At 46.2% G+C, this 531,042-nt stretch overlaps 1 protein-coding gene across 6 annotated transcripts; it reads left to right on the top strand.

The window, feature by feature from the left end:
* Positions 1-284,967: 284,967 nt before the first annotated feature.
* Positions 284,968-530,816, top strand: sha (shavenoid). Of its 6 annotated transcripts, none has more exons than XM_070520797.1 (8): positions 284,969-285,280; positions 351,400-351,443; positions 378,344-378,431; positions 516,667-517,115; positions 519,960-520,292; positions 523,852-524,093; positions 528,219-528,362; positions 529,735-530,816. In XM_070520797.1, the coding sequence occupies exons 4-8, from the start codon at positions 516,669-516,671 to the stop codon at positions 530,645-530,647; spliced, it is 2,079 nt and encodes a 692-aa protein (XP_070376898.1). In that variant the 5' UTR covers positions 284,969-285,280; positions 351,400-351,443; positions 378,344-378,431; positions 516,667-516,668; the 3' UTR covers positions 530,648-530,816. The 6 variants fall into 6 exon arrangements, with proteins under 6 accessions (XP_070376897.1, XP_065299689.1, XP_070376898.1 ...); XM_065443618.2 differs by lacking the exon at positions 351,400-351,443 and adding an exon at positions 334,866-334,992 and having other exon boundaries at positions 285,269-285,280; XM_070520796.1 differs by lacking the exons at positions 351,400-351,443; positions 378,344-378,431 and adding an exon at positions 334,866-334,992 and having other exon boundaries at positions 284,968-285,280.
* The last annotated feature ends 226 nt before the right edge of the window (positions 530,817-531,042 follow it).

Genomic DNA, 531,042 nt, shown 5'->3' with positions numbered 1-531,042 from the left:
CACGTATGCTACAAAAGAAAGAAAAGTAAGATAAGCCTTGCTTTTCTTTATACCCTAAGACTCGGGTGCATTAGGCTAGCGCATAACTGAAAATAAAGTAAAAGAGAGACAGAAGCGAGCGGTAAGCTTGCACTAATCATTCAGCTAATGGGCTCCGGTGCTTTTACGCTCGTTACGGCCATTTTCAGTTTCTTTTTCCTGCCGCCGCTCTTTAAGCAAACTGTACTTCGGCGAATGTCTGTGAGCGCTTTTGTTTATTGCTTACGAAGGTGCTTGTCCCCGCGACGAGAGGGTAATAAAGGTCTTAGCACCGAGGTCGTAATCGAACACGGTAATGGAAATGCCCGGTGAAATGTACCACCTCAGCGCGCGCGGTTTTTATTCGTGCTTTCCATTCCTCAAACAGAATTTCATTCATTTGCAATGCGTAGATTACTGGAACTAAAGAACTTGCGCTCGTTTCCCTTTAGCCCGAATTCTCATCACAGGCCCGTAATTGCGCGCATGTTCTTTACCCGGGCACATGAAATTGAAAGCATTATAGATCGAAGAGACTGAAAGAGATAGAGACTTTAGTATGTTATATCGGCGCTCCTTCTTTACCTCAGGGAGACTTTCATTGGGTAAACAAAAAAAGGGGGGGGGGGGTATGGCTATTAAAATTTAATTTTTTGCTCTTCCTTAAACTATCAGGTTTCGTCGGATGAGAGGTCGTTCATTCGGCCCTATATGAGCGAGTCCTTTGTGTTGTGGGAATGACACAGCACTGGGGTCAATACCGGCACTTGCTGTAAACTCCATTGCCGTGTACCAGGACATGACTGTTATCACGCGAGTGCCGCGTTGGAAACGTAATGACATGGATGACTGTACTACTGAGCTTTAATTGTTCACCGTGGAATAAGTAGCTTAAAATTCATTTATGTATCTCTCTATCTACTATTATAATTATTGTTATTATTTATTTTTGTCAAGTGAACTCTCGTAGCCTGAGAAGCGCTGATAACTACAGTTTCTGTCTCCCAATTGCTCGGATACCCAAAGCTCGCCACTCACGCAGAAATTCGCTCGCGAGGCCACCTAGGAAGGCAACTGTCGAAGCACCGAAAACATTGAAAGAGCGACAGCCCTGGCGCGTCTCGCCACGCCCCATTGAAAAAAATAAGATTTGCAATGCTAATCGGATGTCCTAGGCATTCGAGCTTCGGGGCATAACTCTACGGCTTTGGTTTGTCGTTTACGCAATACGAAATTTCGCTCTCTCTGCCACCGATTCTGCCAGTCCCTTTTGCAAGAAGGACGCGGCGGGATTGCGTAGGCTCAGCGTGGCACAGGGTCTGAACGACGCGTAACGTATAGAGTTGCACGGATGGAGTGGCGCGCTTGGAAAGGCAGAATACGGGAGACAGACAGGCAGAAAGAGGTCGACAAGAGAAAAATATATATGTATGTATATATTTGACTGTTGACGAGAAGCTGACGTAATTTCAGCATACACGTTCGCGCTGCGTTCTTCGCTTTCGTTGACGTCACCTTGTCGCGCAAAAGGAACGAAACAGAACTGCATGCGAAGCGCCCCAAGTTTTCTGAAAAATGCGCACTAGTGCTTTGAATGCAGGTGCACGCAAACACTTTTGGCACAACCGACGAGTGAATAGCCGAAGTGAATATTAAACGGATAGCACACGTCCATACAAGACTGTACAGTTTTGCGAAACACCTCCGTTTTATTTATAAATGGCTGGCGATTGCTGAATAGTGTTCGCAATAATAACTGAATAACATAATAATAAATGAAATGGTTGGTAATAATTGAGTAAGTTCGGGAAACCGAACGCGAGAGCGTTAGTGTTTTCCCATAGGTGTGCGCTAACGTGATCCCTACTTCCACTGAACATGAACTTGGTGTCGAACACAGTTCTATATCGGGAGTGGAAAACATCGTTTAACGGCCCTTAACTTTTTCGAGCACTTGCTTAAGAATCTTTTTTCAAAACCCGAAATCAACTTATGCTCTCGAAACTTTGCCGACACATCATCCAATAAATATCCCTTATTCACTTGGAATGGTACTTTTGTAAAACCCCGACATACTTCGGGACATGAAGCAAACTCCCTACGTTGTTCATAAAACTCGCTTGTAAAACTCTGGCCTCACTTCAATAAGTAATTTACTGCAAGAACCGTAAATACCCTAGGCAGTTCAATCTTTCCGTAATGGTCATGCATACCATGGCTCTCATTTTCTCTGAATATGATATTCACAACTCCAACTAAATACTCGCCTTTCTAGCGGCTGCGCCGAGAACCAGCCGAATAATCTGAGTTCAGCCGCAAGTTCTCGCATTACGGCGTGCACCGCAGCGTTTCTTCGTAGTTCTCGAGTCATCGTGATGCTGCCATGCACAAGCCCGAAAAAAAAAAAAAAAAGAGGTAGGGATAGCTTAGTTGTGTACCATTATTCGGACGTCATCGCGGTGGAAAGAGAGCAATTCCTCATTTCCCGATTTCCCGAAAGTTAGCAGACTGAGTAGTCAGCACCGGTGTCCAATAATGCACTAACGTGGTGACCACCGAGCACAACAGGTATCGACCATGGCGCGCTTGGAATATACCGTATTCGTACCGATGGGAGGTCTTCGCAAGGGCAATCTTCAGCGGCCTCACCCTCAAAGGCGGTTGTTAGTTTGCCCGGTGAGGGCTTGGCGACCATCCCAACGCTGCTACTCGAGGCCTTGGAGGAGCTCGGGAGATTACCTGGGAGACGGTCAGCCCTACACCCACACTGGAGACAGTGACATGCTCTGCTGGTTCAAGTATTCCTCAATCTCCCAAGGCCTTAAGCCATATCTGGGAGTTGGTGAGTCTGCGGCAAGAGCTTCCAGTCTGAGGTAGTGTGATGGATACTCGCGGTATATATACAATACCGGCTTCGCCACAATCATAGCAGGAGGACCGCCTGTACGGGGTAAGCCAGACGTCAGGTGTCCTCTGGAAGTGGGCGCCCATCCTCCATATGCTCCACATGATCGGTTGCACTGACAGGAGGGGCACGTGTGACGTGGCGTGAGACGTGGGAGAAAGGAGGGGGACGCAATGCGTCGTAGCGGACACACAGGCTCGCCCCAAAACTTCCGCATACTATGCCCGCTGCAGCTGCGTTGATACAGTCGGCGTGTTGCTGCTTGGAGGGATCACTTGCTGCAATGAGAGCAGAAATGGAACCCAGTTTGGACTGATGCAGGCAGCAAAGCCGTTGTAGCTCATCAAGCCCCACACGGCAAGATATAGTGCCGAAGAAGTACAATGCATCCAATGAAAATCGGGTCCGTCGGTGCAACAACGTTTCGCTTGCCTGCCTGTCATGCAGAGCTGAGCGTTGGTCCGCTGCTGAAATACAGCGTTCACTTGCCAATTACCTTGAATACATTACAGTGTTACGCATATGGACGAAATGGCCAAATCGGGGAGTTTCAGCAGGGAATTCTCTGATGCGAGTTCTGTTAAGGCCAAGTCGTGTCGGTCACTGTGAAGGCGAGATCCGCTGAGCAGGGGACGCGGGATATGTTTACACGTCCGCGGTCCAAGTCAGCAGCGGCTATAGTACACATCTTGGTAACAGTTTAAGTGCGCATACTAACACGCGCTCTCAGGTACATCTCTCCCCCTCCCCCGAACACGCACGCACACACACTCACACACACAATACGCAAAAAAGAACCTTACTTTTCCGGCAAGTGCTCTTTCCTTGGTGCGTTCGCGTATGAGTGCACTTTTTTTCTTGCGCTCGTTAAGCTCTTACCGATATTTGATTACCAATTACCGCATCTACAAGTTAGTCTGGTACACATCCACGTGTTCTCTCTGTCCTATGCACTAAAATTCAGCAATGGGGTCGACGGTGTGCCTTGCTACTGAGAAACAGCGCGATTGCCCGAAATGTTAGAAATATAAACATACTACGCTGTTCCTAGAAACGCTTTGTATTCCTAATTAGAAGCGAAAAAAGAACTTAGGAAAATCACTGTTAAATTAAAGCGCTTTATTAGTGCACCTTTACTACAGGCGACTTTAGTAATGGTTTACATATATCTTCTGATTTATAGGTGTAGAAAAATGGGAAAATGTCCCGTTTAATAAAGATTGCCCGGTTGACTGAAGCTACCATCTCGGAAAGGCATTGTTCCTGGATTCAATCACCTGAGCAGATGATTTTTTTTTTCATTGCGAAGGCTTTATTTTCGGAGAAACCCGTATTGGTTCCCTTTGTAGCTTCGGCTATTGTAACGTCGATGAAAAATTTTCCCATTCGTCAGATAGAGAAAGAGAAAAAAAAAACACCGCGAGGTTAACCAGATGCAAATTTCCAATTTCTTACCCTGCACAGTGAATGGAGCGTCAATACAGGCACTGTAATATGAACAAGATTATTTATTCAGCGAGGCACGTAATTTCTATCTCGACAACTGAGGGTATCTGGCTGAATCGTAGCGAATACGTTTGCTGCCTTTTTTCTGTGTATTGCACATGCGGAATCCCAAGCACACATCTGATCGCACAACTCTCTTTCGGTACAATACGTGCTCTCGTGGACAAAGTGCCAAGGACGCTCGACCGTCGCTGCGTCATCGGCGGGCATCAGGCGCCTTGTCAACTCCGCTCGAGATTGCCGGAGAGCATGGGCTGTGGGTTGGGGGGGGGGAGGACGGGGGGAGGGGGAGGAGGTAGGGAAGAGGGGGGAGGAGGTAGGGGGAGGTAATACTTCGTTGAGGTGATAGCCGCATGTTGACGACTATAATTTCCGAACTCTGGCGCATGCACATAAGGGGGGACTGGCCACATTTGAAATAAATCAGAAGTAATTGATGCCGAGATACAAGCTAATATAAGATTTGTCGCATTAACCAGCAACACGGGTTTGCGCGCTTGCACACGTGCGTGTCAGTTTATTTTTACGGCAAAGACGTATGAGCACAAGGGACAAATTTATTGATTTTCATTAACCGCTTTCCGAAAGCTTCGCTTCACGGGGATGTCCAACATGTGCAATCTATCCTCACAAGTTTTTTTTCTTTTTTTTCTGCGGTCTCGTCTCGTGAAACGTCGAGGTGTGACGTTTGCGACGGAGCCGCAGAATCTCACGACCACGCCAGCTCAATCCCTGCGCCTTGGGATTCCTTCAGCTCAACGCCAAACAATGCTGTCGCTTTCAGTGCCTCGTGCCCGGCTGAAATTGCCGATTTTTTTCTATGTGTTTCAAATGTTCGTGCTTTATGAAAATAAATTTGTAAAAAAACTTCCGTGCAACCGTACGAAGAAATTCGTGAGTCGCGCTGCCACACCAAAAACTAAAACAAGGTGAATCATCTCGATTATAAATGACACGGCAGCCTTTCTTTAGGCCTTTAGTTGGGTAATCTTCCGAGACAGAAAAGTGTTCCTATTTCCGTATAAAGCAGAAAAATAAATTTGGAATGCGAAATTCCTTGCGAGGGTGGACGTTCCGACACGTGGCGTTTTTGCCGGGAATGCTTCTCAGTTCAGAGCGAGCAGCTTTTCCGTAAGCATACACGGGCGTTTCACAACATGTTTACGAAATCAGTGCGTCGGAGAAAAAGGCATAAACTTTTTATAGCAAGCACTGACTCTGTTTTCACCGCAGCACTTCCGAGAGAGCAGGAGGAACAGTCGTACACCGTTCGGCGGTGGCAAGGTTCGAGGGGGCAAAATATATCAAGGAGCGCCGAAAAATATCGTGCACCCTATTTACCCAGTCATTCCACTCCGCCAGGCTACAAGAACTCCGCCAGGCTACAAGAAGCATTACGCAGCACAGACCTGGCGGAGCAGGTATGGGCCGTCCAGCGAGCCCACGATGCGGCCAGGGAGTTACAACTCCCGGTCCCAACGTGGGAGTAGCCCGCTCTATGGGACCTTGCGTCCCGTAGCTCGCAGGACCTCTCATTAAAGTTATTCAATCCAATCCACTCCAGTAACGAGCGAAGAGTTAGAGTACACCTGTTTGTTTTTGAGAAAGGTACACCAACGTGTAAGCTGGGTAAATTGAAACATCAACAAGGGGTCTCACTACTATATATAGGGTGCCTATATATAATGGCGCCGCCGTTTCGAAAGAAATTGCTTCGGTGTTTACGTGGGAGTTTCTCCGGGGGCTCGTTTACATTGCGGCTACTTCCGTTTGCGTGTGTTTGTGTTTGTGCCGGTGGCGCTCGCGGTGTATTTCGAACGACATCATGTGTACTGGTCGAGGAAGGATCAGTGTGTAGACACTCACGTACTGTTTGCCGAAAGAAACTCTCCGATGCTGAACAAATATTTTTCGCGCCCCAACGAGTGTCAACGCGAATTTCGCAGCGCCACCATCGTTTGATCCATCGAGCAAAGCTTATGCGCTCACAGTTATGGTCTAACAACAACTATATCGGCGGAAGAAGTTGCAAAATATCTCAAACTCTAATTACGAAAAAATCAATTTCGCACGTTAAACAGTTTTTTTGTTGTTGTTTCCATAGCATCGAATCGCGTTTATGTCCATAAGGACTTCTGTAAGGGAGTGTTGCCTAAAGAGTGGATCACAAGATATTAAAATGATATTGGTCAGTCAAAAAGGTAGTTACTAATTAAAAATTTACGAGACAATGTACATGTTTCATGTATTCTTCTAGCATTGTCATATAAGGTAATTTATACGTAAGCCAAATACAACGTGGTAACATATTGCTGGCCTAAATGCAGGTAAACCTCAATACAACGAAGTCTGTAAAATCGGCACTTCACTTCGTTATAATATAAATATTGATATATTAACATTCGACAAAGAATTTCCTTGCGTGAGAAGGGCCGTGATATTTTTCGAATGATTGGGCGATAGAAGAAAGACGAATTTCAGTAAGAGATAGAGAGAGAGTGAACTTTAATGAGCACCAGCAGTTCAGTCGGCTGGGCCTAGGCCTCCCACGATGGGACGTCGAGGTCTTGCCTCTTCGCCGCATCGTAGGCCTGCTGGGTCGCCCAGAGTTGGTCGTCGAGGTGGGAGCTGCGCATGGTGCCGTGCCATCTCGACGAGAGGGTCACAGGATTAAGGTCTTGGGATTGATGTTTGCACTCCCATAGCATGTGGGAGAGTGCTGCCGATTCAGTTTCACAGACCTTCCACGTCTGGCTCGGGTAGATGTCGGGGTATATAGTGTGATAGCGTGTGAGGGAGGGGTATGTATTCTTCAGTAACAGTTGAAGGGTGGTTGCCTATGCCCTGTTTAACTTGCGGTGAGGGGTCGGGAAGGTTCTTCTTGCGAGGTAAAATGACTTTGCAAGGTCGTTGTATCTTGTAAGGCGGTCGCGTTCTGCGGGTGCACCTGCACCGTCTCCGGCGTAATTTCAGTAAGAAATAATTTCTTTTTTCATTTGAGTCAGCAACCATAAATACGGTCTCTTGTCGTGTTGACGACATCTGCGAGAAATAGTGTCACCCATAGTGAGACGTCGCTATCATGAAGTGCCAGCACCGGCCGAGGGGAGCGAACGACTCATCCTTCGCTCACTTCAACGCGCCCCCAAAATTTAGCATTACACGACGTCCAGCGCTAAACGTGCGGGAAGACAGCGCGCCTGATGCCACAGCCATCTCGACTCGCCCATCTTTGCACCCACTGCTGATTAACCTTAAAATGGGGCGCGCACGCGCAAGAGTGCGCTGACAGGGCAATGCGGCTGGACTAGAACTGACACGCCATTCACCTACCTCCCTCTTCCCCATGCACTCAGAGGGGAACACGGTGTATCAAGCCAGCATCCTTTTCGGCTCACAATCGCACGCTTTTCCCTCGTACCCACGGCGCCAAAAACCAACACAGAGCACGTGGGATCTCACCTCGTGGCGAGAGGAAGCTGCGGTTCGGCTTCGGCCGCCGGTCCCAGTCGAGCGGTGCGTGATTTGAGAGGTGCGTTCGTGAGCAGTTGCATGCAATTCAACTAAATCACCTACGGCGTCCACGGCAGTTTTCTCTTATTGCCTCGGTATACCTTAGCGCCGGTAATGTCGTTACATTCAAAGTGTAGAACGACATTTCGTTATACTGAATTATACTTCGTTATACTGCTTTTTCTCTACTTACAGGACCGCGGACGGCCCAGTGGAATCATTTCTAAGGAAGAAGTGCTTAGACATTAGCTTTGTGCGACGTCCTTAATTTTCTTAGAATACCCGCAGGCGTAACGTAGTTTCAGCAGCTAATCAGACCTTTGGTTTCACGAAACTGCACCTTCGTCGGGCTCCACAACACGTTATGCCTACAAATAGTCTGTTACAACTGAACGCGAACGCGCCGTTGCTACCTGGAACCATCACCAAACATTCATCGTCAGTACACTCGGATCGGTAAACGATCCTGGGATTAGATTCGTCCACTCTTCGTATTAGTATGAATTCAGCATTTTGTAGATTAAAGGAGAGTCCGGCTTGACACATCTCGCCTTTCTTCGTCGCCGCATTGCCATGCTCTCGCCATTAAGACAAATTATTTTACAGCTCGCTGGATCCCCCGCTCTACATCATGCAATCATCGCGGATATTCCCAGAGCACCGACCATAAACTACATGTTGCACGTAACGTAGTAGCCGAACCATTATGTTTTAAGCTCCATTTTTTTTCCTCGGGCAGTTAGACTACAACGGCATCATCCTGCAATGTTACCGCCATGATGTGTCAATCCAAATTTTCGGAGACTGATCCCAGTTGCACGTATCCTTGATCTCCTGTCTTTTACCTACTTTCATGCCAACCACTGCTTGAGTATTGCTCCGAAAGGGGTCTGTAATGTAAAAACGTGAAGGCAAGCGCCATGGCAAAAAAAAAAAACTCTTCTTGTGCTTACCACTATGTGCCGGGTGCAAAACAAAAAAGAAATCGCCGCTTTCGTTTTCAAGGATAGAGAGCTCCCCAAACTGTTCAAAATAAAAAAGAAAAGCACATGAATCTTTTTGTGCATTGGAAGAGTTGGTGTCTGAAGAAAAAAGAAAGACACTACACTGTAGGGCGTTTCTGGTTTAACGAATAATAAAATGCCAATTCCCAAGATCCGCACTATGGGAACAGCTATCTCGCGTGCGAAGTCATTACATATAGCTGCGTAAAAGCCCCGGGAAAAACAATGTCGCAAGGGTGCAGTTGAGTTCGAGTCAATGTATGACAAATATTTTTTTCTTTTATAATACGCAAAACCACGTTTACCGCAATACAATCAAAAACGTCTCGCTCACTTCTTCAACAATACTCACCAGTACTGTACTTTGAAATGGCACTGCTTCTTTTTGCACAATCAGCTACCTTTAGACGTTTCCTATCGCCTCGAATTTTTCTGCGGGCGCCGCTTTTCGATTGTCCCATAGCGACACGAAGTTTTACACGAGCTTCACCGCCACGAAAACTGCCGAGAAAAATTGTCGACGCAGCCGCTAGGCACGGGTTACACAGAGTCACAAAAAAATTTGAAACGTTTTTAACGGCGCTTATATTTCTCTGTCCTCAGGCTTCGTATATAACGCGATAAGGCTAACGAGTTGGGCAAATAACGTGCAAACTTGATCTGGTTGGTACGTGACTGACGAAAAGGATTAACAGCGCTGAACAACGGGACGTGAACGCTTCTTTTGTCTCAGTAACGTCCCTTTGTTCAGCGCTTTTACACGTGTCATTCGGCAAATAAATATGATACGTTAACAAATCAACGAGAATAACAAATGAGAGATTATTAAAGAGAGTCGGCACGACAACCGTAACCGAAATCTATACTATGGAACAGCTTTCCGCATCTCGGTTTTGTTTCTGTTTTTGTTTCTTATTTAACGTAATCGCTTACAGCAAAATACAATTACGTATGAAATGCAATGTGGACTTCTGTGGTTCGACAACAAATGTTCATCGGGCTTTCCATCGACGTACGTATATGAGTTTCAGGAATAGCTGTTATTGGCTCGATCCCCGCCAGTCTTTTCTGATGTCCGCCGGTGTTTGTCACAGGGATGCCAAAGTTGTTTTCAAAACGTTTATATGGAAACACAGCCACAAGCAAGGTATACGTAAACTTGCAGCGAAGCTTCCATAGAAGCCCACATGTCAACAAAATGGCGGCTTGTTGCAACCACCGCCATGTACGTATCGGGGAGGGAGGGGGGACAACTAACAGCAAACAAAAGATCAAGTGACATCGCAACCGGAAATAGCAATGACGTCAAGATCTTATGCTGCTTGGCGCGAAGGTTTGAATTTCTTTAGCGTTTGGCATTTCGACCGCTACGCCAGCAATTATGTGTCTTTTGAGGCTGAGGCGAGCTTGCAACTCGCCTCAGCTGAAGCGTCAGCGTGTCATTAAAAAGTAAGAGTGGCGTATGTCTGAATGGGAATATAATTAGGCTGTTATTGATGGCAATTGCTCCAATAGGTTTCTTAGGAAGGTGAGCGAATAGGATAGGAATAAGTGACAGTGCCACAGAGGTTTCAAAAGCAACTTCGCTTTTATCCATCTGGAAAAAGCAACCAATATATATGACCAAACAAAAGACGTTTCACTGGAGTGCTATGGCCAGCACATAGTTGTTACGTGTAGTAACGTATGCAGTACCTTCTCACAGAATTACTCGCTATTCCGTGCAACACCAAGTATTCATATCCGACAGTTATCAGACAACACAACATAATCCCACACTATCATTTAAACAACATTCGACTTACTAATTTTGCTGTCCGGCAGGCACTCAGGGCCTGGGTTGCGGTGAGTGAACGAACATAGCGCGACGTTTCTTCGCGGAGCGTTATGCAGTTATCGTCTCGACCAGACGCAGCACATCGGATTCCGCAGCGCGAACATGCACGATAACAAAAAACCTGCACTTACACCTTTCGCCAATGAACGCCGTGCGCTAGGTCAGGCAAAACTTGAAGTGTAGTGATCCACACTTTGAACAAACACGCAAGTAAATAAAAAATATTAATAAAACCACAGTGTTCAAGAGAGCAACGCCCTTCCGCACGACATAATAGCTGGTTTGCATAGTCTTGCCGACTCTTCCGCCAGAATCAGTGATTGGTAGAGGTCACCAAGAACGAACTCATAAATTTCGAAATAGAAAAAAATCAACACTTGTTCATTTACTACACAAAAATATTTGAAACTGCATGTTTACTCGTACGGTACATTCTGATTTAAAGATGGCAATTTTTTTTTTTTTGCATAGGTTTTCTAGTTTCAGTGTCGCGGTTCAATCGTGCACAACTGACTGATATCTCTGGCGATAGGTTTTGGCGCACTTTTCGGTCAAAGCTTTCTGACCTATTTAGATGGACCTTGGACGTGGTTTTCCTCAAGACAAACTCTGGAAGAAGCTTTCACCACTCCGCCATATCACCGCTGCAACAGCAGGCAAAGATAGGAAAGGTGCACTGACGTCATCGATGCAGCCATATTGTAACACAGTGAGCCCGGCGAAAAGTCGCGTGTTATCTAGACCCCGTATCTCCGCCAGCAAAGCGCAAGCTGTGAGTGGTACTAAGAAGTGGTGTACGGGACGTCATGTACGTAAATACTCCCTATATGGAGCCAATTGATATATGATGCCCATTATGCCAATTTATGCCAGCATAGTCTCTCTTTATCTCGAATGGATGACAGTGGCGTGAATCAGCGTTTTCTTCATCGTGTAGCGTGACGTTACTCCTCGTAAAACTATTCTAACATATTTTTATTGCCGTTCCGCCATTATCCCTCCGCAATAGGTCAGAATGGCTCGGGTCCAGCGTACATGGGCAAGTTCCGAGCCATTTTGACCTGTCACGACGGGCTAATGGCGGACTTGCAATCATATCAGAATGGAATAGTTTTGCGTTCTTCCGGCACCGATGCGGACGCCCTTCGTCCGAGTTTTAATTTGCAGCTCGAAGGGGAGGGAGAGTGCTCGCGCACATCGGCGAATGTCTACTTAGCAGTGTCTTGCCCTACCCAGTACAATACTGTGGGCAATAATGTGAAAGATTTCTCGCCAGTGCTTTGCATTGTGACAGAAAGTACTGATGCTTTTCCTTTTTTTCGCTTGCTCCAACAAACTTAGGTCACGGGTCACATGCGGAATCCAGCGAAGAAAACATCGACCACCCGCTGTGCCACTGTCCAAGATATGCCCCAGAGAGACAAGAACTTGCCAAAGCTTTCCAAAAACTGGACAATCGGCCGCTTTCTGCGCAGGTGCTGCTGGAACACCGCCCCCATCGCCCGTCGGCCCATAAAGCGGTGAAGGCGCTTTTGTGTTTCTTAAGGACGACGGGTTTGTGCGGTCACCTGTGACTATTAATGCACTTTCTGTAAAACCACACGCGTCAGCGAACTTGCCGCAATTTCCTTCTTTCCTTCCCTCCTCTCTCTCCCTGTGATCTTTGCTTTCCCCTTTCCCATTCCCCCTGTGTAGGGTAGCCAACCGGACACTATTCTGGTTAACCTCCCTCCCTTCTTCTTTTCTCTTTCCTCCTCCTCCTCAGCTCTTTGGCGTGAGTATGCTTATGCGGTGAACTAATTGGAAGGAGTGCACTAACTGGCACTGTATCCACAGAAAAAACGCTCGAACCTAAGCAAAACTGATGAGCGACGTGTCACATGTGCCACGCGCTTCCCTCGCACAATGGCCACCCTGTTCCTTTGTCGGTTGGTGCATTGGGGAAAGATACTGCGAATCCCGGCTGACAAAGCCTGAGGGACGAACTAGGCTAAAGAACGAAGGAAGAAAAGAACGGAAACCCGTCAGAATGACGGACGTGCCTTGAGGCCAATGAGTAAAGGCTGCTTCCACCCGGGGGAAAAAAATGTTCAGCGCGTGGCAGGATCTAGCAGCCTTCAGAGCTATTTTCGGCCCGCTCCGGCAACAGTGCCAGCCTTGTACAGCGTGGATTATGGTTCTGCGAGCTGCTTTCAGGAAGCCCTACTTAAGTTGCACTCTTTACGAGGACACGCGCGTTTCTTCTCTACCTCTACCGGAGCACCCGGAGTAGTAAAAAGTCAGCGAGCAAGTGCCGTCAAGCACTCACGATGACAGAATGTCTTGACGCTCTCTCTTCTCCCACTTACCGTTCCGAACCGTTCCATTAACGTTACCGTTCCATTTGACCGTATCCACCAAGATACATCTCTCCAAGGTTCTAATTATACTTCACTATAGGCTATTCGTGATGGCGGACGCATTGTCTACCTGCCGTTTGGTTCGGTTGGCGGCTACGGCTTACTGCCGTCTGCACGAAAGAAACAGGTGTGGATATGGGATCAGGTGGGCAGGTTTGAAAGCATTTTGCTTCCTTGTCTCACGCTTTGCTTCTGTGTGGCTAGAGTGCTGTGGGCGATGATAATCATTTATTGTACATAAATCAACTTCGAAAAAAATGAAATCAAAAGAAACAAATACTAATGACTTAACGTCGTGTGTGACGTGAGACTGGAATGAACGAAGCGCAGGCTTTGTTGTGCCATCGCAACCGGGCGTGGTAACAGTATACAAAGAAAGCTGCTCAAAACACAGAGCACGTGTCTTGAAGACGGAATGGCGTTAAAACCAGGGACAATGCGCAGAACTGGTGTATTCAACGCTAGTCATGGTTCCCGGCGCACGAGATATATGAATGCAGTATAGACAAAGAAGACGCACGACACACATTTATAACATCAACTCACAATACACAAGTTCACATCAAATACACATAAACCCGGATGAGGACCTAGTTACATTGAATTGCTGCGAGTTTGGGCTCTACACTTTCCCGCGATTATCTTTCACGAGTCCCTAAGCAGTCAAGTTGCAACTTTCCCGCTAAAGGTCCTAATACATCAAGTGCCATGGGACGCCTACGTGTCCGCTTCGGCGTTGTTCTATGTGGGCCGGTGTACCGCTCTAATTTCGGCTGAAGGGTTGTCTGCGTACAGCGTAGAACGGGTGACCGTTGTCATCGACCGACTTGAACGATGATCACGGTGCGTAGCTGCAGTATACGTCGGAAAGCAGCTCAAGCTGGTGCGACACCGCTGTTGTCACCTTTCGGCTCAAGTCTTCCATCTCGACACGCCCTGCTCCACTCTTCCAGCGGTGTTGTGCCACGCCACTTCTGGCTTTTCCCAGGCCACGTCAGCCTTCTGTCCTTGTTCTTGTTCTCGTCAGTTCCTCAGTGAAATGAAGTTTTTGTACGAAAACAACTTTAGGCCAACGTGTGTGATACCCCTGATGTTTAACAAATGAGGCCGATTCAATAGAGAAGAGATATTGCGACTGCTGAGATGCATATATGCATCTCCACTGCCTCTTCATCTCCAGAATTCCAGAGATGCATCTGCATCTACAGATGGAGACTCCACTGTCGAGATGCATAATTGTTTGATGGATATTCGTTTGTATGCAATATATTTCACCTCTGCTTGGACCGAAAGGTCTGCAGTATGTACTAAATAAATAAATATATCTTTAGGAAAGCTTCTCCTGTAAGAACATGAAATCGCATGAGAAGAGAAGGCAGGCGTGCTTCTTGATATATCATTAGCGACAAATTTAGGAAGCCGAAGAGAAACATAATGCCTCTCGTTCTAATAGAACCAGAGGCCAAATTTTGCATGCAAGTCAGCCAGAAGGCAAAGCGCAGCCGAGCTCTATTATCGGGTGAACATGCATGCAATGGATCGTAATGAGGGCACGCCCACGAAACCCGGATCGATAGCTGCTAAGTCTACGCAGCACTCCTACTACACGCGCTCCCTTTGAGGTAATCCGCTCTATATGCGGGCTCCAATTAAGCTTTTTGGTTTGCCTTGTCCGTCCGACCAGACCATCCGTCCATTCCGTTACACTGAAGACAACCGCGCTATCATCATCGGTGACACGTAAGCCCTCGCTTTTGTTGTCGTCATCAGGCCATGATGCACTCTGGCCTTGAGGCAGGATATTTATTTAACAACTTGGACATGAAGCATTCTTAACAATGTCACGTCGTGGTAGCGGTTAGGAACCAGGCAACAAATTGCTTCTTAATCCGATAGCATTAAGGGTCCCGTGTCACGCAAAATCCTATGTCGGCGTCTGGTGACGGCGTCCCCGTGAGCCAAAATTTCTCTACGTAATTAGATGTATGTTTATGCCACGGCTTGTTACATGACGTGAGGTATATGAGACTTATACTGACACACAATTCTATCACTGAAGTTGCTAATACCTTGCCTTGCATTCCTGACACTGTTAGTCCGGAATTTTGAGAATGACAGCCAACAAACAACTGTCGTGAAACAAATACTTACAGCGCGTGCTTTTTTATGTTAAATATTCTCAGACTTAAACATGAAAAGTGCCAAACACCAAAGGAAACCTGAAAGTGCTTTCTTTTCTTGTTGGGGAAAGAGGAGGCGGCTTTGCAGCACCTCCGGGTTCGGCCCTCGCAACGGGCCGCGTTTCTACCTCAAAGTTCGCCTTAGTTTAAGTAAGCTATCGTTTAAGCACCCTCCAATTTTTCGTTGTACCTTCATGATTGCCCTCCACTGCGTCCCGCCACTTCATTCCTTGTTCAAAGTTGTTAATCAAACATTGCAAACGGGTGACCTGCAGTGTTTCAGCCGTTTTCTTCTTCATCTCCCCCGCATCTCAAGATCCCCGGCTATTAGGCTCCCAGAAAAAAAGTCGTAGCTATTACTTAGTTGTCACATTATTCCTTGCCTTGGCGTACATGCAGTTGTTAGCGGTAGAGTTATTAACATTACTGACTTGTCCAGGCAGTCACTGTTACTAATGGGCCTGAGCTACCAATTCCAAATGCAGTTAGCGCCACCGGATACAATGTTTCTAGCCCACAACGAATATATCGGACCAGCCTAGCAAATACCCGAATGGGTCTGATATATGCGTTGCTCACTAGAAACATTGTATCTGGTGGTGCTGTATTTCGGATCGGTAGCTGAGACCTATCCCATTCCCATGTGTAGGGTAGCAAACCGGTTGAGATAAACTGGTTAGCCTCCCTGTCTTTCCTTCCCCACTTTTTACTTCCTTCCTTGCTTGATTACTCAGTAATGTTCTTAACACTACCGTTAATAACTGCAGCTACACCAAGAACGACAACTAAGGAGAACATTATATATATATATATACATATATATATATATATATATATATATATATATATATATATATATATATATATATATATAATTATTTTGTGGGTGTGGGCTTTCGTTTCCGTCTTGCAAATGAAATGCCACAAATAGCACAATGCAGGGGGTGGGGGAGGGGACAGGGTCGGCTAAGGGAAGCTGTCATTGCATTTTCAGGATGTAAGAGCTGCATGCTCGGTGCTGCATGTGCGGGAGCTTTGCAATTTCCCGGTCATTCGCCCATGTTGCCCAAATTATGGCGTTTACTTCGAACAGCGTCGCGAAAGTCGTTTGGACACTTCAACGCAAAGTACTGGCCAGCTGGTAAAACCTCGCAGTGCAAGATTAAAACGAATCAGCACTTGTATATCAAAAATATTTCCGAGGGAACAAAACTTGGTCAACACGCATTATATTTTGACGTTCTGCATCGCAAAAGAAGCACGGATGGTGACGGAGGCTCAAAATAAAACGTGGCAGTGAGTTGACAAATCTTCACGCAAGGACGCTACTTGGTAAATGGACGGTCACGCGGTACACGCGCCTTGCCGGATGCGTCGCTATTAACTACCCTTTAGCATCAGTAACAAAAATATTGTTGCTTTTTTAGTTCCATCCGCGTATACGTTGATAACGGATATGATAAATTGTTTATTCGAAGTAGCGCTTGGGTGTTCTATTCTCGCAGTCCCCGTTTCATTGTCTGTTCAATTTTTTTTCCTTAATATTAAAAACAACCAATCAAGTGAACCAGTGACGTAGACAAAAAAAAATATTCACAGGAGGAGCGGAGACTGCCACATCTGATTACTGCCCGAGTTATCACACACGCGAGAAATACGCATTGTAATTTGTAATGCAATGAACTTCCCCACACGGAAGGAAAGTGAGAACGTGTATTCGCAAATATGAAGGTCTTGTCTATCAATAAATATTGTAGTTTAATATTCTCCCAGAATTGTTTCCTTTTTCTTTCTGTAAAGCGAACGTATCACCGTAGCAGTAATGTTCAACCACCCACCCATCTATAGAATGTAATGTTAGCCTGCAGCTTTGGAGCAGCTTTCTTGGAGAGGTACTCCGCAGTCATTGACAAAGGGGAGGGGGAGGGTGGGTGGATAAAAGACGCCGATGCCATATTTTTCCGAAGTTAATGAATGGCTAACGAGTATTATTCCCGAGCGGACAATTTATATTTTTCTTTTGAAACTACCTCCGCTCCTTATGGTTCAGGAAGGTTTACTTCAAAGCAAGTCTTAAGATTGTGTTTTTTTTTCAACGTCAGTGTCTAATAACTGCTTGTCAGGGCCAGAACACCGTCCCGTAACGTTCTTATTCAGTCTGCGAGACGCCTACTGATAGCCGGGCTCCTAAGAGCAGGAATAATTATCCGCGCGTTCTTGAAAACGACTGTCGGTGCTTCTTTACTTTCTGTCCTAACTTCGAGAAGTGCGTTTGGGCGGTGCTTTGTTTATTCTTTTGCGTGGCCATAATTTGCAAGTGAGATACCTTCTACTATAAAACAATTAGGGGAATGTTTTGTAATCAGTGTTATGCCAATATTGTTGCCGCAATTAAGTTCCCCGTCAGTCAGTCGTTCTACCAACACAATAACCCGAGTGCGGAGCAATGGGAGAGTCGGCTTACCAGCTGCGAGCTCATGGCCCAAAGGGCCTTAGTGCAGCACGCAAGTGAGATAGCTAGGCTCAGTGGAGCCCTGGAAATGGGGGCCCACCCTTGCCGGAACAGGCTCCAAGTCGCTGGCGCCCAAGAAGACGACGAAGACCTCGAGACACTAAATCCTTGAAAGAACCAAATAAAGTTTCTCTCTCTCTCTCTCCCCATCAGTGGGAAAGCGTGGACATGCACTAATCACGTATTTTTTTCCGACATTTGCCTTCTCGTTCCTCGTCTTCTGCGTTCCTGTCCTCCACTTGCCTTGCCTCTGACGCTTCCTCCTACTTGACCAATAGAGCTATTGGTTCGTTGCAGCGCTCACAAAAGTGAGGAAAAAGAGAGCGCATGTCATGTGTACGTCTTCTCTTTGCACTCGTTTCTTGTGAACCACGAAGGAACCGCAAGGCCAATAGGCTTCCTTGGAGTCAAGCCCCGTTGCTGGAGTGGCTTACCTGTTCCTCTTGTGCGCGTGATGCCGCATAAAAATATTTTCTGGTGGGCTTCATAGCCAACCGAAAAAAAAACACGGGCGTAAACGGACTCACTTATACAAAAGGAAGAGAGAGAAGGCACGCTTCTGTACTTGGCCATGATGAACAGTTTGTCGAAGAACACATGCCTCTGGAGTCAATGTTTGGATTTTGAGGTCTTCTTAGGCCGTCTGTGACACTTAATTGCCTGGCTGGATACCCATTACATTCTATGGCAGTTGGGCCAGTAACATGACGTCATGCATGGGGATGAAGAGGCCTTGTGTTATCTAGGTGGCGTTGGTAAGCCATGGTGATTTTGACGCCACCGCTTTCGTCGTGCCAGCCTTGGCAACGGGTTTTAGGGCCAGGTAGCATGAAGTCATGGATGGGAGTGAATAGGCCTTATGCTATCTAGGTGGTGTTTGGTAAGGACAACCCCTCCTCGTCCATCGCCACCCTCAGCCTCATGCGGCACCTGCAGCAAAGGGTTCCGGCGAGAGAGGAAGATGGCAGTCGCGTTCCACGCCGGCGCCTCGCACTGCTTGTCGACAACTCCCACTTGCTTGATTGTTTGTATCCTCCTTGATGCGGAAATGAGTTTAGTCTTTTTGTTATGGTTAAGCCTGCAGTGCGAGTTTGTTCCAATTTCAAGCAGTTCTCACGAACGGGCTCTGTTCGCTGCCACGATGACTGCCCTCACTTGTTTCAACAGCAGCTTGTCTGCCAAAAGAACGCATCCACCACTTATACTTATACTTGTACTTATACTTTTAGGAGGTCAAGCACCGCGAGTCCGCAGAGTGCGTCAGCCACGTTCGTGCTCTTGGAGGTGGCCGCTCAATTTCCCAGGGTGGTAGGTCGTTAGCCGGACTTCGCCGGGGAAACGTGACTGCACAGCCTCAAACTGCTAGCGCGCTTGGAATAAAGTAAAGCAACGCTTCGGTGTAGGGATAGAGAACAGGGAAACGCTCTAACTTCAGTGCTGAAGTCGGATGAAACATTTGGCGAAGAAGCCCGCAACAATTGAGCTCGAATTCTCACGAGATTTAATTACGGATCCCACTATAAGTTGTATACTGTGGCGTTTTGACAAGAAATATATTCCTGCAGCTCTTTCAAAAGTTCTGAGTAAGAAGGATTTTGAAGGTGAAGGCTCCCAGATTGCTTATAGGCAAATATACCAGGTGTTTCAGTGAGCACTTTTCTTCTTTTATTAAAAAGATTGCCTGCGGCAGACTGTACAATTCTAGTTCATGGGCTTGTCTACTCGAAAAGGTGGATATTACTTCCACAAGAAATTTAAATTCATAATCAAATAATCAGCAAGAAAATCACTAATTAAATTTTGAACGAATTAACTTGTCACATATATTGCAATTCACAAATTCTAGCCGGGGAATTTGCAAAGAGGATCGAGTTGGAAGAAATTCTCACGATGAAACCAGTTTCGAGTTATTAATTTCCGAACTTTGTGGAGAAATGCATTGGCGTTCCAGCGATGCAGTGGCGTTCCATGCGTAAAACGACGTTTTGTTTTAAGCAAGTAAGCGTAATGACAGTGCCTTTCTACCGCAAGTTTGACGGCGCATATCTCGTGATTGGTGTCATCCGCACAATTCTATTCAAGTGGATATGCCTTCTAGAAGTCTCATCCAATAGAACTTGTAAATTGCAATATGTGTCATCGGTAATCAGTTTAAAATTTATTTGTCGATTTTTGTTCAGTAGTCGATTATGACTTTCCATTTCTGAGCAAGGTATGTTCACCTCTCTGAATAGACCACCTCATGGACTACACGCAATCTTTAAAAAATGGGTTTTTGAAAGTGTTCGCTGAAACACCCTGTATTAGCGGCGTGGTGAAGTTACGCAAATATGCTGGAAATACTTTATCATTGTACGAATCACTATTCGGCCTAATGTATGCTAGACTTGAGACGCTGCAATCGTCAGTGATGTACAACTTCCCGTAGTTGGCTTCCTGGCGTAAGATATGTGTTGCCCGTTCGGAAAAGTTATAACATCGACAATCGGCTCATAGGAGTCAGCTTCGAGTTTCTGGAACGACAGCAGTTATACTCATATTTGTGTCATTTCAACACGAAATAATTTTATGCCAGGCTGCAACGGAAATCTGTCCCATGTACGTACGGTCCGCAATCAGTCTGACGAGATGATTCGCGAGATGGTGCTGCTTTGCCATTTTGCGCCTTTCTAATGGTTAGGAAAGTAGCCATATAAACGCTACGATGCTTCCCTTTATAAAAGGACGTCTGCTACTGACGAAGTACATTTGTTGCAATGAAGACATTTATGTGCTGTTTGATCTCTGAGTACTTTAGTAGACAGTACGACCGGCAGCGCGGACACCTATAAGGTCAGTAAAGATGTTAGCGCCGGGAAGTGCCTTGCAGTATAACTACAGAGAAAATGGGTAACCACGTTGTCAAATTCAGTTGAAGAAATAGTCGATACACTCACGCCAGGTCTCCCCGCACATTGCCAAAGGTACGATGTGTCCTTCCACGGGCCAAGCTTGAAGCTCAAAACGGCCACTTTCCTCGACGCCAGGCGGGCTACGTTCATATACTTCCTGGCGAGAGGGTGCCTGCCGGTGAGCTACAGGCCCTTCACAACCATCCCGGCTCGGGGTGCATGTCCTTATTGTGGCGGTCGTGAGGATTCGGTTCATATCTTCACGCAGTGTTTGTTTCCGCAACTCTTCTCCATCGGATTGCTAGTCAGTTTGATCTCCCAGGTGTTCCATATCAGACCATTCAAATTTCGCAACCTTTGCCTAAGCAGGAGATCAACCACTTGGTGCTTCTTCTTGTCGTGTGCTCATACCAAGTTTGGTTGGCGCTCTGTGAGGCGGTTTTCAAGGGGCGGGCGCCGGGCCTTCACGAGGCACTTGCGAAAGCACGGAAGGAGATTTGGGTCCATCTCACCTGGGAGCGGCATCACTTGGGCGACAAGAAGTTTCACGAAGTGTGGGCTCGTGCTTCCGTGATTTTTGATGAGTCAGGTGGAAAGTTCTACATTATGCTATGATGCGTGCTCCCAAGGTCGCTCGACTTGGCCGTGTGTGCCAGTCGATCCACGGGATTTTGTTTGGCTCAGTGGAACCCAAAGCCGGAACTGGTCGTGGCGCACCCTCGTGCACTCGCGCTGTTCCGCGGATGGCTGTGGTGGTGCCCATGGTTCTATACCTTGACCTCTTTTGTGTTAAGACAATCCATGGGTCTGTCAGGCTCGTGTCCTGTAAGACCGACATGGCTGTTTGTGTGTTGCTCAGTTATGCAGCACCACAGCAGCCCCTTTGTTCGGGAAGGACTGTTGGCACGAACCTTTGTTCGGGAAGGACTGTTGGCGCGAACCAAAGCCCCCCGCCCAGTCAACCCGGGCAGAGGGGGAGCGCCGGGTTCAATCTACCGAGTGATGTTGGGTTGATGAGTACATGTAAGGTCTTGGACACGGCACCTTCGGGTGCAAAGTCCTCTTCGCATCTGACAATGACGACATTCCTCGCCAAGCTGATCCCCGAAAACCGCGATCGCTTAGTGGCATTGCGGTGGATCACTCCGTTTTCGCGTGTTTGCTCACATTTGCACATGTGTAACGATGGAGTTTCAACACACATCCACTGCGAGAAATCCCGCCGATCTTCTATTCCTGTTCGTCCGGGTAGGCATTATTTCAAGCTTAGTGGCCCAGTTGTCTTTCAGGTGACGGGTATTGTAGAGCTGTTTGAGAATGATCAGACTAGCTTTGCGCACATACGCATAAAAAAACGAGTTCTTCTCTTATATAATACGCCATACAGCCTCGCCTTTATTTTCTGCTCACAGAACCACAGTTTTTAGGCACGTTTTATCATAACGAAAAAGTAAATGGTATTGATCAACCAGCACTTTACTTCGCGTGCCGGATCTTCTTACTATAATGAAAATGCAAAAGAAGACCGATGCGAGTATAGAAAGTAAATGTGATTCTTTTTTATGTAGCTGCCCATTGCAGCTTATGTGGCTGCCGTACTGACACGTTTCACGTACTACATTACATCTGCGGGCCCTGGGGAACCTTGAAAACTCCACGAAGACCAATTATTGTATTCAGCCATTCATTCTGTAATGTGTGCGCACTAATAGCAACCAGCTGCGTGGCATTGATTTGAGGGACATCCACTTTGCAGATGAAAAAACGACACAGAAGTTTTGTACTTCTTCATTTCTTGCGGATAAATATATCAACGGCGGCTAATTATAGCACCGAAGCTGTCTTGTGGACTTAGTGGCTACGTGTCATGAAATATTGAGCAGCCATTTTCCCTCAATCCTCTTCTCACAAGCCATTTAAATAAACGAGCGGAGGTGTTTTACGACAGTATTCTCGTGTAACTGAATATCTTGGCGTCCGGCCGCAAGGTGGACACAAATTTTGGAAACGCCCAACACTTTCCTCCGCGTCTTGATAGTCGGTGAATTAGGGCACTTAGTACTGATTTCTCCAGACGCGTTCTCACTCTGCCTTAAGGATGCTCTGGCTGTGGCACTTTCTAAATTTTTGTGAAACGAAACACCAAGCTTAAAAATTGCGCCTTCATTAGAATCACTGCTTTGATAAAAGGGAAGTTTTTCTCTAAAGCTTATTTGCATAAGTGTAACTTTGGGCAGATATGTATATTATTGGACTAAAACAAGACTACGCATGCACCGTTGATGGTGCCTTGCTGAAGGCCAACTCTGCTGCTTTGAAGATAGTGCACCGAAAACTTCTCGGATTAATGTTTTTTTGAAATTATGCACTCCTGACTCTCCTAATATACCTTAATGAACAAGAAGAGACCAACGAAAACTTGAAGCTTGGGGCCATTTTCACTACGACTGAAGTTTATTTTTCTGCTTGAAGATAACAAGCTGTCAATAAGTCCCGAACCATGTGTAACGCCCTAGGTAACGCGACTCACTACGCAACGCCATGGCATTATTCAAATATATTTCTTTACCCGAAACAGCAGCTGACTGCAACCATCCGCCAAAAAGTTTTCTAAACAGCACTGAAGTCATCGATGTTACCTCGTCATGATTTGCTTGTCGTGCAAGTATACTGCTATTCCAAGACATTGTGTCAAATGTGCTCCTTAAATTATGGATGCACTGCCAATTTTACGACGAAAATCTTTTAAAAATTATTTCATAATTATTTGCCCTTGTCTCGGCTAGTCAAAGGCTGGAAGGATTGTATCAATGAGAGTATATCTATATTTTATTGACTACAACGACCACATTTTTTAGCGAATCAAAGAAATCATGGATTTCTTTAAATAAACTGAGATGGCAATAATATGTGTACCTAACCCTGCACAAAATAAAACTCTAACTGTAGCGAAACTAAAATTGGCAGATACCACTTTGAGATGAAAGTGAGATGCGACACGCAATTCTTGGTTGATAGGCTTTATGAACACTGCAACAGTACTACTTACAGTACGAACGTTACATAACCTTGCTTAACTTACCTACATAACCAGGCAGTTTTATTGAAGCACAAATGTGTAAAGCTAATTTTCCTGCGCTGCACACCCCGATATATGCCTCTTAGAAAAGTCTGATGTCTTATTTTTCACTGCGCCGTTATACCACCATTTTATGGTTGATATTTCGTTGTTCTTATTTGAGCGACCTTGGCCATATTCCGCAAAATATTGATGGCATAAATAAACAATGAAATTTCTAACATTGTACACTAACCTTTTGAATAAATGTAAAATTCGCCTGAATTTGTTCAATTTGGTGCCGTATAAAAAGAATTGTTTTTTTTTCTGTCCTGCCTTTATTAACTCTAGAATAGATGAATTCTTCGTTGTCATGCATTTAAATAGGTGCTGCCAAAGTAAAATATTTTGTTCATCAGCTGCCGTGCCAATAACGACGTGTAAGGACAAACGCGAGATATGAGGAGTTTCTTGATAGTGATCAACTAAAGGCCCATCTTGTGCTGGTATCTGCATCTGGGGGCAGGAGCAACACGAGCTTCTCTGGCCCTATTGTGTATGAAAAATTGCGTTGAGGTATTCAGCCATAGAATGTAAACATGAGACATCCCTTTTGTGGGATAGCCATGGTATGAACTTAATGTATGAAGGAAAGGATGCGCAACTGCTTTCGCCAGAAATGAAAGCATTCTGAGTCATCCACATTCTTAATTTTTTTTTAGACAAGTGAGAAAATTAGTTGCTTTTACATACGCTCGAACATTTTCATTAGCTTGTTTTGTTGTTTTTTCTCGCGGGAGCTTTTTGTTCGTGAGCGAACTTATCTTTCATTGCTTCAAACACACAGTCGGTAAGCTTCCGAGGATTAGTTTCGTCCTTAATGAAAAATCAAGAATTGACACCACCGTGAAGCTGTTACACATAGTTTCAAGTCACGTTTTCTTTCTCTACAGTTTATCAGACGCCGATATCTTTTTTTTTACGTCAAGCTTTCTTATTTTATATGCAATGATCTACCCCTCAGAGTCACTGCCACAAATTTTCAGAAATTTCACAGGATGTTTCGGACGTTATTTTCCTGGTGTAGCTCCATCTCAAAACCGAAGCGGAAACAGACTACTTCAATGAGACTGATCGGGCACCAACATCATATGAGGCTTCTTTAGGCAATATAAAGGTTTCACGCAAAAAGCGTTCCTCTCAAGAGGTAAAGCAGAAAGATTGAGCCGCATATTCACTAAGCGGGCCATGTACGTATGCTGCAAACTTTTGTTCGCTGAAGGGTTTGGTTGGGACAAATCAGGCTCCTTCGAAGGGAAATATTTTCATATACCCGAGAGTATTGCAAGAAGTTAGAAGAATCCTCATCTGCAACGCTAGCTTATTAGCTATACAAGGTAAACTCGTACGAGTTTCTTTTGCTGCGGTTTGTAGATTACAAGTTAAAACACTTTAGGTTACAGGGTAACACAGGTTTGTGTTATGCCCAATCTATATTCTACAAAAGAAACTCATTCATTTGAAGATATTACAATGGGGAACACAAGCTTCATAGCGAGAACCTATACGTTTTTACAAGAATCCGCATTTATTCGCCCTTATTTCATACACTAATCACCTTCAATGTACAGTCTTAAACATGCAATGGACTTCCTCGAAATATTCAAAGCTCTTTCCTTGAAGCCTTCGTTTCACTTTCGGGTTTGAGTTGCAAGAGGCAAGACACAGGCAGTTCAGACAGGGTACAGATAAATTGGCGTTATCATTCCAGCTTTCTTTTTCAACAAGGGCTGCATGCTCTGTGCGACGTGGGCGGCAGTGCTGTCGCAGTGCACGCGGTAGTTGCCTAAGCATCACATATCGTGCTGTCTCTCTGCGAACTGGGGAGAAACCCCACTGGGCCCTTCAACATTAAAAAATGCTGGTTGTCTATCTGACCTTCTGGTACGCAAGGTTAAAATACGCAAGGTCTCCGTCATGAAACGAAATTCCTAATAGAGCGCATACCTTCATGCGTACAATACAGACGCATAACAGTGACCGGGCTCCAGTAGAAAGCTAGAAAGCTAGGCAGTGAACAGACGAAATTTCACACAAGGACGGCATTTAGTCAAGTGACAGGGATGATAGTGCAGTACACGCGATTAGCCGAATGTGTCAGTATAAACTACTTTCCCGCCTCAATAAAAATAATTATCACTGCTTTTGGGTGCCCCCTTGTTGACTACGGTCAGTAGGGCTTGTCAAATTTCGTATAGGTTCTATTAGTACATTTCATTCTACTCTCGGATGAATGGGAATATTTCATAAATCTCTCGCCACATTGCACGCTTCTGGACAAGTGGTATGCCAAATTAAGGAACTTTCTCCAAGGTCACAAGTCACAAGGCCTCCTTGTGCCGTGCCTGGGTCATCGACGCCTAGAAAAGCGGCAAAGAAGCTTTTCTGTGGTACAGTACTGCTGACCACTGGGCTGGCCAGCAATGTCTGACGCGTTGAATGGAGAACAGCGAGCTCAACTGAGACGCATCGAAGGTACGCAACCACATACTATGCAGAAATGAATGTCTCGATAGACAGCGCTGGGTTTTGCGATGTTCCTTTCTGTTGAAGTCTTGGGAAAGTGGAGGGGCATTTGTTAATCGCTTTTACTTATACATGGATGGAAGTGCTGTGCCAGCTGCGTCATCTTGCGCCAAACCAATGAGCTGCGCAAACCTGCTCTAGAGCGCTAATTTCGAATGAAGTTGCTAAATTTATCAAGATGGGCGTGTTCAGTGGCAACCACACAGCATAGATGCGCCTTGGCTAGCGCTTAGCCCTGCAATCTAAGTCTAATCTATCCGTTTCGGCGTCAGCGTCTTTGGAGTGTCGGTGTGTTTGGTCGTTAGGCCAAACAAAAAAAACGAAAGCCGTTTTCCACGACACAGTGCATAACGAATGCTTTGTAACTTTGTTACACGTCTTCGTATATGCGGACCAACTAATGATGATTTGACCTGGCGCTCATTTCATGGAAGTCCGGAAGGAAAGCCGTACTGAATGAATAAGGTCGTACAGTCTGCTCAGCGAGTAGCTCGTCAGTTTCGTTATATATCTTAGGATTCGATTTTGTGCCCCAGTTGTACATCTGCACCGATTAATGGGTGGACGCCGGGTGCGTGGCGCCGTAAATCTATTTCGCACGGGCACCACGTCCTGTTACCGGGACGATAGTGCGGCACGGCGACAAACGACCCGCTGGCTTTGTCGAACTTCTCGGTCAAAACACCCGATGGCAACCGCAATCGTAACTCAACTCTGCACAGAGGCTACACTATTTCCTGCCTGGCCACACCACAGAAAATTAGGCCCTTGCCGCCGCAGAACGCAAGCAAAGGATGTAAGGTTGCATGTGTAGTCAACCTTAGCGGCCAAATAGGGATCGTAATTAAACGTTTGGCGAAACCGCCAACCTCCGAAATTGCGTTTGCGACAACGGTTTCAACGACGCTACTTGCACAGATCGAGTCGGAAAATAATAATGAACCATCGCTCAGTGCACGAAGTACCGGTTGCCGTTTTACATTAGCTTGATGGTGCCTGCGGCAGAACCGCGAATAAGCCCGAGTAATCGAGCTTATTCGAAATATTGCTCGACAACGCACGCCGGGAAGCCAGGGAACATTTTTATCCCTTTACTGTTTTCAAAAATATCTTTGGGCGCTTTCTCGATACACAATGTGAAATGTTGCTAAACGTGCATTTACCAGCACGTCACTTCGCATTTACTCTGCAGTAGTCTGCTATCATCACCGAAGGACGCCAAGAGTTAAGAATTACCTGTGAGCAATACACGAACAGCATTCACGGCACCTCGACAGTTGTTGTTCATGCTGGCTGCGTATTGTAAATATTTCTCGTTCATGGCGCACGAATACGCTTGATTAGCTAAATTTATATATTTGACAAATAGATTAGGTGTCAACAAAACCTTTCTGGATGACGTTGACAAATGACCTATAACAGCATTTATTACACAAACTAAGGACTCGTGAAGACCTTTTGGCTTGAAAGAACACTCCTGAAATAAATAAATTAATTTAGAAAAAAACACTGGGAGCGTACCGTGCTTCTGCACGCCAAAGATTGCATCAATCCTTACGGAAACCTCGTCGAATAGAATCACTGGGAACGAGTGGCCTTGTGTTTTTGTCGCCGCACCATTAGCTCTCCTCGCGTATGTTACTTCGGTCCCTATTTAAGTGAGCTGCCGAGATCTGGTGACGGTTCGGAAAGTGAGCAATTGCAAGATCCTACCTAGCCCAGGTTTTTAACGTTCTTAATATAAACAATGCACTGAGGACGACCTTTGCATATGAGATGACCTTATTACTGGTGCGGGACACGTTGTCACGTGGACATAAGAAAATTCGCAGGCTTTCTTGTTCCTTTATTTCGTCAGAAAAGAGGACAACGCAAGACCTAGGTTGCTATATACACTGTTACCGGTCATTTCTCGGCGTATTCCACAACCTTTGCAATGACACCTTACTGAATAAGTGCGGTAATAAATGTTAGTTCAATAAGATTAAATATTATTTGCTTGTTAACAATGAAAAAGAAAACTCGACTAGCGTTAAAACAAGTCTGTCAGCATAGAGTGGGCACTGTTCACGAAAAGCCCTAGGTTGCCTTCTATTGGCCACATTTCGTTGGCATATATGGTATGTAACTTAATATAGGTTTCTGAGAAGCCTGTACGGGCTTCCTTTGTATAGCTTATGCTATAGGGAGCCGGGTAGATGACAATCTTTCCCTGTCATAAGTTTTGCTCGCCTCGCGGGATTCCGCAGAACTGATCAGCCGTAACCTGATTGTGTTCTGCAAAGTCAAATAAGGAACACGTTTTCTTCACGTGCTGGTATTACTATCCCATTGACGATCACCAAGCTGCTCCAAAACGGTTATTTATTACTGCAAAACGTAATATTCATGCGTCAAGCCTGCTCCAAAGTGCCAAAGTTACTGCTGCCGGAGCTGCTCCGAAACTTCCTTGACCGCTTCCATACCTGCAAGTTATACTAGTGGATTGCCAATGTATTAAACGCAACGTTGTTATAAGCTCGATGGAGGTGACTGCATTTTATCTAGGCAGGTTACTTGTTCTGATGACAACATAATGATAAACTCTAACCTCCTAAATGTTTTTAGTGGTGCGTTTGAAGGAGAAGGAGAAATCCAGGTAGGCTACCCGGATGCAGACGCAGAAAGGCCAGCGCACGTAACTGTATGGTGGCCACTCAGAAATTGCTTAAAGGAGGCTAGTTTACACTTGTGATTCAAGGCTATGTACGATTGTGGTTCTTGGGACATCAACAGTATATATAATATATCCTATAGCCCAATAAATCATTGGCGCAAAGGATTTTGCCACTTCAGTAGTCAATCGTAGTGATAAAAACATTTTTTAACGGTCTCTTTATCTTTTTAAATATGTCCTTAGAGCAACTGCGTCCCTTTCTTGGCCTTTGAAACGTAGTGCAAGGATGGTACAGCATACTTCTCGTATATACATACTTCCTTAAAGAGATAGCGACTATAATATGCTGTTCACGAAAGGTCAATCTGCACGCATACATGGACGCATTACATATAAAGGCTCCGGGGAAACCATTGTGCAAGCGCGATGACCCGAGGTCACTGCAACCGGGAACTGCCACAGCCAGCGAAGGACCGCACTCCACCAGCACTACACACTAACCATAAAATACTGCTGCCTTTCGAGAGGAACGGTGGCGTCAAACATCCATGCCCCACAACAGAGTTGAATGCACGGCCTCGAGGCAACTCCAGACTAACAGTTATGCTGACTTCATGCTTCGCAAGGCTATGTGCAACATTCTCTAAGAAACACTTTGTGCTTTCTGTACAGAGCGAGATACATTGTACCACAGCACATGTACCTTCCAAACAGTTCCTAACAGCGCCCCTCCACCTCTTAAACGCCATGCACGAACAGTGGGAGACTGTGCAACCCAGGCCGGCATTGGACAATCAGCAAAAGCTTATCCCAAGAGGCGAAAGTGCTGCAACGACTGCTGGGGCCCTGGACGGAGGGCTCCACCTAACGCGGGGATCCTACCCCTCGCTGTTCCCCATCAAATTGAAGTTTTTTTACAGCGAAGCGGTTTGTGGCTAGGGTTCAATTAATTTTCGTGTTTGTGCGTCAACAATAAAAGTGTGAGTGTGGCCCGATCCCGGAGATGCTCCAATACCGGGTCGATCCGCGGCGGATGTGAAGCAGGCGTCAAGACCTACGTTACTACTACTACTACTACTACTACTACTACTACTACTACTACTACTACTACTACTACTAATAATAATAATAATAATAATAAAAATAATAATAATAATAATAATAATAATAATAATAATAATAATAAAATAATAATAGGACAAATATCGAGATGCATTCTTTCAAGTTGATGGGTGCCCTGTAATTATGTGTGAACGGCACATGGATTCACGAGCAGGAGGCGCTCCCACATACGCAAAAGACCTGAAGAAGCCCGCAAACACATGCAAAATTGCCACGTGACTTGCCGCTCGAAGCACTTCGACTGCATTCGCGGGCTAATTTCATGCTTGAATAAACACTGTTATGTACCACGTATTGAGCAACAGAAAGCTGTACCGGGAGTTTCTAATGTTGCTCTACAATTTCTTCATTTACTCTTTTCATCTAATTATGATATTTAGAAGTTCATCAACTGTTTAGAAATAATAATGCAATTATAGGCGAAATGCATAAAAAAATTCGACTATCTATAAGCCACAGTAAACAACGATACCTTGGTTCAGCCCAACTACGTTGCATTTGCATATTTTTAAATCTTGTCGTATGTTAGTTGGTACACCCTGTATAACCCCCTGGGACCGCTCGTATACCTATGGAGTACATCGTGTCACGCGTTACAAACGCACGGATGGACAGATTTCCGGTGGAAGTATAGCCCTACAATGCTTACGCAGTAAAGTCTTTTATAGCTTGTTTTAGTGGTTTCGTTTACAAATAGTTGGTAAAACTTTGATTCTGATTTACTAAAGTTCTTTTCCGTTGCCCACATCGAAAACGAGACAATTTAGTTGCTGGTGTTCCGTCTAGCCGGCTATTGCGTTTTAGCCACGTTTCTTTGTCGAGAGTCTGCTGTAACTTTTTTTACTGGTTACGTTACGGCACATATTGCAATTTTCCACTTGTAGTAGGCAAGTTTGAAAAACGTACCCAGTTGAAGTGATTTCTAAGGATGCAACCTGTTTTGAGGGATTCAAGTGTACGATGAAATACACTGGCGTTACACTTGTTCTTGTACTTTAATGTACACAACGGCGTTTTCTTACAAAAGAAGTGCGGCAGCAGCGCATTTTTACTGCAAGTTTGACGGCACGTATGTATAAACTGGCGCCTTCCTTAGAATTCATTTCAAGTCGATATGCCTTGCAAGCCCACCGGCTAGAGTTAATAAATTGCGCAATATGTGCCGGAAATCAATAATTAAAAGCTTAATTAGCAGGATTTTGTTAGGCAGTCGAATAGGCATTTTCATTTGTCGTGGAAGTAATGTCGGCCTCTTCTAGAAATATGGTTCACGGATTATCACTTCACGATTGTGCTATCGCCCATAGGCAGCTTTTGGACACTTTTGTATTGTCCAAGAAAACATTCTATATGCAAGTTAGTATCGTTCATGTCACCGCGAAACCGGGTACTTTCAATAACGCAATCTTATGTTGTTGCTAAACGCGAAGGTGATTTTTTGCTCTAAAATTTGAAACCTCGCGAGCTTCTTCTTTGCAGAAAAGAACGCGCTTTTCGGCGGACTACTTTATGATCGTCAGCGAAGTGTAAAATTTGGTACTTAACATTCAGTTGCTAACCTGCAAATGCGTCTGTACCGAGAAGCGACGTCCTCTATTTCATACTGTAATCGTGCCACACTGGCTGCATATATCTGCTTCGACTGATTGCGCTTACAGGCAATGCCATCCACACGTGGAATTCGAGAAAGCCTTGGCAGCAAAGGCCACCGGTGGAGTAACGTGCACATCGCCTCCTAAATTTTGACGGCCACGATTCGGCAGGAATCACGGAAGCGTAACTCGATTTCAGAAGATCGGATTACATATTCAAACCACGAGTTGTGAACGTCACGCCGGAGAAAGGGTAAGCTCTGTTTGGCTGAAGCTAAGAATGCGGCTTCGCTTGAGAAATATTAATTCTTAAATGCTACAACAGAGAAAAAAAAAATCACCCTACGAGTGTGTGAAGCAATGTAGTCAACACTTTCTTTTAACGCTTGTTTTCATCACTGGAGAGCCAAATGCGCTAAAGGGTGATTTTTAAATCGCAGAGATAATAATTTCTTTTAAACAACTTCGGTTCTTACGCATGTCTCATGGTTACTTCCCAGTCTAGACTTGCGTTAATCCTACTCTGTCTACTGAACCATGACGCACATTACTAATCTTTCCGTCCTAATAAAAAGAACGTACGACGATAAAACTAGTGACATTTCCTATGTGAGACAGACAACTCGCTGACGACACAACTTGATCAATTCGCCGTATCCGAGGTGCTCAGCTTTCGGATAATACTTCAATGCCCGGTTTATCCTTACAGCTCGTTTCACATTAGGCGAGGGGAAACCTTTTGATTATCATAATTTTCTAATTTATATTTCTTTCTCGTTCAGCGTTTCTTTTTCTTGTTTTTTTTAAATCTAATATTTCGATATATACTGCTTTTTCAGTGGTAAACTTCCCGTGCTGTCTCCGCTGATTAACTGTAACATCCTCATACTGCAGTACAGGTGGTGAAGAGCAGAACAGGTTCGCAGGCAACAACGCTAAAAGATGGCGTGTGTTGCGCTTGCAGCTCCCTTATGTCCTTTATCCTTCATTTCATGCCACTTAAAACGCGGTAAATACCCTTTACTTAATAGGCACATTTCTCGACCAATAACACGCCCGGGGCTATCGCGAAAACAGTAACACCACAGAGCGTCACTGCGTGTAATTGCGCACCTACGAATCCGCAGCTTCCGAAGCCACACCAAAGCCAAACAGCTTGCTTTTGCTCTATCTTCACTTCCTTTTGGTTGTCGGGGTGTCTGGCGTGCGCATCGTACCAGCCCGGCGCATGTGCCCGTCCTTGACTCGTTCTACAAAGCGGGCATGCGTCACTCGGACATCGGGCGTATAACATCCCCAGAACGTGAAGGTCTTCGTTTAGTTTAGGCCACGTCAGCTCGCCGCACATTATTATGGGCACGAGCATCATACCTCGGAAACATTGTCAGCCTCCATTTGCGTTCAGCAGTCCGCAAACATTATTACTTCATTTAGGGACAACCCAAAGGATGTTCGCTTATTTTAAGAATTAACTTCGATGGTTATCGCACAACTTTTACCCACGCTTTTTTTTCTAGCTTTTTGATTCCCACGAATAAAGGAAATTGTAAGTTCCTTGGTTCATTACATATGCACTAAGGAACGTTACAACGTTCTTTAGGTACACAGACGTTGCGTACACTTCCAGCCCTGCTAGTGTCCGAATTCGCCGTGCTAAGATGAGACAGAAAAAAGTGAATAATGAATAGGGCAGAAACACTATTAGGATAAATATTTAGTGAAGCCGTCATCAAGCATCGTTATCGACTTGAACAGCGCATTTCATAAATCTTGTTACTGCATGCATTGGCTCTTTGCAGTCCACAGACATTCATAGTTAATCCAAAGTAACCACGAAAGCTATTCACTTACTTGATGATCACCCTCGATGATTCCTGCACGTTTCCTTTTTCTTCCACCATAGCGACAGCCGGTCCGAGCGTTCCTTAGTTCTTTTTGTACCATAAGAGACGTCGCAGCTTGCTTTGGGTAAATCCATACTGCGCATAATTGATGCGTAAAGTTAACTCACGCAGAAAAGCCTTCCATTCACATTTGTTCTAATAACCTGCTCAGTTACGTCGCGGAAGTAAGCCAAGTGCCTGTGGGTGTAAACATGCGGTTTAGCATAAACGCAAAGCCACACAAGTTCCCCTCTCCCAAGGGAAACATGCATATATATATATATATATATATATATATATATATATATATATATATATATATATATATATATATAAAGAAACCAAACGCATTTTGGCTGGTGAGCCATGCTCATTGGATCGGTGTCTGCCCTGCATAATAACATGCCCCCCTCAGAGCCTATGAAGTAACAACAGTCCCATCGGAAACTTGATTATACCCTCCTTATTCCCGCAAAGAGCAGCTCGCTTACTTATTTGGTTAGTGGTTCAATGCACCCATAGCGTAATTAGGTGCGTAGAAATATGCGCCCGACTTTACGGGTGACAGCGTCCTCTCTGGGTCCGGTGAACACGATACAATGACCGTCCATACCCATGAGCGAAATCTGCGAAGGTCACCTGCCAGCTACACACACCATCTTGTGTGCTTTGCAAAAAAATTATAGTAAAAACTGCAGCCACTTGAATGCACAGCTTCAGTGAAGCGCTTGACAAACAACGCTCTGGTTATTTGTCCCGAGGTTGTTACTCACAATCGACATTATTCTCGATCGACTTTCCCGGATGCATTCGATTAAGCAAATGTTGTTTCTAGCATTCACTATTGATTATGCTGAACAAAGATGCATTGCAACACTGATAATGGCAAGAAGGGGCATCGACTGGGGCAAACATTCGACTCTAAATTTCTGTCAAATACCATCAACAGAAGCATGCACAGTAAGGCGGGAAGCAAGCATTGCGGCTAGAAACAAGAAAAAAAAGAAGTTCTGGTTCAACCCTTCTCAGCACAATTTTCGACGTTAATTGCGATTAGCATTCAATCATCGTAGCTGCTCATCGTAGTAACACCACCGAAACGCGTCACGTATGGAGCGTTTACAGGAGCCGCGCTATTCTTTTGCGCTTCCCTCTGGACACGCTGCGCCATCTACCGACGCCGTCATGAACTGCGCGCGTGCCATGCGCCTGAACATGTATTAACACAATATTGTCTGAATATATATATGCGGTGCTGATTCAATTTCGCCCTGCGCCGGGTAAATTTATTTGACATATTTTTTGTCGTTGAAGAGCAGCCGCAATGGCACATACACAACGCCCCAAATTGGCGTCAGATAGGTTAATTGAAGAGCTGTGCATATCAAGTGGCACATAACGAGGAACCCAAGTTGGTCCGACGATTTGTTGCGAACCCCGTTTCCTCAGCACAGCAGAATTATGCTCCATTCATTAGACCATAGATTACCCACTGACCCAAATTATCGGGTAAGAGATTAAAGCGGAAGACAAACGACAGACATATCGCAAATCGGGCGAAAATTCCAAAGAATCGTAATTGCAAATAAATGCACAAAAAATAAGAAATTTAAAGCAACCACTACGTGTTTGTTTGTACATCTCTTTATCTATCCATGTTTGAGCCCATCTCTCTCCATTCACATGCATGTAAAATTTTCGCGGTATCTTTCCTTCGGCGTATTTTCTTTTTCGGTGACGTAGTTTTCTGTGTGAGTTCTTTGAAGTGACGTACATAGTTTCGCTGCACTAGAGAAGTTGTAGCAGCAAGTAGAAATCAGCCCTGATGCAACATGTTTCGTTTTATTTGGGCTTCAATCACAGTGGTTCAATCAATGAGGCCACAATGAAAAATGTTTCTTCGATACTGATCTCTCAGGATAAGACACATGGTCGTTCAGCAAAAGCTCTTGTTTCCTATTGCAATGTTTTAGGGGTGTGGTTATAGGTATTCCGTTTACCCTAATGTAAGTTTTCCGTACATATGTGCCTACGCCAAGCAGCGCTGGAGACAGTGCTTGGCTTTTGAGGAAAGTAGAACAGGAAGCCGGGGGCGAGGCCCTTCTAGCGGTGGCCTGATATAGTATTTTTTACGCTGTTCTCTGAATTGTACAGAAAAACTGAAACAAAGCGTTGATTGATTGATAAGGCGCCTAACTGAAAATAACCCGTGGTTATCTAGTGCTGTCTTTAGTGTCAGCGAACGTGTGGTCAAATAGGAAAATTACTGCACAGGTGTCAGCAGAGTCTGCAGTAGACACCGGCCTATAACAAACATACCAAGATAACTTCTTCTTGGGCAAGTTGGTGTTTAGGCTTGCTGTACATTCCTGTTCAGGCGCGTGGTTTAGAACATAAAAAACGGACAGAGCAGAGACAGTCAAGCGCCAACTACCAGTAGTACCAGTACTCCAGGGCAATATTTTCCCTGGAGTCCAGGGAAAGTCCAGGGTAAAACTGAGCTCCAGGGCAATCTTTTGAAGCTATTCATCCCGAATCGGTTGTGAAGCTATGATCCAGTAGCTCTAGCTGGCCGGCATACGAATGAAGATAACTGCACAAATAAGAGAATAGGTTTGAGCCTAATATGTCATTCATCGTTATACAGAATACATAGCGCAGAAAGAACAAAGTAATTTCGACTAAGGGCTTCATTGCGGATCCTGAGCGCGCGCGCGCACAAACACACACACACGCACGCACACACACACACACACGCACACACACGCACGCACACACACGCACACGCAGACACACACACGCAGACACACACACATACACATCTGAATCTGCAAGTGGAAGGAGCCGACAGAGGGGAAGAAGGTAAACTGCCTTGTGTGCAGTCTGTGGCTTTATCAAAGAAAGACCTTGACTTCATGGCGTAGACGGCTGCTGAGGTATTAACCACCGTCAATCCGCTTCCAGGGGGAACACATCTACTAAGATGAGCCTTCTTACATACTGTCTCCAGAAATTGAACCAGGGTGCTCGTGCTCAGTCATAGCAAGCTGATGCCATAGCCACACCGAAGCGCAATGTCAGACGATACCACACGGTTCTCTGAAAGATCTTCCGACTGCTTTTCTAGAAGTTAAGTGGCGCTTTCGACATATAATCGTACCCCGGGAAGAAGGTCTCTGTGGATAACAAGTAGTAACAAAGGCAAGATTTCTCGATAAATAAAAAGTTTGCAGTGGCAGAGCTTTGAAGGCAGGCTGTGCGCACTAACGGCAAAATTGTTTGAAGAAAAAAGAATTCTTAAAGATTTGACCTGTAACGTTAAGACATGTCTTCTAGCATCGCATAGTGAAGTCCCAAAAGAAAGTAACTTCAAACAGGCGCCACTAAAGAGAAAGCATAGCGACGAGGGAATTAAAAACCTGAGTACGTACTGCTGAAAAAAGTAATTAAACGAATTTGTTTTTTCGGATCTGCAAACAGACATAGAAAACAAGCGAATGTTGTTTTACCCTTAGGCAAATTTCAAGCCTTTATGCTTAACCAAGTAGGGTTTTGTTTACTTTACCATCAACGTAACTTGAATGAGCTATCATGTCTTCGCGTCCCATCTGAATACAGAATTACCAATTAGTCGTGGCGACGTGGTCTTTAAGACGGCACAAAAGTTAAACATGACCCGTGGTTGAAATTTCTTATTTACCTCCCTTTGCGCTGCAGACAAAGTCGCATTTTTTATGGTTTAAGAGAGTCATAATAATGCCGAGGATAGATGACATCACCTGTTCTTTGCTATCCTTTTAAAAATTAAATTATGGGAGTTCACGTACCAAAACCGGGATCAGATTATCAGGCACGCCGCAGTGGAAGACTGTGGGGATGATTTGGACCACCTGGTGTTCTTTAAGGCGCACCTACATTTATACACGGATGTTTTCGCATTTAACCCCCATTGAAATGCGGCCACCGGGAATGGGATTCGATCCCGTGTGCTCGTGCTTAGCAGCCCAACTTTATAGCTACTAAGCAACCGCGGTGGGTTCTTATTCTTACCCACATCCCTCTCAAAAAAACAGTTTGCCAAACAAAAAGGCTTGTGAGTTTCTGTTCATGTTGCTATGGCGCAAACACACACACGCACACGCACACACACACAAACGCTATATCTCGTTTTCTGTCCACAACAACACGGACTAGGTAAAGAAAATTTCCCTGTAACTCAGGAAACTACAAAACTACATTTCTGACAATAAGTCATCATCACAGAGCCGAGCCAAAAGGCAACAGTAGGTCATTTGACTTGGCCCTTATCACTATATTACATGAGCTACACGGATCCTGTAATTGTTGAGCAGCACTTGCAAACTCTCAACTCCGTGTGGATCACCCCTCCCACCCAGTCCTTAAGAAGGATACGTGTGGTCTCTGCACTGACGCCTTCTGCAACCTGCCTATGGGCTCCGGAGAGTGGGGCCTGTCAAAACTGAAGCTACACCCAAGCCACCCACCTGACTACTACGTACGGATCTATGGTCCGCACCAAAGATCCGTGTTAGATTTCATCGGACTCAAACACCTATACATGAATATATAAATTGCACGCACCAAACGCTTCATTTCGTAGGGCAACCTACTGAATAACAAAATATTAGTAGGAGGGAGTGCACTCATGAGTTAGTGTGCCGATATGCAAATGACATGTTCACTTTGTCATTTCCTGTTTTGTGTGCGGTAACGAAATTTCACAAGCTATAAACCCCTCATAAATGCTTGGAAGCTCCTTAGTACCGTAAATAACTCAATATACTATTTCTCCTGCAAACCAGTTTCGGTGTTGATATTTCCAACACATACGCGTAAAGACGTCACGATACACTTGACTCCGTTGCTCCAATTGGTGATACCAACATGCATGCGCAGCCAGAAAAAACACGCGCCGAGCTTTTGTTTGTTTTAATATGTAACACTGTCATACCTAGCCTTATCGCTACACGATAACTCTAAATTTCGCTCGTTGTTATGACGTCCAGACAGTACTGTTGAAACCAGGGGCAGCATTTCAGGACAACCTTCGTGTCCAATTAACGTTTCTCCCATTTTCCAACCTTCCTAGTTGTTAAGCGTGGCTCCCGTTAAGTGTGACGAGCGTGTGGTAGAGTTTCGGCTGCTAAAATATGCATGATTACTTGTCAAACAAGCCCGCAAGCGCATGACGTTTTCCATAAGGTTTCGTTGATTCGCTTCGTAACCATGATGTCAAAATGGAAATTTTGACATCATGACATCCCGAAAGCGCCATCTGATTATTCGGCCCGGCTATGTAGTGAGGGACTCCGGTATAATTTTAACCACCTGGTGTTCTTTTATGCCTAGATTAATGGAAGTAAACTTGCGTTTTTTTGCATTTAGCCCCCGTCAAGATGCGGCCACCGTGGCCTGGATAGAACACCCGAACTAGAACTTGGGAGCACAATGCCGTAGCCCCTAAGCTACAACAGTGGGTTCAACCATGATGTGTCACAGTATCATGGTAGCATCTATCTATCTATCTATCTATCTATCTATCTATCTATCTATCTATCTATCTATCTGTCTATCTGTCTATCTGTCTATCTGTCTATCTGTCTATCTATCTATCTATCTATCTATCTGTCTGTCTGTCTGTCTGTCTGTCTGTCTGTCTGTCTGTCTGTCTGTCTGTCTGTCTGTCTGTCTGTCTGTCTGTCTGTCTGTCTGTCTGTCTGTCTGTCTGTCTGTCTGTCTGTCTGTCTGTCTGTCTGTCTGTCTGTCTGTCTGTCTGTCTGTCTGTCTGTCTGTCTGTCTGTCTGTCTGTCTGTCTGTCTGTCTGTCTGTCTGTCTGTCTGTCTGTCTGTCTGTCTGTCTGTCTGTCTGTCTGTCTGTCTGTCTGTCTGTCTGTCTGTCTGTCTGTCTGTCTGTCTGTCTGTCTGTCTGTCTGTCTGTCTGTCTGTCTGTCTGTCTGTCTGTCTGTCTGTCTGTCTGTCTGTCTGTCTGTCTGTCTGTCTGTCTGTCTGTCTGTCTGTCTGTCTGTCTGTCTGTCTGTCTGTCTGTCTGTCTGTCTGTCTGTCTGTCTGTCTGTCTGTCTGTCTGTCTGTCTGTCTGTCTGTCTGTCTGTCTGTCTGTCTGTCTGTCTGTCTGTCTGTCTGTCTGTCTGTCTGTCTGTCTGTCTGTCTGTCTGTCTGTCTGTCTGTCTGTCTGTCTGTCTGTCTGTCTTTCTTTCTTTCTTTCTTTCTTTCTTTCTTTCTTTCTTTTTCTTTCTTTCTTTCTTTCTTTTTCTTTCTTTCTTTCTATGCTCACTAATAACTCAACGACAATGGGAGCAGGGTCTTAGTCATGCCTGTAGCACTGTTTTTCTCATGCTCTCATTTCTATAGCTGGGGGAAATAAACAAACATACCTTCCGACACTTGTGCCATGCACGGCATAGAATGGCCCGTACACCTCGAAAAAGATTACCTCATCTCTTCTCTTGATACTGGTGGTCCTTGAGAAATAAGACAAGAGAACAAAAAAAAAGAGCGCCTGCGGCAGGCATACCTGGCAGCTTGGGGCATAAACAAAATGAGAAAATAAAAGCTCAACGACAATGGGAGCAGGATCTTAGTCATGCCTGTAGCACTCTTTTTCTCATGCTCTCGTTTCTATAGCTGGGAGAAAAAAACTTCTAACTTCAGACACTTGCGCCATGCACGGCATAGAATCGCCCGTACACCTAGAAAAAGTTATCCCGTCTCTTCTCTTTGATACTGATGGTCCTCGAGAAATAAAACAACAAACAAAAAAGAAGCGCTCACTGCTGGCATACCTGTCAGCTTACACGCCTGCAGCCTAAACAAAATAAGAAAATGAAAGCCAGCTGTCACACAGGGCTTTCCAAAGTGACTATGCCGAAGTGGCCGCAAGTCAATGTCCCCAAAAGCAGCCACTTTGCCTGTCTTCGGCCTCCCGACTTCTCTTGGGGCCACGGGCCTTCAGCCGTTTCATTCCGCTTGGCGGTCCGCGTCCACGAAGCTGTTAGCGAGATCCACCGAGAAGCTGTTCTGAGCTTGTTCTTTTTTTCGCGACTCTCGAGTTGCCCAACCCTCGATATCTGTTAGGTCCTCTTCTTTGAGATCACCGCATTCAGTTCCTTATGCTACGCCTTGGCATCAAGCTAGAATGGCAGAGGGCTGCTGCGTTTAATATTGTGGGCGAAGACATAAAGGAACATCATTGTGTGCTTTCCTATACACTTTATCGACAGAAAACTTTGCGCCTTGTCGACCTGAAGCGTAGACAGCGAGGCGGGCAGTAGTTTTGTTGGCACCTTTAGACTATTGTACATCTGTTTTGTTTCGTGATAATTCCTTTCCCAAATTTATTCTAGCGATAATGCCCCATTGAACCTTAAATCTACAGGTGCCATTTCTGAAGCAATAAGTTTATCATACCTTCATACCTTCATAAGCACAATTTTCTAGTATTGTCTAGACTAAATACATGATGATGCAGGCACCCGCTGGAGCATTGGTTAGGAAAAATTACGCAAGGCAATTACATATATTCGGGTTCGTCCAGCCTTCGCTGTCGCCAGAGTTGTCGGTGTGTATTAAAACCAGTCCTTGCCTACCAAACATAAACCACAGGTTGAAGAATTCGATTATTAAAGTATAAACCACAATTCTTTTTTGCCTAATTTGGTATTGGGAAGCACTGGCGTTATGAATTATTGACGATGGTGCTCTTCAATATATTCAAGTGATTCTCGGTGGGGTCTGCCAGGTATCATGATTATTTTTCATATACTCCTTTTATACACACTCTTTTTGATATACTTCAATAGATTCTTGATATCTGCAATAAGTTCACATACAGGGTACCTGACTATGCTAATGGCAATCAGGGTAACTTAACCTGGGAAAGTGGGGTCCCACAGATGCGAGGAAGCTCAACTACCTAAAGCATTTTAAATATTGGACACGGCTGCGTATAAGTGAACAAACCCTTGGCGAGAAAGTGGCACGCCGTCTCTCTTCATTCTATGCAATTTATTGCTCAATGAATCGGAAATAGGCTATAACCTTGAGGAATGCTTGGTGTCTCTACGAATGGTGGACTTTGTTTACTACCAAAGTCAGCCAGTGAGAAGTTCACCAGACGCCTCTGAATGCAGCCACCAACGGTGTCAAGAGTTTGGGCATCTGAGCCCCGAAAATAAAGGGTGCAATAGAGAACCTCAAGGAAAACTATCTACCGCAACGTAATGGAAATAATTTGCCATATTCCAAAGAACTTTCATAAGGACAATGCAAAACCACATCGGCTTAAGGAAGACTTCGTTCCCTTTCTCATTATCTCCGCTCTTGTGATCCCAGTCGTTCCCCTTATTCTGGATTTCTCAATACTATTCAAATGAGGTCAAGGAATGTTACGCAAAGCTATTTCTTTTCGGTAATTCTGTCTTCAGCAAAGACAGCAGAAAAAATTCCGCATAGCCTTCAGGCCGCGTTTTCAGTAACCAATATCAGTGGCCGCATTGCAATGCAAATTCATTGTAAAAACGGAACAAGTAATATAGCAAGTGCTCATGCTTGGTATAGTTTCAGTGCTCCTAGTTGTATTATTCACTGCATAATTATCATCGTTGTCATTATCATCGTGTTCTATGTCAACTGCTAGACGAAGGTCCACTCCCAGTGATTTCTCATTACCTCTGCTTTGCACCAGCTGCGTTGATTCTACACCTATAAATTTCATCACATCACCTAGTTCTGCAGTTTGCTTTTCTACGTTTCCTTTCAGTTGGTAGCCGTCGTGTAAGTATAACAGATCAACATTTATCTGGCCCCCTCATTACATGGCCTGGCCAACTCGATCTCTCCTTCTTGATCTATACTGGAATATCGGCTACCCCGTTCTCTCTTCTAAGCAGCATTACTCGCGTCTATACCTCTCGTCATTTTTCGTTCCATCATTCATTGCGCCGTCCTTAGCTTCAAGATTTTTTTGTTAAACTGAAACTTTGTGCCCCGTATGGTAGTACCAGTACAATACAATGATCGTGCAATTTGCATTTAAACCATAGCAGCAAGTTGCCAGTTATGACTAGGTAATGCCGGTCATAACGGCTACAAACCATGTTTGTTTTCTCAGTACATTAGAATGTAATTTCGTGCAGATTCTAGGCTGCTTGCCAATTGATGCTTATCCCAATGACCCTTTCTCTGGTTAAATTACGAGCACCTCTCGGGACCTCTCATCCCGTCATGTCTTCACGTGCGGGCTTACGACTTAATTTCGCCATTGCAAGCTTGTTAGCTACTCGGGAATCAGGGCAGTTGTAGACACCCTACGTTTAGAGTCTTTGCCTTTATCTCTACCTACTTCTGACGCCGAACGCAGTAGCCCACGTGCAAACGTTACGACATATATTTCGCTGAGTTTTTCTATACCGTCAGGCAGCAGCACTCCTGCAACGCCAAGAGCTCTTCTTCAAGCTTTGTGACGCTGGCTGAAGCCGGCCTATCTGTAGCGCTTTCGTTATCTACAGCACCGCGTCACAAGAAAGGAAAGCCATGCTGAATTCAGAATTGATATTCTTAACAGCCACGTGACGCACACCACCGTAAGCACGCTATCTTTTCAGCTGTTCAGTGTGACCCACATTGTCCTTGAATGGGGCGACGCGGTCACTGCATACCAGCATTCGTCGTTTTCAATGCCTCCTTTGGTAGCCGGATGTTACGCATTAGAGGCCACTCTTTTCCTTAGTTTCCTGCTCGCTCGGCCTACAGGCTGGCTCAGCCACATGTAACGCCCCTTTCAAACAATTTCTTCCTCCCTCACTGTTTTCCATGACACCTTACCACGACAAGTATTCTCCGTGTTGCGTAACGCAAGTAAATTTTTTGGAGGCACGTATAGCCACCAATAAAGGTAACTGGCTACACGACACGTCAGAGAACCCACCATGGTGTTGCTACACTACAGTGTGCAAGTTACCAGATTGCCAGCCACTTGCTGTCACTGGTGCAAAAATGAGCGAAGCATATAAGTCAAGTGCTGTCATAGTGTATGCATGGACCGCAGGTCTTTAATGCCTCAGCATGTAAGTGTATAACTCAAGCCCTCACATATCTGCCAACACACAGTTGTAATCGAAGTTGCAACGGCTCTCGAGAAGATTACCACATCTTTCACCGAAAATTTAGAATGTACATGTTGCAACATTGGCACTCTGTCTCCTATAATCACCCGTACTATTGTTGTTTTAGAGAAGAAGTCAACATAGATGGTGTGTGACGAGAATCACGCCGACTCTGCAATTGACTCGTTCGCATTACAAAACCAAAGGATTTGCCAATGCCAGGCGCATAGAAAAGAAAAGCGAACCTTCAACTATGCGAACGCGCCCGAAATGCATCACAAACGCTCTTTGTAGACGTTAGGATACCATATAAAGCATTACGATGGGTTATGTACAAGAGAAACTCCAAAACGCGCGTTAGATCTGCCCAATATTGCACTTTATCGCTGAAGCGGCCAGTTCTAGTTTGGCGTCGTCGCACTGTATATATAAGAAGGCGTTATAGGCTTTTGTGCCGCGATCTGCTTTCCAGTGTGTGTATACACAGGACGTTGCAGAGGCGGCGAAAGAGAACAAAAGTTGGGGCGCGAACAAAATGGGTCGTGTCGTGTCATCGTTTCCATGGTAGTGACAGTAGGTCGTTGTATATATCGTATTTTAATGGCGGCGTTGTATTTAGTCGCGTACACTTTTACACGTTCCGATAGCCGCCATTGACTGCATCAGTACTAGTCGTCTGGGAGCGCGTGAAGGCAGGCGTAGTTCTGAGAAATGACCGACTCTTCCGTAAATTTAAGCAGCATTTAGTCTGGTTTTTCTGCAAGCTTTATTCCAACGGTATGTAAGGCCTTCCATATAGCATCTACGTCTTTCAGACATGAACCAGGTCTTTTTCTCACTTCCTTGTCTCTCACAGACCAACTTCTCGCTAAAATATATAATGAAACAATTGCTCAGAACGGTGGCTTCCCCCTCTCTCTCTCTCTTTCTCTCTCTCTCTCTCTTTCTCTAAGACATTTGAGACCTCTCCATATTATGGTGCTCGATCTCTAAAGTTGAATAGGACTTGACTCGGTTAGGTAAATTGCCTTAATTTTAGTCTGGACGGCGTATTGTGAAAGGCCAGGTAACCTTCACGGAAGCATACTAAGTGACGCCAGCTGGAACCTCTTCTTTCCTCAACTGCGCGCTTTCAAGCGGAACCTTCACAAACCAAAAAAAAAAAAAGTGAATGTATCCCGCAGGATAGCTTTTAAGATTCTAAAGCATCGATCCATTTATCGGGTCTCTCGCGAACGAAAGCTTTTAGAAAACTTGAAGCGAAAGACTCACACCTTTAATGTTCATGACTGAAAAAAAAAAGCGGGGGAAAGAAAAATGCAGGTTAAAAAAAGAAACGGCTAGTGGAGGGTTTTTATGCTCGCATCGGAATCGAGAGCGATGTTTGTTTTCTTGTTTTTCTTGTCGCTTTTCTTTTTCTGTGTGTGTGTGGGGGGGGGGGGGGTGTCTGGAACTCAACAGCGCCGGAGGGTTTCATTTACTTAACTAGATTTAACTCGGTTCCCGGCAGGATACAGCGGTAAGGTTAACCAAACGTTATAACGCCACCGCTTCGTTAGCCTCTTCACAGTCACTCTAAAGAGAGGGACGACACTTTCTTACTTGGAGAGATCACTTCCGTCTTTTAACAGCCCGTCAAAAAAGAAGCAAATTTGCTTTTTGATAGTGCCTTTGTCTCGCTAAATCAGAACCCTCCCCCCGCACCTGCCCACCCCCTCCCTTTCCTAGTATCGAGCGCGCTGTTTTATTCTGTCGAGGGACTTCCGGAGCCTCTAGTAAGATTTGTCTCAGGGCTCGGTTTCTTCAGGCGTTGCTCCGTTGTCAGACATAAAGAATAGCTTGGACAAAAGTATGACGGGTGGTGGAGAGCTTCTTGACCGCAAAAAAAAAGTTCCATTCTGCGGCGTCCCCAGAGAAAACTAATTTGAATGGCGTTCGTGATCGAAGAAGTGGTGGTGAGACGAAAGTCGGCTTTTAAGGACGGCATAAAAAACGCCAGGCGAAAATTTTCTCGACAATCTGTTGTTGGTCACAATGAAAGAAAAGCGCGTTGCGCTCTTTTGAGAATACTGTATGGGCGGACGGCATTGTAGGGTTTCATTAAGTCGAGAAATCGGGCGTGAGAGATTTCATACAATGCTCGCATCTGTGGCAGCGTTTGGTCGAAAGATGGCAAGGCTGCGTGTGTATGCGTGTGTGCGCCTGTGTTAGGGGTCTTTCGTGGCACACCGGCTGCTCGTATGTTGTACTGAATTTATCAAAAGTTATTTCGTTTTCTTTTTAGAACTTTCCTGTTAAGACTTGGCTGAAATATGCACATTCGTTAGCGATGAATGCTCTATTTCTCACCTCCGCCCGGGGACACGTGCACTAATTTCTGCGTGCTCTTTGGTGATCCGTTGTGGCGTGGCCAAAAGCGATGAGGTGATGCTATGGAGGCTTCAACAGGGTGCAGACCTACCGCCACGTTAAAAGGGGAAAAAATCGAAGCGGCAGGCTTTGCCTAAGTCGTATTCACTCAGGGAAAACCTGCCGCTTCGATTTTTTTCATCTTCGATTTCAACTGTATTTCGATCAAATCTATAAAGTCGTAGTCACTCTATAGATTTCATTAGACGTTCAAAATGTCAACACGCTGCTGATGATTATCCAGTTGCCGAGATCGCGAAACGTTATCTACCGATATATTTTTCATCTCGGGCCTGAGTGAATCCCGCAAACAAAAGGGGAATGCATTAAAAAAAATCCCGGGAAAGGGTATGCATCTTTCGGGTGAATGTTCAAGTGTGACGCAAATCCATGCAGGGCAGGTTTGCCGTCTTATAATTACCTTTAAAAAGTATGGAATAAAGAAACAGCGATCAACTACATACACCGTACACGCATTTTCGCTAACGGTGAATAACGTCTAGCTTCGTGACGCTTCATAATAATTTATAACGCATACCAGGACTGCGCAGCGGCTATTATGTTGCGTTGCCGAACGCGAGGCCCGGGCTCGAATTCGCGTGTAAAATTATTTTGCTGTAATGGCTGTGCATAACCTTCGGCGTTAAAGCTTTCTGTAAAGGTCACCCATAACATGGTTCTATTTTGTGTGAAAATGGAATCGCTGCCATTCTTGGTTCTCCCAATGCAGCGGGGAACCTTTGTAAGCGTTCCGGTTGAACCATCTAAACAGGTTGAAAGCGAGGATGTCAATTTTTATACAGCCTTAACGCCACGCACCCTCCCCCCCCCCCCCCACCGCACTCTCCTTATTTCCTCAATATATAAACTTGGTGAATGACGTAGTTATTTCGGTACATTGCGAAAACAAGCATATCACGTTTCCGAGTGCGGCTATACCCTCACTGACAGCTCCGCGGTATGAAAAGGGCATAACTATGCAGTGGCGAAGGCGAGCAGACTCGGTAAACATCACGTGACATTTCTTGGTTAAACGAGCTGCAGGGGTGTTTGATACATGTTCACAGCTAAAAACCGAGCCCCTGACAGGGCACGAAAACAGCACGAGAGGGATGACTGAACAGCTGCCTATAAGGTGTTGAGCACTTCTGCAGATGTCTCTCTTGTCCCGCCTTGTTTACGTGCTAGGTATTCAGCTATCACGTTTTTAGTGGCACGAGTGGATATCTCGGACGAATATAACTTTTCCTTGCATGCCATTACGATACATGTTCCCTCCTGACTTTCCGTCGAACCACTCGCACAAGCTGTTTCACAAGCAAAATGTAAAGGCCATATCAACGCTACAGAGTTAGCCGGCAACTACATAAGTTCGCGGATAATAAGTTCATAAGAACATAAGTTCGCCGTCCACGCTTTGACGTAGAAAATTTAAACGAGGCCACAAGCTTGCTGCTGACGTAGCAGCAGTCACTGAAGGTGCAGTACGAAGTGCAACACGCGCATCAGACCGCGTAAGCAGTTCGCTAGTGTTGTTCCTGAACACACCAGGGGAGGAATTCTGTAAGAGTCCACCTAGTTGGCATGTCCATTTCGTTTGCTGTTGAAGCTCTGATGGGCTAGGCTGGTCTGCGCGTCCACAGCAGTGAGGTGCCACAGCCAATCAGCACTTAAGCATCAGACGAAATGGACATGTCCGCTAGGTGGGCTCTTACAGAATACGTCTCCAGGTGCCAGGAGCGCGAGCGCCACGACAGTGCCGCGTCAGCGATGGTCTGCCTAGACAGTGCGAGCCAACTGTGGGCGCAGTGTATACTGTGGAGCCAACCGTGCGCACAGTTCAGTGAGCCAGTGAGATCACTGAGGCTAAGCCACGTGACTATTCCCGAGGCGCTCTGCACCGAAATGATGCAAGAGCCGTCGTCTGCTTTCGCAGAATTTCAGCAATAACGACTCGGAGCCGAACGTGTGGTCGAACCGCTTCGGAACAGTTCCTGAGAAAAAGTTCCGCTTTCGCTGCAGGGGAAAAAATACTGATTTTGTGATGTTCCGTTTCAGCCGAAAATAGCGCTTCAGCTCCGGTTGTCAGTTCAGTTCCGGTTTGGTTTAACACCATTGTGGATATAGCCTCCAATGTACAATGTGCCTTAAAATTAGGGCAGGGGTAATTGGAGATCGCAGGCAGAAGCCTTAATTCGTCCTGCAGTAGACATAAAATAGGCTGATTATAATTATGATAATTAAATCACGGTTTTGGCACGTAAGATTTCAGAATTTTCATTCAGTTCGTTTCTTCAACTTAGAGTCAATGTTTCTAGCTCGTGTTCTAAAGCTGAGTGTGTGGTATACGCCGAATAGTTGCAGCCATGCGTTCTAGCCCATTCTAGCCCTCCGAAATCTGGTTAGGGGGAAGATTGTCGCTCTAATAATGAAGCGAGACTTACTGAATATATCTCAGTAAATGCATACTTCGTGACGAGGGCAAATGGCAAAGCGCCTCACGCGGCCCAACTCACAGCAAAAAAAAGAAAAAGAAAACTGTTGTAGCATTTGACAGTCAGCCGCAATGCCATATCGCATCGGTGTGAACATTGTCACCACGCTCCATATGAAAACACCTCGTAACGACCCCGATTCAATATCATCATCCTGCGCTACGTACACTCTATGCCACTTACTATTTCCCATTGAGCTGCAGCCACTCTGCAACAATGTTGTGCTTTTTTAAAAGGTATATACACCCATAAATAGGGCTGTGAGTGATTTCGCTACTTTAGGAAAATGCAATCACTGGAATTCACTGGAACTGCTATCAGAACATTCGACCAGCCGAAGGACTAAAACACCCACCACGGGTTCCACATGGCTAAGACGTTTCGCCGCTGCATACGAGGTCAAGGGTCTAGTTCCTGACGAAAGCAGCCTCATCTCTATCCGGGTGAACTGCAAAAAATGAAAAAAGAAAGAAACTCTCGTGTGCACGTTAAAGAGCTCCAGGTGGTCAAAATATATCCGCAGTCCTATGCTGCGGCGCCGCTCGTACTTCAAGTGTTGCTTAGCCGCGTTTAATCCCCATGAATTAATCAAAGATAAAATACCGGGCACGTGACCATGAACATCTGTTACGGCGCGTTCCCGCTGCTACGAAGTTGGTCCGGCTCGATCAATCGCGCCATCGATTACCTCGTGCTCGCTGCTGCACCTCGCGTATCGTCGGAGGCCGCGGCCTGAGCTCTTAACGCGTTTCGAAGCGTTGGTGTGTGTGTGGGGGGGGGGGAGGGGGGCAATCGATTATCGACCACATTTTCATACTTTCCGGTCTACGAGGCATAAGTCATTGGCACGGTTCGTTTCACATGGGGAAAGTTTGCGGCTCCGCTTTGCGCGATAGCAACGACAGTCTAATTGCCTCGCCCGGGGACATATCTTCACTTTGCACTCTGAGAAGAGCGTTTGGGGGGGGGGGGGGGGGGGCAAAAAGCGCTATTAGTATCGACGAATACTTGACAATCATACTCGTGTGACGAGCGTCGCCCTTCCTCCATTCCGTTCGTAATGCCGACCGTAAATGCGACTTCCACATGCACAGTCGCCCGTAGAAGACGTAAGCACAGGTCGACGCACCGCGTTCAGGTAAACGTCCCCTAATTGCACAAAAGTACACTTTTTTTCTACAAACTGGCAGTGGACGCATTCTCCGCAGTGGTATGGGTACGATGTGTGCGCCATCCTAATTCACTGTTTTATGCGCTCGCATGTGCCACCTGGCCTCAAAGGCTACGAAAACGTCGGCCTTTCATTTATATGACCGCTGTTTAGAGTGACGTCATGCATGCGTGAACTATAGAGATTCAATGGTGCTTTGCGCACAGCGGAAGCGCTCTTACCTTTTCAGAGGGACTGTGTCGATGACCGGACACTTTAGGTAATTGTTATAGTGTACGCTTGCGCCCGTTCTGTGCGTGCGAATACAGCTATAAGTGCGTAGTTCAATGCATAACCCATGTCATCTGAAGTATAGCATGCTAGGCGTATGGCCAGGCAAACATCTCCAGCTTGACTTGTAATTCTGTAATATTATCCAGCACTAAGGAAAATTGAAATAACTTGTTAGCCTGTACTTCTAGTTATAAAGGGTAGACATTCGTAAATAATATATATTAAAATGTTATTTCAGTTTAAGCTAATTATTATAATAAGGAAGTAGTTATTATTTGTTTTTCCAACAGTGCACAGCTTTAAGCACTACAGCGTATCGAAAACACCAGTGTATTGGCTTTGCTATAAGCTCTCAGAGCCTGCATCTCACCATCTTGAGGCATGAAACTCCGCATAGCATTTATCACGGAGGAAGGAAACTAAGGAGAGGCCCTGACGTCACTCTTTGTGAAGCAAAAGTGAAGCCGGAAGTTGGCGTTGCTCATGGCGACGCTCCGCCTTTTGTGCCAGCCTCCTCTCTTGTTTACATCTTTCGCGAAACCACGCCGCGCTGCGCGTGGTTTCGCGCGCGGAGCGCGCGCGCTCGCGCAACATCCGGCAGAGCACGGTGCAGGTAACACAGCGCAACAAGACACGATGACTAACGCAAACCCGCCCAAACAGCGCCTTTGCCACGGCACGAAACAAACCAGCAGAGCAACACGTGTGAGCGCTCAAAATCAGAACAACGCCGCCATTGTGGCCCAAAAGGCGTGGCCATACAGCAAAAAAATAAAAAAGCAGCAAAAAAAATGAGACCCTACTACATCATTTCCGCCACACTTTTCTCCTAGCGCGCGGAGGGGGTAGGGCCTCTCCTTAGTTTCCTTCCTCCGTGGCATTTATGATAGGTTCGGCGTTACAAGGTTCAAGAATGGTACTCTCTCTCTCTCTCTTGCTATCGCGCGTTCTTTAGAGCAAGCATTGGTACGGCTAATGAAATCAGCTAGGAAGTTTATTTGCAGTGGCAGGCAATATTTGCAATATTAATTTTATTTTCAGTAGTCGCATGGTCTTCCTGCTGGCAAGTATTTTCTATAGTTATCAGTCTCACCTTTCAAAAAATTATTCACAATACATCTAAGGCAGGCTCGAAATCACACAGAAAAGACGAGAACCAAAGGCGTACACTGAGCAGTGTGTTTCCCGCTTGTGCCGTGTAGATCGGCGCTGAACACGTGCCATATGCGATTAAAATTAGAATTTAAAAAATTGTGGCGTTTCTCGTGCCCAAAACCAACTCCAGCGCGTCCTAATCAACAAATTGTTAGCATGCTGTCGTAATCCTACAGTTTGAATTACTGCAGGTTGGAAACAACACTGTTTAGCAAAGCCATTGAATCTCAGTCTGGATTTTTTAAATACTATATGCAACAGAAAGAATTCAAATGCCATGCGCTGAGATGTCGACCTGAATTTGACTCCACTGGGCCACGTAGCACCTTGCCATGCAGCGCAGGAAAAACGACAAATAAAGAGGTCTCCGTAATAGTAGGACAGTAAAAAAATATGAACTTGCGTCGACTTAAGGATTCTGTGTTGGGGACCCGCGAAGGGACAAAATACGACGTAAGAACTCAGTACGGGCGGTTTCACTGTCCATTCATAACGCTTAATTAGAAGACAACGAACTCACGCCAGTGTTTTAATGCGTGTGGACACGTGTGCTACAATAAACGCCTGCGTTAGAGGAGACAGAGTCAATCTTCCTCAACTAATCTGTTTTTTTTTGCCTTCCGACACATGCTGATCGTAATAACATGTGTAAGCCAAGCTTCTGTGATCATGCACCACAGCGAGATAGACTTGCTGAGGCCTGTTTTGACCTACTGCAGGTAAATCTGTAATATAAGTTCAACTTAATTCGCACCGCAGACAAGCTATTCTTAAGTCTTGATCCCTCCTGGTGTGTTCTTCTTAATAAAGCCTGTTCATTGGATAGTAAGCGCTCCTCGTGTGTTAGTTTGGCGTCTCTTGACGCATTCTACTGGGCGAACAGGAGCACTGAAAATTGTCCCTAAACTGCTCTCTCAAGAGTAGCTTCATTCGAATTGGCGATGAGGAGCAATTTGGCGATGCCGAGAGCAGTCGGGAACAGCTTGAGCTGTACCATCGTGAAAAGCTGAGCGCGAAGCAAGTCACGCGATGCAAAGGCGCCCTATCTTTTTGGTTCTGGTTGTGTTTCCGTCGTTTTGGTTCAGCGAGCGGCAGAAATGGTGGTGAGAAGTGATGTTCGGGTGGTAATCACCGCGAATTTTGTGTCACGAGATACACGTTCACCATCAAACCTGGTATGAAGCGTACGGAACGTTTCAATGGGGAGCAAAGTAGCCCTATGAGTCGCTGCGCTACTGCACTGCTCATCTGTGCTCTTTGCCTCCGCGCTTGTTCTGCGAATCTAATGCACCATTTGTTTTTCCCACTTTCCTAACAATCAATCCACACTGGCTCAACCCCGCCCACCATTTTGTTGATATTGCAAGCAATGAAGGCCTGGTTGCCCCTACAGCCTGGACGCCGAATGCAGGTACGTAGATTAAGTAGCTTCACTTCAGAAATGCTGTGCGCGTCTTCGTTCCAAAACGACTCGTAAGAATTCTAATCCGTAGTTACATAACTTTACGTTGCAAAAATGTCGTTCTTCGATGGGGAGAACAGTTCCGTGGGTGATTGCGAAAACGAGGGTGAAGAACGACGGAGAGACGCTGCATTTAACAGTTCGGTAAAAGTGCCAAGGCGCTTTGATGAGGGCACTTCCTGTACTCGGCTAATTGAAGATGCGCTGGAATATACGATATACATGTCGTTCGCCCAGCATCTCCACTCACTCTAAGCCTTTGCACCCATCGAAACTACGGAATACCTCCAACGTACGGGACGTCCCAACTATCATGCACCAGGATTTCAAAATATGCAAATGCCATGTAGCAGGACTGAACCAAGGTAACGTTACTAGCCGTCCTTACGAGATCATCAATTACTTTTTGCATTCGGTGTAAATACATAGTTAGCCTAATTAATTAATCAACTTCTCAAATATAATATTTAGGGAAAAGTGACAATGAGAAAATTCTAGAGTTACACGAAAAATTCCCGATACAGCTTTGTGTTGCTCAATACGTGCTATGTAAAAGTACTTTCCGAGTGTGACAGGCCGCAAATACGCGCAAAGTGGTTCGAGCGGCCAGTCGGACGGCAATTTTGCGTGTGCTCGAGGGCTCCTTTCAGGCTCGGAAAAACACTTATATGTAGCACGTTTTTTGCAGCAGTTTTTCGTGTGACAAACTTCTCGTTAGGTAGGCATACAAATGTTGCGCATCTAACATGAACCCGTTTGAATTACCTTTTACAGAACTAAAGATCAGAATCGAATTGGAATTACATTGCATTTGCTCGTAGTCTTGGTCGTTGAACGATTATTGTTGCCCCATAACAAGCCGCCTTAGCTGCATCCCGTCAAGCGTTATTGGATGAGTAACATAGACTTTGTTTTTCTTCAGCAGCGTGGAATACCTCTGCTTGCTACTCGGCCCGGAAGCGTACGAGATAAGGCCCATTGTAGCCCCGGCAAAGTGCACTGACTGTGCAGGCTTCACGATATGTCTAATGTTCGCGAGGCAGCCGGATACGCAGGCCGTAAGAAAGCGGGTTCAGCATCACTTCTTTGTTGCCTTCCGTATTTCTAATAAGCGCGTCTAGTGTTCACAGAGCGCCTAATGCTAGCAGAGTTGAGCTTTCAGCTCCGAACACTCTCTTCCTATTTCTGTCATCCTTTCCTCTCTTCCCCTCTTCCTTCCCCACACTGCTGACCAATGCTGAGATGTCAGCCGTGCGCTGGACAGTTATGGTGCGGCCAGCAGTCCTTCCTTTTCTCTCTCTCTCTTTATCTATCGAGCTCTTCAATTACTTATCTTGCCACTTTATCAGGACATAAGCAGCAATTTCCCGAAACTGTCTTCCTGTCCAGGCTAAGCTTGCTATTCTTTGTCAGCTAACCATTACTGCCTTCTGCTGTCAAAAGTGGGCGCTTACACTGCGAGGTTAAAACGTACGCCAGACAAGAGTATTGGGAGTAATGCTCCTCTAGTCCATACAAGTGTGGTCTTCTCTCAGGAAGCGTAGGTTTCCGTATAGGCTTTGTCTTAGGATGGAAACCGAAAAAACGAAATTCCCCGCGCTATTTTGGCGAGAAATACGGCTGTTTTGATCAATCAGGGATCAAGTACAGATAGCCCATCACGTCTAACAATGTTTATGTTTTCATGTCTCTTGGGCTCTAAAGGTCTGTAATTTTCCATCATAGCGATCTTCTCTAAAGTCGCTTAGGATGGCTCTTGACGCTTACAGCCGCAGCCTGCCCAAACGCATTAAGCTGTCCACGAATGCTGACACCGACGTGTCTTTTACCGTGATTGTGTGTGTTCAGTTTTTGTTTGAGAACGTAATATAGAAAGGAATGAGCAAAAAGGAGAAGGGGATTCGAGAGTCTTCATTTCTTGCTCGTTCAAATCACGTCAGAAAGATTGAACAAAAAAAAAATAGAAAGGGAAGCCAGGGAAGATGTACAGAGGGAAAGTCGTTAGATTTAAACGCACAGATATTAAGAGACAAGGGATTTTGCCTCTCTGATTGCCAGAGACTACGACTGGCACTCCCAAGGCTAACCTTGTACGCACACTAAATACTCAACAAAGTGGACGGACGGCGTGGTAGCTAAGTTCTTAAAGCATCACACGACGTGTAATGTGAAAGATGTGGGTTTGACTTCCACCTTCGAGAAGCTGTCTTTTCGTTGACTTTGATTTTGCCTTTCCTTATTTATTATTGCGGCAGCAATTATATGGACTCTCCAGGTGCATTTCTGCCGTTGCAGTTGGCGTCGCCGTGAGGACCCGTGTAAACTCCAAGGACGACAAAATCGTCGCCGCGCACTGTATGCTGTATGCGCGAGCGAAAGCTTGAGAGAGTGAGCTGGCGATTGCGGCTCAATCTAGCGCACGCAAGGGAGGAAAGCGAGGAGGAAGCGCGCCCTCTTCCGTAGCACGCAAGGCTCGGGGGGAGGATAGGGAGAGGGGGCGGCCGCTTGCCCGCCCGGGCCAGTGTAATTTGAAGGCCGTTGGCGACGGGGACAGAGTGCGTCGCGCGCTGTGTTTTCGCGGCTTAGTTCGTGTTGATGCGAGACACAGCACAAAGTCAATTCGCTGGCTGTTGCTGCCACGCTTGCTCACTCCAGCTTTCTGACAGCGAGTTTCCCCGGCCATCGAGTGAGATGTCCTCTTTGTAATGAATACGCCTCCCTATATCACACCACATGGGCGTGCCCCAACGTGAAGGCGGCCCCGCAAATACCCAACCCCACACCTGAGCAGTGGGAGGCCGTGCTGACTAGTTCGGACCCTCGTAACCAGCAGCAACTGGTGCGGCGGGCCCGGGAGACAGCAAGAGCCGCAGGAGCCCTGGACTAAGGGCGCCTCCCGCACAAGCAGAAAGACACCTGCTTGTCCTTTCTTTTTAATAAATGTTGCTCCTCCTCCTCCTCCTCTTCGTGTTTGCTTGTGAGCTCAACACCATGCTTGTTAATTTAGTTAGTACGCCTATGCTTACAAGCTTTTACGGCTCAGGTGCTCGGAAGACGATGAAGTGCCTCTTTGATAGAACGCTTCTGTCTGTGTCCCTTGCATATATGTCAAATTTCCACATTTTTCGGGAATGCCACTCCCTGTCTCGTGACGACGAACGCGGAGCCTTTCACAGGCCTGTCTTACCTGAGGTCGGCTTTCGCAAGCTTCCCGGGGAATCGACGCACCTGGTCCAGCACCATCAAGGTCATCAGCGAGGCTAAATGCCTTGTGGGTATCGACGCGGAATGAACTCCGGTGACGCCCGGCCAGAGGTCAACTATGGTGAGCTCGCCAAAGAAACTAGGTACCTGGTCCAGCACCAGCGAGGACACCGAACTGTACTTGGTCACAGGCGATGGCTCGTCAGATGACAGCTTTGAGTCTGTGATGCGCAGGCAGGCCAAAACAGGGATCCATAAGGTATCTCCAACGAGGACATTAACTATGAAAACAAACAGTGAACGATGGCTGTACTCCGTCCTCTTCGTGCCCAAGGACTACTCCGTCAGCCTCCGAGCACTTAACAAGCAAGTTCTCTCCGTGTTCCTCAAGGGGATTGCGCAGAAGGAAATAAGGGAAGTCAGATGAAACACGCGAAAGAATATCCTCACTGTGGACTCGATAAATGGTAGGGCATTGGACAAGATTCGGAAAATAACAGATTTGGGCGGCATCAAAGTCCGAGCGATTGTATCATTGGAAGGAGCCGGCTTGGCCGGCGTAATTTACGAAATTGATTTGGCCATTACAAACTCGGACCTGCCAGTTCCCACCAAATCAACGAAGGAGTTATTATCACGCATGTGCTTCGCCTTGGTAACACCCGACGCGTAAAGTTGTTATTCAAAGCCGATTTCATTCCTTCGCATGTCAAGGTTGGCCACATCCGACAAGCTCTTTGGTCATTCGTGCCCAAGCCACTTCAGTGCCATTACTGCATGAGGATTGGCCGTGTCAAGGATGTCTGTAGAAAGAGTACGGTTTGTCCTCGCATCGCTGAGTCCTACACTGTGGACGCTTGCCATGCAACAAATTTGAACTGCGGTAACTGTGACGCTTCTCATTATGCTTCATCCAAGAACTGGCCGCAAAATGGTTTGAGAGAGCTCATCCCACAAAGAAGCTGCTAAGACATTACAACGCTGGCGTAATCGTCGACGCAAGCATACAAGACGGGGTGCTGTTTATACGCAAAATGTACCCAACTCATGACCTTTGAACGCAACTAAACATGTAAACACGAAGAGTATTGAGGCGGAGAAGTCTAACGCTGCGGGTGACTGGCCTGCGCTTCCACGCACACAGCCTGCCAAGGAACCTTCCCGAGTGGTGTCTACTTCTATGCGTACCAAGGGTTGACCGACAGATCATACTGATGCTGCGGTTCTTAATGAATGTCATAAAAGCGCTACTGACAAGCATCGCACCTCCAACCGCTCGAAGTAGCCTGCAAGGGCTGTACCTGCTGAGCCCAGTTCTAGCGGCCCTCGAATAGAACCATGGCTGACAATCACCAATCTTTCAGCAAAGAGGTCAGAGAAGCATCGATTATCCAGTGCAATGCCAGATGACTTAGATATAGGATCTCTGATTTCCGTCGATATGCAAACTCTAACCGCTTCTCAGTCATATCGTAATCTGTGAACCAAAATTATCAAACCCAATCCGGCTAACCGTTTACGAGTCAATCATGTCTTCAGTCTACAGCGAAAGCAGCAAAGTCATGTTTATTCGTCGGGAACTTACCTACATCGTTCAGCATGTGCCACGTCATGATGAGAACGAGTACGTTTGCCTGACTGTTCAGAAGAAAATGCTAGCATTTACACTGGTGAGCACCTGTGCTTATGCCTGTCAAGCCGGTTTCACAGCAACAAGACCAGAAGACATCTTTACAGAAATCCCTGGTCCATGGATTATCACAGCAGACTTTAACGTCCAGCACCCTATCTGGGGAAGCTCCAGAATTAACGCAACGGGCCGGCGACTGGCTTCATTTCCGTCTGATCATGGACTGCCCCTGCTTAATGATGCGAGCCCTACCTCTCAACGAGGCACATCGTACAGCAGTTGCTTAGACTTGGTGTTCATATCAAGTCGCTTCGCTACTCATGTGAAGTGGTGTTTAGACATTCAGACACATGGGAGTGATCATGTATCCAGTTACCTTAAGTTCAAAGGTTTGAGCAGCTGTCATTAGCCGAACACGATCCGGCGAATTGACTGGTCAACATTCCAAACCAGTATAGAAGAAGTTTGTCGCAAAGGTCTCCCTTCTGGCCTTCAGTAAGCAATCAAGGAAGCAGCGCAGAGTGCGATTTGCACGCTGCCATGCACTGCAACGTTTTCAAAATCCGACGTGGAGTTGCAGCAACTCCAGAGGATTCGGTGGCGTGCGGAGCGAAGGTAGTGACCAAGCATAATCCAAGCATAACGATCCAAGATCCATGATCCATGATCCAAGATCCAAGATCCATGATCCAAGCATAACGAGACGGACGCAGAAGAAGATCCAGCGCCGAATGTACAAACTGGAGTGTCAACGGTGGGCAAAATTTAGCGACTTTCTAGACCCCCGATAACCTCTTTCTCACATATGGAGAATTGACTCCATATATGGAGTCAACACGTACGAGGCGTAACGTGTTTTTCTAGAACAACGCGTGTCATTCGAAGCCCTGGCACTTTTCCAACATAGGACATCGAGGTAGCGGAAGGTTTCTTCAGGAAGATTTGAGGTCAGTCAACGTACACAGGCTTCCATGGTACGAGTAGCATCAGGCGGCATTCACGGGATTCACGCATGGACCTGCGTTTCAGCACGGCCAGCTCGATGCAGCTCTTGCTTTGTGTAATCCGCCGTCATGGCCTGGGCCATTGGCATATCCTACGGCATCTTGTGCAACCTGGGTGAGCGAGCACGAAATGTGTTGCTGTATATATTCAATGCATTCTGGCGAGATGGAAATGTTCCTCAAGAGTGAAAGACAAGCCGTCTGATACCACTCCTTGAACCTGGCAAGTCACCACTACACCTCACGCTATATCGCCCAATCGCGCTGGCTAGTTGAGTAGGGAGGGTGATGGAGCGCATGATCCTTGCCAGGTTGGAGTGTTACCTGCAACGTCAAAAAGCTTATCCAAACGCTATGGCCGGTTTTCGACGTCTCCACTGCTTAATTGATAGTGTCATCGATCGGGTCAATACGTTCAACATAAAAAATATGTAAACGGTTGCCGGTAGCTATGTTTCTGGACCATAAAAGGAGCTTATAATATTTGTTGCTCATGACGCCATACTTCACGCTCTTGAATCGCTTGGCCTTGATGGCCGAGTGTATCGGTGAACCGGCAACTACTTACATATGAGGCCTTCTTTTTGAGCAGAACGATGAGGGTCCGACATCTCAACACTGCGCACACCGTGCCAGGTGCCGTCTTGAGGCACGAACTATAGTCAACCCTGTTCTTGTCGGTCTCGTGGAAAGCATATCGAATGCTCTCCAATTATCAATGTACGCTGACGATATATGCACGTGAACTTAAGGTGCAACACGTTCTCAGGTGCGCGCGAGGCTTCAAAATCCGCGACTTCACGATCGGCGTATCTTAGCGGACAAGGCCTCTAGATTTCACTTGAGAAATGCGCCCTGATGGCGTTTACGCGAAAGCTAATGATGTCCTACGCCATATTGATCAATGGACAAAACCTCTGTTACACCGGGACGCACAGATTCTTAGGGGTGATCATTGAGACCTCAGCTGGAGTCGCCGTGTGGCCTACCTGAAGAAACGTCAGACGGACGTTTCAAAGGTTTTCAAATTTCTTGGGGCGAAAACTTGGGATACACCAGTGCACGCAATGTCACAACTCTACAGGGCGTTCTGTCTTGGGTATCTGACGTACAGCTTACCTGTACTGAGCAATGCCTGAAGAAGTAACTGCCCAGTCGAGAATACTCAGGCGCAGACATTCAGGGTTTGTCTTGTATGCCGCGCTGCACATTGACACCAGAAACAACTGCAATAGCTAAGATTACCCGGTTCCAACTCATATCACATTGGAATTGCTTAGCGCACACATCACACACATTTCGCGCGCCCCTTTCCACCACCTCACCGCACTGCCCAAAGACCGGCCAAGTGCCTCCTTTTGCCAGGAGATATCAGCCTACTGGGACTGCCTCCCTCGAGATTATACGCCTGCCTAGAGGCTGCTATCACATCCTTGGTGTTTGCCTCACCCATAAGTGAGACTCTCGGTACCGGGAATTCGAACGAAAGCAGGACTGTTGTCGCCAGCTCCCAAGCAGCTCTCTCTACTCATGCTGCACGAGACATAAAAGGATCATCTTCACATTTACACTGATGGCTTGGCAACTGTTGACGGGTCTACATGAGTTGTGATCTTCCCCAAAAACCCCATGACTGTTCAGTTTAAAACTTCTCACCGTCAACGTTGACTGGTGCGGAGCTTCTTGCACTTCGCAGCGCCATTCACACGATTCATAAATATCTACCATGAAAATGGAGCATATTCACCGATTCGCAGGCAGCCCTGGATTGTTTGCTATTCTCTCTACGTCGGGGTACACAACACAAACTTGTATGGGAAATAAGGCAGCTATATCACCAGCTAACAGAGAAAGGACATGACATAACTTTTCAGTGGCTTCCAGGCCACTGTGGCATTACGGACAACGAAAACTCTGGTAAAACTGTTAGGAGGGCTCACGAAGATGCTGTGAAGGAACCAATGCCCCTATCAAGAACTGACGCAGGAACAAAGATTCGCATACTAGCACGTGATGTCACACGATACATGTGGAACACGCCAGGTTTCCAGTATACTGGACTGCACAGCCTGGTCCCATCCCTCCGACCACGAATTCTATGTGGACTATCCCGAATCTACGCAACTGTTCTCTTCGGACCGTGGCTTGGAGTGTCTTTCACAAATCGATTTGCTTGCCGCATCGGAATGGGTTACAGTGTTGGCTGTGATAGTTGCAGCAGCGAGCTAAAAGTCGAAGCTATCTTCTTTCATTGTTTCCGGCACACCTCCCAAAGAGAGTCTCGTTCGCGACGGAGTTGGCACACCTCGAAAGCGGACGCTTTTTGGGCGGACGAACTTAGAGTGCCGGCTGATGTGATCTTCACACTAAAAGGCGATGAAGGCACTACTGAAGTTCGTCCAATCAAGCGACCTGTTTGAACGACTGCGATACTCCTGAGTACCTTCGTGTGTGCCTGTTTTTCTTTGTTTGTTTTCTTTAGTTTTCTCTCTGTATTCTCCCTCTCTTTCTATGTGGGTGCATTTTTCTTTGTCCTTCTCTCTTCCCTTACCCCTTCACAGGTGCAGGTCTGCAAATTGAATATGTATCTTCCGTTAGCCCTCCCTGCCTTTCGTATTTAATTTAGATCTCTCTCTCTCCCCCCCCTCTCTTCTGCGGCAAATAAAACTTGTATCATTACTTCGTATAGCTGTCTGCTAATTTAGTATCGCAATCGATGCTTCGTCTTTCGGGCCAAGCTGCGGCTTTTTATTATCTATATAATTCAATTAGACCACACAAATGATTTGCCTATGTACTCTGCGGTGTTATGGTCTGGTTTTTTTGTGTAAATGAAAAGGCAGTACTAAAGGCGGCTTAGCAAAGTAAACTGTTGCGTGATTGGTTTCCTTAAGCATGAACTGCTAGAGGACCTGAAAGTTTTTTTTGTTTTGAAATTGCAATAAAGTACAATTCTTATAATACATAAGCCTTATAAGTGAACACGAGGAGTGACTCGTCTTTTAAGACAAGGCAGGTAGCATAGTGTCACGTACTCAGTACAGGTACCCCTTGAGTCCCCAGAAGTGAGCAATGAACAATGCGGATACATTGTGGTTACCGTTCTTCGTATGATTACAAATACATTTTTTCGGTATTCTTGGTTGCCCGGCAGCCAGTTTATGCCCACTCTATCTAGATGTTGCCAACGGAAGCAAACAACTATACATCGCGTCATACCTTAATTTGTACTCTGTGTGTAAGTACCCCGTAAATTTTATGTGCCTTTTGTTCGTCGCTGAAATGTAGAGCAATGAGTAAGCAAGCAGGAAATTAACGATTTATGTAAAAACAAAATCACACCAGGCTACTCTCTAGCCTGGTCTTCTTCAGCACCAAAGTCGTGCTTCCTTTCCTCAACGTTCTGAACAAGACAGAAAAAAAGACATAAAAGCGAACGACATCTCCACAGGAAGTCTGATACTTTCGGAAAATTATAAACTATCGTCTTTTATTACACTCGGCCTTCAGAATATACCGTTGTGGAAAAGCCAGGATGTTAGTCTCAATAGAATTGGGAAGCCTTGTAGCGAAATTGTCTACGACAAAAGGAGAGAGCACTAGGGCATTAAAGTGGTATTGCCGTTCTATGTTCAAAAATATTACTTTGTACGGTGAAGACCAAGTGAACACAGATAAAAAACAAGCTTTACTGCAAACTACAACATCAGATCCACAAATTCATTGCCCAGTTAGCTCTATAAGCAGCTGAATTTTGTACAACGGCCAGGGGCCATTGGCGAGGCTTGTTGCGATCCCAGATGACGAGGCTTCCCTATCGATGCGCCTTGATTGAATTCGGCTCTGGAATAAGTTCACCCTGCGGTAGCCCCCCCCCCCCCCCCCCCGGGCACAGATGTGCGCCAGACAGTCAGGTGGCTCGCGGCGTGCTAGAGAAAGCAGCGAGAATGCAAAAAAACGCTTCTAACGTAAATTCCATTAAACTTCCCCACCGCTCCTGCCGCAACCACTCCCTCACACAAACGGACAGAATAACTCCGCCTCAATTTCACCCTGCGAAGGTGTATGTAAGGCGAAGCTGCGGCCAACGTTAGACAATCACAACCGACGTTAGACAAGCATCACCACAACAGCTGACGTTAGACGACGTTACACGAGCACCAAGACTACAACCTATAGGTTGTTGTGTTGGTTAGGTCGCCCGCGCAAGCACCTAGGCGGAAGTGCAACATGCAGCCTTCATTTTTCTAGGCTATCAGCCAAATGCAAGTGTTTATTGAACAAAATGAATGCGAAAAAGTAAATTCCGTCAGAAAGAGATACGTGTAAAGTACGACTTAAGTACAAGCTGCAGACATTATAGCTTCGAATTGTAATACGAGTACACAAGAAAACATAATTCTGCTACGCGGAAAATGAAATACTGGTCCCTTTTCCAGCTGCCGTTTGAGGTTTGTCTAAGTTGGCACGACCACTAGGTGGCGGTACTGTTTTTGGACAGTGTTTTCCATAATGTAGGTCACGGTTGCAGTCACATGCCATGCGACAGATGCAACGGGCAGAGCTCCCACGCATCATGAAAAGATACATTGTTAGCCTCTAACGAGGTGTTAGCCACTATATTAAAGTTAGTCAGAATATTTCCTGGGATGCTCACACAAAAAGCAGCACCCCCACCTAGTGGCCGCGGTCACTCAGACACACTTCACATGGCAGCTGGAAAAAGGGCGTTGTGCTTCAGTTTCCGCGCAAAAGAAATATGTTTTCTGGTACATTCGAATCGCAGTCCAAACCTATATTGTCTGCAGCACGTGAGCAATGCCTACTTTGCAATAACTATTTTACAAATGAACTGTGCGTCCGCTTTCAGAGAGTGAAATGATGGCAGATATTTTTTTTTATGCAATAACAGCCTCTTCTAGGATTCATAACTACATCTCAAGAAGGTTTTGGAACCATGCTAAGATGAAAGCTTTGCCTCGAGAAACCAACCACTGTCTATAAGGCTGAGACTTCCTCAGTAGAAATAGACGGACTCCTAAGCATACACGACACTCCGGTGCCTCTGAACAACATGGACATCAACCTACATCGATGCTCCAACGAATGCGAGGGCAAGCAAACAGACTGCGAGAAAGGACGCAAGCAGCAATAAATAAGTAAGCAGGGACATAGAGCCGAAGCATCGCTTAGTGTGGCACCAATGCGCTAGCAAACACGACACGCAGAGACGCGAGGTTCGCACCCACTAACTTCGACAAGCGTGCAAAGAGAGCGAATCTAGCGCAGATGCTCACTTTCTCAAAGTAAGTGCATAGTAGTGAGTGCATGCCGGTAAAGTACACACACGCACAGGCAAAGTGCCGCACGAGCAAGCATGCGAAATCTGCTAGGGGACAACCGAACCGACCACACACATACATACGCCACTCAAGTGGCAGCGGACGCTCACTCGTGTCACCGGCGGATGCCGGTTGCCGGCTAAGTCCCACATACCCTCGCACCACCTCCATTAGCGAAGCTTCAATCCGGATGGTCCAGAGAGAGAGCGCATCCGTGTAGCCTCAGACAGAAGAAAAAAAAACACAGTATAGATGGTAGGAGCAACTGACGTCAAGAAAGGACAGTGCGACGGCTTTGCAGAAGCATGCATACGTGAGAAAAAAAAATCGAGAAATTGTGTTCCACCCGGTGAACAAAGAAGACGTCGACTCGTGGACAGTGCTGTCCCTATAATGCGCGGCATCCTGGCCACGCGCTAGTCTTGGGCATATCACTCCTCGGGAAGCGTTTCGTTGAGTCCCTGCTTCTCATGTCACCCCTCGAAGCTGCCTTCCCGACGGTACACCCTATTTTGCTCTCGACGTGTAAGCCAAACAACCACGTAGCGCGCTATAATTATGCGGACCGTATTACTTACCGAGACAGAACAGACACGGAAGTTATTTAACGACTACTGAATGCCGACTTAGCGTTCGTGTGTGTCGTTCGTCGACTGTTAAGAATGAACTTGCGGTATTCCACTGAAACTTGTAGTTCTTAGCAAAGGTAACAACGAGCAGCTTTGAAACGGCGTCACGGAACTGGTATTTACCTCGTCGAACTTTTTTCTTCGCGCCGAAAAAGCTCCATCGCTTTTTGATAAGTAGTTAAAGCAGCGCCAAGCGCGTCACTTCGAAGCAGTGATTACGGAGAAGCCGCCTTCACTCAAGTCATTGCTTTGTAATCAATTCTTCGGCAAGTTTTATACGTGGCTGATTCGGAAAACGGCAGTGTTTTCGCCTTTCCCGCTCGCGTACGACGAACGCTTTCCGAGTGACCTTATCTGAATTCTCTGACAAATAATTTGCTAACTTTGGGGAACAATTACTCCCTTTCGCGGTTAATGTTCTATACAGTTCCACGCAAATGGGTTTACTTCGTCGAGTACAGCGTCACCACAAAACTGGACCGAGACGGTTCTCTGGTAGGTTATGGCACTGCGCTGTTAAGCATGAGGTCACGGGATCAAATCCCGGCTGCGGCGGTCCGCATTTCGACGGGGGCGAAATTCAGAAAAAGCCGCGCATTCGGTGCACGTTAAAGAACCCCAGGTTGTCAAAATTAATCTGGTGCCCACTACGGCATGCCTTATAATAAACTCGGGGTCTTGTCATGTAAAACCTATAATTCATTTTTTCCACAAGACAGGAGTAAAAAAAAACAAGAGGGGCATATATTTTACCAAGTGACACATTGTTTTGGGAGGCCACGGGAACGGGTCTTGCCGGAAGCAAAATTGGTACTGCCCGGTCAGCGAGAAAAATAACAAACGGTGTTGATTTATTGTTTGTTACATTCACGGGAAGACAATGAAGCTGAAGAGAAAGCACAGAGGAAATAACTGCCGCTTCTAAACTGCAACGTAGAAGAAAACATTAAAGAAAAGTGAAACGAGAGTGGACGAGAAGACAACTTGCCGTAGACGGGTGTCGAACTCGCATTTTCTTCATCAAGCGAGCCGAGCGTTACCAGCAAGCCCGGCAAACGTGTTGCTGGTCTAGTTGACTTATGATTGAAAATTAACAAAACAGCTAAACAACGCATGGACGAGGAGGCAAAGACAGACGCCAACCAAAACTGCGTTGTCTGTGCTGCCATCTGACGAAAAAAAAATCTTGCCATTTTTGTTCGCCTGCACAGTACCAGGAGAAACGTGTACGTGAAAAAAGAACAGGATGAGCAGGGACTTGAAGCTGAAATTTATTACGTGCAAAAGTGAAAAAGTAAAACAAGAAACCAACAAACCGCTTGCGCGGATAAAGCCTTGGAAAGGGTAACCCAGAGTTATTTAGTGCGTAAGCAGTTTTGGCGTGTACCCCCCAAAAATATGTCCGTCCCATGACGCCTTATGTCTGCAAAATAAATGCATAATTAATGAAGTTAACATATGCAATCTATATAATATGGAATGGTAGATGATTGGTAGTGTTAGCATAAGCTTGCTAACTAACTAAGCGAAAGCTAAGTAGCAACACAACCAAAGAACGCTTACGCATTAGTAGTAAACAAATCTCAGAATATCTGTAGAGTTTTTTTTTCCCGGCGGGTTCGCTTCACTCTACAACAGAGCCACGGATGGTTGGCTAACGCACGCGTCATCATTTCTATGGAATCTGCCGCAAAAATCCCGGCTGTTTGCCAGAGAGCTCAAACCAAGAGTTTATATGTCCCGTCTCGTATTTCGCCACGACCGCGAAGCTTCTCGTTGTTTTGCTAAGTATACAACAACACCAACAAGAAGAGGCTCGAAAGCACGCGAAGCACGAGTTTGGTTGGCACGCCACCTCCATTGATGATATGTGGTGTTTAATGGCGCAAGGGCCAGGTTTGGCCAAAGAGCGCCATGACAAGTGGTGATGTTGACGATGTATTATGGAGATGTGACTTGGCTGTAAAGTGGCCTAAAAATTGTCGCTGTAAAGTGCGTAAAATCTACGTGCTATAAAATTATGGCGATGACTAATGACGAATACTATGAACACTAGAATGTATTGGGAAAAATGATGCAATGTACAAAATATGTGAGATGCTAAAATTTTCTAAGGGCACCAGTGCCTCGTCAAAACCCTTGAACCCAAGGGAAGAGAGGCATGTGCTATTCGAAACAACTATCACAGCGCTATCCTCTATAGAGAGGAGGCGCTACGAACGTATGGGCTAGTTACATGTAATACAACATCTTTCAGAAAACCTAGGACAGTGCTGGTGTCAAAGAGCGGTTCTGCACCGAGTAACATAACAGGATGAAGGGGGATGTGCTGCCGGTATGCTAGGGGAAAATGCTTCTTTCTTTCATATTCGGCTTCCCGACACTCCAGCAGGACGTGGAGGACGGTCAGCCTCTCCCCGCATCTACCACAGGTTGGAGGCTCGTTTCCAGTGAGTAAAAAGTTGTGCGTGCCAAATGTGTGTCCTATTCTTAGGCGACAGAATAGGACATCTGTCCGGCGTGACTTTGTTACAGGAGGCCAGAAACCTAATTTTGGCTTTATTACATGCAACTTATTATTTGTTTCCAGGTCCCACAATCGTTGCCAGTAGTTTCGCAGTTTCCTTCTTAAGAAGGGTTTCAGGTCTGTGACAGGGACCGCAGCGGTAGAATTAACAGTGTGTGATGCAATTGATGTGGCCATCTGGTCCGCTAGAACATTACCCTGGATGCCCCTATGGCCAGGCACCCAGCATATAATCACATGCTGGTTTGATACATATGCTTTACATAAGACGGAATAGAGTTCAATTATTATAGGATTTTTGTGCTTACAGAACGACATCAAAGACTTCACAACACTAAGGGAGTCCGTATATATAACTGATTTTTCGAGTTTTGATTTCCTTATATGCTTCACGGTCGACAATATTGCGTAGGCCTCAGCCGTGAAGATACTAGTTTCCGGATGCAGTAAATCGGATTCCGAGAAGGATGGACCGACGGCTGCATATGACACCCCCTCCCGTGACTTCGATGCGTCTGTGTAGAACTCAGTGCAGGAGTATTTGTACTGGAGTTCGCGGAAATGCATTTGGATTTCAATCTCTGGGGCATGCTTGGTGACTTCCACGAAAGATATATCACATTGTATGAGCTGCCACTCCCAAGGAGGTAGCAGCTTGGTTGGATGCATTAGGGGAAGCTCGAGGAGTGGAACGTGCATTTCTTCACTAAGCTCCCTCACACGCAGCGAGAAAGGCTGTCTTACGGAGGGACGATTGCGAAAGAGTGTAGCATATGTCACGTCATTAACGGTATTAAAACAGGGATGTTCAGGATTTGAGTGTACTTTCAGTAAATATGTTTGGCTGATGTACGTTCTCTGGATATGAAGCGACCACTCATTCGATTCTGCATATAAACTTTGTACGGGACTCGTTCTGAAAGCTCCTGTGGCTAAACGGATACCTAGATGGTGGACCGGATCTAGCATCTTTAGCGCGCTCGGGGCTGCAGAATGGTAGATCACGGCACCATAATCTAATCGTGAACGGATCAGGCTCTTATAGAGATTAATTAAGCACTTCCTGTCACTTCCCCACGATGTATGGGATAGAAGTTTCATTAGGTTCATTGTTTTCAGACATTTTTCTTTAATATGTTTAATGTGGGGGACGAAAGTGAGTCTGTAGTCTAGTATAACACCTAGAAACTTGTGCTCTTTGTTTACGGGTATTTGTTGTCCACAAAGTTCTAAGCAAGGATCTGGGATCATTCCTCTCTTTCTTGTAAAAAGAACGCAAGAGCTTTTGTTAGGATTGATCTTAAATCCATTATTGTCTGCCCACATTGAGACTTTGTTCAGGCCATGCTGTACCTGCCTCTCGCAGACTGCGAGGTTACAAGATTTGAAAGCTACTTGTATATAGTCCACGTAGACAGAATAAAAGATTGCCGGTGGTAATGAAGCGCGAAGCGTGTTCATCTTCACGATAAAAAGTGTGCAGCTGAGCACGCCTCCTTGGGGTACACCCGTTTCTTGTATAAAAGGTCGTGATAGTACATTGCCGACTTTTACCCGGAAGGTACGACTGGACAGATAGCTTTCTATTAGGTTAAGCATATTTCCATGGATACCCATTTCTAACAAGTCTCTTAGGATTCCGTAACGCCACGTCGTATCGTACGCCTTCTCCATATCGAGGAATATGGATAAGAAGAATTGTTTGTGTACAAATGCGTCCCGGATATTTGCTTCTACACGTATAAGATGGTCAGTTGTGGAGCGTCCTTCTCGGAAGCCGCACTGATAAGGATCACGAATTTTGCTCTGTTCAAGGAAAAAGATGAGTCGCCGATTTATCATTTTTTCGAACACCTTACAAATGCAACTTGTGAGGGCTATCGGGCGGTAACTTGCCACTGAGGAAGGGTCCTTGCCTTGTTTCAAAACAGGGATCACAATGGCTTTCTTCCATGCAGCTGGAAGGTACCCTGCATCCCAAATGGTGTCGAAAAGTGTGAGTAGTGTAACCTGCGTGTCATTGTGTAAGTGTTTGAGCATTTCATACATGATTCTATCAGATCCTGGTGCGGAGCTGTTGCATGCGCTCAAGGCAGCTCTCAATTCGGCAATACAAAAAGGACGGTTGTAAGGCTCATTTTCTCGACCTTTTCTTGTTAATGGCTTACGTTCTTCTGTTAGTTTGTATTTGAGGAAGGATTGTGTATAATTTGTTTGACTTGAAACGCTCTCAAAATATTCCCCAAGTGAGTCTGCCTGGTCTTGCAGTGTATCGCCCTGTGTGTTTACCAGGGGGAGTGAATGTGTTTCCCGCCCTCTAATCCTACTAACTCTGTTCCAGGCTTTGGCCTCATCCCTAAACGAGTTGATACTCGATAAGAACTTGTGCCAGCTTTCTCTTCTGGCCTGTCGGCGGGTTCGCCTGCCTTGGGATTTAGTTTTCTTAAAGTTAATAAGATTCTCTGCAGTGGGAGAAGCGCGTAGCAACCCCCACGCCTTGTTCTGATTCTTACGGGCGATCCTACATTCGCTGTTCCACCACGGTACACGTCGTTTGCATGCCAGACCACTCGCTTCGGATATGCATTTTGATGCGGCATCTATTATGAAGGCTGTAAAGAACTCGACTGCAGCATCAATTCCTAACGAAGACAGCTCAGCCCATGATATACTAGTAAGAGATTGAAATTTCTCCCAATCAGCTGTCTCAATCTTCCTCCTAGGAGCGTGCGGTGGATATTCATTTTCTTTTGGAGATCTTAGCAGTATAGGGAAGTGGTCGCTTCCGTAAGGGTTGTCGTTAACTTCCCATTCGAACTCAGGCAGTAGAGACGGCGAGACTATGCTAAGATCTATGGAAGAATAGGTTCTGTTTGTAAGAGAGTAATATGTGTGTTCTTTTTTATTCAACAGACAAGCACCAGAAGAAAAAAGGAACTGTTCGACAAGACGTCCTCGTGCATCTATACGAGAGTCGCCCCACAGGTAGTTATGTGCATTGAAATCGCCAAGAACAGCATAGGGTTCTGGCAATTCATCAATAAGGGACTGAAATTCATGTTTGCTTAGTTTATAATGTGGGGGTATATAAAGTGAGCAAATAGTGATAAGCTTGTTTAGCAGAATAACTCGAACCGCCACTGCCTCAAGGGCCGTTCGTAGCTGCAAACGTTGACAGGCTATGCTTTTTTGAATTACAATGGCGACACCGCCCGATGATGCGATAGCATCATCGCGATCTTTGCGATAAGTGACGTGCTGTCGAAGAAAATTTGTGTGTTTTGGTTTTAAGTGTGTTTCCTGTAAACACAGCACTTTTGGATTGTGTTTGTGGATGAGTTCTTGTACATCGTCAAGGTTTCTAAGGATACCTCTGACGTTCCATTGTATGATTTGCGTATCCATATTTAGTGTAAATTAGTGCTGTGTGTACGGAAACGGAAGTGATGCATTAGATTACAGAGCTCTTTCGAGGCCCTGTAACCGGGGTTTTGCCTTTTTTGAAGCGTTCGAGGGAACCTCGCCGCGCTTTAGGCGCTTGGCGCGCCGTGGGGGTAGGTGTTGTGTCCATTGCCTCTTGTGAGGCGCCGGACACGCGCTCTTGCGAGCGAGAAGTTTTTCGGGAGAGTCTCACCTCGGAAGGCAAAACCCCTGCGCCCACCTGCCCGGAGGTCGATGGGGCTCCCTGTGGAATTTGGCTGCGCCGGCTGTTGCCAGCGCTGGGAGGAGCCGGGGAGGTCGAGGCAGCCTCGGCTGCGCCTACCTTCGGGGCCACTATCGGTACTGCGGCATCGCTGCGTGTAGCGCAGGTTGCCGCCGATAACTCTTGTGGGGCCGGCAACCCAAGGGTAGCCTGGCCGGTTTGCTGGTTGGATGGAGTAGGCTTACCTACTTCCACCCTAGGGGCAGAAGCCAAAGGTGCCTGCTCGCTGCACGCGGGCATGGCACTTGGCATTGGCCGCTGCGACGCCGCCCCCCGACGCGCCGCATCAGCATAAGGTGTGTTGTGGAAAGGAGAGCACCTTTTACGGGCTTCCTTAAACGAAATATTTTCCTTGACTTTAAGGGTGATTATATCTTTTTCTTTCTTCCAGTTTGGACAGGAGCGTGAGTAAGCGGGATGGTCACCACTGCAGTTCACACAGTGAGGTGTGCCACTGCAGTTGTCGGAGGGGTGGCCCTGCACTCCACATTTTGCACAAGTTATTTGACCACGGCAGCTCTGCGAGCCATGGCCGAACCTCTGACATTTGAAACACCTTCTAGGGTTGGGGATATATGGTCGAACATTTAATCTGATGTATCCTGTTTCGATAGTTTCTGGCAGTGTGCTGGATGCAAATGTTAGGATAAGATGCTTTGTGGGGATTTCCTTGTTGTCTCGTCTAATTATAATACGTTTTACTTCAGTGACATTTTGTTCTTTCCATCCTTCCAAGAGTTCAGCTTCTGTCAAGTCTAGGAGGTCTGCCTCTGACACGACTCCCCGTGAGCTGTTCATTGTTCGGTGTTGTGTAATAGATATTGGTATGTTACCAAATGTCACAAGACTGCCAAGCTTTTCGTACTGTTGTTTCTGAGGGATCTCAAGGAGAAGGTCCCCGCTAGCCATTTTCGTTACCTTATAACCTGCCCCTAAGGCTTCGGTCAAAGATTTTGCTACTGTGAATGGAGAAATAAATCTAGCTTGTTTTTCAGGGCTCTCACTGTGTACTACGTGGTATTTTGGATAGGTCTCTTTCGTGCGGTTGAAACAAATGCTTAAGTCTTCGGTGCGTCCCCTCTTCTGAGGGTGACGATCAAGTAGGCAGGGAAATGCGGGTGTTCCCATAGTAATTTGAAATGTTTTCAGCAGCAATGGCGGCCACCCACCATGGAGCCCAACTTGGGGACGCTGCAGGACTTAACGGGTAAGGCTACAGGCGCCAGCCGTACACTGCCACTATAACCTAATATATTATACCCAAGGGAGGGCACATACACAAGGTTAACCCTTGCCGCCGTGGAGACAGGAAGTAAATGGAAGAGAGAAGAAGACAGGAAAGATGAAAAAGGCGAGAGAGAAAGACGAAGATTGGAGAGGAGGACAGGACAAGGCGACTGCCGATTTCCCCCGGGTGGGTCAGTCCGGGGGTGCCGTCTACGTGAAGCCGAGGCCAAAGGGGTGTGTTGCCGCCGCCGAGGGGCCGTTAAGGTCCAAACACCCGGCATTGGCTCAACCCCCAGGATCCCCTTTTCCCCGGACACGGCTAAGCCGCGCACGGCTACACGCGGGAGGGTCCAACCCTCGTGTGCTCGGGTACGTGGTGTCGCAACACACCAAACGCCTGCTTACGCAGACGCCCCTGCGGGGGCCACCTCCATTCATTAGCCGACACCCGTGCAACCACGCGAACTTGTGCTACTGTTGAAGTCGCCCCGGCAGCTACGAACACTCATATTCCTGAAGATGCGTAATGTGAATAAGCTTTCCTGTGGAGCAGTCACTGTGAAGCACGCATCGCGTAAAGCAAGCATCAGACACCTGTCTTTGCCTAATGGCACGTATAAGACACGTTTAAAAATGTTAATGCACATTTGTGTCTGGTAATAGGGACGGCGCACCAGCATTGAAACATTTCCCTCATCGCGTTACGTATGCATCATCGCTTTACATTTGCATAAACTATGAATTTGAGTAACTTGACTCACATTTTGCGTAAAGTTTGCGCAAACATTGAAGAAGGCTTCGCTACACATCGATTCCCACACGTGAATGGGGATTCGGCAAGGGTTTAATATTGTTACGGTTAACGTTAAACCGGCTTTATTTAAGGGACAAGATTGATGGTGAAGTAAAGATGGCGTCCCGAGGCTGCACCAGCTAACTTCTTCTTCCTCTGCTCCTCGCCCGGCTCATGCCGTAGCAATCCCCGGTTGCCAGACGAAGCCCACTGGGCAAGTCCGAATTACTCGGAAAGCGTGGGCTGAAACCGCTTAAGACGGGCAACATGTACTAACTGGCTTCGGCTAGACCGACGACCAGCGGACGTCAAGTGTGCCACGTACGTCAAATCACACAAGCGATCTACAATGACGAATGGGCCCGTGTACTGCGGTAAAAACTTTTCACATAAGCCACGTCCACGTTCCGGAGTCCACAACCACACAAAGTCTCCTTTAGCGTACGAGACGGACTGGTGTCGGCTGTCATAGCGCTCTTTCGATCGGTGTTGCGATGCCACAGTACGAAGACGAGCGATACGCCGGGCTTCTTCGGCAAGACAAAGCGTCTTGGCAACAGAGTAGTCGCTGTGAAAGTCAAACGGTAGTATAGTGTCAATGCAGTTTAGCGGTAAACGTGCGTAAAGGAGATAGAAAGGACTGTAATCGGTCATCTCATGTTTGTAGTATTATAAGGATAGCTGACGAAGGGGAGTACGTCATCCCAGTTCTTGTGATCAGAAGATACGTACATGGCCAGCATGTTCGTTAGAGTTCTGTTAGCACGTTCTACAAGCCCATTTGTCTGAGGGCGATAAGGCTTTGAATGACGGAACTGCGAACTGCAGAGACGAAGCAGTTCTTCGACGGCGTTCGCAACGAACTGACGACCGCGATCGCTAATGATGACATGGTGGGGACCGTGTCGAAGAATAATGAATCGAAGCAAAAACGTTGCAACGGACGCAGCTGTTGAAGATGGTACGGCCGCCGATTCCGCGTAACGGGTCAGATGGTTGACACATACGATCACCAATTGGTTTTCGTTAGATGATCGGGGAAATGGGCCCAGAAGATCAATACCCACTTGTTCAAATGGCAGGCGAGGCGGCGGCAGAGGTTGGAAAAGACCTGGCGGAGCGGTCGTAGGGCGCTTGTAGCGTTGACATTGTTCGCAACTGGCGACGTAGTGCTTGACTGTGTCCCGCATTCTGGGCCAGTAAAAACGCTCCTGTGTCCGGTTCAAAGTTCTGATGAATCCTAGATGGCCAGAGGTCACATCGTCGTGCATGGCTCTCAGTATGTCCGTTCGCAGACTCTGCCGCACCACCAGAAGGAAGCGTGCGCCTTTAGCCGAATAATTGGTCTTGTGAAGCAAGCCGTCATGGATACAAAATCGACCAGTGGCTCCAGGACGCGATGCGGCTACAAATAGAGGTTCCAAACTAATATCATTTTCCTGTTCTGCTTTAAGAGTCATCGAGTCTGGGAATGTAGAAGAAATGGGAGCAAAACAGTCATTAAAATTGTCTTCGTCACATTCTTTCGTCGTCGAGAGGTACGGTGATCGATACCCCGCACCTCCACCACAAAACTGTTACGTTTAACGTTAAACCGGCTTTATTTAAGGGACGAGATTGATGGTGATGTCAAGATGGCGTCCCGAGGCTGCACCAGCCAACTTCTTCTTCCTCTTCTCCTCGCCCGGCTCATGCCGTAGCAATAATGCATCGAGATAGTTCCTCTCCGTGCAAGGACCACACAAACGCGACCGGCTTCCTCAAAACTGGCGCACACATTGCAAATTTCACCGTTAGAGCCGCTGTAGGATAATCTTTTCTCCGCAGACGAGCACGAGATACTGTGGAAGGTACTTCAGCCACAACCCTGCAAAACCCAGGCAGCTTCCTAGTGGCGGAGGGAGACACATGTAAAAAAAAACGTCAGTGTTTTACAGGTGCGTCAGCAAAAGTCAGTACAGCGTAAACGTGAAGTCGATATTCTCTTTCTGCGTGGTATCATTTATTTATTTATTGATTGATTGATTGATTGATTGATTGATTGATTGATTGATTGATTGATTGATTGATTGATTGATTGATTGATTGATTGATTGATTGATTGATTGATTGATTGATTGATTGATTGATTGATTGATTGATTGATTGATTGATTGATTGATTGATTGATTGATTGATTCTTTACAGGTTTATACATATGCGTGGGACTTATTTACTCTAACGATAGTATTGTGTACGCAATTACTTGTATTACTGTGGATATAAAGTCCATAAAGAAACCTGGAGGAGCGAAAGTCAATGAGCATTGCTGAAAGATTTCCTGGGAACAGTTTTTTTCTAACATATTTTACCCGATATATCTTTATCACGAGAGACGGCATGCGGGCATCAGAATACACGCGAACCACGACATCCGGACGCACGAAATAGTGTGTTGCATTCAGTACATGCCTCCTCATCAATCAGCTGGAGGGTTCATTCCATATGCACTAGTTCGTCAATAAATCAACGTACAATACATGAACTCACGCTTCGGTGGAGATTGCCAGCCGTGGGAGAGAGAAACTTAGGCTTCTCTAGATGACCCAGCAATTTGTTTAGAGCACGAGACATTAATTCATTCTGTGATTGCCTCGTTGCCAGATCTACTTCGGCCGTACTTGATACTGACCGAAGTACGTACAATGTAAGCCGGTACATTCCTCCTCGAAAGTTGGCTTTTACTATATATGTGGTTTTTCGAAGTCGCTACTTTTGCACTTGACGCATACTGCCACGATCATGTTGGTTTAAAAACGTTACTGTACAAATAGCCGCCTCAATCTCTACTTTATTTGTAGGAGTCTGTGTGTGATTTAATAGAACGGTATGGCTTTGAAGAAAGCGATAGGCGCTCACTCCTGGATTTTAGTAGAAGATAATGTTCAGAGCGCAGCCGTACATTGGGCATCATTGCAAAGGGAAGGTTAAGAATTTTGCAAAAATTTTGGTAGCCCCGACACTAGTTGAGCGCGATGTAAGGCGAAACATTGTTGTCTGGTAGTAGAAGGACTGCCATGAGCTAAAGTAACTTTCTGAAGGGAGACGTACACCGCAAGTTGTGAAGATGAAACTTTTATATGACATTGCATTGTTAGAAATGATGAATATGTACAAATATGAAGTTTTACCTTGATAGCGTATGCACAATTATACGTTAGTGTATCACGTGACATAATTATTGTCCATCGGTTCACTGCTTGTGGTTTTGAACATGTCTTGACCGGTGACGTCACCAGTCGTTTCACTCGTGGATTCACCGGTTAGGGCGGAGTAAGTCTCATGTGCGTTACTACTGGCGACCATGCACACTCCTGGAAGAACCCAAGTGCGCTATGCCTACAGTCCTAGAGTGGGTGTGTCAAGCGATAATTTATTGTACATTTTTCAGGTGAAAGCCTTAAGTGGCTCGTTGCAATGGGTCATACCAAAAAAGCGCGGTATCTAGTCGAGTGGTAAAAAGAATATCACCATCAGCGACTAATACCCCCGTAAGTGGCGATCTACCGGGTCTGAAGATAACATAGAGCACTGCACAGGGGCGTTTGACGCTGGACTGCGTTTGGAGCACATAGACCTTATCACTGTTTGAGACACTGCGCTTGACTGCACTGCTTTTGGGATCGGCCCACGAAAGCGGTCAATTCCTGCAGGAAGAACCGGTTTACATTTGACAAAAGTGCTTCCTGCGAAGGAAGCAATGGGAATCCGCCACATTTCGTCGATAGCTCCGGCTCCAAAATAAACCCGAAGGTAAGAAGCTCTGACAGCGAACACCGCAACCTTTCCCAGAACATCGATCTTCGTTAACTTCGTTACATTATTGCTTGCTGTGACCTGGGAATTAGACACACTGGCACCATCAGTCTCAGATATAAATAGAGCACGTAGTAAACAATGCACTAGTTTCCAGGCGCGAATGTTGCGCCATATAGCACAGTGTCCACAGCATGTCTGGTTGCCAACTGAATATTGCCCCGCAGAAGTGAGTTGTATCTCCAGCAGTAGTAGAAGAGTAAGTTTTTCTTGAAAGCGAAGTTTTGCTTCTTCTTTGTTTTTTTATTGAGCGGAAACAGCGGAACACAACAGGACGTTAGAAAAGGGCAGAAACAGGCCCTTCCTCATGCCATGTTACTTTGCGTTGTTGCCGCTCAAGTGATCAACCAACCAGACCAAATGCGCGCGCTCATAGAGCTATCCATGCATGTTCCTGATACCTTTTTCATCATTCATCATTAGTACAGAAGGAGGTCCCGGAGCAAGTCTCATGTCTCAACAAACAGATAGTCTCAACAACACAGACAGACAGTCTCAACAAACAGATAGTACCTTGCAGGTACAAAGCAGCTTGGGCAGCTGGGTATGTGGCACTGCGTAGATATAGACTAACTTGTGTCACTGAGTGCACCACACTGGACATGCGCCACTTTGTTTGTTAACGTCCCTGGCCGACATTTCAGAACGAATATGTGCCACAGGATAGGTGCCTTAGAGACAACCAGAACAACAGACAAGAAAAAAAGAAGCCGGCAGCAGAAACAGCCCAGTGTGAGGAAGAGGTGAAGGGAACAAAATGGCACCAGGGCACGCATCGAGCGAGGTCCGTTGAGCCACAGAGAAGTGAAAACGGAGAAGTGAGGAGGTAGAGAGGACCAACAAACAAACAAGCAAGCAAGCAAGCAAACAAACAAACAAACAAACAAACAAACAAACAAACAAACAAACAAACGTTCAGGTGAACTTCAAAGAAAGCGTCGTTTATTACGAATTCACAATATAACTGGAAACCGCGGAATTTTATTCTTCGCCTAATGACTTCGGTAAAGGAGACGATGGGGATTAGGAATGCAAGGACGACAACCGGTTTAATGTGTCGTGTCCGTGATTCTCCAACGGAAACGATAGACGGACGCGGAAAGCCTAGTTTGGACCTTTTTCAACTGTTGTTGTAGTTAACTATAGGGATAATGGTGTGTATAGAAATGTGGCAGTGCGAAAGATAGCAATGCAGACTGTAAATACACTGAGCTTTACTGCACCCTCGACGTATACTCGACAGTCTCCCGAAAGTCTGCATTGTCTGGGGTTGATCGTCTTTATGTCTATCCTGTGTTTTTTTTTCATTTTACAGGACTGTTGTGCAAACAACGAACCGAATGTCTTCCAAATTTCAATCATCTTTGTATAATGAGCAAAAATGTCTTTCTTTAGAGCTCTCACATCGAATGTTCTTCGAATCGGTCTCGATTTGCCTAATATTGGGAATGCTGAAAAACGTATTGAGCTCCGCTGATCAGATTGAAAAGGAGATTTGTCCTGGCAATGGCGAGATTATGGGCGCTGCTCCTAAAACATCAATTAAAGTTATGCAGCTGTGTTTGCTATATTCACTCACCCAGTGCACAGAATTTTCTTTTTAAAAAGGAGTGCTAGTATGAACGACGGACGCCTTGAACTCAATCATTGTTTCAGAGGCAGCGTGTGCATGCGTACGTAGGGCAAAGTGTTAAGCTCCGAAGATCAGATTGAAAAAAATATTTCCCCTGGCACTCGGGAGATTATGGGCGCTGCTCGTGAAAAATTAATTAAAGTTGTGCGGTTGCATTTGTTCTATTAACTCACGAGGTACCCAGAATATTACTGAGGAAAAGAAGACGGAATACTGAACAGCTGTTTAACTCGAGCCAAATCTCTGCAGTATGACATTAGCACACTTCATCTCGCAAACCGGCGGTGCTACTGACGTTTTAATTCTACAGAACCACGTGAGTTTCTGCGCTACGCATAGAAGTGCCGTCGAAAAAAAAATGAATATTCTTTTTTTTTGCTAGTTTTATGGAACTTGGTATGTGGTCATGCAAGCGCTCTGCGTTAAGGCCACAATCTCGAACACACATAGTGCAAGATTAATGCACCTCTCCTTTTTTTAATCGTATAGGAGAATGAATCCACCACCCAGCTACAGCAAGAGAGAGGAATTTACTCAGTGACTGTGGATGGAGGGCACGCAATACCAAGGAATGTGCCTGCAGGCAAACCATTACCCCGGGTCTTTCGTCACTATCTCTCGCCCAGCACTTTTTTTTTTCATCGTGCGAAAGGCCCAGCACAGCGGACAGAATAGTTTATTAGTCTTTCACGACTTAGCGGCAAATGTATAATCGCCTTAAATTTTGGTCGTAGAAAACCACAGCTATCTGCGGAAAGACTCGTGCAGAAGCCCTAAAACGCTACAAAGAGGGAGCTGTGAATCTGTTCGACGTTCATGGTATGTTCAGAATACGAGCCATATTCGTTTTGAAAAAGCTTCAATTTTTTTTTCTAATCGAAGCCTCTTAAGTACTCTCTCTGCGGCCTTCATTTTCCATTGGAAAAGTTGCTCTGTACGAGCTACGGTTATGGCTTTTCATATCATTGCATTGGTAGACCTTGTTAACTACAGTTGAACAACTGCAGCAGAAGACAGACCATTTCGCTTCGCCTGACAAAGAAGTTAGCATGACGCGCACTGAAGTACGCTCGGTCGGAATAGTTCCCCAGAAATGACCTTTGCAAAAGAAAAAAACTTCATTCATTAATTACCGGGATGCCTGGTCGTACAGCATCGTTTTTAAAACACACGATCTTAATATACGTCGTTAAACAACACACTAAGTGTGCCCAAAGACAGGCACTTTCACTGAATATATCAATTGTTGAGAACATGGTTGAGAATAATTCATCAGTAGGGGAAAAATAGCATTGCTGCAGATCCAACGAGTTGGAATCTGTATACAACGAAGCTTTGTGCGAGTGCATAATCAGTCGAAATACGAGTACGTGTACGCACACACAAACACACAGCCAAACGCACGCTCAAATTATACGGACCCTTCTATTCAGCGCAGTTGCTGACTGCAAGCGAGTACGACGGACGCCTTGAAGGCATCACAGTTTCGGAGGCAGCATGCGCATGCGTACGTAGTGCAATTCGAATTCATTCGGTCCGCGAGGAGCGTTCAGGCCCTCATTACCATCCAGCCGCTGATGCGCGAAGGCGAGCTTCCTGGTGGTTTTAATTCGAAAGAATTACACGCCCTATTACGTGAAAATCCGTCAGCGTAGTCGGCGTGATCGAAAGATAGTACCAAAAATGGCCGATGGTGCAAAGAGTACAAACACTTCACAAAATGCTCAGTTTGACGGGAAATTTATCGCGGAGGTTCCTGTAAACAAAGTAAATTGATAAGTGTGAAAATAAAATTTGGTCCATTAAGGTCTGCGTGGGAATCAAACCCGGGCCTCCGGACCGCGGGATGAGCCCATTTCTCCGACGCCAAGGCGGCTCCACAGTTCTGGCTGAATGAAGGTGTGGCCTAGTGAGTGCGTCATCGCAAACGTAACGGCACATCCAATGGGGAGGAGGTGGCGCCACGTCATGAGTGTAGAACGTTTGGAAAAAAATGATGTACAATTAAACAGCGCCGAGTTGTCATTCGAGTTATAAGCTCATCGCGGGCAAGCGAGCGCGTTGAGAAGCTTGGCGCAACTTCATTTGACCTTACCGAGGCGCAGTTAAAACGCGGTCGAGCGCTTGCGCGGACAAGGAACGCGCGAAAAAAGAACAGCATATTTCATGAAAGGGACAATAATCATTTCGCATTCCCACAGGTAACCTGTCTTAAGTGTATCTGCCGAATGATGATTTAGTGGCATCCTCTTTGAAACGGGGTGGCGAAATATAGTCACCTATATACCTTGCTTGAGTTACTCAGTTTGAAAGTGGTGACTCCTGTGGGTGCGAGGAAACCATCGAGCACCTATTGTGTACCTGCCCTCGCTACGATGTCCAACGGCTCTCTCTGCGGGCAACTTTACGCAGACTGGACTCGAGACCGTTCACCGACTCAAACATACTCGGACCGAGGCCACACCCGTCGCTGGCTCGAAAAGCGATTCGCGCACTAGTGCAGTACTTGAATTGCACCGGCTTAAGAGAAGGTTTATAGTGTACCTGTGTATAGTGTCCCTCCCACACGCACTCAGTGCTTACTCTCTCCCTTTTTCCTCTTTCTATTCTCCTTTCCCACACCCCCAATGTAGGGTAGCAAACCGGATGTTCTTCTAGTTGACCTCCCTGCCTTTCTTATCCTTGTTTTCTCTCTCTCTCTCTCTCTCTCTCTCTCTCTCTCAGGTATGCTGTACATGTTTTTCATTCTAGCATTTTGGTATACGTCTCCTTAATATTTTTTTTTTACTCTCCCTCGAAACTTCTCTATCTACCTTGTATACCTGTAACCTGTGCCTTCTCCATCTACCTGTGCCTGAAGACGCCGAGGCTGCCTCCAATCTGTGCGGAGCGACGGGTGAGGAGGACATCGAGATACCGCAGCAGATGCCCGACAAGAACTTTCTCGCCTCAACCCCCTGCCTCCAGCGCCACAGTAGAGGGCACGCACACGGCCCGCGTTCCTCGCTCGCGCACACGAGATTGAACCGCGGTCGCTGGCTCACCGCCACACGCTTTCACTCATACGGAACCTCACGGTGACGGCAGAAATGCGCCTGGAGCGCCCATGTGATTGCTATCGCAGTAATAAATAAATGTAAACATCATGAAAATTCTCCTATGGCAAGATTCGAACAAAGGACCTCTAAGCACAGAAGGCCGAGGTTGAAACCGTCACCCCACGGACGCGTGTGTCGACAAGTGGAACCACTACAATTACCAGCGACTACGGACGCTTGCAGAGTCTCATTATCTTCTGCATTATAATGTATAAAGCGCTTTAAAATTTAGGCCAACTGAGGCTCAGATAAAGCGTAATAAACGAAGCCGAAAGAACGTCTGGATCCGCAAGCACGAAGACCAGATGAATCCATGTACTACCCATCATTCCCATGGTGGCGGAATGACCACAGCCCCAGAGTTCTCCCTAGTACGGTATTGTAGGAAACTTTGTGGCGCTATACGCGGTAGCCAGCAACACGTAATCTAGGTTTTCGATCGTAGGCCACTCGGCATGATCATGACGCGGAGCTTGCCGATACATTTCAAAGAAAGTAATGGGCGTTATACTTATTATTTAACATTGATGAGTATCTCGTTTTCTTGTGTTTTGTGTACACTAAAGGTCTAATAATTTTCTGCATCAAATTATAAAGATACATACGTTCTTTTCTTTGGAAAGGGGGGGGGGGCCGCAGCGCACAAATAGTTAATTCGATTATAAGTGTGCTTTATGTCACAGAACGTACATCGGATATTAAAGAAAATAAATGGAATTCTGGGGTAACACGTGCCAAAACCACGACCTGATTACGATGCACCCCGCAGTGGGAAAACATAGTCGGCTTCAACCATGTACGAATCTTCCTTATAATGGTGTATCAAATTATGAAAAGCTGAAAAAAAAACGCCGTTTTAGGGCATCGAGATCACAATGTTTTCTGTCTAATTTAGAATAACTGCCCGACGTCGCCTTCCAGTTACCTTACGGTGCATCGACATACTGTAACAAGTAGCTACGACGCAGTGCGGCTTATAAGCACAAGCTTCCCTAACAACAAGCTTGGCTCGACTTATTTATCGTCAGCTTTCTCGTCAGTAACATTGATATTACCTAACTATAGACAACTAAAGTACAAGTTTTCTCAATGAAACCATTCGCGGCTATATAGAGAGCATTACCTTCCATATGAACCAGAGCACAAGCTTTAGCGCTATCGCAGAAAAAAAAATGTTGAGTAACGTAACATCATGCACGACGTACAAGACCGAATGTTCAAAGCACCGATTTGCCGGTATAGTAAAGTTTGTTTCTTGACTGCTCTTGGTTTAAACACCCGTTTCTTAAGCGTGACGTGGAAGGACGCCAGCTGTTGGCGGTGTTTCGTAGACTTGTGGTAAAACTAAACCCCAGTTGCCATCTTCACATGCATTAGCAATTGCGTGCCGCTACAGAAAGAAAAAAGAGGCCCTGTTCTCTTCATCGTTGAGCTTCCCAATATTAAACAAAAATGGGGCGCAGTGGAACCCGCTCCCTACGTCTCTTACGGCCGCTCAAAAATTCTACATCACATGTGGAGATACAACAGACATTAAAAAAAAAAAAGAAGCGGCGGCGGTGCGTATAACAGCTGCCAGAGCGATATTAAAGTTGAGCTAACCAGAAGTGGGTGGAAACAGTCACAAAAGAGAGAAAGAGGCGTAATTGCGACAACTTCAAGCGGGCGGGGGCGAGGCGTTGTATAGGAGACATAATTTGACGCAATACGAGAACGACGCGTCACGGCGTGTAACGTTCCAAGCGGGCGATTGCGAAAGATAAAATTACGTCCACTCCGCCGGGAGGCGTTCGTCTCGCTTGTAGCTGGAGAATTTACGCACCACTCACCGCGTAACGACTCGGCGAGTGCGCTGTTTTCTTAGCGCTGTCGCGTAATCTCGTCCCGTTGTCTCGCACGGGACACATTACAGTCAAGGCGTCGGCTGACGCCAGCAGGCCTTCGGGCCAACAGTGCGAACAGCTTCCAATTGTGGTGGCCCTGTTCTTACGCAAACAGCGTAGAAGTCACGCAGCCAGCTGCTGCGCCTCTCAGAAGCCACACTGTGACATAATTGTAGTTCTTGGTGCTGTATTTTGTCCTCACGGATGTACGCGGTGAGACTGCGATAATTTTCTCGTTTCTTCGACGTCGCTTCAATGTATGTTTTAGACTGCGCTCAGTGAATATTCCTGTCGACATTTTTTTTTGCTTTCTTGGCTACTCACTCCTCAGGAGACCAATATAGCACGTAGACCTAAAAGCTCTATAAAAAAATGGATCTGTACACTAGAGCGTCCGAAGATATGGCAAGAAATTAGTGAGGTTAGGAGGTCTCAACACTTTCTTGATATATATTTAGAAAGAAAAAGCGATACACGTTTGTTTCTGGCCTCTTTGACGTGTAGCGGCCTGAATACAAAACGCCAGCGACTCGGACGTTGCTCTTGGCAATTGATAAGCAGCGTATGACATCGAGATATCTCAACATAACTGCTTACCTCCCGATCCCGTCTTCCGCTGGGCCGTAGTATCGTGGCATCGTCCTGCCAGCCAAAATTTATAAGCATTTCTACGCGCAAGTACATCAACGTACCCTGCTTATGCAGCGAGGAAGACGAAGCTAGAGTGTGTATTTCAGCTGATGTGCGCCGATACGTTGTCCTTCGCCAGCATTGGCAATCTTTGTGGCGATTTTGACATTCTTCGAAAGGCCAAGAACAGAAGTTAGACCACAGGAGAGCTTTTTTTTCCTGTCTTGTATCGCGTTTGTGCGTGCAATCCAGGGCATCTCGGTTAGACAGAATGAGGGAAGAAATAATATCGAGGTTTCCTGTTGCCGTACAGAAATTGGCACGTTATTTGGTTTAGCCGACGACGCCCGTGATTATTTCCCCTGGGACAAGAGGGCACCTGACGAGCATGCTCGTCACCGCGATCGCGTTTCTTACCCTACGTCCACTCAGAAGCGGAACCTGAAACCTCAGCGTCTGGCAACGCTAATCGCGTACGACAGGGCCATCCGTAAGGCACGTGACGTCACGTGCCTTACGGATGGCCAATTCTGCCCTGCTGGCGTATCCGGTTTCGTCTTGTTTGTTGACGCATAGGGCCACCAAAGAAAATCTACCAAGGTAGTGCAAGATCAAAACCAAAAATTTTGATACTTGTTAGAGTAACTTGCACCCTCTTTTTTCTGCACAGCTTTCGTTCATGATGGCAGAAAAAAAGCACGTTCCCCTGTGTGCCAATCAGGGACGCAATAGCTGGTGCTATACGGAGCGATCATTTTTAAGTTTTAGAGAAGGTTTTTAAAAATACTTCGCCTGGAGACAGTGGTCCCGCCTTTACATAGTTTCTATGAATGGGTGATTTCGTGGTTCTAGAGCTTACTTTTAAAGCAGCATTGAAGGCGCTGGCAGCTAAGTGAAGCCAGGTATAAACCGGGAAACGCATATTACGAAAGAGAAGGCAAAAAAACATCTTGTCTCGCCTCTTGATCTCAGGAAAGTTACATCCCCGCATTGAAAGAAGCCTCTATTTTTCCTCTTCGTAGTAGCTTGGTCCACGGGCATCTGGTAATGTATCATCCAATCGATACCATACGAAACCATAGCGTATGTGCTGCGCATACTGTTCTTGCGCTGCAGTGGATGCTAAAACATAAAATAATAGTGCTCTTGGATAACTATGATTGGCTGACACACATGCGCATAATCTGACCTATGAACCAGCATCGAGACTAAAAGAATTTCCGCAAAGGTAGCCGCAAGAAGTGACAGATGGGATAGCAACAAGACGGACAAAGCCCGGTGTCCCCGTCTGTCCACTATACGAAAGAGCGCCAGTTCCAAAAAAACGATAAACACATAGACTAGAATCAAGATTGCAGAAAATTTTCTTATCGAAATAAGTTTGCTCTGTCATATCTGCCGATCGCTTATCTACCACTCGAAATGATGCCAGACAAAACAGCCCTATACTTCATTATATAGCGCTTAGTGTTACACTGACGAACATACGGGACAAGATGTCCACCAAATGGACATCCACAAACCAGTACAGTTCATTGCTTTACTAAATAAGCACTATACTCACTGCACATATTAATGCACCTGGTATCGGGCCATTACTTCCCATTACGGGCGAACCTCGGAATGTCGTTTTGTCTGCTCACTTATCCTGACATTCATTTACCGCTGGCTTCACTTATTTCTTTCACCTCCTTGCATGTTTTCTTTTTCTGTAATGAGTGGACGTCACAGCGCAATTAGGTTTTGAAATTCCTCATATCATTGAAACGCTCGAAGAAAGAAGATTGACCCCTTGTTCAATCAAGAGCCACTCTATCACTCCACTCAACGCTACAACTCGACTAAAGAAAGTGATTGACAGCGCCACGCTTCGACAGATACGTTCACTGCACTTTTTATGTGACACTCCAGGGCAATTCTTAAGAATCACAGCGTCTTCTTTAGTCGGGTGGCGGCCCTGTACTCACCTCGGAGACAGGGATCCTTCGTGAGCACGTCGACGCTTAAGCGTGTGTGTTCATGAAGGCCGCCTGCTCGATGGCCGGAGAAAAAATCTTCGAGTCGAGAATGTTTAGGAATGCGGAGGAGAGATGTGGCAGGCGCCGATAAGTGTGCACGAGGCGATCGCCGAGCTGACGGTGCTACAGGAATAGGCGACGACTGCTGCTCGGGACGGTGAGTAGCAGGTCTCACGGCTGCTGCGATTGCCCCGTGGGAGAAGTGCATTCGCCTCGCTGGCCTGTGAGGTCCTGAGCTTTAGGCGGGTCACGGGGCATTCGATCACATGCGCCTGTTCGTAACCTAGCTGCTGTAGCGCTAGTGAAGCGCTCGGGCAGCTGACGTTCCTGGACCACGGAGGGGTTCGAGGCGGCCTGTCCTGCTGCCTAAAGGAGTTGGGCTATGCTGACGAACCTGCGCTGATAACCCTGCGAAGCTGCATGGACGACAGCGTGGACTCACTGTCGAGGTCCCATGACCGGGAGGAAGTCTCTCAGTGGGCGTGCTTATATAGCAAAACAGCTAAGATTAGATTGCCATAACTATAAAAAGTTTATTTAATTGTATCACGTTCATGGTGTTACCTCACGTCAGCGTAGCAACGGAGATGTCACCAATAGCGACTCTCGAGGTCGGCAATCAGAGCTTTCGAGAGCGGCGTCGTCTCCGAGCTAGCCCTGCGCGTCCTCCGGCGTGGTGGCGGTGACGGTATTAAGCACCACGCACTAATCTGGTTTCCCGCGCACGCTGGACAGGTCTAGCGCGCTCCCTCCAACCTCAACTAGTCTGCCCACGAGGCCGCGTGCGCGCTAGCCGACCGCGCCGGTTGCAGGCAACGGCTCGGCGACAAAGAGGTTGTAGAGAACAGGGACACGCCCACTGCGTACAGTGAAGTTACTGAGCATTTTTACCTCGAGCGAAGAGTGTATCCACACCCTCACCACAAACTTAATAGTGCTCAGGCTCTTACGCTCAGACTTTTGCAAACAGTGACGTACCCTAATCTCAGCATCCTGCACGCAATTTATCCCGAGGTGTTCCCAAACGACGCTTGCCCCGCACCCGGGGACGCTAGCGCACCTGCTCTGGGAGTGCAAGGCAACAAACACTAGCCCTAATGCTGCCTCAGTCAGGTGGGAGGTGACCCTCCACGGCCCTCCGCTGAGGGGATGCTCATAACATCCATTCATCCATCCCGCTCCTGGCCGACCGTCTCTTGGCCGTCCAGCAGGCCCGCGGAGCGGCGGACAGGCTTGACCTGAGAGTCCCGACGTGGGAGTCGGCCGCTGCGCTAAATAAAGTTTTCTAACCGAGCGACCGACCGACCGACCGACCTAGGGCAACTGCAATAACAGTGCATTTGGCGAGGGCCCCTTCGACAAAGACTGTCCGATAAGGCGTCCTCATTGTCAAGCTCGTTGAATAAACATATCAATTTCGACTAAGCGCTTGGTCCGTTTCTCTGTCTTTCGTTTTGTTTTCATTGCGCTTCTAAACGCTCCCAGGCGAATGTCAGCCAACTACCACGTTTGTGCATCCTGCTGCACTTGCACAGAGGCACGTCGAAGAAGCTGAAACTTTCAAGTCGTTGCATCACAATGCTATCCAAGGCAGAGAGATGCTTTTCTTTTTATGGTTAGTTTTTCGGCGAAAGAAAATACAAATTTGCCACCAGTGATAAACGCCAATAACGGTACCCAAAAGAACTTCAGCAAGTAAGTGGCGAAGAATATAGACACGGACTGAGGACATATCCGACAAGGGGTGCGCCAACTTCCAGCTGAGTTAATTCGGAACAAGAATTCCTTTTTTTTTACGCAAAGGCATGCCATGTGATTATTGGGAACCTGCTACAATAACAAAAACAAAGCGCGAATGGTAGCCGATCAACTACCCGTGCTAATCAAAAGGACACGTGCAGAGAGAGTGGCCACGAATAAGCAGTTCCTTATCGAGAAGGGATAATGACGGCATGCTGGCATGCGCGTCACCCCTTCGGTTAGTGCAGTTGGCCTCTATTATGTTCCTCTCATTGTTATCTTTAGCCTTGCCGAAAACCTTGGCTTGAGGATTACACATGGGATAATAGTCGCATTGTTAGCGATATGCTGCCATTAAGCTGCCAAAACCATCCTTGACATTAAGCCTGTGCTATCGCGCCCGGTTATTAAAAGTAGTGATGGGTCTGCCCGATGTACTCTTTCTGTCAACAAAGTGGGATGGGATACACTGCCCCGGACACATGTTACGTAAAGCTGGTTGCATGTTTCGTATCGAATGCCCTCTTTTTCTTGTGACTCATCAAGACACAAATGTTTCACCATTTACAAGGCAGAGACATGACAACGCTCACGTCAGTTCGAGGGGCTATCTTCTTCAGCATTGAGTCGTTTATTTCCCGAAGTATGAAACAACAACTAGCCTGACCACACTTCTGCTTTTCCAAACACCTGTTCCTATAAGCGTACACAACGGGCCTTCTCTGTAATACGTGCGGTGCCAATAAAGACCCGAACTCAAGTCTACAGGTTTCGTGGACAGTTCATGGGCACGAGGAGCTAAAGCAATTGCTGACGTTGAAGAGCCAACAAGCATAAGCAAAAAAACTGCCGAAGGTTTGCACAAGTGCTTTAACAATGACTAAATGTCTCCATACTTCGCACCCCCCCACCTCCACTTTTGACGTGAACGTTTGCGTCAGCGACCAAAAAAGTCGCTGCTTGTACTTGAGAAACTTATCCAAGTGTTTCACTACGCCTTGAACAAGAATTGACATTAACTGTTCTAAAGTTATGCCTTTATTATGCGCACTAATGCAGGTATAGTTTTTACAGCCCGGTGAGCGCCCGATGAAGCAATATCTGAATCAACTGTCTTCCCAGTTTCTCGCACCTCACGTGATCGTTAAGTTTACTTGCCGTTATTGTGCACTGTGAATGGCTTGAACAGTTCAGCACGTTCGAGAAAGTAAGCTGTGTACAACGACAAGATCAGAGAGCGTGTCGGCCGGAAGTCACGATGCAAAGTTGGGCCGTGTACGTGCCGAATTTGACTTTGCGACAAAAGCCTCAGCGGTGGTTGGACAGTAGAATGCACTAATGCTGCGGGATGCCATTATGCGAAGTGCCCCGTTAGCGTTTTCTCTGATTTGCATGGACCGCAGATTAAACCCGGCAATGCCATGCGTCGCCTGTATTCGCGCGCACGCCCTTTGCGCTTTCCGTTGAAGTCGTTGTAGGCAGTTACGTCTGATTGGGACGGACCGACTCATCTCGTCTACGGCTTAGCTCTATACTGCGGCTCTTGCGTACGGCGTTTTTTTTCTTTTGCATAATGAGGAAGCTCAGCAAAGTTTTGTGTGCGGGAAGATGCAAATTAGCCTCTACCCCCAAGGCTTGACGGAAGCCCCCGCCTTGTAGGGTTGAAGCATGTCGGAAGATAAAAGAAAAGTAGCTGTGATACGTTTATGGTGTCGGCTTCCTTTACGGGTAGATAACCTACCATACAGAAATAGTACTTATTTATTGTTATATGGCTATGTCTGTGTAACAGAAATGTACACCATGTAGGATGGACACGCTGTGACATCGAAATGAAGCGTTTCGTTCGGTGCGGTAAGCTAGTTGCACAAAGTGGCGCTTCAGATGGAAAAGCAATTCTGCACACGAACCCCATACATGCAAAACAGGTTGAGCGTATATCTTAAAGGCTTTCGTGTGGCGAAGGCCGACGTACGACGTGGCGGTCGATATCAAATGTAAGTGCAATTAAATTCCTGTAGGAGTCTCGGTTTTGTTTGAAAGCAATTGTCAGTGCTGTAAAATAAAAGCTACCTTGCGTGTGTCTCATTCCAACCACTTTGTGTTCGCGGTATTTGTAACCAGTAATCCATAGATTCTTTTTATAGTCACGTCTCTGTAAGCCGGTTCGCGTTGGACGTCAGCAGAACTTATACGACTGTGACGGTGAAATCTGATGCCGCTATGCTGAAAGAAAGCCTGCGTGGAGACCGTCACTAAGAATTCTTTAACATAATTATGAGGAATTAAAAAATAGAAGTTGCCTTGCCTATACTGTGTCGACTTTGGGGGCCAGCTAGGAGTTAGTAAGGCTGCAGCGGTGAATGTGGCTACAGGCGGCCCGCAGCGCCACTTGTGTGGCAACCACATAGAGAAGCGGTCGTATGGCCAGGGTGTGTACTTGAGGACTCGTAGGCGGCGTCCGGTCATGGCTCATCATAACAACCGGCAACAAACAGGCGCTTAGCACTTCCGAAAAAGTGTGAGAAGTCACTTCTACAGCTTTTCTGTCTTTTGCGCATCAGTTGCACAAGTTGACATGCATCTGCGAGAAATGTTTGAAGTGTATTCATGATTAAGTTGCCCGTTGAGTTTACTTCAATCTCAAACTGTTACAGCGAAACAAGAAAAAGAAGAAACAGCCGAGCCGTCCAAAAGAAGGACCACATCGCTTCCTTTCCTTGTTTCGCTTACAGAATTGATAAACCATGCCAAATCAATTTGTTCCTAGTTTGGCCATATCGCAATTGACATCATTCTGTAACTTCATGTACAATCATCGTGACAAAATAATGAAATTTCATACATGCCATTTGTCGTGCTCCGGGTATACCTACTGCTGCACCTTCTCTGTTATTATTTGCAAGTGTACGCCTGCATGTACTGCTGAATATGCCCACGTGCGCATGCCCATAAAAGCGGGTGCACACTTGTCTCTGTGTTCATTCTGACGAAGGCCGTGCCGCGGCCGAAATGTTAAAAACATGAAAAGATACGAATTTCGTAAGTCTGCTCCTTAGTTTCTTCAATTACGTATGCACTGGACCTCCAGAACTTTTCCTTGAATTATCTGTATGTATATATGTATATACACATACAGACATATACACACAAACACACACATATATATATATATATATATATATATATATATATATATATATATATATATATATATATATATATATAATCAATTTACGCGCTTACTAATAAAGAAGTGCTTCTGTGACCTTTGCTTCACTATAACTTGTCTATAAAAATAAATATAGAAGCGTACCAGTACTTCATGCATGTGCATCGTCTAATATATACATATACATATATATATATATATATATATATATATATATATATATATATATATAGACAAACTTTTGTGCAACAAAGGCTAATAAACGATAAAGCTGAGTTCATCTATTCAGTCTTCTTTTGAAAGCAAAATTGGGATTCAATTATAAAGCAGATTTATGTGCTCATCTGCCATTGCACTGAGGCTTTAGATTAGAGATGATCCTGAAAACAGAGTGGAGGTTCCTCTTTCTTGCTTTTTTGCTTTAAAGAAATCGAATATAAACACGATTGGGAAACAAACACGCCTGAGGGAACTTGAGCTTATATTCTTTGATCTCAAGGAAGAGAGATTTCTCGGCGCTGCTAAGAGATGGAATAAAACTGCAATGGAGAATGAATGCACGGAAAGCTATCAGAATTGTATTCATGTGGTCATAGGCCTGAGATACTGAGATAGTTGCAAAATTTATCTTTTTTCTGTGATTTTTTTCTTTCGAGCGTGCCAGAGCGGCATGCTCCTGTAGGCGACATTGTTTATTTATTCATGCTTGAGCAGCAGGCGTACTGTCTATTTTATTCTGATCTTAGTTCTATTGAAACGCGAACTCAAACAACTTTGGTAGCAGCGGAAGTGTGGCATGGAGAGAATATGCATTACAATGCTGCTGCTCCCATGACACGTCGGTGGGCTTTAAAAGAACCCCCATAAAATTTTGCACTTTATCGAGCTGGAACTGCACAACAGCCTATGAGGGGCGCCGTAGCAAACGTTCCTAATTTATATCCACCACTTTTAATGTAAGGTTGTCTAACATGCACAAATAAATACTAGAACGCTTTTCGCATTCAGCCTATGGTCTTGGCCTGCTAAGCACGAGGTCGCGGTATCGAACCCAGGCCACGGCAGCCTCATTTCGATAGGGGCCAAATGCGAAAACACCTGTGTAATTAGATTCAGGGGCAAGTTAAAGAACCTCAGGTGGCCCAACTTTCCGGAGTCCCCTACTACGGCATGCCTCATAATCAGATCATTGTTTTATCATGTAAAACCCCACAATTCAATTTTTTTCGTTCAGTCCGCAGCCGCGTGTGGCCCCCTACGGCCGGGATTCGAGCCCGCGACCTCCAGTGCAGCAGCGCGGCGGCATAGTCAACGGGCAGCCGTGGTGTTTGATCGGCAAAATGCTTGTTTTTCTCGCTGTGTATGACGAGGTTGAAGCTGTGCTTGAGGGACTGACTTGACGAGTGTGACGACGACCACGACTCGTCTACAGTGACGACAGTCGTCATCGCTATCACCTATTATTTTATTTTCACAGTGCTACGCACAACGTACACACAAAAGAGGGCTACAACAGGAGCACACCTGAACAAAAATAAAATCGACCATGTATAAAAGAATGCAAAGCTGGTGCAAGAAAACAATAAATTGACAAATCTGTGCGCTCGCCAATGGCGCGTTCATCTCTGTCAGGGAAACTGAATTTAAAAAAAACCACATTGATCAAGCAAAGTGAGACCAATTTTCAGCTTTTGGTAACAAACCAGGGTCACCTGCGTGAGGGAGGGCTTTTCTGCGGTAGACAGATATTCTTTTTTCTCCCTTTGTGTGGCAGCTTCTAAAGCTCGGCGTATATCTGTCTCACAGCATTACCTCTGAAGCTGCTGGGCGTCGGGTTGTTCCTGACCAGAGGTCTCGAAGGCGAGTACCTAACATATTTGACAGAAGGCCCAAGAGAAGGGTGTCTAAGCATTTCGTCAGCTCCGCGAGGAGTTTAGTAACCGCTGTTATAGCTTACGCGATCAGGAAATTGGAAGGACACGGAACAATAAACACAATATGTGCCCGATTTTTTATTTAGAATGCCCAATTCACCACTAATGTGGCCAGGCTTCTTGGGAAGATTTTCTAACGCACTCTAAGGAAAATGGAGTTGCTATTGTGGGTAAATTTTACTCGTCTAATGATAAGAGAGAGAGAGAGAGAGAGAAGGGGAGACGGAAAGGCAGGGAGCTTAACCAGACTGAGTCCAGTTTGCTACCCTATACGTGGGGAGGGGAATGGGGAGTGAAAGAGGAAGAGAGAGAACTTAAGTGTAGGATGTCTATAGTCGGGCACTCAAGTCTGTTGCCCTCAGGTAGCGAAAAAGTGCTCGAATGGCTTTCTGGGCCAATGAACTGTGAGGCCAGGCTCCCAAGATCTTCGCTTCCGTAAATGGCCTGTCATCCAGTCTATTTAAGGCACACTGGAGAGTCTTACGTTGATTATCGAAGCGAGAACAGTGGCACAGAAGGTGACTGATGGTCTCTTCACACTGGCACTTAGCGCACATTGGTGAATCCGCCATTCCAATACGGTAGCTGTAGGAGTTGGTGAATGCTACTCCTACCCACAGCCGACACAGCAGTGTTGCGTCACGTCGTGGAAGGTTCGCTGGTAATGTAAGTTTCAGTAATGGGTCGAGGCTGTGTAAACGACACGTAGAGTTCTGTGGTGTATGCCAGCGACCTAACGTGATTGCACGAGCGAGACTGCGAAGCTCTCTTGCAGCGTCGACTCTGGACAAAGGTATAAGGAGTGTCGGTGAGCCAGCCTGGGCACGTCGGGCAGCGTCATCGGCGAGGTGATTACCAACGATGCCACAGTGTCCCGGCAGCCACTGAAATATGATGTCATGTCCTCTTTCAGATGCGCAATGGCAGGTTTCGTTGATTTGTGACACCAGCTGTTCATAATTGCCACGTCGTAAACTTCGCAAGCTCTGGAGGGCTGCTTTCGAGTCACAAAATATTGCCCATTTGTTGGGCGGTTCTTTTTCAATATATTCGACAGCAGCGCGAAGAGCGGCCAGTTCAGAACCTGTAGATGTCGTTACGTGTGAAGTCTTGAACTTGATGACGACCGATTGAGATGGTAGAACAACGGCGCCCGTAGAATTTTCCGAGACGGAACCATCCGTGTAAACATGAATTCGGTTAGCGTATAAACAATGAAGAAGTTCCAATGTGATCTGCTTGAGAGCCGCGGTGGTCAGGCTAGCTTTCTTCACTATTCCTGGAACAGCAAGGTACACAGGAGGCTTCTTCAAGCACCACATAGGGGATGGCGTTCTTGTTGCGGGTGAGTGCCTCAAAGACAAAGAGTGCCGGTTAGCCGCAATTGATATGGAGAACGCTGCCTTGGGTCTTTTCTCAGGCAAGTGAGCGAGATGGTGGTCAGGGACTCTGGATATATGGCGAACATGCTCCCGGAGTGCGTCGATATCTATATAGGTCCTTATTGGGTTGTCTCTCGCGGTGGCAATTGTTGCCATGGTTGAAGCATTGCGAGGTAGCCCCAGACATGTTCGAAGGGCTTGGCCTTGAATGCTCTGTAGGACATGGATGTTAGTTTTGTTAGCATTGGACAGCACCGGTGTGCTGTATCGCAAGTATCCTAGGAAGAGCGTCCTGTATAGTTGAAGCATAGATGCCACGGATGTGCCCCATGTTTTTCCGGCAAGAAACCTTAGTATATGGGAGATAGAAGTAAGCCTCTTCTTCAAGTATGAGATGTGGGGGCTCCATGAAAGGTCTCTGTCTATAATAACGCCTAGGAATCGGTGAGTTTTTGCGTAGGAAATTGGTTGGTGGTCAATAGAAATGGGGTACCAGGTCATGGGCTTGTGGGTAAAGGCGACTAAGGCGCACTTCTCGGTCGAAATGCTGAGGCCTTGCGCACTCAGGTACGATGATGTTAGGGTCACTGCTTTTTGGAGCCGTGCACGCACCTGGAGACGTGTAACTGCCGAGGCCCATATGCATATGTCGTCAGCATATATTGAAAGGTTTACTGTATGTGGTAGAACGTCGGCAAGGCCAAGGATTGCAAGGTTGAACAAAGTGGGGCTAAGAACCCCACCCCGAGGGACGCCACGGTGAGTGTAATGTTCAGTAGTTCGGCCATCTGCACTGTGCACAAAGAAGGATCTTTTGAATAGATAGCTCCGAATCCACCGAAACATGCGTCCACCAATTCCGTTATTTTCCAGGGCATCAAGGATGGCTTCATGCGTTACATTATCATAGGCGCTTTTCACGTCGAGGAATAGTGCAACCGATATGCGCTTGTGGTGTTTTTCTTGTTGTACAGACGTGACTAGGTCGATGACGTTGTCAATAGAGGAACGGCCTCTTCTAAAACCAGCCATGGCATCGGGGTATACGTTGTGGCGCTCAAGATACCATTCTAGGCGGGTGAGAATCATTCTCTCCATGACCTTCCCAACACAGCTGGACAGCGCAATGGGTCGGTAGGACGCTAGGTCAAGTGGCGACTTTCCAGGCTTCAGGAGTGGTATCAAGCGGCTGGACTTCCACCGCTCAGGAACGACGCCATCATTCCATGACTGGTTATAACATTCCAGGAGTCTGCTTCGGCCATCTTCACCTAGGTGGCATAAAGCAGCGTAGGTGATGCCGTCTGGTCCTGGCGACGATGAGCGCCTGCAGGAGGCCAGAGCAGCGTCCAATTCCTCAAGTGAGAAGGACACATTCAATTCTGGGAAGCGTGTCGCAGGAACCTCACCCAGAATTTCGCTACTGATGGTGACCACACTGCCCGCAATCTTCACACAGAAGTCTTCGGCTATATCGACCTGTGAGCGGCCTTGATAGAGGGCTAGGGCTGAGAATGGGTGTCGTTGCTGTGGAGACGAGCCAAGGCCGCGCACCGTCCTCCATATGATAGACAGTGGCTTGCGGGGGTCAAGTGATTCGCAGAACGTCTTCCACCGTTGCTCCTCCAGCCTGTCCATACGACGTTGGATTTTCTTCTGTATACGTCGAGCGACTCTAAGGTCATGAATTGACTTCGTGCGCCTGTATCGCCTCTCGGCTCTTCTGCGAATCGTTCGAAGTCGCTCAAGTTCCATGTCAAAATCCGTACGTTTTTTAGCGGATGTAAATGTGTACTTAGACGATTCCAGTACACTTGTAATAAGGTTCTCAATGGTGCCGGTAAATCCTCCTTTGCATGCCTCTTCCACCTTTGTCTTATACGTTGACCACCTTATACATGCTTGTCGGGAAGTACAGGAGGCGAAGTTTCCAAATCCAGTGATACTTAAGTAGGTGGGAAGATGGTCACTACCATGAGTCTCGATGTCAGAGAACCATCGAACATTTTGACCAAGTTGCCGAGACACCAAGGTCAAGTCTAAGCAACTGCTGTAGTTCGAACCACGCAAGTAAGTCGGACTGCCATCGTTCATAATGCTAAGTTCATGGTTGGAAGCAAATTCCAGAAGTTTCCGGCCCCTGGAATCTATTCTGGAGCTTCCCCAAGCCAAATGATGAGCATTAAAGTCTCCCGTGATAATCCAGGGTCCAGTAGTCGCCGTCAGGATGTCTCGCAATCGGTCGCCGTCGAACCGACTATATGGGGATATGTAGGCGCCGATAAGGGTGAAGGCCACTTTATTCTTCGTAATGCGGAGACACACATATTGGTTTCCCTCATGAGGCTGCACCAAGTGGGGAATGTAAGTCAGTTCTGTACGGATGTAAACAATTACTTTGCTGGATTGCCCGCACGTCGACGCCATAAAGGCTTCGTATCCAGAGAGTCTTAGCGCTTTGGACACGTTCGGTTCACATATTACCACTACAGGAAATCGGTGCGTGAAAACGTATTGGCGGAAACATGAAATCCGTGATTTAAGTCCTCTGGCATTCCACTGGAAAATCGTCGCGCTACGCACTTCATCACGGAATGAAGGCAGTGGAAGAGCCATTGTGCTTATGCAAGATTTGCAAGCACTGGGCTCAGGGCATCCAACACTTGCACTGCGCTTCGAGCTGTTGGCGTATTCGAGTTGCCCACAAGCGTGCGAATCGCATTTATCAAAGACTTGAGCATGGTTACAATCCGGCGGTCATGCTCTGTCAGCTCATCTGGGTTAGGGGTGGAGAATTGTGGTGCCTTTCCTTGTTGGGGTTTTTCCACAGGGCTTATCCTTGGCAGTGGTGGCCATTCCTCATCCACGGCATTCTTTTGAGATGCTCCGTTATCCATACACGGTTTGAAAACGTTCTGCACTGAGGTTGGAGCAGATTCAACAGCAAGAGGCTGTGCGGCACGCGTATTCTTTGTGCGGAGAGCAGAATTCCTTGATGAGCGTCTGCGACGAGAACGACGTCGCCTGACGTCAGCAGCTGCTTCACGATGAGTCGACCGGTCCCTCACCATTTTCTTCAAGATGGAGAGTTCTCGCTTAACTCTAGGACAGTCCTTTGATGAGGCATCGTGGGGCCCTTGACAGTTCGGACACTTATAAGTTTTTGCCTGACAGTTGCCTGCAGAGTGTTGCGCTGCACAGCGGGAACATATAGCAGACTTTCCACAGACGGCGCTCACGTGGCCGAATTTCTGACAATTTCTACACTGAAGCGGCTTGGGAACAAAGGGCCGGACAGCATGTCGAAAATGACCTACCTTCACATGCGATGGAAGGCAGTCACCTTTAAAGACAATTTTCACGCATCTGGAAGTTCCGAGACGGGCCACCTGTATTATCTGGGTCCCATGATTGGCAGGCTTTATCAAAAGTGGTAAATCCTCGCCTGAGATGGCCGCATCAATGTCATATATGACGCCTGTAGTAGTCTCTTTTCCCATCGGGATGATGGTGCGGACGTTCATGCCACCGAGAACAGTGACGGCGCGCAGAGAATCTAACGCCGACGCGTGGGCGACGTCTACCGCGACAATATTCTTCCGAGGGTTGACTCGTACGTCCTCAATGCCATTTGGCAACAGTCTCTCGAGTTCAACCGATGCAACTTGCCTGTTGAGGAACCTCATGTTGTCGGAGGGTAGCACAGGTAAGAAAAGGATGGTGTACTTCGGCGAACTCTGCGGAGTCCTCATAGTAGATGTGTCCACAGAGGCCCTAAGCATCCGCCGCTTTGCTTTCTGACTCAGGACAGTCACGTAGTCGTCGTCGGAGCTGTCGTCGCTCTCGGTTGAGTCTATCAGGGTAGCCTCGCTGTCGCTCGAGAGGCTGTTCCGCTTCCTTGAGGCTGCCGGCGCGGGCGCCGCTACATCAGGTGGGGTTGCGGGTGGCTCCACTTCCATTCCCGTCGGGCAGGGAACAGTGTTCCCCGGAGGAAAGCGAGAATTACCACAAAATACTGGTGACGGAGAACAAACACTCAGCAATAGAATCACTTCTTCGTCTTCGTCTTCCCGTCTAATGATAAGAAATCAGGAACAGTTATAATGTAACCAGTTCATGCTGCAGCGAGCATTAACCTCGAAACTGTCGGGTTTCTTTAAGGGTCATTTAAAACGGATACGATGAACTACCACCCCAATGCCTGTTCTCACCCCGCAAATTCTTTCAAAGGACAACGCTAGTTATTACGTCCTGATATATAAAGCGAAGAACAAATATACCACTCCCCTTGGCCGGCCGAGCTATCTTTCTGTTCCCTTATGTTCCCACACGTGCGCTATGTCCTCAAATGATAGGTCGAACCGAGTATTTTCTTCCAAATTGGTTCTGTTCCTGCGCATATGCCTGGCACTTCTAAAACATTTTAAAAGCTTCTCGTCCGCACGCAACACTGAACACCGGACAAATCGAAAGTTATCGCCGCGACCCCCCAACTGTGCTTAAGGCGGTCGCGTGAATTCAATTACGTGGACCGCATCGGTGCCGGTGCACCCCCCCCCCTCCCCTAGTAATCGCATTTGTGGATAGTTTCCTGTACACGTCTTCAATGTGGATCTACAAGAAGGCGTAGCTCGTCTTGCGAATTATTGGGCCAGACAGCTGTCTTCATCGCATAATTGAATTGTCGCCCCACAAATCATCAAAAAGGCGCCGTCGGGAGTGCCCGCAGCTTACATATATTTTAATGGTGCTTATTTATACATTTGCAGGCAGTATACGTTTTCTTTCTTACTTGTTTCAAAGAATAAGCGTGACTCTTGGCAGCTTCAGTGAAGAAATAAAGTAAGTATGACCATTCACGGGGCGAGAGAAATTGCGATAATATTGGTAAATTGTGTTAACTATTCTGCGTGCTAACGCATTTATGTAGAAACGTTCACATCGCGAAGGGCCTGCCATATGTATTCACGCTGCGACGCTCTGCGTCAGTTATGGCCCCGTGTAAGTTGCCCAATTCCAACCCACGTTGGGTCCAAGCCAGCCGTTCTAACGAGCTTCGAAACAAGTTTTGTGCAATTCATACGTGCGCTTATGTCCAGCCTTGCGCCATCAATGCCAAGTAACCTGTACACTGTTGAGTCACACAGGGCGGGAACCTATATATACATGATTACCATGTGTCTCTACGAAGACTTCGTTCATCTGGCTGACCTTCCTACATTTCCTTCGTTCTGCTAGGGAATTTTAGATTTTAGGTATCTTTTGAGAACACGTGTGGCTCATAGCGCAGTTATAATCCCTGCGCTTGGTTGCCCTAGCAATCGGATACTATTTACATAAGATATCGATATGCAGAGATTCTCGTTAACAAATATTGACAAATTAGGTGTTTAACTAGTTCATTCACGACACATATTGTCATTTGCAAACTATAGACGAGGAGTTCGTAAGGTAAGTCTAATCAGAACCAATTCTTAGGGTGACGTCAGTTTAAGGATAATAATTCCCGAACTTTGAGAAGAAACACAGGATCGCTTGAGTTACTTTTGTGCGTTGGTACTTAAAATTACGTTTCTTCAAAAGAAAAAAGAGGAAGAAGAAAAAGCTAAGCGGAACGACAGTGCATTTTTACCGTAAGTTTGGCGACACATATCTGGAAACCGATGCCATCAATACAAGGTTTTTTTTTTTTTTTCAAGTGCATATGTCTTGTAGTCTCATCGGCTACAATTGGTAAATTGGAATATGTGCAGTAAGCGAGTTAACTAAAACATAATTAGCGGATGTTTTTTTTAATTTCTCGACTATGCAATTCGATTTCTCGTGCAAGGATTGTCCGCCGAGTAGACCAGCCCAAGGAGTATAACTGGGCCATTCGCCAAAGGCGAATTTAAAAATTGCTTAATGTCTTCGCAGAAACACCTGGTATAGCACTCGTTATTTCCCCTCTTGGTTTGATACGAGCCTTCTGATTTCTAGTTTCTATTATGTTTCCGTAGTATGGCGCACTGACGCGACGACATTACGATCGGAGCCTTCACAAACATGCCTTAGCATTAACTTATGATCGCGAGAAGGGCACTGCAAAATACATTTCTCACATTGAGAGCTGAATACATTCCGAGGGAACATGCTACCACAGCGAAAAGTTAGTTTCATTCCATCCGAAAGCGTTTATTGAAAGACCATTGGAATTCGAGTGAGTGTGATTTAATGTAGAGCGAAGGCTTTGTAAGCTCGGCGAACGAGAAACTTAAGCGTCTATAAAACTTCAGAGAAAAGGGAAAAGCGGTGGCCTATTCACAAAGGGCCAAACGATTCTTTGTTTTCGCCAAGAACAAAGTTTGTGTACACAACTTGGTTGCCACTTACTGATTGCCAGATGCGCTGGCTGCCAATACAAATGCATATAATATACTTTCAGAAACATGCAAAAAGCCATGACAAGCTTCCATTTTCCTCAGGAGCGTCACCACGTTGCGGCATAGCAAGATTCGCGATCCGTCTTATTACAGACTGCACTGAGGACTGTGCACAATAAAGGGCATTGAACTGCAACGTAAGCGGGTTTAGTGCGGTGGTCGGCAATATGCGGAAATATCTGCGCTTTTGTCAAAGACATATGCATCGTTATCCATGACGGTAACAAGACATGCATGCTTCCTTAGAAGTTAGGTAGCACGTCGGCTATCTTTCCCAGGTAACCGGGAAAACAAGTTAGCCTGAACACAAATCTCATATATATCCTGCTCAAAAGAAGTTCCTTAAATTTCGTTTCCAGAGCGAATCCTCGGGTATTTTCCTCCAAACAGTTTGCCCTTGGCATTCCAACAAATCCTAAGCATAACAAGATTGTTCGCGAATTGACTCTAGTTTCGATGGCATCTACAAGAGCAGCAAGATAGGGAAGATTATGGGAAGACATCGCGATGTAAGCAATGAGCAGAGCTAGCATCCATACTGTACAGCGTTTTCTGGGTGCAGGAAGTCAAATCCATGCTATTTGCTGTTATCACTAGCTGTAGCAGCCGCAACAGGACCTGTGCTATGGCACGAGGTAGTTAACATCCACCGAGAATCCCTAACGCAGCAATTCACCTATATGCCTCATTCATGAGGCGTGCATTGACCGTAGACAATGTGGCTGAGCAATATCCTTTAAAGGTCTGCGCCTACGCTGTAGAATCATGTATTCGATATGTGCAGAAGATACGAGGTGTGGTTTTCTGACTGTTTTTGCCATAATGTCGATTACGGTCGCAGAACACGCTGTGCGAGAGATGCAACGTGCAGATTAAATGAATTAAATTAAAGAGCTTTAAGTGCCAAAAGCACTTTCTGACTATGAGCAACTCCGTAGTGGAGGACTACGGAAATTTCGACCGCCTGGGGTTCACTAACGTGCACCTAGATCTAAGTACACGGGTGTTTTCGTATTTCGCCCCCATCGAAATGTGGTCACCGTGGCCGGGATATCATCACGCGGTGTCGTGCTCAGCAGCCCAACACCTTAGCCACTGAGCAACCACGCGGGTAACGGGCAGATGGCACCCACCCGTCAAGGACCGATGCAAATTTTTTGCACACGTACGTCACGTGCGTCCACACGTGTGCGTAAGTGCAGCATAAACACTCCCATTCTGCTATGCCCCCGCCAACCGGAGGTGAGGTATTGAACAAAGACGTGAGGTGCGCAGACAGGCCACAAGAGTAGAGAAGTGGACAACACGAACGCCGCTCCACTATATTCTTGTGTACTGTCTGCACGCCTCACCTCTTTGTTGCATAATGAATCCTTATGTGATATGTGTGGTGCGTGACATGGTGCAGTGGTCGGGAGGGACCGAAGCAGACGACAAGGAGTGCGCGCGCCGGGGCGAATTCCCTGCTGGAGGAAAACGACGACGCCGAAGAACGTCCGGCACGTGAACGCGCGACACAAGAAAAGAAAACAAGAGCAAAATGCCGACCAATTAGGAAAGACCATGGGGCGTCAGGCAGCCAATCTGAAAATGACTAATCAGCCAGAGCGGAAGAAAACGCGAGGCGCATTGGCAGAAGGGGGAGACGCCGGCAGAGTTAGCGACGCCAGGAGAAGGTCGGCCACCGGACCGGGAGTTGAAGACGGGCCGTCGGGTTCCGGACATGAGTGACCAGGACTTCACCAGACCGGGGCCTCCTGCCAACCCGTTCCTGTGCGTCGCCAGCCTACCCGAGCGTGCCGCCAGCTGCGCCCGTGGGCAGGACGAGAGCAGTTGCGCTACGGGCCCGAGTTCTACGCCCAGCTGCCCGGCCAGAATGCCACCCCCGTCTATCGTGCCGCCTGCTGCCCGAGGCCGGCGTTCGAGCTTCTGTGCCCGTGGGCAGGACGAGAGCAGTCCGGCTACGGGCCCGAGTTCTACGCCCAGCTGCCGGGCCAGAACGACGCCATGTGCTCCTGCCGCCAAGCCGCCTGCCTTACCTCTCCAAGTCAGAGCTGGCGCGCTCCGGTCGCCCGATCAACCATCCTATAGCCCGGCTTATGAGACCGGCGCAACTCCTTTTATCAACTTGTCGCCGCGTGCCAGTGTCGAGACTGTTATGCGTCCCTGCCGTCGTGGCAACTAGCCCGGACACGCGCACTAGTTAACGTCATACGAGCCCCAAGTGTGTTTCTTACTGCCGTGATGTCTGTCTGAGTGTTTATTTTATGCTTTCTATTTCCTTCTATTTATTTTAAGCCTCTTTCTAGTTTCATTAGAAGTTTGTGTGTCTTCTCGAAACCAACGGCTTTGTCCTCAATTGGGTTCTCGGAGGCTCCGCCTAAAAGAACCGTCAGAACCTTTGAGCACAAGAACCTTGCATCGCACCTTATCAACTAGCTCAGCTTTCTGTCATTCTAAGTCAGTCATTGAACTAATTGAATTTCTCAAAGTAAATGGCGTCAGGAAATTGGTGAAGAACGAGTTACATACAAGCAGCCGTGAGGATAGCTGCAGATGACAATTAGAATATGTGAGAATGACGGCATCGTCACTTGACGTCTCGGTCTGACGTCTTCGCCAAGTCATGATGTCGCCTGATGACGTCGTAAGAAGAACTTGGAGACGTAGCCCACCGTGCGCTTCCCACTTTTTTGCATTGTCGCCGGGATCGCCCCACAATTTTGTGACAGCACCGCGCACGCGGATACACACACAAAACAAAAAATAAAATCTCCCGACCAACTGCAGGCAGGTAGCTTCGCTGTAAAACATCCGTTGTACTTAGAGCTAAGTGGCTTTGAAAAAATAAACTAGTCAGAATTATTGTGGCTTCTCCCACTATGGCGTGCCTCATAATAAAATCATGATTGTGACATACTAATTAAAAATATATTTTAATGCAGATATTACAAGCAAATATCAAAAATACATGGTTACGCACCGTACTCATGTTACGGTTATAAAAAGTAAGAAGCCAATCATCTCCTCGGCTTCGCAAAGGCAGACTTCCTGTTCGTCCGGTCAAATGTAACCGCAGTTCTGCATCCGAGTGCCTCGTAATAATAACTTGGAAACTTTGTTGCGAGAACCAGTCACATGCACTTTTATCCTCAGATTTCGGTTACTCGCTTCGTCGATTTGCGCAACTTTCTTTTTTTGCAATTGAGATCCTAGCAATTTGATCGGTAGCAAATTCTCACCCGTAAGTGAGGGAACGACATAAAGATGAGTATATTAGAGATCCTGATGTATTGAAGTAAAATTGCAATATATGGCTTGAGAAGACGCGCTCAATAAGGTATGAAATTTCGACATCGGCGCCACCACGATGGCAAGCTTTCGTATCTTGAGGCAATGGAAGGTGATGCCATGTTCGCGATCACATCTTTTAGTTTTGAAATTGTGTTTATCGCTCGCTTAGCTGTATCTTATTCATAAGAAAACCATAATAAAACATAGCAAGCCATTCGCATTAGAAAAGCTCACTGCTGTAAAATGCTATACAAAGAAAACTACGCCAGAACTAATCTCACGATCACTTTCGACGGTAAACAGCTTAGAACTTAATCAATTTAGCGACGCAACGTCTTTCCACAATCTGAACGAGTTATGCACTAGCCGTGTGCGACAGCGACATTCCCCTATAGCGCTTTCCTAACACTCGACGCCGTTGTAGAACCCCCCCCCCCCCCGAGACACCTGCGCGTGGCTTCCGAGATGAACGGCGCACACGAACGCCGAGAGACACGTCATGCGGTAAGCGGATTTCTTTCTCGCACTTCTTACTGGACTTGCAACGCCATCTAGTGGCATTGCCTAGACGTCCGCACGTAACCTCCGAGAAAATAAACGTTGCGGGCCAGCGACCACGAATGCTATAATTGTTCGCTCGCTTGCAACATAAGTGGCACATACTCAGAGACCCGAGTTGGCGAGAAGTTCATGGAAGAACTGCACATGCCCAGTGCATTCATGGCGCACCTCACTGAAGCGTTTCCGTAAAAGGCGTTTATTGAAAAGCGCGATATATTCAGTGCATTTCTGGCGCAGCCTGCTAAAGCCTCGGGTTGCTGTTTTTGAGGAACACTTGTGAGTTGGGTTCGATTCAGCTCAGCATCGAAGAAATTTAAGGGACCTTTTTATGCACTAGCAGTCCTAAGGTAGTTCACGCACTTTTCTGGGGCTACCTATCAACCCATGTATGTATATAAGTTATCTATGTTTGTACGCAACCGTCTTTCCTCGCCCACCCGGGTCACAGGATAGTAGTCCGTGGTCAAATTGTTAGCCCATCGGACTGAGGTAACATGATTCGAAAGCGACGATCACACCTACTTGGGCACATATGTACCTCTAATCAAGGAAGCTCTTTCACGACGACATATCTCACCTCGGATGCGGCACTAGGTGAGCACCTAAGTTCAAAGAATCTCTCTGACACCGACCTGAAGCACTGGGTAGGTGCTGATCTTCAATGAACATCATTGATGCCCACTTGCGTTACTAGATAGGTGTCAGTAGGTGCGTTCTTCAGTGAACGTCTTTGACCATAGGGTCTGCACCTATGACTAGGCTAACTAGATATGTGCCACTGGGAATGTGCCAGGTGCTGATCAACGCCCACACTTTCCCGTCAGCCACAGCTCTTGCACCATAGAAGTGCGACGCATGCAACATCGCTGGGGACGCTCCTCAACACGGCAGCGTTGCGAGACGCCTGGTACAGCTGACGGGGCGCTGTTCCCGCTACACACAGCAGGACTTGGCTTGCGCGCAGCCTCGCCTCGACATGTCGCATCCGTGAAAGTGTGAACAGGGTCCGAAGAGTTCATGCGCAAAGCTTAAGCATTTTATCGCTGTCCATCCTTTGCCTTTATTCGGGCGAAACCGGCAGCTTTCTTCTTTTAAAACCTTTCTACTTCCTTGCTCCACATCTAGAGCAGGCAACCGGACAGTTTCTCTCGTGCAGATTTCTCCATTTCCCCTCCTATTTTCTCTCTGTCTACCTTCGCGTGTAATAACTCCCGACGGTCCATTCCTCAGCAGTCCGCGGGTAAAGTACAGGGCCTGTGGAGGAAACGCTTTTTGACTGCGATTCAACTGTTTCCGTGATGATCCATATAAAAAAATAAAATAATTGAAAATCAACCAATTAAGCTGTTGAACAAGGAGCAATTCTCCATATATAGAGCAACTTGTAGGTGTCGTCGAACCCTAGGTAACTAGTTTCTGTTTTTATTCGACACTGGTAGGCATTTTCGCAGTCTTACAGCAATGTTCCTATTATTACCGGAAGCGCACGTGTTGGAGCGAAATCTCTATTGCAACTAGATACACAACGCATGACCGTAAACGGGAGAATGGTGTAACATTAATAGCTAAGCTCTCCATGTTGTAGGGGTTGGGGGACGGACTCCGGGATGAAAAACACAACTGGGGAGGATTTATTCTACATTTTATACAGAGAGGTGAGCGTCAATTAGTAACATTCGTACAGTCATTACGGGCCGGCAGCAACTCGGACGCTGCGGCCCGCGGCAAGAAGTTCGAGAGACGCGAATCAGGGAATCAGGGCATGTCCCAGAATGCTCAGGTCTCTCTGGAAGGCTTCTTATAAACCCTTCGAGCACTGTAAGTCACGTCATGTTTGACCAATGGGAGAGTCCGCTCCGATGACGCCACTTTCAGCCAATGGTAGGCGCCCGTGTCGCGGTGTCACACCTGGCGGCTCTCTGTGGTCTTGCCTCGCAGACTGGCAATGCACTTCTAACGAGGAGAAGGGGAGGGCTGCTCATGCTCCATTGTCGGATGCCCACCTGCTAATCCCGGCGGCGCACGAACTTGTTGGCACGTGAACTTGTTGCCTTAAACTTGTTTGCTCGGCCGCTCCTCTGGAATGCGCTTTCCTGCTTCTGCATTCCTCAATTAGCTGTGCTGCAATCCGATGTGGTCTGGGGAACTCGAAGTAAACGCAGGAAACAGCTCCATATCTAACAGCTCGTCCTCGCCCCGGTAGTTCTGAATGGCCGGTGAACTCAATTCGCTGGCCATGAGGAACGCTGAAAGAAGCTGCAGGGTACTGGGGTCGAGCCTCGTTTGACAACCCTCGGGATCCTGGGCCCTGTAGAACATACGTCAAACAAACCAAACAACACAGCGCTGCACCACGCGTAAGCGCAGGCTCTTCACCCCTGACTCGCCAGGCTATTACTGAGTCAAAATCAACCCTGATCTTTTATTTCCCCAATTTTGACAAAACAGTTCCAACCACCCTTCCAAACAGCTATCCATTTCTCCTCGATTGCCGACAAGACCAGAGTACTATTGTTGTTGCAAAACAAAAGGGTCGTTGACGATGCAAACAACAAATGAAAACAGCCGAACATAACTTAAGTGGCCTAACTACACGAACAGCATGTTTCCAATCTATCCCAGTGGCGTACTTATCGCACGTATTGGTGCCACTGAACAATCTGGTCAACCTCACAAGTACGTAATCACAAGCGCACTAGCCTTGTGGCCACTAAACAAAACGCGTACTTGCGTTGTAGGCAAACTTTTCATTACGCTTACACACGTTTCTTTCCTGAAAGTCCTACAGGACACGTGACATAAACGAACAATTAAACTCGCGGGTCTTACACACTCCGCAGAACCCTTAAAATGATGCGTCTTCTACTAACTCTCTCCACGCATACTTATCAGAGAAGTCAGAATACGGCTGCCCTCAACACAAACGAGCAACCCCGTCATAAATCTGCTTCCTTCCGTCCACACAGGACATGCGCTAATGGAGCTAAAAACGCCTCTCAGTGCAACTCATGCACTCACTGAAAATCTACGCGCTTAACCTTAGAAAATTCAAAACTTAAAAAGAAAGAAGGTTAAGTAAAACACACGCGCGTTACGATAGGCCTCTCAACAATAACCTTGACCCTCAGGTTACTCACACACACACACATACACAAAAAAAAGCCTATCTACTTATTAATGAGCATCTCGCGAGACTACATGTTTACTTAAAACACATCTTTCAAATCTCGGAGCTTTCTCAAACCAAAACATAAACAAAGCTCAAACCTTACACATTGAAAGAAACTCTAGTCTCAAATCGCGAAATTTTCCGATGCTCAAAAATAAAAAACAAACACTTCATTTCTACGGAAGCGCTCTTGGCCTCCCGTTCCCGATTGCTTACGACTGACTCATACTTTCAGCCTGACCCGCGGTGGGCGAAGTTTCAAAGCTACTCTGGCTGCCGAGAGACAACAAAAGGGCTGATTCACTATCAGCTCCCCCAAGACGTTACGGTCTCCTGCCAATTTGCGTCCCGGCGCCCCGCTTTCAACACGAACTCGACTGAGCGCGTCGCCACTCCCCACCTGGCCTCGTCCTGCCACCTTGCGTTTCTTCGAACTGCACGCTGAGCTGTGAAAAGAACTACGGAACGACGAGGAGCTTAACTGCCTCGTGCCCTTTGTCCGCGTCCGTGCAGAACATTCTTCGCGGTCCCCCTTTGACCTGTGGCTCGAACGTTTAGGATGCGTCAACATCGTCAGTGACGACCGCACCTTTCTTCTCCGCCCTGCCCATTTGGGTTTCTCGCCATCTTTGGCGGCGCCTCATTAGTTACCGACTTTCGGTTTTTACTGCGCTTTTTTTTCGGCGCTTTCTCTTTGCACTCGTTTTCCTGTCGCCTTCTCGTACCTCGTGCTGGCCGGTACACATTTCGTCGGCCCGGATCGGTCTCTTACCCGCACAGTCTGAGTGATTCTCACTTAAATCAACACTCTCTCTGCCTCGACTGGCGGACAGCTCAACCGACTCTGGAACAATGCAGCAGGCTTTACTCGAGTTAGACAACTCGCACTCTTGCGAACTGCCCTCTACTACATTGTCCAGCTCACGCTGTGCATCGGCACACAGCCCGTCGGTATCGATCGCTGTCTCACGCGCACAGTCCGAATGATTAACAACTGAATCATCCCTATCCAGGCCATCTAGACTGGCGGAGAGCCGCACCGATCCCTGAACAATGCAGTTGTATTCTCTTGAGCTACGCAGCTCGCAATCCTGAGAATTACCCTCAACTGCACCGCTCAGCTCGCACTTCACTTCTGCACGAACATCTGGCTCTACATGGGTGCCCGTGTCTGTCGCGTCAACAGTACCCTTTTCCTCGCTAGCAACCTCGCTAACCTTACCAGCGACGCACACACGCGGTAACTGTGCCAATTTGTTCGCAGCTGGCCTAGCTGTCTCCACAGTCATCTGTTGGCACAGCACCTCGTCGCTCTCACTCTGGCCTTTAACGGCCTCTATTGCCACTAAGGCATCGTTAGCAGCTAGCCTTTTCCTTTTACTTATGAATCTGCAGCTAATCTCACAGGCACTACTCTTCTCGTCGGCTTCTGGCGAAAATCCGCTCGATGCTGCCTCATTCTTTCGCTCTGTACTACGTACAGAATTCTCAGACAGCCGTTGTCTCTGTGCCAATAACTGATCACAATACTGTATCTCTTTGATCAGTGCTGCCTTCTCTCTCTCATACTTTTGCTCACGCTCAAGCTTACGTTGATTCTCACGATCGTGAAGCTCACACCTAAGAGTAAGTTCTTGAAGCTCATGCTTCCGTTCATTCTCGCGTTCTTCACGCTGACGCTCACTCCTAAGTTCACGACGCTCTCGCAAACGTACACGACGCACACGCTCCCGTGGCTCCTGTATCACCTCCCAAGCAAGCTCAATGCTTCTGTCATCATTGCCACTATCATTAATCGCCTTTATGATAGCTAGCGTTTTCATCCGTTCGTCCGCCTCAACTCCCAAATCGTCGCACACCAACAACAAGTCTAACCTCGTCAACTTTCTAAGATCCATGGCAGCTGCCCCGACAGGTGGTTAGAACTGTTTTCCTTAATTAATTTGTGCAAACACACAATGCAACAAACTCCCGATTCCCAGAACTATCAAAATTGAACACACAACCTTTGAGTCTGGCGAATCATAAGGAAAAAAACCACGCGCTCACTTACGGTTGCAGCACCCTGCCATCCGGTTCATTTGTCCGCTGTTCCCGGTTCCTTCCGGACTTCCTGGGTCGAAGGCTCGCTCCTTCTTCGATACTCCCAGTCTCTTCGGACCTCTTTCGACGAAGGCTCTCTCTTCTTCGCTCTTCCCGGTTCCTTAGGATCTCTCTCGACGAAGGTTTATCCGTAGCGCTGCCACCAGCTGATGCATTCGGAGGCGATCCTACCGCTGCCAACCAGATGTAGGGGTTGGGGGACGGACTCCGGGATGAAAAACACAACTTGGGAGGATTTATTCTACATTTTATACAGAGAGGTGAGCGTCAATTAGTAACATTCGTACAGTCATTACGGGCCGGCAGCAACTCGGACGCTGCGGCCCGCGGCAAGAAGTTCGAGAGACGCGAATCAGGGAATCAGGGCATGTCCCAGAATGCTCAGGTCTCTCTGGAAGGCTTCTTATAAACCCTTCGAGCACTGTAAGTCACGTCATGTTTGACCAATGGGAGAGTCCGCTCCGATGACGCCACTTTCAGCCAATGGTAGGCGCCCGTGTCGCGGTGTCACACCTGGCGGCTCTCTGTGGTCTTGCCTCGCAGACTGGCAATGCACTTCTAACGAGGAGAAGGGGAGGGCTGCTCATGCTCCATTGTCGGATGCCCAGCTGCTAATCCCGGCGGCGCACGAACTTGTTGGCACGTGAACTTGTTGCCTTAAACTTGTTTGCTCGGCCGCTCCTCTGGAATGCGCTTTCCTGCTTCTGCATTCCTCAATTAGCTGTGCTGCAATCCGATGTGGTCTGGGGAACTCGAAGTAAACGCAGGAAACAGCTCCATATCTAACAATGTCTACCTCGCCGACGCATGGCGTGGATCGCCGGATTCTCGCTCGCACGCCCGCCAGCCATGCTAATGTATATGGGTTTGTATGCGAGCAACAGGCATCACTAACGCTTACACACATTTTAATGAAATACCGCATGTTATTGAAGCCTTCCGCAATTCGTTTAAATTCGTACATTTGAGCTACCTGATTCTTGCCAAGGTACACAAACCTGCAGAGTGTAAGCCATCTCGCAGAAGAAGCCGTGCGAGGCTACCCACCTATCGACATGAAGCCCGTAAACGAGTCTCTCAATCGCTACCGAACGCAGCCCAAGTCCACATCACTGAAAATCTGAAACCAGCCCCGCAGCGCTAATCAATGGTAATAAATTTTATTTTCTGGCGGAGCATTTGCCGGCCTATTCTTTCTTTAATGCTTCGCGAAACTTTCGAGGAAATCTTGTGTCCAGAAGAAAGAGTACTGAAAGAGCCTGATCACATTACTCAATAATCCCACTACCGCGACACCATTTCGCTGGGAGCGGAAAGCAAAAATCGCGCGTGTACGTTGCATTTGTGTGCATGGTAATAATCCCCAATTTCTCAAAATTGACCCGGTGCCCCCTACAACACGGCATTCTCATAATCATATCGTGATTGCGGTACAGAAAATTCCCTAGTTCAACTCATTTTATTCTTTAAGGGCGGGTGGCGGGGGAGGGGCTGGTGGGAGAGGGGGAACAGGGGCACTTTTTTGTCCTATGAGCCTGTTTTCTTCTATTATAAAACAAAGAAAATTATAAAGGCATTTAGGTTGTAAGGCGCCAGCGACGTGCATGCGAATAGCACCGCGAACGGCAGAAGTCACAGCACCGGAATGTGAAGCAGACGACGGGAGAAAGGGGCTGGCAGTGCTTCCAGTGATATCGCACTGCGGATTTTAAGGCCCGACGTACCAGAAAACGCAGTTTCACGCGTCTGCTTTTCAGAAAGGTAGCCTCGTGTAGAGGCAGGCCACATTTATGGCACCAGGTAATGAAGTCGAAAGTTCGTGCAAATTGCGGTGCAAATGCACCCCGCCAACGGAGCTCACCGCGGAAAGCGAACACGTGGAGCAACATCCTTTATAAGCCACATGTTACTTTGCAGTGCATGGTAACACTGTCACGTATATATTAATGTAAATAGGCGAACAAAAAAAAATATTTCACCGACGATATACGAAAAATGTATAATCTGCATACTACTGCGTATGTATTCATGGGGCCCGTAGGTGTGTGCTCTAGGGGCCAGCGGGCATCTGCCACTCTTACATAAACCTTTCTTTGACGTCAGCTTTCGTGACTGCAAGTACAACATCACACCTACAAGGTGACATTCACGCAATACAATTTTCTGTATTTATTTATTTTATTTTATTTTGTATTTTGTGCATATGCGCGTTGGCGTCGACGTTGCCTTCTTTTCGGCTCTCAAAAGGCTCGTTCTTGCTAAACATGGCGTTCAACATCGCGTAATGTCCTCTTTCGGGGGTTTGAATAGGCGATTTTGAGTTAAGAGTTTTTTTCTGCTAACGACGAGCTTCGAGAAGAGTGCAAAGAATTTTCTGGTTGCTCAAGCACTGATCAATTATTCACTAGAAAACACTAAGGCTTCCAGGGTGACTACAGCGGTTATTCGCGATAACACCTACGCTTCTGCGTCTAACCATCGGCTCCAATGGCAATAAGGACTCTCCCAGTGTTCTGGGCATAGGTAGTTAGAACAAATTCCTGTTTCCGCAGGCATAGCAAGTTCAGCATTTCTACAACGTACACCTTTAGAACTTCATGATCTGTGCAGCGAAAGAATAACTGAGACTCTGTTCTTGCGCGAGCTGTGCCTGTGCAACCGTGACCTGTATAACGAAGCATTCCGCAAGTGCCAAGCAGTCCGTTTAAAGGCGTTCAGCTGCGTTATACTTCTTTGGCATACCTGGCACGATGCGTCACATCCCGCGTATGTCACGAACTAGAGCGCTTGTGTGCGGTGTAGCTTGCATTCGGCAACTGCAATGAATGACTTTCTCTCTCGCATCATGAGCGAGAGCGTGTGAGTTTGTCCCATTCTCGCCTAGTGCTAGCTCACGCTTTGGGACGCTGTGTTAAACTGCACCTTCAAGGCCGGCTCGCATTCCGCAGTTATTCGATGCTAGGAAAACGCAACGAACCCGCTGCGAGACCGTGCATCACTATCGTGTTCGGCTCAGGTTGTACCCTTTCTTTCTGGAGTAAATAATTCACCGACGATTACGATGCTCCTTAATGCGAAATCTATGCGTGGTTTCATGTCGTGATATATTACAGAGTAGAGAAACAAATTATGAAATAAGCAAAATATAACCAAGAAACTGAGTTACGACACACATAAAGGAGAGAAGGAACAGCAAGGATGCACAATCAATATTAAATACAGAGCTTCTAAATTGCAAAATAACAAAGGTTGTACTGTTGCTTTCTGGAGTAAATAACTCACCGACGATTATTATACTTCTTAATGTGAAATCTGCACGGGATGTCATTTCGTGATATATTGGCTGGCGCGGACAAGCTGCCTGGTGCAGAACATTGCAAATGGAGGGAATTGTCGCACGACTACCTCGCTCATCCGGAGATGGCGAGAGGCTGCGCGTGGGTGACGCGTGCGCGCGATTCACGACATCCGCCGCAGACAGACCTCCGCTCATGCAGCGCTTTGTTTCCATATATCGTATCGGTTGACATGCTCCCCGCATGCCATCGCTAACGCCACCCTACTCTGACAACATCTCGTAGCGGTTGTCGTCGCATAGCCCATCTTGCGCGGCACTGCGCTTTTCTCCTCACGCTCTATTCGGTATCCCCGTCTTTTATGCACCGCTCGACTTTGCATTCGCTCTTTCATCATTCACTGTGCTCGTTCACTCGGTTATGACGACTCTGGTTAACCCTAGTTGAATTGCGGAAGCAAGAGCTGCATGCCTACGCTTGTGGTGTTAGCTTGTGGTTCAGCGTTTGGTTTAGCTCTATTGTATAGACGCCACAAGAGACACTGTTCAGGTAACGACTAGGCTAGGCAACGACTAGGTGACATCTACGCAGCGTCTCATTCCGACGCTCTCGAGAACTGAAAACGGTCTCTTCCACACTTGAAGGGTCACTCCGGGATGCGGCGCGACTGCTTCGAGTCGCATATTCGTTACGACGCTTCTCGAGTCGTCCGGCCCGTTCTTCTGGCGTCTCTTGAGCGCGTTGTCTCTTCCTCCCTTCGCTCTGTAGTTGTTGCGCCTATTTCGTGCTCTCCATAATGACTAAATACACTGAGACGAAACGCATACATACATATACCCCACGAGGAGACAACTTCTCTCCCTCGACCCAGCGGGTCATATCTGGTGGAGGATATCTGTGGAGCATATCTGGTGGAGCATATCTGTTGGAGCGTGGCTGCGGCGTTGGTAGGCAACGGTGGCTCAAGGTGGTTCGTCGGCCACGGCATATGGCATACGCCGCAACGAGCCGATATGGATCGCTGGCTGGCGTAGAAAAGCTTTCGCTTTAAAACATTCCACCGATGATGTATGAAACATGTATGAACTAGATACTACTGGGTATGTACTCATGGGCCCCTGGGTATGTGCTCCAGTGGCCTATGGGCATCTGCCCCTCTTATATAAACCTTTTTTTGTGACGTCAACTTACGTCACTGTAAGTATAACATAACACCTACACGGTCACATTCATGCTATGCAATATTTTACTTCTTTTATTTTATTTTGATTTTCTGGAATGACGCTGCCGTCGACGTTGCCTCTCTTTCGGTTCTCAAAAGGCTCGTTCTTGCTGAAAATGACGTTCGCTTGCCATCTCTCTTCTAAGGCCATTGATTACAATTTTACTTCAACATACCAAGCTCTCTTAATGTGCTCTTTAAGGGCGTTGAGGAGGCGATATTGAGTTAAGAGGTTTTTGCCTCGACCGACAGTGTTCAAGAGATGTGATTCTAATTATCTGGTTTCATACAATGACGAAGCATTCACTAGAAGGCTACAAAGTCTCCCAGAGTGCCTACGGTGGTTATGAGCGATAACACCTAGGTTTATGCGTCAATCATTTGGCTCCAATAGCAGTCCGCGCACAACGTGTTGGCTGGACATACGTCATTCGATGAAATTCCTGATACCGCAGGCATTGCAACACGATGTTGAAACCATGCGCATGTTTCTCACACGCCGACGCCAAGAGCAGTTGAGCACTACTACAACAAACGTCTCTAGAACGGTATGACCTATATAACGAAGGAATAACTTGGGACCCTGTTCTTGCGCGAGTTGTGTGCTTCGCGGTCGTGACCTGTATAACGAAAGATTCCGAAGGTTCCAAGCGTTCCACTATGGCGTGGAACTCTTGGGACCTTGGGACCTTCCTATGGCGTGGAAGGTCCCACTTCCACTATGGCGTGCCTCAATCTTTTAATGGTTTTAGCACGTAGAGACTGATACTTCTGCCAACACGTCTGGCGCGAAGCGATGTGCCATGTGAAGTAATGACAATGCCCAACCCTCTCATAATTTATAAACAATCGCGCACCACAACGCCTCAACCAAACACGTCTTGCTGTGTGTTGTGTACTGCACAGAAAACAACAAACAGTGGTGCACGCAAGGCAACATTTGCCATCAACTCGCTACTCTCGTATTGCACTAAACGCTGAAGAAATTATACATTCGCAGTGAGCATTACCACTAATTGTCGTCAATAAAAGCAAACAACACGAAACCTTCGCTTACATCGATTCCCACAGTGTGCGGGATCCCCATAATTTTTTATGCTGTGAATTTAAATGCTTAAGTTTGGCGCTCATTAATACAATGTTTTCATTCGCAGTGAGGAAAGGCGGCTGTAGTGTCCACGGTAGAACGAATTCAATCCAATGACTATTACATCATTGCCAACTTCCGTGGGATCGTAGTCGTCAAAATGGGATATGAGTGACAGGGAAACAAGGGTGTTGATGAATGGCAAGACGACAGAAACTTGCCCAAGACCTTAGGAATATAATATGACTTTTTGAGCAGAATGGTCAGGGGGCCGTGCTATGGTTTCAACGTCTATTAAAGATCTCCCAAAATATGAACAGAGGCCGACAAAACTGCAGACATTTCGGGAAAGGTGAACCGACTCGAAATCACAAGACAGTTGCTAGCTTAAGATTAAAAAAAATCATAATATTCGTAGGTGAAATTGCGGACAAATAAATTGGCTGTTGAAGACTTTCAGCCGAAACCCGCTTGAGCAAAATAAGGCTACAGCGTCGGCAAGTGTTCTGAAGTAGGTCCTTTGGCCGATGCTAGCACCCGGCAACTTCCAGGCGACGGCACATATAAGCGGGATACCTGGTCGTCAGTCGTTACAGGGTGATTGAGCTATAAAATTTCGGGTGCGGACTAGATGACATTAAATACAATGTACTCTACGGTCATTCTCCGACGGCTCGTACCGATTATCGCGCCATGACTGTGCAAACTAATTGTCTCACCTTGCGACTGTCACCTTCCTCGAAGAGCCAACATTCCTTACTTGCCAACTTGCCTAGTGCATGTAGTGTTGTGCTGCTAAGCACGAGGCCGCGAAATCCTATCGTATAGCCACGGCAGCCGTATTTTGATGGAAGTGAAATGCGAAAACACCCGTGTACTTAGATTCAGGTTAAAGAACCCCAGCATGTCCAAAATATAAGCGAATCCCACACTACCGCGTGCCTCATAATCAGGTCATCGTTCTCTGCCCGTAAAACCCCATAATTTATTATTTACCATTCTTTAAGGATGTCCTTTAGAGTCGCACAACTCTTGAATACAAGTAAGTGTCAGGAGTTGTGCGCGAGGTCTTTGAGTATGTGGGTAGCCACTTTGGCGTTCGATATCTGCTAGTCTAGATTGCGGCTATATTATATAGAACAGACAAATCCCTCGTATGTTACTGCACAATAACCTTAAATAATGGCCGGCCTTCTTTCACGCACGTGGATAACCGTAACAGGACAGTACTTTCACAACTCACCGGAAGTAATGTATATGTAATGCCCAGATGTGCACCTGGCCCGGTGGCCAGTAAATGGGGCCTAATATTAGGAGAAGCTTCGGCCATAGCATGCTAACAAACGACCACAAAGAGACAGTTTATACAATTCTTGTATCGTGCCTTTTGCCTCAAGGTGCACAACCAACTTATCCATGTATCCATCCAAATGGATATGCACATCTCGATTTGCAGCTGCTGCGTTTAGCCCATGACTGCGGATAACAATGTCGCTAGGGAAATAATTGGGGTCACCTTAACGAAATCGATGAGTCAAAATCAAGAGCCGTCCATGATGGCGTCTCTCGTAGACGTTGTGAGTTGTTCCGAGGTTAAGAATGTGTGCCGACTGAAGAGTCGCTGCTGCGGGGTGCTTCCGACGATTACCCTAGCTTGTTTACTCCTTAGTATAAAAAAAGGAAAAAGAAAAGCAAGCCGGAAAAGAAAGAGAAAAGAAAGAAGCCGTTATCAGTGTAAAAAGCCCCGAATCAATCGTCGCTCATCGCGACTAAGCGCTCGTAGGATGATAAGTCATTTCCCGGCGATGAGCAGCTACGCTTTATCAAGAACACTGATACCGCTGGCGGGACAAATATTGAGGCGAAGTTCAATGCACAGGAAGTACTTCTAATTATTTTATTTCGGTTTAATTGGCGTCATCACGCAACACCCCGGGAAGTTTGAAAAGTTTAAGGTCAGTGCACCACGTCGTGGCACTCACAGGAACTTAACGCTCGAGCCCAGAGAAGCTGAATACGCGTTCTTGCCAAACATGATGTTCAACAAGGCGTAATGCGCTCTTTAATGACTTTTAGTAGGAGACATTGAGTTAAGAGATTTTTGCTGCTGCTGAAAGGTCTTCAGATGAGCTTTCTAAATTTCCGTTCAATTCAATAACGACGAAATGCTGACCAGAAGACAACTAGGATACCCAGAGTAACTGCAGCGGTTATGAGCGGTAGCACGTAGACTGGCGCGCCATTCATTGGGTTCCTATCGCAGTACTTGATCACCAAACGTTGCCATACGTACTTTGTTCGAATTCCCGGCATCTAGGCGTAGCAACACGATGTTCAAACCATGCGCAAATGTCTGACACGCCGCCTGGAGTTGAGCACTTCTACAAAGAATGTCTCTTTAATGGGATGACCTGTATAGCGAAGGAATAACTCAGTCCCTGTTCTTGTGTGAGCTGTGTGAAGCGCGACCTTTACAATGCAGTGACCTGTATAACGGATGATTCCGGAGGTCCCAAGCGCTCCGTTTTAAAGGCGTTCGGCCGCATTATACTTGTTTGAAATAACTGGCACGTATGCGTCACGTCCTACATATATCACGAAGTAAAACATTTGTGTGCGCTGTAGCTTGCATTCGGCCACTACAATAAATGACTTTCTTTCTTGTTTTACGAATGAGAGCGTATCAGTTTACCCCATTATCCCTTCGTGGTAACTAACGCTTTGTTAAACTGCATCTTCAAGGTCGGATCTTATTCCACAATCATTCGCTCCTATCGAAACACTACCAAACCGCTGCGAGACATTGCACACCCTTCAGGTTCTGCTCAGGTTGTGCCGTTGCTTTCCGGCGTAAATTATTCACCGACGATTATGATAATTCTTAATGTGAAATCAGTACCTGATTTCATTTCGTGATATATTGGTTGGCGCGGAGCAGAATAATTGCCTGTGGTTTAGCTCTGCTTAACCGTCGTTAAATTGCGGAAGCAAGAGCAGCATGGCTACGTTTGAGGTGTTAGCTGGTGGTTGAGCGTTTGGTTTACCTCTATTGTATATAAACCAGAAGACGCACTGTTCAGGTAACGACTAGGTAACGTCTACGCAGCGTCTCATTCTGACGCCCTCGAGAACTCAAAACGGTCTCTTCCACATTTGAAGGGTCCTCCGCGACGCGGCACGATTGCTTCAAGTCGCATATTCGTTACGACGCTTCTCGAGTCGTGCGGCGCGTTCTTCTGGCGTCTCTTGAGTGCGTTGCCTCTTCCTGCCTTTGTTCTGTCGTTGTTGCGTCTCTTTCTCGCTCCCCATAACGACTAAATACACTGAGGCGAAGCGCTTATATATATACGACCCACGAGGAGGCACCTCCTCTCCCTCTACCATAGAGTTTCTCACTATAACACCTAGAGGGTAATCTGGCGCCACCGTCTATGGCAGTTTCTTAAGGGGGCACCGTGCCGTCATGGGAATGACGGTATATGTGTCTGCGAGGCTCGTGTTGGCTGGTGTTGTAAGAGGCTTCGTCTAAAACGTGGATATGGCTACGCAAATAACGCGTTCTCAAAGTAAAATCTTCATAAAATGTTTCCATTCACGCATATTACACCTTTACTCACCCACGATGCATGACCAAGCGAAGAAAAGCAAGAACAGACGACCAACTGTTTCAAAGCGAGCGCGAACCTTGTCGTCTGTCCTCAAACTTTAGCGGCCCGCTGATACTTTTTACGTAACATGTAGTCGTACACACAATAACAAGTTCTCATAGTTAAACAAAACATGTTTTCGCGTAATAATAAAGCTAAAACAGCTTTTCACGTGCTGTTCTAGTAGAAAATGAATCATTGTGACAGACGGAACGGTACTTGCCAAGTGCGTCTTCAAGGTGTCCTGTCTCTACGAGAAGGATGCCAATCCGAAGTCACAATATACCGGCATTCCCATGCATACCACAGCGCAGCAGCGCCAGATTTCCCTCTAGGTAATGTAGTGAGAAACTCTATGCCCTCTACCCCAGCGGCCACGGCAGCGGCGTCGACGGCGGCGCCATCTGTTGTAGCGCGGTTGCGGCGTTGCTAAGCAACGGCGGCTCAAGGTCATTCGTCGGCCATGGCATACGGCATACGGCGCGCCGAGCCCAAATGGCTCGCTGGCTGGCGTAGTAAAGCATTCGCTTTAAAACATTTCACCAAAGATGTGTGAAAAATGTGTCAACCACATACTGCTGCGTATGTATTCATAGGGCCCGTGGGAATGTGCTACTGGGTGTGTGCTCCAGGGGACTGCGGGCATCTGCCGCTCTTATATAAAGCTTTTTTTGACGTCAACTTACGTTACTGCAAGCATAACATCACACCTACACGGTGACATTCACGCAATGGAATATTTTAGTTCTCTTTTATTTTAGTCTGTATGCTTTGCAATGACCGTTGCCGTCGAGTTTGCCTTCTTTCGGCTCTAAAAAGGATCGTTCTTGCGAACTCGACGTTCAACATTGCGTGATGTGTTCCCTGGGGTTTTGAGTAGGCGGTATTGAGTTAAGAGGTATTTACTCTTAGCGACAGTGTCCAAAAGAGTGTTGAAATTTCCCGGTTCTTCAAACAGCGACGAAGCAATCATAAGAAGACTACTAAGACTCCCAGAGTATATATGGTGGTCATGAGCGGTAACAACTCGGCTTGGGCGCCTACAATACGGCTCCAAGAGCAGTGTGACGGTGACGTTCATTTGAACATAGGTGGTTCGATGAAATTCCTGATTCCGCAGGCATAGCAAGAAACCATGCGCATGTTTCTCATATTATGACGGCAAGTTTAGTTGAACACTTCTATTGCGCACGTCTTGGGAACGGGATGACTTGTATCGCGAAGGAATAACTGAGGCCCTGTTCTTGCGTGAGCTGTGTGCTACGCGACCGTGACCTGTATAACGAAGGATAACGGAGGTCAAAAGCACTTCGTTTAAAGGCGTTAAGCTGCATTATACTTCTTTGGCGTACTGGCACGATGCGTCACGTCCCACGTATATCACGAACTAGAGCACTTGCCTGCGCTGGAGCTTGCATTCGGCCACTACAACTAATTACTTTCTCTTTCGTGTCAAGAGCGAGAGCGTGTCAGTTTCTCCCATTCTCGCCTCGTGGCAGCTAACGCTTTGGGACGCTGCGTTAAACTGCACCTTCAAGGTCTGCTCGCATTCCACCGTCATTAGCTCCTAGCAAAACGCCACGAATCCGCTGCGAGACATTGCACCGCCTTCGGGTTCGGCTCAGGTTTTACCGTTTCTTTCTAGAGTAAATAATTCACCGACGCATATGATACTCCTATTGCGAAATCTATGCGTGGTTTCATGTCGTGATATATTGGCTGGCGCGGAGAATCTGTCTCGTACGGAATATTGCAAACGGGGGGAAGTGTTCCGTGACTACCTCGCTCATTTGACTACCTCGGTCAGTTAAAGGTACGTTTATTTGTATTACAATGGCGCGCTGTAAGGAAAGCATTAGAGGGTGCCTGAGTACTCTGTGTAGATCACGTGCGCCAATGATAGCAAGAATACAACATTATAAAAGAATATAATACGAAAACAAGTTGACTTACTATTACAGTGGAGTAATAAGAAAATTCCTTCACAGTGTACTTGTGGATGGATGGAGAAAATGATGTACATATTGAAAAAGTTCTTGTTTCACGAATGAAAGCGTATCAGTTTGTCGCATTCTCCCCTCGTGGTAGCTAACGCTTTGGGACACTGTGTTAAACTACATGTTCAAGGTCGGATCTCATTCCAGAGTCATTCGCTCCTAGCAAAACGCTATCAAACCGCTGCGAGACATTGCACACCCTTCAGGCTCTGCTAAGGTTTCAGTTTCAGTTTATTATTCGCTCATAACAATTTGTTACAAAAAATGGCATACAGACAAGCGTCCTAAAGTCAGAGAATGCACCGGGACCCTTGGAATAGAAGTTATATATAAAAAAAATAAAGCGGAATACAGAGTAGAGAAACAAACTATGAAATAAGCAAAATACAACAGAGAGACCGAGTGACGACACACATAAAAGACAAAACGAACGCCAAGGATGCACAATCAATGGTAAATACACAGCTTCTAAATAGCAAAATAACAAAGGTTGTACCGTTGCTTTCTGGAGGAAATAATTCACCAACGATTATGATACTTTTAAATGCGAAATCTGTACCTGGTTTCCTTTCGTGATATATCGGCTGGCGCAGACAATCTGTCTGGTGCATAACATATTGCAAATGGAGGGAAGTGTAGCGCGACTACCTCGCTCATCAGGAGATCGCGAGAGGCTGCGCGTGGGTGACGCGTGCGAGAGATTCACAACAGCCGCCGCAGACAGACCTCCGCTCATGCAGCGCTTTGTTTCGATATATATCTTATCGGTCGACATGCTCCCCGCATGCCATCGCTAACGGCGCCTTACTCTGACAACATCTCGCAGCGGTTGTCGTCGCATAGCCCATCTTGCGTGGCACTGCGCTTTTCTCCTCACGCTTTCGCCACAACCTCCCCCTCCGTTTATGCTCCTTTCGCTCTATTGGCTATCGCCCTCTTTCATGCACTGCTGGACTTTTCGTTCGCTCTTTCATCGTTCACGGTGCTCCTTCACTCAGTTACGATGCCGCTCAACGCAGGAACTGGCGCCAAGAGCTGCGCTCTAAAGTTATGGACAAAAGAAAGGTCTCCCTCTTTTGCTTTTTGAGCTGCTTCGCCAATCAAACAAGTTCCCGTTCTCTTTTTATGGTAATTGTTTTTGTCTTCACAATGCTTCGTCATTCGTAATATCTTAGAAAACTAGTCAAATCTTAAGTCATGGTTCATTTCACACAGCTTAGCGTGACGAGAGTCCCCGGTGGCGGCAAGTGTGAACATGCCGGTGCGTTTGCATTCGCCGTCGATGCACAGCAAGCGGCCGTGTGCCGGAAGCAACTACAACGGAAAATTGTGAGGAAGGAAAATATGCCCTGAAAGGAAGACTGATGCACTGAGCAGAATGTAAAATGGCGAGTACAAATCTGAGTGCTCGCTTTTGTAGCCCAAGCTTCGGAGCTGTTACAGCTGCGGAAGCCAAGACAGGCATTTCCCATGGGACACGAAGATCTTCCGTATGAACGGCTCCTTTCTTAATGTGAGAACTGGTTGACTATACTAAAGCAGCGTCGAACATATACAGTGCTCCGCCATTGAAATACAATACGTGGAGCGCACGGCTGCCAGCGTCGTTTTTTTTTTCGCACCACAGGTGAGCACCAGCTGATGTAGCACTAGCCAAATGTAGTCACAATGCGTCCCAAACAGTCTCGCTTTAACTGCGTTCCACGATGCCTCAGCTCGGGGTGCCCACCACTTACAGTCGGCGCAAAAAGCGCCGGCGACCAAGCGCTTCGAGTACAACGCATGGATTGCTGACTACTGTACGTACGGTGGCCTACAGACCGCGCGTATGCAGTTTTCCTGCAGTTCCATCTGGTGAGGCCGACACTAACAAAACGATTGAAGTGAATGGCCTACGCAGCTACAGTCTTGTTTGAGTAAATGTTCGTGCACCGAAAATCGCAACAGGCTTGGTCAGATTAGGTTCCACTTGATATTTCATTTCTGGAACGCAAAGCATAAAGATCGACTGAACGTCTGAAAATCAACGTAGCTGGTCGCATCACCTGCCGAGCTTGGCCCGGCCATCAGATTTCACAATTTCACAATTTATTTATTTATTAGTAAACATACAGATAATTTCATGTGCGTAGTATACATAAGGAGGTCCCAAAGTCAAGATACCGTAACATTGGGGGTGCCACCGCATGAAGGCGCCACCGGTCAAAACTCATCCAAAGCCCGGTGCTCATTAGGAGTTCTTATTCGTTATGACTAAAAACGCATCAGTAAGATTATCTGGCATCGTTGTTGATTACCTTGATAAATTTCTGAATCACTCGACAAGTCAAGTGCGGCCTATAGCCTTTGTTATTAAAAAGCAACCGTGTTGGATTTGTTAAAAGTGGAAAATTAAATAATTTAGAAACATCGAAAATAATATAAAATAATGAAGAGTTAATTGGTTAACAGTGGTGACACATTAGGCTCTTTCAGTCTCCCTGTTTAGTTCCTCTATATTGACTGACGTCTGCTGGCGCTGGTATTATGGGTTGCCAAGAAAGGGATGCCGACTCCGGCGTCCTACGTTCAATAATTGGTTCTTTACCACTTAAAGATTATCGTAGCTTCGCATGGTGCCATCCTTACTGAATGCATTATAGAGAGTTTCTCTGAAAATCTCTTATACGTCGCCTTTTTTTTTAACGCAGGGGAAGGTAAAATCTACCGTTCACGTCTCACGTAACTAAAGACAATTTAAAGGAAAATATAACGTCTTAGCACGTCATGATTCTTGGATGCTTATTTTCCCGCTTATCAAGCTATATATTATCGATGAACTACAGGCGCAAGCATATTCAGGCATAAGTACTAAAGGTCAATCGTTGCGAAAACCACGCCGCTCTCGTTAACATATATTCTCACAAGTTTCCTTCCCAATACCTTCGGCCTAACCCTCCATGGTAACTCCACTTGGCTCATCAGCTAAGGATGTTGAGTGCTGAAGAAAGAAGGTGGGCATGATGAAGATGCTGTTCACTGCATTCGGAACCAGCTTTGACGGACTTGCCATACGTAGTTCCGCCCCAGCCCCTCCTTTCATAACTCTTACCGAAACAGAAAACATAAACAGTGGGTCATAGATTTATTTTACCTACTATAGTGAGAAAAGTTCCTTATAACGCCCGTGCATTGAACTCGGTAACCGCAAGAGCGCCGCCATGTTGCTACTCTCTGTGGTGTCGCGCAGACGCAGACGAAGAGATGCGATTTAGACGAAAGCGCAATCAGCGCGATCCTGAGCCTCCACCAGTATCGTGGCGCCACCTATTTCAGGTACCTTCAAACGAATTTTTTACCTCACGGTCATCATGATTATCATCATCATCAGCCTATATTATGTCTATTGCAGGACGAAGGCATCTCCCTACAATCTCCAATTAGCCCTCTTCTGCGCCAACCTATTTCAACTAACACCCTCAAATTGCGCAATTTTGTCGCACCTACTACTATTCTGTCGTCCTCTACTGCGATCCCGCTTCTCTTGGTACCAATTCCGTCCCGCTACAGGTCCAACGGTTATCTAATCTGCGCATTACATACCAGCCCAGCCCCATTTTTATCTTTTAATGTCTAATAAAATATCATCTATATCAATTTGCTCTCTGATTCAAACCGCTCTCTTTCTGTCTCCAAAAATTATGCTTAACATTCTTTGTCCCGTCGCTCTTTGAGTGGTCCATAACTTGTTCTCAAGCTTCTTTGTCACTTTTGAAGTCTCTGCCCCATATGTCAGCACCGGCAAAACGCACTGCTTGTATACTTTCCTTTTCAACGATAATGGAAAGATCCCAGTCAGGTGCTGACGACGTTTGCCGTATGCGATCCAATCCATTTTTATTCTGTGAATTTCCTTCTCATGGTCAGGGTTTCCTGTGATTATTGGTTTATATAAAAATACTTCTTCACGGAATCTAGAGGCTCACTTGCGATCTTGAACACTTCTCCCATGCCCGGTTATTTATCATTATCTTTGTCTTCTGAATATCAATCTTCAACCCCCCTCTTACATTTGCCCTGTTAAGGTCCTCAACCATTTGTTGTAACTCGTCCGCAGTGTTGTTGAACAGAACAATGCCATGTGCAAACTGAAGGTTTCTGAGGTATTCACCGTCGACCGTTACTCCTAAACTTTCCAAGTTTAATAGCTTAAACACTCCTTCCAAGCACGCAGCGAATAGCATTGGAGAGATTGTGTCTCCTAGTATGACCCATTTCTTTATATGTATCTTCCTACTTTGCTTGTGTAGAATTAAGGTGGCTGTGGAATCTCTGTTGATACTTTACAGGGTATTTACGTGTGCGGTCTGTACTCCTTGATTACGCAATGCCTCTGTTAGTGTTGTATATGGTTCTGAATGCTAGCAACAAACAGCGCGAGTAAGCGCACGTCTGTCCTGCGTAATCAAACATAAAACGATATATAACATGCATGTAATGTCGCCTGACAGACATCAATAACGCTAACGTACCTTTTAATGAAATACCGCATGTTAGTGCAGGCTTCCGAGATTCTCATCATTTGAGCTACCTGATTCCTAAAAGGGACACAAGCCTGCAGACTGTCGGCCATCTCGCTCAGGAAGCCGACCGAGGCCTCCAACCTATCGACATAAAGCCCATCAACGAGTCTCTCAAACGTTACCGAACACAGTCCAAGTCCACATCACTAAAAAGCTGAAACCGGTCGCGCGCAGCACTTCTGCATGGTAACGAATTTTATTTTCCGGTGGAGCATTTGCTGGCCTGTTCTTTTTTTAAAGCTTCGCGAAACTTTCGAGGGAATTTTGTGTACAGAAGAAAGAGTACTGAAAGAGCCTGATTACATTACTCAGCAAACTCAGCTACCGCGACATCATTTCGAGTTGCGCGGTTAGCAAAAATCGCAAGTGTACCACGCATTTGTGTGCACGTTAATAATCCCGAATTTGTCGAAATGGACCCTGAGCCCCCCACAACACGGCATTCGTCATAACCATGTCCTGGTTGCGGTACACAAAATTCCCTAGTTCAACTTATTTTATTTATTTAGGGCGGCAGGTGGGGGAGGTGTGGGTGAGAGAGGGGAGATGGTGCTGTTTTGTTTAATGAGCATGTTTTTTTCTATAATAAAAGAAAGAAAATTCTAAACGCATTTAGATGGGCAACTTTCAAATAACAGGCACCGGGCGGCTGCCGTCAGGCGCCAGCGACGTGCATGCGAACAGCGCTGCAAACGGCAGAAGTCAGAGCACCGGAATGTGAAGCAGACGACGGGACGAAGGGGCTCGCAGGGCTTCCAGTGATTTCGCACTGTGCGTTTTAAGGCTCGATCTACGGGAAAACGCATTTTCGCGCTTCTACTTTTGAGAACGGTAGCTACTTGTAGGAACGAGGCAGGCCACATTCATGGCACCAGGTAATAAAGCAGAAAGGTAATGCAAATTATATGCAAATGCGCCCCGCCATCAGAGCTCACCAAGGTTACGAACACGTGGAGCAACAGCATTTATATGCTACATGTTACTTTGCTGTGCATGGTAACAGTGTTGTGTATTTATTCATGTAAAAAAGGGAACTGAAAAATGCTGTGGTTTAGCTCTGGTTAACCGTAGTTAAATTGCGGAAGCAATATGCTCCATGGCTACGCTTGTGGTGTTAGCTTATGGTTGAGCGTTTGGTTTAGCCCTATTGTATATACACCACAAGACGCACTGTTCAGCTAACGACTAAGCTAGGTAACGACTAGGTAACGTCTACGCAGCGTCTCATTCTGACGCTATCGAGAACTCAAAAATTGGAGGACGCTTAAGCTTCGCCTTCAAGAGTGGAACGCGACAGCGTTCCCGTCGACCCGCCAAGGGGTGTAAGACAATGGGTCACAGGGCAGCCATCACAGGACAATGGGTCACAGGCGCCCTGCATCGGACGCGGTGAGCGTCGAGCCATATGGTCGAGCAACGCGCCGTTCGGCGCAGCAACGAAACGTGCGCCTGAGCAAGCGGAACGAACCAAATAACTCGGTATCTCGGAGGGGGAAATGATGCACGCCAGCCAAACATCGTGATCGGCACGGGCAGAGAGATAGACAGATAGTGATCTAAAGAAAGGAAGGACGCTTGATTCTGCAGAGGGAGCAAGGCGAAGCGTTGTCAGGGGAGAGAGAGTCCGGGAGCGACCCGCCTCGCACAGCTCCAATGCGCGCGTGGCGCGCCATCTGTCGGGGCAGCGCCGTACATGGAGAGTAGAGGGTCTTCTGTGTTTGCCGCAAGATGGCTCTGCGTGTGCGCAAAGCGCAGAAGAAATTCAGCGGAAACGCACTTTGCTACTCGTGTAATTGCGACTTCTGTAAGTTACATGTTCATAATTACCGATATACACCGCAGTATAACTTTCCACGGCTCGTTTCGAAGGCAACACCGCATTCACTAGAGGCGCGTTTGTACCGCTTGGAAGCATCAAACTCGTGGCTGAGTGGTAGCGTCTCCATCTCACACTCCGGAGACCGTGGTTGGATTGCCAGCCAGCCCATCTTGGAAGTTGCTTTTTATTTATGAAATGCCTGCCGTGATTTATCGCTCACGGCCAACGCCGCGGACGCCGCCGCCGACGACACCGGCTTTTCTGCGACGCGAGCTCCTTAACGCTGTCGCGTTAAAATGGTCTCTTCCAGAGTTGAAGGGTTCTCCGGAACGCGGCACGACTGCTACAAGTCGCATATACGTTACGACGCTTCTCGAGTCGTGCGACGCGTTCTTCTGGCGTCTCTTGAGCGCGTTGTCTCTTGCCCCCTTCGTTCTGTCGCTGTTGCGTCTCTTTCGCGCTCTCCATAACGACTAATTCACCGAGTTGAAGCGCTTAGATATATACCCGCAGCGAGCCGGCACCTCCTCTCTCTTTACCCCAGTGGCGCACATCTGGCGGAGCGAGCGGCGTCGACGGAGGCGCCCTCTGTTGGAGCGCGGCTGCGGCGTTGCTAAGCAACGGCGACTCAAGGTCGTTCGTCGGCCATGGCATATGGCACGCGGCGCGATGAGCCGAAATGGCTCGCAGGCAGGCGTAGTAAACCTTTCGCTTTATAACATTTCACCAACGATGTATGAAAAATGTATAAACTACATACAAATGGGTATGTATGCATGGGTTCCGTGGTTATGTGCTACTGGGTGTGTGCTCCTGAGGACATCGGCATCTGCCACTCTTATATAAAGCTTTTTTTGACGTCAACTTACGTCACTGCAAGTGTAACATCACGGTGACATTCACGCAATGCAATATTTTATTTCTCTTTCTCTATTATCTTATGTTGTATGTTTTGCAATGACCGTTGGCGTCGACATTGCCTTTTCTCGGCTTGGGAAGAACGTGCTTGGGAAAATGACCTTCAACATCACGTATTGTGCTCTTTAGGGTTTTGAGTACGCGATATTGAATTAAGAGGTATTTGCGCCCAGCGACAGTGTTCAGAAGGAGTGTTCTAGTTTTCCGGTTCTTCAAACAGCGACGAAGTATTCATGAGAAGAGTACTAAGACTGCCAGAATAACTGCGGTGGTTATGAGCGATAACACCTTGGCTTATGCATACACCATACGCCTTCGACAGCAGTCAGAGTAAGGTATGTTGTTACATAGGTGGTTCGATGAAATCTCTGATGCCGTAGGCATAGCAAGAAACCATGCACATGTTTCTCATACGTTGACTGCAACTTCAGTTGAGCACTTCTATAGACCTCAGACTCAGCCCAGGCGGCGCTGCGGACAAACCCGTCACCAGCGTCCCCACCGCAGCCTTGGCGCGAACTTAGTGCAAGCGAAGGTGCATAGGCCACAATGGAGCCTCCTCTTTCGGTAGAGCGCAGGTCTTGGGAACGGGATGACTTGGATAGAGGAGGAATAACTGAGGCCCCGTTCTTGCGTGAGCTGTGCGCTGCGCGACCGCGACCTGTATGACGAAGGATTCAGGAGGGCAAATGCACTTCGTTGAAAGGCGTTCAGCTGCTTATACTTCTTCTGCATAACTGGCACGACGCGTCACGTCCCACGTATATCACGAACTAGAGCACTTGTCGTCGCTCTAGCTTGCACAAACCCACAACAATTAATTACATACTTTCTTGTTTAACGAGCCAGAGCGTGTTAGTTTGTGCCATTCTCGCCTCGTGGTAGCCAACGCTTTGGGATGCTGTATTAAAGTGCATCGCCACCTTCAAGTTCGGCTCTCATTCTACCGTCATTCGCTTCTAGGAAAACGCCACGAAGCCGCTGCGAGACATTGCACCGCCTTCGGTTTCGGCTCAGGTTTTACCGATTCTTTCTAGAGTAAATAATTCACCGACGTATGATACTCCTAATGCGAAATCTATGGGTGGTTTCATGTCGTGATATATTGGTTGACGGGGACAATCTCTCTCGTACGGAATATTGCAAACGGAAGGAAGTGTCGCGCGACTACCTCGCTCATCGGGAGATCGCGAGAGGCTGCGCGTGGGTGAGGCGTACGCGCGATTCACAACAGCCGCCGCAGACAGACCTCCGCTCATGCAGTACTTTGTTTCCATATATCGTATCGGTGGACATACTCTCCGCATGCCATCGTTGATGGCGCCCTACTCTGACAACATCTCGTAGCGGTTGCCGTCGCATAGCCCGTCTTGCGCGCCACTACGCCGGGGAGGAGGCGGCACACCCGCCTCCTCCGCTTTGATCCTGGCGCTCTATTCGCTATCGCCGTCTTTCATGCACCGCCGAACATCGCGTTCGCTCTTTCACCATTCGCTGTGTTCGTTCCCACGGTTATGCTGACGCTCAACGCAGGAACGGGCGCCTAAGGCCTGCAGTGTTATGGACAAAAGAAAGGAGACCTACGTCTCGCTCGTTTTGCTTCTTGATCTGCTTCGCCAATCACAGAAGCTCCCGTTCTCTTTTTATTGTAATGGTTTCGGTCATTGCAATGCTTCGTCATTCGTAATGTCTTAGAAACTAGCCAAACATTCAGTCATGGTTCTTTTCACACAGCTGAGTGCGACGAGAGTCGTCGATGGCGGCCAGTGTCAACATGCCGGTGCGTTTGCGGTTTCACCTTCAAACGCATTTCTAACCTCGCTGTCAAGTCCACATAAAAAGTTTTGTAAATAGCCGTCGGATCGTTTCGAAAAATGTACCGAACGAATTTTACCTTTTGTCCATACGCACGTGCCACGTCTAAATGGCTGTTCTTGCATCATATTTGGAACACAATTTAGCGTTACACACGCAAAAAAAAAGACGTGCCACGCGGCGGCGCTTTCGCGGTTGCCACTTTTCTACGGCCAGCTTTTCCTGTATATTAACTCCATGCGGTGGGTCGTCATTCACACGAGAACGCGGCACGGAAACGCGGCACCCTTTCTTTCCGCATGTGTTAGAAAATTTAATCTGCACTGCAGCAGCTAAGAAAAAAAAAAACATATCCCACTGCAAGCTTCTACAGCTTGTCTTTTTCAAACAACATGAATGCTGAATTTTAAAAGTTTATCTTTCTCAACAATGACATTGTTACGTGCCATTACGTCCCTTTGACATTCCCGTCACAGTGTTGTACTTTCGCTCTGGAAATCACGGTCGTTCTACTGAAGCGTTTCGCGGGACAAATGTTTTGTGGAGCGAAAACCCTCGTATGCGTGTACTTAGGCGCGTATTGCGGTAATTAGTTATTGAGGCGAAAGCATGCAATTGACAGTTGTGCGAAAAAGCCGGCTGCCCGCGTCTGTAAGCTGCGAGACGGCAGCTAAGTTCCATTGAGTGCCACGCCACGTCACAGGCCCGCTTCGATGAAGCACCGCGGGCGAAAGGGAACGCCTGCTGCCGAAGTAGCGCGCCAGGTGTTGCCTATTGGGAGAGGGTGTCGCCGCGATGCCAAACAACGCCTCCTATAGATAGCAGAGGGCCTGCGCACTTAGTTCCATGACATCATGCTACCTTCCCGACTGCCGTAGACTGCAGTGGGGGTGGTGCAGAGCGAGTCGCGGTGATTTTTGACGTCGCCGCTTTTTCTCCCGCCGCGCTCGACAGCAGAAATTTCCGTCCAAGTAGCGTGACGTCATAAAGCAGAGGGCACAGGCCTGCTATACAGTAGTTGTTTCGCCAAATCACCCTCGCTATCGCTCTCAGAAGTATCTTATCCGCGCGTTTCTTGCCCAAGCAAGCTCTCACCTGCGTTCCATCTGTAGCTCTGTAAGGACTAATCGAAACGCGCCAAGCGTCGTAACCATCGACTCTAGGTGGTGGTGTCTCAATGCGCTCGTTCGCCTCTGTGGAGTTCATAACTCGAAGGAGCGCTCAGTGACGTTCAATTGGACATTAATGCTTGCGCATTCGCAACCCGTAAGAAGTGCTTAGGTGCCCTCGGATATTTTTCACCCTGATACTGGCACCTTCTTGATACTCAAGCTTCGACTTGTGCAGGCCCATGAACCCGCCAAATAAATTATATGTGGGAATATTGCCAATACTCTGTAGAAGACAAAATTGGTGCGCTATTTCAGTTTTCCCGGCAGCACATTTCAAACGGGTGTTATTTAGCAGTTGTCCCTGGTATTTTCACTTTAATAGAAAGCACTAGTTCCTTTTCCACCCTGCTTTATTTTCGAGTTTACCGCTCCCGTTTTTTTTTCTCGCCCAGCCACTACGAAGACAGGAAGACGAGCAGCTAATGTTGCCGTGATTTCATTTGCTCTGAGGCCTTGAAAGCCAGTGGCTAACGTATTTGACAGGAGGCCCAAGAGAAGGGTGCTTAAGCATTTCGTTGTCTTCGCGATGAGTTCAGTAACCGCTGCTAGAGTTTACGCGACCGCCAAATTGGAACGACGCGGAATAATAAATGCAGCATGTGCCCAATTTTTCCTTTTAAAATATCCAATTCACCACTAATGTGCACAGGTTTCCGGGAAGTTTCTTAACGCACTGTAAGGAAAACGCTCTTAGTATGGGTAGTTTTTATTCGGTTAACGGTCAGAAATCAGGAACAGTTATAACGTAACCACTTGATGCTGCAGTGATCATTAACTTCGAAACTCTCGCTTCTTCCTTTAAGGGTAATTCAAAACGGATATGATGAACGACCACCCCGATACCTTTTCTCACCCTGCAAATAAATCCAAAGGACGACGCTAGTTATTAAGTCCTGTTATATAAATCGAAGTACAAATATACTATTCCCCCTTGGCCTGCCGAGCTATCTTGCTGTTACCTTATGGTCCCACACATGCGCAATGTTCTCAAATAATAGGTCGAATCACGTATTTTCTTCAAAATTGGATCTGTTCCTATGCGTGTTCGGCACTTTTGAAACATTTTAAAAGCTCCTCTTCCGCATGCAACACTGAACGCCGGACAAATGGAAAGTTATCGCTGCGACCACCCCAACTGTGCTTAAGGCGGACGCGTGAATTAAATTACGTGGATCGCATCGGCACCGGTGCAGCCCCCCCCCACCTCCCTTCCCTTGTAATCGCATTTGTTGATAGTTTCCTGTACACGTTTTCAATGTGGATCTACAATAAGGCGTAGCTGGTCTTGCGAATTATGGGGGCAGACAGCTGTCTTCATCGCATAATTAAATTGTCGCCCCACAAATCGTCAAAAAGACGCCGTCGGGAGCGCATGCAGCTCACGTATAATTTCATGGTGCTTGCTGATACATTTGCAAGCAGTATCCGTTTTCTCTCTTACTTGTTTCCCAAGAATAAGTGGGTTGCCCTAGCATCTTCAACGAACAAAAAAAATTAATGACTATTCACGGAGTGAGAAAAATTGTCATAATAATGATAAATTGTGTTAACTATTCAGCATGCTGACGTATTTATGTAAAAATGTTCACATCGCGAAGGGGCAGCAATATGTATTCAAGCTGCAGCGCACTGCACCAGTTATGGCCACGTGTGTGTTGCCCCCATCCCAACTCACGTTGGGTCCAAGCCAGCCCTTGTAACGAGCATCGAAAACAAGTTTTGTCGAATTCATACTTGCGCTTATGTGCAGCCATGCCATGCTCTCAGAAACACGCAACAAGCCATAATAAGCTTCCATTTTCCTCAGGAGTGTCACGACGTTGCGGCATAGTAAGATTCGCGATGCGTCTCTATAAAAGACTGCACTGAGGACTGTGCACAATAACGGGCGTTGAATATCAAGGTAAGCGGATTTAGTGCGGTGGTCAGCAATATGCTGTAATATTAGCGCTGCTGTCTCAGGCAAATGTATCTTTATTCATGACGATACCAAGACGTGCACGCTTCCTTAGAAGTTAGTCAGCTCGTGGGCTATCTTTCTCAAGTAAACGGGAAAACAAGTTAGCCTGAACGCACATCTCATATATGTGCTGCTCCAATTGAGTTCCTGACATTTCACTTTGGGAGCCAACCCTCTGGTATTTTCCTTGAAACGTATTACCGTTGGCATTCCAAGAAATCCAAAGAATGACAAATTTGTTCGCAGATTGACTCCTCCTTTGATGACATCTGCAAGAGCAGCTAGATCAGGAAGATAATTGGAAGACAACGCATCGCAAGCAATGGGCAGAGCTAGCATCCATACTAAACAGCATTTTCTGCTAGTAGGAAGTGAAACGCATGCTATTTGCTGTTATCACTAACTGTAGCAGCCGGAACACGATCCGTGTCACGGTATGAGGTACCTAACATCACCCGAGAATCCCTGACGCAGCAATTTACCCGTGTGCCTCCTTCATGCGGCGTGCATCGGTCGTAGACTATTTTGCTGAGCAATAGGCTTTCAAGGTCAGCGCCTACGCTGTAGGAGCGTGTATTCGATGTGTGCAGAAGATACGAGGTGCGGTTCTTGGACAGCGTTTGCCATAATGTCGATTACGGTCGCAGAACACGCAGTGCGACAGATGCAATGGGCAGATGGCGGCCACGCGTCAAGGACGGATGCAAATTTTGTGCACCCGTACGTTACGCGCGACCACACGTGCGCGTAACTGCAGCATAAGCATCCCCATTCTGCTAGGCCACCCGTCAAGCGGACGTGTGATAATGAACTAATTGCATTTCTCAACGTAAATTGCGTCAGGAAATTCGTCAAGTGCGACTTACATGCTGCAGATAGGATGGCTTCGGATGGAAATTCGAATATGCGAGAATAACGGCGTCATCAGTTGACGTCTCGCGATGACGTCTTCGCCAAGTCATGATGTCGCCTGATGACGTCGTGCGATGCCCTTGGAGACGTAGCGCACCATGGTCTTCCCACTTCTTTACGTTGTCATCGGTATCGGCCCACAATGTCCAGCCCACCTCGCGCACGCGGACACAAAAACAACGCCACCAACTCCAGGCAAATAGCTTAGCTTTAAACCACTCGTGTACTTAGAGCTAAGTACACGCAAAACATTAAAAAACCGGATTGTCAAAATTATTGCGGCTTCCCCCTCTATGATGTGGCTCAGAAAAAATAATAGTGGATCTAGCATACTCAATATATATATATATATATATATATATATATATATATATATATATATGAAAAGAAAACGCACGGTTATGCACTGTGCTCTTGCTACCATTGAAAAAAGTGCGACGGCATCCACAGGCTCTGCTTCGCAAAGGCACACTTCAGATTCGACCGCTGAAATGTAGCCGCAGTTCTAATCCGAGTGCCTCGTAATTACAAGTGAAATTTTGCTGCAAAATTCAGTCACGTGCACTTCTATCTTCCAATTTCGCTTACTCCCTTCGTCGATTTGGGGAACTTTCTCTATTGCAATTGAGAGCCTAGCAGTTTGATCGCTAGCAAATTCTCACGCGTAAGTGTGGGAACGATATAAACTTCAGTCTATTAGAGAGCTTGGCATAATGAAGAAAAACTGCAATATATGGCTTGAGAAGACACGCTCAATAAATTTTGAAACTTCGTCAGCGGCGCCACCAGAATGGCAAGCTTTTGTGTGTTGAGGCAATGGAAAGCAATGCGAAGTTCGCGATCACATCGTTTAGTTCTGAAATTGTGTTTATCGTTCGTTTTGCTGTGCCTCATTCTTAACAAAAGCGTTTACTCTTTACCTCTTTACCTTACTCTTTACCTTAACAAAAGCTCTTTACCTATGTATGTATCTAAGTAAACCATATTTGTACATAACCGTCTTCCCCGGCCTACCCGGGTCACAGGACTGTAGTAGTCCGTGGTCGAATTGTCAGCCCATCAGACTGTAGAGCTGAGGTAACAGGATTCGAAATCAACCATCGGACCTAATTGGGCTACTGAGTATGTGGCAATGTGTGCATATGTACTTCTCATCAACGAGGCTCTTTGGCGGCGAGATGTCTCACCTGACATGCGGCACTAGGTGGGCACCACACTTCAAGGAAACTCTTTGACGCCGACCTGAAGAACTGGGTATATCATCATCAGCCTGATTGCGCCTACTGCAGGGCAAAGGCCTCTCCCATACTTCTCCAACTATCCCGGTCACGTACTAATTGTGGCCATGTCGTCCCTGCAAGCTTCTTAATCTCATCTGCCCACCTAACCTTCTGCCGCCCCCTGCTACGCCTCCCTTCCCTTGGAATCCAGTCCGTAACCCTTAATGACCATCGGTTATCTTCCGTCCTCATTACATGTCCTGCCCATGCCTATTTCTTTTTCTTGATTTCAACTAAGATGTCATTAACTCGAGTTTGTTCCATCACCTTACCTGATCTTTTCTTATCCCTTAACGTTACACCTGTCATTCTTCTTACATTAGTTCGTTGCGTCGTCCTCAACTTAAGTAGAACCCTTTTCGTAAGCCCCCAAGTTTCTGCCCCGTAAGTGAGTACCGGTAAGACACAGCTGTTATACACCTTTCTCTTGAGGGATAATAGGAACCTGCAGTTCATGGTCTGAGAATGCCTGCCAAACGCACCCCAGCCCATTCTTATTCTTCTGATTATGTCAGCCTCATGATCCGGATCCGCGGTCACTACGCGCCCTAATTAGATTTATTCCCCTACCACTTCCAGTGCCTCGCTACCTATCATAAACTGTTGTTCTCTTCCGAGACTGTTAAACATTACTGTAGTTTTCTGCAGATTAATTTTTAGTCCCACTCTTCTGCTTTGCCTCTCCAAGTCAATGAGAATATATTGCAATTGGTCCCTTGAGTTACTATGCAAGGCAATATCATCAGCGAATCGCAAGTTACAAAGGTATTCTCCATGAACTCTTATTACCCAATTCTTGCCAATCCAGGTCTCTGAATACCTCTTGTAAACACGCTGTGAATAGCATTGGAGATATCGTATCTCCAATGCACAGTGCTCTCTGGAGCTCCGTGGGCGTCGTTACTCTAGCCTTTGTACAGCTGTAATTATATGTGACCCCCCTGCAAAAGCATTGCAGAAACTGCAGCGGCTACCGCTCTACTGACGTGCAAGTCCTGAGGAGAAGTAGATATAATGGAAGAGAGGGAGCAAGGAGATGAGGCGGAGAATGGAAAAAACCGGCGCAATCGCTAAAGGAATGAATAGAAGCCTTGCCACTCTTCGCTCGCAGTTCCCATACTGGGGGGAAGGTCGTTACAGGGAAAAGGTTACGTTAAGGAAACGAAGGTAAGGAAACGCTACTACTATAGGCAGGACAACAGTTGCGGGCCAAATGGAAGGTATGGGGCTGTAGGTTTCTGCTATTTCTCGAAAACAAACACCATTCAAATTATTCAAGCGGACTATTGAAGCATGGAGTGCAGATGCAAAGCCACATTAAATCACCGTAGGGAGTATGCCACACTGACGAAGCGGTCGTACGTCAAATCAACGTTTCTCTGGCCGCCGCGGCAGCTGTGCGGCTATGGCATCGCTGGACGTCGTGGTTTGAATCCCTGCCGCGAGAGCTGGATTTCGACGGGAGCGAAATACAAAAACCGTGGTGCACTTAGATTTAGGTGCACGTTAAAGAACACCATGGTGTGGTAATTTGTCGGGAGTCTGCCACTATGGCGTGCCTCAATCTTTTCATGGTTTTAGCCCGTAGAGATGGATAGTTCTGCCAACACGTCTGCCGCGATGCGATGTGCCATATGAAGTAATGACAATGCGCAACCCACTCATAATTTATAAACAATGGCGCACCACAACGCATCAACCAAACACGTCTCGCTCTGTGTTGTGTACTACGCAGAAAATAAAAAACAGTGGTGAGCACAAGGTAACATTTGCCATCAACTCGCTACTCTCGTATTGCACTAAACGAGGAAGAAATTTTACATTCGCAGTCAACATTACCACTTATTGTCGCCAATAAAAGCAAACAACACGAAACCTTCGCTTACATAGATTCCCAGAGAGCTTGGGATCCCCATAATTTTTTATGCTGTGAATTTAAAACTTAAGATTGGCGCTCATTATACAATGTTTTCATTCGCAGTGAGAAAAAGCGGCTGTAGTGTCCACGGTAGAACGACTTCAATCCCATGACTATTACATCATTGCCAACTTCCGTGGGATCGTGGTCGTCAAAATGGGATATGAGTGACAGGGAAATCGGGAAGTTGATGCATGGCAAGAATACAGAAACTTGCACAAGACCTAAGGAATGTAAAATGACTTTTTGAGCAGCATGGTCAGGGGGCCGTGCTACACTTTCAACGTCTACTAAAGATCTCTCAAAATATGAACAGAGGCGGACAAAACGGCAGAAATGTTGGGAAAGGTGAACCAACTGGAAATCTCAAGACGGTAGCTAGCATAAATATAACAGGTGACTTAAAGATAAAAAACCATAAGGTTCGTAGCCTAAATTCCGGACAAGTAAATTGGCTGTTGAAGGCGTTCTGCCGAAACCCGATGGTGCGAAATAAGGCTACCACGTCGGCAAGTGTTGTAAAGAGGTCAAGTAGGTCCTTTGCCCGACGCCAGCGCCCGGCAACTGTCAAGCGAAGGCACATGTAGGCGAGATGCCTGGTCGTCAGTCATTACGGGTTGATTCAGGTATTATATTTTGGACGTGGACTAGATCACATGAAATACAATGTACTCTATGGTGATTCTCCGACGGCTCGTACCGATTCTCGCGCCTTGACCATGCAAACAAATTGTCTCACGTGGCGACTGTCACCTTCCTCGAACAGCCAACATTCCTTGCCCGCCGTAGTTGCCTAGTGCATGTAGTGTTGGGCTGCTAAGCACGAGGCCACGAAATCCAATCCTAGCCACGGCGGCCGTATTTTGATGGGGGTGAAATGCGAAAAAACCCGTGCATTTAGATTCAGGTTAAAAAAAACCCAGCATGTCTAAATTATAAGCGAATCCCGCACTACCACGTGCATCATAATCAGGTCGTGGTGCTTGGCACGTAAAACCCCATAATTTATTATTTACCATTCCTTAAGGATGTCCTTGAGAGTCGCACAACTCTTGAATACAAGTAAGTGTCAGGAGTTGTTCGCGAGATCTTTGAGTATGTGGGTAGCCATTTGGGCGTTCGATATCTGCTAATATAGATTGCGGCTATATTATGTAGAACAGACACATCCCTCGTATATTACTGCACAATAATCTTAAATAATGGCCTGCCTTCTTTCGCGCACGTGGATAACGGTGACAGGACAGTACTTTCACAAATCACCGGAAATAATGCATATGTAATGTCTAAAGGTGTACGTACCTGGCCCGGCGGCCAGTAAATGGGAGGTAATATTGTGAGAAGTTTCGGCCATAGCATGTTAACAAACGACCACACAAAGACAGTTTGCACAATTCTTGTATCGTGCTTTTTGCCTCAAGTTGCAAAACCAACTTACCCATGTATCCACCTAAATAGATATGCGCATCTCGATTTACAGCTGGTGCGGTGGCCCATGACTGCGAATAACAAAGTCGCTGGGGAAATAATTGGGGTCAACTTAGCCGTCCACGACGGCGTCTCTCGTAGACGTTGTGCGATGTTCCGACGTTAAGAATGAGTGCCGACTGAAGAATCGCTGCTGCGGGGTGCTTCCGACGGTTACCCTAGCTTGTTTACTCCTTAGTATCAAGAAACAAAAGATAAAGAAAAGCAAACCGGTAAAGAAAGAGAAAAGAGAGAAGCCGTTATCAGTGTAAGAAGCCCCGAATCAATCGTCGCTCATCGCGACTAAGCGCACTTAGGATGATAAGTCATTTCCCGGCGATGAGCGCTACGCTTTATCAAGAACACTGATAACGCCGGCGGGACAAATATTCAGGCGAAGTTCAATGCGCAGGGAGTGCCTATAATTATTTTATTTTGGTTTTGTTGACGTCATCGCGCAACACCCCGGGAAGTTTGATATGTTGAAAGTCAGTGCGCAGCGTGGTGGCACTCACAGGAATTTAACGCTCGTGCCTAGAGAAGCTGAATACGCGTTCTTGCCAAACATGATGTTCAACGTGGCGTAGTGCGCTCATTTCATTAGGCAACATTTAGTTAAGAAATTTTTGGTGCTGCTGAAAGAACATGTGATGCGTTTTCTAAGTTTCAGTTCAATTCAATAACTACGAGATACTTACCAGAAGACAGTTAGGGTACCCAGAGTAACTGCGGCGGTTATGTGCGATAACACGTAGGCTGGCGCAACATTCTTTCGGCTCCAATCGCAGCACCACAGGGCAGCACGTTGCCATACGTGCTTTGTTCGAATTCCCCGCCCCCCTGGTGTAGCAAAACGATGTTCAAACCATGTGCAAATTTCTCACACGCCAACGCCGCCTGGAGTTGAGCACTTCTACAAAGAACGTCTCTTTAATGGGATGACCTGTATAGCGAAGGAATAACTCAGTCCCTGTTCTTGTGTGAGCTGTGTGAAGCGCGACCTTTCCAATGCAGTGACCTGTATAACGAATGATTCCGGAGGTCCCAAGCACTCCGTAATAAAGGCGTTCGGCCGCATTATGCTTGTTTGAAATAACTGGCACGCATGCGGCACGTCCTACATACATCACGAACCAAAGCATTTGTGTGCGCTGTAGCTTGCATTCGGCCACTGCAATTAATTACTTTCTTTCTTGTTTCTCAAATGAGAGCGTATCAGTTTGTCCCATTCTCCCCTCGTGGTAGCTAACGCTTTGGGACACTGTGTTAAACTGCATCTTCAAGGTCGGATCTCATTCCATAGTACATTCGCTCCTAGCAAAACGCTACCAAACCGCTGCGAGACATTGCACACCCTTCAGGTTCTCCTCAGGTTGTACCGTTGCTTTCCGGCGTAAATAATTCACCGACGATTATGATACTTCCTAATGTGAAATCTGTACCTGATTTCATTTTGCGATATATTGGCTGGCGCGGACAATCTCTCTGGTGCAGAATATTGCAAACGGAGGGAAGTGTCGCGCGACTACCTCGCTCATCGGGAAATCGCGAGAGGCTGCGCGTGGGTGACGCGTGCGCGCGATTCACAACAGCCGCCGCAGACAGACCGCCGCTCATGCAGAACTTTGTTTCCATTAATCATATTGGTGGACATGCTTCCCGCATACCATCGGGGATGCCGCCCTACTCTGAAGAGATCTCGTAGCGGTTGTCGCTGCATAGCGCATCTTCCGCGGCACTACGCTTTTCTCCTCACGCTTTCGCCACAACCTCCCCCTCCGCTTATGCTCCTTTCGCTCTATTGGCTATCGCCCTCTTTCATGCACTGCTGGACTTTTCGTTCGCTCTTTCATCATTCACGGTGCTCGTTCACTCAGTTACGATGCCGCTCAACGCAGGTACTGGCGCCAAGAGCGGCGCTCTAAAGTTATTGACAAAAGAAACGTCTCCCTCTTTTTGCTTGTTGAGCTGCTTGACCAATCACACAAGTTGCTGTTCTCTTTTTTCGTAATTGTTTTTGTATTTGCAATGCTTCGTCATTCGTAATATCTTAGAACCTAACGAAATCTACACCCACGGTTCATTCCACACAGCTTAGCGTGACGAGAGTCCTCGGTGGTGGCAAGTTTGAACATTCCGGTGCGTTTGCGGTCGCCGTCGATGCGCAGCAAACAGTCGTGTGTCGGAAGCAAGTACGACTGGAGACTACTGATATGACCTGAAAGGAAGACTGATGCAGTGATAAGAATGCAAACTCCTGAGTACAAATCTCAGTGCTCGCCTTCGTAGCCCAAGCTTCGGGGCCGTTACAGCTGCAGCGGCGAAGACAGGCAATTGACATGGAACTCGAAGGTCTTCCGTGTGAACGGCTCCTTTGTTAATGCGAGAACTGCTTGGCTATACCAAAACTGCGTCGAAAATATATTGCTCTGCCATTGAAACGCAATACGTTTAGCGCACGGCTGCCAGCGTCTGTTTCTTTGTTTGCGCCACAGATGAGCACTAGAAGATCACCGTGCGACCAAATGTGGTCACAATGTGTCACAGAGGATCTCGCGTTCACTCTGTTCCGCGATGCTTTAGCTCCTTGCCCCCAGCACTTACAGTCGGTGCAAATAGCGACGGTAACCAAGCGCTTCGAGTACAACAAGTCAATTGCTTAAAACTGTACGTACGGTGGCCTACAGACCGCGTGAGTGCAGTTTTCCCGCCTTTCCATCTGGTGAGGCTGAGACTGAAAAACGATTGAAGTGAATGGCCTAAGCAGCTACAGTCATGTTTGAGTAACTGTACCTGCACCCAAATGCGAAACAGGCTTGGTCAGATTTGGTTCCACTTGATATTTTATTTCGGGAACGCAAAGCATAAAGATCGACCGAACATATGAAATTCACGTAGCTGTTGGCATCGCCTGCCGAGCTTGGCCCAGCCGTCAGATGCCGTTACATTCGTTCTGCCACCGCATGAAGGCGCCACCGGTCCAAACTCTCCATACCCCGGTGCCTATTAGGATTTCTTATTTGTTACGGCTAAAAACGCATCAATAACTTTATCTGGCATCGCTGTTGTTTACCTCGATCAATTTCTGAATCCCTCGACAAGGAAAGTGCGATCTATAGCCTCTATTATTAAAAAGCAACAGTGTTGCATTCGTTAAAAGTGAAAAATCAAGTAATTTAGAATGATCGAAAATAATATAAGATAATGAAGAGGTAATGAGTCAACATTAGTGACATATTAGGCTTCTTCGGTCTCTCTTTATTGTTCCTGTATATTCAGACAAGTCAGCTGACGCTAGTATTATGCGTTGCCAAGAAAGGGATGCCGTCTCCTGCATGCTACGATCAATTATTGGGCCTTTACCACTTGAAGATTATCGTATCTACGCAGGTTGTCAGTCTTACCGAACCTCACATATTATACAGACTTTCTCTGAAAATCTCTTATACGTCGCATTGCGGCCGCATTTGGATGGAGGCGAAATGCGAAAACACCCGTGTACTTAGATTTAGGTGCACGTTAAACTTCCCCGGGTGGTCGAAATTTCCGGAGTCCTGCACTACGGCGTGCCTCATAATCAGAAAGTGGTTTTGGCACGTAAAACCCCATAATTATTTTTTATACGTCGCCTTTATTTATAACACAGGTGAAGTAAAATCTGCTGATCACGTCTCACATCACTAGAAAATGTTATAAGGAAAATATAACATCTTAGCACGTCATGATTCTTGGATGAATATGTTCCCGCTTACCAAGCTATATATCATCGATGGACTACAGGCACCAGTATATCCAGGCAGGAGTACTAAAGGTTAATCATTGCGATAACCAGGCTGCTCTCGTTAACATATACTCTCTCGCGTTTTCTTTCTAATACCTTCGCCCTAAGTCTCCATGGTAACTCCACCTTGCTCATCAGCTAAGGATGTTGAGTGCTGAAGAAAGGAGGTGGGCATCATGAAGATGCTGTTCACTGCATGCGGAACCAGCTTTCATGGACTTGCCATACGTAGTTCCACCCCAGCGCCTCCCTTCAAAACAACTTCGGAAACATAAAACATAAACAGTGGGTCATAGATTTAATTTAACCAAGTATACACCAGAACACCGTGAATTCAAAGGGCGCCGCCATATTGATGAGCGCCGGTCGCGCCATCTATCCCAAGCGCCGCGAAGTAGCAGGCCTGGGCTGCCACGCCGGGAGATGCGACCCAGCGCGAAAGCGAAACTTGGGCTTTTTAGCTGGGCGGAAGGCGTGTTTCACGTTTTTTCTAACCTGTCATTTTCGCTGTCTGGATTCAATCAAACTTCAAGACCTCGTGCAAGTCCACAATGGACACACTGAGTGCTGTGCAGACTGCAGAAGCGAATACATCGGGTAGGTACGCCATTACGTTTGTACAAACCACGCGCTATATGCTAGAACACCTGTGAGCTTTTTGGCACGTAACCTGTGAAGGAATTTACAGCACTGTGTTGGTGCCATATATTATTAAAGCACGCAGAACACTGTCATCTGCACTTTCAGTTTGGTCTTGTTTGTAATGGTCTCTACTGGGTTGGCCGCGCTTGGCAACCAACTGGCGAGGTCGTTTGACTACCTGGTTAGCAGACGCCTGCCCTTCACCACCTGCACACTGAAAACAAAATAGATGTTATAGTAAGAACGGCTGTAGTTCTTTCCCATGCCATCACTTTTGCGAAGATATAAAGTCCTCTCAAAATGAAATAGAAAATACACCAGGCCAATTGTATCGTGCAACCACTTAAGAGTACAACATTCAGAACAAAAGCCTACAGCACTCGAACAAGTAGCATATGATGCTAAACCTGCACTCATTGGAAAATGAGGTACTACAGTAGTTATAATGTTCAACTACATGTGCAGTCAAAGCCCGTATAACAGGGCGAGCATGACAGATGCAGGTGTTGTACAGTTGCACAAACCATGACAGGGCACGTAAAATTACCATCCCTACTTAAAGCTGCATCATCAGGACCCCTTTGGTACAAGACAACAACCGCACCTGCATTCCAAGAAATTAGCCCCACCAACTGCAGCTACCTGGTACCAGACCTGTTTCGCTTGTGCGAGGCCATCGGATTGTTGGCGCTCCCTTAGAAAAGAAAACAGTAAAAAAACTAGTGAGAACGATCAAAATTTTGTTACAAAATACAAGAATAATTAAGCACCTTATTTTCCTCGCCATATGAACGGAAATATTTTGCGCTTTGCCCCGCATAACAGCCCGCACGCAGTTTAGAGCTCAGGAGGCTCAAATGAATTCGTTACGAATGACACCTGCAACACCAGCTCGTAAAGGTAGGTGCGCTGCAAGAACACCTTCGGCGACGAGTAGTCGTCGTTTACGTTTTTGTGGACGCATGCTACGTGACGAGCAGACTTCGGTTTACTTTCATTAGCAATAACGCTCACCAGCAAGGCCTACAACTTGTCGTTCACGCTTAATGGTTATTCCGTGCACCAGCTGCAAGTATCGCTAACCGCAAACTCAACTGTTCCGCTTAACCGTCGGGAGCTCTGCCTGAATGAAAACACGAAAAGGCTTGCCTTTTTGTTATAGCCAAGGCGAAGCACCGGCGCGGGATTCTGCTCTGTAGGCTTGTTGCCCAGAAAGTGCTCGGAGCAAACCTGCGTATTACGTTTGTAGGGCGCAAAGTTGAACGTGGCACCAAAATATACACAGATCGAATATCACTCGTGCATTTTCACTGGGTTGGTAGTTCTTCCTATTCACTGCAGCTATCCACCGGTGGCGCAGCTTGGCATTCTTCGTTGCGGATGGAAATCGGCGCAGGCTTAAAACACCGCACCGGCGCGATTCCCTATACGTGTGTTGTGCTCTTCGCAAACAGCGCTAAGCAACCTGCTCCTTTTCCGCTGGTTGTTTTGGCATCCAAACACGACGCAATGATGCCCAGATGACTTCTTCTACTTTGGATCCGTGTGAACGGGCACATTTCCGCACTTTGGAGTCCTAGAGCTGGTGCTTGCCATGTCTACTGGTGCCCGGCGAACACACTTTGGCAGCCCAGTACAAAATAGCGCCGGTCGACCGGGCAACCCGGGTGCGAGAGTATGCGTTCGGTTAGTCTGGGTGCGAGACTAGGGTGTTCTGGTCTATAGAGAGAAAAGTTCCTTGCAGCGCCCGTGCATAGAATCGGTAACCGCAAGAGCGCCGCCATGTTGCTACTCTCTGTGGAGGCGCGCGGACACGGACGAGGAGATGCGATTTAGTCGAAAGCGCAGTCAGCGCGATCCTGAGCCTCCACCAGTATGGTGGCGCCACCTAGTTCAGGTGGCTTCAAACGCACTTTTTACCTCACCGTCACCATGATCATCATCATCAGCTTATATAATGATCAGACTAAGACATCTCCCTACCAATCTTCATCTAGCCCGCTCCTGCGCCAACCAATTCCAACTAACACCGACAAATTTCCCAATTTCGTCGCACCATCTACTCTTCTGTCGTCCTCTAATGCGCTTGCCCTTTCTCTTGGTACTGATTCTGTCCCTCTAGTGGTCCAACGGTTATCTAATCTGCGAAATACATACCAGCCCAGCGCCATTTTTTTTCTTTTACTGTTTATTAAAGTATCATCTTTATCGATTTGCTCTCTGATTCAAACCACTCTCTTTCTGTCTACAAAAGTTATGACTAGCATTCTTCGTTCCTTCGTTCTCTGAGCGGTCAACAACTTGTTCTCAAGCTTCTTTGTCAGTCTCTAAGTCTCTGACACATATGTCTGCACCGGCAAAATGCACTGCTTGTATACTTTCCTTTCCAATAAAAACGCAAAGCTCCCAGTCAGGAGCTCACGATGTCTGTCGTATGCAATGCAATCCATTCTTATTCTTTTGTGAATTTCCTGCTCATGGTCAGGGTTTGCTGTAATTACTGACCTATGTAAAAGTACTTCTTCACGGACTCTAGAGGCTGACTTGGCATCTTGAACACTTGTTACCTTGCCCGGTTATTTCACATTATCTTTGTCTCCTGCGTAATAATCTTCAACCCCACTCTTGCATTTACGCTGTTAAGGTCCTCAATCATTTGCTCTAACTCGTTCGCAGTGTTGTTGAATAGAACATTTGTTTCGCCGTGGAATCTTACTCCTAAACCTTCCATATTTATTAGCTCGAATACTTCTTCCCTGCACGCAGTGAATAGCATTGGAGAGATTCTGTCTCCTTGTATGACAACTTTCTTTATAGGTTTCTTCCTGCTTTGCTCGTGTAGAATTAAGGTGGCTGTGGAATCTCTCTAGATACTTCCCAGGGTATTTACGTAAGCGGTCAGTACTCCTTGATTGCGCAATTCCTCTATGAGTGCTGTATATGGTTCTGAATGCTAGCAACAAATAGCGCGAGTACGCGCACGTCTGTCCTGCGTACTCCAACATAAAACGGCATATAACATCCATGTATTGTCAGCTGACAGACATCAATAACGATAACATACATTTTAATGAAATACGGGATGTTAGTGCAGACTTCCGCGATTCTGTGACATTCATACATTTGAGCTACCTGATTCTTGACAAGGGACACAAGCCTGCAGACTGTCGGCCATCTCGCTCAGGAAGCCGTGCGAGGCCACCTACCTATCGACATAAAGGCCATAAACGAGTCTCTCAAACGCTACCGAACACAGCCCAAGTCCACATCACTAAAAAGCTGAAACCAGTCCCATGGACGCAGCGCTTCTGAATGGTAACGAACTTTATTTTCAGGTGGAGCATTTGCTGGCTTGTTCCTTTTTTAAGGCTTCGCGAACCTTTCGAGGAAATTTTGTGTCCAGAAGGAAGAATACTGAAAGAGCGTGATTACATTACTCAGAGATCCCGGCTACCGCGACATCATTTCGATGGGCGCGGATGGCAAAAATCGCACGTGTACCATGCATTTGCGTGCGCGTTAATAATCCCCAATTTGTCGAAATTGACCCAGAACCCCCCACAACACGGCATTCGTCATAACCATATCCTGGTTGCGCTACACAAATTTCCCTAGTTCAACTTATTTTATTTATTTAGGGCGGGAGGTGGGAGAGGGGGGATGGTGCTGTTTTGTTTAATGAGCATGTTTTCTTCTATAATAAAAGGAAGAAAATTTTAAAGGCAATGAGATGCGCAACATTCATATAACAGGCACCGGGAGGCCGTCGTAAGGCGCCAGCGACGTGCATGCGAACAGCGCCGCGAACCCAGTGAATTCGCACTGCGCGTTTTAAGGCTCGACTTACGGGAAAACGCATTTTCGCGTTTCTACTCTTGAGAAAGGTAGCCACTTGTACGAACGAGGCAGGCCGCATTCATGGCACCACGTAATAAAGCAGAAAGTTAGTGCAAATTGCGATGCAAATGCACCCCGTCAACAGAGCTCACCGAGGTTAGGGAACATGTGGAGGAACAGCATGTATATGCTACATGTTACTTTGTGGTGCATGGTAACAATGTTGCGTAATTTCTCATGTAAACAGGGGAACAGAATAATTGCCTGTGGTTTAGCTCTGGTTAACCGTAGTTAAATTGCGGAAGCAAGAGCTGCATGGCTACGCTTGTGGTTAAGCGTTTTGTTTAGCTCTATTGTATATACACCACATGAGGCACTGTTCAGGTAACTACTAGATACGTCTACGCAGCGTCTCATTCCGACGCTCTCGAGAACTCAAAACGGTCTCTTCCACGTTTGAAGGGTCCTCCGGGAGGCGGCACGACTGCTTCAAGTCGCATATTCGTTACGACGCTTCCCGAGTCCTGCGGCGCGTTCTTCTGGCGTCTCTTGAGCGCGTTGTCTCTTCCTCCCTTCGTTCTGTCGTTGCTGCGTCTCTTTCAGGCTCTCCACAACGACTAAATACACTGAGGCGAAGTGCTTATACATATACCCCCCGCGAGGCGGCACCTCCTCTCCCTCTATCCCTGGGTGACGGCAGCAACGTCGACGGCGGCGCCATCTGTTGGAGCGCGGCTACGGCGTTGCTAAGCAACGGCGGCTCGAGGTCGTTCGTCGGCCACGGCATACGGCATACGGCGTGACGAGCCGAAATGGCTCGCTGGCTGGCGTAGTAAAGCTTTCGTTTTGAAAACATTTCACCAACGATGTATGAAAAATGTATAATCTACATACTACTGGGTATGTATTCATGGGGCCCATGGTTATGTGCTGCAGGGTGTGTGCTCCAGGTCCAGGGGACAGCGGGCATTTGCCACTCTTATATCAAGCTTTTTTTTTATGTCAACTTACGTCACTGCAAGTCTCACATGACAGCTACACGTTGCCATTCACGCAATGCAATATTTTATTTCTCTTTCTCTATTATTTTTTTCTGTATTTTTTGCAATGAGCGTTGGCGTCGAGGTTGCCTTGTTTCGGCTCTCAAAAGGATTGTTCGTGCGAAAATGACGTTCACTATCGCGTAATGTGCTCTTTAGGGTGTTGAGTAGGCCATATTGACTTAAGAGCTATTTGCTCATAGCGACAGTGTTTAAAAATGAGTGTGCCAGTTTTTTGGTTCTTCAAACACCGATGAAGTATTCATAAGAAGACTACTAAGCCTCCCAGAGTAACTACGGCGGTTATGACCGGTAACAACTCAGCTTATGCGTCTACCATATGGCTCCGAAAGCTGTTGCAATGCGGACGAGTGTAGCATGAAATTCATCATTGCGCAGACATAGCAAGAAACCATGAGCATGGTTCTCATATTATGGCGGCAACTTCAGTTGAGCGCTTCTATAGCGCACGTCTTGGGAACGGGATGACGTATGTAGCCAAGGAGTAACTGAGGCCCTATTCTTGCGTGAGCTGCGTGCTGCGCGACCGTGACCTGTACAACGAAGGATTCCGGAGGTCAAAAGCACTTCGTTTAAAGGCGTTCAGCTGCATTATACATCTTTGGCATAACAGGCACGATGCGTCACGTCCCACGTATATCACGAACTAGAGCACTTGTGTGCGCTGTAGCTTGCATTCGGCGACTACAATGAATGACTTTCTCTCTCGTGTCACGAGCAAGAGCGTGTCAGTTTGCGCCATTCTCGCCTCGTGGTAGCTAACGCTTTGGGACGCTGCGTTAAACTGCAACTTCAAGGTCTTCTCGCATTCCACCGTCATTCGCTCCTAACAGAATCCTGCGAAGCCACTGCGAGAAATTGCACCGCATTCGGGTTCGGCTCAGGTTTTACCGTTTCTTTCTAGAGTAAATAATTCACCGACGTATATGATACTCCTAATGCGGAATCTATGCGTGGTTTCATGTCGTGATATATTGGCTGGCGCGGACAGTCTGTCTCGTGCGGAATATTGCAAACGGAGGGAAGTGTCGCGCGACTACCTCGCTCTTCGGGAGATCGCGAGACGCTGCGCATGGGTGAGGCGTGCGCACGATTCACAACAGCTGCCGCAGACAGACCTCCGCTCATGCAGTGCTTTCTTTCCATATATCGTATCGGTGGACATGCTCTCCGCATGCCATCGGTGAATGCCATCGGCGCCCTACTCTGACATCTCGTAGCGGTTGTCATCGCATAGCCCGTCCCTCGTGGATCAAAGCGGAGGCGGCGCACCCTCATCCTGCGCTTTGATCCTCTCACTCTATTCGCTATCACAGTGTTTGCTGCACCACTAGACTTTGCATTCGCTCTTTCATCATTCGCTGTGTTCGTTCCCTCGGTTATGCTGGCGCTCAACGCAGGAACGGGCGCCGAAGACCTGCAGTGTTCTGGAGAAAAGAAAGGAGACGTACGTCTCCCTCTTTTTGCTTCTTGAGCTGCTTCGCCAATCACACAAGTTCCCGCTCTCTTTTTATTGTAATTGTTTTCCTCTTTGCAATGCTTCGCCATTCCTAATGTTTTAGAAACTCGCCACATCTTCAGTCACGGTTCATTTCACACAGCTTACCGCGACGAGATTCGTCGGTGGCGGCAAGTGTGAACATGCCGGTGCATTTGCATTCGCCGTCGATACACATCAAACAGTCGTGTGCCGGAAGCAAGTAGAGCTGGAAAGCGCGAGGAAGGAAAATATGCCCTGAAATAAAGACTGATACACTGATAAGAATGCAAAATGGCGAGTACAAATCTGAGTGCTCGCCTTTGTATCCGAAGCTTCGGAGCCGTTACAGCTGCGGAGGCTGAGACAGGCAATTCCTATGGGACACGTAGCTCTTCTGTATGAACGGGTCCTTTCGTAATATTAGATCTGCTTCACTATACCAAAGCAGCGTCGGAAATATACAGTGCTTTTTTTATTTTTTTTCGCCACAGTTGAGCACTATTTGATCGCTGTGGGACTAAATTTAGTCACAATGAGTCACAAGGGTTCTCGCTTTCACTGCGTTCCACGATGCATCAGCTCGCTATCTCCAGCGCTTAGAGTCGGCACAAAAACCGCTGCCACCATGTGCTTTTAGCACGGCGCTTCAATTGCTGAACACTGTATGTACGGTTGCCTACAGACCGCGCGTATGCAGTTTTTCCGCCGTTCCCTCTGTTGAGGCCGCGACGCAAGAGCGATTGAAGTGAATGGCCTAAGCAGCTACAGTTACGTTTCGGTAACTGTTCGTCCACCCAAAAGCCCAACATGTTTGGTGAGATTTGGTTTCACCTGATATTTTATTTCGCCAATGCCAAGAAGAAAAAATTACCCAACATATCAAATCAACGCAGCTGGCGAAAGCGCATGGTGAGCTTGGCCCGGCCGTCAGATACCATTACTTATGTGCTGCCGCCGCATGAAGACGCCATCGGTCCAAACTCATCCAAAGCCAGGAGGCTATTAGGGCTTCTTTTTCGCTGTGGCTAAAAACGTTTCAATAATGTTATCTGGTATCGTTCTTGTCTACTTTGATAAATTTCTGAATCATTCGATAAGTCATGTGTGGCCTATAGCCTTTGTAATAAAAGAAAACTGTGTGTCATTCGTTAAATGTTAAAAATAAATTCGAAACATCATAACATGAACATAAAATACTCTAGAGTTCATTAGTCAAGATTAATGACACATTAGGCTTTTTTTTTTGTTGCTATATATTGAATGACGTCCGCTGACGCTAGCATTATGCGTTGCCAAGAAAGGAATGCCGTCTTCCGCGTGCTACGTATAATTTTTCGGCCTTGACCGCTTCAAGATTATCTTATCTTCGTATGTAGTAAGCCTTACTGAACCCATTATACAGAGTTACTCTGAATATCTTTTATACGGCGGCTTTCTTTTTAACAGGGGGAAGGTAAAATCTGCCGCTGGCGTCTCATATAAGTAAACACAATTAAAAGGAAAATATACCATCTTAGCATGTCATAATTCTTGGGCGAACATGTTCCCGCTTACCACGCTATATCATCGATGGCCTATAGGCACCAGTATATCCAGGCACAAGTTCTAAAGAATCATCATTGTGATAACCATGCCGCTCTCATTAACACTTACTCTCACGAGTTCCTACCTACTGCCTTCGCCCTAACCCTCCATGGTAACTCCACCTTGCTCATCAGCTAAGGATGCAGGGTGTTGAAGAAAGGAGGGGGGCATCATGAAGATGTAGTTCACTGCAGGCGAAACAAGCTTTACAGGGGCCCTATAACGTAAAACTATTCCAATGTGGTTCTATTCCAATTTCCTGACGTCAAATTTGCGTAACCAACAACGCAAGCACCGGGCGGTCACCCGGAGGGTTGTCTGAACAGACCAACCAAACGCTCTCCTCGTTCATAGGAGGTCACTTTTGTTTGCTTGAAAAACGAATAACGTTGCCTACACTGAGCGGCTTGTCATATCTAATTGGCTGACTAGAGGCGAGGAGAACGCTCAAGTGGAGAGAGATTCGATGGGGCCGAGCCACTGCACTGAAAGTCGATAACCGGATGAAGAGGGTGGTGCCGGCGTCTACAATTGGTCGGCTTTCCCTTACTTAGCTTGCGGTGGCTGGTTGAAAATTGTGGCGGCATGCAACGGAAGTTCAAGAATGACGCTTAAACGGACCCTTAGCAAAGAAGAGTTGGAAGAATGAGGGGGTAAACGGGCCCAAAGTGCTCGAAAACGTTACACGGCCACGCAAGAAGTTTTATGATACGCAAATATACTCATGCTCTCCGGCAGGTGCGAGTAGCCAGCGTCTGAGCGATCGGCGGCAGCCATCTTTTATTCCTTTCGGAACGGGGCAGCCAGCGGTTATTCCGAAGAAAATTCAGTTTTGTTCGGCATATTAATGCATCTTTATCGCGTACACGTCATTTTCACGCGGTGAGTTCCTGCGGTTTTGTGACGTCGCGTGACAGGCAGGTCAAGTGGGTGCAGCCCGAAAACTTTTTACCAATAGCCGAGGGTTAATGGCGAAAAGGGGGCGAATCAGAAATAATTGTTTTTATTCTTTCTCTCAAATCATGCATAATCAGTGTGTACACATTATATCAGCTGGGGACGTATCGCGGTTTTCGTGACGTCGCGTGACAGACAGGTGAAGTGGGCGTGGTTGAAAAAAGTTTTTGACCAATCGTGGAGGGCTGATAGCAGAATTGGAATAGAAAAGTTTGGAATAGTTTTACGTTATAGCGCCCCTGGACTAGCAAAACGCAGTTCCACCCAAGCGCCTCCTTTCAACACGTTCTGGGAACCTAAAACATGAACAGTGGGTCACAGACATAATTTAACCAACTATAGACGAAACGTTCCTTATAGCGCCCGTACATTCTACTCTGCAACCGCAAGAGCGCCGCCATGTTGCTACTCTCTGTGGAGGCGCGCGGACACGGACGAGGAGATGCGATTCAGATGAAAGCGCAATCAGTGCAATCCTGATCTCCCCTCAGTATGGTGGCGCCCCCTAGTTCTGGCACCTTCAAACGACTTTTTAACCTCACGGTCAAGTCCACATCATAAGCTTTGTAAATACCCGTCGGATCGTTTCGAAAAGTGTACGGAACGAATTTTACCTTTTGTCCATACGCACGTCCCACGTCCATACGGTTGTTCTTGCATCGTATTTTGAATACATTTTAGCGTTACACACGCCAAATAAAAAGAAGTCTCAACGCGGCGGCGCTTTTGCGGTTGCCAATTTTCAACGGCCAGCTTTTCCTCTAGAGTTGGTAGGATAACTCCACGCGGTGCGTCGTCATTCATACCAGAACGCGGCACGGGAACGCGGCACAATTTCTTTCCCGCATGTATTAGAACATTTAATTTGCAATGCAGCAGCTGAAAAAAAGGAACCGTATCCCACAGCAAGCTTCTACAGCTTCGTCTTTGTCAAACAACATGAATACTGACTTTTAAAAGTTTATTTTTCTCAACAATAAAAGTGTTACGTGTCATTACGTCTCTTTGACATTTCTGTCACAATGTTGTACTTTCGCTCTGGAAATCGCTGTCGTTATACTGAAGTGTTTCGCGGGACAAATGTTTTGTCGAGCAAAAACCCTCATATGCGCGTACTTAGGCACGTATTGCGGTAATTAGCTATTGAGGCGAAAGCATCAAATGGCTAATTGAGCGAAAAGGACGACGTCCGCGTCTGTAAGCAGCGAGACGGCAGCTGAATTCCCATTGAGTGCAACGCCACGTCACCGACGCGGTTCGATGGAGCAGGCGAGCGAAAGGGGATGCCTGCTGCCGAAGTTGCGCGCCTGGTGTTGCGTGAGGAGATAGGGCGTCGCCGCGATGCCAAACAACGCCTCCTATAGATAGCAGAGGGCCTGCGCACTAGATTTCATGACTTCATGCTAGCTTGCCCGGCTGCCGTAGACTATAGCCGGGGTGCTCCCGGTTGAGCCGCGGTGATTTTTGGCGTTGCCGCTTTTTGCCACGCCGGGCTCGACAGTAGAAATTTCAGTCCAAGTAGCATGACGTCATAAAGCAGAGTGCATTGGCCTGCTATGTAGCAGTTGCGCCAAATCCCCCTCTCTCTCGATCTGAGAAGTATATGGTATGGGCGCGTTCCTTGCCCAAGCAAGCTCTCGCCTACGTTTCAAGTATGGCTCTGTAAGGGCAAATCAGACCGCGCCAAGCGTCTTAACCATCAACTCTAGGTGGTATTGTCTAAATGCGCTCGTTTGCCTGTGAGGAGTTCATAACTAGAACAACCGCTCAGGGACGTTCAATAGGACGTTAATGCTTTCCTATTCACAACTCATAAGATGTCCTTAGGTGTCCTCTACTTTTTCTCACTCTGATCGTGGCATCTTCAGATACTGCAACCACGACTTCTGCAGGCCCATAAGCCCGCCAAATAAATTATACGCGGGAATAGTACCAATATTTTGGGGCAGTCAAATTTGGTTCGCTGTTTCCATTTAGGCGGCGGCACATTTCAAACAAGTTTTATTTAGTAGTATTCCCCAATGTTTTCAATTTATTAAAACCACTGGCTCTTTTTTCCACCTTGCTTCTTCATTGAGTTCACCGCTCGCGTTTCATTTCTTGTTTTTTGCAAGTTCAATGAAGAAAGAAACTTCAACTCTACGTTGGGTCCAAGCCAGCCCATAAAACGAGCTTCGAAAACAAGTATTGTCAAATTCACACTGGCGTCTATGTCCAGCCTTGCAGCATCATTTCCAAGCAGGGTGTACCCTCTAGGGTCACACAGTGTGGGAACCTATATATACACGTATACCGGGTGTTTCTGCGAAGGCTTCGTTCATCTGGCTGACCTTCCTACATTCCCTTAGTTCTGCTAAGGAATTTTACAATTTAGGTGTATTTTAGGAACACCTGTGGCGCACAGCATAGTTATAATCACTGTGCCGGATTGACCAAGAAGTCGGACACTATTTGCATCAGACGTCGACATGCGTAGCTTCCTAATTAAATAAAAATTCACAAATTAGATGTTTAGCAAGTTGCTTCACGACACGTATTGCCATTTTCAAACTATAATCTGGGAGTTCATAAGGGGAATTCAAGTAGTACGAATTCTCAGGGTGACGCCAGTTTCCGTATAATAGTTCCCGAGCATTGAGAAGATACACAGGGGCGCTTGAGTTACTTTTGTGCGTCGGTGCTTAAAACTACGTTTTCTCAAAAAAAAGAAAGATAGTGGAAAGAAAAAAAACTAAGCCGAACGACAGTGCATTTTGAGCGTAAGCTTGGCGGTGCATATCTTAAAAAGGATGTCATCCAGAGAATGTTTTTTTTTTTTCAAATGGCTATGTCAAGTCTCATCTGCTACAATTAGTAAATTGGAATACTTCCCGTAACCGAGTTAGCTAAAACATAACTAGCGGATGTTCTGTAGTTATACGAATATGCATTTCGATCTGTCGTGCTAGAATTGTCCGCCAAGTAGACCTACTCAAAGAGTATATCTGGCCTATCCGCCAAAGGCGAATTTTAGAATTGCATAATGTCTTTGCAGAAACACCTTTTTCCCCCTCTTGGTTTCATGCACGCCTTTAGGTTGTTTAGTTTCCATTATATTGCCATCGTAAGGCGGATCGACGTGACGACATTACGATCGGAGCCTTCACCAACCCGCTTTAGCATTAACTTAAGCTTGCGAGAAGGGCGGCGAAATACATTTCTTACACTGAGAGCTCAATACATTCCGAGGGAACGTACTATCAGAGCTGAAAGTTAGTTTCATTCCATCCGAAAGCGTGTAATGAAAGACCGTTAAAAATTGAGTGAGTGTCATTTAATGTCGAGCGAAGCTGGTAAGCTCAGTGCACGAGAAACATAACCGTCTATAGAACTTCAGAGAAAAGGAAAAAGCGGTGGTTTATTCACAAAGTGCCAAATGGTTCTTCGTTTTCGTCAAGAACAAAGTTTGTGCATACAACGTGGTTGCCACTTCCTGATTGCCAGATGGGCTTTCTGCAAATGCAAATGCATAAAGCATGCTCTCAGAAACATGCAAAAAGCCATGATAAGCTTCCTCAAGAGCGTCACGAGGTCACGACTGCACTGAGGACTGTGTAAAATAACGGGCATTCACTTTCAGGGTAAGCGGATTTAGTGCGGTGGTCGACAATATGCTGAAATATTCGCGCTGCTATAAAAGACATATGTATCTTCATTCACGACGATACAAAGACATGCGCGCTTCTTTGGAAGTTAGGTGGCTAGTATCGGGAAAACTAGTTAGCCTGAACACACATCCCATGCATATGCTGGTCAAAAGGAGTTCTTGACATTTCTTTCCCGGAGTGAATCCTCGGGTATTTTCCTTCGAACGGCTTGCCCTTGGCATTCCAACAAATGCTAAGCATGACAAGGTTGTTCGCAGATTAACTCCCGTTTAGATGACATCTACAAGAGCAGGTAGATCAGGAAGATTATTGGAAGACATCGCGACGTAAGGAATGAGCAGACCTAGAATCCACACTGAATAGCATTTTCTGCTTGCAGGAAGTCGAACGCGTGCTATTTGCTGTTAACATTAACTGTAGTCGCCGCAACAGGATCATAGCACGGCATGAGGTATCTCACAGCGTCCTAAAATCCCTGACGCAGCAATTTACCTATGTGCCTGATGCATGGGTCGTGCATCGGCCGTAGACTACTTTGCTGAACAATATCTTTTCAAAGTCTGCGCCTACGCTGTAGAAGCAACGTATTCGATATGTGCAGAAGATACGAGGTGCGGTTTTTGGACATTGTTTGCCAAAACGTAGAGTACGGTCGCAGAAGACGCTGTGCGACATATGAAACGGGCAGATGGCGCCCACGCGTCAACGACAGATGCATTGTGTGCACACGTCACTCGCACCCACACGTGTGCGTAAGTGCAGCATAAACATCCCCCCTCACCTAGGCTCCCCGCCAAGTGGAAGTGAGTTGAACTAATTAAAATTCTCAATGCGAATTGCGCCAGGAAAATCGTGAAGTACGACTTACATGCAAGCTGCAGATAGGATAGCTTCGGATGGCTATTCTAATATGCGAGAATAACGGCATCGTCACTTGGCGTCTCGAGAGGACGTCGTATGATGCGCTTGAAGACGCAGCACGCCATGCGCTTCCCGATTCTTTGCGCCGTCACCAGGATTGGCCCACAATTTTGTGAGAGCACCGTGCACACGGACACACACAAAACTAAATCCCGACCAAGTGCAGGCAAGCAGCGTCGCTGCAAAACGCTCGTGTACTTAGAGCTAAGGGCACGTGAAAGAAAACCTGGTTGTCAAAATAATTGTGGCTTCCCCAACCATGGCGTGCCTCATAATGAAATCATGGTTGGGGCATGCTAAATAAAATATATGTATTTTAAATGCAAATGTTTCAATCAAATATGAAAAAATACATGGCTACGCACTGTGCTTATGCTACCATTAAAAATAGCAAGAATGCATCCATCTCCTGGGCTCCGCAAAGGCACATTTCATGTTCAACCGCTCAAATGTACTCGCAGGTCTACATCGGAGTGCCTCCTAATTACAATTTTGATAATTTTCCCCCAAATTCAGTCACGTGCGCTTCTACCCTCCGAATTCAATTACTAAATTCGTCAATTTGCGCAACTTTCTTTATTGTAATTGACAGCCTAAGAATTTGATTCATAGCAAATTCTCATGCGTAAGTGTAGCAACGACATAAACATGAGTCAATTAGAGATCTTGGTATGTTGAAGTAAAATTGCAATAAATGGCCTTAAAAGAGAGGCTCAATGAGGCACGAAACTTTGTCAGCGGCACCACCAGGATGGCAAGCTTTTTCATGTTGTGGCAACGGAAGGAGGAGGAGGAGGATGGAACTTTATTACTACAGAAATCGTTGCGCGGTTTATTCCTGGGTGGTTCCCTCTGACAGGTCTCGACTCGCGATCGCGGCTCGCCGAGCCTGGTCGAGGGTCGCCAGTTGGCTTCCCAGGACCAGTTCGGAGAGTCTCGCCTCCCAACACCGCGTCGTGAGTGTGTGTGTTGTGACTCGTGGCAAAATGGCGTCGCCCGGACAGTAGGTGCATTCGTGTATTATGTGCACGACTGTCGCTGCGTGGTTGCTACACCAGGGACATGTCCTGGAAGTATATCTGTCTGAGGGGATTGCGTATAGAGGAGGCAAGTGTGGGTATGTGTTCGTTTGCAGGCGGCGCCAGTTCCTTGCCTAGAGTTTGAGAGCTTCGTGTGGGGGAGCGTATTGTCTTCTTTAGAGACGTTGGTCCTGCACTATTTCTTTACTTGTGGTTAATAACTCGCGGGCCGCACGTTGGTCTTTCTGGGGCTGAAGAACGGTATGGTCCGCTAGTGAGACCTCGAGCTGCGCAGTGAGGCAATGGAAAACAATGCCAATATCGCTATCACATATTTTAATATTGAATTTGTGTTTACCGCTCGCTTTACGATATCAACTTCCCAAGTAATGTATAATACAACATAGCATGCCATTCGCGTGACAAAATCTCACTCCTGTAAAATGTTATAGAAAGAATATTATGGCAGAACTCATCTTACGATCACATTCGACGGCAAAGAGTTTAGAACTGAATCAATTTAGCGACACAACGTATTTCCTCAATCGAAAGGAGTTATGCATGAGGCCTGTGCGACGGCGACATTCCCCTTTCGCGCACTCGACGCCAACCCTCGACGCCATTCTAGCACCCCCACCGAGAAGCCTGTGCCTGGCCTCCCTAATGCACGGCGCGCCGACGAACACGAACGCCGAGAGAAGCGTCACGTGGTAAGAGGACTCCTGTCTCGCCCTTCTTACTTAGTGTTCCTGTATATGCTCCTGCAGGGAGCAGAGTTGCGCATACCTTTTCCGGCGCCGCTCGCACCGCTATTGGCCGAGCGCAAAAAATGACGTCAAATGATCCGCGTCGCCGCGAAGCCAACTTTACGGGCGCATCGCCGACTCATGCGAACTCGTCGTTTCCGTCAGTGCCATCGCCATTGCAATCAGCGGACCGTCGATCGTGCGTTGAGAGGAGCAGCTGCGGGTTTCAGGTACGGTATTTAACGATGTTAAGTCAAGGACCTTGGTGAAGTGATACGAAACACATCGCACTGGCACTTGTATTCCAGTATGACGGGGTGCAGCGCACCACACTGCACAAACCGCACAGAAGTCAGCCATATGAGTAAATGCTTCAGCCAAACAAACTAGCTGGAGACACACTGATACTATAGTGAGTGTTGTTGCTAACAAGTCTGGGCTTCTTCACTTTGAATGCACCCTTCAGAGTTTAAAATTGAAATGAATAATATGTACCTCTCTCGTCAACCGCAATTTCTGAAGAGCTAGGACATCTTTGCAGAAAGCACACAAGGGAACAAGGATAAAACGGGTGCTAAGTTGGCATATGCATATTTAGCTCTCGAGCTGTGATAATTGTAATATATTCCTTCTCCGTGTGAAGTTTTGAGAACAGTAAAATTGATTCTAGTCAATTTATTGTCTTGAAGTGCACATGCTTATTTATATTGGTAACTAATTGCTTCCATAGAAGCTAAGCCGCAATTGTATGTTTGCTAGCTTGTGAGCATCATGTATCAGCCAGTGGAATAAAAACTTGTCGTTCATTTAAACACGCTAAAAATCTACGTTGTGCTTTGGTGAATGTTGTTTCCTGTGGGCGGGAGTGGAGTGAATGCACTGTTCAATGACGTAAAATTTCCTTGCCTCTGATGCGATAGGTGACAAAGCTTTGTAACCTGGCTTTTTGGCCAAAACCTGCTTCAGTGATTTCATTGATTTGATACAGTGTCTTCAACTACTGGCTTTTCTCCGAGTGGTAAGAGATCAAGAAAAATGTGTTGCGAGATTACAGTCTGCACTGTGTGAATAATTACTCTGCAAGTTTGCCATCTTGATGTGATTAGTGCAATAAAAATAACCTGTTGTTACTCTTAATAGCTTGTCGCCTTTCCAGTTTCTTTGAATTCTGCCCCCAAGGTTCCAAGAACCAGCACACTTGGCCTGCTGCCAGCAGCCGTTCATGCATTCCCTTGTATGAGAAAAATTTGATCTAGAAGCTCTTGCATCTTGATTCTTTTTCTACTTGCAGATTTGCTGCTACTATGTAGCTGATTAGTCTGCGGTATGAATTAATCGCAAAAGTAAGCTTTGCTTAAAATGTGCGCATGTGAACATTTGAAATGCGCTTAAATCTGTGTCTGCACCGCATGTATCGAAAACGTGCAGCTGTTGTGAACGATGGTTAGTGATAAATGACGCTCTGTTAACGGTCACTGACATAACTGCAGGCACGATAGCTCTCTTGGCGACGGTCATTAATCGGCTGGTTTCGGCAGCCAAGATGCGCTAAGTGTCCACCTTACGTGTGTGAAGTTTTAAACACTCTTTAAAACATTTCTTGCTTTCTGACAGTGATAAGACAACTTCATGTGCATGCTGAAAATCATTGCACCGCCTTTTGTGGCAACGTACTGCGCGTTTGCGAGCGAACTTTGGAGCTGTTCGAGCCACGGGAGTATATTATTTTGGGGAATCAAAGGCGGTCCTACCCCCTCTTTGTACGTTCATGTGTGTGTTTGTATACGCGTGTTTACATAGGTACATACAAAGTTTCGGTTGGTTGAAAGCCCACCCCCTCCGACTGCACGAATGACTCGTTCGAGCATAGCCTGTATTAAGAAGTGCCCTTTGCTAAGCGCCTGCGAACAATTGGCGCTTGTAGCTCGCGACCACTAGAGAAAAAGGCGGAACACCGCGAGGCATTTGGCTCCTGCGCGCACGAGGAGTGGCTTCGCTGCAGAGCTGGATCACGACGGCGGACCTATGCGCAACTCTGCTCCCTGCGGGAGCATATACAGGAACACTATTCTTACTGGACATGCAGCGCCATCTAGTGACACTACCGAGAAGTCCAAACATGGCCTCCGAGACAAAAAACGTGGTGCGCTGGTGGCCACGAGGGCTACAATTGTTCCCTCGCTTGGAGCCCACTCAATGGCATATACTCAGGGACCCAAGATGGCGAGAGGTTCATGGAAGAGCTGCACAAACCCAGGGCACTAATGCGCTACTCGGTGATGCGTTGGCGTCAGACGAGCTGAGGTAACAGCATTCGAAAGCAACCATCCGACCTACTGGGGTTACTGAGTATGTGGCGATGTGTAATTATGTACCTGTTATCAACGAAGCTTTTTAGCGGCGACATGTCTCACCTCAGATGCTGCACTTGTTGGGCATCACATTTCAAAGAAAGCATTTAACGCCGACCTGAAGCACTGGGTATGTGCTGGTCTTCAACAAACCTCCTTCATACCAACTTGCGTTACTAGATAGGTGCCATTAGGTGCGTGCCGCTCTTCAGTGAACGCGTGAGACCATAGGGTATGCTCCTATGACATATGCTAACTAGGTATGTGCCACTGGGAATGTGCCAGGTGCTGATCAACGCCCACACTTTCCCGTCAGCCACCTCTCCTGCACCATAGAAGTGCGACGCATGCAAGGTCGCTGGCGACTCTCGTCACCACGGCAGCTTTGTGAGACGCCTGGTACAGCTGACGGGGCGCTGTTCCCGCTACACACAGCAGGACTTGCCTTGCGCGCAGCCTCGCCTCGACAAGTCATATCCGTGAAAGTATGAACAGGGTCCGAAGAGTTCAAGCGCAAAGCTTAGGCATTTGTCACGAGTAGGTTAACGCCTTGTACGCTTGCTTGAGCGAGCGGAAGGAACACAGGAACGCAAGGTGCAGCACACACAACATTCATTCAAAATGGACTCTTAAGAACAGGAAAACACGGTAACATTCGACTTATCGCTCACGGCATGCGTCCTCCCTTAGTAAGCTTACCGCGCACACTACCGCGTTTACAAACGTCTGTGCGGCGATTGTCTATTCACTGTAGTAGGAGCGCTTACAGTACCGGTACTGTTCGACGCGAGTATCGGCGTCCCCCGGTCTGTGGTCTGTCGATGCGATCTGGTCGTCGTCCGTCGTTGTCACTGTCCGGCGTCACCGATGCCCCAGCCGACGTGACGACGGCACGGTCCCTGAGGCGCTGTCGCGCTCCGGCAGAGCGGGGCTCGTGCCGGCTGGCGCTCCCGGTGCGCGCCGGCCCAGCTTGGTTCTCCGGACGGGATGGTGACTGGCTGTAGCCAGCCTCCGCGCGTCTACGTTCAGCGGCAGCAACGCTGACGTGTCCTAGCAGGTAGGTCCGGGCCAGCGGTGGTTCCAGGGACGTCGGACATCTGCTCGCCGAGGCTGGTACTCAGGCGGGACGTCGATGTGTCGCCTAAGATCTGGGGCAGGACCCAGACAGGCGATCTCCGGCCGTCTTCTCTTGGAATGCTGCGCCCGGTCACCCCGTCCTTCTCTGCGCGCGCCCCTTCTCCAAGATGGCGGCTCCACGCGCTCGCTCCACTTCTTCTTCTTCGTCCTTTTTCTTCGTTTCCGCTTGTCACTCCTGACAGCATTGTATCGCTGTCCATCCTTCGCCTTTAATCGGGCGAAACCGGCAGCTTTATTCTTTTAAACCCTTTCTACTTCATTCCTCCACGTGTAGAGCAGGCAACCGGACAGTTTCCCTCGTGCAGATTTCTCCATTTCATCTCCAATTTTCTCTCTGTCTACCTTCGCGTGTGATAACTCCCGACTGTCCATCCCTCAGCAGTCCGCGGGTAAAGGACAGGGCCTGTGGAGGAAACGCCTTTTGACTGCGATTGAACTTTTTCCGTGATGCTCCATATAACAAGATATAATTGAAAATCATCAAATTAAGCTGTTGAACAAGGAGGAATTCTCCATATATATAGCAACTTGTAGGTGTCGACGAACCCTAGGTAACTAGTTTCTGTTCTTATTCGACACTCGTATGCATTTTCGCAGTCTTACAGCAATGTTACAATTATTACCCGAAGCGCACGTGTTGCAGCGAAATCTCGATTGCAACTAGATACACCGTAAACGGGAGAATGGTGTAATATTTATAGCTAAGCTCTCCATGTCTACCTCGCCGACTCTTGGCGTACGTCGGCAGCTTCTCGCTCACAAGCCCGTGTGCCAGGCTAGGTATATGGGTCTGTATGCGAGCAACAGGCATCAGTAACGCTGACACACATTTTAATGAAATACCGCATGTTATTGAAGCCTTCCTCAATTCGTTTAAATTTGTACATTTGAGCTACCTGATTCTTGCCAAGGGACAAAAACCTGCAGACTGTGGGCCATCTCGCTCAGGAAGCCGTGCGACGCCACCTACCTATCGACATAAAGCCCGCAAACGAGCCTCTCAAACGATACCGAACGCGGCCCAAGTCCACATCACTGAAAAGCTGAAACCGGCCCCGCATGCGCTTATCAATGGTAAGAAATTTTATTTTCCGGCGGAGCATTTGCCGGCCTGTTCTTTCTTTAAGGCTTCGCGAAACTTTCGAGGAAATCTTGTGTCCAGAAGAAAGAGTGCTGAAAGAGCCTGATCACATTCCTCAGTAATCCCACTACCGCGACACCATTTCGCTGGGCGCGGAAGGCAAAAATCGCGCGTGTACTTTGCATTTGCGTGCATGTTAATATTCCCCAATTTGTCGAAATTGACCCGGAGCCTCCTACAACACGGCGTTCTCATAATCATATCGTGATTGCGGTACACAAGATTCCCTAGTTCAACTCATTTTATTCTTTAAGGGGGGGAGGCGGGGGAGGGGTTGGTGGGAGAGGTGGAACAGGGGCACTTTTTTGTCCTATGAGCCTGTTTTCTTCTATTATAAAACAAAGAAAATTATAAAGGCATTTAGGTGCGCAACCTTCAAATAACAGGCACCGGGCGACCGTCGTAAAGCACCAGCGACGTGCATGCGAATAGCACCGCGAACGGCAGAAGTCACAGCACCGGAATGTGAAGCAGACGACGGGGACGAAGGGGCTCGCAGTGCTTCCAGTGATATCGCACTGCGGGTTTTAAGGCCCGACGTACCGGAAAACGCAGTTTCACGCGTCTGCTCTTCAGAAAGGTAGCCTCGTGTAGAGGCAGGCCACATTTATGGCACCAGGTAATGAAGTCGAAAGTTCGTGCAAATTGCGGTGCAAATGCACCCCGCCAACAGAGCTCACCGCGGGAAGCGAACACGTGGAGCAACATCCTTTATAAGCCACATGTTACTTTGCAGTGCATGGTAACACTGTCGCGTATATATTCATGTAAATAGGCGAACAAAAAAATATTTCACCAACGATATACGAAAAATGTATAATCTGCATACTACTGCGTATGTATTCATGGGGCCCGTAGGTGTGTGCTCTAGGGGCCAGCGGGCATCTGCCACTCTTACATAAACCTTTCTTTGACGACAACTTACGTGACTGCAACTATAACATCACACCTACAAGGTGACATTCACGCAATACAATTTCCTGTTTTTATTTATTTTATTTTATTTTTTATTTTGTGCAAATGCGCGTTGGCGTCGACGTTGCCTTCTTTTCGGCCCTCAAAAGGCTCGTTCTTGCTAAATATGACGTTCAACATCGCGTAATCTCCTCTTTCGGGGGTTTGAATAGGGGATTTTGAGTTAAGAGTTTTTTTCTGCTAACGACGGGGTTCGAGAAGAGTGCAAAGAATTTTCTGGTTGCTCAAGCATTGATGAATTATTCACTAGAAAACACTGAGGCTCCCAGGGTGACTACAGCGGTTATTCGCGATAACACCTACGCTTCTGCGTGTAGCGGTCGGCTCCAATGGCGGAAGTGCGGCGCACAATTTCGTGGACATAGGTGGTTAGATCAAATTCCTGTTTCCGCAGGCATAGCAAGTTCTGCATTACGCCTTTTGAACTTCATGATCTGTGCAGCGAAATAACTGAGACTCTGTTCTTGCGCGAGCTGTGCCTGCGCGACCGCGACCTGTATAACGAAGGATTCCGCAAGTGCCAAGGAGTCCGTTTAAAGGCGTTCAGCTGCATTATACTTCTTTGGCAGACCTGGCACGATGCGTCACATCCCGCGTATGTCACGAACTAGAGCACTTGTGTGCGGTGTAGCTTGCATTCGGCAACTGCAATTAATGACTTTCTCTCTCCAATCATGAGCGAGAGCGTCTGAGTTTGTCCCATTCTCGCCTAGTGCTAGCTCACGCTTTGGGACGCTGTGTTAAACTGCACCTTCAAGGCCGGCTCGCATTCCACAGACATTCGCTGCTAGGAAAACGCTACGAACCCGCTGCGAGACGCTGCATCACATTCGTCTTCGGCTCAGGTTGTACTCTTTCTTTCTGGAGTAAATAATTCACTGACGATTATGATGCTCCTTAATGCGAAATCTATGCGTGGTTTCACGTCGTGATATATTGGCTGGCGCGGACAATCTGTCTCGTGCAGAACAATGCAAATGATGGGAAGTGTCGCGCGAGGACCTCGCTCATCGGCAGATCGCGAGAGGCGGCGCGTGGGTGAAGCGTGCGCGCGTTTCACAACAGCCGCCGCAGACAGACCTCCGCTCATGCAGTGCTTTGTTTACGTATATCGTGTCGGTGGACATCCTTCCCGCATGCCATCGGGGAAGGCGCCCTACTCTGACAACATCTCGTAGCGGTTGTCGTCGCATAGCTCGTCTTGCGCGGCACTACGTTTTCCTTCTCACTCTTTCCGCACGCCCGCCTCCTCCGCTTCGATCCTCGCGCTCTATTCGCTATCGCCTTCTTCCATGCACCACTGGACTTTGCGCTTGCTCTTTCATCGTTCACTGTGCTCGTTCGCTCGGCTGTGATGACCCCCAACGCAGGAACGGGCGCCTAAGAGCTGAGCACCGAAGTTATGGACAAAAGAAAGGAGACGTGCGTCTCCCTCTTTTTGCTTCTTGAGCTGCTTCGCAACTCACACAAGTTCCCGTTCTCTTCTTATTGTAATTGTTCGTGTCTTTGCAATGCTTCGTCATTCGTAATGTCATAGAAACTAGCCACATCTTCAGTCATGGTTCATTTCACACAGCTTAGCGCGAGGAGAGTCGTCGGTGGAGGCAAGTGTGAACATGCCGGTGCGTTTGCGGTCGGCACCGATGCACAGCAAACTGTTATTTTCAGGAAGCAAGTACAGCTGGAAAGTGCGAGGAAGGAAAATATGCCCTGAAAGGGAGACTGATGCAGTAATAGGAATTAAAAATGGCGACTGCAAACTGAGTGCTCGCTTTCGTATCCCTAGCTTCGGAGCACTTACAGCTGCGGAGGCGAAGACACGCAGTTCCCAAGGGACAGGATGGCCTTCTGTGTCAAAGGATCCTTTGTTAATGTTAGAACTTCTTGACTACAGCAAAGCAGCGTCGGAAATATACAGTGCTCTCCCATTGAAACGCAATACGTGGAGCGCACGGCTGCCACCGTCTATTTTGTTGTTTTTTTGCGTCACACGTGAGCACTAGCTGATCGCCGTGGGACCAAATGTAGTCACAATGCGTCATAACGGACCTCGCTTTCACTGCGTTCCAGGATGCACCAGCTCGATGTCCCCAGCGCTTACAGTCGACGCAAAAAGCGCCCGTGACCATGCGTTTCGAGTACGGCGCTTCAATAGTTGAACACTGTACAGTATGTACAGCACGTAAGGTTGCTTACAGTCTGCGCGTATCCAGTTTTTCCGCCGTTCCATCTGGTAAGGCCGCGACGAAAGAAACGATTGCAATGAATGTCCAAGCAGCTACAGTCTTGAGTCAGTAACTGTTCGTGCAACCAAAAGCGCAACATGTGTGGTCTGATTTGGTTTCAATTGATATTTTATTTCGGCAACGCAAAGCATAAAGATCGACTGAACATCTATCATCAACGTAGCTGTGGCTAATCCTGCTGAGCTTGGCCCAGCCGTCAGATGCCGTTACTTTGGTGGTGCCACCACATGAAGGCGCTATCGGTCCAAACACATCCAAAGTCCCGTGCCTATTATCAGTTCTTATTCGTTATGGCTAAAAACGAATTAATCGCGTTATGTGGCTTCTTTTTGCTTACCTTGACAAATTTCTAAATCACTCGATAAGTTAAGTGCGGCCCATGGCCTTTCTAATGAAAGAAAGCAACTGCGTGGCATTAATTAATTAATTATGGGGTTTTACGTGCCAAAACCACTTTCTGATGGGGTCTGATGTTTTGGCTGGTACGTTCGAGATGAAGAAGCCTGGTCACAGTGGCTGTACCCTCAGGATCATCCAGGAATTCGTACAGTGACCGCCAGAGCTCGTTGGCGATCGCAGCACTGCAGTGTCTCGGTAGCGCGCAGGTCTGTAAGGAGGTTGGTCGCCATTCCAATGGGAGCGAAGCAAGGGCCTTCTGTATCAGAAGCAAGACTTCTAATATATCAGTTTTAGAAGAATGGAAGGAAGGAAGGAGAGAAATAGAGAAGCAGAAGGCATGGAGGTTAACCAGAATAATGTCCGTTTGGCTACCCTACACCGGGGGAACCGGAAAGGGGAAAACAAGGATGCCAAGCAGCGAGAGGTGGGAAGGAAAGACGGAAATTAGCGGTGAGTTCGCTGATGCGTGTGGGCTAACAGAAATTGCACTAATAGTCACAGACCTTCACACAAGCCCGTCGTCCTGAAGAAGCGCAAAAGCGCCTTCACCGCTTTATGGGCCGATGAGCAATGAGGGCGGTGTTCCAGCAGCACCAGCACCGACAGCGGCCTATTATCGAGTTTCTGGAGAGTGTTAGCAAGTCCTTGTCTCTCTGGGGCATATCGTGGAGAGTAGCACAGCAGATGGTCGATATTTTCTTCGGTGCAGCAGACCTCGCGTGCTGCACTGTCGGTCACTCCAATTATTGTAGAGTATGCCTTTGTGAAGGCAACTCCTAACCAAAGGCGACAGAGAAGCCCAGCTTCATGTCGATGAAGTCCGAATGGAGGTCAGAGTTGCAGTGAGGGGTTGAATCGATTCAGTCGGGTAAGTCTTAAGTTTGGCGAGTTCCACTCGGTCAGTGAGAGTCTGCGTGCCAGGTGCCGAAGCTGCCTTGCGGCGTCTGTCCTCGAAAGCGGAATTGGAACGTTGTGCTCTTCTTGAAGTGATATGCGAGTAGCGTTATCTGCAGAATCATTGCCACTGATTCCACAATGGGCCAGGTACCCATTGAAAGACAACCTCGTGATCTTTTTGTTGGACGCGATGGTGAAGTTTCACGGTTTCGTACGTCAACTCTTCATCACAACCGCGTCGAAGAACTGACTACGTGCACCGTACGTCGGTTTTGAGTCAGGGAACACAGCCCGTTTTCTCAGTTTTAGAATATTTGACATAAAAGGTATGCGCGGTCGATCTAGCAAGGTATGGCATATGCATATGCCAAAATACGTACGAAAATGTTTCTCACAGACAACGCCACCGACGCCAACACGACATTTTCTGAGACAAGGGGCCGTTAGCGCGCGTTAGAACAGCTGCCTGGGGGGAAGCATCTTGTATATTCTTCAGTACTTTGCAACAGATGGAGCAGCGCGGATATGTACGTTAGAATGAAGAATACTAATGTATTAGGATTAGTGCTTGCGGCATATGTTTTGGCTGTCTGATGTTAAGACCACAAAAAGTAAATACCGTGATTTTGTCACAGTTATTGCTGACATATGTAAAATAACGTGAAATATGAGCTCCGACACAGTGACCGTGATGGAACTGGCCCCTGTACTACAGGAATTCATTGACACGCGAAATACTGGTTTAATAACTACCAGTCATCTGAAAGTGTTTAGCTCTGGTATTTTTGGTACGTCTGCGCCGCTGTGCAGTCTTGGGGCCCCTTTTACCACGCGGATTATATTTAAGCTAATATTTGAAGCAACAGCAGATCATTATTTTTTTACGGGTGAGCTTCCTTTAGCGTCTCACCACCATTCCGAAGTTATCGCTTAGCTCAACACGCGCCTGCATGTAATTCAAGTATCCAGAATGTCGTCACGGGTTCAATAGTGAGAAAGAGTTATCTAATCAGACATTCCAGCGCCCGAGATTGCGATGTGATGTACGACCATTCCAATCTAATGAACCCATCCCTTAACTGGTAGATCAGGTTCAGAAGAAGCACTATTTTGCCCGCCACCGTTGTGCTATGATTGTTATTTTCTTTTCCAGCGCAATCTTGCCTTCTAATGAGTTATACTCATGACTCACTTTTTTGGAGAAGCCTTCTTCACATCACTACAAATTGACAGTGTAGACGTACTACATCTTTACTGAATGAATACTGAGAAAGGGACTAGGATTCTTGTTGCGTGTGCGTTTGCTCATTGATACATATAACTAATTATTCACAACTGACATTTAATCTAAGATGTAAATGAGAGCAACCAGGAGACTCACAGGAGGTCTCAAGAATAAAGAAATTTGAAATGCTTATTAGCCTGCTTTCGCCTGATGGCAAGGAAGCAAATTTCAATAAAGATAACCTTAGGAGAATTAAAAGCCTATCCACTTGAAAACGTTTCATCTGAGTTCCCCCTTTGTAAGCTGATACCCACTTGAAAGTGTTTGGTATTGTGGGTCCGTGACGTATGTCCAACCTTCGAACAAATGGTCACACCGAATTTTTCATTTCGGGAAGGCGTGTTACCTCCCTGCATTTCCCTCCGCTTCACAACCATGCAAAAGATAAAGGTTCTGCGTGAGTAGCGTCCTTAGTCGAAACAGACGAGCTACCGTAACTCACTTTCCCTGTATTGCTGTCATTTAGGCTTGGATAGGAAATGTATCTTTAAATCGACGCATCAGGAATCCGAAAAAAGCTGCCCTCGACCAGCGCAGCTAGGTTTCTTTCATATTGTACTTCGTCCTGTACGAGATGAGGCAGGCCACTGACAAAAAGAAATTTCAACACATGCTATATAAAAGGACAAGTAATGAGAGTGCCAAAAGCAAGGAGTTTAACCATGGACATGGCCGATTGGCTACCGTACATATGGAGAGGAAAAAAACTAACGGTGATTTAGCGGTAAATGCGAGAGAAATGAGATAAGCATTACGACGCACCTCTGCGCGGTCCTGGATCCATGATTTATGCCAAGAATTGCAGTGTTGTTCAGTACCTCACTCGTCACACGTTTTGTTTCTTCTAGGAGCGAAGTGTAACCGATGGTGGGGTCCGGAGCATACCACCACACACATATATATATATATATATATATATATATATATATATATATATATATATATATATATATATATATATATATATATATATATATATATATATATATATATATATATATATATATATATATATATATATATATATATATATATATATATAAACTGTTCTAAGCGGTCCCATTTCCCCTCTACCTCTCCCACGTGACCAGCTTGGCAAACTTCACAGGCTTACACTTTTTTCCACAGCTGTAACAATCCTTATGTGCTACGTATTTAAATATAAACTGCGACATAAGGCGAAAGAATGAAGCGGTAGCGAGAGTGAACCCTACAGCAAACACAGTGCAGGCACTTCCAAGAAACACAGTTGGCCTTTTGTGGCATTGCGAATCGAATAATGCTTCTACCAAGTTCGTAGGATATTTTTCTCCAATTGTTGTCCGCCTTCGAACCGGGTAATACTTGCTCACGGAGCAGAGCGCAGATTGTGGAAGTGGCAGAGAAGGTGCACTATGCTGTCTCGTCACCCACCGAAACTTGCATACGCGCTGCTGGACATTCCTAGAAAACTGTATAAGCGACACCCAGCCATATGCAACGCAGCAGCACTGTTTTGCGATGAAAGATTCCAGGTGAGAGAGAGGATGATTATGGAAATGAAGAGACGCTATTTCTGCGGCAATTTAGGATTAAATAAATGAGTGAATGAATTCATTAAAAAAACGAGAACCGAACGTCGGTGGAAGCACGTCTCCGTACATTGGGAAAGGAACCAGGTGGCAGTTAAGGGTCGAGAAAATATAAGCGGCAATTTCCGAAACCACTTTAATTTCAGTGTACATGTGCGATGTACCGAGGAAATGATTGGAGTCAACGCCCAGCATGCGTCCTTTGCGGTAGTGTAAGCACTCGCCGTTCTTGGTAATTAACATCTGCCAAATACAAATCTTGGCAATTACTTGTTCATCGGGCATACCTCGCCGCGTATCCCTTGGCGACAGGCTGTCTGAACTACAGCAGCGCTGTCGCGACAACTTACGACCATACGGTGATTTTGCGGTTACGGTCGCCATACTCGTGACCCTTGCATTTGCGGGAATACTTTATCGCTGTAGTGCACAGGTTAGAGAACAGACAGTTTATAACAGCGTTTCTCTCCTTACATCCGCTCAACGCAAGCGCCTTTGCAGTATGTTCGGTGCGCGTCCCTTCAAGACAAAAGAGAGTTATAGCTCAGCGAGTCAGCGGACCAGCGTGCCCAGTGGTCTAGCGTAGGCGCGAGTGCGCATGCGTGGTACAACATACGCAGTGGCGTCTACGCTGGCCCGCTGTGCCCGGTGGCTCAAAGATGCAAACGCCAACAAGAGCGCGTTAGAAGACAGGGTGCCGTCTGGTCCCTCATACCAAACATATCCAAGCCAACATTCTATTAATGACCATGCTGGCGTTTCTGTGCAAGGAGGTTATATACTTAAACTTCTTGAGTGCCAGTACCAGCCGCCGCCTATGGGAGTTTTAGAAGAAAAAGAGCACGGCTTCAGCGTATATGTGGCCGCGGTGTACGTGTGGCGCTCCCTGCACTTGCGGTTCTGCAATGAAAACTAAAATGAAACCCCTTTAAGAAGTATTTAAGAAGTAGTCAAGAATTATATGATCAATAAATATCAGCCCGCCGTTATGCGTCCCAGTTGTAGAAAAAAAAATCGTCATGGTGGCGGGTGCATTAGGTTTATTAATTTGCGAAAACTGAAAAACAGTCATATTTTCTGTTTTAATTATTCAGTAAGCTGCTGCGTGCATCGGCAGTGTGATGCCCCTTCGTCGATACATGGTGCCGGCCCGTATTGGCAGCGACACGACCTCGAGATATAGTATCCTTATGCTATTTCTTAAAAATCGCTTTTTGTTTAAATGAGTGTTCAAGTCGCTGATAATGAAGCTGTTGCTGCTGCAAAGTTTGGAATGAGCATTTCTGGTTTAAACGTAGAAAATAAGCAAGAAAATATATGGGCACTTTGCTGAATTAAACTGCGACAGCCGAAAGCCTGTCTATGACTGCCTCTGTTGCTGCTGTCTGAAAAGTTCTGCGAACGGACGCTGCCGTGGCCGCGAGCATGGCATGCAGTCACAGCCACACGGCTGGGAGGTTTGCCGCCGACGTGCGCGCCCCCCCCACACGCATGTCCGCGCTCTCCCACGCACCCACTCGCACAGCGCTTCTGGCATGGCGCCTCCTCTCCTTAATGCCTTCGCCGGTGACCACCGCTTTCCTGCGTCCACCAGGGACTGCGCCTGCACACTCATGAGCCACTAGAGCCTTACGCTTTAATACAACGGTAGGTCTCATATTTACAAGCATTTAAGTTTTAGCCAGAAAGACTCCATGAAAGGAAGAGAGAGCGAGAAAAAGCAACGACAGGAATGGCAGGGAGGTCAGCCAGAAGAGCATCCAGTTTGCTACCCTACACTGGGGGGGAGGGGAATAGAACGAGGAAAAAGGGAGAGAGTAAGCACTGAATTTCAATGACAACTAAACAATTATTCAACATTGAAACACCCAATGGTGTTCCGATTAAATTTCAGTGGCCAATATTCAAGGCCACTAAACAATCAGCCCAACAATTCTCCAACAAAGTTTGCACAACTTTAACCAATAATAATTCAATGCCTTCTCAATATTTCTTTTGTGCAGGAAGTCGCATCTAAAACCGAAAATATGTTCAGAGGAAATACAGTGATGAATAAAGTGATTAATAACGAGCGCTGTTGTTGAGCGAGGTCGCAGACCTATAATGTTACCAAAGACAGGGTAGCGCTGCTATCCCATTAATTGGAGGTAAATAGAGGGAATGCACATCAACACCATGTCATCTAGCGTGTAAGTGATACTTCAATTTGGGCGTTGCGTGTTTGTGTTGCGTGTAGCACGATCGAATAGTGTAAGAGATGACACTGAAGCGAAAGTGGCGAGCGGAGACCGCAAAAATAGTTGAGAATAGCCATATGGAACGTCAGCGCCGTGTAGAAGGAAGCCTGCAACTTCAGGGGCTCAGGTCGCCAGAAAGGCTTGAGTGGTAGCGTACGATTGGCCGTATTTGGTAACCACAGCGATAGATACAATCTTTGCGAAAACAAAAAGAGAAATAGGGCCAAGTGAGTTGAACATTAGAATAATGAGAGAACGCGTGTGATGTATACACCACACGCGTTGAAGAAGACAGTGAAGTTAGATGGACGGTCTTTTCAAGCTAAATAATATAGGGTGACCCAAACGAATCAGCGTGGTCATACTTGCGCGACGCGCCATGGTTGCCTGCCACCAGGACATCATGCAGTTACGGCGATCACAGTTTGCACTGGGTGCTCGACAACAAGAACGAGAACATCAGAGACGTCTAAAGGACGTTTCTACGGTACAAGATCACATCATGAAAAAAAACAGCTTGCGAGCCGGGACATCAGAAAATCGAGTACTACGACCCTTGTTGACTTTGTTCAACATGAGGTCAACGTTTTATTCAGCGTTTATCTTTGAAGAAATGAGTTCAAGGTACGTTTATTTGCATTACAATGGCGGGCGTAAAGAAAGCATTATAGGGTGCTTGAGTACTCTGTGTAGATTACATGCGACAATGATAGCAAGAATACAACATTATAAGAGAATATATTTCGAGAACAAGTTGACTTACCATTACAGTGCAGTAGTAAGCAAGTGCCTCCACAGTGTACATGTGAATGGATGAAGAAAATAGTGTACATACTGAAAAAAAAAGTCTCTTAGGTCTGTAGTAAAATGGATAGACCCTTCTCGTCTTGGCAACGGGGTAGAAGTTACTCCTGAAGGCGGACGGTTTGGTTGGCAAATCAGACAGTTGGCTCTCGCAGTGATGAATCGCCGCACAGGACGCGATAACGCCACGATGACAGGCGACATTACGCCAACAAACAAAGCCATTTTTAAAGGAAAGCTTTATTTGCCTCTTTCGACTTTTCCAGTGCTACTGCTGCTGCCCAGCACGCCATGTTGGGGGCCGGGGGGTGCATATACATTGAAGGAACGGAGCAGAGAGGAATCGTGACGCGAGAAACTCGTTTGGAGCTTTTCATCGCCTCACACGTGCACAGTGCTCTCTGGAGCTGCCTGGGTGTCGTTACACTAGCCTCTTTAGAGCTGTAATTATCTATGACCCCCCCGCAAAAGCATTGAAGAAACAGCAGCGCTTACCGGTCTACTAACGTGCTAGTCCTGAGGAGAGGTAAATAAAATGGTAGAGAGGGAACAAGGAGATGAGGCAAAGAATGGATAAAACCGGCGCAACAATCGCGAAAGGAATGAATAACAGCCTCGCCCCTCTTCGCTCGCAGTTCCCATACCGGGGGGAAGGTCGTTACAGGGAAAAGGTTACGTCAAGGAAACGAAGGTAAGGAAACGCTACTACTATAGGCGGGACAACAGTTGCAGGCCAAATGGAAGGTATGGTACTGTACGTTTCTGCTATTTCTCAAAAACAAACACCATTCAAATTCGTCAAGCGGACCATTGACGTTGGGCGTGCAGATGCAAAGACACATTAAATCACCGTAGGGTCTATGCAACACTGATGAAGCGGCCGCACGTGAAATCAATGTTTCTGCGCCCGCCGCGGTAGCTGTGCGGTTTTGGCATTGCTCGACGTCGTGGTTTCAATCCCTACTGCGATAGCTGGATTTCGACAGTAGCGAAATAAAAGAACCGTGGCGCACTTAGATTTAGGTGCACGTTAAAGAACACCAGGGTATGGGAATAATCGGGAGTCTGTCACTATGGCGCGTCTCATAATCTTATTATGGTTTTAGAACGTAGAGCCTGATACTTCTGCCAACACATCTGGCGCGACGTGATGTGCCATGTGAAGTAATGACAATGCCCAACCCTCTAATAATTTATAAAGAATGGCGCACAACAACGCCTCAACAAAACACGTCTCTCTGTGTGTTGTGTACTGCACAGAAAACAAGAAACAGTGGTGCACGCAAGCTAACATTCGCCATCAACTCGCTACTCTCGTATTGCACTAAACGCTGAAGAAATTACACATTCGCAGCCAGCATTACCACTAATTGTCGCCAATAAAAGCAAACAACACGAAACCTTCGCTTACATCGATTCCTACAGTGCGTGGGATCCCCATAATTCTTTATGCTATCAATTTAAATGCTTAAGATTGGCGCTCATTAATACAATGCTTGCATTCGCAGTAAGGAAAAACTGCTGTAGTGTCCACGGTAGAACGACTTCAATCCCATGACTATTACATCATTGCCAACTTCCGTGGGATTGTAGTCACCAAAAGGGGATGTAAGTGACAGGGAAATCAGGAAGTTGATGAATGGCAAGAAGACAGAAACTCGCACAAGACCTGAGGAAAATAAAATGACTTTTTGAGCAGCATGGTCAGGGGGCCGTGCTATGGTTTCAACGTCTATTTAATGATCCCCCAAAATATGAACAGAGGCCGACAGAACTGCAGGCATTTTCGGAAAGGTGAACCCACTGGAAATCTCAAGACAGTAGCTAGCTTAAATATAAAAGATCACTTAAAGATATTAAAAAAAACATAAGGTTCGTATCCAAAATTACGGACAAATAAATTGGCTGTTGAAGACGTTCAGCCGAAAACCGATGGTGCGAAATAAGGCTACAACGGCGGCAAGTGTTGTAACGAGGTCAAGAAGGTCCTTTGGCCGACGCCAGCGCCCGGCAACTGCCAGGCGACGGCACATGTAGGCGAGATGCCTGGTCGCCAGTCGTTACAGGTTGATTCAGGTATAAAATTTTGGACGCGGACTAGATCTCATGAAATACAATGTACTCTACGGTCATTCTCCGACGGCTGGTACCTATTCTCGCGCCATCACCATGCAAACAAATTGTCTCTCGTGGCGACTGTCCCGTTCCTCGAACAGCCAACATTCCTTACCCGCCGTTGTTGCCTAGTGCATGTATTGTTGGGCTGGTAAGCACGAGGCCGCGAAATCCAATCCTAGCCATGGCGGCTGTATTTTGATGGGGGTGAAATGCGAATACACCCATGTACTTAGGTTCAGGTTAAAGAACCCCAGCATGTCCAAATTATAAGCGAAACCCGCACTACCGCGTGCATCATAATGAGGTCGTGGTTGTTGGCACGTAAAACACCATAATTTATTATTTACCATTCCTTAAGGATGTCCTTGAGAGTCGCACAACTCTTGAATACAAGTAAGTCCCAGGAGTTTTGCGCGAGGTCCTTGAGTATGTGGGTCGTCATTTTGGCGTTCGATATCTGCTAGTCTAGATTGCGGCTATATCATATAGAACAGAGAAATCCCAATGTATTACTGCACAATAATCCTAAATAATGGCCGGCATTTTTTCACGCACGTGGATAAACGTAGACAGTACTTTCACAACTCACCTGAAGTAATATATATGTAATGCCCAAAGGTGCACCTGGCCCGGTGGGCAGTAAATGGGGCCTCATATTGTGAGAAGCTTCGACCATAGCATGTTAACAAACGACCACAAAGAGACAGTTTATACAATTCTTGTATCGTGCCTTTTGCCTCAAGGTGCAAAACCAACTTATCCATGTATCTATCCAAATGAATATGCACATCTCGATTTTCAGCTGCTGCGTTTAGCCCATGACTGCGGATAACAATGTCGCTAGCGAAATAATTGGGGTCACCTTAACGAAATCGATGAGTCAAAATGAAGAGCCGTCCATGCTGGCGTCTCTCGTAGACGTTGTGCGTTGTTCCGAGGTTAAGAATGTGTGCCGACTGAAGAGTCGCTGCTGCGTGGTGCTTCCGACGATTACCCTAGCTTGTTTACTCCTTAGTATAAAAAAGAAAGAAAAAGAAAAGCAAGTCAGAAAAAAAAGAGAAAAGAAAGAAGCCGTTATCAGTGTCAAAAACCCCGAATCAATCGTCGCTCCTCGCGACTAAGCGCTTTTCGGATGAGAAGTCATTTCCCAGCGATGAGCGGCTACGCTTTATCAAGAAAACTGATAACGCCGGCGTTACAAATATTGAGGCGAAGTTCAATGCGCAGGGAGTGCTTCTAATTATTTTATATTTGTTTTGTTGACGTCATCACGCAACACCCCGGGAAGTTTGATATGTTTAAGGTCAGTGCACCACGTGGTGGAACTCACAGGAACCTAACGCTCGTGCCCAGAGAAGCTCAATACGCGTTCTTGCCAAACGTAATGTTCAACATGGCGTAGTGTGCTCCTTTCAGTAGGCAACATTGAGTTAAGAGATCTTTGCTGCTGCTGAAAGAATTGAAGAAAGGTTTTTTTAAATTTCCGTTCGTTTCAATACCGACGAAATACTCATCAGAAGACAACTAGGTTACTCAGAATAATTGAGGTGGTTATGCGCGATAACACGTAGGCTGGCGCGCCATCCATTCGGCTCCAATTGCAGCAACACCTGTGGATACGTTCCTGTACGTGCTTTGTTCGAATTCCCGGCGCCCCAGGCGTAGCAACACGATGGCAAACCATGCGCAAATTTCTCACACGCCGACGGCGCCTGGAGTTGAGCGCTTCTACAAAGAACGTCACTATAGCGCGACCTTTACCATGCAGTGACCTGTATAACGGATGATTCCGGAGGTCCCAAGCACTCCGTTATAAAGGCGTTCGGCCGCATTATACTTGTTTGAAATAACTGGCACGTATGCGTCACGCCCTACATATATCACGAAGTAAAGCATTTCTGTGCGCTGTAGCTTGCATTCTGCCACTACAATGAATGACTTTCTTGTTTTACGAATGAGAGCGTATCAGTTTACCCCATTCTCCCCTCGTGGTAACTAACGCTTTGTTAAACTGCATCTTCAAGGTCGGATCTCATTCCACAGTCATTTGCTCCTAGCGAAACGCTACCAAACCGCTGCGAGACATTGCACACCCTTCAGGTTCTGCTCAGGTTGTACCGTTGCTTTCCGGCGTAAATAATTCACGGACGATTATGATAATTCTTAATGTGAAATCAGTACCTGATTTCATTTCGTGATATATTGGTTGGCGCGGAACAGAATAATTGCCTGTGGTTTAGCTCTGGTTAACCATCGTTAAATTGCGGAAGCAAGAGCTGCATGGCTACGTTTGTGGTGTTAGCTTGTGGTTGAGCGTTTGGTTTACCTCTATTGTATATACACCAGAAGACGCACTGTTCAGGTAACGACTAGGTAACGTCTACGCAGCGTCTCATTCTGACGCTCTCGAGAACTCAAAACGGTCTCTTCCACATTTGAAGGGTCCTCCGGGACGCGGCACGACTGCTTCAAGTCGCATATTCGTTACGACGCTTCTCAAGTTGTGCGGCGCGTTCTTCTGGCGTCTCTTGAGTGCGTTGCCTCTTCCTGCCTTTCTTCTGTCGTTGTTGCGTCTCTTTCTCGCTCTCCATAACGACTAAATACACTGAGGCGAATCGCTTATATATATACCCCCCGCGAGGAGGCACCTCCTCTCCGTCTACCCCAGCGGCCACGGCAGCGGCGTCGACGGCGGCGCCATCTGTTGGAGCGCGGTTGCGGCGTTGCTAAGCAACGGCGGCTCAAGGTCATTCGTCGGCCATGGCATACGGCATACGGCGCGCCGAGCCCAAATGGCTCGCTGGCTGGCGTAGTGAAGCATTCGCTTTAAAACATTTCACCAAAGATGTATGAAAAATGTGTAAACCACATACTGCTGCGTATGTATTCATGGGGCTCGTGGGAATGTGCTGCTGGGTGTGTGCTCCAGGGGACTGCGGGCATCTGCCGCTCTTATATAAAGCTTTTTTTGACGTCAACTTTCGTCACTGCGAGCATAACATCACACCTACACGGTGACATTCACGCAATGCAATATTTTAGTTCTCTTTATTATTTTAGTCTGTATGCTTTGCAATGACCGTTGGCGTTGAGGTTGCCTTCTTTCGGCTCTAAAAAGGATCGTTCTTGCGAAATCGACGTTCAACATTGCGTGATGTGTTCCCTGGGGTTTTGAGTAGGCGGTATAGAGTTAAGAGGTATTTACTCTTAGCGACAGTGTCCAAAAGAGTGTTGAAATTTCCCGGTTCTTCAAACAGCGACGAAGCAATCATAAGAAGACTACTAAGACTCCCAGAGTATATATGGTGGTCATGAGCGGTAACAACTCGGCTTGTGCGCCTACCATACGGCTCCAAGAGCAGTGTGACAGTGACGTTATTATGAACATAGGTGGTTCGATGAAATTCCTGATTCCGCAGGCATAGCAAGAAACCATGCGCATGTTTCTCATATTATGACGGCAAGTTTAGTTGAACACTTCTATTGCGCACGTCTTGGGAACGGGATGACTTGTATCGCGAAGGAATAACTGAGGCCCTGTTCTTGCGTGAGCTGTGTGCTACGCGACCGTGACCTGTATAACGAAGGATAACGGAGGTCAAAAGCACTTCGTTTAAAGGCGTTAAGCTGCATTATACTTCTTGGGCGTACTGGCACGATGCGTCACGTCCCACGTATATCACGAACTAGAGCACTTGCCTGCGCTGGAGCTTGCATTCGGCCACTACAACTAATGACTTTCTCTTTCGTGTCAAGAGCGAGAGCGTGTCAGTTTCTCCCATTCTCGCCTCGTGGTAGCTAACGCTTTGGGACGCTGCGTTAAACTGCACCTTCAAGGTCTGCTCGCATTCCACCGTCATTCGCTCCTAGCAAAACGCCACGAAGCCGCTGCGAGACATTGCACCGCCTTCGGGTTCGGCTCAGGTTTTACCGTTTCTTTCTAGAGTAAATAATTCACCGACGTATATGATACTCCTATTGCGAAATCTATGCGTGGTTTCATGTCGTGATATATTGGCTGGCGCGGAGAATCTGTCTCGTACGGAATATTGCAAACGGAGGCAAGTGTTCCGTGACTACCTCGTTCATTTGACTACCTCGGTCAGTTAAAGGTACGTTTATTTGTATTACAATGGCGCGCTGTAAGGAAAGCATTAGAGGGTGCCTGAGTACTCTGTGTAGATCACGTGCGCCAATGATAGCAAGAATACAACGTTATAAAAGAATATAATACGAAAACAAGTTGACTTACTATTACAGTGGAGTAATAAGAAAATGCCTTCACAGTGTACTTGTGGATGGATGAAGAAAATAATGTACATATTGAAAAAGTTCTTGTTTCACGAATGAAAGCGTATCAGTTTGTCGCCTTCTCCCCTCGTGGTAGCTAACGCTTTGGGACACTGTGTTAAACTGCATGTTCAAGGTCGGATCTCATTCCAGAGTCATTCGCTCCTAGCAAAACGCAATCAAACCACTGCGAGACATTGCACACCCTTCAGGTTCTGCTAAGGTTTCAGTTTCAGTTTATTATTCACTCATAACAATTTGTTACAAAAAATGGTATACAGACAAGGGTCCTAAAGTCAGAGAATGCACCGGGACCCTTGGAGTAGAAGTTATATATAAAAATATAAAGCGGAATACAGAGTAGAGAAACAAACTATGAAATAAGCAAAATATATTAGAGAAACCGAGTGACGACAGAGATAAAAGACAAAAGGAACACCAAGAATGCACAATCGATGGTAAATACACAGCTTCTAAATAGCAAAATAACAAAGGTTGTACCGTTGCTTTCTGGAGTAAATAATTCACCGACGATTATGATACTTTTTAATGAGAAATCTGTACCTGGTTTCCTTTCGTGATATATCGGCTGGCGCAGACAATCTGTCTGGTGCATAACATTGCAAATGGAGGGAAGTGTCGCGCGACTACCTCGCTCATCAGGAGATCGCGAGAGGCCGCGCGTGGGTGACGCGTGCGAGAGATTCACAACAGCCGCCGCAGACAGACCTCCGCTCATGCAGCGCTTTGTTTCGGTATATCTTATCGGTCGACATGCTCCCAGCATGCCATCGCTAACGGCGCCCTACTCTGACAACATCTCGCAGCGGTTGTCGTCGCATAGCCCATCTTGCGCGGCACTGCGCTTTTCTCCTCACGCTTTCGCCACAACCACCCCCTCCGCTTATGCTCCTTTCGCTCTATTGGCTATCGCCCTCTTTCATGCACTGCTGGACTTTTCGTTCGCTCTTTCATCATTCACGGTGCTCGTTCACTCAGTTACGATGCCGCTCAACGCAGGAACTGGCGCCAAGAGCTGCGCTCTAAAGTTATGGACAAAAGAAAGGTCTCCCTCTTTTTGCTTTCTGAGCTGCTTCGCCAATCACACAAGTTCCCGTTCTCTTTTTATGGTAATTGTTTTTGTCCTCACAATGCTTCGTCATTCGTAAAATCTTAGAAACTAGTCAAATCGTGGGTCACGGTTCATTTCACACAGCTTAGCGCGACGAGAGTCCTCAGTGGCGGCAAGTGGGAACATGCAGGTGCGTTTGCATTCGCCGTCGATGCACAGCAAGCAGTCGTGTGCCGGAAGCAACTACAACTGGAAAGTGTGGGGAAGGAAAATATGCCCTGAAAGGAAGACTGATACACTGAAGAGAATGCAAAATGGCGAGTACAAATCTGAGTGCTCGCCTTTGTAGCCCAAGCTTCGGAGCCGTTACAGCTTCGGAGGCCAAGACAGGCATTTCCCATGGGACACAAAGATCTTCCGTACGAACGGCTCCTTTCTTAATGTGAGAAGTGGTTGACAATACCAAAGCAGCGTCGAAAATATACAGTGCTCCGCCATTGAAACGCAATACGTGGAGCGCACGGCTGCCAGCGTCTTTCTTTTTTTTTTTCGCACTACAGGTGAGCACCAGCTGATGTAGCACTAGCCAAATTTAGTCAGAATGCGTCACAAACGGTCTCGCTTTAACTGCGTTCCACGATGCCTCATCTCGGGTTGCTCAGCACTTACAATCGGCGCAAAAAGCGCCGGCGACCAAGCGCTTCGAGTACAAGGCATGAATTGCTGACTACTGTACGTACGGTGGCCTACAGACCGCGCGTACGCAGTTTTCCTGCAGTTCCATCTGGTGAGGCCGAGACTAAAAAACGATTGAAGTGAATGGCCTACGCAGCTAGTCTTGTTTGAGTAAATGTTCGTACACCCAAAAGCGCAACAGGCTTGGTCAGATTTGGTTCCACTTGATATTTTATTTCTGGCACGCAAAGCACAAAGATCGACTGAACGTCTCAAATCAACGTAGCTGGTCGCATCGCCTGCCGAGCTTGGCCCGGCCATCACATACCGTAACATTCGTGGTGCCAGCGCATGAAGGCGCCACCTGTCCAAACTCATCCAAAGCCCGGTGCTTATTAGGAGTTCTTATTCGTTACGCAAAAAACGCATCAGTAAGATTATCTGGCATCGTTGTTCATTACCTTGATAAATTTCTGAATCACTCGACAAGTCAAGTGCGGCCTATAGCCTTTGTTATTAAAAAGCAACCGTGTTGGATTTGTTAAAAGTGGAAAATTAAATAATTTAGAAACATCGAAAATAATATAAAATAATGAAGAGTTAATTGGTTAACAGTGGTGACATATTAGGCTCTTTCAGTCTCCCTGTTTAGTTCCTCTATATTGACTGACGTCCGCTGGCGCTGGTATTATGGGTTGCCAAGAAAGGGATGCCGACTCCGGCGTCCTACGTTCAATAATTGGTCCTTTACCGCTTAAAGATTATCGTAGCTTCGCATGGTGTCATCCTTACAGAATGCATTATAGAGAGTTTCTCTGAAAATCTCTTATACGTCGCCTTTGTTTTTAACGCAGGGGAAGGTAAAATCTACCGTTCACGTCTCACATAACTGAAGAGAATTTAAAGGAAAATATAACGTCTTAGCATGTCATGATTCTTGGATGATTATTTTCCCTCTTATCAAGCTATATATTATCGATGGACTACAGGCACCAGTATATTCAGGCATAAGTACTAAAGGTCAATCGTTGCGAAAACCACGCCGCTCCCGTTAACATATATTCTCACAAGTTTCCTTCCCAATACCTTCGGCCTAACCCTCCATGGTAACTCCACTTGGCTCATCAGCTAAGGATGTTGAGTGCTGAAGAAAGAAGGTGGGCATGATGAAGATGCTGTTCACTGCATGCGGAACCAGCTTTGCTGGACTTGCCATACGTAGTTCCACCCCACCGCCTCCTTTCAAAACTGTTTCGGAAAGAGAAAACATAAACAGTTGGTCATAGATTTATTTTACCTACTATAGTGAGAAATGTTCCTTATAACGCCCGTGCATTGAACTCGGTAACAGCAAGAGCGCCGCCATGTTGCTATTCTCTGTGGTGTCGCGCAGACGCAGACGAAGAGATGCGATTTAGACGAAAGCGCAATCAGCGCGATCCTGAGTTTCCACCAGTATGGTGGCGCCACTTATTTCAGGTACCTTTAAACGAATTTTTTTCTTCACGGTCATCATGATCATCATCATCATCAGCCTATATTATGTCTATGGCAGGACGAAGGCATCTTCCTACAATCTCCAATTAGCCCTCTTCTGCACCAACCTATTCCAACTAACACCCTCAAATTTCCTAATTTTGTCGCACCATCTACTCTTCTGTCGTCCTCTTCTGCGATCCCCCCTTCTCTTGGTACCGATTCCGTCCCCCTACAGGTCCAACGGTTATCTAATCTGCGCATTTGACACCTTACACCTGACAGACACCCAGCCCCATTTTTATCTTTTATTGTCTAATAAAATATCATCTATATCCATTTGCTCTCTGATTCAAACCGCTCTTTCTGTCTCCAAAAATTATGCTTACCATTCTTTGTCCCGTCGCTCTTTGAGTGGTCCATAACTTGTTCTCAAGCTTCTTTGTCAGTTTTGAAGTCTCTGCCCCATATGTCAGCACCGGCAAAACGCACTGCTTGTACACTTTCTTTTTCAACGATAATGGAAAGATCCCAGTCAGGAGCTCACGATGTTTGCCGTATGCGATCCAATCCCTTTTTATTCTGTGAATTTCCTTCTCATGGTCAGGGTTTCGTGTGATTATTGATTTATGTAAAATACTTCTTCACGGTATCTAGAGGCTCACTTGCGATCTTGAACACTTGTTCCCATGCCCGGTTATTTATCATTATCTTTGTCTTCTGAATATCAATCTTCAACCCCCCTCTTACATTTGCGCTGTTAAGGTCCTGAACCATTTGTTGTAGCTCGTCCGCGGTGTTGTTGAACAGAACAATGTCATGTGCAAACTGAAGGTTTCTGAGGTATTCGCCGTCGACCCTTACTCCTAAACCTTCGAAGTTTAATAGCTAGAATACTTCTTCCAAGCACGCAGCGAATAGCATTGGAGAGATTGTGTCTCCTTGTATGACCCCTTTTTTATAGGTATCTTCCTGCTTTGCTTGTGTAGAATTAAGGTGGCTGTGGAATCTCTGTTGATACTTTACAGGGTATTTACGTATGCGGTCTGTACTCCTTGATTACGCAATGCCTCTGTTAGTGTTGTATATGGTTCTGAATACTAGCAACAAATAGCGCGCGTAAGCGCACGTCTGTCCTGCGTAATCAAACATAAAACGGCATATAGCATGCATGTATTGTTACCTGACAGACATCAATAACGCTAACATACATTTTAATGAAATACCGCATGTTAGTGCAGGCTTCCGCGATTCTCATTATTTGAGCTGCCTGATTCTTAAAAGGGACACAAGCCTGCAGACTGTCGGCCATCTCGCTCAGGAAGCCGTCCGAGGCCACCAACCTATCGACATAAAGCCCATCAACTAGTCTCTCAAACGCTACCGAACACAGCCCAAGTCCCCATCACTAAAAAGCTGAAACTAGTGCCGCGCAGTGCTTCTGAATGGTAACGAACTTTATTTTCCGGCGGAACATTTGCAGGCCGGTTCTTTTTTTAAGGCTTCGCGAAACTTTCGAGGAAATTTTGTGTCCAGATGAAAGTACTTAAAGAGCCTGATTACATTACTCAGCAATCCCGGCTACCGCGACGTCATTTCGAGGGGCGCGGATGGCAAAAATCGCACGTGTACCACGCATTTGTATGCACGTTAATCCCCAATTTGTTGAAATTCACCCTGAACCCCTCACAACATGGCATTCGTCATAGCCATGTCCTGGTTGCGGTAAACAACATTCCCTAGTTCAACTAATTTTGTTCTTTTAGGGCAGAGGTGGGGGAGGTGTGGGTGAGAGAGGGGAGATGGTGCTGTTTTGTTTAATGAGCATGTTTTCTTCTATAATAAAAGGAAGAAAATTCTAAAGGCAATTAGATCGGCAACTTTCAAATACCAGACACCGGGGGATCGTCGTAAGGCGCCAGCGACGTGCATGCGAACAGCGCCGCGAACGGCAGAAGTCAGAGCACCGGAATGTGAAGCAGACGACGGGACGAAGGGGTTCGCAGGGCATCCAGTGATTTCGCACTGCGCGTTTTAAGGCTCGATCTACGGGAAAACGCATTCTCGCGTTTCAACTTTTGAGAAAGGTAGCCATTTGTAGGAACGAGGCAGGCCACATTCATGGCACCAGGTAATAAAGCAAAAAGTTAATGCAAATTGCGATGCAAATGCACCCCGTAAACAGAGCTCAACGACGTTAACGAACACGTGGAGCAACAGCATTTATATGCTACATGTTACTTTGCTCTCCATGGTAACATTGTTGCGTATTTATTCATTTAAATAGGGGAACAAGAAAGATTGCCTGTGGTATAACTCTGGTTAACCCTAGTTGAATTGCGGGAGCAAGAGCTGCATGCCTACGCTTGTGGTGTTAGCTTGTGGTTAAGCGTTTGGTTTAGCTCTGCTGTATATACACCACAAGACACACTGTTCAGGTAACGGCTAGGTAACGACTAGGTAACATCTGCGCACCGTCTCAATCTGACGCTCTCGAGAACTGAAAACGGTCTCTTCCGCAGTTGCAGGGTCACTCCGGGACGCGGCACGACTGCTTCAAGTCGCATATTCGTTACAACGCTTCTCGAGTCGTGCGGCGGGTTCTTCTGGCGTCTCTTGAGCGCGTTGTCTCTTCCTACCTTCGTTCTCTCGTTGTTGCGCCTATTTCGAGCTCTCCATAAAAACGAAATACACTGAGACGAAACGCATATATATATATATATATATATATATATATATATATATATATATATATATATATATATATATATATATATATATATATATATATATATATACCCCCTTGAGGCGACAACATCTCCCCCTCGACCCAGCGGAGCGTATCTGCAGGAGCAAGCGGCGACGGTAGCGGGCGTCGACGGCGGCGCCATCTATTGGAGCGTGGCTGCGGCGTTGCTAGGCAACGGTGGCTCAAGGTGGTTCGTCGGCCACGGCATATGGCATACGGCATACGGCGCGACGAGCCGCAATGGATCGCTGGCTGGCGTAGTAAACATTTTGCTTTAAAACACTTCACCGACGATATTGAAAAATGTATGAACTACATACTACTGGGTATGTATTCATGGGCCCCTGGGTGTGTGCTCCAGTGGCCAATGGGCATCTTCCCCTTTTATATAAACCTTCTTTTTTTGACGTCAACTTACGTCACTGCAAGTATAACATCACACCTACACGGTGACATTCACGCTACACAATATTTTACTTCTTTTATTTTATTTTTATTTTCTGCAATGACGTTGGTGTCGACGTTGCCTCTCCTCCGGCTCTTTAAAGGTTCGTTCTTGCTAAAAATGACGTTCAACACCGCGTAATGGGTTCTTTAAGGGCGTTTAGTAGGCGATATTGAGTTAAGAGGTTTTTGCCTCTACCGACAGGGTTCAACAGATGTGATTCTAATTATCTGGTTTCAAACAATCACGAAGCATTCAATAGAAGGCTACAAAGACTCCCAGAGTGCCTGCGGTGGTTATGAGTGACAACACCTAGGTTTATGCGTCTATCATATGGCTCCAATGGCAATTTGCGGGGCACATGTCGGCTGGACATAGGTTGTTCGATGAAATTCCTGATACCGCAGGCATAGAAACACGATGTTGAAACCATGCGCATGTTTCTCACATGCCGACGCCAAGAGCAGTTGATCACTACTACAACAAACGTCTCTATAGCGGTATGACCTGTATAGCGAAGGAATAACTTGGGACCCTGTTCTTGCGCGAGTTGTGTGCTTCGCGGCCATGACCTGTATAACGAAAGATTCCGGAGGTCCCAAGCGCTCCTTTTAAATGCGTTCAGCTGCATTACGCTTATTTGGTACAACTGGCACGGTGCGTCACGTCCCACGTATATCACGAACTAGAGCACTTGCCTGCGCGGTAGCTTGCATTCAGCCTATAGAATTAATGACTTTCTTTCTTGTGTCACAAGCGAGAGTGTGTCAGTTTGTCCCATTCTCGCCTCGTGGTTGCTAACGCTTTGGGTCGCTGTGTTAAACTGCACATGCAACGTCTGCTCGCATTCCACCGTCATTCACTCCCAGAAAAACGCAACGAAGCCGCTGCGAGAAATTGCACGGCCTTCGGGTTCGGCTCAGGTTGTACCGTTTCTTTCTAGAGTGAATAACTCACCGACGTATATGATACTCCTTAAGGCAAAATCTATGCGTGGTTTCATGGCGTGATATATTGGCTGGCGCTGACAATCTGTCTTGTTCGGAACATTGCAAACGGAGCCAAGTCTCGCGCGACTACCTCGCCCATCGGGAGACCGCGAGAGGCTACGCGTGAGTGACGCGCGCGCGCGATTCACAACAGCCGCCGCAGAGGGGCCTCCGCTCATACAGTGCTTTGTTTCCACATATTGTATCGGTGGTCGAGCTCCCCGCATACCATCGGTGATGGCGCCGTACTCTGACAACATCTTGTAGCGGTTGTCGTCGCATAGCGCGTCTTGCGCTGCACTACGCTTTTCTTCTCATGCTTCCGCCACACCCTCCTCCTCCGCTTTCCTCCTCGCACTCGATTCGCTATCGCCCTCTTTCATGCACCGCTGGACTTTGCGTTCGATCTTTCATCATACACTGCGCTCGTACGCTCGGTTTTGCTGACGCTCAACGCATTAACGCGCGCCTAAATATTGCGCATCGATTTTATGAACAAAAGAAAGGAGGCATACGTCTCCCTCTTTTTTGCTTCTTGAGCTGCTTCGCCAATCGCACAAGTTCCCGTTCTCTTTCTATTGTAGTTGTTTTTGTCTTTTCAATGCTTAGTCATTCTTCATATCTTAGACACTACTCAAATCTTCAGTCGTGGTTCATTTCACACAGCTTAGCGCGACTAGAGTCGTCAGTGGCGGCAAGTGTGAACATGCCGGTGCCTTTGCATTCGCCGTCGATGCACAGCAAACAGTTGCGTGCAGGAAGCAAGCACAGCTGGAAAGCACGAGGAAGAAAAATATGCCCTGAAAGGAAGACTGATGCACTGATAAGAATGCAAAATTTGGAGTGCAAATCTGAGTGCTCACCCTCATAGCTGAAGCTTCGGAGCATTACAGTTGCGGAGGCGAAGACAGGCAATTCCCATGGCACACGAAGCTCTTCCGTATGAACGGATCCTTTCCTATTTGTTAGAAACGCTATACCATAGCCAAGCAGCGTCGGAAATATACAATTCTCTGAGATCGTAACGCGCGATACATGTAGCGCACTGCTGCCGCCGTCTTTTTCTTTTTCTTGCGCCATGGGTAAGCACTAGCTGATCGCCGTGGGACCAAATGCAGTCACAATGCGTCGCAAAGATTGTCGCTTTCGCTGCGTTTCACGATGCGTCAGCTCGGGTTCCACAGCCCTTACAGTCGGCGCAAAAAGTGCCGGCCACCATGCGCTTCGAGTACGGTGCTTGAATTGGTGAACACTGTACGTACGGTTGCCTACAGACGGTGCGTATCCAGTTTTTCCGCCGTTCCATCTGGTGAGGCCACGACGCAAAACGATTGAGATGAATGGCCTAAGCAGCTACAGTGTTGTTTCAGTAACTGTTTGCCCACCCAAAAGCGCAACAGGTTTGGTCAGATTTAGTTTCACTTGATATTTTAATTTGGCATCGCAGAGAAGAAAGAATTACGTAACATATCAATTTCATGCAAGAGATGCGAGACCAACACCAAAAGTGGCGACTGTCACGAGAACACGAGCAAAGGAATAACAGTAAGGTACGCCATGTAATGACCATCCAGAATGAGTGCTTTTGAAACCAGTAGATTAGCTATTTTTTTATGTAAGATATCGCAGGTGCAGCAAAGAACGCCACGCGATCCTTCAATGGCGGGCCAGATTACATATTAACCAACCACAGATAAAGAGCACATCAAACAAAGTGTGTTTGTGATGGTATTGCAGTGAGGGTTTCGCTGACACGTCTAATTTGGTAAAAATACGTGTCTTTTCAATCCCTAAATCTTTTTTTTTAGTCCCTGTGGAGTGCCTCGTCAAAACCGATGAACGTAAAATCAATAATGTGCCAATTGTCACACAGTTGCAAAAGAATACCGCAATGCTGCGCTGAAATGAGATGACATGGTTTGGATATGTCTAGAAAATAAATATTGAATTCCAGGGTTTTACGTGGCAAAATTGCGATCTGATCTTAAGGCACGCTGCAGTGGGGGGCCTCGGATAAATTTCAGTCACGTGCGGTTCATTAACATGGACTCATTGCAGGGTACACGGGCTTTCCTCGCCTTCTTGATTACTCGCCTGATCGGCTCAAATGCACGTAATGCAGAAACAACCACAAATAAGAAAGCAAGCAAGCATAAGAGTGGCTTCATGGCTAAAGGGAACTGAGCTGTCAGACAACGTGACAACTCAGCTTGGCTCAGCTCTGCTAGACGCCTCGTGTTTGCTGAGCGAATGTCTTGATATTTAACTCCATCGGCTTGCACAAAGCCTGCATGTGGCAACCGCTGTTGGGAGGTGGGACCTTTTTCTGTACGAAAACGAAGAGCTATCAAGTTTTCAATTGGGCGTGCCGCCGGTGCAACATGGACACAAAAAGCGATTCTAAGCGGCTTATCTTCGGTGCAGTATAAGAGAAGAGAAAGAAAGGCCGTAGCAAGAGAGAAAGCGTCGAAGGCAGTGCGCATTTTGTGTAAAGAAGTACACAGGTAACATTTGCGACTGGATTTGCTTCCTTCCTACCGAACGTCCAGACACATTGTCACTTGTGACAGGTTCACGAAGGTGCGTGACCAGTCTTCTAAAGGTTCGTATGTGAAAATTCTACGAAGGGTAAAGTAAAACAAAATATAAAATGAGCCACCTTGTCGCCTCACGACAGTTCCATCCACGTTCGATATATGTATGCTGCATCCCACGCACCTAGTTTGACGTAATTATGATGGCGGACCTCTAGGTAGTTTCGTTATTGAGGTGTCGACATGCAGGCTGGTGACATCCTTGCCTTCCCTCCTTCGCACCATCCAAGCATTGAAAACGGTTTACCAGAGCTACTAGCTGGATATCCGTGAGCTTGGTTAGGGCGAGTAAGCTATGTGGTAAGGCCTGATTAGGGAATTTCGGATATCTCAGATGGGGAAGCTTCTAGAAACCTACCAATGGGAAAGGTTAGAGTATAATTTTTTGGGCTACCAGAAACTTGAATGCATAGAAAGATTACCGCAGTACTCTTCTCAGGATGACTGTCGATACCTGCCGTGGTTGCTCGGTGGCTATGGCGTTGGGCTGCTGAGCACGAGGTCACGGGATCAAATCCCGGCCACGGCGGCCGCATTTCGATGGGGGTGAAATGGGAAAACACCGGTGTACTTAGATTTAGGTGTACGTTAAACAACCCCAGGTGGCCAAAATTTCTGGAGTCCTCACTACGGCATGCCTCATAATCAGAAAGTGGTTTTGGCACGTAAAACCCCATAATTTAATTTTAATGACTGCCGGTGGTAATGCGAATAGCAATTCAGCAATTTAGCGACAGACTAGATTCCTAAGTCAGGTTTATTAAAGGCGTCTAGTGGTAAATCTGAGACTCACATTCACTCGGCTATATGCCACACACTGCGATATTTTCGCAAAGCGACCCATTTTCCTACGGTCGCTCATGAGCAAGGAGACATGTTGACGGCTGTATGATGCGGACTCGGTGGTGATGGAATGACGGAAAAGGAATAATGTCGATAGAATGACAAAGGCGTATGACGACGACTGCATGACGTGAATGAGATGTCGGTTCTTTAATAATGACGGCAACGTGACGGCGTGGAGGACGACATAAAATGAGAGGACGGCAACTGTATAATGACGATGGCGTGGCGAGGACAGTACGATGACAACCTGAAAAAGAAGCGGGAATAGCCGCGATGGCATAAACAAGGTGGCATGACGACGAGGGTAAAACAACAGTTGAATGATAGCGTCTGTGTGACGATGACGTAACTGCAACGATGGCATGACGACGACCACCTAATCACGATTGAGTGACGACAGCATGATTACAGTAAAATGCGATAAAAACAATGACGTCGGTGGATCAATGAAGGTGGTATGACGACGACAGGATGATGACAATGATATGGCGAAGCTAATGTGATGATGATGGCTTGACAACGATATGACGATAACGGCATGACGAAAGTCGTATGTTGAAGTTACACTGATGACGATGAAACGACCGCGACGTTATCCGGATAACTCTATGACGACGAATGCGAGACCGCGACTATATCAGGACGAATGCAAGACCGCGACTATATGACGACGATACAGAGACCACGATGGCTTGAAAGCGACATAAGAGCAATGGGATGACCACTAGTGTATGATGACAATGGCTTGGCGTTGAATGACGGACGGACGGATGGAGGGAGCAAATATTGCTATTCACATTAAAGAAAATGAGGCAGGACGGATGGACGGACAGAGTGGGCAAATATTGCTATTCACATTAAAGAAAATGAGGCAGTGGTGGGGTGATGCATTCAACTCTGCAGAATTTCCCTCTATGTTCGACTTCATGGCAGTACATTACAGGCTACCCTAAAGCTACGCTGCGCTTGACCATGGCATCAACGAAAAAGTACATTTGAGACCAGTCGCTAAGAAACTTTGAAAAGAATTTGATAAACATGATGTACCTTTCGTTTTCCCTGGCTAGCGCGTTTATTTTTTGAGAACGCCAGGTTGTTTCTGCAACGTTTGGCATCAGCTGCGTAACTGATTGGTCTAGTCGGTGCCGCATAATTTTATTTTTGTGAAACACGAATGTTTGACAAAAGCACAGACACTAAAAGACAGAAAGACGAGCGCAATCCTGGCGTCTCCTAGACTCTGTCATTTGCTTAATTCCCCCCCCCCCGAAAAATCATATTCCTTTCCAGCAATGTTAAAGCTTGCGTGATCGCTGAAAGAAGGCTCATTTAGCACAGCTTTCGCTTTTTGTTTATTCAATTCTGCAAATCACATTCGAAGTTATATTACGTATTTCAAAAGTTCAAGTTCCTTCAGGAGGATCTCATCGTATCTTACACCTCGTAGTGACTGCACGGAGAGCGAACGCGAAAATATGGACAATATATTGTTGTTATGAGTAAAGATTAAAATGCTGCGCTATTCTATGCAGTTTCAACAGTTTTTATTCAATGCATGTATTCTTCAGAATACCGAGATGCCACGTCAGAATACCTGAATGCATTTTCGGAATAAATGCGAAACGGAAAAGCGCCGCACTTCTGGTGTTTCTCTAACAGCTGTCGTATTACTAATGAAAATCTTTGTGATGCAGCAAGGACTCATCATTCTAGATAGGAACAAAATATTTGTGTGTTATCTTGATTCCACTATAACACTAAAACATGACTGTAAATACAATTTCCTTGCGATGGTCACCTTATAGGACGTAGTACATGTCAGCAAATGAATTCTTCACAAGGAATTATTTATTAGTAAACGAGTTTATTTCGCTATACATATGTAACGCTTCTTTTAACTTTAAAAGACGCTCCTCGCGTAAGAAAATTTCCCTAAGGATGTAAGACTGTCACACATTTACTCCCGGTCTCACACTGCATTTTTAACAAGGTAGGAACTGCACAACGCACGTCAAAGTGATTGTTCAGCATGCCAGATAAAACGTAAGCACCAAAATTAAAGGTGGACTTCGCAATATTACCGTTCCTTTGTTTTCCAGAAACGAAGAGCCCTTTAAATAAATTGTCGGAGGTCACTACTCTCCGTAGTGTGACTGGCGGCCCCATACCTGTCCCTCGAGTACTTATATTTTGCACATTTACGCATACTTCTCTCATTACCCGAAACGTAATCGTCAATCATTTTTAATGTTCTCTAGTTCGCAACATACCAAACAACCTGCTATTCTAATAACGCCCAAGTGACTGTGAGGTTTAAAGGGCTGTTCAACCTACAATTTCAAAACATGGAAGAAAAAATGAGTCCCAAGTTTTATAATAAAGCACCTAGTTTAAGGCTTTCGAGGACGAATGCTCGCCGTATAGCTACGCCACAACCACTACGCCAAACCTTAACAATGGCCGTCATGCGCTAGAGAGATACGGCAATAAATATTATTGTGGAGAGACAGCCTCACTGCAATCGAAATTTGTCTTTCTGGAATGGCTCTCTGCGCATCCCTTGAAAGACCTCGTAGGTCTCCTGCGCAAGCTGGAAACGGCAGAGTCACCTTCACTGAAAGGTTGCGCCACCATGCCAACGACCTCTGTGTCCCTCTTACAGGCAGCCCAAAAAGAATGGCGCGCACCCGCCTCTAAACGATGTGCGGTACTTTGAAGCGGACGTTTCTGCAAATGGTAACGCAGCAAAATTCATGAAAGATAGGTTGCTTAAGCTTGAATGCTTCCAGACGTGGCCTTTTCGAGTGCTTCCAATGGGCTAAACCGCCCACTCGAGTCTTTGGAGCTTCCCTGGAGTTAGTCAAGGGTAAATGTTTTCTTGCCCTTGTAGAAACGTTGCCCACTGGTTCCAAGCCAGACAACATTCGTTGCCCCGTCACAGATGTTTTCAATAGGAGCGGCGTGCGCGACTACGTGGTGAATGGGACGATATTGAATTTCCAACGCTTTCTTCGATGTGCAGCGCATCTGTGGAAACACTACACACACTGCAATGCGTACCGAGTCATCGAAAACCATTTCATCTTATAAGGGGGGCGTAGGCCAATCTTTTTGGTACAGAAACAGAAGTTCCCTCATCAAACGAGAGTATACACCGAGAGCGAGCGAAAAATAAGACGCTGCACTGACGCGAAGTGAGGTGTGTCTGGAATAAGCTACATCCCTTGGCCAGACTTCAAAAAACATCTCCGCAGAAATTGGAGCATCGAGGATGATTATCAATCCAAGCGAATGGTCGAACGATTCTATAGAGAGCTGTTTGGTTTAAAAAAACATTGCTCATGAAGGCACGTATATTTGTTGCAGTGAACATATTTTATGTATTAAGTTTTGCTGTCCTATTGGACGTAATTCCAGCAGAGAACTGAGCCCCTACGTTTGCAGCCGTAGTACAGACGGCTATAAGTGTCGGCTACCCGCCGAGGTCGCTCAGTGGCCATGGTGTTGGGCTGCCACTGAGAAAGAGATCGCGGGATCGAATCCCGGCCGCGGCGGCAGCATTTTGATGGGGGCGAAATGCGAAAACACCCGTGCACTTAGGTTTAGGTGCGCGTTAAAGAATCCCAGGTGGTCAATATTTTCAGGGTCCTTCCCTACGGCGTGCCTCATAATCAGAAGGTTGTTTTGGCGCGCTAAACCCCATAATTTAATTGTTTTACATGTAGTTCGATTCGTCATATGTGCGTTGCCTCCATCGGTGCGAGTGCCGGTGTTTGGTCAATACGCACTTACCTTATTTACTTGAACCCTTGGCAGTGTCTCATTCTTCAGCATCACGACAACTTAATAGTATTTTCTACTAATGTACTATGCATGGTTTGAAATAATTGTGATAAAGTGGTTCTCATTTTTCTTGATCTGGATTTGTGCTTGAGCTGTCTCGGTTTGAACGGGCCGGAGTCCGTAAGAAGAAGGTTTACCGCGGATGTGTGTGTATTAAGAGGGGGGCGGGGGGGTAGTGGTAGGAGCTAAAAAAAAGCCATTAGCTATGCTAGTGCTTTGGTGTTTTCCTTTGTTTGCCCAGTGTAAATCAATTCAAGTCTTCGTTTTGCTCTGTCATCTCTGTCTAATTTATGTGCCGGCATGTGAACATTTAATTGCCTTCTACCGCAGACAACACGTTGCTTCTCGCACGCGATCCGACAAGCTGGGCGAATAACATGCCATCAGACTCCTTCTTTTAGTGAACGAAAAGAAAGAACTGTTCTATGAAATAAAAGAAATATCGTAAAAGTAAGGCTTGTAGGATACGGTGAAGCACTCACTCTACAACAGTTGAGAGTAATCATTCGCTATTAGACAACTATATAGTAGTAATAAAGGAGGTCGTCCACTTTACCAACGTGAACTCACTACAGCTCAACAGCAGCAGAATGCCCCGAAATTGAATATGCACAGCAAGTCTTGCACATTTAACAGTGCTCGAGTTACCTCATTATTCTTATTTTCAGCCCACACGCACTTCTCCGAAAAAAGTAAAGAAAGGAAAGCCAGACGTAACAGCTCTAGGAGCTCTGCAGCCATCGAAGAGCCCACGAAACATTTTAGACACCGACAGACGGCGGCAGCTTGTTACTTCACCGAGTCTGAAGTGAACCGTGCTTCCGATCAGCAAGGTGGTGGCGAAAAACATCAAGAAGGCGCTCAGAAGACGGTTTTATCTGCTTGAGAAGCAACGAGCAAATGTAATTAGTTTTGGCGTTTTACCTGGCTCAGCGACGAAACTGCGAAGTTCGCCCTCTAAGTAGCATTCTGCTTTCCTTTTTTCCTCCGACCGAAAGCAACAACTCTGAGCGATGAAAGACTTTGCATGTTTACGGATGCTCCAGCTTCGTTTATGAAGGGTTTGAAGAAGACACTAAAAGATAAATGAAAAAAAAGAAGCATACCCAGGGTATATATGTCCGCTTGACTACGCTCTACTGGAGAACGAGAAAAAGGAAAAAAAAACATAGAGGGAAATGAAACCCAGAGTTCAACAGAAACCCGCCTGGTCGGGAACATTCATTGCGGGAAATACGGAAGAAAGCAGAAGGCGTTTCGGCCCTTCTACGCGGGCCTCGCCGGTATTTCTCGCCATAAGAACGAAGAAAGAAGGAACTGAATTATCAGACGCCATCTGCGCCATCGTTGTGACACGTAATCAGTCGGAATCAAAATAAGTCATAGGTTCGCAAAGAGATGGACGTTTGATGATAAACAGTATTTGAACAAAAGAATTCGCCGACCATTACGAAACCCCCGTAATGTGATATTTCAGCGCAGCTCTACCCGTGAAAGCAGTGTGCATTTCAATATTTTGTATTATAATTATAGAGGTACACGAGAGAACGCTGCGAGTAGCGTTGCTGGCTCCGACAATTTGTCTCGTGCGGCACATTGCATATGGAGCGAAATGTGACGCGACTGCCTCGCTAATCGGGAGATCGCGAGTGGCAGCGCCTGGGTGACGTGAGGGAGCAATTCATAGCAGCCGCAGCAGAAAGAGTTCCGCTCACGCAGCGCTTTGCTTCCCCGCATATTAGAGACTTGTAGCTCAGCGGGTTTACGTTTGGCTCCGCTCGCGCTCTCCACCGCTGTGCCAGCGGAGCGGCTCGCGAAAAAAGAATTTTAGCCCGGCGTATCACTCACCCGCTCGAGCGGGGTAAAGAGCGGGGCGCTCTGCTGCCCCACCTAGTGGTCCGAATAGGAGTTACTGAGAAATGAATTTGAATTACGCTTGCTTTTATAATGCAATAAATGTTGAATAAAGATATATTACATGTTCTCAGTACATTATTTGTTAATAATGTACTGAGTACTAATGTACAGGTCAGCGCCGCAGTCGCCGTCGTCGATATAGAACTGCCGGCGTTCATGTTCGCGGCTGCCATCTTGCATTTCCCATACACGCCTGCGCGCGCTTGCGCGCGCTTGCGCACGCTCGCGCGCTGCGTATACCCTCCGCTGGGGAGTGCTTTCCAGCGGGCGTAAACGCTGCTCCGTAAAACCGCTGGCCGCCTCAGCGTTGTGCGCATGCGCAGTCGCGTCTCCGCTCGCCCGCTCCGCTGGCCGTAAACCCGCTGGGCTAAAGCTCTCTATTGGTGGAAGCGCTCGCCGCATGCGTTTCCAATGACGTCATCGGTGAACAGACGACGGCGCGCTACTCTGGCGCCATCTCGTAGTGATTGCCGCCGCAGAGCCCGTCTTGTGCGGCACTACGCTTTTCTTCTCACGCTCTCGCCATACCTAGCTTCCCTGCTTTTCACCGCATGGTACCGTTGCACCCGCCTCCTCCACTTTCCTCCTCGCCCTCTCTTCGCTATCGGTGCGCTCCGTGTTCGCTCTTTCATCCTTCGCTGTGCTCGTTTGCTCGGTTACACCAAGGACGCCGAAGGACGCCGATGGTCCACGCAGGTACGGGCGCCTAAGAGCTGCATTCTAGATATGTCTTGTGGCAAATCCACGGTCACAAAGTCCTCGCTATAAAACCCAGCTGCGACGAAGTTGGCGCACGCCCAAATTTACCTTGGCCCACCCTCATATTTCAAGTTTGCCTACTCCCAAATTTCATTCGGCCCAACCCAACTTCAGGTTGGCCTGCCCTAAAATTTTAATTTGGTAATGCCCAAATTTCAGGGGGCCACCCTTGTATTCATTAAGGCCCGACCGCCCAAATTTCAAGTTGCCCACCTCCAAATGTCAAGCTGACCCATCCCCGAATTTCAATTTGGCCATCTGCCTAATTTTCGTTATATCACTGCTAATATAAGCTTAATTCCCCACGCAGTTCTTATGGAGCACTAGATATCTCTATGGGTATTCTTTTGGAGTGGTACCTGGAATGCTACAAAGTTCCCCCAGACGCTGTGACCGGTTTTCGGTGTCTCTGCTTCTCCACTGATAACGCCATCGCTCTGTCACTTAAGTCCAACATCAAAAGATATGTATGCGATAATCAGTCGCTATGCTACTGAACGGAACAGGGGCCTATGACAATGTTGCTCATGACGCCATGCTTGACGGTCTCGAATCGGTTGGCCTTGGTGGCCGAGTGTACCGGTTGACCAGCAACTACTTACACATGAGGTCTTTTTTGTGTGTGCAGACCGATGACGGTCTGACCTCTCAACACTACACACACCGTGGTGTTCTCCAAGATGGCGTTTTGAGTCCCACACTATTAAATAGTGTTCTCATTGACCTCGTGGAACGCATACCAAGTGCCCATGACATCTGCGTGCGGGCAGCAGGTGTAACACGTCTTCGTGTACGTACGAGGCATCAAAAAACCGGCACTTCAACATCGGTGTATCTTGGCGAAGGAGTTCTCTGGATTTCAAATCAGGAATGTGCGCTGGTCGCGTTCACGCGGAAGCCGACGACGTCCTACGCCATATTTACCAATCCGCGAAAACTCCGTTATGCCAGGACGTACAAATTCTTTAGGGTGATTATTGATCGAGACCTCAGCTGGAGTCCCCATGTGGCCTACCCAAAGAAACGTCTAACAGCTATTTCATAGCTTTTCAAATTACTTGGAGGAAAACTGTGGGGCACGCAAGTACAAGCGATAATACAACCCTACAGGCCGCGGTTTCGCGGGTATCTGAGGTAGAGGTTACGTGTAACGAGCATTGCCAGCAGAAGTAACATGCGCGCAGTCGACAGTGCTCAGGCGAAGGCACTCAGGGTTTTTCTTTAATTGCCGCGCTACACGTCAATAGCGGAGACAATTGCGATAGCTCAGTATTAACCAGTTACAAAACTCCTCAGTAGCTTAGAAGAACTTCTTGTTGGAGGAGTTGGTGCATATAAGCAAAACCTTTTATAACTGCAGAAACAAAGGACCGCAGATAGAGAGGACACAAGGACAGGCGCAGACTTGCAACTAATACCTATTCCATAAAGACCACATATAAGTACATCTCAAAAATACACCACTGCGCGTGCGTGGAGACGCGATAATCACCCCAAAACTTTGCATTGTATTGCATTGGTTGCTATTTGCTCTACGTCGTGGACCACAAGGCCAACTTGTGGTGGCAGTAAGGCAGCTATATTACTAGCTAGCAGAGAAAGGACATGACATCACTTTTCAGTGGCTCCCAGGTCACTGCGGCATCAAGGCCAACGACAACGCCAATGTAGCTGCTAGGAAGGCTCACGAAGATGCTATGAAGGAACTAATGCCGCTATCAAGCAGCATTGGCGCAGCAACAAAGATTCGCAGACTAGCGCGCGATGTCACACGATCCATGTGGAACAAGCCAGGTTTCCGACGTACTCGACTGCACCGCGTGGACCCAACCCTCCGACTAGGCATTCCATCTGGACTACCTTGAATCGACACAACTGTTCTCGGCCGACTGTGCCTTGGAGTGTCTTTCACAAATCCATTTGCTTTCCACGTTGGAAAGGTTGACAACGCTGCCTGTGATTGTTGCGACAGCGAGGAAACCATCGAACATATCCTTTGTGATTGTCCTCGCTACAACTCCCAGAGACGGTCGCTCAAGATGGCGTTACCACGCCTCGATGACTGGCCGCTTTCTGAGCAGACAATTTTGGAGTGCCGGCTGTTGCGATCTTGACACCAAAAGGTGAAAAAGGCGCTACTGAGGCTCCTGAGTTCAAGCGACCTGCTTGAACGGCTCTGACATTCCTGCGTTCCTTTGTGTGTGGGTTTTCGTTTTATCCTCTGTCCCATTCTTTCTATGTTTGCGTACTTCTTTTTCTTTGTTTTCCTAGTTTGTTAATCCTTCTGTCTCGCATTACCCTTCCCATTGCAGGGTAGCAACCTGTATATATACTGTCCGGTTAAGCTCCCTGACTTTCATCTATTTGATCTCTCTTTTTCTCTATAGGTATCATTTCTGATGAATTTTTTTTGTTTCAGTTGTTCTTAATCGCTCGGAAATGCTCCCAGTCATCCATATTTACACATTTATAATGATTGAATGTCTTCGCAAATTACGCATTTTTGTGCAGATACAAGGCATTACCGCTTTCGCGTGATGGACAGGTTTTCCTGGGGTACTCACCAAGGAATGCTTATACGCATTAACGCGCAAGGAATGTGATACCCCATTTCTATCCAAACGACATGAACATCACTTGCACACATTTCTGAGAGACGAATGGAGATGTTGAAGTCACGTGTGTTTAGCTTAACCTGCCCGCGCGTGGACGTGGCTCAGTGCCATGTGCATTTCCTGCCAGCGCTTAATTGAATATACTCTGTATATCCCAGGGATTTCACCGATTATTTGAAGAAAGCAATTAGAGAGCATCGCTGTATTCATGGCCGCAGCCATGAAATGTGTAATTTAATATGACTAATATCTGCAAAACTATTTTTTCATTAACATCTTGATAGAACGTGTTATTTCAATATTGAAGCCAGGTGATATGGGAAGTTTAACCAACTGGCAGAAAGGCTGCCAGCCTCACAAATTATACACCTGATTTCTGTGGCATAATCCTCTGATGTTACAGAAATACGCACCTGAAAGGTTTTCTTGGAAAACAGGAAATACTACGTCGTGAAATGTAACGTGCTCGATGTTTTAGAAGAAGAAATTTAAAGGACGCTTAAAAGCTTAACCTTCAAGAGCGGAATGCGATAGCTTTCAAAATTCCTGACTGCTTCTCATGCTTACCGCCAACTGCAGCGTATGTAGCCGTAAAATTTACCTGGAAACGCTTGCCGCGAACGCTATGCACGAAGGCGAGCTTTGTGTTGGAACCACGGCCTCTTGCGTGGGCCGCGATGTGGTCGGGTGCCTCGATGTCCTCCTCCCCCGCCGTTCGCCCGCCTCCTCGCCCGAGGGGCGGGCGAGGAGGACATCGAGGCACTCTACGATGTGGCGGAGCCGAGCGCCAGCTGTAGTTAATGCAAGCCATAGAGTTTCCTACAAAATTACCAGAGGGAACTGTGGCGCTAGTGTCTACGTGAGCTACAATGGGAGCGGTTGTCCCAGCATGGAAATTATGGGAAGTACATGGATTTGCCTAAACTTCGTCCTTTTGGCTTCAAACAGCTTTGTGACTTTGTAAACTCGTCATTTTCAACAGTTTATTGCGTAATAAATAATTAAATAAACGTCGTTAAAATTGTCCGACGGCAGGATTCGAACACAGGGACTCTAGTACAAAAGCCTGATATTGAAACCATTAAGCCACGGATGCATGTATCGACAAGCGAATGAAACGCACTTATGAACTTATCGCGGGCATGCCAGTGCCTTGAGACGCTAGAGACGCTTGGCGCGTTTCGATTTGGGCACATAGACAAGCTCAATCGTTGCAATTAATAGCAATTGTACGCGTTCCCGGCATCTTCTGCACTTCGAAGAATATAGATTGCGCTGAAATATACGACAATGATATTTATATAGCGTAATATACAAAGCCACAAGAACTTTTGAATCCATAAGCACGAAGATCAGACAAATCCATGTACTTCCCATCGTTCCCATGGTAGGACAACGACTGCAGCGCCAGAGTTCCCTCTAGTAATTTTGTAGGAAACTCTACGATGCAAGCAACCGGGCGCACCACTCTATGGCCCCCAAGACATCCATCACGCCGGCGCGCGCAATATGCCGGATGCTGCGGCTGGTCTGTGGGTGCCGCTGCCGGTTTGTGTGTGTAATAGCGTTCATTTAGCTTCTCACGTAACAGAATGACGTTTTACCGTTTATTCAAATTACAGTCTTAGAGCTATCATGTCTGCACGTTGTGCTCTAGTCGTAGTTTATGAATACTCTACGCATTTTACCTTCATAAATTAAATTATCTCGGTCAGTTCCTTGCATCATATGGAAGGCCTGGGTATATGTGGTTCGAATCTCTTCTATTGAGGGACGGTCAAGAATAAATAAACATATTTAATGGGTGAAATTCAACATGTAGGCCTCGGCCGCTATAGTTTTGACGCGGGCTCCACGGGCAACACTTCAGTCATTGACCGAATTAGTGCCGATTGGGTACATTGCGAGTACAGGCTGTCTTTAACGTAGTTACTTCAGCCTGTTGTTTATATTGAATATGAAAGGTAGATGATTGTATGAACTACAGCCATGTAGTTTAATGCTGGGACGTAGTCCTGACGTCAAATGCCTGGAGTACTGATGTGCCTAATAAAGTGCTTTTATTGTTACCAACACGCTAGGAACTATGAAGGGAATCGCTGGAGTGAAGCGGCGGATTTACTCTTCAGAGCACTGTTTTACTCCCGATAAATGTGGAGTGGAATGCATTGTTCACTCCGTCACCAAGAGAGAGAGTGAAATGTGCTTTTCACTCTGCCCTTCTGAGAGAGATTAGAGCGACCGTTCTACTCTTTCGGCAATAGAGAACAAAACCTAGCGTAATATTCTGCTTCAACCGTAGGAAGCTGGCCCCGAACATGGCAATGTATCACTCACGCACACTGAACAAATAGCACACCGTCCTGCTTCTAAGACAACAGGCAGCCACAGTTCAAAGAAACGCGGAGCGAGCGCTCTGCTTTTTCACTCGGAGTAGCTCCACCGCGCACGCGCTGAACATTGCGGAACAGCATAGCACCAGAGAAAGTTGATCCGTCCAACGAGCAGCAACGGAGGCCATCCAAGGAAGATCGTGGGTCAGCCATCCCGCGTCGCCGCGAAAACACGACTGTCGTTCGTCATTCCTTGGATAAAAAAAGAAAACCTCCACGATAAGTGAATTCCGACTTAGGTCCACATCCTGCCTATATGAAATGCTATCGCCAGGAAGTCGTCGCGGCGCTTAGCCGACTCGATTGACAACGGACTAGGCAAACGCGCCGTGTCTCGATATCAATCGAAAAAGTCAATCGGTGCGATAAATGCATGTGATTTTATCACTTGCCACTATCCGTAAGAGCTTGGAAAATTGCAAACGCTGCTAAATCCACGGTACGTTCCATAAGACGTGAGGCGAGAGAACGCCTAAAGTGGTTTGTTCACCAGCCCATGATTCCGAACCTATGCGGAGCGTGCTTAGCGTACTTTTTGTGCGTTTGAATTTATTTAGTTTGGCAGCCTACTGTATACGGAAAACTGTTGAAGGAGTCATATGAGAGCAGGCGTCATTTTGCTGGTGGCATGCTTCCGTTACAGGCAGGCCGCGCGCTTGACGGTGTCTCACCCATGGGTAATATGCGACCACTGAAATTACGTGCAGCACCAGTGCTAGTTAGAAACATTGGCGCATGCATTCAGCTGCATGCTGCAAGCGGTTAATTGGGTGCGCAGTCTTGAGCTGACACTAAGAATGACCGCTTTCTGCGAAAAACACAACATTATTACTGACTGTCAGTTTGGTTTCCGGAAGGGTCGCTCGACAGAGCTAGCTCTACTAACACAAAAGGAACTAATACTACAAGCATTTGAGCACAATTTAGTGACACTAGGCGTTTTCATCGATTTTTCAAAGGCCTTTGACACAATTAACCATACCACTCTGCTAACAAAACTTGAAATTTACGGTTTCAGGGGCCCCTTCCTTGGCTTAATCAAAAGCTATCTGCAGTTCAGGTGCCAAAGGATTTCAATAAACAACTGTATTTCCGATAACTTACCCATTCATTCTGGTGTACCTCAAGGAAGCATTCTTGGACCTTTGTTATTTAACATTTACATAAACGACATAATTAATATTGACACCACTGCCCAATTCATCATATACGCTGATGACACTAGTCTGTTTTTTACATCTGGTTGTGCAAGGGACCTTTAGGCTCTTGCGAACGCTGCTTTAAGTAAACTTAATCGATGGAGTTCATTGAATTCACTGTCTATAAATAAAAACAAGACAAAGGCTGTACTTTTTCAACCTAAAAACAAAAATGTCCACATTGACGGCCATTTGCTAATGGGTTCCTCGACTATCAACATTGTGCCATCTATTAAATGCCTCGGGGTCGTATTTCAAGAAAACTTACTTTGGAATCTTTATACAGACTCAGTTGCTAACAAAATCGCTCGTGTTGTGGGAATACTAACGAAACTTCGATTTTTTCTTCCCTTGAGAGTCAAAAAATTGCTTTATAACTCTCTCTTCCTGTCCCATCTGAATTACTGTCACTTAGTCTGGGGAAACACCATGATGTCCAACATGACCAAACTTATTCTATTGCAGAAGAAAGCCGTGCGCGCTATCGCCAATTCTTCATATGACGCTCATACGCAGCCCCTTTTTGGCGCCCTTAATTTACAACCGGTCACCTCCATATATTGTAGTATTTTCCGCAAGCGTTTCACTACTGCGAAAAAACAGAACACGAAATTTTTCGAGCATTTATCTCTATTGACAATGAATTCTAACATTTACAGCACACGTCACAGAGAAACATGGTACGTTCCTAAAGCGCGCACTAACTACGGTCAACAAATGTTACGCCACACACTGCCATCTTTGTTAAACTCATTGGAAACTCAATAGACACCCATCTCTCCTTTTAATAGGCTCATTGTGTATTCCTTTCTTTTTAAGTTTTTTGCTCTCGTATACACTGACGCCATGAACGCTTAACCAATTTTCTCTGCTTGTCAATAACTTATTATGTATAGATGTGAATTTCAAGACTGTATAATTTGTGTCATTTCATACTATTCGCTTCCTGTAATACAATTTCTTGCAGTATTCTATTGTTGATTTTTTACCCGTATGAATTTCTGTTACACAATGTTCACTAATGTTCACTCTTTTTTTTCTCGTTTATATATTACTGTATGTTTGTGTTCTCTTTATTGTGCACAGTGCCCTTTTTGTAGGGGGTACAGACCCCGTCAAGCCGAATTCATTTGGCTTTTTGTCTGCACTCCTGACATCTGTACATGTATGGATGCAAATAAACTTGAATTGAAATTTTAAAAAAATTGAGCTTACTGAATACGCATGAGGAATCCATGTTTTATGCTGAATAAAGCATAAAGCCCATATAAGTGATCTTGCGTGCGACAGCTACAAGCGATGCGATGGAGCTGGCTGTCGTGTTCGCTCGTCGCCTACAAGTCGTACTCCGTGCGAGCGACGATATTGAGTGACGCCTCCCTTATGTTGCCAGTGCGAGTGCTGCAAATACGCATCGAAACTAACATGACGCATGCTTTAGTAATTTATGTTGATGTATATTACAGTAAAAAGTAGCATAAAATATTTCCGAAGGTCTGGCAGTACGTTCGTATCCTTGCACGTATAAAAATTCAATCGTTTGCTCGTTCCGCGCGACAATCGCTAGTATTTGAGCGATGTACATTCAGTTCCCGCTTCCCGCTATTGGCTAGTCGCTCATAGCACTTCCAGGAGACGAGCGACAATTTATTATTTCCAGAACCGAGCGATCCATTCAAGCGACGGCCCGCTTTGTCGCTCGAAGCCGTCGCTCGTCACCGTCACGCACTAAATCGCTGTTATGGTGCTTAATTATTTTTGAGCGTGTATTGAAATGGTCTGATTAAATGTCAGATTTTATGTCTCCTGTTGTGGTTTTCGAGCCCGGTGCGAATCTGAAAGGGTGCTTATGTCTAGGAACTCGGTGAATTGTCAAGCAGCGAGTTATGCATCGGCATTGAATGTAACGGCTGCTGTGTGGAATTAGAATTTTAGGGGCGCTTTGCATACGCTTATTGCTTTGGACATGCCTGTGCATTTGCCAATATGAGTTGGCGTGTCAGAGTTATGTCATATGAACCGCTAAGCACCCTTCCTCTTGGGGTTACAAGCGTTATGTGCGCATCTTGCTACTGCATGGCAGATCCAACTGTGTTTATCGCTTTAATATTTTTAGTAGAGAAATAAAACAAAAATGAAACGTATCTTTAATTCCGTGTTACCAGTCATCTGTCGTACACAAAACACAAAGTTGGTCTAATAAGCTAGTAACTGCGATCTAACTGCAATTTTTACGTGCCATCAAGAGTGTAAAACGCTAAATTTCAAACTGAAGCTGTAGTCGAGTCTGTCAAAAATGAACTCCAGGGCGCACCTCATAAATGAAAATAAGTTCATGCCTTTTAGTAAGCTTAGATTCAGGCCGCACTGAAGGTTCTTGTTATTACTGAAATGTAGGTAAGCTTGCCATAACAAGCCTTGTTGCCCTCCCTTTCTATAGGCACATCCAGTCATATTCATTGAACTGGAGGACCATATTTGCATCCCTACTGAGCATCATGTTTGCAGAAATGATCCTCAAATTATGGCTTGAGCAATGGCACAACCATAGATGGTGCGCGGAGCTCACTGGGGACGTGCTTAGGATGTGTAACAAGTGGTGTTTGCTACACACCAGACTAATGGCGGCCTTATGACATCTGACAATGACCAATATTCTATTTATTAGAAGGAGTATATTAACATGAGAGCCGAACGAGGACGAAATGTCGGTTATTTCTTTTTTGTTTAAATCTAAAAATGGATGTTAGTTTAGTAGTTGACTGTTGCAGTCATTTAGATGTTTCGCATGCATTTCAGTAGGAAGGCTAAGAGCTAAGACTTTCTTTTAATGCCATCACCTTGAGTGTCTTATGTTGATTTACACCATGAGCTCGTGTTGACTTTTGCACACGATCTTTTTCAGGCACCCGCTTTATATAACGCAAGAAGGCAGCTGTACGGACACAAGGATGTCAAAGAGCCAGCCCAGTGCGACTTCACGTAGTGCAGAGGAGCGCACCCCAAAGAATCAAAATACATTGCCATGTTCTTTGGACAAGAAAACTAGAATGTGGTAAATTGGGTAAGCCATTTGACTAAATCTCAACAAATTCAATATACAGTATGTCAAACCACCTCGACTCAAGAAATTCCATGACAGCATCACTTCTCCTCAGAAGTAGTCCACGCGCTTCCATGACACGCAACGCGATTTATTCAGAAGCGTAGCACCTTTTTCCGCCAAGGAGCGATGCTTTGTACAGCTCGGTGGAGCAAAGGAACAGCTTCGTGTCGAGGAGCATTTGCGGATACCGTGTTAACTTCGCGAAACCGAGCTTCACACGTGCAAGCCATGCAATGCGCAGGCCGACGTCTGTCGCCTTTATGCCTAATTGAAAGTTCGTGCTCGAGAGCGCAGGTTTTAACGCTCAGTTGTTAACTATAAATCAGAATGTGAGTCCAGTGCTCGTGGTGTCCGGTCTTCTGTTCCTTTTTGCCGCGTCTCATTTGTGCTACAATGGCATCTGCGAGTGTAAACTAGTTAGCCAAAGAACATGTTATCTCATGTTCCGGTTCGAGGTGGAACCTACAGATATATGTGGTCGAGGGTCCGCTCTTCCTTCAGTCGAGCCTCTCGCTACTCACACTGTGTGTCACCCTCAATACCGTTCTGAATACGTTTTGCTGTACGTAGACAATAATGTCACTGCCACATAACTTCTCAGAACTAAATGGAACATAGTTGCAGATATGTCCCACTTAGTGAAACTTATGTGGATCAAGTTTAAGAGTGCTCGCACGAAAAGAATAATACAGGCGTGCCAGCGCACAAAAGTGCTGGAGGAGCGAAATGATGCAGACAGTTCGCTGGAAAGTTCTTAGTCCAATACATCTATCCTTGCTCCGGTGATCATTTTGTAAGTTGGACATCCCTTGCCGCACTCTCTGTCGTCAGTTGTTTTTCTTTTTGGTCTCTTCTTTCTCAAGAGCCATACTTCTTAGCCGCGGTGACGACGAAGTTCTCAGGACCGTTTGCTCAGTCCTCTTGCCGTTGGCGCAGACCATCTGCTGACAGGCAACTCGTGTACTTTCGCTCGGAAAACGTATTGTCCGACTCGGGGTCGACATCGTATATCTCACCCTTCCCGGCCCTTCGCGGAAGCTGCTCGAGTGGGGAGGGGGGGTGTAAAAAACGGCAAGGTGATCATCGAAGGCCCTCTTCAGGCGCAAGGATTCGGGAACCCCGCACAGAATGACCGGGAGGAATGAGGTGCTCGAATAAACAGGCGCAAAACGATGAAGACGGTTCCGCGCTGCCTTCACACAAAGAGAATTTACGGCGCACGCTTTCTCAATAAGAAAGAGAAAGTAGAAAACAAACATCAGGAAGGCAGCCAAGGATGAACAGAACGTCGTATCTGCGTCGTCAGAGACTGGTGCGTTCAAGAAAAATGAGTTGGAAAACTTCTGCGAAAACCGTGGCTTGTAATAGCTCGGCGGCATTTCGTGCAGTTTCCATCTACGAACAAATAACTCCGACGGTACGGTCGCGTTCCTACTTCGCTTTCCTGAAGCACTGAGTAGTCACCCACTTGACGAGCCTTGAACAGGTTGCGTGGGCGAGCGACCAGGGGCTTTTCTCCCCGTTAAAAACTCCTTTTCGTTTTTCACCTTATTATAGTTGGGAACTGCATTAAGAAGGCTTCCGCCTCCTTGACCTTTATCATACGCTTCTTGGTCGACTGCCGCGGAGGCGTAGTGCGTGAAGCTCTCATTGAACGTTGACATTTTTCTGTGTATGTACAACTGTGAACTGCGAATTTGCCTTTTCCTTCATTTTTGTATAGCTGTTTGAGTGGAACAGAGTTGTAATTACTGTTCTGAGAAAAACGTTATCTGAACTGTATGTGGGAGCGCGGACCTTTTGTCCGGCATGGACGTCATTAGTTCTCGGCTGGTTTCTGCGTTTTCTAAGAGAATAAAATTTTAGAGCAATCAAAAGAAAAAAATAAAGCTAGAGAACATCACGACATGGTTTGTGAGATGGGAAGTTTTTGTGCGTATTACTTTTGGAAACAGCTGTCATACACTGCACCTAACTGGCCTAGACGTGCGAGCTCGTGAATGGACGAGCCTAATTTCACTCGAGCAAATGAGCTCTTCTCATAGTTACCTAGGAGAAAGAATAATGGCCTATAAAATAATACTTGAATCCTTCAATTTTCACTGCTGTTTTACGGTCTTACTATATGCAGTCTAATTCTTTCGTCAGCACAGCAGGCATCCGGTCAAGTGGTTTTGGTCCGTCGACATCACTGGTCTGCCAAAATAAGATTTTAGAGGTTCTAAAGAGTTATTTTGTATCCGCGTAAAATACAAACATTAATAGTTACAAAATGATGAAATTTCTATTTACCGAACCCATACAACCTGATAATTGGAATACTGGCGCCACTACAGTAACACAAATTACCTTAAATACAACTGCATGACAATGTAAGTATAAAAAGATTGCGGGTAAAGACGAGCAACAAGACAAAACAGATGGATAAATACAAGAAATAAAAAGTAACGCAATAAACATGCAAGCACCATTCGGAAGAATAACAGCTTACACTAAACAAAACAGCAAGTAGGTTTACGAGAAAACTAAGTGGGAAAAGGCGTCATCAATGTGGCAACGTTACTCAGATTCAGCAGTACGAAGTGGGGAAGAAAATAATGGTAGCAACTTTTGATAAATATCAGTGTAATTGAAATGTGTCATGAAAACGTTATACAGTGGTGCTATAATTATGCCAGGAGGGAACGTGGAAAGAGATATGCTCTCTGGTGATCTCTCTGGGTATTCGAAGCATGATACAACTGAGCTGCTCAGGCAGCCGAACAGCGGCGCTATAACATAAAGTTATTCCAAACTTTTCCATTTCAGTTGTGCAATCAGCCCTTCACGATTCGTAAAAAAAATTTCGGGCCACCCCCACTACACCTGTATGTCACGCGACGTTACGAAAATCGCGTTTGTTCCCCCTCTTTTAGGATGTGCACACACTGATCTTGCATGATAAGTCCGAACAAAAGTAATACTATATCTCATTCGACGCATTTTTTCAATTAGCCCTCTGTTATTCGTCATACATTTTCGGGTAGCACCCATTTCGCCTGTCTGTCACGCGACGTCACAAAAGCGCGTCAAAGTAACGTGTACTCGTTAAACACGCATTAATACACCAAACAAAGTAGATTTTTTTTTCTCAATAGCTGGAGACTGCTCGTTCTGAAAGGAATAGGAGAAGACTGCCGGCTGATCGCTCAGGCACTCGCTACTCACACCTACCAGAGAGCATAGATTTATTTGCGTATAATAAACTTTTTTACATAGCGATATAACGCTATCCAACGCTTTCGGCACGTACACGGCATCGCTATGCGAACTCTGCTGAGGATCCGTTTTAGCGGCTTCTTAACCTTCCGTTGAACGGCGTCGCAATTTTCGACCAGCCAATGCAAGCTGTGTAAGCGGTATCTGAGTAATTGCAGATGCCGGTACAAGCCTTCTCATCGAGTTATCTATATTCACTGCGTTGGCTCAGCCCCATCAAAACCCTCTGCACTTGAACGTGCACCTCGCCTCTTGTCAGCAAATAAGATAAAAACAGCTCAATGTAGGCGATGTTAGCCATTCTTGAAGCAAAAGTGACCTCCTATAAACCAGGACAGCGTTTGATTCAAGTGTTGAGACAACGCTGCAGGTCACTTCATGGCACTTGCGTCAGCAGTTACGTTAACTTAAAGTTAGGAGACTTGAATAAAAACAGAATAAAAATAGGGTCCTATAACGTAAAACTATTTTAGATTCAAGTTATATGGCCCCAGCCATAAACTTCTTCATTCAATGAAGTTTGCACAGGAACAGTCGTCAGCGTGATTACGTTGACTACAGTGATGGTAGTGACGATGATATATCCTTACCACCTAACAGTAACAACATTAGGCACAGGTGTTAGTGAAGCGATGATGATATATGCTTAGAAACTTTTCTTTGCCCGTTATGTGATGTCGCTGTTAAAATCGGAGGTTCCATTCTATACCTTCAACACGTATTCAAATTGAGCAAGATAGATTTTAGTAAATAACTTTAGGAAAGGAGTTGGAGAATTGATGTCGCTTAGTCTGCAAGCAGAAGCGAGATAGTGAAGACCCCGCATTGAAACGTGCTTATATTGGGCAGAAAAGTGTGAGAATGAATCAAAGAGTACAATGGAATCATTGATCAAGACACAACGTAACAGTATATACTGAATTTAATTAATTAATTATGGGGTTTTACGTGCCAAAACCACTTTCTGATTATGAGGCACGCCGTAGTGGAGGACTCCGGCAATTTCGACCACCTGGGGTTCTTTAACGTGCGCCTAAATCGAAGTACACGGGTGTTTTCGCATTTCGACCCCATCGAAACGCGGCCGCCGTGGCCGGGATTCGATCCCGCGCCCTCGTGCTCAGCAGCCTAACACCATAGCCACTGAGAAACCACGGCGGGTGAGTATATACTGAATTATGAAGCTGTTTTGCATGTGCAAGTCATAACATTGGTCTGAGCAGCATATAATATCAGGTCCTTCTATGTATAACAATCCGACAAAAAATAAAAAAAAACAAATCGCACTGCCCAATAGGACATTTACCAGCAGTGTAAATTTTCTTAACCATATCGAAGTCATCGCCATGTAAAAGGCCAGAAAAAGTTCGAATAGCGGGAGAAACATAAGAACAAAATAGAGAACTGGAGCGGTCTCATCCCAATTAGGAGCTTTGAGCTAAAGTGCTACTCTCAGCCATGCTGAGCCATGCTGAATTGGAATCAGAGCTTTTCTCATTAAAAGATAGTATATTGTGAAGAACAACCTAAGGATTCTTACATATGGTGCAAAGATGCGAAATCGGGCGATGATTTTAAACACCAGCCTTACACCCAAACTTCAACACAGAAGTAATACCGGCAGTTTTCTATATGTTAGACATGACGTAGGTATTCAAACGACTTTTAAAAATGATATGTTAATACGTTTGTCAAATTCTCGAGCTTTTAAAATGGCTGAAGCATGCCGTCTGGGCCGAAGGATAGAACGTTTGCACAGGCCTAACGCTCTGACTGACGAGCTTTTCATTTAATAACACGTCACTAGATCTAGGAACGGACGTGCGCTGCTAAGATATAACGGCGTTGAAGGCTGAATCTTTATATAAGTTTGGGAAATAGGCAGCAGAACCATAAACAGCAACGGAAGGGGTACTATCCGCCGTGACTCAGAGGGCCTGCGAACACATTTCCGAAATTCCTCCGGTTGTACAGAGACACTGTTCGCCAGCGATGCAATATGTGAGTCATGAATTCACTTATAGGGACGCTTGCAGAGAACACAAGAAACGCGAAATTTTGCGTCCTGTTATTAGGTGCAGGAATTATAGATTTTAGGTACGCGCGGTTTTTATACGTTCAAGCAGTTAAAGGGGTCCGATGAGAATAAACTGGGATATGTCGAGTACGTAGGTATGTACTGGGGAATGTATTTCAGCATATTGGTCCGAACGAGCTCCGCCAACTGATATACTTGGCCATGTACAGCAGCTTTATCGGTAACCACTGAACATACGATGGTGGACAGGAAATCGTATATAGACCAACTTAGTCACCAGGTTGGGATGCAAAACGAGGAGATTCGTGGAGTCCTTGATGGAGCTCAGGGTTATCTTTAGTAATAATAATAACCATTTTGATTATACGAATAATGATGATGAGCACTATGACACTGGTGGTGGTGGTGGAGATTGTTTATTTACACAGGGAAGACTGCACACTTGTCGGGAAAGGAGGGACTTATGTTACGAGCGTAGTTATAGAAACTATACAACACCAGCAAGCAAAAAGCAGAAGCTGCGCACAGTATGTTCGAGGCTAAACAATACAAGAGCTGAGCACAAGAACAAAATCACAGTTTCGCCCGGAAAGCGAGGCATTGTTAGCGACAGCAAAGTGTTGAAAAACTACACGAAATAAGGTTCGTAGTAATAAGGATCGGCCGTATAAATTGCAATAAAAATTCGCTAGTTGATTTAATTACCAAGCCTGGTATCACGCGCACACCTGAAATACTTGAATAGATCTCACTCGACGACCATGACGACAGTACTTGAACCGTCACAACGCTGGCGTAAACAAGAGCGCCGCGTTCGGGGAGCAAACGCTTCGGGCTACCTCTCATGTCAACGCATGTCCCGCACTGGAGATTACGCAATCTCCAACACATAGGTGCGTGAAAAGACACCTGAAGCGACCAGCTATCTCGGCTGGCCAACATTTGCACATTCGGCAGATTGTGCCCAAGATACGGCGCAGAGAAGGAGAGGTGCGTACACCTGTCACTGCCCCCCTCCCTCCCCTTACCCCCCCCCCCTCCCGGCCCTAGCACACGTTTGATGGAGTGGCCCCCAACACTCGGCACGTGGAAGGATGGTGCGCATCGAGCCGCCGTTCTTCTCTGCTCACCCTCCCGCGCTTGCTTTCGCAACCAGCAGCAGAAGGCTCGCGTGGCGCGAACTTCTCGCACTTGGACTTTTTAGTGAACCTGAAGGCGACGCCGACTCTCACGGCGACGGTGAACATTTTCCTGCAGTGTCCATCTATTTGCCACCGCAATCACGTGTTTGATTTTCACCTATAACGCGAGCGCTGACGCTGTAGCGGACGAAATATGCGGAGTAAGCCTTACACTGTTTTATTTGGTAATTGTTGGAGAGAACGTTCGCTGGTGGGAGAGAGCAATCTCCTTTGGCGGAGGCAAAGTAAGCGTTTGTTGCATTTTCTTTCTTTTTGTGGAATATTCGCCACCTTCTAAAAAGGTTCGGCTTTTGTTCCTCGTCTTACATATCCTGATTTAGCCTCTGGTCTCTACTGAAGCTACCCTTGAGCTTCTTACTCCTATATTCCTTCGGCTTTTCTCATATCTATATTTGAGCTGCCCCAATTAATAGGCCTCTCACCATTCTTGAAGAAGAGACGACGCAAGCACCATCCATTGCCAAGAAGCCGAGCGATATAAGACGACTCATAAGGTCGAATCACACGCGCTCAATGATTGTTACTTCATGTAAAACAAGACAGCATAATTTATGACCACATCGGCAACTGGAAAGGCGACAATACTTGAACCCGAAGAAGGTATGGACGCCACCCAGCACACAGCTGTTGAGCGGACGTTAGCCAATTATGACGGCTGCTAGCGTGATCCTCGTGTGAATGATCAATATTCTCCACTGCTATGATTGGATTTTGCGATTGAGTAATTTCCGGCAAGCACTCCTTACAGGTGGCCCAAGGCATGTGCACAGTGTCTGGCCCCATAAGGCCTACATCCAACGAGTGTACAGTAGACTTGTACACATGGGGGAGCACTTTCCGGCTGGCTGTACCGTTATAATCCTAGAAACAAAGCTATGCATAACTATAGCATGGAGCGTACAGCCTTCCCCATGGTTTTCCCACGCAAGAATTTCAGGACATTCCCCAATGTACCACACCCTCTTCGTCAGATATGAGCAGTGGAGCTCCACTAAAGGCCTCCTACCGAGTACATGCATTAAAAATCGATGAGCCTTTTTTGTAATTGACAGTCTGTCCATTAATGCCGACTGGGCGCAACGTCATCGTTTTGCGCGCGAATGCAACCCACGAGCACTTCTCGTTGGCCATCAACAGATTTTGCGCTTGAAGGTAGGCTGACGACACAGTTGCTGCGCGCTGCAGTGGCACACGCATCTGAAGGTAAGTAACTGCTGCAGTCCAAAGGGCAAATGCTATCTGCGTATATTGATAGGCAGAGCGACTTCGGTAAAGCTAGAGCAAAGTGAGTGAGAGTTACATTGAATAAAACGGTGCCTAATGCTACTTCTACAAATAACTACTAATAGCAACATTGCGCTTGATTTCTGTGTACGCCAGCACTCCGGACTCAGAGTTTTATACGGGACAATTTGTTTTTCCGATAGCAAAGAGAGCTCACTTCATAAATGGGTGCCGAGCAATGGTTAAGCGAGGCATCGCTAGTAAGGCTTCTCAGCTCACAAAACAGACGAGCGGAATGAAAGTGAGCGTTACTGCATGCACACACACACACACACACACACACACACACACACACACACACACACACACACACACACACATATATATATATATATATATATATATATATATATATATATATATATATATATATATATATATATATATATATATATATATGTATATGTCTGCAAGAAGAACAATTCGTTCGGAAGTCCTAGCCCATACAAAACAACATTACTTTATACGACTGGGAATGATAGATATTGATTACTAGAAATTGCCCTTGTCGAGCAAATTAATAACAGGAAACACTACGCCTCATCACTGGCCAAAGTTTTCAGATAAGAAAACCGATACGACTGTTCTAAGTGACAACATTATCAAAGAGCATGCTTAGGGGCATTTGAATGGCCGAACAAATTCAATTTTCGTAGGATTCAATAAGTTACCTTCTTGAAAATGAAGCTTCATGTTTTTGGTGTGAGATGAATTGGCCTTGTTGTTTTGATAGTTCACCACCATAGCCCATTCTCATTTAATAATCCGCGTAACTTTGCCAGTGCAGAACGCGCATTTGAAACTGCACTCCTAACCCCGTTCAATATATGTTTTTCTATGTAGGCGGCATGCATTTGAAAACATATTCCGGTTTCTGAGTGAAACCTATGTCGAAAAAATGTCTTTGAGCATTGGCTCTTCCTTCGATAAAGATCATTCCCAATATCAGTGTATTAATATCGTTTCGCATAATTTTGACTTAGTGTAACATTTTTATCTCGTAGCATATAAGTGCTACGAACTTTGCTTAAATTTTGTTTAAATGCTCCGTTTACTTAGCTGAACGTAATTGGAACGATATGGAGAGAGTAGATATTTCTTGTTTTGTTTTCTTTTTTTTACTTGAGCTGTCACCCCGCAGAACCGTTGAATGGAATTAAATGTAAGCATGAAGGCCCCGTTTATAAAGATGCAAGTGATGAGTTTTAACGCCTCCGGAAGAAAATATTAACGTGCAGTCCTCAGCGTTCATAATGCACTTGGAAGCCTGGGGTGCTATGCAGGATGCCCCGAGTTTCTCGTTCACCCGAGTTTTGCCCGAGTTTGCTCGACGGCAGTCAGTGAACGGAGATAGCGCGCAACGGGCCGAAGGTGCAGGCAAAAAATATGTAGACAGAAAGTCGCGTATGACAACATGAGCGCACCCTGCGCGGCACGCTGCTTCCACGTTTCAAGCGCAGAAGGCTGCACAACGAAACGCGCCAGCGCCGCGTATTGTTATCAACGGATTATCGCAACTTAGCGATACCGTGACTGCCCCGCTGTCTGTCAGCGCACTTGCCGTGAGCCGTTTGCCACGCCTTTCCCGGGCGCGTCAAGGGCGTGCCTCATCTTTCGGGCGCTATCTATCTATCCTCCATCGAATGCGAACGGGGTACATGCGGCGCATTCTTGCACCTACACTTTCACTCAAACGAATACGTTAAAATGCGACAAATAAAATAAAGCACATTTTTATTTCTTTAGGTATCTGTTTTTCGTTTTCAATGCTAGAAATTTGTGATGATAAACGGAGATCGAGCAAATTATTAAATTTTGCACATCTTGCCGTGAGTGGCGACAGGGAGGTGAAAGCTTAGAAGCGGTACATTGAAACGGGTCGCACGCACGAGGGCGTTCATACGGTGATAAGTCGCCTAGGGGCGCTGCAGTGCTATTCTCAATAAAGTCGGTCATGATCCATGGAGGGTCATGGCCACTCTTTCTCTATTAGGGGAATAGAAACGCAGCGCCGCGGTACGGCTGTTCATCGCAGGCGCTTCACTAGGCTATTAAGGCCCCCGCTTTACCAACTAAAAGCGACACAACAGCTGTCGCTGTAAAATGGCGGTATGTTATTTTAGAGTGCGTAGTGTCGCAGTTCAGTGAAAATGTACCAGTTTATCTTTGTGCGCGAAGCCTTTGCGATACATTGCGAAACGTGCGTGCTTCCCCAGCGACAGAATTCATCGCTTGTCATCGCTTGCCCAGTGAAGGCGCCTCTGAGCGCACGTACGCAGTATATGAGTGTGTTGTGCAGTCGAAGGTGCTTGCGGATTACCTCTGCTGGAGCCAGCAGCGATCGCAGATGGATATCGTAACGACACCGCAGCACTCGCATTTTGGCAGGTGAGGACTCTTGTGTGCAGTTATGAAATCAGATTTCGAACGGAGAGATGTGTTGGAACTGTTGAGTGCGCAGTGCTTGTGATGAAGAAATGTCATTGCACTGGGCCTAGAAGAGCGAGCGATTCTCGGACGCTGATCGTGTTTACGACGTTGTGGCTCCGTTTCATCACCGATGACAGAGCAGCTATCTGAAACGACTGCTGCAATAAGCCCTCCTCAGCATCGTCGTCCCCCTCGACGCCTTGCAAGCACCTACAGTGACGTGCCGATAATTATTTACTGTGCGCTACGCGCCGCAATGCAGGCAATGAAACCGTGTTGTGCGGCCATCTCAGCCCGAGAAGATGTGTGCCAGCGACAGTCAACGCTTTGTTTTCGATAGTGGTGCTCAGTACATCACCGATGACAGTGCGTTGTGCGTGGTTTATGTCGGCGGTCAAGATTGTTGATGCCTCTCAGCTCGACACCGCGTCGCTGTTGCCGGCAGATAAGTTGGGCGTGGCCCAACTGTAGTGGGTGCGCGCGCAATAGTTACATGCCTCGCGCGGGGCGTGACCTCTGGTTTTGATTGACAGGCGAACTCGTGCTAAACTCGTACATCGCGAAACCCCCTCCGAGTTCAACTCGGGAACATGGCGGCGGCAGCAGCAGCGGCAGCGGCATTGCATCCAGCGGCAGCAAGCGTCAGTATGACCGTCCGGACCCGTTCACCTGCATGACCGGCGGGGAGTTTCAGCGTCATTTTCGCCTGTCGAAGACATCAGTGTGCTGGCTGTGTGACGAGCGAGGCGAAGACTCTCGTCTGCGGTGACAGCGTGGCGGGCTTCATTCGCTCACCGTCTTAGAGCAAGTCATCTGTGCCCTCCGTTTCTACGGGACTGGGAGTTTTCAGGGAAGCGTCGGCGCCGAGCGTTACATCGGACGCCATCAAACTACTGTTAGCCACTGTGTCAGAGATGTGTCTGACGCGCTTATCGATGCGGCAGTGCGTAAGCGGTGGCTAGCTTTCCAGAATACTGCGGCGGAGCGGGCATATATAAAAGAATGCTTCCCACTTCGTGGGAACATTACGAACGTAGTCGGGTGTGTCGAAGGAACGTACGTAGGAATTAAGGCGCCTACTGTGATTAACAGACTTTTTCGCTGGTTGATCACTTTTTGTCGATTGTTCTATTTATCTGTCAGGGTGCCTTCCAAATGGCTCACTTTCTTGGGAAAGGGGTTAAGTATAAATAGATAAATGGATATCACTAATTGTGTGAAGTAACCTATGAATCCTAATCTCATAAAGAACTTGGGGTTCTTCATTGGTGAAGTTACTAAGTATGCACAATGCTGAATTTTGGTCATGCGTAATCTATCGGCCGCACTATGAAACAGCGAGGCATTGCACAATTTGTTGCAGCGCGAGATGTGGATGTTGCGCCAAGCCGGTTGTGCCTATGCATTTGTGGCGAAATGAAAATGCATTGAGAATCTTAGTGTGTTGGCTTGCATGAAGAAAATACTTCAGATTGTTTGCTCTGTTCACTGTCGATGCATGTGCCAGAGGTTCAGTGCATCTTCTTTTTTTTTTGGGGGGGGGGGGGCGGCGTTATTTTGGATGGATATAAATTGTATATTTTCGTCTCATAATGGGGCTCTAATTCTTAAGCATTAGAACAATGCACATCCGATACTCTGCAGAACTCTCTGTACGTGAAGATGTCATGAACCACCAAGGCATTATTACATATCGGGAGAAATGTGGTGCAGATGCCAATGAAAAGTGGGTCTTTAACCTACCATGATAAAAATAAAACTTGCAGAGCAAATAGACCATTTGTACAGCTTTAGAGCAATAACTACACAAAACGTGATATGCCCAAACGAGTAAACACTTGCCGCATTGTCAAAGTAGGCTGAGCGACATGCAGCATATGTTGGCATTGAACATGTCTCGTAACTGTTATTTTTATTGTAAGCCCTCGCTGTCACACCTTTCCCTCCAGCACTCCCTTTACTGAAACGTGGCACTGTCTTTCCATTGGTGTCATGATGATAATGGTAACGGCGGCAGCAAGGCTCGTTAATGCTTGCCTCTTTGATTCCTGTGAGTTTAGTGGTAAAGAATATGGCACGTTCATACATACAGCTGTGCTGCAAAATTTAACATTTGTGATTTTTTGGAGAACTAATTTGTGTTGGGAAATTTCAAAGATGTGCACCATTGTGGCCTAATAACTAGAGCATTGGTGAGGTTGAAGACGGTGTATTGGTATAGAAGCTTGAAGTTTAATTGCACAACAATTCGACGGGGCACAAAGAGAAATACACACAGCAGAATGCTTTGCTGTGTGTGTTACACTCCTTTGTGTGCCGTTGAATTGTTGTGCGATCCAACTTAAAATAGAGCATTGGGCTTCTTTGGTGCAGGACCGAGGAAGTGTGAGCTATTCGACAACATGCCAGTGCCTTGCCACACACTTATGGAAGTCGGAAGGTTTGCAAACAAAGCTTTGCTTTCAAATCCACCTGCTCATGTAATACAAGCGCTGATTGAAAGAACCATCACACAAAAATAATGGTGAAATCAATGGCCTGTGAAAAGTGTAATTTGTATATAGATACTGTTGACATAATAGGTGCCATACCGGTGCCATAATAGGTGCCATACCGGCCTCAAAATTGTACTGGACAGAGCAGTTTGTTTCCTATGTGAAGCTCGACCTCCCATTACATGCTGTGCAAATAACCAAGCTCAGTTTGTTTTGACGTGCTACACAACATTCAGTGTAATCTGTTTTTGATTCTAAAGAAGTGCCAAACACCACCTCTTTTTCAAGGACGTCATGGGAATATTTGGCGAGACCTTTTTCAGCCCCTCATAATGGAAGTGTGGCCAGCCAGCTTTGCTTGGATGCCTTTATAGATTTCTGCTCCTGATCATTGTGTGCTATCAAATTGCAGAAGCCTATGCAACTGGTGCAAGGCATTACGTGTTTCTATAGTCGGATACAACTTTAGGAGGCTGCGGAATCTGCACTTTAAGGCAGGTGAACACAAGCCTGCACCAATGGGCACGCACTCGAGACTGATATCGTGCCGCCAGACAGACTAATATTGCTCGTTGGAGAGGGACTATTTCTTTAGACGTGTAGGCAATCGGCTGCTGCGCTTTGGTCATCTGGGTGGGGCCTCTCCTGTCTTCTGAAGTTTTATCCGACTGTAAAGGATGCTGCTTTTCATACAACACAAAAGGACAAAGTGTACAATTATTTGGCCTATGAAATGGATACATCAGAAGTGTGCTATGCAAGGGCTTAAGATGTGTGAAATATGGTACATGCAATTATAAGACAATGTTAAAGAATATGTAGTATCGAACATGCATGTAATTTGTAAATGCATGGCACATTTGAATTGGGGAGTGTTGCAGTCATATGCACAGTCTATAGGTGATAGCATTATTAAGCTCCTGCTGTTTCCTTTCTTCATTGTGAATTACACACACCGTTCATCTTGTGGCTAATGAACACGCACTGTATTCTTGCACATAGAAAGAACAAACAGCATGATGACGTGTATGCTGCATTAGTGTATTTTTTATTTACATGGTCCAAGAGTGGCACAGGTTGTCTTACGTTTTTGCCTATTTTGAAGGGACACAAAGTGCATGTTATAAGTCTCCTAATATGCACAGCACAATGTTTACTGCAATAATTTTATTCATGTTCCTGAATAAATAAACAAAATATTAAACTGAAAGCTCCTTTATAAGGTGCCTTCTGTGGGCTCGACAGGAGAGCAGTGAGAGCACCGATACTACTGTTGCGGAGCAGCCCTCTGGACCTTTGCCACACTCTCAAGAGCACGTGCCTGGCGCTCGCCTACTGCCACCAGGCGGTTGAGTGGCTCCAGCAGCAGAATGTTTTGCTGCAAAAAAGTGTATTGGAATGAATCAGCCACGTACAAACCATTATTTACAAAGAAAAATGCTCGTTGCACTATTAGTACCAAGTGCCCTTAAATGTGGAAGCCTCTAGTGTAGTATGCATAGTAAAACAATGCGTTGGGACAACATTGCTTTATTTTTCAAAACTGGGGTTTTCTTTTTCAGAGCCAATTGTCATGTTGATTAGTGTGCCAGCAGCTGAGGTGGCCCTGCACCTTCACGAGTCTCTACTGTCAGCACCACAAACCTATTTTTGTTCGCTGCAAAACAAATGCCTCACCCTACAATCCCGTCTTATACGAGCTGATTGCATCCTATGCCTACAAACATCATATTCTTGTCCCATTACGCAATTTTCTACCATCCTTGGCTGTAGTTCTCTATCCTTGACATTCATTCTGTAATGCTTATGTAATCACCTGATATGAATTGGCAACAAGTGATCGAATACGTGCATGGCCTGCCTGCCGATTCCTTTCTTTTTTAATCTCAACTAGCATATCAGTTGCCACGGTTTACTACGCCACTGTCTTCCTGCCTTAATGCTATCCGCAACAATTTTTGTTACTTCGCTTTCTACACAGTCCTTGACATCTCAAGTTTCTTTGTTAACCTCCAGGTTTATGTCCCATATTGCATAACCGGTGGAATGCAATGATTCTAGACTTTTTTCAAGGATATCGGTAACGTGGCGATCACGATTCGGTAATGCCTTCCATGTGCTGTTCAACCCATGAAATTTTTGTATAAGTTTCCTGCTTTATATCAGTACTTGCTATTGATATTTCACTTGGATAAAGATACTCTTCCATAAATTTTCTAGCTTAATGTCACTCATGAATTTCTGTTGCCTTACCAAGTTAGTGGAGGTTACCTTCATCTATTCCATATTTTCGCGGGCCCACTTGCACGTAAAAGCACGAACACTCATTGGTTCTCACTGCCTTCTTTAAACTGCTGGACATTCAGTTCGTTACTACGAAAGTGACTTAATCCGTGCACTCTTATTATGCTAAATATGAAACAGTAGAAATATACTTATCTGCAGTTTGTCGAAGTCTCCTTCACTGTGTTGGTAGCGAGATCCATCGTCGGTACCACCTCGTCGCTTCGTAGCTATATAGGATGTCTACCTTTTGCCCACACTATGTAATGTTCGTGACGCTCGCAGTCACGCAGAGTGGAGGAACTCGGCGCACTCGCAGAAGCAGCACCGGACAAGTTGTTTCTTCAGCACTTCGCCGTGAACAGTAGGTGCGCGTTGCGATCTGTAAAATCGCCGAAGCTATTGGCAGTCTTACCGGGTGCACGGGAAGATTGCCCACGGAGGAACAGAACTATCCAAGAAATAGTGGCCTTCGTCGAGCCTGATCACTACGTCGCGCACTGCAAGCTCGTTGTACGGGTTTGTTTACACTGGGCCTCCCTGATGCTTAGCCGCCATGCTTGCCCGGTGAATGGATGTGATGACGCCACTACAGCGCTCCCTCGTGGTATAATGCGAAGCGTACTAAATTACAAATTAGTCTAAGACGCATTCAGTGCACATCTCGTAAGCTTCAAAATGCTTCTAAACCACGTTAAAGTAACTAATAATATTGTACTAAATGCATTTGTTTTACAACTTGCTTCTGCATGTAATGCACTCGGTGGAACGACAAACAAGTGAAAGAAGGCACGACCATGCACCGACGGTATGATCACGTGAGCCCCAGTTTGTCGACCGCCCAGAAGGCAACGCCCAAGAAATGATAGCCAGCCAGAGTGAATCTAGATAAACCAATGAAACTGGAGGCTTGTCGAAAGATAAACTGTGTCTCGGTACCATTCGTGCTTTCATTTTGGGGTGTCGCCAGAGCTCGTGAAGATCCCGAGTTTCGCCAAACTCGGCGCATCCTGCATAGCGCCCCTGGTCGGCGTTTACATAAACATTCACGAAATTGCCCTGCAATACTGAAACACGTATATAAAATGGAAGGACTTAAACTGAAATTTCATTTGCTGCGCAAACTGCTTTCTAGTGGCCACATACGATCTGATAATGTCAAGCGGGGACACCGGGAATGTCGCAACAAGCCATTTAATGAAGTTGGAGTTTGTGGTTTACGGAGAGAAAGGCCTTATAGAAATCGTCAGAAATATTGAGTCATGAAACCATTTGAAGTTATGTATTTCTTATTAAGTTGTTTTTGTTTCAGAAAAATAAGCTGTGTGGATATGTTCTGGCTAAACGCGTACTGTTTCGTGTTTATAATACTACCTTTATAACAAAAAGGGGAATGTCTACAAAAGACTATATTAACGACATAGCCATGAGGGCCCAATGTCGCAGAATATCCGGTGTCAATGTCGGTGGCGTTGTCCGTGAGCGAAAAATGCCGCATATATTTAGGTATGTGTATTTGCCGTGCCATGTTGTATAACATGAGGTACATGCAGGCTATATTGCCGCAGCGTTTTTGCCACGCGACACTTGCCTTCCATTCTTCGCAAAGTTATGCCTAGGGCATATTGAGAATGACAGTCCAGGAACAAATGCCGTGAAACAAAACACCGATATCGCATGTCTTTCATGATAAATCTTCTGGGACTTAAATATTAAAAGTGCAAAGCAATAGTACAAACTTCAAAATGCTGTTTTTTTTTTTTTGCGAGGCTGTGCACCAACTCTGGGATCGGCCCACGCAAGAGGCCGCGTTTCTACTAGAAAGCTCGCCATCGTTTATAACGTTCGCCGCGAGCGTTGCCTGGTAAACGTTACGGTGACATGAGCTGCAATTGCCGGGAAGCCTACGAAGCAGTAAGATACCTTTGAAATGCTAACGCCATCCGCTGTTGAAGGCAAAGCTTAAGCGTTCTTTTAGTTCCTTACAGGCTTTTCGAGCAGGCGGAAAATATAAGTTGGTCTCCACTTTGACAATACTTTTTGTGGTCCTTCCTGAACGAGGACGCAATTATTTTGTATTATGATGAATCATTATGAACGCACCATTTAAACAACGGATTAATATTGATGCGCAGCTGAGATCACATCTCAAAATAGTCGTAGCTGCTCCATCTTAATCAGGCATCTCGTACGTCAAAAAAAGTTACTTCAAGGAATTTACGCGCCAAAATCACAATATGATCTGGAGACACCTAACAGTGAGCCGACTCCGGATTGATTTTGACCATGTGGTGTTCTTTAGCGGGTACCGAAAACTAAGTACACGAGCGTCTCATCCAAATCAATATGCGACTGGCATGGCCGGGATTGGAGCCTCTACCTCGAGCTGCGCAGCTACCGCGAGGAAAGCCGGGGGGGGGGGGAGGGGGAGGGGTAATCCTCAAATGGACCTATGGGCAACGCGCTCCTTTCAGCTGTTGTTGACTGCGAAAGTCGAAGTGGCACCTGATAAGAAAAAGCAAGTGCGTTCTTAGCGGTTCCTCCGCACCGCAACACGCGCACAAACACAATTCGTGTAGCGCTATTGTGCTGACTGTTCTTTGTTTCAGGCGAGTGATGACTTTCAAAACAATTCCTTGCATTCACGTTGCCTATAATGCAGTCCGCAGGATGCCCGAGAATCTAACGCTTGCAAACGTGCACCTAATCAGTACGCGAACTAAGGGACGCTGTGTTGTAAACCTCGACTATGAGAATTCATCCTTCCGCACTCTGAGAGGAACGGTGCTTATTGATCAAATTGTAATTCTTTCGAATCGGCTTCGTCCAGTTTCCATCGGGCTGAAATCGCTAAAACTTCGGGCAAGACGCAGATGCGCCGGACGAGTTCAAACCTGGCTACGCCGCCCATACAAAACCGTTCTCTCTAAAATATAACACCAAGTATCAGATCTGCTAAGTACTTTTACTGGCCTTTTTGTATCCGGCTGTGTTAGCGTGTGTCGATCTGCCAACTTTAGAGCTCGAAAGTTCCTCACGCAGACAGGAAACAAAGTAGTATGCGAGCGACATCGACGCCGTGAAGCATAGCTACAAAATTTTAAATGCGATTGAGCACAAGATTCAGCGAGTGCTGCGAACCGGGAAAACCATCGCGGAGCCAAATACAAGCACAGCGCATGCTTGAAGCGGCTACACTTCCGCAACAGAGCTTTCGTATAACAATTCCATTCTCGTAGTATCGGCAGTGTATCTATAGCTTCATCGTTTACCTTAGACCAACCCTTTTTAAGAGCACTATTACAGTTGTCGTTTGCCGTTGTGTGAACTACTTGTTCTTAGTATTATCGCGACATACCTCTCACAACGGATATCTATTGCAAGTTTCTACAATAGCGTACATATAAGTCACCATACCTTTCTTTATACGAAGCTTGGTAGCTCCAGCCCAGGATTTTGTTGCATCAGTCGGCAGACTAGACGGAGCGATACGCTCGTTCGAAGGCAAATGCTTCAGAGGCGCGTGGAATCGCTGAACGCATCGAACGATTCTAAGCGGTAGCTGTGCATTGCATCCGTTCTTTCGGAGAACAGCCACGTGTGAAGCGCGCGCGACGGTGCCAATGTCTGCAACTGGCTCTGCCCGTCATTCGACCACACGACATACAAGGTCAATCCCAATAGGGCGCGAAGCTTCGGGCGAAAAGCGCATCTGAACAAATTGCCACCGATATCAGCAAAGGTGGTTATGGGAGCAGCGATGGAAGCGCGACTATGTTTGGAGGGAACAAACATTGCGAAAGAAATAAGCGCTTTTTAATTAAAGTGAGACATAGTTAGATTCAATAAACGAGAACAAAATTTATGTATTCTATATATGCATGACGAGTAAAGAAACGACAACTCTATTTCATTTTATCATTATCAATAAATTCTTTTTACAGCGCCCATCCTAAGAGGGGGCGTTGAGGCCGCTATCGCTTGCAAAGCAATACAGCTCTTGAAGTATGCAGGAAGGCGCATTCGTAAAGTTCACCTCTTAGAATACGCCCCCCTCACACGCTTTGCTGTTTTGGTTGTCGACGTTTGTCTGAATTTGGCGACGCGGGTAGCTTCATTGTTTCTTAACCTGTGCAGTCAAAAGTAGTGAGTTACGACCACCAGATAATTGCTTACTTCAGTTGTCCTCGTGCGACTGCGCAGGCCAACGGGCTTGGTGTCCGACGATAGAACTAGCACTCTTCACCTAGAGCTTTCGTCGGCCTCCTAAGAAAGTATGTTCTATTCGGGGGTACGTTTTCGACACCCGTACGGCTGACCTTTTCCTGCATCGGTTTCCGCGCTGAACGCTCGAACGCCCATCAAGTCGGATGGCGGGGTATTTGAATACACAGCTCTAATGGCAGGTCACGGAAACAAATTTCCCACCTTTGAGAATAAATTAGCGTCAGATTGTTCTTTTCTTCCACCGGCAGTGTTGCCTCCACACACAGATGGCGGTAAGCCCCGTGAACCGCCAAAAACCGCCATGTTCTGAACGGAAGGTGCCCGGACGGGCCGCCGACTATTGCCACTATCGCCCCTACTAATAGCAGAGCCTATTGCCCCCTACGAAGCTGGCGGCAATAGCGCTGGGTAACGCGGCGAAACGCTCAGCCAGCACGATTAAGATATGCTTCCATGTGTTCCCTTGGAGTGGGGGGGGGGGGGGGGCAAGCAGCGTGATGTCGTAATAAAATTAAATCTAACCATCAAAGCTGGTTTCGTACAGATACAGCAAAAGTGACGTATGCAACGTACTGTCCATGAGCCATCGTTCATTGTCTCCAGGTTGTTCCTTTGCCTATAATTCAGCCCGCAGGAGGCCCGAGGAGCTAACGCTTGCAAACGTGCATTTCGCAACTTCACACCTCTTTTTTCACCTTCGATGACTGCTTTTGTCGCAGGGCAAGCCCAAAGTATATGGCTGGCATCCGCTGCCGACGCGGGCGTAGAGCACATTGGACAATGGAAATTGTCTTCACATACAAATGATTATCTTATGTACAAATGATGGCTGGTGTAAGGGCAGCCCCAGCACCCAGTTTGCGGAGAGAGGCTTCTTCATTCCCAAAATATTTTAATAAATATAGCAGAAACGCGGGGGATGGGGCCCCGCGTGTCCCGCCAGAGGATACATCTTCAGGCAACGAGAACAGAGCACGGTCCGAGGGAACGGAAAGGAGTCGCAGCGGGCTTGAAAGACTCACTCGTGTTCTTGTGAAGTCCTGAGAAAAACTGATTAGTGCTTGAGATCACGTTGCGCGTTAGTGCTTGCATTTCCTCATAAACGATATGTCGTCTCCAGTCAGTCAGACTGCGTTGAGCAGATCACGTCACCATCATTATCAACCTCCCCTCCATTATCGACCTCCCGTTCCTTTTCGCGCGCCACCGGCAAAGATGCTGACTCACTGTGAAGCCGATGCCTAGGGCCGCGGCCGATCACTTCGCCATAATCTATGCGCACGATTGTTTCGCACGAAGCGCGGTTGAGAGCGCTGCAATGCGATAGCACGTTAGCGCAGTCACGGGGCTCCGTTTATTTCGCCGGCTTTCCTTAAAAGGCGAAAAATGCCGCCATGCATCACGTACGTTGCCACAAAAAATTGGATCGGGCACTTCTTAATTCCGCCTACGACATAACGAAACGTACTGCATAGTCCTAAACAGAATATAAGATCATTTGCGTAATTTATCTCAGTGTGTTAACTAATTAGGCGGCATATAAAAAAAATACTCTAAGGAGCGGCACATGACGGCAAACCAGAGATCATTTGTTTCATTCAGTTGCGGCTAACCCCCCTCCCCCTTTTTTTTTAAATCCTTTGTTCAAGTTACCTGAAATACGCTGCATAGTTTCTTCATATTGCGGTAAATTCCTTGTAAAGGAACCTAATGGGTTTCTTTATGTGTGAACAAGATAAGAAATTATTTTATTAGGCTGTGTTTTTGAAGAAAGAGCAGGAGTTTGAAAAGGCGCTTAGCGAAAGCTATAAAATTAAGGGCCATACATGAAAAGTCATACGTGAAACGAGAAACCGGTGTTTATTCCGTATTATGTGGAAACATTGCAACAATAAAAGATGTAAGTAAATTATGCGGTAAATTAAAAGTCTTAAAAACCTAATTCAATAACATGGCTTGCGCGATACGGTACTCAAGCTCTTCTGGCTTACAAAAACTAAACGTGGCCATCACAAAGCGATGGCAGTGAATAAATTTAGTCTCACTCGTGAGAACACCTGCAAATTACAATATTCCTATGGTGCCGCCTGCACGTCGACGCATGGCGCACTGAGGCTATTTTCATAGCGTCGTGAACATGCAGTACCAGTTGCGATGACTGCCCTTGTTCCCAGCAACAATTAACGATAAAACCGATGAAGGCATTGCACACTTTTAAACGTTGTACGGCTTCTCCATTCTGACGCTTTGATTACAGCACCATGTTCAACACGTGCCGTAGGAGTGGATTGTCGACGAGATTCGCATGCTGCTGAGTTTTCTCGCTCGGCCTCTGCATAAAAGAACGTGCATGATTAAGCGCGCATTTAGACTTTCCTGCACTATTCGCTCGCCCGCAAAATGAGTTCTCTTAAAGTTCAGGCACTCCTTATCAAGGCTGCCCGCAGGTATGCGATACTCGTACCAGGAAATTGTTTTAAGGTTACCCGTCATGGAGCTTTCATGACAACCGCTTTTGAAACACGGATGCTTCTCTGTCTCGTCCACGTACCAAAATCGCCTCACAAGCTTGATTCCGTCCCACATAAGTTCTCCGAAATTAATGCAGCCTATCTGCACAGAAATAGAAAAGTTCCACTGAGTGGTTGGATCCTATGTGGAGTGAAATTAGGGTGTTCAATTTACTTTGTTAAACTTATGTGGAACGAGATGAAAGGGTGTACATTTAAACTCTCAAACCAGACACTAAAGCCACCGCATCTTGTTTTCAGAAGACGGGTCAACGCATGTGCACCTACAGGAGCTCGTTGTGTGTGTTCTGTGGCATAGTTTTCTCATTTATTACGTCGCGATGATTTACCCTATCTTTGCTTTTCCGTTGTTCACCTGCCATCTACGGCGAAGGTCTCGAAAACTCATCGTTGAAAATTGAGCACTCTTCCCAGTGTAACTTTTGCGGAAAGCGGTATTGTGGTTTTGTAGTCGAGGAAAAAACTAATGCGTCCTTCCCCATTGGTGCTACAAGATATTTTTAAACGCCCTCTAGGATCTTTTATCTCATTCAGAGAGTTGGCGTTTTGCTTCACTTTAAAAATTGAAAAGTTCGGTAGGCGTAGTTTACAGTGAGCAAAACGAAATAAACCAAAAGTAAAGGGAAGCAACGAAAAACAGGCACCGCTCACGCACGAGGCAAGCCGGAGCTTCAAAAGACAGATCCTTTGGCGCTGTTCTCGAAGCTTGGCTATCTCACTTACACAGCAGGCACCGATAATTCAACGCGTGTGCTCATCGGTTTGCGTGCAGGTGTTAATAGGAATCTTGAAAGCACATTGCGTGCACTGACACCTGAATCCGCAACCATAAATCGGAAGGTTCAGGTGTGAGTACGGGCTCACACGTGAACAGCACACATGTAATACACATATACGCATCAAGAATTATGCCTTAAGGGAAAGTCTTTATCGCAATAAAAAAAAAAGAGTACGGGCTCATCCAGAAATTTTCCTTTTATACACGTCTTGCACGAAAGCTTCCTTCCCGCTTTCCTCCCTTGCATGCCCGAGAATGAGCCGCAATCATCGATTCACCCAATGATCGCGGCTCAGAAACAAACAAACAAACAAACAAACAAACAAACAAACAAACAAACAAACAAACAAACAAACAAACTAACACTAACTAACTAACTAACTAACTAACTAACTAACTAACTAACTAACTAACTAACTAACTAACTAACTAACTAACTAACTAACTAACTAACTAACTAACTAACTAACTAACTAACTCTATCAATGCCGGCTGCACGTATACGCAAACCTGCTTATACGATCGCTTCGAAGCTGCCATGCCAGCTGCATTGCTAACTATATTCTTAGTGCCGACTATTCTCCGAAGCCACAGTCTGGCTACGCATGCTTATCGAGGCCATTGTCATGCACGGCCGCTTCGGGACTTCTACGGAAATTGCCTTTCTGGCTGGCATTCGATACTGGCCACCCTGCCATAAAACCATCGGCCTTCTCATACCACAGCCGCACTGTCGGATTCCCGTTAACAGCTTCCCTTGTAAAACATGCAGAAAAGGAAGGGTAGTGGACGAGCCCGTACTCACAAGTGCCTTGTTTCTTACGAACAAGACAGAAGTTTGAACGAAGAGCGGAACCTGTAATGATGAGTAGTAGTCGAACAAGGAACGTTGATTCAAGCCAACGGTTCCACAAGGGGACTGATCTTCGTCAGAACGGCGATTGAACGGCCAGTGATATGCCATTTAAACACGTTACATGTGCCTCTCGTATTAACCAACTGTGTAGGCAAATATGTCGAATACGATTAGAATATTACAAATTACTATTCGCATTCGAAAAAGAAGCCACGCAGTATTTTCGAATATTCGAAACTAGCCAAATATCGCGCGACGAGCGGCTACTCTCCATTTACTAAACGAAGCATCGCAAATTATGAGAAGTGAAACGACTAAAATTTTCGAATTAACGCAGACACAAAATAGGCAACGCAAGCTTTGTTCTCGGATTCGCGGCGGGAGCCTACAAGACAACCTATAATTTTTGCCAGTAGCCTGTCATCTCGTATGTTTCGCAGTCTAGTGATGCAGCAACGTTATTTTTGACGCTACAACCAGTGATGTTTTCCTGACAGCGAGTCCTTTTTACGTGCGTATACGGCACGCAAGGCCTTCAGCAGTTTCCTTTTGCGCAACTTGGGATCTCTTTTCGGCAGCCACACATTTAACGTTTTATTGCAATACCATTTACATGGACACTCTTGGCGCATTTTTTTCCGTCGGCATCGCCGTGCGGTTCCGTATAAAGTCGAAGGGCAGTAAAGCCGTCGCCGCGCGCCTTACGATGTTTGTGCGAGTAAATCGTGCAAGTGGAGCCGACGATCGATGCTCAATCTCGCGCGCGCTAGGGAGGAAAGCGGGGAGGAAGCGCGCGGTCTTCCGTCGCACGCGAGGCACAACTGTCAGCATAGGAAGACCCGCCGTGGTTGCTCAGTGACTATGGTGTTGGGCTGCTGAGCACAAGGTCGCGGGATCGAATCCCGGCCACGGCGGCCGCATTTCGATGGGGGCGAAATGCGAAAACACCCGTGTACTTAGATTTAGGTGCACGTTAAAGAACCCCAGGTGGTCGAAATTTCCGGAGTCCCTCACTACGGCGTGCCTCATAATCAGAAAGTGGTTTTGGCACGTAGAACCCCATAAATAATTAATTAATTAAGCATAGGAAGAGCGTGGTGGGGGTGGCGGCATTGTACTCTCGCAGCGACGGCGTGTGCGCGGCCGCGCGTTGTCGCGCGGGGCGTATCTTGAAAGCGATCTGCGTCGGGGCAGAGGCTAGGTGCGCCGGAGGCTTATACCTTCGTGCGTGTTGCGTTCTCGCCGCTCAGCTTGCGTTGAAGCGATAGGCAACACGAAGGATGCTTCGCTCGCTGCTGCTGCCGTGCTTCCTCTCACCAGCGTTTTGCCGAGGATAGCCGAGGCTATATATAGCCTCGGTATATATACCGCTCTACCAACAAGCCCCTATAGGGGCTTGTTGGTACGGCGTATCTTGTTTTGTTGTAGCGCAAGCTGAAGAAGGACAACGGAAAGGCACATCCGACACACGTAGCGCTGTGTGTGTCAGATGTGCCTTTCTTTTCTCCTTCTTCAGCTTGCGCTACAACAAAATAAGCGTTTTGAAAGCGAGTGTCCGTGGCCGTCGAGTGTGATGTGTTCATGCTTCCGGTGCGCGATGACGCCACGCTTGTTAATATAGTTAACATGTGAATGTTTTCAACTTTTTACTGACGATGAAACTATCCTTGCTTTGTATTTCCTATCGCAATCGGTCTTCACTTTTCAGGCAAAACTGCGACTTTTTGGGAAAGCTAGACATAGAGGAGCCACTCATTCTTGGCAGGCTTGTTTGCGACCAGGCTGTGAAACGCTGGAGAGGCTATTTGTGCCTTTTTAGTGACATACAGTGATCTTCTATTTAAAGCTGATTCTTGTCCCTTATAATTAAGAATCTCAATTTTTGCAGTTGTAATATAGGCGTGGTGCCTAATTATACTGAAATAAACATTTCTGCTGTAAATCATTTTGGATGCTCTTGACAATGTGATATTCGATTCGACATTCGTTGCTTAATATTCGTATTCATTTCGTATTTTAGAAAGTTCGTATTCAGTCACCTGTAATGTGAGTTATGAGTACACACTCGCCCTCGTACTTTTCATGTTCCGGCCCTTTTTCGCCCTCTTTGTATAAAAGATATACAACGTTAAAAAAAAACCAACCTGTCGCATTAACGTGAAGTATTCTAGACTCATACTCGTAACGCATTAACGGCTCTTGTAAAAACCGCTTTGTTCGTGATAGTGTTCGTTGTTGATGGTGTTTCCTTGTATGCTGGTCCCCTGATATTTTCTTTATGGTGTCTTTGTACAGGCATTAACTATGACGATCTCTTTATTCTACGCAAAAAATGCGCCTAAACTTGATAATCTATTTGTGTATCCGTGCGTAACGCATGCGGTGGCGTGCACCGTACTACCGCGTCATCTGCTTCTTCATCATGTGGATAAGAAATTAAAACAAATGAAAAAATTAGGTTAATATGAGTAAATTAAGTCTGTAAATGGAGGGGGATGGAATAGAAGTAGTGTGTAGCTGTTTGAAAAGAGACAAAAAAAAAACAAGCAAGGTTAATCACAACGAAAAATCCAATTTGCGGCCCTACATTGTGGTCTCGAGAATATCCTACAGTATTTGTCTTCAAGGAAGCTCATCAAAAGTGCGAAGTATAAAAAGGAAACACTTGGAAACGGCAGCTGTTCAAAGTAGAAGACAACAATAAAGAATGTTATCGTAAAGCCCCACAGCCATAAGGAAGCGATCGATCAGACCTATTTTTCTTTATTTATATATGGGTTTGCGTTTTTTCATACATCGCGTCTGTTCGTGTTCGTGCTTTCAACTCTTTAAGCAAATAGCCGTTAGGGGTAATTACATCGTATTAGGGCTCTCCGCGTTTCCGTAGCCGATAACAAGCATTCTGGATTGGCCCAGGCGCATTGCCTGAAGGCGCACACAACACTGGAAAATATTGAATTACAGGCGCCCGCTCTGAGTGAGACTACTTTGCCAGCCTGTACTTTTGTATCTTAAGCTGCTTATAAGCAACGAGAAGAAAAGTATGTTTTCAGAAAGGCATGCCGGAAGGCAAAGCGGTAATGGAAGTCTTAAGTTATAACATAATAGAGCCTCGCTGAAATGATTTCATAGACAAAAGAAAAAAAAACTGAGTCGTACAGAGTTAGAAAATCGGGCACGCTGGAGTGACAGCACCTGCCTATACGCATAAGTCTTTCTATTTCCGGTTCTTATCTCCACTTCTCCACAATATAAATAAATAACTAAATGCAACACCAGCGCTCTAACCTGTACCCTTTTTTATGACAACACCAGACAACCGTTTCCCCTCCACCTTTCTTTTTCTGTCCTTTCTTTTTTTTTAGCACATTGACTTCGGTTACTTATACACTTAACCTACCGGCTTATTCTCCTCCTTCTGTTTCTTCTTTTGAGGGAGAGAAAGAGTGAGCCACGTGTACACAAAAGACGGTGCTTAAGAACCCAGTTTCTGCACTGAGAAAAAAGGAGTCCCCCAATCGTAACGTTGGCTCCCCAGCTACACTCCTTGTTCCACCACTGTTCACCATCCCATAAGAAGTGGTATGCGGTGCACAAGTCAATACACACTGAATGAAATGTAGAAACCGTGTTGTCTGTCTCTTCTCTTTTTCTAGATTTCGCCCTCTTTCGTCAGGTTGATCCTATTGTAAAAATGCGCGCGATGACATGTTATTATATAACGGAGCAACGTCTCAAACCAATTTTCATAGAGCGACAGCTTGAAATACTTCTTTAATGTTTGCTCCATTTGCACGTACATGCACATGGGACAGAGGGCAAATACATACATATATATATATATATATATATATATATATATATATATATATATATATATAAGATATCGTTTCGTGTGTGCTGTGGTGCCCGACAATGTGCATCATTCTCTTTTGCATGAACTCATATATGCAATGTTGACCTCTCGACGAACGGATTTTACAAGCTTTATTGCATTACAGCTTCATTTGAACTTTCAATACATTTTACTTAAGTCTCTGCACATCAAGCCAAAGAATCCCCTCACTTGCTCGAAATATAAAATTGTGAGTGATCTATCTTTTCTTTTCTCCTCCAGGAAATGGTGAAACGAGGCATGCAACGTTTCTGGGCGCTTTAGTCGTATTATCAGCTTCGCTGCAATTCACCTTGTCAAGTGGATTGTTTCTTTAATAAAAGGAATTCGTTTACTTGGCCCTTTCTCATGTTTCAAAGCGAATTGACGTCTTCGGTCTGCTCTCTTGTTCTCGTACTCAAACTGTCAAGTTGGAGTGCAAAATCGATTCATTGAAATGCCGAGCATGAACTACTTCGTTGTGACGAACGCGTGATCGCGCGAGAAGTCTGTGACGTCTGTGGTCGATGGATTCGTTGAGTCTTGTCGTGTTTCTCCGCCACCAAATATTTTTGTCCGTGCTTTCGAAAAACAGCCTTCTTTCGCGGGTAATAAACATTTCAATGCCATCGACTTGCATACGCGTTGGTGACTACTATCACCTTTTCTATGGCACTCAGTGGCCTCAGCGTCTACAGTTACCTGACTTGTGTTAGGAATCAAATTGCCCTGCTTTTTTTCGCAGGCTTTTGGAACGGCCTTATCAGGAGGGGACCTACGCCGCCGCATCCAGTTTTGTTGTGAGACCTTATTTAACTTATTAGTGAGGCTTAATGTCCTAAATGAGGAAGGACTGTCACACACGGCGTCGTGGAAAGCTCGGGCTTAGTTTTGACCACCGGATATTGACATAATCTGTAAAGTGTCATCCGACATTCGGTACACCAGGGTTCGATCATGCATTCCAACCCGGCATCGAAATGCCGTTCTATCACTGCCATCGATGGAGCCTGCGACTTCGTGCACCGCGGCATAACGCCATAGCCACCTAGTTAGCACAGCATTGTAGGTGCTTTGTAATGTACTGTAGTTCAGCTTTTTAAAGAAAAATGTATGACGGTGGTCAAAGCACACAACTTCCGGACACTACATCCACGTTATAGGCCCCTCGCTTTTTTTTTCTATTGTGATGAATGAGCAGAAGCGGAACATTATTGCATTTTCAGAAACATTGGCATGTCTTCATCGACTGTACATCTCGATGTTTCTTTTCTTCTTCTTTTTGTTTTCTAAACACCACACGTGAAGCCTTCGAAACGGAATGGGAAGAATACAGTTGTACTATAGAAGAGATTGCCTCGTACGTAGAAATTGTCAGACGGTGTAGCGGTGGCATTTTTGAGCCAGTCAGAAACCCTCCGTATCAGCTCTGTGGGCGAATCAGAGCTGACCAGATGGCCAGCTCGATAATATGGCGAAATTCTACGGTGTCCAAGAAAGCATCCAACGTTAACGAAAGTGCCGATGGCACTTGCATATTGCACAGCCACAAAGCGTGCGGGAGCTATAGTTTCCACACTCACTGAAGCGAGAAGGCCAGCTCAGAAAGGGCACGTTTTGTTTTTTGTTTTATTCTCCCGCGGGCGTATGCGTCCGCATCATGTATTCGCGATTTTCCCCAAAGCACGGACAGCGCATCGGCTCGAGAACGTTCTATGCATGGCGTGACTGGAATGGAAACGACCGAGAACTGCATAATCATCGATCGGGGATTTACGACGTCGCACTTGTATAGTGCCGACTCGAGGGCGATAGGGCTACGTGAAAAAGTCTTTCTTGTAGGTTTCTCAGTGCATTCGAAATGTCCCATGTGAAGGGCATTGCTGCGCAGTGCTACGTGACTAGTTTACTTGCAACACTGTTAACCCAGATTTAGGGGCTGCTGACTGTGGTAAGATCAAGATCAAGATCTGTGCTCGCGAAAAAAAAGAAGAAGCTGTTACGCCAGAATTGTTGGTAAGGTAAAGACTCTGTCAATCCTGATGCTGGAAATTTTGTTATCCAAGGTGTGGCCAATCTCGAAGCATACTTACGACAGAAAAATAATGAAGTACTGGGGTTTTACGTGCCCAGGATGACGAGGTGATGATGAGGCACGTCGCACTGACATACTCTGCGCTAACTTTCACCACCTGTGGTTCTGGACCTCAATCTAATTACACGAGAGAATTGCACTTCGACCCCAGGGGAAAGTATTGTGAATTGAGCACCATATTTCCTGGAGTGAATGAAGAAAAAAAAACGTTCCGCAGCATGAGACAATAAACATATTCAGTATACGTAAATTTCTTAGAACGTTCATATAGAGACGCCAATATGCCTCATAATTATCATATCCAGTAATACCATATAAAGTATGGGAACATACAGATTCGGATATGAGGTTCATTATTTTCATATAAAATTGTTTGACACGAACGCCACGGTGCGCTTGGCTTTCTTTCTTTTTTTTTTCCTCGGAGCAGTACCACAAAATAAAAACAAAAAATCATGGTTTGCAGATTTTTATGAGACGCCAAAATCGATCCTAGTGTTCGTTTTTGTCAACCGCAACGTCATCCGATTCTTCAATTTCATTAGAGGACACGAAAGGAAATTCCACAATTGGGAATTGAAAAACACGAAAGCGTTTGTTGACATCAGTTCTGTTTCGAGAGTCGCATGAGAATTGAGCAGCCCTCTCAATTTTCCGAGTGTGTCCAAAAATCGGGAGCTTTAGCAACGCAACGTGAGCGGCTACTGTCAGAGTGAGCCTGCAGATATTGGTTATTCATTAGATTTCTTTTCAATGCCCGTCAAGCGACTGTAGACAAACAGCGGCGTCACAGGAAATCCTACTGTTCGCTCCTATGATTCGTTTCTTCGAGAAACGCAATATCGGCTCCATGAAAGTAAACAAATGCATCGCAGGTGAGAAGTTTGACATCATCTACAGCGAGAGAGAGAGAGAGAGACTAACTTAAGGACCAAAGGTAGAGAAGCCAACCGGACATGATTCCGAATCATCAACCTTGAAGTGGGGCTAGAATATTTATTATTGCGACTCGGGACGAGTTTGCAGCGTCGCCGTTGGCGCTGGTGCGGATTGGCGTTGCCTTGCGTTCTCGCTATAGACAGCGCATGCGCCGTAGGCGCGCGGAGGGTTAGTGCGTTTCCAGAGACGAGGACTGCGTTTGGCGGCAAAAACGATGCAGCGAAGTGGACGCGCACGTCAACGCTACCCACGTTACCATAGTCAGGCAGGGCAAAATTTTGCTTTGCCCAAGGGCGTGGAATCAAATGCAACGGCTACCGCATTTTAACGTGACAGCGTTAAGGAGCTCGTGTCGCAGAAAAGCGGGTGTCGATGGCGTTGGCCGTGAGCGAAAAATCCCGGAAGACAATTTATAAATAAATACAACTTGCAAATGGGCTGCGTGGGAATCGAACCAGGGTCTCCGGAGTGTGCTTTTGTTTTTGGCAACGCCCGTGTACCACGCATTGGGTGCAAGACAAAGAAGCCCAGGTGGTCAAAATGAGGCCCTAGTCTCCCACCACGGCGTGTTTCATATTCGTGTCGGAGTTTTGGCACGTAACGCCACAGAACTAAATTTTAACGTTTGGACTTCCGCCGCTGGCTTGACCGTTGCGCCCGCGCCTAATACAAGCGCACTATAGCGTTTCTGTTGAGATGTAGTGTCTATTGAGCTGGTCTAAGTATAACGGGCAGTAAACGTCAAGTTCACGTCACGTGATATTTCACTGGGCGTAGACTAACGCCGACGGTTTCCCGCCGGTTTCATCTTGTACGCCATTGAGGGAACGTGTCTGCAGCGCCACTGGCGGCAAACAAGGAAATTAACAGCCAAGTTAACATTCGCTGTACAGCTAAATTGGACCAATATTGGAATACGGGCCCATTATATGGCACCCCATCATGAAAATACAGCAAGACTCTGCTAATCAGGTACTCGTATTCCTTCCCCAAAACCATAGCCTTTGCACCCTCGTCAATTCAACTCGATGTTTATAAAGCTTTCGTACTGCCAAAAGTAGAATCTGCCAGCACCGCATTTGACCGCTGCGAATTTATTCTAAATCCTAGCCACGGCGACCGCATTTCGATGGGGGCGAAAAGCAATGGAATCAGCACGAAACCACGCAACTAGATTCCTTCTCAACAATTACTGCTATACCGGGAACATCTAGGCTGCAAAAACAAAGCTTCCACTTCCTTCAGACGCATCTCACCGCGATATCGCACGACTACGAATTTAGCACAAACGTATTTATGCCTCCGCAGCTATCAGCAATCCACTCGATCCAGAGAACCGTGCTTCCCGCTATTAAACACCCCAGCGCTGTTCACCCACCAAGACCTCGTACAACCACATTTCAGCAGTCGTTCTTTCTATGCCCAGCCAAAGACGGGAGCAATCCCCTAGCCCACATTGCCTTGACGATTCACCAGCTCCATGGAAGCCTCCATCACTTTTTCACCTTATTTGATGCATACATAGGGCTTTCTTACGGCTCTCAAGCCGTAAGAAAGAGCCGGCTTCAGAGTCGGCTTACCTTTTCACTAAATTGAAGAAAACTCGAGTATCGAATTTCCGAATGCGAAAGTCAGCAATTGAAAATGATAACGTAATCATGTAACCTGCACGAACTATTCAGACACCTAATGCATTATGACAAAGTATGATATATCACAGACTTGTGAGTCTTTTGCAACGCCTCCGTAATCATTGAACAATTTAATTTATTCTGTAAGCACACCGTATACGTCAACTCTCCACCCCCCTCCACATGTAGTGCACCAAGGGCCTATGAGCTATATTAAATAAGTAAATAAAAGCCATACGAGTCTGCTGGAATCGGTAGAAAATGAGACAATACCGTTTATCTCCTTCTCCTACCCACGTTACCATAGTGTGTCTACATTGAAAAAGAAGTTTAAGCGGACCTTCTGACATCGCTTTGCGAACGAAGAAAATTTACCCGTCTATGTAACCCGAATTATACGCCCACAGAAATTTGGCTCGGCGGTGTGGCGTAGTCCATGCGACACGAAAAGAAGTATAGCTTAAATATACTCGTTACAGTGCTTGTTTCCTTGCGGTCCTTGCTTTTCTTCTTGTCGTTGTAATGAAACAGAAATAAAAAGCATTTGACTGTGGGAGCTGAAGCCTTGTGGCCCGAGCGAAGTTTTCGTGCTGCTGACTGCCGAAATGACATACTTAAGTCATCGTGGGGAACAAACGTTTCAAATATTTTCAGGCTGACAGGAGTCTCTTGACACACAGATTGTAGGGAAAGTCATTTCCAATCGAACATGTCTCGGCTTTGCCGCCCTACTTGATGAGGGCCATGGTAGTGCTTGGAAAAAGAGAAATGACTGAACGCTATAGCTTTGAGCGAATCTCCTATAAGCTTCGTAAGCGTTGCCACGAGGTCTCGGGAGAATTCCACCAGTGGAAGAGGCCTCCTGTGATCAGACGGCTAACAATAGTAGGAATGCTAAAACACAATACAGTCCCATACATCTTGCCAACCACAGAAATCTGCCACTTGATTAACGCTGGACGCCGTAAATACCCCCAGGAAATCACTCCTTCAAAGCCACCACGAGATGTGGGACGCGCCGATCACACTCTCTCGGCGAGCGCGCGCTAACTCGGACAAATCCGAACGACAGGAACAGTTGAGTTTACGTGGGCACTCTTTTTTTCTATTTCGGAACCGCTTGCGGCAAGTCAAGGCAAGCTATTGGCAGCTGCTAGCCCACACGAGTGCAGTCGTGCCTTTAGTGCAGCCGCTGGCAGCCATTGTGCGATCAGGGATTCGTCGCTACACCAGCATTCGTTTGCCCATCTCTGTGTTCGCTTTGTAGTTTCGTCTTTTGCGTATTTATCCTTTTGGGGCATCGTCGCCAGTATTCCTGAGAACTACTGGGCATGCAGGCTCGAAGTATGCGGTACCTGTACTACTGTTTGTATAGGTGTTGCTTGTTCCTTGCGTGCACTTCAGATGTATGAAACGACTGCCGCCTTAGCGTCTTTATTTATGTTGTTTGTATTGGGTATTTGTTCGGGAGCTTAGGATACCTAGAGAACAAACTTAGCCAGGTAGGAAGAACGCGAAAAGCGATTAAAAACCGTGTAGTCGAATATCGACGAAGTACAGCCGGCCGCTAATGTAGCAGCAGCAGGGAAAAAAAAGATTATACGCCTCCATTCCACTGCGCAAAAGCGCATGTACAGCTTATCTGTAGGCGGCATTACACAATTATTAGCACTTCAACGTACGTCCAACGACCTTACACAGACAGCGCGACCACACGTGCGATGGTCCAGCAAACGTCCTCATTCTTCTAGACCCTCCGCTAAGCGCTAGTACCTTATAGAACTAAGCGAATATTTGCAGATAAATTGCATCAGAAAATGAGTAAAGCACGACTCGCACACTAGCTGCAGACATGACAGCTTATACTTTTAATAGAAAAATACGCTAAAACATAATTCTGTTACGCGGAAACTGAAAAACAAAGCCCTTTTTCCAGATGGCCGTTTGAGGCACGACCTACTGTATAGACCGGTTCATCAGGCGAGGAGGATAGGGCGCGCGGAGAGTCTTTCCTCTTCTCTGGCTTGGGCGATCCGGTGCGGCGCTGCTTGAAAGTATTGCTGTCACGTGCAGCGGAACGATTTCGAGATGTTTTAGGTCTTACTTTGTGAAATTTACGCCATGTTCGTTGATATAAGGTCGTCAGGGAAGCCTTTAGGAGGAAAGAGAAAAGAAGAAGGCAGGGAGGTTAACCAGAATAACGTCCGGTTGGCTACCCTACACCGGGGGAATGGGAAAGGGGAAAGCAAAGATCACAGGGAGAGAGAGGAGGGAAGGAAAGAAGGAAATTGCGGCAAGTTCGCTGACGCGTGTGGTTTTACAGAAATTGCCTTAATAGTCACAGGTGGTCGCACAAACCCATCGTCCTAAAGAAACACAAAAGTGCCTTCACCGCTTTATGGGCCGACGGGCGATGGGGGCGGTGTTCCAGCAGCACCTGCACAGAAAGCGGCCGATTGTCCAGTTTTTGGAAAGCTTTGGCAAGTTCTTGTCTCTCTAGGGCATATCTTGGACAGTGGCACAGCAGGTGGTAGATGTTTTCTTCGGTGCCACAGACCTCGCATGCTGAACTGTCAGTCACTCCAATTAATGTAGAGTATGCCTTTGTGAAGGCCACGCCTAACCAAAGGCGACAGAGAAGCGTAGCTTCACGTCGAGGAAGTCCGGGTGGAGGTCGGAGCTGCAGGGAGGGGTTTAGTCGATGTAGTCGTGTCAGTCGTAAGTTATACGAGTTCCACTCGGTCACTGTGAGGCTACGTGCCAGGTGTCGAAGCTGCCTTGCAGCGTCAGTCCTCGAAAGCGGAATCGGAACGCTGTGCTCTTCTTGATGAGCTGTGCGAGCAGCGTTATCGGCGGAATCATTGCCACTGATTCCACAGTGGCCAGGTACCCACTGAAAAACGACTTCGTGGCCTTTTTGTTGGACGTCATGGTGAAGTTTCACGACTTCGTATGTCAATTGGTCAGGACATCCGTGTCGGAGAACTGACTGCGTGCACTGTAAAGCCGGTTTTGAATCACAGAACAGAGCCCATTTTCTGGGTCTTTCCGAATCAATGAATTCCAGTGCTCGACGCAGGGCCGTTAGTTCTGCCGCCGTTGAGATCGTGACATGCGATGTCTTGAACCGCAGTGTCATTCCTCGCGTTGGTATAACCACGGCACCACCAGAACTGCCCGACGTAGTCGATCCGTCGGTATAGATGTGCACGTGGTTGCTGTACCTTTCATGCAGAAGAAGTAAGCTCAGCTGTTTTAGAGCAGGGGCCGGTAGATCTGTCTTCTTCTGTAGTCCAGGAATCATTATCTCAACTTGTGGACGGGTCAAACACCACGGAGGAAACGCTGGCTTGGCCGCAGGTGCGTACCCTGAGGTAAACGACGCACGATGTGTACTGACAATACCGCTAAATGTCGAACAGGGCCTTGCAGCAGTGAGGCTCGCCAAGTGGTGGGAAGGGGTCCTAGCATAATGCCTGAGATGCATACGCATTGTCTCAACGGCAATGTGCGTCGTGATCGGGTAATCCTGCGCTAGGGCAATGGTTTCAGCCGTTGATGCACTGCGTGGTAAGCCAAGACATATCTTAAGGGCTTGGGCTTGAATACTCTGAATCGTACGCAGGTTAGTCTTGCAGGTGTTGGATATTGCAGGCAGGCTGTATCGCAGGAATCCAACGAACAACGCCATGTACAACTGTAACATAGCATGTATAGATGCTCCCCAACTTTTTCCTGCAAGGAACCTGAACAGGTGACAGATAGCAGTCAGCCGCTTTTTCACGTAATTGACGTGCGGAGTCCAAGACAGGTCTCTGTCAATTACGACTCCCAAGAACCTGTGACTTCTGCTGTATGGTATAAGTTGTCCGCCAATAGATACGCCGTAACCAGACATTGGCTTCCTCGTGAATGCCACCATTGCGCACTTTCCGCATGAAAGTTCAAGTCCTTGTTGACGAAAGTAGCAAGATGCCTTTGTGGCTGCCTTCTGAAGCCGATCACGAAGCTGAAGTCGTGTCACACCTGATGCCCAAATGCAGATGTCGTCCGCATAGATGGAAAGTCGTACGGTGCTTGGCAGGTTGTAAACTAATCCACTGAGGGTGAGATTGAAAAGAGTCGGGCTAAGCACTCCTCCTTGAGGGACTCCTCGGCTACCGTAATGCTCGGACGTCGGGCCATTTTCTGTGTGCATGTAGAATGATCTCCTCTGTAAGTAGTTGCACACTCACATATACATCTTACCACCAAGTCCGACGGCTTCTAACGTGCTAAGGATGGCGTCATGGGTGACATTATCATATGCTCCTTTAACGTCTAGAAACAGAGCAGCAGATAGACGCTTACAGGCCTTTTGGTGTTGCACAAAGGTTATCAAGTCAACAACGCTGTCTGTTGACGAACGGTCCCGTCTGAATCCGGCCTTAGCTTGTGGATAGGTTTCATAGTACTCTAAGTACCATTCCAGACGTGTTAAAACCATTCGTTCCATTGTTTTTCCGACACAGCTGGCAAGTGCGATCGGACGGTATGAGGAAATGTCCAAAGGTGACTTGCCAGCTTTGAGAAGTGGAATGAGGCGAGTTGACTTCCACTCTTGCGGAACCGTACCCGTCTGCCAGAAGTCGTTGTACAGCAGCAAGAGTGCCTTCCGAGCTTGGTCTCCTAGGTTACACAGGGCACGGTATGTAATGCGGTCAGGTCCTGGCGCTGAAGAACGCCTGCACAAAGCCAGCGCAGCTTCTAGTTCTTCCATAGAAAAAGGGCATTCCATGCGGGGATCGCGTGAGAACGGTGGGTGGTCGAGGGTTCCCGTACCCGTTCCATCGGAATTTGCCTCGCCAGCAATCTTTCTGCAGAAAGATTCAGCGACGTCAATTTCTCTACATTGTAGATAAAGTGCCAATGATTTAAACGGGTGGCGCTGACTAGAGGTTGTGCGAAGGCCACGAACAGTTCTCCATATAAGCGACAAAGGTTTTCGCGGATCCAGGGACTCGCAAAAGGATGCCCATTGTCGCGAAGCCAGCTTGTTCATGTGAAGCCTTTAGGTGCATCGGTAACCACTGTAGGCAGAAATATGTCTTAGGGACACAAAAATGTGACGCGCAACATCAGCCGCGGTGTACGCGCATTATCAGTCACGGTGCGTGTATGTGTTGTTTACTATTTCGCTTATATCAATGTTAATTCAACAAAGAAAACCGGCGTCTCTGCATTACCAGCATTAAATGGTAAATCAGATCACTGTCTGATCGAATGGCGTAGGGAGTTAAACATAAAACATAAGAGCGCATGCTCGTGCACGGCCAACCTAAGGCAACCACGAAACATCTGAGCAGCAGGCGCTATGAAATATTTGTGATACACTGACATCGTTCTCACGCATTTCAAGTCTAGTATGCTTGAAATTAACATATGTCTACGCCAGCCTTGCTGCATGAGGCCCATGGCGATCACTGCGGTTGGTGAGCCAGCGCGATACACATATAAGCTGTTTGCTTCGCCATTGCCTTTTTGGCCTGTATACAGCCATAATATCTGAGAGGGTTCGCATAAAAAGAATGCGATGGCTATTTTTGAGCACAAAATTTCCAAAATACGTGTGAGTGCGTCGTAGAGAACTGAACGAACACAACCGAAAAAAAAATTCGGTTATCATCCTCTTTCTCTAAAAATCAAGAGAAAATGAGCTAACGCCGCACAACGTTTATAAATACATAACCGCTGATGTCGTATGCTTGGACCATGCGCTATATAGAACAAAATAATCTGTAATCCAGCACCTACTACTGCTTAGGACGCTCGCGCAGTTTGTAAACGGTCGCTTTGCTGGACAAGCTTAATTCAGGCTGTAAGGTATGCTGCTATTACTAGCCGAAACTATTTTATTCATAGGTGGAAACCTCATCCACCCAACCATGTAGTCACGCAATGCAACCTGCAGCGAACAGTTTCAACGCTTGTGAAAGTATAACAGCACAGCTCCTATCGTAGCAGAACGGTACCCACGCTGTTACGATCGCCGCGTATGTTTCATGGCTCCTAAACTGCAGCTTAGAAATAGAGGATAATACTGCAATAAGGTCACATTAGTGATTGGAACATTCGGAAATACACAACTGATCTCCGAGGCCCATTGTAGGCTCAAATATGCGCGCACACATCGCGCTGCGTGTTCCGTCCACCTCAATGCTCAGCAGAAATTCCGGCCATGAGGCCTTAAACCACTTCAGCACGTCTCACAGAACCGTTTACCACGTAGAAGACGCACGTCACACTAAACAGACCACACGACCACGAAAACAAACGCTAGAACCTACCGCCGAGCGTATACCTGCCATGGAAAAGACCGCTTTCACCCAAGCCAGTATGGCGCTGCTCATAGGCGGCGCCTCTGCGTTAACAATATGACGGTGCCTACGAAAAAACGGTCTATAAAGGGCGACCTGCGAATCCCGTGGTCGCCTAGGGCAGCGCGGCCAAAGAAATACCACGTGATCATTGAGTAGAGACCAAGCGTGCCGGTAGAGGCCGCCAGTGCTCACCCTCACAGCAACGCCCGAAATGCTCCGGCCCTGCCTTCAGAGTACGGCGATGACGGTAAAAATTCGCATAGGAGCAGCAGTAAACTCGGCATTTCACATTATTGACAAGGTGCGGCTAGAAAAATGCGCGCCGATACATGCGATACATGCCCCATTTATTTGGTATCTTCGCTGTGCAGTGCAATAATATGAAATGTTAAACTACTTTGAAGGCGCGGCCGCGCGGCCGACGCCTTCGCAGAGGAGCTGCAGTAAACTCGGCATTTCACATTATTGACAGGGTGCGGCTAGAAAAATGCGCGCCGATACATGCGATACATGCCCCAGATATTTGGTATCTTCGCTGTGCAGTGCAATGAAATTTTAAACTACTTTGAAGGCGTGGCCGCGCGGCTGCTAGGATTGAGATAGTGTAATCCCTTCTATTCTTTCCCCCTCATTGTCTGCTTAAATGTTGGTTAGTGCTGCGGTGCCAATATGGTCTGGTGCGCATTTTCCGGGCTAGCCGAGGCCCGAGCGCACCTGCACTTTATTCTCCCGTAGGGTTTCGCTAGTCGCGAGCCGGATGCAATGAACGCACTACGTACCGCTTTGCAGGGCCCACGCGTTCCTTTGCTGCATTCGGCACGTTCACTGAAGTGACGTGCCGTTGAGAGCGCGGCAGAACGTGAATAGCTTTCATTTCAGTGCATGCCACAATCGTAAAAATGTGCTCTGTTATTGTCGTATTTATTTACGCCGCTTTACCAAATGATAACGAAAGTCTAGCTTGAAAAATTCTAAGGGCACTTTATTGTGCCATCACACAGATAGTCACTACACTTTAAGCACTTTCCTGGAGTTGGGCTTTTGAAACGAAAAGCTTCACTACGTTATAGGTCAACAGTGCGCTTCGCGCGAGCCGGCGTATGTCGGAATTGGCTCCGTAAGCGTGTTCGGAGTCGGCGCAGTGGCCACTGCCGCGCGCTATGCGTCGTCGTTTGACGTTCGCCGCAAGCGCGTGTTTATCGCGGAGGCCGACTATATAACCGCTTGCCAGAGAACAGGCGTGCGCATTCAACATGGAAGGAGAAGAGAGTGATACCACCGATACAGAGATCTGTGTCTATGGCTGTACAGAAATCGCAAGACAATGTGCCCAACAACGATGAATAAAGAAGATTGATAATCCTGCATAACTTATGGTATATATCATTCATAAACAATTTGCATCACTACACAAGGCACATGTATAGTATAACCATAAGCTTACCAAAGCATATTCATAAGTGAAACCGTAAGCATATAACCATAAGCTAAACTGTAAGCATATCCATACCTTAAACCATAAGCATACCATACGTTAAACCGTAAGCATATCCATAGGCTAAATCATAAAGCGTAACCATAAGCTAAACCGTAAGAATAATCATAGGCTAAATCATAAAGCATAACTATAAGCTAAACATAAGCATCACCCAACCTTTTCGCTTCCAGGCTTAACCTTAGCTAAGCCCCAGCCACTTTTTTTTTGTTCAGGTTTCAACTATTCGTTTCTAATATTGGTCACGGGGAACTCATGAAATGAAATTCCTCTTGATGCTCGGCCGCTTGACCTTCACAACGGTATGCGGAAGAAAACCATCGTGCATGAAGAAGCCGCAAACGCGAAAGCCGGCGCCCACGGGGCTGAGAATCACAGTGTCACTGAAATAGAATCGGGTAATCAAAATCTAGCGACACCAACAGATCACCAAGCACTCAGCTAATCGATTGTTTCGCGTGCGTGCGTTTGCGTCCTTCCATGCTCTCGCTGAAAATGCTTGCTGCCCTTGCGTGCGGCCGGCCACGGGGTTGGGGTAGGTGGGGGTAAGGTCCCTCTAAGGGACTTTAGGTGGGAGTGAGCACTAGCGCCACGGTTCGCGGCGGCGGTTTGGAAATATAAAAAAAGCCACACACTCAAAAGCAAATCAGCGGCGCTGGCGCAGCGCCGCACGCGCAGGTCGCCCTTATACAGTAGGGGCGCTATTCTGGACACGCATGGCGGCTGCACAGCCGCCATTATCCGCCATGTTTACTCTCTTATTGGCTGTGGCGAGCTCACGTGCCTTGAAATTTTTGCCGGGAAACGGAAGTTTTGCGAAATGTCATTTTGCGTTTTCATCAAGATGACGAAACGTGACGTGGAGCTGCAAATTTTATGGACTAATACATTTTTTTGGTCCTTCGCAGATATATTGTGATGTTAGTGCTTCAAAAAGAATGTGAGCGGTAGCGTGCAGAAGCCAGTGCAATGCATCTGCAATTGCGCGAATATGTGGTGGCGATTCAAGATATGCGCCATGCCAGCTTGCTGATTGGCTGAAGGAATATCTCGTGAGGAGCGTCACAGGAAGGGCTGTTTCGTAATCGCCATTTTGACGATGCGTGACGTTGCACTGGGCCGCCATTGCTGAGATTTTCCGCCATAATTTTTGCTGCGACGAGCCGCGCGAATTATGCTAATGGGCAGCCATATGCAATGGCAGCCGAGAGGAATGCGTATCGCCACATTTTCCCCGTCGTTTGGCGCCACGAAAATCTTTTGTTCATAACGCGTGCTCATAGTATCTGCATCGCTCTCGGGTGGTGTTGGCATTTGTGTTTAGGGCCATCGTTTTTTAAAAGAACGCGTTTATACGAAATAATATTGGTTGAATATAGCAAACTTTCAGCAATGTTGTCCACTTTTCACTGCTGCATCTGTATTGTAATCGAGATTAATGCCTTTTCGCACAATCAGACGTTATGACAACGGCCTCTTTCTAATTTAAAAAAAAAATGTACGCAAGGCGGCGCCTTGAAGTTTCCTCCCGCGGTGCGAGAAACCAGGGAAATGAACAAGAGATGGCAGCGCCGGCGCTTGCGTCGCTCTAGTGGATATCTCTGGCGCGCGCAACGCTATCGGTGATATTCGGCCATTTCTCAGCCAGCTGAGTCGGGCTGAGTCACTTGCGTTTCACGAAATAGCGATAACGTGGCCTAGAACGTGCGCGCGTCACCACTGGTAGGTCGCGTATGTTGTCTCAAGAAAGAAAACAAGCGCGTTGGCGCCAACATGCGATGACCCATTCCATTTTCCAGGGACACGCATCCTGGCTATTGAAGCAGACGACGGCTTGTACACAGCAGACGACGGAAGCGAGAAGCGTTTTCGACGGAATAATCATACGCTTTGAGATAGCTGCTTTATTTTTACTGCGGAGGAAAACTGTTCTACTTTACCGATAACGCTACATTCAGTACCTTCATTTCAGTTTCTTAGGCAAAACGTCAAGTTGGCGTCACGTTACGTAAGCAAAACCGGGCCACCAGCGCCATTTTGTTTGCGTCGCGCGTACGTCACGCATCGAAGAAAATGGCGGAATGTCCAGAATAGCGCCCTAGGTCGTGGTTTGAGGTGTGGCTGAGTGGCCGCTGCGGCTAGGTGGGGGTACTATATTTTGGACAGTGTTTGCCGAAATGTTGATTACGGTCACATCATATGCTGTGCGACAGATGCAAGGGGCAGAACGCCCACACATTACGCACAGACACATCAGGCGCACACGTTCGACACGCGTGCACACACCAAGGTAAATATACCTGGTAGCGAAGCTTCCATAGGAGCCCATACGTTCAAAACATGGTGGTCCATCGTCGGTTCATGGGGCTTAGCGCCATCTGTATGTGGTGGGAACACTTCCGGTGGAAGAAAAAATAACGTGACGCCATGTCCGTTAAAAGCAGAAGTGACGTCATTTTGTTTTCGAAGGCGCGAAATTTGTTTTGTTGTTCTTCCTTTGGAGCTATATATTCATATGCCCCGCCATTCGACTTGATGGGCGTTTCTAGCTTTCAGCGCGGAAAGCGATGCAGGAAAAGGCCAGCCGTACGGTTGTCGAAATCGCATCCCTGCACAGAACATACTTTCTTTGGAAGCCGACGAAAGCTTTAGGTTGGAGTGCTGATCCTATTGTCGGATGCCAAGCCCGTCGGCCAGCGCAGTCGTACAAAAACAACGACACAATTATCTGGTGGTCGTAACTCATTACCTTTGACTGAACAGATTAAGAAGCAATGAAGCTACCCGCGTCACCAAATTCAGACAAACTTCGACAAGCAAGAAAGCACAAATTGTGAGGGGGGCGTATATCAACAGGTGATACGAGTGCGCCTTTCTGCCCATTTCAAGACGTGCATTGCATTGCGAGTGATAGTGGCATCAACGCCCCCTGTAGCGATGAGCGCTGAAAAGAAATGCATTTATTAATACTAATAATATTAAACGTATTTTCTTAACTCATCACGAATATATAAAATTGACTAGGAATTTTATTTTCATTGAATGAATCTAACTGTGTCTCGTTTGAATTAAAAAACGCGTTTTTCTTTCCCAATGTTTGTCCCCTCCAAACATAGTCGCGCTTCAGTCGCTGCTCCCATAACCCCCCGTGCTGATGTAGGTGACAATCTGTACTGAACCGCTTTTCGCCCGAAGCTTCGCGACCTATTTGAATCGACCTTGCACACTCTTGCGGAAGGGCAGCATGTATCATCATGCGTGTAGGCCCTCCGCCTAGCGCAACCACTTTATTGAACTAATTGCGTTTCTCGAAGTAAAATGCCTCAGAAATTCGTAAAGAAAGAGTCAGACACAACCTGCACACGTGATGGTACCAAATTTTAATTCAAGTATAGGAGAAAACATAATTCTGTTACGGGGAAACTTGACCACAAAGCCCTCTTGTAGCGGCCGTTTGAGATCTTAGTGGCCATGGCTGCAAGCTGGTGGTACTCTTTTTAGGTGAGCACCCCACATACAATCTCGACCGACTAGATGCTAACAGCGTCGCTGTAGAAAGATGAATTCATAGTGCGGGTTGGTAAATAATTCATGAGTGCGTGTTGGTAATGGATGTGGTCAAAGTGGTTTGGAATTGGCGAGGATGTGCTGCTTGTTTCTGTGAAATTTCTTGTTCAGCAGGCTTTCTCAGTGCCATGAATGGTGACCCGGACGTACGTTCCATTTTTTACACGGACCACATCCGCAAATATTACTTGAACTGTTTGCCACAAAAAATAAATAATTAAACACCAGCGGTGACTTGTCTATTCATTTTTTCGCAGACACACCGTTTATTCTCCAATTACTTGAAACATAAATGAATGCTTGCGATAATAAAAGCAAGGGGGCCGATTCACGAAGTTTTTCTTTCGTGAATATTATTTGTCACTGGCCAGCTAGTCTCCTTCACTAATTGCGTGTCCAGCGTCAGGACTTCCAGGAATTTTTTCTTGTGAAAAATTATAATTCCGGAGCTCGCGCCCATACGCGACGCTTTATTCTTCTAATATGAGCTCTGCCTAGACCAAACCTAATCCTTGTCTTTCACTTATTCAAATTTGGAGCTCGAGATTTTTTCCTGCGACGTTGACTGAAAATCATGGTGAGAACTAAGAAAGCTTTTCGGTCGTAAGCGTTCTTTGCCATAGACTGACCACCTTGGATAATGTGGGCAGCATCAGGATTTTCTAGAACTTCCTCTCACGAACAAGCTAAACGTAATTGCTTTTTTGTTAACACGGACTCAAATTTCTGTTTGCTCGACCTGCTAATTCTTCCGCTGTGAGAAAAAAGGGATGCTGAATGCACTCTGTTACATTTCTGTGACATTTGCATCGCATGTCAAACCGTGCATCGCATAAGGGACAGATAGGAACGTCACGAGAAGCTCTCGTCGCAGGCGGTGCAGCGGGAGCCTTCTATCGTCTTGTTCCCCAAATAAAAGTATTGAAATTACCCCATTAGCTAAGCGTACCCATGTTCTTTACTGACGTAAGTACATTTTGCCATCTTTCGACGGGCCGCACCTAAGGGCAGGAATTTTGGACATTGCCCTCTTCGGCATCCTGAGGAACTTCAAGGCAATGCACCCGCGGGACTTAGTTGGCACAATTTTCGGGAAACTATATTTCTAAATGACGGCCAAGTAACTGAAAGTCACAACCAACAGCGCCGAGGAGGTACTCCCTTGTAACAACATATGTATTCACGGCATTTATTCGCGACATACTGAGGCGTTAAAGCAGTGTTTTGGTCAAGGAGGAGCAATGAAGCTACATGAAAGGAGTAAACCGTTTTGCAACCTCCAGGCAGAAGGGGCATTGACTTGAAGAAGAGGCGCCAAGTTTAAACCGTAAAGCGATTTATTACAGCTGGCGTTGGAACGGTAATGATATGAGCGAATGTCATTCAGCCTTCTTGCAGGCGCAGGTCTTTTAGAAGCAGCAGGGAGAGAGAGAGAGAGAGAGAGAGAGAGAGAGAGAGAGATTATGCGTGTGCACGTCTTGATAGTGCGTGGGCATGCATGTGCCTCTGTTGTTGCATTTTTGTGCTGGCGGCTGTGTGTTTGCGAGCAGGTGTTTGTGTTAGCGTCTGCGCCATCTCTGTGCGCATCTGTGTGTCTGTGTGTATTTTAAGAATTGCGAGCGCTGTCATACATGAAAGAGCCTCGAGAGAAATTGGTGCATGTTTGTCTGGCCTGCGATACTGGCACTCGATTGGCGAGCATGAAGAAATTCTATTTGGCTTCCGTGAGCGTCGGCAGGGTGGTGACATCCGAGCGTAAGGTAAAGGTAATTTCGTGTCCCCGAAAGCATTTAAAAGGGCTCCAGGATAAATGATGACGTTACCACTCACGTGTAGCTCCCTTTACTGTCACTGAAATACTCAGTTACTTGTCTGCGAGCGCACGCGAAGTGTGTGTGCGTGCGTACGTGTGTTCACCACGAATTCTGAAAAATTGAAATTAGATAATGAGGTTTTACGTGCCTAAACCACTTTCTCATTATGAGGCACGCCGCAGTGGAGGACTCCAGAAATTTCGACCACCTGGGGTTCTTTAACGTGCACCTAAATCTAAGTGCACCGGTGTTTTCGCATTTCGCCCCCCATCGAAATGCGGCCACCGTTGCCGGGATTCGATCCGGTGACCTCGTGCTCAGCAGCCCAACACCATAGCCACTGAGCAATAACGGCGGGTTATAAATTCTGAACTGATCGCTTAAATCGAACATTCCAGTGGCAGTTAATGCACGCTTTGAACTTCCAGGTAAACTCAAATGGTAGCCGGTATGAAAATGTCTGTTATGACCATTATTCGGTTGCTAATTGCACAATTGCTCCCACGCATATTTTGACGCTTCTGGATACTTGGCCTACTAATATATTCAGGCAGCCGAGTTGTATGTCTGAAAAGAACAAAAAATACAGTTTTGACGCTCGGGAACTTTTGTGAATTCAGCGCAGAAAAGGGTCTTTGAGCCGCCGAATAAATTTCAGTGTGCGCGAGCGCAGAGGGAAAGTACTCCTCGTACTTGCACGTTATGACATTCTCCTCGCGCTCTTAAATATCGAGGCTCTATCTAACAAGAATGAAGAACAAGAAAGAAAGAAGAAAAATAAGACAGAAAGTGTACTGACGGGGAATGTTTTACATTCATGAAATTTTTCTTCATGGTGCGCAAGACCAAGTGCCTTTTGAGAGATTTTAAACAGATTTGTGTTACTGTTTTCACTCACACAGGTTTATTTTGGATGAGTGACCAAAAAAAGGTTGCGGACAGGATGGCTGATTTTAGCTGAAATGTAACATACAGAGAAAGACCAACGGAAATAAATAATGCAAGAAAATAAACTTTATCTCATGTTTAAAAAAAAGGAAACCCTGGTCCGGCTTCATCCCTTGTTCTCGTTTTCATGTGCCAAGCCTCGTCCACAGTCGTAGGGAGACGTTCTCCAGCCACTCGTCAAGAGGGTCGCAAACCTGTGGGTTAGGACCGGCTCACTGAATAGCAGTACGGCTCCCCGGTTCATCCGAAAGAATCTTAGAGAGAGAGAGAGAGACTGAGAGAGAACTAGAAGACAGGAAAGGCTGGGAGGTTAACCAGATGTACGTCTAGTTTGCTACCCTCCACTGTGGGAAGGGGATATGAGGATAAAGAAAGAGAAAGAATCTGGGCATTGTCAGAAAAGTCGCGACATGCCATAGAGGCACAGGTTTGCCAGGCGAATTCTGTATTTTGTGTTTGAAGTGTCAGCGCAGGAGAGAGTGTGTGAGCGCAGGCATCTATAATCTCTGGGCGTTTCAAGTGCCTATCTGCATGGTTGGAGTTACTTGATGATGTTAGTGTGTAATTTATCTAGTTGTTTTTTTCATGGTCTGCAGTGCAGATTTGTTATCGCTGAGAAGTCTGCTTCACCAGCATCGCATAAGCTGAAACGTTCAAGTGCGAAAGTGGTACTTCTTTTGGCGAACTGCGGCAAAGCAAGCAGCAGACAGCAAGTCTTCTGTCACCAGGGCTCAAGCTCATGTAAGATCAATGTGTTGAAAACAAGGTGCATCGAAAGCTACGAAGGAATGAAATTTAGTCCGGCCTTTTTCTTTGACACTCGTCTATGACATGTCACCATATCTGTCGCACGAGCTTTTGTTTCCGTTGAAGTAGTTTACTGTTGTACAAATGGCTCAGGAATGTACCTGTGCTGTGCACTTTCTCGACAAAATCCAAGATGTGCATTGTTTTGGCTGGGATAAAAACTTGCTCATGTCTTCTTCGCCGACTACACTAATTCTTGGAATTGAGAGAAATATAAAACATTAAAGAAGTCGAGTCGCACGAGATTCATTTTTTTAGTGTGAGTTAGCAGAAAGCAGTTCAACGTCTTGTTTTGCTGTTCAGGCTGCACAGCATCAAATGTTAAAATGCATGTCTATACCTAAGCAGTGAACGAGTCTACAAGGCGAAAATGTATCAGCTTAAAACGTACCACAGGTCTTTAACCTTTAACAAAAAATATCGCCTCAATGCCTTCGATTCTCATAGGAGGTGGTAACTAAGTTTGTTTTAGCGCAGAATCAGGGTGGAGAACAAAGGCGCCACGATCTCTGCTCACTAAAAAAAGAAAATGAATCTACAAAAGGAACAGCTGGTAGAAATAAACATGTACTCTGCAAAATTCACTTCGCTCGTGCCCAAATAAAACGCGAACGCAGCTGCTTCAATGTTCTCAATACGATACGCCATGATACCTCAGCGACAATGGTGTTACGCTGCCGAGCGGTTCCATTCGCCGTCTCACTCTAGACAATGGATAGCTTTCTCTGTCTCTTTGGCCTGATTTCGCGGTGGGTGGTCGGTGTGTGGCTGAACATTTTATCGCCACTACAAATGCGCCGGAGCATGCGTTCGTCACTGAACATCAATTATTTCATATCTTAGAGACGCACTTGCTGTTGCCCTGTCCTCTCGAAGCGTCTGAAAATGCGTTGGAGAGGTCGAGAAGGACAGCTCCCCCTCTTCTCCTACCCCCACTGTCTCTCTGCCTGTGGTTGGCAGTGGGAGAGGAGGGTGGCGCCGGCCTACATACACGCCGGCGTTCGCGCCGCTGGAGACGAGGATTCACGAGGAAGGAGCGGATTACACTGTAATAGAATGGACAACTGGGCTAGCTGGTTTACTGGCATCTTGAAACTGTAAAATCGCCACCCCTCTGTATCGTGCAGCCATCCCTCGGTCTTGCTGCATGATAGGAAGGGAACTAAAGTTTCTTGATAGTTAGAATCTTTCTTTTACTTTTTTTGCTTTCAGCGTTGCCTTTCAAATGATCTAACCCGAGAGCCTTGAAACGCATGCTCAGACGTCCTACTGCATTTTTGTGCGCATATATTCGTTTCCCTTCAATAAAATTTTTCGGTTTTGAGTAAGCGTTTCGTCCTGTCCACTCTCTTCGTTTCTTGTCTTTGCGCGCTTTTACAATTTCAAGGGCGGATTACGCCTGCTGTGACTGCGAGTCGGCTGCTGCTAACACCGCTGCCCGAAAGCGACGACTGGGAAGCATCTCCTCCCCTGCCTGCACAAATTGCGCGGCAATCCAAACGCTGGAGCACATCCTGTGTCAGTTCCCGCCGCCCGCCATGCAACGGTTATTGAGTTATTACGCCTTTATTTTTGAAGTGCCCATGAACAGCTTGGTAAAAGTGCACTTGCGAATTTCTTTGCTCAAATCTCGCAAAGACAGAGAGAAGCAAAAGTCGCGGAGATGCGTTGAGGCAAGAACATCATCACAGGAAACAACAAAGCGAACAGAGACAACACAACAACAAGCTCAGTTCCAGATGCGAAGGCCGCTTGTCTTTTTCTAAATCGTACATCTGCACTACGCAGAGCGTCAAGCTGTTTTGCATAGAACTGCTTCGCGCAGCGTCACTGCTTGAGTTCGAACATACGCGGACACACAGACACACACGAAGAAAAAGGTATATATATATATATATATATATATATATATATATATATATATATATATATATATATATATATATATATATATATATATATATATATATATATATATATATATATATATATATATATATATATATATATATATATATACAGTGAAGTAGACGCGCGTATGAAGCGGTTTATTGACGTTTCGGCCGGGGTCCGGCCTTCATCAGATCACCTTCTGATGAAGGCCGGACCCCGGCCGAAACGTCAATAAACCGCTTCATACGCGCGTCTACTTCGCTGTGAATATTTACCCGGACCCAAAACTGCTTTTTTTCTGGTATATATATATATATATATACATATATATATATATATATATATATATATATATATATATATATATATATATATATATATATATATATATATATCAGTCACATAGCTGTGGATGCGTGTTTAGGGTGATCGCAACGCTTCGTCGCATATTTTTTTCTCCACTCGGTGATCTGGCTTCTTTGCCTTTCTTTGCAGTTATTTATTGCTATTATGACTTTTGTCCTCTAAATCGGTGCTTACTGGTCATGGCAGGGAAAGCTGAAAACCGCAACTGTCTCCGTAAAAAAAAGTTTTAAAGGGCCACTAAAGGAAAGCACTAAACCGATTTCGACTGATACAATATTTTTTCAATCATTATCAGCAAGAATTTGCGATGATATGTTATCTACTAGAAAAAGAAGTAAAGGTCAAATTTCCATCTGACTCATTTCTGCCCGAAACAATAGCGCTTGTACTTCCGTGTGACGTCACAAATTTTTAAGTGCTTGTTTTTTTTGCATTTGGGCCTTTGTGACTAAGCAAAATTTCTCGAAACTTGGTAGTTTGACGCTATGGGACTTTTTGGCCACATAATATGTCGTAATTATTGAAATTATACGTGGAGCCTTTTATTTCGAATGTCTTACACAGAACGAGCTATTGACATATATTCGTGAACAAAGCTAACAAAAATACCGAGCTAAGGGAGTTCATATGTCGTGTCCACTGTTGTGCTAGTATGGAGATTATACAGACTGGCTATGAAGGAGAATGTTGCACATAGACAGCACTGAACACGACGTCCTTTGGGTTGCCGAGAACGCCAGTGCAGCATCCGACAAGGGTGATTTCTCTGGAATTTCTGACAAGGATCCAGTTTTTGGCAACCAGTGGCGGGATTTAGTAGCCGACCTCACGGTATATAAACGTGTGTCACGTCCAAAGAATTTCCGTCTACAAAATTATGCCGGTCGACCTGTACACCAATTAAAATTTTGTATTACTTTAGCGAAGTCATTGTATAGGTGTCGACTTAAGTTCGTGTTCTGCCTACTTTTGATTAAGTAGGGTGGTCAATCGTTATTAATAAAAAGTTAACTGCGGCCAATCCAAACCTGTTAAAAATCCATGACCGCATGGTGACCTCGTGCTGGAACCTCAAAACGACGTCGACAAGTCTTTTGCTTTTAGGTTATTTTCTTTCTGGCTTACAAAGCCATTTCTCACGTTAAGAAAGGCTTTTCCTCTGGTATTGTAGAATTATGATCTACTAAAGGATCTCCCGTCATTTTTCTTTACAGTGTCCCTCTAGCTGACGAAAATCTGAACAATAAATTTCCATAGAGTAAGCTTAATGGAGCTAAGATCAATTTGAGACCTCACGTCGGCTAGAAGTTTCCGTGCAAGTTTCTGCGGCGTCATTAATTTTTGATATCTTCTCTTTAGAGCGACCTTACAGTTTGTCGATAATAATAAGTACGTTCCTCTAGAAAAAAAAAAGCCCTCTTCCGCATTCTCGAGCGTGCTTTTCTGCATTGCATGAGTCTCCAACTAACCTCAAGAAAAACTCGCGGTTCAAATTAATGCTATGTGCTATCTGCACGTACTAGGGTTCGTCTCTTGCGTATGGTTTCAGCGCAAGCGACCACGTGTACATTTTTTTATTTACCAAGACTAGTAAACTGCGCCAGCACGGGCTGTTTTCCGCCATCACCCTTGCGGGTAAAGCTTGCTTTACAATTACACAAAAGAACATAAACTTATTGCGCTAATTCCTAAAATTCTGGCTGCAAAAGACACCCAAAGATGAAAGAAAGGTACAGTGAAATCAGTAACAAACAGGAACGTCCTTTGTTACAAAACAATATCTTGTCTTCTTGGCATACGCTAACTTTAATGTGCGAAGAGGCCGGTATTGGGTGTACCGCTCCAGAGCTGGAACACAGCCGTCTCGGTGGCGGGTCGAAACATATTAGGACAGCGTTGACCACGGACGTATGACGGGCACAAATTGAATCGCCAAGAAGAAATGATTGACCTGACGACCTCTCAAGCGTACTTGCGCTGATCTCTACTAGGAGATGCCGAATTTGCTTTTAAGGAAATACGCGGAATGGGCGGCTGAATACTTTCTTTCTATTTTCACAAGGTCACTCAGCTGAGCTAAACTCCCCGAAGACTGGAAGATCAGTAAAGTCGTATTGGCATTTAAAGACGGAGGCATAATAACATCGGTTACAAATTTTCGGCTTATTGCGCTCATATTATCTTACTGTAAGTTGGTGGAGCATATGGTTTCTAAATACATTCAACAGTACCTATCCTGGACCGGCATTCTCAGCGGCTATCAACATGGTTCTTCGCAGGGCTTATCAACAGCAACACAATAACTAGAAAGTGTGCATTAGTTTTCAAAAATGCTTGACGGTAAGGGACCAAAAGACATTACATACTTCGACTTTAAGAAAGACGTTTAGTAGGGTTAATCAAAGATAGGTTTTAATGGAACTAAATGTGAATTTAGGTGCCATTAGTGCAGTTTGGTGGATTGAAGACTTTGGTACTGATCTCTTGCAATTTGTTAGTACTGATGAGAAACAGTCAGAAATTTGTGATGTCAAGTCGGGCGTTCCCCAGGTATCACTCCTTAGGCCTGTCCTGCTTTTGATATTCATCGACTTCATCAAAGGGTCACCTGTTAGGGAAAGGTTATTCGCCGATGACTACGTGATTTCTACGAAACTTTCTAGTCCGTCCGTCCGTCCGTCCCTCTGTCTGTCTGTCTGTCTGTCTGTCTGTCTGTCTGTCTGTCTGTCTGTCTGTCTGTCTGTCTGTCTGTCTGTCTGTCTGTCTGTCTGTCTGTCTGTCTGTCTGTCTGTCTGTCTGTCTGTCTGTCTGTCTGTCCGTCTGTCTGTCTGTCTGTCTGTCTGTCTGTCTGTCTGTCTGTCTGTCTGTCTGTCTGTCTGTCTGTCTGTCTGTCTGTCTGTCTGTCTGTCTGTCTGTCTGTCTGTCTGTCTGTCTGTCTGTCTGTCTGTCTGTCTGTCTGTCTGTCTGTCTGTCTGTCCGTCCGTCCGTCCGTCCGTCCGTCCGTCCGTCCGTCCGTCCGTCTGTCTGTCTGTCTGTCTGTCTGTCTGTCTGTCTGTCTGTCCGTCCGTCCGTCCGTCCGTCCGTCCGTCTGTCTGTCTGTCTGTCTGTCTGTCTGTCTGTCTGTCTGTCTGTCTGTCTGTCTGTCTGTCTGTCTGTCTGTCTGTCTGTCTGTCTGTCTGTGCATACTCACGCTCGTGCGTAAAATATAATATTGCTACGTCTTCATTAGCAGCTGGAGCTGTAAAAAACTAAATAGAAAAGCAAAACATAAATACGAGCCTCCTTTATTCTTGCCCCCTGTGTAATAGTATTAAACAGAAAAAATCATGAGCCATTCCACTCTGTGAAGGTGGTTGACCAGCGAAGCTGTTTAGCACGTGACACGAAGGTTACACATAATTTTGGACAAACTTACGAACTCAGTTATTGTCTTGGCGGGTGGTCATCGTGAGGAAAGGTACCCACACTCATTCATTGTCTTCTTCGCTGGTCACTATTTCACTCGCAACTGCAATCGTATTCCTTGATAATGTCAAATCGAATCGATGCACGTATACGCCGCTGCGTGGTCGGTTGAGCCGGATCGGTCTGGCATCGCAAAGGATATGTTTGCAACACAGAACGTGAAAACCACTCCCTTTTCACCACCGACACAGCCACATTGAAATCACCGACAACGACAATAGAGGTAGTGTCATGACAGCTAATTCATGCAGAGTAGCCATGAACCTTACGGGACTATGAATCATTGCATTCTTTGTTTTTGTGACGAAAGCTTACGGGGGTATGAGCCTTTGATGATGATAGCTTTTGTTCACGGAGAACAAAAATGCATGGAACCCTAGCCATATACAACTCAGCTGTAAAAAAAAAAAAGGTTTGACCTTAATCAACCGACCGCACTCACTCCTAATTAGCTCTTGGTGTTCTAATACAGCTTTGCTCGTCCTCTCGGTAATTACGACGCATGACTAGAGCTCTTGTTCTTCGTTACCAGACCGACATAGGGGGCCCAGTGGCATGCAGCTATTTACTGCTTTGGTGCTGACGGGCGGTAGGCTGTATTACGCGGCTTCTATAGAAACACATTAACAGTCGCTACGCATGGCGTGATATCAGTACTGAACCTTGCTTTTTGTACTTACCCGAGGTGGGCCACAAGGCCAATGAAAAAGCACGTGGATCAATACCGCGCTCTGGTAGCATTACTGACGTAGTTGGGCTTTCAGGGAAAACATGGACGCTAACAGCAATGAAAACGGAAATCCGCTATGGTAATATGAAAGCATGCTCTTGTGCTCGAGAACTAATGAGGGACGTACGACACACATAGAAATGCAGGCGCATAGTGTTATTAGGTGCGGTCTGAATCAGTGCCATCTCGATTCTCGCGATGTTGTTACCTGCTTTAGCGAAGTCTACGTTTGCCTAATCTGCCTGCATTAGGCAAGTGTGGACTTTCAGTACATTCATTTTAATGCGATTATTAATGTGATTACCATATTAGGGAGGGCAAAACGATCAGAGACATCGCCGGACAGAAGCGCTTTGCGGGTGTGGTCTCTACGGCCACGTCTCTAACGTTTTCCCGCCAAGGTGGGGAAATGGGTAGTGCATGGTATAGTGGTTAAAGCATCGGTTAGAGCATATTGATGATGATAGCTTTTGTTCACGGAGAACAAAAATGCATGGAACCCTAGCCATATACAACTTGGCTGAAAAAAAAAAAATGATTTGATCTTAATCAACCAACCGCACACTCACTCCTAATTAGCTCTTGATGTTCTTACACAGCCGTGCTCGTCCTCTCGGTAATTACGACACATGACGAGAGCTCTTGTTCTTCGTCACCAGACAAACATAGGGGGCCCAGTGGCATGCAGCTAATTACTGCTTTGGTGCTGACGGGCGGTATATATATATATATATATATATATATATATATATATATATATATATATATATATATATATATATATATATATATATATATATATGTATTGTATTGTAAAATAGGGAGCAGTGGGGCTGTGGCTAGGAGAGAGACAACGACGACGAGAAAGAACAACCTGTTCTGTGAACTGTTGGACAGTTGAAAGTGCTGCAGTGGAACTGTCGTTCTATATTTTCAGCTTCAACAGATTTATCTTGCCTATCTATTCAATTCAATCCAGATATCTTACTTCTTCAAGAAACGTGGCTTTCACCAGAGAAAAATTTTCATTTAAAAGGTTTTCGGTCCTTCCGATTAGATAGAGACTCGCGAGGTGGAGGATTAATGATACTTGTTTCCAGTAAAATTTGTCACAAGGCAAAAATTTCTTTTCAGATCATGGACTGCGACTGTGAAATTTTGGCCATAGATTTATGTCTCCAAGGATACCATCCATTTTCAATTATAAATGCTTATTTCCCCAGCGGTGTGCAAAGTACGCGTCAACTTGATAGGGCTGTGGCTGCATGTAGAAAATAAATTTTGTTTGTAGGGGATTTTAATTCAAATCACGTGTCGTGGGGACAAAAAACAGATTTGTGTGGTAAGCGACTTTGGGAGTGGACTATTGATAGTCACCTTTCATGTCAGAACACAGGACAAGTAACGTTTGTTCAGTGTTAGATTTGACATTTTGTAGCGCTGGCATCAAGGTTTTGTCGTGGGTAGCGGTTGAATCAGCAACCAACAGCGATCATCTTCCTGTGTCATTTGAAATCAATTGTCAAATAACATCTTTAGATTACCAGGCATGCACATTTATGGACCATACGAAATTTAAGACTTTCTTGCGTTCTGCCGTTTCGAAACTTGCCAATGCCAATGATAAGGAAATCGCTTCAACCATTTGCTGAATTCTAGAGGATTCCCGGAAGCAAGCTGAATTTGTCATCCCTTCGGCTAAAGGCACCGCTTGTCGTTGGTGGAATAATGAGTGTACGCGGGACTATAGAAAAAGAAAGGCCGCTTGGAAAACGCTTCTGCATAATCAGTGCCCGACCAATTGGAAAAATTATCAGTTTTATGCTGGTGTATTTAAGCGTACTGTTAATCGAGCCAAAGAGGAATACGATATTAGACATTACGATTATCTATCTAATTCAAAAAATAAGCGTGCTTTATTTTCCTACCTTCGTGCTAGAAAGGTGCTACCAACACCCTTAACATTAGATTCAATTGTTTTGACCCCGCAGGAACAGAGCGCCTCCCTAGAAGGGATTGCCGAAGGCTTAGAAAATCGATTTACGGCCAGGCTTCCGGCTATTCATTCTACATTAGGTCCTTGGGATGACTTTACTCCAATTTCCTTAGCTGAACTTAATGACACTTCACTATGTTTACCGAATTCAGCCCCTGGCCCTGATGGCGTCACAAATGCAATGTTAAAAATATTGTTACAGGAATCGCCTAGCGTTCTTTTAGACTTGGTGAATTATTCAATTAAACATGCATGGATTCCGGTGCACTGGAAGCTTGCCAAGGTAATATTGATGCTTAAGAAACAAGAAGGAAGGTATGTATTAGAGAACATTAGGCCCATTGCGCTTACATCAAACGTAGTAAAATTCATTGAGAGGCTTCTTCACCGTCGCATCATGAAATTTGTTAATGATAATTCCCTTCTTACTCCCTGTCAGATTGGTTTCAGGGCCGGCTGCTCCATCTGGCATGCCCACGTCGACTTAGAAAGCCGAATACAACTCGCTCGACGTCATAAGCAATACGCTGCCTTAGTGACGCTCGATATCGCTAAAGCATACGACACTGTGGAGCACACAATATTGATCAATCGGTTATCGGTTAACTTCCTCCGGTGTTCCTGGGTATATAGTAGCGTGGATTCGGTCATTCTTAGGCGAAAGATAATTCTATTGCTACGAAAGCGGCGTTTCTTCTTCTAGACACAAACAAACGAGAGGCGTACCGCAAGGCTCAGTTCTTTCCCCGGTACTTTTTAATATTCTCATGAGCACATTACCTTGTCATCAAGAAATAACTACTTATGTTTATGCAGACGATATTGCGTTTTTTGCATCTGCAAACGACATCCACACGCTATACCAACGACTGCAAACTTACCTTTATGATCTGGAGAGGTGGTTAGATGCTAGTCAGTTCACCCTCAATGCCAGCAAATGTGCTGTTCTCGTATTTCCGATACGTGACATAGTGCACATTTCGTTGTCTTACCACCTTCAAGACATACCACAGGTTGAATCTGTTAAATACCTCGGAATTATTTATAATGCCTCTCTCAACTGGCGCTCACACATAGATCATTTGACTGGGAAAGGTACCCGTGCAATTGGCATATTGCGTAGGCTGAGCAGTCGTCGAATAGGATTGAGAAGAGATACACTCCTAATGATATATCGTATGTACGTTCGCCCTGTACTAGAATTTGGTTGCGTGCTCTTCTCTGGAGCTCCAGCCTACATGTCCCGTCCTCTAATCCTCTTAGAAAGAGAAGCATTACGTCTGTGTTTAGGTCTTCCTAAATTTGTTGCAAATTCTATTCTTTATCTAGAATCCCGTGTTCCGCCGCTTTCGTGCAGGTTCCGGCTTTTGACGGTGCAGACGTTCTTAAGGATTTACGAATCACCACTGCGTCATCCACAAATAATCTTTATTTCACAACCTGCGTTGTTTTTCGGTGTCATCTGGCCGCGACTACATAATCCGCAAGTTATATTTGTGCAAAAATTACTTGACTCTTTGGGCGTGCGCATATGCGATGTTCTTCCTATTACCGACAGAGCTGTTGCCACGGATATTCAATTTGATGACATCTTTCCAAATAATGCAAAATTACTTCCACACCGTATTCTAGACGGTATATTACAAGATCACCTGAAAAACCTTCAAACAAACGTTGTAATTGCTACAGATGCTTCACAATGTGAAGAAAAGTCAGGTGTAGGAATTTTTTCCCCGATTCTCGATTGGACATTTTCTCTTCGGCTGCCAGATTTCATACCGATTTTTTTAGCCGAATTCATGGCCGTGGTGCTGGCATTACGCAAATTAGGACCATCAATTACGTCAGCCGTGATAGTCACTGATTCTTTATCATTGTGCTCATCCCTTACTGCTTCTAGTGATTCTCGCGTGATGAGGACATTTAAATCATTGGTACCTGATTACTTGAGAAGCGTGCGTTTGATTTGGGTGCCTGGCCATAAAGGAATAATCATTAATGAAATTGCAGACTCTCTAGCCAAGGCATCGATAAGCGGCCCGATTCTTCCTTGCTGCCTTTTAACTGCTTATGTTACTGCAGCTAGATTTCGCAGGAGTATCATTATACAGTCAGTATCAGGCTCCGCAATTACTAACTCTGCGGATTACGGACACCTCCTGCACCCTTGGAACAGAGATTTTTGCCGAACACGGAAAATTGAAGTGTCCATCACGAAGCTGCGCTGCCGTATACCTGCATTGAACTTCTACCTCCACAGGTCTGGTCTGGTCCCCTCACCATTATGCTCATTCTGTGGCGAAGCGGAGACAATCAACCATTTCTTGTTGTCTTGCAGACAACACGTTTGCAGACAGACGTTTTTCTATTATAAGAAAACGACTACTCGAAATCCCGCTTCGCTCTATTGGTCTAACTTTATCAGTGCCTGTGATCCTGTCTTTTGGAGCCTCCATTGTTGGGTTCAGCAACAGAAATGTTTGCTTGGCGATCCAAAATTACCTCATTGAAACCAATTGATTTCCATGTTAGATTGATCGTTCTCCCTCTCAACCATAGCTTCTTTTTTATTTCTTATCTTTTATTGATTATTATTGTTATTATTATTATTATCTTATACCTGGTTTTCATCTGATTATTTCCGTTTTTCTCCAAACACAAAACGTTTACTTTTAAACTCACACGCCCAAATTGTTAACTCCCTCGTTATCATTATTATTTTTAGGCACCTAATTAAACCGCCCGATTCTTGGCCAATCCCCCACTGTGGGTATGTGCCACGGCCACTAAGGACAACAACAACAACAACAACAACAACAACCTTGTTTCGGTGCTCGGTCGGCTACACTGCATCTTGCTGCTCCAACGTTCTGGTCGCGATCGCTTACTGCTGAAAGTGCTTCGCGACAACATATATATATATATATATATATATATATATATATATACACACATACACTCCAGGTCCTGGTGCGAAGATCAAGCACTTGTTAAAGATTGCCTGTGGCATTAGCACATTTCCATTCCTTGAGCTGGTCTACTCAAAGAGGGGGGCAACAGGGGGGCAACAGGGGGGCAACAAAGAGTTCGACGGCAACTTAATGTGCATTACCAAACAATAAAAAAATCAGCAACACAGCAACAGGTTTCTAACTAGCTGCCTTATGGAACGTATTGCAACTTACGAATTGAAGTCGTGGACTTCGCAATGCAGATTCACTTGGAACAAATTCTCAGGATAACGCCAGTTTCGACATATTAATTCCCGTGCAATGTGTAGAAATGCACAGGCTTTTCAGTTGCTTTAGCGATTCAATGAATAAAATGGCGTTTCATTTAAAAAGAATAAGTGGAATGGCAGTGAATTTTTACCGCAAGTTTGATCGTGTTTATGTTCTTTTTTTACTGCTGGCTTAATACAGAGCTTAGAGGGGCAGAGGCTAAAGGCTTCAAATGCCTGAAAAATGCCTCCTAGCCGTTAAAATTTGGCGAGCGGCATAAGCAATTAAAAAGATATGACAGCCATGCTTTCCTCACAAGAAAAATAAACAGAAGCAGAGAATATAGTCATTTTGCGCATATGCAGATACAAAAACTTTGTCATTGTCTACATGTATTTAAGGGATTAACATGCTCCACAGAATACATATACACATATAAGAATATATTAGACGTCCGTGTATTCCGCTATACAGACATTCGTGTCACACACGCAGGTATTCGTATACATACACATATTATAGGCATTCGCATATGTTTATTTAGTTGATCAAAAGTAAGGGGAGGCACCCATGCGAGAGGTTATTGATTAGCGTATTGTAATTCAGAAGTTACTATAGAATTTTAATATTATTTCTGAATGTAGTTATAGTGGTACTGAAGTTTACTTTTCCTTCGAGCTTGTTTAGTACACAAGGTATCAGATCTGCTGTTTTCTGTTTTCTGTATGCAGTTCGTATTGTCCTTATTCAGTCCGTATCCATTCCATATTTCGAAAATGGACTTGAAAAATCAGCAATATCATTTCCTAGCGTATATGCCTTGAAGTATTACCGGCTGCAATTTGTAAATTAGTGTCTGCGTCAGTTAATTAGGTTAAACGTATTAGCTAATTTTTTTCATTATTCAATTGTGCATTCCAATTTCACGTGCAAATTATGTCCACCTCTTTGACTAGACCAGCTCAAGGACTAAAATTGTGTCATTTGCCACAGGCAATTCTTTAAAGATAGCCAAAGTCTTGAAATGAAGATCTGGTATATTAGAATCCATATCTGAATTAAAAAGTACATGACGGCGGTTTCTAACCCAGATGCAACACACATGAAGACTGATGCTCTAACCATCAGACCACAGAGAGAAATTTGCTGCGCTTCTCTCATCCCACTGTGGTGCTGTGCCGCATTTCTACACAGTCAAGTACGCCGTATTTTGTGAGTCAACATGTTATAATGCTGAGTAATTTACCGCTGTTTCTTGCAAAGATATCAACTAAAGGATGGTTCTCTCAGGGGTATATTTTCATCTAGTCTTAGCACTTTCCTCACTGTGGCATCCGTTTCATTGTTTTTTTTAGCTACGTTTTCTTACATTTCCGCATTTTATTTCTAAACTTGCTCAATATGAGAGGCCGAGTTGCAGTAACTCTGCTTTGGGACCTCTTCCTGTACATAGTTTGCAACCTGTAGTGTTCATGGTGATTACTGTTCTTATCTTCAATTTCTGTGTTTCTGTCTCCTCCTTTCTGAAGAGTAAGCAGGTGTTGTGCCCCTTCCAGTGTCAGTTGCCAGCCTTCTCCTCGCGTTCCCTATCCTGTCAAGCCTATATATGTTTTCAAATCAAGTAATAATAAAAATAATAATTCACTAGGACACATCAGACCCAACGTAGCCTACACGAGCTGTTTCGAGTGCGAAATTGAACGGACAGACTCGGCAATCCGCTCTGTGTGTAACACTTCTTAAGGACTTGCGACGTGTGCTATGTCGCTGATACTCAGAGCGACAATGTTTAGACGATACCCTACACTTGCAGGGCAACGGAGAGTTTGGAGCTGTAGCACATTCTGTGTCAGTGGAAGAGCACCACGTTCGCGTTGCACGCCATGATGTTGCTTCTGGTGCTTCTCAGGTCCACAAGCTTTAACGAAACTTTATGAATATCTTTACTATGCACATTTGGCAGCGCATGTGTTGTTTGCGTGTTCATGTGGTCAATTCCAATACTCTAATCATAACCCAGCAACAGCATTAGCGTGCCTGGCGGTGAGCCAGGCTAGCATCCCCACCTCACTCAAATTTGTAGGTCTGCCTCATATTCGAAATTTTTCATATTCGCGCGCTGCCAATATCAGTGCCAAGTTCTCTTCCTCAGGGGCAATAGAGAAAACAAAGCAATGAAAGAAAGAAAGAATGGGAGAAAGAAAGAAAGAAAGAAAGAAAGAAAGAAAGAAAGAATGAAAGAAAGAAAGAAAGAAAGAAAGAAAGAAAGAAAGAAAGAAAGAAAGAAAGAAAGAAAGAAAGAAAGAAAGAAAGAAAGAAAGAAAGAAAGAAAGAAAGCCAAGTTTCATTACTTTTTACCGACATTCTCGATGTGAATGTTGAGCGCCTGCACTCGTAAATTGAAATCGCACTGTTTATCGAAACAAAAAGACGCCATAGCAGCAGCAACCTATTAAAGCAGACTAAAGCTCAATTGAATCACGAGACATCCGATACTTCTCTAGTTTTGCCAAAAGTTGTCACAAACAAGGATGCTTCTTTGCATGCCAGCATTCTCATACCGAGGAAAATTCGATGGGCCTAGTCCCGTGAATTCTCGAAATTTGCGAGCCGAGCGCAAACTCCGCTAGAGGGGGGGGGGGGGGGGCAACACAGAAGAGAACCCACGAGTTCGGCGCACAGGATCGCCTCTTCGACGCCGCCATTGAAGTTATTTGCTCGGCGTCAGTTACAGCTGTTGTCTACGCTGTCTGAAATCGCTTCACTCCGCAGACGCGCATTGTTACCTTGAACAGTATTCGGGCGTCTTGCGTTCATGCTCTCTTATTTACGGAGTTCCTGAGCGATTCCTGCATTGTCCACAATACTTAAGAGAATGCGAACCTGAGGCGTTGCAACGGTAGTGCTTTTCTCTTAAAAATCCTAAATGTACACTAAAGACAAGAAAAAATATATTGGCTCCGGTGTAAGTAGTTTCCTACCATACCGACACAAGCTACCCTTGTCGCGAGAAGACACTTGGCAAACCAGAAACCACGCAGAACCAAAACACGGGTGGCGACGCCACCTTTGAAATTTCCGCACAAGCTGGACGTGACGTCACGGATGTCGATGACGTCTGCTTTATGCTTACCGTTGCATGGTGCTCTAAAGGAGCGAGAAACTGAACTTGAGGAGTTTCGAGGAATTTTCAGTGCGGCCACAACGGCCCACATTCGTCAAATTACTGTGCGCAGATGCACAACATTCGCAGTTCTACACCCGCGAATATCACTGTCCACTGGGTGAAGGCACTTGGCCATGACCACAGCAATGACCTTGTTGACCGCATTGCTCGGTATTTGTCCGCACTCGTAAGTCCTCTTCTTTCCATTCCCTCCGACGCCCGCTCTGCTTTCGTTGCCCAAAAATCAATCCTCCTGCAGGAGACGCGGGAAGCATGCTACATAGTTGAAATGCTACTCGCATTGTTGTCGACAGTTATAGTGAGATGATATCTGCCAGATTTTTTTTTTACTTCTGCGAGCGCTCTGTAGTCTAGTTGGCTACCACAATTTATCACTCTTGCTCTTTATGCACGCTTGTTTTTGTACACCTGCTATTGGCAGCGCTCCCAGTTTATGCTGTCTCTGGAATTCACACAGCGAGCAAGTCTTAAAGTGCGCCGTAGATTCATTTCAGTTGATTCATGCGGAACAGTGGATGACCTCCGTCCAATACAGTAGTAGATAATAACTGCTCTAGAGTACATTTGCCGTTCATAATCGCTGCGTACAAAGTCGAAAACTGCTGCAAATACAGCGAAGTTATCATTGCTTGTTACCCTCACTTTGCAGTTATTGGTTGCCGGATACTGCTGCCTTGCCAGGGCTACAACTTGGGCCACTGTGCGTTTGCCCGAATAGACGACTTCGGTTTGAGAGTACGCGAAACTGGGCATGCCTAACTAACATTTCCCTTACCGACTCTCCGGTACACGTGCGCTAATTGCGAAATGAAGCCAATGAATAGTGAAATCATGCCTGCTTGGGAGAAATCCAAGCATAGCACCACTTTCGAGATATGCGACCTTAAAACTTGGCTACGAAGTACATTGGCGTTCCAGTTGTCAGCTTCCCGATTCGCTAAATATCTATGCTCTATCTCAGTAGTTCCCTGCAACAGTGTGGAAGACACAGGATATTTTCGCCAATAGCAAGGCCGAATGCCCCTCAAAACGTGTTCATCCGCGCCGCGTCGTCTGCTCAGCGTCTGCTTTGCCATCCTCTATTGTCGGTGGATTCACGCAGCAAATGTCTTCGCCTTGCAACCACAAGCTGTATTTACATGAATGCGACAGTGGGGCTCCACGTCATCTGAACGCTCTCCCAGGAGTTCCTTGCAGCCTTCATACCGAGTGGTGATGACGAACGCCCGTACATATGTTCACCCGCGCTACGTGGTATACTCGGCGTCTATTTGGCGTTTGTTCGCCACCGCCATCACGTACAATAAAAGAGCGCAGTAGTAAGTTGATGACGCCATGAACAATTAGGCCTTTATAGTGTTCCGCAACGTCAACGCATCACAGTGCCAATGTTATCGTTCCATCTGCTAATTGGAAATGAAGCCACTTTTAAGGCTCTCAACCACCTCTGTAGTCCTAGCAGTACCAAACCGAACAGCTTATCGCAATAATACCGACAAAACATACCTGGTTATTTGCCCTCAGCATTCGATTACACTAAGCAATGACTGCTTTTACTATTTATTTCTAGCTGCCAGGGCAGAGAGGACATAACATGCGTGAAATCAGATTGAAGCATGCTAGGTGGTTTGAGCAGCATGGACGTTGCGATCTTGCTACATAATCGCGGTTAGGATGGCTATTACGGTTACCAGCGGAAAATACCACAGCTAATTCACCGTATACGACGTGCATGCGCAAAGGACGGAACATGTTAGGTATCACTAAATTGTGTCATGTTCCAAGCATAAATGCACCTTTCTGGTCTTGCCAGTAATCACAACAACACCCGGAACTATATTACGCTGCGCACTGATATCGCCTGCGTACACCCCGTAACATCGGCAGTGCTGCAAGTTACTTGTGAGACAGACTATGGGGATGATCTTAATTGGAACGTCGGGGCATTCCTATCGCAGATCTTGTGGACGAATATCTTGACAGTAGCGCTAGTCCTTGAATTCCTGCTTAGCAGACGTAACTTCGCTACTCCTCGGCTTCGATTTCGCGATGACAGCGTGAGCCATGCAATCATGAAGTTATTAAAATGTTAATTTCCATATTTCAAGTGATTAGTGAAATTATTCATAACATTTTTTACTTGTAATATACGGCTAACCACGCAGCCAATCTGTGAGAAAGGCAGAAGCCTACATGACATATTAGAAAGAAATATTGTTCCGCATCAAAAGAAACACCTAGTGCCAATATGCATGCAGGTAAGCATAGTAACAAAACGGCAATAAAGGCTTCTATTCTTATATTACACAACGTGATTACGCGGTAAGCAAGTACAATACCATTTTCATTTTCATTTTATTTTATTTGTGCCCATTTACAAGCAAATGGAGGGGGCCAAGGTAAAAAGCTGCTTATTGGCAGCTTGAGTGGTCCCTGGCCCTGAGTAGGGAGTAGGGAGATCGCATTTAAATTTCTTGTAAGGGCGAAAGGGTCTAAATCGATGATAATTTAATGCCCCCGAATCATCCAATTAATATTGCTAAAGCATCTTTCCTTTCTCTGTTTAGAGTGGTCGTAGAAAAAGCTTACAATGTTCTCCCGTTGCGCTAGATTAACGAAAGATGGTAGCAATATACTTGCAGAGTATGCGGGAGATGTTATAGCTGCAGAGGAACGAAAGTTTGAAGACTATAAGGCAATTACAGCCATTATACAATATTACTTACAGCAGCGTTGTGGAGATATACACGTGCATTTTATGAACTTCGCGAGTAGTTTGCCCATGGTCCTGAATGAGTTATACGTTATACGAGAAATAAATTTTGAGCACCTGAGGGAAATCTTATGCGAAACGCGCGGGCAAAGTTTCCAAAGCGTCAGTTAATTATATCTTTCGAAAAAATGATTTTACGCAAGCGCTGGAAAGCATCGTACGGCCATTATCAGCGATGTGTTTCAGTTTCCCGAGGAAACAATTCGGCACATCAAGAGCACACGATGCATATGATAAATATGGGGTGCATATTAAGTTCAAAGCGTAGCAAAACGTTAACGCATCTGCCGTAAATGTGAGCTTTGTAAATAATTTTTAACCAGCCTTTACAATACATTTTCAAGTATTATATTAGGTTCTCAGTAGGTGGTCCGAAGGGAGGGCCTCGATGAAATAAAAAGGCACTGTTTGCATTTTGTGTAAATAAGTGATGATAATGCGTAGATGAAGTGTAAAGTGTGTTGATTGATTACAATCTTTGCAGTAGGTTATGTATTCAAGCTTTGCAAAGCATTATGGATGTGCTTTACCAATGTCGAACAATTTAGCGCAATTCTCTGGAATAACTGTAATTGCTGACAAAAACAAATTTTCTGAAAATGGGTAGATGGGGAGAAGAGTACAGCCAAAGCGCGTGGGGAGTTTAATGTCTGTGCAGCGATTACAGCGTCCGTAAATGACGCCTTCATCACATGCTAGTGAGCGTTACGCGGCAGCTATCAGCTGTTATCAATCTTCACCATGGTGTAACAATATTATGAGATAATATTCTTGCATCACGATCTTCACCTAATGTACATGCGCGAAAATTAGGTGAATGTTAGGTATAAAGCCCGGCAAAACTTAATTGTTTCGGCCTTGACTGCGGGTTTCGCAATAAATTACTAAATCCTCACTTTCTTCCTACATTTTCATGGATTATAAAAAGGTTAATCACAGCAGCTTTACACGACATTATGGCGAAATGAATGAGGCAGGTTTGATTTTTGTATATTTGGTTCAAAGGATGGGCAGGCTATGCATAACGTAAACGCGCAGTTAATATTATAGGTGTTCATTACTGAATTTGCAGTACATTGCGTATTAAAGCGCTCTGGAGCATTACGAGTGTGGCTTGAGAAACCCGTAGAATTTAGGTCCACTACCCTGTGAAAAGTGTAAGGGCCACTGAGATTACAGTTACTAAACTTGCGGGGAACACCATAGACAATGCTTAAGCGAAGTTAAGTGCTTGTGGGGCATTTAAACATCTTGAAAAAATAACGTTTAGCAAGTGCTTGAAAGCGTTATACAGCTGGCAAACGCTATGTTTCCCAGCCTCTCGAGGGAAATGTATGCAAATGCAAAGTTGCCGTGCATTATTCCAACAAGTGACACAACATTAAAACGCAATCACACACACACAAGATGGTGCTCAACTATATGTGACGCCGTGCTCACATTCAGTGGAACTTTTCGAGTTCTGAGGTGTAATGGGCGGGCTAAGTTTAACGTTTATTGCCTAGTTGTGAGTCTTGTAAATAATTACTGAACCCTCGTTTTATCCCTATATTTATGTGTTTACACTAGGGGCCTGCGGGTGCGTTGCGTGAACGAAAGAAACAGCCTTGTTTACATTTCGTGCGCTTAGTAAAGCGATAAATTCAACGAACACCTTGGCCTGAATATTTCAGTAGTCTCCCTCTTTGGCTGCCTCGGCTAAGAAGCTACGCCCGGCCATAGCACCAAGAACATTTAATTTCCTTTCTGCTCACAAATTACCAACGTAATCTCCATACTTATTTTACCTCATGGTCCCTTCCATTCGACTGACAAAGGCATTCATTCTCTTAGTCTATTATCTTTGAAGGTGCGTGCGGCAAAAGTTTCTTTTAGCGTGCTTGAAAAAAAAAGATCGAGTGGTGAATGCGGTACACAGATACGCACACGCACAAAAAGAACGCCGGGACAAAAATGAAACTCGTAAGGTCAAATTTATTATGGAAAAAGTGCACCTTTATACTGTTTGGCTAAGCTCCGAGCACACCGTCGAAAAATGCGCAGTTGAAAACAAAGCAGCGAACCAAAACGCGGCACTTGATATAGCCAGTACCTGACACAAAATACGTAACATCACTGAGAACTGTAAACTCCTTATCAGTGAGGCTCGCGGATGTGGCACTGGCGCACTTGTCGCCCCAATTATTCAAATGAAAGTCCTATAGAAAATATGCAGAAAAAGTCTCTAGGAAATACTCTATCGGCTTTTCTTAATAGAGGTTCTGCAGAGGGCTTTTTCAAGCGACTACAAGGGGCCTTCGTAAAAGCTTTCCACGTTTCTGATCTGCAGTTGCCTGCTATCTTAGAAAGGCCTCTATAGAGCTTTTTCTAGAGGCTTTTTGCGTCATTCGAAAACTGTTGTCCTGCTATCACATCATTAAGCACTGGTTTTCCTTACCTGCCGACTCACGTGTTTCCGTGCTTAACAATGTGAAACATCCTCCTTTACAGGCTCTCCGCATTATTAAGTGGTGCAACACGTGTGCAAACGCTACGCCCCCGAGCCTCAGTTCAAAAATATCTTATATCAATTCGAGGTCGGCGTCGCGTCGCAATTATAATGAGATTAACTCTCGTTACTTGCTCTTTTGCCTTCGTTTTTGTGGCGCATTTCTTGTGCATGTGACAAGGAAGATGCATTGCTGGACGGTATATACGTCCCTTTTTATACCGAAAAATTACAATTGAGACTTTCAGATTGCTTCCGTCGCCTTTCTTTCAATGCGTTTGAAAGTTAGGCTCTTTCGTTAGGCTCTTTCGTGGAAACAGGCAATCTCGGACGGTGGCCACCTATGGCCTCCTCCTGCGATGCGAGACGGCCACGCATTCCAAGCTCCCGCTGAAAACTGGTTGAACGTGAGTGCTACGTACGGTGACTTCTGTCTGTCTCATACCCCTGACACACGGGCACTTTAAAGTCCTTTAGGTAAGGGGACATCTACCGGAAAGGCGTTCAAGTGCAGTGACACACGACAAAGGAGTATCTCCTTTACGGCAAAGTTCCTTTTCGGGAAAGGAGATCGCGCAACTACTTTTCGAGCAGAAAAGGAGTTACTCTCGCACACAGCGTGCACAACTGGTCAATAGAAGGAAACCTGCCACACAACTACGGTGCCCATAGGTATTTTTTTTACTTTGCGAAAATGTTTTAATTGTTAGCGGTAATACAATTTGTCGAATAGTGAATATTTCCTGTAGCTATACTCTCAAACGCTCGCATAACGTCGCTAGTGCCACCATGTTGAATTCCGGCAGTGTCGTCGTTGTTTGCTGCGCGCATGTGGTGTGTTCACGTCGCGAGATGGAGACTGCACAATCAGCCCCCCTAGGAAATACCCAGAAGAAACCACAGTTGTTGGAATAACATATTGAATAAAACGCGTTACGCCTGCGCGCACAAAGGAAGGGACGACAAAGACGTGAAAACGGACGACAGAAACGGGGGCATCACCAGAATAAACAGCACGCACAGCAAAACACCGGCTGCACTTAGTTGCTGGACCAAGTTAAATGGCTGCTAACAACGCAAAAATGGAATAAAATAAACGACTATAAGCATTATTGGCCATCAACAATGAAAAAAATATATTTTTAGGTTCTACAGTAGCTAAGTGTAATTAAATACGCAGCTTTTTAAGAATGTTTTCTCTGTTGTGGCTTTAACAGCCAGCGCTATTTTTCTTGCGGCGTTCATCTGAGGAACTACCTAAAGAAGTTCAGTGTGGTGCCGTGTGTCATCGGCGCAACTCCTTTCTGCAAAGGGTCCTTCAGAGTAGCAAAAGGGGTTTACTGGAAAGGACTTTACTGTTGCCCGTGTGTCAGGGGTATCACATGTCTTTCTTGCGCTGTACTTGTAGCGCTCTTTTCCTTTGTGTGTTTTTTATAGTATTCTTTACCTGTTCAGCGCTGTTTGTGTGTTTTTCTTTTGTATACACATACCACCAGGCTCAACCTTCTACGTTGGTACTTCTGTGAAAAGAAATAATTAAACTCTGCAGCTTGACGTGCGAGAACCACGACCTGATTATGATGCACACCGGAGATGGGGGACTCCGGGTTAATTTTAGCCTCCTGGGTTTCGTTTGCGCGCCCATAAATCTTAGCACACGAGGGCTTTTGTGGATAAGCGGCATATACGCGGAACATACGCGCCCGCAAGCACCGCACACGTTATGCGAAGGTTATGAGTTTGGTCCTCTCCTGCAGCAAGGTATTATTTTCTTTTCGTCCACTTATGTTTCCCACTCCCTTATCATTTGTACATATGAATGAAGTATAGCAGTTACCTACCCCTATGATTTACCTTGCTTTATTGTCTGTTACTTTGGTATTCTTGCATATATTTCTTTAGCCTGTAGTACTTCATCTGCGTTATGTATGCATCGGCTGCAAAACTCGTGACTCTTAGGCAGTGCAACGAGAACTGCGAATCTCTCGCAGGTCAATGTCTCGCCAATCTTTCACTCCTACATATTAGAACTTGTACTTCAGATTTGTTTAAGTATTGCTGAACTCCATGCTGTCGTATACCATACTGCGAAATGGTCGATAGGATTCAAATTGAAATTCCCTTTGGCATATTCCATTTGGTGTCCAGCAAATATAACTTTCTTTCCTGAGCTTTCGCGTCTACAAACGGCCATTTGCATAGAGGTTTGTTGCGAAATGTGGCACCTTTATTCATAGTCTATATACGACGGACGCTTACGAAACACTGAAAATTGCTCTGTGAAGATGTTAGAGGACTTCGCAACTAATATAACGTTTCCATGTAGTGGAGAAAAAATAATAGTTTTCCTCAGTGTTACGACAGAGTTCTTTTCCCTGACGAATTTTCGATTTCATGCGGTGCCTCTTGCGCAAAAGTGAGCTTTCGCGATACTTTTTCATCGGGGTATATATCCCTGCAATGGCCCATGCGACACATTCAAGGCTGGTTTGACCTGAGGAGAACAGAAATACATTTCATTGCCTGAAAGTCACATTAGCAAAAAAATGTTGCTATTCCATTATCGTAAACATTTTTTCGAAAAAACAGAAAGTTAAAGTAATTTGTCCAATGCAATCAAAGAAACCAAAGAAGTAACAAAAATTGAGATCCATTCTCCTAGTTAGCAAAAGTGAATTAACCATCGATAAAGAAAACAAGTCTCAGTATTTTACATAAGCCTCGTTCTCTCTCGGTGTAATCACTACATATGAAACACGAAAGGTCAGAAACCAACTGACTAAAAAAAATCTCTCTCTCTCTCTCTCTCTCTCTCTCTATATATATATATATATATATATATATATATATATATATATATATATATATATATATATATATATATATATATATGTACATATCAACAGAGTTTTAAAACTTTGCAGCACTGCAACCCATATTCTTGATAAGCTGTTTCATTCGTGCAGGTGCCTGAAAATTTTTAATTGCCCGTGATTTAACCTCGTTTTAATGCCTTTCACGCATATTATGACTTATGAAGTGCACCTCATATTACACAAATTAGAACTTGGTATCACATTTTATTTTTCTCGTGACAACGAAGAAAAAAAACCTGTCACTGACCTTTGTACAACCCCGTAAATCATTTGCGCTACAAATAAAACTTTGCAGCTACAATCGTACATAACGTGCTTCCCAGTTTTAACGTATATGATGTTCGTGCCAGTCTGAGTCCTCTGATGAGAGTGGGCAAACTTTCTACGCGCTCTGTATAACGCCTCAAAATATATAACTATTCAGTTATTATCTGGAAGGCCTTTAATTTAGCAAAAAATGTTAAACTTCCCCCGGGCATTACCCGTAAAACGGCCCCGATTTCCTGAAATGGCGAACTTGGTGGCCCTACTTTTTTGGGGACGGTGGAAAACGTCGTGGTTTACAGCCGCGTAGCATTCGTGAGCACTCGCCTAAAAAAAATGTTTTGCTAAGGCCGTCATCGAGGGGGGGAGGGTGAGGGGGGCTACGCATATTTAACTTCTCAGACATCAGCCACAACGATTTAACCTTTTACACAAAGTTTGGACTCGCTGGTGGTTATTGTTCTCCGAGGAGAGCGCAGTTAATCCCACGTGGCTGTTAAAGCACACCTACGACGGTCTGGAACACTTGCATGAGTATGTTATTAAAACGACCATAATTTTTTAACAAGCTACTGCAACTCTACGTTAGAACACTGGACCCACCCAGATCGACGACACAAGCGATTGCACAAATTGGACCAAGAAATGAAATTCCGTATGCCTCACAAGCTCAAAAGAAGCCACACGAGCATGGTGCACCGGATTCGCCTTGGTGTCGCATTCAACAACCGTTATAGACATATGATAGGTTCCAGTTATACTAGCCCAAACTGTGAATGCTGTGAGGTGCCAGAAACACTTGAACATATATTTTGTGTGTGTCCCACCTACGCGCGAGAACGACAGCAACTTCTCTCTGCCATTGCAAAGATCCATGAGAAACCGCTATCGGACGAGTTTCTTTTAGGTCTTTGGCCTGATACAAACAGCGCAGCCCTAGTAACAAGAGCCGCTATAGCTTTTCTCCAAGCCACTGGGCTGGACGCACGGCTTTAGAGAGGCCACAACTCTGGGAATTTTTATATACGCATCTCTTCTTTATAGCATCATCATTCATCAGCCCTTTCCCTCCCTGTCCCTCTCCCCCAGGGTAGAGTAGCAGGCCAGAGCAAGTTATAGCTCAGGCTGACCTTTCTGCCTTTCTGTAAATAAATTTCTCTGTATACAAACTTTGCTTACATAACTCCCATTACATACCCGATAACTAAACACAATAACGATAAGGCGCCTCTTTTAGTTCACTGGCGGCCCTAGAAAAATTTCCTACGCACAGGCAAGGTCAAAATTGTATGAGTTGGCCAATTGCGCGAAATTTTCGACTACTAGCCAAGTTATAGCATGTAGCTCTCAAAATAGTACAGTACCGCGTCCGTCCCGTACACCACAGTAGACGTCGCGCATATGAAATTGAGGCCGTGAGCGCAAGCTGAGGGAATATTCTGATCTTGCAAGGGTCTTGCACTTAGTAAAAGCTCGACCCTCCCAGTACCTCTTAGAACTCGTGAAAATCACCGGCCATAAATGTCCCACTTTCGGAACACACTAACCTCGACATTTCCCCCGTTCTCGCCGAATGTGGCTTGGTGTCGCATACAGTTCAACCATAATACTGCAAAATAATGCGTATAATAACGACCGCACAACGGTTTCCATCATTTGGCAAGTATTTTTTTTTACAAAGCCTGCAATCACATCACGCTTGCCCGCGCATCAGTCATGAGGTCCCAACTAGTGTACTCGAAATATGAATCATGCCCACTGCCCTCAAAGAACTGAACGTGTCAGCAACTTCGTGCGTGGTTCAAAAAAATATGCTTCTAATGCTCTGGAACATTTTTATAAGTTTTCTACAAAAGTACAAAAAACCTGCACAGTACAAACATTGACCATATACCACTACACGGCATGCTTGGCATTGTCATGCAAATTGAGTCGCACTTTCGCGTTTAGGTGTCCTAGTAAACCGGACAAACAAAGTACTGGAGTGTAACACTGTACGAGGTGTTTGATCTTCATATGTGGAGCAGTGCAAGAATAACGGCTACCCATGACAGAGAAGTGCATAGGATTACGCAGGACAGAGAAGTATACAAGACAGGCACGTCCTGTGTGCTTGTCTGGCTTCTGTTGCCGTTATATTTGCTCTGCTGTGCTATGCAAAACGAAGTATGCATTTTTACAACACTTCTAAAGAGCCAAGAAAAACAATCATTTAGTGCCTATTTTCAGCGCGCCTCGTGCACCTGCACAGTTCAAAATTTTGTTGGACATGCGCCAGAATAAATAAATAAATAAATAAATATTGCTTTCGAGAACTCCAATAGAATTACACCAACAGCTTTCCTGTAAAATGCCACCAGTTCCTGACGCGGATGTTGCAGCTCCCAAATATGTGTGATTACGAAACTTGAACGAACTTTTCGAAAGTCCTTTCCAAGAGACCTAAGCGTCGAAACCATGCATAGAGCCACTCTAGCGTAACCAACATTTGCAGCGAGTGTTTCGCACGTCGCAGCATTTTGAACATTGCAGCTACCGGTCCATTCATTACGAGGTAGATGCACGTACGCGAAGAGCATCTGTGTCTGCAAACAGTGCATCGCGCTTCAAATAAATGAGGCAACCGCACAATGTCGAGGCGTCGGCGCTGTCGTGCAGACGGAGTCCGACACGTGACAGCCGCATTCCCGTGCCACGACCGCAAAGGTAATTTGTGTTTTGCGTGGATCTGATTACACGTTCAAACTGCCCGCGGAAGAGAGAGATAAAGCTTTATTGTGTCCTTGATGGGGTTAAGGGGTGGCGGGGGTCGGGAGACTAACCCCCAATCCCCCCCTTCCTCAGACGGCGGCCAGTCCTTGCTTTCTGGCGGCGTCTTCGGCCATCCGGACGGCCCAGAGCTGCTACTGGTAGCAACTGGTAGTGAGAAGGCGTGCGTAAGCAAAACCAAAAAGAAAAAAAAAAACAATGTTGCTCGGTATAGCAGGAAAGGTTACTTTGACATTTGATTTGTAGAAAAGCCTGTTTAGCTACATCCAAGACACACGAATCATTATTTATGAAGGCGAAAGCCTTAAGGGGCTTGTTGCAATGGCTCATACCCGAAAAAAAGTCCCGTCTAGTCCAGTGAGGTAAAAAATGTTATCATCAGGAATGGTTCATACCCTCTAAGCAAGCAAAGAAGCAATGACTGAATATGAATAAAGAAAACGAAAGAAAGAACGAGGGAAACAAAGAATGAAGAAAAGAAAGAAATAAGGAATGAAAAAAAGAACGAAGGAAAGAATGAACGAGCGAAAGAAAGAATGGAAGACGGAACGAAAGAAGGAACAGAAGAGCAAAGAAAGAAAGAAAGAAAGAACAAGTAATGAAAGAAAGAGATAGCGAAAAAAATGAAAGAACCTGTAGGTAGTGCATTGGGCACTCGCATGTGCAGTTGAGGAGGTCGACCTAAAGCGCCATGCGTCTACTTTACACTGAGGCTCGTTATGGCTTGCAGGGAGTCTAGCCCCTCCGACAGTGCAACTTAATGCATTAGCCCGTGTGCAGCAGGCTTCCGCTTTCAGGTGTTACGGGAATGCAACATGCTGCCGAGCTTCTTCTTTGATTTGCACTCGTAAAAACAATCAACAAGAAGGGGAAGAAAGCTAGCTGGAAACTGCCACCAGGAGGGGCACTACGCCTGCCAGTTCTACAAGAGGATAGGCACACCGAGAAAGACTAGCGAATGAGGAACCTGACAGATATTAGGAACGACAGAAAATTTTCAAGAATTGGGGTAGAGAAGAGTGACGAACAGCACAAGTATAACACATGACGGTACGTCCCACACTCATCGAGTGGCACCTTACATTGAGAAAATGGTTCGCAAATTAACAAAAACATAAATAAAGCATAACTTAATGTTAATTATTATTAATTAAAGAAACTGTAGGACATTCTAACTAACTGGCTAACTTAAGTAAGGTCAATGTTTCGAATTTAAAACTGAAGCATTTCTCTCTTTAGAAACTCTTCCGTCGCGGATATGTCCGGCAGCAATTACCACATGACGCTTACTTATGTTCATAAGCATTAAAGCGTCTTCAAAAGCACATGATAACTCTAACATACTAGCGTCTTTAGTGTCTCGGCCTCACTGTGTTCTTTGTTCGCGCTTCAATACTGTGAACATACACAAACTTGCCCAGATATCTACCGTTCTACTGTAACCGCATTATATTTTTCTAGAATTTTGGCTAGGTGTGGCCCTCACACAAATCAGGCCGATGACGTCTCGCTGAAGCTTCGTACTGTTCGCTCCACTGTGGCAGATGGTAAGAGAGGCAAAGATTACATGTTATAAACGTTTTCATTATTTTATTTGACTGGCGCAAACAGGGTTCCCATCTCTAGAGGCGAAATGCGACCAATCTGAATGAAAACCCTGCCAACACAGCCGAGAAGACGCGTGACACAGAGAAATAGTGGCGCGGTGGCACCTACATGAGCGACGACGACGGAAAAGCAGTTAGCGTCACCTTGTGGCAACGGAACTAATTTCACTTTCCGGTGGGACGCTCTAAATTTTTTTTTCCAAAAATTTTGCCTTTTATAGTGGGAGTGCGGCCCTTACAAGAGGATGGCCCTTATTCGAGTATATACAGTATTCGTGTTATTCGGTGCGGGGGCTACTGGGTCTGCAGTGCTTCACTTTAGTTTGAATCATTGGTTTGCTCAATTGAAATATTATTATTAATATTATAATTTCGTTTCAAGACGAAGATATATAATCATCATCATCAGTCTGTTCTGTATCCTCTGCAGGACGAAGGCCTCTACAAGCGTTCTCCAATTACCCCTGTCTTGCGCTAGCTGGTTCCAACTTGCGCTTGCGAATTTCCTAACTTCATCATCCCACCTAATTTTCTTAAGCCCTCGTCTCAAGTCCGTCCAGCTTCGTCGGCGAGCTGCGGCTTGTGCTGCAGCTTGTCCTGCTCTCTTCACAACAGTCTGCTGAGTTCAATGTCGATTGGTTGCGTGACGCGAATAGGTTTGTGCATTCTGGAACGTACCGTTACGCTGGAATACATAACGAGTCACATTGAATAGCCGACACACCCGAGCCGTAGTACCAATTTCGACGTGCGACAGTCATTTTGCTTCGAGTGTCACTCGTTTTTCTGGGCACATGTTTGACAAGAAAGACAGCTTATCTTGTGTTTTGAAAACACATACTACAGCGGGTGACAGAAAGAGGTGGTCGTTGACAAGATCGTCCAATACTCAGATTCGTGAGCCACAGGTTTGGCTATGCCTTCTTCTTCACTTTCACTAGTAAAACTAGCGCCGTAATTATACAAAACACGCAATTACGAACTTCGGCTGATTCAAGCTTGGTTACTATAGAAGGAATGTTTTCTCTCCAAGGAGTGCATTCAGCAGCCCGACATTTACCCATTGTCCCATGCGATACAATACCCGCAGTGGCGTTTTATAAGTGAATATATGAGCCAACAAGCCAGAGGCCGCAATCAGAAATAGAATGTAGGACGAATAGAATAGACTAAGAAGCACCGTATAGTAATATTGATGCTGCGATGTAGGGCAACACAAAGTGCGTCCGTCCAAACAGCACTAAACAACATATGCCAACACAGGCGTGGGAGATGGTGCAGTTGCCGCGAAGGTGGTGGCGCGCCGGGCGGCAGTAGTGGCGCAGTCGTGAAGTTGGCTTTATCTTAAAACGATGCTTTTTTGAGCATGTGACCGATTTGTCGAATAGGGGACGCGAGCGGCACGTTGACTCAGATGCGGAACTTTGCTCCCCAATGGGAGTATATACAGTAATTTTAGGCGCACTCGGCCTGCATTTTACATCGCAAGACAAGTCGCACGATGCGATGCTGATGACAACGATTTCTTGGCATCCCCTTTGAAACGCGAAGGTGACATAGTCACCTAACCATCTTGCTTTGACAAGGGGCACAGTACGATGCTAATGATGGTGATGATGATGATTTATTGACATCCCCTTTGTCGCAAAGCAAGCTTTATTTAATCAAGTGCACAATATATGCTGCACAGCAAAAGCTGTATACTACGCCACGTCTCTCAAGGTCGTTCATTGCGTCGCAATGACCTTGAGCCACCGGAGCGAACGTATAGAAAGTGTGACGTCATGCCACGTGTAGCGCTGTAAAAGAGGTGTCGCAGCTGCGCTCGTTCTGACTCTCTCCGCAGCCGTACCGCGTGACTAGGCGAGGGTTAAAGGTCTAAATATACTCCGGCGTACCACGAGCGAGCGCGCATGTTGCGTCACGTTGGCGAGAACAACAGCGTCTATAGTTCGACCGATGGTTCCACGCACTGGCGCAGCCAACGTAACCTGACGCGGCCAACGCACGCGAATGCGACAGGCTGAATTCAGTCATCCAGTAAGCTGCAGGTAGATAGCAGGCTGCGAAATCTCAAACAAATGCAAAGTTGCCTACTGAAACACCGGAGCAGAGGGAGGCCAGATTAGCACGTTATAGAGAAGCTTACCAAGCGCGGAAGCGTGCCCAGATCGAAGCTACTGCAATCACCGGCGTCCTTCAGCAGCATGAACATCAACGAGGAGGCGAAGCCGTGGATACAAGCAACGGCACCCACAACGAACGTTTGACGAACCTCACCCTTCGGCTGGCGGGAAGCTCGGCTGCGACGGCCAGGTTTCACCGTGACTTCACGGACAACCCATTCGGCAGCGTGTGCAACGTGTGTAAAAGGCTGTGGCCTAACCCTAATGAAACACTGGGCGCATAGGGACACATCTTCTTGTAGAGTACAAGAAATGAAATGCTCGAACTGCGATGGACTCCACTAGGCCGTTTCCAAGGATTGTCCTAAACAGAGAAATGGGATCAAAATACCGAAGCAGATGAGGAAGACAAGTACGTCTAACAAAGCGGCGGCAGCGTAAGCGCAACACCGGAGGAGATGATCCCGTTGTCGACGTGGGAACGCTCTAGGTGTAGACGAGAGCGCCCTGACTCCATTTCCGCACGTCCAGCAGAAGGAAGATTAGCCGGCTTGTATAGGTCTCTCCGAACCTTTGCTTCAAGCGAGCAGCGAAAGCCCGGAATCTATTGTATGGTCGCACTTGCTGCCGCACACAAAGGCCTTAGACTGCGATGGCAACCAAGGACAGTGCGCAGAAAAATCACCATCGGACTGTCATAGAAGCCATGGTGTGAGAAAAGTTGACGCCCTGCAGCTGCTACTGTCTGGTTTAAGTACGCTAGTTGCGATAACGGCGGCAAAAAATATGAGAGCTATAGGCAGTCTCCTAGCTACGCTGTAGAAACTTGTACCTCTGCCCGCGAAGATGACTGCGGTGTGATGCGATGTGTGCACGTACGTGTTGCACAGAAACAGTATGCTCTGGAGACCTAATAATCATCATATTCAGCACGCCACCACTCTCCTTCCTCTTCCCATTCTGTCTTTATTGTTCTCCCGAACCACTTCCCCAACGTGGAGTAGCAGGCTAGAGGCACTTCACTCAGGCTGATCTCTCCACCTTTCTGCCGTTCAAATTATCTCCTTTTCTCTGCATAGTCATTGCAAAACCAAGGCAACGAGACCTTTCGCTCGTGATGACTGGGTTTACAAGAGTTAAAGCTGAGCCAATATTTTTCTAGCATTCTTGTATACACCTCCTTAAACTTCTTCTTCATACGGTGCCGGTGAAGCAGCGCAGTATGATGATGGGCGCCAACTCGCCCAACTTTCCACGTTACTGAACTTCTTTTTCCTCCCCAAACCATCTGTAACTGCCTCGTACTGCTACCTGTGCATCTTCTGCATGGCGTTCTACCTGGTGTGATAATACGCAACTGCAATGCAAGATGTGCCCGTATCGACGCTACCCGGCACGCATGTCACGTCGCGTGTCTCCTCTTGCGCTAGGATGCCTTTATTGGGCATTTTTCAGCTGCAAGCTAGTAAGCGCCGACATGGCGCAGTTGTAGAGTAGCTCCGGTGTAGAGTAGCTCCGGTAAACCCGGGCCCACTGCGACTCCGGTGCAGCGGGCCCGGGTTTGATCTTGGCGGGAACTCAGTATTTCTTATTTCCGGCGATAGCTGCTACGGACACCGGCGGCGGCCGTGGACACCATTGCCAACTGAAACGGCTGTTGGAATGAGCTCATAAGAGCATGCGCTGTGAAATTCTGTTAACGTTAAAACTTCTATACACAATAGTGGCCGCGAACGCCACGGGACTGTCGACAAAGCCTTATTCTGCTGCCTCGCAGATAACGCTTCCTGCTTCCCGCGTTTCAAGGTGTGTTCCACGCTGGGACGATAGCACAAGCCGCGTGATCGCGTTCAGACAACATCGCTTCGCCGGTTCCCTTCTAGGCGCGTCGACAGACGTGGGTAGTGCCGAGAAAAAGACTTTCTGCTAGACTGAAGCGGCATTTCTACAAAACAGTGGCGGTGAAGGCCACGGATGTGCTTGACGGAGCCTACTTTTGCTGCCTTGCAAGGTTAGTTTGTTTCCCTCCTACTTACCTCGAGGTCAACTAGTGCGCCCATTGCAGTTGCTGTACTGTGCCCTTTGATCATGGCGACTGCGTCGAAAAATTAGCGTCTTTCACGGCAGGAGCCATTGGCTGAAGATACGGCGTTTTTAACATATATTGCTTGTAGATATCCCTATCATATTGGTCATTGTGGGCATGGTGGTGTTTCAAAGGGCGAGTTTATAATGGCCATATGGAACCGTGCCACGTGTGACTCTGCAAAAAAGAGGGGGTGGGCGGGGGGGAGGCGGGGCTCTTCTACCGTTCCTGAAGGATAAATATTGGTCGCAGGTTGACTGAGTTCAGTAAAGAAGTCGCAGCGCTCCTTCCTTTCGTTGCGGAGGTTGGTGCCATCATGAGCGTCCCGAAAACCATGGCAATAATTGAAAAATGAATCCAGTATGTCTCGGACCAATTCAACAAAGAAAGTGCAAGTTAGGCTGGACAGGCAGGATAATGATCTCACAGCCTTGAAGGCTCGGGCTGAGCGCATAGTCAGGCGCACCAGTTAGCGGAAGAGAAAGCAATTGAAACTCCAGCCTAATAAAATGGAGCAATATAACCGTCGGATGAACATCGAGGTGCATGGTCTGGCCCGAGAAACAAACGAACACTTGCCCGTAAAGATGAACAGAATAGAGGTCAAACTCGGACTTCCTGTAATTTCCGGATCTGATCTTGGCGCACTTCACAACATTTCCACAAGTGCTAGGAAAGAAGCAGCACATATTTTGTGATTTGTGTCGATTGCAGTGAGAGAAAATTAGGTGCTGAGCCGTTTTCGCCTAAAGACCAACATGTGAATTTTTGTTTCGAAAGCCCGACTGCATTGAACAAGTTTGCTCCGATTTCGAAAATTTCGATTTCGATTTCGATTTCCCTCCGAAAATCATGCACACACATGACGAGTGACAGTTCTAAACAGCGGTCGAAGAGGCTGACTAATGCTGGTTACCCCACGCATGTTCATGTCTCTGTTGCCTAAGAGCTTCTCACGAACCTACAATAAAAAAAAATACAATGTCATCTGAATACGATGCTTGGTGAACGGAAGCACTTTGTTGTATTGCCTTACATGCATAAGATTTCCCCACAATCTGAAAATAATTGGACAACGGGTGAATGCAACCGTCGTGTTCTCGACCCCGAGGAAACTTGCCACTTTGTGCAAGATAGGAAAGCTGACAACAACAAAGTGCGAGGATATATGGTCAGGCATCAGAAACCTTACGTTACTTGTGATGAAAGTGTCTTGTACCGAATTCCCTTGTCTAGTGGGAGCCACTATATCGAACAAACCGGCAGGTGCTTGAACGAGCACCGTATTGAACCTGCTCGCAATATCAGGTATGGGCGAGGGGGAACCCTTGCTGAGGTGGGCGATAGAAGGGCTCAAATCACAACACCAACGTCAGAAAGGGCTCTGAATATCTGCCAGTACAATTACTTGCCGTTTCCACGATCGTACTGGGACGGAAATGGCACGTGCGCTCGTGTTCAATTAAGAAAAACGTACTATGTCTCGTTACAGAGGCCCCTTTACGCTCTAAGCTTTGCTGCATAACACAAATGTACTATAGCGAAGCTGACTTAGGACAACCGGCCATTAGGAAGCGCTTATTAGACATTGGCCACACGCGAACTCCATAATGCGTGTCTCGATCTGAAGTCAACGGATTTAGGCCTACGCGGCCTGCACAAAATTGATACCTCACTTCTTTGAGCTACCTAGCGCATAATAGCAGTTGCGGTGCTGCTGTGCTGGATGAGGCGTTTTCTTACAATGAAGCTGTATATGGCTAGTCGATTCGTCCATCCGTCCATCCGCCCGTCGGTCTGTCGCCTGTACGCCGAAAACTCTTTCGGCGCAACGCCATGCACATGGGAGAAAAACAAAAAGGTCGCGATCGTCGCTGTGAGTGTTATCATCTTCCGTCTATGTATAAAGTGAATTACCGTTTCCGCTTGATGTTATCAGTCGTGGCGGTCGCTATGAATGTTATCATCTTATCGACGACGATGTTATGACGCATGACTTTCACTGCTATATAGAAAACGTGGGATGGCGGAGTTCCTTCCCTCCCTTTGGAGGGTCGAAAAGCATAATGAAACGCAGTAGCGTACCCACTAATCGCGGACTTTAACATCGACCCAGTGCGCCCCGACGGCAAGTGGATTGTATCCTTCCTGATGGAACGGCCTGGAACTGAGTGCTACACGGACGTCGATGTCTCTTCCACGCATCACCGGTCGTGTATAGATTTAACCTTCGGCCAAAACGTTTCTAGGATAGCAGTACAATCGATCACGGTGTGCTACAGCGACCACAAAGCTAAGGTCACGGTGGTAACGAAAGAGACAAAATAAGGACGATAAAAACCACGTAGTTACGTGTACGTGTCCTTGTTCAAGCAATATAGCAATAGCCATATAAATCACTATAGTTGTCAACATCGTCACCCCACTACAGCTTCGCTGGTCATCCTTCTTCACAGAGTGGAAGGGAACTATTTTTTTTTCTCTTGGACGGGTACGGGCACTATTTCGTGAGAATCGTGGCCGCATCATTACAATCCAGCGAATTCTTCGGAATTTGGGAGTCGCTCGAAGGAATCGGTAGCGTTCGTAGGTATGCATGTGTATGGGCTCAGGCGGGTGCGATGGCGCCGTTGCGCTCACGACCCAGTTACACCAAATACGCCCTCACCGTCGCATCGGATATACTTGTAACACCTGGTAACACCCGGGATGCTGTTTACGCTGCACAGCAGTGCAGGCTTCGCTAGCTTCTTATCACTTTCATTGCTTCCCCCTCGGAGCGAAGCTGCAATGAATAACTGTGCACACTTCTGGACTCGTATTTGTGAATGTGCAAATGAAGCTACCACTGCTTCTTAGAATATCAGTTTAACTTACGTGTTTTGACCGATTCGTCTGAAAGAAGTATCGTTCATTTAGTTTTCGTGGACAGAATTTTGCACGACATTCTCGACTGTGCAGACGCGCAGTGTCTGCACAATCTTTCGCAGTAGTGGCAGAACGTCGTATATTTGCTGCCCGCTTTTTATTTTTGGAAAAGTCGTTACCTGGTCGCCAAACGCGCGAAGGACCGCCAATGAAATGCTTACGAAAGCAGTTAATTAAATCTGCCCGACTTCTACGTCTTCATGAATAATTCAGCATATCGGCAACTGCTCATGCAGGATGGGTATAAAAAGTATAACAATAAAAAAAAACTCGTCCCCGTGTTGGTTTTGCGCAAAACAGTCTTACCAAATGAAGTCGACAGAAGCGTTTTGCTGAATAAATCATATTTCTGCCACACTAATGACGTTCAGACAGGTGCGATCATCTTTGCTAGCAGAGATTGAAAACGATGACGCACAAGGATGGCAAAAGAAAAACGAATGCGATAATCTGCCACGTAGTGTAAACCACGTGTATCTTGACATTCATAAATTCGAGCATGCGCGCAGCTGTTTGCCGGATTCATCCTTCAGGGGACGTCAGCACGTGTCTGACCCAATTCGCTTCTGTGAAATACGCACTGCACAACCAAAAACCAGAAACATACGCATGGAAATACCGCCCACGCTTCAATGTTAGCCATGAAAAAACCCCGGCATATATAGCCCAGAATTCGACCCATAGAGTAGTGCTAGTGAACGCACGTCTGTTCTTCACCAAATAGTATATCCCACAGCTGTCTTTTAGCCATCTCTAAACCAGACAGACCTGTTAGCGCAAGACCGCGTGGTTTCCAACCGTTTAATTATGAAACTCTAACACTTCAGGGACAGAATAGGTGCTGAGTGAGCACTTGCACAAGTCGTGGAAGGTATCTCAATAAGCACTTAAATGCATAAAAGGAGTTCTCGAGTAAGCCCGTGGTAGCAGTGTGAGTGAGGGACAAAACTTACAGGGAGCATGTGATAAGACGGTGGTGCCGCCGCGCGAGGCTCAAAGAAAGCATTTGTCATGAACGTTGGGTTGTCGATTGCTCGGACCACAGTTACATACAACTACCAAAGAGAACTGCGGCGCTAGCGCTTACGGGAGCTGCCGTGGAGTTTCCTACACTTACTACATGAAGAACTGTGGCGCTGCAATTGTTCAGCCACATCGGGAATGACGGGTATTACATGGACTTGTCTGATCTTCGAGCTTGGTTGTTCAGACGATCTTGTGGATTCGTTTATTACGGTTTATTTGGGCCTAAGGTGAACCAAATTTCGAGGCAATTGATACGTTTCCTAATGCGGAAGGTAATAAGACGCTGAAAGCACGCATCATCGCTGCTTACTGCAGCGGTTCCGCTTGTTCATGGGCTTGTGGCGTATTGATTTCGATATCGGGCCTCAGTGCTAGAGGTCCTGTGTTTGAATACTGCCCTCCGATAATGTTAATGTTGTTGATTTTAATATTTATAGCACTCTATGCTCTAAAACATTATCGCACACCCGCCGTGGTTGCTCAGTGGCTATGGTGTTCGGCTGCTGAGCACGAGGTCGCGGGATCGAATCCCGGCCAGGGCGGCCGCATTTCGATGGGTGCGAAATGCGAAAACACCAGTGTACTTAGATTTAAGTGCACGTTAAAGAACCCCAGGTGGTCAAAATTTCCGGAGTCCCCCACTACGGCGTGCCTCATAATCAGAAAGTGGTTTTGGCACGTAAAACCTCATATATTAAAACATTATCACGTTGCAATGTTACGAAGCCATTTAAAGGCAGAAGGACGAAGTTTGGAGAAATCCGTGTACTGCCCATCATTCCCATGCCGGCTGAACTATACCCTGCCTACAGCTCGTGTAGATGCTAACGCCTCAGTATTCTTTAGTTATTGTATGAAAGTATATGCGAGCTGCAAGCAGGGCAGTTCGGCGAGAACGGGAATCGTGGGTAGTACACGGCTTTGCCTAAACTTCGTCCTCCTTGCTTTAATTGGCTTCGTGACTTTGCAGAGCGATCATTCTTTAAAGAACGTACTGCACTATAAATAATTCAACATCATTATAATCGTCCGATGGCATGATTGAAACACAGGGCCCATATCACGGAAGCGTTATATTGAAACCATTACGCGAATGGCGCATAGACAAGGGGAAGCACACCCGCCGTGGTTGCTCAGTGGCTATGGTGTTGGGCTGCTGAGCACGAAATCGCGGGATCGAATCCCGGCCGCAGCGGCCGCATTTCGATAGGGGAAGGAAGGAAGGAAAAAGTGGAGAAGGAAAGGTAGGGAGGTTAACCAGTTTAGCTTAACCGGTTTGCTACCCTACGAGGGGCGAAATGCGAAAACACCCGTGTGCTTAGATTTACGTGCACGTTAAAGAACCCCAGAAGGTCGAAATTTCCGGAGTCCTCCACTACGGCGTGCCTCATATTGAGAAAGTGGTTTTGGCACTCAAAAATCCCATAATTTAATTTTTTTTAAGGGGAAGCGGCAAATCAGCAGCCAATAAGCGTGCTTGCAGTCTTCCCTTCTGCGTCCAAAAAGAGCAAAAATTGCTTTCAAATTGAGTCCTATTTAGGCCCAGATAATGCATAATTAACGAAGCCACAAAAAGGTCTAAAGTTCCAAGCACGAAGATCAGAACAATCCATGTACCGATGGTGAATGAACGATCGCAGGGCCAGATTTCCATCCGCTAATTGTAGATATCTCTATGGCTAGGACAACTTGTTTAACCACTTACATTGAATATTTTTTTGTTTTTTTAATGTTGCCATGCCTCCGCAATGGGCTGTGTGCTCCACAGAGAGCTAATGCTTTTTTGACTTCGCACATCTCTAATGAGATTGGATTGCCAACACTGCTCGCGCACGGAAGCCATATATTGATTTCACAAGTCTTTTTTCACCGCATTGGATTTACCTACCGTTCGTTCATTTTTTACTGTTCAACTGTGCTTCCGCTTACTCATTCGACATAACCGATTTTTCGCTTGACGTTCGTTTTGTTTACGTCTGCGCGTGTCGTTAACGTTTATGGTTTAAGAAGGATGGGTGGCACAAGGTTAAAATCAACGTACGAAATAAGGAGACAGAAAGGGTCCTTTTTTCCTATCTCCTCCTATTTCTTTCGTTGATTTTAACCATACGAAACACATCTCTTTTCAGCTATGCACCAACTAGCGCAACGTAGTACGCTGATATATCTATGGCAGTCGCTACTTCTATCTCGTTTCTAACAGCCCATAGTATGGCTCCAAGGTGCGCATGCCGACTAAATCTGAGAAAACAGAAGAAAGAAAAAAACGACTCTAAAATTTAGACAGGGGCAATGTAATGTGGGATCGTCGAGCAACTGCCAAATTGCATTCTTGAGTCGTTTAACGAAACAATCCTCTCCTGTAGAGACATCGCATTGCGCATTCGCGTCCATTCACGTTCATATGCTTTCCCATAAGCCCGCTTTTTTCTAGCCTACTGTCGGAATGGCGATGACTGCACAAGATTACACTGTTCCGGCCGTTTTGACTTCCAGCAATGAACTGCACTATGGTGTTGTGCTGCTGAGCACGAGGTCGCGGGATCGAATCCCGGCCACGGCGGCCGCATTTCGATAGGGGCGAAATGCGAAAACACCCGTGTACTTAGATTTAGGTGCACGTTAAAGATCCCCAGGTGGTCGAAATTTGCGGAGTCCTCCACTACGGCATGCCTCATAATCAGAAAGTGGTGTTGGCACGTTAAGCCCCATAATTCAATTTTTTTTAACGAACTGCACACTCAGCCAGCCAAAAGGCCAGCGCTCCTTACGTGATCTGCAATCATTGCGATTCCGACGGCAGGCTGACAAAATAGTGGGTGTATGGGCATGAACGCAAGCATGAAAGGATGTGCGTGCACAATGCCATGTACCGACAGGAGCGCTTGTTTCGTTAAAGGGCTCAAGAGTTCAGCTGTGCACGTGCTCGTCGATCCTGCATTTTGTGCCCGCCTGCACGTGGAACAGAACAGCAGGCATGCAAGCACGGACACAAGTGGAACGTGAAGGACAAGACGAATGCCGGGGCGGTTCTTCTCGTTCTGCTTACGTCCGTGTTGTCGCAGCTGCCTTTTGCGTACCACGAATTTCTGTCGAATGGCACAAGTATCAGCTGTTGTAACAATAAATTACCCTGAAATGACTATGGATGGGGCCTACTGCAACGCAAGTAATTCCGCACATATATGCACATACTTCACATTTTTATGTGTTTTCTAGAGGATATTTTTTTTGAAGATTGGCACTTGCGATGAACGCTCAAAAGTTGAGGCGCGTAGCGTAAACATTCACAGGAGCGGCAGAACAATGCGCCAGACGAAAAGCTATGTACTAATTTGTTTACGCATTTGCGCATCAAAAATATGATCAGTTGAGGCGGTCATAGATTAAAACAATGCCAAGAAACAAGCACATTTCTCCTTTCATCTTTGAGTATAGGCAAAAAAAAATGTCTCTGATAGACCCCCTATCATGAAAGCGCATTCTTCAATCCTTACATTCGCATGTGGAATGCCTCTTCCCTTCAACGCTGCGTTTCTGGCTCTCGAATCCCTCTTGCATATCTAAAACAGGATCATTTCGCCGTAGATTTAAGCATTCCTCGACATTTCAACCCCTGAGAAACGTTTCGCTGCAGACAAAGCCAAATCGGGCTTTTCTTTGCCGACTGTTGACATTTAACGTTAGCTAACGAGGGCGAACTCGCTGAGTTGTAAGCAGTGCGGTGGGGAAGGCTGGACTACTGTTGGCACCGTTACATGCGTTAGTAGCGCTGCCGCCCCGTCACATCGCGCCCACTTTGGGTGTCTTACGGTCCCCGTAGCTTGGAGCACTTAAAGGTTAGGTTAGGTTAGGTTAGGTTAGGTTAGGTTAGCAGAGCAAGTTTCTTTTCTTTGTTTTTGAGGTGAAAGCCTTCTGTAGGGATGAAACTGACTGTATGGTGTTAGCAGAGTCTTGTAGGAGGCTCCAGCATTTCTATTTGTAATGATTGAGAAATTGCGAAACTATTTACAAGGTTATATTTTATATATTGCTTTTCTTTGCTCACTATGCATGATAATGTCTTGTAGGGCACATCAAAGACACAACTCTGGATTGTTTTCGACACACTATAACTTTTACGAAGCCCTTTGTTGTTCATTCTACATAAGCAATAAAGATAAATATATTCTTTTGGCTGCCTTAGGAAATCGCCATTTTTTTTTTTACTGAGGAAGCTAACTTTTACCGTGACAGGATGTTCAATAAGGCAGGAAAGACTCCGAAAGGAAGGAGGGGCGGCCAGACCTCCTTGAAGTTTTCGCACCAGCTTGCCGTGACGTCATCGAGTTCGACGGCATCTTCTCTAACCTAGGTAACTCTTTATCAAGAGAGATAGACTGTATTGTGTTAGTGAAGCCCCAAGTGCTGTACTGAGCCAGTTGTAAATAGCTTTATTGAGCCTCACATGGCTCGAACGCACACCATGCCTTGATGTCCGTGACGTCACGCTGACGTATACATGTTTTAATGTCATGGACAACCATACGTGGATGAACTCACGAAAATATAGTTACAAAAAAAGTTAGGCAGCATGTTACACTCCTGTAACACGCAAAGTCGAAAGCCTGCTGGTCACACTTGGTAATGTGCCGTCTCGCATAGTCGCGTTGCTGCTTTCGCAGTTCGACTTCTTCGGCTCGTTTTCTCGACGCTTTAGCTTCCGCTCCGCGTTCTCGTATAGTGGGGTCAGACTCGCGGAATGACGTTTGTATTCGACTGCACGTGGCATCCTCTCAGCAGGGCATTGAAACGTGTGCAGCTCTGTGTCTTGAATGCGTGATTTCCATGAATGTGTGCACTGTAAGCTTCAATTTCCTGAGTGCTTACAGCCTGTGCATTACGAGAGGAGTGAGCCATTGCTTACTTTGCTTGCTAAGGTGGGGTGGGGGGCATTGAGCCATTGCTGGTGATATCTTTTGCACCATTGAACCGTGGGGTGTTCTTCAGGATCCCTTTCGGAAATAAGGTTTCACCACCACGACAACCACCGTTGGACCGGACGACGCCTCCTTTTTTAAGGCCATCGGGGATATGGGGCACTTAAAGATTTCGCCTTAAAACACGTTTTCGCGATTTCGTGTAGATTTCGCTAAGCTCGAGGAGAAAAGCTACGGCGACGGTAATGTGTCGTAAACCAGTGAAAGTAACGCTTACAAGTGCGCCTGAAAACCTTACAGTCACGTTATGAATTTAAGACTACCAATTAACAATAGTAACCATTTATAAATACTAAAATAGTAAAGCAATGACGATAGAAAGCCTTTTAAAGATATTTCGTATACATTACAGCTGCCTTAGCCCACCCAAAAGCCTTCAGTTTCATAATCGTGCGGCGTTTTAGCCGTGTCACCATGTTTATACAATGAAGCCCGCAATACATTTGCGATGCTGCCCACGTATTACAGCACTTAGATGTGCTGTATATATATATATATATATATATATATATATATATATATATATATATATATATATATATATATATATATATATATATATATATACATGAGATTTCTTGAAGTGCGGAATGAGAACTGAAACAAGGAAAGTATAATCGCTTTGGTTTCTGACGTAGAGCAACTCGTCTACGGAAATTTCGTCAGATTCGAATTGGTGTGGGAGCCAACCTATTGGAATCATTTCTTCAGGCACTGCAATATTTCGCAACAGTAGCTCTCACGCCTTCAATCTCCGGAACGAGATATTGTGTAAGCACTAAGCCTCTTTTTGCCCCAAACGTTGCTTTGTAAAAGCGTTAATTTGTGCAAATGCAGGTAAAGCGCAGGAATGCGTGTATATATATATATATATATATATATATACCACACTCTCTCCGTTGATTAACGCGGTATCTCGACTTAGCACCCTTACGCTCTTGTTCGAGAAATTTAATGTGACCTCGCCATTACCATAGCAAGCTTAGATCGTGGAAAAGTCAGTAATTTCGAAAGCGTAGACTAGTGAACGTCTTCGAGTTAGCCCTAGTTATGCCATAACTTGTTCGTGTATCATTTACTATGGCCTACGTACAGTTACCGACTGTAAATAGTTTGATCAATTGACGCAATGTCGTAACGCATTTGAATAAAAGTGCGCCAATGTTTAGAAGAGCTCGACATGTAAACAGTCACATTCTCGCAGAGCAAGAGAATATCGCGCTGCTTTGCAGTTTCTTGCACTCATTATAGGGGTGCATACCGATCAATGAAATTCTAGCGCAAACAACTGAATTGCCTTTTATTAGCCTTATTTACTGTACAATATGAGTAAAACACATTAATCAATCTAATCAATCAACTTAAAGCACACCAGTGGCCACAGACAGGCGTGGTGCGCGGGTGGTTATAGTCTTAATAATAAAATACCAGTACCGTGCGAGCGCCAGAGCAAATGCTCAGAGCGAATATGTTACGAGAACTTGCGGTAGCAAAAATGCATCATGAACAATTCTAGCAAAGCACTAAAGTTGTCATGCTGTATATGAGATACGGAAAATAGTTGAAGGAAAAAAATCAGTCACAAAAAACAAGAAAAGAGGTTCTCATCATAACGACTTGAATGAAAAAAAAAATCGGTCACTAAAGACAAGAAGAGATAATCGATGGTGGTGAAATGCAAAAATGACCGTTTATTGGGCATTAGGTAGGCGTAAAAGAACCCCCAGGTGGTGGGAATTATTCCGAAGTCCCCCATTATGGAGTGTCTCGCAATCAAGTCGTGGTTCTGGCATGTAAAAAAACTCGGAGTGTGAAAGAAAAGCGCCTGAAAACATGACAAGAAACGGTACTAAAGGTTCACAATGAAAAATACCGTAATAAAATAGTCACATGCATGCATATATGATTGTTCGTAGATCAGGTGCAGAAATGCTTTCATCATCTACGTAGAAAAGAAAAAAATATATATTTCTTTATCGTTAAATTTCACCGTATACCCGGCGATGTTCAGGCCTAAGTTTCTGCTAAAATAATGTGGCCTTTCTGACAAGTAGCACTTATTCCTGTCCTTGAGATTTGGTCATGCCGCATAAAGGTCTCAGCTATAGGACGGGATGCGATCGATAAAGGGAAATGTGCGGATACTGCGACCTTTACTCGACTCTATATTTAAATTTGGCAAAATACACAATTTGGTTTGAAAGTATAAGAAAAAATGAAAGGTGAAGTCAGACACATGCTCACTATTGCGTTTACCGCAATTTAAATTCACGACCACTTCCGCTGAAGCTGAAGCGTGATCGTGGGCAGGCACTTTTTTTTTAAGTAATACCGAGAGGTTAGTGTACGTGTCTGAACTACAAATTGCCAGCGTCTCGCTTGGCCCTGCGATATGCACCGCTATGTCCTTGTTACTATTTCTAGACGTTCTACTACACACTTGTATTTTATTTCAGTATATTGATCACTGCTTAGTGTAAGTGAAGAATAGACTAATGAGTTTGAAACGTGGCTAGCGTACCGCGGCCTCTGTGTTCTCTGCACGGCCATATTACCTAGAGGACGCCAAGAAGAAAGAAAAAAAAAATACCGGCAAGACCTCGCGAATATGAGTGAATGGGTAGATAAGTGAATCCTTCTTTGATGTTTACAAAAAAAGCAAACGTTTTCACTTCCCTGCTCCTTCACTTCTATGTAGCAAAGTACAAAATGCACGGTCTTTCTCTTTTTTTTTGCTGATTTAAATTCTTTCTCCACGCTCGGCTGCTTCTGTTGCCAGCTTCTGTTCTTGCCTCCTGTGCTGCTCGTCTAGTTGAACAGCTGCCTAGCGACACCTACCGATCGTGGCGAATTGGCCAAGAACGTTTGCGCACCATGAGGCGCATGATCAATTGCACATACGCAGTGTCGCAAGTTCTCTATTCGGGCATACACACCCAGTGGTCCAAGTTTTCCGCTTGGGCACGCCCCGGCGGCCACGTGCTTCGGGTACGTGTCAGTGGGCCCATACTCCAGGCGTGCAGGCACATACCTAAGCCACATATCTAGTGGCCCATAACCAGTGACCATTGCTCTGTACTCGACAAGACAGCAGCCAACATCCCGCATGCCTAAAATGGGCGGGGGGACGGCAAAGATGGCTTGCCCTAAAAATTGACGCTGGGATTTCTGAATTTGGCAGTGCACGTCGTACGTGCACGGTGGGCCTAGAGTGCCACATGTAGCGGTAATGTATCACGCGTGACGTATCCCCCAAAGATAAAACCAATATGGCATAGGTGTGGAAACTCAACAAAAGTACTTTTCCCGGTCGCATAAACACCTGTATATCGTTGTAGGCATGTTGCTGCTGACTGCGTACCGCTTCGAAGATTTCCTCGCACTGCCTCGTTATTTTCCTTAAACGCAGCTTTTTGTAGAAATTGGCTAAATCTTGCAATTTTGGCAACACTGGCAAAACCTGCATGGTGGATGGCACATACATTTAATGCAGTCTGCCTTCTCCCTGAGCTGTGCCATTGAGCAACAAGCAATTTGCTCTCTGCACAAGTGCTGACACACGATAATGGTCAGTTCCATAGACAATTCCTGAGAAATCCGCAGTAGGCTGTTTGCTTAGAAACATCTCGTCAGTTGGCTGTTGTTGCAATGGAGAAAAACAATAAAGCTGTACTACGTCTGCACTACATTTTGCAGCATTTCGGCGGTCTTACACCATCTGCACTTCAGACATAATTTTGTTTTGTGTATTCGTTCGCCGGTAGGTGTCCGGTGTTCTGAATTTCATGTATAAAGGCCATTTCTCTAATTCGAAAAACAAATTTTAAAAAATTTTCAAGGATATTGTTTTGCTATGAGCCTATACAATGCACAGAAGTGCGCTTTTTCGTTATTTTGTTATTAAAAGCTTGTATCTACAATACCATTGGCTTACAAAAAAAGTTCCTAATAAAAGCAACAGTGAATTTTCAGAGCAAGCACAAGAGAACAGAAGATGGCAAGCCGTTAAAAAAAACGCATTTTAAGTTCGACCACAGGCGCATGCTTTGCAGTTTTCGGCTACCAGCAAATGCCTTCTTAGCTCTTTAGGCATATCCAACGGGAAATATGGAAATATTATTTCACCAGATAGTGGCAATTTGCGGCGCCCTTAGATGCCTTTTGTGTACCGGCCAAAGCTTAAGATAGTTCCGCCTTTCTGGAGTTGCTGAATATACAATAAGCTCAATAAGGCGCACCAAGCAACGGAAGGCGCTTCGGCAGATAAAAAGGCCAAAAAACGGTGACGCTCACATGTAGTCATCGAAAAATCTGTTCACCTGCCCAGTTTCTTATGGCATTTTATTTATGTTATTTATTTCATCATTCATCATTAGTACAGAAGCAGGTCCCGGAGTTACAAGAACTGTCAGGGGGACCTCCTATCAGTAATTTAACATTGCATGAATTATTACATTTTGGCAACATAGCAGCGACAGGCATCAGAAAACACGAAGTTAAGGAAAAAATAAACAAATACAAAAAGTTGCTTACAATCATGGAAGTTCAAAACACAAGCAAATGAAACCGATACAGCGTATGAATAAATAAATACGTTATGGAAACATAGGAATGACACATGTCAAAGAACAAGGGGTTAATGTAACAGATTATGAGAAATAAATATGAGCTTACAATACGCAAAGTACAAATGTTATATAGACTATGCGAGAAAAAATTTGAAATGTCTAAGAAAGGATAAAAAAGAAGACAAAGGAAGATATAGAATAACCAATAAATAATAAAGGCTGTCGATACAATTGCTTGATGTGCCTATCCAATCATTGAAATGGCAAGGCAGCTGCATATCCACACAAACAGCACACCGGGGAAGTTTGAGTCAAGATACAGATTGAAGACGCTCTTCATCTTGAAAATTTTATCAATCCTAATGAGACCTTTAAAGGCCGTGATAAACTGTCAGCACGACTGAGGAGCACGAGACAAAAATGGAGAGAAAATATACTTTCAGTTTTGTTTCGTGTTCCACGATTCCACTGAGTCTCTACCATCAACAAGAAGTCAGGCAATTTCGAGTCAAGATACAGATCAAAGATGCTTTTAGTCTTGCAATATATTATACTTCATATGACTTTTACAAGTTTAACTAGCTCTGTAATGCACTTACGCCAGGCGTAGGGCCTACAAGAATGAGGATGTATGCTGCACTTCAGCACACCTGCGTGCATGCGTCGTGAACGTGTGCCCATGGTGTACCAAATATTGAACATCATTTTGTATAATGTGACATTGGTTTATGTGTCCCTGTACGTTTCCGTGGGTCTATGTGGTTATGTGTTAGTGAGCGTGAACTAGGAAACTTCTTTCGAAACGTGACATTTATACAGTGCTTCGTACTTTCTATATGTTATCGTCCTGTGGAATTTTGCTGGCGATGTGACTCAGCGTTCATATTGTCTTTTTTTCGAAATAAACTTTTTTATAGAAAAAATGTCACCTTGATGCATGATCGCTATGCCCGTTGGATGGATGTATGGATGGACGCTAGGAGCGTCCCCTTTGACGGAGCAGTGGGTTGCGCCATCAATTCTTTATTATATTACCCAATATCCTAACTATGTAAAAAATGAAAAGGAAAAAAAAGACGAAGAATTCTCATCACCAAACTTTATGAACCCCTATTGGGAACGTTGTTTTTCTACACCTCCATTTGTCGTTTCTTTACTTTACTTCCACCTATCTTCCAATCGCCGCTTACTTATCTCCATTGCGGACATGTTTCTTTTTCCCCGTGCTCTCGCTGAACCGAAGGGCTTCAAGGAGGCGAGCGGTGACTAAATCGACCTCCGGGCAGATATCTTCACATTCTACTCAAACGAGCTCCATCGTTTCCCTAGCTTTACCGTATCAAACACGTGCTTCTCCTTCCTTCTTATTTCTCGCTTTGTAAGTGCGTTAAGGCATCCTAACCTCGGGTCGAAAAGTAATGAGCTTCCCTTTGAGTTATCAAAAATTGTTTCCTGATTTCCACGTTAATTCCAACATTCACTGTTCCAAACCAGTGCTGCCACCTAGCAGTCATTCAGATAGACCTCGACCAGCAGCAGTAAAAGGACTTTGTCTGTCAGTTTGCACGCAAGAGATTTCCTTTATCCTCTTATATTCGAATAACAGTCCGAACCTATCATGCCTGCAGCTATTGTATAGGTCGTACCGAGTGCATTGCTTGCCGTAGTGGTGCCTGTGCAACGCTAACGTCGGCAACAGTTTCTCTTTACAGCCAGTTTCACAGAGTGGAAATATTGGAGGCGGATTTTGTTTCCTTCTTACGCATTCCTTGGTTGCGTTCTAAGTTATGGCTATCTATCTATCTATCTATCTATCTATCTATCTATCTATCTATCTATCTATCTATCTATCTATCTATCTATCTATCTATCTATCTATCTATCTATCTATCTATCTATCTATCTATCTATCTATCTATCTATCTATCTATCTATCTATCTATCTATCTATCTATCTATCTATCTATCTATCTATCTATCTATCTATCTATCTATCTATCTATCTATCTATCTATCTATCTATCTATCTATCTATCTATCTATCTATCTATCTATCTATCTATCTATCTATCTATCTATCTATCTATCTATCTATCTATCTATCTATCTATCTATCTATCTATCTATCTATCTATCTATCTATCTATCTATCTATCTATAACTATCACGTGGTCTACCACGTGATAGTTACTAAACATGAAGTCCTTCGGTTTAAAGAACGAAACAAGTCCGTCCGTTGCAGTTGCTCGGTGCGACTCGTTTATTCGAGCCCCCTTTCCTACCCGCGTGGTTGCTCAGCAGCTACGGTGTTAGGCTGCTGAACACGAGGCCGCGGGATCGAATCCCGGCCACGGCGGCCGCATTTCGAAGGGGGCGAAATGCGAAAGCACCCGTGTACTTAGATTTCTGTGCACGTTAAATAACCCCAGGTGGTCCTCATTTCCGGAGTCCTCCACTACGGCGTGCCTCATAATGAGAAAGTGGTTTTGGCACGTAAAACCGCATAATTTTTACCCCCTTTCCTCTGGTCCATGAGCGTGATGATGGCGCGCTTATTCATCTTCTGTCTTCAACATTGGTTCACCTGTTGTTATTGTTTTTTTCGTTCAATATCTGGCAACCGTGATACACTGAAGTAGCTATAGGGCCTTTTTGGCCACTTGCCGGCTCCTGGCGGCACGCTGAGACGTATTGAAAGAAACGGGACTCTTTATTGGCCGTATATATAACCGACGCGGCTAGCTTTTGCATCAGAACTGCTTTACTTTTTTCTTCCACAGCCAGCGCATGGTTCTTCGCCGGGAATTTTTAATAGTTTCATTAGGCGAAAATTTGAACTTACCGAAGTCGTACGAACGTGAGTCGACTACGACTACACTTTTCTCTTACAATGTTAGCAATACTGTACACGTTCATCTGGTTCCGGCGTTTCCCAGCTGTCATTGTGGTGGGTCCCATGTGATCACCTCTCAGTGGTTCTTTCCTCAGTCGACTGCATTTTCAGTTCTGAATGGCCGAAAATGTATCAGATGATGTAAATGATAAGCCTTGCTTTTCTTTTCCTGTTTGCTATGTCTACCAAACGGGATGAACGCACAAGTTTAAGTACTTTGCTTATCAATTAGACAGTGTTGGATATTCTATTGAAGAATCAAATTTATTTTGCCGAATAATATTTTTCAATTCGTTCCGGAAATTTCGCTTTTCGAACACACCTGAGTTTCGGTCTTGTCCTTCATCTCTTGGCGCTGCTCATGAAAATGTTTCCAGTGCAATGTTGTATGTGAGAAAACGTGCGCATGGCGAACCATTGCGCTTCTCAATGAAGAGATTTCACTGCCTCATTATCTGCAAAGAATCAACTGCAATCTAAAAAAAATGCAGATCAAACTATTCCAACGTCATAACATTGTCGCAGTTTTCATATTCACTTAGCTTCATTGCTCGCGCGACAACGTGATTCCAGAAGCAAATTACTACGGCCATTGATTTCGCACAAAACACAACACTTGCTCAGCACATCCCTGCTGCCACGCATTCTTCGCTTTCCGTTCTGCTGCAGTCTCTAGCTTTCGTCAAATAAGAACATTGATTTGCTTCAAATGTTTTCCGAAATATGTTATTTCATAGGCGCGATGTTTATATATTTCAAAATGAGAAGGCACGGATTCTCTCTGAAGGAGTAAAAAAAAATACAGGTTGTCTTTACCGGCAATTCGATCACGGCGTTCCTTTCTTGCTATCGCCAGCATGCGCATTGTGCACGATAAGAAATGCCAGTGCGGTCGCAGCTTCGTGCGTTGATCCCCCTTTCTGCCACTCTCAGAGTGAGCCACTGAGCGCGATTAGTTTTTCACTTAATAAACCAATAGTTCGATTCAGCTCAGGTTCGGTCATTCGGTTAGCTGTCACATCAAGTACCTGCCTCACGCGACGCCCTTCTATCAATTACCTTGCCAATTCATGCCGAGTTTTTCGAAGCGCTCAAATGCTCTATTGGACAAGGCAGAAATTTCATCACCACAGTGCTGTCTCTCGCAGTATGTGCGTGAGGAAAAGTCCTCAAATTTTGGGACACTGCATGAACGAAAAACACGAAAAAAGCGACGTCTGAACTCGCATTCTTGTTTTCGTTGCAGCAGCAACTAATATGTGCGCTTCGGAATTACGCTTTCCGAGACAGGTTGTGCACCAAGTTTTGGCACTCTTGCACCGACTGGGTCTTAAGTACAAATGGTGCAAGGGTCGTGCAATCTCTTTGAAGAACACAACATGGCTCCGCGTCTGTTGGTTAGTGATGAGGCACCGCAATGGTTCACGCTTTTACAGCGAAGCTGTTAGGCTCTCGTTGGTCGGCATTTTTCGTGCACGCGTACGCGTACAAAAATGTGGGCTCATCCCGCATTTAGCGAAATACCGGGCCGACGCGCGGCGGAGGGGAAGCAGGTTTCAAAGACTCGCCAAAGTGAAGTGACAAGTTCATACATTGTTTGGAATTACGCATACACTATGTAGCACAGAAACTGTTTCAATAAAGCACATGCATAAAACAAGCATCCCAACTCCAAAATTGTTCATAAGACGCTCCTGAAAAGACTTCTAAGCACGTAGCTCTCACCGCATACTTTTCCCAGTAACGATTACTCTTGCGCAAGGTGCCGAGGCGATGGCAGCTGGAAACGTGGAGAGTGACGTCACTAGCATTTCGTATATAAAACAACCATCCTAGCAACTCATTACATTGTAGTTGCAGCGCCGCTATGAGCAGGCAACGCGTAGTCAGGAGTTCCGAGGAGTAGCGTGAATACGAGGAGCAGCAAAGGGGAAAATAAATGACCGGACGACCAGCGGCGGCATCCTGTCAAAATTAGCATTACCGCCATGACTCTACATTACCATTGCTGCCATTACTCTAAAGTAATAAAGCATTGCGTAGCCTCCCTCAGCAGTTGTAGTGGTCGTTTTCAACAGCTTCGCTGGACATCCCTTTTCGCGGGGCAGGGATGAAGAGTGAATCGTTTTTTAATAAAACTCTTCTGTTACATTCACCTGGTCTGTGCATTCTGACCTGTATATTCGACTGGTCCCGAGCTCCCCAGTATCGCTCTCGCAGTGCATTTCTATATTTGGCTGCTTCAAAGCTAGTGTTGCGAGTCCGTTCACCTTGTTCCTTGAGAGCGCCGTCCTACACCTCGAAGCGCCCTAAGGCACTCCCATCTTCGAGCTGGGAGGGTGACCGAGATGCGACAGAATATCGATCCCGTGAATCCTCCGATTGCTCTGGGAGCAGCTGAACGCTCGGACGGGGCCGGCTTTTCATGGTTCCAATCTCGGGAGCGCTCCGCGTTCCGGGAAGACTTGTTGGCACATGGTAAAAGCCCGTCGAACTTACTGTTACTATAGTTCGCGGATGGAGCCGAGCAGATGTTCAGTGCATGGCAGGTTGTCGGGACACGTTTTTCATTAAGGCGTGGTATTCTTGTATGCTGCATCCCGTGAAATTATTATTGTTTCTTTTTCGCATCTACTGAGCCCTCAGAACATCTATATAGCAATTCATTCATTCATAACTCTTCATTCATATGTAGTTTACATAACCATCCAATAAAACAATCTAGTGAGACAAAATTTCTTGCTGTTATTATCGATAACCGTATAAAATTCCGCCTTCATGGGCGTTCTGTAGTTCATAAGGCTTGATATGGCTTGCATGTGCTGTCGAAATGTCGAAACTATTTCCCTCCCCACATACTTATCAATTTTTACTACGCATTTGTTAAGTCTCACATTATTTACTGCTTAGCGATCTGGGGTTGCACATACAAAGCTCATGTCACCGGTGTTCACACTTCAAAAAAGAGCTCTTCGCATTAGAGCACCCAACGATATGCATATTAAGAGTGAAGATTTGTTTAACACCCTGAACATCCTCAACATTTACGATTTGACAACATACAACATCGTCTCCGTCATGCATCGAATAGTTAATGAAAAAATTAGCAGTGGCTTAGCTCGGCCATGCCAGGATATACGTAGTGAAAGCTAAGGCTAAGGGCATGGTTAGCCTTGGGTAATCTTTATTGCGAATCCAGGTTAGTCTGGTTGTGTAGCTGTGTTGCGGCGTTTATCCAGTCGTTCGGCGGGCTGTTCGTCTGTTTCCTCGGTGATTCGTTTCCTCTTCATCTCGTTCCGATGTCGATTCCAGGCTTCTTCCTGCTTTTATCAGAATTCTCGCCGTCCATACTGCCGCGTCAAATCAGGTTGCGGCGCACGCGAGCTCTCCTTTTCAATCTTTCGACATGTTATCAGGCATGCGACGCCGCTGGGGAAGTGAGTGGAGGCGAGCGCAACGACGAGGAACGCGTGGGACGTCATACCAAACGCCGTCGACGAAAAGGCGCGGCGCTGCGCAGCGGCGGAACACCTGTGGCTTGGTGCTACTAGTGGCGCATGTGCAGTAGTGACTAAGGAGAGAGAAATATCCGTGGCGAGTCGCGCGTTGTGACGTCATGTGCCTCCTCAGAGCACCGCCACGGCGAAATGGCAAGTTCGCGGCCAGTAAAGCTTTCGCTTTAAAATCTATAAGCTACATACTACTGGGTATGTATTCATGGGGCCTGCGGGCATCTGCCACTCTGATATAAACCTTTCTATATGACGTCAACTTATGTCACTTAAAGTTTAACATTACACCTACACGGTGACATTCACGCAATGCAATACTCTTTTATTTATTTCTTATTTTATTTTTTATTTTTTGCAAATGAGCGTTGGGGTCGACGTTGCCTTTATTTTAGGCTCTCAAAATACTCGTTCTTGCTAAACATGACGCTCAACCTCGCGTAATGTGCTTTTTCAGGGCTTTGATTTGGCGACATTGATTGAAGAGGGTTTTGCTGCTACCGAAGGTGTTCAAGAACGATGTTCTAATTTTCTAGTTAATTAAAGAGTGACGAAGCATTCACTAGAAGACTACTAAGATTCCCAGAGTGACTGCAGTGTTTATGAGCGATAACACCTAGGCCTATACGTCGAACGTGCGGCTCCACTAGCAGTCCTCCGTCGCGTCACAGCATAGTTGGTTCGATCAAATTCGTGATGCCGCAGGCATAGCAGCACGATGTTGAAACCATACGCATGTTGAGCACTCCTACAACGAACGTCTCTACAACGGGATGACCTGTATAGCGAAGGAATAACTGAGATTCTGTCCTTGCGTGAGATGCGTGCTTCGCGGCCTTTACAATGAAGTGACCTGTATAACGGAGGATTCCGGAGGTCCCAAGCTCTCCGTTATAAAAGCATTCGGCTGCATTATACTTCTTTGAAATAACTGGAACGTATGCGTCACGTCCCACATAGCACGAACTAGAGCACTTGTGTGCGCTGTAGCTTGCATTGGGCCACTACAATTATTGACTTTCTTTCTTGTGTGCCAGTTTCTTCCATTCTCGGCTCGTGGTAGCTAACTCTTTGGGATGCTGTGTTAAACTGCACCGCCACCTTCATGGTCGGCTCTCATTCCACAGTCATCCGCTCCTAGCAAAACGCTACGACTCCGCAGCGAGACATTGCACCGCCTTCGGGTTCGGCTCAGGTTGTGCCGTTTCTTTCTGGAGTAAATAATTCACCGACGATTATGACACTCCTTAATGCGAAATCTATGCGCATTTTCATGTCGTCATATATTGGCTGGCGCGGACAATCTGTCTCGTGCTGAACATTGCAAACGGAGCGAACTGTCTCGGGACTACTTCGCTAATCGAGAGATCGCGAGAGGCAGCGCGTGGGTAACACGTGCGCGCGATTCACAATAGCTGCCGCAGACAGAGCTCCGCTCATGCAATGCTTTGCTTCCATATATTTTGTCGGTGGACATGCTCCTCGCATGCCATTGGTGACGGCGCCCTACTCTGACAACGTCTCGTAGCGGTTGTCGTCGCGTAGCCCGTCTTGCGCTGCGCTACGCTTTTCTTCTCAGCCTTTCGCGATACCCTCCTCCTTCGCTTTTCTCCTCGCGCTCTAATCGGTATCGCCGTCTTTCATGTACTGCTGGACTTTGCGTTCGCTCTTTCATCATTCACTGTGCTCGTCACTCGGTTATGGTGACACTCAACGCAGGAACGGGCGCAAAGAGCTGCGCACTTAAGTTATGGACAAAAGAAAAGCGACGTACGTCTCCCTCCTTTTGCTTCTTCAGCTGCTTCGCCAATCACACAAGTACACGTTCTCTTTTTATTGTAATTGTTTTTGTCTTTGCTATACTTCTTCATTCATAATATTGTTACGTGTAGCTGATGTACAAGTCTATTTACAATATATTGTAACAATATATTGTAATTTCAATATATTCAAATGCGGCCACGGCGGCCGCATTTGTATGGGGGCGAAATGCGAGAACACCCGTGTACTTGGATTTAGATGCAGGTTAAAGAACCCCAGGTGGTCCAAATTTACGGAGTCCCCCACTACGGCCTGCCTCATAATCAGAAAGTGGTTTTCGCACGTAAAACCCCATAATTTATTTTTTTTAGTTGCCAACGGAGAATGATCAGGTGACGGGAATCAAGGGGCCACGGATTGCGCTGCTTCGACCTCACGACGAATGATACGGATCAAGCTGTCACATCGCGACGGCTGGAGGAAGAGGTCGTCACAAGATGACGTAGCAGCTGTGTTGGGAAGTCGCGTGATGTGATTGGATACCTGGTGGCATTTAGCATGCCCGAGGTGGCGGCACTCCTTGAGGATCGTGTCGATGCTGGTGACGTTCGTAAACCCCAGTAAATTGAAGGCGTCGTCAGCAATGCCTTTGAGGACGTGATTAACCTCGTCGTCCTCAGACACGTTCGGGTCAGCCTTGGCACAAAGGGCCAAGACGTCGAGAACGTACGACACGTGGGACTCGGTCGACATCTGTACACGTGTGGCAAGGGCTTGCTTGGCATTCACTTGGCGACCGAACGGATTGCCAAAAAGGTCGCAGAGCTTCTCTTGGAAGAGATCCCAGCTCGAGATCTCCTGTTCGTGAGTCTGGAACCATGCCAGTGGAGCTCCGTAGAGGGAGAAAAGAACGTTGGCAAGCATAATAGACGGATCCCACCTGTGACTGGTGCTGACACGTTCGTATAAGCGCAGCCAGTCGTCAACATCAGGACTACCAACTACGATGAAAACACCAGGATCCCGAGGGGGGCGGGGGGGTAGGGGGAATGGTGACGTAGGTCGGGGCTGCAGGTGGAGACGCTTGCGCAGATGAAGTGCCTCCAGCAGACGCCGGAATTACACTGCCTCCGTTGCGACCGCTGCGGAGCTCCATGACGGGTACGGGGAACGTCCGCCTCCACCAAATTTATGTTACGGGTAGCTGATGGGCAAATATATATACAGTATATTTACACGTAGACCAACAGTGGCAAAGATGAAGACGCTATGTCAAGTGGGAACACGTCGTCTTCTTTCTCCTCAATGCAGCCGCACTGTGGCGGCTGTTCCGTATCGATATCTTAGAAACTACTCAAACCTTCAGTCATGGTTCCTTTCCCAGTGCTTAGCACGACGAGAGTCGTCGGTGGCGGCAAGTGTGAACATGCCGGTGCGTTTGCGGTCGCTGTCGATGCACAGCAAACAGTCGTGTGCTGGACGCAAGTACAGATGGAAAGCGCGAGGAAGGAATGTATGCCCTAAAAGGAAGACTGATGCACTGATAAGAATGCAAAATGGGGAGTACAAATCTGAGTGCTCGCCTTCGTAGCCCAAGCTTCGGAGCCGTTACAGCTGCGGAGGCAAAGACAGGAAATTCCCATGGGACACGAAGGTCTTCCGTATGAACGGCTCCTTTGTTAATGTTAGAACGGCTTGACTATAGCAAAGCAGCGTCATCCTCAGCTCCATCCTCACAAGCTCCATCACTCACTTCGCAATGTTGGGAACGCTTCTGGCTGTCGTTTTTTATTGCCTAAGGTAAATACTAATTACGGTCGCTCTACACTACAGTTTATAGGTACCTCAGTTTGGAATAAGCTTGATAGTGATCTAACCGCTTTAAGAACATTGCACACATTTATTTCAGCTATTTCAGTTTTATGCGATTTTACAGTGTATAAAAAACAGCTGCTATAGAAGTGTTTCTTTCTAATAACAATCGGTAGGGACCCTTCAACAAATTTGTTAGGTCCCAAAGTGTGTACTTTCCAATTGTATGCGTTAAATTTGTTAAATAAGCTTTAAACTTTCAATTGGAAGCGAATTTTCCTCGTCGTCGTCACCGTGATGCACCGCATATATATTGGTGTATGTATACTGTATATTCCTGTGTACTGTATGTACTGTAATTTTTTTTTTTTACGGGGAGCGTAATGGCACCTGTGCGATGTCCTTACAGGCCCTACAAGGCGTGTTAAAGCTTTTAAGGATGCCAGAAAGTCTAGCGCGCACACGTATTTCGCGTTCGCTTATAGTTATAACACCGTCCGAGAAGTTCGCGCGCAACGTTAAACCTGCCTATCGCAGTCAATGCTTCACCCTTCGGCGGAAATTGCCAACTTCTTGCGTTTACTTGTATTTCCATCTCACTTCTTTCTTTCCCACTTATCCCCCTTCCAGGTGCTGAGTCACAAACTGGAAACCCTTATCTATGTAACGCAGTGAAGAATTCGGCAATGAATGAATGAATGAATGAACTTTATTCCCCTTTTAAGAAAGGGGAGGAGCCGGGGGGGAGAGAGGGAGGTCTAAGTAGTCCAGTCCCAGCAGGCGTCCATCACCACATTATGTGGCTAGAAGTCCGTCTACCAGTCGTGGTAGGCCTCCGCTACCTCCTCAGCCCACCTCAGGACTCGGTCCTGTAGGGTGGGATCGGAGCTGCGCAGGGCAGTCTCCCACAGCTCCTCGCTACTAATTAATGGTTTGAGCTCGCGGGGGGGAGTTTTGATGGGGCATTGCCACATGATATGGGAGAGATCTGCTATGGGGACAGGGCAAAAGCGACACTTGGGTGTCGGGTATGTGGCAGGAAAGAATAAGTGCAAAGTGCGCGGGGTAAGAAAAGTGCGAGTTTGTAGTTGTCGCCACAGTATTTCTCTTTGGCGCGTTCTAGACACAGAGAGAGGTGGATACAATAGGCGTTGGTTTCTGTAATGTGTGCAAATTTCATGGAATGTGACGAGTGTGTCTTTATTGGTGTGTTGTTGGGAGTCATTGGGTTTTAGAGTTAGGCCCATATTTGCGGCCACTCGGTCCGTGAATCCTCGAGCAGCGGCGTGAGCCATTTCGTTGCCATGGAGTCCTTGATGTGCTGGAGCCCATACGAGAGCGATGTCCTTTTCTGGTGGGTGAGCTACAAGCAGAGAGTGCGCGAGGTTGTTAATGTAGCCGCTACTGAAGTTCCGGATAGCAGTCTTAGAGTCACTAATAATGACGTCGCAATCGGGTAGCCCCGATGCAAGTGCAATGGCGGCCTCTTCCGCGTCACCCGCCGAGGTGGTCTTGACTGATGCTGAACAAACAGTGTTGCCCTGGTTGTCTACGACCGCTACAGCATAACGATGGTTAGGGGTGTAGGCTGCAGCGTCCACATAGTACACTCCTTCAGCCTGTCCATAGCTGCGTTGTAGCGCCTTGGCTCGATGTTTGCGGCGTTCGACGTGAAATTCGGGGTGCATGTTTCTGGGTAGGGGCTGGATGTGGTATTGGCCATGTATGTTCGGAGGAAGTTGATGTCGCCTGCTCTCGTTGAATGGTGCAGCACGATGAAGTTGTCTTAGGATCTCACGCCCAGCTTCAGTTGTGGTGAGTCTATGGTATTGTGATGATAGATGGGCTTCGGTTAATTCTTGAAGGGTATTTAGTGTGGCGGTGGCCATCACCCTTTGTGTGGATGCTCTAATTGGCACACCAAGAGCGACTTTGTGTATCTTGCGAATCAAGCAATTCACAGTATCCTCTTCCTGCCTAGAGAGTGAGAGATACGGTAGTGCGAAGGTGATTTTGCTTAAGACAAAAGCCTTGATTAGCTGAATTAGTTCCTTCTCTCGAAGCCCTCCGTGTTTGCTGGAGATCCTCCCTATCAGGCGGAGCGTGTTATCTACCGTTGTTTGTAGTGTTTGCAAGGTATGCTGATTTGCTCGGTTGCATTGGAGGTGTAATCCTAGGACCCTTATCCTGTCTACTTGGGGTATAGGGTGCCCTTCAATCGTGAGTTGGATATTCGGGGGTGAAGTCCTGAAGCGTCTTGTGGGGCGTAGAAGGAGAAGCTGTGATTTGGTGGGGGAGCACCTGAGATTCAACTCGTGACCCACTTGCTCGACCTGATCAATTGCGGCTTGGAGGGTGTCTTGGATGTGCCCGTCAGAACCTCCGGTCATCCACAGCGTAATATCATCCGCGTACAGTGTGAATCGGAGGTCAGGAATCTTCTTGAGAGTGAAAGCTAAAGGTCGCATAGCCAAATTGAAGAGGAGGGGAGAAAGTACTGCCCCTTGGGGCGTGCCAGTGCTTCCTAAACTTATTTGGCCAGATTGTTCGCTGCCTAATTGTAGCGTCGCAGTGCGCTTCGTGAGGAAGCTGCGTATATAGCTGTAGATTCGCTCCCCGCAGTTGATACTGCTAAGTTCGCGTAGTATGGCCAAGTGGGACACGTTGTTGAAGGCGCCTTTGAGGTCGAGGCCGAGCAACGCTTGTGTGTCACGTGCGTCGCTCGGATCGATAATGTCTTCTTTGAGCCTTAACATGACATCCTGACAAGAAAGAGATTTGCGGAAGCCAGTCATTTCCGAAGGGAACAAGTGATTATGTTCGATGTATTTGGAGAGGCGTAGGTGGATTACGTGCTCCAAGATCTTCCCTATGCATGAAGTCAGAGAAATTGGACGGAAGTTATCAATGTGAATTAGCTTATTCGGCTTTGGAATGAAGATCACTTTGGCTGCTTTCCATTGTTGGGGTATCTCTCCCTCTTCGAGACAGTGGTTGTAATACTCGGTGAGTTTGCTTATGGATAGCTCATCGAGGTTTCGAAGCGTTTTATTAGTCACAGAGTCTGGGCCTGGTGCCGTGGTGGTTCGCACTTGGTTGAGGGCATGTCTAACCTCCGCTTCTGTGATGGGGCTGCAAAGCTCCTCATTGGGTTCACCAGCATAGTCAGGCATGGGTATTTGCGTAGAAGGGGGCATATGTTTGGAAGCCAGGTTGCTGAACATGGTCGGCAGGTCGGCTGCATGTTCATGCAGCAGTTTATTCATCTGGTGGTTGTTGTGCGTCCTAGACGTGGTGGGGTCGAGCAGGTGCCGGAGCAGTTGCCAGGTCTTTTTAGTGCTGAGAGTACCATGCGCTCCTTCGCAAACCTGAGTCCATTGCTGCGCCGCCAATTTGATAGCATATTGTTGGATCTGATAGTCTAATTTGGCGATTCGGATTCGGAGTTTACGATTGTAACGTGCTGTTAGCCATTTCCGAAGTAAAGCTTGCTTCGCTTCCCACATGTGTAGTAGCTTGGAGTCAATTGTAGCCAAGGGTGTGTCTGGCGGGAGAGTGGTGGTATGGGCCTCTACGTCTGCTTGCAAGGCGTTCGCCCATTGATCAATGTCGGTAATGGTTTCTTCATTAGTGTTGCAGCGAGATTTTCTGAATTCTGTCCAATTCGTAAGCCTCAGTGGTTTCGTGGCTAACGGTCTGTGCTTAAAATCTACACGGAGTTCAAGGATGTAATGGTCGCTTCCCAAGTTGTTTTGAAGGTTTTGCCACGTCGCCTGAGTGATGCGATGAGTTAGGGTGAGGTCGGGGGATGTATCCCTACTGACGCTATTTCCTAGCCGGGTAGGAAGAGTGAAGTCATTGTAGATGGTGAAACCTTGATTTTGTATGTGCTGCCATAGAGCTCTTCCCTTAGGAGTGGATGCGGAGTGGCCCCACATTTGATGGGGGGCATTGAAGTCGCCCGTTACGACTAGCGGCTGTTTATTGGCGTTAGCTTTGGCCTGGGCAAGCATGTTCTCAAAGCGGTGGTGTCGAGCATTGGGAGGGCTATAAACATTCAACACGCATAGGGTGGGTTGGGTGTGGCGTTGAGGTAGAATTTTGATGAAATCGTGGGGGATTTCAGTACTGCTGAATGTGTCCCATTTAACAGAAAGATGTCGCCTTGCAAGTATGGCAGTGTTGGGCTTGTCTATGTGAGGGTCTTGAAACGTATTGTATCCAGGTAGCGTGACTTTCCCGTGTGTTTCCTGCAAGGCTATAATGTCAGGGAGCTCGTTAAGACTCTGTAGAAATAGTGTTAGAGATGCGCACTTGTTGCGGAACCCTCTGCAGTTCCACTGCCAGATGACTAGACTACGGGCTGGCTTCATCATTATTGCCATTTTGAAGGACGGGAATTTGGGACGTCGCGGAGCGTCTTCCCCAGCTGTCGATTAGCTCTTGAAACCGGCAAAACTGCGCAGATGCCTCACAAATAAATGAATCAAGCTTGCTCTGTAGTCGATTTTCAAGGGCAACAAGTTTGTTTTCCAGAATGTCCATGCGGTCAGTGAGGACAAATATGGCGTTTTCAACGGTGTTCTCGGTGTCTGTTATTTCGGCGTTCTTCCTTTTTGCGGGTGGGGGCTGCGTGTGTGATGAAGGCAGCATTGGAGTTACGGCTTCCGGCGTAGCAGTGGATGTAAGTGTGTCCATGCATTCTGTCGGAGGACGTGTGAGTGTGGGCGCAAGCGTTTGTGGGAGTGGTTTGGAAGTAGCAACAGGAGTGTCAGTGATATCGATGGGGGGGTGGAGCATTGCTTTGAGCTGCTTGATTTCGTTTTTAAGCATTTCGTTCTGATTTAGCAAGTATTTGATGAGAGAGCTATCAGCATATTGTGAGGAGCTACTATTGTGGGAGACTACTCCTGCCCAGCTCACCTTTTTATGGTTGATGGGCGGTGTCTCCTCGTTGCGTGGGGCAAGCGGAGGCCAAGCTTGCTTCGATGATGGGAGCTGCGCCGACGCTGCAGTGTTCTTGCGGCTGCTGCTCTGCGGCGTCTCTTGTCCAGTGCGTTGATGGGGGGCCTGTACAGCGTTCCTGGCCGGAAGTGGCAGTTTAGATTCTGGAGGTGCCGGGGGTGGTGTCCGTGGTTTGTAGCGAAGTTTGCACTCTGAGGAACCGGTCTCGTGTGTTCCGGTGCAGATGATGCAAGTGGGAGTACAGCTGTGGTCCTGAGGAGGATCTGGCATGCCGCATTTTGGGCATAGGCATATGGTCACATTGGGCAGACGTCAATTCGGCAAAAATCAGCTACTAAGGTAGCATATTCCTTACTTTGGCTTCATCAGTTACCAAGAAGCCTGTGGCTCATTTTATACAATCTGATTAACCTAGTAATCTGGTTTTATATCTGGTTCACAGGGTAGCCATCTGGTATGAGAACTAGGTAACCTCCCTGTCTTTCCGTCTATTCCTGCTTCCCGCTGGTTAACCTCCCTGTGTTTCCTGCCATTCTCTCATTCTTGATGAGAAAGTCGCTTAGGCCAAGAGTTTGTTGTTACCGTACTATTGTCACGTAAGTTGCAGCAACAATGAAAGAAATTGCTTTGAATCGACGCGTGCGTTTCGTGAAGGACGTTCAAACTCTCGTCGCACACAAGAGAGTTCGCTTGCCGCGGTACTTGCATGACTTGAGCTCATGCAGCAAAGCGCGCGTCCCGGTCGATGAATGATGCAACAAGTGCAGTTAAATCGCTGAGACCTCTGGTTTGATGCCGGTAAAATTGAAATGTCTCCTACAAGTAATGTACGTGTTAAGGCTCCACCGTCGGTTGTGTAGGCGTTCTCCGCAATTTTAGGTTCTGTGCACGGCGCACTATGTTTCGGCACACAACATTGTTAGTCTTGCCAGTGGCAAACATTTCAACAAGCGGCCTGTTTCGCATGCGATGCGGCGGCCTCCACGCTGTTCGGTTGTCACTATTCTTACCGCCTCTTGGCAGAATTATGGTGTACCGCACCCCTCCACGATGCGCCTGCGAATAACGCCAGAGTTTGCGGGGACGCAGGAGTGTTTTCCCCGCATGTCTCTCGTAGCTACCGTAATACGACTTCTCAGCGTAGCTCGGTTTGTGTAGTTGCAGCATAGTACGAGAGATGGCGCGAGTTTTGCGCTGCTAATGCTGCGTAACGGCGGCGTTTCTCGGGCTCTAGAGGGAATAGTCTCTTCTTGTTCGGCTTGGGATCGGGTGGGTGCGCGAAAGTTTTGCACGCCCACCGTGACACGCTTAGCGGGACCGTCTGCAAGGGGCTTCGCAACGGGGCTCCGGGAGGCACAAACAAGATCGTTCTAATGCTCTACCATTCGCGGGAATGTATACACGCGAACGATTAGGCGTTGGTGACCTGCATGGGAGCGAACATATTCGCTCGACATTCTGTTGACGTTATTCAGACTTCTTCTAATCGTCGGTGTCCATTGGCATGTTCTGTTGCTAGTTATTCGGCTTGCTGGCATTGGTGTACGAAGTGTGCAATAAATGCCCTTGAGATTACTTGCACTACTGCGTTGTTGTACCTTTGTCCCGAGAGCACGTTTGAGATCCCACAAGTTATACATGTGTTATTTATTCCGCTTCATTAGCTAAGCATTTTCAAGTATGTAAAGAAGCTTCCATTGCAGTTGCCTCTCCTCTGAAGTGGAGTCATGGAAAGAGCACGCAAAGAAAAATCTCGGTGTAAGGTCATCATTGTCTACGCATCTGCGCAGGGATCTTCCTTGTAGATGCGACTAAACGTTTGCTATTTTGCTGCTTTTCTTTTTCTTTGAGATCGGGGCAGATGGCGAGCTCCCTCGGGAGATGCAACGTTGTATACGGTACTTTAGCACCAGGCAAAATGAACCCCTATTCATTATTGTCAAGTTTGCGCGGTGAGTGGCAGGAAAATGTTATTACTAGCACGCTTGAACGCACTCAATGGCCAATGGAACAGCGCGATGATTTTGACACTAAGCTGCACGCGCTCACTACGATGCGTGCGCTGTCTATCGACTTGAGTAAGCGTATGTATTGGCGCGCACACACACGGCTTTGAGCGAGCGTACGTGTGTGTGTGTGTGTCTGTGTGTGTGTGCACGTATATGTCCGTGTGTGTCTGTGTGTGCGTTTGCGCGTGAGTGGGTCTTTGTGCTAGCATGCCCGCCTGTGTGCGGGCTTCAGGGGTTCGTGCCAGTGCAGACAACCTTCCTTGAAGAGTGCCGACTCTTCTTGTTAATACTCCGTGTACGTGGGCTCACAGTGAGCACCTCGACTCCCGCATTAAATTTTCGGATGCAGGCAATACCTGCTGAAGAGTCTTCGCAGAGATCAGTCAAGCCTCTATTATATTGCTTGAAGCTCCTTGGAAAAATACCGGACGTCTGCAGCCTGCTCATCAGACGCCCGCTGTACGGTGTTGTTTGCTATTTTTGTCACTAGTTAGGTGTGCTTTAATTTGACCGGACATTCTTTACATCTCCAACCATGATGTACACAAGGTCTATATTCAGCTTACAAGTTTCAAAGGACCCGCTCTCTAGTCTGCCTGTCGCGACGCGCTGAATATCGCCCGCAGGCACGCGCTCCAATGGAGTGGATGAACACCCGACAACTTGTGTTGCCACAGGAATACGTGCTTGAAGAATCCCTCTTGATATTCTGCTGGTTGCGGAACGGCGCCCTGACTGCAGATGAACGGTTTACCTTACATGTCTCCATTGCAGTTATGTTTGTATTTAGTAGGCTTGCCTAGGAAAACTACGGTCTGTAGCTTATTTGCAAGAACGATAACTGCTTCCAGTCTGCACGAGTGTCATGCAAATAGAATACGCACATTCAATAAATGCGGCGAATAATGAGACCAGACACGAACAACACAACCAACAGCATGACCACATATCTACCAAGAGGTATACGTCTGCTGCAAAACCTGTGTACAAATACACACTTAAGCAAGGTTCGGTGCTCGAGTGAGTGGATATATTTATCAGCCGACATATTTCTCACTAAATATACTGGTCTTGGGCTTTCTAGTTTTTCCCTGGGCTTTCGTGTCAGAGTTGTATTTTTTTTCTTGTATATGTAGTCTACCGCATATCTATATATACGCATGCAACACTGTAAATAAACACTGCCGGAAGTGAATGATTGGTGTGTCCAGTTCGTTTGTTCGCGCCCAGTCGTCTGCCATGCTGTATCCTGAAATCATACAATAATATCTAGCTTAAACCCACTCTTTTCTATCGAAATGATGGCTTGGACTAGACTAGCTCATTGAAATTTCGCATACTTCCTAAATTCCTGAAAAGGAGTTCTTGCTGTTGCATATGCACATAATGAAAAAGTCACGCTGCTCTAGCTCGATTAGGCGAAGGCGTACTGTCTCACCAGTCAGGTGAACTGATGGCATGCGCTGTGCAGGAAGCGATAACGCAGAAGGTGATTGGAATTGCAAATTTATCGGTGAACAACGCTAGGCTAAAGTAAATGATTCATAGATAGAAAAAAATATAGCCTCGAAGTCAAGATCGATGCTGAAAGGTATATAATGCGCTGATGCTGGTATGGTGAATGTTTTTTGTTTCTTTGTCGGTACCTTATTTGCCTCGTTGCATATTATAGAGCCCTCGCTGATTTCAAGTCTGCAAACACTGAGCAAAGCAAAAGCCTTCGTTCTATAGCTGGAGTCGCTTAGCAATAATAAATTCTGTTTTCTTAGAAGCACAACCCGTGGTTCCACGAAGCGAACAGGCTTCTGAACAGATACACAATGGTATCTTTTCTGAACAGACTGACTCATTGATTCGCATGTAAAACCCCAGAATTCATTCGTTCACTGAACGATTCGCAAAATAAATGAAATATCGCACCATTGCAACTAGCGCGCTAACATGTTATGCCTTTTGTGACATTTTCAACCTGTTTGTAAAGAATGAAAAGAAAGTCAGCTAATTTTGTCAATCACAAGCATGTCAGTTCTCCAGCTTTGAGTGTTTAGAAAGATTCTGCTTGCCGCTGGCGGTTCCTCTGAACAATGCGCGTGCGTGGTAGTTTTAAATAGCCGAATATGCACAATAACTACGAGTGTTATCTCCTCTCAGTTTCCACTGGTTCTGTAACAGGTCACAATGGTTGTGCAGGAACATTGCAACACAAACTGCACAACATCCACCTTTGAGCGTAAGGAACGTTTCTGGGTGATATAATGTTAATACTAGCTGTCTTTCTCCATGTCATTTTTCATTCACGTTGGACTTTCACAATGTCGTGAAATTGCGCGGCGAGCTGACTATTGATCCCACGAGGTGATCGCCTTTTTTTACAGCGAACCTGTTTATGGTTCCGTGCATTTTTTCGTGTCGGTCGACAAAACTGTGTGAGCAGAAACTATCATCTTCAGCAATGGCTCGTGCCACTGTTCGCGCGTTCGTAGTCTTCTTCCACATCTGCCGCCGATGCCGTTCGTCAACCATGTAACGATACTGTCCCTCCCTCTGCGAAGGTGCTGACGGCACTGGCCTACTGCTAGTCGGCGCGCAGACTTCGGTCTCAAATTCCTTGCCTCAGTATGTCGGGAAATGAAAACACGAAAGTATGTAACGGATGTAAAACACAAATGTACGCGAATGTATCAAAATAAACGTGTGCCCGTATCTTTCGTCGCGATGACCACCAATCAAGGCAATAAATGAGTCCATACTTTGGTTCAGTATCCTGTGTCACCCTTTTGTCGTGTGCTACACAGCATCGCTGGTCATCCAGCCTCGCAGGGTGCAATGGTTCATAATTTTATGAAGTCGTTTAAGGCAAGCAAAATTCTAATGCAGTGCATACCATCTTATCTCTTCTGGAAACGAGCTGCCTAATACGAGGCAGTCAAGAAACACTGTTTCTGCTATTGGTTAGGAGTATAGCTCTTTCTAAGGGAGGTGATTTTCAAAATTTACGATTAGTAAGCTGTCTTGTTCCTGTTTTTTCTCTCCGGCTTATCATCGTCAAGCTCGCATGCGCTAACGTAGCGTGCGGGATATTAATACAAAGGCTACACAGAGAATACGATGTGCTGCAGCAAATGCATCGTCATCTGGAATTGAATTGAAGCCTACACCACAAAATGCGGACGTATAGAGGAAAAAAACAACGAACGCAAAATGCTTTTTGTGGCAGCTTTTCATTCATGTGTTCTTGTCATCGTGCTACGCTAGTGGTGCCAAATCAATGAGCAAGACCAACACGTCCAAAGCAGCACCCTCATGTATCGGCATGCATTACGAACAGTGGCTTGGTGGTTATGTTGTACTCATAGAACGTCTGTTCCGGTGCACTATGGGCTTTTGCTGTGCACTTTGCTTCGGTTTTTACAGTGGAAGTATACGCCCTGCTTATGGCTTTGGAAAAATAGTAACATGAGATTATAAAAAAAAGCAGTGGTCTACACCGATTCTCTCAATTCACCTAATTCCCTCCATAGAAATCCATAGTGCCAACCTCTTCTGAACGACATCCTGAGAATGCTTGGCGAAAGTGAAAATCATGGTAAAATAATTCGTCTCTGTTGGGTTCCAAGCCACGTCGGAATCCCGCGAAATGAAAAGGCGGACCAATATGCAGCAATGATATCCCGTGAAAGACGAAGAGAAATAAATCTTCCATTCAAGGACTGTGTTTGGGTAGTGCGTGCTGGGATCACCACAAAGGGGCCAAAAGATTGGGGCTGTCAATTTAAGAACTACAAAAAGTAAAACCCATATTGCCGGAGTAGAAGAAATCGCACCACCAGGAACGTTTCATGGAAGTTATCCTATGTGGCGTTCGTAACGGACACAGACCATATCATACATAACTTTTATTGAAAAATGAAGAACAAGCCGTTTTTAATGAATGCCAAGAAACTATAAATCACATTTTAATAACATGTCTGGTGTTGGAGGAAAAAAATACAGAAATATCGTTATGAACTTAAGGAAACACTAACACCACTTCATCCCTCTATGATCCTAGCGGAAAACGCACTTGTATCTCTAAATGATATATTTAAGTTTCTGGGCGAAGGTTTCTTAAATATATCCTAAAGTAATAATTTTTCTGACTTCAAGCACTTTCATCAAATTATATATTCTCGTCTTGTGCAAGGCACATCGTAGCCGTCATTGTTTTTGCGCCATAAAACCCTACATAACTAACTCTTGTGTGCCTCCTTAATATCTGAAAATTCATCTGTACTCCTACAAATTAAGTGAACACTACTGGAGCGAATGAGTTCCAGTCTTCCGGCACTGCAAGAATACCTTTTTCTCGCGAAGTCGTTCAGTATTTGGAAGAGCAGAAGCCTGCAACACGTTTAATGACTTTTAGGTTCTTCACTGCACAAGGCTTTACATTCAACGTGTTCACAGGATTTCTTCAACATATATATGGTCTTCCAGTTTTGAACCTATGAGACGCGCTAACATTCTTGGATCAGTGAGAGCTGGAGGGTTACGGTTGGTGTATTTGTATGTGCGACCGTTAGTCTCGCGGCATGTCTTTTTTCGGGATAGCTCTCGTCCAATATTATGAGCCTTCTTGCAGGTTAATCCTGTTCATGTCCTACCAGAATTGGTTGGCTCTTCGATTTTCCTTTCTAAACCATGCTTATGGGGGTTCATGTGTGAAGTTTATTTTCTATTGCTATTCTGCATTTTCGTTCTTCTAAAGCTTGTTGTTTCACTTTGTCCCGAAAAAATCATTGCAAATATTTAACATCGATGTTGTTCTCTCCATTGTTTTATCCATAAATATGCATCAGATTACCAGGAAATTATACACTTGCAAGAGTGCGCAATGTGCCAGTTACCCCTTATACAAAAAAATTTTTTTTTACAAAAAACACACTGAAACTTTGCCAGTTAGGACATGGCTTCGAAAAAAGAATATATTTGTTTTGGCAAATGGCTGGCGCCTTTGCAGCGCGCCTCAAACTATTGAACATTGCTTTTTTTTCATTGTAAAGATGCTGTTGTATTTTGGTATATCCTCCATAGAAATTTGCGGAAATGGTTTAGCTAAATTTGCACAGTATACGATATCATGTTGTTCCATATGATGGCATGCCATTCGATATGTTTTTATTGGCAGGCCTACTCAGCGTATAGAAAACGTCTTTGTAAGACGTAAATGCAGACAGAACAATTTCCTCAAGACCGCATTTCTCTCAAATGATTACGCAGGTAAAGGCATTTATTTACGATCAAAATGAATGTCAGCCGAATTGGTGTATACTTTTTATTAGGTGCTTGACTTCTCCTTTCAAGCTTTCGTTCTGAGGGAAGGTGGTTGTTTGTGCGAACTTTGTATGTACTGCTCCTCGACCTGTCATTGGTTATGACCATCTGTTGATGCATGAGCAGAAACTATTCACAAGATTATGAGCATTTATTACAATAAATACCATGTAAAAAGTAAGTTTCACGATAACTCGGTTGTTAGCGCACTCCGAAATGCACATTTCTTCACTGGCATTGGTTCGAATCCCAGCGGAGGTGGTTGTAGAGAAGTGTTATTTCCCTTTGCGCTGTGGCAGTCGTGATGCTGGGGATGACGGGGTAGCCAGAAGGCAAGACTGTTTGTTCCTTGCGAGTAGCCCTTGAAGATGGCGGTTGTCGTCAGCGCAACACACTGGACAGACAGGTGGTCGGGACGTACTGAAATGGCGAACCCCCGTTCGAGCACCTACGCAGCGAAATTCCTCACAGCCTCGTATTCATTCGCTAAATAGAAAACATCCACAGCGCAATGCATTGGTTGACCAGAAACTGTTGGTTTAAGAACCATGGCTTCAACTATTTTTATTCCTCAGATTCGCAGCTAAACTGCGGGCACTATACGATAAGAACCGCTCTCGACACGGAGTAGTTACTTAAAATAGAAAAAATCTACTGAAAAAAAAAGTCATTTAATCTTAAGACCGAAGTACCTACTACCACTGCGTTGCCGGAGATTACCAGGCTTTGAATTCTAGGCTCCGCAATAAGCGACCAAAGGTTCAGCATTTTTTTTCATAATCCGACGTTTCAAACGGCAGCTTTACTGGCTGTGAGTAATGCTAAGACCGCAAAAATCCGCCTGTAATGCAGAGGCAGATGTAATTTTTAGTTCCTTTTCTTTTTCTTTCGAGGGATGGAACGGGAGGAGATGGGAGTATCCATGCAAAGAGAAAATCCATGGCAGGCTCGATCAATGGAGAAAAATGCGGCTGCTTGGGAGAGACGATAAATATTAGCAAGAAGCTTAAGCTGTTCTTTTGCCCAGTCTGCAATCAGGATTTTATAGGCCGCATCGAAATCAAGAAGCAAAGCTTAGGTGACCTGGCGAAGACGTTCGATGCGACTGACGGGTCTTTCATCTTCCTTTCGGAAGGCCGGAATGGATAGGCTAAAAATAGAACACTTCTCGCTGGAAAGGGCGTCCGCACTTCAGCGTGTGTTGCACACCGGAAAACGGTTTTTCGGAACAACCACTCCGTCAAGCCTGCGCATATAAGCGGTTTTCACCGTGAAGAGACTTGGTTCTGGCAGAGGAACGCAGAAAGATGGAAACATTCGTCTTCAGCTTAGCTCAGTAAAGGGGCTTTTCCTATTCTTACTACATGGTTTAAGTTCAAGATTACGACGTGGGCTTCACACTGTTTTTGCGCAATGTGCTTTAGCGGTGGCGTGTGATGAGTGCGGCGTTTTGCTTCCAGTGCAGGCATAAACAAGAAGGGGCGAAAACGTAGGGCTACGTTCACAGACGCCTCGGCTTGCCTTTCGGCAAAGGAACAGGAGAGGGTTCCGAAATCAATACATGAGAGGTTTCCAAATCTTTACAGAATAGCGTTGCAAAATCAATGGCTGTGCCGTGTAACCCTTTTAACTATCAGCTTTTAAATATATCTAGAGCGCGCCCATCTCCAAGTGGAGAGAGAGAGAGAAAACAAAAGTAAGCATAGAAAGGCAGGGAGGTTAACCAGAGGTAGTTCCAGTTGGCTACCCTGCACGGGCGGAGGGAATAAGATGATAAAAGGAGATAACGAGAGGAAGGGGGGATAGAGATAGAAAGAGAAAGAGACAGATGATCAGAAACAAAGTGCGTGCACTGTAGAGCGGTAGGGGACGGCGTTCTTAAAGTCTATTGCGAAGGCCCGTATATATAGACCACAGGAATCTTAGTAACGCGAGTAAGACCCTGAATGCGGATGTTCTTTGGGAGCACTGACCTAAACCGTTTAGTTCTGATAGCGTACAATTCTCCAACAGGTCCAGCACTATGCACATATCACTTGTCTCTGGGCACTATATCGCGGGCAGACACAGAAAATGTGTGCGAGAGTCCAAGTGACGCCGGACTCACGTGCGTATCTTCTGCTTCAAATATGCAGTATGCCTCTGAATTGTGTTTTCGTCGTTGTTTCGGCATGGTTCAGGAGCCAGGTGCTGTTCAATAGTTTCTCCACTAAACTTCACTTGCCTTTCACCACTGATCTTGCTGTGTTTGTTTTTTTCGTTCATGTCCTGGTCCCTTGACGCTGCTTCAAGATATATTCAAATTGAACCAACTCGTCTATATCAAGCTGTAGACGCTATTTGCATTACAAGTTATTTAGTACCGAATCCTAATATGTTTAACAGTCGATATTACTGCGTATGGCTCAGCTGCGAAGGTACTGGTTTCAGTGTGCAGAAAATCTGACTCCGAGAAAGGTGGTCCGAGTGCTGCGTAATACAGCGTCATGTCACCTTCATGCTTCAGTGTAATATGCCGGGCATGAGTATTTCGCCCGAAGTTCTAGAAAGTGCAGCTTGATAGGTGTTTCTGGCGCGTGCTTAGTGACCTGAATAAACGACGTGTACATTCTATGAGCTGCCGCTGCCCCGGTGGTAACAGCTTTTCTGGAGGCATGAGGCGATGTTCAAGGAGTGGTACGCCCACTTCTTTGCTGAGACTTCGAACACGCAACGAGAAAGGCTCTCTCGCTGCACGTAGATTCTAAAAGAGAATGTCACTGGTCGTGTCATTTATGGTCGAACATGACAGATGTTAACAGTTGGGACTTACTTTTAGAAAATATGTCAAGTTTGAATATCTTCTTCGTAGGCGGAGGGCCCACTTGTTTGCGTCTACGTAGAGGCTTGCCACAGGACTTGTCCTAAGAGCGCCTGTGGCCAAGCGGGTGCCTAGATGGTAGACCGGATCCAGCATCATCAGAGCACCGCGCGTAGCAGACATGTACACTACGGCACCATAGTCTAATCCTTTAGCTATAAGGCCCTAGTAGAAGTCCACTAGGTATTTTTTATTGCTACTCCATGTGTGTGGGACAGAATTTTAAGAAAGATCATTGTTATTAAGTATTTGTTTAAAGATACTTTGTGTGTGGAATAAACGTAAGCTTTGTGTCTATTATTATGCCTAAAAATCTGCATTTAGTGTTCGCCGGCATGTGCTGTTCATGCAGCTTGACATTTGAACCGGCCATAAATCTTCTGTTTCGTGTGAAAAGAACACAAGAGCTTTTATTAGGGTTCATCTTAAAGCAGATTTCCTCAGCTGATGTAGAGAATTTGTTGAGACCAAGCTGAACCTGTCGCTCGTAGATTGCATGCGAGGTTACGAGACCTGAATCCTACCTGTACGTCGTCTTCATACACCTAATAAAAGATACTTCTCGGAATGGCGGAATGTCAGGAATTAATTCCAATGAAAAGCGTGCAGACAAGTACTTCACCCTGCGGTACTCCAGTTCCCTGGATAAACGACCTCGACAAAGCATTCCCAAATTGTAACTCGAAAAGTACTTTTAGCAAGATAACATTCTGTAACACAACACATGCTTCCAAGCATACCTATCTCGGACAGGTATATTCCAAAGCGCCTCGTCGTGTCGTACGCCTCTTCCATGTGCAAGAATACGCATAAAAAAACTCTTTATGAACAAAAGCACTACGATTGTTTGCCTCAATGCCCATGAAGTGGTCGGTTGTTGACCGGCCTGATATGGAGCCACATTGGTGTGGATAAACTGATTTGTTTAATTCGAGAAAATGTAAGACACGGCTGTTCATCATTTTTCTTAAATAGCTTGCACAGGCAGCTTGCGAACGCTACCGGGCGATAGCTTGTCACTGAGGAAGGGTCTTCCCCTGCTCAGGAACTGGAACGACAATGGTTTCTTTCCTTGGAGACGGAAGATACTTACCAGCACTTATACTAATAAAAAGTGTGAGTAGAGTCATTAGTGTGCCTATGTGGAGATTTTTGACCATATCGTACATTACTTTGTGAGGTCTAGGTGCGGAGCACTACCATTTTCTTCAAGGAGGTTCTTGACAATGGTAAAAGGGCGATTATAGGGTTCGCTCTGTCTGCACTTAAGGTCTAATTGCGTGCGCTCTATTTTTTCTTTGTGTTTAAGGAATGGCTGTGAATCATTCATTGAGGTAGAGTTGCGCACGAAGTGCTCCATAGGAGCATCAGCCTGATCTACGAAGTTATTTCCTCAGTCATTATCAGGGGAAAAGGGTGGGCTGATTGGCCCTTTGGCCTTCTGAGCTCATTCCATACTTTTGCTTCCTGAGTGATTCGAGAGAGATAAATCACTTCCAGATGGCCCTCTTATCTTGTCGTAGCGTTCTTCTTCCCTGCCTTGATTCCTTTTACATTCGACACTTTTCGCATCAAGATACTGACGCAGTCAACCGATGTCTTTTCTCTTTCGCGCATCTCTGCAGTCTCCGTTGCACTAAGAAACTTGCCGCTAACTTCACTGGCCATTTGGTTTTGGCATTAACTTTTCCGCATCGTCAATAATAAAAGTGGCAAAATATTCTACGGCGGCATCTGTGCTAAGATCGCGTATAACATCAGCACAATGCGTTGGCGGGTTAGTTGGTGCGAATTCTTAATTACTTTGTTTAGCGCAAAACAACGGACACAAGAAAGACTACAGGACAAGGGGCTTTGTCAAGCGCCTTGTCCTGCCATCTTTCTTGTGTCCGTTGTTCTGCGCTAAACAATGTAATTATAGATTCGCGTATAAGATCTTGTGTTAAGTACCTATAGATTCTTTGAAACGTTTAAAATCAGCCAAATCGAGTTTTCATCGAGCGACGTACGGAGGAGTGTGGTGTTGTGTTAGTAAGTTAAGAGTCTCTAGGAATTGGTGACTCTCATGCAGATTTTTTATGAAATTCCATCCTAATTGAACAAAATATTATGCGGATCCCACGACCTGTCGGAATCGACGTAAGCGAAGCTTTTTCTGGTGTTTGCATTGATTCAGGACAGTTAGCGGTAATGTTGACGGTGAATATTTAATTTCTTCTGTGTTTCGGACAATGCCAGAGGGGTCAATTGACGTTAAAGATTACCTTGCGGTGCATCACTGCTGTTTGTCTGCGTAATGCACAGAACAAATAGCGAGACGTGTTTCCTCGAGGCGTTGTTGTGCGCCATTGTTCCTAATGTCTGAGAGGGTTGACCATTATCATTGCCTCACACGGCACATAGCATGGCGGCTGAGGCGGCAAACATTAATTTACTTATGGGGCTCCACGTGCCAAAACCACAATCGGTTTATGAGGCATGCCGTAGTAGCGGAATACGGATTAATTTTGACACCCTGTCGTTCTTTACCAAGCACCTAAATCTAAGTACCCGATCGTTTTTGTATTTCGCTGTAATATAACTGTTGTGCCCAGGATTGAACCTGCTACCTCGAGCAATGCCACAGCCGCAAAGCTACAATGGCGGACACAGAAGTGTTGGTTTCGCGTGGAACCACTTCCGTAGGGTCGCCTAGAGGCTGTGGTGGTGCGGCTTTGCATCTGCACGCCTTGAGTCATTTGTCCGCTTTACAAACTAGCATGGTGTTTTTTTTTTCAATAGGAGAAACGTATGTCACCATATCTCCAACTTAAATTTATCCAGTCCGTAACCGCTGTCGTCTTTAATGGTAGTGTTTCCTCGCCTTCTCAAGTCGCCTTTTCACTCTCCTGCCATTTCGCACATGTATAGGAACTGCGAGCGAAAAGTGACAAGGCTTTCATTCACTCGGTTCGTGGCTACGTTGGTTCTACCGATCCTCGGCTATCTCTTTTTACCTGTCCTCTGGTTTGCTGTACTATAGTAATAATGTAAGCGCTGCAGTGTCTGCGATTTTTTTCAGGCGGTTTACTGATAATTGCAGCTGTCAGGTATTATTGAGCTGACGGCCAAGGACTTCCAGAAGGCATTGTGACAACCATCGATGGAAAGGCCCAGACGAGTTTCTCGCGTAGCCCTTCGTCTCTGCCACGCTCCTTCCATGTAACTGCACGCTCTGAACCACCTACCAACGTGGAGTTCAAAGCAGCAGCAGCAATGGAAAAGTCGAAGGAAGAGGCAAAGAAAGGATTGCTTCAGAAGCATGGAAAATGCAAGTGCTAAATGTAACTTTGAATATGAATTACGTGCAATATTATGGTAAGTAAGCTTTCTCCTATTAAATAGGTACACTCCAGGCGTCACAGGAAACGTTTCTGCAAAAATCAGTCCGGGAGTCTTCCCACACACTGATTATGGACATTAAAGTCCCCGACGACTAGCAATGGTTCAAGTAGCTGGTCAATAATGCCATACAATTATGCTTTGCTCAGGTAATAGTTAGGAGGTATGTAGATTGAGCAGATGGCACCCAATTTATTCAGAATTGCAAGCACTGCAACTGCCTCGAGGCCCATCTGAAGGGGAACAAATGTTGGCAAGCAACATTCTTGTCGACGGCTATTGCTACGCCCCCGGATGAGGTGTTAGCATCATTACGGTCTTTGCGAAAATGTCATATGGACGGCGGAAATTCGCCTGCGTATGTTTTAAATGTGTTTCCTGTACATGCAGCACCCTTGGTTTATATTTGTGCAAGAGTTCTTAATCTCATCAATATTGCGGAGAAGGCATCTCACATTCCAATGTAGAGTACGTGCATCGGTTTTGGAACGGTTTGCTATGCGTTTAGGAAATATACGACTAGCTCACAGAGCCCTTTCCGGGCGCCGTGGTGCGCGGTTCCTTTTTGGAGCAGTGGGGAGAATCCTGCCTCTCCTTAGGCGCTGATTGCGCCGAGCGGCAGGGAGGTATGTCCATCGCCTGTTGCGGTGTGCTTGACACCCGCTCTTGCAAGTGATGTGTTGCCTTTGAAAGCCTCGCCTCGAGAGATGCGGCCCTAGAGACCGCCAAACCAGAGCTCGATTGACCCTCCTTCACAGACGGCTGAGCAGCGCCAGCTGCTTTTGCTAAGAGGGCTGGTGGAACAGCCACCAGCCCCCTTGTCGAAAGCAGCCAGCCACCAGCCCCCGGCATCAGCCCGGAAACACTTTGGTTGGCCCGGGCTGATGTTGAAGTCTGCTGTGGCAACGCCGCAGCAGACTTCGCATAAAGTATATGTGAATCATTACGGTGAATCATCGTATTCATCAGTCGATTTTCCTGTACACTGTAGGATAAAACTGTCTCCCAGTGCTGTTTGTTTATTTATTTCTTGCATCCTGCAACTATGCGTGATACCTGCAAATTTCCTAACTTTATCGCACAACAGTATCGTCTGATTAGTAGTCGAAGAATAAGAATTGTTGCTGGAATGGCCATGAAATGGCTTCAAGGACATTACTTGTTCTACTTCCGTTAATCATTTGAGGCCTCTATTTTTCCTGTGAATCTTTCTCTCGTGTTGGAACATAATCATCTGCTATTCTCGACTGCGGGTTCCTTCGCTTGCAATCAGTTCTATTATAAACCTCGGGTTGTTTGTTATACGCATTGCATCACACCGATTTGATCCCTAATTGATGTCGCCCACTTTCATTCTGTGAAAATTAAGCTTATAGTTTTCCTCTCATCGGTCGTAGCATGGTCCTATGGTTCTTATCCAGCTTCGTTGCAGAGCTCTGAGCATCAATCAATCGCGGAGGGTAAACAGGCAGTATACAGCTTTTTGAAGGTTGTGCGTCTTCATTCGTGGAATTTCAGTTAAAATGGCAGGCTTCACACCCTTCAGTCAGGCTCTATACTTGTCCTTGTGCGTGCTCTTGCAATTGCCCAGTACAGTTATGAAGAAGCGAAGTGCAAGGAATCCGCGATTTTTTAGTTCCTTTTTGTGCAAGCGTGCGTGTGCACTCAATATGGATCCGCGAAATAAGCATTGCACGTAGCTATACTGTGTTTATGTAACCTGCTTTAGCACATTTCCGCATCTAGAACGCAAGTGCGAGACGGAGGCCATGGTTAGGTTAACATCACCGACGTTTCTAGCATACCACACATAATACAAAGAAAGCAAGCATTTCGTTGAGATCAGGTTATGGCAGAAAAAGAAAATAAACGGTTGAAAGCTCCTTCAAAGCGTGGCGCGCACAGGCATAGATAGTCCGTGGTCATACCTGATGTTGCGCTCGCTGAGGATGAAAAGTCGTCGAGTAGCCGCATTCAGCGCATTTATGAATAGTGTATATGTGAACGCGTTCCCAGCCGTTAGTATTGATTCTGGGTTTCTACGAAACGTGTCGTGCTGTTTTTAAGGAGGCTCTTGCGCGAAGTGTCGAAGCAAGGTCAGGAAGCAAAGCACTTAGCGTATCTTCTTGCGCTGCAGGGTTGAGGCTGTCACTCTATGCATGAGCGTGAACATAGACGACAAACGGGGACAAGCACTGTGGCATCTTTCGCCGTCCTTCGTCTGAGTTCGCGCTGTCAAATATCATGAATTTACACCAACTAGACCGGTCGCTAACCTTACTATAATTCATCCTATAGTGCTTAAAGCTCCCTCTTTTCAAGCTTTTCGCACCTAGAGCGCATAAAAAGCTGGTACGTGATGCCACTCGGGCCCTCCTCAAAAATAGGTAGGCTTAGTTTTGATAACCAAGAAAGGTCAAATATGCATTTCTTGATGCAATACGTGCTAGTCTAGGCACTAAGAGACATGTAGTGATAAGAAAAACAAATGGGACCTGCGTTTTCATGGAGTTGCACGGCAGGCGAAGTGCACTCCTAGTTCGAGTGAATGGATTTCGAAAAGCGTGGCGACAGCTGCAAGTGATGTCGGGTAAATAACGTCAGCAGTGACGCATGCCAAGCCTGCCGAGTTTAAGGCGTCTCTTCTTCGCTGCAGAACTCCCACTCAACTACGAACCTGTCAACAATGCGCATACGCTATTTTTCTGCATCCTGTGCGCCTGTTATGGAATATTAAATTTTTCTTCTCTCAACGAGAGAGAACACATGACGATGAAGGCTTCAAATTTTCTAGAACTCGATCATTATTTTCATGCCTGTCGTGGGACCTTACGACAATACTTTTACTTTCTTTGTACAGATCTGTCTAGAGTTTAATCCTCAAAATGCTTCGAACTTAAAGCCATTGAATGAATGCGCGTTTAGTGGCGCAAAGGCCAGGTATGGCAAAAGAGTGCCATGCCAGTGTTAGTGAGTTTACAGTGGAGCGATGAATTCTGAGAAGTCGATGAGACGTGGCTCTAAAAGGGCCTAAAATAAATCATGAGCCGTTCCACTTTTTCAAGGTGTATGACCAGCGAAGCTGTGTAGCACAGAACAAAGTGGTGCCACAGAGTTTTGAACAAAGGTGCGAACACGTATATTGTCATGATCGGTGGTCACCATGACGAAAGGTACGCGTACACATTTATTTCTATACATTCGCGGTCATTCGTGTTATCCATTCGTTATATACATTCGTTTGTATACATTCGTGTGTTCATTTCGCGATATATTAAGGCAACGAATTTGAGACCGAAATCACCGCACCGACTTGCAGTGGGCCAGTGCCGTCAGCACCTTCGCAGAGGGAGGGGCAGTATGGGAACGCTGGCATGATGAGCGGCAACGAAGCCACAGCTGTGGTAGAAGATGACCACCGTCGAAGCGTCGCGCCTAAACGCCCCTGAGTGGTCCTTCAAATTATGAACTTGTCGCGGGCAAGAGAGCTCGTTGAGACACTTGGCGCGTTTTTATTTGGCCTTGCACAGAACGCGTACGAGAGCTTGAGCGGACATGAAACGCGCGGAAAGAAGCATTTCACCGAAAATTGCCTCTGGTTTAGCTCTGGTTAACCCTAGTGGATTTGCGAAAGCAAGAGTTGCATGGCTATGCTTGCGGTGTTAGCTTGTAGTTAGGCGTTTGGTTTAACTCTGTTATATAGACACGACAAGACGCACTGTTCAGGTGACGACTAGGTAACGTCTACGCAGCGTCTCATTCCGACGCTCTCGAGAACTCAAAGCGGTCTCTTCCGCAGTTGAAGAGTCACACCGGGACGCGGCATGACTTACCCCCGTATTCAGAAATGCATCTTCATTCGAAGCCCGTGCTTGACTTGATTTAAACGACGCCTGTCGTCAACGCACCAAAAGAAACGCAATGAGCGTCTTCGGCGCGTTCGCATAAGACGTCATTCATATCAAGTCAAGCATGGGCTTCAAGTTAAGACGCATTTCTGAATACGGGGGTTATTCTAGCCACATCTTCGTTACAATGCTTCTCGAGTCGCGCGGCGCGTTCTTCTGGCGTCTGTTGAGCGCGTTGTCTTTTCCTCGCTTCGTTGTGTCGTTGTTGTCTGTTCTGTCGTTGTGTCGAAACACATTTTCGTGTTTGAGGCAAAAGGTCACAAAAACTGGATAAATGAAGAACTTGATGCTGACGCACACCCTCGCAGATTTAGCTTCAGTTATTACTGGTATTAATTGCAATATCTGTTTCCGAGCTCAGTGGTCGTAGCGTATGCAGCCGCGATGTCGAATTAATGTGAATATTGAAACTGGAATCGTGCTTAGATTTTATATATGTCCATTTGTTTGACGTTTGGAGTTGCGTTTCGACAAAAAGAGGTTTGTGTGCCGCTTAGCTATGCCGTGTGTCATAGGTGAGCAACTGTGTTGTATGTGGCAGTATGTGTAGCTATACTGTTTAGCATGCGACATCAGCTGTAGCACATTGTCTGTATTGCTCGGAAATATGAGCCAGAGGTTTACTTTCAGTAAAAGAATATTGCCCTTGTTTGTGGAAATCTTGTCGTCCAAATGCCACGAAACTATCTGGAAGAGTAACCCAGGTGATGCCGAATCGTTCTTTCATCTTCAAAAGGGTGAGAATTTACGACTAAATTTGATGTCTTCTTTTTTTTCTAATCATGCGAAAACGTAGGGAGATGAATCAGTTATAACATCTGCCGCCTAATTTATAGCGAACACTGAGAGGCGCTTTTGCACAATGAAAAGAAAATCTTTGTTTTTTGTGTTAGCTCGTTCATTATTTGCCAGCGTGACATAAGGTGAATGGTGATTTTAAAAACTAAAGTGAATTGTTCGCCTTTGTCTTATCCTATACAATTGTAACCCGTGCTTCCCGCACGAAGCCTGCGCGTCACCGTGGTTATTTTTGGAAATCGCAACGTATATAACGTTTGATACGCTAAGTTGCACATTTTCAAATAAGATTTAAAGAATATAATTTTAACGCAAAGCAAGCGGCAGCGTTTTTAACATGGCCAACTCGCCCAACAAGACGTTCGTTTTTAACATGTTTGAGCGTGACTTGGTTTTTGGTGTCTAAGTAAACTGTTTATAATTCATTAGTACGGTAAAACGTTTTCTACTGAAATTATATTTCAGTGACTTTATAGACTAGTGTGTTCGCCATCACAATAATAATGGCCAAGTTCTCTTCTATTTTTCATTGATGTGGATTGGTGTTTGTGCTTTGTGGAGTTCAATTTGATTTTTTATTAACGGTGGTAGTTCGCTTACAATGGGTCCTTTTGAAGAGCGTTAGGTTTAGCTTTTGATACCTGTTAGCGTAGACATCTTTCAATTAACAGCGCAGAGAGAAAGGAAAAATAGAAAAACAACCGGTTTGCGAAACTCAAGGTGCTGGCCAAAGAACCTCAAGTGATAAAAATTCATTTACAGCTCCCTACAACGGAGTGGCTCATTGCCAAATCGTGGCTTTGGAAGAAAAAAAAAAATATATTTATTCTTAATCATGCATCTCATTTCCTCAATACTTATAGATATTTCGCAAACGTTTAGTTTTACAGCTGCTATATGGTATCTAAAAGAAGAAATGGATTTGAATGCTCCCTTTCTTATCTTTAAATAATGAAGACGGGTACATATCTAAAATAATTGTCTTCTTTATTTTCTCATTTTATGTACTACAATCCTAGATGAAGGTATCCTGTAGCGATGGGGCACTTACCCCTGCCTTGCGTCAGCTCATTCTTGCCTATATTGCCAAGTTTTTAATCGCACCAAACCAACTGCGGGCCTCTAAGCCGTTTCATTTCCTTCCGTTCTGCCACTTTATTAGAGATCTAACAGGCAAGAATAGGCACTTGAAAAAAACTTTCGATTATTATGTTTCCGCAGCTAGGAATCATTCTGACGTGGAATGCAAATATGGTTGCTTAGAACTTGTACAGTCGCCTGAACTTCCGACTAGAGTGCTGAATCAGCACACTGCAGCGAAAAAAAAAATATCGAATGACGTCTGTACATTGCCGGCCAGTCTGAGCCATCATTCTTGAGACCAGCGGAAGCCACAATGAAGCTTTACAATGCAGTATCCATGCTGGTACCTTGAGCCTAACAGCTATAGCTATTGACAACTCCACAATCCGTTACAAAGATCTTTTCATGCGAGCCTGAGGTTTGAGAAGTGGATGCGTTTGTGCTTAGCAGGCCCCCGAAAGGTGCAAGCACCATGCTCACGGTGTTGCTACACTGGTGTACGCACGATTCTCGACTGTTTTCAACCTTCATAGCCAACTCCCCACTGCAACTCCTGTTGTAGTCTATCGCACATAGCATTTCACAATATTTAAGCAGGAACGTCTGCCTTGCTTTCAGAAGGTAAATACGGGTTCTCTGCACTGAGGCGGAAATATGTAAGGTTAATTGGTCAGTGTGTGTTGGGATAGAAACAAACGAGAGTTCTGTTTGCGAGTCGGGGCTGCACCTTTTTTTTTTATAGTAAGCTGGGAGCACGTGCGATAAGTTCGTCTGCACCCGATGATTTGCCCTTGTTTATGCTTGCGCTGCGCAGTGTTCGCGGTGGGGCTTGGGCTTGCAAACACAGCAGACACCCACCACCCGCAGAAATTCTCAAACCCCAGTGAAACGGGAGACGCGAGTAACAACCAATCGGTCCAAGTTGAGTTTCTTCCAACAGGTTTCGAAAATAAACGAAGGTTTGCTTTGGGCAAAGTCTCTTGTATTAGTGTACATGTATGACTTGAAAACGTGCTGAACGCGTTGTAATAGAATTTAGGCGTGTTCACACTGTCGGAAAGCAAACTAGCGCCGCTGTACGAACGTTCCAAAGCTGGAACGAGCGCTGTTTGCTGGCTTTCGCAAATTGCTTGCGAGCAAATGAACTGACAACTCAACACGTTCAGTGAGAAACCAGCACCTTCTGCGTGCACCGCTAAACTGAAGCATGCTATGAAAAGGATACGTCGCCTCGCGGCCTACCTCGTGTCATGGTCAACTTCAGACCTTCCGAGGCAGTTATCATTGCTGCTGCCGGGCCTGCTGACAAATGTGCATCAGCGAGAATATACCTGCTGCGTAAAGCATTAGTAACACTAATGCTGGGGCAGAAGCTAAAAACGAACAAAACTAAATGCAGCCTAAACGTACATCACTGTAATTTATTAAAGCGCCCGCCTAAACACAGAACACTCCGCGATTTGAGAGGTCTGCAAGATATTGAAAGCAGTGTTCTTCTCGCCGGGATGAAAGAAGTCGGCAGTGAAATGTTTCGAATAAACCGGTGTGGTATGAGTCGTCAGGATTTCCTATTGCGAAGTTTTTTATCCAAGTCGCTCTCCGATGCGTGTCGTCTGCTTCTTTCGCGAAAAGATGAAATACATTCCTGTAGTTCCACCGCGATGACATGTGTAATGCTAAACAAGTCTTTGGACATCCGTATGTAATTTATTTTCAGGCTCTTGCGCGGCTACATCAAGGCGATTTGAAAACTACCAGGCGCTAAGTGCATCCCTACATATGAAGCCCATTTTTGCTTCAAGCTTGAACCTGGATGGGCGGTTTCTCAGCACGGCGGTTACGGGGTGAGTATTTAGTTAGTGTCACCAACAGGGTCGTGGTAGTACTCCCCACTTGTAAGGCAGCCCAGTGCTCGTGCGCTCGAGCGCACGAGCACTGGGATCGTGCGCTTAACTCTAATGCAGCAGCCTAGAACACTGGGACCCACCACACTTGACCAGTGGCTACGGCATTGAGCTGCTAACCACGATGCCGCAGGTTCGATTCCAAAATCCTTTGCTTCACATGGATTCCAGGATGCGGGTTTGATATGCTTAGTTTGGTTTCGTCAGTACATGGACAATTGCCGCCATTTTGACACCTGTAGTGTTGTTAGCTTAATAGAGCAAACCTTGACTCAAAACTCCTATAAAATACTCAAGAGCATATGAATCATTTTACACGCGGAATGACCGTTAGCCTAAGACTCGCCTACAATTTAGAAACTACGAAGTTACATTAGAGGTTATGCGCGTGGCCTCTGAAATACATGGTACGCCAGTACGTACAAATGCTGACGAGCGCGTCATGTGTCAACCGGGCTCCTCTCGCTCTCTTCTTTCTCGACACGCTGCGCCTTCTAACCTTTGGCATGTGCTCAATAACCCAAGGTTGATCCGATGGTTGGTTTCGAACCCTCTATTACCTCAGCACAGACCAGCCTGATGCGCTAACCATACGACCACGGACTACTATTAACTCAGGTAGGCACAAAAAAACGGTCATGGATGGGTACGTGAAGTACCCAACCATGACCATGGATGGGTACGTCATTCTTTGGATACGTGAAGTACCCAAACAATGCCCACACATTATAAAGGGATCGCACGGATACGTGTCGAAATATCACTTTGTCTTTCAGTTTGTGGCGGAGCATGAAAAAGGTGCCGCCACGTTCAACGCAACAACTAATTACTTTTATTTCTCTCCTAACGCACTCGCTCCGCTCGCGCTATCTTCGTGCAATTCGTCGTCGTTGGCACGTCGGCCCATCGGCGATGCCACAGAGCTTCCCGCCGTAGGGATGGAGTCGCACAGGGAGAAAGCATCGGTGCGATCAAAGGAACGGGGGGAGGGGCTGTAGTAACACAGCACGTGATGGTTGGTCTCACCGCGCTCAATGTTGGGATTGGAAGTAGATTTTCTGTCAACGACGTGACCGGAGCCTCTGCTTTCGACACATTCCTGGTTTCATTTATAGACACCACTCTGCTTCTCATTCTCGGTCCTGTACGCAAGGACGACCTAGGCGGCGAGGACAGAATTGTATGCCTTTATTGAACAGCGTCAGCAAGTTGTCCAAGCGACCACCACACACGACTTGATGGTGATGATAATGATCTAAAGAAAGGAAAGACGAAAAGGACGGTGCCATTAGCACTCGGTGTTCCCAGGTGGTCTCCCTCCCAAGTACTCACAGAGCCCAATACCTGGGAGGCAGATCACCTGGGAAGACCAAGTGCTGATGGCACCCTTTTCGTCTTTCCATTCTTTAGATCACTATCATCGTAATCAAGTAGAGTGTGGTGGTGGCTTGGACAACTTGCTGACGCTGTTCAAGAAAGGCACACAATGCTGTTCTCGCTGCCTAGGTCGCCCCTTGCCTACGAACCGAGAATGAGAAGCAGAGTGGTGTCGATAGATAAACCCAGGAATGTGTCGAAAGCAGAGGCTCCAGCCACGTCATTGACAGAAAAGCAGCGGCTTCGCAATACTGCAGCGTCGCCGAAAGGACGAGTGCGTAGTTTTACAGTGCAAGAGGAACGCTGCACGCTTGGGCTGACGGTGGCTGGAACGCGCAGAACGCGCACGCGGAGGTCGACTAGTAGCCACGAGCAGCGAAGCAGCCGTGGAGAAAAGCGCTGCGCGTGCGCCAGACGGCAAGGAGCTTGCAGTGGCGGCACCTTCTCGTATGGTCAGATGTGCATTCGGCGATGCCGGAACGGGGGCTACATTACCTTCAAAATGAGGTGGAAGAAGACTGACAGCTTTGGGGGTGGCAGGATCCTTTGGAACTGCTGTTGGCAGGTGACATATGTGCGCCGAAGATATTGTGTCCAGCTGGGAGAAGAGAGGCATCGTAGTGCTATATCCTGGAGGAGTGGGATTGCTCGACGCGGGTTGCAGGGGGGAAGCAGTTGTTTTGGAGGGGGCGTAGGTGGCCACCTGTTTGCATGGCAGCAAGGGCTGGCACTGCCGGCGTTGGTAGGCCGAACACGAACGCCCGAAGCGCGTCATATGCTTGTGGTCCAGGAGGCGGCACATTGAAGCGCAGAACGGGAGGCAGCAAAGTTATCATGGTGTGGTACTTGTTCTGTTTCCAAGTGATGCTATGAAGGTCGAAGCACGCCTCCAGTTTGAAAAGCTAGCTGGTAGCGTCTCTAGGTCAGAACTAAGGGAACTAAGGTTGTTCCATGGGAATCAGCGCACGGAGGTTTCTACCGGTTGGAGCGCCCTAATGATAGACGGGGCCAGGGCATCGGCTGGCTCGGTGCTTGTTGGGCGCCCGGTGGAATCTTCTGTAACGCGTTCTTCCATCGTGCGGTGTCACCGCTGTGGCGGAGCAGGAAATATGCTGCCACGTTGAAATACCAGAACTGATTACATTTATTTCTCCCCTCACGCGTTCGCTCCAGTCGTGCTGTCTTGGCACACTTCGCCGTTGTTGGCACCGTCGTGCCCACGGGCGAGAAGTTCGCTTTTCGTTCGCTTTCATTTCCGGTATTCTTCCTTATATTCTACATTTCAACTTCAACCACACCTAATTACTCTTCAGCGCTCTTTGGCTGTATTACCTGCACACTTGATATGGTCAAGATGAATTATTGCATTTCTAGATTTTGATCAGAGCTAATAATCACGTGAACCACAAAGACATTTCAAATCTGAAGAAGTGTTTTATTGGCTGGACGTTGAGGCAACTTTTCGCAGTTTTTTTCTTTTGTTGAACAGACGACACAATTCCATGACCGGGTCGCTTCCTCTGAACAGAAAGAAGTGTGAAAGCTTCGGCTTGCTGACACGTATCAGCTAGCACTGCCGAAACGTTCCGCAAATTGAAATTTTAAGTAGCATTTCCGGAGTCGAGGGTCGTATTGTAGTCCTCTAGAAAATGTAATTTTCTCTCATCCCAACCTTTACTCTACACATTTTCCCGCTACTTCTTCCCCAACCTTTCTCATGCAATCACAAACAAAATAAAAGCCTAAATTCGTTGCATGTCAATATATCCATGGGAAACTGTACATTGTTTCGGTTGACTTTTCTGACGTTTTCTGTCGTCCTCGATAGCAGCAGCTCCTTTAGTCATGCCGACAATGCCGCAAGCTTTTTTTTTTCTTTTTTGTTGCTGAAGATGAAGGCCTGCGACTTCTCTTCTTTGATAGGCGGGCTTACCGCTATGTCTAGTCCGCTATTCACCACTAACTTTCGTAAATACTCAATTACCGTCGAAATGAAGTCCGCGATCGCTTGGAACTAGCACGCTAAGTTCTTGTTTTTTTTTTTTCTGTTCGCCGTCGTCTTTCAATTGCTGACTGGTGATCCGCAAAGGTGCGGATAAACCCGAATGCCGGCGAGACAAGAAAAGCGACACGCCTAAAAGCTTCGTTTCTTCGCATTTTCTATCTTTTTTTTTGTACATTTTCTCGAAGGTGCTGGAGCCCCATCTCGGCGTTAGAAGGAAGAGGGAAAAATGATAAAACATAGCTCTTTTTAATGCTGTAACTCCGACCTCCACTTCAAGAGCAACTTCGATGAGGCGAATCTAGAAGGAATTCCACGCTGTTGTACGATGTCGCTTAATTATTTTATCACGCCATCACACTCTGCCATCTCTTACTGCGCTTCTCTTCTATCCGTACTCCTTCTGGAAACAAAGTGACGCCCTCCTATCTACCCTACGCACTGCGTAACCTGCCCAGCACAATTTCTTGCGCTTAATGTCAGCTAAAACACCAGCTATCCCCGTTGGCTTTTTATTCATCATTGCTCTGTTTCTGTCCCCTAACGGTACGCCTATCCATTTTCGTTCCATCGCTCTTTGCAACGTAATCCTAAAGTTATTCTGAAGCTTCTCATTAACCGCCAAATTTTCGCTCCTATGTTGGTAACGGCGGAATGCAATGATTGCACGCTATTGTTTTCAGAGATGGCGCGGGAAGCTGCCGTACACTGACTATAGTAATAATGGCGGCTGATAAACTATTGACATTCTTCCTCAAATGTCTTTCTCATGATCTGGATTCCCTGTTACTAACAAGTCTAGATAAACGTACTTTACAGATTCGGGAAGCTCACTAGCAGTCACAAATTCTCAGCATTCTTACCCAAGCAATTGAATTACATTTGTCTTGTGCGTAATATCCGTCAGGTAAACTTTGCCGACCAAGGTCCTCAATCACTTGTGGCAAGTCATCCCCAGCGTTACCAAACAGGATACTGTCCTCTGAAAACCGTAGCTTGCTGATGTATGTGCCGTTGATTCTCCTTCGCAGTCACTCCCACTATAAGATCTCGTGTACATATTTTTGGTCACGCAGTGAGTAGCGCGTATTTCTACTCCGAGCTTATAATTTCGCTTTTTGAACAAGTCACACTAATAAATTTCAATTAGAGAACGTGATGAAAATACCGCTTCTTAAAAGGAGAAGAAAGAGAAGGAACTAAATGTTAAGCTTGCCCACGATGTGTAGGCAATTGTCAAGATACGCTGTTTGTTTCGCTTCTTCTGCTCGGTGCATTGATGTAAGAGAAAAAAGAGTATGCAATATTTTCTGGCGCAATAGGTACCTACAGCACAAGTTTTGGTGTCGATGGTGCATGTCTAAACAAACACGGACAAGTGGGATAGGCAGCAGTCACATATTGTTTTGAAGTCTTATACCTAAAATTCTATGGCTAACTTAGCTCTGCTTGTTGCTGCTTCTTATTGGTCACTCTGCAGAGCGCATGCGACGCTTCCCTCGTCCTTTTTACAGAACACGAATACCTACATCGATAAATAGAAGGCAACACTGACAATGCTACCAGCGCAGGTAGACTATGCTATTCTGTGTCGAACCGTTTGTTGCTACAGGATGATTGAGTTCGCTTTTCTATAGCGGGCCCTTAAAGAGTGAGTTTCCTGCTAACTAGAAAACAATGACGAAGTCTGTCGGTTATCTTTGCTAATTCTTCCTGTCATTCTCATTTTTCTTTTTGTCATCGAGATTGTTCTGGGCCTCTTTCAACAATTAGTGCAATGAACACTATAGATTTAGCGGGAACGTGAACTTGGAGATCAGGCGGCATAATAGCGACCTTCCGAGCTGTAAAAGAGCAACATGTCCACTGCAGCACACTTTTGTGAAAATGGGCTCTTATTGCAGGCTGGCGAGGTTTCTTATTGCGTGGTGCTGGCAGTCGGAGAGAGTATAATTATTCTTATTAGTTAAGCCCATGTTTTTAGCATCATCCATAATTTAGCCTGATCCTCTGGTGCCGGAGCAACGTGCTATGTCTTGCACGCGGATTGCAGTCGGGTCTTGTGACTGGCGCCATTTTTTTTCTAGACCCTAACTTCGCTAACTGCATACTAGGCTGTTGTTTACTGTCTCTTAAACCATTACGAAGTACGGTAAGCCATGTCTGTTGTATATAGCGCAAAAGCATCTCGTTTAGTATGCAGAGTGAACAATGACATCGCTTAAAACCCAAAACAACGAGAGCATGGCCACAGCTGCTTTAATTGGATCTAGCGATGACGAAGTTAAGCTGCTTAGTTGTTAAGCTTTTTAGAGCGTGCCAGTTTAATTTGTAATCGCCCCAATCGGCTGAAATTAGGCAACGTCCACATTCTCTCCTTCTACTCTTGATTCAGTAATGTGGCTCAGATGTTTATAAAAATAAAAACGTAGGATTCAGACCTTTTCAATACTCTTTCAAACATGGCAATAATTCCAAGCGGTGACATCTAGTAATCAGAAAGCGCACGTCATCCTGTGCACAGAAAAAGTATTTTTGTAGGCGTAAATTTTGCACCTGCTTGTTTTTCTGTCAGAGCAGTCGAGCTGCATAAATCTGAGCACTATATAAAACTTTTTTCTAAACTAACATCTATGGAATGTCATAAACGAAGGCTGCCTAATGCAAAGCAGCGAGAAGAAAAACGCGTAAAAAGAGGTAAATTTTCGCTCATGCGAACACTAAACACCATTTCTCGTAGTTCTCCTACACTCGCCCACACATGAGATGCGTGTGAACAAAAAAAAAACGAATACTGGTAACGTCATTTTATGTCGCAATGTCGCAATAACCGTCATCCTTGACCTGTAGCCTGAGCAAAAAAAAAAAACAAGGATGCGGGCACTGAATCTTTATCTCGTCAGCTATACAGCGTTATAAATTTCAGCGCTCGCTTAAGTTGCGGCGCAAGATGAAGAAATGTCCATGAATGTCATACGGCGCTATATCATGCGTTGTCGGCCGTAAACGTACAGACCCGCTCTTAATAGCACCGTCCTTAAGGCACGTAAATAAAACTTCTTAGTGGTCGTAAGTGTGGTGGAGCAGATATTCAACGTAAGAACTTCGTTTACAGAAACCGTTTACAGCCCTAGAGCGCTTCAATGAGCACTCCCATAGCACTCATAAAATTAACGCTATTCTTAATATTAGTAGTAGTCAGTAGTACTCGTAGTAGTTACTTGGTGGCAGTGGTGGTGGTAGTAGTAGTAGTAGCACCAGTACCACCGCCACAGCAACCACCACCAACCTAGCTTCACGAAACCAGTTTGCTTTCCGACAAGTGAAGCAGTAGTTAACGTAGTATTTCCAGAAAAATAAAGACTAATTTGGCGCAACAACGGTCACAAAGTAACAGAGCACATTTCTGATATGTTGCTTTTGCTTCACATAAGAAAACCGCCCAAGTATCCTTGGAGTTGTCAAAGCTGTCTTCCTGTGGCGCTGTGTCTAGACAAGTCGGGACTGCCGAATGAACTTGGGGCCACTAATTCGCCTATGGAACGTCGAGCACTTCGCCTCATTTACTGTCAACACCATTTAGGCTGCGCTTTAAACGTTGAGCGTTAAATGAAATTCGAGAAAATGCAGTGTTAAATATTGACCACGAGATTCCGTCGCTCATGGAGGCCAGTAAAACGCAGCTGCCTGCGGTTCCTCCTGCGCTGGCGTGCTCCGCGGTATTTGAATAATGCGGGCACTTCAGCGCACGCTGCCTTCCATCTTGGAAAATCAAAGTCCTCATTCACCGCCGTCTGCAACGCGGAATCTGGAGGACCCAATCAATAGCACGCTTGCTGTGAAACGAGGTGACTTGTAATGCAAATGCCTCGAGTGGCTAGTGACGCGGCAATCTTGCGCATATTCGCGGGCTTCTTTTCCGCTCGAAAAAACACTTTTGTGCAGCACATATTGCAACATAAAGTTGTATCGGGAGTTTTTCATGTTGCTCCACAATCTTCTCATTGACACTTTTAATCGAATTATAATATTTGACAATTTTATTAATTATTTAGGACTCATTGTGAAACCAGGCTGAATCCTAGGAAGTATTCTTAGTATCTCCAGGAGACGGCAAGCAACATTACCTCGGTTCTCCCCAGCGATGTGACATTTGCAAATTACTTTTAAACCTTGGTGCATGATACTTGAGACACCATGTGTGTTAAGGATTTTCACAGTACTCGTAACGTGCTCTGAAACTTACTTAGCACGCCTAAGACTTAATAGTTTATTGCTTATGTACTTAGTGCGAGTTTCCCATGGCATGTGTTCGTGAAATGTAGCACCAAGAGTAATCGTAGTTGGAGACAGTTCAATTTTAACTTGGTTTAGCGTTAGTGGGTTAGAAGTTGAACATATTGAGCATACTATAGACTCGGCCCGGAAAAGGGTGCCTTGTGGCTTTGAGCAGTTGATATGTAGCAAGTTTTAACTCTCCAGGTGAGTATATTTCTTAATGCATCATTACCCGACGGTATGAAAGCGTAAGCTGTTGTTCCAGAAAAAAAATAAAGTAATGTAATTCGCATAAACTACGTATTAAACAGAAGTGTAGATATAAAAATGTCATTATTAAAAATAAAAAATATAAATATTCCTAGTATGCTACCTTGTGGAACGCCAGACCTAATTTCCTGAAATGTAAATCGAAATTTCATACCTATATAGACTGATGCCGACTTGTGAAATAACTCGTAGTTAAGTCTAAGACGACACTCTTAATACCATAGCAGTTTAGCTTTACGAGTAATAATGAATGGTTAATTTTATTGAACTCTGTAAAGATCAATGTAAATGCCCAATGTAAGCGTCTTACCCGCTATATTATTGAAAACAGGCTCTTTCTGCTAAAGAAGAGCAGTTTTGGTCACACCCTCTGGCCGGAAACCATGTTGCGAAGACGTTAGGACTGATTATACCTCAAAAACACGTCGGCATCTTAATATGCAGTACATAATTTTTTTCTATACCTTTTCGTAATATCGGTAGCACTGAAATAGATGTGTAATTACCGAAGGTATTTAGTTTTTTGACCCCTCTGTATAGCACAGTCCCTTTGGCTGTTTTCATGCCGTGGAAACGTACCGGTAGTTAAAGCAAAGTAATATAAGGTTAAACAAGCACTAAAAGATGAATTAGAACAGTAAGAGGGCCCATTTTTAATCCATAGATGTCGTCGCTTCCACTTCATTTGACATTTTTTTTACGCATTTATAATTTCGTGCTCATATGTTGGATGTGAGAAGAGGGAGTATTCTTCAATGAGCAGACAAGTAAGCATCGTGACTATGTGAGTTTTCAACTAACGTAATGAAATACTCATTAAATTTATCTGCTAGCACAGTTCTTCTGCGCGATTCATTGTCTACTACGAATTTACTGATATCGCTGTTCGCTTTCTTCAGTGCCATCACAACATTTATTTTACTTCTAATCTGTTTCATATCATTAACACCATTAAATATAGAAAAATAATAATTTCGTTTACCCTGGCTCTCAATTCAAAAGGTGTAGAGATAAGTACATCTGTATACTTTTTCAGTGTTTTGAATGCTTCAGGATCACGCCCTCGAAGAAACATGTTATATAGTCTAATTCGCTTTCTTTTGCCATTTTGATTATTGTATTAGTCATCCCTGGTTTACAGGGGCGCGTGGGTTTCTTAAAAATTACGTACGGTGGATGTACTTCATACACATACACGATAATGTCAATAAAACTGTCATGTGCTTCGTTAGTTCAGGAGCACGACGATACAGCACCTCAATCTATCAAGCTAATTTCCTCTCTGAAGAATAAAAGTGAGAGTGGAGTTGTATGCTGACAATGTATCACCGGTGAAACCGGATTTGACTGTTTCACACGCTTTTTTCAGAAAAAAAAAATAGCCAAGTAATCATTAATTGTGACGTTAGGAAAGCCTGAGCATATGCTATCTATCAGTGTGTCACTTGTGTAGTCGTGATTCGTGTCGGCACAGAAACCACGCTTGTGTAACACTTAGAATCAATGATTGAAGAAAGTGTTACGGAAGAATAAAAGAAGAGAAAGGAAGAAGATTGCCTGCATATATTGTAAAAACAGTGTTTCTATACTCCCATCATTCCCGTAACAGTAGTTTTGCCTGTTGGTTAGTAGTACCTGACATGTCGATGTTTAAATATCCGCCGATTTCTAAAGGATACTCATGATTACTTGTGAAAGAGAAAAATACACCCAGAAAGTGAAATATTTTTTCAAAGTTACCATCAATTAGTTTATACGCCACTGTAATCAGGTATACTTATCGCGTTTTAGAAAAGTCACCTCAAAATGATTCAAACATGTTGACCAATCATCAAGGTACCTATAAGAAATTCCTGTCTTGTCATATACACAAACACCATCGCCTCTGTTTGTTCTGCTGAGATGCACGATATTATTTACCTCAATATGTAACAATCCCTGCTATGATGAAACCAATATTATGTGAACATTATTACTGAGAAAGACTATTCAAACTCAGCCGGAAAATTTAGAAAGTTTACTTCATTACAACGGACTGACTGCATATTCAGATGAAGGAACGTCAAAGGTTGCCTACACTGGTGCAAATAACATAATTCAATTAAGACGAGCAGAAAAATTTGAAACTTCAACAAAAGAGAATTGAAAGAGACTAGGTTATCATACAAATTACGCGTATTGAAGGTAGGAATACACTCCTACACTTTTAAGCAGACCGTTCAGCAAAAGTCAGGGTGTGGTAAGAACCCGAATACTGAGCACCGTAAGTTAAACTGCACGACTTATTCTTTTTTTATCTAGAATATACCAAAAAGTGCCAAGCTGTCAGTTTCGCACGCCAGTCCAGGGGCTGGGCGAAAAATATTCACAGATGTGTATATGACATGCACTCCATTACACTTATAATTGCATACGACACTTCATTTTACACCTTCCCAATTAGAACCGTAATTTGCGACTCGTACAGTTATTCGCAATTAGACCATTCATTGCCATCAACAAAATGTTGCTGACGGATGGTAAACTCGAACGTGAACAATAGATATATGGTATTCTTCGTGTAAACTGATTCATCTTTCTATAAAACTTCGTGCGCGGAAGTTGAGGCACGCTGCATGGGACGTGCGTGCATGCATGTATGTAAATGTGCATATACGCATAATTATATATGATGTGCATAGGGCATGTAGTGTTTGTCTATAGGGTGTAAACAATACAGTTGAATGCACCACATTTGGTTGTGTAGCATTAACTACCCACTCCGCATGAATTCCAGCCTGTGCGTTGAATCTGCTTGATGTTTTTTGTTTGCTTGTTTGTTTGTTTTTACAAGAAAGTAAACTAGGCAGTTCAACGCCTTGCATTATTCTCTCTGTATTCGAAGTGTCGAGTAGCCAAACGGGGCGAGCAGAAAAAAAAATGGAAATGTGGATTCTGCAAGACTACGCGCATTCCAAAAAGAAAAAGAAAAAAAAATAACAAGGGCAAAGGGTGCTCTCATTGTGTGTCGTCTCGCTACCTACAGCGTCAGGAATTCAATGGCCAGACACTCACCGAGGCCTCCTAGGCAAAGTTATTTGCGTTCGTCACAGGCTCTGCGCGTTGTTCATGAACTACCTGCTATGCAGATCGTGCGCGGGGCGGGTAGATAACGAGAAGCCATGCAGGAGCACGAGTTGGACCTTTTCACCTAACGCGAGAGTTGAGGTGAGCGCAGCTGGCACTGATATTAGCACGCGTCGACGCGGACTAACCCGCCCTCTCTGGCGACGTGGAGGGGCGTCCCACAAGTTCTGCTTAACAACGCGATGAGGGGCCCTATAACTTCCTTCAAATAATAGGTGCACGGAAAGACGCTCGAGTGCAGTTTTTTCGGGCGGCCATGGCTGCTAATTATCGGATCTTTACACGCTCGAGAGCTCCGGTCACCAATTACCCCTGCGCGTTAACTAAAACCTCGCTCTATACGCCGCCACACTGGGGCCGTGTGCCGAATTCCTCTTGTAGCGGAAGCTAATTACAGGTCCCGTTCTACTCGGCGTGGAGACCGTTCTGCTTGTTTAAGGTATAGAAATTACCTGCCACAGCCGTTCAATGATACTCAGTGCGTGTAGTATTTCGCGAGTGGTGGGTGCCTCATTAGCGTAAACAGAGGACGTGCGGGGACGAGTAACCTGTGATGAGCAGTCATCGGGTAAACTCTCATTACTTTCACTGTCTCAAGTATGGCTGGCGTGTTTCAGTTCGCTTGATGCCAAATAAAGTAAAACTTAGAAACATCGGTGGAGCGCGAAGTGTTTATTTACCTGCCTGAAGCTTCGACATCAGGTGAACGACGTAATTGTAAGTGAGCGCCACCTAAATGGCAGCAGGGTTTTGCGTTCAAGTGATTGGCGAACTTTGAAAGCTTCCTGGCATGAAAAGCTTGATTTGGGGAGCAATTTTTTTTGTACATTTCTGGAGACACCTCATGCCCTAAGGCTGAAATGGAAACTTGCGAGTCATTCCGGAACGCTCTGACAAGCGAATATGCCGTTTCATTTGCAATATATCTCGCAGTGATAGGGTAGCGGAATTGTGGAGCTTATCTCTAAGATGTGCAGGGAGCTAAAGAAAGGGCCAGCCGCCTGCTAAACTGTCTTACCTCGTCCTCTTTTCCTGTCAAAAGGGAAACGTTTCAACTTGCTGCTAGTCATTCATTGCTGGCCGAAGACATTCAGCCCGAATGTTCGGCCTCTAAACTCAAAGCGAGCACGAAGACTTATTTGTATAATTAAAGTTCACAACATTCACGCATAGCAGGTAAAGAAATTAGTTTAAAACTTCTCTTATCTGTTTTATTGAGATTGAGTGCGTGCTTGTTGTGAATTGTTGTTAAGTGGACGTATTGGCGATTCCGGCGCGAATCCTCGTGGCCAAGACTGCTATAAAGCCTGGTGAATAAAACCTATCACTCGGTCTCAAAACATCATTTTTAGTAATGCGAAAAAGGTCGCACTGTGAAAAATAGATACCAAAGCAGTCGAAGCGTTTTCAAAAACAGGCCAATAGAAGAAAACTAGTCAGGAATGACTCTTACTGTGGGGGAAAAGTATAGCAGCTAGCGAGGCTAAACTTGAGTTCGACAGAGAGCGAGAGAGAGAGAAAAATAGTCAGCGCAACCTGAATAAATGACGGATAGCTATTGACCCTGTGAGCCCGATGAATACTTTGCAAAATAGCACAGTGCAACAGCTGTAACTGACAAGAAGCATAACAGGCCTTAAAGAAAGGCACAACGAGGAAGTTTTGTATTCAGAACTGCACGTCTCACTTCTCGGCGTGGCTACATGGCCGAAAGTAGTTTTCTAGCACGCGAGAAAATTTCAAGCTTAATTTCGCGCACACTTTGAGCCGACGCTCTTGACAGTTGACAAAACAATATGACAAATAACGAGGAAAAGACGCGCAGAAAAGATATCTAAACGTCTGAAAACTTCAGTTTTTAAGCCAGTCTCCATTGTTCTTGATGTGTATCTCTCGTTTGTCGCTTTCACTTTTCGCATTTGGGCACAAAATGTATCAAAGCTTATACAGAGAGGAAGTTTACGAGGTGCTAGGTTTTCGGCGAGCTTGACAGGCTCGGAGTACTGACGCTGATAGATTGAGGCTATCAGGGTCCCCTTTAACGCAGCTCTTTACGCCTGTTAAGCAACGCCTCTCAGCCTAAAGTGCGCGAATACCAGTGTGCCGCTATTTACGCCAATAAAACCGATACCTTCATTTTTTCGTTCCTGCTGCCGTTAAATTTTGGCGTGCAACTTTCTGGCGCATTCTTTTTTGCTCCTCACAACGCGCGCAGGCATCGCTCTACGGTTACCCGTAGGTGTACGAGCAGCACTTGAAACTGTATTGGAATACTTGACGAGTATCTTGTGAATATACGTGGGTTGTCAAAGCCTTTACTTTCCTGTATTTTCCTTTCTTTTTGAATTGAGAGATCTTGCGAGCAAAAATATCGCGATCTCATCGTGAGGCTCGGTGTTGTAGGCAACTCCGCTTTGATCTTGTCCACCGGGGCGTTTCTTCACAATGCCCCTAATTCTAAGTAAGATTTATTTTTCTTTGTTTTTCTTCTTTTGTTTTATTTATCCCCCATTGAAGTGCAGCTGCCATGGCCCGGATTGAACCCACCGCATTGAGACATGGTGGTACTGTGGCAGACCCTCTTATACATCTCGTTACTTCGCGCCTATTTATAAAGTTCCGGTGAAATTTTGGCAGGTCAGCGCTTGTTCGAGGCGACAGGAAGAGCAAGGCTCCCATTTCGCTGACCAGGAGCCCGGAGTTCTTTCTTTTTTTCGTCTAGAAATTTTATACAGCTGTAAAAAAAGAAGTAAGGAATAAATTGTGACAGTGGTGTGAAAACATGTGGCAGAACTTTGCGGCAGACAGAATATCTCTTTCGTTTACAAGAAAGGCGGCATGCTGACACACACGTGCCCATTATATTTTTTCTTAGTATAAGAAAGTCTTCGGATACTTCCAGGGCACTCTACCACAAAATAAAGAAAAAGAAAAGACGAAACGATCAATTGGTGGTTGGGGATTTATTGCAGAACTATCGCGACAGATACAGTGTCTTTTTCCTATCCAGTAAAAGGGATTGCATGATTATGCTCATGTCTCTTCTTTTTTAGACTACAAGAGAGGCTTCAGATATTTTGCGGGCACCCTAGATTGGGTGTTTTCTCCCCATTTGAAACCTGCAAAATCTGGCCCAAATTTTTATTTTAAACATTGGACGACAAGCATTATTCACCAATTTCCTATATTATTCGCCTCCAATTTCAAGCACAATTACATCGAGCTTGTCTCCTTTAGCATCGACACCTGGTTGATTCTCTTTCTTTTTTTCCTTCTTTGCCAGGAGGCTAGGTAGGTCGATCGCGGAGGTAATGCACCCCATGGTTTAATGTGGTTATTCGTGGACTATGCTGGCACTAATTACACCCGCACTGTTAACTTCACCCACTATGCGACTAATTTTCGATTCTTCTCTGGTTGAGACCAATATTTTGATACATCTTGCCACTCGCTACGGTATTTGTGAGGCATGAAATGTACCTTTTTTAAAGCTAATTGTCTTTAATTAAATTAGCTTCGAAGCAACATTTATGCAACCGAAAGCTTTCTAAAAGGACATGTGGACTTGAGGAGTTCCCGGGGCCATTTAAAGGCCTGAACATCAGTTTTAAACTTCCGTCATTAAAGAAGTCTGCACGGTACGTAGGGAGGCCTGTAGTGAAATAATTTTATTAAAACGGATATTGCTCTGCTTAGCGCAGCGGCACTTTTCTAGAAAGTAGGAATCATAATGGAAGCTATGGTCAGCTTCAAACTTACGAAAGTATGTGCGTTCCACATATGATGCATTAAATTGATTTTGTATGCGTAAAACCAAGCACGATGATCTTGGATCATTGTTTACCTCAACTCATCATCGAGTAGAAGTTAAAAGCAAGACATATAGTGGGCTGTTTGGTCGAAATATTTATGAAGTCATATGAAAAAGGAACAATCTCTCTATGTTTTCCGCCATATTTCTGTCGAAACAGACAAATAATTATCCAAACAAGTTGCGCGGAAATAATAATATTCAAAGCAAAGTGAATAAATAAAATATCGGCCTCCAGAGCGAAGCTGCAAGAAACCACAAACAGGTTTCTTCTGTGAGAAATTTCTTGCGATGTGCACGCATTGCTTTACGTTCCCGTGACATTAATTTCAAGCGAATCTTTCTGGGCGAACCCTCTCATCGTTGTCGTCGTCGTCGTCGTCGTCATTGTTGTTGTAGTTGTTGTTGTTGTTGTTTACTGATTAGCCAATCTTGCTTATTAGGCGTGCAAATCATAGTCGCTATGCGGCAAAATGCATTGCAGAAGATGAAACATTTCATGCCACCTTATTAGTCGCGTCGCGAAAGCTTCACCTAACATTTTGCGTAACGTGTGCTGTATCCCGTAACGTGCGTTGTAGACTTTTGGCGAAGTTATTGTGCTAAATACCTTTTATGTATATTCTGCATCGTTTTATTTTTGCTTTATTATTGTGGCTTATTATTACAGCGAAAGGAGCAACAAATCAGATAGACTATAAAATTCCACGGCACTCTTCACTAATGCATTGTAATGATGCAAATTAAGTGTTTTATTCTAAATTACAGGTTCTACACAATTTTTCATCTGCAACAGAAACCTTTCGAGGTATTATATAAAGAATTGGAAAGAGCATTTTATGAAACTTAAAAAACTCTGTTTTCGTCTGTATATTTTCGTGTACACTTGCAGGAAGAGCACAGAAGAGCTCGAATATGTGGAAATGACACCGCTATGCTTGATGTAATGTCCTATATTAATGCTATCTAGAACACTCCAGTGAAGTTTTTTTTTCTCGCAGAAAGGGCATATATAGGCAAGGCTGAAACTGGAGACCAACATTTCCGCGCCTTCATTTCTTTGACACAGAGCCCTCGATGACCACGACAACCTGTAGGTGTAATCATATCTTTGCTACAGGCTCCGTAATCTGACGCCGTGGCAGCCATGGCGTACCTAGCAAGCTATGCTTAAAAACTGTGAACTTTATCTGTTTGTGTCCTAGAGCAATAGTGCATTTTGAGAACCAGTCACAGGAACGGTACTTAACCGGGGGACAAGTGTGCATTACAGGCATGTTCAGTCTTCCTAGCCGTGGCGTACGTCGCTCACCCTGCTGAAAATGCATGTGGCGCCCATACTACCACGCTGCCTCACGAACTAATAGGAATACCTGTAACGACACCACACTCTTGTTAAGCGTCGTCGTGAGCTTTATAAGTAATGGCCTCCCGAAAAAAAGGTTCTCCTGACCTGTTCTTTTTTTCTTTGGGTTTTAAACAGGTAACGACAGCGTCGAAGGGAGCACATCGCGGTGATCCTTTGTGGTGAGCCCCACCAATGCGCCTGTAATCTACATCTTGCGGCTAGAAAGTTCATAGTAAGGAGTTGGGAACTTTAGATGGCAGATCATCTGCTTATACAAAAAAAAAACGGTGCGAGGTTTGTCGGGAAGGTTCGCAGGTCAAAGAGCGAGATAGAAAGAGAAATGACAGACCGGGAGGTGGAGGGAAAGAGATAAGAAGAAGGTAGGGAGGTTAACCAAACCTGAACAAGTGGCAGATAGCAGTCAGCCGCTTTTTCACGTAATTGACATGCGGAGTCCAAGACAGGTCTCTGTCAATTACGACTCCCAAGAATCTGTGACTTCTGCTGTATGGTATAAGTTGTCCGTTAATAGATACGCCGTAACCAGACATTGGCTTCCTCGTGAATGCCACCACTGCGCACTTTCCGCATGAAATTTCAAGTCCCTGTTCACGAAGGTAGCAAGATGTCATTGTGGCAGCCTTCTGAAGCCGAGCGCGAAGCTGAGGTTGTGTCACGCTTGATGTCCAAATGCAGATGTCGTCCGCATAGATGGAAAGTTGTACGGTGCTTGGCAAGTTGTCAACTAATCCACAGAGGGTGAGATTGAAAAGAGTCGGGCTAAGCACTCCGCCTTGAGGGACTCCTCGGCTACCATAATGCTCGGATGTCGGGCCATTTAGACCGGAAGGTTAACCACAATAGTGCCCGGTTGGCTACCACGCACTGGGGGATAGGGAAAAGGGGAGGCAAGTATTAGGGGGAAAGCACCAGCGCATAAAAAATTCTCAGCGCTGTATCCCAGAGGGCCGACCACAGCTTCCCCGCTTCTGAGAACACGCCACAAGAATTTTCACATTTCTTGTATGTTTCATAAATGAAGTTATCCAGCAGGCGCATTTTATCTAGCGGTAGCACTTTAACCAAGCCGCACAAAGGGACCCTTTCTGTTGCCCTGAAGAGAATACCGGACATCCAAGCTGCTTTGAAAAATAAAAGTACGCCGAAAAGAATTCAGTGCATTGCGTTTCATCTGCCTACGAGTTAGTCCCCGTGGCCGACCCCTGGCCCGTGGCCGATTGTGTAAGAGACGTGGGCGAACGACTGAGTCCCGTAATCACGTCATTTTGTCATGACTTCACTGGTTTTTCGAGTGCATACTACAGTTAGCCATCAACTAATAATGCCACAAAGCGACCACAAGAGCACCTCTACGTACGAATGGAATGCCCACAGCTTTAATGAAATTTGCCCTAAAAGCTTCATGCTCACTTCCGCTGGCCTGAACATCGGTGATACATTCCAAGCCTGAAGCAGTCAATTTCCCACATCAGCTTTAATGTCGTCGTAGCGCTGAAAAGCGAGGAACTATAAACAGAATCTCGCTGTGGAATGATACCCAGATATGAACAGCTCTACATTTGGCAGAGTAATCAATGTGAAAAACCTGGTATGCCTCGAAATTCAATATTGTCAGCTAGGACTGGTTTCACTTTCTACGCCAGCATTATTAAGGTACATTAGTGAGAGGATGCATGCTAACCAAATAACAAGCTTTACAGACATGTCTGGGTTCGCTTACGCGTAGGTGGCTAAATATTGTAGCTTTTGAACAGTGCCCAGTGGGGTACTATCGCTGCGCCGCCCCCCACTTTTTCCAGACACACGTTCGTAGTGGCGTGGTCCTTGAATGTAGACGTGCTCAGAAAAAAGGGCTGTCGTGAATTCTAGCTGTCCTGACGCCCTCTATACAAGTGGGAGCACCATGCGCTTTTGGCAACTTTCTGCTGACCCGCCCTCTCTCCCTTTATCAATGACATCAAATGTCTTTTCATAAGTCTGTCTCTACAAAATTGTGGGCATAGGAAGCCAGACACTTGCCTACTTTGTATTTATCTTACTAGTGCGACAGTGTGGTTCGGTTGTAATTCTTTATCACGAGATAAACGTGCATGGTAGTAGGCATTTAGGGAACTTTATTATTTCTTTTTGGGCGATGTCACTTTGATGTGAAAAATTTGACTATATCTTCCCGACACCCCATGCACATTCAATTCGCATTGTTTAAGATCCGTTTCAAAATTAACTTCGAAACGTTTACCTATTCGACACAATATCAAGCCTAATGTCTTGTGAAAAGCATGGTGAGGCTAGAAAAGCCAGAAAAAGCTAGACTAATTTCATACAGGCCACTGGGTCTTTGAAGATTACCAAAATATACCCGTGGGCTGCTTTTTCGAACACCTTCTATAGAAGGCATGAAAATCTCAGATGCAGAATGGGAACCAGAATTATCATTCATCTCGGCCAAAGAAAAGTTGCTTTTTTTCCAAAGCAAACATGAGAAGATGATTATTTTGTCCACAGATACAAAGATGCTGCTTTCAGCATCGAACTTCGTCATATTTAACAAAAATATGGCCTTTCACGTTAACAACTTACGCGTGGGTAAAAAGAAATTACTGGAAAAGCCAGTAAGTCCCCGAGCTGTTCTCGGGCGTCTGGAAGTTATGCCAAGTATGTTTTAGGCAGTTGACGGTTTAGGCAGTGATGGTTTTGAACATGATAAAAGGCGCTTAGGTAAGTCCTTTGTTAAGGATTTACCTCACTTCACTTCACACCTGCTCGCGTGCCCTGTCTTCACAAGCTTCTCCTCTTTGCCAAGAAACCCCTGAACATTTGTAGCGAAACCATCGATAATATGTCATGTAGGCTCGCCAGTCGCACAGTAATACCTTTGGTATTTGCATGTAGGGCTGATGTTAACCCCACCAGCTTACGTCACGATGCTATGCAATATAAATAAGGGCTTTACGTACGAGATAAAAGTTCCGCAAGGAGAAATAAACAAGCTCCGTAATATTGTCGCGTCTTTTGATTAGCAGTGCACGTCTTTCTTTGAGCGTCCTTTGAACCCTCCAGAAACTCTGCTAGTTTCAGTGAATCAAATTTTTTTAGCATTTGAACGTGTTCCGCAACGCTCTCCTGCCTATTGTCTTGTGTATGCCGGCCCTCCTCATCACGGACTTCTCATCCTAAGCACCATACCGGGCCTACAAAGAGTGCAAGAGTTCCCCGTTTCTCCAATAACCTCAGCGTGTTTCTCCTATATCTTGAAGCTTGATAATACCGTAGTTGCAAACTAAGCTAGTTGGCACAAGTTCATCTTTTAAAAGGCGCTTATAATGAATGTTTCTTTCTACCAAAAGAACAGATCATGTGTACTTCAGCCGCCTCTCCGTAGTACTCCATTATCCGTCCCCGTTTCCCTTTCCCCAGTGTAGGGTAGCCAACCGGGCTCAGTCCTGGTTAACCTCCCTACCTTTCATTTATCATTTGCTCTCTCTCTCTCTTTTATTAAATTTAAACTGTCGGCCACGAGAAGCTAGTTTTGGTTATTTTCTCCTTACCTTAAGGTATAGAGTGCGTGTAGAGTGCGTGTGGTGGGATCTCCATTGTGGGGCATGCGCACTGTGTTTGTATGTTTAGTTCGTACCTTCCATTTCTTTTTTTTTGTGAACTCTCAGTTGTCGGTAATATGTCCCGTTGGCATTTCATCGTCTTGCCCCTCATTCTGAGAACCTTGTTCATGGTAGATTCAGAACTTGTAAAGCGAACCCACCAAAAAAAAAGATATTGTTGGCGACTTTCGGAGGAGGTCATGCAGATAGAACAACACGACTGCCGTGTACTCACCACAGTCGGCAAGTTGAAGCGTTGTGTGCGCCTTTTAGAAGTGACAAAACTGTAGGCTCTCCTTGAAGTTCAAAAGCTCCAAACAGAACGCCTCGCGAATTTTTATTTTTTCTTTTAAACAAAACAAAGGGACTGGGAACCAGGTGGTAGTTTCTTCCAAGCATGCCCATATTGCTTCTCTTGCGAACATCCCGTCGCCTTTGAAAGTGCAGGCTCTATCTAAATCAGATGTGCTCTATGTGACTGCAAAAGCACCTCAGGATTTTATCTTGCTTCCCGTAGCCTCTACTTTGCTTTTTGTTTTCTAATTTCTTTACGAAACGTGCTCAAAGCGGAGGTCTACGCATCGGCGTCTCGCCTTCGACTACAGAAAGTACAATACGCAGATCTCCTATATTATACGGAGCACAAGCTAGTGATTTCAGCCATCCGAATTCTCACTGAAAGTGGTGTAGTTCGAACAAGTGCCGCATTCCTTGCTCTGTAGCACATGGAGCAGCCGGAAAAAAGAAAGAGGAGACCAGTGGCAATATGGATATTCAATGATCCATGCTCGCACACGACTTGACGCTGAAGGCGTCCTTTCAATCTTGCATGTCAAATTCTTTTGTTTCCTTTTTTTTGCAAGTTACTCCAAAAAGCGCAGCTGCTTCAAGTCCCTTGCCTGATGACGATTTTGCGGGCATTTGAGTGCTGGATGTTTTTTTTTCTTTTTCGTAAAGTGCAGGAAATTAAATTTTTGTCTAAGTAATACGCCAACCGCTTTTGTTATCTAATGCTATTATTGGTGACACGTTGCTGAACAATTTACAATTTATATCTCTGGAAATTCAAGAAGTCTAATCCTTCTTCTAATCACCGGCGCTGCATCTACGTGCGACGGCTTCTCGTTTGCGCGGGCGGGGCAAGGAGAGCCGCAAAATAAGTCAACTTCAACAGTGAGGGGTGTGTTTCGTTTAATTTAGCTGTTGTAAAGAATGTGTTTTTGACTCCTCTTGCGCAGCTTGCTCTCGCTTCTGGGCGCTTCGCCTCCACAGCTTCGCCACCGCAGCTTCGCCTCCACAGCTTCGCCTCCACAGCTTCGCCTCCACAGCTTCGCCTCCACAGCTTCGCTCGCCTCCACAGCTTCGCCATCGTCGCCACACTAAGTTGTCCGGGAAATGTGCGAGTTCTCTCGAACCCGACCACTCCCGCTCGGAGCGATAGAACGTACTCCCGAACTGTGCCTGTGTGAAAGCTCATCGAGAGGCTAAATTTACTTTCACTTGAGTCGTGCGTGGTGCGACAACGCTGACACTTGTGTACGCGCCTTCTGCATGATCGCGAGATGGCCAATTTCCTCTGCACGACAATGTCAGAGTAAGCTGCATGGTTGCAAAGATGCAAGCGATAATAGTTGGTCATATTTCGTTGAATGCGGTCTTGGCAAGTGAGCCCCCACGCTGACCTAACTGAAAGATGTTTCACGTAGAAAATTTGCGCTAGCCCGGGTCTATCTGTGCTCGTGTTTATTTGTTCCACGCAGTATCCTTTCCTAAGCGTCATAAGAATAGTGCGGTATAGTCTATTCGTCGGCCACAGAACGACAATATACCTGGCAGTTTCGACCGAAGAACGAAGCAGTGACAGTGATGGCAAGGTTGAGCGTTGTACCTGAACTTCTCTGGCGGTGTTCAAACATAGCGAGGGCACGACATGTCGGCGAGACGCCGCACTGACCAACTGCTTCGGGGCAGAAGAAACAGTGTCCGGGCAGCTACCAGGCTTCTCAAAATGCTGTCGTTTTTTTTCGTTTTCTTCTATGACGCTGGAGTTGGAGGCTGCCGTCGCACCTCGCCGTTGCATGAGCCGAGATTGACGGCTATAGTCGTCGATGGCTAGCCAGCGCTTCGTGACATGTGCGATGAAGTCAGATTGACGTTTACTTTACGCTCCGCTCGGACCGGTGCATTAGCAGAGCAGCTAACGCAGGAAGGCTAGTGGGAATTGGCACAACGCTCGCGGCAGTACTGGGACGCCTAACGCTGGTCGCGTTTGTAGTCTGAATGTCGCGGACCACAGTAGCAGTTCTTGCAACTGCCCCTCCTTCTGCGAATTCGGTGGCGATGGCCCGCCGTAGCTGCAGCGATGGTACGGTGGCACCGCCGGCGGTTACCATCTTCCGTACTAGTGCACCGAAGGTTGATGCTTTGGTACAGGCAACGACCGAGTCGCCAAGGTCTTCCAGGAGCCCGAAAGTCCTAAATGTGGTTGGCTTCCCGCACGTACAGCTGGCGAAGAGGCGTAGACCAGGTTGTGCAGCTTCCTGGCTACGCCTCTGGCTCAAGATAGTAACCTACCCGCCATGGTTGCTTAGTGGCTAAGGTGTTGGGCTGCTAAGCACGAGGTTGCGGGATCGAATCCCGGCCACGGCGACCGCATTTCGATGGGGGCGAAATGCGAAAACACCCGTGTACTTAGATTTATGTGCACGTTAAAGAAGCCCAGGTGGTCCAAATTTCTGGAGTCCCCCACTACGGCGTGCCTCATAATCAGAAAGTGGTTTTGGCTTGTAAAACCCCATAATTTTTTAAAGATAGTAACCATATTCTTCAAAGTGCAAGTATTTTTTCCTAAATAACAAACCACATCGCAGGCTTAGAGAAACAGCCATAAAGGGCACCTTACCATAGGAGCTATAACATTAGAAGTGACGCTAACTACGGTGTAAGGAGCAAGGCCCATTAACGGAATGATTAGTGTGGAAGTGGCAGTCACTTCATTTTTTTTTTGTACTTGCAGTAAGCACGTCCCCAATGACGTAAAAGCAGTCCGACGCTAGCATTGCAGGCCCTTCTTGCTGCACTCATTGTGTGGTACACGACCGGTCACTAAGAGTACGCAGTTCATTGTAGTAGTGGCCGCCATAAACAGTTTCAAGTAGCTTCGAATCGAGGAATGCTCTTAACGGTCGAGGCTGCTACGCAATAACGACAGAGAGCCACATTGGAGAAAAGGCAATACAAGGAGAAAAGACAATAATGACAAGCTGACCAAGAAACCTCAAAGAAGCATTAAGTCCAAAATAAGGCCACGTATAAGCTTGCTTCTTCAACAGAAGAAACGATAATTAACTCCGTGCCATAAGGGTGCTATAAGGGTGCTGGAAACGCGAACAGCTACTGGTAACACTGAATTCATTTCTTTTTTTTCTTTTAATGCTACCAACATATATGCGACTTTTCTAACGAGTGCTGAGCCACGATGGGAATAGTTAAGTGTAGGTGTGCGCGGCTTGGCTCGAACGTGGATCGGTTTAATATTTAGTCTGTTTTAGTAAACACCACCTTAGTAGCCCGGGGAGCAAGTCGCCGAAAGGGCGTCCAACTTTCATGGCCGCTAGGCTAGGCACTCACTCTCAAAAAACATACAGCAGTGCGGTGCTATCATGACGCTTGGACTGTTCTCACACAATTGCTATACACCGTCACAGCTATAGCACGAGCAATACTTAAAAGAATTTACTTTGGCTGCTCTCACAGTGACGTGTTCCCGAGAGTGTACGTCATTTCATTCATAGCTGAAAGTACAGCCTTGAACAGCGCTGAAGACTCCCGTTTGCTGGGTTCACGTAAATGCAGTGTATGCCCAATAAGTTCTGTGGAATCTCGCAAGGTTGGACAAGCACCGCGAAGTTGAAAAAATGTGATCCACCCGAATATAGCACGAAGTTACAAAGGAAATCCGTACGAGTTTCTCGGAAGGAACGCTTCGCAGTAGAGGTACGTCCCAGACCAGGACGAATTTTTCTTCAACTGCGAGGCGTTTTCTGAAAAATCCGTATAGATTTCCTTTGTAGCGTCGTGATGCATTCGGGTCACCATAATAATAATAATAATAATAATAATAATAATAATAATAATAATAATAATAATAATAATAATAATAATAATAATAATAATAATAATAATAATAATAATAATAATAATAATAATAATAATAATGAGCCTGTTTTATGTCCGCAAATTTCCTAATTTCATCGCTCCACCTAGTCTTCTGTCGTCCTCAATTGCGTTTCCCTGCCCTTGGTATCCATTCGTAACCCTAATGGTCCAACGGTTATCTAACCTTCGCATTACATCACCTGCCCAGCTCCATTTTTTTTTCTCTCGATGTCAATTAGAATATCGTCTATACCCATTTGATCTCTGATCCAAACTGCTCTCTTTCTACCTCTTAACGTTAAGCCTAGCAATCTTCAATCCATCGCTCTTTGCGCGGTCCTTAACTTTTTCTCAAGCTTCTTTGTGAGTCTGCCCCATATATCATCACTGGTAAAATGCACTGATTGTGCACCTTCCATTTCGATGATAATGGTAAACTTCCAGTCAGGAGCTGGCAATGTCTGCCGTATGCGATCTAACCCAATTTTATTCTTCTGTGAATTTCCTTCTCATGATAAGGGTTTCCCGTGATTAATTGACCTAGGTAAAGGTGCGTGTAATTTATATGGAATCAAGATAGATGCCGTAAAAAATTGTGCGCAAAATATATGCAATTATGGAATGGCATACGGAAAGTTTTAGTTGGTTTGCCTAATTTCGTGAACAAGCCATTTGTCCCACCGCATGGTCTGCAGACCAAGAAAAGACTCTTGTTGAAAGTGCTAGTGGCAGCTAACTTTCGGCGTTCTCGAGCTGCTACAGAAGAACGACAAATAACATAAGCCACGTTCGACACTTAGTACACTTCGAACAGACACTTCGAACAGACGACGGCGGGCGCTAAGCATCTGGTGCATGGCGCGTCTTGTATGTTTTACTGTGTACTGTATTTAGTATATTGGGCATGCTTTTGCTATGCTTTTGGCTTGTGACATCCTGTGTTTTAACTTTCTTTGCTCTTTATTACTTTATAATAATTCAATGTAAAGTCTTTATTTATGCATCTGTGCTAGTGGAACATATTGTTTTCCATTTATTCCCTTATTCATTGAAGTCAGTTTCAGCAGACCTCCACCAAGGGTCTCTGCCATGGTTCTTATTTTACGATAGTCATATGCTCCAAGACAAGGCACCGCGCAGCGACAAATTTTTTGCCTGTTTAATGAATGATGTAAATAAGAGGTTTCTCTCCGGCATTTTAAATGGGAGAATGCAACCAGTTGAGCTCAACCATGTCAGCTTTCCTAAACCGCAAGTGCGCCTATGCGCCAGTTCATTCAAAGCCCTGCCACCGCTCCCATAAAATCCGCTTTAGATATCGATAGACAACTAATAGCCATAAAACGCAACTTCATGCTATTAGAGTTTAAATACATTGAGGTGTAAATAAAACAAATAAGCAAAAAAACATACTTGTACTGTAGTATGTAGCGGCTCACAGCAAGGAGAAAAATGCTGAGGCTAATCTAGGCTACGCGCAGTGAGGAGAACAGCAGATGGCACATTAAAAGAACCAACTTTTGGGTGCGAGCATGTTGTCCACAGATGTCGTGTTTTTATGTTTGTAGAGTAAACCTCTCCCCTCGGCAGTATTTCGTTCAGGAAGAAGCAATTTTCCCGAGGAGCTTTGGCGAACGTCTGGCCAAGCTGATAGCATGTGCCGGCTTCGTCAAAAGCATCCACCAGAAGATTCAGCCAACCGTGAGAACAAAAGGAACAACAGACTTTGGGGATGTCAAAAGAAGATCGCCATAAGATTATAAAAATTGCGTTCGCACTGCTTGGAGTTTCTTGTCTATACAAGATGCAATAATTTTTTTCTTTGTTTGAAACAGCGTTCTCTTAATCGTTTAGAAGGATCAACGTACAAAAAAGGTTAAAAAAAACCAGCAGATGTTCCTCCGCTGATACAGTGCCCCCTTTTTGCTTATAATTAAAACCAAAGAAGATCATTTAGTCACCGTATAATACTGACGCGGCTCCACCCTTTGACACAATACTAATAAAATACAAAGTAGTGTTAGGCAAGACAAAACGTTACACGTCGAACAACAAATGTAGAATCAATTTAACTAAATAGAGTAAATAGGGTAAATCAAGTCCACCATGCATTCCTATCACACAGAGAACAGTTTACACACTTTTGGGTGTATACCTTTGTCGCACAACTAGCACAATCTGTCTGGCTTGCGTTTCTTTCTGAAAAGTTCTGCGCTCGTTACATTCGTGTGAATAATGGACGCTGATAATGCGCAGGCCGTTCGTTACCTGGGAAGTTCCGCGCAGGCATCGCTAAAAAACAGAAGGGAATGTAACTTAAGTTACGATTATCGTTTTGAGGGCAAATGCCCCAAAAGATGTAAGTTGATTTTAGATTGTAGACAAGCACGTCAAGATCAAGGGGGAAAAAAAGGTGAGAACAAATCGTCCCACACACATTACCGATTCCAGGGAAGAATACGCGTACGCAGTGTTTTGAACACGAGCACGAAACCGGGAGGCAGTCGAAGATGGAAAGGTGGGCGTATGCGGATAATACACGGAGAATATAATGCACGCATAGCACATAAAACAACCGTCAAAGTCGGCCATCATCTCAAGTCAGTGCCGAACACCCGACGTTGGAGTGCCCGGCATTGGGCCAAACAAAGCGGCGCATATCTTTCCCGAACCTCGCTTCGACCAACGACATTGCAGCACTGCATTCGCTCGGAAAGGAAGCCATAACGTTCAAACTTCCTACACACTCGACTATGGCAGCGCACTCAAGCTGGAGACTTTGCCTTTGTACAAACTAATTCCTCCTCCCCCCCCCCTTCTCTCTCTCTCATACTTGATCCTCTCCCTCATACTTACAAGAGTTGTGATGTGCTAACTGGTTAAATAATGACATCAATAACAAGCGCTTCTTAGAAGAAAGTTTGTCTCGGGAAAAGTATGTGACAGGGCTAGTTGATTGCCTATGAGGTGCATTCACAGCGCGGAAACACGACAAAGACAAAGAAGAATTGGAACGAGCTAGACCGCGGAAGATGTGAAATATACCTACGGTTTACACTAATGTTTACTGTGACAGGCACCCTACTGCCATCGATGTTGTTAGCCCTGCCTTTATACATATTGTCAAAGGCAGAATAGGGTTGTTAGGAAATAAAATCCTAGTAGGCAAGGCTATCAAAGTTTCATTAAGCAATACAACATTTTTTGGCAATCAATAATTAACACGCTTTATTACCGCCAGTTGTAATGAAGCAGGAAGCACAGCGAACAGCAATCAAGTTCGGGGCGGGGTGCCTGTAGCGAGCGTATGTTGTGATAAGAGAAGTTGACAACGTAGCTTAAGCTGCAAATTATTAGTGTTTGAAATATCGACAAAGCGCTAATGAGAGAGACGAAATGTTTGCTGAAGAACCTTCGTTAATACCATACCGCCTTACTTGCCGTTTTCTGACTTCCGAAAAAAAAAAGTTCCAGCTTAGACGCGCAAGAGCAGCGATGGCTGAGCCGGCAGGCACGCGGAGTGGCGGCAGCCAGTGGGGCCCTAAGGGTTCCATCCTACGAGCAAATCACCCCACCTCATTAAAAATAAACGTTTTCCAACTCTCTCTCTCTCTCTCCAAGCAAACGTGACAATAATTGCTGTCGCCCAAGCTTGTTGGCAATCACCGAGTGAATAAGCTATCTACAGCTGACCAGCGGATTGGCTACTTTGAGTCGCTGGCGCAATAATCAAGTAATACTTTTTTCCCCGACTTGCCCCGAACTTCATCCAGCAAAGCCATACTACCACGTCACGGCCTATTATGAAACTCATCAATCCGAGCACCCCATCCCAGCCATTTGCCGCGCACAAGCTTCCCAACTCAACAGCATGCAACATATTTGAACTTCAGTAGCGGCAAACGGCAGAGATTATCTGAATTTTTTTTCTATCGCGTTCACGTGAGTTAATCAATCTTCTTTCTTGATGCATGGAAGTTTATCACATGCACTGGAGTTGCTTTAGCACCCCAAGCATTGCGGCTAATTGCAGAGGAGCGCTGGCTGTTCAGGGCAGGGTTCACGCACATCGTTAATTATATTGAGCAGCGGGCATCTGGTTGGCAGGCAATGTGGTCGGCAATGTCTTTACCGCTAGGGCAGCCATAAGCCGCTTTACACACAAGCATAAGGTCTGTACTACATGCATTTACCTGCAGTTAGTGGTCTGCTTACGGCCTGCTCGGCGTCATCAAGCGGCACCAGGAAACACATTGACAATGATGCGTTCGCCGTATGAATAAAGTAGTTAGGATTGGGCAAGGTGCGATAATTAGCAAAAACGTTCCGTTAGTCATGATGACTAACTTGACGTCAATGCAAATAGCTCGCAATATGGTTTCTGATAAGTTAACATACATAAATCATCAGTTATATTCACTTGTTATGGCTCCCGTACGTAAATTTGTAAATCCAATTCAACGCTTAATTAGAAAATCGAGATTGTTTGGTTAATTGGGTTACATTTTTTAGCCACGCCTTAGCTTTTAACCTGCACGATTAAATTACAGCAGAGATATTGCGTGTAAACGTTTTCGGCGTTACGCCTTCCACTCCGACATAGTGGTTCAAGTTGTCTAACATAGCTTGGTCCACATCGTATGTGCTAGGGGCCGTGATGGCGTCGTCGCCATTGTATCGTCGTCATTCTAGCTTTGTCGTCCGAGTCTCGTCATGCCGACGTCATCATGCCATCATCGTCACACAGTCGCCGTCATGCTGTCCTTACCACAATGTCGTTTCGAAATTGTCATCCCACCATTGTCGTCAGTGCATAGCCGTTATCACACGTTCGTTGTCGTACCATCGCCAGGCTGCCGCCGCGGTCGTTCCAGCGTCACCAAAGTAACTTTGACAACCGGCTCGCATCGTGCCGTCTTCGCCGCACCGTTGACGTCATTCTGACGTCGTGACGCTGCCATTTCACCATCGTCATCACTTCAGTGCCATCACCTCATTGTCTGCACGCCGTCCTGATCATACCGCTTTCTTCCAAAGAATCGATGCCATTCCTTTTTCGTCCTTCTATCGCAATCCCGCTGTCATCTTTCAATCGTGATTACGCTGCTCTTTTCATGCCATCGTCGTCATTGCGTCGTTGTAACCTATACGCTATCATCCGCATCTTGTCACACCATAGTTGTCGTGCCGTGTCAGTTGTGCTATCATCATCATACCCGCTTCTTCATCCGCTTCTCGACATACCGTCGCAGTCATCTCGCCGTCTTCACGTTGTTGTCGTTATTCCATCCTCACATCTAAGAATCGATATCTCACTCTCGTTATGCCGTCATCGTTATACGGCTTGGTTGTTCCAGCAATATCATTTCATCGTCACTGCGTTGGCCTCATAGAGTCGTCGTCATGCCTCCATGCTGATGGACAACCTTGGCCAGCGAGTGTGATACCAAAGTGGAACGATGTCGGAGTACGCGGCTTATAGTCGAAGCAACAAAAGTCTCAGAATTACCACTACATGTCAGGGGCGTAGCCAGGGAGGGGGGGGGCGCTCATGGGCCTCCACCTTCGCCGCTCCCCCCACCCCGAAATTTTTTGTTGTCATGCACCGCCGACCAAAACAAGTCCCGGTGCTCGAAAAGATATTATGGCGCGAACATTGCGGACTCGGGTTGGATTTCACGGCAACACCCGTGCACCTGGAGTCACATAACGCAAGGAGCCCCATCTAAGCACAAAGTTTCAAGGGTGTTTCGATGGCGAGCGGGCTCGTCGCGGCATCTCGCGGAGGCTGCGAAATCTACGGAGCGCATGCATTTCAATATACCGTAACTTGATGGGTATAGCGTTCTCATCATCTTTTGGTGCGAAAGGTGCATTGACATTTCCAAAATCGTGCTTTAGGTTTTCTATTCCGGAACTGCGTGATTTTAATGTTCTGATAAACATTTAACGCCATTGCCTTTCCTAAAGTCGTAAATCGTATCATGCAACTAGACAAGCCAAATCATCACACTTCCACAAACGAAGCTTTGTGGTGGTTCATTTGTGCGATTATGTCACAGAAAATACTATAAAAATTTTTTCACCTGCGTCAATGCATCCACGTCAAGACACTAACGCCAGCATTTTTTCTTCTTACGCATCTTTTTTTTACTTTGCCTTTTATTCGCGAAGACCCCCCACATTGAGCCTCTTCGATTTTCTCGTTCTCGCTTCCCGCGGGCCCCCAGAGCCGGCGTGAGCGCATGCGTTTAGCTCGAGTTGCTTCGAGCACCGCGCGGTGCACTTCCGCGCGCGTTCGTTTTTTTTTTCCGGCCGAGTGGTTTTTGGTCTGACAGACTTTTGGACGCTTTGTGGCTAGCAGACTAGAAAAAGAAACAATGGTCACTCGCTGCCATCACTTTGGGGGCTCGACGGATTGCAACGCGTTTGCTTGAGGGCATCACCTTCACTTAGATGTTATCGCAACCGCTCCGGAAAGTTTTGTCTCGCCGGTGTAGGATACGGGGAAATGCGTATGGTTCTTTGTGGGCCAAGCGTCTCAGGTTTTCTTCGATATTCCTTCGGTAGCCACATAGGTACCCAAAGCAGGCAATGGATTATGGCCAACACGCTTTCCATTGTGCCTTTTTTAAAATTTCGGTGCTCCCACCCCTCAAAAGAAAGAAAGACAGTTCTGCGGCGAATGGTCGCATGGTGAAAGTTCGGTTTCGTTACTTATTCTGCAGAAAGTAATGTGCCACGGGACTCTACAGTTGCCAGAAAGTCTTATTATATTACTGCAATAGCAATTATACGGACACCTCCAGGAGGATTCCTGCCGTCACCGTCGGCATAATGTTCTGTATAAAGTCCAAGTGCGATAACATCGTCACCGCGTGTGACATGCTGTGTGTGCTAGTGAAAGCGCAAGGGGCGCGGAGCGGGGGAGGGGGCGGGGGGGGGGGGGTGAGCTGACGATGGTGGCTCAGTCTTGTTTGCGCAAGGGAGAGAAGCGGGGAGGAAGCGCGCCGCCTTCCGTCGCGCGCTTCGCATCGGCACGACTGGGGGGAGGAGGTACGGGCCTTAGGATTCTGTGAATCTGTGATTGCGCAACATGTTTATTTACCTTGTTTGACGCGTTACATAAGGTGACCTTTGCTTAGATACGCAGATTTATTGGAGACTTATACGTATATTTAAGTATCTTCTTGCGAGGTTTTGTGTATACGTGCAGGGAACTTCGTTTCCAGCGACACTTTTTTGCCCTTTATCAAGCTGTACCTTCGCTATTGTATACTCCGTTGTATCTTCGCATTTATGATGTATATTTTGCAGAACCCCTGCGTTGATATATATATATATATATATATATATATATATATATATATATATATATATATATATATATATATATATATATATATATATATATATATATATATATATATATACATTTTATATAACAGCGGCAGAAGTCAAGCCGAATTTCTGTAACTCTGCGTACATACCATCATACCGCCCGCTCGACTTTGAGACAAAACGTCGACTCTCGCGAGAAAAGCCTCACATCTCTCGTCTGACGTCGAATGGGACTGAACATTAAACTGACACGCCATGTTCTATGCCTAAAATTGAGCACCTGCTCTCGCAGGCTAATTTTCACGACGTGGACAGACAGTTCCTATGGGCTGCCCCATTCGTTTGAGTGATTCGGCCGAAGCAGGGATAGGCGCTAATTCTCTTTTCGTGGCGCAATTCATTGTCTTCGTCAAGACAAATCAACAAATGTTTTGCTGAAAGATCTGAACTTTCGAAGTTCTTGTTTGTTTACTTTATTTGTAAAACACAAGGGACGCAAAGTCCAAGCAAGTATAGGCTTCACTTAAATACAAAGAAGTAAAACATTGTACACAACGTTCCCATAGAGTGCGAGCATGTAGTTATAAAACGTGGTGACACAAGAATTAAGATGGGAAAAAAGTGGAATCAATCAAAAGTGGTAGTACCAGTAAAATGTAAACCTAGAGCCAAGTTTTCGACAAGGGTATATGTACTTTCGTAAGGCAACATGGGTGCTCACGTTTAGAGTTGGACGTATAAATTCGTTTTCTTTTTGTTCACGTAGGTCAGTCACTCACAGGCGGATTTATCGGCCTGTAAAAAGAGCTGCAGGCGATTGCGATGTCAATTTTGCGAATTTAGATGAAGAGGAAGCTATCGGAAAATTGCTGCGCCACTGAGAACTTCTGCTGTATGGCTCCACCCTCTGCGCTACAGTAGTATGTCGAGCCAGTTACTGTCGAACATTACATTTTTTTCCACGTTTACCCTCTTGGCTGTAATATGTTACGTGGGGCAGGTGTGTACTTGTTTCGTTGATCCCCTGGTCGGGGCCCTCGCAGGATTCTGGGGGACTCTCCCTGCGCCGCACTATCAAGGAAGTTTACCTCCAGCTCCGTCTCGACAAGCGCCTCTACCCTCCCCCTCATCCATCACTCACTGTGCCGGAGGCTCGCCTTCTGCGGCACATCCAAATGAATGCACTGGTTACCCCTTCCCGCCTCTTTCTCTATCGCTATCGCTCCGACCCCTCCTGTCCCAACTGCCCGTCTACTTATGCAGACCTATCCCATTGCCTATTCTACTGTCCGACTGCTCAGCAATCAAGTTCCTACCCTCCCCCTTCGCTTTCCATCACCACCTGGCTCGACTGGCTTGGCGCTGAAGGTGAAGAAGAACAGCGTCGACTGGCCGCCCAGGCGGTCGATATGCTCGGCCTGTAATTTTTGGCTGAATAAAAGTCTCATACTACTACTACTACTACTGTTATGCATGTCGAAATGTGTCCTGTCAGGAAGAACGATCATACAATTATCCCATTAATTCACGGATTACTGTGGTGAGAGTGAAAAAGAGAGACGGAATAAATATTAAAGCAGAAGCATCTTTTATGATTATCAGTGCCGTGCGAAGCATTTCTAAATGGTATAGACGACGCAAATGTGGGCAATGAGCGGCGACGATGGTATGGCAATGATGTCATGATGATGACTACATGACGACCAGATAATGACCACGCTGAATGAAGACGATGGCATGAGAACGATGTTGTGACGGCGAATGCTCGACGAGCAGAAGATGGCAACACCGGATTGCCGACGTTTGTATATGAAAATGTTGAAACGACGATAACCTGATGCCGATGGCATGGCAATGTTAAAATTACATTGGTGTGACGATGACGATGGGTCGATGATGGCATCACGAAAAGGGATGACGAAGGTGTCGTGACGAAAAAGGTCTGAAGACAATGAGTTCCCGACATTACAGTCGGTACGACAATATGAGGATGATGGAATGACCACGACGTCATAACGCCGACTTTGGAATGACGACGCGATGTCGACGATGAGATGGTGAAGATGGAATGATGAAGACGCTCTGACGGTAATGGCGACGATATGACAAGGAAGAGACAGCAACAGAGTAAAAAAAAATTGGCAGTGGCTTAGCTCGGCTGTGTCAGGATATACGTAGCGAAAGCTAAGGCATAATAGCATGGTTAGCCTTGGTTAATCTTGATTGCAAGTGCAGGTTAGTCTGGTTGTGCAACTGTGTTGCGACGTTTAGCCAGTCGTTCGGCGCGCTGTTCGTCTGTTTCCTGGGTGATTCGTTTCCTCTTCACCTCGCTCCGATGTCGATTCCAGGCCTTCTCCTGCTTATCAGAAATGTCGCCGTCCATACTGCCGTCTCAACTGTGGTTGAGGCGGCTCCTTTTCAATCCTCTGACATGTTATCAGGCATGCGACGCAGCTGGCGAAGCGAGCGGAGGCGAGCGCAACGATGAGGAACGCAATGTGACGTCATGCCAAATGGCGGCGGCAGAAAGGCGCGGCACTGTGCAGCGGCGGAACACCTGTGGCTTGGTGCTACTAGTGGCGCATGCGCTGTAGTCACTAGGAAGCGAGAGAAAGAAATATACATGACGAGGCACGCGTTGTGACGTCATGTGCTTCCTCGGAGCGCCGCCACGGCAAAATCGCAAGTTCGCGGCAAGTAAAGGTTTCGCTTTGAAAATAATTAGACATAGGAGCCTGCCCTAGTCCGTAGATGCAAAAGACACCTAACGTAAATGAAGTTAGTACAGAGTCAAATGCGGCTATCTGCCCTGTCCCATAATAAAAAAGGAACGTGATAATCTCGCAAGAGAGCTCTATTGAACATAATAATACCGACCCCACTTGAGCGTGATGTTGCGAAAGGGAAAGAAAGAATGCAGAAGCTACCCTTGTGTTCTCCAGGTATGCATAAGGCAAACAGAGAGGCAATGAACTTTAAGTATGCATAAGCATACCCTCAAATTTCAGTTCGCCCAACCTGAAGCCTACTCTGGTCTTCCTCTAAATTTCATGTTGGCCCACCCCCAAATTGCAATTAACCCACCCACAAATATAACTTTGCCTACCCCCAGGTTTCAAGTTGGCCCACCTCAAATTTTAGTTGGCCGACGTCAAAACTTGAAGTTTGCCCATCCCCAAATTTCATTTGGGGCAGCCCTGCTACAAGCTTCCCCGTGCATTTTCTATGGAGCCCTACACTCTAAGAACAGTTTACACCCTTTGGCTTGCCCCTTCTGCCACACAAAAATAATCGTCATCTGCCTTGATTAGTTTCCTTTCTTTATCGCTGCAAGCCCGGAACTTTCCAGTGACGAACGACACGCGCGTTATCAGAAGAGGCACTCCAAAGGGTGTGAACTGTTCTATGCTGATAACGCGCGTGCCGTTCGTTACTGGAAAGTTCCGGGCTCGCAGCGATAAAGAAAGGAAACGCATCAAGGCAGATGACGATTATCTTTGTGTGGCAGAAGGGGCAAGCCAAAGGGTGTAAACTGTTCTTAGAGTGTATGCATCCCTGCGGGTATACTCTGTGAGAATTTTTTTGTTCCTTATAGCTTGTAAAGTTATCAGTCATCTACATTTACTATAGTATATCGTGTAAATGTTTTTGTAAATTACGCATTATTGGCAGATACAAGGCACAACACTGGCTGGGGTACTTGCCAAGGAATGCTTACGCATTACACGATCAAAGCTGAAAACGCTTTTGAAAGCAAGATGTCGAATGGCCAGCCATTGCACATGTAGCAGACGACATCACTGCGGATGGAGCCAAATATATTAACATACCTGCTAACACGCGACTGCGAATGGAGCCAACGAAACGAACATCGCGCCTACTTCCCACCTTGAGGAACCAGCGTTGTTTCTACGGTTGGATGTGGGACATAGGTGTAAATTCTGTAAATTCTGCAAAAATAAACAATAACTCAACAAACGAGCAGTGTTACAGTTCAACCACGAGTATGTATTTTAACGAAACACAATATATTCTCGTTAGAGTCAGGCATTCTGCAGCGGAATAATTGTTACACAATGTTTTGATCATTTACTAAAAGGACCTGCTCCTGGACGGAGAGGAACGTTTTGTTGCTTTCTTTCCTTCGGGAAACACTAAAAAGCTGCAAAAAACAAACATCAGTTTAAACCAATAAAGTGCCTTTTCAAATCTCTATTTTTGTTAATGCCTTAATGACAACATTGTTATCAGAAAATAAACCGAACGGAAAGCTTCTCGCCGAAACCTCGGCCCCATTACGTCACTGCGACATCATGGATTTCAAACTATCTTCTCATTTTTAGGCCCTTGCAGCGTAGGTTCTCGAAGCTTGTTAAATGCAGTCGTTGCCTCATTCTGAATTCGCTGTACTGCTTCCATGACAACAGAAAAAAAAAACAGAAGAAAAAGATTTGGGAAGACACCGAAACTTTGCCTTTAAGAGTAAAACGCCGATAGCATTGAAAGCTCTGTGACTGCTTCTCGCGCTTCCCAGCAGCTTCAGCTTATGTAACCGTAATGTTTACGTGGAAACATTGGCGGTGAACGCCACGCACGAAATCGAGCTTTCTGGATCTTTTTGTTTCTTTGCCACGGCGGGCGCCGCTAATGCGTAGAGGCGCGGAGGCAAGCGCCATCTGGACGGTTTCGCAAGGAAGTTTTCTTTGCTGTTGGCTTTGGAGAGACACATTCATTTCCACAAGGCAGTCGCAGCAGCGAAACCTGCTAGAAGCTCTCTGGAATACACCCCTAACAGCATTGATGGTTCGCGCAGGTTGGTTTCCATTCTTCTTATTTGTTGTTGTTCACGTTTGTTTGTCTCTGCTTCCATTGTCCTTACAATCTTAGTTTTGCTCAATTTATGAGCCATGTGAACTGAATGCAAAGCTTTTCTTGTTTGACATGAAGAGATGCTTGACAACCTTTGTATTACTTGTTCTAGTTGTGAATATGCTTATGTCATACAGGAAGCTGATTTGGTATGATGGGTGGAGCTCTAAAAAAAAAGCCTATGGTACCATACGTCAGTAGACATACAAGAGTCGCGAAAATGGCTCACGCTGTGTTGGTACATATTCTTCTGACCAGGTTTTAACCAAAAACCGGACCTTGAACGATGATGCAGCAAAAATACAGACGCAGCTGAACGCGCTTCTTCCACTAATAGGAAAAATTGATTCTTTGCTTGAGCTAAAGAGCATAGTGGCGGAACTTCCAAAGTAAATTGAGCACATCTCTGATTAGTACAATCAAATAATGACACGCTTAAACGCACAGGACCGAGAAACCACTACGTATTTGCTCGTGCTGAAGGCATCACTGAACACAAGCAATTTTCAAGTCTAAAAAAACCAGGTTTATGATTTCGAGCAGTATGGACGCAGACAAAACCTCGAAATGCATGGGCTTCCCTGTAGAGACAATCAATATGTGCTCGATGTTGTAAATGATCTCGGAGTATCCCTTGGTCTAATCCCTCTGAATGAACCAGAAATCGACAGCATACATCATCTTCCTGCCAAAAGCGGACGTAATCCGCCTGTACAAATCAGACCTGCTTCAAGGCAAACAGATAGAACTGGCAACAGAAAGGAAAGTGCCAATCAAGGAAATTCACCGATACCGCGAAACAAGCGTTTGCTATGGTTGACTCGCATGAAGCATACTGCAGTGGGCTATGGTCACGTATGGTAGACAAATGGGAAAATAGCGGTACGTAAGAAATCTGGGGATCCAGTTCTGCGTGTCTCAAATGAGTCCGAAATTTCCAAGCTTACTAACGCCCAGTCAGAAACGGAAGGTGCTCGTTAAAGCGGGACCCCACAACAATACACAATATCTCTTCGATGCGCTTGCCGTTCTGGTTCTCCTTGATTTGAAAGCGAGAAAAGGAAAAATCAAAGAAGACAGAAGGTGAAATACCGCAGTAGGACGAGGTAGGCAAACCGGATCAGCGAATCTACCTATAATGATGACTGCTCAAACTCTACCAGACGCACCGCTGTTCGCGTTTTATTTGACACCGATAGGACATTTGCTTTCGAGGCACTGGTGGATAATACTCACCCTGTACTGTGATATTTTACCTTCATTTTTCTTTGATTTTCGTTTCTCATTTTCTAATGAAAAAGCACCAGGACAGAATCGAAAATATCATCATCATGCAGTGCACCCAAAACGTGTGCGTGAGCCTGTCAATAGCCGATGGCTCAATGGCGCGCACTATATCTTCAGTTATGCGTCGACAAGGTGCTCCACTATTCGTATCACGAAGCGGTGGGCGAGGAGGACATCGAGGCAGCCCACACGTTTCATTTGACACCCATAGTACGTTGAGTTTGGTCACCTTTTACGCGTAAGCATAGATGGCCCGTTTGTGAAATCGGCGAGATTATTAGTACCTTCGGCTGAGCCACTGTAGCAGCGTAGCTGAAATTACGCCCAACACCACACGAGTTTCATGTTTCGCTGCGTGCCACACGAACGTGCGAGCCGCCAAAGCTTGTGGCTGTAGCGCCTTCTGCGAGCTCCATTCATGCCGAGTTCAAATTAAGCAGACGACACTTTAATACATAGGCCACTCTTCACTTGCACTCACCGTGATTCGGAGCAGAGTGAAAAAGGTCAAGCGTGTTTATTGATCCCAAATGCTTGAAATATGAATTGACAATTGATTCTTGCCCTTAGACTGATTCTTGGGGTACTGGGATGTGACTGCGAACTGCGCTGTCATCAACTAGCATGTACTCCGACTTAACCTGAAGTGTTTTCGAAGCTGAAAAGAAACAACGGAAACGAGAGTTACAGCATCAAACGCGGATATCGATGCCGCCGTATCATACCTCCTCATCGTATGCCGCCGCTACATCGGTGACGAAATTGTTCACCATCGACGGCACCTCTCGTGAGGGCTCCTGGTTAGCGGCGATGAAGAACTGCGTGGTCTTCACTGACCGACGAGCTACTGGACTCTACCAGCAAAAAAAGTAGTTTTATGCGAGACATGCAGAGACACGGCATCCATCGTCACCGCCTGCTACAAAATGGCGCCTGAACGGAACCGGCCAGCTCTTCGTCGTCTGCTGGCGCGGGCTCCTCGAAGGGGTGGCACCACGCGCTTCACCGTCGGTTTCCAAGGTGGCACGGTGGCGCGCACTGGCGTCGTGTTCGTCCCAACCGAACGCGCGCCACCACACTCGTGGCGCCCAGACGAACGTGCGGCCCCACGCGAGTGCACTGAAAACGGCACGAGTGCCATCAGCCGAAGGTACCACGCTAGAAGCGGTGAGGGAAGCGAGCACCTGATTACGAAGACGCCTGGAGGTGGAGAAGAGAATCGCCGCGTTCGCGCGCTTTCCGTCTGTGCTTCGACGTGAACAGTTCGAGCTGTGCGTGTGTGCGGCATCCACACGCTTGCGCCCATCCCGCGTTTACACACAAAGTGGGAGAGGCAGAAAGAAGGGATGCCTCTACCTGCCCCACTAGTGTATCGCAGGTCCCGCGTTTACACAGTGACTGATCACTGTATTTTCTTGAGATAGCAATTATATGGACACTCCCTGCGCATTTCTGCCGTCGCCGTCGCCGTGAGGTTTCGTATGAGTGACAGCGTGCGAGGGTGAGCCGGCGAACGTGGTTCAGTCTCGCGGGCGCGACCGAGGAAAGCAGCCAGGATGCGCGCCCCCTCCTGTGCTGCGCGAGGCAAGGGGGGTCCGGCGAAGGAGGAGGGAAGTTCTTCGGTGGCCGCTAGGGTGCCTCGATGTCTTCCTCGCACACCGCACCGTACAGAATGGATAAATTAGAGTGTTTTAGAATAGGGGCCACAATAGTTTGGGTCCCCAAAGAGCTTTCCGGGTGTTAGCGTTAGGGCACGCAGGAGTGAAGAGATTTAGAATAGAGCTTTGCCTTTGTGGATTGCGTCTTGCGCTGAGGGGCACTGCGGGGTTAAAGAAAAGCTATAAAAAATAATTTAATAAAACATACTACTGTATGATAAACATAGTATAATTTTGAATTTCGTGTTTTATCGTTTAATTATAATTCAGAGGTTGTTCTATTAGCAGCAAACAATTAGTCGTGCTTAGTTTTGGGCATGCCTTCACCAGCCAAGCTAAGCCGTGTCAGGCCTACGAGCCATACAATCCACAATCGAATTCGGTATCAGCGTCGTCTAATGAATCGATCTTCATAACACATGCTAGTTGAGAGAAAGCGATAACCGCAGTCACTTCTCGAAGCTTGCGAACTTCACGCGTTACCACGGATCGAGCCTAGTTTGGTGCTAGGTTAGAGCCGTCGCTTCGATGGGGGCCGCCATGTTTATTTACGCAAATCTTTTGGGGCAGCGTTTGAGGCTCCCTCTAGATCAGTGAAATAGCGTGCCCGATGCAAAACTCGAACGCAGTTTGCGTCTCGCATATGCGCAGTGGCTTCGACGCTATTTGTTTGGGGCCCCTATTAATCTAAGACTCTCTATTGCGGCGTCATTGCTGTGGCCATGCGAATCGCGGACGACGTAGTAGAGGCCTTTGGCGGACGCCGTATGGACGCGTTACCGGCGCTCGTGTGTCTGTAAAGCAATTTGCGGTGTGGCCAAAGTGCGCGCGGCCATCATCTTCAAAGCGATCTGCGATGTTTGCAGAGTGCGCGTAGTGGCGGTAGCTTCGTACGCGCTGTGCTTCGGGCGTTTCGTTAGCGTTGAAGCGACATATGCACGGAGGCCAAACAGCTCGCGGCTGCTGCCGCGATTCCTAACGCCAGCGTTTTCACATAGTGTTTCCGCTGTCGCCGAGCCAGATGTGTTCATGTTTACCTGTGCGCACGTGGCACCATGCTGGTTAATGTAGGTAAAACACGTTGACGGGCTAGTTGGTTTGAATCTATGATAGAATGCCTAAGGGCGACTGAGTAAGGACGTACAAAGAAGCAGTAACGCTAAGAGAGCGCTGTCTCTGCGTGTTTGTTTCTTTCTACGACCTCGTTTAGTCACGCTTACACGTCGTATCATTGTTAATTTAGTTAGTAAGCGAAAGTTTACAAGCTTATACGGCGCATGAAACTACTATCCTTACTTCTTAAAGTCATCTACTAATTTGCTAGCACAATCGGCGCTTCGCCTTTCGGACGGAGCTGTGAATTTTTCGTGACAACGATTGAGCCGGCCGCCTTCTCGCGCACGCACACCTTATTTGCTGCAAGTATACAGGGATGAAGGAATAAATTTCGGCCGATGAACTTTTGAATGCTTACGTGCACGAATGGGAAAACATTATCGTTGCTTCGGTGAAATGTTTTCCCTCGCGTGCCTTGTCCGCACGAGCTCTCCTCCGCGTTGTAACTGCGGCTCGGTAAGGTTAAGTCAAAACGTGCCATGTATCTCAACACACTCGCTGATCACGTGCGGTGTGACGTGTGCAATGACGCACACACTAGGCACACACTTTGATCAACCAGAAACGTGGAGCCACCGTGACGTCAGCGAAGATTGTTCGTCTCGCACTCCGGGGGCTCAGGTTCGATTGCCATCCAGATCGATGTCTACTCAATTTTCTTTTCAAAGGAGGTAATTTGTTCACAACGCGCCGTGGTTGCTCAGTGGCTATGGTGTTGGGCTGCTAAGCACGAGGTCGCGAGATCGAATCCCGCCCACGGCGGCCGCATTTCGATGGGGACGAAATGCGAAAACACCCGTGTGCTTAGATTTAGGTGCACGTTAAAGAACCCCAGGTGGTCGAAATTTTCGGAGTTCCCCACTACGGCGTGCCTCATAATCAGAAAGTGGTTTTGGCACGTAAAACCCCATATTTTTTTTTTAATTTCTTCACAGGAACCTCCCTGGGAAATGTGGCGTCAATCCGAGCATTTCGCTGAGTGGGTTTACTCTTTGCTTCGTCGGCCGTTTCTGGTACTTTCGTTCGGTCACGCCGACGGATTTTCGTCTAATGGGATATATCATGCTTTCGCATTATGAGTAATGCGTCACCATTGCTGGCGGAAACTTGTATGCTAAAAATTTCATCAAAGAGGGCACCGCTTTACACAAAACTGGTTGTGCTTAGGAATTACTCACAGAAGGGAAATGAAATGGCAGCCGTATTGGGGGAGCAGAGCGTTTTGACCGCAACCTAATGTCCGCGGTGTTTTTCTGCCCTGATTTAACCGAAACTCCAAGAATAAATCATGTATGCAATTGTGCACACCGTGTTTTGCGGGGTCGCTGCAGGAAAAAGAGACGTGCAGATTCAACACGCATACTGAAATCCATGTCAAGTGAAGTTTTGGTGAAGTAGTTAATTAAATGCTTTACAACTAACGCCAGTGCGTATTATTGTGGTTATTTTCTTCCTATGCAACGTATAATATGATGTAATGCTTATGTTCAGCCGCCACAACGGCCACAACTTCAATCTCATGCAATTTTTATGTTGTCCTGCTTGGCTTTGGTTTGGTTTAGTGCCTAGGGGTATGGTTTAACCAACTACGGGGGACCGGCCTTGAATAGGGCGGCAGTAGGTAAAGAAGGGGAAGAATACTCAAATAGAATGTTGCATATTATGAATGACATATTACAGGAATACTAAATTTAATACACATATTCAGGTTAAATTACTTTAAAACTAGCACTTAATATTCTTGTTTCCGTAGTGAGTAAAAAAAAATGGCTGTGGCTTAGCTAAGGTTAAGCCCAGGATGCGAAGCATACTAGCCTTTATTTTAGTTGTTGAACCACTGTTTAGCCTGGTGAACTGCTGTTGCTTGGATATATTTGGTTCGGCTAGACGAAGAAACAACTCATGCGTTACTCTGCTTCGCCTTCAAGAGTGAAACGCGACAGCGTTCCCGTCGAACCGCCAAGAGGTGTAAGACAATGGGCTACGGCGCAGCGACTACGCGCCCCGCATTGGACGCGGTGAGCGTCGAGCAACGCAGCGTTCGGCGCGGCAACGAAATGTGCACCTGAGCAATTAGGCGACGCACGCCTGAGCCTTAGAAACAGCTCGTTTCTAAGGCAACACCGCATTCACTAGAGGCGCTTTTGTACCGCTTTGAAGCATCGTACTCGTGGCTCAGTGGTAGCGTCTCCGTCTCACACTCCGGAGACCCTGGTTCGATTCCCACACAGCCCATCTTGCAAGAGTTGAGCCAAAGCCACCTAGAAAATCAGTCTCTGTAGCACGCCGCAACCTTCGCTTCTCATTCCAACGAGCAGCTCTGTCTCCAGGAGGCATCTCACCTCGTGAGTGTCTAGGAGAGGCAAGCGCAGCTGCTTATATACCGCCGCGACGCCACGAGCGACGGCGCGAGTTGGAGCCCCGTTTCTCCTCTGTCGTGACGTCACGGTGTCACGTGGTATTGAAGGCGACACCGCCGCGCCTGAGGAGCTGGGTTGAGCTCTCGTAATACGCTTCGCATAAAAGATTAAATATGACATCCCATACGTTCCTATTCCAGTATCCTAGTGCCAACGCCCCAAGTACCACAGGAAGCATAATGACCAACTCATCTTGGCAAAGGGTACCTTTCAGAAGTCGCTTTCTTTGCACATCGAAATAACTGGCCCCGGTTGCTTAGTGGCTATGGTTATGCGGTGCTAAGCGCGAGGATGCGGGATCGAATCCCAGCTACGGCGGCCGCATTTCGATGAGGCGAAATGCGAAAACACCTAGAATTAGGTGCCCGCAAAAGAACCCCAGCTAGTCCAAATTTCTGTAGACCCCCACTACGGCATGCCTCGTAATCATATTGTGGCATTGGCATGTAATGACCAATAATTTCATATTTTTGCACCTTGAAATGGCGTCATTCTAAAGACAAAATGCTTCACTAATTTCCTCGCATCACCTCGCCCACTTCGTGTCTGATACTCTGACAAATCTATACACAAAGTGTCGTCACCCACACTTTGTCTCCTTGTGCCACAGTGGCCCGCACTCGCTCTGGAAGACTGGCCAGTAATGGCCGCACACCTGGAGGCACATACGCAGTGACAGAAAAAGGACTGAAAATCAAGTAAGTCAAATAGTCTGCTAAAATTTAAAGCGCGTTCTATTAACAGGTCGGTGTGCTTTAGGTATGAAAGTGAGCTTACATTATATGTTCAGGTTTGTATGTAGGAATTTGCTTTCTTGTTACGCGGAACTTGCACCTATCTGCTCTACTTTCTCGTTCGCCAAAACGAGAACAAGGTGAAAGCGGGAGCCAACGTTTCGACAAGTGGACTTGTCTTTTTCAAGGCGACAAATGCTTTCCTCGCCATACTTTTTCGGTCAGAATACAAGAGTTATAAAGTCCATTCGCAGGTGCCTCCGTTTGGCGCACATGTAGCCTTCGTGTATACATCCGCTAAAAGTTGTGCCGAGATTGCGACCCACCCAGTAACAGCAGCTACTGCTGCTAGTGGTAGGCCTACTTTTTTTCGAAGCTTCGTACAGAAAATAAAAACACTATTGAATGGCAATTACTGCCTTCAAATAGGCTCTAGAGATACATTATTAGCTGCCTAGGTGAATCACGTTACAGGCCTAAATGGAGAACGTGAGTTCGCGTTGCTCTTGCTTGCGCTGGACAGGCACTTGAAACGGCACGTGGACCTACAACATACATCTAGCTGTCTGTAAAGTGGTGCGAAAAACGTATACGCGAGCCGAAGGAAGTGTCTTACGCAAAAAAAAAAAAGAATGAACTAGAATGAATCTGAGATTGCCAATTAAGCGCACTACGTTCGCGTTAACCGCCATCGCACTTTTTAAGGATATTCAATAAATTCCTATAAGAATAAGCTTGTCAATACGTACTCTGCCTACGACCGGGTGCGGAAATTGGACCAAGTAGAAGAAGAAATTAAATAAAAAAATAAGCAGCGTTGAAGGTCACCTAGCATCGGTTTTAGTTAGAAGGATGAGCTCGTCTATTACTATACTCTCTTGAGCGGCTGCTGATGTGTTGAGATGTAATTTCCTCTCGATAAAATTTAATTATCTCGTAATTACGATGCAGTGACCAGACACTGGCTGTCTGTACTAGCTAGAGGACTTAGTGTCTGTTGTCACAGCCAGGTGAAGGACGTCTGCTTGTTTTTTCTGATACAGACTGAACGGAAACTTCGTTTTCTTGAATGATTCTTCTATTGATGCTATAGAGCTTGCAGTGCCTCTCCCGTTGTGTTTGCAGCAGTAGAGAAAAAAAAATATACGAATGAATATGTGATCTGACAAAATTAAGGCGTTGGGTAGCAACATCGGGCCGCAAAGAAGAACTTCGCTGAGATTCGAGTTCTCTTCAAGACCATGAAATTACCGAGGCCGCTGAAAAGCTAAGTGATGCCGAAGAAGTCAAGATAGGAAAAATAATGGGAAACACACGGACGTTAGCAGGTGCATAGACGAGCTGGCTTTCCTGTGCTGGGGTAAGAGGGTAAGAATTAATAAGTGTAATAGAAGCGGACACAAGCAGAAGTAAAACAAGAGAGAGAGAGAGAGGCAAAGAAAAAGCGAATTGCGCTAAGACCGATGTAATTCGCGATAATACCACCCGAAGCTCAAGAAGCACGAATTATGATTTCCCTTTGGTTCCAGGAACATTTCTCACCTAGACTTCCTGGAAAACAATTCATCGAACAGGACTGACAATGTTTATAAAGAAGAGCCAAAATGGAAATACAGAGTTAGTGTCATGTCTTCAGACTCTCCATGAGCATGGCACGAATACAGCAGATAGACAAATAGGGACTCGTTTATTCTGACAAAGGCATGTAAAATATTTTTTTTCTGTGTGACTTTCTATCTGGGCAAAGCGAAAGCAGGGAGACAAATTTTTGCTGCAGATCCTACTCAATTTCACTCCCTTCGCGGTAAAATGAACGAAGTTACGCGGGAAAAGGTCGCTTTGGTTTTGAATTGTGGATGATAAATGAGGTCGCCTTCATTTCATCGCCGTCATTTTTTTCGCTGCCGTGCTCTCGTCCTCGTTCTGTCCTCACTCCGCCGTCATCACTCTATCGTCTTCATGCCTTCGTCCTTATGCCGTCGTTGTCAATGCATCATTTTTTTAGATATATGGAATTTAGGAGATGTTGTCGCCTTTATTTGGCACCGGCTACTCCTTTCACAATAAAAATAGTGAGACCATAAGAACACAAATTCCAGTCACGTAAGTACACTAATGCCACATTAAAACTGAAAGTCAACTAAGGCACTCGGCAAAGCGAAGTCCAGTCACGTGTGTGCACTAAAGTAAACACAAGGTCCAGTCACTTAGCTAGACTAATATCAGGGCACATCAGAAATCTCGGAAAGAATTCAAACGAAGGTACAAAAATTAAGCATTGGATTGACCAAAGTCAGGCAACACAAAAACGTAGAATGCGCTTATCACTCTACTCAATACTTTTCGTGAATATTGCTCGCTTCGCCATACTGTTATCATTGTTCCGTCATCACTCAATCATCGTCAATTCATCGTCATCACTCTACCATGTTCATAACTTGGTCATTATGTCGTCATCATCGTCATTCCTTCGTGATTAAGCCATCGTTGTTGTGCCTACGTCACTATGCTAACGTCGTCATTCTGTTCTCGCCACGCCGTCTTCTGCCTGCATGCAAATAGCGAGCGAAAAAAAAAGAGGGGAGCAGGCTCCCAATTTTCCCTTAACAACCGTACTAAGCGCATTAAGAGAATGGAAACACAGCCAAGGGCAGCAGAATGTGAAGTGGTGTAATGAAGTTTGGAAACTTCTTGGCGTATATAGAATAAAGACAGCGGATGCAAGACACAGGTAATCCGAGATCTCTGGGAGATGCCTTCGTTCTGCAGTAGACATAAATTAAACTCGTGAAGAAGCCGACCGACACTGAAGCCAAGGAAAGCACCACACAGGAAACTACGGTTGCTATCTCCTTGTCAAATAATTATAGAGGAGCTTAAATTTGCGATGTCATTCTTCGTAAAACTGTGTTTGCCGTTAATCTTTAGTGCCATTACTTCTTCGTTCTTTTTTTAGAGAATACGACGAATATTAGCTGTGTGTGTGGGGCGGGGGTGCGGGCTTGCGTGTGTGCGTGTGTGTGTGTGTGTGTGTGTGTGTGTGTGTGTGTGTGTGTGTGTGTGTGTGTGTGTGTGTGTGTGTGTGTGTGTGCACGTGCGTGCGCGCGTGCGTGCGTGTGTGTGTGTGTGTGTGTGTAGTGTGTGTGTGGTGTGTGTGTGGTGTGTGGTGTGGTGTGTGGTGTGCTGATCATCGCTTTTATCATCGTGGTGCAAAAGAGACCAGTGTAAACGCCACGAGAAGAAAAGTTCGACATGAATTAATAACAAGGGAGAAACTTATGATTAACCTTCACCTATTGCGAATGCGTCCTGCAATAATCTTTTCGTCAACTTGATGAGAACACGCAACCACCAGCAAACGACAACCTACCTCGTTTTGAGCGCTCTTTCTTCCTGTGGCGTGTGTCTACTTGACAGGTATCCTCAGCTATTCATAGCCTTAAATACGAAAGTCCAGGTTCAGACATCATATATTCCCGCCACTTGAAACTAGTGGCCGACATTATTTCTTAACCTCTAATACGTGTTATACATCGCACCTGTAAAGCAGGAATATTTCCTATGTGTTAGGAAAAGTCAAGAATAATTCCTGTTTATAAAAAAAAGGTGATAAACTAAGAATGTCCAACTACTGCCTCATATCTGTCCACTCTTCTTTAAGTAAACTGTTTGAACAGCTTCTGGTAGCACGGCTTAGTGATTACTTGTAAAAACTAAACTTATTGACATCATGCCGATTTGGTTTTATTTGGGCTTCTTCAACTAGTATAGCGCTGCATTTTATAACAGACAATGTTAAGCAAGGTATTGATGCCACATATCTTGTGGCTTAAGTTTTCTTTTAGATTTTATGAAAACATTCGGTAACATTATCCCTGACGTATTACTTTACAAGCCTTGTGCGCATCGAACAAATCGTCGTATGGTAAACGTCGGATGGTCAGATGGTTCTAAAATATTTACATAACAAGAAAAAGGTATATGTATTCAAGATTGCTCTTCTGAGACTAAAATAAAGAACACGGGTGTGCCTCAAGGGCACATTTTAGGCCGTTTATTTTCATTTTATATGTTGATGAGATACTAATTACTGTCAGTCATTTCATTGCGTTTTACATGTCGATGATACCACACTAACCCTTTGCATTAGGAACCTACGTGCTTTAGTTTTTGAAATGAATGATATTCTGGACCAGGCAGTCCACTGGTGCTGACTAAATTCCTTCTTTATTAATCGTACAAAAAAAATACATTTACGGTTCTCATGACAAGTCAGAGACAGTTTCCTGTCCTTCCTCAGGTAATACAACAGGGTCATACTATTACTGCTTGCAACGATGTTGCTTTTCTTGGTGTTCATTTGGATCCACACTTCAAGTATTCTGATCATACAGCATACATCAAGAAAAATAACAGCTCGGGATATTAGGGCACTCAATAAAGTTCGCTCCCTCTTTGCACAAGCGACTGTGATCATCCATCATTCTGTATTTATACATAGTCATGTTGCGCATGGCATTGTTCCAGGGCACAAATACGTATGAAAGTCGCCTCTCATCCATTCAACACGTGCAAAATCAAGTGAATTGAGCCTTTCGCATCATTGGTGATCAGCCTTGCATTCCTAATGCAACTACACTTCACCGTACTAAAGACACTTTACCCATTCGCACATTATTCAATTTCGGCCTAGCTATTTTGTCCTTCACGTTACTACCAAAATACATACGTCATTAGCTTATACAATGTCTGCAATTCATAAATGTGCACAATGTAATTTCTCCGAGATATTTAATTTTTCATTACCTTTTAAACTTATTTGTTATTTCGTTTATCTCCCGAGAGTTCCATTCATTGGACTTTCTTCTGAAAACCTTTCCTGTTTGCATGTTTTTATTCCTTTAAATACATACATGCACGTTTGTGCATACTTATTACTTATTTCTCGAATACTCATCAGTGTTCTTTTTTTCTTTTTTATAGCTTGATTATGCGTTGTAGAGTTACATTGTGTACAAAGCAATCATAATTTTATATTTATGTGATTACGTTTTTTTTGCTTCTCGTATATCGCATTACTCAATAACCAGCGGTCGCGTTACAGTCATTGAGTATCGGAACCTTGTTTGTTTGTTTTTATCCTACCTTGTAACTTTTAAAAGAACTTAATAAACATCCTGATTCTGAGCACTTACGAACGCTTTTACTGTCATCGTCTGCAACAAGTAGGGTCATGCAAAAATGTTTAGCTCCCATTACTAAACAGTTCACGAGCTACGCCGAAATACCAGCAATGTTTCATGTAGGTGGCACTCTGTACGGGACGTCGACGGAGTCTGATGTTACACGAGTGCTGTTATACGATGTTTAATATATGTCGACGTAAGAACGCAAAGGAGACCGGTGAGCACAAAAAAAGCACGACGTAAAGAAAAAGGTTACCTATTATTCGACCACTTTATTCATGCGTCCATGGCCCGCAGTTCACCGACGCGCGCGCGTAAGTTCTCACGTGCACGGGCTCTCGCACGTGTATATAGATGCTACGTTTTGAATTTATCTTCGAATCATACCATCTCTCCCGTTCGCCTATAATTTTTCTGGCGGAGATCTTACGTCTCTTCAACATGCGTGAAAGTGCTGTTTGTTCTTCTCTGGGACAAGGCAAGAGGTGATCGCGTTACTCAGAAGGATCTGGGAGCTCTCCCGCTTCTTGAAAACATCGGGTGAAATTGGTGAGCTTCCACGTCCACTCTCCTAATTCTCTTTGCTTTGGTACTATTGATTTGAAAAAAAAAAATGATCTGGAGTCTGTTCTTGAGTGCCTTCACACAAACTTATAACTCGGAGATGCAGTCTCTGGTGGCGAGTAGACGGACTACTCCGTGAACACCTAGAGCATCAACTTGAAATATTGCGTTTAGCAGTAATTTCCCAAAGAGCGCACGATTTCTCGTGCTGAGTCGGGAAATGTCTTCATGTGTTCGTACTCCGCCATCCTCGCAACGCGCCTGCGATGGCGCAGAGTCGCACACGTGACCTTCGGCTCAGCGTCGCGGCGGCCACTCTGAGGGCGAATGTCAAGACTACGCTTAATAATATCGGGCATTGTCCTTCGACCTGCGAGAGCGACCTCCGTGAGCACACTGAGCAGTTCGTCCTGCGTAACCCTATACTACAGGCACTCATCTCCGCTTGTCTGGGGCAAACACTTGCGCAAGGCTGTGCTACTTCTAACACGGCAAGAGTATGTAGCAACAAACGACATCCAAATCCTTGAACAAGCGCCAAGCATAGACCAACTTTCCTTTGTGGGAGGAGGTCTACATTGCTGGTTACATTGCAATGGTTCATGTAGAAGGAAGATCGATAAACAGAATCGAAGAACGAGAGTCCCTTAAATGCGTTTGTTCGTCGTGTGGCCATTTGGTTGCCCTATTGAATGTCATGCTTGAACGCAAGGAGAGAACAGCGCTAAAGGTGCAGACACAGATGAAGGCACTTAGAAACGCCATGGTTGCGCCATGTATTCGTTCTTCATTACTACGCGATTGTGGTTTGTTTTTCACACAACACGCTTTCACCGACTAATTCCTCAACCTACACTCATCCCGAATGTACCGCCACTGCACTGTTACCCGACCCCGTGCGAAATAACTATGTGTCGCACTTCGAGAGATGTGTGCCTAAACAGGAGTTACTGTGCACAATGTATGTTCTGGAAACTGGTCTCATAATATTTTGGTGCATGTTTATTTGCTGAGCGATTTCGATTGCCAAAGATGCACCATGCTATATGGGAAAGTTCTGCTAAAAAGTACGCTATTTCTTCAATGTACATTGTCTTATATCCGCAAAAGAAAGTTGTTTTAGTCGGTGTTTATGCCAAAAGGAATGTTCAGACAACGAAGGGCTCATTCGCAACAAACTTTTGTGCACATATATATTTCCCGGCAAATTACATCATTTGGCATATTTTTCCGCACTTCATCAATTGCGCTGGCTCTGCGAGGCGCCGTTATTGTCGATAGAGGCTAGCTCAAGGCATTGATGACAAGAAATACATAATGAAAAATGAAAGAAATCGTTTCAAAATACGGTATTTGTTGGCTGTACTTAGGATAAGCTCAACAGCTCGCCCGTAAAGTCTTCAAACTGAATTCTGGGTTTTTGTGGGTCAGAATCACAATTTCATTATATAGCTTGCTGTAGTTGAGGACTCCGGATTAAGTTTGGCCGCCTTGAGTGCAGTTATTACATTTCGAAGCTGCAATATTGTGGGGCGCAAAAACGCTGCCGAAAACGCGTTTAAAATCAAGCGACACTGATGAAGTGATTGCATTTTTACCTGTAATTTCACTGAGTGCTTTACGCAGTGTTTGTAAGGCGAGTGGTGCCCCCTTCCCCTGTATAAAAACAAATTGTTTAGGGTGGAGTAACTATTGGAGTGCATGCAGAACATAATATCTATAGCGAATACAGAAGTCGTTCGCGCATTTTTCGGAGAACGGAATTAATTAGATTACGCCGACATGAAATAAGAGTGAATAGGGTGGTCGGTTAGGTGTTGCTCCAAAAATGAAGGACCTTAGTGCATGAGTTTAAAACGAGGGTTAATTATGAAAAAGAATAATGTCTGTTGCATACGAAGAAGAGTTTTCAACGTGTGAAGAGTGAGTCGATCCCGACCCTTAGCAGCGAAAGTGTTACCCAAGGTTGTTTGACTATCTAGTGGCGAAATGAACGTCGTTTGATCGTCGTCAGCCATTAATAGCCGGAGCCGAGTGCAGTGATGATCGGCAGTGAATCTGCAGAAGCCGTGTGGTTAACAACTGGACCTGAAATGCGACGCGAATTTTGCGTTTACAGGTTTGAGACGTCGCACGCGGGATTTCGGTGCACAAGCGAATGCCGCCATTTTATTCCGTCTGACGTCGTTCTACTAATACTACTTTTTTTTTGTTCCGGTCATTGTGTACTAGACATAATCTCCTTCCAGCTGCGTCTCATAAGCTTCTCAGTTGACCGGACATCCTAATCTGAGCTTCATTACAAGCATGAAACCAATATGACTAAGCTGTTTTTCTAAATACCCGGATGTTGGACCTCTGTAAATAAACGACGTTGAAAGTGCGTTACTCGATTACTCTTCGACCCACCTTGCACGATGGCTTAGCGGCTATGCGGTTGCGCCGCTAAGGACAAGGTTGTGGGATCGAATCCCTGCCGCGGCGGCCGCACTTCGACCGGGCTCAAATGCAAAACCACTTCTGTCCTGTCTATTAGGGGCACGCTAAAGACACCCTCGCGGTCAAAGTTAAACCGGAGTCTCCCACTACGGACTCCCTCATAATCAAAGCGTGGTTCTGGCGGGCGCGTAAAACACCAGAATTCAAGTAAGTTACTCAAAGTTATAGCACTTGAAATGGAGAATCTTTAGCTGAAAATTGTAGCACTAATCCACAGATATTCCTTCGGGTATGTATCATTTGTTATAATCCATGACAACTGGGATGATCTTGCTAAAATTCGCATATGTAGTATAAGAGCATTGTACACAAAATGTGCTGATGCGTTTGCCTCTGTCAAGGTATATGCAGTATAGCAGCTATCTTGTTACGAGCCCATGACACGTTCGTCGCGTACATCATGTCAGGCCTTGCAGACTGTAAGGCTTTCAACGTTTGCAAATGAGCGTGTCTACGCGAAAAAGCTTTTGTGCCTTAGTTTTTGTAAACACAATTCAACTTTCTTTTCGTGTGTACTCCTCCGAAAGCACCCAGTCCATGAGGACAATAACTTTCGAAACTCACATGCTCTGCAATGTTATGCGCGGGTGAACGACAGCGAGGATTGCGCCATCGCAAAATTTCCCACGTTATACCACATCCCGTGGGAATGCAAGCGCAATTACGCATTCTATAAAGTAAATAACCTAAGTGCGGAACAATGGGAGGGTCTGCTCACCAGCAGTGAGCTCGCAGCCCAACGGGCAGTTGTGCAGCACGCCTGCGAGGCAGCGAGACTCAGCGGTGCCCTGGAATAGGGGAGCCGACCTTGTGAAGCGGCCAGGACTAAAGACATGAACACATCGGTCCACCGCCAATCTCTCTGAGATATAGAGCAATAAAGTTTTTTTCATTCCATTCTGCCTCCTTGGAATTCAACTGGCGATGTGACGTGCACAGTCAGTGTATTCTGCCATCTGCCGTTTCACCTGTCACAAGATTGCTTGAACTCAATCTTGTTTTCCGTTGAGTATATATCAAACCCTTAACTTTTTAACTCCGATGCAATGTTTACTCTGTCAACAATTGGGCCCCATATGTGCATGTGCATGTGTTTGTGTGAGTGCGTGCGTGCGCGCGCGCGCGTGTGGTGCGTGCGTGCACGCGCGCGCGTGTGCGCGCGCGCGCGGTAGAATAAATTGCAAATGCGCTGTGATGAGCACCATCTGGTGGTGGTGCAAAGAACTCAGCGGCGGCAACGGCGCGCGTGCTCCGTTGTGATTGGTTGGCCTATTCGGCAAGAGAAGAGCCAGGCCACAGCCTCGGTCAGGAACCCGATGAGGCTCGCAAGGAAAAGCTTTGCTTTTAAGAAGCAAATGAAGAAATTAAGCGCTTCCAAAACTATTGCTACTGCGCAACAAGACCTTTATACTATAACGCATAAAACAAAGGTGTAGGTCATTATTCGTAACGTCGAGACAGAACTTGATGTGTGGCAAGCATGAGTTGCCTCTGTATGTGCCAAAATGCAAATGTGTTCACCACAAAAGTACAAAGAAAAGTTTCTAACGCAAAACAGTCAGCGTTGCTATAGATCGCGATATGGATGTCACACAATTAGGGCACAACAAAAAAATCACTGACGCGAAAAATGATGGTTGCGATTGCGAAATAAGTGTGCGCAAAGGTGCTGCAGGTCGAATGCATGCTCGCGCAGGTTCCCCTTTTTGTATTCAACTGCATGCGGTTTTTCTAATAAAATAGCACCTGGCAGTCAGCGCGCGTCTCGTGTACTTCATTTGTCATGTTCTTCTTCCGTCTATAATGTCACTTCCTAAAAGAACATATCTGCAAACTAACTATTCTTCGAAATGGGTTACAATGTACACGCCCCAACCACAACTGTTTTCGTAGGGTGAAGCCCTACGGCAACATATTTCACTAGTCATCCTGCACAGGACCCTATCAAAGAATGCGGGTTGAGTTTTGCCTTCCCGGGGAGCCGCCATTGGACACGTACGAGGTCATTCCGCCGGCGTCATTTATCACAGCCTAATAATGCCACATGTCCTTTGCGAACAACCGCCCAAGAGGGATAACGTAGGACACCCAGGAGCGCAACATCAATTCGCCCGGGTGCTAATGCCATCTTCTTCGCGCCTTGCAACGCAAGAGACGTCTTATGAATGGAACGATCTGTACAAAACACAAACCTTGCACTGCTTAGAATTATTGGGTCGTCTTCCCTGGAGATTTCGTGCTCACACAATGCACACATCCTATAAGTAACGATTTATTCTTAGCGCTCATTTCACGCCAAGTTGCCACTTTAGTTCTGCCAGTATTATTTGGTAAAAGAGGCAATGAAGTCAAGATGAACAACCACATATATTTTTTTCGCGCCTAGCTACTGAGTCGCAAGAACAGTTGCGGCTTCATCAAAACCATATAATGCGATGGTAGGCGTGAGAGCTATCGAATGCACTCTCTCAGAGTCTCAATGGCGATATATGTGATGAGTGGTGGCCGCGAGTGTTCTTGTGCAATAGTGATTGTTGAAGCTGTCTTGCTCTTGTGGGCTCCATAGCAAGGGCAGGTTAGTCTTGCATTTGTTGGAGAAGACAGGTAGATGGTGGCACAGCAATTATAGAAACTTTGATTAACTTCTTCGCCAGCGAAGACCCCACAAGCTTCGTTCTGCGGTGTTGTGAATAGTCACCATGACTTATTACCATCTAGCGTCAAGTATGCCCACCGTCAAGCATCTTGACTGTGGTGTTTCTGACCATCTCGCGTGTGCCGCTAACTTTCTGGAATCATTAACAAAGCGTACCTGTCACCATGCTAGCTCTAAACTAGCTGTCTCATCTCCTGAAGTCCTGTGTTGACTGCATACGTACACATTTATACCGATGCTTACAACGCGTCCATCAGCTCTATCTGAGCTGTGACTGTCACCTGGAACGCCACCTCTCTAAGTAGATTGAGCTTTCTCGCATTGCAACATTGAAGGCAGCAGAACTTGCGGTTGATTATTCAATGTCCTGTCGGTTATGTGCTTCAGCAACTTCCTGATAGTTCGGCCATATTCCTTGATTCCAAGGCATCCCTACAAAGTGCCCTGTATGCGCTACGCTACGATTCTCACGAGCAGCTACAGCAAGATCATTACCATGTGCTTGAAAGCGGTCTGCTCGTTCCCATTCATCGGTTGCCAAACGAGTTCGGAATCTTCGACGACAAGAGCGCAACTCAAGCTGCATGCTTGGATCAACAGCGAGACGTGCCTCTACCGCTTTGGAGAACTGGTGCCGCGTGTCGGCTTCTTTAATTTGCTCGCCACCGAATTTCGGCAATCAAGTGTACCGGGTTCCAACAACTCTCCCTGGCGTCGTCGTCTGCCGTTCGCATTCTTACGTCACGAAACAGCTTTATTCCGTCGAACGTGATCGGGCGTGGCACTTGCGAATACTTATTCATTCACCGGTGCGATCACCATTTCTTGCTCTGCCCGAAATCGCCTGAATTGCCAATGTTGAATCACCAGTAGCGTCGAATGGAATTCTTACGTCTGTGCCAAAACAAGTAGAGCGCCTTCTATGCCACATTAAACTGGTCCACGTGTTCAGTATCCTTTACGGGCGCACCATCTTCTCTAGATCATAAATCACTCTTTCCAATGTTTCTCTTTAATGTATTTAATTTTCGGTGACCTTTACATCGGACGCTTTCAAAGGGGCAGTTTCGAGAGGACGTTCTCCACTACGCAGGACAGCCGCATTTACAGGCTCGCTATACAAGCTAACACCCAAATCAGCTAAGAGTGCGCAAGAAAGTAGGCAAAACCATTTAGGATTGCGTTAGTAGCGACGTTTATGCTTACTGGTGCTGATACATAAACTACCTTATGAAGGTGAGACAACCATGCCAATGAAGGCTATCAATCATAGAAGTCAACGTGTTCCCAGGCTAGTTGCTTTGTGCTTGCATCAAGAGGAGGCGAAAAGAGGCACCCAGAGAACGAGCACTAACTTGCAACTAAATATAGTTACCTCTGCCTGTGACATCCGAACACCATAAGATCAGTAATTGTATCGTGTACAGTGTTTTCTAACTCTTGTTGTTCGTTGAGCAGCTCGGCTAATGTTAGCTGGGTCCCACCGTATTGGCTGCACGAGTCCGCCCGTAATATGCAGATTTCAATGGGGACAAATCTTGGAACTCAAGCGTCTAGCATGGTTGTATAGATGATCCTTTCTTTGTTCTTTTTTTATTATTTTCCGACGGACTTAGTCGTGCTTTCCGTGTTCAGTTCCAGTCAGGACTGCGTGATGACGCTTCTTGTGATCGGTAAAACCACTCGTTTGGGAAGCTCTGACGGCGGAACAAACTTATCGACAGAAATAGTCATCGCATCAGTGACGCGTAGCCGATGCGATCAGAGTGGGGATGTAGTTGTTTGCATTGAGAGCGACACTACTCAGACTTTCTTTTTCCCCCTGCCGGCACACTGCTTTCACGAGGTAGAAAATGCACACATCGCTTTCAGCACAAAGATGCACGCTTAAGTACATGTGCCGTCATCAGGAAAACCTCTCTCAATTTGTATGGAGTGTGGGCGTGATTTATTGCCCTGCTTCTCGCTTTCATCTTGGAAGAATGCAACGTCCTTCTCCCCGTGCAATTACAAATGACTCCCAGGGATAAAAGGCACACTCGACGGTGGGTCTACCCTCCTGTGCACAAATTACTGATCTATAAAAAAACAAACTCGACAGTAAGCACTGCTACAAGTTTTTCAGAGACTCGCGCTCCTTCAGAACGACGTCACAAGCCTATTGCAGCTTCGAAGAGTCTATGTGTATATATATATATATATATATATATATATATATATATATATATATATATATATATATATAGGAAGGAAAGAGCCGATGAACCTTTTGGAACACGAATTTACTTAACGTTTTCGGCAGGTTGACCAGCCTGCGTCAGAGTACAGTAAGTAGAGTACAGTACAGAGTACAGACTGTACCCCCACGAAGGCTGGTCTACCAGCCGAAAACGCTATATATATATATATATATATATATATATGTATATTTATACACGCGCTTGTATGTGTGTATATATATATATATATATATATATGTACAGCCAGATGCATTTTAAAGTGAAACTGCGTTCACCTCTTCTAGCTGCTGTCTTACACGATTGACCGGTACCGGGTGCAGTGCACCCCCGTTACGGCCGCTTCGTAAAAGCGAAGCGGCCCAGGCTAACAGGTGCAGTACGAAGCGCAGACGTGAGCTCCAACACAAAAACACCGTTGTCAACACTCCGTCGCTGTCGCCTATTCATCCCTTCATTTCATACTAATAATTGCGTCGTTACCATGGCGTCGTTACTGTTCGGCCCTCTTCTCTCTGTCGTCGTCATTGCGTCTTCATTACCTCATCGTTACACCAACGTAATTGTGCAGTCTCCGTCACTCGGTCGTGATTATTTCGTCGTCGTGACACCAACGTTGTCATTCCGTCGCAGTCACAGCGTAGTGGTCGTACAGTGATCGTCATGTAATCATCATGGCATCGTAGTGATGCCATCGTAGTAATGCCGTCGTTGTCACAGTCTTCGTCATTCCATACGCCTGCATGCCATTGTGATCACGTCATGAGGTCACGGTCGTTCTTTCGTTGTCATTATGTCTCCGCCATTGCAGGATCGTCACTCTGTTGTCATCATCATGCTGTCGTCGTGAATGCATCATCGTCATTAGTTCGTCATCATGCATGGGATCCGCGTGTTTGAGCGCCACAACTTTTTGCCGAGCGAGGGGATTCCCGGGTACAGTAAGCTTGCCAATGATCGCTAAAACAACCACGTTTCTAGCAAACAGAAATGAAAGCTAGTGATGATACTGATCATAATGACAATGATGATGAAGATAATGATATTTTAACGCATCACGGAAAGAGAAACAATATTCAAACAAATTCAAACAATATTCACACCAACTGTCTCTTTGTTGTTTTCTGTGTGTTAATTAGGTTGCTTCTTCGGTAATGTGACACGTTTTTCGCCTAGAAATGAACGCTATCTGGCTGTTTTCGGGAACAAAAAGGAATTCCTTGGTCGCAAGCTGATCAAACGAAGTATAAAGCTTTCCTCTTTGAATTTCCGGCCAAAACCGCAGCTACATACAGTATGTTGCTGTGACGTGTCTAACCCCAACGTACTTTCGCGCGTACGGGGGGCCATCTCGTGGCGCTAAAGTTATCCCAAGTGTGCTAGGCTGAGTGTTGGTTTCTTTTCTAACGCGGTGTCCCTCATGTTCATCAGTAGGCCATCGGCTATATGACGCTGAGCAAACGCTTTCTAAATTCCCGATCTCGCAGGATGACTTTAAGTTGGCATTGCAACCATTCTTTCGTTGTTGTCTCTTATCTGGCCTTCCAAACCCTACTCAGAATAAGGCTGACATATCTGGTATTTAATAAGTATAATTTATCAATTATATTTCACTTTTTCTTCCCCTTCACTTTCCGTTCAACTGATCTACTCGGAATACTATCAATTTTAGATCGAAAACGCACTTTTCTATGCTTTTGTCCTTATCGAGTTCAGAAACTCACTGCTTTTGGCCTCGCACGTCGCCACACGTTGAGCTTCTTCGGACAGCTCTTGGACCACAATTACCACATTCATCGCAAGCGCGGATATCCGCCACGTTGCACCCGCCTATTGTTCCGGCCAACAAAGGGTTGCCCCTCGAATTGCAATTATTCATCTCCGCATTCCCCATTCTCCTCCGTGCTGCTGCTTCGCAGGCCTTATCTCGAAGCCACCTAGACTTCTCAGTCATTGGGTTATCGGATACAATGGCCCTTCTTTTTCCCTTTCTAATGCGAGACCGAACAAAGTAACGACGTATATAACCAAACCTGGGACCGAAAGCAGCGTTTTTACACATCGTCAATCACTTCGAGCTCCTGGGAGAGCCATTCACGGACACCGGTGAATGGAGTGGGCGGATATTTGTTATGGCGATCCAAAGGATGCCAGGGGCTGCGCCACGTAGGTTCTGCTTCGTGACGTGGTGTCACTTCGTTCTCTCTCCTTTCCGGATAAAATCGACGCTACTAAATGAAAAGGAGGCTGTCCGCTCACTCTTTGACGTCATGCAGAATAAAGAGTCCAGGCTTTGAGTGAAAGCTGGACTTTGCAAGAGAGAAAAACAACTAAACGACTGGTGGTAACCATTTCCAAACCCATTCCACACATCCGCAATACTTGGATAATGCATGAGCTTGCGGCCTACCCCGTGGCGCCTTGTATCAAGCTACGCAAACGTTTTGCTGTGTTCGAATTAGAAGGAGGTGAAAAGAGAAGAAAGAGAACGATAGAAAATGTGGAGAGGTCAGCCACACGTGGTTATTTGCGGCTCAACGCAGGGGAAAGGGGCTATGGGATAAAAAGTAAGAATGAACGGGAGCGAAGCAGTTGGGCATTGCTAACACGAGGGTCTCCGTAGCAAGCATGCAAACCAATACGGGCGTGGGTTTAAGTTGTAAAATCGACTGGCCTCATTGGCCGATTGTAGGTTGAGCTTATGAGCTGCCTAATAAGAAAATCTAGATCTGGCCCCCTTCTTTTGCCGTTATTACAGCGATAGAAGTTGCGCGCGGTTCCGAGCGCTTTCGATGCCTTCGTAGTTATCTTTCTTGTGCCCACCGCTCGATACTGAATGCATTGGCAATTTTCCAGAGCCCTCTCGTAGACAGAGCCACCACATCGGAAATCAAATATTTGAGAACGGTGAAACGTTCCACCGCAACCTGGGGTCGGTATGTTAAAAGAGCAGTACGCTAAGGTTTACGAACTTTTGATGTTCAAATTGTGTATCACTGCTTTGCTTAAATTGCATATGGCACAATTTTGCAAACATTTCAAATACGCTCCATTAGGTACTTGCTAATTTCTTCCGTTAATTTAGTTTATACGCCATTAAAGATAGAGAGGGTGAGTGGATTCAAAGCTTTCCCCTGTGAGCTACAAGAGGAACATTTGGAAAATTCCTTCTACAGGGCCATAAGTGTAACACAAAGAACCAAGGTGAACATTACAGAGATCGAGCCTGCGTTCGCGAATCTAGGTGAAACGAAGCAGCCTCGAAGAGTTTAATTAAAATGCCGACAGCTAAACGCAATGATTACTGTTCCGCACCCGTCGAGGTGTCGAGCAACTGTCACGTCCTAGCGATCTATGGACATTCGCACATAAATCATCTGTTTAAAAAAGCTATTCGCGTGGCTGACATAATCGTTTCCCATTCTTTCCAGGGGATTTTTAGTTTCTGTGTTTGAAGTTTTTAGGATGACAGCAGCATCCAGCAGCCACGTTCTGTAAAGAACATGGCTTATACAGAATTAGGTGTGCGATAGTGAGATAGAACCGCTGTCTTCAAGCACAACGTTCAAAGCACTCACAGTGCTCGCTCACACAGTGCGCTATCTTCAGACCACGACAATCACATTTTTTCTCTTTATTGCGTTACGTCACAGTCACCCGTATACTTGCTTATCTTGTGCCAGCGTCATGTTGGTCTTTCTGAAGACTGGCGCCTGGGTCCCATCTCGTAGCATGTGTTCGCGTTTGTGAGTGGGCTCCAGTACTTAAGTGACAAACGCGCCAATCAAACATGTGTAACCTTACAGCGGCCTTTCGCTCCTAACCATTGTTCCCTCTATAAACATTGCACATTGCCTTCGCCCTCGTGACCTCACTGCTTCGGCGTCTCACAGTGTGCATTCACACCAAGTGCTGTTCGCATTTTGGCACAGCTTATTGTGAGCTGTGTATTGCCACAAGCATAAACATTATATGACATGGCAAGTGGCCAGTGCGATGTATAAAGCTGAACATTGCATGAGATTATACGCTACATCGGCTAACAATAAAGATAATTGTAGGCAGAGTATTTGATTTCATAACTTTTATTTCACCGCTTTAGTGTACCAGGAAATGTTTTGTATATAATCTACCAGGGTGCAGTCGCTGTTGTTTTTCAATTTTCTGTGTAAAAAATTGTAAAGGTATGAGACAGCCATCTTAAATTTGTTATTCCGGCAACAACAAAAGAATAGAAAAAATGGCTGTGGCTTAGCTAAGGTTAAGCCCAGGATGCGAAGCATACTAGCCTTTATTTTAACGCGACAGCGTTAAGGAGCTCGTGTCGCAGAAAAGCCGGTGTCGTCGGCGTCGGCTCAGGCGTGCGGCGCTTGCTCAGGCGCACATTTCGTTGTCGCGCCGAACGCTGCGTTGCTCGACGCGCACCGCGTCCGATTTTACGTCCGATGCGGGGCGCGACGCCGCGAGCGACGGCGGGAGTTGGAGCGCCGGTTCTCCTCTGTCGTGACGTCACGGTGTCACGTGATTTCATGGTCACCGCCGCGCCTGAGGAGCTGGGTTGAGCCCTCGTAATATGCTTCGCATAACGTCGGCTCAGGCGTGCGGCGCTTGCTCAGGCGCACATTTCGTTGTCGCGCCGAACGCTGCGTTGCTCGACGCGCACCGCGTCCGATGCGGGGCGCGACGCCGCGAGCGACGGCGGGAGTTGGAGCGCCGGTTCTCCTCTGTCGTGACGTCACGGTGTCACGTGATTTCATGGTCACCGCCGCGCCTGAGGAGCTGGGTTGAGCCCTCGTAATATGCTTCGCATAAAAGCTAGAAGAACATATCAAAAAGCACTGTGCCCACAGTAACACGTCAAAGCACACGAATAAGTTTTTTATGCACACCAGTACCGAAAGGACGCTTACACATTCCGCACACCAGTCAAATGGGGGACACAACTTATTTCATGCATACATATGTAAGGACAACACATGCACCACATAATTACAGCAACAACAAAAAAGGCTCCGTGTAGAGAAGACAAAACAGATGTCGCTTATAGGAGTTCATTCGATTAGCGTCTACTAAAAAAACCGCGAATGGCTCTCACGGCATGCCTATGAGGATGTTACCACGGCCCAGGTGTATTGCTGACTGTGAGAGGACTTCTGTCAAGGATGTTGGAGGTGGCACGCTGGAGAACCCGCTCTTGGTCATATTCAGGACATTCTCTGAGAATATGCCCAACAAGTAAAACAATTCAATTCAGATACTAAAGTTTTAAAAAGTGTTCATTGCACTCGAAAAAAAAAGAAAAAAGCGCCATAATTGAACTCATCACCAAGTGCTACCGCACCCCTTTCCAAGGCACCACTTCTACTGCATAATTAGCGGAACATAATATCAGCAATATCAGGACCTCAAAACATACGGCCCCCGTTTCGAGGAAAACGTCGCTAGATCGTGTGGCGGGATGTTCTATAAACAGCCAAACTGCAGTCTGACAAACAGCCTGGGTGCGGTCGAGCTTTATCAACTTCGGCGCTGTTGAATACCACGTCCTCGCATCCTCGACAAGGAATGCGCTCGCAAAGCTAGAAATCCTATGGCTTTCCGCATCCATAAGTTTAAGTTGATGGGTTTTACGTGCCACAAGCACGATCTGATTGTGAGGCACACCGTAGTGGGGGATTACGGAAATGTTGACGACATGGGCGTCTTTAATGTGCCCCTACATCTAAGAATACGGGCATTTTCGCATTTCGCCCTCATTGATGCGGCCGCCGTGGCCGGGATTCGATTCCTTGTCCTCGTGTTTAGCAGCCCCGCTTCATAGCCAATAAGCAACCACGGCCAGTCTTTTCCGCATTCATAGACCCGACCTGTAGCTATTCGAGTTTTATAGGTGAGACTAAGCACACAAACGAGGGCTCACTCAGCCTTGCATTGCGAATGGTGCGCCCTAATGACATAGTTTCGGATTCGTAAACGGACGGAAGGGCGGACGGACGGATGGTCGCGAGTTTCCACATGCTCTGCCGCAGGCTTTTCGCACTTAAAAAGGTGACACAGCAAGTTTAGTGTTGGCAAACACTTATCAGATAAATAATTTTGACAGTAAAGTTAGTCGCACACCGTCAGACCTGACGTAGCAGTAAGGCTTGACATGAGACGTTGCTCGCATAAAAGAAAAGAAGTTGGCAGTGCAGGCTGCTGATTGCGCGTGGTAGCCGCAGCAATTGTGGAAAGGAGTCATACTATGTGTCATGACAACGTGACATCAAGTATCACTGTAAATTATTAGGACGCTTCGACGCTCCACGGTATTTTTTCTAGAGTTTAGGGGCGGTATATAGCAATTTAACGCAACAATGGGACAAATCGAAAGTGTTATACCAGTGCTACACTAACACACGATCACCTGGGCATAAGCGTGGATGGGGCTTGAAGCACGAAATTTCTCGAACATTTGTTGAAACCGAGGCGTACAGTAAGAAAACTAGCACTCATTGCGAAATTCGCGGCTTGTACAATGTATGTACGTACATTTAAATGGTTTGAAGGTTACATGCGAGTTAAAACCAGCACTTGAGCGCGTTCAGCACGTCTTGCACATTACGGCTCAATATGTTGAGCTTGGTAATTGTCCCAGCTAACTGCTCTGATGTGGCAAACTTCGTAAGGTTCACTGATTTCTGTACCTAGCCACAGGTGCTCTTCGGTATTGCGAGACATAAAGCTGCTAAAGACTCCTCCGCAGAGCGGTACTTACAGTCCGGACCTGCACCTATTCCCTCCACTTTCCTGTTGATAATCCTACCCAACGCTACAGTCGCCGGCACAGAGTTCTTAGCCCTGAGCTAACCTTTCTGAAACTACACCAGCGAAGAAGCCATCCTTCAAATGAAATTGCAACAGCCGGCTCATTAAATGTGACTATTCAACTGTCTCGAGTTCCGGTGATGCGTTTTGTCTCCACGGTTATGCGTTCAGGGACGTGGATTGTTAGCTTAAGCAATACGATCCGGCTGCCAAGGCCAATCATTGAACATTAAACCAAACGCTCGCCAACGAGTACTTCGTTCTGGGGGACAGCGTTCGAACATGGTACAGAGATCAGGAAGCCACATTGCCATAATGTAATGACTTTCGTCAGCAACTTCAAAGCACCTGCTCAAGCAGTGATGGCCACAATTGTACGCAGTAACTCATTGAGTCAAGTGTACAGAAACCCGATGAGAATGTCGCCATGTTCGCAGAGGGCACGGTGACTCCGAGGTGCAGAAACTCCGCCAGCTAATTCGAGGCCTCAAGTAACAGTTGTTCGCCGGCATTCTCAGCAATCCACCGCAAACTGTAGGAGAATTCATCCAACATGCTACTCTGAACGAGCGAGCACTGCAGCAGTGGTTCCTCCAGTATGACTGCCCAAAAAACGTGTCGACGAGCGCACCTGCTTCGACCGCTAACAGTGAGAGTTCCCTGCCTGAGGTGATCCACGAGGTCGTTCGTGAGGAGATCCGCAACCGCGATGTAGTTCCGCAAGAGCCTGTGGTGGTTTCTGCTGCGGAAGTTGTACGGCAAGAAAGCAGGCAAGCACTTTCTTTGCCCCCATTCACCACCTGACTAGCACTCTCTAAACTAAGCATAGGCTGTACGTTGGCCGACGTCAGCGATGTACAATCCGCCATCGCTAGCCCGGCCGTATTGGCCACCATCGTTGAGCCCACCGTGCAACTTGCCGTCGCTGAATCCGTCATGCAGCACAGCGTCAATGACGCCTCCTGCAACACTCCTCCCCCCCCCCTCCCGCTCCCCTTACATAGCCTACACTTGAAATCTCCGCCGTACTGCAACTTGGTTGTAAAGAGTGCCCGCCAGTCGACCACTGGTTCGTAACAAGAACTTGTGGAACTCTATCGAACACCGGCCAGTGTGCTCAAATTGTTGAGGACCCAGTCATTTCCTCACCGCATATTATATACGTCCACATCGTGACACTGGGTGCCAAAGCTGCCCACCTACTTTTCCCCACGTTCGTTCAGAAAACTGACGTAATACCGACAACCCCATGTATTTTGAAAATATTACCATGTCCGCGATAGAATTCCTGAGCTAACATTTTTTGAGTAGATTTCTTATCATCACCTACAACAGATGAGTTTCCGCCGAAGGCCACGGGTGAGAAATCTAGCTTTGAAACCGACTAGTTGAAAGCAGCTTAAGCTCTACGGTTCAAACGACGCTAATCCCTGAACCTGTAAACAAACTGGGAACTAATCTTCTGATCTACCATACTCGCTAATGAGGTGAAACTGGTGTCATTGTTGCCAAGACGCCGCTACTTAAGTGTGGATACCGAGATGTATGAAGATTGGACTCTCTACACCGATGACGGATCTTTTGCGACAATAGCTAAAGTTCAGTGCCACGTGGTCGCTTATCGCTATAGCTCTCAAACAACTTTCAATCTTACCTCGGCCAGCCTTAAAGCAATGCAGAGTTCGCAGAACTGGCCCACTGCTGCTAGTTGATGGCTTCGGTGATCGTGTACCTGTGTGCACTCGTGTACTTAGATTTGTGTCCATTTTTTTCGTTATTTCTGTGTTAAAGAACCACAGGTGTCCAAATTATTCCGGAGTCCCCCCAGTACGCCGTTCCTCACGATCGGATCGTGGATTTGGCATGTGGAAGTGTAAAAATGCAGAACTGAATTGAACTTGCCCCTACATAAGTTCAGATGATTAGCCCTGCGGAATTACGCGAAGCAACAGTAGGTACCTAAATATCCCCACGGCAAAGAGTGCTCGTTTTCAAGTGCATAATTGCTTTAACAAAGCGAACCTTCTTACGACTTCTTTCCTGGGGTTTGGGGCGCGTGCTCGGTCACTTTCTCACCGACTAAATTGGGTCAATCCCTGAGGCAGTGCGAACCGCGGCTGCATGAGTCACGTGGTTTGCGTCTCCGCGTATACTGCCGATTTTACGTGATCGCTATGTTGCGAAATGCATCGCGAAGATAAAGTTTCATAGCATTTTAACAGCCGCTTCACAAAAGCTCCGGTTAATATTTTTTCCGCTTTTTGGAGCAAAGATTTTTTTGCGAAGACTCCTGGTTTTTGCTTACCGTTGCGGCTGGCTGGATGCTGATGCCGCTTTCTTCCCGAAAAACTTACATCTTAAAGAACGAATTGCATTACGTACCCAACGTGTGGTATCCAATCTCGGTTACCCATTAGGCCACCTTTTTTTCCCCCAGGATATATATTTCAGGCAAGCATGAATCTTTCGAGAAACAAACAGATAAACGAACTATGAAGACTCTTCCAACTGCACGACAACGAAGACACTCACCCTGTAAGTCATAGAGTTCCCATTCATTCTTGGAAGTTTGCTACCCAGGTCACGGTCTACGTTCACGAGGAGCACTAAAATGGTATTAAGCATAAGAACCCTACCAATACGCAATACCGGTTCCGGACGAAATCGGATTTCTTTGCACGTATGCTTCCATCATGCCAATGCCAACTATCCCTTTAAGATGGTAGCCTCGTGTGTCACCTTGGGCAGTGCGGGTCCGCGCGAGCACATGGGGAATGTGCTCCCGCGGATTCATGCCTCTGTGCCCTTTACTACGTCACAGACGCAGCAACAAAATGGGCAGATTCCTAGCATTTGATTAACCGCCACACGAAAGCCTCGCTTCACATAGCTTCCAACATGTGCGTCTGGATCTCCATTATTACTATTTTTTTAATTGCCACCCGACCTCCAATGTGACAGCAATCGGCATGCGTATTCCAATTCTACCCCAATTAAGCATGTAAACGCGTAGAACAGCGGAATAGAAGAATGCCTTGGCATGATTGGAGCCCTGATTTGCCCTTTCCACGCTTCATAACCCTTCCTTGCATCCTTCGTTATCTCGAACATTGAGGCTACTGGACTTTCATCCTTTTGCAGCATCAGTATGTGAGCATACTCTCATATGTGCGCTCGTAGCTTTTGCTTTTCGAAGGCGGAAAGCTCCGTAGAAAGTTGAAAGAACTTAAGACGCACCGACTTACTTTTGAGGAAGCTGTCTTTGAAGAGGATAGTTTCAATTCGCGGTGTACAGAGGACGGCGATGTAAGGAACTTCCTCGGTAGTGTTTGGGACATCAAAGGATTAAAAGATGGCGTCGTAGTTCATAGCTGCAACTGTGACGAGCTTATCAAAGCCGGCTCTTTCAAATCGTTTACACGCGCGGCCCAGACCCTTCTACTGCGAAACTTTACTTTCTGCGCCTTCGAAAAGACACAAGAAAGTTGAGAAAGAACGGAGCGCGACGGTGGCGACCACATAATGAAAGCGCGAGCGTGCGGTGCACCAAAAAGTGAGCCAATAGCTTTCGTATACATTGGACTAGCGAGTTCTTGAGTTGACAGTTCTTTCAGAAAAAGAAGGTAAAACGTTCAACCTCTTTCCCAATTATACAAACACATCGCAAAAATTTTGCATTCCCGCTTTCAAAACTAGTCGAGTTTGACATTCAAGTGGCTTTGTCCTTTGTTTTGTTTTGTTTAAAGAAAGGAGGGGCGCTTGACATTAAAAAGAATCTTAAAATTGGCGTACGAGCTGGAGGATCCAGAGGATATAAAATTACAGTGCAAATATACATAATTTGCGACTGCACGAGATACTTTGGAGTTTCATAAAAAGTCGACCCTTTCAACGGTGAATAGGGTTAAGCGTAGAGCGGATCAGATACAAAAGTTTGAACACTAAGCGCTGAAACCACAATCTGGTGGCGACGCATGCCTTAGTGGGGGACTCGGGATTAATTTTCACCTCCTAAGTTTCTTTAACCGGTTTTTGCATTAGTGCTTAGCGAGAGGGCTGCGCATATAATATATATATATATATATATATATATATATATATATATATATATATATATATATATATATATATATATATATATATATATATATATATATATATATATATATATATATATATATATATATATATATATATATATGAATAATATTATTGATATGCAGAGGAGAGCGAATATCAGCTTTTTTGAATAGGAACCGAATACGATTAGTAAGTATGTAATATCCAATCGAATATCCAATAGCAAGACCTTTACTTATATATTTAGAGGAGGAATATTTATTTCAACTCAGTTAAGTTCCACGACTGTACTGACTAGTAAACACAAGTCACTTAATTGTCAGATACACTAATGGTAGTTTTTAAACAGAAGACCACTAAAAGCAATTAGAAAAACTGTACGAATTGCCCCTCGATCAACAGGGCTAGAGCACGGTTGCAAACAAGTTTTCCTAGAATGAATGGCTGCTGTATGACTAACTTTCCAAAGATATTAAACGAATAGTGGCGGGGAAAAAATATCCATAGGAAGCCAATACACGAATAGAAGCCTTTTATAATATGCCTGATGTGGCGTTAGAGAAACGACTTATTAAGCAAGATATACCGAGGACACATATGACACGATGGCTGGGTCAAGCCGCCACGCTCATGAGCCAAAGAGAGAACAGGTCTACAGAAACAAGGACCATTTTCCAGTTCCCTTAAAATTTTCTCCGTTACCGAGGCCAGATGAGCTGCTAGTTTTCAAGGAATGACAACAATTTGCGTCAGGCAAAACGTTTCCGCTGCCGCAAAAGTCTTAGCCACAAAACCTTTGGTACTTACGCTTAGTTCTATGCGTTATATGCTGAAAAGCACTTTTCGCCACGTGAAAGGGCCTAATTTCCCCGCCGACGTAATAGGCCCACTTCGCCCATATATAGCACAAAAAAATTGGAGGACGCTTAAGCTTCGCCTTCAAGAGTGGAACGCGACAGCGTTCCCGTCGGCCCGCCACGGGGTGTAAGAAAATGGGCTACGGCGCAGCGACTACGCGCCCCGCATCGGACGCGGTGAACGTTGAGCAACGAGCAACGCAGTGTTCGGCGCGGCAACGAAATGTGCGCCTGAGCAAGCGACGCATGCCTGAGCCTTAGAAACAGCTCGTTTATAAGGCAAAACCGCATTCACTAGAGGCGCTTTTGTATCGCTTTGAAGCATCCGCTTCGAAGCATCGAACTCGTGGCTCCTTTCTTGCGCACGGTATGTCAAATAAGGCTGAGTAGACAAATACCAGAGTATGTGGTTTCAACCGAAGAGTTTTCGGGAGGGATTCGAGGTTTTTACAAAGAAGTTGTATCGAGTGTTCGATTTCTTTCAGTGCGCTTCTCGAATGATTACCTTTCCGTTGTGAACAAAAAGAAACTGTTTTGTGCTTTGTGCGACGTCCTTTTCCAAGTGCCACTGTACAGGTCCTTGTATGGTGGAGGCCCAAGCAGCGATGTTTTAAAAAGAGTAAAGAAAATGCAAGTCCCGCCAGGAACAAAGACCTTCTTCTTTAAATTACACACCGGAACATTACCAGTTAAGAAGTTTTTGGAGGCAAAGGGAGTGCATTTACCCTGGGGAACACACTGTTTAATTTGCAAGCAGCCAGAGACAATAGATCATGTTTTTTTTTAAACTGTTGGGGAGGCGTGTTATTCTGGGATGTATTGCAGAGGACACTAAAGAAAGAATTTCCACTAGACGCGTATGGCATTCGTTACTTAAGCATAGATAACGAGGACGGAGTGCCTTTTGACCTGATAATGCTCTTTGGCCTCCACTGTATTTGGCGCGCGAGAATGGCGGGATACCATGTTGATAAAGATGCGTGGCCTGCACGAATGTATTTCAGGGAACAGATGCACTGGTTTGTCGCTCTCCACAAGGCGACAGAGGAACCACCCAAGTGGCTCCCAAGAGTAGAGCCGTTGGTTAATTTGCGCGAATTTTGATTAGACTCAACCAGTACGATACTGGTTGAATACGTGCACAACAGCAAATGGATGTTGTACTTTGTTTTTTGTTACGGTGATTGTTTCCTCTTGTAAATAGTTATGTACCGAAAATCAGGCAATAAAGAAAAAAAAGAACTCGTCACTCAGTGGTAGCGTCTCCGTCTCACACTCAGGAAACCCTGGTTCGATTCCCACCCAGCCCATCTTGCAAGTTGTTTTTTATTCATGAAGTGCCTGCTGGGATTTATCGCTCACCGCCAACGCCGCCAACGCCGACACCGACGCCAACGGCACCGGCTTTTCTGCGACACGAGCTCCTTAACGCTGTCGCGTTAAAACTTTCACTCTGTCGACAAACGGGGCGCCCCCTGACAGTGCATCATCAAAAGCACCAAAGCACAAAGCTTAACTCTGACGAATTGAGCAGAGAACATGAAGTAGCATCCACGTCGTTGATAGCAGTTTAAAAATGTTCCAAAATGTTTATGCTAGAGCATTACAACGGGGGTGGCACGAACTTCGGCAATTTTCATCACTCACAATAGGTTGACGAGTCATTCCGAAGTTTAATAAAACGACAACATCAAAACACGGAATGGTGCTTTCTAGCCGAAGCCACTAGACTCCATGGCTGCTTGCCACCTTGAGAAACATCTGTTGTTTTCTCCGTTGGATGTGGAACGTATGTCGATATTGTTTAAGCGCTACAAAATAAAATTACAAATCAAGAAACGAGCAGCGAGAACTTTTCACTACGACTATGTGTTTTAACGGAATACAATACATTCTCTTCACAGTAAGGAATTCTCTGGCAACGAAATTGTTACGAAACGTCCTCACACTTCCCCGCAGAAGCCTGTTCTTTGAAGGAGACGAAAGTTGTTTGCTTCTCATTCATTTAGATACATTAAATACAGATAAATGCCAGCTTATAGAAAAAAGAAATCGGCAGAGACACTTACGACTGCTTACGTGGGGTTATGTGAAAGCATTATAGTCTCATTGGCGATTTTCTTTTTTTTTCGCGCGTTCCTTGTACGCGCTAGCTCTCGCGTGCGTTTTAAATGCGCCTCGGTAAAGCCAAATCAAAACGCGCCAAGCGTCTCAACGCGTCCGCTTCCCTGCGTAGAGTTCATAACTCGAAGGACGCTCCGTGGCGCTCAGTTTCACATCAACGTTTTTTTTCTTCTTTGTTCTATACAGATACACTCATGACGTGGCGCCACCTCCGCTACATTGGCTGCGCCGGCACGTGCCCATAGACGCACGCACTAATCCACATGTTTAGTGAGCCACGTGGTTGCGACGTGACGTCTGCAATGACACAGGCTCTAGAACCGTGGTGCCACCTTGGCATATGATATGCTTGCGGTCTTCAGTGTATAGTATGTGGAAGACCCATATGGCTGCTGAACATGAACATGCTCGCATACCAATGATAAGAGGGCATCGTATTGAAAGTATTGCCTACATTAGAAATGTGTATCAGTGTCAACTGAGTGAACTTGTCGCGCCGAAATATTTTTAACCGCATAGTGTCAACCAAAGCCAGCTGACACTGTTTTATTTTTATCAGACACATTTATTAATTGCTGTATAAGCATCCGTGTGCATGCTTTGTACAACTCTATGTTGAACCAGGATGGCAATAATGAACAAAAGCCACCATGGCATCAAGGGAACGGTGCACGCCTTGCAGCCCGGAGTACCGGGCTCGATTTCCAACCAGAGTGAAATTTTTCAAATTTTCTTTTGAGAGGAATTAATTTACTTTGTTCACAGGGACCTCCCTCTTAGAAATTTAACGTCAGTCCTAGCATTTCCTTTTACTTCTTGCGCCGTCGGCAACTTTTGATACCATCAATCAGTCATGCCGCAAAATGCGATCGATGTCCGCGTGATGGGGCATACAATGCTTTCGCATTAGTAAATAGTATTCAAAATGGCGCGGCTCTGTGTCCTCAGCTGTGGTGCGGCAAAATTTGCTGCGTTTATAAAGGAGGGACGCGGTTGAGCCCCACCACCGCCACTGAAGACGAGGTGCTCCTAAGAACGTCGTTGCTCCTCGGCGGCCTCGAGAGGACCTACCCCGTGCCTGGAGACCTCAATCTGGCCGGCCACGCCTCTCTCCAGGTAGAAGTCCCACAGGGTTTGTAGGGCTGCCTTGGCCATCGCAGACCAGTACCCACTCGAAAAGTAGATATCATGTCGTTCTGTTGCCAAAGTCGACGTCGCGCCTACGATCCTGGCCGCCTTCTTGCGCCCGCATTTCCGTGGGGCTGCAATACAGAAAAAGGTTAACGTACTTAGATTTAGGTACGTGTTAAAGCATACCAAGCGGTGAAAATTAATCCGGAGACCGCCATGACTTATGGCGTGCGGCAGGATGAGATCGCGTTTCTTAAACGCACTCAGAATATAGGTAAGCCAAATCTTAAATAATCTGCCAACATCATCAAGCTGCCAAGACCTATATCGACGTTGTTTTCGAAAAACGGTTCTATTGCCGCTACACTCTGAAATTAAGAGCCATCATATCACCTCAATGCATTCTGCAGAGAGATGACTCATGCCGAAGCAGAAGAGCGAAACTGCGTTTTCAAAACAAGGAACACTACATGAGGTTTACGTCCTAAGACTCACACCGGCGTCTTGTAATCTCGAGAGGATTACAACTTCCCTCGCAGCTCAAATTTTCTTCTGCATGCACATCTAAAAAAAATGCGCAGGTGCGCAAGTGGCAATCTCGTCTTATATCCTTTATCATCTCTGGACAGAGCTCGTTCCTTTCCAAAAATAAGAAGTATAAACCTGTTTATAATTCGCTTCCCAAAATGAGTGGCGTGCTCTCAGTGGTGCCTTTACCAAGAACGGGCATTTTTTTTTTCCTTTTCGTTTGGAGGGTTGGCGGTCCTGTAAAGCCCAGCAGTCATTATTTGAGCTGATGGTTCCCGCTTGTGAATGCGGAAAGGGCCCGCAACTTTTTCGTACTGTGTGCCACACGCTCATTGGAAGATTATAACAGCGCTAACACATGCAACCACAAAGGCACAAGGACCAGACACAACTAACTCGCCCAAAAAGAAGTTTTAATGCTACGCGCTGCTACTGGCAACTGCGTAAGCCTGCAATGCACACGTTGATTTCCTTTAGATAGTGGCCGTTAAGCTCGTCGTCTCGCGTGAAAAGCGCGATACGGGCACCAACATCGACGACACAGACGTTCTTTTTTCAGCCAGCTTCGGTTTCAAAGAGCCTGCCAAAGCAAACTAATTGCTCGGATAGCTCCGACATGAAATCCGCTATTCAAAATTTCATCGTTGGGATAGGTAGTGTCGAGGACGGGCCCCAAAGTACTAAATTGCTGTAGCCACCTATTGTTGATAATTAGAAAGTTATTTGCCTTAACTGTGCTAATTAGGCACGTAATTGCGGAAATTGCTCTATATGTAGAGGCTGCCTATCCGTACACTCAAATGGCAAACATACGTTACCGCGATATATGTTTTTCTCATTTTAAAAATTTGGTGCAGCTAAAAAAAAAGAACCCTGTAGATGTCCGCTTTCATTACTTCACATGGCATACGCTAGATATCACTCGAATGCTATTCGCGTTGCCGTCGAAAATCATCAGTAGAGGAGTTCTGCGGTAAGCTTCTCATATTTTTTAAATTCATTACCTTCTTTTACTTGTTTATAATTTTCATCTAATAATTATGATAGTAGGTCTGTCTCTTAACTTGGGATCTTCTTTTCTGCATATTATGTTCTTGGAATAATGTTTTGTGCAGCTAAATTAACTTGCAAGGCAAGCTCACGTATCGGGGAACGTGGACAGCATAACAAAAAGTTCCCTTAGCTTATAGAACTCTCGTTTTGTTGAGAACATGCAGGCGTGGTTTCGTCTAAACCGGGTTACCAGGCTCAAAGCATAAGCAAGGGCTTGTACTAATGACTCTGGTTCTATACAGCAGAAAGGAAGTACTAGAGAGAGCGGAAGTAGGGCAAAATTAATGGCGAGCCAGGTTCCCTGAGCTGAAGTGCGTCGAAAAATGCTTGTCGGAACATAAACTTTTTTAGACCAGTCGAGCTAGAAAAAGTATGTGGCTAAGGAAAAATCTCTGTTGGCGCTTGAGTGGGCCTTTGTTAGGAAATCAGGTTCTCGACATTTTGACTTTGTTTAGTTTAGTGTGCGCTTCTGACGCGTCCTTTATTCGGTAAGCTTGTGCAAGATATCTTCTTGTGCATTTAGCGTCGTATTTTACCCTAAAATTTGCCACTTATATTAGCCTTCTGCACAAAGAAAAATAATCCTGAGGCAGCAAGAAAATAGTGACAAATAAAACAAATTCTAGCGTTTTGATGTCCACGTATATCAATATCACAATTGCTTTAGATTAAGCAACTCTTTATGTTTTGTTGTTGACAACTTGTTTCCTAGCTTAATAATATGCTTGCTTTTGTTTATTTTTCTTCTGACGTGTCTTCCTCGCGAACGTGCAATTTCCGCATAGTAAAGCATAATGACTTCTTTAAGCCCGTGGCGTGCAGAGCTGCCTGGTGCACTCAAGTTTATGAATGTAGTCCATTCAACACAACCTGCACGAATATACACAATTTCAGCTACGCTTCTACTCGAACTAACGTTAACGTTGGCTGGTGAGTTCCCAATCCATCGCTCTAATATGTTCTGCCCCACTCGTACTTGCTTCCATATCAGCGACGAGGACCAGGACGCTTGATATGAACTCAGTAAATTTAATCAGACCAAACAACGAAAAATGCTGACAGCCAACAAATCCACCAGCCTATCGCCTGCGCCCAGTGATGAAGACTAATCTAGTTCCCAACCACTAACATTTCCATGAGCTGGACAGCTGTTGTCCTAGTGACTTGGTCGTGTTTTTTATTTTTTCTTGTTGCCTTTGTTAAGCTCTCGCCGGGCGAGATCCGGCAGCTGCATTACATCACTACGCCTCGTAAGTTCGGCCCACTCGTTTTGTCCGGACGCATACGCCGGAAGCCAGAAACTTTTCTCCTTTCTTTTGGGCGCTCTGCAGAGAATCTGAGTCGGCGGTTCATTTTTACCTTAATTTTCTTCCGGTGGGGAACAAGCCTGGTGTCCAGAGTCGTTTTGTATGTACGTGTACTTCCGATATAGACCGGCGGTTAGGAAATGGGAGAAGACTCTAATCATCACCACGGGGCCTGCGTGGCGCATTATGTCGTCTATACGGCTATCCGCACCACTGAACCAGAACTCACTACGACGACTGCCGTCTGTCCTCTCCTCTCTTCGTTTTGTGTAGTGGAGCGTCCTCTGGGGGCGAGAAAAGCAAGCTGCGTTAGAGAGATATATAATGGGCTGGACAAACTGGGCAAGAAGTGCTTCGAGCGAAATTGCTCGAGTTTTCCCGAGTGGAGACGGACAGCTGGACGGCGCTGAATAAGTGGGGTCGACTACTCTGCCGACAGTTGGAATGGGATTTGTAGTACTCAGAACGATGTAAAGTGAAAGAAAGAAATGAAGGCACTGAGCAAATGATGCCTTTTAGCGAGCGGTGTGGTAGATTGGACAATGTGACAGAGTAAGCTCAGAAAGACGGCTTGGACGCAGGGGGTATTTTACTGAGGAACAAGCTTTCGCGAAATAACCCCGTTTCAGCAGTCCAAGGAAATAAATTCCCTCAAAGCGGGTACAATAACTAACCGTTAATCGCAATTAACATTACCTATTAACTATTGTACCTATTGTACACTGGTATGGGCAACAACAACTAAAAGAAATATGAACAAGCTTCTTGTATTGCAGAGGAAAATTATTCGCCTTATCATTAACACTGAACCAACGTCGAGTGTTAATCCCGCAATAGCATCATTCAATTTGATCCGTGTAGATAATATATATGAATTTCGTTTATTGAATTTCCTGACACAACTTGCTTCCCTTGAATATCGTACACCAATAGTTAACACTCGTTGTACTGACACTTGGTCCTTACCACAGTTTAGAACCGATTACAAGCTGCAATCCTTGGCTCACAATCTGCAATTTTTTCTCAATAAACATAAACATACTGCTGGTTTTAGTCGAAAACAACTAAGAACATACTTTGTGCACATGTAATCCGTATTCATTCATCTGTCGTTTAAGAAAACTTCTGTGTTATTGCTGTACTTGATTTGATGCTGCACTTGATTGCTTACTGCATTTGATTTGATGACTACTTCTGTATAGCTATTGTTTCGTTCTGTCTGCTGCTGCCATGTAATGGTTTCCTGGACCGTCGTCAAGCTGTTCGTACAGCTTTTAGCCCAGGTGACCACCCAGATACTTGCTGGAGAATAAAATATGATTTGATTTGATTTGAATATAATGGCATTTAGTGAGTAAACACTATGTGCTTATAGGCTGTGCTTAGATCAAGCCCTCGTCAATGCACCATTTTGTCATGCCCTTTAAAACGTATATTTGGGACTTTCCTAAACATTTGTGGTCTGCGGTTGTACATTGCCTACATGCGGCAAATCAGAGCGGAGTTCTTTTTTTTTTGGATGGTTAGGAATAAAAGGCGAACACACTAACGCATCTGCGAACCCTGAAGGATTGAAGAACTGACGATTACGCGTTTCAGAATTGCGCATCCGTTTATCGACACTGAGCACGCTGCCCGGCCTCACATTGTTTTCGGAGGTAAAAATGCCACGGTGGCTACGTCACATTCCCGGCGAAACGGAGGACAGCGCGTAAAGAAGTTGCGATTCTCTCCATCAAAGGTATCACCGCTGCCAGCCGCACATTACGTGGCACCATAGGACCCGTCTGCAATTAAACACCCACGGCAGAGCATGTACGTCTTAGCATAGGTGCATACAAAATGACTGGGACATTGGGAGGCGAAGTGAACGGCTGTGGGCACCACGTCGTGGCTCCATTTTCGAATAAACTCTGCATGACTCTTGCAGCACTAACACCGATTATACTACAGTTATCTACAGTGCTGATTGATGGATTGATCGACAGATAAACTGATTGATTGATTGATTGATTGATTGATTGATTGATTGATTGATTGATTGATTGATTGATTGATTGATTGATTGATTGATTGATTGATTGATTGATTGATTGATTGATTGATACAACTGTTGGTTCTGTAGTGGTGCGACTATCGCCTCCAACGCCGGCGAAGAACAAGACGGCTGGCGTGCCGTGAATGCGAGATAGAACACGCTAACGCGCTCGACCTGAGTGGCCGCTCCCGAGACCCCACGTCTCCATGGCTGGCTGGCCTAAATAAATAATCGCTACGGGGGCTACTTCTTCGCGCCGCCTCCCATCGGTCCAATGTCCTGACGCAACAGGGTGGCACTGAGAGACTCCACAATCAACTGTGTCGTGGTATTTAAATGAACAGTAAAGATAAACACTAATTCACTTTAGGCTGATGCAGTCAATAGACTATATTCATTAATTTCGCAGTGGCATGTCACCTAGGTAGAAGGAAAAATGCAGGCCCCACTTCTATTTCTTAAATATCGCACCGAAACCCCAGTGCCTATATTAACATTTTCTTTAATACGTTCTCGATGGAAAGGCACATTCGAAAGTTCTTTGAAATTACCTTAATGTGCAGCCGTCCTTGGGCATTACAGGTTTAAAGAGCACCGTAAGTTTGGTTTTGGGCTTTTACCACCGTCAGCCATGCCCGTACACCGCGCTGTGAATCGAACCTTCAACCTCTTTTTCGGCAGCGAAACACCGATGTTATAGCGAGCCACTGCGGCTGGCTTTCGCTGGCGTCAAGCAGTCGTCGAAACTTAGCAATGTGAAACCGCTTCTAGCCTGAATGAAATAAGAGATAAAACGAAGGCTCCCGTAGCGGACGCGCTATATTAAAGGGCCCCTCACCAGGCCCTATATCAAATTTTGGTTATACACTGGACGTTGTTACGTGCCCTCTAAGGAGCATCGAGCAGCAAGAAATTTTGAAACTGATTCATTAATAGCCGAAATAGAAATGTTTCAGTGCCACGAAACCATAGTTTCAGGAGGTGAGCGCCACTCCCTCGAGAGAAACTCTTTCCACTTTCCCCGTCTAGCCTCCGCAAGCTAATCTCCTTCCCTGTGTTCTCCCATACCGGAGCTGGCGGATCACATGACGCGTACGTCACTGGGCACGCCTTCATATTTTTTTCTCCTTGTTTTTTTGCTGCGTGGCGCACTTCCGTTGAAGGTGTGCAGTGCTTGTCTCCTTTCGCGCAGCACAGGATTGTGCATGCTGTGCACGAGAACACGCCTGTCTGGCGGTAGAAGTCAGTGCTACACGGACACTGAGTTTAGTTTAGTTTCGACTGCACGTCGTGGGAACAAACAGACAAAGTGGAAGTACATCTTTCTTGTGGCGGTGCGAAGTGAAACAAGTACCGCAAACATTCGGTTTGTGTGTTTTACTCATTTGCTGTGGGGTTCCTATGCGCATGAACTTTTGTTTATACCTAAATTAAATGGCAGATCTATTAGTCAGGACGTCTTTGAGGGCACTTTTGAATCCTGTTTTACGAGATGCAGCTTGCGTCACTGCGTCGAGACACAGAAAATTTTGTTTGCAATATGATTCAAACATATTCTCGCTGATGCCATCTCCAGAATTTCAGCGTCACGGTTTTTGCTGGAATAAACAGTAATGTCCTTCTCGGCAGTTACAAGTCGCATACACGAGATTACGCTGTCACATCCCGCAATTAAATTTTTATTTACGTAGAACTGGTCTCACGATGTCCCCTCTATACCGCAATTGTAAGGAAATAGAATCAATAGTCTGCTAGTTTTTATCATGCAGACGATATGCACACCAGATAAAGATATTGGCATGATACAGAACAGGACGCGCAAACAAGAGACGAGGAAGTGTTGTTGTTGCTGGGGCGCTTCTGCCGGGAATCGAACCCGAGTCTCCTGGGTGAACACCAGGTATCGTAGCCGCTAGACTCCATCGCAACACCTAATGCTGATGGCACCTGCTGACACCATAATATGGTGGCCGAAGCACGCCAGCAACAACAACACATCATCGTCATCGTCTCTTGTCTGCACCTCCTGTTCTGCGTTGCGCAATATTACTCGAAGCTCCGCTATACAAAATTCGATTAGGAATAAGTATGCTACTATTATTATCATTTCGAGCCTCGACACTACGCTATAGTCACAGAGACGTTTGTTGCTCAGTAATTGATTATTTAACTGAAACAAAGCGATTGCCCTGCTAATTATTGTATATTCATTCTACATATCAGAACTGCATTCATTTCACCTAAATTGGTTTCTCCGAATTCTTTACTAACATTAATTTTATCCTTGACTGTAACATCTTTTACCATTCGCCTTTCAGTTAGCCTGACTGCTCACTAATCCAGTTATTGCAACATGTCCTTTTGTTTTTGTTTTCTTTTACTTAGCGTTTGTCATTTTTAAATGAGAATTTCATTTGGCTACCTCCTGCCGCCCGATTCTTGGCCTATCGCCTTCAGTGTGCGATCCATAACAAAGGTTCATCATCATCGTCGACATTCTCGATGGAGGTGTTTCGCACAGGAAGTCCATGGTTTACGAGTGAGTGGGGTGGGTGGGTTGGTTGGAGTGAGTGGGTTTGAACGCATTTACCATGTTTTGTAGCCGAATGCGTAACTCCGTTTCTATGCAGTGCCTTCCACGTGCGCCCAAAGGAGCTGTAAGAAGCCGGTATTCAAGCGGCGATATTTCGGGCGGACAATACTTTTTGCCGCACTACGCTTTGCGGCGCTATATATTAGTTTATCGCAGCGACGTCCTTGAACATCCGTGGAGCAAGGTGTTTCACACGTTACGGCACGACGCCGATTCTTGGCGCGGCGGAAAACCAGGCGCTTCTTCCCCGGCTGCGGTGAAATCACGTACGCATGTCCACACGCGTTAACGTACGAGAGCTAATTACGCGAGTGAATTATGCCCCACGCCACTCTGTCCCGCACAAATTTACCAGCTCGAAATGAGAGTGTGAGAGAGAGAAGGAGAGAGAGGGAGTTGCGTTGAAAAATATGGCTGACCGCCACAACTTGCGCGCGCGAATCGGAAAAGTTGGCCGCATTCATTCCGTGGCCACTCGGCGCGGTAATGACGGGACATAATTTACCCAGCTCTTCCGTTTAGCCTCTCCCTCTTCGGTATGTCCCGGGGGGAACCTCCATCTGAATTTTCTAAAAAAAGAAATGAGCGTCGAACAGGTCGTCGGTTTCGAGCGAGATTTGTCACACGCGATTGAGAGACTATAAGTCCGGACAGGAGGTAAAGGGGGGGGGGGGCGCTATGGTACGCTCGCATTGCTCGAAGCATTGCAGCCCCTATAGCAGGCCGTGCGTACCAGATAGGAAAGAAACGTATTTGCGATTAATCAAGGGCATGGCCATCGGCAGTTAGGCAACAGCAGCGAAGTTCCGAATGTATAGCTTGCCAGATGCCAACAGTTTCGACTGGCATAGCGATATGGCAGATAGACAGACATACAAAGAACTTTAATGAGGTCCTGCAGAGAAGCGCCGCACTTAGAACAGAACCCCGGGCCGGTGCCAGGTGGGGACGGGGAGGCCTAGCCTCACCGCCGCATCGTGGGCTCTCTGGACAGCCTGGAGTTGTGGGAGAAGCTCGGCACTCACGATGGCAGAGCTCCACTCCTCCTCGGGGACTTGATTGGGTCCCCGTAACGAGGGGCACTGCCAGAGCATGTGGTCTAAGCTGTTAACCAACCCGCAGACCGGGCACGTTGACTCGAATGCATCCGGAGCAATAATGGGATATGACCTATTATAGCGTGCAACATTCTGAGTGTAATTGCCTGAGACCTGGAGAAGTTACCGTGCGGAGGTGGAAAGCCTACCGGCTCATTTCATAGTGCAGGGTGACTGAGATCAAGGTGAATAAAATGTATTTAAATTGCCCGTACCCATCCTGCAGACCTGCGTCCTCCCTGGTGCGGAGGGTTAGAGTGCGAGCCGGAAAGTGAGCAGTAGCATTGAGGCTGGTGAGAGAATCTAGCTGAGAATCGAGATGTTCCGGAAACCATGTAATGGTGTGCAGAGATATAATGTTATTGCCGAGACTTTCGGAGGCTTCGATCGAAATGGGGCCAGAAGCAAAGGCCCTAGCCCCCGATCTAGACTCTGTGCAGATTTGCGATTTACTATCGTCCAGGAGAGCGAGCGCTATGACCGCCTGCTCGGCCCTGGAAGGAGTATAATCTTTGCAAGATACGGAATTGACGGTCGAACCATTGTGATCAATGACAACGGCAGGAAACCTGCTTGAGTGGCTATACTTGGCGTCATCTATGAAGCAAGCTGAGTGAGGCTCGTTCCTAACGTGCCTGAGAAGCACAACGGCCCTTGTCCTAGGCCTGCTGATGTTGTTCTGTGGGTGAAGGTTACGAGGAAGAGGAGAGGCCTTTGAATGCTGGCCGGCGTCAGAGAACTGATAGATGTCGCCGCTCTGTAACGAACGTGGGGTAGAGGCCAAGTACGGCCAAAATCTTCCTTCCGGCTGGCATGGACGACAGCCGAGCTACGTGGGCAGATTCCTGTGCATCAATGATCTCTTCCAGAGTGTTGTGAACACCTAGCTGCATGAGTCGCTCGGTGCTGGCTTGTGTTGGAATGCCCAGACACCCTTTAGGCTCTGTCGAACTAGCGTGTCCAGCTTCTTCTTCTCGTGGCCTAGCCAGCAGTGCATAGTCACCACTTTCCCAAGCACTGTGGGCCTCGGAGGCCTACAGTGCTTGGGAATGCGGACGACCGACGCCTTCTTCCAGGACTCTGAGACGGCGCCCTGCTCCCAGACGTGGTTCATTTCTTCATTGAGGGATACGATGGAGCAACTTTCCAGGTTTCGAAGCTTCCTGTTGGACAAGCCGTCGGGATCTGGGGCACATCTGTCGTTGATGCTCTGGAGAACTTCCCTGTCCTCGTTGACGGTGAAAGGCTCGCCGAGCTCCAGACGGGGAGGGGGGGGGGGGGGCCTTGTAGGACGAGTAATCCGGTGGACTTGAGGTAACGATAGGTAGGTACTTGTTGGTCAGCCCGTCCAAGATGGTGTCTACTGTTCTTCTGTATCGGACTGTCTGGCCTCGTGGAGTACCGTGCTAATGGCCTGACTCAGATTGGATTTGGAGTTGGACTCGTTCAGCAGCTGCTTGAGTAGATTCCACTTGCCGTCGACTCGCATTTGGCTGTTGACCGAGTTGAACACCTTGTCCCATTACTGCCTGGCGAGGCATTGGCATTGTTCATTGGTGGTTCGGTTAAGCTTCGAAATCTTCTAGCAGAGCCTGCGGTTGAGTCGCTGCCCTTTCTACCTGTCGAGAAGCGCCTCTATGGCCTCCAGGAGGTGTGCGAGGCAGCTGTCCATTCTATGGATCTCTTTGTCCGTCTGGACCTTTTTTTCTCGCCGATTTGACGTCTTCATTGAGCTGCCTTACCCAGAGCTCCAGGTCGATAGACGAATCCTGGATCTACGCCAGTTCCTTTCTGATCTTGTGAAACTTATCCCAGTCCGTGATGAATTCCCTAAGTGGTTTGCTCTTCACCTTGATGCGAGTCGCGAGTATGTTCTGATCACTGCCTAAATCCTCGTTCAGGTTGTGCCAAGACACAGCCTCGATGTTCTTGACAAAGATCAAATCGGCGAACATGAGATGCCGATCCTGGTCGGGAACGCTGGGTTCGAGACGAGCACGATGTTGTATTTAGCCGCCATCTGCCACAGGTCGTCTCCCTTAGGCGTAGTGCCCGAGTAACCACACGCCCGGTGCGGGACCTTGAAGTCGCAGGCAACGATGAGCGGGGAACCACCGGCTTTACCAGCTGCCCTGATAGAGAGTGGTGCGAACCTTTGTTTTAGATACTTAAGTAAACTGTGGATGTGGAGTATAAAGATGCTATATTTAAGCTGACCACTCGGAATGATTTCAGCAAAAGAGTGCTCAACCTTGCTTGAGTCTAATAAAAGATATGCGCAACGGAAGTGCATCCTTTGGAGATGAGCGTACAAATGCCCTTCTTCCCTTCACCATAAATGACGTGTGATATGTAACCGGGTAACGTGACCACGTCGGCAAGTGTTTCCTGAAGTAGAATGGCGTGTATCTCCTCCGTAGGGTATCAAACGAAGTGCTGGAGGACAGCCCTCCTGCGCTTAAAACCCCAGCAATTCTATTGCCAGATTCCAATTGCCTTAAATTGGGCCTCCATGATTGGATCTGCCAGTTAGCCTTTCCTGTAAAATGCTACGAGGTGTAGCCGCTTGGAGGTTTTGGGTACCACAAGATGCCGATTCCGGCTGGAGTAGGCGCATTGTTTGCAAGAGCACAAAGGTGCAGCGTCTCTCTCTTCGCCTCCAATGTGCTCACTCTGGCATCCAGTGCGTTGAACTTGCCGTCAAGGACGTCAAACGCCGTTAAGTATCGCGATATAGAAAAAATAAAAAATAAACAGAATGTGACGCCCCGCTCACGTTTGATTCTACAAATTTTAGCTTTAAGGAATTTGATTATTTCCAAGGTTTCGTCGACTTTATTGTTGGCTGCATATGGTTGTTTCTACTGGACGCCGTTGTTCCTCTTACTCTTCTCAGTCGTGGTTTGTTATAAAGAGAAACTGAAGTGCTTGTAGCTGGGTGTGCAAATTCCGAAACGTAGAGTACGGCTCTCAGTGGTAAATAGTGACTCAGAAAGGGTAGTCAGCGTGTATGTCTTTCTTCTTCATCTTTTTTTCCCTCAAAAGATACTCGGGATGCCACCAGAATTTTTGTCAATATATCCTAGATTCGACAATACTGTGAATCGTGCTTTTCATTTTATTCGGAAGCCTGCTTTTAGGCATTTAACAGCGGTACGTCCATCATGGTAGAAACATATTTGCTTCGCTCAGGATGTCTCATAACAAACCATACAAGAGTCTATGAATCCAGCGAGCGAGGTTGGGAGGTGCGACCTATAGGCGAACGTCTTTACCACGGGTGAAGTGGGCACGGGCCTGATGAAGTTCAGGACAAACCCAAATCAAGTGCGTCACTTTCACGTTAGCGACGGCGGTCTTTGCGGAACGTCCGCTACAGCGATGACATGCCCAACTCATAATAACCCGCTGCTGAAAGTTTTGCTATTACTTTTCTTCGGTTCTATTGCGAGTCTCCGCAAAGTTTAGAATTACTACGTCGTAAAAGCTTGTACAGTGCAGGACGCAGCATTTCGGCCTATAACTGCCAGCACGTGATATCGAATAGGCAAGCATGATTACGCAATATCATAGAGGAATTGCGTAAGAAATGAGCACAGGAGACATACCGTGAATCTCTTGGGAATTACCTACAGAGATTCCTCAGCTACCTTGGTTTTCGAGCGCACTACAAATTGTCCCGATGTATTATGTATTCTAGTTGTATGTGCTTTTCGTGCTACCTGGTTGGGCAAAACACACGCGCGGACATACATACATACATACATACATACATATATACATACATACATACATACATACATACATACGTACGTACGTACGTACGTACGTACGTACATACATACATACATACATACATACATACGTACGTACGTACGTACGTACATACATACATACATACATACATACATACGTACGTACGTACGTACGTACGTACGTACGTACGTACATACATACATACATACATACATACATACATACATACATACATACATACATACATACATACATACATACATACATACATACATACATACATACATACATACATACATACATACATACATACATACATACATACATACATACATACATACATACATACATACATAAATACATACATACATAAATACATACATACATACATACATACATACATACATACATACATACATACATACATACATACATACATACATACATACATACATACATACATACATAAATACATACATAAATACATACATACATACATACATACATACATACATACATACATACATACATACATACATACATACATACATACACACATACACACATACATACATACACACATACATACATACACACATACATACATACATACATACATACATACATACATACATACATACATACATACATACATACATACATACATACATACATACATACATACATACATACATACATACATGTAATTATATCATCATAATCAGCCTGGTTACGCCCAATGCAGGGCAAAGGCCTCTCCCATATTTCTCCAACAACCCCGGTCATGTACTAATTGTGGCCATGCCGTCCCTGCAAACTTCTTAATCTCATCCGCCCACCTAACTTTCTGCCGTCCCCTGCTACGCTTCCCTTCCCTTGGAATCCAGTCCGTAACCCTTAATGACCATCGGTTATCTTCCCTCCTCCTCACATGTCCTGCCCATGCCCATTTCTTTTTCTTGATTTAAACTGAGATGTCATTTACCCGCGTTTGTTCCCTCACCCAATCTGCTCTTTTCTTATCCCTTAACGTTACACCTATCATTCTTCTTTCCATAGCTCGTTGCGTCGTCCTCAATTTGAGTAGAACCCTTTTCGTAAGCCTCCAGGTTAATACCCCGTAGGTGAGTACTGGTGAGACACAGCTATGTAATATATGTGTCGGGAAATTTCTATTTCTTTTCTCGTGTTTGCAAGAGTGTCTTGATGGGTGGCACGTTATTCTAGTTGCGTTGGTCCAGTGCTCAAATATATACTGGGCAAGCAACGCTGTTTAATGCGCCCATTGAAGATTGGAATTAAATGGGCGTGAGTTCCGACACACTTCGTTTCGTCAAGTACAAGGATTGAGGAGTTTTGCAGAAGCTTGTTTATATTTCACTAAAATTTTGTCAAACTTGTATGCAAATACATGATATATCTCTTTATCAATGTCATTACTATACGTTCATTATACGCGTTAGTGACCGCTCTGTCCGGCTAAAAGAAACATGGTGGGATTAGTTTCTGACATGGCAGTTTTGTTCCTTGTCGTGGCTAATGTGACAGGCACGCTCGCAGCAAATAACGATTATGTATAAACTTTATCGTGCTCATCAAGTGAAGTCCTCGTTTCAAGTGTGCCAGTGAATATATATGTATATATATCTTACTTATCTAAAGCTGTGCTCACTTCCAATGTCAGAAGTATGTCAGGCAATTCTGCCAGTTTTACGTGATGCGGACTGACAGCCAACCTCACTGGTTACTCTCGCTGCCGTCGACTTTTATTCTTATTTTTTTTCTTCTTTGGGGGGGGGGCACTTTTTTCTAGGGCATGCGCTGTCGCTCAAACAAACAGTTGTCACATTCTTGGCTCGTGCTTCGTGAGCTTATAATTATGCGCCTCTCTGGCCGTCTAGTCTAATTCATGTTTCGCAAACCCGAGCATGTTTCCGAATGTTACCATCATCTTTCGAGGACTTTCGTTGCATCCTTACAGTTTGAAAGTTTCAAAGTTTCAAAGTTTATTTATTTGTCATTACAGCATACTTGTGAACGCTTTTTACTCCGCAACAACTAATAAGCCGCAAGTTTGCGGAAACCGTAGTGTCGAAGGGAGTGCATCAACGGACATGAAGCACAAAAGTTTAGTGGACCTTATTTAGTTTTTTTTTCCCCTTTGCGCAGCCACACCGTTTGGTAAAAATACTCGAAGCGCACCGACAACATGCGAAACGCATCCCTGCAGACACGAGAAACATGTTTCCGGAAGTACGTTCTGCCTCGGGGCTCATTACAAGCTGCTGCCTACCGACGTTGAAAGAGAGTTCTCAGTAGCGTGTTTGCGCTTTGGCAAATGAGTGGGATAACGTTATGCAGATCCTTCCACTCACCACTCCCGCTTTCAGAGGCTGTCCGCATTTTCCCGCATGTTTGTCTTGCGCCGCTGCCTCGTTTCGTTTTCTTTCTTTTTTTCTATTCCGCTGTCGCACGCACGTGTAGCGGGACTGGCACGTACGCTGTCCGCTATTGGATTTGTTTATCCAGAAGAAGGCTGTTGGGTTTCTTTATCGCTGCTTCGACCATGACTTCTCACTTCCATTAGACATGTGTTTGCTAAATTTCCAGTACCTGTCACTGCCTGCTTGCCTGCCTGCCTGCCTGCCTGTCACTGCGAACAGATATTAAATTGCCGAAATGTCCTCGTTCTAGCATCAAACCTTCTCCTCTTTAGGAAAATTAGTACAGTGAAGCTGTATATGGCTAGCCGACTAGTCCGTCCGTCCGTCCATCTGGCGGTAAGTGTACGCCGAAAACTCCTCTCGCGCAACCACATGCGCATGCGCGAAAAAAAAAATGAAAGAAAGACAGGCGTGCGATCAGCCAGCACCACCTAGATAGCACAAGACCTGTTTACTCCAAATCTAGACGCCACGCTACTTGGCCCGAAATTTCCATCGACAAGGCTCGCGTGATGAAAGCGGTGACGTTAAAATTACTATTGCCTACTCGGGAGTATCCCCATTAGATTCTATGGCAGTCGGGCTGGTAACATGACGTCATGGATTGGAGTGAAAAGGCCTTGGCCTGTCTAGGTGCTGTTGTATTAGCTGCGCCAGTAGGGATGTCGTTGCTCTTTGTCGCAGCCGAGCGAGCGCGCAGTAGATTCTCACTGGCTCAGAAATGGGTGGGCCACACGTCATACGTACTCCTGAGGAGCAGGCAGCTTTCGATCAGCAATGGTGTGAACCGAGCTGGGAACGATCTTGTCTAAGCCGTGCCGGTGCATCAGCCTGGGCACAAGTACAGGCTCGCGCAGCCGAGTGCGAGCAACAACCACGTACCGAGGATCCGGCAGCCCACCAAGCCGTGGTTTTATGAACCGTCCGGATTAACCCTGTGATAAACAATGAGGCCGCACATTTCAGCTTCGCTTGTTAACCATCTGTACGGAGTGCCCGGGTGGTGATCTTTTAACTTTTGATGGTCTATTTTCCATGCTGTTGTCTCCCGCAGCTGAAACTTCGGGAAAACTGTTAGAATTTTAACGACGTGACACTGCAGACTTGTAATACAGCGAGCCTTCTTCTGTATTTATGGTGATTTCTACCGCAATGCTGACACAATAGTGGCTTCGGCGTTGCTGGGGTCGTTTTCCTGTTGCGTCATGGTTCACATCCACTGTGGAGGATAAGAAAAGAACAAGGTAGATAAAGTAAATTATCATTAAAATACACTTACTAAATTATAAGGAAACCACAAATTCCTTCTTACAGATGCAAAAGGATGAATACCGTAGGTTGAATTGAAAAGTTCGGGAAAGGAATTAGCGAAATTATATTAACGATAAAATAGCTTTAACGAGGCAACCACTTCGAAACAATATTTAAAAATTTCGTGCCGGTGTAGACATATATGCGGCTGTGGCCTATAGTCGACGCTCCAAGTGAAAGGATAGAGAATAATGATAATTCCTGACCACTTTGACATAAAACAATTTTAAAATTCTTGTTCAAAAATATTTAATCGAATGCACAACATATAGAAGTGAGCTATTATCTCATCTTCAAGGCAGAAAATTGAGGACACAGGATATTTGCGCGTAAAGCTTTAGGGAGAGAATGCTACAGCCTAATTTGGCAAATTCAAGACTTAGTGTAATAACACGTTCACCGTATATCAGGGATATAAGGAATACGGAAAATCAGGCGAAGCAGTTAAAATAGATTTACAGAATACTTTCTTAGTTGTGCACTTCCGCAGGCTAGCTGCATACAAGTATGTTGACAGTGATATCTCCGGAAGGACAGGACCGCGTTCATGGCAAGTAGTCAATCACTAACATTCGTCACCTTCATTCCCTGCCCCGACTTGCTTTTAATGCGAAAGCATTATGTGCTCATGAGGCAGGAATTACAGCGTTGGCGTTGGCATGACCAGAGTCATCGAACCCTTCACCTTTGGTGGAAGTCGAATCCACGGCCATTGATGGGAGTCGACTTTCTGTGTTAATTAAGGTACCCTTAATTAAGATAAGTTAATAAAGGCACTCGAACTCATGACCTTCGGTGGTAGTCGAACCTACGCCGTTTGGTAGGTGTCTAACCCTCGAAATTTGGTGTTAAGACGAAGTTAATTAGGGTACAGTAATTGATATAGACTTAATTAAGACACTCTCACCCTCTATCTTTGGTGGGAGTCGAACGCATGGCCTTTGGTGTTAGAGCGATCTTAATTAGGGTAGTTAATTAGGGCAGATGTAATTAAAGCACTCGAACTCGCTACTTTCGTTGGTAGTCGAACCCCCTACCTCTGGTGCTAAGGCAACGTTAATTAAGGTACATTTAAGTCAGGTAGACTTGAGGCACTAGAACACACGATCTTTGTTAAGAGTCGAGCCAACCACCTTGCAATGCGCGCACCTTGTGGCGAACACCGTTATTCGCGTGACGTCGCCGCGCCACTGCTGACCTGAAGCTCGAGTCACGTGACTCCACCAGTGGCGCCCCTGGCTCGAGTCACATGGTCGCGATGCTTTGGCCACGTGCCCCTTGAATTTTTTCATCTTTCCTTGTTGCCCTGAGTAAGACCAATTGACCGACCGACCGAAATGCAACCGATCTCTGAGGGTTCATGCTCTTCGCGTCGCGCAAAAAGGACGAGTAAGCAGTCGTTGAGTTGCGCAACACAGACAGATAGGCAGTCAATGAGTTGATAAATATTATAAGGAGAGATGAAGGGCTATGTGGATATCATCACGGTTGATAATGGTTCGATGTGGGTGGATAAGGTCCGATAGAGTGGTAAAGGCTTATTTGTAATGCTCAGATTAATTTGAATAAGGTTGATATGAGGTTGATAAAGACTTCTAAGGGTTGATAAGTGTCGTATTGTGCCCGGTAAGGTTGATTAGGACCGATAGGAACCATTTAGGTTTGATAAGAGTCGGATAGAGTTAAATAAGATTGATTGAAACCTATAAGGGTTGTATGTAGTCAGATAATGGTTGATAAGTGTTTGTACTAGTCGGATCAAGTTTCATAAGATCCATACTATGCGCATCCACCGGGCTGCACGGAGATGAGCAAGTCGCATAATGCTTACACATGCTTAGACAACTCTAGTGAAGTTGCTGCTTGAATTTTAATCCGAAAACCTGAAGTGGCTCATACCGCCGATGGCATTGAAAAAAAAAATGTGTTGTCCAATCCAATGGTACAAAATCTATCATCATCGGCAGTAGCTCCTGCCCCCTAAGCTAGCAAATGCATGCAGTGGCTCATCCCTCCTGTAATGCATTGGCTACAAGCAGTCAGCAATGTGAAGCAAGCGTACAGTGCATACGTTCATTGGAATCACGCATATAACGTACAGAAACGTGCCGTCTAACCAAGCTGTACAAAAAACACGTGGCCTTCTCAATTGCTTATAGTCTCACAAGCAAGCAGAAAATGCAATGGCTCATCCCTCTCGCTATGCACAGTCCACAGGCGCACACCAATGTAAAGGGAACAGTGCATACATTCATTGGAATTACCCATACAACACACAGAACAGCATACGTTTCAATGCCCTGCTGAAGGGATACAACTTATTGTCGAAGAGAAACGTCGTTGGCGCGAGTCTTGACTCCGCTACAAGAGCACGCGAAGCCGCAGCTAAGCATCAAAAACGAGCCGAAGAAGCCGAACTTCGAAAACAGCAACGCAGCGATGTGAGACAGCGAATTACCAAGTGTACAGCAGGCTTTCTCCTTGACGTGTTACAGGAGTGTAGCATGCTGCTGAACGTTTTGACGAAGATTTTAGTCAGTTATTGTCAAGCGTAATTTAAGCAAATGTTTATTTTTATTATGGTGTGTTTCCGCTTAAGTAGAAATGGAGTTTACGGCGACAATGACGTTACGCTCACCTGTCAATTGAGTGTTAAAGGGGCCCTGAACCACTTTTTATCGAAGTGGAGACAGACATTTGAAATGACCACTTTGACCACTAAAATGACCACTTTGCCGCAAAAAGTACTTCAATGCGTTCAGCAGAAGCGGAGTTATCGGCAATCAAACACGGCCTCAGCTGCGCTCCTCTTCCACCTCCAATGCCTTGCACTGCGAAGGCTACGGCGGAGACGTCACAGTGGCGCGCAGTTCAAATTTTTTCCGATTTGGTGCCTATGCCGCGCTAAACGTAAGCCAAACGCGGCTGTCCTTCGAGAGCCGCAGTGCTCTTAACCACTCGACTCGTGGTGGCACCTCGTGGCGGCCGCGGTGTAGCCAAGTGCAGTGACCAATACCAGCCGCGTACTGGTGTGTGCTTTATGACGAAATAAAGCACACAGAAAAGAGCGAGGAGCATGGAGTTTTTGAAACGAGAGCGTTTGAGAAAAATGTGATTTCGCGCTAAGCTTGCGAGCTCCACGGACCGCGAACGACAGCAGAACTTGGCTAAGATGTTCGCAACAGCGTATGCTACCTGCGGACTATGTTATTTCACCAAGCCCGAGGGGTGGTTCAGGGCCCCTTTAAGGGTCAAAGTGTGAAGTCGCTCTTGGGCCTCTAAAAAATGAAAAACTGACAACCACAGCGAATGTTCGAAACAGAAAGCATGTTTCGCGTTGTCCAGCTTTCCTCTGACCCAATAGATGTCGGGAAGGACCGTGCGTTCGCAAAGAAGACATGAAAGGTATTTGAGTCGTACAGCATTAATCTCCGTCCATATCAGTTCTACTCGGCGGAAGATATTTGCAAATATGCCCCACTTAGCTGGCGCAAATTGTGTTCAACAAGTTAAAATGTTCCACGTACTTTCTGGAACTTACGTGGGACGATGTAATGGCAGGTATGCAGTTACAGTGGTAAGAAGCTCGACTGATGGAACGGGAGACGATGCTTAGTATGTGCTCCTTTTTTTGAAAAATGTTGTAGTTCGAAGAGTCCAGGTGAAACGTACGAGGGCGAATCAGTCTTCGCCCCTATTCTTTTATTAGCCAAAATACGGTACGTACAGGCAACTACAAATATGCGTACTATTCTACGTGCCCTATACTATTCTACCACATAGTCCCCGCACCAGTTCAGACATTTGTCGCACTACAGCACTACATTTGAGATGCCCCTGTAGAAGCAGCGACGCACTCGCAGCCTCCCCCCCCCCCACCCCCGAATGCTCATTGTCATGCTAGTCTCACGGCCTTTTGCGAACTTACAGCACCACCCCCTCACACTTATCAAAGTGAGACACCTTTCCCCATACGTAGGCCGCATTTCCCCGTGGATTTCCATAGGCGTTCGTTCCTTGCTCCATCGAAAACGAATCACACTTCGTTGCTTGTCCGCCGTGGACGTGTGAAGCGCAACCGCCATGTTCAAAAACTGACAGCAGCGCCGTGCAGTGGAGCTACCGGCAGATAAGGCCTGGCCGTTCGAAAGAAGGTCCACCGCTGGGAATGGATAAGTTGACTTCGCATTTACGCCTGTAATTAGGCCAAAAATGACAGGGGCAAATACTTTCTGATTCGCCCTCGTATTCATGAGCGTACATCTGATTTCAGCGTGAGGTCACCCACTGTCAACGCTTCCATTTTACATCTGCGTACGTCACTTCCGGACATGAACGCAAGCAAAGCAGAACAAAGAACAAGCGCTCACTAACAAATTAGGCAAGAGCTTAACCTGTTGTTCCTGCTTATTTTTCTATTTTTTCCTTTCTTTCTTTTTTTTTAGGTGTAGGTAACATGAATCTTCATAGGTACATGGCGAGTGTTCAGCATAATTTTATCACTCTGATGGCACGCCCGTACCGTTTGCTTCACCACCAACACCGTCCTTCAAAAGTGTGAAGCTGGCTTTCTCGCCATGCACACCAGCCTACAATAGGGTAAACATTGCGTCGTTGAAACGGTGGGTGCTCTGCAGCTCCCAGTAGCTCGGGAGTCGCTTTTGCGCACGCACAATCAATGCAGTGAGACAATATTAAGCGAACCCGTAACAATACAATAACTACATATCTCGACAATGGGTTCATGGCACGTTTCAAACGTGTCCTTTCGCAGCTATTTAGCCCGCAATGAGCAATACTCTAGCAACAAATTGATGGTGCAACAGACCTTCACTTGACTTCACCTTTCTACGGACTGGACAGTTCAGTAAACTGGCTCCACTGTTGTGATTACAACGTCAGTACGAACGTTACCTTAACGTGGTGCCACCGCGGTAATTACGACGCCGCACACAATTGTGCACAATTTTCTTTCTGCCGAAACTTTAGTCGTCGCCACAGTGTTTTGGAATTGCCAAGACTTGGACATTTATTCCTTCCCGATACATCTTGCGGTGTGAGGCACGAAAATAGCACGATAATAATTGTCGTTCTTGTTGTTGCAACCTCTGGTCGTTCTCACCAATGGCACTAAAGGTGGGAAACAATGCTGGACTCGCCATTCGCAATCTTAAGGCACCCTCTCAGTGGCGGACGCGCAACGCATGTTATATTAATTTGTTTATGTGCGTTCGCGAGGAGAGACAAATTTTGTGCACTTTTACTCAGCGTACTTGCGTCAGTTCTACGTCACGTGACGTCGACGCTGCGAACGCATGCCTGCCACTACGTAATTGAAACCGCATTGTGCAATGCCAACACATCAACCTACGAATGAACGGATAAAAGACCGCCTCTTTTCCAGCGAGAGCAAGTGAGGGCAAAATGAACGCCGTGAAAATATATCTCGTGTACCAAACTATACAATCAGCAGTACTAAACAACCGCCGGTAACAAATCGAAACGCGCGAGTCCAAATTTTTACCATCTTTCGGCTCGGCACTGATCCTATACGCATGGCCATCATAATAAATCACGCATACGTGCCAGCGCGTTCGGCCCGCTCTAGTTTCTTTTGATTCACAGTGAGCCTTGAAATGCTTCGAATGAACAGAAGGAGGGGAAAAGTTGTCCGGCCTCAAGCCGTAGCGCATTCATTCATTTTCACAATGCCGTAGGAGGCATTTCCTTGTCTCGGCGCGGCGGGCTATTCATCATGCTGGAACCGCCTTCAGTTCCTCTGAAATTCACTTTTTTTTGCCCTCTCTGTCTTATCAAAGACCGTCTTTTTTTTTTCGGTTGTGGCAGGGAGTCCATTAGTCCCTGCCATGTCAAGAACAAGTTTGCGGCGAACCAGCCCGCATCACGTATTTGTTCGGCGCTGTTCGCACGAGCAGCCGTCGTGCTGCTCGTCGTCAGCATTTGTAACATGACTCTGACGGATGATCCTCACATTTTGGAAAGCCCGTCGCGGCAGGGGTTACGCCTGGGATGCTTAGCCATGTGCAGTGCTGAGGGGCCTGAAACCGCGAGCGTGCAGGGGCTCACGGGTTAATTCCGGGATCAATGCGTGGCTCGCGCGCCCAATGTGACGTTTCTGACTAATGTGTTTCGCCGTTCACGAAGGCGCCGCAGTAATTTTGACTTTTGACGCGACGCCGTTTGTTTTAGAGCTCTCAGTAATGCCCCCGAAAAAGAAATTCTTCGAAGAAAATTTCGGCAAATTATACTGCGACGTCACGTGCTGTGGTTATAGAAGAGACGTCAAAGAAGGCGGTTATCCAAAGTAGAGAAAAAGGAAGAAAGAAGAAATTACTTTCCGAATGTGAGTAAGCAAGCATCCAATGCATAGCCACATATTGTGTAGAAGCCTGTCTCTAGGTACGTTTTCAGTTGAATGCCTAAACGTTAACCGAAGCTTGGCGAAGTTTTCTCAAGTGGCCAGAAAGGGGCAGAGTTGGCAGGAAATTATAAACATGCCAAAACTATACAAAAAAAGAAGGGAAGCCGTACTGTAATACAACAGTGCTCTTCACGCCCATGGTAAATTTTTGTATACATCCAATAAAGATATAACTTTCCAGTAAAGAGGAGAATAAACAGGGCCCCAACAAACTGCGCTGGTTGAAGCGAACGACAAGACCGAGTAGTAAGTACCTCAAGGCCTCTAGGCTTTCTTGCACAGCGCAAAGGTCTGAGCTCCTCGCACTAAAAGGAAGAACCAGCCGAATACTTCCCAAGGAAGACGTGCCGCACCCAGAACATGTTCTTGACATTGTCAAGATGCGTAAGGTTGAATCGATGAGTATCCTCGACCCCGTCATGCACAAAGACTGGTTGGGAGCAGCCACTCTATCCGAGCTGCACCATATTGTCACACAGGTGGCAGACATTGTGGGTCGGGTTGCAAACCAAAGACAAGGGCTGAAGGAACAAGACACTGTGATAATCGTTCAAGCGGTGATCATTAGCAGGGTCACCTTCGGCACAACTCACCTTGACCTCAAAAACGCAAAGGTGGAATAACTGAACGTTCTGATATAAAGGCCTTCAAGATCACCATTGTCATTTCTGAAATACCACTGACTGAAAGACTGCTCCATCTGGGTCTTCGTAACACCTTGGAGGAGGTAGCTGAAGCACAGAAATTCTGTCAGCTAGAATGACTGAAGCTGACCGAGACCCTCTGACCCCCCTCAGAAGACTTGGGTACATGGAAGGGCCAGAAACACTGGACGAGAAAAGAACGATTCCGGCGCCAGTGAGAGAAAAATATCACATTGGCACCGATACCAAGAACCATGCATCCAGTACACCACCGAGAAAGAAGAAAAGCAAGTATTGAAGCTTTGCGCAAAAGCTGCGGAAGAAACCCGGACACGAGATACATGAACGGCTGCAAAATACCCAAGAATCACAACTAACCCCGTCAGTGTCTTTAACGGCACGGGAGCAGAAAGAGCAGCGGCTACAGCCCTCGCAATGAAATGGACAGAGCCGAAGACGTAGTCATATCCTTGGTCATTGCTACCTGCGAAGAGAACGTCATTGTCCTCACTGACTTCCAAGTGGCGTGCAGAAGCTACCAGAAAGGAAGAATCTCCGAGCACGCTCTAAGCATAATAAAGGGCGCGAAAAAAATGCTAGGGACACATGTCGTCTGCACTCCGAGGCACGAAACCCTCACAGGGAATGCGGCAGCAGACACCGCAGCTAGAGTTCGCATTCCTCTGGCCCTCCTGCCAAGTGTGCCAACGATAGACGATGACCCAAAGAACTATACACACCGACATTGCACAACACTGCAGATCAGACCGAATATACCTTTCGCCACACTACAAGTTAAGCAGGGAGGAGGCAGTAACAATCAGAAATCTACAGGCTAACTCCTACCTTTATGGTATCTTGCTGCACAGAATGACACCCAGTTTTAGTAATTCTACAAACTCTGCGACGTCCACAGCACCTTACATCGTCTGGTGTGGACGAACACCAGGAACCAAGCCAGAGCACGTAACTACCTATGAGCGGTGGGAGGCCCAGCTGTCAAGCCTGGATTCCGAGGACAAGCTACCAGTGATGAACCAAGCCAAGGACTTGACCAGGCCCCAAGGTTTCCCGGAATGAGGAAACTGTCCACCCAAGGCGAAAAACACTTTGTTTTCTCAATAACATAAGGTCGGGCTCTCTCTATTTCTCCAATAACGAACACATCTGGGAAAGAACACACCTTTTCATTGCGTATTCACATTAGACTTAATAATCTGTCATCCCGCTTGTCACAGGGCAGTTCGCGTGACAAACAGCTAAGCGTTGGAGGAAAACTTGTACTCTGCTTTATGTAGATCCAATACTAGTTGATTAACTCTTTAACGATGAATTGGTGTTTCAGGTGTGAACAAGCTTCAATGGATATTACGTGAGGCACCACTGCTTAATATACTGCCAGAACTCTTTTTATTAGTGGGGACAGGTGCTAAAGTGACCTATTTCTTGTCGCAGTAGTATTGAAACCACGGTAAGTATTTTGCACCCGCCGCGGTTGCTAGTGGCTATAGCGTTGAGCTTCTACGCTCAAGATCGCGGGTTCCTTCCAGGCCGCGACTGTCGCATTCCCCTGGCGGTGAAAGGCAAAAACGCTCGCGAACGGCGAACCACTCGATGCATCTTAAATAACCCCGTGTAGTCAACGTCAATCCTTAGACCCCCACTACGGCTTGCCTCATAATAATATCCTCGTTTATTCACATGTAAATCGCGAGGACTTTCAAAGTATATACTAGTCTATGCAACAAATATCTTAGAAGCCTTTGAAGGAAATTAGTGCCTTGTACAACACATGTACTTTTTACGTGCATCTGCATCTTCCGTATCGAATAGAAGTATGCAAGTGGTCGAGTCGATTGGATAAAAGCACAGGCCAAACTCATGTGACAGAGTGCATTACTTGATATCTTTTACGCGTTCGATGTCGCTTCTGTCTCATTGTGCAGTCCCAACCACACATAGTGTCATCAGTAAAGTTCTATATTTACAAAACAAAGACGTTGGATGTTAAGTTTTCAAACCTCCTTTGAAAGAACTGTTTATCAGGCAAAGCATATAAGCGGGGCGTGGCCATAACAGCGCTGAGCGTGTTTACTAAATTCGTGACCGCGTGATATGCCGCTTTCTTTCTCTCTGCCTTAATCTTTCAATATACACTTTTCTTTCTGCTCACTAGGAGTAGCTAGCCGAATTTGCCGTGGCCAACATAAATGGTTCGGAGCGCACACGGCAGGCGTTACCCTGTAATGACCGGCAATTTACCGCCGTTCTTGAAAAGAAAAGTGTGCAATCATCGCATTCTGCCGGCACTGATGTACGAGGCCAAAAATTGCTGGTTAACAAAGGATCCTGAGAAGTTAAGGACCACGAAACGAGCGATGGAACAAAAAATGTTAGGCTTAACGTTAGGAGACTGGAAGACAGCGGTGTAGAACGAGAGCCAACGGGCGAAGCCACTATTGTAGTCGAAATTTAGGGAAATAAATGAGCTGCGCATGCAGGCCATCTAAGGCGAATAACTGTCGGCCTATACTTTGTATAGTTAAAGAACGGGTGCCAGGAAAAGCGATGCGTAGTTATTACGGCAGAGAGCCAGGGGCCGTGATAGAATTACATTTTCAGGTGTGGGAAGGGAAGGAATCGGCTGGCGGAAGACAGTGGCACCTGGGGGTAGCTGGGAGTGGCCTTCAACCTGCGAGACATAAATATAGGCTCATGATGATGAACATGTGGGCCCTTTTTTTTTTACCAGTTCATCTCACGCTCGTCAGATGTGCTTCGCATCAGGAACCAGCTTTGTGTATTGCACTTCCAGTTTCGTCAAAACCACGGCAACGCGAACAAGAGCCACATATTTCTGGATTTTGTACTTCAGGAACACAGCCATGACAGCCTTCGCCACCTACCGCCATTCTCTTTTCTTCATTCTGCACTTTTTTTCTTTTTCTTTTTTCGTAGAAGCTTCACAGGATAGCCATTCTCGGAACATTCTGCTGGCTCTTACGCGCGACCTACCGTAATCCCTCGTCTTGACAAGAAAGACACGCTCCAAAGAATATTGGCGATAGTGGTTCGGACGTGTTTCCGCATTTTCAATCACGACAGCGCAAGCAGCGCTAAGACGTAGTTTGGTTCAGACGGCTGGTTTTCCCTTAACCAAGACAGGTTTCCAGTTATGCAATATGAAAAACACTGGCCCGCTGAAAAGAGGGGGGAACTGAAAAAAACTTTGTCAATAGCTTTTTTTCATGCTTCGGCCTAAACAACGGATATTGAAAACCACGTTGTAAGTTATTGCGCATGGCATTTTCTTTTTTCTTTCTTTTTCCTAAACAAGAAGCTGTATTCTTTTTGGGGGTGTGGGTGTGTTTTTATTCTTGTGGAGAAGCTCGCTTGCAGTATACGGGCAGAACACGCTGTCACAAAACACCGCGACACCGGAAGCCCTGATGGTTTGCCCAATATAGAGGTAGTAGTCGCCACCTGCATGCAGTATTAGCAGCCAGTAACGAATGCCGCATGAAAGTGTATGCACGCATGAACAGGTTGACGACGAAGGCTTCACTTGTTCAAGTGTCTCTCGAACTTTGTTTGTTTGTGTTTACTGCTGCTTGACATCTGCGCCGAGAACCTACTTTCCTGGTTTGCAGATGGAAGGAGGGGGGGGGGGGGGGGCGGACTCCATGAGGTTCCAATTAGGCTGCTGGCTGATGGTTAGGGCAAATTGTATCCAATTCCTGCCTCATTTGTGCTTGTCTGCAACGAGCTACGTCTGCTGCTACTATAATGGATAATCAGCAAGCTCAAATAACAAAATCAGTCAATTAGCTCGGAGAGAGACAGGCAAAGAAAGGACGACGTTAAGTCAACAAACGGCAAAGTATATATAGGGGCAATCACACGCATCCAACGCGAGCTCGCTCTTTGACCGCTCTAGACCGAAGGAACTTGAGCCCTGGGAGTTGGTCGTTTCAGCTGACGGCTACCAAGCGGCAGACAGACGAAACACAAAGCCCACGAGCACACAGTAGCAAAAAAAATATATGTGTAAGTAAAATGTCAACGATAAATGACGGCACATCTTCCAGCGCATTCGAGGTCGGCAATTCGACACCACAGACGAAGTACGCCTCTCCTCCTGTGCGATGCACCGGACAGAGGAACGCGAAGGCGTGGAAAACGAGATGCAAAAATATTATAATGCTAAACAAGCAGTACGACAGCAGTGGCTCGCCTTCTCTTGCAAGCATCGGCGTTCCGGAACAGGCGCGATGTCGAAAAAATAAAAATAAAAAGAGCTTCACTGTCCTTGCAGCAGCAATGCTTGTGTCGGAGGATATACTAAAACAAAAACAAAAATTATACAGATCCCACGCACTGTGGGAATCGATGTAAGCGAAGGTTTTCGTGCTGGATGCCTTGATTGGCGATAATCAGCGGTGATGTTGATGGCTAAAGCTTATTTTAGCTCAACGTTTAGATGAACACGATAGTGGTGAGCTGACGTTAAACGTTACCTGCCGTGCACCGCTGCTGTTTGTCTGCGCAGTGCACAGGCACACAGGGGAGGTGTTTTCTTGAAGCGTTGCTTTGCGCCATATTTCATACCCTCCGAGGAGGTTGAGCATAGTCATTGCCTCACATGCAACATCGCCTTGTGGCAGAAGTATTAAACTTGAACAAGATTACAGGGATGTACGTGCGAAAACCACAATCGGATTATGAAGCACGCTGTAGTGGTGGACTCCCGATTAATTTTGGCACCGTGATGTTCTTTAACGTGTCCTAAAATCTAAGTGCACGTGCGTATTGTATTTCGCCCCCGTCGAAATGCGGCTGCCGCGCTTGTGATCCAATCCAGGCCATCTAGCACTACTATAGCAGCAAAGCTACCGCGGCGGGCACAGATGTGTTAATTTGAGTGTCGACCGCTTCCGTAGTGTCGCCTGGACCCCTCTGTGCGCCTGTCATGCGGCTCTGCTTCTGCACGCCCTGCGTGGCTTGTGCGCTTGACATATTTGCATGGTGTTTATTTTTCAGAAATAGCAGCAACGTATTGTGCCGTACCTTGAACTTAAGCTTATCCAGTTTCCCCGCAAGCGTTTCCTTGCCTTCTCACGTCACCTCCCCTCCCCCTTCCCTTGTATAGGAACTGCCCCTTCTCCTCCCTCCTTCCTGCAGTTCTATCTACGTGCCCTCTCGACTCGCACGAGGGAAGCGATGCAGTTTCTGCAATGCTTCTGAGAGGAGTCATTGATAACTACAGCTGACAAGAGGCTAATGTGGCGAAGGCCAAGGAGCTCCAGAAGGCATTGAGCACATTCGGCGCGGGGATGAAAACGAGTTTCTCGCGTCGCCTTTCCTCTCTGGCTTAACCCCCACCCACCCCTCCCTCAGGCAGTGTCTTTGATTATTATGTTCGACGTAAAAAGGTTTGATTATCTAATGTTTAAGGTTCGCTTTATAGCGGATAACCGCGTTTACATTAGGCATACATTTGTAGAATCGCTTCCCGCAACAACAGTGCGTAAAGAAAGAACACGATCATGCAAATATCCTCATTGTAGGGCTACTGCGATGTGAACCCCTATAAACGAAAATGAAATGAAATAAATGAAATGAGATGGAAACTAAATTTGTTAAATTGTGAATACAATTACCAAGCGGTTTCGTCGACTTTCGCCCGTGATGTTGCCGCGTGGTTGTAATGCTTCAGCGGGATTTGGTCGCAGCATATGCTCTTGTTAAGGTGCACCCACACCAGCGCGAAAACACACGTGGCAAGCCGCAAGCGGCAGAAAGCGAGCCGCGAGGACAGGCGAGCGGAAATTCTTTCCAGCGGCGAAACGAATAGATCTGGAGTCCTATTTTTGGCAGCATGCCGCTCGCCACCGGTGGGGGAGACCAATGAGGAGTGGCCGATTCATTCGCATGCAAGAATGCTGCAAGAAATTGTAGCCTCCCTCTCCCCTCTTCCCACTCTCAGCATCTCTGACCACAGCCGCAGCGATTCCAGCTAATAGGGAACCACGTGCTTACAGCGGACGCGGACACCCGCCGTGTCATGCATAGTCATGCCATGTCATGCCATGCCATGCATTGTCACTCGCCATGTCACGCGTGTATGGTCATGCCAACGCTGGCGCGCTTGCCCACCTGCGGCGCGCCACGCGTTTTTTTTTATTTTTAGCGCTATGTGTGAACCTATACCTTTGATGTACTTTCGTAGTGCAAGCCCAGGGAGTGCTGTGATTATGGGCCGTCAGGGTGACCGGCTGTGATCGCGTATGTGCTGACTCTCTCCGAACTTTCTTCTTACCTTCCCACCTCCGCTTTCCCCGTTCCTTAGTGTAGGGTAACAAACCGGATGTTCCGTTATGGTTAACCTCCCTGCCTTTCTCCTTTCTCTGCCTCTCTTTTACTTTCAGGGATGTTTATTTAACAGGAGATATATATGTCCCTACTCAGTCCACATACGTGAAGTGTTGCAGCGAAGAAAGATCACGACGTGTGCCAAATGTCTTGCTCGAACGTGGCGGTGAGTGCTAGTGCATGTCGGCACAAATGCAATTTCACAAACGCTTCGTGACTCATTCATCAGTCGAAACCAAGGAATACGCGACGGGCCACGACACTTCGCTGCGCTAAAGCGCTTTGTACGTTGTGTTCCGGCGCTGTACCGCCATTTGTCATCCAGTATTGAAACTCGTAAAGGCGGTACTCAACGAACGATGGGAACAGAAGCGTCAGCACCAACGGCGCGAATATATAGAACCTATAAAGGCCACCGTTTGCTGGGCGAACTACCCGCGAAGCTCTGAAGGTGTGATCAGGAGCAGTCGAGGGCTATTAATCTTTGCGTCCAGGAGTATAGGGAACATGTAAACTTCAACCAGCGTTCGAGGAAACGAAAGTCGTCGTTGCGGCGCCACTCCCACAGAAACTTTCTTTGCAGTTTGGTGAAGCGCCGTGCCACTTTCGTATTTTGTGCTCTAGAACACGAACAACATAAGCGGGAACCAAAAAAAAGTGCCTAATAACTTTTCTTTTTCATCTCCATTATCGCTGTGATCCACAGACTTACTCCACTATTGTGTTTTGTTATTTCGTTATGGACTTTCAATCCTGTTTAGTAATTTCATTATCTTGTTTGTATTAATTTTCCTTACTGTTTTGGAATAGCCGGTCCTTTCTGTGTCCAAAGTTCCCCCTTATTACACTCATCTAATAAACAAGAGTCGTAGGACAAACACCAGCTGACACTCGCATATTGTCCAAGAGATTTTCTTGTTTTCTTTGTTGCACTTTTAAGGTGTTTTGCAACACTGCCAACGTAATGTAAATTGTCTACCGAGTCGTTTCCCGTTGGTCTATATTCTCCGTGCAGGTAAATTGTATTTTTTACATAGGATAAACAATTTTTTCATCCTATGTTTACAAGAACATACGATGTTTTGTGTTTATCTTCGGCTTGTCAGGTTGCAAATACTGCACGATTTAAAGGAGCACGAATAACCTGAGAGAGAGAGAGAGAGCAAGGACAGGAAATTTAGGGTGATCAACCAGACGAGCATCCGGTTTGCTACCCTACACTGGGGGTGGGGCAAATGGGATTACCTGACTTTCCTAACACGAAAAGGCACAGAGTCCACATACTCCACACAGAAGAGTAATGCGGAAGACGTGTATATTTAGTTACCTCCATAAGGAACCTTTCAGTAGGAAAATTAGACATTTCACCTTGTGCAGGGATTCGCCCTGCCACAGCTTTAAAGTTCCCTTAGCTGCTTCCAGCCATATTACCTCTCGACACCTCACGTGCATCATATTGAACATTAGTTTCAATCCTTACGTTTCTAGAATTAACTGACTTAGGTTGTAGCGTAAGAACTATTTCTTCTATTTAACATTCTGTTGCAGCGTCACCTTCAGTGTGTGTGTGTGTGTGTGTGTGTGTGTGTGTGAAGTGACTTTTAAAGAGAATGGAAGATATGAGTGCAGTGCCTTAACTGTCTCTCACATGAGGACACCTCAACAGCACTGCACGGGGAAAGAGGCGTCGGGAGAAAAAGATGAAGAGAGAAGAAAGGAGAAGGGGGCAAAAAAAATACATAAGCGAATGCGAGGCTCAGAGCCGCGCTGCTGTGTGTTCTACTTTATTCTTTTAGATTTGTCCCGTTGCTCTTTATTTCCTCTTTCCTCCCCTCCTTCCTATCTTCTATTTCTGTGTTGATGTCACCTCCCTTCTTAAGAGTAGGCAGGTGTATTTCCCTTTGCTGGGGCAGTTGCCAGACTGCTCCTCGCTTTCTCTTTTCTGTTAAATGTATATATCTTTTGAAAACAAATAATAATAATAATTCCAATGCTTTTAACAGTTGACTAAGAAACAATTGCGTAAAATCCACATAGTTAACAGGGAGCCAGATGTCTGGGAAGTATATGGAAGTTGTTTAGTGAAACCTTTGGTGTCAGTGCTCAAAAATTTTTATTTATTAATTTTAATTTTATTTATTTATTTGGGCAAAACAAATACAAGGTTTGCCCCCAAGGTAAGGCAAAAGGAGGGCGTAATCCTCCTGACTAAGGCCTCTACCTCGCTGGAGGAGCAGAAGTAGTAGTTTACTAGTAAAACAATATACAACCAATAAGACCGAAAACATCACAACTATTTACAGCAAAAATTTAAACACATTGAAAAGTATCAACCGTTCGCAAAATAGCAAGTCTCTAAATATATACAGCACTGCAAAAAAATAACATTCTGTTACTAACAAAAGTTGTTCATTCAGAATATAACATCCTAACATTTATAACATCACTACTGACATCAAACAACTTAAAACTCCATTAACATTCAATAAACATGCTGTGATCAGAAAACAGTAACTTTTCTATTGCGTGCAAAATTTGGTAACAGTTCTACAATTTATAGCGTCGTCAACAATGTTAGGGTACGTATTACATAAACACATAGTTTCATATTGGATCGTTTGCGTGCCATATTTTGTCCTTGGTTTCCTAATTACTATTGAAGTGCGACGTAGGCTGTGTCGAGTGGCTTTACTCAGGTAACGATTTGAGAGAGAGAGAGAGAGAGAATGAAGAGGAAAGGCAGGGAGGTTAACCAGATATGAGTCTCCCGTTTGCTACCCTACACTGGGGATGGGGGATAGGGGTTAGAAAGATGACAGAGAGGAAAAGGCAAAAAAAAAGAAAAAAAAACGAACGCGCACACATGGAGACACACACACAAAAGGCGTTCCAGTTAAAGTCGTTCACACAGGCCGGTAGATCGCAAGAAGCGCAAAAGCGCTTGCACGGCCTTCTTCTGTGACGGTAGGTCCTTTCGATGTTGCAGAATTCTTTTTTCGGACAGCGGTTGGTCGTCCAGTTGGTCAAGTTCGTGGCTAAGGCGTGCCCTCTGTGGACTGTACTGCGGGCAGGTGCACAAAATATGGCCAATTGATTCTTCATGGCCGCAGTGGTCACAGGTTGGGGTGTCGGTCATCCCTATGCGGAAGGCATATGCTTTAGTAAAGGCAACGCCCAACCAAAGTCGATATAAAAGCGTGGCGTCTCTACGGCGAAGCTGCGATTGCGCTCGAAGACTTAATGTTGGATCAAGTGAGTACAGTCGCGGATTTCTTAAATTTGGCTCATTCCAATGCGACGCGGTGCACTGCCGAGCAAGTAGGCGGAGCTTCCGTGCCGCGTCAGTTCTAGAAAGAGGAATTGGGACGTGGCGCTCCTCAGTACGGGCTGAGCGGGCAGCGTGATCCGCCCGTTCATTGCCGATAATCCCGCAGTGACTTGGAAGCCACTGAAAGGTTATTTCGTGGCCTGCATCACTTATATGGTGTAATGTCTCTGTAATATGGAAAATTAGTTGTTCGTGCGGTCCGCGTCGTAAAGGTGACAGTAGAGACTGCAGTGCCGCCTTCGAATCGCAGAATATTGTCCATTTGTGTGGCGGTTCATCACCAATGTGATGAAGAGCAGTAAAGAGCGCTGCGAGCTCTGCTGCCGTCGATGTTGTCACGTGGGTCGTCTTAAATTTGATTGTTGTAGCTTTCGCTGGTATGACGATTGCCGCCGCGGAGCTGCTTGGAAGGACAGATCCATCAGTGTAAATATGCGTAGAGTCACGCTAGTTCTCGTACAAATATAGTAGCGTGAGCTGTCTAAGGGCTGGTGATGACAGATCAGCTTTTTTCGAGATACCAGGTATTGCGAGGTTGATTTTTGGCTGAGCGAGGCACCATGGAGGGATCGAAGGTCTCGCAGCCGGAGTGAAACAAGCTGGCGATGATTCATCATATGCAGTTATCGTTTGGCTGAAAGATGTGTGTGGCCTGTCCGCTGGTAGAGAGGCTAAATGGTGACGAGGAGTCCTGGCTAGATGCCTTATATGGGTCCTGAGTACTTCAATTTCAATGTGGGTCTTGATGAGGTGGTCTCTAGCGATTGCTATCGTAGCCACTGTAGAAGCACTCTGAGGCAGGCCTAGACAGATCCGGAGCACTTGACCTTGAAGACTTTGTATTGTGCGTAGATTCGTTTTGCCTGTGTTGTTTATTGCTGGCAAGCTGTATCGCAGAAATCCCAGAAAAAGCACCCTGTACAGTTGTAACATGGCACTAGGCGACATTCCCCAGGTCTTGCCAGCGAAAAACTTGAACAGGTGGCAGATGCCTGTCAACCGTTTTTTCACGTAAGATATCTGTGGGCTCCATGACAAGTCCCTGTCGATTATGACACCTAGAAACTTGTACGATCGGACCCGTCGTATTATTTGGCCATTTATCGTTACACTGTAGTTTGCCATGGGTTTGCGCGTAAATGGCACTAGTGCGCATTTCTCGGAGGAAATTTCCAGGCCTCGATTACGGAGGTAGATAGCAGTTTGTGTCGCGGCTTTCTGGATTCTCGCTCGCAGCTGTAGGCGTGTTACTGCAGATGTCCATATGCAGATGTCATCCGCGTACATTGATACCCTGACTGTGGCTGGCACGTGCTCAAGGAGAGCAATTAGTGTTAGATTAAATAACACGGGGCTAAGTACACCGCCCTGGGGGACGCCGCTGTAGCTATAATGTAGAGAAGTATGGCCTTCCTCGGTGCTTACAAAGAAGGATCGCATGGATAGATAGCTCCGTATCCATTGAAACATCCGACCACCCACTCCTGCCTCTGCGAGAGCAGAGAGGATGGCTTCATGCGTAACGTTGTCATACGCCCCTTTAACGTCGAGGAATAAGGATGCGCAGAGACGCTTACGGCGTTTCTCATGTTGAATGTAGGTCACCAGGTCGACGACGTTATCGATCGATGATCGACCGCGTCGGAAGCCCGCCATGGCATCTGGGTAGGTGTTGTGGTACTCCAGGTACCACTCCAGGCGTCCTAGGACCATCCTCTCCATTACTTTGCCCACACAGCTCGCCAAAGCGATCGGGCGATATGATGAGAGCTCCAACGGCGACTTGCCAGGCTTCAGCAGTGGAACAAGGCGACTTGTCTTCCAGGTTGTTGGTAGCGTGCCATTCCTCCAAGATTCATTGTACACCTCAAGAACAACCCCCCTCGCTCGCTCCCCCAGGTGACACAGAGCTCGATAGGAAATTCCGTCAGGTCCTGGCGCTGATGTGCGGCTACACAAACCTAATGCTGCCTTAAGTTCGTGGATCGAGAATGGTAGATCCAACCGGTGATCACGTGGTGGCGGACAGCTGCTCGAAGGCGATGGAATGTTGGTAGCTGTGAGTTGGCCGGATAATCTGGCGCAGAAATCCTCTGCCACGTCAATCTCCGATCTCTTTTGAGAGAGGGCAAGTGCCTTGAATGGGAATCGCTGTACGGGAAGTGTCCGCAGTCCGCGCACCGTTCTCCATAGTTGCGATAAAGGCTTGCGTGGATCTAGCGACTCACAGAAGGCAGCCCAGCGTTGCGATTCGAGCTTGTCTAACCGGCGCTGTATCTTCTTTTGCGTGCGCCTGGCGGTCCGTAGATCGTCCATTGTTTTCGTACGTCGGCATCTTCGTTCAGCACGCCGTCGGATTGCTCGAAGTCGTTCTAGTTCCACATCAAAATCATTAAGTTTCGAGGAGCATGTTAGAGTACGCATAGTGTCTGGCACCACGCTCTTGATTGCCTCTTCCAAGTCGAAAGATGGATTGGCGTCGCAGTGTTCTTCCATAATAGACTGAAATTTAGGCCAGTCCACTCTTTGGATCGTAACGATTTGAAAATAGTTCAGTGTTGCTGGAGATCAATTTAAATAGCCGTATGCAGATCTTTGTTTTGTAAGGGTCTCTAATATTAGGAATCGTGTAGCGCATCATTAATATAGAAGATCCTATGCATTGTTTTGAGTAGTTCAGCAACCGAACAGCTCGCCGTGGCAGTACTGCCAATTTTTCTATATCTGTCTTATTACCATTTCCCCCTACTAAGAGGCAGTAGCTAAGATGCGATTGCCAAAACGAATAGTACAGTTGTCTGAGAAGCCTGACAGGCACAAAGCTTCGGATCCGTTGTAGCAAGCCAACAGATAGTGCAACCTTAGTGCGTACCTTCTTTATGTGCTCTGTCCAGCTTAGGTTTTTATGAAATGTAACACCCAGAAACAAATAGCTTGAGACATGTTCAAGTTGCGATCAAGAGTAAGAAAGCTTCAGGTCGTAACCTATTTGGTTATCCTTGGAATAAACAACTGTAAAATTTCAAGTTTACAGTCAAGTTTACAGTCAAAGTCAAGTTTATTTAGCTACAGCCACTCGCTAAGTTCTTGTAGCCAACGAGTTGCAGCCACTTCTAGTTCGTGAAGGTCTACTTTGGTCTATATATATAGACCACGAGTCGTAACAGGCAACGAAAAGGAATTTTTAAATGCATTCCGAACACCGCGAGATGACGTCTAAATATAAAATGCAGCATGAACATGGCAACGAGCCAAACCACGTGACGTACCACGACAAACATGTGGGGGACAGTTACTGTGTGCATATGCATAAAGATGCTTTTTTCGGCAACTCACCCAGGTATTGAAATGTAGAAAAGTGTGTTTCTCGCGCTCTGAACTTACCAGCGGGCAGTAATAACCAGTTTGCAAATAGATTTTGCCACTGACCTCCGTACAGATCTAAACGAGTGAGACAGAAAACCTTTCTCATTGTACAGGATCTTGGAACCATGCCCTCGCATATGATTGCTTTGCTACTCGTGGTTTCTTTATTGATTCTTTTCTTCATGTTTTGTCATATGAAAACGCATTGCCTGTTTCCTTTTGCTTTCTTGTGATGTTACTAACATTGGCCCTATTACTGTTCAAATGTGCTCAACATGCCTCCAAGCATAGAAATGTTCTTTTTTAATCATTTCGATAAATCTCACCTGATGGACGCACATCACTAAATAAACAAAGCGCGTCGTTCTTTCTTGAGTTGACTCCGTCGGCCTTATTACAAACTTTACCCGCCGTGGTTGCTCAGTGGCTATGGTGTTGGGCTGCTGAGCACGAGGTCGCGGGATCGAATCCCGGCCACGGCGGCCGCATTTCGATGGGGGCGAAATGCGAAAACACCCGTGTGCTTAGATTTAGGTGCACGTTAAAGAACCCCAGGTGGTCAAAATTTCCGGAGTCCTCCACTACGGCGTGCCTCATAATCAGAAAGTGGTTTTGGCACGTAAAACCCCAAATATTATTATTATTACAAACTTTCGTGTTATCAAGGAAAAGTGGTCGAATAATATAAATCGGGACGTTCTATAGTCATAATAGTAAACACGAACTAAAAAGAAACAACGCCATAAATATATATTCTGGTGTTTTATGCCAGAACCACGATTTAATTATGAGGCAAGCTGTTAATGAGCACGACTCCGGATTAATTGATGGGGTACCTTAACGTGCATCCGATGCACGATAACCGAGCATTTCGGCCATTCGCCGTCGTCAAAATGCAGTCGCAGCTGCCGGAATCGTACCCGCGACCTCGTCCTCAGTGTATAGTGCCGTGCCATATCCGCAGACGCTGGTGCCCTTCCATCTTATTATCTGCAGCCTGACAGCAGAGTTCACTTGTTCCATGCCAAAAATTAAAGAAATTGGCTGAGGCTTAGCTTGGTTAAGCCTAGTCAGATGCCAAGCATATTGGCTAAACTTGGTAAGTAACTTGTCGCCGAGACGCATACTGAGCACGTTGCTTGGCCAGACGTTCTTCCCGCTCTTCATCAGTCTCTGTAGCACGCCGCAACCTTCGCTTCTCATTCCAACGAGCAGCGCTGTCTCCAGGGGGCGTCTCACCTCGTGAGTGTCTAGCAGAGGCTAGCGCAGCTGCTTACGCCGCGAGCGACGGCGCGAGTTGGAGCCCCGTTTCTCCTGTGTCGTGACGTCATGGTGTCACGTGGTCAGCCTTGAAGGCGACGCCGCGAGCGACGGCGCGAGTTGGAGCCCCGTTTCTCCTCTGTCGTGACGTCATGGTGCCACGTGGTATTGAAGGCGACACCGCCGCGCCTGAGGAGCTGGGTTGAGCTCTAGTATTATGCTTCGCATAAAAAAGAGTCACCAGTAAAAGAAAATCCCGCCGTAAATTACACAGGAAAGCTTTCGTTAATGGTAGCACCCGGAAAGTGGAACTCATCGCATACCTGGCAAAGCCAAAACACGCGGCCAGGAAAACGAAGAATAAATAAAAAAAATTGTAGCGGATGAACAAATAAATGAAAGGTACATATTATCACAACTTTGCCAGTTATTTCGTATTACAGAGCCCTTCGTCCGCAGGGCCTCTTACGGGGCAACACGCATCCGGCGCGGTGGCACAGCGTGCCAGGCATTAATCACTCTGTCAGCAGGTCGACTCCTGAAATGAAGCGTCCGGTGTTCACGGAGGCCATATATATAAGTGGCCGCACTTGCGCGTGCACTTCCGCGTGCTCTATCCTCCTCGCGCAAGCACTATACTGAATGTAGACACAAGATCGGCGCAGAGTTCTCGGGGACCTTGCGCGGTCACGCTTCCACGGGCACACGTCTGTCTCGTTTAGCACAAGTTAATGGGAGAAGCGTGGTGGCTCGCTGATTGAGCGCATAAACGGGCTCTGTTTTGAAAGGAAGTCGCTGTACTTTTGCGCGTGCGCGCTTCGTGAGCGGTGTTAATGAGCGCAGGGCTGCAGCCGAAGCAATTTTGCAGCGAGTCTGTTAGCCGATGGTCACGTGGCTTACTGTAGTCCCCCGTTGCGGGGAAGGAGGGAAAGGGGGGGGGGGAGTGTTGCAGTTTTTTCGCTTATCCGGTTCCGCCAGTTTGCGGAAATTGTTAAACCCGCTGTCCGTTGAGTTTGCTTTAATGACCCCCCTGTGTCGTCGCGACTTCACGTTCAAGGTCTATAGTTCTCGGACCGTTGGTCACGCTCGCTCCTCGTTAGCTTACAGCGTCTGTCCACTCCATTTTTTGCCTACACGTCGGTCGTGCGCTGGAGCTATAAGATTCCCTTCGGCACGCAGTTGTCGCGCAGTTCAAGTGGCCAGTTAAGCCCCAATCAGTAAACTCACCGCAAAGTTCTTCGGTCGTCAGATTATACAGCAACCCACGTGGGGGCCGCAGTCCGTCACCTTTCCTTTTCTTTCTTTAGATGGTAAAATTTTTAAAACCGGGTTTGCTTTGCGAGCTTACGTGCAGTACGAAAACTCTAGCGTGCGAACTACAACTTTGTCTCTCAAGCGCAGAGTGCACTTAGTTAGGGTCGCTTTCAGTTTCGCGTACCTATGAAACCACGCGCTTTTACAGCGAAGATGTTAAGGTGCATTCGCACCAGCGAGTATAGTTAAGGTCGGAGGATCGCATTGGTCGGAAAGCGATGGTAGATAATGACCGCTTCGGTCGAAAATCGGTCTTTCCGAGTCAGTGAATCACTGCTCGATTGTGTCGTTTTCCGAGTGAAGCTACTAAGGTCCTGAACCAATCAGCCGTGCAGGTTCGGGACGTCGGAATACGCTGCTAATTATATTACGTAGCGATGGATCTGTGGGGAGAGATTGGAGAAGAGATTGTAGGGTGAGCTGGCTAGTGAGGTGCACAGAATGGTGGTCCCCATGGCGCTGTGCTGGCGGTTAAACGCAAATCGCGATATGCTTGCAATATCGGAACAACTGGACGCACAGCGAAGGCAACCGAATAACCGACGTTGTCATTCGCATTTTTTTTTTATTTTGTTCCACATATGTTCCATTAAAATGAATGGAGTACACTTTTTAAATATTCCACTCACTGTGTGGAATTATGTGGAATAAATGTCCTCGAGCATCAACGCTTTATTGGGTCGAGCTTCTTGCCACTGCCATACTACATATTCCCTTTCCCCCACCCCCAGTGTAGGGTAGCAAACCGGATGCTGTTCTGGTTGACGTCGCTGCCTTTCCTACCCTTGTTTTTTCTCTCTCCCTCTCAATTTCGTTTCCAGTATATTCCGCTGAGTGGAATATCCTAATCTAGTTCCACGTTAGTTACGCTGAGCAAGTGGAACACATTTACAAATGCGTTCCACTTACTCAATAGAACCTATGGGAAAGGATATTAATGTTGCAGCTGTGTACTGTTACACTGTATTCGGGCGGCAGCATCAGTTCTGCGCTGTGGGAGATAAGTCCGCATTAAAAAGCCCGCGACGTTCACCTTGCCCACCGTGCCCACAGCGCGGTTTGCGCGCAGCTCCAATGGCGTTGCCAGAGCGGCTACTCCAGTAACCGCTGAAAGCAGGCCGGGTTAGTTACTGGACGTGTTCAACACGTAAGCGGCGCTAAGGGTGGGGGCAAGAGATCGCAAAGTACCCGCACAGACCCCGTGCTCTCTATGTCGTGTTGTGCTATAGCCGCTCACTTAGCGCAGTTAATGAGAGTTTCGACCGTGCCACGCTTCCGCGTCTGCCGTAATGCCGTACTCATCCGCCTTGCAGCCACCGCGTTTTTCCGGACGGAAAGACGCTTTTTAGGACTCCTCTCCTAATGGCCAACACGGCAAGATCAAAAACCCTTTTATTTACCATTTATTTTAGGATTATGTCTTGTTTGCTTCTTCCAGGCAGCCTATTTCGGTATGTACTGTTTTAACCTTGTTTGTTTGTTTCAGCTCGGCTTACTTTGATACATAAAGTTTGCCCAAACGAGACGGAGTAGTGGGCCTCTCCTACGCACACAAGAGAAATAGGCATTTCGTATTTTCTGCGACAGAAGTCTTCAGGTCCGGAACCCCAACCGATGGGTTGCATAATCTCCGTACTTCTGGAATGCCATGAAAGAGTCTTTGAGGCAGACGGTCATGCGTGTTCCACAACGTGAAGGTAGAATTAGCCCGCACCTCATGAACTGGAGCGACCAGTCGAGCGGTTTCCGGAACACGAACATAGTTTATGTATTGGTGTTGAAGAGTGTACTTAATTAAATTTCCGATCAAGGGCATCACTATAGTCTCCACATTGTGGTTGAAGCATTTATTTATTTATTTATTTATTTATTTATATGTGTCTTTAAAGAAGACTTTCTGCCTTCAAGAAGTGGATCCACCAGGGCCACATAGTTCGCGGGACTGCACTGACGCAAACGGATTTAATAAAAATTATTTCAGCGAAGTCTCAGATTAGACAAGCGTACAGGACGGAGCATCCGTTCTAGAGGTTGCATATCTCGTAAGCCTCCTGTAACATATTTGCTCGAAATTTCTTAGAGGTGTCAATAAGTTCTCTCAAGGACATTCCCGCATACAGAAAGCGTTCTTCCTCAATAGTAGTGGGTGAAAATTTTTTAAACATTACGTATATAGATATGCATCCATGCCGAGAACTCTACTGCTCCATATCAAGTGTATATTTCAAACTTTCTTTTCGAGCGTAAGCGTACAACAAGCGCATTGCTTTCAGCGCGCACACTGATCACTTCAGTGCTGTAGTAGTTGCTACACAGAGTACGGTCAGTAAGTTTTGAAATCCTCGCAGTAATTAGCGGCACCCAGACGTGGAGATGAAACGCAGCTAATTACCTACAACTCAGTCTCCGCTGGACGACCGTGAGGACGTGTAATGACGCAGCTGCGCCGGAACAATGAAGAACTCCGTTTACTGAACTCACGAATCGCGGGTCCGATCCTGTTCGTGGCGGCCGCATTTCGATGGAAGGGAAATGCACGAAACGCTTGCGTGCTTACTGTTAGCTGCACGTTAAATAATTCTGCAGGCGGCCGAAATGGATCGCGAGTGGTAATGACTACGGCGTGCCTCACGATCAGACCATGGTTTTGGCACGCAAGACCCGGGAATTTAAAATATCTTGAGCTTCATTTATGGGGATAATATCGTACATTTAACCATCGCTTATTGGTAAGCCCTTTATTCCATAAATACATATGAATCTACGAACCTTCGTGCATACAAAGCAGTGTGACTGACGGTTTGCAAAACATCAGCCCACCGCTCTAAACGGAAGAGCGATATCGGCAGCCTTGCGACATCAACGCTGATCTAAAAATTTTAATGCTACCTTGACGAGAGGAGTATGCACTACTCGTTTTAAAGGCGATGTGAAGGATAAGCGCTCCTTCCACCGAAATGATTGTGACTGTGTTCTCACAGATTGCAAAGACCCAGGATCAAAAATTTTTTTTTCCTCGCAGTTGCTGAAAGTTCTCGTACCTCGCTTCGTGTCTCGTGGCATACGTTGGGCCGCCAACAAACGTTTCTTTAATCAATTTCAGGACTTGTAATTATGTGTTGTGCCATCATCATCATCAGCAGCCTGGTTACGCCCACTGCAGGGCAAAGGCCTCTCCCATACTTCTCCAACAACCCCGGTCATGTACTAATTGTGGCCATGCCGTCCCTGCAAACTTCTTAATCTCATCCGCCCACCTAACTTTCTGCCGCCCCCTGCTACGCTTCCCTTCCCTTGGGATCCAGTCCGTAACCCTTAATGACAATCGGTTATCTTCCCTCCTCATTACATGTCCTGCCCACGCCCATTTCTTTTTCTTGATTTCAACTAAGATGTCATTAATTCGCGTTTGTTCCCTCACCCAATCTACTCTTTTCTTATCCCTTAACGTTCTACCTCCTATGTCGTGGGCCGCCACCTGAGAAATTGTGACTGTACACTGTGTGACGTAGGACTGTACAGTGACGCTGCATAAGACTAGGAACGCCTTTGCGGGCTGCGTGACAGTGCCCACAGAAACAGTTCGTGTGTACGTGCGTGTGTGTGTTTAGGCTTTCCTTTCCTTTTTTTATCCTTCTTTCTTTCTGACCGATTGCATGCCCTTGCGCCTCCCCCAGTACAGGGTAGCCAACCGGAGATAATCTCTGGTTAACCTCCCTGTCTTTCCTTTGCCTTTCTCTCTCTCTCTCTCTCTCTCTCTCTCTCTCTGTCTTGTCGGGATCGCCAAGACACGGCACTGTGCTCCCGCACAGTAAACCGAGAGCCGGCATGACATAAGATGCTGTGGCTATTGCGTAGTATTGGTCGCATGACGGTCGTACTATCCCGATGCTAGCGTGGCCAGGCCGATACAAAATCAATCCGAACGGACTGCGCACGGGGTGACGAGCGTAGAGCATAAACAGTGTCCCGCTGGGGGCACTGTTTATCTGTGCACAGTCATCAGTATCGCGTACAAGTGTGCTGTAAGTGTTGACGCGTTTCTTGTACAGTTCTATTTCCTTGTGATCATCATCATCATCATCATCATCATCATCAGCCTGGTTGCGCCCACTGCAGGGCAAAGGCCTCTCCCATGCTTCTCCAACAACCCCGGTCATGTACTAATTGTGGCCATGCCGTGCCTGCAAACTTCTTAATCTGATCCGCCCACCTAACTTTCTGCCACCCCCTGCTACGCTTCCCTTCCCTTGGGATCCAGTCCGTAACCCTTAATGACCATCGGTTATCTTCCCTCCTCCTTACATGTCCTGCCCATGCCCATTTCTTTTTCTTGATTTCAACTAAGATGTCATTAACTCGCGTTTTTTCCCTCACCCAATCTGCTCTTTTCTTATCCCTTAACGTCACACCTATCATTCTTCTTTCCATAGCTCGTTGCGTCGTCCTCAATTTGAGTAGAACTCTTTTCGAAAGCCTACAGGTTTCTGCCCCGTAGGTGAGTACTGGTAAGACACAGCTATTATATACTTTTCTCTTGAGGGATAATGGCAACCTGCTGTTCATGATCTGAGAGTGCCTGCCAAACGCACCCCAGCCCATTGTTATTCTCCTAATTATTTCCGTCTCATGATCCGGATCCGCCGTCACTACCTGCCCCAAGTAGGTGTATTTCCTTACGACTTCCAGTGCCTCGCTGCCTATTGTAAATTGCTGTTCTCTTCCGAGACTGTTAAACATTACTTTAGTTTTCTGCAAATTAATTTTTAGACCCACTCTTCTGCTTTGCCTCTCCAGGTCAGTGAGCATGCATTGCAATTGGTCCCCTGAGTTACTAAGCAAGGCAATATCATCAGCGAATCGCAAGTTACTGAGGTACTCTCCATTAACTTTTATCCCCAATTCTTCCCAATCCAGGTCTCTGAATACCTCCTGTAAACATGCTGTGAATAGCATTCGGGAGATCGTATCTCCCTGCCTGACGCCTTTCTTTATTGAGATTTTGTTGCTTGCTTTATGGAGGACTACGGTGGCTGTGGAGCCGCTATAGATATCTTCCAGTATTTTTACATATGGCTCATCTACACTCTGATTCCGTAATGCCTCCATGACTGCTGAGGTTTCGACTGAATCAAACGCTTTCTCGTAATCAATGAAAGCTATATATAAGGGTTGGTTATATTCTGCACATTTCTCTATCACTTGATTGATAGTGTGAATATGGTCTATTGTTGAGTAGCCTTTACGGAATCCTGCCTGGTCCTTTGGTTGACAGAAGTCTAAGGTGTTCCTGATTATATTTGCAATTACCTTAGTAAATACTTTGTAGGCAATAGACAGTAAGCTGATCGGTCTATAATTTTTCAAGTCTTTGGCGTCCCCTTTCTTATGGATTAGGATTATGTTAGCGTTCTTCCATGATTCCGGTACGCTCAAGGTCATGAGGCATTGCGTATACAGGGTGGCCAGTTTCTCTAGAACAATCTGTCCACCATCCTTCAACAAATCTGCTGTTACCTGACCCTCCCCAGCTGCCTTCCCCCTTTGCATATCTCCTAAGGCTTTCTTTACTTCTTCCGGCGTTACCTTCGGGATTTCGAATTCCTCTACACTATTTTCTCTTCCATTATCGTCGTGGGTGCCACTGGCACTGTATAAATCTCTATAGAACTCCTCAGCCACTTGAACTATCTCATCCATATTAGTAATGATATTGCCGGCTTTGTCTCTTAACGCATACATCTGATTCTTGCCAATTCCTAGTTTCTTCTTCACTGTTTTTAGGCTTCCTCCGTTCCTGAGAGCATGTTCAATTGTATCCATATTATACTTCCTTATGTCAGCTGTCTTACGCTTGTTGATTAACTTCGAAAGTTCTGCCAGTTCTATTCTAGCTGTAGGGTTAGATGCTTTCATACATTGGCGTTTCTTGATCATATATTTCGTCTCCTGCGATAGTTTGCTGGTATCCTGCCTAACGGAGTTACCACCGACTTCCATTGCAAACTCCTTAATGATGCCCAAAAGATTGTCGTTCCTTGTAAGCTTAGCTATTAAAGTAGTGCTTTGTTCGATGCAACGGCATTGCTCGCTGCTGCCTATTCCCGGGGAAGGCGTCTCGTGAACCCTACAAAAAGGCGGAGACGCTTCAATTTTTACCTATAGTTCAGTTTCTTACGCTCCGACGTATCTAAAAATTTCTAAAACGACAGTGCACGTTTGCGAGAATTTTTTCGCGGTGTGCTCACCCAGAACACGTCGGCTGGAAAAGGGGTTGTGTTTGAGTTTCCGAATAACAGAATCGTGTTTTCTCGTGTGTTCGAATTACAATCCAGCACTATCACGTCTGAAAGGAAGAAAATGAAGCAGCACGAGGACTTTCTAGCCGTGCTCTTCAAGACCGAGCAACTTACACTTCACCCGGGGAACACAGGGATCAATTATTAACGTATAACGAAATCACGAAGCATTATTATTTAAGCAGAAGGGAATACCCATTGCCACACGGTAAGCTTTGCAGAGCCCAAGCGGTCACATTACGTTTGCTACAGACTAGAACATACCCAAGTCCATATTTTATTAACAGGATCTATCCTGAGAGGGAAACTCAAATCAACTGTAATAAGTGAAATGGCATCATTACTCTTGATCACATGCTTTGGCAGTGCCCCGCGGTCTTCGCAGACTGTGACAAGGAAGAAGAATGGTGGCGGCAAATGCTACACAGCGAATCACTCTCTGACCAATTACGGGCAGTCCAGACGGCCCGCGATGTGGCTGAAGGGCTCAGCCTGACAGTCCCAACGTGGGAGCTGCCCGCGTCAACCTACGGTTGACCTTCAGGACCAAATAAAGTTCTCCATACCATACTATCACGTCTGCAGGCTGCCTGTATGTCGTACTTTATGAATTTTCTGACCCACCTTACGTTGCGAAATTCAATCAGTTCAATAACGCACTTGCGCCAGGCCGAGGGCTCCGCCCCCCCCCCCCCCCCCATAAGTAATAAAATGGCAGCTGGACGGCTCTCTATTTGAGTTTCCGCGTAACACGTTTACGTTCTCTCGTATATTCGAATAAGAATTCGATGCTATCATGTCTGCAGGCTGTGCGTAAGCCGTACTTTACGAATTTTCTGGCGCATCTCACTTTGAGAAATTAAATTAGTTGAATAACGCACTCGCGCGAGGCAGAGGGCCTGCAAGAATGAGGATGTATTCTGTGGCAACGGTGCCGCGCCTTGGCGGCGGTGACCACTCAAACAAGCCTGAAACGCAGCTGGACAAGGGCTTTGTCCATAGAGAAAGGACTCAACAGGAGTGGACACTCGCGTAGAGCCCAGCAGCCGAACTGACTGCAGCTCACCAAGATGCCGACATAATGCCCAAACCGCACTTCCCAATTAAGTTTTGGGGGCGCGCGTTACGGCGTCTGAAGCTGCTCGGCACGGCATTTTGTTTTTCGCTTCAGCTACTGCACCGCGCGCGGTCTTTGTGCATAATCATTTAATTAATAAGTAAAAGGTGATTGCGAACGATCTTTACATTCCTCCATCGAATATGTGCCATATGCAAATTTATAGAGACGACGCAAGACGCCTTGGGAAATAACGTCGCGGCACCAGGTAAGCAGCAGTAGTTCCCGTACCAAGCTCCACCCGGTGACGTCAGCTGAAAAAAGTAAATTGCAAGCACGTGTCATTTTGTATGAACACCTCGTAGTGATAACGCCTGTAGAGGCGACACGTGTGAAAGTGGTCCATGGGTGGCATTACAAACAAAAGCACTTCGCTTTTAGATACATGGAGTGGGAAATACCCGACTCATCCCAAACAGTACTTCACACATCACAAAAAAGATCCGATTTTCAAGCATTCCCCCACTCCCTGGCCTTATTTCCTGCACTTTAAGAGAACAAACACACGGGCGACTGCGCGTTTCCATAAGAATTTGGCTTCAATCAACGCGTATACGCGTTTGCGTATACACAGAGGTATACACACAGGGTAGGCTACGTATATACAGAGGTGGCCCCAACGCAGGCTCTCAACCAGACCATGCTGGGCACTCGCAACATTCCTTCTACTCGTACCAAGATTCATACTTGGGTGCGAACCCTCTTTTCAGTCGTTCAGAAGACAACATTTTTGAGGTACAAGTTCCTGGCGTTTGAGCAATAAGGCGTTATCTCTTGCGCGTTCTCCCCGCGCAAGCACCGCACTCCCGAGTTATCACTCTAGGTAATCGCTCGTCGCGTTTTCGTCAAGCGTGAGTACTGAAAGTAAGTATACGTTGTTGCGGGGCCATAAAAAGAGTAAGAAACTTGTCCCACTAAGGCTCAGCACGCACCAAATGGTCACTACGGCCGAGCTGCTTTTCGCTGCTTCACGACAGGCGCGGCGAGTGTGCCTCAATGTTATCTCGAAATGTAACTATATTAATTGCAACAATGCTAGGTGTCAGAGAAAGCGTCACGAACTTGTCCCAGTAATGTTCCGTACGCGCGACACTAACTGCGTCACACGGCCTAACTGCTTTTTCACCCGCCGTGGTTGCTCAGTGGCTATGGTGTTAGGCTGCTGAGCACAAGGGCGCGGGATCGAATCCCGGCCACGGCGAGCGCATTTCGATGGGGGCGAAGTGCGAAAACACCCGTGTACTTAGATTTAGGTGCACGTTAAAGAGCCCCAGGTGGTAGAAATTTCCGGAGTCCTCCACTACGGCGTGCCTCATAATCAGAAAGTGGTTTTGGCACGTGAAACCCACTAATATATATGTATTTTTAAGTGCTTTTCGCTGCGTCGCAACACTAGGCGCGGTGAGCGCGCGCAAAGAGTGCCGAAGTTAGTTACAATGATGTGGGACTCACAGATAACGTCGCCAACATTTCTCAGTAAAAGTCATTCACCCAAATTAACTTCGCCCGGGCCGCCGAGTTGTTTTGCGCTAACTGCATCACAAGTCTAGGTTCTGCGCCGTAAGACTGATTGTTCGAAATGCGACGCAGACTGTCAATTGAGATTTCTTACCTTGCCGTAATCCAATAGTGCAGTTGTGCCGTGCCGAAGTGCAGAAGGAACGCAAGAATATGCCGGAACCCCAAAACCCAGGCTAAATCCACAAAACAAAGGCATACTGGTCGCTGAACAGGCCAAACCTCATATGCATAAGCAGCCGCATTCTCTCGCTTCGGCGGCGGGTCTGACGCATGACGCATGCATCTGGCACGTCATTGACCTATTGCTAGGTGACGCAACAAAAGTAAGTAGCAAGGTATAACTTCATTATACGCAGATATTTTTAGTTTTGGCGAGAAAGAATAAAAAATAAAACAATGCCGGCTAACTTCATTTCACATTCTTTTCTTTCCGATGCTCGCGGCAGCAAACGGTCAACATTAATACTAGCGTAACGCCTTTCCTGTTGCCAGTTTTCACCGTGTGGCCCCTGTTGTTGAAGTCCTTTCTCTATGCTTTGTCCTTCAGTTTCTGCGTAACAGATTTATGTTTTCTCGTATATGCGAGAAACAATCCGAAGCTATCGTGCCTTCAGCTTGCGTGTAAGTCGTACTTCATGCATTTGCTGACGCACCTTACTTTTAGACAATAATTTGCTTCAACAAGCCACTTGCACTTCGCGGAACGCCTAAAATGATGACAGTTGCGCACACGTGCGTCGACGCGTGATGTTCGAAGCTTGCGGTGTTGGTGCTTGTGTACCGTCGTCTAACCTAAGTGGGGTGGTGGTACTTGTCTAACATGCGCACCATCTTCGCTGTGCATCCACTTTCGCAGCCTGGAATGAAAACGGCTTTCTTTTCAGTTTTTTTTTTTGCCACGTCTACATCGTACAAGGCCCATATGTATCTTGTACAAGTAGGCGTGTAAAGCTTTCATGGCCGCTTATTGCGAGTTATTATTCCAGGACAAGAAGCCACCTTGAATGGCGTTACAGCTTTTTTCCGGGGTCAAGTCAAGGGGTCAAGTTCTCTTGCGAGTACTTGACCCCTTGTAACGCTTTGTTGAACGCGTTCGAAGACATCCCTCAGGGGCCACGCATGTGTGAAGTCGCCGCTGGGCAGCTTTTGCAAGCGCGGGACATCTTGTGAATACTTTCGAACGCGCTAAACAAACCGTTCGAGCCACCACGTGACTTGGCCGATGGCCACGCGACGCTGCTGCCTTGTGTACCGCGGGCACGGGTGACTGCTCGCAAAATAGCATTCAGTTCGAACGGCACTCACTCGGCCCGCATCCGTTACGCAAGGCCGCTTCAGGCATCCGTGATCTTCTGTATTTCAGAGCGCCGTGCATCGTGAATGTTTGCTTGACCGCACGCTCTTTGGCTGCTGCTTGCTTGACCGTATTGGAATTAAGGCCTTTGCCAACAGAACATGCGTAGGTCGCACAATACGAGGGGTGCCGAAGTCAAACCCGGGCTGTTTTCTTTTCAGGATTACGGGCATCTTTAGGAGCGTGAAAGTGGTCTCGATTTTCGAGGTAATCTGCTGCCTTAAAACTGACGCGCTTAGCTTTTCGGTAGCCCATGGGTGCCAGCAGCATAGAAGAATTTCTCCTGACGTAGCAGCCATGAACGGAGAGCCTGCTTGAGCTCATCATCACTGATGATGTGCTGGCCTCCCAGGAACTATTTCACTCGTTCAAACAATTGATAGTCGCTTCGGTCGAGATCAGGACTGTATGGCGGATTAGATAGTACCTCGCAGCCGAGGTCCCGCAAAGAAAACCTTGTGCGGTGAGCTGTATTTTCGCGGGCATCGTCCTGAATGAAGAGAGTGCACGCCCGTGGCAATCGAGTCACACCGTTTTTTTCTCAGTGCACTGTATACACGATATAGAACCTCGCACTAGTACAGGCTGTTGATAATCTCAACGCTGGGGAGCAAACCACTATAAAATTTGCTGCGTTCATCCCACAAAAATTGTCGCCCTGAGTATTACGCAATAGTCTGCCCCAGAGGTCCGGCCACCTCGAAATTATTTGCACCGGTCCAAACAATGTGATGCGGCTCACCGTCTTCTCATCATACTGAGCTTGAAGACGTATAGTGATTTCAGCGGGTTCTATGGGTTCGTTTGGGAGTACTTTGACTACAATTCGTTGTTGCGCAACTATGTTCACAGTTGCCCGCCGCCATCTTGTGTATTACGCCAGTTCAGGAGCGAAGCGACATCAGCGCACCACGGCGTGATAGTAGACAAGTTTCTCGTCAAATAAGGCTAAACAGATAACGCTAGCACGTACTTTTATGTGAATACTATGGGAAATCCTGGTTTGACTTCAGCGAGCCTTGTACGTTAAGTTCTGACTTTGCAACGCGTACATACTCCGTCGATAAATAGCAGGTAACGCTGCGGAGGCTGTACAACTAGTGCGACCACAAAAGTGTATTTCGCCACACCTTTCTCATTTATCTTTGACTACCAACGTATTCTGCAAGAACAGCTTCTGGATATGTTAGAAGTGCAACGTATCGAGCTAAAGTTACATCAAATATTGTTTTATTCGCATATGCATTCGATTCTGATTCTGATTCTGCATAATCTTCCGGCATGTGAGGCTGTGTGTTTCAGTCGCGAATGCAGCCGTTCAGCTGCGAAAGCTGTACAATCAGTGCGTTCGTGCCGACATATCACTTTTCGCCTCTCTTTTCGTGGTTAGGAGTTTAGATATGCGATGTCTCCTGTGACAATTGCTTCGCATTTATATTGTGAATACGACGTAGAATATCAACATTACGTCAAATTTCGCAGCGTATTCCGAGTTCTTTCTGTTATGTAGTACACACAATTCTCTTCCTTTTCTATTTCTTGAGAGGGCGTGCGGGGGTGATGTGATCACCGAGATTGCGACAAGTTTGTATAGTATCCACAACGTTGCCTGCTTTGTATGAACGGAGTATAATAGGAGTTGTCCAAATCAATGCCACAGTGACAGTTGCCTGTCTGAGCAACAGAAAGAGATATCGAAGGGTATGCTTTTGTGCACTGCATGCAGGCGCCAGAAGTGATGCACTTTAGAAGGGTTAACTACTGGGCTAGTTGGTGATCTTGCATACTAAAAAGATTTTGCGCCAGAACAACACACACAAGAAAGACGACGACACCACGGGCGCTCGTGGTGCCCGTAGTAGTAGTGGCGCAAAATCCCTTTAGTAGGCGCCAGAAGTGATTGCGGAGCCGCAAACACGTCATGGCCGCCTTGTTTTAGATATCACTTGTTGTAAACACTGGGCCGGGATAATGCGCCGATTCTATTCCAGTGCTGTTCTTGTTCGCGCTTTGCCTGTGGCCTGGGCGACGCTGCACCTGGGTTAGAACCAAGATCGATTAGTTGTGAGCGGTGGATGATAAAAACGGTAGAGATTCGAACGAAACGAATTGCTTGATAACACCGGCCCAGATTTCCATAAGCAATTGACAAGTTTCCCCGAGTTGTACGAAGTACTTCTGAGCTAGGAGCACAATACGTTAAAATTAAATTATGGGTTTCAACGTGCCAAAACCATTTTCTTATTGTGAAGGACGCCGTAGTGAAGGACGCCAGAAATTTCGACCACCTGGGCTTCTTTAAGGTGCACCTAAATCTAAGTACACGGGTGTTTTCGCATTGCACCCCCACCGAAATGCGGCCGCCGCGGCCGGGCACAATGCGTTATCAGCGTTGACTGGTGCATGTTTCTTTTCCCCTTACGTTATTGCTTGTGCCACGTCTGGTTAAGTAATAAACAATGTATAACTATTCAGCACCAGCTTTTGATAAATATTTTGTTCCCACTCCTCGCGCAATGCTCCGGAGGAACTTGTGCGGTATGTGTATACAGAAGTAACGACAGCTGGGCAAGTTGGTATGATGACATGGTCAAACAACGCGAAGGATTGTATGAAACGTATCCGGCTTGTTGTAAGACCTGTATTCAAGACCCTGTATCTTATGACAGGTAACCTAAACTTTATTAAAAGAAAACATAAATATACCTTCATTCACTCCACCTGGAGATCAAAAAATAAATAAGTCAACAATATGCAACGAAGGCAATTTTTCATATGATGCAAGGCAAACCACGTGTTAAAATTGTCGCATACCAGACGACTGAGGGTGGCAGAAATAAAAGAGATATTCTAAAGAGCCCGAGCTTTGTCCTGCCGTGTGTTACCCTTCGTATTTGCCGTTTGCTCTGTTTCCCCGTCTATACGCATAAACATTTAAATAAAAAATATATTAACTAAAATCTTTTACAGTATTGTGGTGATCTTGTAGCCTCACCGGGCACACCACACTGAAGATTTAAGTGTGAAAACCAGGATTGGTTTCGAAACAATAAATGGTACTCTGCTGACGTATAAAATCAGGTTAAGTGTCGTACGCCGAGGATTCCAGCTCTGGAACTTTCAATTCTGAGCCGGCGGCTGTATTAGCTAGTCCACGAAGCCATCAATCAATCGATCAATCAATCAATCAATCAATCAATCAATCAATCAATCAAAGTTTATTTCACCAGAAAAATTCTGGATAGTCTTCAGGGCTAAAAGCTGCTCTAGGCAGCTTGACTGAGTCCCTGAAGACCCTTACATTGGCAGCATGCGACGTTCACAGCACATATATGCATATTAGATCATATATGCGACAAACAGTGACAAACAGCTGTAGACAGCTGTAAATAAGAGGAGCCGCCAGTCGTGAGCTTCATCACTGACAGCGGGATGGTAAGCGCGTATATACTAATATGCCCATTTCAACGCTTCAGCATTAGGAGGGTCAAAGTGGGAAAAAGTGTGTGTAAATGTGTAAAAGTACACTCTTAGGCAAAGTTACACCCTTCGGCTTGCCCCTTCTGCCACACAACAGTAATCGTTATTTGCCTTGATGCGTTTCCTTTTTTTAACGCTGCGAGCCCGGAACTTTCCAGTAACCAACGGCACGCGCGTTATCAGAAGGGGCACTCCAAAGGGTGTAATCTGTTCCATGCTGATAACACGCGTGCCGTTCGTTACTGGAAAGTACCGGGGTCGCAGCGTTAAAGAAATGAAATGCATCAAGGCAGATACCGATTATTGTTGTGTGGCAGAAGGGGCAAGCCGAAGGCTGTAACTTTGCCTAAGAGTGTATATATACAGTAACTAATGGTGATCTGCTCTGGATTACCGTAAGTCGCATTTCGCTCCTCGAAGAGGCAGGACGTGTGTCGAGTGAGCTCCTGGATAACACTTTTCCATGTGGTGGATGCGGTTTAAATGATGGATCCGGGACATCAAAGTGGCGCGACGTAATGCTAATGCATTTCCCACGCATTTACCGCGAAATCTCCGCTGAACCTTTCTTTTTTTTCTGAATGACTCGCAGGCGGTCACACGTAACTACGCTAGCGGCCGCATCTCCCGGGAAGCCGCCCGCATTCTCCAAATACACTACGGCAACATTTGCCACTAAAACGACGGTTTCCTAGTATGGAGCACCACCCACACTGACCATCCGCTCCCGGGTAACGAGGCGGCCCACACCGCGGCTGGAGGACTTACATGCCGAGCCGCGGTGCCCGCCGGCAATCCCGAAGTCTCGCCCACCGCGAGAGCGATGCGGGAGTGGACGTAGCGGGGATCGCATGACCCCTTTCAGAGACATCACGCCGCACTACATATTGAACTGATGCAAATACCCACCACCGCGTGCTAAACCAAACAAGAAGCGAGTGGTTGCCTGGAGGGGATTGCAGACACACACGTGTCCGAACCCGGCGATCCTCCGCCTCTGCTACCCCGACCTTCATTCATCCGGCGAGTGCAAAGCTTGCGGAGCCAGAGCGACGCTGCAGCACATGCTGTGGCAATGCACCGGTAGAGAGCAGCAGGAGTCCCCGACAAGCGGGGTAGGCATGCCAGTCTAGAACATTGGGTTGCGATGGGAGGTGGCCCTGTTCAACCACGACGTAGTAAAGGCAAGGCGCAGAAGAGCAGCACTCGAGAAGAACACAAACGACAGGACCGGCGCCTTTTTTTTCGGTGCGAAAGCTTTGTTGAAAGAAAGGGCCCAATGTACAAGAAATATGCCCAAGCAAAACTCTTGCTTGGGCTAGTTGGTTCATGCTTGAAGCAATAAAGGCAAGGCGCAGAAGACCAGGGCTCGAGAAGAAGACCACAAACGAGCATGAACCAACTAGCCCAAGCGAGAGTTTTACTCAACCACGACCTCGCCGATCAACTGTGGACCGTCCGGCACGCCGAGGAAGCCGCGCGTATCCAAGGACTCCATGCCGTCACGTAGGCTTGGGTGTTTGTGGCCCCACCCCGTCCAAATCGCCGGACATATTCAATAAATTATTCGCCCACTTGTCGTTAGACGAAGGGAACCGCCAAAGGTGTTCTTCAAGGCCGAGCGGTAAAATCACTTTTCATAGGCTTTAGAATCTTCCAACAAAGAAGGAAAGAAGTCGTGAGATTGAGAACTGTTGGTAAATACAATTTCTTTACCACGCCGTTCTTTTCTTCGTTGATCTTCTTAATCCTAAACTACAGCGAAAACCTAGTGTGGTGGGATGTTCAGCAAGCTAGTGCCAATAAGCGAGAGGATATAGGAGTGCTTTAAAGAACGGAAGCCTGAGAAAGAAAAACAGAGGTGTGTCATTGAGCAGTCACAATAACTTAAAAATATGGGAGTTATTAAGAAGAGTGAAGACATCAAAGGATTCTCAAATAAGTGAGAAATTCATAAATCTGAAACATATACGCTGTCTCAAAGAAGGCGCTACCTGTTCTTTCGAGAGCGGAGAGCGTACGTCGTATCAAGGAAAAGCGCCCAGCTGTAAAGAGGAATTCAGAGGCAACGATTATCCTTTACTATGTTTAGCAGCGATGAGAAATACAGTAAAGACAATGACCAAGGGAAGAGGAAGGCGTCTGAAGCGAAAAGGAGACCAGGGAGGAACAGGCGAAGATTGAAGTAATGGGGTTCCGTTTCAGATCGAAAGATCTTCTAAAATTGCCGCGAAGTAACAGGTGGGACTCTGCGAACTCGAGAGTCAGCTGCGTCTTTCGTCTTTTCTAGGGTCGATAAACTTGCTGGGAAGGAAAGCTGCAATCAGACACGCGTTATTGTAATGTTATTACCAGCACGACAAATTCTTACGTACTTCCTTCTGTCGGACAGCTAGGAGGTTCTTCTTTTATAGATACGCTGTCGATGTGGGTTCCTGTAAGCGCGAATCGTGGAGTTTTGTTTCCTTGTGTACAAGTGTCGCTGTATTCCGAATTGCCATCAGTTGCGTATTATACCTGAGATGACACGGAGAAAAACGAGACGGACACGATAGGTGCCATGCAAGAAAGCTGGAAACTGTTTTATGCAAGAGGAGTCTTTTGAATCTTTAGGAGCGTTGGTGCATACAAATGCCATTTCTGAAAGAGCGAGAGAGCTCTATGATGAGCTCTCTAAGAGGTCGGCCTGAATCAATGTTCTGACCTGCTACTCGGTGTTGGGGGAAGGGGAATGCGTGTATAAAGAAAGAATGGAGAACACTTTGATTATGAGGATGAAGATGGTGGTGAAAACCTTGCACGATCGAAGCCTACTCAGTCTCTTGTCCAGTCCGCTCTCATACCAAAATCTGAAGAACCAACGGCGGTCAACGATACTTGTGAGAGCGGGTCAGAGAGAGATATATATATTAGGGAGGTTAACCAGAAAGAAAGTTGTTTGCTACCCTACCTTTGAGAATGGAGGAGGGCGACGTAGAAAATAAGAAGCAAATAAAGAGACAGCCGTGCCAGCGCAGTCGCGATCACTTGCTTCGGTGCACTCTGCGGTGAGCAGTCGCAGAAAACGTGTTCAAGTGTCTCCTCGAAACCACATCCATTATATAGCTAGCATTTTCAGCATTTCAATACGGAAGGCAAGAGATTCTGCCCCTAGCCGACGCAGCAGGGTAGGATGCTTGCGAGAGGTATAGTATGGCAGGTACTGCACAATCAGAAGCAGCTTTTCAGACAGGAAAGCATTGTGATTTCAAGTCCAAGGGATAAATTATGCATTCTGGGTTTTTTATTAGCACGAACGAATAGGCTGTTCACTACTACTGCCGGACTCTTGTTCTTACAAAATCCTTCATCATACGAACTGCTTTGTGAGCACAAGTGCGTGATCGAAATTCTCAATGCTCGTCGATTGTTTCTCGACGCTTCCTGTCAGACTTTGAGGTGCGAGTGTTGTTACACTTTGACACATCGCCTTAGCTTATACGTACAATAGGACAATCGATTGGTTGGCACTTGTCGTTACATATTTTTCTAGAGCAGGATCTTTCTTATGCACATGGGGCCGAGGGGACTTCACTAATTGCAAACATTATTTTCAGTTTTCATTTCCTTTGGCCTTCGTCATTGCCTTTATGAACCTCACCATCTCTTACGTATTCTCCCTGTTCGTCAGCAAGGTTTCCGATCCCATTGCCAGAAACCGTCATCGTGTTTTACAATGGTTTGGTCGATACATTATCTTGGTTATAGCTGTCACCTGCTGTACGGCTTTCTTTTTTCGCTAAAATTTGTATCCGCAACAAAGAGCATCGTAGCCCATCACCTCCTGAAGCAGTGCCATCCGGCTGCCTCAAGGCAGAGCTGAAATAGATATGAGTTAGCCGCAGTGCCGATCATTCACAATGCACTGTATTCTTTCGCCATAGAAAGCTGGATGCTACTAAGTGGAAGGTGCAAGTTAAAAAGCCAACCACAACCTTCGTAGTGAGAGACAATCATCATATTCACGTGCCACTGCTAAGTTCACTAATGTATCATTCCTCAACTCCCTCGTTCCTGCCGTGATAACTGCCGTGTGAGCACTTTCTTCATCACCCTGGAACTCCTTGGAATTTCAGCTAGATGGTTCAATTCAGATCACATGTTGCTTCCTCACTCTAACGGCCAACTAACGGTTATAAGACCGAATCCAGAGGGTGCACTTGTAAGGGCAAAGTTACCCCGCTGATGAAGAATTTTATTTTTATTTTTCGGAAGGTAACTTCTGGTGCCATAAGCAAGTATGAAAGCAACAGCTACACTTTTGCTAACAAATAGCTTTCTTTGACTCTTTCGCCAGTTTTTGTGGCCAGGCTTTCACCGCAGACATTAAGGCGCCAATGCTAATGGTGCGTGGGCTCGTGCAACCACGTTGCGAGACGCAGTAAACAACAGAACGTCAGTAATTTGAGCTTTTCGAGACCTATATGCATTCCATATACCTGTACTACCACTACAGGTGTGCTGGTTAATGTATCTGTTCTTTGCAGGATTACGTAATGAAACAACAAGCACTAGTCACATATCTTCACTGCAATAAATATGCATCGTCATGCACTCCCTTCCTTTAATCAAGCGAACGGCTATTTCGAAGCGTTCCGGCCGTTCTTTTCCATTGACAATCGTCGTCGATCACATCGGCGCAGTTTTCTGCTTCACTTTTCATTGTCAAGCAGTATTGGTTTTTTGTAATTTACATCACTCATAGTCCCCTTAGCTCACATATAAGTGAAATGAAGAAGGAAGTTCTACGTGCTTCTAACCACTTCACCTCATCACCCACTTATGTAGGTAAACCTATTTCTAGGATTCAACGCGTATGTCAACGCGTATGTCACGCCGGGCTTTTGGCAGTTTGTTAGCAGCTAGCAGTTGAGCAGCACATTGCGTGGCAGAGTTCGGATAGTAGATTACATTTCAAGTCGCGGTTTGCTGTGCGGAGAAACCAGCCATTCTGTGCACTCTTTCCGAAGTTACTGCGAGCTATATTAGGTGTTACAATAAAGGCAGTGGCGCGGACATTTTTCTTTTTTTCATCCCTTCAGAAGGAGCTCAGAGTATACTACTTGAATAATTAACTGTCCCGATGAAAAACTATATATGCATGCTCAGTGACCATGGAATCTGGCTAAGAACACCGCAGAGCTGTTGGGTTGCTTCCGTTGAGCTGGGCGCATGTGAATTATTCTTTGTCCTTTGACTTCTTTGGTACTTCAAAGGCTGTTTTTTTCTCTCTCTCTCTCTCTTTTTTGACACTGCGTTGAGAACATCCGCTCTTGCGGTCGACTGGAAAAAGCTCCCCCCTCTCTTCATTTCTTATCCGTGTTTTTATGCACTTTTTTTTATTCCATGCTCACGCACAAGTCGGATCGTTTTACTTCCAGCTCGACGGCTCCTTTTGCCGGCTTCCTGCTCTCGTTAGAGGCTTTAGATGAGGAAGACATACTGAGGTAAAAACCCACTTTTCGGCAGTGTCTGGGCTTCTTTTTTTCCTTCGGTCAAATTTCTTTCACTTTTTTTTTTACCTGTCCCTTTATTGGGGGGGGGGGGGGGGGGGGTCATGTCTTCATCGTCAGGCCGCTGTTCTCTGTCGCGGCGGCGTCATCGTGTGCGTAGCGTCCCAGTTTTCGTAAAGGAGGAAAAATGGTGACGGAAGCAAAAGAAGATCAGCGAGGAAGACTCCTTGGCGTCTCCGTTTCCCTGTCTGTTCTTTGTTTCGTGACATTCGAACCAATATTCACTGTTATCAGACGTAATGCCCGGATTTAGCACTTTTTGCCACGTATGTCTACCGAAACCGACATATATATATATACATGCGCCCAGAAATAACCGCCCCTGTAGTATGATGCGTTCCACGACCAAGGTTTCCTTATCCCTTCATTTGAGCTCTTCTCTTCTTTCTTTGGGGTGAGGGGAGGGGAGGGACTGAATTTCCATCTTCTCCATGGCGTTATATATTTTTTTTATAAACCCCTGAAAACCGCAGACGACGATCGAGATATAAAACTTAGCGTTTCGGCATTACTTCTTTCTTCGGGCCAGGCAGGCGTCACTAAACCAGTCTTCATTTTCTTTTTCACCCTTTTCATATAGTTAAAGCCTCGAGACTCTCTAACTTTATATTACAACATCTTGTAGGGTCTAATTTGGTTTTCCAACAACCGATCTCACGAATCCTCTTTCAGAAGAATAAAAAAACAAGAATTAGACTAACGCACTCAAGCGTGAATTCCGCTCTCATTCAAAGACACGTGAGCCCCTCCCCCCTCCCCCCCTCGTAAAAAAAAATAGAATAAAGCCGTGAAATGCACAAATATCTTTTGTTGTATAGCAGACTTTGCTTGCGGTGCAGTAAACGCGAACTGCAGAAAGTTTCCTCCCTTTGAGTTCGAACATTGAACCATCCAGCTCATTTTAAGAAGACGTTACATATTTTACTGAATATTTATTCAGCGAGCATGCCCGTAGCGCTTGAAGAGAATTCAATGACGTGTCGAGGCGCTGTCTAGTGCGTAGCGATCTATTTTTAATTTGGTTAAGGATAACCGCAAGAACTTTTCATGGAGAATGATGGCTACTGCTTTTGAATTCTTACTGAAGTCACAAAGTTCAGATTCTTTTCAAAGGAGCAAACTATAAATGAAAGCTTCAATGAAAGTTTCTTACGAATAAACGTAAGAAAGTAGTCCAAAGAGAACACACACGACTGCGCCAAAGACGCGAACACTGAACAGCACGGGCATACATAATGGGTGTGTTTGGAACTAAACACGAGGTTCCAACAATGTGCGAAGCTACAGGGATGTCAGAGGAAATCATCTCTTTTTTTTCTTTTTCTGAGTGAGCCAAATGCAGCCACTGGCCCCCCAAGCCTCAGCACTTGCTTTGCATAGAGTTCGAAATTTGACCGGACAGCAGGACCAACTGAGCACAGAGAACTATGTTGGAAGAAAAAGGAAACGAGAAAGTTGAAGCCCCTTGCCTCTGGCGTGCCTCTGGCTCACCAGAAGTAAGAACAGAAGAAGAAAAACTATACGAAAACTGATTTATGGAAATCTGATTTTCGCTAATAAAAAATTATGTAAGCCAGACGCACATTCTTTTTCTTAATGCGTGTGAATAGAAGTTTCAGCTAACCGGTTTATTAAAAGCTATACATCCTGCAACAATGCCTACAATGGTGTTCATGTGTATTCAGTGACACATGTAATAGTGGTGATCGCACCCCGGCCACGTGTGTGATGTGCCCACCTTATGTGAGGCTGTCGTTGTGACGTATGAAATGTCTGTACGTACCATTGGTAGTGGCATGCGTCCTCTATGCAGATGTGCTCCTGAAACGAGAATAAGGGTCGCTGGGACCACGCCCGAAATCAGAGTATGCGCGCCCTTTCCTACGACTGGTCCGGCGGCGGTCGGCATGCGGCAAGAGCCGCATAACTCGACAGTAAATGTCATGGAACGTTTACCTTATCCACCACACAGATCACAGCTCCAACCTCATGTACAATGTAATCCTGTGTACAATGTACAGTGTATTCTTACGTCCAATCAATATACCACGTACACTGATCACATTTTATGCAGAAAAAAAAATTTTGGTCAGCGTCGAGTGTACCCTCCACCGCACCCTAAACTCGACAGAGAAGAAAGCCTGATCCTCGCACGCCTGCAAAGTAATACGTACACGCACGGAATGATAATGCATCGCCTCTACCCGACGCTCTACGGCTAGCTCTGCCCACTCTTCAACGTGCCCGACACTCTGGCGCACTTGGTCTTGAAATGCCCGTGGCATGAAGGCAGCGAAATGCAACCAGAGACGCACGCAAAAGGAGCAATAGAAGCAACCGACCTATTCGAGACGTGGGAGGCCAAGCTAACCCTCGGGGACCTGGAAGACCAACGACAACTCGTCTCCAGGGCCAAGAGGGCAGTCGAAGCCAGAGGGTTCCTGGGTGGGAGCCTTCCCACCTTAGGGTGATACCCGTCCTCGCTCGGGACACTGTTTCGTATAATAAACGTTTCTTTCTCTCTCTCCCTTTCCTCCAAATCTGGCAGATGCACACTGTGAAACGTCTACGAAGCGCATCACACGAAAGGTGATATACGAAGCTTTGCCGAGGTAAGAATTGCGATGACAGGAGTATGCAGAGAGAAGTTTACGGCATTTGTCTTACTACATATAATGGTTCTGTACCTCCTGTGCCACCGTGGCACGTAACCATTCTGGGGGATTTGCCAAGAAGGGGCACACTCACAGTGCTACATGCCCAATGGCTAAGACAATTAAAATCAAGTAAACGAAGGAGTTCGTTGATTGTAATGCGCTGTTCCGTTATGGGGTGGCGTGCTTTAGAGATAGCAGTGAGCCGACGTAATGCGCTCAGGTTACATGTAGGCATTTCTTTTGTCTGTTTAAACGAACAGAGGTGGCATACTGACACTGCAGTTTCAATCAGCGTACAGGTGTTAACTGTAAGCCCGCCAGCTAGCGCTTGCAGTTCAACTGTGCAGAATCTCTTGTGTGCGTGGCCATACCTGGAACATTACAAAAACAGGCAATGTGTGTAGAATTTCTTCAAAGAGATTGGAGTTCCTGAATAATTATTCGAGATTTACAAATTGACTCTTCTCTCATTTTCTTTAGCACTTAATCAAACGCGTGCGTTGTTGCATGGTGTGCTTTTAAATATGCGAAAACCACATGATTCCAGGGATGTGTTTGTGCATGTTCATTTTGTACGTTGTGGTAGTTGGGGGCATGGAGCGTTGGTACTGCTGTTTTTCGAATCAAGTTGTCTTGTTGAATGTGTTTAACAACCAAAAGCAACAAGGGTGTTGTGGGAGGCGCTGTGTAGTAGAAGGCGTTAAATTAATTTACAGCGCATTCTGCTCTTCAACTGACCCGCCAAACACGTTAGAAGAGAATTTTTTTTATTGCCGTTGTTGTATTCCGACATGATAGGCAAACGCCCAGCCAACCCATTCACGTTGTCTTCCTTTTGGTGCCGTCGCTGGCACTTCAACATTTTCTAAATGTGCCTTAACTAAGTGGTCGAACAAAATATTCATCTAAAGAACGTGCCCCCGTAGACAAGAATTTAAACTGCGACAAGTGGGTCTTTCTAAGTCAGCTCGGGGCGTAATAGTGGGATTCAGAGGCCGAACACTTCTAACAACAACAAAAAAAAAAAACTCGCACGACGGAAGACAGCGCGCTTCCTACGCTTTCGTCGCTTTCGCGCAGGCGAGACTGAGCCGCGATCGTCTCCTCCCTTCGCTCGCCTTCACTCACCTATATAGCGTAGGGCACGCGGCGACGGTGGCCATTGGACTTTATACGGAGCCTAACGGCAACGCCGACGCCGACGGCAGAAGTGCGCTTGGGGAGTCCATAATAAAAGAAATGTTGGGTGCAGCAAGCTTCGACGATGACTGCTAACGCAAGCAAAAAAGTCGAACGCATCTATAAACATATTCGCTATAATAATAAAGGAAATTGTGCGCTTGAAACCGTTTATTTATGGCGGTGGGCATGTTTCATCATCATCATCAGCCTGGTTACGCCCACTGCAGGGCAAAGGCCTCTCCCATACTTCTCCAACAACCCCGGTCATGTACTAATTGTGGCCATGCCGTGCCTGCAAACTTCTTAATCTCATCCGCCCACCTAACTTTCTGCCGCCCCCTGCTACGCTTCCCTTCTCTTGGGATCCAGTCCGTAACCCTTAATGACCATCGGTTATCTTCCCTCCTCATTACATGTCCTGCCCATACCCATTTCTTTTTCTTGATTTCAACTAAGATGTCATTAACTCGCGTTTGTTCCCTCACCCAATCTGCTCTTTTCTTATCCCTTAACGTTACACCTATCATTCTTCTTTCCATAGCTCGTTGCGTCGTCCTCAATTTGAGTAGAACCCTTTTCGTAAGCCTCCAGGTTTCTGCCCCGTAGGTGAGTACTGGTAAGACACAGCTATTATATACTTTTCTCTTGAGGGATAATGGCATCCTGCTGTTCATGATCTGAGAATGCCTGCCAAATGCTCCCCAGCCCATTCTTATTCTTCTGATTATTTCCTTCTCATGATCCGGATCCGCCGTCACTATCTGCCCTAAGTAGATGTATTCCCTTACGACTTCCAGTGCCTCGCTGCCTATTGTAAATTGCTGTTCTCTACCGAGACTGTTAAGCATTACTTTAGTTTTCTGCAGATTAATTTTTAGACCCAATCTTTTGCTTTGCCTCTCCAGGTCAGTGCGCATGCATTGCAATTGGTCCCCTGAGTTACTAAACAAGGCAATATCATCCGCGAATCGCAAGTTACTAAGGTATTCTCCATTAACTTCTATCCCCAATTCTTCCCAATCCAGGTCTCTGAGTACCTCCTGTAAGCACGCTGTGAATAGCATTGGAGATATCGTATCTCCCTGCCTGACGCCTTTCTTTATTGGGATTTTGTTGCTTGCTTTATGGAGGACTACGGTGGCTGTGGAGCCGCTATAGATATCTTTCAGTATTTTTACATACGGCTCGTCTACACCTTGATTCCTAATGCCTCCATGACTGCTGAGGTTTCAACAGAATCGAACGCTTTCTCGTAATCAATGAAAGCTATATATAAGGGTTGGTTATATTCCGCACATTTCTCTATCACCTGATTGATAGTGTGAATATGGTCAATTGTTGAGTAGCCTTTGCGGAATCCTGCCTGGCCCTTTGCTTGACAGAAGTCTAAGGTGCTCCTGATTCTGTTTGCGATTACCTTAGTAAATAGTTTGTAGGCAACGGACAGTAAGCTGATCGGTCTATAATTTTTCAAGTCTTTGGCGTCCCCTTCTTTATGGATTAGGATTATGTTAGCGTTCTTCCAAGATTCCGGTATGCTCGAGGTCATGAGGCATTGCGTATACAGGGTGGCCAGTTTCTCTAGAACAATCTGTCCCCCATCCTTCAACAAATCTGCTGTTACCTGATCCCCCCCCAGCTGCCTTCCCCCTTTGCATATCTCCCAAGGCTTTCTTTACTTCTTCCGGGGTTACCTTTGGGATTTCGAATTCGTCTAGACTATTTTCTCTTCCATTATCGTCGTGGGTGCCACTGGTACTGTATAAATCTCTATAGAACTCCTCAGCCACTTGAACGATCTCATCCATATTAGTAATGATATTGCCGGCTTTGTCTCTTAACGCATACATCTGATTCTTGCCAATTCCTAGTTTCTTCTTCACTGTTTTTAGGCTTCCTCCGTTCCTGAGAGCATGTTCAATTCTATCCATATTATACTTCCTTATGTCAGCTGTCTTACGCTTTTTGATTAACTTCGAAAGTTCTGCCAGTTCTATTCTAGCTGTAGGGTTAGATGCTTTCATACATTGGCGTTTCTTGATCAGATCTTTCGTCTCCTGCGATAGTTTGCTGGTATCCTGCCCAACGGAGTTACCACCGACTTCCATTGCACACTCCTTAATGATGCCCACAAGATTGTCGTTCATTGTTTCAACACTAAGGTCCTCTTCCTGAGTTAAAGCCGAATACCTGTTCTGTAGCTTGACCTGGAATCCCTCTATTTTCCCTCTTACCGCTAACTCATTAATCGGCTTCTTATGTACCAGTTTCTTCCGTTTCCTCCTCAGGTCTAGACTAATTTGAGTTCTTACCATCCTGTGGTCACTGCAGCCACCTTGCCGAGCACGTCCACATCTTGTATGATGCCTGGGTTAGCGCAAAGTATGATGTCCATTTCAGGCACGTACCCAGGATTTTTTTTCGGGGGGGGCCACTACCTCCATCATCATCATCAGCAGCAGCAGCAGCAGCAGCAGCAGCAGCAGCAGCAGCAGCAGCAGCAGCAGCAGCAGCAGCAGCCTGTTTTATGTCCACTGCAGGACGAAGGCGATCTCCGATTACCCCTGTCCTGCCGCCAACCGATTCCAACTAGCACCCGCGAATTTCCTAAGTTCATCGCACCATCTATAGTTTTCTGCCATCTTCTACCGCGCTTCCCTTCTCTTGGTACCCATTCTAACCCTAATGGTCAATGGTTATCTAACCGGCGCATTACATGACCTGCCCAGCTACATTTTTCCTCTTGATGTCAATTAGAATATCGTCTATACCCATTCGCTCTCTGATCCAAACCACTCTCTTTCTCTCCCTTAACGTTATGCCTAGCAATCTTCGTTCGATCGTTCTTTGCGCGGTTCTTTACTTGATCTCAAGTCTCTGCCCCATATGTCAGCACTGGCAAAATGCACTGAGTGCACACCTTACTTTTCAACAATAATGGTAAGCTTCCAGTCAGGAGCTGGCAATGTCTGCCGTATGCGATCCAGCCGATTTTTATTCTTCTGTGAATTTCCCTCTCACGATCAGGGTTCCCTGTGATTACCTGACCTAGGTAAACGAACTCCTTCACAGTCTCTAGTGGCCGACTGGCGATCCTGATGTCTTGTTCCTTTGCCCGACTATTTATCATTATCTTCGCCTTCTGCATATTAATATTCAACCCCACTCTTACACTCTCTCAGTTAAGGTCTCCAATCATTTGTTGTAACTCGTCTGCATTGTTGTTGAATAGAACAATGTCATCGGCAAACCGAAGGTTGCTGAGATATTTGCCGTCGATCTTTGCTCCTAAGCCTTACCAGTTTGATAGCTTGAATTCTTCTAAGCACGCAGTGAACAGCTTTGGAGAAATTGTGTCTCCCTGTCTGACCCCTTTCTCTATAGGTATTTCCCTGCTTTTCTTGTGTAGAAGTAAGGTAGCTGTAGAACGTCTGTAGATATTCTTACGCGAAGGACGAGTCAGTAAGACGAGAAACTATTTACAGATTATATGTACAACAACGGTTGCACCGCTGACCGGTTAGATTCACAGCGCGAGCCCAGTTCGTTCTTCCTCCTCTTTTCTGTAGTGATGGCGCCCAGGGGCATCGTTCAAACAAACAAATACCAGACGCATGTAGCAATATTTTCCAAGCTTTTTACGTGAGCGTTCTGTACTCCTTGATTACGTAGTGCCTCTATGACTGCTGGTATCTCTGCTGAATCAAACGCCTTTTCGTAATCTATATAAGCCACGTAGAGAGGCTTATTGTACTCTGCGGATTTCGCGATAACCTGAGTGATGACATGCATGTGATGCGATTGTAAAGTATCTCTTCCTGAAGCCAACCTGTTCCCTTGGTTGACAAAATCCAGTGTTGCCCTTATTCTATTGGAGATAATTTTGGTAAATATTTTATATAATACTGGGAGCAAGCTAATGGTCCTCTAATTTTTCAATTCTTTACCGTCTCCTTTTTTGTGGATTAGTATAATGTCTGCATTCTTCCAGTTTTCTGGGACCCTCGCAGTCGATAGACACTTCGTATAAGGAGCCGCCTGTTTTCCAAGCATTATGTCTCCTCCATCTTTGATTAAATCGACTGTTATTCCACCTTCTCATCCCGCTCTTCATCGTTTCATTTCTTGCAGGGCTCTTCTGACCTCATCGCTAGTTATAGTTTCCGTATCCTGTTCATTACTGTTTCTAAGTGAGGTATCGTGTCTCCTCTGAGTACTGCATACAGGCCAGCTTAGAATTTTTCCGCTGCTTTTACTATATCTTCGAGATTGCTGATGATATTATCTTTTAATGTATACATCATGGTTTGTCCCAAGCCAGGTTTCTTTTTTACTGATTTCAGACTGTGTTCATTTTTTACAGCTTCTTCAGTCTTTCTCATGTAATAGTTACGAATATCAGTTATTTTCGCCTTGATCAGTTTTGACAGTTCCGCAAATTGCGTAACGCTGTGCGGCCGCCAGTCCCACACAACCGCGTAGAGCTTGAAGTAGTAGTTCTGCGGAAGCCGGCAAGGTGGAGAGAAGTAATTATAAAGGGAAAATCTGACTTTGGTCCCGGGTTCGAGTCTCGCACTAGGATGAATTTTTCTTCCACTCTAAGGCTTTTCTTTCGAGGAACCCGTATGGGTTTCCTTTGTAGCAACTGCTACGAACAGGTGGATGTCAGATTTTCCCTTTATAATTACTGCTCTCCACATTGCGGGCTTCCGCAGAACTACTACGTCAAACACTTGCCTTTGCTTCGTGTGTCGTCGACAAATTCGACTTCGCCCTGCCATCTGCTAGCCGCCTGGTTAGCTCAGGTGGTAGAGCGGCTGCCCCGGAAAGGCGGTGGTCCCGGCTTCGAGTCCCGGACCAGGACGAATTTTTCTTCAACTCTGAGCCTTTTCTTTCGAGGAACCCGTATGGGTTTCCTTTGTAGCAATTGCTACGAACAGGTGAATGTCTGATTTTCCCTTTATAACCGCGTAGAGCGCAGGACTGCGGTTCTAGATGTACTGCCCTCACCGCGAAAGGTTACATAAACACCCACATAAGCCAGTAGAGAAGTGCTACGTGTGAGGTGGTTCGACCGATAACTTTAGAAGCGTCATTCAAATCGAGTAATTGTTCTCCACTTCCGGCAGCGTTTTCTCTACTTCCCTTTTAAATAAAAAGATGATCCATAAATATTTTATATTCTCATAAACAACGCTGAACTTTTTTTATTATTCGATTTTCCTTGCAGTTTGGTTGTTGCCTTGGCTCTCTCCCTTAGTAGATCGCTTAATTTCTCAACTCCTTGCGAGTTTTGTTTACATTTGCCCATTTGCACGAAAAGTGCTATACAATTAGGGAAAAACCGACAAGGTAACGGCCGACAGTCATCTTGCTTATGGGTTTAAGGGTTATTGCAAGGGTTTCATTATAATAATAATAATATTTGGGGTTTTACGTGCCAAAACCACTTTCTGATTATGAGGCACGCCGTAGTGGAGGACTCCGGAAATTTTGACCACCTGGGGTTCTTTAACGTGCGCCTAAATCTAAGCGCACGGGTGTTTTCGCATTTCGCCCCCATCGAAATGCGGCCGCCGTGGCCGGGATTCGATCCCGCGACCTCGTGCTCAGTAGCCCAACACCATAGCCACTGAGCAACCACGGCGGGTAGGGTTTCATTATGGATGCTCTTTCACATTATTTTATTTCCCACCTTATCTAACCCATATCACGTGTATATGGTTGCGGGCATCCGCCAGCTTCGCGGCGAGCCGTAACTCAAGGAAATAATGAAGCAAAGGGAAAGGTTAAAGGCAATTGGCGTTTTCTCCGGCCGCAACTCGTTCCACGAGAGTACAGACCAACTCAGTGACAGCCGCATGCCTTTCCTGGTCCAGGATCAGCCTAAACAAAGAAGGTTGAACTAACAAAAGCAACGGCTATGCGCGTGACGGTTGAATAGATGGTGACAACTGAACGCATCTCGAGTTAATTGCACGGGCGCGGTATCTATGAGAAAACTGTCCTTCACATTGCAAGAGATGCCGACAACTACCGCCATCTAAAGGAATGAAAAAGGCAGCATAATGCTGACCGATTATTAGCTGCCAAGTCTCAACATTGATCTCGCGGCGCTTTAGGAATGCGTGAGGAGTGGTGGCGTGGGTGGGGAGGGGGGGGGGGGGGTTATGCCACTTGATTTCGGGGGGGGGGCGGGCCACCCCGGGCCCCCCCCCTTGGTACGTGCCTGGTCCATTTCATTTCTAGACTCGCCGTTCGGGCTCCTCCACGTCCACTTTCAGCTATCCCGCTTGCGGAAGAAGGTATTCATTATCCTCATATTATTCTGTTCCGCAAAGTCTACTAATAACTCTCCCCTGCTATTCCTAGTGCCTATGCCATATTCCCCCACTGCCTTGTCTCCAGCGTGCTTCTTGCCTACCTTGGCATTAAGGTCGCCCATTAGTATGGTGTATTTAGTTTTCACTCTGCCCATCGCCGATTCCACGTCTTCATAGAAGCTTTCGACTTCCTGGTCATCATGACTGGATGTAGGGGCGTAGACCTGTACAATCTTCATTTTGTACCTCCTATTAAGTTTCACAACAAGACCTGCCACCCTCTCGTTAATGCTATAGAGTTCCTGTATTTTACCAGCTATATTCTTATTAATGAGGAATCCGACTCCTAGTTCTCTTCTCTCCGCTAAGCCCCGGTAGCAGAGGACGTGCCCGCTTTTTAGCACTGTATATGCTTCTTTTGGCCTCCTAACTTCACTGAGCCCTATTATATCCCATTTACTGCCCTCTAATTCCTCCAATAGCACTGCTAGACTCCCCTCACTAGATAACGTTCTAGCGTTAAACGTTGCCAGGTTCATATTCCAATGGTGGCCTGTCCGGAGCCAGTGATTCTTAGCACCCTCTGCTGCGCCGCAGGTCTGACCGCCGCCGTGGTCAGTTGCTTCGCAGCTGCTTTGGACTGAGGGCCGGGGTTCGATTGTTGTGTTCATATACGAGGTTGTGGCCAAGTGCTGCACCAGGGTGGCCAATCCTGCTCTGGTGAGGGAGTGCGTTACCGGTTCTGGTCCCCGGGATCAGGCCACACCCCAGGCCTGTTTGTGCAATTTCATCAACACGCGGATTTTTTTTTAATGCGGTGGGAAATCGCCGGCACCGGGATTCGAACCACGGACCTCTTGCACGCGAGGCGGGTGTTCTACCTCTACGCCACCGTTGCACCCTGTGGGCATGTTTAGGCAGCCTTTGTTGTTCCCTTGCGCTAACCAGACGAGAAGAGAGTCGTTATCGATCGACGATATATATATATATATATATATATATATATGTATATATATAAAAACCGAGCCTTCGTATGTGTATTGTCTCCCAGAGAGAACGGAGTATGTGATTAGTTGACTCGTCGTCGAACGCACCCCGTAACTCGTTGCTCCGTTACGCAAGAAAACGCGCCCTTTCCATCGGCGCCTTTCTATAAGCGGCTAAAGTTCGACTACTCTGCCGCCCCCCCCCGCCCCCGTCCTCCCCCCGAAGAAGGGAGAAAGAGAAACACAAACGCTATTCTCTTTAAAAGAAGGAATCAGAAGCAGGACGAAACAAAGAACTGGGAAGGACGCTGCTCTCGCGCCGTGTTGCAGAAACAAGATAAACACGCCATACAGCGACTGCAAAACCGATAATGTCGCTACGGCTCCGCGCACAGGACTCAATGCAGTCCGTGTTGTGAAAAGAGAGCTCGCACTATTGCACCAGGTGCTGGAATCTTGTTGCCGTGCGCAGTTTAACAAAGTAAATAATCGAACTGCGCTGTTTTCCCGCTGATGTATCCAGTATGCTCTAACAGTATCCGACCAAAGCATTGCTGTTGCTATAATAGGATCTTTGTAGCCGTGCGTGTGGTCTTGTCTTTCTACTTGGCGGCGTATACAATTTTTTACTGCTGTATAAGCGGCAGGGTTAGTCTGAAGGCAAGCGCAAAACATAAAAAAGATTGGTTATAGCTCGGGTTTTCTATAGTCGATACAATCAACATGGTGAGCAAGCAAGAAGGGAAAATAAGTAAATGCGTCAAGCAGTATTGACAAGATACGCACTACAGGAAGGTATGTGTTCTGTAGACCGGTACGAAGAACCAAGCAAGCTAGAGAGCCTGACGGCTGCAACAAAACCCAGGCGCGCCTATATTACCACAATCGAGCAATCTAACTACAACCTTCTTCTTGAACGGTGTTATCATGCCGGCTTCTTCAGCTCCTTTATATCAGTTTTCTATGATTGTACATGTTTATTATTTCTTTGAATAAGGTTTTCCTTTCTGACGCCAAGCCGTATACGACAACTCGGTCTCTGGTGGATGATTATAGATGATCCGCTGCAATATGCAAGTACCACTGTGTGACAAGGCTGAAACAGGAAAGACGCTTGTTGTTGTTGTTGTTGTTGTTGTTGTTGGAGACGGTAGTTTAGGTCACTTGTCATCTTGCTCGAGTGATTTCCAAATTCCGTGACGGGATGCGTGGATCAAAACAAACGGTTGAGTACTTCGACGTGACCCAACATACACTTCTTGAGAAATCAACAGAAGCATATTTTTTACAACAGTGCAAAAAAAAAAGCGACACGCTGCTTACCTGTTCGTCTTCCAACCACATTGCCAAAATAAAATGTCTGCTGGTTTCCCGGAAACTAGGAGCAATAACTTGCTCCGCCGAGAACCATGTTCGATGTATAGAATGCCCATTGTACGTCGCCCGCTACATCAGACGTGGTAAGTATGTGGTTTAACGATGGCCGAAATTATATATCGGAGGAGTGTACATTGGGCCGACCGGACATTGTGTTAACGTTCGTTCATGCCACTCAACACGAAAACGCCTTGAGGTGGTGTGCCGATCTCCCTTCTGTCCGGTCGTTGTCGGGACAGTGTGCGCGTGGCACCATTCCCCACCACCGCCATGGTCACAGGGCACAAGGACTAAAGCACCCGGGAAGCTGCTCAAGCGTTAAGGATTTTCGAGAGATCAAAGTATATGCGTTAGCCATCCTTCTATTGCTCTGACAAAGGCGGATTTTGCATTCCTTCACTGCTCTTAACTAGCGCTTGCAATGTTCGCTCGAACTGTTCCGCGCTGATGTGTCAGTGTTTTCTGTCTTCTATTCTAGGTTGTCGTTGTTGTCCGTACTACACACGCCCCCTTTTATTTCCATTAACCTTTCAGTTGTCCGACAGCGCTTGTCTCGTCTTTCTCTTTCTGTGGCGTTGTTCACTGAGCGTAGCTATGACGGATAACTTCCAATTCGCCCTTTTCGCCATCCTTGTACGGTCCGCCGAAGAAGGTCGGGTATGCATAATTTGTAGTTCTACTCGTAGAAACAGTAACTATACAAAAAGGCTCTTCAAAAGCCTTCCTGTAGAGTCGCACTACGTTCTGCTCCAGCGATTATGGTCAGTTTTGGAACTCAGAGCACTAACTCTGGTTCGTGTTGTCAAATGATATCCTCCTAAAAATTATCTATCGTAAGAAACCAAAAAGCAAAGACACCACCGACAACATAGGGGGAATTACTTGTATTTACTAATTCATTTTTAGAAATTTTAAATTAATGGAAATGAAATTGGATAAAAATGCCGCCAGTTCTTTTTTTCACTCACTTTCATTTTCAGTAATTAATCATTTCTTTAACTGAATTAGCAAGTACTAGTAATTTCCTCTATGATGTCATTGGTGTCTGTTTTTTGGCTTCTTATCTCATGATTAATAAAAACCAGGCCCCACTGTTCCCTTTCTTCTCGTAGAAATTTTCTAGGAGAAAATGGTTAAGCACTTAAATCTCGTGGCTGTATAGGCCGGCGCTAAGGGTTGAACTGCCGCTTTCCAAAATGCGAAACTGCGGACCACGTATTTAGAAACTACTGCGGTCGACGCTTGCGTTAGGCAGCAGGACGTGTCTCGGCGCACACTGGGGATCGTTCGGCGTAGTGTGCAGTTCGCACGAGACGATTGTAAGCAAAATAGTTTAGCGCCGAAAACTGCAGAATCAGCAAAAACTAGTGAAACCAGCTAGAGCTGGAAGTTTTTTTTTTCGTCAACTGGCTTGTGGGAGACCCCCCCCCCCCCACTCATGTTTCCGCCGGGCGATTAGCATCCCACCAAAATATTGTCACATTCTCATAACCACTGCTCATACTTGCCAGAACCGATCACTTTCAGTTTAGTCTGCCAAAAAGTGGCTCCATATTACACGCAGAGCTCGAACTTGTGGAATCGACGCACATTCCAGTGTCGATGTGGTCATGGACCTTGAGTGCTGCAAATAATAGGTGAACCGGGATCGAGCCAAGGTTCTCATTCCCGTTCGGTAGCTTTGCTTTACTTTCTACTTTTCTGTATGAAGCTCAATCTTCTTTTTTAGCGCAACACTATACCTCCACTGACATAAAGAAAGTTAACAGTCACGTTAGCGTACGCTAAAGAGTATGAAGACGAGACCCCGCGCGCTCACAAGGCGTTCAATAAATTACTTCACATTCTCATTCGAATGCGTTGTTACTTCCTATTACATATTGTCTGCCACAAAAGGTCGTGGGTTCGCGTACATTAATCTACTCTATCCTAATTAAATGAGCCTTAATTACCTTCGCCTTCATTAACACTGTGGATCGTGGGCCCAACTCCCGTCAGAGGTCGAGGATTCAACCCCCGATTTCGGTGCCATTGAACATTGGTGCCATAACGCCGGTCAGTTAATTTTTTCGTCCCATGAACCATCTAAGGCTTTCGCCCTATTAACCAATGACTTCCTAAGTTTAACTATGAGTGCTGGCATTTTACGTGCCGGTAGCTGTACCTACGACAACCAGAATAGGATCCTGAAAAAGGAGACAAGCTGAACGGCAGATCTGAAGCAAAGCGAGCGCACGGGGCGTGGAAAATGAACGTTTCTTTTTTTGGTGGAACACGTTTATAACAGACAGTATAATGACTATCCCATAGGTTAAGGGAAAGAAACGCGCCGATTCGGGTGTCAAAAACCTTTTGCATGCGCGAGAGGCGCCTGCCGCTTCCGCGTCTTCGGTTCCTCAGGCTGAGCCGTCGCTGCGGATGCCGGAGGGATTTGTACGGGCGTCACTGCGGTGAGCACATGAATGGTTTTTGCACGCCAGCCACTTCCGCATCGGTTTCTGCTTGCCGCTTCTACAGGAGCGCCACGGGTGTGAGCAAGCTGCCGCCTATGGCAGGAACGGCTCGTGAAGCAGCATGAGATCAAGGCATTCCGCCGAACGGCACAATAATTATGCACACAGAGAGCGCGTCAGAAAGGGAGGCCACTGGGCGTTGTACGTCTGACGACCCGCAGGCACCATACGACGGCTGCGGATCACGGGATCACGTGGACTTCAACATTGTGGGCGAAAAAAAGAAACGCTTGGTTGGAAGCCGGGACTAATGCGGTGGCATTATTCGGCTTTCGAACGGTAATTACAAGGCAGAGACCTGCGTCAAGAAAAAAAAATGGCCAGGCTTAGCTTGGTTAAGCCAAGAATGCGTTGCATATTGCGCGAGTTGGGGCCCAGCTTTTCCTCCGGCTGTCGTGACGTCACGTCACGTCGTTGCGCTAAAGGTCAATGGCGGCTGCCCGGCCGCGCCCAAGGGCTGAACTGAGCGATTGCAATATGCAACGCATAAAAATAGAAGCAACTTAATAACAAACATACCAAACTTAAAAGAGAATAGACCCACATATGAGACGCGCAGCAATGAACAATGGCTCATACCCTCAATGGTGGCTGCCCGGCCGCGCCCAAGGGCTGAATTGAGTGATTGCAATATGCAACGCATAAAAAAAAACCGTAGCTTTTATACCGTAATGTGCGACGCATGTGCATCGAAGTGGAGTCTCGAATCTGATTCGCTCACCTATAGGTTGTGGAAATGCGAAGGTTCTGGAATCGTTCCCCACCGGCGGCAAGTTGTTTTTTTCATCCACTTTCATTTCCATCGATTTATTGTTTCTTTATTTCATTTATTGAGCACAAGTAATTTCCCCTATGTTGTACTTGGTTTCAGTGTTTGTTGGCTTCTTATGGTACACCTATAGGTATGCGAGAGTCCATATCACAGTTTTATTTATTTATTACGGACATATGTTTGAAAAATCGCTGATGAGCGATTGCGTTGTTCCGCATAGTATGCAGGTGAACTTATGGAAGGAGCAGTAAAGACCTGCAAGAAGAATTAAAGTGTGCTGGTAGCTAATTACAACAAAAAGAATTTATTAACGTTTTGTATAACTACTAACATTGAGTCACATGTTGCAATTGCGAAATTGAAGCCGTGCTGTATTGCAACCACTTTTTTTATAGCAGAATTGGAAAATTAACCCCGTTTCCTAGGCATCTCGGTTCAAAATTTCAGACTGAAATACATTGTCATTACAGTTGTGTTTCCTAAATGGGGCGCCAAGCAACTCGGTTTTGATTTTATGTGTAACTTTTTTTGCCGCATTGGGGAACCGCTACGTCGACAAGGGTTTTAGTACTGCATGACTTCACAACTGCTGGCCCTCAATTTAGCAAGTGAAACACGTGCAGCACGTGTAATATTTAGAAAGATAATTAGTGAATGGTTGTCATTAGCTATCGCACATGTAACGTCGGCCTACACAGGTAATCCGCTCGAGCATCTTCAGCAGTGCTATATGCTCCACGCAATTTTCATAATTTTTGGACTCGAACGTTTTCACCATGCGTCGCTTCCGTTCGTTGTCTCCGGACATACGGGTGCACCTCCCGCCCTGGGTTACCACGACGTGGACAGACCACGCTCTACCGTCTGTGGCTAGGCGTTGCCTTTATGATCTCATAGTACTCATATGCTTTACTTATTGGAATGACCAACAGCCCCACGTGCGACACATGCAAAAGCGATGAGAAACTCGAGCATACTATCTGTTTCTACCCGTGATATAGTGCCCAGGGAGAAGTGTTGTGCAGAATACTGGACCATTTGGACAATCGTCCACTATCAGAACACAAAGCTTTGGGTCAGTGCTCCGAACGAACATCGGTGTTGAAGGCCTTACTCGCATTAATAAGGTTCCTGCCGTCTACGGGGCTTCACGATAGATTTTAAAAACGCCGTCCCCTACCGCTCTATTGTGTACGTACATTGTTCGTGCTTGTTTCTATATCTGCCCCTTCCACTCTCTTTCTCTTTTTCTCCCCCTTATCCCTTCCCCCCGTGCAGGGTAGCCAACCGGAACTACCTCTGGTTAACCTCCCTGCCTTTCTCTATATCGTTTTCTCTCTCCAGAAATGTTGTAAAAAAGAAAAAAAAATACTAAGAAAAAAAAATGATGGTACATTCGCTTCATCGCACATAGGAACGACTTCCCGGACCACACTGCATTCACATTAAACTGCAAGACGTCTCGTAAACTTCTACGAGCTGAATTCTTCATATGGTGCATAATAACGTTCCACTGTATTTTTACTCGGTTTTGTGCCTTGGATATGGTACATTATTCGACTTTGTATTAGGTTTTGTGTGTTGTGTGTTCTTTTTTTTTTTTTGGGGGGGGGGAGGGCGTATATGGTATGTTGGATCGCTGCCCTTCATTGGGCCTCTAAGGTTTTGTAAATAGGAGCATATTTAACAAATCGCAGCCATGGAACGGTCGCGTGATCAGTGCTGGTCGAAGCAACGCAACACTGTTCGGGGTCCCACCAAAATTACTTTTTTAATAGCATGTTTCTCTTAAGTATCTATGCATTCGAGCGAAATATGCGATTATGCGAATAAAGCGGCTGCTTTATTTTAGCTGAATTTCATAGCTGTCATTCATTAAAAACTCTGATTCACTCGTGCAGAAAGAATGCAATCAAAAATTCACGTTATTTCTAATTTCTTTTACTGGTACGCGGATGATATACGCGAACCGGTCTGTTCAAGCGCCCGTTATGATAACAGCAGAACTGTGTGCCATAACTCAGTTGTAGTTGTAATGGTCGCAAATTTTTCTCAGAGATTTTTCTTCGCGACTCTTTCTCGAAGAGCCATCAAAAACTGGTCACTAAGCTAAAACAAAGCGAACGGACTTCACTAATGCGCGCACAAACCACATTTGCGCAGATATCTTGCTGCACGGGAGCTTGACCTTTCGCAGGACCGTGATCGTATATTCAACTTCTGCTGGAAAGTGACACTTGGCACCGATATATGTTAGGGAAAAAATATATATACATATATTTTCAGGCTGCACCTATTGGTCCTAGTAACAGCCATGCCACCCGCGTGATATCGTGCAGATAACTCAGATTGTATCTGTTACCCAACCCCAAAATAACGTATATAAAGATTTGCTGAATAAACTGCAGCGCGTTGTACTGAGAAATAATTTCTGTCTTACGTGACAGGACAGCAGGCCGCAACCATTGAACATGTGCTGTACGTCCAACTAACTTCAACCTTAGCTCTTATAAAGTTCTGCCGACCTTGGTTTTGCTTGGAGCGTCTAGTATTTGCAAGTGTAATATGCCGACCTTCTCTTCTTTATGTTTAAGCTCGCTTTGCGGCACAAAACGTTAGGTGTGCGCAAGGTATAAATACATGTATAGTTGATTATGTGTCAGAAAATTTAACGAGGATGTATAGTGAGTACCATGTATCCACGGATGCTAGTCACGTGGGCGGCTTGGGTTCTAGCCCCACTTTCCACGACTAGTGGCGCCCTCACGAGTGCAGTACAGGACAGTTCCGCAAGAGGCGCAGTAGATCTGCGGGTGACGGCAGAAGGGACAGGTCGAGCCGATGGCAGCCCTCCGGTCCGAAGCCCGTAAAGACACGCTGCAGCTTTCACTTTGATTTTATTGAAATTTAGACAATGTACAGTTGTCCAGCTGAAGAGGGCCAAAAGAGACACACGCGAGCACTGACTAAGCCCTAGACAGCCTGCATTCACGCATGCACAGTTTCGACATGGTAAGTTACGAAGTACAAGCAAATTCTTACAGGAAGACTACAACAATTCCCATGCAGCAATATACACGCACCGTGCATTCAAAGCTAGCGTCAATGTAGCACCCGCAGGTATCCTTTAAACACAAACTCCTCGCGGCGGGAGCTACCGGGCGGCCACGTGATCCACGTGACAAGTTACGAATGGTCGTGTAGAGCGTTGAAGGAGTTCATTTTTTTTTAATAGCCATATAGGGCGTGGGGTATTCGCGGGAAGAGTGGCAGTGAATGTATCACTGGAGGTTGGTGACTAGCTGCGTCCCCCTGCATGCGTACCTGACGAAGATGAAACGGTTGTCTAAACGATTCGGGCCGCTTCGCGGGAGCGTCGGAGCTTCACGATTCACTTTATCGGTGAAAGAGAATCCGCTCACTATTTTGCGAAGGTCTCTCATCGCTTGGGCCGAATCTGCGTGTATAACCTGCTTCGGTGTTTCTCGTGGTAGTTGTGACCGCAGCGTAATGAATCCGTCTTTTTAGCTTCGTTTTCTGCTCGGTCAGTCAACGAAAACTGGCTTCTGTTTAAAGAAAAGCTGTGTGCTTTAGTGGAAACGTATATCCCCCAAATAAGAATAACAGGCGATAGACAGAACCCTTGGTTCACCAAGCACCTTCGACGGCTCAGAAACAAGAAGAAAAGGCTATACGCAACTGCAAAGCGTACAAACTCACCCGTGGTATGGGACAAATATAGCTCATTTTTGAAAGTTTACTGTTCATCTTTAAGAGAGGCTAAAGAAAAATACTACTCTCAAGATCTACCTTCACTACTTAAAAACAACCCCCGAAAATTCTGGCAGGTGATTTCACCCAATAGTGGCTCACATCACATTTCACTAAATGATAGGAATCAAGCTCCAATCAGTGCCAAGGAATGCCCAGTCGTCTTTAATGAATTTTTTTCATCCATATTCACAATAGAAGACCATTCTAATCTGCCGGAAGTCACTGATCTAGATTACCAGTACATGCAATCCATCGATGTAACAGAGGATGGTATCACAGGTCTCATAAATAACCTTAAGTTGACTACTTCTTCGGGTGTCGATAATATTAACTCAAAAATTTTAAAGAATACAGTCACGTTATCTAGCAAATTCTTATGCAATATATTCCGCCAGTCGTTGTCATCAGGCCAGCTTCCCTTAGACTGGAAAATTGCAAAAGTGATACCAGTTCACAAAAATGGTAGCAAGAATTCCCCAGAAAACTATCGGCCTATATCATTGACAAGTATTTGCTGCAAAATGCTTGAACATATCATTGCATCTCACATATATCATCATCTGGAATCAAATAATTTTTTCTTTATTAACCAACATGGGTTTAGGAAAGGTTTGTCATGTGAGACGCAGTTACTAGAATTCACTACAGACTTGCATTTTAACATGGACCATAATCTTCAAACAGATTGCTTTTTTCTCGACTTCTCCAAAGCCTTCGACCGTGTGGCTCACTGTCGTTTAATTTCCAAATTATCCGTTCTCAAGTTAGACTGCTTAACGCTCTCCTGGATTCGTAACTTCCTCACAAACCGTCAGCAATTTACAGTCGTTAATAATTTTACGTCACCCCTTGCATATGTCAGTTCCGGTGTACCGCAGGGTAGCGTACTAGGACCCTTGCTTTTTCTTATTTACATCAATGATCTGCCCAATAACATCTCATCCTGCATGCGTGTTTTCGCCGATGATTGTATAATATATCGACCCATTCGCAGCCTCGATGACCATCGCATTCTTCAAGAGGACCTTCATCTCGTTACCAAATGGTGTGAAGACTGGCAAATGAAACTTAACTCATCTAAATGCCAACTAATGACATTCACGCGAAAAACAACAACTCATAGGTTTTCCTATTATATCAACTCAAATATAGTATCTCAGGCATCAGCATATAAATATCTAGGCGTAAATCTTACACCGAGCCTTTCCTGGGCCTTTCACATTGCAACTATATGCGCAAACGCTTCCAAATCTCTTGGGTATATTCACCGCAACTTGCGTAATTGCCCGTCTAACATCCGTAAATTAGCATTCGTATCATTTGTACGCCCTCAGCTCGAATTCGCGTCCCCTATATGGTCTCCCTACCATGAATACCTAATCCACATGTTAGAAGCCATCCAAAACCGAGCTAGTCGATTTATTTCCCGAAATTACAGCTACCAGTCAAGCATTACTCAAATAAAACTCGACCTTTCACTTCAATCACTGAGTAGCCGACGTGACATAGCCCTCCTGTCCTTGCTCCATAGATATGTTCACCAAGTCAAGCCACCAAACTTGCCACTGGAACGCGCGTCTTGCACATCACGACGACTTTATAATGATTTAAGCCTCACTCGCATTTATGGCAACACTAACGCATTTAACTTCTCGGCTTTACCACGAGCGATTCGGTTATGGAATTCGCTTCCTAATAGCACTGTCGCTCAAATGAGCAATGATAAATTCAGACAACTACTAAACCTACAGTCTTCATCATAACAAATATATTCATCTGTACATATGTCATGTCATATAATACGTTACTTTCTTGTTATTGTGGTTTCAATTTTGTTTGCTTTATGTACTCGCGCAATGTACGTTATTTCGCGCAAGTGTTACATTGCCTTTTATGTTAGAGTGAATTGCCCTTTTCATTCCTTTCCCGATAACGCTTTGTATTGATTTAGCGTTTTCTTTTAACACTGTTTGGAAGCATGTGATCATTACAAACATTTTTAGCTCACATTTTTTAGCGCTCATATATATGTTTTCTCTTGTCATTTGTTCAATGACGCCCCCCTTACTCAATGCTCCCCTTGGGGCCTGTAAGGTACTTTGAAATATATATAGCCAGCAGCCAGGCGAATATGCACGGCACCGCAAGCGCAACTGTGACAGGGACATGTTTGAAGAGGGATTAAGGCTGAATAAGTTAGAGGCAGTAACAATGACGTGGCCGGTGACATTGGCATCGACAAAAGCTTAGACCTCTCCGACGTCTTCACTTGGAGCATGGAAGCCGTGGAGTCCGTCGCTGGTTTGGACTGCGGATGCGACCAAAAAGCTTGCTGTCTCTCTATTGCGCGACCATTTTGGTAGGTTAATGTGGCCGTGCTCTGGAGGACTGGTGTGTTCTTCCCGTGCAACGGTGTAATGCCTAAATTGCCGGGTGATCTGAAAGGTTAAAACGACAGCATGAGCGCCTCTGATGAACTAATTCATCTAACGTGTTGGGGCCTGCTTTCCCCTGCAAGAAAAGCAAAATTGAGGGTGAGGCGTGGAACTCAGTTGACGGTTCGCATTGCATCTGTGTTTGCCACTTCTAGCCGCTTCCAGTCCTTGGCAGTCGTATGTTGAAATTTGGCTCGATAGACGAGCCTTGGCTGCAATATACCGCGGACGAGTGATGGGGCTATCGCACTTCTAGCGCCGCTGGCGTTTGGAGGTATGCGCCTAACAAGATGTAGCAGCTGGGTTGAGCGACGGCGTGCTTCTCTCACCCGTGGAGCTGACAAGCCAGAAACCGCTGTCTAGACCTAAACCCGAACCCCATGTTTGAAACAGGACTATAGTAAACGGTAAGAGAAAGGGTCTGCTGTGCAGCCGGCGGCTGCATGCATACAGTAACTGAGACCGGGGCAGTATTTCTCCACTGAGAGCTCCAGGCCGATGGCTGCCCGTCAGCTGTCAGTCTCATTTAGAGCCTCTTCGGATGCACGTTCCTGTAAATTCAAATCATAGTGGGTCAACCATACCTAGATAAACAGTATGTATACTTGAAATGTGTACATATTCCTCTCCCTCCTCCTCCCGCCGTTGTATAAAGCTTGCATGCGTGGTGTTTATTCATACTCAGTACGAATTCACATCATTCATTCGCACACCACCCGGGAATTACAATTCAACGAACACAACTTCAGACGCGCTTTCAGGCGTCCCAACAATTTTATTTCAACAGTATAGCACGTGCCCTTGAACTCATGAATAGTCTCGTTTTAAGTGCGTTATTTGCGACTCTAGAAACTTTAGACTTGAATTAGCTGCCACACAATTGTGGTGTTTTGTTGTCTTTCCTCTTCCTTCCTTGCTTGTTACGTTCTTGCTAAGTACTATATGACCTTTTTCTTTGTTTAAGCTGGGCCCAATGATTATTTGTGCGTTCGCTTGTATTCTACATTGCATTTCTCAACTGCGTAATTGCACATCTGTTTCTACTTGTAATTACACCCTGTTTAGCACCCCCTCCTCCGCAATCCCCGACTCCTATGTTACGTAATCCTCCAAATCTGGAGTCTGTGAGGCTTTGCGTGCAAGTAAGCTGTGTTGCGCACTGGCATAGTGATGTATGCGTTCGTGAAGTTCCGAGATAACTGCGCAAACATTTGAGAGAGCGCATTACGGGACAATTATCTTCGCTACAAAGAAAGGTCTCACAATGCGAGCTGCTTTAACTACATCGCTTCACGGGCTGTGATGTAAGGGATGTCTGTCCGAGGCGCGGTAATAATACGGCCTTGCTCAATTAGACGGTTGGTCACTCTAATTTGCCAACTGACTTATGTTAACAAACATCACTTTGCGAGTCTTTATCTCGCGGTTGGCTTTTGTCTGCACTCTTGTCTCCGACGCCACAACTCCTCATCGGAAGTTTGAAACACGCCGCACTGCTTGTCGTGGTAAAGCAATTAGTGTCCAGCGAAAGCTAGCAGAAACGAATGATAATAGCAAGTGGTCTTCTTGCTGCTTACCTCCAGTATATTGAATAACACACACCGGCAGGGGGAAACAGTCGTACGCTTTCTGGGGCTTGAGTTGGCAGCGCATTTTTTGTTTGCCAGCAGAGCTTTCTATTTTGCACGTCATTTACTACCCGTGAGAGGCGCCTACTACTCCTTTGTGGCGCCTTAGACTTATACCTTGTCATCTTCACGGCTAACGTTCTTTTTTGCCGTCATTTATAAACCGCACGACCAGCCCATCGTGTCGTGAGGTCATTTAGAGCAGTGGAGTTGGCGGTTCCCGGCTACCTGCGTTTCATTCTGCCTCGGACCCGTCCCAACAAAGCTCTCGTCACTGGCACGAGCCTCAACGCTTAGGCAGTCCCACAAAGGAGCCTGCTTTATCTCGCCCCATTTTCTGCCTTTTTCTTTTGTGGACGTTGTGATGTGCCAAGGACACAATGCTTTCAGACGGGCCTCCGCAGAAGATGACAGCCCCTTCTTCGCAGCTCTGACCCACTCTAATACTTCTTTTGTAGTCGAAAATGGATCACACACTCGCGCTTCCTGAATTCCCTTTAAGAAGGGCGCTTTCGACAACCAGGTTGTTTTCTTCGCACTGATTTTTTTTTTCTTCCTCACTGCATATTCACGCGTTAACTCGACTGCTGCAGGATGTCTCACGCTATAAGCACCTGAGCGACTTTTGTGGGTCCTAATTTTATCGAGCTTGCGTTTTTCTTACTCCTCTCCGAGGGTTCGCAGGCGCGAATGAAGTGTGACCGGGACGGTTACTGAAGCGTGCTTATCGAGCGAGCACGCGGTGTCGGAAAGTGCGAGTGCGCTTGCAGCAAGCTGCGTGGCAGGTCGACCGAGTACCCCGTCACAGTGTGCAGCTCATTCCCTTTCGCGCCAGCGCGTTTGCTCCGCGCAATGCAAGCGCCTCTGCCCAGCGCGCCTGCTTGATTTCCTCCAACAAACCGGCACGCTATACCTGCAGAGTTGCGCTCCATCCGTTTGTCACGGGGCGGTTGCTACCAACCAGGAAGAGGGCGATCGTAAGATCCGTGGACGTCCCTGTGGATGCGGCGCCTCGCGAACGGAAACACAAAGCATGCAGGGCCGACCGCTATTACGTTCGCGAGCCGTAGCCAGGCGTTACAGAGAGAGAGAGAGAGCGCCATAACACAGCGACCTTGCACACCTGACTGACGCCATAGCGTAAAACGCTTCCACTTGAACCCTCAGCGCGAGCATTCTCGGGTGGCGCCGAGCAAACTTTGGAAGTGTGGCGCCCAAGAGGAGGTGTTGCATTGTGGGGCGCCTCCCACCAGTCCACCGCCTTGGCGAGAGCAATCTTCTCCGTCGCGCACCGGCGCACTGACGGAAAGGCACCCCCCCCCCTCCTATACCGTTTGTCTCCCGCAATGCAGCGGGCATGCAAGATTCGCCGAATCCCCGAGAATTCTGTCGACTGCGCCGCTCCACTGTCAGCACGCTCTATTCCCCCGTTTCTTCGCAACCACCATCACACACACACTCTCTCTCTCTTTCTCTCTTTTCCTTTGCTTATTCTTCTTCTCATTCTCTTTCTCCCTCGATCAGCAACGCCTGAAGAGAGATCCCGCGGCGACGTGTCTGCCACAGCCGGGGGCATATTCACTCGGCCGAACACGTTGGGGAGAACGCTATACTCTGACTCTTGGGCGAAACGTAGCCTTCGAAAAAGGAAGAAAGAGATGAAAAGTGAGAGAGAGAGGGAGGGGGGGGTCCAACTCGAGCTTTCAGCTTAGGTGGCTCCGTTTAAGGGGCCACGCGCGAACGATGGACCCCCTTCTCCTTCGGTGGAGAAAACTCTTGCCGTCCCGTGCTGTACGTGTTGGCTGTACGCGTTCCTGACCTCCGCGGCGGCGTCGGCGGCCGAAACAATCTGCACTCCTTTCCTCCTCGATCTTCCTTCTTCATTCCGCGCCTCGTCCACCCGAAGAGGAGGCTGCTGGCCTGCCAGCTGAGGAGCGCGCAGCGGAGGAAGGTGAGAAGGTGCTAGCTGGCAGGATTCAGTTCAGCGATCCATTTTATTCACCCGGGCCGGCCGTCGATAGAACGGACCGGTTCTCCTTTCTCGCGCGCTCCGGCACCACCTTCACGCCGAGGGTCTGTCAGAGGTGAGGGAATAGATGGGGGGAAGGGGGAGGGGGGGAGGCGGCCGTCGTCTTTTGTTCGCGTGCCGTCGACGTGCGGCTCGCAGCTGGGCAACCTGTTTCGACGCGGCGATGCGGACGCTGTCGTTCGGGGGGCTGCGCAACGCTCCCGCGGCGAGAAAGTCCCGTTGCGCGCGGCATCTCGGAAGGTCAAGGCGCTCAGGTGATGACCCGCACCGGGGGAGCAGCCCAGAGGGCGGAGGAACCGTTCGAGCGAAACGAGAAGCTGCCGGCATCGAATTTCGCGCCGCACCCGGGAATGGGTCTGAGGGACACGACACCAGCAACCTCGATGGTCCGGAGTGGCACGCCGTATCGAACGTCTCCGTGGTGTCCGCCGGCTCCTGGAGGAGGATGTAGTTGCTCGGTGACGTCGGTGCTTTCGACGGTCGCGCACGAAGCCGAGGAATGTGTTCGTCGCGATCGGCGTGTCTTGTGTGCTCGTGTGCCAGTGAACGTGAAGGGGTGTAAGGGACTGGTAGGCTACTGCTAGACGTGCTTAAACCGGCGATGTACGCTTTCTTCGCTCCTTCACGCGTTTTATTGAACTAAACTCGTTGAAAAGAAAAATAAGCGCATCTGTTTTGTTGGCGCGTGCCGAATGAATCAACTGTGCCAAAGATCATACTCAGTGCTGAAGACTCATCTCTCTCTCTTTTTTTTCTTCAAGGTAATTATTTTTGAGCTCCACCGTGCGACTTAAGGCTAGCAGACTGGATGAACTGATGTCCTCGTGTTTTACTTTCAAGGACTTCGGAAGCGAGACGACCAAATTTCATCAACATTGACTCTCGTGATTAAGTGTCGGAATCTTACCGCGACTTTCGGAGGAGAGGCATACTTCTAATATGCATCCTTTTCGTTACAAATAAGTCGGCGCGTCACCTGGCGAACTTTGCCACAATCAGAGCAGAGGGATGAGTGCATGGCCGTAAACCTAAGTGTGGAGTGACTTAGATTCGAACGTTTACCATGTTCGCCAACGCAAGTTACCTGTGTATGACGAAGACATAGTGCTTGCCGATTCGCTGGACGCGCTAAACATTTCATCCCGCAGCAACCTTTCGGAACTGCTGTTCACAAACGGCTGTTTAGCACCGCTCGTTCTCGTAACATCGATCGTCACCTTCGCAGCATCGTTCATCACATGTCACGCCCATGGTATAGTTTGCCCCTCTGTCAAATTGCGATCGCCGACTGTCATGTTTCCCGCTTGTCGTTCCAACTGCATGCCGACGGAAGCAACACGCTTGTCCCTTGGAGAGGTCCATCCGTCACGCGCCAAGTCTGAGGTGACGAAGTCCTCGTTTCCCACCGCCTCCCGACGCCTCTCGAAGAGCAGTCGAGCGAAGCTATTAAGGGGCGACGATACATGATGGAAGCATGTTCGCCCTTTTCGCCGCCTCGCTTCTTCTGGGCCCTCTCGCGATGAGCGCGAGGACGACGTCGTCGCCGGTCGCCCAAGGGGTCGACCCGGACGTCTCGCGTCACCACGGGGGTGACCTCTTCCGGGACTGCGGGGGCTGCGGCCCGGACGCCTCCCAGGCTCCCGGTGGCGACGACAACGACCGCTGCCGGTGCCAGTGCGCACCGTCGCACCACACCTACCGCGAGGACATACGGACTTGCGTGCGGGACCTGGGCGAGTGCCGGCTCGGAGCCTTCGTGCGGCCCGGCGCGCCGATGGAGCAGATACCGCTGGTGTTCCTGCCGCTGGCCGGACAGATCGTCCACCCCGGGGCCCACCTCAGCCTCACGGGTAAGCCCGAACTCCCGAAATGGCCGGCGGAGGAAGTAATGCGCGCCTAATAACACGCGAGCGCCTTCTGTGAGTGCGAAAGAAATTCAGAATAGCAGCTTGGGCTTGTTCGTTTTCCGTCCTGTCCACGTTTCGCACTGTTAACACCAAGAAAAGAAATATGTATACTACGGTGCACAAAATATAAACGAGACCCTCTTTTTTTGGCAGAGCGCGTTCTGTTAGTATAGGAGCGCGCTGCCGCTTATGGAGGTACGTGAGCCAGGCGTCACGTGAGCAGCCGATGGGTCTCGTTACATTAATTCCGTAGTCCGTCATAACGTGTCTGAGGAAAAGGTGCATGCGTCGATTGCACTTCGTATTATTACCCAGCTTCTTGATCCCCACGGTGTAAAACCGACCGAAATAGCAAACGAAGCTGCCGTGTAGTCCGTGGATCAAACACTGTCAAGGCGGCGTGTGTTTGCCTGATATAAGGAACTCACGGAAGGCCGTGAAGGGGTTGAAAACGAGAAAACCGTGATCGTCACCCACTGACAGGTACGACTCGGCTGTCAGCTGGCAAGTTGCCCGCAGCTGTTTTGTTGCAGCACCGGGCCAGTTTGTACAGTGTTTTCTCGCACGATCATTGCACCAACAATGCTGTATATGAATGTGAGCTTTTAAGCGAGACTAAGCTTGCTTTTCGCCACAAAAGGCTTGGCCTACCAATGCGTAAAGTGATTATCCTTCACGGCATCACGAGACCGCGCGTTGCAGTTATCGCTTAGGCAAAATTAAGGTAAACGGGTTATACCACTTGAGCACATTCCCTATAGCTCTTCTGTATTACACTTACTTTGTCGTTGTATTAGCGTTTAATAATGCTTTGATTGATTGATAAAGAAAAATCGCCCTGTGACTTTCGTATTTTTGGGCCACTCAAAAAGCCTCTGCGAGGCCAATTATTCGACGACGACGAAGGAGTACTCTCGCGACTGGCTGCTGACACAGCCCACTTCTTAAGTTAACGGGATCAAAAGGCTGCCGATTCACCAAGAAAATGCGATTATAAATTAGAAGATTATACAAAAAATAATGTGCCGCTGGTTTATATCTCACTAGCCATAAAAAAACACAAAATGAGAATCTAGTTTGTAGTTGGCGCCCCCTTTTTTATTATGGAAATGAAAATAAAAGAAAGAGATGTAGTCACCAGGTAATGGTGACGGCTTTCTTTTCGCATAGCAGTAACAACACTATAATATGCAGAAAAGTTCCGAGACACTAATTCATCGAGTGCACCTTAATCCACCCTTGTATTACGAAGTTGATCTTTCTGTGTAGTAATGAAAATCATCAAAACGTGCCACGTTGATTAGCTAGAGTACATTGTTTGATCACCGCCCTGGCTGCAACATTTCGATGAAGGCAAAATGCAAGATATCTGAGTGCTCAGATTTAGGGCCCAAAATGGTGGTCAAAATTGTTCTGGAGTCCCCCACCACGCGCGTCTCATAATCATATCCTGGTTTTTAGCACGTAAAGCCTTAGAACTTGTTCGTTCGTTTTCCTTTTTGTTTTTCATTTCTTTCCGAGAGTATGATTGATCGAAACTTTCTTCGTACAGCGTAACGGTGGCTATGAATAGAGCAGAACGATCAGACAGAATGGTGGCTTGTCCAGGGACGTAAATAGGTACTTGGCTACGAGTCTAGGAAAGTACAAACGCACCATCGCAGCACTTCGAGATGTTGCCTCGGGCGTTGCCTCCATGCTTATTTTTGTGTGTGATCCTAATATGATTTATTTGATAAGCACCGGATACCATTATTGCACTCCTCCGCTGCAAACTTTTCCTGCGTGAGTTCAAACCAGCTAGCTATGGCGTTCGCTTGTTCCCGCATGTGACGCTTCAGCATTCGGCATTGCTCTGTTGTTCAATGCAGTCTTGACATCTGTGCCTTATTGCACCAACCTTTATTTTCAGAAGATTGATGGACTTGATTTGCCAGCCTTTCTAGACGCGATAGAAGAAATAACGCTGTTGACAGAAAAGAAAGATTGGCAATTTGTCACGTTGCGGAAAACAATTATTTCACCCTGGTCACAGCCGACGTCTGCTCGAGTTGCCTTAAACGCGTTGTCATTTATTTTTATTTTTTATACCACCGGGATTGAATAAAAAGTTTACAGTCACTTAAGTATTCTTACACGATTTCAATGCGAAAGGATTATGATTTTTATAAGTTAATGGTTAGGTCCATGATACGCGACGTCATGTTTGTCACGTGCCCTTCACAACTGTGCCTTAATGTACCTTCAGTTCAGTTCAGTTTCAGTTTATTATTCTTTTCACCAAACTTAATTTTACCAAACATAATCCACTTTAATGCAGTTCGTCCACTTTAATCCACCCTAATCCACTCCCATCCACCTTAGCCTATTGTAATTCACCTTCGTTCACTTTTCCTTCACCTTACTTCACTTTACTCCATCTTATGCCACCATACTCTAGCTTGTTGTAATTGTAACTTGTTTGACTTCACTCTAGTTCCCCTTAATTTCTTTTTATTCACTTTAATTAAGTAGAATCACCCTTAATTACTACTAATTAGAGTTGTTATGCCATTTCCTCTCTTATGTATTACTGCTGACACCATACAACATGCTGATGACGTCACACTCATTTTTGGTACCACTCGCTGCGAACAACACCGGCTTTTCTGCCCCATAGGACATACAATGCTATTGCATTAGGAACGAAATAAACAAAAACCATAGTCGTTGTCACTTGCCGTTCTCGTGGTTGTGTTGACAGATATCCTTCATATATATTACCCTAATATTTCCTACCCCTCTTCCATCCCTCACTGCAGCAAAGCCAACCAGACAGATAATCTGGTTGTTCTCTTTCCCTTTCATTTTTCGTTTTCTCTCTATCTCTCTCTGCTATCTCGGTCGCACGATTTTGATGCTGCCTTGCTAGTTCTCACATCTACTGGTAATTACTGGTAATTACTGGTTATAAGCAATGACGTATCTTTTTCTTTGTGGGTGAAGTGCAGCCACAACGTCAGTTTTCACATAAAAAGAAAATACTCCGTCGGCAATATTTCCGCCAAGACTTAATATCTCGCGGCAAGAAGACTTAACGGCATCACGTCGTATAGTAAATATAAAGTTGCTTTATCCACGGGAGGCTGGGCGGGAGCGGAGGAGAAGTAAATAATTCTTCACAGCGCACAACACTTTTGCCACGCAAGCAGTCCCGTTTAAGCACACGTTAGCCCTTAGCTGTCCTTTGTCCCCCTACCACGTCCCTCTATCATTTTATTTAATTTATTACGTAAGTGAACGTGCATGTGAGACTGTTCTTAATGAATGTGGAGAGCCAGTTTCTCACCGCATGCCCTTGCACCGTCGCATCGGAAACGGCTATTCCTTGGCGTTGGGCTTCCGTGTCAGGCTTTCGCTGAAACTCTAATCGGTTGAGCCATTGCCAAATAAGTGCACGGGCTATGTAGCTTGCGATTGCCAGGCTCACTCAGTCTGTATAAGGTGGCAGTTTCTGCGCTGTGCCGCTAGTTCCGAGGCGCTGGGAAATGCAAACAACTCCCGTACCTATCAATCAGTGTGTGAAGCGTCAGGGCTCGTCACAGGAACCGACGGCACACAGCCGATAGACATAGGTATATTGTGATGGCTCGGGTAGATCCGTGTATACTTCTGACGAAGCCTGTATATATAGGGTCTGGAAATGCGCCGTTTGTTGGTTCAACGTTCGCTTCAACAGACGCTCTCGGGCACAGGTCCGCGCGCGCCTATTTTGTTTGACTATGTACGCGTCTTTTCGAGTGACGCAAACAGGGGTGTTCGCATTCGTAGCACGCTGCTCCTAACAGCACGTAAAGCCGCGTGGGTCAACGCGACAAGGAACCTCGCGACATTGTTCGCAGAACGTGACTCGGTTGTGTGATCGGAGACAGCAGCGTGGTGAACTGGGAAGGCGTAGGTGAAGAAAGGACGTGAACGGCTCGGACTTCCATTGTCCGGTCCTTTCTGTCGGGGCCCACCGGTGATTCACTTTCACAATACGCGTGGGTGCATCCCGGGGCTTCTTCGGGAACACAGTGAAAATTAAGGGGGGAATTGCATTTGCGATTCTCCATGCGTTCCCCTGGTGGAGTTTCCTAATGTAATCGTTGCATTTCCTTAGAACAGGTAATAGGTTATAGTTGTAGTGAAAAATGCGTCTTCCAAGAGTAATACAGAAAATGGTGTCCATCGTTTCGTTTTGTTTTAAATGCGAGGCCAAACTAACCTCAACTCGGGATTAATCAGTTGTCATCCTCGCCTTTACCTTGCGAGTTGTAGTGACGAAGGGTACTTAGCCATCGTTATATCGCAATGGAAACATAATACAAAATACTTGATTCCCGTTACATGATTGTTCAGTACTACTTATATTTAATAATGATTACAAATTATTTCTTTTTCCTTACGCTTTCTTTTCTTCTGCCGTTTGGTTTCTGTTTTTCATTCTCTGTACTTTCTTTCTAATTTTTTCTAATGTCACTGTTTTCACACAACCTCAATAATGCCAACCTGAATCCATTGAGCAAACGCAGAGACCAGCCGGGTTGGCTTATAGAAACTTCAGAGAAACCTCGATCTGCAGTTTGTTACAGTTTTGACTGCAACGAATTTGCACTGTCGCAAGGCTGTACGGACCACGTGCGGCTCATATGTGGAATGGAATTGTGATGGAATGGAAAACTTTATTGAAGTCCATCAAAACGTGCATTACCACGTAGCTGGCCGTTCCATGGAAAGCGATGAAAAAAAATTTACGCGTACTTTGAAAAGATTGAGCATTGATCATGTTATTATTGTTATTTGCCTCTGCGTAGAGAAGGAGTGTTGTGAGAGTGCTCGTCGAATATTATGCGCGCCTTAGTTTAAGAAAGTATCCCACTGCAATGTCGTGCCTTTTGTTTGCTAAGTCGTATTCCGCATTCCCCACTGTCACTTGCGGCATTGTTGCCGCTTCACGTCGCAATCTCGGCGCTTCGTGCTTATTTTTTTTTTACATTTTCATCCATACCGACGCTACAACTTATATCTATTAGAAGGAAGACTTGCTCCATGAGTCGCGGAAATAAGTATTCAAGAAACTAAATGCAGGTGTGAACCTGATCTTGTGTTCATAACAGCTGTTCTCGTCGAGAGCTTCCCATGTCTGAAACAGCCTCTTGTTCCATATTTAAGTGTCCAGATAGGGTCACCTATTTTTCACCGATCGATGTGGGTTTCTATAGCTACTGAAGGGGGGCGCACCAAATATTAGTCGCAACGCGCAACACTATATTTTTATGGGTGGAGCTCGTTACTGTAAGTAGCGTTGTCGCCTACAGCAGTATTCAAAGCCTACCACACAAAATGGCTGCAGGTTACTCAAGTCAGAGGTACAGCCAGATGCAGTATACTCCTAAATATATCGCTCATTTATAAAGTCCCGCAAATGGCGACGTGTGAGATGTAATACGAACGTTATTCTTTTGCACCAGCGATATGGCATCTTCTCTGTTCAGTTTGTGGGCTAGAAATGCGTGCTGCAAAACTGATTTTAGTCGGCTTTTACGCTATGAAGTTAGTGCACAATATAGTTGAGCCTAACGCGCACAACGCTTCTTTTTTTTAAAGAAGCGCTTTGGTTCTCTTTCTTGTAAATGTTCTGACGTCGCCTATCACTATCATCCTTTAATTATTCAACAGTTTTTGTAAAAAACACGGCGACAAAAAAGGCACCAGCATTGTCACTTTCATCAGAACAAGTCAATTCATTGTTTCAAAGGTTATGCGTCTCGAAAACACGTACATTCGAAAAACCATGCCGAGAACACAAACGGTTTTTGTCTTGATTTTTCCGCACAAGCAAGCCCGGTTGTTCTCGGGATCTCCCGCGAACTTCCGTTTCACGGAAACTAAACGTCATCTGCAAATGTGGCTCAATACATATCTTTACTGCAATTAATTTATACGTCCTCTTGCACGTCATTCCCTTTAATACGCTGAATTCATCTTTCTTTCTTTGTGTCTATATTTCTGCTTTACTAATGAAAAGAACTTTCTTGGTTGTTTCGCCCGTTTTCGTACTCGAACGGGCATGTTCTTTAATGGGAAGTAACTCCTTGAGACGCATATGCTCACTGGCGAGAGCCTTTCTCTTTTTTTCTTGAGAGGGGGGGGGGGGGGGGTCGTGTCCATATTTAGGTGCTGTGGTCGGTGGTGGCAGCTGGGTCGCGTCTCTTCTTTACTAAATACTTTCTTGCCTTCTAGTCCGCACTCTCGAAACGCACTTGCTTCCATGGGTGATAGACATTTCAATGTCATAGTACTTGCTGACCTATTCGGGACTATGCACTTTCACTGTTCCCATGGGACTCAGCGGCTGCAGTTGCTGCGGTAAATGTATTGGAGTCCAAAGTCAAATATGATCCTCAATTATTAGTTTTGTCGTCCCTCCGGTGTCCGTGTTTGCGACACCTAAGCTTTCAAACCAACCCAGCCAGCTGTTTCTCGTCATCAATCAAAACCAAATACTTTCTTCATTGCTCCTCACACCTTTTAACAGAGTTTGTTTCTCAGAAAAAGTTTATCTCAACAAAAGACGGTACGACCACTGAGTCATAGTGACAACACAATTTTACCAGGACGATACCATATATAAAGTGCGAAGCATTGTATACATGGCACGCTTTGAAGGAAGTGTCCCAATGCACATTCACTAAACTATAACCGCACAGACCCACGGAACCACAGAGTTATACATAAACTTATTGTCACACTATACAAGATGATCGTCAGCAATACAGTGTACACAATGGTTATGTACAGTGACGTGTTTTTACATAGTTTTGTAGCGATGCTATGACATGTGTATACACAGAGATGATCATGCATACGAGAGCAAACAGAAATTACGGGTACCTACATACACATATATTAATTGAATACTTTTGATGGTTTGGCTACAAGAACCAGGTTGGTCGAAAATTAAGCCATATGCGCCCGTCAGCCACTGACACGAAACGGCATGACCACTGTCGAAGGAACTCCTCTTCCCCAATGAAGAACAATTACTCTGACAGACACGAATGGGCTCAGACAGAGCCCCTCCATAGGTGGAAACAGCGTGGCGACGATGTCCCGCGGCAACTGCCTCGCACCGGTTACGTCACAGACAAAAGGCCCCCACAGCAATTAAAAGTCACGCAAAGCGGCCACGTGAGCAGCGATCAGATGTAATAAAGCGGTTAACTCCAAGGCCACGAAAACCACTATGCACGGCCCTCCAGAATACCCTAGCAACGACACATTGCAGCAGCTCATGCTTGTCGGATTCCTGAAGGCGGAAATTGGGACACTGCGAAGGTGGGACTATGCCCCACCACTCTAGTCTGTCACGCGTTGGGAGCACTAGCCACCCTAGACGCCACATGAAGTCAGCACAATATGACCATCGCGAAAACAAGACGGGAATTCAAAGTTCTCAAAGCAGCAGTTGATAACGGAAACAAAAGTGCCACTATTATCTTCCCAGAGTGTTAGATTAAAACTCAACGGGCGGCCTGTGCCGCCCTGGGGCTGAGCCACGTTCCAGCGGTCGTGCACAGAGACGTTCACATACCTCAGGTGGAAGTTGAAGCTGCGCACTAAGCATTTCTACATTACCATGATCGATTCGCAAGTACTATACGCGCCATGTTTGCAAAATGCGGTACAAAAGAGCGAACAATCACGCACGGGAGGCAACATAAGAAAAAGTGCTCTTGGGGTGGCAGAACTGAAAGCATTCGGCTGTCTAAAAAGCGAGTTTCTTGCAAAGCGCTGAGCTTCAGGGTGTGCACACGTATTACGTCTGCATAGCCAAGCTGCAGCGGACAAAGGCGACGCTGCAACAAGGGGAACTTTGTTGAACGATTTCCCGTCACTGCACAAAATTACTGTAGGGAACAACAACACGGTTAAATCAGAGGTGGATGTCGGGAGTAAAGAGAGAAGAGTGAAGGCTTTTGCTGAGACGCACGCACCTTCTCTACCTTCGGCTATGAGCTGGTCGACAAAGTTTTGCCAACCACAGGGTTCCCGCGTTTGTTCTTTTTGCAACCTTCACCTCTCCCTCTTTCACACGTACTTTCTTACATACCGCTTTTCACCATATAATAAATGTACTGCTTATGCGTATAACACGGAAGAAATATTTATCTAGAGCCATGTAGCTTTAATACTAGATATCGTTCTATGTTTCAGTCTGGGAGAGCAAGAACCTCCTCTCTGGACTACGGCGCCGGAGCACAAAGGCACGAGCGGCAGCTTTTTCAATGCTTTTTTTGCGTGGAGGGTTGACGTCCAATTACCACAGAAAAGAGGGCGTTAGGGTGGCGACCATGGCGCTCTCGTTAAAATAGCGTATAGGCTCCAGCCACATAGTTTGATACAATAATTAGTGTAGGAAACTCTATGGTTCAAACCAAGGAGGTTATAAATTTCAAAATAAAAATGTCATTACTTCCGTGGTCCAACAAACTAACAAGTGAAAAAAAATGTATTTTTTTTTTCCAATTACCAAAACGGAACTTGCTTTCCGGAAAAAATTACTAAATATACCGAACGGCGTTTTATGGATTTTAACCACGCAATTTCGTTTACATGCTCCATATAACGTAATAAGTGTGTGAAATTGTGTTTGAGGAAGATTAGCCTTTGTCACATTAAACAATGTTCCACATACCTGAACCTATTGTCCGTAATATTGTTCCCCGCAGAGGTGCCAAACAAAGGTCTATACAGTGTTCTCTATGTCCGCCGCCTCTATGGTTTTTTCACCCAGCTTGAAAATGTTGCGCAGTAGGGTTTTTTTTTTTTCAATTTCGTCTTATCCTGAATGGTTTCAGGCTGCGAGCTCGGGACACTTTTCGCTGCATACTTGTTGTACTGCAGCAAAATATTCTGATTTAGCTTAGAAATTCCACTACTCCAAGTCCAACATTGGCCCGTATCCACAGGTGAGTTGTTACGTGCCAGTCAGCTGACCGCGGTGAGGTGCATATCAGTATTAAAGCTGGTCGACGAAAGGTGAGCAGCTCCCATGAGGGAAAGGCTTTGCGAGTTGAGCCCCAGAAAATAGTGCTCGCCAGTTACTATTTGGAATCCGAAACTTTGCCAGCTATCGCCCGAAGGGCGAGGCACTGACAATGACATCGCAAGATTGAGCGTTGCCCTCGGACTGTTAAACGGTGTTCCTTTAAAATACGTTGGTGCGACAGGTTCGCGGGACAGGGCGCTCAAGGTATCTGCTTCTGCGCAGCAGGCATCCTGATATCCGTAAACTACTTGAGATCCCTGATACAGCAAACATCCTTGATATCCTTACGCAACCCGCTTATGAACAAAAGAACGACATACTTATGAAAAAAAAGCAAGCAGCAGCCATCCCCTACGACGGATACTCATCACCTGCTGTGACTGGGCCTTGAGACTCAATCCGGCTTTCAGGCACAGGATGGTCAGTGATGCCAAAGTCAAGCTTAAAGTATGCGCTATACAGAACTACGTCCATTCCTAAATATTCGATAATTTTGCCAAATCAATCGACGAGAACCGGCATATTTAGCATGGTAGGGAGGACGGCTTGCAAAAGCATTGTTATAAATTACTTGCTTCACACATGATATTTTTAAAGATTTATATGTGGTGTTGCAAATCCGCAGAATTTATACCAGTATAAAGAAGTCTCTAGCGTCGTCGTTAGTCTACGGTGGTGGCCATGCTGAACAGTGAATTAAAAAAAAAAGAACAGTTGGCGGATGCCGTCAGCTTTACGTACAAAAGAACCAGAGAACATTTGTAATTTCTTGGTATACGTTTAGGACAGCTGGGAACGCGTCTTCTAAAAAAAAGAAAAAGAAGTGAGGAAGCTTCCTTCCTAATGACTGTACACTTTCTTTCTCCACCGCAGTGACAGCTTAGTAATCACAACACTTCACACTACTGAAGCGCAAATGTTCATGAAAAGTGACGCTAACACAACATACCACACCGGTTTGACATTTTGGTCCTTGGGCCTCGGCGAATATCTCGCCGCATTGAACCGTGACGAGCGTAGGCGTTTTTCATTAGTGCACAGTTGTGCCCAACTGGGGCTGGTTAGCGCACGTTGGATGGCGAACTAATAGCGCTGCAGTGCGCGTTTCTACAGACACATTCCATGGTGCTGCTTCTTCTACCTCACTTCACAGAACTGTCATTAGTGCCAACTTCTGCGAAAAGCAGCCAGTGGAGAGGGTCGCTGAGAGTTCGCTTGCGGCTCTAATTTGTGTCACGACCAAATTGCAATGCCAGGGGAGGTGAAAGCTTAGCGACATAGGTCGGTAGAAATAGGCGGCCGTTCCTCATGCTCACTTGTCAGTAGTCTTGCCGGACTATTTGTACTCCTACACACTCACGAGCATTCCCGTACGCTCCTGCGTTTCCTCACCAACTCGCACTGGCGTTCACAGTCGCTTCCGTTCATGCTCACCCTTACCACTCATGCCTATAAACACGCGACGACTCCCGATCACCAGCGCTCACTCACACCATACTCCCACCCACTCACGCTCGCCGACAGTCGTTCAAGTTAATACACGCATCCGCTCAAAATCACCGTCCCTGACTTTCGCTTCGTATGCTCGCGTTAACCCGGTACCAACGCACACTAACACGCATACTTACATCCAATCACCAATCACGCTCGCCGACAGTCACTCCTGCTAATACTTCCGTACGCTCAGAATCACCGTCCCTGACTTTCGTTTCATATGCTCGCGTTAACTGGTACTCGTGTACTCCTGTTCACAAACACTAACGTCCACTACATTCACCAGTACTCACTCTCGTACCCACTTCGTCACTCACTAACGCTTTACCTCAGGCTTGCGACAAGAGTGTGGAGTATGAGCCAGCTTATGGGAGAGCAAGTTTAGGCCGACCGATGCTCAGTGACCTACGACGAACGGTTAAGAGGGGCGCAGGCGAAATCGCTGTGAACTCGTGCTGCCGTGTAATCTTGTCGTCATTAGCAGCTGCTGTATTGTTCTATGTTTTTTCGGTATCGCTCCACGGACAGCGTTCAACACCTGGATCGTATACGCTTTGGATGGGCGGGTGATGCCCAAAAATAAGAGCAACGCTGAGCGATATCATCAAAACCGGCTGCGCACGTTGCCCATTATAGCCTCGGTCCATTACGCGTGCACTTGGCCCCATTCCAGGCGGGCCTGAGCGATGTGTCATAAGCAACGTACGGGTGTAGCGTGTTCATTTATGGCACACCTGGGCTCACGTCGTCGGTTTCCATCAACTTGATACACCGGGTGTTGCTTCTTGTTTATCTGGTTATCAGTATAGTTGAGTGGCTCAGAAAAAAAGAAAGACTAATTCTGGGGTTTCTGGTGTCGGAAAGAAGATGTGATTATGAGGCACGCCGTATGGCTTGGGTTTCACCACCTGGTCTTCTTTAACCTAAATCAAAGTATACACGTGCCTTTTTTATTATTATTTTTTTACATTTCATCTCCCCATCGGAATGAGGCCGCCGCGGCAGTGATCGAACCTTTGACTTCGAGCTCGGCAGTGCGACGCCGAAGACAACTGGGCTGCAGTGGCAGGTTGTGGCAGAGAACGCAATTGTACTGCTTAGGCCTATAGAATGCTCGAAGAGGCGAACAATATTTACGCATTCAAAAGTACGCCCTAGACAGGAGAGAAGCAGGAGGGCACGCGTGCAACAAACGAAGCGCTGCTTAACGTTTATTGCAAAACGTTAACGTAATACGTATCGCGAGCAAAAGCAGAGAGACATCTTGCAAGCAGGCGGCGTAGCAGATAATTCGTGTTCAACGGATCTCGAAGCGCACCGGAACACAACTGTGTTCCGTTGAGTTTCAAGATCAGTTCAACGTGAATTTTAACCAACTAGCCCGATCTTGTAACCTTGGAACAGCTAATCTTGCTTTCGTGTGGACTAATCGAGCGTGCAAGGAATGTCACTTCCTTGTGTAATAAATACAAGTACGGCGTACCGACACAGTATTCGCATTATACGTGATGCGTTTTCGTTTCTTTCTCGTTACATATTATGCTAATTACTTCAATAAATATCAGGTGGACGTAGCGCGGTGTTTCTTTGCGCACGTCTAGTTCGATGCTGCCCTATTTTGGGCGCCCTTTACCAAATAAAGTATAAATCAAGGAGTCGCCTGAATTTGCACCCTGACGTGAGGTATATGTTGCACGATTCAACGAACGATTCAGGGCGCACATAATCAGGTGTTAATCGGAACCTGCTAGTCCGCAAACGTGAGTGAGTGAGTGAGTGAGTGAGTGAAATAACTTTATTTTGTCCACTAGAGACGTAAGCAAACGCCACGCCACCTGACTAGGCCCACTCGGGGACCATCAGGTGGAACCTGACGGCCCTGTCGCGAGCCCTCTGGACTGCCAGGGTTTGAGAGGTCTGATCCTGGGCCCTAATCAGCTTCTTCATTTCCTCTTGAGTGAAAGGAGGACCGGCAGAGGCGCAGCCCCACAGGACATGCTCGAAGTCCGCATAGTCACCACACAGAGGGCAATCCGGGCTTGGGAACCGGTCGGGGTACATTGTGTGTAGCGCTACGGGGCTCGGGTAAGTGCTTGTTTGCAGTAGTCTGAGAGTGACTGCCTGGGCCCTGCACAGCGAGGAGTGCGGCGAAGGTAGGACTCTTCTTGACAGATAATTGTATTTGCATATTTCGTTGTACGAGCAGAGAGGCTCGGGTCGCCCAGGAGAGGACGCGTTGCCCAGCGCACGGTCAGTCAAACCTCGTGCAGCCGAGTGCGCCTCCTCGTTGGGGTTGATCAAGGCACCCTCAATGGTCCCAAGGTGCGCAGGGAACCAGGCCAAAGAGTGATGTTTCATGTCTTTGGCACTTTGGATGATACGTAGGGCCTGGGGAGTCACCATTCCCATCTGAAAGGCCCTGACAGCGGCCTTAGAATCCGAATAAATCGTGTCATGTACACTGTCCGTCAATGCAAGAGCAATAGCAACTTGCTCTGCAACGCTGGAATTAGAAGTGCGGACGGTAGCGCAGCTAAGGATTTTAGCATCACAGTCGATGACCACTGAGGAGAAGGCCTCTTCTTGAACGTAGGAAGCAGCGTCTACGAAGCATGTTCGGTCCTTGTTCAAGCGGGCACTGGCGAGCAGAGCTTTACTCCTGGTTCGCCTTCGTCCTTCGTTGTAGGTGGGATGCATATTTCGTGGCATCCGGTGTATGTAAATTTTGGACCTTACGTCGCTGGGCAGCTTCACAGCGTCGAGACTGACGACCATGGGGTTACGTCCCAGCTTGCCAAGTATGGCTCGGCCCGTTGGGGTACCGGAGAGTCTGACAAACTGGGAAAATTCTTGGGCTTCAACGATTTCTTCGAACGTGTTGTGAATTCCCAAATTGAGAAGGTCTTTTGTGTGCCAGTCCGCAAACGTAAAATTCTTTCTGAAGCTGGTATCGGCCTAAACGTATGCGTTCTCAGATGTACGATGAAATTAATTGCTGTTTCAGATACATCCCCAGGCGGTAAGCGTTCCCAGAACGAACCTAGCAGGTAGTGTGGGACTTCTAAGGACTCTGAGCAAGCAAAAGTACTCTAATTTGGCCGCCTAAACTTATTAGAATGTTTTTTGTTTTCTGTAATCATTCTCCTCTTATTAGGCGAATACTCAGTTATTTGAGAACGGGCATACTTGAATATTTACGTACGTGATGAATACGTACTTAATAACCTTCGAGGAACAAAGCGCATGGTTTTGTTGATATGTATACGTGCTAGTTACGGCGTGCTCAAAGTGAACGCAGCTTATTTCACTTAAATGTAAGGGGCAGGGTCCCCCTTTCTTTTGCAACGACAGATAAAGGCTCGAAGTTTACTTTGTGCGTGTTCATCTTTTCCGTAATGCCGTGTTCCTAATCGTTGTCAGGCTGCCTTATGATCTTCAGCGTCTATAAAGGAAAAAGAAAAATTGGCCGCAGAGCCAGCAAACTTCACGAAATCTGTGTTAACTGAAGTTCTCTTGAAACACATTAATTAAACGCTGTGTAAAATTACACAGTATACGTGCAACCTCATCTTGTTTTAAACTGCGTTCACGTTCTTCTTCCAACGCAGAATGTTCTCGCCGTTTCGCTTCATGGTAATACATATTTATTTATTTATTTATAATACCTCAAAGGCCCCGTGAGTGACATTACATGTACAGTGGATACAGTCACAGATAATATAATAACGTGAGGATGAGAACAGCAGTACAGGCATTCCTTTGCTCTATCGCCGGTAGACACCACTTGTTCAATGGCGGATTTGGAGCCAGTAGAGTCGGTGATTGTAGCAGTATGGCTGCGAAGCAAATTTCAGTCAGACGCAGTACGTGTAAAAAGGACACTGCTGGAACGCTGCGGTATGGGCACGTGGAGTGACAAACGACATTCGGTATGGTGGTGAAGAGAGAGAAAGGCAAAAGAAAGACAGGGAGGTTAACGAGAGATTATCTCCGGTTGGCTACCCTGTACATGGGGGAGGGGCACGGCATATCTAGTGCTTAGGATACCCGGCTCTCATGGTGTTGAAGAACGCGCGACGGACTGGTACGGTGAGATCGTTGTTGGGCAGCAGCGAGCGAAAGAACATGCGAGAAAGATCTAGCCGAGAGGTCCTATTAACGCGGAAGGATTAAGTTGCGATTTTAGTACCATGATACTAGAGCTGTAACAATAACCAGCTAGGATGAATTTGGCAGCATGGTTCTGAACTGGCTCGAGTGTTCAACTTAGTTTTTTTAAGCAAGGGTGAAATGTTGGCCTCACATACTCACATTTCTGACGGACGAGTGCTGTATGCCAACAGCTCACCAAAGTTACAGTAGCAGCGTTTACGTGAATGCGACAGTGGCGTATCGCATTTCCTGCAGCGCATTAAGGTAATACTATGCGACAGTGCTTACACGTGGAGAATTCCCCCCTCCGTTCAAAACAAGTACGAGTATGTTTTCCCGGTCGTAGAGGCCCATCATACGCCTGCAGCCGTCTCACATTTCCCTTCTCTCCCTCGGTGCAGTTGGCGAGGGTTTAGACGCACCACGTGAGTTGACTTGCGTTTAGACTTACCCGTCTCCACTTGCCTTCTCTTGGCGCATTAATGCGATACCTCTCCTGATACCTCTCCACTGGGAGAGGTCCCAGTGGATTAATACGTTGCAGCGCATTACCATAGACAATAAATACATGGCATTAAAATTCTGACCACGTGCGGTACACAAATTTAAGCAGGGCATGAGCTTACATGCTGCATAGGATGAAAATAAACACGGTTGTGCGCGCCGTATTTAGTTCCGTAGCACTTATTTAAGCAATTCGCAATACGTTCTCGCGTGCTGTAATTTTCAGATTGCAAAAAAAAATGTTATCCGCATTTTTTTTTTTTAATGAGAAGGAATTCTTTGTCTCTTGCAACGTACTTTTACGGTAGAGGCACGTGTTAAGTACTTATGCTGTGTTGCCTCGTCTGGGTCTTCTTCAATGAAATATAGACATGCCCGACACTGGAAGTGGCACCATGCTTGCTAATTTAGTTAGTATGCCTAGGTGTACAAGCTAAAATGGCTGATAATACCACTATCCTTACTTCGTATAGCTGTCCGCTAATTTGCTATCGCAATGGATGCTTCGCCACTAGGGCGAAACTGCGACTTCTTTTCTTTATCTTTCACTTCCTTTTTCTTTTTTTATGTGATATTTTATATTACCGTGTGTTCAGACAAGAGAGTGCTGACAACACCGGGCAGCCTTGGCTGTGACCGCAGCGGGTGTTCATTTACGTTCAGTGAGAACCCACGGATTTCTTTTTTAAATCCTCCTGGGTGAGGACAAACGTAATAGTCATTTATGCGCCCTAAACCTAATGTGAAAAAGGGCAGAAATAGAACTGCCAACGGCCATCCGCAATTCCTTCCGCTCTTACCTCATGTACTGCGGCAGCAACATTATTTCCCAGTGGGGACCACCATACCGTTTGGTTGCTTGTTACACAATCAAATAACAGCGCTCTCACGCTGCTTGGTAATGGTGAAGAATTCGGGGCGTTACAATGTAGTTTGGGGGAGGGGATGCTGTTGAATAATATGTGGAATATGAAAGTAGGTATGCCTGGCGTGCACGATTAGTCCATATCCTTTCACAAGTACTCATGTTGAAAATTCTTCGCTTTTTCAACCTCGGCGAGTAATGCTCAAATTCGGGGACGTAGATTATCCACTTCAGAAGCCAAAACTTTCTCTAGAACGAATGAGCCAAATGTAGTGGCGTAAGCGACTTACTAGACTTGCGAAAAAGAAATCCTCATTCCTTCTACGTTTACAGGTTGGCATATAAGGCATTTGGTCGTTCTGATTTGCGGGCCTCGTGGAAGGAACTGTGGCGTTGTGGTTGAGACGTCGTTAATGGCAATGACAACATCCTGCTTTCGGCATTATTTTCCGTCAACCACGTATCTTAAATGCAGATCCACGAAGATGGATACAGTTGAAAGCACTTAAGCGCCCGCTGTTAATTTCTTGTCACCGTTACAATGGGACGACCACGTAAATTATATCCCAAAGGAAGCTAATCTCCATATAGATACACTTAACCAAAACCACTATCTCTTCCCAGGGTTCGCAAAATGAGTTCGTTTTAATCCACCGGATTAGCTTCCAGCGAGAATTTTCCGGACGAAACCATATCCTTTCAGATTACACAAAAAGGAGGCATTCACCGAATTATTTAGGAATTTACCAGCTTCTGCACCTATAGTGCCCAATGGTTCAAACAGTTTACACCAGTCCCAATAAATATACTATATCGCTATAATTTTGCTGGTGAATGCTCCTTTAGCGACAATAAACAGAAAACCAATTTCTCGAATGATTTAGAACTTACAGCGGTTACGTAATCTGACGCATTACATCAAAAATAGTAATAACTGGACAACTCCACACTCTGGAACTAACTACGGCCTGCGAGCACTCAGAAATGAGTTGCCTCCACTGGCAAATGAATGCCGTAAATCCGAAATTTCTGTTCGAAAAACCGCTTTAACAAACCTAGCAGAGTTAATTATTGATTGTAACAAGGGAATTCTGCGTTATAGGTCTCTAGAATTTTTCAAATAAATGTTACGTTCTACTTCAACTAAACCTGACATACTATCATTTCTCACCTCTAAATTAGCACCCTTCATAAATTTGCACCACGTACTTCATATACGTTTGCCTGCGTGATATCTTCAGTATTGCTTCAATGTTTAATGAATTCTAGAAGAGTGTGCTGCTCAGTTCCATGTTTTAGCTTGCGGCATTCTTCTATCGCTGCTGCATTAAGTGCCCATCATGGCATCCGACAAGTAACTGCTTTTCTTCTTGGCCCTTTTGGCAATATGTAACTATTCCGAAGAAGAGCAAAAAAAATGAAAGGAAGAAATAATACAAAATGAATCCTCCATTCAGGGAATCTGACGCGGTCGAGGCTCATGATCACCATTGTCACGTGCACCTCGCATCAACCAACGACGCTGAATTTCACGAGCGTGCTAGTGAATAACTGCACACCAAACGTACCGCTGCCTTCGCAAGAACAAGTATTATTTGGAGCACACGTTGTCCACGTCCGGTTGTTGTACCGCCTGATTTAGCCTCAGAAGTGCATTAACAGACTTTCAGCCCTTATGTGGGGAGCAATATTTTGCCTAAATTTCCAGGCGACTGTCGTGCGATAACTCCTTGGTTAGCGTGTCCGGCTCTCAAGTGCACTTGCTCAATGGCTTGAGGGGGAATCCCCGCGGTGGTAGCAAGATAATTTTTCTGTTAATCTCTAATTTCGTGAGTCACTTAGCGCGTCGAAATTTCACAAATAGAAGTACGTACACGAACGTCACAACACACCCCAATTTAGGAATAAGCGAAGCGATAATTGTGCACTCTACATTTGTCTTTTGCCACAGTGTGGGTATTGCGCAAGCGAGCTCGTTTTCCGCCATGTTCCACTGGCTTTTCGTTACCTATGCCCACGAAACCTTTCGATCGAGTGCTTCAAATCTAGGTTCTTTTGTGTTTAGGTAGGCAAAGTGATAACAATACCAATTTGCTCCTCTCGGACTGAGCACAAGCCCTATGGCATGTCTTCATCATACGAGAAGAGTGAGAATGTCCTCGATTTTTGTAATTCTATAGCATCTCGTTGCCAGGACGGCAGCGTGTGCAAGCCCGCGAAATGGTCGTGTGATCGCGCAAGAGGTCGCGTAATCTCGCGAGAAGTTGCACCCGCGATGGGATACAAGCACTGTCGACGTGATTGTGAAATCGGGTAGTGCGGAACTTCCCGAAGCAGCGTTCGAAAGACGAGCGAAATGTCGCTCTTCCGCATCATTTTCGTGTACATGATGTATGGATTATTCTTTTGTTGCGAAAGCCAGTAAGACCAATTGAATAGGTCCTGTTAATGCACAGTTTACTGAAAAATGAAAATGCCACTACATTTTTTTTTCTTCGAACGGGCATGCGGCTTTGCCACTTGATCATCTAAAGGAAAAGTTGCGTTATAAGTACATGATTTGCACGTTTATTCATAAACATATTGCATAAACGAGTTTGCTTGGAAGCGTAGATAGATAAAGCATAATAAGTGACGTCACAAGAAAGTCTGAAGCCTAGCACGAAGAGCAGACAAATCTACGTACCTGCCCGTCACGCCTGCGGTAGCACAATGAGAGCAGAGCCTCAATGCTCTCTAGTAATTATTGTAGTAAGCACTGTGCACCTATCCATAATGTATACTGTGTGTGTTGGGACCGTGCTTAATTTTTAGCAATGGTGCTCCGACGCTCGCTTTCTGAGTTTTTTTTTTTTGTTGTTGTGTTAGCGAACGCCTGTTCCGTCGTTACAGTGCGACGTAAGCGCTCCAGTCTTCCAACTTGAAATTCCGCTCTCCCCATTACTGGAAATATTGAATAGAGCATTACCTGTGAAGAGGTCGTCAAAGGGGCCGTGTTTGCGGAAATGGTATGGTCAGCTTTAGCATCTCGTTAGCAGCAAGTGGAGCGCGTAATGCTCCCCTGCAGTGGCGAAGTGACCAGTTCCCTGACGATATTGCCAAGACACACTCGGTATAAGGGAAGACTTCCACTATCTCTTGCCGGATTCAGAACGTAAAACGTACTTCGTCGCACTGGAGGCCCTACCTCGAAAGTGCATTAGTCAGCGCCGTGCAGCCCTCGCACCATCGTTTTCCGATTCCAGAGTCAGCTGCAGATCGCATTTCCGTTCCGTATTCGGCAAAAAAAAAGAAAAAAAAACGTCCTGAAAGGTTTTCTTAGTTTCAATGTACTTTGAAGGCAATAGTACTGCTACGCACGTGCTCACTTCCTGTATCGCGTATCCCTAAGAGCAGAACCTGTTTTCGAGGCTTCTATCCGTGGTGTGTTATTCCTCGTATCTTGAGAGGTGGCCGGCTTTTAGAAAGCATATCGACTGAATAGGGTTCGCCTATGTTTCTATATCGTCGGGTCTACTGGTGCGTTGCACCTGGAGTCTCCGCTCACGCACGGATATTTTTTTTTCGCGAACGTCTGATCTTTCCTGATATAGCGACGTACAAGTGTCTGAGAGCTTCCCACCTTGTAACTCCACTTGTCCATTTGGGGAAACATGAATAGAGCATTAGTTGTGGAGAGGCTTGTCCAGAGAAACATGTTTACGGGATTCGTATCTTAAGCTTTAGCATGTCTTGTCGCTAGCACGTGAAGCTCGATGTGCTCCTTTCGAGTCACAAAAGTAGCAAGGCCTTGACAATATGGCATTCGTAATGCATTTTTAGTGAGCAACTTTCAAAGGCAGGTTGTTATTTGAAGCCCTTCACGACTAGATGTCTAGCATTCCCCGAGCTGCTATGTCAGATAGTTTTGCTTCATAACTAGCGAAACGTTAAGGGACATAAAGACAGCGATGCGGAGGATAAATATGGCCAAGAGCGCTTTCACATATATTCTGTAGTTGATATTAACAAAAACAAATTAATTTCAGCAGGTCATGTCACGCAAATGCAGCAGATAACTGGTGGTCCATTAGAGATACAGAATGTTTCCCAAGTGAAGGAAAACGCATTCGAAGACGACAAACATATTAAGGGCACAAGCAGCAGATAGTTGTCAATCGACCGTACGCGACAAAATCAGTCTCTCTCGCTGGTCTTCTAGACTCCTGGTAATCCCAGGGGGCACAGTGACCGCCCCAAAATGGCATTGATCCAGGATTCTATCACCGGATCAGGATGACTTTGAAGCTTTCTTTTCTGAGAAACCTATTCGGGGTTTTCTATATAGGTTTCTGGATTTTTTTCTGGTCTCTGCAAGACTGCGCGAATTACACCTGACGCCATGTTCTGCCTTCATTAGTGGTGTAGTGTATTGCTATACTGGGCAGGCCGTGCGCTTATTTCGCTGTCCTACATATATGTATGCTGCTCGTTACTGCGTAGTGCGATGCGTTCATGGCCTTTTTGCTTATGTTACCCGGAAAGCCGTTAAAACACCCGGACAGACACAACTTTCATTAAAGCCTGCATCTTTCTTTTTTCACTCAACAACTTTTTCCAAGGTCTGATGTTGCTCGTGCTATTGCTGGGCTTGCTTCTTGAATCCTGGCTTTATTCTGATTATTGTTGTTGTTGTTTTTGTTGTTGTTGTTGTTGTTGTTCGCTGCGTCAGTTGTTCGTGTTATGTTTTTCGGCCCTGGAATTGTTCAAGTACCTTGAAGCAGTCCGAAGCGGCCCGCTGTTTTGATTTTGGGGAAGATCGTCTGGTACCTTCTGAGCTGAGATTTTAACATGTTTTTTTTTTTCTTTCATCTATGTTTATTGTCGCTGTATTTTCTGTTGCCTTGTTTTTCTCGTTCGTCGACCACGACTTTTGATTTGTCAACATTTTTTTTTTTCACACACGTTGAGTCTATTGCTTTGAACTGTTGCCATCGCATATTTGCGCACCTCAGATCGCATTCGACTGTAGCGTTTCTGGCTCACAGCCTGGAGTTAGCACAGTTGCGTACTTATCACAGCTGATGAATGTCCTAGCATTGGAACACACAATCGCGCGGTGTAAAATCACTGCTCACTGAGTACGCTGCACAGACTTTGGTCGAGTGGGTTGGACTCGGGGGATGATTCTGGCCAGAAGACTTCGGTGCATGGGAGAGTAACGCCCTCGTATCGTGAGCAGGATGGCTCGGGAATTTCCCCAGCCGCTTTGCCGAGATGATTTCCCTGCCGTCGCCCGGTGACGTTCTTTCTGGAAATTGTTCCTTGGGAATGGGCGCTGCGGTAATATACATGGGCCACTCCTCTTCCATTGGCGTTGTCGTGAGCGACATACGTTCTGTTCTGGCCCGGCGTGATTCAGGTTTCGGATGATATGACTAGTTTTATCGTGGCTGATTTTTTCGTGCTGTGATCAGAAAAGTTACTTGGCAGTTTTCTCACTTGGACGGTGACGGCTCGTACTTCAGACGATATTATGGGCCTTCCGCCAGTACGATGACTGCGCAGATTTTAATGTTTTCTTGCTTCCGTGAGCCAACGTGGTGTTGGAGTCTCATCGCAGCTGTTTATTACTCCTGGCTGAACAATCGGGGAGACCTGAGTGAATTCTCCTTTGTTCGGGCATCTTTCTTTGAGGCCACTTACATGACAGACACTGGGGCGCTGCAGCCGGGTGAATGACGTTATTTTTTTCTCCACACGTGATCGGGCTCACCCCAGACTGTGGCGTCGCGAGATCACATTCGGCACCTTTATGTTGAAAACCGCTGGCGTACGTACACTGGTTCTGTCCGACGCTCAGTTTCTATTCCAGGCATGTTTTGCCGCATTCGAGGCAATTAGCGGTAGGCCTGTAAGTAGCTTCTTGTCGCATCTCGTTTCGGACCTCTTCGATGTAAGTTTCCCGGTTTCGACCCCATTAGGGGCGAAACATTGACAGCGACACGAAGATCTAGCGTCGTGCTTGAACTTATTAAAAATTAAATTATGGGGTTTTGCGTGCCAAAACCACTTTCTGATTATGAGGCACGCCGTAGTGGAGGACTCCGGAAATTTCGACCAACTGGGGTTCTTTAACGTGCACCTAAATCTAAGCACACGGGTGTTTTCGCATTTCGCCTCCATCGAAATGCGGCCGCCGTGGTCGGGATTCTATCCCGCGACCTCGTGCTCAGCAGCCCAACACCATAGCCACTAGGCAACCACGGCGGGTCTTGAACTTATCGAACGCTTTTCTAGTGATACAGGGATGCGATATGTTGGCGCGACGCAACACGTAAAGCAACTCCTGCTGCGCGAAAGAAACACTGCCCTGGCACCTACCAGGCATCTCACAACGCTGCTGCAATGAGGAGCGTCGCCAGAGGGCGTTGCAGTTGCGACGGTGCTCGAGGTGCGACCGTCTGGAAGCTGCCGGCTTTAGTCAGCGCGCAGTGGCACATCAGAAGTTTAGCTCGACGTTTGCTGCCCGTTCCGGTTAAAGTAGTTCATAGCACATAGCATGCTCTGCGGAAACGCTAATGTGCTCATAGTGTGCTTACGCACGACGGCCATTCGAGCAAAAAACAGCAGACCACTGCGCTGGCTTCACCACCGAGATGATTGAGCGTAGCGCCGGCGGTTCATCCACTATAACTTCGCTTCGTAGTTTGTTTGTTTTTTGCAACCAAACGCACTCCGTATTTCCGAAAAACCCTCTAAACCACTCGCGCTCACTGCTCGTGTGCGCCTTCAATATAGGTAACCCACGGCAACGTCGGCGTTGACGCCAACGGCGCGAATACGCTACAATCGTTCGCATACTTTCTTATCGCAGCACAAGAAATGCGTCGCCGACGGTGGGATCGAACCTCCGTCTACTAGCGCAGTGAATTGATGCTAGAACCATTAGACCCCGCGTTGCACGCGTGCTTCTGTCGCGCAACAGCCACACTTGCTGTTTGGAACGTTTTCCCAAGTGCGTGCCACGCCAGTTTCACGCGTTAGCTTCGGAATGCGAGAAGCACTGCCTTCAGGATCGGCCCACATTCGCAGGTCTTTTTCTCGTAGCAGACAACGCTGTGGAGAGGCATCTGTGACAATATCGACCCAGGTCGGCCAGGTTTTAGCATTTCCTCCCCGGAGTACTAAATCGAAAACACATATTCATGTACTTATGAAAAATCCACTGATGAATTGCCTAATTAATTACTTTACTGCACATATCGTAAATTACGAATTGTAGCCGGTGAGGTTGCAAGACGCATCCACTTGAAATGAACGCCCGGGTTGACACCAGTTTTTTAGATATGATTTCCCAAAGTGTGGGACGAAATACATGGGCGTTCCAGTTACTTTTGTGCTTCAATGCATAAAAGAGCGCTTTGGTAAATAAGTAAGAGCAGCAACAGTGTACATTTCGGGCAAGCTTGATGACACATGCCTGCAAACTGGCGTCATTCTGGAAATTGATTCCAAGTGAATTCGCCTTGCAAATTCACCAACTACAATTCGTAAGTGGCATTATATATGCCGCAAAGTAGATTAGTCAAAAAATAATTTGATTTTTTAAAATTATTTGAGCATGTGTTTCGATTTCTCGTGCATGTAATATCCAGCTCTGTGAATAATACAACTAGCGGAATAGAATTATGTTATCTGCAAGAGGCTATCTCCTAAAATTACATAAAACACGAAAGTGATCACCCGGTATATCGTGCCCTCTAGCTGCAAACAGAACCCGTACTGCGTGGGTGTATTCGAGCTACAGAAAGTAGCTTCCAGACACAAAGGACGCGTCAAGTGCATATAAGAACGCTAACCTCAGATTGTAGTGAATCTTGCATTGCGTTGTCATGCAACTTGATTTACCAACTATGGTATATCCCTGCTATTCGCAGTAGCCGCTACCACTCGAAATATGCTGGCGCGATAATGACACTAAAACAGGAGGTAGCCCTCAAAGTAGAGACCCGGGCTCGCTCTCTACAAATTTGTTTAAGAGACGGGCATCTTAGGAATGAGCTGACAAGGTATGCCGTCCCCCCCCTTCTTCGTTCTATATTGTGTTTATTTCCCTCTATACTATTTATATTTTTTACGCCTATACCACTCATCATCTCACTCAAATCAGCCATCTTGACTCTAAAATGGTTAATTCCTTCGTTCGCTCACTCCCTCAACTGGTCGCAGGCATGGCTCCCATCGACCCGCTATGGTGCCGAGTCAATCGGACCCAGTACCTGAGCCCAGCCGGCTGGATCGAGTTGCGGGCTCCACCGTCCCGATCGGCCGGAGCCCAGCAGCCGTTCGCGCTCTACCAGGCCAGCAACCGCACTTTCCTCCAGTGGCTGGGAGACGAGCACGAGCGGCGCACGCTTCAGCACAAGCTGCTCCTGCTTCGAGTCCGGTGCGCTGACGAGAGTGGCGCCGTGTTCGAGCCCTGCATCGCGTTTCGGGCCGGCTGGGCGCCCGGCATAGCGCCCGTCGAGCGACGCACGACGGACTTCACCGTCGTCGGGCTCTGCCTGGGCGTGCTCGGCCTGGCTTACGTCTTGGCGGTGCTCGTCTACCTGCGGGTCCGCCAGGGCAGCGCCAAGTCGACGTTCCGCAGCTACCTGGACGAACAGCCTGTAAACGGGGTGAGCGACCGGTACATATAGAGCTCCTATATAGGCTATGACGTCATGCGAATAGATGCCCGTTGACTGCTGCCTACGGCACAGATGCTGATTTCGGGTCGGGCATGCGAGTTTCTCTCGGTCCTTAGGTTTATGTCGGTGCGTAAGAAAACTGCCTAAGCCGCAGATTACTGCGGCCAAGAATTGAAATTGCTCGAGGAGGAATACGCGAAGGTGCACTATATTTTTTTCTGTTTCCAACGATGTGCCAGCACGCTGGGGACGTCATGGGGTTCTTGTTTGTGAACTTGAAGCTTCTTTATCGCAATGACAACACTTTTGCCTGCGGCGCCGTTACAGCGGCAAGACTGTGGACATGTAGTAGTGGTGAAATTTCACCGTTACGAAGGGGAGACACTATTATATCACGGTACTGTGATGTTACAATCTGGTAATAGTAAACTTTATGCAGACGCACATTTCCGCTTATTTTTTTATGCGTAAGTGGCGCTAACGTCTTCTAATATTGGTTGGCCCTAAATATAGGAATAGAATAAGCGCCTCCTTTGTTTGCGTTAGGAGAAGCGGTGCTGCGCTCCATGGAGTGTGTCCGTGCTATAAGCGTAAAAAAATGCATGCTTTAGGCAAAAGAGTGAGCAGCGTTCCATTTAGTGTAATTTCCCTTCATTCAAATGTTTTCCCAACATGCTTAATAAGAATTATATCGGAAATTCATGGGGCTCTGCATATTGCAGGAACTGCAGTGACATGTCGGCAATTTCTTAACATGTCACCCAACGAATGTGGTTATCCGGCACACACAAGCTTCTGTCTGAACTTACTTTAGCTTATTGAGCGTTATGTGCACGTCCCTGGACCGAGAAAAAACAGGCATCGAGTATCTGCTGTATAGCTGCAGTAGCTGGGTACTTAGGATACTCTCCATGGTTGCCATTTGTTTGTGGGTGATGGATAGTCTCAGGGCCACCCCAACCCGCTGTCTCCGCCTGTAGAGATCCTCACCGCGATTAGGATTAGAGAGAGAAAAAAAGGAAGCAGCACCTGGATGTCGACAGCTGGATCCGTGCTTACCTCCACTGTATTTCCGTAAGGATGCGCAGGGTAAAAGGAAAACGGCTGCTGAATCTTCGTGCAGTAAGAAAAAAAAATTCACTGACGACTATGATACTCTGTAATAAGAAATTTAAGTGCAGCTGCATTTGTGTTTTCGTTTCGCGATATATTGGCTGGCGCGCACAATCTGCCTCATGCGGCACGGTGGAGGCGGAGCTAAGTGTGGCGCGACTGCCTCGATAATCGCGACGCAGGTGCGCGATTTGCAGCAGCCGCCGCAGACAGACCTCCGCTCATGCAGCGCATTGTTTCCACGCAGACGAAGCGCGCAACTCTGGCGCCATCTTGTAGCCACCGTCGCCGAAAACGCCCGTCGTGCGCTAGGCTCACTAGGCTTTTCAACTCGCGCTTTCGCCGTACCCTCCTCCTACGCTTTCCGCCTCATGATTGCGCTGCATCCTCCTCCTTCTCTTTCCTCATCGCGCTCTCCTCACTATACTCGTCTTTCACCCACCCGCTGCGCTCCGCATTAGCTCTCATCTCATTTTATGGTTTTCTCAAATTTTATGACAATGTTGTGTTTAATATGATGGTTTTGTTAAAGGGTGCGACCATGTGAATAAAACGTGTGTACCTCTGCTATTGTCTTTGCCAGTATGGTATGGGGGCAAAGGACTCCCGCAAGTTATCTTTGAATGGCTTTTCCCTTCGCCTCCCATCACATGTATTATGTGATAAACCAATAAAGAATCAATCAATCAATCATTCAATCAATCTTTCGCTTTGCTCGTTTCCTCGGTTACGAGGTACGCCGACGCTCGGCGCAGGGACAGGCGCCTAATTGTAATTACGGGGTTTTACGTGCCAAAACCACTTTCTGATTATGAGGCACGCCGTAGTGGAGGACTCCGGAAATTTCGACCACCTGGGGGTCTTTAACGTGCACCTAAATCTAAGTACACGGGTGTTTTCGCATTTCGCCCCCATCGAAATGCGGCCGCCGTGGCCGGGATTCGATCCCGCGACCTCGTGCTCAGGAGCCCAGCACCATAGCCACTGAGCAACCACGGCGGGTGGACAGGCGCCTAAGAGCTACGCTCTAAAAAACGTAGTATCTTTCTGGTACGTCACAGGTCTTGACAGTCTAAAGTTTATAAGGTTTGGTGAGGATGTCTAATAAACGAAAAAGCAATGGAACTATGTAAGGACTACTGTGTGACTGTGTAAAAAGTTAGCACTCTGTTATCTGTCACAAATAAAAGAAATTTTACCGCGATCCGAAGCTTAGCAGGCGCTAGCATTGGCAAAGCTGCTGAAATGGAAAAAAATGGTTCGAGAAATTCCTCCGACGCTGACTCGTTTTCTAACGCAGAAGAGGCAGTTACGAAGCGTACCCACCCTCCCCTCTCTCTCTCTCGCTCTATAGATACGTGTGAACAGCGACGTGAATTGAGGTGGTGGCGATTTCCGCTCCAACTACCTCATCTGCATCACGCCACAGATTTCATGGTCATGCAAATGTCCATCTTGTAATGAGACGCGCCTTACTCTTCTCTCGACACACCCATTACCCGGGAAGTCAATTTCGTAGATGACAGTGGGACGAAAGATGGAACAACAAAGCTCTAACGCCAATTGTCAGGCTACGCCGTACCTCTATAGAACAAAGCGACCGAAAGCGTCCCGCTTGGCGACCATTTCGTCGCGCTCGTCGTGTTTTCTAACGACCGACTCTAAGTCATTAACGGTGGTTAGGTGAGCTCGCCTAAACCTCTGGTTCTCACCACGCAGCCGGGCCAAGACCACCACAACCACCAGCAGCAGCGGCAAGAGCAGCGGCAGGAGCAGCAGCCGTTCCACGCGTACGACACGCCTCGCAGCTCCGGAAGTGAGTCATCGACCCGTGACGTGTTCTTCAAGCGGTCCGCCAACCTGCAGCAGCAGCAGCAGCATGGGAGCGCTACCAGTAGTGGCGACGCTGTCCAGCAGGCGGCGCTGTTGCAGCACATCGAGTCGAGGAGTTCGGTGCGACGCGCCGCGCTGCAGATGAACCTCGGGCCCGAGCTGCTCGAGCCGGAAATGCTCGCGTGTCCGCCGCCGCCGGCGCAGGAGTTTCTGACCAAGGTGCGCTGCGATGCTGAGCTGCGTGCTCTGCGCGCTCTGCGTGGCTCGCTTAAAAAAGAAAGGCGTCAGTCTAACTGTGTGGGTACTCAGTGTGGGTTCTATAGAGTGGGTTCTCAGTGTGGGATATAGTGTAGTAGCGTGCGAGCTTCATTTTGAAAAAAAAAAACACTTGCAAGTAAAAAATTATCATACGATGTCAACATAGAACGTAGTGCATACTGAGGTGCCTAAGCACCAGCCTGATTAGCTTTGTCGTTACTGATAAGGCTACTGATTGTTTCAATGTGAAGAAACATGGCCGAAACAATGGACTCGAGACTTTGAACTGACCGCATTGTAGGTTACACACTTCATTCTGTACACAACACAAGACGAATGCTGACACGTATGACACCCGTACTGTCGCTCTTATTCTGTCTTCGTGCGGGTAATCGACTGTTGCGGTCTCAAAGTAAATCTTCAGAGACGTCGCGGTGTAACTTGGCTTCTCCTCGCGCACGCACTGTGAGATTTCAGATGAGGAATATCTAGGACGACGCAAGAAGTCAAGTACGTGACTGCATGGTCACAATTTGACAGAGCCAGGTGACTGTGAGGAACTACTATGACATGTGCCAAAATGAAACTGCCTTGGCTATAGACCACAGTCCCCTTAGCTATCGTTTGATGTCTGCTCGCTCATGGCGCTAATGAACGTATGGGCTTTCAAGCACGTTTACATACATAATTTATATTTTTATACTTGTTAGTGCGTGAGCTTGAATGTGCGTTAATTTAGGAGCAAATGTGGAACCTTTTGGCCGTATGGAACGCATTGTTCTAACGAATTGAAAGCGCAGCTTTGACAACGTGTCGAACTTTGTGGGAGGTTTCAATCGACGCCGTAGTTTCTCCACAATTCGTTTTGCTCCGCGCAAAAATACCTTTCAAATTGGATGGTATCCACAAACTTTTCACTTCACTATATTTGAAGCAACAAAAAATTAAAAAAAATATATTATCAAATAAAAAGCACAGCAACTTATCTACAATCTGCAAGTCAGATCGACGCGTAGAACGAATTTCGTCGGGATTTTCCCTCACCTTATTGCCTGCGTATATAGTTCGCCTGCGCACTTGTTTTCAGTTCACAACCATTAGGTTCTGAATTGCAAACAAGTCCGCCGGCGTTAGGTTGTGAATTGACAACCGTTAGGTTGTGAATTGAAAACAAGTGCGCGAGGGAGCGCAGGGGGCGGGATCCAGTGCTCATGTCACCTACACAATCTTTCTTTTTCTTATTGTGATACTAAGTCTTCATTTACTATCGCCTGCAGTACAAACCATGAAGGAGGTGAGGGGGGGGAGGGGAGCGGCGGGCGGGGGGCGCTGGACTCCACTGGCCCTCCCGGTTCCGCAGCACCTGCTAGGAACCTTAAGTTTCTTTAGTCACTGGAAAGTAGAGTCCTAGAAGGGTTCCGATTTTGCCAATCGAAACAGCCCGCTAAGATTACCGGAGAGCTAAGGCAATGGGAGGTCGCAGTTATGCGGGAATTTCGAAGCCCGCTTATTTCCAGCAGTTATCGCAGCCTTCAATCGCCAATTTTTACATCAGTGTTGCTAAAATATGCACCATAAATTGTACCTGTACTTTATGCACCATGCGCATTTTTCTTGCCTTGTCTTTTTTTTTATTCGAAAGCGTAAGAGTAGATTGAATGCAATAGAAAATATTATGTACGTCTAAGTCGCATGTTGGAATCTATGAGGGGCAAAACGCTCTAGTGAAGCGTGTAATTAAGCGCCGTACAACCAACGATATTCTGCGGAGTGTTTAGCGCCATAGTGATTACGTGTCTCTCGTGCAACGCGGTGAGACGCGGGGCCCCCATCACCGCAAAGTTTAACGTAAGCAGGAGACCGCAACTTTCCTGTTATGACCGCATAGGTGCGCCCTGACTATTGATCGTCGTTCTTTCTTCATGCATAATTGAGCTTTAGTAAAAAGGAAAGAAAGTACCACATTTAAGTACCTCAGTAAAGAGAGAATGACTGCTTTACCTGGGTGGCAGATCGAAAAGTTCACAAACAAACTTTTTCGAAATCAGCACGTGCCTTGGTGAGCCAGCTCACCAGCCAGGCGCAGCTATATGAGCTCATTATGTATGGTAATGGTAATATCTGCATACCAAATTTCGATCGTTTCAGCGACATATTCTCTTTTCATTTTTTTTTTCTGTTTTTCCTACCCTATTTCACGAAAAGAGAAGGGTGTCGCTGTGCAGCGCTCCAGAATGCGCATGCCCCATTGTATCCTGCGCGAGGAGCACAGGTTGAATCATCAAACAGCGCCGTTTATTTCGTATGATCCCTTTTTGAGTTTCAACCTTATACAAGTCATTTCGTTTCGCCACAAAGCTTACTCAATAAAACCGTCCTCCGCCCAGGGTGGAACATATGCCTATATATTTTTTTTACACAATTTACCTTCTATACTCTCATTACCTACGCGAAAGCCTCTCAAATGGAGACTATGCGATTTCTTTCTGTTGGAGGCGTGCTTACGTGAAAGAAAATGTTTCCCGCTATATAGACTCAATCACTGATCGGGCACTTCATATTGCTTGCGCACTTCCGCATAGTTTAACTGTTATAATAGCAGCTCGGTTGAGGTAACACTGAAATACTCTTGAGACCAAAGTGATAAAATCTATACGCAGTAATGAAGACACAGACGTACACGTCTATGTTTTATGACGGCACAACACAGTAATATCAGTTAAGCGTTAAGTAAATTGAGTGTATGCAATGGCAAAGCGGGTCACTCTTATTACCAGAAGAGGCTTTGTGACTGACAAAATACACAAAAACAAAAGGCTCGCCATGACGCTGCCCTCAAGTTGCCGCCCTAGCTCGCTGTGACGGTCGTGGATTTTGACCCCATCCACTCGGTTCTGTATTTCCGGACAAGTTTCTAGGGCAACGAAGGAAAAGCTGCTGGGGCGGAGTATCTGAGCATGTGTTACAGCGCCAAGTAGTCCGGCAGGATTTGACAGCGCTTTAGCTTTCTTCTAACAGATACTAGAATCACACAGACACTAAGGTTCCGGCGTGCGAAATTCAAGAAAGGAAAATTTCAACTCCAATAAATAAAGCTGTTTACTACTACAGCTCCAAAAATCATCCTTTGCTCACCGAATAAATCAAAATAGTTTGGATGGAACACCTCACCAGTCTACGTTTAGTTATTGTTGCTGTTTAGTGGCGCCTTCCGATTAAGTATTGTGTTTCCTATTTTGTAGCTTATGGTGGCTAAGTATTTGAATTGGGGATTTTTGTTTTGTTTGTTTGTTTGTTTGTTTGTTTGTTTGTTTGTTTGTTTGCATCGCGTTTGACTCTGCATTTTGCAATTGCGATTTTCCGCAATATTGCACTGTCTCCCTTGGCAAGTTTCCGCAGCAGACGTTTGGTCGTTTGTTGCTGTTGTTGTTGTTGTTGTTGTTGTTGTTGTTGTTGTTGTTGTTGTTGTTGTTGTTTTCGCATGGTGACGTCGGCGCGCGCGGCGTTTCACGCTATGCAGGTGCGCGAGATGGTGGGCGCGGCCAGAGCCAGGCTGCGCAACTTCCGGTTCCGGCCCACCCTCGTCGACATACCGGAAGACGACTACACGAACGTGCACCACCACCGCCACCAGCAGCTGCAGCACAATCACCACCAGTTCGCCAAGACTTCAGACTGCGGCCACAGCCCTGCCGGCGTCTGCAATGGCGCCTGCGCAAGCGCCGTTCGGCACAACCCACTGCTGGGGTCGGACTGCCACAGGTAACTAATTAAAGCTGGCGTGTTGGCGCTCGATCACATTCGTTGGGACATTTCTTCGAACTCGTGTGTTTGTTTTGCTCCTGAGGAATAGACCCGTGTTTTTACCTTAGCCTCACAGCCAATATTTTCGCGCACATAAAAGCGAGCGACAGTGTGCAGTCTTTTGTCGAAAGAAACGAAGCAAACGCCTCAGTGCTATTAGTCTGTACATGCATTCTCATCCACCACTACGCAGTAACCAACGTCCCAGCAATGCAGTTTACCCCTCTTTTCATTGACTTCCTATTTGTTATCTCTCTCTCTCTTTCTTTCTAAGGAATTGTGTGCTTTAAGTTCACGTTCAAGAACTTTCAGAACGTGCAAAAAAAAAAAAACAAAGCCCTAAACGTCGTCATACAAATGAAAGCAGTATAATCAAGATCATCCTTTCACCCGCTACGGTAGCGTAGTTGCTGTAGTTCTGCACTGTTAAGGTCGAGGGCACGGGTTCGATTCTCCTAACGGCGACCGCATTTTAATAGGGGCAAAATGCAAAAGACGCTCCTGTACTTTGACCCCAGCTGGCCGAAATTAGTCCGGGGTCCACCCACTTACAGCTTGCCTCATAACCAGGTCATGATTTCAGCCCGTCAAAACCCAGGAATTTTTTAATTTTAGTTTACATTCGCCTTTTCCCAGAAGTGAGGAGGAGGAGGAGGAGGAAAGGAGGAATATGTCGGTAAGTCAAGCATATATTCGCCCCGGCCGAATTCCTGCCCTACGCAAGAGGAAGCGATTAAGCGTTGAAGAGAAAGGGACAATACAGTTTACGAAATCGATTCGCCTCAGCAACCAATTCTAAGAGTGTCAAGTAACCTTACGTGTACGCGCTACTAATGTATCCCTGCCTTGACCAAAAAGGAACGAAGCTACTGTATACGAACTTAGCTGTATGCTTCGAACATACAAACCCTCGCATAGGAGAAGTGCATTTTATCACGGAGCTTCCCTCCCCTCTAAAGAAATATTGAGCAGTGTCCTCTCAATAATGCAAGTGGTTCTTTTTATTTTCATTAGTCTTGTTTTAAAGACAAATCTTACTCTCCTACAGTCTGGGCTGGGAATGTTTGGTGCGCTTTAGCACAGTGACATGCTGTCTATTGCTCACGTCTTTAAAGTAGAATGGTTTTAGAGTAGCGCTATCACAAGAGCACGTTAGCCGGTCCGAGAAATGGCAGAGATAGTGACAGGACCGTTTCGGGTTTCTTGGCCATCTCGGAAGCTCATCGATGGTTCCTCTTGCGCTAGGCCCCTCCCAGTTTACATTTCATGAATGAATTTCGGGTACGGTAAATACACGTACCCACATACGCTAACATGGTTTCCAGAAAACAAGGGTTTTTTTTTTTTTTCGAAGAGTGGCTCACCAACCTAAATGAGCTGGCCGACTCCAAGGCACGAGGTCTCAGGTTCCGTGCCCATGGAGAATCCCCCCAGCCCACGACACTCTACAATAGAGTTCGTGGGCTTACCGCGGCCCCACCGCGTACATCGAGCTCACGCAACACTTCAACATTAGTTGGAGGGTCTATCCGCTGCCACACAAGGAACTGACCAAAGCGCCGACAATCACCCTCAGACTTTCGCAGACAGGAATATACCCCAACCCATTTTTATTACACTCGATCCATCCAGACGCGTATACGAGCAATATCTGCCCTCAGTGCGTCGATTCAGCTAACTTAGAACAGATGCTATGGCGATGCCCCTCATTAGGAGGCACGGATCAAGCAGACCAGTAAAGATGGAATACCTCACTGCGAAGCCCCGACTACGGGGACCAAATGTGGGCCGTCCAGAGAGCCCACGATGCGGCGGCCAGGCTTGGCCTGCCCGTCCAAGCTTGAGAGCGGCCCGCTCCACGATAATCGCGTATCTCAGGACTGTCAATAAAGTGTTTCCATCCATCGATCCATCCATCCATCCATCCATGGTAAATAAACGAGATAGATATACGTTCAGTGGAAAGCGCATCGATATGCGATTTCGACGGAAAGCTGCAGGTTTCGACTAATGCGAAACTCGCCGTGAAAAAAAAAAACTTCTATGTGTGTTTTACATATGATGTTGTCAGAAAATATATAGTTTAGAAACGGCGCCCAAGCGTCCTTGCGCTCCTAAAGTCATACGCCTTGCTGGCGCACATTTGTACTCCTTTTGGGTTATTTCGTACGTGCGGCGGTTTGCGTGTCATCAGCCAGCATGCGCAAAACCTGAAGTCCATAACAGGGAGTATCAGGTTTCGCGCATCCACAGCTAGACTACGCCTACCTCCAAGCATACAAAAAAGATGAAAAAACTCAAACTAAGTACGAAATGCTGCAAGCAGGTCGTATGGCTTTGGACATGCTGTCGAACTTTGCAATGTATTATCAAAGCATGCTAATGCCAACCATGGTAGGTGACATTAGTATTAGTGAAAAAGATTACAGGGTCTCTTAAGATTTCTCTTAAGAGGTGAACGGCGAATGCCTACTCTTTCTCCTCTTATCATTCGCCTCTTTCTCCTTGCCTCTTCTCTTTCTCTTCTTTCATTTAGTCATTACTGCTCACTATTAATCATTTTAGTCATTTGTATTCAATTATGGTCATTACAAGCCGTTGTTAGATATGTTGGTCATATCAGAGTCGTTAGTAGTTATTACAAGTCATTTAAGTCATTATTAGTCATAACTGGTCATTGCTAAGCATTTTCAGTCATTTCTAATGAATTGTAATCGTTACAAGTTGTCGTTAGACATATTGGTCATTTCGTAGTCACTACTAGTCATTACACGTCGTTTCAGTTACTATTAGTCATTACTGCTCATTAATAAGCATCTTCAGTCATTTGTAATTAATTTTGGTCATTACAAGGTGTCGTTAGAGATATTGGTCATATCCTAGTCATCAGCAATTATTACAAGTGATTTCAGTCATCATTAGTCATTACTAGTTGTTACTAAGCATTTTTAGTCATTTATAATCAGTTGTAGTCGTTACAGTTCGTCGTTAGACATATTGGTCGCTTCGTAGTCATTAGTAGTCATTGCAAGTCATTTCAGTCATTACTAGTCATTACAAGTCATTTCAGTCTTCATTAGTCATTACTGCTCACTAATAAGCATTTTAGTCATTTGTAATCAAATGGGGTCATTACAAGCCGTCGTTGGACATATCGGCCATTTCGTACTCATTAGTAGTAAATTTAGTCATTACTACCCACTACTAGACATTTCTTGTCATTTCTAATCCATTCATTACAAGCCGTCGTTAAACAATATAGGTCATTTCGGAGTCATCAGTAGTCATTACAAGTCATTAGTAGTCAGTACTAGTCATTATTAACCTCTACCAATCTCTATTATAACGTTATCATTCACTAACTACCACTATCAATCATTTTTCATTCTTTAATCTGCCTTTAATTAGTCTTCATATGGCGTGATGACGCTTCGGTGGATACTCCGGCGGTCAGGTCTGCTGACACAAACTTCACCATGAGCGTAGAGAGGCTTTGGCCTTAATATTTGCTTCCGCACGACGCGCACTGAACGTGTACTGATCATGTTGCAGTGACCTCTACATATCAAGAGGCTTTGTGGTCCATTAGGGCGTAAAGAAGTGGGCCATCCTCCGCGATAAAATGGCGTCTTTTTATCGTTTGACGGGAGTTCTTGTAAGTGACGAGACTGATAGATAGATAGATAGATAGATAGATAGATAGATAGATAGATAGATAGATAGATAGATAGATAGATAGATAGATAGATAGATAGATAGATAGATAGATAGATAGATAGATAGATAGATAGATAGATAGAAAGATAGATAGATAGATAGATAGATAGATAGATAGATAGATAGATAGATAGATAGATAGATAGATAGATAGATAGATAGATAGATAGATAGATAGATAGATAGATAGATAGATAGATAGATAGATAGATAGATAGATAGATAGATAGATAGATAGATAGATAGATAGATAGATAGATAGATAGATAGATAGATAGATAGATAGATAGATAGATAGATAGATATGACAGTGCGTATAAGAGCTAGGCCTTCTCTAAAACAGGTTTACAAAAACAAACTGCACAGGTTCTTCGAAGTGAACGAGAGCTTTCAAGACTCGCCCCTCGAAGCTTTGGCCCACGTCTCCCCCTACCCTCCGCGGCCGCCTGAGCGCCGACGCAAGAAAGCGTGCGGCAAGGAAGCTCCCCAAGGCCGCTTTGACCTCTTCCGGTGAGTCTTGCTCCGCCGTGTCGGAACTTGTGCGCTCAGCCAGAAAGTTTTCCCTCTTAAAAGACAGCCGGAACAGGAAGCTTTACAGCCTCGCCCCTCTCACGCTTGCTTTCACGTGCACGGTAGAGCGGAGCTTCAAAGCAGATTTCATTATCTGACGCGTAGACACGAGAAGAACGACGTCTTGCTTTTGACGCAGAGAATATATTATAAATAAAGCTCTTTCGAGTGAGTGAAAGAGAGAGCATTCGCGTGTGCGAAATCTTTTGATTCAGCACACTTTTGTGGGACACGGGATCGGATAAACTGTGGCGCGGTTCTCGGGCAAAGGGGTGATATCTAGTTTTCTCATCATTGCAGTTGTGAAACTGTTTACTCGAAATAGGATCAGGCGGCGGATCCACCTATTCTTCCAATGTATAAAACTGTGCACTTTCTGGTATCAGCACACGCGCATTTACAGAAGAAATAAACAAACAAACAAGCAAACAAAAGAACTTGTGGTTGTTCACCTAGCTTCCTCAAGAGTATCTCGCCGACTTCATATACTCTATCCACGTTTTATTTATTGATGTTGTAAGACTAATTAAATTTCTGGCATGCTCTGTGCAAATTTTGCGCGAGTGCCTCGGTTTATCACCGTTCGTGCATTTGTGCCTGCACTTTCTTTATTTGATAGGACACACACAACAACTTTTTTTCTCGTGCTCTGTGTTTCTTGTTCTTGCGATGTATATATTCGGCGACAATTTACGGTTGCATCCCGATTTCTTTTCGCTGCGCGTCACTGTTGCATTTTTTTTCCTGTTTGGTGTTGACGCTGGGAATCCTCATAATTGCACTGACCCTGCTTTGGACTCATACTTTATGATAGGGCCTGGAAACAAATCCCAGTGGCAACGTACTTGTGAGCTAACCGATGAAGCAGGCACGGCGCAAAGTGTGCGCAAAAACCCTCATCACATGATCGTATCAACTCTAACAGAACATTTGAATGGCTCTTGTGGAGGGGTGGGGGCGAAGGCTAGGGTGGCACATCGGCTAGGGTGACACATTTTGGCACATCGGCTCCAAAACCTGTATATATTATGGTAGAAGGCAATCGCGTTAGCAAGTGGTGTCTGAAAACCTCAGGATACGTGAGTCTATAGCGACTGAATTTCTGAGAATGACAAAAATTTGCGTGGCTACATTTATCTAAAATGTGGATGTTGACATGACGACACACAAAAAGCTTTGAGCTTTAACGCAAACATCGCTTTCGTGGAACCAAAGAAATGGAACACTTCTCACAACTGTGCTGCCTTTCTATGCTGTCAATAGACGTTTGAATCGCTGGCTAAAATGCCGGAACGTTCTTTTTTTTTTACAGGAAGGACTTGTACGAGAAGCTCCAGAGACTCCAGGAAGGCCGTTTACAACCCTCCGGAGTGCGCTGCGAACCGGACGGTAACTCGGACAGCCCCTCCTACGAGAACGTCCTGCCGGCGCCGTTGCCCAAACGCTCCCACCAGGAGGCGCCACCGAGGCCACCACCGCGACTCTGCTCTTCTCCCGCCGAACTGTCGCGACCCGACGACCTGGAAGGCGACAACGTCTCCTCCACGAGCATCGAGCTGGACTCGCTCTACTCTCCCTGGGACTCGTTGAACTCGAGGAACTTGTCCAAACTGTCGGTTCCGCCCGACCAGACCCTCCTGGAAGCCCTCGACGAGCCGATCATCTTCGACTCCCTTCGGGGCACGCGCCCCACGTACATCGTGAACTCCGGCCGTGAGATCAGTCCGGAGAGGATCGTGTCGATGTCGGGCTCCTTCAAGCCTCCGCGCTCCGGTCTGTACATGAGCGTGGAGTCGCTGCAGAACTGCATCAAGACCGGCACCAGATTCGCGCCCTGTCGGCGAGGCTTCGACGCGATGGACGCGCTTCGAAGGGTGACGGCGGGCGACATCGAGTTCATGCACGTCTGCAGGGGCCAGCTGAGGAGGCGGGACAGTGTGGGCTGCTCGTCGGTGGCCTCGGACAGTCTGGTTCCGTCGCCGTCCGATTCGGAGTACGATCCGGACTACTCGGACCCTTCGCCCCGAACTGAGGCCAGGGTCGCAGCCGTGCGTCGTGCGAGGCGGCGGCTGCGGTCTCGCGCCGAGCGCAGCGGAAAGCAGCCTTTGTCGTCGCCCCCTGACGTCACGATCATAGAAGTTGGAGACGCGGCGGGAGACATTCTTAATGGGAAAGGAAATTTTGTGACTCTGATTGAGCTGGACACGTCTGAGAGTTCTAATTGACTTTGGCTCGGAGAACAAAAAAATAATAATAATGAGAATAGCCCCGCGATATGATCGCTTCCTGCGCTGTCAGTTTGCCGGCCGAAACCGCTAAATAAGTTTGTTGTGTTGTTTAAAGTCCGCTTACTCAGACATGGGTATACAGTTGCAAGGAGCGCTTATCCTTTAACTTCACACACACACACACACATATATCTATCTATATATATATATATATATATATATATATATATATATATATATATATATATATATATATATATATATATATATATGAGAGAATTGCAAGCAATCATGGAACAGCACTATGCCGGCACGCGCAATGAATCTAAGGCAGGCAAAGGACGTCGCGAGCTTCTAAAAACTGTTGCGAGAATTATAGATACGTGCGCTGT

This window comes from Dermacentor albipictus, chromosome 6, assembly GCF_038994185.2.
Source record: "Dermacentor albipictus isolate Rhodes 1998 colony chromosome 6, USDA_Dalb.pri_finalv2, whole genome shotgun sequence".
Taxonomy (NCBI): Eukaryota; Metazoa; Arthropoda; class Arachnida; order Ixodida; family Ixodidae; genus Dermacentor; species Dermacentor albipictus.
Note: the sequence above shows the minus strand (reverse complement) of the source record. Positions and strands in the feature narration are given on the sequence as shown.

What these genes read in the sequence shown, in the direction of transcription:
- sha (XM_065443616.1), top strand. Translation starts at nt 491,935, where the DNA reads ATGTTCGCCCTTTTCGCCGCCTCGCTTCTTCTGGGCCCTCTCGCGATG. An exon ending in ACGAACAGCCTGTAAACGGG is followed by an intron (nt 517,116 to 519,959) that starts GTGAGCGACCGG and finishes CTCACCACGCAG; the next exon opens with CCGGGCCAAGACCACCACAA. An exon ending in CGCAGGAGTTTCTGACCAAG is followed by an intron (nt 520,293 to 523,851) that starts GTGCGCTGCGAT and finishes CACGCTATGCAG; the next exon opens with GTGCGCGAGATGGTGGGCGC.